This window comes from Staurois parvus, unplaced genomic scaffold (genome assembly GCF_062004578.1).
Source record: "Staurois parvus isolate SC_StPar_1 unplaced genomic scaffold, SC_StPar_1.0 ptg000919l, whole genome shotgun sequence".
Classification (NCBI taxonomy): domain Eukaryota; kingdom Metazoa; phylum Chordata; class Amphibia; order Anura; family Ranidae; genus Staurois; species Staurois parvus.
Window position 1 is genome coordinate 525,770 of NW_028318715.1, and position 466,731 is coordinate 992,500.

The 466,731-nt window shown below is 41.5% G+C and overlaps 3 protein-coding genes and 1 pseudogene across 4 annotated transcripts; 2 read left to right on the forward strand and 2 right to left on the reverse strand.

Annotated features, from left to right (window-relative positions):
- Window positions 1-9,986: 9,986 nt before the first annotated feature.
- LOC149442045 (uncharacterized) lies at window positions 9,987-120,819 on the forward strand. Of its 2 annotated transcripts, none has more exons than XM_089656586.1 (7): window positions 9,987-10,089; window positions 22,858-22,996; window positions 37,184-37,351; window positions 70,613-70,710; window positions 70,828-70,972; window positions 107,636-107,785; window positions 120,482-120,819. In XM_089656586.1, the coding sequence occupies exons 1-7, from the start codon at window positions 10,060-10,062 to the stop codon at window positions 120,700-120,702; spliced, it is 951 nt and encodes a 316-aa protein (XP_089512712.1). In that variant the 5' UTR covers window positions 9,987-10,059; the 3' UTR covers window positions 120,703-120,819. The 2 variants fall into 2 exon arrangements, with proteins under 2 accessions (XP_089512712.1, XP_089512713.1); XM_089656587.1 differs by having other exon boundaries at window positions 10,063-10,118.
- Window positions 120,820-149,044: 28,225 nt separating this feature from the next.
- LOC149442046 (U2 spliceosomal RNA) lies at window positions 149,045-149,143 on the reverse strand (annotated as a pseudogene).
- Window positions 149,144-163,984: 14,841 nt separating this feature from the next.
- Window positions 163,985-418,729, forward strand: BMP6 (bone morphogenetic protein 6). The gene is made up of 7 exons (XM_089656588.1): window positions 163,985-164,911; window positions 327,948-328,140; window positions 358,538-358,686; window positions 374,921-375,118; window positions 410,618-410,694; window positions 415,111-415,221; window positions 418,111-418,729. The coding sequence occupies exons 1-7, from the start codon at window positions 164,455-164,457 to the stop codon at window positions 418,258-418,260; spliced, it is 1,335 nt and encodes a 444-aa protein (XP_089512714.1). The 5' UTR covers window positions 163,985-164,454; the 3' UTR covers window positions 418,261-418,729.
- A 15,286-nt stretch (window positions 418,730-434,015) lies between these two features.
- Window positions 434,016-456,237, reverse strand: TXNDC5 (thioredoxin domain containing 5). Its single transcript, XM_089656589.1, has 10 exons — window positions 455,980-456,237; window positions 449,722-449,871; window positions 447,620-447,725; window positions 442,107-442,203; window positions 440,194-440,309; window positions 439,414-439,500; window positions 439,194-439,319; window positions 438,186-438,268; window positions 436,924-437,053; window positions 434,016-434,698 (listed from the first exon to the last, which is right to left on the reverse strand). The coding sequence occupies exons 1-10, from the start codon at window positions 456,144-456,146 to the stop codon at window positions 434,576-434,578; spliced, it is 1,185 nt and encodes a 394-aa protein (XP_089512715.1). The 5' UTR covers window positions 456,147-456,237; the 3' UTR covers window positions 434,016-434,575.
- Window positions 456,238-466,731: the final 10,494 nt, after the last annotated feature.

A 466,731-nucleotide genomic window follows, 5' to 3' on the forward strand; every position in this document is an offset into this window, starting at 1 on the left:
AGGAATGGCACCTGGTGTGTTCTTCTTCTGCTGTAGTCCATCTGCTTCAAGGTTCAATGTGTTGTGCGTTCAGAGATAGTATTCTGCATACCTTGGTTGTAACAAATGGTTATTTGAGTTACTGTTGCCTTTCTATCATCTCGAACCAGTCTGCCCATTCTCCTCTGACCTTTGACATCAACAAGGCATTTTTGTCCACACAACTGCGACTTACTGGATTTTTTTTTCAGACCATTCTCTGTAAACCCTAGAGATGGTTATGCATGAAAATTCCAGTAAATCGGCAGTTTTTGAAATACTCAGTCAGCTCATCTGGCATCAACAACCACGCCACGTTCAAAGTCACTTAAATACTTCTTTCTTCCCCATTCTGATGCTTGGTTTGAACTTCAGCAAGTTATCTTCACTTTGTCTAGATGCCTAAGGGCCAGTTCACACTACATGCATTTCAGTTACTTTTTTTCTGCATCCAAAATGCACAGAAAGTAGGTTATAAGGTTATCAATGTCATAGTTCACATTAGTGCTTGCAGTTCCAGTTGCTGAAAAAAAAAAGTGGAACATGCTGCATTTTTTCTACACAGAACTGTACTGAAATGCAGTAAAATGCATCATTAGTGCACCAGAACGCACTGAAACGCACATGTCCCTATTTAAATTGAAGAAAAAGAGGGGAAAAATTAACTGGAATGCACAAAAATGCACTGAAACATGTCAAACACATACCAGAACATGTAAAAAATGCTTAAAAAACATACATGCAAAAACGCATCCGGAACGCGTCTGGGCTGCGTTTCTATAGTGTGAACTAGCCCTTAACACCCCGGTCACATCGAGTGCGACTTGGCATGCAATTTACATGCCAGGCGACTTGCAAATCGTATATCAAGTAGCACCCTATTTTCCGCTATTAGAGCGGTCATATCTGTGTGGTTCCAACTTGGTCAGAGTCACACTGATTTCTAAAGTAGTACATGCACTACTTTTGTTGAGATTTGCATAGACATCTGACAATGAAATCGACAGGTCACCTGATTTTGAAATCGTGCGACTTTTCTGTATGTCGCACGATTTCAAAATCAGCTTTGATGTGTCCGGGGGGTAATGCATTGTGTTGCTGCTACGTGATTGGCTGATTAGCAATGTGTGCTACTAAGCAATTGAACAGGTGTACCTAATAAAGTGACCGGTGAGTGTATATGTGAATGTACTCGAACTGCAGCACATAGTAATACAAAAAGCATTCACTGTACACCAGAACAGCATGTAATAAAATAATAATTACAGCATGGATTGCTTAATATGAACTTATTTCATTTTGAATTTTCACTAAAAAATATTTTTATGTATTGTTTGGAGAACTAGTTTTGATCACGATATTTATTGAATGATTTGTTGTGCATGAATTATCACACTGAAGAAAATGTTATTTTATTGAATCAGCGCTGTAATTATTATTTTGTTATATCACTTAGGGATTTATATTTATTAATAGCTGTTGGTTACTGGTTACTGTTGGTTACTGGTAGAAGCATAGGTTATTTAGTTCAGAGTTTTGCAATAAAATTTTTTCACAATTTATTATCCATCGGCGCAGAAGACTTTATAAATAACCACATGTACTTTAACCTCCCTAGCGGTATTCCCGAGTGTAGCTCGGGGTAAAACACTCGGGCTTACCATGTGGCGCTGCATAGGGATTCCCTGCAGAGCTTACCTTGTCCTTCGCTCCCGCGATGTGTCCCCTGCAGCGTCCCCAGCCATCTCCTCCGGCCAATGCCGGCATCCGGCTTCTGTGTTCCGGTCCCTGTGTTCAGGACGCACGGGCGCCGCAGGCGGGAAATTTGAACATTTTAAAAAATGTCATTTTTTTCCAAACAAATTTTACATAGTAAAACATTGCTGTTTCAACCCATTTCACATACATTTTGTCCCTAGTGCTTTGTCCTGTGCCCTGCCTGCATTTTGTCTGTTCTTTCTGCCTGGAAACTGAGAAAAGTCCATGGCGTCCAAAAAGCGTCCCTTTAGGTCAAAAGCGGCTTTAGATCAGCTAGAGAACAGCGATAGTAAATCAGAACCACTTGCAGAATTGAGTGATAATGATTCGTGGGGGAAATTCGTCATCAGACACTGAAAACGATTTTGCGACTTTGCTCAGCAATGTGCGAACTTGGAGCTCTATTTCAAATTTCAGTGTCTTTGGTTTGATTATATTATTGAATTAAATGTATTATTATTATTTTTTATGATTATTTATTAACTTATAATTTATGATTTCGTGTTTCAAATTTTATCATACCCGGGATGTTTAGTAGACTCTTGTTCGGACAGATTTCAGTGAGTTATTCCTAAAAATTACAGCCTACAATAAAAAAAACAACATATTTCCATGCAAAATAATGGTACCGCTTTCAGCACCAAAAATCTGAAATAATCATACCGCTAGGGAGGTTAATAAAATATAAGCTTTTTGTACTTTTTACGAGTTTTATATGTGACCATACAGACAGCCTGATGGTCATTTTTTTGCAGAACTGGGGTGAGTGTTTATGACATCATGCATTCATGTCTGTGTTCCATAAGTGTCCAAGGAGGTGCTGATAAAGAAGGCAAGGACTGACTGGCGGAGGTGGGTGTAACTGCTAATCTGACTACTGGAGATACAGGAATGTGGCAGCATCCTGTTTCTCAATCAAGGAAGCACTGAGGTGCCAATTGATTACACTAGCACAAAGGTGCTTCCATGCTTGGCACTGCTAAAATGCAAAATAAAAATAAATGGGAAACTGGAAAGATCACCAGATGAGAAAAAGACAAAAGGTAAAAACATACAGGCTTGATTTACAATATAAAAAAAAAAAAAATACAAGCACAGACACGTATATAAAATAACATGTTTTGGGGTAACATACACTTAAAAGTATCACTAAAGGCAAAACTTTTTTTTTTCTTTTTAGGTTTAGATAGAATGGAGGGGAAATACAATACCCATCAGTTTTTTTATTGCTGTCTGTGCCCCATTAGGGAGAGTCACCCTCTCTGTCGTATTTACCATTATCAGTCATAGTAAAAGTAAGTGAAAATCCCAAAATGCGGATTGCCCCAGAAAAGGAATAGAGGGGAAATCTTTCAATATGAATATTAGTTTTGCTGACCCTGGTGACAACTAGGGATTACTTCACTTTAGAGGGATTTCCTCTCACTTCCTGTTTTGGCTATAGGCCAGGATGGCAAAAATAAACCTTACATGGGTTATAACCCTTCCATAGTCTATCCAAAATGAAAAAAAAAATAGCTCTTAGTTCTACTTTAAAGAATATGTTGCCATGTGCTTGTATTGATTCTGTCAGTCCCCCTACTTTCCTATTTCAAACTGACCACACTAGGCCCAAGAGCACATCCATCTCAGCATGGTCAGTTTTCTGGCTGTGCTGGGTGTACAGCCTGCTGATCTCCAAAGATCAAGTTTGTGCTGACAGGCCTACTACACAGCCATTCACTGGGAAGATCAGTGTACGCAACCCCCCCCCACTTCTCCCAGCCCCTTATGTAGCTGGGAACAGAGATTATGTGATCACTTTAACAAAAAAAAAGTATGTATATTTTTGTATATACACAAATGTTTTGCCTTTCATTTTTATTTTAAACTGAATGGGGTGTGTTACAAAGTAAGTGTTCACATATACTTTGAGTAAACTATAACACAACGAGGGTTATTTGGTAAAGCTGGAGAGTGCAAAATCTGGTGCAACTCTGCATAGCTTCCAGGTTTTATTGTCAAAGCTTGATTGAACAAGCTGAAAGTTAGAAGCCAATTGGCTACCATGCACAGCTGCACCAGATTCTGAGTGCACCAGTTTTAGTATATATACCCCAATGTATTGTGTATAGATTTGCAACTCCTTTACTAATTTAGCTTTTTTATTATTATTATTACTATACAGGATTTATTTAGCGCCAACAGTTTGCTCAGCTCTTTACAATATAACGGGAGACAATACAGCAACGATACAGTTCAATACAAGAGGGAAAGGAGGGCCCTGATCCTTGGAGCTTACTTTACTTTTTAATTATAGACAATATAAATATATGATGCAGTCTGTCGCTAGAAATAACACAGAAGTTTTTTTCAGTCCTCCCCATAATATAGTTTAGCATCCTTATGAACTAAGAGGAGATTAAAGGGTTTATTTTTACTTTTTTTTTTTTTTGCAAAGGTCTCAGCATTTTCTTAAAAGTCAAGGTCAATACATGTAATATTTGCAATATATGTGAAATGTCAGTTTCTATTTGATGTTTATATTTGGGCAAATGTAACATTCCCTAATATTCAACACCAAGAGGAAGAAAACCTTAAGAACATATAGCCTGGGTTCACACTGATGTGGTGCAGAATTTGCAGCGTTTTTTGTGTGAATTCCACACCGCATCAGAATTGCACCCCGTTCATGCAAACCGCTGCGGGTGTGTATGTTAACAACCCCCCCGAAATCGGTCTGCAAAATGCGATGCGACGTGCAGAATTGGATCTCATGGGTGTGGATACCCATGTCATACGATTCTAGTGCAGACCAAAAAAAGGGTCCTGCATCTTTTTGGTGCAGATGTGGAGTGATTGGAGCCATACAAAATGTATGGCTCCAATCGCACCACACACAAATCGCATGTGATTTGCACAGGAATGCGGTGCGGTTCCTGTGTGAATCACATGCGATATATCGCACAGCACATGTGTGAACCCAGCCTTAGCCGGAAGAGTTAAAGGACTTTCAACAATACAAATAAACAGCGCAAAATTAGACTTCTAAATCCACTCATAAAGAGTTATTATTATATAAAGTGTAAAAATTAATAGTCCATATCCTTAATTATGTTGTTATCAAACGCCAAAAAGTCCATGTGTGATCAGAAAATTCCAAAAAAGGGTCTTGAGAACGCCCGATGGGAGGGGCGAAACGCGTTGACGCATTTCCGGTCCATACCCCGTACGTCTGATGTCACTTCCGGTGAGTGGAGCGCACGCTGAGCGGTGCGTTCCAGCGGCCATCTTTGGGAGCCTGGTTTGGTCTGTGTGGAGTCTCTGCTCTGTTCTATGGCTGATGTGAGATCCCTGGAATAAGAAAGCTGAGGAAATGTTCATGTCTTACCTGGAGCCTATTATATATATAAATAAATGTGCCTTTTACAAGTCGCTGATATGTGAGTGGCCTTAATCTATACTTTGAAATTTTTAATAATATGTGGCAATATCACACTATGTGAGATTTTTGTCTCCTGGTTAAACGGTGGAGCCTACATGGATGTTGAAGATCCCTATAGAGTGAATGCAAAAGAGGGTTTAGGATCCCTGTAAAAGTCCTTAAAGGCTTTTCACTCACCAAGTTCTGGTGAGTGCATTTGATGTTGGTTTCTGCACGGGTGGAAGGTGGAAGCTTATTTGGAATTTTCTGATCACACATGGACTTTTTGGTGTTTGATAACAATATAATTAAGGATATGCACTATTAATTTTTACACTTTATATAATAATAACTCTTTATGAGTGGATTTAGAAGTCTAATTTTGCACTGTTTATTTGTATTGTTTATGGTTTGTGTTTTCACAATTTGCACAGCAGCAGTTTAGATTTAGATTTAGATTGTGCAGTTTTTGGCACAGGACTAAGTTTTATTACTTAAAGGACTTTCAACCCAAAGAGAAAACAGCCTAACACTATAGGCTAAAAACAGAAAATTATATGAGGGAGACCTGAACTAGCACCTGCATAGAGTGAACTGTTATACGGAATTGATACAATGTTGCAGAGACAGCATTTTATTGTTTGAGAAGTTAACTGCTCTGCAACCCTCCAGATGAGCAACAGATCACCAAAGGTAAACAACACCGTTCTGTTTTGGCAACATTGAATCAAAAAGAAGTCATAAAATAACTATGGAGGCTGCCATAGCTTGCTGCCTTTGCAAATGCTTCTAATAACAGTATAATATTATAACAATGTTATCCTATATCCATGCACATTAAGAAGTTTAGCCCTGGCTCAGCTTAAAGTAGTGAGATTTCAAAGCTGCTTGGTCAGTGCGATTTCATGTGTGGCTTGCCCACATCTGTGCAACTTCATCATGCAAAAATGCCCATGCAAGTTGCGCATGAAATCACCAAAAATAGTGCAGGAACCTTTTTAGAAATCAGTGCAAGTCAGATTTGAACCGATTTTAACAGTTCCATAGGCACAAATAGGGTTCTGGTTGTCATGCGATTTTGAACTATCATAGGGCATAACAAATCACATTGGTGTGAACGGGGGCTTAGAGACATATTATGAGCTCAGCGTTTACAAGAAGGAAAAAAAACCCTTCCGGTTTGCGTATTTGATTTGAGTTTTCTTGCAGAAAAAAAAGCTAAACACTCCTAAACACACCTAAACAGGGGCATACTGACAACTCAAGGGGCCCCCGAGCAATAGGGGATCACGGGGCCCCTGTGTCCTTGCCCAAACTCAAAAAAGCTTATGAAAAAGGTACCAGGGGCATCTCATGGGGCCCCCTACTGACCCCGGGCCCTCGGGCAGTGCCTGAGTTTCCAAATGGTCAGTCCGCCCCTGCACCTAAACATGTACAAAAACACTCTATATGAGCATGTTTTTATTGCCAAGGAAACTGGCATTGTTTTAAGTCCAGTGTGTATGCAGCCTGATTGAGTTATGCTTAGCAAATATGTTTTAAGCCAGTTCATGTTTTATTAAGTTGAAATTTTGATTTAAAAAAAATCACAATGCTATATTTGTGATTTACAAAATGTAGCTGATAATGATGACTTTCATATGGTGTATTTCTACTAGTTCTCCATGAAATGGTTGTTTTCTGTGAATCACATAGATTACATAATGAGTTAAATACATCAAGATGGTGAATCTGGAGGGTAGTATTTTTAGTATGAAGCTAAGATCAAGAACAGGGGAACATGACCTCAAAATAGCAGGCGCAAAGTTCAAAAGTAATCTTAGAAAGTATTATTTTACTGACATAGCAGTTGTAACTTGGAATAGACTTCCAGGGGAGGTAGTGAGTCAGTCAATGGTAAGTTGATTTAAACATGCTTGGGTCAAACATAGAGCTACTGTATACTCAGACAAATAAGTAATAAAAAACAAAACCTCAAAAAGAAAAAAAAACATACAGTTAGGTCCAGTTTTCACACTTTTGGCTCTGTATGCCACCAGAATAAATAAAATGAAACAATCCAAATGAATTTGAATTGCAGACTTTCATCTTTAATTCCAGGGGTTGAACATAAATATCAAGTACAAATTTTAGGAACTGCAACCATTTTTATACACAATCCCTCCATTTTCAGGGGCTCAAATGTAATTGGACAAATGAATATAATCATAAATAAAAGGTTCATTTTTAAAATTTTGTTGAAAATCCTTTACTGGCAATGACTGCCTGAAGTCTGGAACCCATGGACATTACCAAAGACTGGGTTTCCTCCTTTCTGATGCTTTACCAGGTTCTAACTGCAGCTGTCTTCAGTTGTTCTTTGTTTGTGGGTCTTCCTGCCTTTCGTTTTGCCTTCAGCAAGTGAAATGAATGCTCAATTGGGTTGAGATCAGGTGATTGACTCAGCCATTGCAGAATATTCCACTTCTTTTCCTTCAAAAGCTCCTGGGTTGCTTTTGCAGTGTGTTTTGGATCATTGTCCATCTGTACTGTGAATCGCCAACTTTGCTGCATTTGGCTGAATCTGGGCTGACAGTATATCTCTAAACACTGCAGAATCCATCCGGCTGCTTCTGTCACATCATCAATAAACACCAATGATCCAATGCCACTGGAAGCCATGCATGCCCATGCCATCACACTGCCTCCACCATGTTTCACAGATGACGTTGTGTGCTTTGGATCATGAGCTGTTCCAAGCCTTCTCCACAGCTTTTTCTTCCCATCATTCTGGTACAGATTAATCTTAGTTTCATCCGTCCAAAGAATGTTTTTCCACAACTGGTCTGGCTTTTTTATATGTTTTTGGTAAAGTCTAATCTATCTTTTCTATTCTACATGTTTATGAATAGTTTGCGCCTTTTGGTGAACCGTCTGTATTTGCTCTCGTGAAGTCTTCTCTTGATTTGTAGACTTTGATAATGATACGCCCACCTCCTGGAGAGTGTCCTTCACTTGTTAAAAAAAGGGGGGATAGCTACTCTTAAGATCTGTAATTCCTAAACCCTTCCTCCACTTTGGTTGTACATACCCTCAAATTAATCCTGAGAGTGTGCACTTTCAGCCCATATCCATTATATAACTATAGCTTGAATATGTTTTGGTACCTGAACAAAACTAACATTGTGCCTGTGTTCAAATATAAATTTCCACCCTACCCGTGCCGCTATTGACTGCTGGATATGTCAATCACTAGGTCCGGGTCGCCGATTCCCAACCAGGACTCGGTGATCATTGGCAGAGCTGAGAGGGGAGAGATGTGTGTGTAAACAACACAGGTCTCTCTCCTGTCCGCAAGGACATGCTGCTTTGTATCTCTCTGCACAGCAGAGAGATAAAAAACAGCATGTCTCCCTAGTACAACACAACACACAGTAAAACGCACACAGTCAACCCTTTGATCACCCCAGATGTTACAACACAGGTCTCTCTCCTGTCAGCAAGGACATGCTGCTTTGTATCTCTCTGCACAGCAGAGAGATACAAAGCAGCATGGCATGTCTCCCTAGTAAAACACACACAGCACACAGTTAACCCTTTGATTGCCCCAGATGTTAACCCCTTCCTGCCCAGTGTCATTAGTACAGTGTCAGTGCTTTTTATTAGCACTGATCACTGTATTAGTTTAACTGGGGATGTCAATGACAGTAAGCCTGGGTTCACACACATGCAGTGCGGTATATCGCATATGATTTGCACAGGAACCGCACCGCATTCCTGTGCAAATCTCATGTGAATTGTGTGCGGTGTGATTGGAGCCATACATTTTTTATAGCTCTAATCGCACTGCACTAAAAACGCGCAGGACCCTTTTTTTGGTCCGCACTAGAATTAGATCGCATGGGTATTCACACCTATGCGATCTGATTCTGCACATCGCACTGTGTTTTGCGGACCAATTTTGGGGTGTTGTTAACTTAACATACACACCCACAGCGGTTCTCATGAACGAGGTGCGATTCTGATACAGTGTAGAATTCGCACAGAAAATGCTGCAAATTCCGCACCACATCAGTGTGAACTCAGCCTTAGTCAGTTCCCTCCCAGTGATGCCAGCCGCAGTCCTGCTATAAGTCGCTGATTGCCGCTATTGCTAGTATTTAAAAAACAAAATTCCAGTATATTATTATTATTATACAGGATTTATATAGCGCCAACAGTTTGCTCAGCGCTTTACAATATAACGGGGGACAATACAGTAACAATACAGTTCAATACAAGAGGGATAGGAGGGCCCTGCTCCTTGGAGCTTACAATCTATATACCGCCATTTGTAGATGCTATAAGTTTCACGTAAACCAATTAATATACACATATTGGGATTTTTTTTAACAGAAAACAAGTCATGTAGCAGAATACAGTTTGGCCTAAATTTATGAAGAAATTTTATTTTTTAAATTTTTTTTATTGGATTTTATTGTTTTTATAGCAAAAAGTCAAAAATATTGTTTTTTTTTTCAAAATTGTCAATCTTTATAGTGCAAAAAACACAAAGGTGATCAAATACCACCAAAAGAAAGCTCTATTTGTAGGAAAAAAAGAACATGCATTTCATTTATTTACAGCGTTGCATGACAGCGCAATTGTCAGTTAAAGTAACGCAGCACTACATTGCAAAAAATGGCCTGTTCGGGAAGGGGGGTAAATCCTCTGGAGGACAAGTGGTTAAAGCCATGACTGTGGGAGATTTCCTTTCACGTTTTGTCCCTGTGACAGGAAATGAAAGCTCTGGAGGATGCACAGCAAAGCTTACTCAGCGATTTCTCCCTCATACTCCAAACTGCAACACCCAGAATTCTGGGTCACATGTTACGCCGGAGCCCTCGCTTGAGTGACCACGCATGCGCTGTCCAGGGTGTACCGTACTGCTGGTGAGCGGGCTGTCGTGTTTACTCAGCGGGTAGGAAGAGCACTGTCCGGTCCCGGAATTGGAACTTACGGCACTTTGCAAAATTCTAGCACTTCATTCTTCCGTCCTGACACCCTGGCCTTGTCACAGGCTGCGCGCAGTGAGCGGTAACAAGGTTCCTGTGGTGGTCTCAGCGCTGAGCAGAGATTCGGGCTCCCTGTTAACCCCTTCAGTATCAGCTGGTTATGATTTTTAAGACCCTTTCCAGCTCAGGAATGGCGGGATTGCTTTGCCTGTGACTCCTATTGACACTGATGGTGGTACCCCGGTCATATTTGGGGGACATGAGTGTTCCTTAGCAGTGGTTTCCAATCATATGATTTGATGGAAGGTCCTCTAATTCTGCGCTCCCCCAAATCCCTATGTTAGCTGAAGGGTAAAACAAATCTTAAAGCCGTAGTAACATTTTACAACGTTGACCAGGGGCGGACTGACCATTTGGAAACTCGGGCACTGCCCGAGGGCCCAGGGTCAGTAGGGGGCCCCATGAGATGCCCCTGGTACCTTTTTCATAGGCTTTTTTGAGTTTGGGCAAGGACACGGGCCCCCTATTGCCTGGGGGCCCCATGAGTTGTCAGTCCGCCCCTGACGTTGACACGTGTTAGTAAAACCGTACGTACAATGGCGGACTGACCATTTGGAAACTTGGGCACTGCCCGAGGGCCCGGGGTCAGTAGGGGGCCCCCATGAGATGCCCCTGGTACCTTTTTCATAGGCTTTTTTGAGTTTGGGCAAGGACACAGGGGCCCCATGATCCCCTATTACCCGGTGGCCCCATGAGTTGTCAGTCCGTCCCTGCGTACATATCATCTCAACTACTTTGTGCATTCAGGTGAATTGTACTGCGTTTTTTTTCAGGCTTTCATTTGGTGGTATGATAATGAATATCCCCTGATTTTTTTTTTTTATAATCATAGGAAAACTGGCCCAAAATAGTAAAAAAAAAAATCATTTTTTTAAAATTTTACTGTGTTTCTTGTTACCATAACCTACCACCAAAGAAAAACCCCAAATAAATTTTCCAGCTCTTGACGATCGCAGAGATACCATATATGTGTACTCCTAGATTGTAAGCTCTAAGGAGCAGGGCCCTCGAACCCCTCGTGTATCACATTGTATTGTTATTGTTCTGTCACATGTTCTGTCCCCCTTTGTAATGTACAGCGCTGAGCGAACTATTGGCGCTTTATAAATACTGTATAATAATAATGTTATTTGTTGTTTGTACCTGTACTACAGCCCAGAAACAATAGCGCACATTTTGTTTTTTGTTTTTTTTTACCCGAAACACACTGACATTGACACCAATTAAAAAAAAAAATTCTGACCTTTGACCTTAACTCAAAACTAACCCTGGCACTGAACTAGATCAAACCTTGATCTAGGTATTTTTTCTTTATTTTTTTATTATATTTTTTAATATTTATCTTTTTTTTTTTTTTACAGTTTTTATTTCTTTCTCTGCAAGGAGACATAGAGATACAATGTCTCTCTCTTCCATTCAGAGAGGAAAAAAAAAACAAGGGGGGGGCATGCTTCACAGTGACAGATCAGTGTGATAGCCAATCAGAGGCTACCACTGCGATCATGTGACCCGGAATTGGGAGTCCTGGGTCCTGATCATAAGAACGGGACCTGGGGCTCTCAGTGACACCCTGGTCTTTGTGTTCGGAGAGCGCTGTGCGGCACACTCCCAGCACAAAGACAAATAGGCAAATATCCCAACCACGGCATCACCTGCCTGGAGTTTGCATGTTCTCCCTGTGCCTGCGTGGGTTTCCTCCCACACTCCAAATACATGCTGGTAGGTTAATTGGTTCCTGTCTAAATTGGCCCTAGTATGTGTATGTATGAATGTGAGTTAGGGACCTTAGATTGTATGTCCCTTGAGGGTTAGGGACTGATGTGAATGTACAATATATATGTAAAGCTCTGTGTAAATTGACGGCGCTATATAAGTACCTGAAATGAATAAATAAATAAATATGTGACCCCCACAGAAAAAAGCCCAGCTCTATGAGGCAGACTATTTGTGTGACATTGGCGTGAAGGAGTTAAAATATTCAGTGAAGCAGTAACTGAAGTGTCCTGAAGCCGAAATGTAAGATTATTTTTCGTTTTCCTTCTGTCGCAATAGGCCGCATGGTAAACCGTTTACAGTGCAGGCGAGCGCAGTGTCGTCTTCGGCAGGGAGGGATGCGATATGCGTTGCAGTACATTGCGCTCTTCGATTTTTCTTTCTCAACAATGTGTTGTGGAAGAATACAGACATGCTGCGGTTTTCTGCACTGTGACATGCTGAATACACCGGCATTATGGTGTGGTCGGGGCACAAAACCGTTGTATTTTATGTGTCCTAGCGCTGACCTGCATTTATCCAGTGCGGAAAATCTCAGGTGTCGATGATCCGTTTGGCCCCTTACACACGGGGTGGACACTTGAGATCAGCAGGGAATCTGTTGTCCAATCCCCTGCTGATCAGAGCAAAACAAGCCGATGACACATCCATGTCCGCTCAATTTATGCAGAGTGGACACAGACAGAGCCTGCTCTGCTCTATGGGCAGCTGGGTGTAAATGGACTCCATTGTTTACACCTGACTGCCCTCCAATGCGATCCACCTAGATCAGGGGTGGGCAACTGCGGCCCTCCTGCTGTTGCAAAACTACAAGTCCCATCATGCCTCTGCCTCTTGGAGTAACTGTCAGTCTTCCCATCAGCCTTTGCCTCTGGGAGTCATGCTTGTAACTGTCATCTTCCAATGCTTTGTGGGACATGTAGTTCCACAACAGCCAGTGGGCCACAGTTGCCCACCCCTGACCTAGCTGGATGGGGACAGATCCCCTTACGTTTTTTTTTTTTTTTTTAGATTGGATTGGATCCAGAGGTAGGCGGGGGGGGGGGGGGGGGTGTGGACCATTTACACTCACCGGTCCATAGGAGCGAAAAGACCGCCCAATCAGGTCCACCTGAAAAACTGACAGGCTGACCTAATCAGACCCTGTGGGGTTATTTACTAAAGCCTGGTTCACACCAGTGCATTGTGCTTTTTGTCTGTTTTTTGCATGCATCTTGCTTTTTTTTTTTCAAGGGAAATATCTTTTTGACCTGTGCAGAGTAAGATCGTGGCAAAAAGGCACTACATGTGTTTCAGCATCTTCTCCACTGAACTCTATTGTAGCAAAAACGCTACTTTTTGCATTAAAAAAAGTCCCTGACCCTTTCCAAAAATGCAGCAGCTCAAAAAAGCATAGATGTGAACATGTCCCATAGGAAACCATGTTAAATTGACTGTAGTGTGTTTCTGCAAAAAGCACTAAAAAAACGCATTGGTGTGAACCAGGCCTAACACTGGAGAGTGCAAAATCTTGTTCAACTGTGCTTAGAAACCAGTTAGCTTCCAGGTTTTATTTATCAAAGCCTAATTAAACAAGCTGAAGTTAACCTAAGTTCACACCTAAGTGTTTTCTGCAAGGTTTTGCATAAACTCAGTACAGTCCATTTAACATGATTTCCTATGGGACATGTTCACACCTGTACATTTTCACCTGGTGCGTTTGTTGGAATGGGTCAGGACTTTTTTTAATGCAAAAAGTTGTGTTTTTGGTTCTATAGACTTCAATGGAAATGCTGCAAAAAAGCATGTATTGCATTTTTGCAGTGTTTTAAATCTGCCTAGCAACAAGAAAAATGAAAAACAACCCCCAAAACGCAATGCAAAATGCAGTGCAGAAATGGCTCAAACGCAGCCTGCATAGGTGTGAACCTAGCCGTAAAAGTTGATTGGCTGCCATGCACAGCTGCACCAGATTCTGAGTGCTTCAGTTTTATTAAATCTCCCCTTGTATGTGAAAGGGTCCTTATAGTAAATTCTGCTATTCAGTTGGCCTTTTTACAAAAAAAAAATAAAAAGTTTTGACAAGTGGTCATTTTTAAAACAAGACCAGTTACTAGTAAATACCAACTTTTGATTTTTTTTTTTTTACCTTTATTACTACATTAACATTATTTTTTTACAGATACCGTATTTTTCGCTCCATAAGACGCACTTTTTTTCCCCCAAAAAAGGGGGGGAAATGTCAGTGCGGATTATGGAGCGAATGTAAAGCGGCCGGTCCGGTATTTCTGCCGCCACCATGTCAGAATATTGGGCCGGCCGCTTATCTCTTCTCTCCTGCAGGACCCTACCTGTTCCTCGCTTGAGCGCTGCAGTCTTCCCGCGGCGGCTTCTGTGACAGCCGGGTGCCCACTGCGCATGTGCGAGAAGCGCCGCGCTTTGTGAATGGTTCGGTGTCTTCTGGGACACATGGCAGGTCCCAGAAGGCTCCGGGCCATTCACAAAGCGCAGCGCTTCTCGCGCATGCGCAGTGGGCACACGGCTGTCACAGAAGCCGCCGCGGGAAGAAGGAAGGACAACTCCGGGGAAGAGGGAGCGGGTACCTGTCAAATTCAGGTACCTGTTCTCCCTCCCTCCCCAAAGGTCCGCAGTCTCTGGTCATCCCCTGCACTGTCCGCAGTCTCTGGTCATCCCCTGCACTGTCCGCAGTCTCTGGTCATCCCCTGCACTGTCCGCGGTCTCTGGTCATCCCCTGCACTGTCCGCAGTCTCTGGTCATCCCCTGCACTGTCCGCGGTCTCTGGTCATCCCCTGCACTGTCCGCGGTCTCTGGTCATCCCCTGCACTGTGTCCGCGGTCTCTGGCCATCCCCTGCACTGTGTCCGCGGTCTCTGGCCATCCCCTGCACTGTGTTCGCGGTCTCTGGCCATCCCCTGCACTGTGTCCGCGGTCTCTGGCCATCCCCTGCACTGTGTCCGCGGTCTCTGGCCATCCCCTGCACTGTGTCCGCGGTCTCTGGCCATCCCCTGCACTGTGTCCGCGGTCTCTGGCCATCCCCTGCACTGTGTCCGCGGTCTCTGGCCATCCCCTGCACTGTGTCCGCGGTCTCTGGCCATCCCCTGCACTGTGTCCGCGGTCTCTGGCCATCCCCTGCACTGTGTCCGCGGTCTCTGGCCACCCCCTGCACTGTGTCCGCGGTCTCTGGCCACCCCCTGCACTGTGTCCGCGGTCTCTGGCCACCCCCTGCACTGTGTCCGCGGTCTCTGGCCACCCCCTGCACTGTGTCCGCGGTCTCTGGCCACCCCCTGCACTGTGTCCGCGGTCTCTGGCCACCCCCTGCACTGTGTCCGCGGTCTCTGGCCACCCCCTGCACTGTGTCCGCGGTCTCTGGCCACCCCCTGCACTGTGTCCGCGGTCTCTGGCCACCCCCTGCACTGTGTCCGCGGTCTCTGGCCACCCCCTGCACTGTGTCCGCGGTCTCTGGCCACCCCCTGCACTGTGTCCGCGGTCTCTGGCCACCCCCTGCACTGTGTCCGCGGTCTCTGGCCACCCCCTGCACTGTGTCCGCGGTCTCTGGCCACCTCCTGTACTGTGTCCGCAGTCCATTGGTTCAGAATATTTTTTTTCTTGTTTTTCTCCTCTAAAACCTAGGCGCGTCTTATGGTCAGGGGATGGCCAGAGACCGCGGACACAGTGCAGGGGATGGCCAGAGACCGCGGACACAGTGCAGGGGATGGCCAGAGACCGCGGACACAGTGCAGGGGATGGCCAGAGACCGCGGACACAGTGCAGGGGATGGCCAGAGACCGCGGACACAGTGCAGGGGATGGCCAGAGACCGCGGACACAGTGCAGGGGATGGCCAGAGACCGAGGACACAGTGCAGGGGATGGCCAGAGACCGAGGACACAGTGCAGGGGATGGCCAGAGACCGAGGACACAGTGCAGGGGATGGCCAGAGACCGAGGACACAGTGCAGGGGATGGCCAGAGACCGAGGACACAGTGCAGGGGATGGCCAGAGACCGCGGACACAGTGCAGGGGATGGCCAGAGACCGCGGACACAGTGCAGGGGATGGCCAGAGACCGCGGACACAGTGCAGGGGATGGCCAGAGACCGCGGACACAGTGCAGGGGATGGCCAGAGACCGCGGACACAGTGCAGGGGATGGCCAGAGACCGCGGACACAGTGCAGGGGATGGCCAGAGACCGCGGACACAGTGCAGGGGATGGCCAGAGACCGCGGACACAGTGCAGGGGATGGCCAGAGACCGCGGACACAGTGCAGGGGATGGCCAGAGACCGCGGACACAGTGCAGGGGATGGCCAGAGACCGCGGACACAGTGCAGGGGATGGCCAGAGACCGCGGACACAGTGCAGGGGATGGCCAGAGACTGCGGACAGTGCAGGGGGCCTGCACTGTGTCCGCGGTCTCTGGCCACCCCCTGCACTGTGTCCGCGGTCTCTGGCCACCCCCTGCACTGTGTCCGCGGTCTCTGGCCACCCCCTGCACTGTGTCCGCGGTCTCTGGCCACCCCCTGCACTGTGTCCGCAGTCCATTGGTTCAGAATATTTTTTTTCTTGTTTTTCTCCTCTAAAACCTAGGCGCGTCTTATGGTCAGGTGCATCTTATGGAGCGAAAAATACGGTATATAGTGCTGCCAATTTACACAAAGCTTTACATACAGAGGGGAAAATAATTATTTGATCCCCTGCAGATTTTGTAAGTTTGCACACTTACAAAGAAATAAAGGGTCTATACTTTTTATCATAGGTGTATTTTAAATGATAGAGACAAAATATCTACCTAAAATCCAGAAAAACACGAAACAAATGTTATAAATTGAGTTGTAGTTCAGTGAGTAACATTAGTATTTGATCCCCAAGCAAAACATGACTTAGTACTTGGTAGAGAAACCCTTGTTGGTAAGCACAGCGGTAAGCAGTTTTTTACCAGGTTTGCACACATTTCAGGAGGGATTTTTGTCCACTCTTTACAGAGCTTCTCTAAATCCTTAAGATTTGATGGTTGTTGCTTGGCAACTTGAAATTTCAGCTCCCTCCATACACTTTCTATAGGATTGAGGTCTGGAGACTGGCTAGGCCACTCCATGACCTTAATGTACTCCTTCTTGAGCCACTCCTTTGTTGCCTTGGCAGTATTTTTTGGGTCATTGTCATCCTGGAAGACCCATCCACAATCCATCAGTGTTCTGGCTGAGGGAAGAAGGTTCTCATTAAGATTTTACAATACATTGCCCCATCTATTGGCCCCTCAATAAGGCAAAGTTGGTCTGTACCTTTAGCAGAGAAGCAGCCCCAAAGCAGAATGTTTCCACCTCCATGCTTCACTGTAGGGATTATATTCTTAGGGTCATAGTCAGCATTGTTCTACCTCCAAACACAGTAAGTGCCAAAAAGCCCCCTTTTTTTTTTGTCTCATTTGACCACAGCACTTTCTCCCAGTCCTTCTCTGAATCATTTAGATGTTCATTGGCAAACTTTAGACAGGCTTGTACATGTGCCTTATTGAGGAGGGGGACCTTGCGAGCACTGCAGGATTTCAGTCCATGGCAGCGTATTGTGTTACCAATGTTTTTTTGGTGACTGGTGCCAACTGCCTTGAGATCATTCACAAGCTCCTCCTGTGTAGTTCTAGGCCTATCCCTCACTTTTTTCATAATCACCCTTACCCAGTGCGGCAAAATCTTGCATGGAGCTCCAGACCGATATCGAATGATGGTTCTTTTGTATTTCTTCCATTTGCGAATAATTACTCCAACAGTTGTCTCCGTCTCACCAAGCTTCTTGCTGATGGTCTTGTAGCCCATTCCAGCCTTGTGCAGGTCTACAGTCTTCTCCGTGACGTCCTTTGACAGCTCTTTGGTCTTGCCCATGAATGACGGTCAGGTTTGAATGAAAGAAGGAGATTCCGTGGACAGGTATCTTTTATACACATAACGAGTTGTTGTTAGGAGCACCTTCTTAAATTGACAGGACTAATCTGTGTAGTACATGAGCACATAGCCAGTCTGTGGGAGCCAGAATTATTGTTGGTTGGTAGGGGAGCAAATACTTAGTTTACTCACTGAACTGCAATTCAGTTTATAACATTTTTCTTTTTTGGATTTGTTGTTGATACACTGTCTCTATCGTTTAAAATACACCTATGATAAAAATTATAGACCCTTAATTTCTTTGTAAGTGGGCATACGTACGAAATTTGCAGGTGATCAAATAATAATTTTCTCTACTGTAGACATGTGTCTAGAAATATTACAAATCATGAATGGTACAGGGAAATCTCTTGAGGATATGCTCTCAAATTTCAGGGATGAATTTTCCTGCCTTGCATTGGAAGCCTACCAATGCGGGGTCATTAGTAAGGACACATATGACTGACTCCCCTGTGGAACTTCATGCAAGTGCTGAGATGGTCAGGTTGGTAGGGGATCAAATACTTATTTTACCCACTGAACTGCAACTCTTTTTATAACAGTTGTATCATATGTTTTTTTCTGGAATTTTGGTTGATATTCTGTCTCTATCATTTAAAACACACCTATGATAAAAATTATAGACCCTTCATTTCTTTGTAAGTGGGAAAACTTACAAAATCTGCAGGGGATCAAATAATTAATTTCCCCACTGGATATATTGAACATTCACATCAGCCCCTGCCCTCAAGGAGCTTACAATCTACAGTCTTTAACTCGCATTCATACACACTACCTTTTACCTACCGGCATGTCTTGTGTGGGAAAAAAACAGAGAAATTTCATACAGGCACAGGGAGAACATGCAAACACTAGGCAGGTAGTGCTATGGTTAGGATTTGAATTGACGATGCTAATGCTGCTAGGCAGAAGTGCTAACCACTTAGCCACTGTGCTGACCCAAAAATATCTAAATCCAATATCAAAAATTGAATGTTTTCTAGTGTACCTTTCCTTAGATGTGAAGTCTGCATTAGTTATGCTTTTTACACTTTTTATTTTCACCTTGATCTTGCCAGTAACACATTTCCAGTCAAGTGACAACTTGCAGCATTTAGGAGCTTAGGAGAAGCAGCGTTATCACTCTAGGAAGGGAGAGTGTTAAGACTATATAACACCTCCCTCTCTTCTCCATAACAGGAGAAGGGGTTTTTCAGTCCACAACGGGGAGGTGTTTTTGTAGTCCGTGAAGAGAGCAGGGAATAATGCGAAATGATAACAGTCCAGAGACAGAGAGTACATTTTGCAAGATTTCTGGCTGGATGAACAGCTATTCCTATTTTTGCGCTTGTCGGCATGCATGTTAACCCTTTGAGGACCATAAGATTACGGAACGCCAAAAGAATCAATATTTTTGTTTTTAAAGTTCGTACACTTCAGTTGCTGTAACTAAGCCATTTCATGAAATAATTGGCAAAAAGCTAGATCCATTTGTTGTTTGTTGATAAGAACTAATATTTTGACTCAAACCAAAAAAAAAAGGAAGAGTTTTAAGTTCTTAATCAGATGATACAGGCAATTAAAAACATGGGACAAATACGTCCCTTGGTCCTCAAAGGGTTAACAGATACATGGGGATGTTCTCAACACGTACAAGGAGTGACCATAGCCTCACAGTTACTGTTCTAGTTTACATACACTTTAAAATCCAGCCCACATGTTTTATTCTTATTGTGGATAGACTGGCAAAGGGTTAGACCCCCCCCCCCCCATCAGTTTTCTTCATCGTTTTCTGCCAATAGTCAGAAAGTGAGACCAATAAGATTTGAAAATTACAGTCACATGCCTGAAATAAAAAATCTTATCCTAATATTTTACAATTGTCACCAGAAGATCAGGTTGAAGGAAATCTTCCAATGGGGACACTTGTTCATGTGACTGCTGTCAAACGTGGGATTTATATTCACTTTGGGTGATTTCCTTTCATATTCTGTAATGTCTTTGTGATAGTTAAGGAAGGGGAAAAATACCCAGTGGAATCGGATATCATATCCCTTTAGGAGTAAACAATTCCACTGTTTATAATAAGAACCATCAAGAAATTGCTTCATTTCTTACCTTAGATTGTACGCCCCTTGAGGGTTAGGCACTGATGTGAATGTACAATATATATGTAAAGTGCTGCGTAAATGGACGGCGCTATATAAGTATCTGAAATAAATTTCTTCCTGAATTTAAATCTGAACTTCTGGCACAAACCCTTTCATTTAAATATGCTCTCATTAACCACAAAAGATATAAATCCACTTTATGTACACCAATTGCCTTTAAACTCAGATATTACCTTGTAAATGTAGCAGTGAAATCAGCACTGAGCTGTACGTAGCCTGTGCAGAGAGCAGAGCCTGCATAAAACTGCAGGAGGGGCGGATACATAACCAGTCACCCTGCACAATGAGGGTGCAGCACTTAGTGGTCATTATTACAGGAAGCTCCTACCCAGAAGAACTCTTCCATGCTGGATAACTACACAGATCTGGAAGAAATACACAAAGCATGAGAATATTCACATGAGAATACACAGGAGTCTTGTATTAAGGCAAAATGTGGTTACCCTGGAGTGCAGCTTTAATTTGGTCAGACACTTTCCTTTGTAACGCTCACATTTTCCTTGGAGTTGACATGAAACTAGTACATAAATGCAATGCATCTGCTAAGTTAGTATTTGTTCATATCACAAATACTATATTTCTTTGCATGTTTTGTTTTAACTCATTCTATAATCTACATGCTTATGTGAGTGGGTCAGTTATTAATGCAATAGGGCAAGGCCATGGGCGGACTGACCATTTGGAAACTCGGGCACTGCCCGAGGGCCCGAGGTCAGTAGGGGGCCCCATGAGATGCCCCTGGTACCTTTTTCATAGGCTTTTTTGAGTTTGGGCAAGGACACAGGGGCCCCATGATCCCCTATTGCCTGGGGGCCCCATGAGTTGTCAGTCCGCCCCTGGGCAAGGCTAATGATTTGTATGATCCTAAAGGTATGCATCCATATAGTCAAGATCCACCCAGATGCCTGGACCGGCAGCTAGCTCAGCCTCTTAGTGAAATGCTGGGATACTGAACCAGCTGCTTCCTTCTCCACCACAGCCTAGCGCTTCAGTGACTGTTGGAGGGACAGAGCAGAGAGCTGGTGACTGACACTACCAGCTCTCTGCAGCCTAAAGACCAAGAGTTGAGTGATCAGCGGTGTTTGATCGCTTAGTTCTCGATCTTGGAGGCAGTGGGGGACAACAGAAGCATTGGACTGATGCTGCATCCACCTAGATGAGTATAATTATTTTTTTTTATCAATTAAACCCATACTTTTTCTTTCAAAATGTGATTTTTTATTATGCATTTCCTAAACCCGGAATGATATTAAAGACTTTTTTTTTTAAATAACAAACATACCTGCTCTGTGCAGTGGTTTTGCACAGAGCAGCCCCAATCCTGCTCTTCTTGGGTCCCCCACTGGCGCTTCAGGCCCCTCCCTCCTTCCTATTGCCCCCATAGCAAGCAGCTTGCTCGGGGGGCACCTGATCAGGCTCACGCCCAAGCTGCTGCTCTGTGTGTGTCCATTCACATATGGAGCGTGGCTCAGCCCTGCCCCGCCCTCACTCTCCCCCAATTGGCTCACTGCCAGTAATTGACAGTAGCAGCAGCCAATGGTTGCCACTGTTGTCTCAGTCAATGAGGGAGAGACCCGGGAGAGACCCAGGAGAGCTGTGTCTCCAGTGCACATCGCTGAATCGAGATTGGACTCAGGTAAGTTTTAGGGGGGCTTTGGTAGCTGCTGCACACAGAAGGTTTTTTTACCTTCATGCATAGAATACATTAGGGTAAAAACCTTGAGCCTTTACAACCACTTTAAAAGTTTGGGGGCACAAAAATCAAACCTGACAGATTCCCTAATCCTCCACACTATTCAAAAAATTTTGAACCAGTTCACACCAGGAATTGCACAATTCAACCCATTCATTCAGAAATAGTGCATGCACTACTTTTGGATATGCACTGCAATTGGATCGCATTGTACTTCTGTACCATGCATTCCTGTATGGGCAAATGCACTGAATTTGGGGTGTTATCAACTTAATACTGACCCCGCTGCAGATGAAAAACTGCAGTGTGTTTTGAACGCAGTGCAGGAAATGCACACGTTTCCTGCAACACGTTTTGGTGTGAAGTGGCCCTTATACTCCAAAGTGATATTAAACTCAAAAGGAGGAGGACAATACTTACCTACAATACTTACCTTGGATGATACTTCTTTCTTCTTTAAAATGATCCTTTTCTGTCTCTTGTGGCAGATTCCCAAGCCTCTGCCCTCCCCCCATCTATTTGAGGGTGTCATCTTTAGCTGGCTGCGCTAAAGAGACAACCATTAATGCCCTTTGCCAATCTGGCTGTGTCCATAGACACACACAGTGCTTTCCAAGCCATGCCCACGCTCTCACCTCTTTTACTAACTTGACTGACAGCAGCACAAGTCTCGCTCTGCTGCCCTCAGCAACCTCCTCTGCAAACTGGAAGATCCGGAAGTGACTTAGATAGTCCAGGAGTCGGTGGCGGTTAATGAGGGCTAGCAATCAGTGTTTGAGGATGGGGGCAGAGAAGGTGCAAGGGTACTGGGGCAATTCTTACCTTAATGCAGAAAATGTATTAAGGTAAAACAATGCCTAGCACTTGGTACTACTTTAGACATACAGTAAGTGCTACTTATGTTTAAAGTGGAATGTCAGGGTGAGTCAGCCATTACAGACTCTGTAGGTTTGACGTTGGTCTTTGCAGAATAATTAAAGTCTGAACTTTCTCCTAGATTTGCTTTTGCAAAATGTTGCTGTACTTGTTTTTGCTGTATGTATGTCAGTTTTCGAAGCCAACTAATAGTGTGGTGGATTTTCTTTTCATTCAGCTTTTCAGTTTCGAGATGCTTTTAAACCCAGTGTTACGACCACAGCTCTGGAAATCTTGGACATTGTCTTCAGAAGCATTCGCTACTGTACTTTCTTGTAAGAATAGGCTGTACTCAAATAATTGTGACCAGTCAAGAGGTATGTACCTGACAAACTTAGTATTTGTATTTTAAGTGGTCTCTGACATCTCTTCCTTGGCTTCCACCCCCAGCTCGCCATGAAGACACTGCCTAGACAACTATTCAGCCTTACTTGTGCACTGTGCCTGCTGATACATTGATCCCCAGTACATATATCTTTTTTTGGCACCTCAAAGCTAGGTCCGATCTCCAGGACATCCACCTGACTCTTGAAAGCTGCAGCTTACCTCTACCTTCTCTGGCTCCTCAGCCTGCAGCCATTCTGATCACAATCCCAGCTGTCACATTGCTTGGTATGCTGAAAACTGCTCACTACTCTACACAGCTCACTCTGTGCAATTCCATCCTGAGCCTCCAGATGGCAGAAACACCACTCTGCAAGTTGACTGGTATGACCACTACACCTTTGGCTCCTACCCAGCCGATCTCTGTATTCCTTAGTCTCCAGGGGATCTAGGGGCCATGACCGCATCCCCAGGCAAAGAACACCCATAACTGCAGCTGTCCCAAGAACATCCACCCCTGCAGTGAATCCCACACAGCTGCCTCTGATACAGAGCAAGGTCTGCTTGTCATACATAGTCCAGGCGTAACTTGTCCCGCAGACACACAGTACCAGAGCCACCCACCACCAAAGCTGGGAGCTACTGGCCGCTGTGTCTGTGCCACCACATTGGATCTTTGAACATTAAGGCGAAGGATGAGAAAGCTAGGTGATGCTGAATATCCTGCAGGAAATAACACTGGTTGTATCTGACTTGTTGCAGTATCTAATGCACACTGTGAAAAGCTACAGTGTGCAGTGAAGTCAGAGTAAGCAATTTCTGTACGATAGGAGATCGTACACCTGTACAGGAGTTAAGGTAAATCAGATATTTAAGAAATCAAAGAGTGATAAGGATGTTAAACATAGAGCCTGAACCTTCAAAAGTGATGGCAATTCATTTATTTCTGTCCTTGGAGATTCCTGTTTTTACTTATTGTTTTCTCATATGTGTCCTTAGCTTCCCTGAACTCGATTTGCCAGTAATTACTGGCAGCTTAGAAGTTAAACCTTAGGTATACCTCCAGCAAATCATGGCTCTCTGATGGTCAAAAGGCATGGCACATTGTATTCTAGGATGCAGGGGAATGATCAGGCCAGAGTTCAGACCTGGAAGAGTCAGAGTTCTCAGGGTTTGTGTTTCCTTGAGATGCTCAGTAGAATAACGAATGTATGTACAAGCACTGTTAAATGCCTTTCACCGGCTATGCTGGCTTTAGAACTTTAAGTTCTTTAATTTTAACTAGTTCATAGTCTGAGGCCTCAAGCACACTGATGATTGGAGATTGGAGTTGTACACCGTCCACACCATTGTATTTCTATTGCAGGTACAGCCAGGTTTGTGCAATAAGCTGCAGATAGGAAGCCTGTACAAATCAATTATAGTCTGACATTGTCCACAGCTGTCTGCAGCTGCTTATATGTAAATTTACATGGAGCAATTACCTTCTGTTAGGATTAGGTATGTGCTTCTGAATGCAAACAGTTCACATCCAGGGCTCACATCCATCCCAAACCACAGGTATTCGATCCATGTGCTTTTACATGCAACATAGACAGTCAGAGGGTCATTGATTTTGTACAGGTTTCCCATTTGTGGCTGATCAGAAACGCCTGGATATACCCACCATTACATTTACTATCCACTGAGAGTGGAAGAGGGATGTACAGGTCTGAGAGTTAATTAGTTGTGCTGAGAGAGCAGAGTGACGAGGAATTACCTCTTCAGATTGCTGTCCTTTCACTGTCTAGTCTCACATTCTTTAACTGTAAGTGTTGTCATCCACCTGACTGCAGTGTCATGAGGTTGTTTAAATCTCAGAAATGGATAAACAGAATGAGAAATCCTTTGACCTTCAAATTACTTTCCTTATTTCTACATATTTTGTATGTTTAGTTAGCTATTGCCTGGAGCACAGCTATGGTAACTTGTGTTACAGAATGCACACAAAAGAGTACATGAGTTAAAATATGTTGTTTCCTGTAGTATGCCTTTAAATGGTATTTCCAGTTAACATAAAATGTGTGCCATGGTGGGTATATAGAGCTAGCTGCAGGCTAGATTGGAAGCCTCTTCACGTCATTTCTGTGCATATGTATTTTATTCCTGACCACCAGTGTTCAAGGACGTGTACTAAAAGTGGGATGTTGGTACCATAGTGATCCCCGGCCCAGAACATTGTCCTTATGCACACAGGCAACACATTACAGAAGTATAGAGTGAGAATGACAGTGCAAATTATCAGGTGAGGATTTGGACTGTGGATAGCGTAGTAGTGTGAACTTTGTTCATATTAGGAATGTCTGAAGTTTACTGAATGCACTTATGTCAAAGGCTTAAAGCTGAAGTAATCTGCTCATTCAGGTATATTTTGTAGGTGATATTATCTTCTTGCAAAATATTATTTACTACCATGGCAGTATTTATAGTTTGATTGTTGTTGTGAGAACTGCATTACTGACTTTATTAGAATTTAAAAATGTAAAGCTGAAACACTTAGGAATCTTGATTTTATCTCAGCTCCTAACATCTACTCTGAGAATCAAAACAAGCACATAAATGTGTCTGATTTCCTGTTAATTGGTGCTGATCTGCAAAGGTAAGTAAACAAAAAAATTGGTAAATATAAAATAACTTGTATATGAATTGCAAAATGTAATCTGCTGTAATTTTAGCAACTCTAGCTTTGTTCCGCAATGTTGTGCCCTCTAAGAAAGTATGTTTGATCTCCTCTCTGAAGCAAGGTGGAGATACAGTAGGATCAAGTTGATGGTGATGCTGCACATTAGCAGAAATATATATATACTAGAAATGTTGCACATGGGAGTAAAAAATGCTGTGTTTTTTTACTGATCAGAAATGAGATGCATTGTTGTCTATGGGACATTTCACACAGCTGAGTAATGATCAGTATTACAGCGCTGAGTACAGAGCAGTAAAACAAAAATAGAAAACGTTTCATTTGAGTGCAGTAATATACTCATGTGTTTACTCATTTATTTGTTTACGTGAGTATATTATAATACTGTCAATGAAGAAGAATTTTACTCGTCTATACCCTCACACGCCTTTACTCGCCTATACTTGCCACTACTCAGGTCTTTACACACAATTTTTGGCCCCTTGCACACAAGCGTCACAAGTTCCTTAGTACACAACAGTAAATTATGATGCCCGTGTGCAAGGAGCCTAAGAATGCTTTCAGAAGAGCTAATAGCTTATTTTTATCAATTATATTTGGTGTGACCACTCTTTGCTTTCAAAACAGTATCAATTCTTCTGCACACGTTTTTTGAAGGAACTTGGAAGGAAGGTTGTTCCAAACATCTTGGAGAACTAATCACAGATCTTCTCTGGATGCAGACTGGCTCAAATCCTTCTGTGGGGGCCAAACTGTCACTTCCAGGACTCCTTGCTCTTTTTTACACTGAAGATAGTTCTTAATGACATTGACTGCATGTTTTGGGTCATTGACCTACTGCGGAATAAATTTGGGGCCAATCACACACCTCTCTGATGGTATGGCACAAGTATCTGCCTGTATTTCTCAGCATTGAGGATGCCATTGATCCTGAGCTAATCTCCAACTCCATTTGCAGAAATGCAGCCCCAAACTTGCAAGGAACCTCCACCATGCTTCACTGTTGCCTCCAGACAATCCCCAGCCCTTTGGCAAATAAACTGCCTCCTGCTACTGCCAAATATTTAAAATTTTGACTTATTAGTCCAGAGCATTTGCTGCCATTTTCTGCACCCCAGTTCCTATGTTTTTGTACATAGTTCAGATACTTAGCCTTGTTTCCACATTGGAGGTATGGCTTTTCGGCCTCAGTTCTTCCATGAAGACCACTTCTGGCCATACTTCTCCGAACAGTAGATGGGTGTACCTGGGTCCCACTGTTTTCTGTCAGTTCTGTGCTGATGGCTCTGCTGGGCATTTTCCAGACACAATATGTCTTTCATCTGCTGCATTAAATTTCTTTGGCTGACAACTGTATCTACGGTTCTCAAAATTGCTAATTTCTTTGTGCTTCTTCAAAAGAGCTTGAAGAGCACATCTTTAAACTCCAGTCTGCTTTGAAATATTTGCCTGGGAGAGACCTTGTTGATACAGTAAACTGTCTTGTTGCTGTTCTCAGTCTTTCCATGGTGTATGAACTGTGACATGAAACTGTCTTCCACAACCTCACCTTAGAAGCAGATTTTGGCTGTTCCTCACCCAGGTTTAATCTTCTAGTCAGCTGTGTCTGTTTCAGTTAATGACTGTGTTTGGCATAATTGGTACTCATACACTGGAACTATTCCTAGAAAATCCCCGACTTTGCAAGTGTACAAAGTGTGCCAGTGTAAGAATTGATACTGGTTGGAGGCCAAAGGGTAGTCACACCAATTATTGATTTGATTTAGAATTCTCTTCTGTTCACTTTGCATTTTGTAAATTGATAAAAATAAACAATTACAATATACAATTTTGTAAGCATTCTTACTGTACAGCATTTCTTCACACCTGCTTAAAACATTTGTGCAGTACTGTACGTACCTCATGAAGCCTGACTGGAACACTCCTAGGCCGTTGCTAAGAGACTCCTAGCTATTACTGTTCATCTCTGGAGCAAGCTCTTTCTCTTATTCAAACCCCCTCACATACATGTTCTCTCCACTGATGCAGTAGCTCTGAGTTCAGCATTTGAGAGCTCGCTTCTGTGATGTAAGGATGAACAGTAACAGCTAGGTGTCTCTTAGCAATGTCCTAGGAGTTTTCTAGTCAGTCTCCATGAAGTACATAAATGCCTACACCTATAGCAAGGACATTGTTCAACTTTGGTCAAAGCTGCACAATTTGTTTTTATCTACAGACGCCCCTTATCTGCATAGGCCGTTTTTAGGTAAAGGTAAACTAACCCTATAGGACAATCATACTAGTAGTCTGTCTTTGAAACACTTTGTAGGATGATGCTAAATGTCTTAATAGGATTCTGAGACAATACTAAGAAGTGCTTGTTATCACTTGGGACTATAGATCTCCATGACCCAACTGATGTAAGTATTGCTTGAAATGGTTATATCAGCTGTGGATCAACCTGTGTATTGGCACTCTGAAATACTTCATATTTAGTCTAATATCATCCACGTCTTTCACGTTCAGTTTTGAGATGAACCACATACACTGCCTTTTTTTAAGTGCCTGTTGTTGGTTGAAGTTAAACAAGTGAAATTAATATAGTGATTACTTTTTTTCCTTACTTCAACTAATGTATCTGATATGGAACAGATCCAGGTACTTACAGTTAACACTACAGAGTGCGTAAAGGGTGGGACCGCATAGTTAAGATGTGACATGGCCATTTACTGTTAAGCATTGCTTGTCTCTAGTGCACTGAACTGACAACCCAACACCATGTCTAAAAATTACAGATTGCTGCATGGTTTGTGTTTCTCCCTGTTGTGTGCAGCGTTTAAGTCATCAGCATGGCAGATGTTTAAATTGCGTCATTGAGTCATCTGTAATGGATTGATTTGGGAATGACAATGTTTAACTTGGTTTCAGGTTCACAGTTTGTTTTGAAAATTTATAATTATTCTGTTTCATATTGCATTGGCAGAGATAGCATACTGGAGGCATTCCAAGTAGAGCACATTGGTTAATAAAATATATTTTTTACAGTTTATTGCTTTTTAAACAGGATGCCACGCTAACAGTTGAGAATTAACCATTAGCCGCCCGGCCAATGGCCGTTTGGCGGCTTCAAAAGTGTTGCTGCATTCCGGGTGCACGCCATTTGGCATGCTCCCGCACATGCGCAGTTTGCGCTAATGCAGAGCGGCGCAGTAGCGCGATCTGTCATCGGCCGTGTACCTCAGATACGGCCGATGACAGATCCGAGTACCGGCTCCCGTTGCTGGTACCATGTGACCTGCTGTGACCAATCACAGCAGGTCACATGACCGTTGTATACAATGGATGGCTTCATTCATGCCATCCATTGTATACTAGTGTCTAGCTGTGAATGGTCACAGCTAATCACATGCACATGTCATGTGATTAGCTGTGACCAAATTACAGCTAAGCACAAAAAAAAAAAAAAAAAAAAAAAAGCTGAATGAATCGATTTCATTCAGGTAAATGCTTGCTTATAGCAAAGTAATTCTTTGCTATAAGCAAATTGTGTAAAAAAAAAAAAACAAAACAAAACAAAAAAAAAAAAATACTGATCACTTCCCCAAAGTAGTACAATGTTACTATGGTAACATTGTACTACTTTGGTCATAGTAAAATATGAAGAAAGAATCTTAAAAAAATAAAAAAAAATGTAATAAAAAATTAAAAATAATAAAAAAATTAAAAAAAAAAAATATATATTTTTTTCATACTGTCACCAGTCAGTGTCCCTGTTCACCGCCATGCCAGTTATATGATGACGCTGTACTGCACTGGTAACAGTATGTAAAAAAAAAATAGTGAAAATAGTTTTTTTAATTTTTTCATTTTCCGAAAAATTATGACAAAAAAAATACAACTTCAAAAAACTCTCCATGCCTCTTATGAAGTACGTCGGACTGTCTACTCTGCAAAAAGGGGTCATTTGGGGATATCTGTACTGTTCTGACATTCTTGGACCTCAAGAAATTAGATTGGCTGTCAGTACTTCAGGATTGATCAATTTTCAGATCTATACCAGAGTTTGTGAACTCTATAACTTTCCTACAAACTAAATAATACATCCTAATTTGGGTTATTTTCACCAAAGACATGTAGCAGAATACATCTCGGCCTAAATTTATGAAGAACAATTATTTATTTGTAAACTTTTATAACAGAAACAAAGAAAAATGTGTTTTTTTTCAAAATTTTGGGTCTTTTTTTGTTAATTTAGCAAAAAATAAAAACCCCAGCGGTGATTAAATACCACCAAAAGAAAGCTCTAGTTGTGTGAAGAAAATGATAAAATTTTAGTTTGGGTACAGTGTTGTATGACCGCGCAATTGTCATTCAAAGTGTGAGAGCGCTGAAACCTGAAAAATGGCCTGGGCAGGAAGGTGTAAAATTGCACGGTATTGAAATGGTTAAACTATCAAGCTTCACCCCAACAGCTAGGGCAGCATGGGTAGGTTCCTTTTTTTGCCCTCCCTCAAACCTAGAGTTACTATTGGGACTTGGTTGTTTGGATTGAATTGTTGGACAAACGTACTGAACCAGTAGCAAGAAGAAAAGAATCATAGGCTTGTAAAATCTTGGTCAGACCAAGTCGATATTTATATGCAGTACCCAATTAGCAGACAGGATAGTTCACCAGCAACAACGGTAGGTGCAAATATTTAAGAATCCAAATTTGATGAAAAATCAATGCTCTTCCAAGTATGTACTGTATGTATAACTTAGACCAGAGATTGACAAATTTGCTTTGACTCTAGGAGCCAGCTAAATAAGCCAGGATTTTTTTTAGCGTAGCTTGGGGCAAGGCAAGTAGTTTGGCTCCCTAACCCTAACTTACTTACAGCAGAGCGGCCAGCCAATAACTCAGATGTAACACGGTTACAGGCTAGCTGGAAAGAATGACAAAAATAAAAAACCTGTTATAGGGGGAAACTCCTTATTTTAATAGCCCATGCAACCCCCCCCCCCCGCACTCTTCACAAATTCCGACCCAACTACGGACTTTGCTTGGTGTCCGTGGCTCACTCACCTCTCCTCCTAGGACATGGAATTCGGCGGGCCGCGATTTTCTGCCTCCTGCCAGATCCACTTTAACACAGCCTGGGTACCCCGAGATTGGCCAACACCACACACACCCCAATCTCCCTCCCTGATCTCTGACCCAGATCTGATCCCCAATGGATGACAGCAGGAATGGAATGGGTGTCTGAGCACAGCCTCCAAAGAGAGTGGAGGGAGATCAGAGCCCACACTCTTCTCTCATCACTCTGGAGCTGCTCTGGAGGAGTTAGGAGCCAACAGTTAGGCTCGTCCTTCCATTATCCATGTCGTCATCCCCCCAGAGTGGCGCTCAGAGACTGGCTGATGTCATGTGTTCTCAGAGAGTGCCGACAACCCGCACACATCAGCCTGGAGTCTGGAGTTCTGGTTTGTGAAGAAAAGGAGGCTGTTAGGAGGGTCTTAATGCTGTCTGGTGCAAACAGGCAATGGGCTGACAAAAGCCTAAGTGCCAGGGTGAAATTTCTAGTCGCCATTGCGCCATTGTGCCTGGCGACTGTGATTTGTCGAGACCTGACTTAGACGTGGAAAGGCTGTATCAGGTTTCCTTGAGCAGTCCTGTGCTTTAATGTCAGCTCAGTCTTGATATGATACAAGGCAAGGGTTAAATATTTACGTTTTTTCTGAACAAACCATTGCCCCAAACTCGTTTGTGTCTGTCATGTGAATACAATTCTTAGCAGTTTGTCACATAATCTCTGGGCTGCATTAATTTACTTTTTTAGGCTTTATTTTTTCTGTTTTCACATGGTGCTCCAACCAGTAAGCCTATTGTTTTTCAGAAGAACAAGCTCTTCCTGCAGAGAATCAGTTACAGAGATGAGACAAACCATTTAACACTAGCAGGGGTGCTTACAATGATCAGATTTTATTTATTTATGTAAAAGCTTTATCCAAAAACTAAACAAATATGTATTGTGTAACTGATAAAGTACTGGCTGGAGTTTGGCCTCAATTTGAAGGTGTATTTAAATCTTCTATTACATCTGACACACCCTCCACCCAGATTGACAATGCTGCTGTCCATAGGTGCCCCCGTGCTCCTTCAGCCAGAGTGGGGGTACTCTAATACAGGAGTTACAGTGGGGATCGAAAGTTTGGGCACCCCAGCTAAAAATTTGTATTGTGCATAAAGAAGCCAAGGAAAGATGGAAAAATCTCCAAAAGGCATCAAATTACAGATTAGACATTATTATAATATGTCAACAAAAGTTAGATTTTATTTCCATCATTTACACTTTCAAAATAACACAAAACAAAAAAATGGCGTCTGCAAAAGTTTGGGCACCCTGCAGAGTTAATATCTTGTACTGCCCCCTTTGGCAGGTATCACAGCTTGTAAACGCTTTTTGTAGCCAGCCAAGAGTCTTTCAATTCTTGTTTGAGGTATCTTTGCCCATTCTTCCTTACAAAAGTCTTCCAGTTCTTTGAGATTTCTGGGCTGTCTGTCACGCACTGCTCTTTTAAGGTCTATCCATAGATTTTCAAATATGTTGAGGTCAGGAGATTGTGAAGGCCATGGCAAAACCTTCAGTTTACACCTCTTGATGTAATCCCCCGTGGATTTCGAGGTGTGTTTAGGATCATTATCCATTTGTAGAAGCCATCCTCTCTTTAACTTCAGCTTTTTCACAGATGGCATCAAGTTACCATCCAAAATTTGCTGTAATTTTATTGAATCCATTTTTCCTTCTACTCATGAGATGTTCCCTGTGCCACTGGCTGCAACACAACCCCAAAGCATGATTGATCCAACCCCATGCTTAACAGTTGGACAGAGGTTCTTTTCATTAAATTCTGTGCCCCTTCTTCTCCAAACGTACCTTTGCTCATTCCGGCCAAAAAGTTCAATTTTAACCTCATCGGTCCACAGAACTTGTTTCCAAAATGCATCAGGCTTGTCTATATGTTCATTTGCAAAGTTCAAACGATGATTTTTGTGGTGAGGACGTAGAAGAGGTTTTCTTCTGATGACTCTTCCATGAAGACCATATTTGTAGAAGTATCTCTTTATAGTGGAATAGTGTACCACAACTCCAGTGTCTGCCAGATCTTTCTGGAGGGATCTTGCAGTCAAACGTGGGTTTTGAATTGTTTTTCTCACAATCCTGCGAGCTGTTCTGTCTGATATTTTTCTTGGTCTTCCAGATCTTGCTTTAACTTCCACTGTTCCTGATGACTGCCATTTCTTAATTACATTCCGAACAGAGGATATTGACATCTGAAAACACTTTGCTATCTTCTTATAGCCTTCTCCAGCTTTGTGAGCGTCAACTATTTTCAGTTTCAGTTTTCTAGACAACTGCTTGGAAGAACCCATGGTGCTGATTGTTGGGGCAAGGTCAGATGAGTCTGGGCATTTAAAACCTTTGAGATTGACATCACCTGGTCTTCCCAGACGATGATTGAGAACAATCCATTACACTGGCAGGTCTCAGCTTTGCAAAGGGGGCAGTGCATGCTATAAATTCTGCAGGGTGCCCAAACTTTTGCAGATGCCATTTTTTTGTTTTCTGTTATTTTGAAAGTGTAAATGATGGAAATAAAATCTAACTTTTGTTGACATAATATAAGAATGTCTAATCTGTAATTTGATGCCTTTTGGAGATTTTTCCATCTTTCCTTGGCTTCTTTATGCACATTAATACAAATCTTTAGCTGGGGTGCCCAAACTTTCGATCCCCACTGTATGTTATTGGCCAGTTCCTCAGGTGAAAACAGAGGAAAAAAGCAAAAACTGATGCAGAAAAGAAAATGGATGCAGCCACTACATCTAATGATTGGTAAGCTGCAATATATGACATTTTTGGTCTTGGGGTTAATACCACTTTAAAAGTAAAGTACATGTTCGTATTAATGTTTTTGTGTACTTTGACTAGAAATTACAGATTTTCTCCATCTTGTATCCATAATCTTGTTTCCAGTTTCTGTCACACAAACAATGAAGTAGACATTACTATATATAGGAAACAAGAAGTTAAAATGAGACTTTTGGGACTCCCGCTCCAAAGTTACATCTTGCCAGGATAGACGGATATTTGTTTACCTAAATACACTTGTTGACGTCTGAACTTAGCAGTGCCTCTACCTGAACACCCACATCATTCTATTTTTGTAGCCTGCGGTTATCCACAGCACAGCCAACATAAATAGTTCCTAAACCTAAGTCCAGTGGGTCTACACAAAAACAAGATCATTCTGTTAAAACAAGCAGATGGCATCATTTAAATACGTGCAAACCACTTACCTGGCCATTTTCCTGAACCACTGATATCTGCAAGAGGTCACAATACACCTTGCATGCTAAACCACATTTCCTTCCTGCTACTTTTCTTAGCTGAATGACGACAAACAAGGGAGAATGAATTCTTGCTGTTTTAGGGATTTACCACATATATTGATCATTTTAATACAAGCTTATCTATTTTTTTTTTTAATTTTGCAAAATGTATCATAGAAGAAACAAAATACAAATGCAATGAATAATGTGCTTTCCCTATGGGGCTTGAACTCAGCAGCCCACAGTATTGTGTAGTGACCAGCATATACAGTGCCTTGAAAAAGTATTCATACCCCTTGAAATTTTTCACATTTTGTCATGTTACAACCAAAAACGTAAATGTATTTTACTGGGATTTTATGTGATAGACCAACACAAACTGGCACATAACTTGGAAGTGGATGATAAATGGTTTTCAAAATTCTTTACAAATAAATATGTGAAAAATGTGTCATGCATTTGTATTCAGCCCCCTGAATCAATACTTTGTAGGACCACCTTTCACTGCAGTTACAGCTGCCAGTCTTTTTGGGGATGTATCTACCTATTTTGCACATCTACAGAGTGAACTTTTTGCCCATTCTTCTTTGCAAAATAGCTCAAGCTCTGTCAGATTGGTTGGTTGGAGCATCTGTGAAAAGCAGCTTTCAAGTCTTGCCACAGATTCTCAATTGGATTTAGGTCTGGACTTCGATTGGGTCATTGTAGCAGATGAATATGCTTTGATCTAAACCTTTCCACTGTAGCTCTGGCTGTATGTTTAGGGATCACTATCCTGCTGGAAGGTAAACCTCCACCCCAGTCTCAGATCTTTTGCAGACTCTTAACAAGTTTTCTTCTAAGGTTGCCCTGCATTTGGCTCCATCTATCTTCCCATCAACTCTGACCAGCTTCTCTGTCCCTGCTGAAGAAAAGGATTCCCATAACATGATGCTGCCACCACTATGTTTCACGGTAGGGATGGTGTGTTCCGGGTGATGTGCAGTGTTAGTTTTCCAGCACATATAGCATTTTGCTTTTAAGCCAAAAAGTTGAATTTTGGTCTCATCTGACCAGAGCACCTTCTTCCCCATGTTTGCTGTGTCCCCCAAATGGATTCTCACAAACTGGACTTCTTATGGCTTTCTTTTAACAATGGTTTTCTTTTTGCTATTCTTCCATAAAGGCCAAATTTGTGGAGTTCATGACTAATAGTTGTCCTGTGGACTGATTCTCCCACCTGAGCTATGGATCTCTGCAGCTCCTTCAGAGTTCCCATGGGCCTCTTGGCTGCTTCTCTGATGAATGCTCTCCTTGCCCGGCCTGTCGGTTTAGGTGGACGGCCATGTCTTGGTGGGTTTCCTGTTGTGCCATACTCTTTCCATTTTCAGATGATAGATTGAACAGTGCTCCGTGAGATGTTCAAAGCTTGCAATATTTTTTTTATAACCTAACCTTGCTTTAAACTTCTCCACAACTTTATCCCTGACCTGTCTGGTGTGTTCCTTGGCCTTCATGATGCAGTTTGTTCACTAATGTTCTCTTACAAACATTAGTTTGTTAGAGAACAGCTGTATTTATACTGAGATTAAATTACACACAGGTGGACTCTATTTACTAATTAGGTGACTTCTGAAGGTGCTAGATTTTAGTTGGGGGTATCACAGTAAAGGGGGCTGAATACAAATGCACGCCACACTTTTCAGATATTTATTTGTAAAAAAAAATTTGAAAACCATTTCTCATTTTCCTTCCACTTCACAATTATGTGCCACTTTGTGTTGGTCTATAATATAAAATCCCAATAAAATACATTTATGTTTTTGGTTTTAACATTACAAAATGTGGAACATTTCAAGGGGTATGAATACTTTTTTAAGGCACTGTATGCAAAAATCGATGCCAACATTTTGTGACCAGCCTGCTATACTGCATCATTCTTTTTGCTAGCATTAAACAGATTTGTCATTGTTGATTTTTTTGTATTTGATGTAAACACACTGGAAGTCTTCAGCTGCCTTGTAAAGTGTCACCTAACCCCCAACACCACCCCCTTTATAACAGAAGATATTCTTGCTTTCTCATTCCTGTACTTTTTACCTATGTGAAATTGTCCTTTGGCAACACGTCAAGAAAGGTGGGCTATAGAAAGGTAGTAATATGGTTATGGATACTTCTATGAATAATGCTTTTTTATCAGGTATCTAGGTGTTCTGTTTCTAACTAACCCTGTTTTCTTATTACTAGCAGAAAATATACCAGGGATGCAAACACATCCCCTGTAATTGCTAACATATTTCAACTTTTTCAACTGACAACCCTAGTGCTGCTAGGTGGAAACGCTAACTACCTAGTCACTGTGCTGCACATGATCATGTGCAACATTTATGTTTCATTAATTAAAGTAAAAAGCTTCATTCACAGCAGCGATTTAGGCCGGTGCAAATTGTAGTGACAGGAATCTTCTGATTCCTGCTTTAACTCTGAGTGGCTACGTGTGTCTGTTCACTATAATGACGGTAGCCACCAGCTGCAGGTGTTCGCTGCTCTCTGCACAACCAGCAGTGGTGATTGCTGTTGTACGCACTTTGTATAGGAGGAACATTTGCCTTTAAAATACACTTTAAAGTGGTTCAAAAGTAAAGCCTTCAGGTTTTTTTTTTACCTTAATGTATTCTATGCTTTAAAATAAAAAACCCCCCCTTATACATACCTGAGCCCTATCACGATCCAGCACTGTAGATGAGAGCTGCGGCTCCCCTGGTTTATTCCTCCTCCCTGGGCACATCAATAGCAGCAGGAGCCATTGGCTCCCACTCCTGTCAATCAACTCCAGAGATGGGGGGCAGGGCCGAGTCCTGCTGTCTGTGTCAATGGACGCACGATTGCCTCCATTGGGATCGACTTCCTATTGGGGGCACCAGCAAGGAGAGGAGGAGCCTGGTGTGCTGGCGGGGGACATGAGAAGAGGAGAATCGGGGCCACTCTATACAATTCTATTGCACAGAGCAGGTAAGTATAGATATGTTTGTTATTTTTTTTTTCTTTTCTTTAAATGTTTTCCTTTACAACCACTTTAAGTGTTATTCCCTCTCGTTTGATTTCATATATCATAACCATGTTTTAAATGATGCTCATTTGAATGTTACTTGTGTTTTCTCTTTGCAGGAAACATGAATGTCATTACTGAAAAACATGGTAGTATCCTAACAATTGGTATTAATAGGCCAGAAGCCAGAAATGCTGTTAATCCTGAGACTGCTGGCCAGCTTGTCCAAGCATTTAATGAATTTGAGAAGGATCCGTCCCTAACAGCAGCTGTACTTCATGGATTCGGTAAATATGTTTATTTATTTTTGAACTGAGACTGAGCACATAGACACTAAAATACATCAATCTCTCCAAAGATATGAGTCCTAGTTTAGTACACAGAAGTCATTTCTTCATTTTACGATTTAATATCCTGAAAGTGGGTAGTGCATAAAATATATACAAAAGAAAAAACAATTACAAAAATATATACAAAAAAACCATAAAAAAGACATACACAATTGGCTATTCACTATGAACTAAAAAGGGAAAAACAGAAATACAGCTTTTACCAAGATTTATCCTGTGACTGGAACAAGTCAGAAGAAAGTCCAAGATTCACCAGTCAAATAGAACTGGCTCTGTATAAATCACCCATGCATATCCCAGGGTCCTCAATTTATTGAAATATGGATGTGGGCTGGACTTTAGCCTTGGCCGATCAACCCTGGGGAATGTTTCCATCCCAGCCCACAGGACTCTGTGTTCTGAAGGAACCAGTCCCAAATGGGCCAGGAATGGTTTGGACCATTGGGTGGGGGATATTATTTCCAACACCAGCATGTCAGAAAAAGAGTAAATAAAATGGATTTACAGGTGTTTTTCGTTTGATTCTGAATGGAGCTGTATCATTTTTAATGGAGGCATTCACACAGGTACGTATACGCATGTAGCCAAAACGAGAACACAACCTCAGCTTGGTAAAACGTGGTTATGAGTGATTAGTCCATTCCATCCTTGCTTTAGATTTCCTTGGTGATTATCTCACATTTATGCTGTCTGTATTTAGGGCCTTTACGGGTCCACGCATATTGGCTTAAAAAACGTCTGTGCTCTTGGCAGAAAAACTGCTAATTTTGTGCTTTGCTGGTACTAGCATTTAGCAGCGTTTCGGAGCTGCTGTGAACAAACCTTTAGTAGTTTGAAAATCGCATTGGATCATACCAATCTTGGTTTAATCAAAATCTTTTAAGGACAGAGGAGACATCTGAGGCCTAATAGACCCCAGATCTCTCAGTAAAGAGTACCTGTCACTGCCTATTTCTATTGCAGGGAATATTCCCTGTGATAACCATAAAAGTGTTAAAAAAAAATTTAAAGGAACATTGTAAAAAAAACCAAAAAGAAATATTTCAAGTGCCCCTGTCCCCTCATGCCCACGCGCAAAGACGAACACACACATCAGTCCCATATGCATACGTAAACAGCGATCGCATCACGAATGTTAAATTGAGTGCAGTAATTCCAGCACCAAATCTCCAGTGTAAATCTAAAGTGGTAAAGTATAAAGGTTTTAAAATGTTGCCTATGGATAATAAAATTTACACAATTTTAAAGCATCACATCTTTGGTATCAATTTACTCGACATAACACCATCTTTTTTATTTTACCAAACAATTAGGTATTATATTGTGTTTTTGTGCATTAAAATAAAAAAAAGTGTTTTCTCTAAAAAAAAAAAAAATTGCTTTTGAAAACAAAATGCAAATACCATGACATAAAAAATTGTAGCATCCACCATTTTATTCTCTAGGACCTCTGCTTTAAAAAAATATAATGTTTGAGAGTTCCAAGTATTTTCAAACAAAAAATACAGATTTTTACATGAAAACAAAGTGTCAGGAAAGGCTTGGTCTTTGGGATGCAATGTAACAGCATATCACTCCACCCCTGTACAACGCACACTAGCTGGTGTGATCAGGCCCTTTGTTACACACATAGGCAAGTCACATGGTCACCAAGTCTACAGTCATTCTTGTGTGAGCCTTACATTTGAAAGGAATCTGACAGGATAGCAATGTCAAAGCTGCCCTTGCTTTTTCATTTGTTTTAACACGGATTATTAGAATTTTTCTTTTATTGCCTTCCATTATATGCCCACTATTATCCTAATTTCTACCTTGAGAGGTAACTTTCCAGCTACAAATCTAAGGCTTGTGTAAACCACGAGGTGGCAGCACATGCATTAATCATAGTTTCCTATACATACAAATGTAAGCAGCATAGCAGAAATGTTCCTTTTCCGAACTGTTTATAATTAGAGCTAACTCCTTCGTGGCCAGGAGCTGCTGTCACTTACGTGAGAAGGGAATGTGTATTCAATTTTTTTTCTTTGGGAGTAGTGGAGCGTTTTATTAATATAAATAGACTCTGAGGTGTATTTAGCAATAATTTAACATGAAGTTTGCTCACCCTTCCTTTTTTTCTGTATTCTCTTTTTATATCTTAGTGGTTTTCATCTGTTTTCCAAAAAGATTCTTCCATCAAACAAAATTTGTCTTTCAAAATTAAAGTGGTTCTAAAGGCTCAAGGTTTTTTACCTTCATGCATTCTATGCATGAAGGTAAAAAGCCTGTGTGCAGCTGCCCTGCCTAGCCCACCCAATCCTTACCTGAACCCAAATTGATTCAGCAATGTTCTCCACAGCCTCTACTGTCTGGGGACTCTTGAGCAAATGAGGAGAGCGAGCGGGCCAAGCTGTGGCTCTGTGTCTTATGGAGGCATAGAGCAGTGGCTCAGGGATGAGAACACAGTGGTGCCCCCAGGGGAGTGGCTTTCCCTGGGGACACTGCTCGAGGAGAAAGTGCCAGGACTGCCAGAGGGGACTCGAAAAGAAGGGGATCGTGGCTGCTGTGTGCAAAATAACTGCACAGAGCAGGTAAGTATAGACCTGTTTGTTATTTTACAAAAAAGAAAAACCAGCTTTAGTCACCAGTCCCACCTCTACGATTTGTGTGCGATTTTTTAAAGACATTGCTACTTGTGAAGATTTTAAATGATTTCTTGCAATTTGCAGTGCGATTTCCGTTATATTCTATGTATATGAAATTGCAACAAAACTGCAGAAAAAGTAATGCAGGAACTACTTTTAGAAATCACGCTGCAGCAAATCGCACATGTTAAGACACTGACATTCATTAAATGCGATTTCAGGTGCAATTTCAATTTGCAAATTGCACCTGAAATCGCACTGGTGTGACCAGGCACTTAGTGTCACTTTAACATCAAAAAAGCTTTGCCCATGTGAAAATTTCCTCTAAAAAAATTCACTCAACATCTGTTCTTCACGGGAAAAAACCTTTAATGTGCTATTTACCCTCTATCACTCATCGCCTGTAGATTTGTTCTAAAATTCACCCAAAATCTACCCATTAGCACCTTGCACATTATTCAAACTATTTCCTGCGTTGAAGTGCGGTATGTGTTTTATTTTGATTGATGTTGTATTTTGTTTTTTTGGCTTATGAAGAGCGCTGAACCTGTTTTTTAATATGAGTTCAGCACTTCATGGTTATTTTTTTGTGTTTATTTTTTTAAAGTTTTAAAAAATTGTATCCCCTTCCTAGACAAAAAGGCATGCAAGGTGGTGCTCACATACCAAGGGAGCGGCTATCATGCAGCTCCCCCTTTCTGATTCTTTCCAAAGACAAGGTCGTTTTGAAACCCTTTCTGATTCTTTCCAAAGACAAGGTTGTTTTGAAACTAAGTCTCTTTCTTTCTAAAGGCGGCGGTTTTTACTTTCCATCTTAACCAGAACTTTGTTCCATTTCTCTGTTCTACTTCAGTTCATCTTAAGGAGATCTCCCTACATTGTCTCTCAGACAAAGTGACTCTTTCGTCATCCTGGAAGGTCCCCGCAGAGTACAATGTGTTTCTTGTTCACCCATTACTCGGTGGATCAGGCACATCATTGTTCAAGCCTACCAGATTAGGGATAAGGTTCCACCATTTCCAGATGAAGCACACTCTGTTCTGTAAGTGCTTTTCAGGCTCATAGGCATCACACATCTGTCTCCAAGATTTAGAAAGTCACCACTTGGTCTTCTGCTCACACGTTCTCCAAACTTTACCAGATGCATGTTCAAGCATCTTCAGATTCAAGCTTTGAACATAAGGTCCTACAGACAGCTTTTAAAACTGTAGATGCCCCCAGTGTTAAGTTTTACTGTCATTTTTTCCTTGCGCTGTTAGCGTTGATGTTGCATGTGTTGCCCTCACCTTATGTAAACTGCTTTGGAACATCCCAGTGTTCCTGAGTTCTACTGTTCCTGTATCCCTGGATAAACAATTAGGAAACATGATTTTTGTACTGACTGTAAAAACCTTTTCTTGGAAATCATCAAGGGACACTTTTTTTGTTTTGTTTTGTGTCCCCCTTCCCTCCTTGCAGAACATACCAACTTAGCACACCAGGCATGCAGACTGGTATTCCCACAGCCAAAGAGCAGCAAGCAAGCAGCTCCCCTGCTATGGTAATAAATGCCCACTTGCCATGGGGGTAGGGGTTCCTTTTGAGAAGGAATCTTTAAAATAATGTGGGTCCCCCTACGAAAACACCAGGGTCCTAATGTCAATGAGTACCGGCTCTTCAGGACTCCCAGTGGTCATGAGGGGATCTACAGTATGTGTCACCTATCTGTAGGTGTCCGTGCCCTTCCTGGTGAAAAAAAAATAAAAGATCCAGCTCAAAAGATGCCTATTTTATTCTTTTTTTAACTAATATTTAGATTTGCAGGTTTTAGAGTTATCTAAAGATGTCCCAAGTGTTCCTATCCAGTGTCAGCAAGTCAGAGAAAGTAGGTGCATAGTCCTTCCTCCTCAGTGCTCAAGCTACTATTTGAACACTGTCTCCCATCAATGGCAGTTTTATGTGCCCAGGGAAGTCTGGGTATGGAGTTTCCTCTGATTTCTCTATGGACATAGGCCAAATATTGGCAATGATGTCAGGAAACCCCTTTCCCAAAATCTGTGCCTTCTTCAGGGCTCAAACACTGTTTGAGAAAAAAGAAGGACCCATACTCCCCTGAACTCCAACCCGCCTTCACTGGATCGGATTGCACAGAACATCCTTGGACATCGCTGGACCCTGGAAAGGTAAATATTAATAACAAATAGAACAATAAGTTTTTTATTCATGATGTGTGTTTATTTCCATTTTATTTTATACCTGCATTATCTTACTTGGCCTGCATGATCTTCATTCCTGGGACAGGGGTGTGGGCCCAGCTCAGCCTCTCCAGCCATATCATCACTTGCACCTGCACCAATGACCCTTTGGGACATTGTTTTCATGACATGTTGATGCCTCCATTGATGGTCACAGGCAACCTTAACCCTTCTTGCCCTGCAGTGTTATTGTGAGTACCCCTAGGGGCGTTCTCTAATTCTTATACTATGGCACAAGAGGAGTGGCCCTGGGGGTCCTGCCAGCTTGTTGGGGGTGTCTGCAGTATTTCTCCCAAGGATCCTGAATGTCCCAGAATGCATAGATCACAGCTTCCTCAGGGGCCTCATTAACCCCTTCTGGGATGGCCCATTTCTTTTGTTTGTCAAGGGAGGAATTCTGTACCATGTCTGAACTCGTTCTATCTTTCCCAGAGTCTTTCTCTAATCTCTTTCTAGCAGCAGCTGCTTTGTCCCATTCAGATGTAGAAGATGAGGAAGGTGCTTTGGCATGTGCAGAATCCTCAGAACCAGACAGAGTCAGAATGCAGACATATCTCCAAAGCTTAAGGACACCTTTTTTGCTCCTTACTGACAAGAGTGCACAGATGTTCTAGTCTGTCGTCAGGCTGATGGATACGGTCTGACAAATATCCAGAACAGGCCTGCTTTTGGTGCATATGTGAAGGACCCTTTTGGCTTAAAGTTGAACTAGAGGCAAAATGTTTAATTTTGTATTTAACCCCTCGCAGGTTTTTATTTTTCTTGTTAGCCGTATGTGTCTTATTGGGAAGATTTCTGCACTCCTGTGACCCGTTTTCAGCTGGCAGCATCTCCTATTCGATCCAGGCTCGGGAAAGATTCTGAATTTAATGTTGGGATCCTCCAGATCCTTCACTAGTAGCTGGCCCAGCCTCAGCATGCTGCTGAAAGCCTGAGCCTGCCCCCTGTACAGTCTGGCTCTCCTGTGAGGGCTGGAGGGGCAGAGAAGAGAGCCAATGACTAACAGTCATTGAGTTACAGTTGAGTTCCACTTTTAGTAAAAAAGCATCTCTTGAAGATGCTTTTTGTATTCTTGGTGAATCACTGGACAGCTTTATCAAGAAAATCATGGAAGGGAGAGAGTACCCTTTTGTCTCAGAATAGACAGGCAAGGACTCTGGTGATGAAAGCTCCTGATCCTGAAAGAAAAAAGGGCTCCTTTCATTTCTCTCAGGTCTCCAAAGCCAAGCCTAGAATTCTCTATAAGCCCTGAGTGCCCAAATCCATAAGTCTCCCCTCATAATGAAGAGCTCCCCCACATGTAAAACTTGGGGTAATGTCTCCTGGCCTTTGTGACCTTCTGGTCCCAGGTCATTTCAGATATTTGGGTTCAGAATGTTGTCTCTGGGCACTACAAACTACAATTTAGCCTCCATCTTATTTCACATTTTCAAACCTGCCAACATCTCTGCAAAGAATGGTGGACTTCCATGCTGCTCTGCCAAGGGGTACTACCCATAGTCCAAGAGAGATAGGGGTTTGAGGGTTCTTATTCCGACCTGTTCACCGTCCCCAAAGATAACAGAAACATCCACTCCATACTGCATCTAAAAGGTTCTCAATAGATTTCTTTGGGTTCAAAACTACAAATAGAATATGCCTGGTCAGTTATTGCATCCCTCCACCCAGGAGATTTTTTAGTGTCTGTGGACATCAAGGATGTGTGTTTACACATCCCCATCTTCCTTGGTACATCAACGCTTTCACAATTACCAATTTGTCTCTTTCCTTTGGCCTCTCCACAGCACCTCAGGTCTTTACCAAGGTGCTAACCCTGATTCTCCTTTTGCTTTGTTTTCAGGGTTTTCCCATTGTGGAATATTTGGACATCCCTTCTTCTGTGGGAACAGTCAGCACAGTCTCTGTCAGCAAATGTTATTTTTCAGACCGAGCAAACCCTCATTATTTGGAGTATCTAGGCCTAATCTTGGACAAACTCAAATCTCTCTGCTCCTACTTTCAAACTCTGCAGTCCAGGTGCCATTCAACCCTCCTCTTTTTGCTTGAGGGTCTTAAACATAATGGTGTCCTGCTTCGGGGCAGTTTCATATTCCCAATTTCTCTCCAGGCCATTGTAACTCAATGTTCTAGCAGCATGGGACAAGAGGGTGCATTCTCTGGATTGTTCCAGTTGCCTAACCATCAGGACCAGGCTTGCATCGGTGTGGTGACTCAAAGTTTGGCACTGGAATCCAGAAAGTCCTTGCTCCCAATGGTTTGAAAGGTGCTCACGATGGATGGTAGCCTGTCAGGTTGAGGAGGAATCCCAGGAACAAGGCAGTTCGGATATCTCTTCAACACTGCACCTCTGTGTTCTGTGAGGACACCTGACCAGGATTTAGTTGCACAATGGCTCTAGGAGTCACTTAGGCAGGACTTCACATTCCAACCTTGACCACCATGTTCATTCCTGGGATGGAAATTAGGAAGGCAGTTTTCCTCAGTCTTCAGCATTTGGACTCAGAAGATTGGTCACTTCAACCTGAAGTGTTTCAAGACCTCCGTCACAGGTGGGGGATGCTAGATGTGGAACTCATGGCTTCCAGGTTCAACAACAAAGTCAGAAAGTTTGTCTCCAGATCCAGGGATACTCTAGCCTTCATAGTAAATACCTTGTTAACTCCATGGGATCAGTTCAGCCTTATGTACAGTATGCTTTTCCTTCTCTGAAGCTCCTTTCTTGCCTACTCAGAATCAAGATGGAGGGCATTCTGTTCATTTATATCACACCAAACTGGCAAAGGAGGATGTTTGTGCTTGGGCATATTCAGACCCCTAGCAGTCTCTCTGTGGGCCCTCCCAGATCATCTGGATCATCTGTCCCAAGTGCCATGTTACTCCCTTGCTTCTCTGTTGCTAGTTTTAACAGTTTGGCTGAGGAACAGGGGCCTAACGGATTCAATATAGCCTATAGCTAGGAAATCAACTTCTTGCAAAGTCTACCATTGCACTTGGAAAGCGTATTTCAATACAAGAAAAACCCATCTCAGGAAAATCCCAGTGGTAAAAACTCTGTCATCTCTTCAAAGACTGCCCTTTAAAGTGGTATTAAACCCAAAAGCGAAAATGTATTGTTTGTATGATTCACTATCATTGCTTCCTACTAATCAAAGCATGCTGAAAGAGGGAGGGGTCGTACTGGACTGTCCTTTCAGTTTTGCTTGCCAGTTTTCTATTTTCCTGAAGGTGATAATATACTCAGTATAATCCAGTGCCCCATATGTGCTCTAAGAAGTGTATTGGGCAAAAATCCTATTTTCAGCACCATGAAAAGCATGTTGGCAAATAAATGAAAAGATTTAGGATAGTTATTTAATAAGATTCACCCAAAATATTCCCACAAAGATTTGTCCAAAGGTGAAAAATAGCTGCTGCTGTACTATCAAGATTTGTCCTGGAAAGATTCAGACTAGCAAGATTCACCCAGTGAATGCCATATAATACAGTTAATTACTGATAAATACACCAATATTGTAAAATGGTATATTCATTTATAAAGCTGTAAGTAATCTTACCACTGATTTTTTTTTTTTTCATTTTCTTAATTTATAGTTTTACATTTTTACTATCTCAATGAATTTTACTTTTTCTGTGTAGAGCAAATTTGTTCCCAAAAATGTTTGCTTAAATTATATCTAAAGCCAAAACATTTTGTAATAGGGAATAAATTAAACGCCCATCTAATGCCTATAGAAACCTATGAAGTGAAAGGAAATCTTCCCAAACTGAAGGAAAATCCCCTCTTAGACATTTACCACCAGAACAAGTGTCCCCATTGGAATATTTCCCTTTTATTTCTTATTCCCATAATAGTGCAAAATTTGGGATTTTCCCTTACTTTCAGTCCCAGTAACAGTGACCACCAGGACAAACAGAGAAAAGATACACAATACTTAAAGGAAACCCTAAAGACATTTACTCACTTATAAGTTTGATGCACAATGTTAAAAGGTACTGTAGGTTCACCTTCAGGAGCATATTACATGTTACATCCATATTTAGGGTATAATATGCATCATGCTCCTATTCACCCATTTCCCGCCACAGAGCACCCATCCCTGTGACAGCAATCAGGGGTTCCTCTCTTCGCACCTGCTGTCACATTTCAAAATTGGCACGGCTGTGCGGGGCTTCACTAACACAGCCATCTCATTCATTCACAACAATCTGTGAATGAGAAAACTACAAGATCTTTCTGCTACAATGGCAGACAGCTTGTAGTTCCCAGTGACCTGCAAGAGTGCTGATGAATGCCCTCATGGTTCATTAACAAGCCCTACAGCGTTCAAAGCCAGTCATAAAGCTGTAGGGCTTGGCTGCAGGAGCTTGATATTGTACCCACAATCTACTGATCGCAGGTGCAATGGTCTGCAAGCTCCTGTGAAACCACATGTCGCATGACATTTGTACACAATGAATGGCTTTCATTCATAGCCATTCTTTGTGTACTTTAGTGATGAGCTTTGTGATTGGTCATAGTGATCATAGAGTACAGACAGGTCCATTCACAACCCGTCTGTACCATGTGATTAGCTGTGGTCAATCACAGCTAATCACAATACTACTCAATGAATGGCTGTGGTTGAAGAGATGTCATTTATAAAAATGATTGCCTATAAAATCATTGTTATAAGCAATAATAGTGTTAAAAAAAAATCCTGATCACCTCCCCAGAGTGGTGCAGTGTCGCTATGGTAACATTCCATAAGCATTGCTAATAGTCCCCAAATTATATTGGGGTACAAACCGATATTGCCTTCCTCCACTTTGTGCCTAATGATCACAGCAGTCCACACCATCATGCAAATAGTTCCCACCACCTATTCTCTGATGCACTCAACTCCAATCATGGACCAACAACATTCGTTATTTGGTCCAAATGAGGGTTTGCCCTATTGGGGTATGAATGGACTTCGGATATAGATATGGATCTTCTCCCCTTTAATATTTCATCTGGTGTATTCTCCTGGTGTATTCCATCGGTCTCTGCCTTCTCCACTGCCAATTATGATCAAACAAATATGGGATAGTCTTTCATAGTGTAGTAAAATCAATACCAAGGATTTAGTTAAAAATTTGCACTTACATTATATATACAGTAAAAATGCCTTTAAAACATGTAAAACAGCCTTTTTCTAGCTTCCCTGTGGCATCAGTGTCACCCGGCTTCTCCCACACGTTACATCATGCCCCATGTGACTTCATCAGGTAAAACGAGCAGGGTGAAACAACCTATTACATAGCTATTGGTAATAATGTAATTTTTAGTGACCATTTTGTTGGAGCTCACCTATTGAGAATGAATACAGTGGTTATGTTTTGGTCATCACTTCATAGAGACTAATGCTGTGGCCATGTTTTTGTAGTCTATAATAAAGGGATACGGTGGCCATGTTCTGATAGTCTCACAATGTAGGAGGATGCAGTAGCCATGTTCTAATAGTCCTTAAATTACTAAAATTACTAAAATAGTCCAGATAAATTAAGATTATAATATGCAACCTGTATATGCTAAATAACCATTTGCAATTTCTTACAATATAGACAATGGCTATAATATATAATTGAAACATATTAAGACACTTGCTGCAGCCATATAAGCTGCTCAGACACCAGTATGTGAACTATCCCATACTGTGTCCCCACACTAATATCTGCGTGGCATAATTTATTCATGACTAATGTTGTTGTTTGCAAGTAGATTGTGAAACTATAAATTATTATAGTGGAGTTCCAGTGAAAATTAAAAAAAAAAAGTCAGAAGCTACAAAAACTGTAGGTTCTGACTTTTAAAAAATGGACACTTACCTGTCCCTCGATCCCACTGTGTCCCCCCGAAGCCAATTTCACCGGCCTCCCTGTGTTCCTGGCGCTGGTATCCGATTCAAACCTTGACCATGATCATTCATGGGGTGGAAATTAGGAAGGCAGTCTTCAGCATTTGGACTCAGAAGATTGGTCACTTCAGATGTTTCAAGACCTCCGTCATAGGTGGGGGATGCCAGATGTGGACCTCATGGCTTCCAACAACAAACTCAGAAAATTTTTATTTTTCCTCTCCAGTGGTTTTTGAACTTTTGCAGAACCCAAAATTGCAGAGACGATGGGTCTTTGTTGTGGTGTGTTAGGAAGCGTTTAGAAACACCAATATATTATAACCTGCATCCACATTGGAGGACATATACAACCCCTTCTGTATTACATGTTATAAGGTCTGTGATTTTATATTTTTTTTCGGTGGTGTACGCAATAAAATCCAATCTCTTTTTGGGTTACTGTTGGCCTTCTGACATCTGAAGCATTAACCGCATTTGTAGAATCCCTTTCCATTGAAGAAGGTTCAGATATTTTCTTTAGGTGGATTCATTACATTTCATACAATTGTACTCCTAGATTGGGGGCTCTTTTGTATATAAATTGGGGTTTTTCTGGTAGGGTCATTGTAAGATGCCGATCTCCCTTCTGAGTGGGCCGGTATTTGCATATAATCTTTTAAATTTTTTTATATTGATGTTATAATCTAATAAAATAGCCAAGTCTTGATTCCTTTCTTTTTTTTGGTGCTTCTCTTTGTTGTAAAATTTCCTTTCTGTTCATTTGTGTGATTTTTGTACTTTATTAGTTACAAATTAATTTTATATCCTTTTTGTAGGAATTTGTTCAACATCATGGCAGCTTGTTGGGAGAAGTATTCCTCTTTTGTGCAGTTTCTCTTGTGTCTCATTAGTTGTCCTCTTGGTATATTGAGTAACCATTGTTTATGGTGGAAATTTACATGGGATATATAACTATTTTGGTCAGTTTAAAAAAAAGTAGCTGTAACAGTTTTTCCATTCAAGTGTCTTAATATGTTTCAATATGTATATTAGAGCCACTGTCTATATTGCAAAACTGCAAATGGTTATTTAGAATATACAGGTTGCATAATATAGTCTCAATCTATCCAGGTTATTTTAATAACTAGAAAATCTACAATTTCTGGGGAAATTGTGTGAAGTGTTCTTGCCTCCACCAGTAGTCTACAACTGGAGTGGGTGGAGTAGCATTTGTCATTCTGCTGGCTGCTCACACACCTGGGTTCCTATGGCAACTCACTCTACAGCAAGGGAAGAGGAGCGGTTAAAAACAAACTGCTCCAACTTGCTCACTTCACTGGCGGTTGCCATCTTCAAACGGTTGTAGTTTTAAAACTATAAATCCTACACAGAAGAGCTTTATATTGTAAGAATCACAAGACCCAGACCTACATTTTGGTGCATAGTATGTCTCTAAAATATTAAAAATGAAGGCACAGTCTCAGTTTAGAAAATGCCCTTCAAATTTCAGGTGTCTAGAGTGGAGTTTCAATGAATGCAATGGGCAGCGTGAGTTGCAAACAAATGATCATATTGTGAAAACTATCAGGACTATGGCTTGGCCGTGGATATTTTTAGTGGCAGCAGGGAAACATATTAAGACACTTGCTACAGCCATATAAGCTGCTCAGACACCAGTATGTGAACTATCCCATACTGTGTCCCCACACTAATATCTGTTGAACGTTTTGATATAAGATTTGTGTAGGTGGGCTTGAAAATGAGGGAGTGATGGCAGTTTAGAAATCATGTCCTGATTTTTCATCTCACACTCTAGCTTTTGTCAGCTCACACTCTAGTTTTGAACATTCCGCCATTCATTCCTATGGGACCAATTTCACCACAAAAACGCCGATATTTCGTGAACTATTTGGCGAAACATTCCACAAAGTAATATTACACCAATCGGGAACAATCTGCACATTTTGGTACGTTACTTGTCTATGTAGTGTAAAAACTCTGGGAGGAGTTAGGGTGGTAAATCTGGCTATAATAGGAATATATATGTGAGAACAATAAGTGGTCTTGCCATGCAAGAACACTTAAAAATAGTAATCCATTGTTTAAAGACTATTAGAACATGGCCGCCACTTCCTCCTAAATTGTGAGACTATTAGAACATAGGCAAGCTTCAACAAAATGACCACCAAAAATGACATTATTACCAATAGCTGTATAATGGATTGTTTCATACCCACACGTTTCCCTGATGAAGTCACGTGGGGCATGACATAACGTGTGGGAGGAGCTGGGTGACGCTGATGCCACAGGGAAGCTAAAAAAAGGCTGTTTTACATGTTGTAAAGGTGTTTTACTAAATATATATTATAAGCGCAATTCTTTTAATAAATGCTTGATATTGATTTTACTACACTTTGAGAGAGACTATCCCATATTTGTTTGATCACATTGGCAGTGGAGAAGGCAGACAGTGGTGGTCTCTTAAAGGGGCAAACACCAGATGAACTATTAAAGGAGAAAAGATCCGTATCAGAGGAACTTCCAAAGTCCATTCATACCCCAATAGGAGAAACACTCATCAAGACCGAATAATGAAAGTTATTGCTTTATGATTGGAGGGGTGAGCACATTAGAGAATAGGTGGTGGGACCCACTTGCATGACATTGTGGAATTCTGTGAGGAATACATTATCTGTTTATACACCAGTATAATTTAGGGACTATAAGCAATGCTTGTGGAGCTATGTGTGGACTAATTTATTTGTTTCTCACTTCTAATTTGATGTATATGTAATATATGTGGATCTTGCATCTTGCACAGGGGAGTGCAGCATGACACATACACTATCACTTAGTTGCACAGTAGGGGAACACATTTATGTGTGAGAAGTACCATTTGCACAAGCTGGATCAGAACATAACAGGGTTGTATATCACTCTTTTCATTAAGTATAGTTTGTTGTTAGTGGTAGTGCGGAAGTTACACCAATTTTCACTATGGTAACACTGCACTGCTCTGGTTACATTATGTAAAAAATAGAAACAAAATGGTAAAAAAAAAAGAAAAAGAAATGAAGAAAGTGAAAGAAAAAGTATTACAATTTTTTCCCCCACATACTGTTACCAGTCAGTATCCCTAATCACCGCCACAGCAGTTATATGATGATTCTGTAATGCACTGGTGACAGTATATTAAAAAAAACCCAAAAAACTCACCATGCTTCTTGCTAAATACCTTGGACTGTTTGCTTTCCAAAAAGGGGTCCTTTGGGTGGTATTTGTACTGTCCTGGAATTTTAGGGCCTCAAGAAATGAGAAAGGCCATTGGTATATCAGGACTGATTAATTTTCAAATATACAGGGCATTTATAAAGTTCTCAGACCCCCTTCACTTTTTTGTTATGTTGTAGCCTGATACTACAGTTGTTTAAGTTCATTTTTTTCTCATTAATCTATACTTAGTACCTCATAATGAAAAAGTGAAAACACAATTTTAGAAATGTCTATGAATTTATTTATTTGTAACAGCAAAATTGAAAAATGTGAAGGGGGTCTGAATACTTAATGAATGCACTCTATATAAAATAGTTTGTAGACTTTATGACTTTCACACAGACTAAATAACATACACTGATTTATTACAGGTACTTATATAATGCCATCAATTTTATGTAGCACTTTACACATATTGTATACATTCACATCACTAACCCTCAAGGAGCTTGCAATCTAAGATCCCTAACTTACATTCATACATACACATTCTTGGGCTAATTTAGACAGGAGCCAATTAACCTACCAGCATGTCTTTGGAGTGTGGGAGGAAACCAGAGTATCCGGAGTACAGGGAGAACATGCAAACTACAGGTGGTGTCATGGCTGAGATTTGAACCAGTGACCCTAGTGCTGCTTGGAAGAAGTGCTAACCACTAGGCTACTGTTCTGCTAAGTTTTGGGTTATTTTTACCAAAGAAATGTTTATATAGCAAAAAATAAAGAACCCAGTCGTGGTTAAATATCACCAAAAGAAAGCTCTGTCTCAAAGAAATGCTAAAAATTTCATTTGGGTACAGTGTTGTATGACTAAGTAATTGGCATTCACGGTGTGAGAGCACTGAAAGCTGAAAATTGGCCTGGGCAGAAATGGGCTGAAGGTGTCCAGTATTGAAATGGTTAATATACCATCTATAACTTAAAATCCCTGGGAACCAAATATGTATGGCTGCAGTTGAAAGTTGGTAAAACTTTAAAGTATGCAATCTCATCTATGAGTAGAACAAAGCATACATTTTAGCATTTAATATTGTGTAACTAGTGTAGGTAGTAAGCTAAAGGGGATTACTTTGCAGTCTTGGTCCCACATGAGTTTGAGTATGAACTGGATTAATTTATCATGTGTTTCATGCAGTAAATATATGTTTTGTACAGACAGCCCAAGCACCGCGAGTTTGCCCAGCACTGTTTCTAGGGTCCCTTGAATCCTTTATAAAACATACATTTTATGTCATTGTACTCTAGCATTTAGAGTAAGTGCTAAACTTCAGTCAGTGGAACTGTTAGAGATGTATTGTTACTTTGGTGCTTTTAGAAGACAGGTGCAAATAAAGCAAGGATGTAACCCATATTCACATTTCAAACCCTTGACAAACTTGTATAAAAAATGACAGAAGCTAATTCTCTAAATATCAGCTACTCAGAAATGAAAGCTGAGTTTTTGCAAAGAAAACCTGCCATCAGGCACAGTAACTCTACCCTAAACACACTAATCCCAGTAGTCGTTCTGACGTATAAGTAGAGGGGCCAAGTGTAAGTTTCCACGTTCCCCTTCACTTTACTTCAAAATGAGATACAGGCTCCTTTTTTCACTGTTTGCTAAGAAAATATGACTTGCACCTTTTGTTACATGACCAGGAAGTCGGGAGAGCTGAGTTGGGAAGCTATTAAGTTTAAACTTTCCTAAGAAACTTGTTTTTATTATTTCACATCCTACATTTTTCATACATGGAAAGAAATCTTTGATAATTGGGCCCTGACTTTGTGAAAGACCTGCTTAGATGGATTTGTTGTGAGTGCAAACAAGATTACATCACTGGTGAAGTCATATTTAACCCATTCTCTCCATCTTGCTATTTTCCTAGCTATTTTTAGTAAAGCTTAGTTAATCAGTTTAATTTCAGCTGTATAATTAAACCATACTACGTACAGTAACCACACTCAGTTTTTAGCATGTAGCCATTTCAGTGGAAAGTGTGAATAATGTTATTGATATCTGACTGTTTCTCATCATAAGTATGAAACAATTTGTGGATGTTCGATAACTTTACTTTATAAAATTCAAATCAAATATTAAATAGATTTTCCACTTCCATGGAAAGTAAAGCATAATGGTTTCTTTTGCAAACGTTTTATAGTAAGTAAATTGTATATGCAAAACATTATGATTGCATCTCAATCAGTGAGCCATGTCTAGTACCAGGGTCCATCTTCCTAGGCCCTTCACTGACCAGCCAACTGAGACGCAGATGATAGTTTAAAACCATCCAGCTGCCTTTTGGCTGCAAGAAAATTTGACTCTTGAAAATGAAACCTACGCATATCAATTGCCTTATGACCAGTGACTATTTTTTTTGTTAATTATTTTTATTCCTTTTAGACAAGGTTATACAAACCATACAAAAATGTACAGGAAAAGAAATACAAAGCAATACAAATCTTTAACACCATTGTGCTTAGCAAGAACATAAACAAGTACTCCACTATGACTGAGTATGCACAGTAAGGTTGTTGACAGGCTTTGAATACCACAAGAGTCATTCCACAATGACATTTATACACATCATCAATATGAAGAAAAGAATACGTAATATGAATGATGCTGCCATATGGCAATGGGGATGTAGTAAACAGGAGTAAGGAGAAGGGACAGTCATGGAGGTTGGCTCTTCCCATCACAGGTAAAAATCTTCAAAGATTTTTCAGTTTATATAGTGAATGTTTGAGTTTGTAAAGAAGAATACAAACACTGCTATTTTTTGAACAGTCTAATATTCACTTTTCTTCAATTTTTTTTAGAGGAACAACACAAATTTGATATATTTTTCTTCATGTTTTGATTTGGAATAGAATGTGTAGTGTTCCCAATGCATTTGTGTGTATGGAAATAAAAGCTATTAGAAGGATTTTGAGCTTTATTCACTTTTTTCAACACACTGCTATTATTTTGAACACAACTGTGTGTATATATATATGTGTGTAGGTATATGTATGTGTATACACACACACAGTGAAGGAAATAAGTATTTGATCCCCTGCTGATTTTGAATGTTTGCCCACTCGCAAAGAAATGATCAGTCTACAAATCGAATGGTAGGTGTATTGTAACACTGAAAAACAGAATAGCAACATAAAATTCAAAAGAAATGCATGCCTAACAAATTATGCACTGATTTGCATGTTCATGAGGGAAATAAGTATTTGATCCCCTATCATTCAGCAGGATTTCTGGCTACCAGGTGTCTTTCATACAGGTAACAAGGTGAGATTAGAAGCAGTCTCTTAAAGGGAGTGCTGCTGATCTCATTTTGTTACCTGTATAAAAGCCACCTGTCCACAGGAGCAATCAAACAATCAGATTCCAAACTCTTCACCATGGCAAAGACCAAAGAGCTGTCCAAGGATGTCAGGGACAAGATTGTAGACCTACACAAAGCTGGACTGGGCTACCAAACTATCGCCAAGCACCTTGGTGAGAAGGTGACAACAGTAGGTGCAATCATTTGCAAATGGAAGAAACCCAAAACTGTCAAGTCTCCCTAGGTCTTGTGCACCATGCAAGATCTCACCTATTGGAGTGTCAATGATCATGAGAACATTGTGGAATCCTCCCAGAACTACATGTGAGGATCTTGTCAATGATCTCCAGGCAGCTGGGACCACAGTCACCAAGAAAACAATTGGTAACGCACTACGCCGACAAGGATTGAAATCCTGCAGTGCCCACAAGGTCTCTCTGCTCAAGAAAGCACATGTCCAGGCCCGTCTGAAGTTTGCCAGTGAACATCTGAATGATGCAGAGGAGGACTGGTTGAAAGTGTTGTGGTCAGATGAGACCAATATCGAGCTCTTTGGCATCAACTAAACTTGCCGTGTTTGGAGGAAGAGGAATGCTGCCTATGACCCCAAGAACACTATCCCAGCTGTCAAACGTGGTGAAAACATTCTGCTTTATGGGTGTTTTTCTGCCAAGGGGACAGGACAACTGCACTGCAACAAAGGGACAATGGATGGGGCAATGTACCATCAAATCTTGGGTGAGAACCTTCTTCCCTCAGTCAGTGCATTGAAAATGGGTCGTGGATGGGTGTTCCAGCATGACAATGACCCAAAACACACGGCCAAGGCAACAAATGAGTGACTCAAGAAGAAGCACATTAAGGTCCTGGAGTGACCTAGCCAGTCTCCAGACCTTAATGTTAATCCGATTGAAAATCCGTGGAGGGAGCTGAAAGTTCGAGTTGCCAAACGTCAGCCATCAAACCTTAATACCTTGGAGAGGATCTGCAAGAGGAGTGGACCAAAATCCCTTCTGAGATGTGTGCAAACCTGGTGGCCAACTACAGCAAATGTCTGACCTCTGTGATTGCCAACAAGGGATTTGCCACCAAGTACTAAGTCATGTTTTGTGAAGGGGATCGAATACTTATTTTCCTCATGAACATGCAAATCAGTGCATAATTTGTTAGACATGCATTTTTTTGAATTTTGTGTTGCTATTCTGCCTCTCAGTGTTACAATACACTTACCATTCGATTTTTAGACTGATCATTTCTTTGTGAGTGGGCAAACATTCAAAATCAGCAGGGGATCAAGTACTTATTTCCTTCACGGTATATATTTATTTATTTAATAACTGTTTCCATTGAAAGAGAGCCTGAAAAAAATATTGCAATTAAAAAAAAATATTTTGAAACCATTTTTTCTAATGGTAGTAGGAGAGCATTCAACATCATTTGATTCAGCATTCCAATTAGAATAACATAATCACATGATGTGTGTAAGCAAATTTCACATTAAGCTAAAAAATACCTGTATATTACACAGGAGTTCACAATTCCAATTTCAGAGCTGAAAACCTAGAGTGCCCAGGGTTTAAAGCCACCCTTGGCATTCAGCCTTAATTATGCAGGCCTGTGATATACAGTATATGTAAGATGTGGATAGGGGATAAGCATAATATTGCTTTACATTTTTGGTTCAGTGTGGTATTTGTAGAAGCATTCATTCTGCGCCTCCCCTACCACAGCAATTAAACTTGACTGAGGGTCAACATATGTACCTGACAGACTCAAGAATCATTTCTGCACCTTGTATTCAGCAATGGCAAGTCCTCCTAAGATTTCTCTTGGCTCTGATTTTTCACATAATGCTATTCTAAGATGAACCCTTAAAACATTTCCCCTTACTGTGTGCCAGGCCCTGCTCTGATTCTAAGGTCTGTCAGGGACATGTTGGCCATTTTACCATTGGGGCAGGGAGTGCAGACAGCAACATTACTTATATACGGGGATACCTGTGAAAACATTAATGGTACAACTCATGGATTTACAGGGACCTTACCTAACCTCCAATTAGTGTAAAGGTCATTGTGTCTCTGACTCAGAGCAACTAAAGTAAAATATGCACTTACTAGAAAAAAAATCTCAGTGTGGTTCTAAAGCCTAAACATTTTGCACCTTATTGCATTCCTTGCATTGTGGTAAAAAATGTTTAGATATCAGTAGGCCCCCTCATTTTGCCACATATTCTTATCTGAGTCTTATCTCGACCCAGCCCTGTGCCCGTTTATAGAGTATCCCTCCCTTCTCACTCACAGGCTTGGCTCTCATAGTTAAATCCCGTGACAAAGGAGTGGGGTTGTGGCTGTAGCATGCTATCTGTGTCTATAGACGCAGGCAGTGTGGCTCAGGATCAAGCTCACAGGTGTGTAAGAGGAGCACTGGCAGGGAACCAGAGAAGAGGAGGTTGCAGGCTGCTACGTGCAATTCCATTGAACAGAGCAAATACATATAAACCTGTTTCTTATTTTTAAAAAAATTAAAAAGAGAGTTTATAATCACTGTACCCTTTTCGCACATTAGCTGTACTTCTCCAAAACTTTTAATGAATTCATTTGTGAAGTTGGTATCCTCGATCCAACATATGTATCATAATAACTGGTTCACAGGCAGGCGGACCAAGAATAAATTATAAGAGAATTATTTTATTTCTTGGAAAAGGCTTGTGAGGAAATAATTAGAACACTCTTCTAAAACAGAAAAAAATTTAAGGGTGCCAAAATATGAATGTGTTTTCAATTAGAAATTTGCAGCAGCTGTTTGAAAATATCTGGATATCAACTAGTGTTAATTTGAATGACTTCTTTGTGACGTAGTAAGAGGTTATGAGAACTCCTGTGCTTTATCTATACTTCCAAAGGGGAGTTATTAAAGTGGTTGTAAAGGTGAAAGGTTTTATACCATAATTCATTCTTTACATTTAAGGTAGAAAACCTTGCAGCAGCTCCTAAATACTTACCTGAATCCAATCTCGATCCAGTCTCTGCAGCAGCTCTTCTCTCTTCTCCTCGCTCTCACAGGCTTGGCTGAGAGTAGTGGAAGCCATTGACTCCTGCTGCTGTCAGTCAAAACCTGTGAGCAGTAGGCAGGGGACGGTGCCAAGCAGAGCTGTGTGTCTGAATAGACGCAAACAGCCAGGATTGGCACTAGTGCCCCCACAGGAAACATCTTTCTATGGTTGGCACTCGGTGGAAGTTGGGGGGGTAGAGCCAGGAGTACCAGTGTGAAACCCCAGAAATGGACCCTTTTATGTAAGCTATACTATATTGCCAAAAGTATTGGGACGCCTGCCTTTACACGCATATGAACTTTAATGGCATCCCAGTCTTAGTCCGTAGGGTTAAATATTGAGTTGGCCCGCCCTTTGCAGCTATAACAGCTTCAATTCTTCTAGGAAGGCTATCCACAAGGTTTAGGAGTGTGTCTATTGGAATGTTTGACCATTCTTCCAGAAGCGCATTTGTGAGGTCAGGAACTGATGTTGGATGAGAAGGCCTGGCTCTCAGATTCCCAAAGGTGTTCTGTCGGGTTGAGGTCAGGACTCTGTGCAGGCCAGTCAAGTTCCTCTACCTCAAACTCGCTCATCCATGTCTTCATGGACGTTGCTTTGTGCACTGGTGCGCAGTCATGCTGGAACAGGAAGGGGCCATCTCCACACTGTTCCTACAAGGTTGGGACCATGAAATTGTCCAAAATGTCTTGGTATGCTGACGCCTTAAGAGTTCCCTTCTCTGCTCAACTCCTGAAATACAACCCTGCACCATAATCTTCATTCCACCAAACTTTACACTTGGCACAATGCAGACAGGCAAGTACCGTTCTGGCAACTTCCAAACCCAGACATGTCCATCAGTTTGCCAGACAGAGAAGCGTGATTGGTCACGCCAGAGAACATGTCTCAACTGCTCTAGAATCGAGTAGTGACATGCTTTACACAACTGCATCTGACGCATTGCACTTGCTGATGTAAGGCTTGGATACAGCTGCTCGGCCATGGAAATCCATTCCATGCAGCTCTCTACACACTGTTGTGCTAATCTGAAAGACACAAAGTTTGGAAGTCTTTAGCTATTGACTCTGCAGACAGTTGGCGACTTCTGCACACTGTGCACTTTAGCATACACTTACCCCGCTCTGTCATTTTGCCTGGCCTACCACTTTGTGGCTGAGTTGCTGTTGTTCCCAGTTGCTTCCGCTTAGTTATAATAACACTAACAGTTGACAGTGAAATATTTAGTAGCAAGGAAATGTCATGGATGGACTTATTGCACAGGTGCCAACCTATCCCGGTACCACATTTGAATTCACTGAGCTCTTGAGAGAGACCCATTTTTTCACAAATGTTTGTAGAAGCAGTCTGCATGCCTAGGTGCTTGATTTAATACACCTTTGGCCATAGAGGTGATTGGAACACTTGAAACCAATGATTTGGAGGGGTAAGTCAATACTTTTGGCAATATAGTATATGTTTTGTTTACATAAAGCCCAACTATAGCCAAAACTTTTTTTTGTGAATTAGATATATAAATGAAAGCGGTATGAAATCCAAAAATGTAATACTGCAGCTTATCAATCCTTGGATGTGGTGGAGGCATTTGTTTTCTCTTTTTTAGGATTTTTTCTCCTCTGTTTTCACCTGGTGATCTGGTCAGTAACATACCTAATTTATTAGAGTGTCCCCCGCTCTGGACGGATGAGTATAACAGCAGCTTTGGATACAGAACTATCAGTCTGGGAATGTTAGATGTGCCAGCAGATTTAGATGCTAACTGAAATTGAGCTCCAGCCCAAATTGTATAAGTAGGTAGAACAACAGTTTTTTTTTCCTTATGGGATTAAGGTTTTCCATAAACAAATAAAACTGATCATTGTCAGCACCCCTATCAGTGGTAAATGCTTTGCATCAACCTCGTAACTGCTAAATCTTCATAAGAGCTTGTTCTTTTGAAAAGCAACAAACTTCCTGGCCAGATCAGCAGGTAGAAATAAAGCCTAAAAAAGAAAACGAATGTATCCACCACATCTAAGAATTGATAAGCTGCAAAATAATAAATGTTGTTTTTTGTGTTTAATACCACTATTATCTAGTCATGTAGTCCTTTAGAGTTCCACCCAAAAGGGGAAGTTCCGCTTTAATGCTTTGTCCCCTGCTTCCCATTAAGGATTGGCACCTTTGGAGAGTGGGAGGGGGGAGTGGGTACTCAAATTTGACAGGTTCCTGCTCCCACTTCCACTGCGATCGCCTAGGCGATCAGAAGTGGAAGTTGTCCCCCCTCCCTCCTTGTAGTCTTGTAGTCTAGAAACCAATCAGTGAGCGGTAATGATATGCTGTAACCTGTAGCAACCAATCAGTGAGTGTGAACCAGTTCTATATGTTTACATTAAGTCTTTTTAGCTAAGTCTATGATTGTGTTTATTTGATTTTTGGGATGTTGGGGTGGAGAGCAAAATTGCATGGGGGGGGGGGGGGCCCCCAAAAGAATCTGACTGTTTAACCACACCCCCTTTAAGCCACCCTTAATATTTGCCATAATTTAAACCTCACCAATTTTTTGCCACTGCACACTTCACACGCTGCCATCCTCTTTTTCTTATTACAGTAGGTGACATGCATAAATTAATGCCCCACCCCTAATTAACATATTGCTCCTCCTACACTGTCTTTCTGGTCATATAGGAAAAAAAAGTGTGCCTAAAGTTTTTTGAAATGTTGGCAACTATGACCTTATCCACAAGTAGTTTGATTTTGTCAGTTTATTTGAATGTTTGAATTGATTTTCAGATTTCATCATTTCCTGTAGATGATATCTCAGCATTCACTTCCTGCAGGCCACTTCCCAGAAGCCTTCACTTCCTTGTTGCATCACAGAAAGGGGTTTGATAGGTTGTGTTCACTACTCTGGAGCACACCTCCCTCATTAAAATACTGCCTTCCTATACAATCTGATTGTACAATCCCCTTTAGATCTCCCATCAGCTACAGTCAGGTCCATAAATATTGGGACATCGACACAATTCTAACATTTTTGGCTCTATACACCACCACAATGGATTTGAAATGAAGCGAACAAGATGTGCTTTAACTGCAGACTGTCAGCTTTAATTTGAGGGTATTTACATCCAAATCAGGTGAATGGTGTAGGAATTACAACAGTTTGCATATGTGCCTCCCACTTGTTAAGGGACCAAAAGTAATGGGACAGAATAATAATCATAAATCAAACTTTCACTTTTTAATACTTGGTTGCAAATCCTTTGCAGTCAATTACAGCCTGAAGTCTGGAACACATAGACATCACCAGACGCTGGGTTTCATCCCTGGTGATGCTCTGCCAGGCCTCTACTGCAACTGTCTTCAGTTCCTGCTTTTTCTTGGGGCATTTTCCCTTCAGTTTTGTCTTCAGCAAGTAAAATGCACGCTCAATTGGATTCAGGTCAGGTGATTGAGTTGGCCATTGCATACCATTCCACTTCTTTCCCTTAACCTGCCTGGCGGTATTCCCGAATGTAGCTCGGGGTAAAGTTTCAGTACCACACTCGGGCTTTACCATGCGGCGCTGCTCCGGGATCCCTCGATCACTTACCTTGTCCTGCGCTCACGCAATGTCCCTCCTGCAGTGTCCCTGGCAATGTAACCTGGCGGATGCCGGCATCTGTCATCTGGGTTCCGTCCCCTGCGAGCGTCGGGACGTACGGGGGACGGAACGGCGGGAAATTTGAAAGTGACAAGTGACATTCACTAAAATTACATAGTAAAACATTACTGTATAAAAGCATTTCACATACAATTTGTCCCTAGTGCTTTGTCCTGTGCCCTGCCTGCATTTTTACTGTTTTTTTCTGCCTGGAAACTGAGAAACGTCCATGGCATCCAAAAAGCGTCCCTTTAGGTCAAAAGCGGTTTTATTCCAGCTAGAGAACAGCGATAGTAAATCAGAACCACTTGCAGAATTGAGTGATAATGATTCGTGGGGAAATTCGCCATCAGACAGTGAAAACAATTTTGCGACTTTGCTCAGTGATGTGCGAACTTGGCGCTATATTTCAAATTTCAGTGTTTTTGGTTTGATTATATTATTGAATTAAATTTATTATTATATTATTATTTTTTATAATTATTTATTAAATTATAATTTATGATTTCGTGTTTCAAGTTTTATCCTACCCGGGATGTTTACTAGACTCTTGTTCGGACTGATTTCAGTGAGTTATTCCTAAAAATTACAGGCCTACAATAAAAAAAAAACATATTCCTTGCAAAAAAATTTACCGCTTTGAGCACAGAAATATGGACATAATCAGACCGCTAGGGAGGTTAAAAAACTCTTTGGTTTCTTTTGCAGTATGCTTTGTGTCATTGTCCATCTGCACTGTGAAGCGGCGTCCAATGAGTTGTGAAGCATTTGGCTGAATATGAGCAGATAATATTGCCCAAAACACTTCAGAATTCATCCTGTTGCATTTGTCAGCAGTCACATCACCAATATATACAAAAGAACCAGTTCCATTGGCAGCCATACATGCCCACGCCATGACACTACCACCACCATGCTTCACTGATGAGGTGGTATGCTTAGGATCATGAGCAGTTCCTTTCCTTCTCCATACTCTTCTCTTTCCATCACTCTGGTACAAGTTGATCTTGGTCTCATCTGTCCATAGGATGTTGTTCCAGAACTGTGAAGGCTTTTTTAGATGTCGTTTGGCAAACTCTAATCTGGCCTTCCTGTTTTTGAGGCTCACCAATGGTTTACATCTTGTGGTGAACCCTCTGTATTCACTCTGGTGAAGTCTTCTCTTGATTGTTGACTTTGACACACATACACCTACCCCCTGGAGAGTGTTCTTGATCTGGCCAACTGTTGTGAAGGGTGTTTTCTTCACCAGGGAAAGAATTCTTTGGTCATCCACCACAGTTGTTTTCTGTGGTCTTCCGGGTCTTTTGGTGTTGCTGAGCTCACCGGTGCGTTCCTTATTTTTAAGTATGTTCCAAACATTCGTTTTGGCCACGCCTAATGTTTTTGCTATCTCTCTGATGGGTTTGTTTTGTTTTTTCAGCCTAATGATGGCTTGCTTCACTGATAGTGACAGCTCTTTGGATCTGATCTTGAGAGTTGACAGCAACAGATTCCAAATGCAAATAGCACACTTGAAATGAACTCTGGACCTTTTATCTGCTCATTGTAATTGGGATAATGAGGGAATAACACACACCTGGTCATGGAACAGCTGAGAAGCCAATTGTCCCATTACTTTTGGTCCCTTAACAAGTGGGAGGCACATATGCAAATTGTTGTAATTCCTACACTGTTCACCTGATTTGGATGTAAATACCCTCAAATTAAAGCTGACAGTCTGCAGTTAAAGCACATCTTGTTCGTTTCATTTCAAATCCAATGTGGTGGCATATAGAGCCAAAAATGTTAGAATTGTGTCGATGTCCCAATATTTATGGACCTGACTGTATGTAGTACAAGGGTAGAAAAAGTGCAGTGCAACTAAATGTGTATAACTCACTATAAATGTGCAAAGAAAATTATAAAACTAAAAATGACAAACACATGTAAATGCATAAAACACAATTTGTGATAAACCTGGTGGTAAAACAAATAATAGAACAAAATGCAGTGCAACTGAGTATAACTCACTATAAATGAGCAAAGAAAGTGATAAAAATGAAAAATGACAAACGCATGTAAATGCATAAAACACAATTAGTGATGAAACTGATGATATAACTCGATAAAGTGCAATAAATCCCAACTTCCCTTGTACATACAGTGCTTAATAGTTCATAATTCCCCTTTAAACTGCATAAATACTATAAAAAAAGCATGTAAACGCATACACATAAAACTAAAATAAACAAATAAAAAAAAAATCATAAAAGTCTCTAAATATCCAGTGAGCGATTTCTTCAAAGTATTGTGTTCCATGACATGCATATGTCATGCATGCTGAATATATGCTTCCTGATGTGCTGTACCCCAGTAAACCATCACCTTCCAATGCTGCCCCTTACTCAAGGTTTGACCCACACAAAGGTAAGGTCAAACATGCTTTCCCAAAGTTATTAAACCCAGAATGTTGGGAAAGTGTGAGTACACCTACACCCCCTGGGCGGATAAGGGAAGGAACACTCTGTTGGGAAACCAGATTAGCTATCTAACGCTTAAAGTGACAGGAACCAGATCCCCTGCTCAGGGATACCTCCAGATTGCTGGGTGAAGAGCAGAAGTTCATCTATGATCTGGGATGGTACACTAAGGAGACATTGGCTAGCTCTTCAACAAAGACTGTTGTCCTCAGTTTTTCAGTACCATTGGGCATCTTGTACACCGCTAACCCTATCCTAGTTCAAATCCCCTCAATAAACAACAGAACCAAAGCTCAAGGATTGATTTGTGACTATGGACAAAAGCTGCTGTGGAAATGTGTGATGCCTGGCTGTGCCGGACTATAGAGGGACATCAGCAACTCCTAAGGGCATAGTGCTACACAAGGGAAGTTGCAATTTATTGCACTTTTTCGACTTCTATCATGTTTTATCACTAATTGTGTTTTATGCGTTTACATGTGTGTGATGGTACGCCTGTCAAACTGGCTGTCAGAGAACCGCTTCCTCTCCACTGGGACACAGGACCAAGGTATTCTAGCTGGGCATTGCATCCAAGACTAGACGAGACTAGCTTAGATACCAAACTGGAACTCTTTATTGAAAAGAAACACAAGTTTTTATATACTTCAGAAATAGGCGCAGTCCCCACATGAACAATAAAACAAATCTTATACATTAGGATAAACATCCCACACTGATTAGGTAAGGGCCTGGTCACATTATCCTAAACAGTGTAAATAGTAAACAGTACAGCTAACAGTGATCTAATTAACAGTAAGCTAATCAACAGCCAGGAACCCAGACAATGCTTTTCTTAACCACTTCCCGTCCGACCCATATACGTAAACGGTCGGATGGGAGCAGTGCAAGAGCGGGTGGCCATTTTATAAACATCCTGCCGCATTTCCTGCCTGTGCGCACTCCCTGGGATCGTGAACACCATGATCCGGTGCCGTGTGTCTGGAGGACCCAGCGGAACACCGATCGCTGTGCAGGACCTCTGTGTGAGGTCTCGATCGTGATCAGTGATCACATCAATAGTAGTAAGCAAGATGTCACTTGCTGACATCATTGCTTACTACTAGTGAAATCTGTGAATGATCATAGAGGTCACATGGTACAAGACTATTCACAACAGCCTTGTGCCATGTGACAAGCTGTGACCAATCACAGCTCTCACAGTATTTCTCAATAGCTACAAGAATGCAGCCAGAGAGAAGGAGAAATGATTGCTTTTACAGCCTTTATGGGTGTAAAAGCAATCCGTGTAAAAAAAAAAAAAAAAAAATCTTCATAACCCCCCACAAGTATTACAGTGTCACTAGGGTGACAGTATGTTAACCGCATGTCGCCCAGCCACTGTACATATACGGAGGCAGGGCGGCACTCACAAGCAAAACCACGTTTTAAGACGTGTGTTTTGTAAACAAATAGGGGGTGCGCGCCGCCGCCCTATTTGTCCCGCGGATCACCGCCGCAGATGTCAGTCGCCGGGTCACAGCCGCTCGTTAGCGGCTATGTTCCGGCGATCAGCGGCAAACAGTGAAAGACAGCACAGCTGCAGTAGCTGTGCTGTCTGTCACTTCCCTGTCAGCTCAAGGATGAGCTGATCGAGAAAGAAGAGTTTCTCTTTCTCGATCAGCCTTGTCCCGTCCAGTACACACCCCCGCCCCCTAGTAAAACACTCCCCTCACTCCTATAACCCTTCCCTGCAAAATAAAGTTAACCCCTTCCTCCCCATTGCCATTAGTACAGTGTCAGTTTTTTTTTTTTTTGCACTGATCACTGCATTAGTGTTTTTGGGAATGTCAGTGACCCCAAGTCAGTACCCCCCAATGTCAGAATGTCCGCCGCAGTCCCGCCATAAGTCGCTGGTCGCTGCCATAAGTCCCTGATCGCCGCCATAATTCGCTGATCGCCGCCATTATTAGTATGAAAAAACCCCTAAAAATCCCAGTATCTTTCCCGCCATTTGTAAACGCTATAACTTTCACGTAAACCAATTAATTTACACGTATTGGGTTTTTTTTTTTTTAGCAAAGACATGTTGCGAATGCATTTTGGCAGAAATTTATGACTAAATTTGATTTTTGCATTTTTTTTTTTACTGGACATGTTTTATAGCAAAAAGTCCAAAATATTGTTTTTTTTTTCCTCAAAATTGTCAGCCTTTCTTTTTATAGCGCAAAAAATAAAAACCGCACAGGCGATCAAATACCACCGAAAGAAAGCTCAATTTGTGGGGAAAAAAAGGATGTAAATTTTATTTATGTACCGTATTGCATGACTACGCAATTGTCCATTAAACTAGCGCAGCGCTGTATAGCAGAAAAATGGCGTAAGTTGCAGTATCTATACCATAGTTTGTAAACGCTATAACTTCCACACAAAGCAATCAATATACACTTATTGGGATTTTTTTACCAAAAACATGTAGCAGAATACATTTTGGCCTAAATTTATAACCAACTTTGAGTTTACTATATATTTTTTATAGCTGAAAGTAAAAAATATTGTTTTTCTTCAAAATTCTTGGCCTTTTTATGTTTATAGCGTGAAAAATAAAAAGCGCACAGATGATCAAATACCACCGAAAGAAAGCTCTATTTGTGTGAAAAAAAGGACGTAAATTTCGTTTGGGTGCAGCATTGCATGACCGCGCAATTATCAGTTGAATTAGTGCAGCGCCGAGTAGCAAAAAGAGGCCTGGTCATTAAGGGGGGTAAATCATCAAGTGGTTAAAAAAAAAATAATATAAAAATGTAAAAAAATTTTTAAAAAATTATAATTTTTGGTTATAAACTAATTTGAGTTTTTTTTTTTTTTTTTGTTATTAAAAAGTTAGCTGAATACATTTTGGCCAAGATTTCTGAAGAAAGATTTATTTATTTGCAAATTTTATAAGAAAAACACTTTTTTTTTTCAAAATGTTTGGACTTTTTCATTTATATAACAAAAAAAAATAAAAATCCCAGTGGTGAATAAATACCACCAAAATAAAGTTTTATCTGTCTCAAAAAAATGCTAAAAATGCATATGGGTACAGTGTTGCATGACCGCACAATTGTCATTCAAAAAGCGATAACGCTGAAAGCTGAAAATTGGCCTGGACAGGAAGGAGATGCAAATGTCTGGAGTTGAAGTGGTTAATCGGGTAGCTCACCCCAGGCAGGCAACAAGCCCAACCCTGAATACACAAGTCCACTACGCATGCTGTCTATCAGGTGAATATTCTGTCCATCAGAAGACAAAACTCATACAATATTCCAACTGTCGGAAATGTGGAATTAATTTATCTTCATAGATTTCTTGAATGAGATTGTTGATAAATATTTCTGTCCCAAGTGGAGGAGCTTCTCCAACCGAGTCCGCATTAGGGCCCCCATATTTTCTCTAACCGTTAACCTGTACAAGATTAATATAACACCTTTCCATCCACTCCAGCAGGCAAGTTGTATTGTCTTTATGCAGAGAATCAGTCCAAGCCTCTCTCTAAGCGTTCAATACCTTGTTGCCCATCATTAGCAAATTATCTGCTCTCTCCAAGAGCCATAAGTGGGTAGAAGGCTGGTTCCTAGTCCCCTCCAAAAGCCTCAGTCCCGGTTCGGTCTGTCACAATGTGTTTGCCATTTTTTATTCTTATTTTCTTTGCACATTTTTAGTGAATTATACATATTTACTTGTGCTGCATTTTTTTTCTACATTTGATTTCTATTGGTGTTTGAACGCACAACAGTGAAGAACTGCAACATAATATATGGGTTTTTGATACACATTTGGGTTAGTGCAGAGGTTTCCATTTGTTTTGGTATGTAGTACAAGGGCCGGTCTGATTTGATACAAATGGAATAGATTGTTCGGGTATGTTCAACTATTCCATAGTTCTGGTAAATCTAAAGGAAATTGTACAGAGATTGAACAATCAGATTGCATACTATATTTCCATCTTTATATAAGTGCATAGGAGGGAGTAGATGGAGTCACTCAGCTGTCAGGCACCGTTCGCATCTCCACATGGTGAAAACTCACATTCCTGCATGTGTTTGTTTTGGGTGTTTTGGAGCATTTTCACTCATCTTGCATTCACTTGAATGGGCTGCCCTACATACAACAGTCGCCCCAGCTCCAGAACTTTTTTTGGAGTGGAGCATGGTTTGTTACCACAGATTTTGGTGTGTTTGCCGCACCTTGGGTGCCTTTACTATGTAATGACAACACAAACCTGATGCACATTTGCAGCTTTCCTGAAACTCATGGCAAAGCACACATTATCTGAAACACATAGAAGTGAAAGGAGCCTCATTGTTCTTGTGTAGACAAACCAAATTTCACTTTCAGGCCCCATTCACACTTAGAGTAGTAGGAGTGCATGTTTTTTAGCTTGTTTTTCCGGAAACACACAGGGAAGCCCATTGATTTCAATGGGCTGCACTACATGTGGCAAAGTAGCTCATGCGACATTTTGGCATGGTGCGAGTTGCACGTTTTTTACTCCATGTTTTTCTGCATTTGTCACCTGTTTTTTTTCATATGGCATACTGTGTGTTTGCTTCTGTGTTTTGGTGTGCTGTTAACAATAATGACACTGAAAGTGCAACTAAGTAATTTTAGGTGTAGAAATGTGGCCATACACTATACAATCTGATTGTACAATCTCTGTACGATCTCCTTTAGATTTACCAAAACTATATAATAGGACACACCATCTATCTAATCACTCTCTATCCAATCAAGCAGGCCCTTGCACTACATCAGGGATGTCCTGTGGGCTGAATGCAGTCCCAGGTAGTTTAGCATGCAGCCCTGAGCCCATCTGTAGAGATGCTTGGGTAGCCAGGAAGATGCACGTGTGGAGAGATCCTGGTGATGTTGTGAAAAAATAGTTGATAGGTGAAGGGTGTGTGCTAATAAGGTCAGTGCAGGATGTGTGTACTATTGAGGTCAGTGCAGGTTGAGTGTACTATTGATGTCAGTGCAGGATAAGTGTACTATTGAGGTCAGTGCAGGATAAGTGTACTATTGAGGTCAGTGCAGGATAAGTGTACTATTGAGGTCAGTGCAGGATAAGTGTACTATTGAGGTCAGTGCAGGATGTGTGTACTATTGAGGTCAGTGCAGGATGAGTATACTCTCGAAGTCAGTGCAGGATGTGTGTACTATTGAGGTCAGTGCAGGATGAGTGTACTATCAAGGTCAGTGCAGGATGTGTGTACTATCAACATCAGTGCAGGATGTGTGTACTATTGAGGTCCGTGCAGGATGAGTGTACTATTGAGGTCAGTGAAGGATGAGTGTACTGTTGAGGTCAGTGCAGGATGTGTGTACTATTGAGGTCAGTGCAGGATGTGTGTACTATTGAGGTCAGTGCAGGATGTGTGTACTATTGAGGTCAGTGCAGGATGAGTGTACTATTGAGGTCAGTGCAGGATGTGTGTACTATTGAGGTCCGTGCAGGATGTGTGTACTATTGAGGTCAGTGCAGGATGTGTGTACTATTGAGGTCAGTGCAGGATGTGTGTACTATTGAGGTCCGTGCAGGATGTGTGTACTATTGAGGTCAGTGCAGGATGTGTGTACTATTGAGGTCAGTGCAGGATGAGTGTACTATTGGGGTCAGTGCAGGATGTGTGTACTATTGAGGTCAGTGCAGGATGTGTGTACTATTGAGGTCAGTGCAGGATGAGTGTACTATTGAGGTCAGTGCAGGATGTGTGTACTATTGAGGTCAGTGCAGGATGAGTGTACTATTGAGGTCAGTGCAGGATGTGTGTACTATTGGGGTCAGTGCAGGATGAGTGTACTATTGGGGTCAGTGCAGGATGTGTGTACTATTGGGGTCAGTGCAGGATGTGTGTACTATTGAGGTCAGTGCAGGATGTGTGTACTATTGAGGTCAGTGCAGGATGTGTGTACTATTGAGGTCAGTGCAGGATGAGTGTACTATTGAGGTCAGTGCAGGATGAGTGTACTATTGAGGTCAGTGCAGGATGTGTGTACTATTGAGGTCAGTGCAGGATGAGTGTACTATTGGGGTCAGTGCAGGATGTGTGTACTATTGAGGTCAGTGCAGGATGAGTGTACTATTGAGGTCAGTGCAGGATGAGTGTACTATTGAGGTCAGTGCAGGATGTGTGTACTATTGAGTTCGGTTCATTATCTGCTTCCTTGTCATACTGGCTCCTCCATCCTAAATCTATATATCAGGAAGTGAAAAAACATTCTATATTTTTTTGCAACTGAGGTAGATTATTGGGACATAGGAGAGCTGGATTTTAGAAAAAAAAAAGGTGAACTTAGCCTTGAAGCCACATTGAACAATTGCATAAGGCTTCATGAAAATCTGTTATCACACTGGGGCAATTTCTCCATATTACCTTTTCAAGGTTGAGCTGACGGAGATGTAAAACAAATTTTAGGTTCGTGTGAAAAATGTCAATAGCAAGAACATGATTGAAAGCCATTAAAAAAAACATTCTCACATGTTTATGTCAAGGATTCTTTGAAGATCAGCTTTCATCCTGCTCCTGTGCCAAAAGGGTGCTAGCCTGGAACATTGCATATGTGTTCATCTCTATGCACACTGATGTGCTTGCCTGTGTTTTAGTACCATTTCTGTGGATCAAATGATGAAATTATCTGGAGCTGGAGATGAAGTTTTGCAGTGATGGGTAAACAAAAATCTATAAGGTTCTCTTGTGCCACAAAATAGCACCTGTCAGTGACTGATATAACTTTCATTATTATATTCCACAGGTGGAAATTTCTGTGCTGGTTATGATCTGAAGGAAGTAGCTCACAACGCTAACTCTCTGCAGTTAGAGCCAAATGTCACCAAGGGACCTGGACCCATGGTATGCAGGACTACTTAAATATGTTGTTCTGAAAAATTAGTCAATTAGAACTTTTGGTTTCTGCTTTATTGTTTAGCCTAAATATGAACATGTGAGTGTTGATGCTTTTCTTTCCAGGGGCCTAGCAGAATGCAATTTTCTAAACCAGTAATTGCTGCTGTGAGTGGTTACGCTGTAGCAGGGGGTCTTGAGTTGTCTCTTCTGGCTGACCTTCGAGTTGCGGAAGAAAGTGCAACCTTTGGAGTGTTCTGTAGACGTTTTGGTAAGTGTGTGTGATATAGAGATGTAATAAATAAAGTAAGAAATACAAATAACCTGTGAACTACTAACGCTGTATAGAAAACATTCCAGTTATGTGACAGACAGACTGCACATACAGGTGTTTATTTACTAAAGCTGGAAAGAGTGCAAAATCAGGCTCACGTCTGCATAGAAACCAATCAGCTTCCAAGTTTTATTACCAAAGTTTAATCGAACAAGATGAGGTTAGAAGCTGATTGGTTTGTATGCAGAAGTGAACCTGATTTTGCGCTCTCCAGCTTTAGTAGCTAAACCCCACAGTTTACCTTTAGCCTGAATATAATAGCATCCACTCTAGCCAGTTTTGGGAGGCTATTTAGTGTTTCTGGGTATGAATGTTTTTTTTCTTGCGTGGTTCTCGGTTGTCTAACCTTCATTTGAGCATTAAGGCTGCATTACTCTCATACAGTGAACAGTGTCTGAATCATGAAACACACTAGGTTGTATGTTTGTTGGCAATTAGCTGGAGCAGATAGGTGCAGAAGATGGATGCAAAATTTAGAAGGATGTAAACTGTGTCCCATAAGTGTGTTGAAAAGCAGAATTTTATAATTAACTTTTATAATCAATACTTAAGCTGGCCATACAAATTTGTATCCATCTATAGCCATTCGTTTTTATGAGAAGTTGGTCTATCAATCAACAACTCATGAATGGTTCTGCTGGAAAATTTTCATTGGATCAGTGCTTGCTGGCTATTGGCTGCAGCACTGATCATTGTATTCTGACAATGGGGGAATCCCACTGTCAGACTACAATGACACAGCCGAGAGGATTCCCGCATTGACCTTGAATATGTGAATGGGGGAGTTGGGTTTTTTTTTTTTTGTTCAACCCGCTGGTTGAATAAAAACTGACCCATGTATGTCCAAGTTACATAGTACATTATAACATAGTTCGTTACCACAAGTGGTGAAATCAGTTTGAAGCATGCTAAAGTTTTCAACTGTGGTTGGCAATGCATTTTTAACCTCTTCCCATCCGCCTCTTGTACATAGACGGCGGACGGGAAGCAGCACTTATGCGGGCTAACGTTCCTGTATGTCAACCCGCATTGATGGTTCCTGCACGGCTCACAGAATGTGCATCCCTGTAATGTGATCTGCTGTGTCCGGGCGATCATGTGGTGTTTTGCCATGTGACTGCTGTGACCAATCACAGCACTCACATAGTAAACAATGAAACTGAAAGTAAAGATTGCTTTGCTCTTAATTTGAGAACAGAGAGAAGCGATCCTGCAGTGCGTGAGTGTGTAGCAGACATACCCCATGCCAGGGTTCTGATCACCGCCATACTCCATACCAGCGTTCTGATCACCGCCATACTCCATTCCAGCGTTCTGATCACCACCATACCCTATACCAGCATCCTGATCACAGCCATACCCCATACCAGCATCCTGATCACTCCCATACCCTATAACAGCATCCTGGCTACTGCCATACCAGCGTCCTAATCACCGCCATACCTCATGCTATTGTCCTGATCACTGACATACCCCATACCAGCGTCCTGATCACTGCCATATGCTATACCAGCATACGGCATTTTAGGATCTCAATCAATTTTCAAATATATATCCCATAGCTTGTAGACTCTATAGCTTTCACACAGACTAAATAATATAAACTTTGTTGGGTTATTTTTATCCCTAAAATGTAGCAGAATACATTTTGACCTAAATGTATGAAGAAAATTTATTTATTGGCAAAATTTTATAACACAAACAAAGCAAAAAAATATTTTTTTTTTTTCAAAATTTTCTGTATATTGTCATTTCTTTAGCAAAAAATAACCCAGTGGTGATCAAATACCACCAAAAGAAAGCTCTATCTGTCTCAAAAAAAGGATACACGTTTCATATGGGTACAGTGTTACATAATTGTAACTCAAAGTGTGATAGTGCTGAAAATTGGCCTGGACTGGAAGAGGGTGAAAGTGTCCGGATTTGAAGTGGTTAAATCACAGAAGCAGATGGTTTACAGCAGCTTCTGCTGCTGAGAAAAGTTGTGCTGATTGCCTGTCCCCTTCTGCCCCTTCAACCATTATTATTGTTTGTATTACTACACTCCCACAAATCATCGCATTCTGTGACTCTGCAGATGATATTGTCATTCAACTGCTCTTCATTCGTAGAATGCAGTGCAATGTGCCAGAGTAGTAATATGAGTGTTGTGAATGGCAGAGAGAGCATGTGCCACGCGCAACCCTTGGGGCCCACTCGCATAGAATTGACTATTACAGCACATTGGTTTTGACGCAATTGGTTGACTTGTGTGGTACACAAGATACAATGTCCAGTACATAATCAGTCCAGACCAGGAGAAGTAGCAGAATGTGTTTTGGGGTGTAATTCTACTATCCAAAATGTGGTCATTACGTGGGTGTTTCTACTGTACTGTCCTGGTGCTCCAGGGCTTACAAAATGTCATGGATAGTCAGGAAACTAAATGCATACTTTTTACCCCTTGGATGCCTGAAGGTGCTTCCTTGGATTTTGGTGTGTAATTCAAAGTATACCTATGATGTGTGTTAGAAAGACCTTAAAATATAAAGTACATTTTTATTTTCTTTCTTGCATTTTTCAAAAGCTTGTAACGAAAAATGACAATTTCAAAAGACTCACCATGTCTTTCAGAAAATATCTTGGACTGTCACGATAGGGTGTAATTTAGGGCTCGACAAATACCAGGCACCAGGTCGCCATGGTGACTAGAAATTGTGTCCTGGTGCCCAGGTTCATACAGTGCTTCCTATTGACTTCAATGCAAAGTCTCGTCTCATCGACTTCAACGCAAAATCACATCCTATTGACTTCAGAATTGTGTCCCATTGACTTAAACGCAAAAATGCCTCCTATTGATTTCAATACAAAAACAGCCTCCCATTGATGTCTATGCAAAAACGCCTCCTGTTGACTTCAAACTCCTGTCAATAGCAATCCTATGTGAACACTTATCTCCGCATACCACTCACTCTATCACTTGCGAATTGCGAGTTTGAAAACTTATCCAGAATTGCATAAGTGAACCAGGGCAGCTCCCGTCACAGCTGGGTGTTTTGGTATTGCGGCAGAATCGCTCTGATCACAAAACCCAGGTTCAGGTGCCATTGTTTGCCGTGAGTGTCGTGCAGCAAATCGCACTGAGTGAAGCTTGTCGTCCAAAAGTTGCCTTGCCCCGGGCGCTGACAAGCCATGTTACGCTATAAAAAAATTGGCTGTCAACTTTTATAGCTGGCTTCTAGATTCAAAGCAAATTTGTCAAGCCCTGGTGTAATTTTAAGCATGCCTATGCTATGTGTGAGAAATAACATGTTAAAATGGCAGCTTTGTGAAAAACAAAATATGATTTAAGTTCTTCATTTTCCAAAAAATTGTGACAACAAATTACAACTTCAGAAAACTCACCATGCCTCTTACTAAATACCTTGTACTGTCTACTTTCCAAAAAGGGTCTTTTGGGGGGTATTTGCATTGTCCTGGTATTATAGAGCCTCGGGAAATGAGATAAGCCGTCGGTACATCAGGAATGATCAGTTTTCAAATATATACAGGGGTGTTGAAATTTTTTAAAAAACTGTTTGTTCAGGCTCTAAGATGGGGTTTTAATCTATTTGTCTCTCATGACAATCTACTTGTCCAGATAAAAAAATAAATACATTTTACCAAAATCGTATTTAAATCTGAGGTGCTTTTAGGAATGTCTGGCTGAATGGCTGTCTAGCAATGAATGGCTTTTAAAAACAAAAGGGGCCCTATGGCGACTTAAACGTTTAATATTTTTAACATTGCGCTGTTTATCTCCTCCTCCCCTCCACGCCTGTCTCCAGCACCGCACCCGGGGACTAGCAGGGAGGAGAAAAACCTTGCACTGTAATGAGCACCGATTGGGTGCTCCTCAGGAAAGGGGAGTGTCTGGCTTATCCTTTATCCCTTTCGCTGACAGAGCCGATATGTTTTCTGAAAGCAGACACCTTAGAGAATAAAGTGGTAGTTGCAATTTATGTCGTACGATAGTATTACCACAAAATTTCAGTAAAAAATGCACAAGTTAATTTTAGGGCACAAAAAAGTAATAAATTACCTTATTTTTTAATGTAAAATATAAAGGATGAGATTGCACCGAGTAAATACTGTAGATATCCAACATGTCAAGCCTTAAATTTTTGTGCACTCGTGAAATGGTGACAAACTTCAGTACTCTACATTTTCTATAGGTGAAACTTTTAAAGCCCCTTATAGGTTATCAGTACAGTGTTATGGAGGATGTCTCATGCTAGAATGATTGCTATCATTCTGGCACGTGTGGTGATATGTAACATGTATTGCAATGAACGTTTTCATATGTAGGTGCCCCAGCGTGTGCTTTTACGTTTGTACGTGTGTATATGTGGGGGTGGGGGAGGAGCCTTTACATATTTTTGAGGGGATGTTATGTGCTTGGTTGTAACTTTAATTACAATTAAAAAAAAACAACTTTTTTTTTTACTTTTTTTTTTTTTTTTTCATCACATATGGGGTTATTTTTTTTTACCAAAGATATGTTGGCCTAAATTTATGAAGAAAAACTACTTATTTGCAAAATGCTAAAATTGAAACTAAGAAAAACGTGTTTTGTTTTTTTTTTCAAAATGTTCAGTATGTTTTTGCTTATATCACAAAAAAATGAAAAACACAGTAGTGACTAAATACCACCAAAAGTAAGCTCTGTCTATCTCAAAAATTGCTACAAATTTAGTTTTTTTGTTCAGTGTTGCATGACTGAGTAATTGTCATTCAAAGTGTCACAGTGCTGAACGCTAAAAATTGGCTTGGGCAGAAAGGGGGTAAAAGTGCCCAGTATGGAAGTGGTTAAATACCACTAAAAGAAAACTGTATCTGTCTCAGAAAAATGATAAAAATGTCATTTGGGTACAATGTTGAATGCCTGAGTTATTGCCATTCAGATTGAGACAGTTCTGAAAATTGGCTTGGGGAGGTAAAAGTGTCCAGTACTGAGGTGGGTAAAGTGGTTGTAAAGTCATAAGGTTTTTTTTACCTGAATGTATTCCATGCATTAAGGTAAAAACCTTTCAGTGCCTGTCTCTCTCCCTCCCCCTCATAAAAACTTACCTGAAGTCTGTATCTATCCAGAGATGTGCTCGTCTGCAGGTCTTCTGTCCTTTCTCCCCGCTCTCTCTCCACTCTCAGAAGCTTAGTTGAGAGCAGCAGGAGCAATTGGCTCTTGCTAATGTCAGTTTCAGTGAGGAGGGAGCGGAATATATCTGTGGACACTCAGAGCGTGCTTGAAAGCGAGCCTGCACTTGGCCACCATAGGAAGCACCTTCCTTTGGTGGCACAAGGAGAAAAGGAGGAGCCCAACTGCTCTGCCCAGGCTTCAGCTTCAAAACCATAATTTCAACCCTCCCTTTTGGTACAAGAAGACTTGGACCGCAAAGCCCAACAAGTCTTCCGCAAAGCCATCTTTCCAATGAAGGGATGCCCTCACTTTTAAAAGTAGGAGAAGGATTGTTACAGTAGATGGCTAATACAACGCAATTCACAATAAAACGCAATTCACAATAAAACTATGTTGTCTAGTTAGTGCTAAAACATGCACACATCTGCAGGAAATTAATACTACAGGGCCTGAACTTGCCTTGATTTAAGCCTCTTGTAATCCCTGAGAGGTACAAACAAGTGACACAGTGAAACTATAAGAATCACTACACCCTCTGCCAGCTCAGGAGATCCGGATGATGTCTCAAACAGAGATCGCATGCTGCACGTGACATTACTATGCCACATGGAGCTTGTGATCTCTGTTTGAGCCATCACTGTATTAGCAAGGTTTCTCTCAAGCAAAACTGAGCAAATATCATCAGCCCAGGAAATGGAGTACCAGTGGACAGCCCTTGGTGGAAGGGGCACCAGGTGGCAGCCCATCCTCCTTGGAATCCTGAGCAGTCAGAGGGAGATTAGTTCCCAGGGCTGTTTAAGCTGGTTTGCGTATCTTGAGAAAGACGAGCATGATGTATTGGCGAGGACAGGTTTTATTATTTGGTGAAGGGGATCTCTGGAGATTGGTGGTGGTCTTCTTGAAGATTCACAGGAGGCATTGTCTTGAGTTACCTTTGGGTGTGTGTTCACGGACACAAATTGACTTTGGAACACTTGTATACATCTGGACCTTGTGTTTACGTTACATAAAGATACAGTATTTGTGTTGTGCTTTATAACACTTAAGTATATATATATATATATATATATATATATATATATATATATGGAATGTTTTAGCTTCGTGATAGATGCAGTTTTTGTACAGCGAGTCCATGTCACACAGGCATTATAGTTAAGGGCCTGGTATCCCACTTTTATTAAAAGGGAGAAAACAAAGCAGAAGTCCATCCAGGATTCCCACGCAGGGGTTTCAACTTCATCCAGCAAACATAAATGAAAAATACCAAACCACCTGACTCTCTGGTCAGCAGTACCTCTTGTTTTGGTCTCCCAGACCACTTGCTATTCAGGCTCTATATATAACATAGGTGACATGACTTTGCTGTTCAGACCCACCTGACCTCTGGACAGGGTTTTCCCAGTATCTCTAGCTTGCACCCACCAGAGACTTCTGGATTCTCTCCAGTCCCCCTGGACTTACTGGCCTCCACAACTTCCTCAGTTCCCCAGACCCTCTCTTGGTCTCCCAGACTCTCAGAGCTGGCCATTTTTTCCAGTCCTTGGATCCAGAATCCCCCCTCACAAGGGTTTTAATCTCCGCCAGGAACTCACAACTGTCCTGACAGGGTTCTTTCTTCAAACAGCTCAAACTTTAACCCCCACCACCTACTCTTCTCACCAGCTCACTGCTATAAAGGCTGTGTGCACCTGCACACACACCTTGCTGGTTGCCCACAACACCCAGACACTGGGTTGGAGATTCTGTCCCACCCAAAACTCTTAGGAATCTCCAAACTACAGAGCCCCATCCAGAATACCAAGATCTGGAGAAAGCTGCAAAACCAGTTTTCTCCACTCAAAAATGCTCTGTAGCCCTGCAGCCAGCAGACATGCAAACTCTGTGTCATTTCCCTGGCCATTTCCATAGTGCAAATGACATAAAAATATATATATAATGACTAAGTTGTTTGGGCTAACCATAGCACGGTACTTTATGAGGTATTAGATGAATACCATATTTTCATTTTTATGAATGTTCAGCTTATTTACCTTAACTGGATTTTTCCACAATTATGATGAGAGATTAGTCTGTTTTAGAAATTAGCTTGGAGTGGGTTCACTATTATTACTTCTGTAGAACTCATTTCCCTTACAGCTATCTAAAAATGTCCACAGGACAAATTAGATGCTCCAGGCTTGTGGTATGTTCATCAATTTCCAAAAATCTGCTCTCCAGCCTTCTCACCTGTAAAAGCACTGCTCAAAGTTCTTTTAATCCAGCTTCATTGGTTTTAAGAAGTAAAGCTCATTAAAGGTTAAATCATGCTAGAAGATTTTGACTTTTTTCTATGTTTCACTCTCTAGATTCCCTTAGTTTTTTTTTTTTTTGCTGCATTCTTTATAGATTTTTTAGTATACATAACAAGAGAGAGAGTACAGACTAGGATTAATTAGGGAAGGCACATGGAGTAATAGTTAACGTTGTCCTTTTCAATTTGAAACAACCAATGCCAAGATACAAAGGTTCACATTTTCTTGAAAACTTAGTGAATTAAGGTATATTTGAACTTCAGGGATACAATTAACAAAGTAGTAGGCTGGTAGGTTGGAAGTCCAGAAGCCCCTTTATGAGGAGGGTGGAATTCTACTTCTTGTGAATTATATGGGCTGCTGCACTAAAAGGGTGCCACTGAGGTCCCGTGGTTACAATGGCTGTACCTTTCGAGGGGAGCACAGAAGAGCCCCACGTGAGTAGGGAGTGTCAGTTTTGGACCTTTCAATTGTGGACTTATAATAACATGTAGAGAGTTAGGTGATGAAAGGGTAGGAGGGAGAAAAGGAAATGAGAGGGGATAGGGAGGGGTAAGGTGACCTGGGCAGGAAAGCAGGGGGGAAGAGGAGAAAACTCTCTTCCTCAGCGATTTAAGGGCTTGACTCACTAGATAAACGTAGTTCTGGTTGAAAACTGGCTGGAGGCACAAGGCAAACTCTTGTTTAGGTAACCAGCAGTTGTTTGAAATTGTCTGTGTAGGTGAGTTCTATCCAATAAAACTAAGGTATTGTGTGTGTATTTCTCAAGGAGCTGGTAAGACTGTCCATCAGTCTGATATTTTCCACCTGTTAAACCCACTGTTGGATTGTTGGAGGTTGTGAAGTTTTCCACAGGGCTGGTATGCAGGAACTTGCTGCATTGACCAGGTGGTGTAATTTATAATTTTTGTAGGCAACTGTTGGAATAGAATTATGATGTAGGATAAAGAAGAGTAAAAGTAGAATTCAGGTGAATGGATAATTTAAAATGTGTGCCGCTCAGGCTACTGGAGAAAGCAATCCTGTGCCCACCACTGTGAGTGCAGGCCAGGGAAGGATTTTGTCTCAGTTTCAAACAACTGTTAAGAAAAGGATGGATCCCATGAAGCCACACATCTATGCATACCCATATGTATTGAAATAAATTGGGATCCCCATGATTAAGCTCTAAGGAAGCAGCGTGAAACGTGTTGGGGCATGTCCTGGCGGGAGCCCAGGCTGAGACTGCCATTCATTTCAATACCAGTGGGTCTGCATAGATGTGTGCCTTAATGGGATCCATCCTGTGACAGACCTAACCGGGACAGGGACTTTTGGTGAGGACTGCAGACTAGCCTCTTGCCTACTGATTATGGGTCCTGGCATCTGAGAGGGCTCTATTCTTTGGTAGGTTTGTGTCTAAGGGGGACCTTTGAAGTAGTTATACTTTGGATTCAAGTCCATTTCTCCCTTAAACACACAGACTCTGAGAACTGGAGGACCAGGATACAGATTTGGTGTCTGTGCCCAAACCAGTAATGATTGCTTCAACCCCCCCCCCCCCTAGGCTCAGAGACTCAGAGCAGATGTTAATATAATCAGCTCAAATCAACCTGATGCTGAGGTCTCTTGCTGTAATCTGTTTATTGAGGTGTTATTTACTGTTGTGTCTTTGTCCAATTGTTAATTGAGTCACCTATTGTTTGTCTGTTGGCTTGTCCTCCTGGAGGTTCCTACATGATGGGATTAGTCTTGTTACCTTGTTAACTAATCAGAGTGGGATGTTTATCCCAATGTGTAATATATGGTTTTATTGTTCATGTGGGGACTGCCCCTATTTTTGAAGTGTATAAAAAACCTGTCTTTCTGTTCATTGGAGTTCCAGTTGTACCTAAGCTAGTGTCGTCTAGTTCTTGGATGCAATACCCGACTTTAATACCTTGTGCCTATGTCCCAGCAGCGAGGAAGCAATTCTCTGACAGAAGCACCCAGGCGGGGTGCCAGGTGGTCCGGCACACATCCTTTTGCTTAACAGAAAGAATTGAGGTGTTTAGGGAGTGGACATCTGGAAACTTGTAGGAGATTTCATGAACTTGTGGCCAAAAAGTTACAAGGAGTGGACAGGACCAAAGATATGTAACATATCTCCTCTACCTTGCCTGCACCTTCAACAGGTAGCCAGGAGGATAGATGGATTGTAAGAGAGTGGGTGTTTGATAATAGCGTGTCACTGTCATAGAATCTGATTCCTGATATTTATTACATATAGTTGATCGGAGTGACATGATAAACAACTCCCAACTCCTGTTCCCAGTGATCCAAGTGATTTGTAGGTCATGAAAAGGGAATGGCTGATTGGACCTTCCTCTTGGCCTGCATGTACGAATGGAGTTATTGTATGAGAGAATTTATCTGGAGTAGGTGGTGAGCGTAAAAAATGTGTGAGTTGTGGTATCTGCAGAGGGCCTGAGGATAACGTTGGATCCGTTGCAAGTTGGGCGGGGGACAAGTTGGATTGTTGTAGTAAGTGTTTAGCACACCATATGTTTTCTTGCTTTATATGGTGAAAGTTTGTCCTGTAACCCCAGGAGGAAATCAGGGTTGCCCAAGATAAGGAACAAAGGTGAGGGTGATGGTGCTTAAATGTACTTACTTTTGTTGTGGATGTGCAGATGGTTTATTTAGTGGACAAAGGATTATTCTTGTACCATTACACAATGATTACTATAACCTTTATAAGAAATAGGTTCCTGTATGTCTCAATAAGTTGACTATAATATGTGTCACTAAGATATGTAGTTCCTGTACACAAAACAAGCAAGACAGGAACCTCTTTGATGACTATCTTTTGGGAAATACTTTCCTTGATAGACAAGAATTTTTATTTCAAAACGACATCTGTAATAAGTGTATGTATCAATTTTATTTACATTTTTGTCTCAGATAGCATTTCTCCACTTGTTTGGCCTCTGTTATGTTTATGCTATTGCTGTGATGTTGAACATCTGCCATAGTAGTATTTGCATTTCTGTTCTTACAAAATACATTCTGGGATCCTGTTCGTGTTGTGCAAATGTGCTCCATATCAAGAGATCAGACCTCACAGCTTCTCAAAAGGCTGAAGTGCAGTAAGTGAAAGAGCACTTAACCACTTGCCCTCTGGACGATTTACCACCCCCCCTTCCCAACCAGGCCATTTGTTTGCGATGCGGTACTGCATTACTTTAACTGACAATTGCACGGTCATGCAACACTGTACATAAATGAAATTTATGTCCTTTTTTACCACAAATAGACCTTTCTTTTGGTGGTATTTGATCACCTCTGCGGTGTTTAATTTTTGCGTTATAAACAAAAAAAAGACTGACAATTTTGATAAAGAAACCAATATTTTTTATTTTCTACTATAAAACATATCCAATAAAAAAATGTTAAAAATCAAATTTCTTCATAAATTTAGACTGAAATGCATTCTGCTACATATTTTTAGTAAAAGTGTATATTGATTAGTTTGCGCAAAAGTTATAGCATCTAAAAACTATAGGACATATACTGGAACTTTTTTAAATGTATTTATTTTTTTATACTAGTAATGGTGGTGATCACCGACTTATAGCTACATATATGCACTGATCACTGTACTAATGACACTGGTTGGGAAAGGGTTAACATTTAGGGCAATCAAAGGGTTAAATGTGTGCCTAACTATATGCTTGGATTACACTAGGTGGTGCTTTTACTAGGGGAAGTGAAGGATCATGTTCCCAGCTTTTCAGGGATACACGATCCTTCACTTCCCCACCTGTCAGCATAGAGCCCTGCCTTGTTTACATAGGCAGAGCTCTGTTCTTTCTCCTGCCCGACAAACGGCAGGTGCAGGCGCACATCCGTTCACTGGGACTCGCAAATCGGCTTCTGCTGTGAGTGTTCACGTAAGAACTGAGTCAGCGGCGGTGCGCGCGCCCCCTATAGCTCAAGGGAGCCACCATGTAGCAGTAAAACAGCTATAGGGTGGTCTTCAAGTGGTTAAGCTGGCTATACATTAGTAGAATTTAATTTTGAGATTTTTTGTTCTTAGAACATTTGTTCACATTTTTAATGGTTAGTGGGGTCAAATCGACATTTATTTTTGACCACAGTGTAAAGAAAATTAGTATTTTCTCAAACACATTTCTAACAGTATATGTAGTGTTCACATTAAATTCATTCCAAAAATGAATGTTTAAAGCAAATGAAATTTTGAAGTACTTATTTATTTATAGAGCACCATCAATTTACTCAGCGCTTTACATATATATTGAACATTCACATCAGTCCCTAACCCTCAATGGGTGTGGAATCTAAGGTCCCTAACTTACATTCATACCTAAACATAATGAGGGCCAATTTAGACAGGATCCAATTAACCTACCAGCATGTCTTTGGAGTGTGGGAGGAAACAGCAGTACCTGGGGGAAACTCGCACAAGTACAGGGAGAACATGCATATTCCAGGCAGGTGGTGCTGTGGTTGGGATTCGAACCAACAACCCTATTACTGCCAGGTAGAAGTGCTAACCATTTAGCCACAAGTACTTTCAAACAACATTTGTCCAGTCATCGAATGTACAAAAAATGTTCATACAAATGCTTGTATGAATATATGTATGAATATTCATTCATAAATCAACTAGTATACAGCTAGCCTAAAGTGATTGTATAGGCTGAAGGTTTTTTTTACCCTAATGCATTCTCTGCATTAAGGTAAAAAACCTTAACCCCCCCAATCTTAATCCTGCGATGTACATGAGAGGAGAGGCTGTCTTCTTCCCATTGGCTCAGAGACAGCAGTGGGAGTCATTGGCTCTCATTGCTGTCACTCAGCAGGGGACAGGACCCACAATGAACACAGAGCCAGCTCTAGAGTGAGCCTGAATGAGTGCCCCCATAGCAAGTGGCTCGGAGCCAAGAGTGCCAGCATAGGATCCGAGAAGAGAAGAATCGGCCTGCTGTATGCAAAACCATTACACAGAACAGGTAGGTATAACAAGTTTGTTATTTTAAAATTTAAGGTTTACAATTACTTTACGTTTCATCCACTGAATATAGCAGCATCTTATTGTGAAGCAATGTACATTGTTGCCCATACTGTACTCATATGGCTGGTTCTCATGTTAGGGTAGGAACAATTTCTCAGTTAGCCTGACTGAACAAAATTATTAAAGGCTTGCTTGCACCATGCATGTTTTCTGTCAAAACACATAGATCAATGGGATTTGTTTACTAAAGAAGCAGAGGCCGTTCAGTGAGAAATGTGAATGTTCAGTTTGCCAAGTAAACAGTCACTGTTCTTAATAAATAAGACGAAGCTGTGTTCATTGTAAATATTCAGTCATGTGCAGGGGAAATTAAAAAAAAAAAAAACCTTTTTTTTTTTTGCACAAGATTGGATGATTCAAGTAAACACAGTTTCAACTTATTCACTAAGTGAATGGTCTCTACTCCTTTAGTAAATAAACTCACTGCGGCACTGCATTTTAGCTGGTAGGTTAAGGGTCTCCTGCGTTTTGACGTGTTGCCATGCTGGGTACTTTTCATGCATAGGGGTCCCTAGGGGCCATTTTACATATAGCATGGTGAATGGAGTATTTCCACACTGGAAGAATGCTAGCAGATGCTAGGAAACACAGAAAACTATTTTTTCTATGTGTCATATTCACATTGCATTTCAGCCCAGAGCTGTGCTACAGTGAGCTGTGATAAAATGCAGACATGCTGCGTTTTTTATCACAGCGTACAGGATGGGATCATATGTCACTGTGCAGCAGTGCACTGCTCTGCTGTACAGTGACATGAATGAAGGGTCGCTTTGTACACTTCAAATAAAGACAAAGCCAACAAATAGAAATGGAAAACGTGTGATGCACTGAAATTCCCACCCCCTACACAGGCTCACTGCGGTTGGAACGGACAGCTGACGCACACTAAATTGCAGCAGTTTAATGTGCGGCAGGTGTCCAGGCAGTGTGAACGGGCCCTAAAAGATTGCAACACATGTCACAAATGCATATTAGGGTTCATTTACCAAAGCTGGAGAGTGCAATATGTGGTGCAGTTGCGCACGGGAACCAATCAGATTCCAGTTTATTTTGTCAACGTTTAATTGAACAAGCTGAAGTTAGAAGCTGATTGGCTACCATGCACAGCTGCAGCAGCTTTTGCACTCTCCAGTTTTAGTAAATCAACCCCTTTGTGTTGCCTTACTGGTTGCTTACTGCTAATAGCTCTTTAAACAGATCCATCTAGATAAAGTGGTTTTCTTGTTAGAATAAATTACTTTCTACTGACCCTCACCTGCTCCTAATCACTAATCTGTACATACTTGCTTCTGGCACAGTCAAATTTCCTGGCTAGTTCCTGTTTATGCACTACTCACTTCATGTACTGGCATTATATGTATAAGGCTTCATTCACATTAGAGTAGGGTGGCATAAGATTATTTGTTTTGTTTTTTCACTCGACCAGTAGCTTATTGAAAAAAAAGGTAAAAGCGAGCGCTATAGGTCAAAAGGGCTCCTTCTATCTGGCCTCTTACTTCACTAACAAGTGCAAATGCTCAAACAGTATTACACTATTGGCCTCCTCCTTTTCTGGGCTCTTTGTGAGTCATCAACAACCCACAGAGCCCTGGTGAGGAGGAAGTAATGGCCACATTGCCAGCTGAGGAGAACAGTAAGAGGAATACCTGACCACACCAATTTATTATGGGAGCTTGGAGCGTCCCCCACAGGAGCATTGTCTCTACATGCGCAGACGCACTGTGCATCTGGTGAGTGCACAGCCTTATCATATATACCAGTCACCTCACCATTTGGTTTGAACGGAGCACCTATCGCTGGAGACATTTCGATCTCTCATACTCACATTTGGACTATCTATGTTCATCATTATTGATCACCAGGAGTCACTTTTACAGTGATGGAATATATGATATCACTGAAGTCACTTTATATGTTGGCACTTTGTCACAAGTCACTTTATGGATTTTATTTAGTTCTTACCTATATTTTATTACATTTTATTTTGTTGATCATTGCTTGAGCTCCGCACCCCTTATACATTTATTGAAAAAAAAAACTGAACATATTTTTCCATCCATACAAATGAGGTGAATAGAGGAATCCTCCCCACTGAGGTACTATATTTGGACATTTTCCAACATTTCCATATGACAGAAGTTGATTGGTTGATTGACTTCTGTTGAGTGGGAGCGGCCACACATAGATTGAAATTCATCTGGTGCCTGCTCAACTGGCTGAATTTCGGTCCATCTATTTAATCGTTACTACATGTATTGCTTTCATGCACAAAGTATGTAAACCCTTTGTGTGTAGAAGAATTATTTATTCTTTAAAGATGAAGTCTAATTTTTTTATTACAGCACTTTGCCCCCAGGGGACAAAGTACTCTACATGTAGTAGTTTGTCCCACCTTCCTACATGTGGTGGAAGCCTAGATAATGGTACATGTTGGGACAGGACCGTGTAGCCTTTTCCTTCTTCTATCCTGCACTTGGTCACCTGGGTTACATATCATTGTAATATACAAAAAAGAGACTTCTTCCTTAACAGTTTCTCCCTGGCATTGTGCTTATTTATGCAGTATTTATTATCACTCTGAATGGTGGTTGGACTTTATTATTATGGACATTATTTTGTGTTTATTTATTTGTGATATTATTTAGCGCACTCCTTTACAAAGAAGACTGAAGGCCAACACCCTAGAAACTATAACCTCTCACCTCACCTTGCCAGTTATGCTTAGTTTTCTCAGAAGAATGGCTTATTCACTTAAATTGGAAGATTTTTCTATTATCAGCAGTTACTAGTAAATTCATGCATGGTATTGAAACTCATGGAAGTCTCTTCAGTTAGCCATAAAGCACCATTTTTATCAGTTCTGTATACTGGTGTTTTCTCTGTAAATGTGCTTTGCTTGGCAGTGAGAGCCTGGCTGTTCCAGCTAGTACAGTACTAAACTAATTAGGTCGGGCCAGTATATCCTGGGATTCCTTGCTGAGTTAAGACCAGAGCTGCAGCAGTTCATGTGACCCCAGTCTCTGAAGACCCAATATTGTGAGTGGCTAGAAGGCTAACAGCGGCTACTGAGTGTTGCTTTTCTAAGTCAGCATCTCTATCCAGCCAGACTGTTGGTGAGGGGTAATTAAATCTTACCTTTCTTACTAGGATTTCCTATATGCTATTATTGGACTACATACTGCACGTTATACCTCAATTTGGTGGGAACCAGGGCTTTTTTTTTTTAATGGATTCAGTCAGATATTGCCTCCCTTCATCATGGAGACTTTCTAGCGTACAGTGCTTTGAAAAAGTATTTGCCCCTTTCCTAATTTTTTTATTTTTTTGCTTATTTGTCACATCTAAATGATTCAGATCATCAAACAAATTTTAATATTTCAAAAACATAACCCAAATAAACACAAAATGCAGTTTTAAAATGATGATTTAATTTGAGGGGAAAAAAGCTGTCCAAACCTGCCTGGCTCTATGTTAAAAAAAAGTACTTACCCCTAATCCTCCTGCTGCACAACCCAAGTGTGTTTGAGCTTGAGATCACAAAAGGATGTCCTGATTTATTCCTTCAGGATTTTCTGGTAGAGCACAAAGTTCATGGTTCCATCAATTATGGCAAAACGTCCAGATCTTGAAGCTGCTGAGCAGCCCCAGACCAATACACTACCATTGCCATGTTTGACTATTGGTATGATGCTCTTTTTATGAAACTCTGTTAGTTTTACGCCAGATGTAACGGGATGCACACCTTCCAAAAAGTTCAACTTTTGTCTCATCAGTCCACAGAATATTTGCCTATATGTTTTGGGAATAATCAAGATGAGACGAGCCTTTTGTGTTTTTTGGTCAGGAGTGGCTTTCGTCTTGGGACTTTCCCATGAATGCCATTTTTGCCCAGTCTCTCTTAATGTTAAATCATGAACACTGACCTAAACTGAGGCAAGTGAGGCCTGCAGTTCTTTAGATGTTGTTCTTTTATGACCTCCTGGATGAGTCGTCCTAGTACTCTTAGAGTAATTTTGGTAGAACAGCCTGGGAACGTTCGCCACTGTTCCAAAGTTTCTCCATTTTTTAATAATGGCTCTCTCTGAAGTCCAAAAGCCTTAGAAATGGCTTTGTAACCATTTCCAGACCGGTACATGTCAATTCCTTTATTTTAGTGAAAAAGTGAAGTACTTTTAGCGTGCTTCACTTTGTCAGTTTCTATTTAAGTGATTTCTTGATTCAACACGTCTGGCAGTAATCAGGCCAGAGTGTGGAAAATGAAATGTATTTAATCTTTCCAAAAAATGTGGTTCATCACAGTTCATTCATGATTTAGAAGGTGGGGGGGGGGGAAGGGATGGAATACTTTTTTCACATAGGGTCGGGCAGGTTTGGACAGCTTTTTTCCCTACGTAAATGAATTCATCGTTTAAAACTGCATTTTGTATTTATCTTTGTGTAATATTAAAATTCGTTTCATGATCTGAATCATTCAAGTGTGACAAATATGCAAAAATAAAAAAGAAATTGGTAAGGGGGGCAAATACTTTTTCACAGCACATAGGGATTTGTGTATACTGTATACAAGAAGAAAAATAAATGTATACTGGATGTTTACCAGCTACCTAAACAAACTGACTTTAATGGCACAGTATGAAAAGTTAACATAGCATACTCCACAAAAAAATATGCTTTATTGACAGTAAGTTAAAATTGATATAAAACATTATATACCTCCAGATATGGGAAGTAGGCGCCTGCAATATAGAAAATAGCACTGGATACAAGATAATTATTAACCCCTCTAGTATCAGCTCAAGTATTGTATCTCTATTGCTGACCAACTGTGCTTATCCAGTGTCTGTAGGTCAACACCATTTGCATGCAAACTGACCTGCACGTTCTTGTTTGATAAAGAATGCAAGAAGAAAAAAAGTGATAAAGCTTTACAGGTGATATGGAAAGATTTTAAAATGGTGGATTTCCACGCACTTAAAGACTTTTTGGATCTCCTTGACGAAAATGATGAGGTTTCAAACAACAATAATCTGGTGGTTTCCCTTAACCAAACCCTCCAACCTATTAGATAAACATGATAACACAACCCCCCAAGTAAAAAAGAAGTCGGATAAATTTCTTCCCCTTCACACTAACCTCAACATTTCGGCATTCGTCACCCAAGTACTTATAGAAATTAAGGCAACTAAAACTTGTGAATTTGTAGTTGGTAACCTGTCAAGGGAACAAATAACTGCCCTGCAAGCCCTTAGTTTGAATAAAGAAATTGTCATCAAGCCCTCAGATAAGGGCAGTAATGTAGTGCTTATGGATACAGAACAATATACATTGAGGAAAATAATTTTTGATCCCCAAGCAAAAGATGACTTAGTACTTGGTTGTTTCTTGTAGTTGGTTACCAGGTTTGCACACATCTCAGGAGGGATTTTGGTCCACTCTTATTTAGAGATCTTCTCTAAATCCTTAAGGTTTCTTGGCTGTCGCTTGGCAACTTGACGTTTCAACTCCCTCCATACATTGTCTATAGGATTAAGGTCTGAAGAGTGGCTAGGCCACTCCATGACCTTAATGTGCTTATTCGTGAGCCACTCCTTTGTTGCCTTGGCTGTATGTTTTGGGTCATTGTCATGCTGGAAGACCCATCCACAACCCATCTTCAATGAAGGTTCTCATCCAAGGTTTTACAATACATGGCCCTATCCATTGGCCCCTCAATGTGGCAAAGTCAGCCTGTACCTTTAGCAGAGAAACAGCCCCAAAGCATAATGTTTCCACCTTCATGCTTGACTGTAGGGATGGTGTTCTTAGGGTCATAGTCATAATTGTTCTTCCTCCAAACATGGCAAGTCGACGAACTCAATTTTGGTCTCATCAAACCACAGCACTTTCTCCAAAGCCTTCTCTGAATTATTTAGATGTTCATTGGGAAACTGTACATGTGCCTTCTTGAGGAGGGGAACCTTGTAGGATTTCAATCCATGGCGGCATATTGTGTTACCAATGCTTTGTTTGGTGACTGTGGTCCCAACTGCCTTGAGATCATTCACAAGCTCCTCCTGTGTAGTTCTGGGCTGATCCCTCACTTTTCTCATGATCATCCTTACCCTATGAGACAATATAATGCATGGAGCTCCAAACCAAGGGTGATTGATGGTTATTTTGTATTTCTTCCATTAGCAAATAATCGCTCCAACAGTTGTCTCCTTCTCACCAAGCTTCTTGCTGATGGTCTTGTAGCCCATTCCAGCCTTGTGCAGGTCTACAATCTTGTCCCTGATGTCCTTTGACAGCTCTTTGGTCTTGCCCATGGTGGTGCCCAAGAAAGAGATTCTGTGGACAGGTGTCTTTTATACACATAAGGAGTTGTCATTAGGAGCATTTTCTTAAATTGGCAGGACTAATCTGTGTAGTACATGAGCACATAGCCAGTCTGTGGGAGCCAGAATTATTGTTGGTTGGTAGGGGAGCAAATACTTACTTTACTCACTGAACTGCGACTCAGTTTATAACATTTTTCTTTTTTGGATTTGTTGTCGATATACTGTCTCTATCGTTTAAAATACACCTATGATAAAAATGATAGACCCTTAATTTCTTTGTAAGTGGGCATACGTACGAAATTTGCAGGTAATCAAATAATAATTTTCTCTACTGTAGACACGTGTCTAGAAATATTACAAATCATGAATGGTACAGGGAAATCTCTGAGGATATGCTCTCAAATTTCAGGGATAAATTTTCCTGCCTTGCATTGGAAGCCTACCAATGCGGGGTCATCAGTAAGGACACATATGAGTCTATTATAGTCAAATTCCCACAGACACCAACATTCTGTGCAGTTCCAAAGACTCATAAGAATTTAACTCATCCACTGGGAAGACCTATAGTATCTGGTATTAGGTGCTACACTGAACTAGGTAGCAGATTGGTAGACATTTATGCCCACATGTGGTAGCCTTACCATCATACATTCAAGATACCCTGATTTTTTAAAGCATTTAGATGGCATTGAGGTACCCATAGACACAATTTTAGCAATTGACATTGAGGTCCTCTATAGTAGCATCCCACATTCTTGTGGTATCTTAGTAGTTGAAAGCTTCCTTAAAGAGTGACCACAGACCTCATGGGCATATAGCTGCTTTATTTTGGTCCTTCTTGAGCATATGCTCATGAGAAACGTTTTCACATATGATGGCTCCCACTACCTCCAGGTACTGGGGGGGAGGGGGGGCAATGGGGACATGTTGTGCCCCATCATACGCCAACCTGTACCTGGGGGGTAGGGAGCGTATGGTGTTCTTGGGAGGATACCTATACCAAATTGTGGTCACATATCTTACTCTGGTACAGTTAGATTAATAATGTCATCATGTTCTGGACAGATACAGTCCAAGAACTTTCTAAATTCATGGAAAATCTGAGCCACTAGATCTTCCACTATCATCAGTAGTCGCTGTCATCAATAGTCAATATCTTTTTTGGATATTTAAATTTTCAAACAGACAAATGGCCTTTTTGGCACCACACTATACAGGAAGGCTATGGTCGGGAACACCATACTTTATGCAAATAGTGCCCATGCACAACCATTGGTGTGGAGTATTCCATATAGTTGGTACTTACGGTTACGGCGCATATGCCTGAGTGATGCACACTTCAAACAGGAAAATGCTCTTAAAGATAGACTTCTAGCCATGGGCTACTGAAGGACATTGCTCCATAAAACATTTAATAGGGTCTATAGACAAAATAGGGAAGACCTGCTATTTAAGGACACAAATAAATCGCACTCTGATTCAGTGGGGTAATCACCATATACACATGACAACTAGAGATGAGCGAATCGAAGTATCCGAAGTGGAATTCGAGTCGAATATCGGAAAAATTTCGATTCATGCCGAATCCGAAAAATAGCCTAATTCGGACGCGCGAATCGAAATTTTTCAGAAAATGGCGGCTGACATGTGCGGCGACGGAGCGGGGATGTCTGGGAAGGCGCGCAGACAAGGCGCGCTGACCCATAATGCATTCCTCAACTACATGTGATCGCATCAGCCAATCAGCAGCCAGCCAGCCAGCACTGTGTAATGGTCGAGCTATAAATAGCGGCCATTTTGGAATTCTTCATTTGCCTGCAGTTATTGAACAGAGGCAGACCGCTCTGTACTAGGGACAGGGACAGAGTTAGGGCCACAGAAACGATAATTGGGGACAGAGAAAAGTTATTTAGGGACAGAGAACCATTACTCAGGGACACAGACTTGTTAATGAGGGCCACAGAATCGTTATTTAGGGACAAAGAAACGCTAGTTAGGGCCACAGAATTCATAATCAGGGACAGACAGAATTGTTACTCAGTGCCAGAGAATTGTTACTTAGGGCCACAGAAACGTTATTAGGGCCACAGAATTGTTACTCAGGGACAGACAGAATTGTTACTGAGTGCCAGAGAATTGTTACTCAGGGACAGACAGAATTGTTACTGAGTGCCAGAGAATTGTTACTTAGGGCCACAGAAACTTTAATTAGGGCCACAGAATTTTTACTCAGGGACAGACAGAATTGTTACTGAGTGCCAGAGAATTGTTACTCAGGGACAGACAGAATTGTTACGGAGTGCCAGAGAATTGTTACTTAGGGCCACAGAAACTTTACTTAGGGCCACAGAATTGTTACTCGCACAGACACAGAATTGTTACTCGCACAGACACAGAACTGTTACTGAGGGCCACAGAAACTTTACTTGGGGCCACAGAATTGTTACTCGCACAGACACAGAATTGTTACTCGCACAGACACAGAACTGTTACTGAGGGCCACAGAACTGTTACTTAGGGCCACAGAATTGTTACTCGCACAGACACAGAATTGTTACTCAGGGCCACAGAACTGTTACTTAGGGACAAAGAAACGCTAGTTAGGGCCACGGAATTCATACTCAGGGACAGACAGAATTGTTACGGAGTGCCAGAGAATTGTTACTCAGGGCCACAGAAACTTTACTTGGGGCCACAGAATTTTTACTCAGGGACAGACAGAATTGTTACTGAGTGCCAGAGAATTGTTACTCAGGGACAGACAGAATTGTTACGGAGTGCCAGAGAATTGTTACTCAGGGACAGACAGAATTGTTACGGAGTGCCAGAGAATTGTTACTCAGGGACAGACAGAATTGTTACTGAGTGCCAGAGAATTGTTACTTAGGGCCACAGAAACTTTAATTAGGGCCACAGAATTTTTACTCAGGGACAGACAGAATTGTTACTGAGTGCCAGAGAATTGTTACTCAGGGACAGACAGAATTGTTACGGAGTGCCAGAGAATTGTTACTCAGGGCCACAGAAACTTTACTTAGGGCCAGAGAATTTTTACTCAGGGACAGACAGAATTGTTACTGAGTGCCAGAGAATTGTTACTCAGGGACAGACAGAATTGTTACTGAGTGCCAGAGAATTGTTACTTAGGGCCACAGAATTGTTACTCGCACAGACACAGAATTGTTACTCGCACAGACACAGAATTGTTACTGAAGGCCACAGAACTGTTACTTAGGGCCACAGAATTGTTACTCGCACAGACACAGAATTGTTACTCGCACAGACACAGAACTGTTACTGAGGGCCACAGAACTGTTACTGAGGGCCACAGAACTGTTACTGAGGGCCACAGAACTGTTACTTAGGGCCACAGAATTGTTACTCGCACAGACACAGAATTGTTACACAGGGACACAGAACTGTTACTGAGGGCCACAGAACCGTTACTTAGGGCCACAGAATTGTTACTCGCACAGACACAGAATTGTTACTCGCACAGACACAGAATTGTTACTGAGGGCCACAGAACTGTTACTTGGGGCCACAGAAACGTTAATCAGGGACACAGAATTGTTACTGAGGGCCACAGAACTGTTACTTAGGGCCACAGAATTGTTACTCGCACAGACACAGAATTGTTACTCAGGGCCACAGAACTGTTATTGAGGGCCACAGAACTGTTACTTAGGGCCACAGAATTGTTACTCGCACAGACACAGAATTCTTACTCGCACAGACACAGAATTGTTACTCAGGGAAACAGAACTGTTACTGAGGGCCACAGAACTGTTACTTAGGGCCACAGAATTGTTTCTCGCACAGACACAGAATTGTTACTCGCACAGACACAGAATTGTTACTGAGGGCCACAGAACTGTTACTTGGGGCCACAGAAACGTTAATCAGGGACACAGAATTGTTACTGAGGGCCACAGAACTGTTACTTAGGGCCACAGAATTGTTACTCACACAGACACAGAATTGTTACTCAGGGACACAGAATTGTTACTCAGGGACACATAATCGTTTAATTAAAGAGTATGTCAGACAACATGCAGAGGAGTGGCAGAGGAGGCAATGTTTTAGGAGCGAGCAGACGTGGCAGCAGAGGAAGGGGTCGAGGCAGCACTATTCGCAGCCAGAGGCCAGTGCTCCCGGTGTCATCCAGCGGTCGTGTCTCCACCGACAACCCTGCCGTCGTCGATTGGTTGGCTCGGTCGTCTTCCTCTTCCCAGGTCACCTCTGACACCTACAGCCAACGGTCGGTGGGTACGTCAGACACAACCGTTAGTTGGCATGGCCCGGGACCAAGCCCACTGAAATCACGTGTCCTCTACCTGCCCCTGTCCTTTGGTGTTCCCTCACCAAGCGAAGTATCGCATGCTGTGGGCTCAGCCCCACTGTACAGTGAGGAAGAGCTAACAGAGGGCGGTCAGGAACGGGGGGAGACATCCGCCTTTTCAGCAGCCAGGCGAAGAAGTAGTGGCGAGGAGAGTGGCTCGGTAGCCGGTCTAGAGACAGGTCTGTCTCCTGACCCAGACGCAGCCGAGGGGGCTAGTAGTGAGGCGGAGACCCTACTTGATGATGAGGAGGTTGATCGCACTTGGCAGCCTCGTCGTCATCAGGCAATTTCTTCCGCATCATCAGGAGAAGAGGGTGGCAGCTTGGCAGCGAGCAAAACAGTCGGTGGGTTGCCCAGGAGACAGCAGCAGGGTCGCAGCAGTGTCAGTGGAGCCAAACGGCCACGGAGTAGAGCACCAGCTCCACTGCAGCCTACCACCACGGCCAGTAGTGGTGCCGGTGTGCACGGAGGAAGCAGCAGTCAGCCAGTGAGGAGTATCGGGGGCAAAGTTTCCTACTCGGCGGTGTGGCAATTTTTCGTCAAGCCGCCCGAGGAAGTAAACGTAGCCGTATGTCGACTATGTGGCCAGAAAGTCAAGCGTGGCCAGGGGGCCCATGTTGGGACTACAGCGTTGCGGCAGCATATGCAGCGTCGCCATTTGGTGGCCTGGGAAAACCGTGATAAAGATACGGCGGTTCTGCCCGCCCCAGCCCCCGCTCCATCACCCGCTCTGTTACTTGCTCCGTCACCCGACGTCAATCGCCCTCCATCAGCCAGTCAAGGCTCCAACACCTCTGCTGAGGGGAGTTGTCGCTCGTTGGCATCTTCCGCTCGTTCAGATGCTCCTTCTCCTGCTACTCCTCTTCACGGATTCCGTCAGCAGTCTTTCTTGGAATCCATTTCCAAGAGACAACAGTTTGCGAGCACGCACCCGACGGTGCAAAAGCTGAACGTCCTCCTGTCCAAGTTGCTGGTGCTGCAGTCCCTCCCTTTCCAAGTGGTGGACTCAGCACCTTTCAGAGAAATGATGGCTTGTGCCGCGCCGCGGTGGAGAGTGCCAAGCCGTCATTTCTTCGCCAAAAAGGCAGTGCCAGCCCTGCATTCACATGTAGAAGACATGGTGGGCCAGTCTTTGAGCATGTCGGTCTCTGCCAAAGTGCACGGCAGCGCCGACGTGTGGAGCTGTAACTATGGTCAGGGACAGTACATGTCATTTACGGCCCACTGGGTGAACGTGGTGCCGTCACAGCCGCACCAGCAACTTGGACAGGTCACGCCGCTTTTGCCTCCACGTTTGCACGTCCTTGGTCCGGCAAAGATGTCCGCCTCTACCACCTCTTCTTCCGCCGTGTCCTCAGCCGCCACCCCCGTGCCAAGTCCCATTACCCGACCGGCATATCACATGTGCAGGGCGCAACAGTGTCACGCTGTTCTGCACCTGGTATGCCTTGGCGAACGTAGTCACACAGGGGAGGAACTTCTGAGTGTAATGAACAGAGAAATCGACAGATGGCTGTCTCCGCGCAAACTGAAAATCGGAACCATGTTGACCGACAACGGAAAGAACATGGTGTCTGCTCTGCGTCAAGGAAGGTTGTGCCATGCGCCATGCATGGCTCACGTGTTCAATCTGGTTGTCAAGCGGTTCTTAAAATCCACCATCCCACTGCAAGACATCCTTAAAATGTCACGTAAACTTTGCATGCATTTCAGCCATTCCTACACCGCAAAGCACACCCTCCTTGAGCTGCAGCGGCAGAACGGAATTCCACAGCATCGCCTGATCTGCGACGTTGCAACAAGGTGGAATTCAACCCTACACATGTTAGACCGCCTTTACGAACAGCGAAAGGCCATCACCGATTTCCTGATGTTACAAGCGGATAAAGGTACTCCCCTGTGTAACTTCGATGTCAGCCATTGGCAGCTCATGCGTGACACCTGCCGCTTGCTCAGGCCCTTTGAGGAGGCCACGCTATTCGTGAGTCGGCATATGGGATGAACGACGTCATTCCTCTGTTGCACGTCCTTGAACAAATGCTGTTAACAATGGCTGGTCAGGGTGCGGTAGACGTGGCGCACAGATCTCAACGCCACATGACCCCTGTGGGGGCAGGACAGGAAGAAGAGGAGGAGGTAGAGGAGGACATTTGTGCTCAGGAATTATTGAGTGAAATGGGTGGTTTTTCCACTCAGCGGACAGGAGTGGAGGAGCAGGAGCATCTGGTAGAGGAGGAGGAGGAGGAGACAGAGGACCCAGACGCACCGTGGCAGTATGCTGTGGAGATGGAGGCAGGGAGTCCCTCGCATTCCTTGGCACAAATGGCCCATAGCATGCTCGGTTGCTTGCGTAGCGACAGCCGAATAATAACCATCAGACAGAGGGATGACTTTTGGCTGTCCACCTTGTTGGACCCTCGCTACCGTTCCAAAATGGTGGCCTTTTTCACACCTGCTGAGAGGGAGGCCAAAATAACGTACTATAAAAACCACCTATGTAGTCAGTTGGTCTCTGCCTTTGTGCGCCAACGTCCATCCTCAGACACTGTGGGCCCTGTGCGCTCGCGTTCCGCTGCCATGGCAGCAGGGGAGGGGTGGGGTGGTAGGAGCAGTGGCAGCTCCACCAGCAGCGGCTGCCTCAGTCTGCAGTCGATGATGAGTAGCTTTCTTCACCAGCGCAGTGAGGAAACTACTAACCAGCCGCAGCAGCAGCATCAGGTGGACCTGGAGCAGGACCTCAAACAACAGGCTTGGGCCTACTTGGACAGCACCCTGCCAACCGAGGTAGACAATCCCCTTGACTACTGGGCAACGAAACTTGACCTTTGGCCCCAACTAGCTGAATTTGCCCTTGAAAGGCTGTCATGCCCGGCCAGTAGCGTGGCATCGGAGCGCGTGTTTAGTGCGGCAGGAGGTATTGTAACTCCGCGGAGGACACGACTGTCCACCCAAAGTGTGGAGAGACTGACGTTTGTGAAAATGAATCAGGCGTGGATTAGTCTGGATTTCAAACCACCAGTTCCTGACACAACTGACTAAATCCGCCATGAATCATGCCTCAAACATGTGCCACTTTGAGGTCTCCTCACACACTGCTGGTGTGTTGAATTTTTTGACATAGGGTGCTGGCAGATTATGGGCCTCCCATAGCTGCTGCCAGGCCCCTAATCTGCCATGGTCCCCTATATACCGCCTCCTCATGCTGCTGCCAGGTCCAGAGTCTCTCATGGGTCCCTGTACGGCCTCCCATTGCTGCTGTCTCCATCGCCACACTCTGCCATGTGCCACTTTCAGGTCTCCTCACACACTGCTGGTGTGTAGAATTTTTTGACATAGGGTGCTGGCAGATTATGGGCCTCCCATAGCTGCTGCCAGGCCCCTAAGCTGCCATAGGCCCCTATATACCGCCTCCTCATGCTGCTGCCAGGTCCAGAGTCTGTCATGGGTCCCTGTACGCCTCCTCATGCTGCTGCCAAGTCCAGAGTCTCTCATGGGTCCCTGTACGGCCTCCCATTGCTGCTGTCTCCATCGCCACACTCTGCCATGTGCCACTTTCAGGTCTCCTCACACTGCTGGTGTGTAGAATTTTTTGACATAGGGTGCTGGCAGATTACGGGCCTCCCATTGCTGCTGCCAGGCCCCTAATCTGCCATGGGCCCCTATACCGCCTCCTCATGCTGCTGCCAAGTCCAGAGTGTGTCATGGGTCCCTGTACGGCCTCCCATTGCTGCTGTCTCCATAGCCACACTCTGCCATGTGCCACTTTCAGGTCTCCTCACACTGCTGGTGTGTTGAATTTTTTGACATAGGGTGCTGGCAGATTACGGGCCTCCCATTGCTGCTGCCAGGCACGTAATCTGCCATGGGCCCCCGTACCGACTCCTCATGCTGTGACGTTGCAACAAGGTGGAATTCAACCCTACATATGTTAGACCGCCTTTACGAACAGCGAAAGGCCATCACCGATTTCCTGATGTTAAAAGCGGATAAAGGTACTCCCTGTGTAACTTAGATGTCAGCCATTGGCAGCTCATGCGTGACACCTGCGCTTGCTCAGGCCCTTTGAGGAGGCCACGCTATTCGTGAGTCGGCAGGACTATGGGATGAACGACGTCATTCCTCTGTTGCACGTCCTGGAACAAATGCTGTTAACAATGGCTGGTCAGGGTGCGGTAGACGTGGCGCACAGATCTCAACGCCACATGACCCCTGTGGGGGCAGGACAGGAAGAAGAGGAGGAGGTAGAGGAGGACATTGGTGCTCAGGAATTATTGAGTGAAATGGGTGGTTTTTCCACTCAGCGGACAGGAGTGGAGGAGCAGGAGCATCTGGTAGAGGAGGAGGAGGAGGAGACAGAGGACCCAGACGCACCGTGGCAGTATGCTGTGGAGATGGAGGCAGGGAGTCCCTCGCATTCCTTGGCACAAATGGCCCATAGCATGCTCGCTTGCTTGCGTAGCGACAGCCGAATAATAACCATCAGACAGAGGGATGACTTTTGGCTGTCCACCTTGTTGGACCCTCGCTACCGTTCAAAAATGGTGGCCTTTTTCACACCTGCTGAGAGGGAGGCCAAAATAACGTACTATAAAAACCACCTATGTAGTCAGCTGGTCTCTGCCTGTCTGCGCCAACGTCCATCCTCAGACACTGTGGGCCCTGTGCGCTCGCGTTCCGCTGCCATGGCAGCAGGGGAGGGGTGGGGTGGTAGGAGCAGTGGCAGCTCCACCAGCAGCGGCTGCCTCAGTCTGCAGTCGATGATGAGTAGCTTTCTTCACCAGCGCAGTGAGGAAACTACTAACCAGCCGCAGCAGCAGCAGCAGCATCAGGTGGACCTGGAGCAGGACCTCAAACAACAGGCTTAGGCCTACTTGGACAGCACCCTGCCAACCGAGGTAGACAATCCCCTTGACTACTGGGCAACGAAACTTGACCTTTGGCCCCAACTAGCTGAATTTGCCCTTGAAAGGCTGTCATGCCCGGCCAGTAGCGTGGCATCGGAGCGCGTGTTTAGTGCGGCAGGAGGTATTGCAACTCCGCGGAGGACACGACTGTCCACCCAAAGTGTGGAGAGACTGACGTTTGTGAAAATGAATCAGGCGTGGATTAGTCTGGATTTCAAACCACCAGTTCCTGACACAACTGACTAAATCCGCCATGAATCATGCCCCAAACATGTGCCACTTTCAGGTCTCCTCACACTGCTGGTGTGTTCCATTTTTTGTCATAGGGTGCTGGCAGATTACGGGCCTCCCATAGCTGCTGCCAGGCCCCTAATCTGCCATGGGCCCCTATACCGCCTCCTCATGCTGCTGCCAAGTCCAGAGTCTCTCATGGGTCCCTGTACGGCCTCCCATTGCTGCTGTCTCCATCGCCACACTCTGCCATGTGCCACTTTCAGGTATCCTCACACTGCTGGTGTATTCCATTTTTTGTCATAGGGTGCTGGCAGATTACGGGCCTCCCATAGCTGCTGCCAGGCCCCTAATCTGCCATGGGCCCCTATATACCGCCTCCTCATGCTGCTGCCAGGTCCAGAGTCTCTCATGGGTCCCTGTACGGCCTCCCATTGCTGCTGTCTCCATCGCCACACTCTGCCATGTGCCACTTTCAGGTCTCCTCACACTGCTGGTGGGTTCCATTTTTTGTCATAGGGTGCTGGCAGATTACGTGCCTCCCATAGCTGCTGCCAGGCCCCTAATCTGCCATGGGCCCCCGTACCGACTCCTCATGCTGCTGCCAGGCCCGTAATCTGTCATGGGCCCCTGTTGTCGCTTGTTGGCATATTCCGCTCGTTCAGATGCTCCTTCTCCTGCTACTCCTCTTCACGGATTCCGTCAGCAGTCTTTCTTGGAATCCGTTTCCAAGAGACAACAGTTTGCGAGCACGCACCAGACGGTGCAGAAACTGAACGTCCTCCTGTCCAAGTTGCTGCTGCCAGGCTCGTAATCTGTCATGCGCCCCTGTACCGCCTCCTCATGCTGCTGCCAGGTCCAGAGTGTGTCATGGGCCCCCGTACCGACTCCAAATGCTGCTGCCAGGCCCGTAATCTGTCATGGGCCCCTGTACCGCCTCCCCATGCTGCTGCCAGGTCCAGATTGTGTCATGGGTCCCTGTACGGCCTCCCATTGCTGCTGCCAGGCTTGTATTCTGCCATGGGCCCCCGTACCGACTCCTCATGCTGCTGCCAGGCCCGTAATCTGCCATGGGCCCCTGTACCGCCTCCTCATGCTGCTGCCAGGTCCAGAGTGTGTCATGGGTCCCTGTACGGCCTCCCATTGCTGCTGTCTCTATCGCCACACTCTGCCATGTGCCACTTTCAGGTCTCCTCACACTGCTGGTGGTTTCCATTTTTGTCATAGGGTGCTGTATGGCCTCCCATTGCTGCTGCCTCCACCGCCACACTGTGGCTCCACACTCTGGTTTTGGCCCCGTGACTGGCCAAATGAGTGAAGTGTGCGGTGATTCTAAGATCGACGGCACTCATCTGCATGTCATACTGCCTGACAGTATTATTTCTCTTCCCCAGCAGACTCCAAGGGCATTTAAATTAAAGGTACAGTGTTCAGCACTAATATTAAGTCTCTCTGAAGCCTAGAAACACCCTTTTTTAAGTTAAATTCACAGCGAATATATTCGACTCGAATCGAAATTTTTCTACGAATTCGCCGAATCAGTCGAATCGAATTTTTGAATACTTCGCTCATCTCTAATGACAACATTCTCATGTCAGAAAGATTTTAGACAAACATTGGTATTTATTAACTAATGATCCAATCTTCTGAAAATGTCACAAGCTTTTTTTTCACTGTGCTGTGACAATCACTATCAGTTTATGGCCCTTCCCTTCAGCTTGTCTTGGCACCAGCATTATTCACAAAGGTGCTTGTAGCAGTTTTAATTCTTTTATTGACTGAGATTTTCCAGTCGGATTGGATATCTGGACAATCTGCTGCGTGAACAGACCTTTTCTGGCATTGGACTCGAACAGTACCTTTCAAGCCAGGGTCTTCATAGACCAGGAAAAGTTGACAAAACTACAGAATTAGGTTTCACAAGTTAATTCCAATGTCTGATTCACCTGTGGAACTTCATGCAAGTGCTGACATGGTCATCTGGTCCAAGCTCATTCGGACAAGACCACAGCGGTGGCTTAAACCAATCTTCAAGGCACCAGGAATGTTGTGGTGACAGGTGTAGAGTCTAGCTTGTCTTGGGTGGAGTTTCATGTTCCAGCGATCTCCCCAGTGGGGATCTGCCAGGCAGATTTTCTCAGTAGACAATATCTTGATCTGCGGGGGGAAGATCTGTCCATCAGAAAGTGTTCCATGACATGCCTACATTTGAAGAAGCCAGATATGGATCTGTCGCTAGCTTTTTATTTTAACAAGCAGCTGTACCTGATACTGGAGGCAGTGAATGCACTGGTAGCGCTGTGGGATCAGTATGCCCTGATCTTTTGCCTTTCTTGTAATTTTTACCTTGTCTTCTTCAAAGGATCAAAAGCAAGATTTGTTCAGTTATTTTCAGGGTTGGATTGGCCTCTGATAATGTGGTATGCTGACTTTGTTCATTTATTAGTTGAAGCTCTATGACCTTTTCCAGGTTGGCCAGATTTATTATCCCAAGGTCCAGTTTTCCACCCTGCTTCGTCGTTGTTGTATTTGATGGCCTGACTGTTAAAACAAAAAGTTGTAGCAGACAGAAGTATTGCAGATTCAGTCATCCCGGCCATAATTAAAACTTGTAAATCTATTTTAAGCAAGATTTATCATCCCTTGCAGAAGTCTCATTTACATATCTGATTCTTTGAAGGTTTTCCCACGTCTTTTAGATGTGCCGTATTCTTTTTTCCTTTAGTTGGGGTAGAACTACATGTAGCCCTTAGCACCGTCAAAGTTCAGACATCTGTCTTGTCTGTTCTTTTTTAGCATCCTCTTTCTAATACTTCACCTAATACTTCCATTTATGGGTTTAAAGACGTTGCTGCCCATGTTTGACCCCCACTTCAAACATAGGATTTAATTCATGTGTTGTTGGTATTACAAAGACCCCTTTTAGACCCTATTCAAGACATTTCCTTGACTTTTTTAGCTTGTAAGATACCCTTTCTTGTGGCTATCTCCTCAGCTACACTGGTCTCTCAGTTATCAGTACTGTCCTGTAAGAAGCCCCATATGATTTTACACAATCACAAGGTTGTTTTGAGATCAAGAACCTCTTTTTTGCCAGAAGGGGTCTAAACTTTTCATCTTATTGACAGTATTGGTTTACCTTTGTTGTGCATGACATCAATTTACCCTTAAGGAGATTTCTATTTTCTGTGGTAAGGCCCAACAAGGTTTACCTCATGGACACTGTTTCTTTTAGGCAGAGAGAGTTCCTATGTGCTCCTAAAATAGGTTCTGCAGCTCCCAGGTCCAATATTCCTAATTGGATTTGACAGGCTGTTGTGCAGGCTCATGAGTCTTGATTGTGATGAGCTTAAATGCGGGTTGAACCCAGCTCAGGCCAAAATCACTGGAAGCTGTCACATAATAATAGGCTGCTGGCCCGATCAGCTACAGCAGGGGAATTCTTCAGTTTGCAGTCACATGTAACAAAGGGGTGGGGCTGCTGGGGACATCATTGACCTAATCTGGCCATATGCTCAATGACTATCCAGATATATCCTTATTATGTCAGTGATGTCACCATCATTCCTTGCCCCTTTGTTACATGAGGCTGTGTGGTGGGAAATTCCCAGACCGTGGCTGATTGGGTTGGCGGGATGCAGCCATGTGACAGTTTCCCACGGGTTCAGCCTGGACCTTAGCATATCACGATTTGCGAGATAAGGTGCTTCTTATTTTCAGTTAAAGCCAATACCACTAGAGAAGAGAGTGTCTACCAGGTCAATGTATCTGCCTCTGCAACTGCTAGTTTCAGCTGAAATGTTTTGCAAGCGGTTATTTAATATCCATGTTTTCCCTTTTTGTTCTGGGTCTTTCTCTTGTTGGGCTGGTGAAGCTGCATTGTTTGATGTGCCCTCCCCTCACTTTGGATTGCTTTTGGACATCCCTTGGTTAGTTATGACCATTAAAGCTGTGTACCATTCTTTTCTCTGAGTACATCGAGGAGTAAAAGTCCGTACCTCATAGGTTATCGTTTTCTGTCAGGACTACTTGCAAGAACATGCAAAGTGGAAGGAGTTAAAGCCTCTAATAGCGTAACAATTTTTTTTTTTTTTAGTCAAGTCTATCTGACTTTTTTAGTGTATCTAACACTACCCTCTCCACAGGTTGACAGTGCTGTTGTTCAAGGGTGGCTTTGTTGCTTCTCTATGTAGTGGAGCCACCCTAATAGAGGATGTGTGTTAATGGCCATATCACTTGGTGAAAATATTAACAAAAAATAAGCCTAAAGAAGAAAAAAATACATCCAATTAATTAAAAGTTTGGTAAGCTGTAATATATTAAATTTTAGTTTTTGGGTTTAGATACGCTTTAACAACTTAGGAGTGGTAAGAAAGAACTAATTTCTAGGCAGTGGTCTATCATCCCAGTGGTACCCTGCATTTAATGTGCTGTTCATTGCATGGTAGTCAAAGTTTGTTGACAGCTCCACAGGGCTAAAATAAGAGCTTGCATCACCACATGCAAACAGGGAGAACTGCTTTCATGAGTCCTGTTGCTCTATGTTTACAATCATGTGGTCTGTTTTCAAGCCACACAAGCAAAATGCTTCATTGTTTGATGTACTGCCTATTTTGACAACTGCGGTAGACACATCTGTCTTTACATTTTCCAAATCCAAAGACACAATCTGTTTTCTCGATCCATTTCTGGGAGAAACATGTGGGTAAAGTGAATCACATCCAAGCTTCTCTCTTATACCAACTGTAGTTAATTTATTGGCTCTATGTGAACAAAAGAAAATTATCGAGAAATCACGATCATGAAATGCTGTGTTTTGATGTTATGTGATGATTGATTCAATACTACTGCAATTTAGTATTTAAAAGTAATATGATTGTGTGTCTGTTCACAGTGTCCAGGATAGGTCATAATTGAGTGGATTACAGAGATAATAAGGGGTATTTATTTATAATAAAGGGTATTTATTTTTTTTTTAGTTAAAATAAAAAAGAGGTTATATGTGCCTGCACTGTGCAATGGTATTGCAAACAGCAGTCCCTTATCTCCTCTTCTGGAGTCCCCCGCCGGCGCTGCCTTCTCCTTCTTACGATTGCCCTCTCAGCAGGGAACTCCTGCGGATGCACTCCCAAGCTGGGCTACATAGACACACACTGGGCTGCCTGATCACATCCCCTCCCACGAGATTTGACTGACAGCAGCAGCAGTAGCCCATAGTCTCAGAGTTTCCTGTGAAACCAGCAAGAGTGAGCAGCAGTGCTGCAGACGAGGCATGAGGCGGTGCAGGCACAACAAATAGTAATACGTTTTTTACCTTAATGGAGAGAATTAGGGTAAAAAACATTTTGTCTTTAGAATCAGAGTATTTGCTTCTAATTCACATCAATGTTATTGAGAATTCACTGTATGCACGGGTATTTTGTTTTATGCTTGGGCCAGCTTTGTAGGAGGGATGTGTAGCAGTTACAAATCTTTCTTTAATTTGAAGCTAGCTGTAGAGGTTCTTTTATAAATGGCTAAAATCTTCTCTAGGAACCTCCAAATCTCTGATGTGCCATAGTCATTAGTAGCTCCATTGAATATCATGGAAAGCTATTGAAGCTAGTAATGCTGTAGCTAACTTCAAATGGTACAAAATGTAAATAGCTCAACAACATAGCTACAGATCAATGAAACTAAATTACAAACATTTCATTGACTCAAATTGTATTTTCCTGAATGTCAAACACACTAAAGAGAGTAATACTGACGCAGCTACAAGATCAGTTGTTTGACAAAGCCCTAAATCCTATACGGTATATCCAGCTGCCTGATTTATACTAAAAAAAACGCCTGGAAACGGCAACTGGATAAAGATACACAGCATGCAGAAGATGCCATCTGTTGGGCAATATATATTATTGTAACTAAAGCAGATCAGCAAACAGTTGCATGAAGGGGCAAATCTGAAAGTCCAAATAGTGTCGTTTTTGAGATCTGTTTGCTTGTGCACAATGTATATAGAATGGTATCATTAAAAAGGAGCTACAGTCATTTCTAAAAAAATTAAGTCATCAGCTTCAAACACTGTAGCTGCTGACTTTTCATAAACAGCTACTCACCTGACCCAGGATCCAGCACTGTCTTAATCAAAGCTGGTTCTTTGTCAGTCTGTGGATCCCCAGCACTGCCATTTTGCTTGTGGGAAGCTGTCTGTGAATTTCTGCAGCTTCAGAGCTGGCTTCCCACTGCATGTGTGCAAGTCATGCTACATTTTGTGAATTGACCTGTAGCCTCCTGGAACCTGCAATGTGTCCTAGGAAGGAGCAGGTACCTGATCCCAAAAAAAGGAATGTTTCCAAAAGTAGCAGTGGAGGGGGAGGGGGGGGGAGAAGAAAGAAAAGTGTAACTTCCCTTTTTAGGTTGACTTGCCCTGTCACAGTAGCTTGCACATATGGCCATACTGTATGCATATACAGATGGATTGGTGAAGCTTGATACTAATCTGCAAATTTGCCAATCCTGCAGCACTGTCGTGCCCCTCTGCTGCCCACCCAGACTTGCGTGGCTATAAAATTGGGCCAAGGGACTGTGTCCATGTAGCTACTGTATCCCAATAGACATGAATGGACTGCCTGCACACAGAACCTGGTGCCTGAAGCTGCATAGACAAGGTGCTCAATTAACAGGCTGTGGGTATCAACGCTTGTCTGAATAAAGTCTTATTCGCTCACCTTTAAACATACTTTTCCTGTAAGTATGCTGACTGCTTCAATTGAGGAAACACACATTGTTGATTTCAGGTTGTTAAATCCAAAGGAAGTACAGTCCAAATATTATAGAAAATGTTTTCTTAAAAAAACGGTGTTAGTTTATATGTTCTGCCCTGCTAGTCCAAAAAATTTACTATAATGTATTATTTATTTCTGCGGAGAATCACTAATGTGAACCCACAAAAAGCTAACTTTATATTCTGGTTTTATGTGTGGTACACGTTAGTACATACATAAGCATATATCTAATTGACTCCGTAATGTATAGGAAACAGCAACTGTATTCTTAGACCATGGATTATATGCCAGGTGATTGGACCCTGGCAAAGCTTTGCCGAGCGGGGTTATATAAGTAATTTGACCTTGCTGTGATTGTCTATAGACCTGACAATATATCTCTCATATGAAAGATTTTCTAACTTTGTAGCAGACACAACTTAATGGTTTATACCCCCAGCTATTAACACATCAATATACCCCTTAGATTGTTAAAAAAAAAAAAAACCTTCACACTCAGTGGTGCTACATACGTTAAACCCTTGATCACACCCTGAACATTCAGATAAGAAAGTGTCTCAGAGACCTCTTCCTTTTAAGTTTCTGAGTCTAACTGACCAATTTACTAAAGTTTTCTCCAGGTCGCATAAATCTTTAGCTCCTTACTAAAGTTGCATGTGAGAAATACAGCAATGAGTATCAGCTACTCCATTTAACAGGAACTTGTCAAATGTATCCTTTTCAGACCCCTGTATATGTCCTTGTTCTACCAAAGGTGTCTAGGTCTAAAGCTGAGACAGCCAATGCCTTAATTATTCCCACTCAGGGTCATGGGTATCCTCCTGCTCATTGAGTTTGGAGATTAATGCCATTATCTAGACCCCATTTTACCATATTACCTTGACTTATGACCCTCAGGTGCTTCTGTTGTCAACTGTTTGTTTGGGTCAGTTGACCTTTCTGTGGGCTTGTTGTAGCATTTTGGCTTTTGTTATCCACCCCTAAAATTATTACCATGGACTAAGAATAAAGTACCTGTGTGCTGTACTGTACATTAAAGATAAAAGGAATAATTTGCCTGTAAATTCCATATCCTGGAGTACAGTACAGGTCTCTCCCCTCTCTTCTCTGTGATCTCCTTACAGCTTGCTGAGATAACTGGAGCCTCATGGAGTGGGATGGATTATATGAATATGGGGATGCTCCTTGCAAAGCTTTGCTAGTACTCAATCACCTAATGGTAGCAGGATATAACTTATGGTCTAAGAATAAAGTTCCAGTGTCCTGTACATTACATCAAGATATGGAATTTACAGGTAAGTCAAAATTCCTATTTTTTGGGACTGAACTTGATGGATCTGTGTCATTTGTCAAACTTACTAACTATTTAGGTATATGCACATTAACTTGGAGTTGGACTTATGCTGCATCTGTACAGAATAGCAATTAAGGTTGGTGGACAGAAGTTTTTATTACATTTTACCTAATTTTACCTGATTTTTCCTTCTCTGACAAGTTGGTATAGATAAAACACATTTGTTTAATCTTCTAGGCGTTCCCCTTATTGATGGAGGAACAGTCAGATTGCCACAGTTAATTGGCCTTTCAAGAGCTCTGGATCTGATTCTTACTGGGCGGCCAGTGAAGGCACAGGAAGCATATGAGTTTGGTCTAGCAAATCGTGTGGTTCCTGACGGACAAGGTTAGTGCTGAACTTAGATTGCAGTTGGTCTCTCTGGGGGGAATTTACTAAAACTGAAGCAGACCGAATTTTGAGAACCTATGCGTAATAACCAGTCGGCTTCTAACTTCAGCTTGTTCGGTTAAGCTTTGAATATTAAATCTAGAAACTGGTTGACTACTATGCGCAGTTACTCTATTTTCTGGCTGCACCAGTCTAAGTAATTTCCCTGTCTACGTTTTTGTTTGCAAGTCAGATAAAACATTGTTTTGTAGTGTTTATTCACGGTAACATTGAGTCAAATATGAAATGGAGTACATTTTTTTTTATAGGGAATTAACACCATAACAGCCAAATTCTTTGTTTGACAGGCCATTTACATCAGCCTGTTTTACTGCAGTGCATTAAACACACCCGTGTTGTCACTGGTTAATATGCATGGCTTTAGGGTAGCCCAATATTTTAAATTGGCTGGCCAGCACCCCATACTGAACAAAAAAACATGCATGCAACATTTTCAGCAGCACAAATCATTGCACATCCATTGTCAAGGTGCTTTAATGTATTAGAAGAGCTTTGTGCATCTGGGTTGATTCTTCACACTTTACATTGACTGAGGAAAACACAACCAAATGTGTGCCACCTCTTCTCACCTACCTCTACTGGTATTTTCAAGCTTTCTTTGCATTTATCGTTCCAGGGGAAACATTTGCATGTCTATGACCAATCCAGGCTGCACGGCTCTGTTCAGAATGGCTAGATACACAATGACCATTTTTTGTGCTTGGATATTTTAGCAGGATGTGGCGATAGACCAGTCAGATAAAGAAGAAATTGCCATGGACATTAAGCTCATTAGGATTACTAGAGGACCTGGTCCTGATATACTTTCTTAGTACAGTCCAGTTGAAATTTGGAGGGCAAGAAGAGCATATAGGAATGTGCCGTGGCCTTCCCCTGTAGACATGTCTTGTGGAATTGTAAACCTTTTAGCATGTCAAAGAAAAAAATCTACTTTTCTTGCACCTTATTTCTGACCTTCTTCTAAGTCAGAAAAAGAGGAAGGGTCTTTATTCCCATATACTGTTTTTCTCCTTGTTTGCGATAAGTAAAACTTAGTAGGATAGACGTAGATTAGTGTGAATTTGAAAGGGAGTATGTGTGTGTGAGTGAACATGTCTTTTTCTTTTTTGGGCACGAGAACTAAGGCTAAATTCAGATGCCCAAGGTGGCATTTGGCAGGTGATTTTTAACTTTGCCAAGGTCACTAAAGGTTGGGGACCAAAATAGTGAACTGTTATGGCTAAGCTCACACATGCTTAGGGGCAATACACTTCCATGAAGTTGAATGAACATTTTGTGCAAAATTTGCAACCATTTGTGTGTTACATTGATTCCCCTGATTGACCTTCCCTACAGCAGAAGAATGATTTTACTGCCTGGAGGATGCTGCCACAACAACACATTTGTATAAAGCATCCGTGTGATTTGATCTTAAAATTATATATATAAATGATCAAGCATCTCATCCATTTATAACAAGTCAAGCATCAATGTTGCATTTGGGAAGGGCAGTTCTGTTCAAGTGCATAAATCAAAGTCTTAGCACATAGCTTTACCTGCTAACAAAAGGGGCCTCATTTAAAATGTATGCAAGTAAAACTTTTGCTTTTACTAATATTTTTCAAAGCAGGTTACATCAGGACCCCCTTTGCAAGATGGTAAAACCGATGAATGATTTGTAGGCAGTGGGTAATTATGACTCAGTATGGGCAAATTACATTGCTTCAAAAAATCAGGTACTATATAATAAAAATGGTGATTGCCAATAGTGAATTAAGCTTGTGTATGCACTGACTTTGGCTTTTTTTTTATTGAGTGGAATTTTTTTGTTCATGCAGGTATATTGTAGTTTGATGGGAAAGTAGCATTTAGTTAGTTTTAAATGAGAGGTTATGACAGTAAAAGTAATTCACTACTTATAATTTATAGGTGACTCAGCATATAACTGCTGTTCAAATTATTGTTAAACCATGTAATTCCATGGCCATGTTATAGCCAAAAGTTCCAAATATGCTTCATATACTGTATATGCGACCCTCTGTCATGTACCAACTTAGCTGTGCTTAAAAAGTTGTGCATGAGTGCTACAGCACCTGAAATTGAAATATTAAATACATAATGGCTAGCAGAGTACATTTAGAATAAACTAAAATGCAAACAGGATCATGCACTTTATGTGTGCATTTCTTTATGGGTTCTCATCATTAGTACTTTTTTCTAAGTTCATACAAGAGAAGCTGCCATTCTGTAAACAGCTGTCCTAAGTTTCACTAAGCCTCCCATTAATATTTTGTCAGTGCCAAGCTGGGTCAGTACTCTGACTCATCACTGCCACAAAAGAATTCAAAGACTGTGGGGCTTATATTAAAGGATTTATTTTTCCTTTTGCACAGAACAAACTCCTGTAACATTTTCCAAAATTGTTTTTTTGCATTTTCAGTGTAAAACTAGTATCCATATTTATTTTAACAATATTATAAATTAACAATCTAAGTGAAAGGCATTTGATTCACAAGACCGTTTACACTTTCCACCCTGCTACAAGTATGTTTACTAGTGAAAAGTGCTCTGCCAACTGACAACAGTATAAAGTGGTGGTCAGAAGGTGAATTATGGGATGTGACCATGCACTAGCTCTGGCATGTTGCCAGGATAGACGCTTGCATCTACCCGGGAGCCAGAGACGAACATTACTCATAGATGCTGCTACTAGGAAGAAATTATTTTAGTAAAATGCATCACACCAATTTACTCACTGTCAAAACATATTCATAATTTTTCATTATTAAAAAAAGTCTCTGGAACATTTGATTTGAGTTAGACATGACGTGACTGTGTATATATATTCAGGTTGAACTAGAGGCAACTGTGCACTATGTTGCAACCAAAAAAGGAGGCAAATACAAAACATTATATATTTTTTTACTAGTTTCAACTAAGGTGTCTGTGAAATGAGTACATTACTGAGAATAAATAGGATACATTGTCTAACATCCTTAACTGTAATGCTTTCCCTCTTGTCAATGCTTGCGTCAAAAAATCTCCCAAATGGAATTTTTGTGATATTGTCATACGATAGCCCAATGCAATTGCTGGCCACTGATTGAGAACCCAGACTCTGCTGCATCATTATTTACAAGCTTTCCAAAATCAGCTTTTCATCCTAAGTGAGGGATATTCTGAACAGCTATCAAGTTTTCTATTAACCATACTCACACAACTGAAGTGAGCAATGTTTCAGAATTAAGTGGCAATCATTTTTTGCCTGATGTTTGTGCTTGTAAGCACACAGTTGTAAACAAGCAGAACCTAGGGAGGTGATCATGTATGAAGTGTTCAATACTACAACAGAATGTTACTCGGACCTCCTGAAACTACCATCGTTTCATCCAAAAGGTGACTAATGTCTCTTTAGTCTCACTACAGCTGCCTTGCACCCTGAGCATGTTGTTGCCCTCATTCAAATTGAAATATGACTGTTTTAGTTGGCAGGTAATAGGCTATCTTTAAAACTAATGCTAATAAAATCAAGTGGCGTTTGCTGAATATACCGTAAGCAAAGTAGAATGACATTTGGCATGTTTTTCCTGGCAGGTCATACTTACTAAAGGATGTTCGGGTGGAGACGGACATAATGAAGTGTAAAATGGACACATAAGTTTCAGCAGGAAAAAACATGATTTGTATTAAAGGGAAACCAATTAATTTGACCTAGAATTTTAATTTATCACTTTAGAACTCCCTTGTAGTTGCTAAAAACTAAAAGGAGATTTGTGTCTATACATTACAGCACTTTGCATGTTATTGTTTGCCTTAATAATTAATTCCACACATTTGAGATAAAATAAGAAATTTGTTTATCAATTAGGGATGAAAGACTGTGCCAGTGTTTTGTGGGCCATTTGTCAAATGCATCATAAAGTCTGAAAACTGAACCGTTGGGAAATGTCAGAATCTACCAATGTAAAAAAAAAGTTAAAATACTTTACAACTGGGAGAGGGTCCTCCTTTTTATGGCAATTTGAGGGCAGCAAAAAATACTATTTCCTCTTGGGTGATACAGGCAGTCCCCAAGTTATAAACATCCGACTTACATAACATGTGACTAATACTTAAGAATGTAGGCAGCGTGACGTCATGGTCCCGAAAACCGCAGGGCGGCCATTTTGCTGCTCACTGCATGCTGCCACCTACTGCCCAGGGAACCTGACTGCAATCCCACATCACTGCATGGCCTGTTAACCCTTCCCCTATGCCATCCAAAACGTAATAATTTTTTGGCTGGAGTTACATTTGAAAAAATTTACCTGTTCTAGCTTACATACTTATTATTATACAGGATTTATATAGCGCCAACAGTTTTCTCAGCACTATACAATATAAAGTAAAACAATACAGCAACAATACAGTTCAATACAAGAGGGCCCTGCTCCTTGGAGCTTACAATCTAGGAGCGGGGGCTAGTGGTACAAACTGTGGGGGATGGACTGGTAGGAAGAGTAGAAGATTCCATTATTAGCTGAGGGCAGGATAGGCTTCCCTAAAGCTCTGAAGAAATCCTGGAGATGAGCAAGGGAGGAGGAGACAAGGGAGCTAGAGAGCAGGAGGTCGTGTGAGGAGCGGAGAGTGCGGTTTGGGTGATATTTGGAGACAAGATTGGTGATGTAATTTGGGGCAGAGTTATAAATGGCTTTATATGTTATTGTTAATGTTTTGAATACAAATTCAACTTAAGAACAAACCTACTGAACCTATCTTGCTCGTAACCCAGGGACTGCCTGTACCTTTATGCTCTGTGTGATGTTATGGAACAGTACGAATTTTCATGGATCGCATCTACAACAGCATAATCTAGTATCACATATTTTGCATGTGTACAATGAGCTTGCTTTAAATATAGCAGCAGCACCCTAATCTGATTCATTTAAACTTTTCTTAAACAAAAAGCTTTTTCAGATAGGTTTGGCTGCAACATTTTTAATCTATGGTAATAGGCCTGAAATGACTGGTGAACATAGCAGAAACAAACATATCTAAAAGCTATAGGCAAATATATTCTTCCAATTGCAAAACAGTTGCCTAGTAAAGTTTGTGAGCTTTTTTCTTGTTCAAACATTTTTATTAACAATAAACCGGAATGACACAAACAAGGAGACATTGTTAATGTATACTAGGCATTAATGTGACAGTAGGACATAATAGAATGAATGAGGGTCAAGGCATTAACGCCTATACATTTCTAACGGAAACAGGTAAATAAAAATCAATGACAGATCACAAGATGGTATCAGCCAATCATGGTAATGTCTCCCAAGTGCATTAAAGAAATAGGGGGAAGTCTGGAGGGGGTCAGACAGGGGGGGAAGGGGAAGAAGAACATCAACCATGACTCCATGAACATTCTTCAAGTTCACAATAGCCTCTACGCGTTACGCACGAGGGGTTATGGACCAGATCCTTGGCATACAGTACTGAACTCAAGGGAGAAGCAGTGTTTTGTCAAAGTTAGACGGGAGGAAATGCTCTACCCAAGGGCTCCATATGCGCATGAATTTAGGGATCGTGTCAAGAACTGTGGCTTCCACCTTTGCGTGTATCATGGCTTGTGTTATTCTGGTTTTGACGGCCACGACACTAAGGGTAGGGGATTTCCAAGACTTTGCTATAACCTGTTTAGCCGCTGTCGTGACTTGCATAAGGAGCTTAAATTGCGAGTTGGAGATGCCAGAAGGGCATTGGTTGAGTAGGGCTGTTGTTGGGTCTGGCCGTATAGTGATAGTGCTAAATGTAGATATCATGGTAAAAAGTTCATCCCAAAAGGTTCAGGCTACAGGACAGTCCCACCATATGTGGTAGAGTGATCCCAGATCCGCACAGCCTCTGAAACAGTTGGGCGAGTAATCAGGGGTAAATTTTGCGATTCTTGCTGGGACCAAGTACCAGCGGGTTAAAACTTTATAATTCGTTTCCAATGCTACAACGTTCTGCGAAGACGATTTTGTGTTGGCCCAAATGTGGTCCCAATCAGACGGGTCAAGTTTCTTACCTAGATCCACTTCCCATTTATGGGTATATAGAGGAGGGGACATGGTGGTCGGAGCGGCAAAGAGTGAGTATAAGCAGGAGATAAGCCCACGTCTATGAGGGTCTTTGCAACACGCTCGTTCAAAGAGAGACATGGTGTCTGGCCGATTGGTTATTGTAGCGTATGGGGCGTAAAAGTGTTGTAGCTGCAAGTATCTAAATATCTCAGAGGCCAGGAGGCTATGCGTTTCCCGCAGCGAGGCAAAGGATTTAAACTTATTCCTCTGTAGGAAGTGATGCGTACAAAGCAAATTAGCAGAGGACCAGGCTTTGAATAAACGGGGTGTCTGCCATGCCGGGGGAAAAGCTGGGTTTCGTAGAAACGAGAGCATAGGATTATGTAGTGATTGGAGGAGGTAACGGGTTTTCAGTTTATCCCATAAGGATAAAAAATGAGAAGTGATGGGGTTGGTTATAGAGCGGCGGTCTATCGGCCTCAACCAGAGTAGGTTAGCGGTGGATAGGGGATCACATTCTATTGATTCAAGCGCAACCCATTGAGGGATTTCAAAAGTTGCATGGTACTTAGGTAATTGGGCTAAATGTGCTGCTTGATAATATTTGCTGATGTCGGGTAGGCCTAGACCTCCAGCGAGCTTAGGGCGGTATAGGGTGGAGCGGGGTATACGAGGGCGAGTATTGCCCCATACATAGGAAAAGATGCGACGCTGCAGTGTGCGGAGATAATGAGGGGGGACTGGAAGGACTCTAAACAGATATAGAATTTTTGGGAGGATTGACATCTTGATAACTGCTATTCTGCCTAGCCATGCGAGGGGGAGGGAAGACCATTTGGACAGAAGGGCAGGGAGATGGTTTAGCATCGGAAGATAGTTAGCTGCGTAAAGGTCTGATAACTTAGGGGTCAGTTTGATTCCCAAGAAAGGGATATGACACTGTGACCAAGGGAATGGTAAAATCTGTTTCAGATGCGTCAACTCTTTAGGGGGGAGAGAGATGTTGAGTGCTGTAGATTTATTCGGGTTTATTATTAGACCAGAAAGCGCGCCAAACGCCTCGAGAAGCCGGAGTAGGGAGGGAGAAGAAGTCAACGGGGACGTGAGAAAGAGCAAGACGTCATCCGCAAAGAGACATAACTTATGGTGTGTGCCCCCTATCTCGAGTCCCCTGACATCCGGGTTAGCTCTAATCAAGAGGGCTAGGGGCTCGAAAGCCAGAGCAAAGAGCAAGGGGGACAGAGGGCAGCCCTGTCTCGTGCCTCTGGAAATCGGGAACTGAGCTGACCTGTTCCCCAGATACCTAATTCTGGCCGAAGGCTCTCGATACAGCGAGAAGATCCAGGTTAAGAAATGTGGGCCAAAACCCCACTGACGCAAAATATAATCGAGGTATGGCCATGAGACTGTATCAAATGCTTTCCGGATATCTAGGGACAGGAAATATGCGGGAATATTACGGGATCTTGCTAAATTTGCCAAAAGGGATGCACGTCTGATGTTATCTCCCGCTTGTCTAGTTGGGATAAAGCCCACTTGGTCATTATGAATTAAAGAGCCAATATACAGGTTAAGACGTGAAGAAAGGACTTTTGCTAGCAGTTTGATGTCAATGTTAAGGAGAGAGATAGGCCTATAGTTGGACCACTGCGTGTCATCAGAATTCGGCTTTGGGATCATTGAAATGTTCGCTAGCACTGTTTCATGATTGAAGGTTTGGTCAGAGAGTAAAGCGTTAAAAGCATTAGTGAGGATAGGTGTAAGGAGATGAGCAAATTTTTTATAGTAAGTGGCTGAGAAGCCATTTGGCCCTGGGCATTTACGTAGCTTTAGACTTTTAATAGCATCTAAGGTTTCGGCTTGAGAGATGGGTCGTTCAAGTGCCGCTAACTGGCACTCTGAGAGTTTCGGGAAAGAAATGGAAGTTAAAGGGTATCAGCTTGTGTGGGGTCGAAAGGAGCGGAAGAGGAGTAAAGTTGTGACAAGTGTTTATGGAACGTCCGTAGGATGTGTTCCGGGTTACTAGTGAGGTTGCCAGAGGAGGTGCGTATCCTGATAGGTTTAGTGAGCTGGTCGAGCCTGCGAAGTGAAAGAGAGCCAGGAATGTGTTGGGTTTATTTGCCCTAGTATAGTATTTGTGCCTAGATCTACAGAGTGAGAGTTCCGCTTGGTCTGTGAGAAAGAGATCTAGGGCCAATCTAGATCGCTCCAGGGTTTCACGATTGGCAGGCGTAGGAGCCGCCTGGAAGGCTTGATGAGAACGATCATAGGTTTGCTCCAGTAGAAGACGTTGTTGCCTTTTGGTTTTATTTAAGAAGGATGCTTTACTAATGCAAAACCCTCACAATACCGGCTTGTGCGCTTCCCATAGCAGGAGAGGGGAAATATCGGGTGATTGATTGAGAGAGAAGTAGTCTTTAAGGGCTGCTTCTATTTCTAGACAGTGAGCTGGGTTTACAAGTAGGTTATCATTAATGATCCAAGAGGATTCAGCGGGGAATGGGGCCAACGAGGCCATAGATGTGAACACGGCGCAATGGTCAGACCAGGGGATGGGAATTATTTCAGAGGTCAAAAGCCGAGGGGAAGAGGCAGTGGTGACAAAAATATGATCTATCCTAGAGAATGACCGGTGGGGGTGAGAATAGAAGGTGTATTGGCGTTTGGTCGGGTTAAGTTCTCGCCATGAGTCTATCAAAGAATAACGTTGTAGTATGGATTGGAAGGTTTGTTTAGAAGCAGGGATAGGAGACAGTTGAGGAGATTTGTCGAGAAAGGGATATATTACATTGTTAGAGTCTCCGCCAATAATTAAAGTTCCGCATTTATGATGGTCTATAACCGAGAGTATGTGTGACAGGAATGGTAAAGGGTCTTGGTTTGGGGCGTAATATGCAACAATGGTGACATCTACGTCAAGGAGTTGCCCTACTAACAGGAGGTAACGACCTTCTGGGTCTTTGATTTTGGTGCATGGCATGAAAGGTGTTGTTCGATGGAAGGCAATCAGTACCCCCCTACGTTTGGCAGTGGCAGAGGCTGTGTAGACCTGAGGATATCGAGGGCCAAAAAACTTAGGAGTGGAGTTGGAAGTGAAGTGTGTTTCCTGAAGACAGACCACATGGGCTTTAAGTGTAGCAAAGGTTCGGAAAGTCTTATTACGTTTCTGTGGGATATTGAGGCCCTGAACATTCAGGGTAAGGACATTTAACGAGCCCATGGGGAAAGCGCATAGTGGATTGGATAGCATGGCACCACCGCCCAGGGTGGAGCCTGACGATTACTGCGGAGGATAAGATTGTTGCGGAGTATGTTAAGCAAGGTCATGGAGTCATGTTGGAGGGAGGGAAGAGGGGTACGGTAGGAGAGAGGTAACAGGAAAGAAAGGGTGTAGGAGGCCATTTAAGGCCTAAAAGGTGGGCTCCCAAGGACACCCTGGATCCGGGTGGGCTAGGGAGCAATAGTAGCCCAAGTGTTATTAAATAACCAATAACACAGGGGCTAAGGTGGAGTGTGCAGGTACGCGGACCGTAAGGATGACAGCAATGTGATTACCAAATGATGGCAAGGTCCCGGCATAAAAAACAGGTATATTAAAAAGAAAAACATCCGATAAAAGCAGGGAATCCCAGACTCAGACGGCACTAGTAGTGCTAATTAAACCTCATGGGTGCAGGGGTATGGCATCGCATGCCGTCAAAGCCTAGGCTCCCAGATGTAAACTATTATGGAACCCAGGAGGGGGGGCGCAAAACAGTCCCCATGTTGTGGGGCAACCAAGATTTAACGTGTAGAGGGAGAGAGAATACTAACGGTGTTAACCGTAGTGATAACCAAAAGAGTATATCGCATGGTGTGTGCGATAAAATATAAGGGGGGGAAAAAGAAGGATAAACGTGGGACATAGTTCAGTCCATGGTATCTTGTGAGGGTAGGCCCGGAGACGAAAAACGCCCTCTCTTGTGGAAGTTGAATTGACCTTCAGTTGCACGCGTGGGGAAGGACTTCCGTGGCGAGCTGGATGTGGACCTCCGCTTGGTGCTCTCTGATGGCGTCGCTGGGGGATGTAGTTGCAGGGTCCGCAGGGTGTCTAAAAGGTCCTCAGGAGTCTTGCAGGTGTAATCCCGGGACTGGTGTCGGAATCGCACTGCAAAAGGGAAACTCCACCTATATTGTATTGCGTGTTGAAGTACTTGTAGGTGGGGTTTCATAGCCCTGCGCTTGGCGATGGTTGTGGGGCATAGATCCTGGAATAATTGGTAGGTATGACCTTGGAACTGTAGAGATTCTGCGTTACGGGCAGCTTGTAGAAGTTGCTCCTTGGTACGGAAAAAGTGAAGCTTGGCTATAATGTCACGTGGCGGACCGTCATTGCGTCGTGCTGCTAACGCCCTGTGAACTCTATCCAATTCCAATCTATCGATTGGGATAGCTGGGGCAAGCTCTTGGAACAGAGCTGTTATTGCCGATTGTACATCAACGATCGTTTCCGGAAAGCCCCGGACACGTAGATTTGAGCGCCGTGCTCGGTTTTCAAAGTCCTCTAGTCGTGTCAATAAAGTTGCGTTTTCGTCACGCAGGAGATCAAGGTCATCCGTATGTGTCTGAAGTGAGGCGTCAAGACCATCCACCCTCTGTTCTAGGTCCGCAGTGCGCTGTCCTAGTTCACGGATTTCCCTAGATAGCGTGGCAGTGATGCGGTCTGAGGTTTGCTTCAAAGCTTTGTGTAGCATTTTTTCAAAGCGTGACAACAGGTCTGGGGGTGTAAGGTCAGGCGTCAGGGCTTGTGTAGGGACATCTGGTTCAGGGTCAGACTCACCCTCAGACGTGCAGGGATGGCTGGGCTGCGGATCCTGCAGGGCTGCATATGCCCCTCCTGCCTGCTTGCTTCCACGTGCTGGGGCGGTGGCCATCTTTGTGGAGGCCTTTGCCAGAGCCTCCTTGATGGTTTTGGTGGATGGGGGGACCTGGTGCCCGGGGTGCCCCTTTGACCATGGTGCTGCTTTTACTGGAGGGGGGGCTGTTATTTAAATCTCAGCCCCCCTGCTCTCTCTCTTCTTTCCCCTGGCTCTGTTTATCGAGGGAAGCGGTGGGCGGGCCTATGGACGGCTCTCTGCAGGGACGGAGACCTCTGTCGGATTTCTCCGACTTACCGCGGGGAACCGCCGCTGACCAGGGCAGATCGGACCCTGGGAGGATTACCGCGGGGACCGGGTCCCCTCCTTGTGTATTGCGGGCCGGGACCCGCTGCTTCAGGGTACTGTCACCCGACGGGGAGACGGAGCCTCAGCGGGACATGTCTTTCCCGCCGGCCGCGCATGCGCACTCCATCTTGTGAGCTTTTTTTTATCCAATACCACTCTGCATTCTCCTCCTTCTCAAGGGTGCATAGCAGTCAGTATTTTCAGCCTGCTAATGCAAATTTTTTTCCTTACCCTCCTGAATAGTGCATAGCATTCACTTGCCTTTCTCGTGGTGCTCAACTCCCCTTTTCCTCCTTTTCTGCTAATCTTGTCATATCAGTGACAACTGGACATGAGGAGTCATTGGGAATTTTGGTGGCTGCTACCACTAGGGCTGGTCTGCAGACCTTTGCTCAGCTGCTGTATAAGCAGAAGACAAAAATATTTCCAAATCACTCTCATGCTCAGCGTATTCATGCCAGCTTTGCTTCACACCTTGTTTATGCTTTTTGTGTGGCTTTTACTGCACCACAGTGGAATGCCACAAGGCACATGAGGAATACGAGGAGGAGGGTTAGGGTGCTGGTAGTATAGAGGAGCCAAAGGCTTAGTGTGGTTGCAGAGAGGAGGATGAGTGTTGTGGTGCTGGCAGTGAGGTGGAGGAGGAAGTTTTGGGGTGCTGACCGTGAGCAAGAGGAGGAAATTTTGTGGCAGCATGAAGGGGAATGTTTCACAGCAAGGGGAAAATCATGTGGGAATCTATACCACCATCTAAAAGGAAACACAGAGTGCCCCAATCCGAGAATGCACAAGGAATCTCTTTGCCACATTTAAAGCAGTTCCTAACTAAAAATAAAAACAAAATATATGAAAATATAAAAAAAACCTCCAAAATAACTAAATTGACAAGTGTAAGGAAGGGCCCAACAGCTAAACGGCAAATTAAATAATTTCAGACACAAAAAAAATAAGTTTAGAAAGGACTATTGGGTCTGGTCTATACATTGTGAAAACAGAGGGGGTGGAATGCAAATAATATGCAGCTCCCAACACTGCAACGTACAATAACGCAGTACATAACCGCACATTGAACATAGGAGGAGCTACACACTATGTAGCCCACCACAGTGCAGTTTGCTTTAATGTGACACTATACAGCACTGGATATCATCATCATTTTCAGCAGAATTGTGTAGTATAGTATCAGATATCTTGACATTAAAGTGCAAGTTTGCTGAGCCTACCCTATTGCACCTTTTTGTATGAGTAGCCTAATGGTCATGGAGCTCTTTGAAGTAACAGTAGCCTTATCAAACTGAGCAGAGTCTTTGGAGGTATTGCTCCTACAGTATATAGATCACCTATATCTTTTTATGTTTATATAGATTGAGAAAGAAAATTTGTCATGTATTTTATGTTCTTTTTTTCAGGACTTAAATCTGCTATTGAGTTAGCAGAGCAGATATCGTCCTTCCCCCAGAAATGTATGCGTGCTGACAGAGCCTCTGCTTACTATAGTACCTTTGATGCTGCTAGTTTTACAGATGCAATGCAGTACGAATTTGATAATGGAGCAAACGTGCTTGCTGAAGAGTCAGTTGCTGGAGCCAGAAGGTTCAGCGCGGGAGAAGGAAGGAGAGGAAAATTGTAGATACACCTGTGTGTGTGCTAGTGATGTTACAATGATGATGAGCTCTAATTTGCTTAGGTAACACACAGCAATTATGTTTTCTGTTGTAGAATGGTTTTATAAATGACATATTTAGGATCTTTTGAGTTTTCTTTAACAATGTTGTACCTCATGCACACGAGCAGTGAGGAGCTAAAAGTATGATCAGTGTAAAATTCCTGGGCATTTTCATGTGCCTGGGGAAAGGAGAGAAGAAGAAGTGCTTCTAAGTGCAACAGACCACTTTAATATATAATAAAAAGTAGGAACACTCACATGGTAGTAGAGTAATAAAAGCATGTAGGGTATTGTGGTGTAGAAACACCATGTGGAACGGCTGTCACTGGTGCCTGTATCGTCCGCGTCTCAATGGTAGGGAGCGTGGCTCAGGAGGGAGATAGATGTGGAACCGACCGGCATGCACGTACTCCTAAAGATGGCGACTGGAACGCACACTAAACTGCAACGTCGGCCTAGGCGTGATGTCGTCAGTGACCAAGATGCAATGCGACACGTTTCGGAGCATGCACTGGCTTTTAGTGGCAGAAGCGCGCTCCTTTCTTAAGCAGGGGAATGACATGACAGAAGGACCGTTCCTTTTATAATGGCTAATGTGCCTTAATTGGTAATCAACAGTTCGGGAATAACAATTAGCATAATTGGAAACATGTGGGTTAGTAATGAGGAACATGTGGGTCTTACAATTAAAAGCATAAGTGGAGGAAGAAAACACAGTAGCAGGGGAAAATTACGATAATGGGGAAAAAAAGGGGGAAACAAACGACAATCATTACCATGATATAGGGAATGGGGGAAGAATTAAAATGATATAAAAAAAAGGAGGGGATAAGAATAAAATAATGAATAAAAAGATTAAAAATGAGATAAAAGGCAATAAAAAGAAAAAAAAACCTAGTTATAAAACTGCATAATCTATTACATAATCCAAGTGCACCTAATTCTATTTTATTTTCATTTTAAGGTTGTTTATATGGTTATTGTATTTGTATTTTTATCTCTTCATTTTTATCTATCCTCCACACACACCCCCATCATTTTTTACTTTTTTACTAATCCATATTCATAATTTTTGCATAACTTCTCCACAATTTTTCCACCACTTAACATCATTATTATTTATTTTTATTTTTTATTCTTCTTTCCACACATTTTTACACTTTTTGTTTATTTTAAATTGACTTTTTTTTTCAACATGGAGTTACTCCATAACTTAGAAGCCATCAGATATGACATTTTAGACATTTTAGAAGATTTTTTTACCATTTTTCCCCCAGAATTGTTTTCTGACTCACCTGTACTTCCCAGAGACACGCGCCGCCTTTTTGGTGGCAATTTCAAAAAATTAGAGAGACTTGTGAAATCCTTAAAGTTAAATTTAAAAACAAAGATTATCCCCGCACTTTGATAGATGAAGCCTGTTCCTTCTATCAAAATGGCAAATCCTCCACGTGTAACGAGAAGGAGCCACACAATCCAATCAGATTTGTCACCAAATTTCACAAACACTTCCGTAAAATGGAGAGCATTATTAACAGACATTGGCCAATTTTACTACAGGATCCCCACTTAATCGACACTGTAGAGGTAAAACCAAAATTCCCATATCGCAGAGCCACAAACCTTAAAAATAAGCTTGCTCCCAGCAAGTATAACCCCCCTGTGAGGACACCTAACACACTTAGCTTATTTACCATGGTAGGCATGTACATTTAAAGAATTCTATAATTGTTCAACTGATTATGTTGTATACTGTTTAACCTGTCCCTGTGGCCTTCTGTATGTGGGACGTACCACCAGGCCCCTTCGTGCCAGATTTGGCGAACATCGCCGCCTCATTGAAGACGGCAAAGACATACATAGTGTCCCCTGGCATTTTCTAGAATTCCACAATAAATCCACTGATGGTCTACAGGTTTGGGTTTTAGAATCCATATCCAGAAACCTCTAAACGTCTAAACGTTTCTCGCAAGAAACATACTGGATTTTTATATCGGACACTTTGTCCCCAGGTGGTCTAAATGAGGAATTAGATGTTAACACTATTCACTAATACATTTTACTCCGCCTTATCTCATCATTTTAATTAAAATTTTTACTCATTTTAATTTTTTACCAATTTTTTTAATAATTTTTTTTTTTTTTTTCAATTTGTTCTGACAAGTATTCGCAACATATTCTATTTTATTCATTCATTTATTCCATTATTTTTTAATCTTCAACTGTACATTTTTTCCCATATTATGTTTTTTCCATATTCATGCGTTTATTTCCATACATCTCCTGTTATTTTACTCATTTATAAACTCATTCATATCCATTATGGCACCCCAGGGAGGATTATGCATAGGTTTATAACTTTTTTTTTTCTTTTTATTGCTTTTTATCTAATTTTTTCATCTTTTTATTCATTATTTTATTCTTATGCTTATCCCCCCCCCTTTTTTTCTATCATTTTAATTCTTCCCCCATTCCTTGTATCATAATAATGATTGTTCGTTTCCCCTTTTTTTCCCCCTATTATCATAATTTTCCCCTGCTACTGTGTTTTCTTCCCCAACTTATGCTTTTAATTGTAAGACCCACATGTTCCTCATTACTAACCCACATGTTCCCAATTATGCTAATTGTTATTCCCGAACTGTTGATTACCAATTAAGGCACATTAGCCATTCTAAAAGGAACGGTCCTTCTGCCATGTCATTCCCCTGCTTGAGAAAGGAGCGCGCTTCCGCCACTAGAAGCCAGTGCATGCTCTGAAACGCGTCGCATTGCATCTTGGTCACTGACGACATCACGCCTATGCCGACTTTGCGGTTCAGCGTGCATTCCAGCTGCCATCTTTATGGGTACGTGCTTGCTGGCCGGCTCCACATCTGTCTCCCTCCTGAACCACGCTCCCTACCAGATGTGGACGATACAGGCACCAGTGACAGCCGTTCCACATGGTGTTTCTACACCACAATACCCTACATGCTTTTATTACTCTACTACCATGTGAGTGTTCCTACTTTTTATTATATATTAAAGTGGTCTGCTGCACTTAGGGCAAGCTCCATGCAGTACTGTAGCAGATTCTGTGTAGTAAGGAGAGAAGAAGCGCCTCTAAGTGCCAAACGAAGTCACCCGGACTATTTCTAAATGCTACTAGACTTTTTGGGCTTTGGTCCAGTATTTGCGCTGATTATCATTACTTCTATTGCAATCATGTGCCTGGGGAGCCTGCCATACAATGAAATGGCTGTACACAGCGGTCCGCTTGAAAAAGCTGATGCTTCAATGCACCAGCATATATCAGCGCATACTAATACAACGCATTTTTCTAAACATGAAATGTCCGCATTCAGGAAATACATAATATACAAATAAAAGCATTGCCATTTACAAGAGTATTGCTGCTTACAAGCAATTCACTTCAGTAGCAGGCTGTACATGGCATCTGCTGCTCCCTGCACATAGAAAATCTTTCAGAATTTCACAATGGTCATATTTTCAGCTTCTTTCAGTCGATGTGCATGAGACCTGCATTTTATATTCTGACATTAATTATTTAAAAATGAGAGTTTTTTATTTTGATTTTTATAATAACCTTTGATTATTAATAAAAGAGTTTACCACTTTCTTTTAAATTCAGGTAAACAGTACTCAGGTCTCTTAAACACTTTTCTGCCAGTTTTATCTTAAAGTTATCACAGTTCCCAACTGCCAGAGGGGACCCCAGCTGTCGGTGACACCTGGGATTGAGAGCCAGCAGTCACCTAAAGGGTTGGCTCCTGGCTTTCAAAGGGAAGACACTTATTAAAATATCCTCAGCATGGGACATTGTGCTGGGGAACAATATGAATGCGGTCGGGAGGGGGTTAAAGTATGAGTAAAGGCAAAACCTTTTTCTAATGTAGTTATATGGAGTTAGAACCACTGTCAAATTTGTATTGCTGTCTGTGTCCTCATTAGGGAGCTTCGTTCTCTGATTGTCCTGATCTCCAGCCAAAATAAAAGAGTGAGAGTAAATCCAAAATTCTGATTTGCCATAAGAACAGTAATCGGGGGAAAATTTTCCATTGTTCCCATGACAATTATCTAAAAAGAGATATTCCTTTCATTGGAAATACAGTTGTGCTCAAACATTTGCATACCCTGGCAGAAATCAGGAAATTGAAAATATGACTGATCATGCCAAAAACTGTCTTTCTTTTTTTTAATTTCAAGGATAGTAATCATATGAAGCCATTTATTATAACATAGTTGTTTGGCTCTTTTTAATCATAATAATAACAGAAATCACCCAAATAGCCCTAATTAAAGGTTTACATATCCTGAAATGTTTGGCTTTGGTATAGACACACAAGGTGACACACTCTGGTTAAAATGGCAATTAAAGGTTAATTTCCCACTACTCTGGCTTTTTAAATTGCAGTTAGTCAATAGATGTGTTTCTTCATGTACGTTTACACACGTTTTTGATGCATTCTGTTGCATTTTCCCACTCTTTTTTTCTTCATCTCAATTCAGGACGTGTGTTCTGATGCATTTCTGGTGCATTTACATATGCTCTGGCGCATTTTTCTGTGTGTTCAAAACAGAAAAAATGTAGCATATTCTACTTTTGTTGACTGCACTGGAATGAACTAGGGCCATTGGAATACATGGAAATCACCATGCATGTATTTTTTATGAAGATTAAGGATGCACGGGCCTGCATCTGGTGTGAACCAGCCCTAAGCCCAGACAATTTATGATCAACTCCTTGACTTCTGATCTTTCTATATATCACTCCATAGAAGTGCATTGTAATAGAGAATGTAAACATAATGCTTCTGCAGGAGTGACATCATGACACTTCCTGTCAGTACAAAGGCTCCTTCAGAGCTGTTGCAGCTCTCTCTAGCCTCTTCCTGAAGCAATAGATCACTGATATACTAATTTATAGCTGACTGGTTGCAGACAGCAACAGATATCTATTAGCTGTGATCTGTTGCTGCACAGCTGCATGGAGGGTGTTGATCTGGTCACTCTTATCAGATCCAAGACATGGAGTACCAAAGCGTGAAAACTAAATAAACAGTGTGTGTTTATGTGGGTATATACAGAATATACTGTCACGGCCAAAAATATTAGCACCCCTGCATTTCTGTCAGACAATGCGCAGAAAATTGTTGCAATTACAAATGTTTAGGCATTCCCATGTTTATTTCTTTTGTTTGTATTGGTATGACACAAAAAAGTGGAGAAACAAAAAGCTAAATCTGACACATTCCATGTAAAACCCCAAAAATGGACAGGACAAAATAATTGGCACCTTCTCAAAATTGTAAGAAACAACTACATTCCAGGTTTGTGATGCTCCTGCAATTAAACTCACCTGAATCAATTAACAGATGCTGATAATATAGAAATCACACTGGCAACCAGTTAAAATGCTGAAAAATTGACTCAACCTTTCTATTGTGTATCTCTGTATGCCGCATGGAGAAGAGAAAGAGCAGCAAATAATATTTTTGACTTTTTTGCTATAAAACATATCCAGTAAAGAAATGTTAAAAATCAAATTTCTTTATAAATTTAGGCCAAAATGTATTCTGCTACATGTTTTTGCTAAAACAAATCCATATGAATGAATTAGTTTATGTGAAAGTTATAGCATCTACAGATGGTGGTATATATACTGGCATTTTTATTTTTACTATTTTTTTACTAGTAATGGTAGCGATCAGTGACTTTAATAGCAAGACTGCATGACTGTGGCCTGCATTCTGACACTGGGTGGGAACTGACTAACTGCCACTGAGGTCCCAATGATACTAATACAGTGATCAGTGCTAATAAAAAGCACTGACACTGTACTAATGACACTGGGCGGGAAGGGGTTAACATCTGGGGCGAGCAAAGGGTTAACTGTGTGCTATTTAACATTATGTGCTGTGTGTTTTACTAGGGAGACATGCTGCTTTATATTTATCTGCTGTGCAGAGAAATACAAAGCAGCATATCCTTGCTGGCAGGAGAGAGATCTGTGTTGTTTACACACAGGTCTCTCCCCTGTCAGCTTTCCCCGATAATCGCCGGGTGCCAGCGGGGAATCTCCGTCCAGGACCTGGTGATTGACATCCCTAGCTGCCAATGGCGGTGCGGGTAGGGTGGCAAGCGCGCGCGCGCCCCCATACCCAGAAATGCAAATCACGTGTATATATATATATGTGATTTTGCGAAGCCCTGCCGCCCGGTAGCAGTAGTTCTACTATAGGGCGGTGGAAAAGCAGTTAAACAAAATTCTACTTTAGAATACAGTTCACTGCTTGGCTGTTGCTCCGATAACATTTACAATTGTAAGGTGATTGTAAAAAATAAACCACTGTACAGTAAAGAATGCTCTTAGTGTAGCAAAGTATAACATACTGATATATTGTTTCAAAATCACCATTGTTTATTGTGTTTTAGACAATTTAGGTTGTAAAGACTGAGTGTTGCTATGTGCAACTAAACGTTGCGCTTTTCTGGGTTATTCAGTACTCCAGAGATAGACCAGATTTTCTAGATGTTTGACTTGAAGAAAATAAGTGTTAATTTTATGGGGCATTCATCCTCAGTGGTGACTGAAGTCAAGAATTTACTATACTTTTCAGGATTACAGGATAACATATGTCAGAACATTGATGCCATCACTAAAATAACTTTCTTGACAATGTTAATATGAATTCAGTTAACATTTTTAAAGGGCACCCTCCAATCAAAATTAAAAATTAAAATCTGAAAGCTTTGCTGTAGTGCACAAGTCTATTCTAGCCCCATTTTGCAGTGATCAGGTGATGTGAGAACCCCTGCTCATGACATACAAGAGAAATCCCAAAGCACATCCACTGCAGGTTTATTGCTGTCTTTCAGACATGGAAACTGTGATATTAAAAAAAAAAACAGCAGTACTAAGATGTTTGCACACCTACCAACCAGTTTTGTACCTGCTTTGGGGGGTTAAAGTGGTTGTAAACTCCAGAAATGAAAAATGAGCAAAGCATGTCTTTCTATAATGTGTATACAGTGGGGCAAAAAAGTATTTAGTCAGCCACCAATTGTGCAAGTTCCCTCACTTAAAAAGATGAGAGAGGCCTGTAATTGGCATCATAGGTAGACCTCAACTATGAGAGACAATATCAGAAAAAAAATCCAGACAATCACATTGGCTGATTTGGAAAGAATTTATTTGCAAATTATGGTGGAAAATAGGTATTTGGTCACCTACAAACAAGCAAGATTTCTGGCTCTCACAGACTTGTACCTTCTTCTTTAAGAGGCTCCTCTGTCCTGCACTCATTACCTGCATCAATGGCACCTGTTTGAACTTGTTATCAGTATAAAAGACACCTGTCCACAACCTCAAACAGTCACACTCCAAAGTCCACTATGGTGAAGACCAAAGAGCTGTCGAAGGACACCAGAAACAAAATTGTAGACCTACACCAGGCTGGGAAGACTGAATCTGCAATAGGCAAGCAGCTTGGTGTGAACAAATCAACTGTGGGAGAAATAATTAGAAAATGGAAGACATACAAGACCACTGATAAGCTCCCTCGATCTGGGGCTCCACGCAAAATCTCACCCCGTGGGGTCAAAATGATCACAAGAATGGTGAGCAAAAAATCCCAGGACCACACGGGGGGGGGGGGGGGCTAGTGAATGACCTGCAGAGAGCTGGGACCAACTTAACAAAGGCTACCATCAGTAACACACTACGCCGCCAGGGGCTCAGATCCTGCAGTGCCAGACGTATCCCCCTGCTTAAGCCAGTACATTTCCAGGCCCATCTGAAGTTTGCTAGAGAGCATTTGGATGATCCAGAAGAGGATTGGAAGAATGTCATATGGTCAGATGAAACTAAAATAGAACTGTTTGGTAGAAACACAACTCGTCGTGTTTGGAGGAGAGAGAATGCTGAGTTGCAACCAAAGAACACCATACCTACTGTGAAGCATGGGGGTGGCAGCATCATGCTTTGGGGCTGTTTCTCCACAAAGGGACCAGGATGACTGATCCATGTACAGGACAGAATGAATGGGACCATTTATCGTGAGATTTTGAGTGCAAACCTCCTTCCATCAGCAGGGGCATTGTAGATGAAACGTGGCTGGGTCTTCCAACATGACAATGATCCCAAACATACCGCCTGGGCAACGAAGGAGTGGCTTCGTAAGAAGCATTTCAAGGTCCTGGAGTGGCCTAGCCAGTCTCCAGATCTCAACCCCATAGAAAACCTTTGGAGGGAGTTGAAAGTCCGTGTTGCCCAGCGACAGCCCCAAAACATCACTGCTCTAGAGGAGATCTGCATGGAGGATGGGCCAACATACCAGCAACAGTGTGTTCCAACCTTGTGAGAACTTACAGGAAACGTTTGACCTCTGTCATTGCCAACAAAGGATATATAACAAAGTATTGAGATGAACTTTTGATATTGACCAAATACTTATTTTCCACCATAATTTGCAAATAAATTCTTTCCAAATCAGCCAATGTGATTGTCTGGATTTGTTTTCTCATTTTGTCTCTCATAGTTGAGGTCTACCTATGATGCCAATTACAGGCCTCTCTCATCTTTTTAAGTGGGAGAACTTGCACAATTGATGACTAACTAAATACTTTTTTGCCCCACTGTATGACTGAACCTAAAGTACCTAGTGTGATTTCTGTCTCCTCTCTCATTCTCTGCTATCTATATGAGTCACTTCTGACAGTCAATGACACCAAGCAATAGTGGTGTGCAGACTTTTATTGCTAATTACATATGACACCAAGCAATCCCAGGAATTGCCCCGCTCCCCCCAGCTTACAGCAGGTAATTGACAGCCTCAGATGTGCATGTATCCCTATGAGATTGTATAGGGGGCGGTGTATCCATCCCTCCGCTCAGGTCTCAGATTGCACTCAGCATCCATGCTGTGCAGTGTTTGACATCAGATCCCCATCACCTGCCTTCTGGAGCTGAGAAATGCTGTGTAAATTATGTACTTTGAAAAACTGTAGAGGAAAGAGGACTGCTGATAAACGGGTACCACTTATGTCAGAGGATTTGTTTCATCTGTGTATCACCTGAGGTTAGTCACTTAATTGGGTATATGAATGGGTTTCCAAGCACTTTAAATATAGTTGGTGATACAGAATGCTTTTAGTAAAGACGTTACACAGCACAGGCTTTGGAAATACACTCCCTGTGACCTATTAGTATTCATTCTGCAGTGGATTACAGAGAACTCAGATTAAGGTAAATTGAGTGAACTTTCTGATTTTGGCACCGCTGCAATGTTTGTTGGATAGCATTAGTAACTCAATGATTAGTTTCACTTGTAGGATGGAACTGATAATAAAGTGCAAAGTACAGTAACGTGCAGTAATCCAGTAACTTAGAGTGGGCCTACTAATGATTTGTGATTGGACTGTTCTGGGTTGCTACTTATTTATTTCTTGTTTTGTTATTAAATAAGTCACTAAGGGATAGGCCCAGAATGTGTTTAGTTGGCCTTATATCCATGGTATCATACAAATGTGTTTTGCAGCTTTCCAGTACATAAAGAATCTGGCAATTCCAGTAACGCTAAAGTTATAATATCAAGTTAGGTAATTGTGTTTTTGCCAGGTGCTACACTGAAAACTGTTCTTTTGGGATTTACTATTTAATTAAGATTTAACTAATTCAGTATGTGGCATAGATATACTTTTTAATGCATATTGTGTATTTTGAAGTATTATGCGTATGGTGCTCTTAGTAAATTCATCAGAAATTTCCACATATTCATTAAAAAGTAAACCACAATTCAAGGGGTTCAATTCACAAAGCTGTTTATCTCTTCTTTGGATGCTATTTTCCCAATAGCACATTCTACCTACCTTACATCTCTTTACAGCGGAGCTCCAGGCTCCCCCCCAAGAAATTAACAGTCAGCAGCTACAAATATTGTAGCTGCTGACTTTTAATATAAGGACACTTACCTGTCCAGGGATCCAGTGATATCCTCCCCCAAGCCAGTTCTTTAATCAGCTTCAGGTGTAGGAGCCTGCATCTTAAGTAAGAGAAACTGGAAATGAAGCCTTGCAGCTTCACAACCGGTTTCCTGCTGCACATGCGCGCTGTGCTTTGTGAATGAGTCGCAGTCTTCCGGGACCTGTGAAGTGCCCCGGAAGGCTGTGGGAGAAGGAGTGGGGCCGAACTTCTGGCTCAGATCGCCATGGTGCATCTGACCAGAAATGGGAGTGGGTACCTGTCAAAACCAGATACCTGCTCTCCCCCATAAAGTGCCAAATGTGGCAGTGGAGGTTAGGAGGATGCAGACAAGCGGAATTTCCCCTTTCGGGTAAAGTTCTGCTTTAAATCTCAGTTCACAAATATGTATAACACTTTATTTAGCCTGCTCTTTATATTGTGATATTTGACCTAGTGCTGTCAGTGTTATTTTATTCTCCTTTGTGGAAAAATCAATGTAAAATATAATTTGCAAAGATTATTGCACCAGGATATGACCCCTTCAAATAACACTGATCTCAGGGTGGTGTTAACAGGGAGTTTCTATAGCTGGTTATGGGGACAAAAAGGACAAAATGCTGTTTGTGACAGGGATACAACAACATTTCACATAATGTAAAATAATGATTTATGAGAACACAGGGCTTGAAACAGGTAAGTTTGTTTATTTGCTGGGGAATAAAAATTACACATTTATGTTTGTGAAATGAACATTTGTAGGAGAAAATTATTACAATATAATGTAAGTGGTAGTGTATTATTAGCTCATCTATCTTAGCAAATCAACCCAAAGGACTTTCATAACAAAACCCCATGAATCATGTTCTTGCAAATACAGATGAATTTGTCCACATACACATGTTGGTATAGCACAGGCTAGACCTTTGGGGCTGACCTACCTAAAGGAGTTGAGTAAATCAAATTGTGTGAATATTCATTTCAGTTATCCAACTATGTAGAAAAGACATATTTCTTTTCACTTTGAATACCCAATCATGTGCAGATGCTTTTCAAATGATTGGATATCTTAAAGTATAACTAAAGGCAAAATGTTTTTAGCATTTAGTTTTCCACTAACATCCTGTTTGGCTATGGGAAAGGAAGTGAAAGGAAATCTCAATGGGAAACAGATGGCAGGAGTTATAACCCTCCCTTACACTCTTCAAAATGGAAAAAAAAATCACCTTTTAGTTCTACTTTAAGAGACTAATCACACACTTGAGTGAAAATTTTCAACTCCTTTAGTAGATCAGCCCAACTGTCTAAATATGGCATATGGCTATGTCCATTATGTTGATAATTCTTTACTGAATATGAAGTCAAATGCAAAGCATTACAGGTAAATATTCCTCAAGGGCTGGTCATCATGCTACTATTATTTTGCAAAACCTTAAGATAGACATCCAGAAACTCCACAGATTCTTTACCTTTCTTAAAGTGTATTCCACTTTTGCACCCAAATAGGCCACATCTGTTCTTTTCTGAAAACTCCAAAATTGAAGTTTCCCTCTTCTATTCCTTGTGAATTAGTTAATGTTTACCATAATTAATCGTGTCTGTGTGGTGCTGGCAGATCTCATTACCAATTCTAAACTAGATTTGGACATTGTTTGTCCTAAAAAGGATGAAGTATCTAGAAACATGGGAGTTGATTTACTGAAACTGGAGAGTGCAAAATTTGATGCAGCTCTGCATTGAAACCATACTGGGGTGATTGTTTCCCATAACACAATAAGGCATACACTGCAGAGGGATGGCATGAATGGGTGTTGTCCACAAAGGAAGCCTCTACTAAAGCCCATGTGCAAAAAAAGGCCACCTAGAATTTGCCAGGGCCCATGCTGAAAAAAGAAGACTACTGGGACTGAGTGATGAGACCAAGATAAATGTTTTTGGAACTGATGTCTTCAAAACTGGTGTCGTAACAAGGTGACAAGTACAAAGAAAAAAGCATGGTGCCTACAGTGAAACATGGTGGTGGCACTGTTCTTCTGTGGGGCTGCATGAGTGCTGCTGCTGTCAGGGAGTTGCATTTCATTGATGGTATCATGAATTCACAGATGTACTGCTCTATATAGAAAGAGAAGATGCTACCGTCACTCAGTGCCCTTGGTCGCCGTGCACTTTTCCAACAATGATCCAAAACACACATCTAAGGCCACTGTTGCATTTCTGAAGAAGAACAGAGTGAAAGTGATTCATTGGCCAAGTATGTCTCCTGATCTGAACTCAATCAAATACCTATGGGTAATTCTGAAGAGGCAAGTTGAGCATCACTCTCCATCCAGGATCTAAAATAGGTCATTCTTGAAGAAAGGAAAAAAATTGATGTTGCAGTATGTCACCAACACGTTCATTCCATACCTAGAAGACTGTGTCCTTACAAATCATGGAGGTCATGCAAAATACTAGATGTAGTAGTTTTTGTGTGGGGTGTATTCATTTTTGCATCAACTAATTTGAGTAAAACTGAAGATTTTGTAATCTAAGTTATATTATTAACCTTACTGTTATGTAATGAGCTAAACAAATGTTCTTTAAAACTCAGTTTTGTCAAAATTTTGGAAATTGTTCTTGTGTTCATTGACATATTGGTTAAAATCTGACTTATCAAAAAGGGTGTACTCATTTATGCTGAACATTGTAGTTACATATAGTTGGTAAGGTTAAACAATACCGATAAGTCCAGTTCAACCTGAGAATGTGTGACTACTGTTTTCCATATCCCTGTACTTTGTATTCGCTAAGAACATCTAAAAGTTGCTTTTTAATTTACCTACAATTTCCACTGACATCACCAGCTGTGGACTGGAGTTGCACATCTTCACCACTCTAAGAGTGAAAAAAAAAAACCCTTACTCAATTTAAAATGTAATCGTTTCTTATTTGACCTCATTGTATAGCCACGTGTTCTTTATAGACCTAAGATTAAATGTTTCTTTCCAATGCTTGAGTTGCCATTCAGGTATTTGTAAATCGCTGTCTTATCTCCTCTCAATAAGTTTAAAGTGATTGTAAACCCTTACATATATTCAGTGAAGTGACTGGCCTCAGGTGATACACAGAGATGAAAAAAAATCCTCCTACATACATAAGTTGTACCTGCTTATCTGCAGTAGTCTCTTCTCTACATGCGTTCAAAGTGCTGAATGTATAAAGCTTTTCTAAAGTTCAGAAAAAAAGGGGCGGAGAGCTTAAATTACACTCTGCAGAGCTCAATGAGGAGAGCTGATTGGAGGGAAGGGACACCCCCCCCCCCCCTTCATACGGTACACAGGAACAGAGCTGATCCTGCCAATCTGCTGGGGGTCCCTCCCCTGTTACCATTTTTCTCTTGGTGTGAGGAAAACTTGTTAGAAGTGATTTATGCTGATAGCAGAAGAATGAAGCAGAAGAAAGAAATTACGCTTAGTGCTCTGGATTGTGACACGTACACACTATAGAGGGATATGCTTTGTTCGCATTTGTCTGAGGTGTGCAACCCCTTTAATGTTTGTAGTTATTCCTCATAACTGAGGTCCTCCAGGTTCTTTTTTTAGCTGTGGTGCCCTTCTCTGGACTCTCTCCAGTTCAAGCACATCCTTCCTGAGGACTGATGACCAGAAATGAATAGCATACTCAAGATGCAACCTCGCCAGAGCTTTGTAAATTGGTAGAATTCTAGTTTAAGATCAAAGCAGAAAAGCGAGCGCTAAAACCAGAAGCAGCTGAAGCACCAAAAAGGTAACCAAACACAACCTCCAAGAAAATAGGATAAATATAGGTGCAGTGCTAGAATATTTGAAATTAGAATTTTCCAATGTGATGTGATCATACGCAATAAAAATATATATGAATAAAAGTTTATGCATAAAAAATGAATAATTATTGGTACTCAAACAAAGTGACAAAGTGCAAGTAATGTGCTAATATATAATTACCACAATAAAGTACTAATAAAGTGATAATCGTGAGCACATAATAGTGCTAAAATATGAAAATCCAGTATATGAAAAAAGAATGTCCATAAAGTGCTAATTGTGAAGATCCATCCAAGAATGATCTTAAGGTAAGTGCTTTGTATACTCTAACGATTATTCGGTGATGTGCCAGAGTTAAGAGTACGCACTCACCAGATGCGTAATAATAATACGCATTTGTATATAATGTTGTCGGCCGGAGGTCCCCTTAAGGATGTATACAGCCTGGTCTGGTCAGAGAGATCCCCTTCCCCTGGGTTATCTGCAGCACCTCAGCCGTCCTCCAGAATGGACTCTGTAGGTTTGAGGATTAATTTTAGTTTTTTCAGGTATTTACCAAAACATATTCAAGCTATAGTTATATAATGGATATGGGCTGAAAGTGCACAATCTCAGGTTTAATTTGAGGGTATGTACATCCAAATTGGAGGAAGGGTTTAGGAATTACAGCTCTTAAGATTAGCCATTCCCCCTTTTTCAAGGGACCAAAAGTAATTGGAAAATTGAATTAAAAGTTGTTTCATGGCCAGGTGTGGGCTACTCCATTATTCTTTCATCAATCAAGCAGGTAAACAGTCTGGAGTTGATACTAAATGTGGTATTTGCATTTGAAATCTATTGCTGTCCATGCAAGTGAAACTGGGCATTGTAAGGCTTCAAAAACAAAAAACCATCAAAGAGATAGCAGCAACATTAGGAGTGGCCAAATCAACAGTTTGGTACATTCTGAGGAAAGAAGAATGCACTGATGAGCTCAGCAACATAAAAAGACATGGACATTCACGGAAGACAACAGTGGTGGATGATCGCAGGATCCTCTCTATGGTAAAGAAAAACCCTTTCACAACATCCAGACAAGTGAAGGGCACTCTCCAGGAGGTGGGCGTATCATTGTCAAAGTCAAGAAAAGACTTCACAAGAGCAAATACAGAGGGTTCACCACAAGGTGCAAACCATTCATAAGCCTGAAGAATAGAAAAGCCAGATTAGACTTTGCCAAAAACATCTAAAAAAAAAAAGCCAGACCAATTCTGGAAAAACATTCTTTGGACTGATGAAACTAAGATTAATCTGTACTAGAATGACGAGAAGAAAACTGGAGAAGGCAGCTCATGATCCAAAGCACACAACGTCATCTGTAAAACATTGTGGAGGCAGTGTGATGGCATAGGCATGCATTGCTTCCAGTGGCACTGGGTCATTGGTGTTTATTGATGATGTGACAGAAGCAGCTGGATGAATTCTGAAGTTTTAGAGATATACTGTCAGCTCAGATTCAGCCAAATGCAGCAAAGTTCCTAAACACTGCAAAAGCAACCCAGGAGCTTTTGAAGGAAAAGAAGTGAAATATCCTGCAATGGCCGAGTCAATCAGCTGATCTCAACCCAATTGAGCATGCATTTCACTTGCTGAAGGCAAAACTAAAGGCAGAAAGACAGAACAACTGAAGACAGGTGCAGTTAGAACCTGGCAAAGCATCAGAAAGGAGGAAACCCAGTCTTTGGTAATGTCCATGAGTTCCAGACTTCAGGCAGTCATTGCCAGTAAAGGATTCTCAACAAACTATTAAAAATTAACATTTTATTTATGAATATATTCTTTTGTCCAATTACTTTGGGCCCTTGAAAAAGGAGGGATAGCTACTTTTAAGAACTGTAATTCTTAAATCCTTCCTCCAGTTTGGATGTACATAGCCTCAAATTAAACTTGATAGTGTGTGTTAGGAATGGACTTGCCAGTAGTGATGGGACTCACCTGCCTTGTGGGCTGCAGTACCAGGGCTGGCCAGCAGGTGCTCCCAGCAATCAGAGACTCAACCCTGCAGTCAGCCAAACACCTGAAACTGCTTATGCAGGTGTATTTAAGTGATGGCCAGACCTGCAGTCTTTGCCTTGGTGTGTGTGTTTTTCCTGGGCCCTGTATCTTGTAATCCTGCATTCTTGTTCCTGTTCCTGCTAGTACGTTTCCTTGTTGCCAAACTCTGCCTGTTTTGATTACGCTGACCCTCTCCTGCTCTGACCCAGGCTCGTTCCTGACCATCCCTCTGCCTGACCCTCTGTACCACGCTGCCCGCTACCTGCTGAACCTGGCTTGTGACCCCGACCATTCTCCGCTTGCTCCCCCTGTACCTACCTGCCCGATTGTTATTGACCCGGCCCGCCTGACGACGCTTGCATTGTATGTGCTGTTATCTGTGGGTGGTTGGTTTGGTTCGTTTGCACTGTGTTATGTTTTAGTATTGCACTGCGTTTATGTTTGTATTGTTAGTGTTAATAAATTATATTGTTTATAACATATCTGAAGTCTGCGTTTCCCTGTTTCCCTGCATCAGTCACATACCTCTGGTCACACCCGGGAGCCCTGACATTACACCAAGGCCAATCCTGACCAGAAGTGGCTGCACAGGGAAGCCATCTTGGTTTGTTGATGGGAAGGATGGATCTTGATGAGGTTGTGTATTTATATCTGCTAGTGTTTGATGACAGAGAATATGCTTATCAGACTCTGAAGGAGTATCCCAGGGATGAACTGCTAGAATGTATACAGCTCGCTCATGTTCTAGTAGATCAGGGCACAGAATTCTCTGAGGTGCAGCCATTGATTCAGGTTTGTGCGGAGTTGGTTTCATCTGGTACCCCCGAATGCAGGGATGAATTTTTGCCACCATTTAGTGCCGACCAGGTAGAGTCCCTGGTATGGTTATTAGAGGATGATGTGGATTACTTTCTGGAGCGTTATTCTGCATGTTCACCACAGATACTAAGAGATTGTATAAACGCAGTGCAGTCTTTGGTTAGACAGGCTTTGTGTAAGCTCAGCTTTGTTCAACCCATACTGCAGACATGGACAGATTTGTTGCACCCAGCCTCAGTCAGCTTACAAAAACCCAGTCCTGCTTCTAATCTATTTCCTCAAAGCTCTATTCCTGCATTCCCAACAGCTCCTCCTGCCCTGCTATCTACCGCATGTCAGTACCCTGTTCCCACTCGCTGCACCTATCCTGCCTTTAACCCTGTAAAGAAGTCCTCTGTAGCAACTGTTCACTCCCCTGTTCCATCCTCCAGCTCTTCTCTGTCTCCAGCTGCTCCATTCATTTGCAGACCTGCGTTTACTTGCAGTGCTCCAGTAGTTAAAACCAGAAAAAAGCGAAAATTCTTTCCAACCAGTACCATCCTGCCAGTATCCAAACCGGTCAGCCTGCCGTCTGAGAACCGGCCTTCCGTGGTTCAGCCTGGTACCTCGGCACCCGCACTTCAACCTGATGTCTGTACCCAGCCTGATGCCTGTACCCAGCCTGATGCCTCTACCCATCCTGATGCCTCTACCCAGCCTGATGCCTCCATTCAGCCTGATGCCTCTACCCGGCCTGATGCCTCCATTCAGCCTGATGCCTCTACCCGGCCCGATGCCTCTACCCGGCCCGATGCCTCTACCCGGCCCGATGCCTCTACCCGGCCCGATGCCTCTACCCGGCCCGATGCCTCTACCCGGCCCGATGCCTCTACCCGGCCCGATGCCTCTATTCGGCCTGATGCCTCTATTCGGCCCGATGCCTCTGTTCGGCCCGATGCCTCTGTTCAGCCTGCTGCCTCTACCCAGCATGATGTTTCTACCCAGCCTGATGAACTGATCCAGCCTGATGATCCTATTAGGCCAGTTGACTCGATGCCCGCTGTTGATCCAGACGATCCGGTACCTGATGACCCGGTGCCTGCTGTCATACCTGGTGACCCGATGCCCGCTGTCGAGCCAGACGATCCAATGCCTGATGACCCAGTGCCCGCTGTCGAGCCAGACGATCCAGCGCCAGATGACCCGGTGCCTGCTGTCGAGCCTGGTGACTCGGTGCCCACTGCCTTGCCAGGTGACGCGGTGCCCGCTGGCGAGCCAGATAACCTGATGCCTGGTGACCCAGTGCCCGCTGTCATACCTGGTGACCCCATGCCCGCTGTCGAGCCAGACAATCCAATGCCTGATGACCCAGTGCCCGCGGTCATGCCTGGTGATCCGATGCCCGCTGTTGAGTCAGACGATCCAGCGCCAGATGACCCGGTGCCTGCTGTCGAGCCAGACGATCCGGTACCTGATGACCCGGTGCCCGCTGTCGTGCCAATTGACTCAGAGCCCACTGTCGTGCCTGGTGACTCGGTGCCCACTGCCTTGCCAGATGACGCGGTGCCCGCTGTCGAGCCAAATGACCTGATGCCTGGTGACCCGATGCCCGCTGTCCAGCCAGACAATCCAATGTCTGACCCAGTGCCCGTGGTCATGCCAGTTGACTCGGAGCCCACTGTCGTGCCTGGTGACTCGGTGCCTGTCACTCCGCCTGGGGGTCCGGCGCCCGACGCTCCGCCTGGGGGCCCGAGACCTGTCGCTCCGCCTGGGGGTCCGGCGCCCGCTGCTCCGCCTGGGGGCCCGAGACCTGCCGCTCCGCCTGGGGGTCCGGCGCCCGCCGCTCTGCCTGGAGGCCCGAGACCTGTCGCTCCGCCTGGGGGCCCGAGACCTGTCGCTCCGCCTGGGGGTCTGGCGCCCACCGCTCTGCCTGGGGGCCCGAGACCTGTCGCTCCGCCTGGGGGTCCGGCGCCCGCCGCTCCGCCTGGGGGTCCGGCGCCCGCCGCTCCGCCTGGGGGCCCGAGATCTGTTGCTCCGCCTGGGGGTCCGGCGCCCGCTGCTCCGCCTGGGGGCCCGAGACCTGCCGCTCCGCCTGGAGGCCCGGCACCCGCCGCTCCGCCTGGAGGCCCGAGACCTGTCGCTCCGCCTGGGGGCCCGAGACCTGTCGCTCCGCCTGGGGGTCCGGCGCCCACCGCTCTGCCTGGGGGCCCGAGACCTGCCGCTCCGCCTGGGGGTCCGGCGCCCGCCGCTCCGCCTGGGGGCCTGAGACCTGTCGCTCCGCCTGGGGGCCCGATGCCTGTCGCCCCGCCTGGGGACCCGATGCCTGTCGCCCCGCCTGGGGGCCCGGTGCCTGCTGCCCCGCCTGGTGGCCCGGTGCCTGTCGCCCCGCCTGGTGGCCCGGTGCCTGTCGCCCCCGCCTGGTGGCCCGGTGCCTGTCGCCCCCGCCTGGTGGCCCGGTGCCTGTCGCCCCGCCTGGTGGCCCGGTGCCTGTCGCCCCCGCCTGGTGGCCCGGTGCCTGTCGCCCCGCCTGGTGGCCCGGTGCCTGCCGCCCCGCCTGGTGGCCCGGTGCCTGTCGCCCCGCCTGGTGGCCCGGTGCCTGCCACTTCGCCTGGTGATCCGATGTGCCTCTGCCCGGAGTCCAGCCCGATGTGCCGCTGCCCGGAGTCCAGCCCGATGTGCCTCTGCCCGGAGTCCAGCCCGATGTGCCGCTGCCCGGAGTCCAGCCCGATGTGCCGCTGCCCGGAGTCCTGCCCGATGTGCCGCTGCCCGGAGTCCTGCCCGATGTGCCGCTGCCCGGAGTCCTGCCCGATGTGCCGCTGCCCGGAGTCCTGCCCGATGTGCCGCTGCCCGGTGTGCTGTTGCCCGGAGTCCTGCCCGGTGTGCCGCTGCCCGGAGTCCTACCCGATCTGCCAGTCTGTGATATCCCGCCAGTTACCAGACCCGGGCGGTGGAACATTTTGCCCAACTAGGACTGTTTGGAGCGTCCTGAGGCCGCTCCTTGAGGGGGGGGTACTGTTAGGAATGGACTTGCCAGTAGTGGTGGGACTCACCTGCCTTGTGGGCTGCAGTACCAGGGCTGGCCAGCGGGTGCTCCCAGCAATCAGAGACTCAACCCTGCAGTCAGCCATACACCTGAAACTGCTTATGCAGGTGTATTTAAGTGATGGCCAGACCTGCAGTCTTTGCCTTGGTGTGTGTGTTTTTCCTGGGCCCTGTATCTTGTAATCCTGCATTCTTGTTCCTGTGTTCCTGCTAGTACGTTTCCTTGTTGCCAAACTCTGCCTGTTCTGATTACGCTGACCCTCTCCTGCTCTGACCCCGGCTCGTTCCTGACCATCCCTCTGCCTGACCCTCTGTACCACGCTGCCCGCTACCCGCTGAACCTGGCTTGTGACCCCGACCATTCTCCGCTTGCTCCCCCTGTACCTACCTGCCCGATTGTTATTGACCCGGCCCGCCTGACGACGCTTGCATTGTATGTACTGTTATCTGTGGGTGGTTTGGTTTGGTTCGTTTGCACTGTGTTATGTTTTAGTATTGCACTGCGTTTATGTTTGTATTGTTAGTGTTAATAAATTATATTGTTTATAACATATCTGAAGTCTGCGTTTCCCTGCGTCAGTCACATACCTCTGGTCATACCGGGAGCCCTGACACTGTGCAGTTTCAGCCCATATCCATTATATAACTATAGCTTGAATATGATTTGGTAAATACCTGAAAAAACTCAAATTGTGCCTGTGTTCAAATATATATATGTACCTAACTGTAAATGAAAAATGAAAATTTTCTCAGCTCACATGTTTATTTTCATCTATTAAAGTGAGAATAATAAACAAGCAACAAGCAACTCCAGAATTTACAAATAAACATTTCTGACATTAAAAAAAATAAAATCAGTGACCAATATAGCCACCATTCTTTTCAACAACAGTCATAAGCCTTCCATTAATGGAATCTGTCAGTTTCTTGATCTGTTGATGATCAACCTTTTGTGCAGCAGCAGCCACAGCCTCCCAGACACTGTTCAGAGAGGTGTACTGTTCTCCTTCACCGTAAATCTCCCATTTAAGAAGGACCCACAAGTTTCCAATAGGGTTTAGGTAAAGTGAGGATACCATTATTCATTCATCTTTAAGGCCTTTACTGGCTAGCCATGCAGTGGAGTACTTATATGCATGCGATGGAGCATTGTCCTGCATACATATCATAGTCTCCTTGAAAGGTGCAGACTTTTCCTGCACCACTGCTTGAAGAAAGTGTCTTCAAAAACTGGCAATACGTTTGGGAGTTGATTTTGTGTCTATGTTCAACCCGAAAGGGTCCAACTAGCTTATCTGTAATAATACCAGCCCACACTAGTACCCCACCTCCACCTTGCTGGCTGGAAGCTCTGTGCCCGTTACTGATCCAGCAACGAATGGGCCCATCCATCTGGTCAGTTAAGAGTCATCAGTCCATAAAACCTTTGAAAAATCTGGCTTCAGGAATTTCTTGGCCCAGTCTTGACATTTCAAGTCATGTGTTTTGTTCAGAGGTGATCGGGTTTCAGCCTTCCTTACCTTGGCCATGTGTCTGAGCACTCAACACCTTGTACTTCTGGTCACTCCAGGTAGGTTGCAGTTCTGGAATATGACAACACTGGAGGATAATGGGTTCCTGGTAGCTTCCCCTTTGAGTCTTCTCAAATCTTTGGCAGTTAATTTGTGTTTTTTTTTGTCAACACATTTCTTGTGACCCTGTTGACTATTTGCAACAAAACATTTGATGGGTCTGTTATCATGCCCCAATATCTTAGCAATTTCAAGAATGCTACATCCCTCTGAAAGACTTTTTACAATTTTTGACTTTTCAGAGTCAGTTAAATCTTTTTTTGGCCCATTGTGCCTGAGGAAAAGACGTTGCCTAATAATTATGCACACCTTGATATAGGGTGTTGATCTCCTTACGCTACACCCTCCCTCATTACCATAGTAAAAGTGTACTATGGTTTGAACAAATGGAGGTTAGAAGCTGGTTTCTATGCAGAAATGAGCCTGATTTTGCACTTTTCAGCTTTCGTAAATAAACCCCAATGTGTTTCCATTGACAAAATCAGAAAAGAATATAAAATAGTTTATTTGCCAGATTATTTTTATGAACAATGACAAGCTGCCTTTTTGGATGTGTTCATCCGTCTCAGTAATATGTAATATTTGTTTCACCTACAACACTATAATTTTTTTTTGCCTCGGTTTAATTTAATAAAAATTAATAGTATCAGTATTTCAGAACAAGTATTAATTTTTTTTTATATAAAAGCTGAAGACTAGAATTTTTTATATACAAATTGGTTAAATACATATTTCTTAGATATGACCTATGTTTTGCCACTAGATGTCCCTCCTCCATCAGACCATCTGACCTTGAATGCACCATATACCATGCTCACCTACAACACAGCCTGAACATAATATGTATTGTTTTCTATAAGATTATGTTAGCAGTACTTTTTACACTGTATGTTTATTTTAAAATAATGTTCAGTTGTCTAATAAACTTGCATTTAAAATTAGCTTTTTTTCATGGAGAGAAACCCAGAGATAAAATGAAGTTATACATACTGGTGAAACTCGAAAAATTTGAATATCGTGCAAAAGTTCCGTTATTTCAGTAATGCAACTTAAAAGGTGAAACTAATATATGAGATAGACTCATTACATGCAAAGCAAGATAGTTCAAGCTGTGATTTGTCATAAATGTGATGATTATGGCTTACAGCTCATGAAAACCCCAAATCCACAATCTCAGAAAATTTGAATATTGTGAAAAGGTGCAATATTCTAGGCTCAAAGTGTCCCACTCTAATCAGGTAATTAAGCCATAACACCTGCAAAGGGTTCCTGAGCCTTTAAATGGTCTCTCAGTCTGGTTCAGTAGGAATCACAATCATGGGAAAGTCTGCTGACATGGGCTTCAAATGTCGTATTCCTCTTGTCAAGCCGCTCCTGAACAACAAACAACGTCAGAAGCGTCTTACCTGGGCTAAAGGATAACAGACCTGGTCTGTTGCTCAGTGGTCCAAGGTCCTATTTTCTGATGAGAGCAACTTTTGCATCTCATTTGGAAACCAAGGACCCAGAGTATGGAGGAAGAATGGAGAGGCACACAATGCAAGATGCTTGAAGTCCAGTGTGAAGTTTCCACAGTCTGTGTTGATTTGGGGAGCCATGTCATCTGCTGGTGTTGGTCCACTGTGCTTCATTAAGTCCAGGGTCAACGCAGCCATCTACCAAGAGATTTTGGAGCACTTCATGCTTCCTTCCACAGACAAGCTTTATGGGGATGCTGACTTCATTTTCCAGCAGGACTTGGCACCTGCCCACACTGCCAAAAGCACCAAAACCTGGTTCAATAACCATGGGATTACTGTGCTTGATTGGCCAGCAAACTCGCCTGACCTGAACCCCATAGAGAATCTATGGGGCATTGCCAAGACAAAGATGAGAGACATGAGACCGAACAATGCAGAAGAGCTGAAGGGCGCTATTGAAGCATCCTGGTCTTCCATAACACCTCACCAGTGCCACAGGCTGATAGCTTCCATGCCATGCCGCATTGAGGCAGTAATTGCTGCAAAAGGGGCCCAAACCAAGTACTGAGTACATATGCAAGCTTATACTTTTCAGAGGTCTGATATTGTTCTATGTACAATCCTTGTTTTATTGATTGCATGTAATATTCTAATTTTCTCAGATTGTGGATTTGGGATTTTCATGAGCTGTAAACCATAATCATCACAATTATGACAAATCACGGCTTGAACTATCTTGCTTTGCATGTAATGAGTCTATCTCATATATTAGTTTCACCTTTTAAGTTGCATTATGGAAATAAATGAACTTTTGCACGATATTCTAATTTTTTGAGTTTCACCTGTAATAAGTTAGGGAAATAAAAGGACCAAATGTGTCACACAATTCTGCATTAAAGGATATGTAAACTCTACATCTACATTTTAAAGCAGAATTCTGTGCAGTGAGGTTTTGTCCATACTGCATGAGTTAAAGTTGAACTTCACCCAAAAGGGGAAGTTCCACTTGTTTGTATCCTTCCCTCCTCCACTGCCGCATTTGGGACTTTTTTGGGGGGAGGGGGAAGCAGGTACTTATTTTTGACAGGTACCCACTCCCACTTCCAGTTAGATGCGCCGCGGCGATCTGGGCCGGACGTACGCCCTTCCCTCCTTCCCACTGCCTTCTGGAATACTTTACAGGTCCCAGAAGACTGTGGGACCATTCACAAAGTATGTGATGTACATGTGCAGTAGGAAACCGACTGTGCATCCTTACTTGAGATGCCGGCTCACTGATCCAAAGCCAATTGAAGAATCGGGTCGGGTGAGGACATCACTGGATCCCTGGACAGGTGAGTATTCTTATGTTAAAAGGTAGCAGCTACAGGATTTGTAGCTGCTGACTTAATTTTTTTGGGGGGAGCTTGGAGCTCCACTTTAACTACTCGCTTTGTCTAGGGGTGATAATAGCAGATATATACTCACTTAATCCGCTGATCCTCCAAGCGCAAGACCAGTCCCTGCCACTTCTGCCCCCATGCACGCTAGCGGTCTTGGGAATGGACTGTTCCTGATGTCCCCAAGCCCATAGGCAAGCTCTGGACTTGAGGACAGCAGGAACAGTCCACCGCTGGACGGGGGGGAGCGCCAATTTCAGGAGGTTCGAAGGATTGGTAAGTATAGCCTTTCGGAGACCCCTGGATAAAACAAGTAGTTAACCCATGCAGTGCAGCCACAGCCCCACTGCATGGGACAAAAACAATGTACCGGGACTTCTGCTTTAAGTATTCCTGGCATCACTACATACAGTTTTCTAAATCAAAATGTTTTTTTGATTCTGTTGCAAAGTGTCTTACATAGAGAAGACCCTGCCATTACTAGCACTTCCCATCGCAAGCCACAACCTTAGAATTACAGCTTGCCATATGCGTTCCTATCTTCTGCTTATAATAGACCTGATAGGCAGCCTAATCGCCAACTGGAGGAGCATGCACAAGTGACTTCAAGACTCTGCTGCTGACTGCAAGGCAGTGGATTAGCACTGTCAGCAACAGTAGGCGGTGTTACTGGCAGGATCTCCAGGTAAGAAACTTTGCAAAGAGTTCACTGAAAATGATTTGCCCAAGGAAAAAGTATACAGTGTGATATGATGTTAAACATATTAATAAGTAGATTTTGTTTTTACATTGACTTTATCCCGGTAGGCAAGTGATTAAAGAAGCCTATCCTGCTTCTAATTAGTAAACTGCCTTTTATTTCCTCCATCAGCTCATCCCCCACAGCTATTACCCTTTGTATCACTCAACCCTTCCTCCTAGATTGTAAGCTCTAACAAGCAGGGCCCTCTGTTTCCTCTTGTATCAAATTGTATTGTAACTGTAATGTCTACCTTCATTTTGTAAAGTGCTGTGCAAACTGTTGGCGCTATATACATCCTGTATAATAATAATATAATAATAAAACATAGCTTTAGGCTTGGTTCACACTAGCCTGACTCCAAAGTCACGCGACTTTCAGTGCAACTTTGGAGTCCGCCTTTGATACGACTTTGATGTAACCATTTACACTCATCATCTGACCTGGGGGTCTCACAAGTCGGATCCGATGTCGCATCAGTGTGAACCGAGCCTAACATTTAAAACTGAACTCCAGTCTTGCACAGATTTTCAGGCTCCTCGTCAGTGCTAAAATTAATTACTCTGATTCTACTTTTCATAGTGAGCTTTTTGTATTGTGCATTCGAACCTCCAGCATGTCAGATAGAACCCACTTAAAGCAGAACTCTTGGAAAAATCTTTACATGCCCCTGTTCCTTATTTCCTACCTTCACTGAATATGTCATTCATCTTCTGATTCACTCAGTAGTTGCTCTGAAATAGCCTATTCATTTTCAAATCCAACTGTTAATTCTCTTTGGTTTCCTGTTTGTAAGACCGGTGACTGCTATGCCTCCTATTCCCCCAGCCACTGGTCTTGGAACATCCCTTCTGTAGTTCTTCCTCTAGGAAGCAGTGATGTAGTTCAGCCCCGCTGGCAGTGATAAGCGGACTGAGACTCTCAGACACATTTAACATGTACAGGCCTAGTGCACCCGCCCACATTTACTACAATTCCCTGTAGTTGATGAGAACTGTAGTTTCCTTTTTACTGCAGAGAGAGGAGAGGATATGATGTAATCCCTGCTGTTACACATCCTCCTTAGCAGAGCAGATGCTGTTTCTTTTGAATTACAGAGATGAGGTCCTGAGACCACTACCAGACGTTTCTCTTAAATGGTAAGGATTTTCAAAATTGTATTAACGTTTAGTGTTTTGTGTGGGGGAGTGTACTAATGGGTGATTTTTTTTGCCTATCCTAGAGTTCTTATTTAATTTCCTGGCTTCCCCAGCCTTACTCTCCCTGGCTTACCCTTTCATTCATTGGATGTCAGTTCTTTCAATCATGGAGGCTCAGCAACAAATATGGGAGTTACCTAGGAGAGCCTGCATACAAATACAGCCTGACTAAGAACTCCCCTTTTTCCCCAAACTGATATCCACCCATGAAGGGTTTTTGATATTTTCACAAGCTTTTATCTACCTACTTTCCAAAGAGAAGTGCAGAAACCCGGTGATGATGTCACAGGGTGTAAAATATGGTAAGTAATAAAAATGTAAAGGTTTTAATCAAAAATGTCGTTAGCATATTGATGAGGGAGGGAAGGAGAATCAAGGGAAAGCAAAGATAAGCAGATTGGACTTTTATCCACCTGCAGATCATTACAGTTGTAACTGATAAACTCTTGAGATCTCTGTCAAGTAATCTTATACACATACTGGTGATTAGGGATACACCGATACCAGTATCAGTGCCGATACCGAGTATTTGCACGAGTACACGAGAGACTGCTCCCGATACCGGAAATCGATACTTTGTGGTACGATTTGTATCAATACAAATTGCACCACAAAAGATTAGCATGCAATTTGAATACAAATGCAATTCCTGTCTTAATCGCATGTGGTTTCCCCACTGCACCTGTGTGAACCCAGGCTTGTCATAGCCTGAGTTCATACAAGAGCAGTGCCAGAAACCTGCCTGCAAGGACTCATGCTGAGCAGAGAATGGGGATGTATACTATGGAGACAAATGCTTCATATTTTCAGTGGTAGGAGAGGAGAGAAAGCGGCAAGGATCTGAAATCACAGCTGCTTGCTTTCCTCTCCTCACAGGGATGACAGTTCGCGCTAGAGGGCTTTTGATTGGTCAGCACCATCACATGGACAGTGCTGACCAATCAGATGCCATCTAGCCCATACTGTCAAATCCCCACCGCTTTCCTCTCCTACGGCTGAGAATATGGAGCATCTGCCTCTATAGTACACATCCCCACATGCACACTCTCCACTGCGGAAAACCTCCCTGCATCGCTCCTGTGTGAACTTAGGCTATGACAGCCTGGATTCACACAGGAGCATTGGGGAAACCACATGCGATTTGGACAGGAATAGCACACAGTATTTCTTTTGTGCTTACTTGCCCAAAGCACTAAATGTAATTTCTCTGTGCTGCCTTGTTCCTCTGCTATCAACATGAGTTACTTCTGACCAATGTTCCTGACACCAAGTGCTAAAATGGTGACAGGAGAGGAATCTCAATCACACAGAATGTGATTGACAGCCCCAACTATGTTCCTGTGTGCTGTGTTATGAGGAGGAAGGGGGGTCCAATCAGTTCTCAGAGCTCTTGTTCAGTGTGTATCTGTAGCTCCCCACCCCCTGCTTTGTGAGTTTGTGAAAAAATCATTTTCATCTCTGAGTTTTACAAGGATATACAGGAGAAATGGCTGCAAATAAACAGGTACAACTGTTTTTTTCTTTGAAGTCCCATGGTGTAGTGAACACACTCCCAAAACTAGCACCCATTGCAAAAAAGAGTGAGCACACAAAAAGTGAAGTGCACAAAAAAGTGCACAGGGTGTACATCTATCCCTGATCCCACAGGGTGCAAGGCTCCTGATGGGGACTGAGGCACTCACTAGGTCCACCCGGCCAAAACCAGGTGTACCCCTTTCTTCAGGAGGCCTGCGGAAGCAAGGCCACCCCAGGTACTAAGTGGGGCTCCCCTGAAGGGAAACCCCATGAAAGGAGGAGACCCTGACCAAAAGGCCACATGCCTCTCCCCCCCCAGACTTTCAGGGCAGGCCCGAGGACCTACACCCTACTAATCGAGAAAGTGAAAGTGCATACAGTGCTATGCAAAAGTGCAAGTGACAAAACAAACAGAGAAAAAAGGGGAAGTGGAAAAGTGCTATAGTGCCATAGTGAAATACTATGGAGGGCCATTCGGCCAGGAAAAAAAATTCCAAGAGTCCCAGCCCTAGAGGCAGGTACGAAAAAAAAAGAGTGACTGGTGCGGTGAACAAGGTGCCTAAAACTCAAAGTGAGCTCCACCACCGTGAGAACTTTGGCACCCCTGAACTGCCACTCTAGGGGCACATACACCATGGGCTTCTTTCTCAGCCAGACCAGTGCAACCCCATCCCTACAGAAAGACATCAGAACTTAGAAAGCTTAGGGAGAGCCTTGCCTATAATCGGGGACAAGCCTGGTGCACCAGGTCAGAATCAACTCGGGAGGAAAAGGCTCCCCCACCACTCTCATCATTCCCACCTAATTACATCCGTGATTACTAAATGACTCTCCAACTGGCAAAGGGAGCCAAGGTTCTATCCCAGACAACTGATAAGAACAGATACTACACTTGATCTTAGCCAAAAGGCCGAGAAGCCTAAACAGGTACAACTTTTGTAGGAGAATTTGTTTCACGTCTGTGTATCGCCTGAGGCCAGTCACTTCACTGAGTAAAGGTAAGGGAATACAACCACTTTAAATCCTCCTTATAGTTGGAAAATATAGTCATGCAGTCGGAGAGAATGTTAAATCTAATGCCTTGGATGACACATATATATTCCACAAAAGAACAAACATATTTCAAATGTTCATTTAGAGCTTGTCTAATATTGTATATTTTCTGTTGTCACTAGAACCAATATGGCAATTGACTACAATGTAAAATATCCCGTTGTACAATTTTGTGTTTTTCTTTTGAGTGTATACTTGAAAATAAGGAATTAAAAATAACCTATTCCAAAGCTAGGAATTTAACCTTCTCATATGAAGAACAAAAATGTACAAGCACAGCCTTCAATCACCTTCATTGAAAACTGTATGTTTGAAAAAACAGACAGTGGGATTTATATGCAGACCCCACAGACCCAGGGTCTCTATACTGTAGGTGAAAATTAAACTCATCTCCACTAAAGTATTTTTTCAACTATTAATATGTAAATCTAGCAATAGAACATTTTTGTGCAGGTCCCGGTCCAACTTGCTTGTCTATGTTATTTCCTGTACGAATTGTTCCTTGCAGTTTTTCAGATGTACCACTTGACCTCTGAGAGTTAGTATTTCTGAACACTACTGTGTGGGCCAAAATTCAGCAACTGCTTAATGTATCAAAACATTTTTATAATGTACACCAAGGAGATATGAGGGATTTTTCCTTCAAGGGAGCAGAAGGAGTTTTGCTCAAACAGGAGCATTATAGATTATAGATTAAGGAGTAGGATGCCATCTGGTATGAACTATAGATGGGATGAAAATTTACATAAAGAAGTCAGAGATTATCTAAGGTTGGAATACTCTTTCTATTAAGGGAAGTGATCTTTGTTATAGTTATATTGCTTTTTTCTGAAGGAAATGTAGGTTTGAATAAATTGTTTTCTACTGTAACTGTTAGTTACAAAATTTGTTTTGGGCCATATATACAAGTCTGAGAATCGATCTCAGGATGTGCCATTTCTTCCACATGATGGAGTAGTATTATAAATTCACACAGAGCACTGTTTGATAGCCATGACTAAGACTAACTGTAGGTGAAACATGTAAGTTGTCCTATTTTACTTTTTATTTATAATAGAAGAGGGATTGTTGTGGTAGATGCTGGTGTTTTTCCAATTATCAACTATCTTACACTGAAAAGCAGTGGTATTGTAACTTATTTTTAGCCATTCCCACTTTACCACATACATTATCAATGCAGTTATACCATGCCATGCGAGAAACGTAAAACAGCTGTAGACTATGATGGCAAATATGACTACTTCAGGTGAGTCAATTCCCTAGCACACCCTTCCCCCCCACCCCCTTGAATGTCCTGGTTCTTTTGGGAGTGTCTAATTAGCATTTGTGCTGATCCAGCTCCTTCACTCCCCACCTTTACATATAACTTTATATAGCAGTTGAGGGAGGAGTGACGGGAAATACTATATTGTGTCACTTGAGTGACAGCTCTAAGGCTGTTGACATCGCATTCAAGATGGCGGCATCCAGCAGCAGCCTCAGAGAATTTGGATGTCTACACAAATGAGCCTCTCACAGGTGAATAACATGCATGAAATATGTTAAATGCACATATAAACTTATGGTAAGATTGTTGTTGAAATGGATGGTTCTGCAGCATGTGTCTTTAAAGTGTTATTAAACCCTGAAAAAAAAGTATCTAGTGATTCAGACCTCAGTACCTACTATGTTTTCTTTGTGCCTCTCCCAGCCTGTTTGTGAGTGGCTCTGTCTCCATACAGGGTTCCATGAAGCCACCATTGTATGCTCACTTATGATGTGTACACAAACGCAGACATCCACAATGCCTAGAGCAGCAGAGTACTCCCCTGTTCCCTTCTACTCCTTGCAAGTTGAGTTACAGCAAAAGAAACGCGCTGCTGTCCATGCATACTAGTTCCCTATGTCTGCAGTGATTGTGCTTCCTTACCCTTGCTATGCCTTCAGTGTGCACGTTCCCTTACCCTAACTGTATCTTAATGCTGATTTACACTCTTCTTTTCTTAAGTGCGCAAACTTCCCCTCCATCACTTTGGCTTTAGCGTGCACACTTCCCAACCCTCACTTTGTCTTCAGTGCATATGCTGCCCTAACCTCATTTCATCTTCAGTGCACAATCCCCCTACCCTTGCTTTGTCTTTACTGCACACACTCCACAACTCTCACTTTGTCTTTAGTGCACACATTTCCCTGCCCTCACTATGTAGTGTTCATACTCCCCTACCCTCACTTTGTCTTCAGTGCGCATACTCCTCTACCCTCACTTTGTTTCCAGTGTGCACACTCCCCAACCTTCACTTCATCTTCAGTGCACACGTTTCCTTGCCCTCACTATGTAGTGCGCACACTCCTCTACCCTCAATTTGCCTTCAGTTCGCACGCTGCTCTACCCTCACTTTGTCTTCAGTTCGCACGCTGCTCTACCCTCACTTTGTCTTCAGTTCGCACGCTCCTCTACCCTCACTTTGTCTTCAGTGCGCACACTCTTCTACCCTCACTTTGTCTCCAGTGTGCACGCTCCCCTACCCTCGCTTTGTTTTCAGTGTGCACACTCCCCAACCTTCGCTTTGTCTTTAGTGCACACGTTTCCCTGCCCTCACTATGTAGTGTGCATGCTCCTCTACCTTCACTTTGTCTTCAGTACGCACGCTCCCCTACCCTCACTTTTTCAGTGTTCACACTCCCCAACCTTCGCTTCGTCTTTAGTGCACACATTTCCCTGCCCTCACTATGTAGTGTGCACGCTCCTCTACCCTCACTTTGTCTTCAGTGCGCATGCTTCTCTACCCTCACTTTGTCTTCAGTGCGCATGCTTCTCTACCCTCACTTTGTCTTCAGTGCGCATGCTTCTCTACCCTCACTTTGGCTTCAGTGTGCGCACTCCCCTATCTTTGTTGTGCTTTAAGTGTGCACTGCTGAACTGGGTGACAATGCTACTGTGAATCCACTGCAGGCCATCAGCGTTGTCACCTTGTTGGAGGAGTTGGTGGCAGATTTATCAGGCATTTTATAATATCCCCCCCTTCCTGCTAAAACTATTTATAGTGCAACAGCATGCCTTATTTTTAAATATGTTTGCTCTGTATATTTTTTTAAGGTGTATAGTTTTATTGACTTAATACAATAGTAAACAAAGGCAGCTTGCAATCTTTTTTTTTCCAAATATAAGTTTATTGCACGCTCAATAGGCAGGATCCATGGAATCAGATTACATATTAATCATAACTGTTAAATACAATAGTCAGCAGAGAGCTGGAGCTGTCAATGTACATACTCAGAGGTAATTAGCATTCAACAGAAATCAATCATGTCAGTTCACATCAAATATCTGGTCTAAGTGCCCCTCCAGAAAACGAGCAGTGTGCCCAAGGGCATAGACAAGAGAAAGGGGATCCTGCCTTGTAAGTTTTTTTTGTTTTTGGGGTCTGCTAAACAGACCACAAAGAAAGAGGTGAGAGAGTAAAAGAGAGTATAAATGAAAGAAGAAAAGTAAGGAAAAGCAAGAACAGTAAAGAGGTAAGTGAGACAGAGGGAGAAGGGCAACAAGGAGGGGAGGACAAAAGTAAAAGGGAGGGCAAATGGGAGGGTATTCCTGGCTCAATCCAGGGGAGGGGCAATGCAGCCTATTATTCATCAGGTCCCACCTCAAAGAGTGCTTTGCCTTCATTGGAATACACGAACATATTCCACAAAGTCCATGTTTTTGAATACTCATCTCATCTATGATGTGATGTTAATACCAAATCTTCCATCGGATTTATTTCCTCCACCTTCTGAAGCCATAAGACTATAGATGGTGGTTGTGATTTTTTCTACATCAAGGGGATACTAGACTTGGCATCATTAAAGAAATGGCAAAGTATTGACTTTTTGTAATTTTGGTCGGGATATTGGAAAGGCAACTTACGATTTAAGTGACAGTGTTGTAAAGGGTTTACATGAACAGTAGTAGCATTAAAGCATCAAAACTATAAGGAGCATCCAGCATATCAATGATACACAAACAGAACAAATTTCTTATGGGTTTACAACAGGTCACCAGGTAATAACAGTGCATCATATCCATGGTAGCTCAAACAAGCAGATATGAAGAACAACACCAATGTGCAGCAAGCACATTCCAAGTCACGCTATAAAATAAGGAGAACAGTAAGCAGGGAGGAGGAGTTGGAGAATGGAAAGGATCAGGGAGTATAATACCCAGCCATTTAGAGATTCCAAAAAGCAATTTAGCAGCCAAAGCTATCAATCCATGCATTCCATATCTTCTCAAATATTTTAGAGCAACTCCTACACTTATATGTTAATTTAAATAGGTCAGTACAGTATTGATGGAGGATCTCCAGGCCAATAATGTGGGTGGAGAGGGTGATTTCCAGGTTAAAAGTATTTATTTCCTAGCACAGGTGTAGAAAGTGAATAACTTACATATCTACCCATCTCCAAATTGTCAGTACCACCTATTACAGTAGAAATGTTATAGTATCTAACCCAAGATGTAGGTTGCACACTTTCTAAATAGTTGCAAACACAGCTTACCAGTATGGGCTTAGGAGCGGGCAGGTCCAAACCACATATAAGAATGTGCCCACTGATGTTTGACATCTCTGACATAGAGGGTTAGAGAATTGTTGTACTGTATATACGCTAATCTTTGTTGGATGTAGCAAACCCTATGAAGGAATTTGAGCTGAATGGAGCAGTCTTTGGCGAGGGTCATATGGGTAAAGTAAGTTGTCACGAAGTCATCTGCTGTGAGGTCTGGCAGGTCTAATACTCATTTCTGGTATGAGCAGATCAGTTTGGTGGAGTAAACATTAGAAAGTCAAAGGTAGATAGAGGACAGTGGATTCCCTATCACTTGCAAGGTTAATAACTGTTTAAGAGGATCTGATTCCAGGATGGGAGGCCATGAGAATTGTGTGGGGAAGGCATGCGGCAGTTGTAGAAACTAGAAAAACTTCCATTTAGGCAACTGGTATTTTGCCCCAAGTGCATTGACGTGTAGTTTCCCTTGTTTGTAATATGTTTCAGGGTGGTGATACCCCAACTAGCCCAAACATTTGGATCTTGCATTTGCCTGAAATAAGAAAGGTTGGGAATGCCTCATAAGGGAGTGTGTGAGGACAAGGTGCTGGGGGTACAATAATGTTCCCTAGCCTGGTGCCATGCCAGCAGTGTGGTAAGCATTAGAAATGTGATGGCAAAATGGGAACAGGGGCCTCTAAAGGCCAGGTTTCTAAGAGTTGCATTCACCAAAAGTGCTGCCCAGTAATATATAAAGAAGTTAGGGAGTGCTAGGCCATCCTGGGAAAGGTGGAGCTGAAAAGGTGGTACAAGCCCCAATTCGGGGCTCTTCCCTGTCTACACAAAAGAGGAAAGGACACTGTCAGGTGAAGTGAAGCCATCACCTTTGGGCTGTCTGGGGAGGCCATAGACATATGGGTAAAGAGCCAACAGATGTTGATGTCTGTTCCTCTACCAGGCATGAACCCAGATTGATCCGTATGGACCAAAGTAGACATGAGTTTGGCATCAACGCTCAACAGGGATATTGGTCAATAAGAAGAACAAATAGATGTAGGCTTCCCTGGCTTAGGAAGTACTACAAGCACTGCCTTCCTCATGGAGGTAAGTAAGCAACCTTCATGCAATGAACAAAAAAACTCTCAGTGGAATTTGGGGGCTATGTCCTCCATGTAAGTCTTATAAAATTCTGCAGGTAGGCTGTCAGGACTTAGGATCTTCCCATACTGGAGGGCTGACATAGCCACCTGTATCTCCTTGAGCATGAGCGGGGCATCCAAATGGTCTCTATAAGTAGTTGTGAGGACAGGGAGGCTAATGTGAAACAGGTACCTCATAGAAAGATTTATAGTGGGAAGCAAAGCATTGATTTCCACAGGGTCAGTAAGGTGAGCACCTTCATTGTCAGATATACTCTTCAAGATCAGTTGTTCCCTGGATAATCAAAGTAACATTTTGCCATTCTCACCCTGCCAAAACATTTTTTGAGTCCGGTACAGAATAGGTTTTTTAGTGACTGTAGACAGGAAAATGACTTCCCTATGGAGTAAGTGTGAGGAACCATAGATGGATGAATCTCTACTGTGCGTATATGGTTGTTCCAGAGCTGTTGCCTCACATTCCACCTTTCTTAAGATCAGATTGGGTCTCTCTTATTTCCCCTTTAATAGTCTGATATTGACCCCATGCATAGGCTTTAAAAGCATCCCACACAATCGTGGGCATTGTAGCAGTAGCAATAAAGTTCCAGTACTCATCATCACCCCTTTATTTTCCTCATCTACCCTCTTGTCAGAGATCCAGCAGCTGGATAAACTCCATAATGGGCTTGTGGGATCTATAGCCATGGAAAGTTGCAAAAGAATTGGTGCATGGTCTGAGTAGCATGTCGAAGTTCTGCAGGATGGGAAAGGGTCCACATAACAGTAATCAAAAAAATATATAGAAAAGCCACATGGTCATAAGGCCCTACCCGAATGAAAAAAAAAGAATTCAGGGGTCCAAAAAGGAACATTAGAGAGCTGGTAAGGTCAGGACAGCACAAATAAACATCTTTACTTGCAGAGTGTTTATAGGCAGGAGGCTGCGTCCTCCGAAGATGTGAAAAAACAGACATTGCGCCCATTTTGAAGACCATGCTATACTCTAGCCCCTTGGCCCTCAGTTAAGCTCGAATGGTGTCAAATGACTTCTATGGTCACTGAGTCTCCAGGGAATAATCCAGGAAGATGAGAAGTTTTGTGTTCTCATAAAGTAAGTCTCCCTGGTTGCGAGCCTCATGAAAGATTGTGTCCCGGTTCCAGAAGTTAAGGATCTTGAATATGAATGTACGAGCAGGAGTCCTGAGCAGATCTTTGGCTAGTGGTATGTGGCGGGTCAGCTCTAACAGACTGGCTGGAGACTGCAGTGTCCACTATTAACTCTTTCCTGTGAAGACAGGAAGTTCAAGGAAGAGGCACTGAGAAAACAAGAGCCAGCAGCATTGAAAGTTAAACTGTAAGTGCGGTGGTAAGAATTTTAACAAAAACAATTTCCTGGTGAATGTTGATTTTATTGTGCTGTATGTGTTAAGCTAAAAAAAAAAAGTTTAGAGATTAAAAGAGTTGGAAACCTTATTTTTTTATTAAAATAATAAATAGGTAACTACGTACCTGCTCTGTACAGCAGTGCTGCACTGATCGACCCCTATCCTCCTCTTCTGGTGTCCCCTGCCGGCGCTCTAGGCTACTCCTCTTCTCTGTATGCCACCGTAGAAATCTGCTTCCTATGGTGGCACATGTGGGAGCGCTCCTGAGCCCTGATCTGTGTGTCCATAGACACACACAGCATGACTCAGCCCCGCCCCCCACTCGCTCACAGGATATGATTGACAGCAGCAGGAGCCAATGTCTCCTGCTGTTGCTTCTCTATCCTGTGATAGAGGAGAAAGAGGAGAGAGCTGCTGCAGAGGGGCAGAGCGCTGGATCGAGTGAGGTAAATATTTAGGGAATGAGGGGGCAATACGCAATACAAATATTGGAACATTTTTTACATTAAAGCAGGGAATCACTTTAACCCCTTCATGACCATGGCAAAAACAAACTTTAACACCCAAACCCAATTTTGCAACTTTGACATGTGTTAGTATACCTGTTCATCTCATCACAACTACTTAGTGTATCAGGGTGGATTATACCTTGTTTTTTCCAGGACAAACTGGGTTTTCATTTCGTAGGAATTTATTGTGAAAGGAAATCTGGCCAAAAATAGTAAAAAATAAATGACACCTTTGCCTTATATTATATGACCTACCACCAAAAAACCCTGCAAAATAAATTGTCCTACTCCTGATGATCATGAATAAATAAATAAAAGGAATGCGCTAATTAAGTGAATAATACAAAGGGAATATAAGAAAAAATATAAAATAAAATATTAAATAAAAAATTATGCAAAAAAGTGTCCATAAATAATGTCCAAAAAGATTTTTAATTAATGTCCACACTGGGGGGCGCCCCGTGAGGACGTCGGTGACGAAACGCGTAGGCCGTGGCCTGCTGGCTGCTGACGTCTGAGACTTTCTTTGGATGTGAAAGGAGGAGATCCAGAGCAAATGAAGATATGTTCGTGCACTGCTGCCTAAACCCATGCTTGTAAAACTGGTGTTGGTGGAGACACCTGCCTTGTGAGTTTTATTCGTTCATTAAAACGTTTGTTATATTTTTAAAACTTGCTGCACCATGATTCTTTTTTCTTACCTTTAAACATGGTCCCTATGGTATGGAAATATATGAAAGAGTCGTGAGATATATTCCTGGAAATTACCTACACCCTTGAATGGTGGAGTTTCATCTGAAAATTAGTTCGTTTCTCGCATCTAAGAATCGGATTGCGATATATCCTTGTTATATCCTTGAATGGTGGTTTTTCATCTGAGGAAAATTCGTTCGTTGATTCACACAGTAATATTTTTTATTGGAGGAAAATTCGTTTGTTGATTTATACAGTATTGTATTCAAGAATTGATTTGTTATATATTGCCCAGAGCAAAAAGGTATTTGTTTTATTATTTTTTGAGCTCGGTTGGGTGATTTAAAAACATTTTTTTTGTGGTAGTTCTAACACAGTGTGGACATTAATTAAAAATCTTTTTGGACATTATTTATGGACACTTTTTTTTGCATAATTTTTTATTTAATATTTTGTTTTATATTTTTTCTTATATTCACTTTGTATTATTCACTTAATTAGCGCATTCCTTTTATTTATTTGTTTAAGCAAAACATTTTTTTGATTTTTTTGAGTTGGGAATTTGCTGCTTTGGAGTTAGAGGGTGTGGCGCTTTTCTTAAAACACCCTGATGATCATGGCAATACCACATACAGTATGTATGATTTGTTCTTTCTACCCATAAAAGGACCAAGAAACAATGGTACGTTTTTTGTTTTTGTCCTACCTAGTTATGCACACTGACACTAAACAAAACCTTTTGTCTTCTTATCTAAAACATACTGACACTAACTGATACTGACAATTACACTGACACACTGCCACTAGCTGACACTGATATTTACATGACAGTAACTAACACACTGCCACTAAAACTGCCACACTCACTAAACTAGATCAAATACTGAACTAATTAACCTTTCTTTATTGTTTTTCTTTTAACAGCTTTTTTTTCTACAAACATCTCCTCAAGGAGGAATAGATCTAGCAGAAAAGTCTGTTTTTTCTCCTCTTCACTTAGGAGAGACTACACAGGGAAAAGCTAAAGAATTAATAATCACTGTGATAGCCAATCAGAGGCTATCACAGCGAAGATGTGATCGGGATACAGGTCCCAATTGTTAGTAGAAGACAATGACAGCCTGATCTCATTGCTGGGAGTGCGCCATCGAGCGTGCATTCAACACAAACAGTGGAACACATATATGTAGGATTAAAGCCCACTTCCAGGATGCCGCATATACCTGTATGTGTAACACAGTCGTAAAGGGGTTAAGGTGACACTGAAATCTGGTTTAGGAGCTGATTCACACATGTCTGGTGCAAATTGAAGCTCAGGGTTGTTAGGCGTTGTTCAGCAGTTCATGTCAGGTTTACATCAGGTTCAGGACAGGATTAGCTCAGGATTTTATCCTGTTCACACACATGCAGTTTAGAAACCGTTCACAACAGTTCACATACAGTAGAAGTCAATAGCCTGTAATCCACACCTGAAGCGAACCGAACTGCTCAGAAATCGTACAGGACTCTTTTTCAATCCGTATTGAATCCACACTGCCAGTGCATTGGACATATGTGAACAGGCACCATAGGAAGCAATGTTATTTCACATGTGATATGGATTGGATGCGGTTCAATCTGCACATATGTGACCCGGCACTAAAAAAAAGAAAATTCTATTCCAATATGTATTCATAACTCAAAAAAAGTATCTTCTGTTTTTCTCAGCCTTCTCCAAATCACCAAATCTATTTATTTTTTGCTGCTGTTATCTGACTTCCTGTTAGTGGGTGGCTATATTCGTTCTCCATTGTCCCACTGTATGTAGGAACATAGACACCTTCTCATTCTCACTCCTAGAACCATGCACTGTTCATTCCAAACAACAGGCAGAAAAACACAGTAAGAAACTATTTCATGAAAAAATGTTTACATGGCCATTAAATAGTAGATGCTAATGGATTCGTTTTGAAGAATAAGGACATAGTTTAGTTTCACTTTGTTACTACTTTAAAGTGTTACTAAACCCAGGACCCTGCATTCACTATATCTGGTCTCCCACAGTATACACAACATGGAAATGCAATTATTTTAGTAAATATAAACTTCTAAATACCTTTTCTCATCAGCAGTTAGAGCAGTCTTGTGACTTCTATCAGTGTTCAGTAAAGCACTGGTTAAAGCTTGTAGGAGAAGTTTTCTTTCTACTCTTGGAGGATTCAGGACCCCTGAGCTCTGTCTGGACAGTGCTGATTGGCCCTGTGCTGATCACATGCACTCTCCCAAGAACAACAAAAAAAAAATCTTCTCTAGCAATACACACCAAACTGAGCATGTGCACAGTGACTCCACTAGATGTGTCTTACCAGGAGATAAGAGGGGAGCACTGGAAGAAGGGGAGGATCAGAGAAGTCAGAATCAAACAGCCTTTTTACATAATGCAGGGGATTAACCCCTTAGGTTCCACAGTGAGTATAACAGGCATGCTTTACTACTGATTTTACTTTTGTGTTTAGTAACACTTTAAGGGAAAGGCTGCCTACACTTTTTGTGTTCCCACATTTAAACAGGCAGCATTAGTATGAATCAGAATGGCGCATATTCCATATTCCTAAGGTGAAGTATAAGACATTATTATTATTATTATACAGGATTTATTTAGCGCCAACAGTTTGCTCAGCGCTTTACAATATAACGGGAGACAATACAGCAACAATACAGTTCAATACAAGAGGGATAGGAGGGCCCTGCTCCCTGGAGCTTACAATCTAGCATTATTAAATAAATAATTAATAAATGTGTGTATTCTTGTGATCCCTCAGCTAAAGTAATGAAAATGTGTCCAAAGAAATAAATTGTGTCCAAAAATGTTATATATATATATATATATAGACAGTATATATATATGGATATATACCAAAGGAATTTGTTATCCAATTAGTCTGTTGAAATACGTTCAATTAAACCAAAGTGCTAAAATACAAAGTCCAACACTTATTAAGTGTAGTATGGTTACTCAATTAGTGAAAATATATAAAGGTAAGTGCTGTAACCCTGCCGGGTGTTGACACTAGAACCCGACGCTGCAAAGATTCTGAAAAAACACAGTGCTATCTTACTACTGGATATTGATATCAGAGCCCAGTGCTGAAAAGATTACCACAATACACTATATTCGTGCTACAACCAGGGGCGGACTGACAACTCATGGGGCCCCTGGGCAATAGGGGACCATGGGGCCACTGTGTCCTCACCCACGTTTAAACCACACCCAAAAAAGCCTATTAAAGGTACCATGGGGCCCCCTACTGACCGCGGGCCCTCGGGCAGTGACCGAGCTCCCAAATGGTCAGTCCGCCCCTGGCTACAACCCTACAGGGTGCTGACACCAGAACCCGCTACTGTAAAAAATCAATCACAAATATCCATTTTAGATTATTAATGTAAAGGTGAAATCCAAACATTCAGTGTTATAAAGCCACTGGAAACAGTTCCCACTGCCAAAGGATTTTGTACACATTTATTACTTTAGTTACATTATTACTTTAGTTGAGGAAACACAAGGAGAATACACATATTTATTATTTATTTATTAGTGGTTTATACTTCACCTTAGGGAATATGCTCCACACTGGTTCATACTAAGGCTCCATGTACACTGCAGCTGATAAACTCATGTTCAGGAGCTTTTCTGTGTTTTTTCAGCAGCCCCTGAACCCCCCCTAATGTTTTCCTATGTGTCCATGTACACTATGTCATTTACAGTCGTTTTTATTTAACGCACCAAACTTGCGTTCAGGAGTAGATTTTATCAGCGTTTCGAGTACCAAACTCTGGTAAACGCGGCTAATCGCGTTTATAAGCATTTGCGTTTGGAAATTTTTTTTAACTCTTCCATTTCCAGATGTTGTGCAGAACCTTTTTTCACTATTGAAAAATGCATGCAAAGCGTTTTCCCGGTACTCAAATGGACCTAGCACACCATACTTTGAGGTTTCGCATGAAAGAAAATATGTTAGGTAATCATTTCTGCACAGAAATGAGCTGGAACACATCCAAACACCACAAAAAAAAGACAGTTAATCTCAACACATACTGCTCTCTCTGCTTCTGCTCTCTTTATTTCTCTCAAAATGTCTGAAATGGTTAATTTTTTACTGTTTTTCAGTGCATTCTGGGCATTTGGGAAGGTCTCCTGATGTTATCTTTAAAAAGCACTTCTAAATGCAAACACTCATAAACGCGGTATGCAAATGCGACTAAACAGATGTTTTTTAACCTACGTTTTCCAGCGGTCAGTTTCCATCGTTCAGAAGTGTTTTCCAAACATCACGTGTACATGGAGCCTAATACACCTCCTATATTAGAGTGACCCCACTCTGGATGAAGTAGCACAGGGGGCAGCTTTGGACAGCGGCATTGTCAGTCTGAGGGGAGGGGAATGTTAGATGTACTAGCAAATGTAGATACATTAACAATTGAAGCCAAAACTCCAGCTAATACTTTATAAGCAGTTACAGCAACTTTTCTTTTTCCTTTTTGGGATAAAAGCTTTACATAAATTATAAGCTGATCATTGTAAGCACCCCTGTCACTGGTAAATGGTTTGTCCCATCTCTGTAACTGATACATTCTGCAAGAGAGCTTGTTCTTCTGAAAAACAACAGAATTGATGGCTGGATCACGAAATGAAAAGCTTAACCACTTCCCGACCTTGCCATAGCTGAAAGACACTACAGCACAGTTGTCTAGTTCTGGGAGGGTGTCTATAGACGTCTTCCCAAAACCGTCCCCTGCATGCGCATTGGTGTGTCTTTTGAACGCAGCTGATCATAGATCGAGGTAAAGGGCCAATCACAGCTGATCACATGTAAACAAACTTGCTGGTTATTGGCATTTTCTTTCCTCGCACGCTGTCACTGTGTGAGGAAAGGAGAGCTCATAACTGGCAATCCTGACAGGACACAATTACATTTGGGCAGCACTATGGCTAAGTGGCTAGCACTTCTGCCTGGCAGTACTCGAGGCGTTGGGTCAAATCCCAACCACGGCACCACCTGCCTGGTGTTTGCATGTTCACCCTGTGCCTGCATGAGTTTTCTCTGGTACTCCGGTTTCCTCCCACACTCCAAAGACATGCTGGTAGGTTAATTGGCTCCTGTCTAAATTGGCCCTAATATGTGTATTTATGGATGTAAGTTAGGGACCTTAGATTGTACGCCCCTTGAGGGTTAGGGACTGATGTGAATGTACAATATATATGTAAAGCGCTGCATAAAGTACCTGAAATAAATAATAATAATTACACTGATAATCAGGCCACTGATCATCTGTGCAGCTTATCAGTGCAGCCTCATCAGAGCACATCAGTGAAGGAGAAAAATTTCTTATTTGCAAAATGTTATCAAAGAAACCGACAATCCTTTCAGGACACATTTACACTGATAATCAGGTCACTGCTCTATATTGCCATGATGATCAGTGCCCATCAGTGCCGTCTATCAATGCCCATCAGTGTCGTTTATCAGTGCCACCTCATCAGTGTACATCAGTGCATCTTACTCAGTGCAGCCTTATTAGTGCCCATCAGTGCAGCTTTATCAGTGCCCATCTGTGTAGCTTATCAGTGCAGCCTCATCTATGCATCCTCATCATTGCCCATCTGTGCAGCTTATCAGAGCACATCAGTGCAGCCTCACCTATGCATCCTCATCAGTGCCCAGCAGTGCAGCCTTATCAGTGCCCATCAGTGCAGCCTTATCAGTGCCCATCAGTGCAGCCTTATCAGAGCACATCAGTAAAGCCTCACCTATGCATCCTCATCAGTGCCCATCAGTGCAGCCTTATCAGAGCACATCAGTGCAGCCTTATCAGTGCCCATCAGTGCAGCCTTATCGGAGCACATCAGTGCAGCCTCATCTATGCATCCTCATCAGTGCAGCCTTATCAGAGCACATCAGTGAAGAAGAAAGACACTTATTGGCAAAATTGTATAACAAAAACTAGGAAAAAACTTGTTTTTTAAAATGTTTGATATTTTTTTCATTTGCTTAGCAACCCCACCCCCCACAGTGGTGAATAAATACCAGTATAACAGTGGTGAATAAAGAAAGCTATATCCAAAGAAAAAGTAAGAAAAGAAAACAATTTCATATGTGTACAGCTTTGCATGCAATTGTCATTCGAAGTGTGACAATGCTGAAAGCTGACAATTGGCCTGGGCAGGAAGGGGGTGAAAGTGCTCTGTATGGAAGTGTTTTACAAAAAGAAAACTAATGCAGCCACGACATCTAAGAAGTGGTAAGCTGCGATCTAATAAATATTGGCTTTTGGGTTTCATTTTTCTGCTTCCCTGCGAGGAAAGTTAGTGCTCTGTCTGTAGCATGCAGTCTCAGCCTAGGAATGATAGAATTGATTCATTATACAGAACGGCCACTAGATGTCTCCAGTGGGCCCGTGTCCCTCGCACTTATATCCCTGTACAGAAGAAGTGAGTCAGTCCATGTGATGGAAGAAGAGCAAGGCACAGAAAGCTCTGAGAAGTTTTCTCTTCATACTGCAAAGGGTGTATGACCCGGGGACATAGAGCACAGCACATGTGATGAGAACAGCTCCTTTCTGAGGCTCACTTCCACACCAGGTGTTTTCTTGCCATCATTCAGCAGCTGGACTGGTGTCCTTGTGATGGTAGGTGAGATGATGACACTCATGGCCAGGAGACTGACCTATCATGACCAGTACTGAAGGGGACAGTCAGAAGGAAAGTGGGAAGGAGTGATCTCACTGGCAGGTACTGGGCAGGTGTTCCTTATCTCTGTACAGTGCTCTGTGGACCATCAGCCTGGCTTACTCAGGAGGGAATGGGATTGTACATTTGAAATGAAATCCATGAGCTTGTCCTCAGAGCATCAGTAATATCTGCTACAGGTGGACTACTTGGACCCTGCTCCTTTCCTGGCAGGGAGCATGGAGAGGTCAGCTTTACCCATTTCTTGGTCACTCTGGTTCTCCTGCTCCCTGCTGCTGTCTCTGGCACAAGGGACACTGGTTGAAAGCAGCAGAAGAGCTAACATGGACAGTGGCTTCTTATACAGGCGCTTGAAGAACCACGAAAAGAGGGAGATGCAGAAGGAGATCCTCTCCATCCTTGGACTGCCACATAGACCAAGACCGGTGCATGGACTTAGTCCTGCTCAGCTGCACCAGCCTGGGAGACTCAACTCTGCTCCCCTCTTCATGCTGGACCTGTACAATGCCATGTCTGGTCAGGAACAGGGAATGGACCTCAGAGACTGGTCACACAGGACAACCCCTCACAGCCATCACATGAAGGTCAAGAGTCTACTGAGCAGTCCACTGGCCAGCGCCCAGGACAGTGCGTTCCTTAATGATGCTGACATGGTCATGAGCTTCGTCAACCTGGGTGAGTCTTTAATCCATGCCCACCCTTTTTCAGTATAGGGGTGCATTATATTAAAGTGTATACTTTTTGTCAGTTCTAGGTAGAGTAGTGCAGGGTTTAAGTGGTATTAAACCCAAATCCAAAAATGTAATATATTGCAGCTTGCCAATCAATAGATGTGGTTGTGGCTGTATTAGTTTTCTTTTCTTAGGATTTTTCTCCTCTGTTGTCACCTGGTGATCTGGGCTCCTGCATTTTAATACCCTCACTCTGGATGAAGGAGCACAGGGGGCACATATGGACAGCAGCATTGTCAGGTTGGTGGGAGGGGGTGTTAGATGTACTAGCAGACTTGGATACACTAACAAATTGAAGCAAACGTCCAGCTCACACATTTTGATCAGTTACACATGGGTGCTCAACCTGTGGCCCTCCCGCTGTCACAGAACTACAAGTTCTGTCATGCCTCTGCTTTTGGAAGTCAAAAAATTCTGTCAGCTTTGCAATGCCTCATGAGATTTGTAGTTCCGCAACTGCTGGAGGGCCACATGTTGAGCACCCATGAGTTACAGCAACAGTTTTTTTTTTCCTTTTGGGATAAAGGTTTTTCATAAATACAATGTGATCACTGTAAACACCCTCGCTAGTGTTAAATGGTTTGTCTCATCTCTTTAACTGCAAGAGAGCTTGTTCTGCTGAAAAACAACAGACCTACTGGCCAGATCACAGTTGGAAATAGAAGAGAGAAAGCCTAAAAACAAAACTAATACAGTCATTGGTAAGCTGTAATATTATTATTACAGGTACTTATATAGTGCCGTCAATTTACGATAATACGTCCATATAATAAATGTTTGCTTTTGGGTTTACTACTGCTTTAAAGTGTAACTGAAGGCAAAATGTCTTTTCTTTTGGATGGAGTGCAGAGGGAGTAGGACACCTGTCAGGTTTTTATTGCTGTCTGTGTCCCCGTTAAGGAGATTCATCCTCACTATTTGTCCTGGTGAAAGTTATCACCAGGAGTGAAAGAAAATCTTAAAATATGAGTTGTCACCGGAATAGGAATGGAGGGGAAATCTTTCTATTGGAGGATTTGTTCTGGTAACAACCAGGGATTTCCCTCACCAGGGATTTTCTCTCACTGTTTTGAATATGGGACAGGAAGTGAAGGGAAATCTCTACAATGGGACACAGATAGAAAAAGACTGCCAGGAGTTATTACCCTCCCTTACTCTATACATAACAAAGGAAAAAAGATTGTTCTATTATAAACCCCCCGTCAGTTTATTATATTTATTGTCTGTGACCAGTTGGGGAGATTTTCCTTTAGTTCTTGTCATGGCTAATAAACAGGAAGGTGACTCTCTAACAAAGTGGTAGGAATCCCCCTCTCAGTCTTGGTTTGCAATGATGCGGTGCGGAATTTGCAGAGTTTTCAGAGCAAATTCTGCACCACATCACAATCGCACTCCGTTCATACGAACCGATGCTGTTTTGTATGTTAAGTTAACAACACCCCGACATCAGTCCGTAAAACGCGGCGCGATGTGCAGAATCGGATCGCATAGGTGTGAATACCTATGCGATCCGTTTCTAGTGCGGACCAAAAAAGGGTCCTGCACATTTTTTGGTGCGGTGCGAATAGAGCCATACAAAACGTATGGCTCTAATCGCACCGCATACAAATCGCATGTGATTTGTATATGAATGCAGTGCGATTCCTGTGCGAATCACATGGGATTTACCGCACCGCTGTAGTGTGAACCTAGGCTCAGACAGCTGTCCCTGAGACACATGTCAATAGAGAGGGTGAATCTCCCAAGTGGGGTCACAGACAGCAATAAAAACTTCACAAGGGATCTAACCCTTCTACACTCTCCAAAAAAATGGGCTATAAATACACTTTACAGGCACAAACATGTAATCATTGCTTTCATGTGAAATATGTTGCAATCGGCATAAGCTTTCTCGCTCAGATATCCTTAGAAAAGATGCATATGGTAGAGATTTATTGCACTGCAAAGATACTTTTTCTGTTAAAACATGTGAAGCTAATTGAGGAACATATGGGGAACACACAAGAAATGGTCACTTTAATTTTTCTTTTATTCACAAGCCTTTGTTTGCAGTTTTCACTCACCTCTTATTTAAACAAAAGACTAATCATTCATTTTAATGCAAAAGTTAAAAAAAGTGCTATTTGTGGGGGGGGGGGGTGGGTTGTAGTTTATATTAATACAAAGAAAATAAAAATATCACAGTGCAATACTGTGGGAAAATGGAAAGTCACAACATCACATGACTTGAGATGACAATGCAACTTTTAGTTGGTGGCTTCGCACTGATCATACGTTTTCTAATAACCCCAAACACAAGATGGCAAGGAAGTCCCGATTGTCTGCTAGTGTATCATGTATAAAAATGATATTAATGTAGAAATATATACACTGTAGAAGAAAGTGGAAAAAAAAAAGACTAGCTCCGAAATACCGAATTTTCAGCATTCAAATACTTTTATTTATACAAGATGTTTGCAGTAACTATTATATTGCTTTCCTTTTTTTCCAGTTTTGTTTTGATGATCTAACAGATCATCATTGCTATGCTGGTTTTCCAGTTTTGTTTATACGCGCTATCACTATAATTACTACGCTTTGTATTATACTGTACTGACAATATAGTAGGATTTATTACTCTACTACTTCAGTGGGTATTGCCTGCTTTGATTTTTTTTAATTAATAGATATTCTTAAAATGTATGTAAACCCTAACATTGAACTGTACTTCTTATTTGCTCCCTTTTGGTCTGTCTCAGGCAAGGTTCACACCTATGCAGTTTGCGTTTGATCCGTTTCTGCAGTGCATTTTGCACATGTGTTTTTTGCCACGTTTTTGATGCGTGTTGCACTTTGGTGTTTTAAAATGTATTTATTTTTTACTTTTTACTAGGCAGATTGAAACAGAAAACAAATAAAAAACGTGACAAAAATGCACTACATGCTTTTCTGCAGCATTTCCATTGAAGTCTATAGAACCAAAGATGCAACTTTTTGAGATTAAAAAAGTCCCTGACCCTTTCCAAAAACCACAACAAGTGAAAACATGGAGATGTGAAAGTGTCCCAGAGGAAATCATGTTAAATGGACTGTAGTGCGTTTCTGCAAAACGCAGTGGAAAACACTTAGGTGTGAACCTGCAGTCAATGATATCCTTAGGGGTTAATTTACTAAAACTGGAAAGTGCAAAATCTGGTGCAGCTGTGCATGGTGGCCAATCAGCTTCTAACTTCAGCTTGTTCAATTAAGCTTTGACAATAAGCCCTGGTTCACACTGGATGCGACTTGGCATATATATATATACTTGCAAATTGCATGCCAAGTCCACAATTGTCCCTATTGTCCCCTATCGATGTGGTTCCAACTTGGTCGGAGCCGCACCGATTTCAAAAGTAGTACATGCACTACTGTTGTTACTATTTGCATAGACATCTGTATCAGATGTCTTGCAAATCGCACCTGAAACCGTCAGGTCCCCCGACTTTGAAATCGTGCAACTTCACTGTAAGTCGCACAATTTCAAAGTTGGGCTTGATGTGAATGGATGGTAAAACCTGGAAGCTGATTAGTTTCTGTGCAGAGCTGCAAAAGGTTTTTCACTCTTCAGTTTTAGCAAATCAACCCCTTAGTCTCTACAAATAATTCATACACATTCACTACTTTTCATCCCTGTAATCTATTTTTGATTAAATGGATTCATACTGTGTATTTCTGCCTCATTGTAACATTCTCTGTGACCTTTGGAACCTCTCCTTTCCCCTCTCACTTGTATTTGTTTGGAATGAGTAGTGGACAATATATACAAAGTGCCCCTTTAAATATAACGTTAGAAACATTGTGTTATATCTGTTTGATAAATGCAAATAAAGTGCGTGTTCATGTCAGAAATTCAGCGCTGTCCATAGTCGTCTGGACAATTTTAGTTTAATCTCAATGAGCCTTCCTAGTTCTTAAAGTGTTACTAAACCCAGGACCCTGCATTCACTATATCTGGTCTCCCACAGTACACACAACATGGAAATGCAATTATTTTAGTAAATATAAACTGCTAAATACCTTTTTCATCAGCAGTTAGAGCAGTCTTAACTGCTTCAGACTTCAGCAGAGCACTGGTTAAAGCTTGTAGGAGGAGTTTTCTTTCTGCTGTAGGAGGATGTGAAAGTCCTGACCCTCTGTCTGGACAGTGCTGACTGGCCCTGTGCTGATCACATGCACTCTCCCAAGAAAAAAAAAAAAACCTCTCTAGCATTACACACCAAACTGAGCATGTGCATGTGACTACAGATTTGATCTGTATCAGGTGTTCATTTCAATAAGAGGAGGGGCAGAGAAGAAAGGAACAAACAGCCTTTTTACACACAACACATAGGATTAACCCCTTAGGTTCCACAGTGAGAATAACAAGCATGCTTTACTGCATATACAGACTGATTTTACTCTTGTGGGTTTAGTAACACTTTAAATTGGAGCACAGAATGATTAACCTTTATATTATAAAGTTGACTGGTTGACTGGTAGTTTAGCAAAAAACAACAGGGCAGGGCTGACACCATTCAGTCCACGAAAAAAAAAAAAATCAAAACTGTGCATTATCAGCCACAAGAGGATTTAGGAGCTGAGTGCATTTCTGGCAGGTCAAGATGTATTTTCCTTTACCTATAGGGTCTTTAAAGGGATAAAAATGGGCAAATGTGTATGTATTGTATAAATGTACTGCATATTTTTTTTTACTTGTTACTAGATGTAGTATTTCTCAAGTGTTTAGCAAGAAAAAAAATAGCAAAAACAAATGTTCTTCCTGCACGTCTATGCCTTCAATAATTTCAGGATCACTAAAGCAGGACAAGCATACAGAAAGTAATGTAAGAACATGCCATCTACCTACCTCTTCCAGGTCAGTGACTCAGAAAGTATTAAAGCTGAAGCATGAGCATGACAATCAGGCATTAAAAAATGTACAGAATTGAAAGAGGTTTGCAATGACAATATTTCACTGAGAACATAATTTTTTTGCAACAAGCCTGTGGGCTCACCTTACTTTCTGAAGTGGTCCCAGCCAAGTCTATAGTGAGCACACAACTGGGTGGCTTCTCTTCAGAGCATCCTAGGATAATAGAGTTGGGTCGCTGTACTATGCAAATCTCAATAAAATGCAATGGGAAGCCCTGCTGTTTAATAGGGAGGCAGAACGGGCATGAAGAGAGGGTCACAGCTAGATCACCAAATCAGTGGACAGTATTTGCACAATAAAGTAAGGCCCCATGTACATGGGATGTTTCTGAACGATGGAAACTGACTGCTGGAAAACGTAGGTTAAAAAAACGTCTGTTTAGCCACGTTTCCATAATGTGTTTAGGCGCGTTTGCGTTTAGAAGCGTTTTTTAAAGATAAGCACAGGAGAACCTCCCAAATGCCCAAAATGCACTAAAAAAGTGGTAAATTATTAACTATTTCAGACTGTTTCAGAGAAATACAGAGAGTAGAAGCAGAAACAGCAGTATGTGTTGAGATTAGCTTAGGTGTGAGTTGTGCATTAACATTTCTTTTATTTCCAGGGGTGGGAAAGGTGTCTGGTGGAGTGAGTCCTTAAGGCCACCTGTCAGGGGGTCTTCATGAGGAATTTGAGGTGTAAATGGTCATTAACATATCTTTTGTTTCCAAGGGTGGGAGAAGTCTGAAGTGTGAATTGGTCATTACAATGTGTGACAAGCTTGGTAGGAACATCCTGTGTTCAGTGTTTTGTCCATCTGAGCACCTTTTGCATGCCTTTTTCATGATGAAAAAAGGCTCTGGACAGCATTGGGAACTGGAAAAGTTAAAAAAAATTTCAAACACAAACGCTTATAAACGCGATTTGCTGTGTTTACAAGCGTTATACGTTTGAAACGCTGATAAAATCGATGTCTGAACGCAAAAAATGACTGTAAACTCAAATGCCTGTAAACGACTGTAAGTGAAGATGCGTACATGGACACATAGGAAACCATTAGGGTGAGTTCAGGGGCTGCTGAAAAAATGCTGAACAGCTCCTAAACGTGAGCTTATCATCTGCAGTGTCCATGAGCCCTAACACTGGTTGGCCGAATCCCTGTCACTCACCCAAGATCACTTTAAAAAGTAAGGTAAGCCTATACTGTTGACTTAAAAGCCACGTCAGAACAATAGGAGTGTTGGAGAGCATATTGAGACAGTGTAGAAACTCCTTTTACTGTTTAATTGTATTTTGCCATTGCCCTGTTCTAAGTAGTGGAATGTCATGTTTGGCATGTTGTATTTTAAGCTGCAGCTTTGAGAATGAGTCTAGGCTCGTATGCTGCAGGATATATACTCCAAAATTCCAAATGGTCTTGCCCAGAGTGAATCCTGTATTGCTCTGTGACATGGACATATTACATTTAGGCTAGGTTCACATCTATGCAGATTGCGGTTGATGCATTTTCCGGGTGCATTTTGAGATTTTTTAATGCATTTTTAAAAATTCTTTATGAATTTAGCATTTTTCATTTTGTGCTTTGTGTGACTTTAGCTGGTTGTCAAGAAGAGGGCGGCCACTGGCGTCCTTAAGAACCAGTAAACAACATGGTTGGTAGCCTCCCTGGCGGTATTCCCGAGTGTAGCTCGGGGTAAAGTTTCAGTACCACAAGTGGTAACCCCGAGCTACACTCGGGCTTACCATGCGGTGCTGCTCCGGGATCTTTTGTTCTCTTACCTTGTCCTGCGCTCCCGCGATGTCCCTCCTGCAGTGTCCCCGGCAATGTCCTCCGGCGGGACGTACGGGGATGGAACGGCGGGAAATTTGAAAATGACAAAAAGTGACATTCACTAAATACACTAAAATCACATAGTAAAACATTACTGTATCAAACCATTTCACATACATTTTGTCCCTAGTGCTTTGTCCTGTGCCCTGCCTGCATTTTTACTGTTCTTTCTGCCTGGAAACTGAGTTTTGTCCATGGCATCCATAAAGCGTCCCTTTAGGTCAAAAGCAGTTTTAGACCAGCTAGAGAACAGCGATAGTAAATCAGAACTACTTGCAGAATTGAGTGATAATGATTCGTGGGGAAATTCGTCATCAGACACTGAAAACGATTTTGCGACTTTGCTCAGTGATGTGTGAACTTGGCGCTATATTTCAAATTTCAGTGTTTTTGGTTTGATTATATTATTGAATTAAATTTATTATTATTATATTAATATTTTTTATGATTATTTATTAAATCATAATTTATGATTTCATGTTTCAAATTTTAACATACCCGGGATCAGGGGCGGACTGACCATTTGGAAACTCGGGCACTGCCCAAGGGCCCAGGGTCAGTAAGGGGCCCCATGAGATGCCCCTGGTACCTTTTTCATAGGCTTTTTTGAGTTTGGGCAAGGACACAGGGGCCCCATGATCCCCTATTGCCCGGGGGCCCCATGAGTTGTCAGTCCGCCCCTGCCCGGGATGTTTTCTAGACTCTTGTTCGGACAGATTTCAGTGAGTTATTCCTAAAAATTACAGGCCTACAATAAAAAAAAATACAAATTTCCATGCAAAACAATTTACCGCTTTGTGCAGGTGTGTGACCCGGAAGAAGAAAGCAACTGTTGCATGAGTGACTGCAGAGCTCAATCTCAGTCTTTATCATTGTCCCTTTCATATCCATGGCCCAAGCATCTGTACCCCCTGCTAACTCTCAAACCTGGTGGGAAGTGGGTGTTCATAGGACAACTTCAGCAACCTGCCGTCACTGATAACTATAGTGCACCTGACAGGTAAAAAAAACTGATATGACATTTTTGAGGTTGGGATTTTCAGCTATTCAAGTAGTTTAGGCTAAAGCTGCTGCTGATTAACCACTTCCTTACTGAATGATGGCTCCAGGGCGGATGTCCTATCAGACGGCGCCCCCAGCTGCGCGCACCAGGTGCTGTCTGTGATCGCTGTGTCCTTTGGACACAGCTGATCATATGTCATGATAAAAGGCCAATCACAGCGGCCTTTTACCACGTGATCAGAGCTGATCACCATGTAAGTACACTTGCCGGTTATCGGCAGTACTTTCCTCATGCTGTCACAACATGAGGAAAGTACTGCCAATAGCCGGCAACTGTCAAAGGAGACGTCAGTGCCCCACGGTGCTGCCTTTCAGTTCCCAACAGTACTGCCCATCAGTTCCCAACAGTGCTGCCCAGCAGTGATGTCAGTCTATGCCCATCAGTACTGCCATTCAGTGCTGTCAGTCAGTACTGCCAGTCAGTGCCGCCAGTCAGTGCCCTTCAGTGCTACCTATTAGTGCCCATCAGTGCTGCCTATCAGTGCCCATCATTGCCACCTACCAGTGTCCATCAGTGCAGCATCAGCAGTGCCTCCTCATCACTGCCCACCAGTGCTGCCTCATCAGTGTGGCCTCATTAGTGCCCAACAGTGATGCCTATCAGTGCCCATGAGTGCTGCCTATCAGTGAAGCCTCATCCATGCACATCAGTGAAGGAGAAAAATTACCTGTTTTCAAAATGTTATAATAGAAACAAAGAAAACCTTTTTTTTCCAAAATGTTTGCAATTTTTTCGTTTATAGGGCAAAAAATAAAAACCCCAGTGGTGATTAAATACCACCAAAATAAAGCTCTATTTAAAAAAAAAGATAAAAATGTTATATGGGTACAGTGTTGCGTGACCGCGCAATTGTCATTCAAAGTGCAACAGCGCTGAAAGCTGAAAATTGACCTGGGCAGGAAGGGGGTAAAAGTGCCTGGTAGGCAAGTGGTTAAAACACCTGTAGTTCAGGATAGGAGGGTGAATAATATGTTACTAGTGGCCCTAAGAGGGAGTGCAGAGTGCCATTTGCTTTTTTTTCTACTGTAAGCAGATTTGTGTGACCTCCTTCTGAAAGTACTAATTGTCTGGCTGTCATGAAGACTTTCTGAGTCACTAAGTTGGAACAGTCTGGCTGTGTCTAAGGCAGAATTCATTATCCGCACACTTACACTTGGTCAGTGACTTGTAGTATTGAAGCCAGAGGGTCAGCATTACAGCCAGGAAAATAGGAAATTTGTAGAAGGAAAAGTTAAAGCAGAACTCCAGCCAAAAATGCCTAAGTAAAGATGAATAGCTCATTAAAACATAAACTTATAAAATCAGTGTTTGCTGTAATGGCTTAAGTCCAGTTGTACTGTTACTCAGTCTGCTGATAAGAGGGTACTGCCAGCCCTCCTGTACAGGGCCCATGCCCCAGCAGTTCAACAGGGGGGCCTGGGCAGCTGACAAGCAGGGGTAATTGGATCATAGACAAGGCAGATGATTGGTACCGTGGGGAAGCAATTACTGGAACTGATCCCCCTTTGTAGCTCTCCCTGCAGCTGAGGGAAGGAGAGAAGAAGAAGCTGGCTTTCAGTTCTAGGGAAAGCCATATGGGAGATCAGTTCTCCTCCCATCGACTTTCAGCTCCTTCTAAAGCCCGCTGTTGGCTGACATCACTGAGCCGATCCACTCTATTGACAGATTCCGACTTTAATGTTGAGATCCACCCAGATGCATGACCGGCAGCTGGCTCAGCCTCTCAGCTGTAGCTGAGAGGCTGAGCCAGCCGCTCCCTCGCCCTGCATAGCCCATCCAGTGAGCATGGGGAGGGCAGAGCAGAGAGCCTGTGACTGCCAGCCACTGCTCTCTGCTCACGGAACACCAAGAACTGAGCAAACAGCGATCATGTGATTGCTCTGTTCTCTGTCTTAGAGGCTGAGGGGGACACAGCTCAGATCGGCGCAGCATCTACCTACAGTAGGTAAATCTGATATTTTTAATTCCTCCATTTCTCTTTTACGCAAATAAACTTAAAGTGGAAGTCCAGTCTAATCCTATCTAATCTCAATCCCGCTCCCACCTACCCTGTACTGGTCTGGACACAAGATCTCCCCAATGGCCAGTTTCAGGGGAGAGGAGAGATCAATGACTGCAATGCCTGGGCGGTGACGTCACCCATAGGCTTACTATGGGGTATCCTATTGTCGGCTGTCTTACCACTCCCCCAGGGGCGGACTGACCATTTGGAAACTCGGGGACTGCCCGAGGGCCCAAGGTCAGTAGAGGGCCCCATAAGATGCCCCTGGTACCTTTTTCATAGGTTTTTTTGAGTTTGGGCAAGGACACAGGGGCCCCATGATCCCCATTGCCCGGGGGCCCCATGAGTTGTCAGTCCGCCCCTGCACTCCCCTAAAGCCAGAGCTGGGAGTCAATCATGTGATTGGACTGGAGCACCCAGGGAATAGGTAAGTATACACATCTTTCCTCTACAGGCTAGTTAGGTTAGGACTTAGAATGGGAGTGGGAGAAATTTTAACATTAGGTAGGATTAGACCAGATCAGTGGCGTCACGAGGCAGTTGCGGGGAGTGCAGCCCGCACTGGGTGACACCGACCACACGGGGTGACACCGGACCCGCTCCAAGAAAAGGTAAGTTGTAAAGCAAGCAGATGATCCCCGCACGATAGATCCGATCCATCCTGCGGGGATCGTCGGCTTTCTTTACAACTTACCTTTTCTTAGAGCGGGTCCGGTGTCGCCCTCTATAGGTTGCATGCCGGCATTCCCCGTATCCTGCGGGGATCGTCGGCATGCAACCTATACAGGGTGACACCGGACCCACTCCAAGAAAAGGTAAGTTGTAAAGAGAGTTGACGATCCCCGCAGGATGGATCGGATCTGCGGATTGAGCATAATGGATCGGAGTCCGATCCATTATGCTCAATCCACAGATCCGATCCATTCTGCGGGGATCGTTGGAGGGGGTATCACCAAGTGTTAACGCACTGGGTGACACCAACCCTAGGGACGCCTCTGGACCAGATTTCCACTTTAAAATATGACATATCCTCATGTTTTTCATATTCTACACTGGATATGGATAGGTGATTTTTTCCTCCTCAGTAGTCCTGAGTACTGACCTCTCAACAGTCCCAGGTTGTGAAAGGCTATTGCACTGTTGTTCCCCCCACCTCCTGTTGGGCACTCTTGCCCCCCCATACCCTGCTAACCAATGTCAGGACATTTTTCCTCCCACAGACACTAAACCAGTGATCCATTCATTTATTCCCCATTCATAAATTAATATGATAGTCTCTGCGGCGAGCCATCCCATCTGATGGCTCAGTACATGGCTGGCCATTCAACATGTTCTTGCAGTGCCATTTATTAGTGGCACTGCAGAAATAACAGTCCACTATTTCTTTGTTCAAAAACATACATTAGAAGAAAGGTGGTTAAGGTAGGTTAAGGCCAAAAGGCTGCCTCCCTGTGTATATCCATTTTTACGTATTTCTTTTTGATATTTTAGGTTTATGTAAGTGAGACTGTCACTCATAGCAAAATAATTATGGCGTATGTTGTGGGTACAAGGACTGCAGACTGCGTATTGTGTATACATTATATAGGCATATTTCTAACCATGCTCCTTTAGGCAATGCCCAATATTTAGTGCAATTTAGTTGCTCATTTTCACTGTGGTTGCATGTCTTCTCCCATCCTAGGTGTCCCTCTTTCTCAAGTTCCAAAGTTGGGAGACATGTATATATACTTGATAACTTGTATATGGGTCAATTTACACACAATTCACATAGAGCAGCTGCTTGTGTGCAATGCGGTGTAAATCAGGGGGACAACTGTAGTGCCCATGCAACAATCCCTTTTTTTTTTAAAAACAAACTTTATTAAAATGTCACACAGAAACATTTCATAATATTGTCTGCTGCACGGTGCGAGGTGATGCATTGCCTCACACTGCACCGCATTGAAATAAAGTATGGCCTTCTTTACTTTTTTTTAACTCACACCACCGAAAAGAGGAAGTGTGGACCAGGAACATAGTAAACAAGGCATTTTGCCTTGTGTTGCAGTGGGGCTGCACTGGAATAGCTGCACAGCATAGTCCCAACCACTCCTGCCCTAAGAAAAACTTCACACTCCTGTTGTTTTCTGAAATACTTTATCCCAAACAACTGATTTGCCCATTGTCATCTCTCCCAGAGTCAGTAAAACCAAAAAGAATTAGGATTATGTTTACACAGTTTGCATATTGGCTTAGCCCTTTTTGAACATAGGTTGATATTCCTGAAAACCCACCTCTTCAGGGAAGTCTACCCCGCCCTCTGCTAACTGCCGATCTCCTCCACTCTTCCTACCACTCCATCCCCCACAGCTATTCCTCCCGTACCACTATCACCTCCCTCCTAGATTGTAAGCTCCAAGGAGCAGGGCCCTCGAACCCCTAGTGTATCGCACTGTATTGTTATTGTACTGTCTCATGTATTGTCTCCATTGTAATATACAGTGCTGAGCGAACTGTTGGCACTATATAAATACTGTATAATAATAATAATTCCTTATGGAGTTATTACTGAAGCTTTTAAAGATTAATGTTATGGTTTGCTCTGCTTGGTTCTATCCAACTTCAGACACCAGTTTGGCTTTACAAATAGAATCATACTGTATATGCTACTGGAGCTAAGAATCATATACAATATAACAATTTGTTTTTTTTATTATTCCATAAAAGTTTTATTGAGATAAACCAAGAGAAGACAATAGAAAAATCTTCCAGCAAAGCAGATTCCAATCAGTGTGCAACAATTGGTATAAGAAAGACAAAGGCAACAAGCTAGAACCATAATCTGGTTACAATGGGGAATTGTAGAAAAAACAAATATATAAACTGTTTCGTGTGGGCTTTCACCCAACTAAAAGAAGTCAGATAAGCAATTGACAAATGGAAGGTGAAGGCGTATTAACAAATAGAGTGAATGTGAGTAGTCTGGTCAGTATCCTAAGGTGGGGAAGGGGGGGAGGAATAAAAAAAGGGGGGGGGGGGTAGTGCAGAAGACACAAAAGGGGACAAGGCCCCCGGGGTATGTTGACCGGCTCTACCACCAGGTGAGGAGACCAGGATGGAGGTCTCCGAAACTCAAATGAGGCAGAAGCCTAGGACAGGTCATTCAGGGCAGGCAATGTTGTTTATAGAGGTCTGAGTCCTTAAATAAGAACCATCTCGTCCAGGTAGAAATGTGTGAGGACATAGTTTCTTTGGTCTTGTGCACCAGTTTTTCCATCTCTCCCACCTGATCAATGCGACGAAACCATTCAGAGTCAATTTCTCAGTAATACCCCAAAAACCCAAACTCTGTATACTTTACATCAATACCACACTCAAGTGTTTCAGCAAAATGACACTTGTATCTCTTTGTAGCACCATATTCAAATAAGTGATATTAACATTCAGTTTTATGAAGAAGGCTTGTTTTGAAAGCTTGCATTTCCAGTCTAATGAGTTAAAAGAATTCCAATGATGGCATTTTTTCATAGTTACATTGGCCCAGCCTGGACCAATGAAACTATGCATATCCTATACCTAACCAATCCCTGTAGAAGCTGGAAATCAATGTAGTAGACACCGATACTCCAGTGATCTCCATTAGCTTCCAGGTTCTGTGCCGAGCCGCTGCCTGCTGCATTCTCAATGCAGGAAGTCGGCCACTTGGCAGAAATGCCATTATGAGCATGCTTTCCATTTTCTCAATGAATGCAAAGCATTCTTTGATTGAACGAGATGGAGAGAGTAATGTCTTGCCTTGCCAACTCCACCCATTCCACTGGAGTAGCAGTGTCTTCTACAGCAATATCCAGCTTCTAGAGCAGCCTTTCCCAACCTTTTTAAAATGGAGAAACCCTTGAAATAACTTTCCGGTCTCATGAAACTCCAGCTAATAACTACTATATAAAATTCCTCCTTTATGGATTATTAAAAAGATCATTGTTGTCAGTGACCATTCATCTGAGAGTCAGAAACTGCTTGTTGCTCAAGGAACCCCTAACAACCTCTGGAGAAACCCTCAGGTTCTTGGAACCCTGGTTGAAAAAGGCTGTTCTAGACTGATCCCACAGGTATGGTATATGCATAGTTACACTCGTCCAAGCTGATTGTAAAAAATGCCACAATTGCAAGGCATCTTTAACTAATGAATGATATAGATTTAGCTCCAAGTATTCTGGTTTCACCAATAGATAACATGGTGTAAATCTCTGCTGCTACACAACATGTAAACTGAAATTCTTACAAAGGGCAACACAAGAATTTGTCTTATATTGTGTCGTATGTGTGCAAATAGTTCATCCCATGGAAATAGTGCTGTTATACAAAATGCCCCTGTGCCATCACCAAAAATCTATGAAAAATATTATGTAATCATTGACAAGACCAATGGTTCCATCCAAAGCAGTGGTATATACCTGCACCAATCCCTTAAAGTGGTTCTAAAGGCTAGACATTTTTTTATCTTAATGCATCCCCTGCATTAAGGTAAAAAATATCCCAGTAGTAGTATCGCCCCCTCACATCCCTATATACTTACTTTGAGTGATCACACGAGCACTGTGCCTGTCTGTAGCGGCTCTCTTCCTGCTCTCACAGGCTTTGCTTGGGCAGTGGAAATGGGGGTGCACTGAGAAGAGGAGGAACCCCAAAAAGAGGAGGTTCAGGGCTGCCCTGTGCAATACCATTTCACAGAGCAGGTAAGTATAACATGTTTGTTATTTAAAAAAAAAAACGTATTCTTTACAACCACCTTAAATTGCCCATGTACATGTGTATGGCTTGGTATGTTTTCAATACATTGCCCGAATGAGTATGATAGCTTCATGAAAATTCAGAATATCCACATTTTGTATGGTAAACAGAGTTACCTTACTGATATTGCTGGTAAATGGTGAAACAAAAGTTTCTTCGGACCGCACATTACTGTAAATGGGCAGTTCATGGCAAAATAATGTCTCATCTTACTGTTAAAAATGAGGAATAGCTTGCTAAGAAATAGATAAAGAGTGGGCACTGACAAAATGGATATTTGCGGTAAGATTTACATTTTTATAGTGCTCTGAATTTAGGCAAAAGGTGTTTATCACTTCCTTTCATTTTACTGAGAACAAAAAACAGAAAGCTACATAGTATTTTTCTTTCCACCGTAGATTTAGGTTGAAATTAAAAGTTTACAATAAAAATATAGTACGATCATTAAAGTGTTACTAAACTCACAACAGTAAAACCAATCTGTATATGCAGTAAAGCATGCTTGCTATACTTACTGTGGAACCTGTCTTCTTTGCTCCTCCCCTCCTTCCACAGTCCCCAATCCATCTGCTGATAGAACAGAGTCCTAGGACACTCTGCACATGTTCAGTTTGGTGTGTATTGCTAGAGTTTTTTTTTTTTTGGGGGGGGGGGGCTGCTTGTGATTGGCACAGGGCCAGTCAGCACTGTCCAGTCAGAGGGTCAGGGGTCCTGCAGCCTCACAGGACAGTTAGAGGAGAATGAAAACTCCTCCTAAAAGCTTTAACCGGTGCTTGTCCAGATACTGATAGTAGTCGCAAGACTGCTATATACTGCTGATGAGAAAAGGTATTTAGCAGTTTAAATTTAATAAAATAATTGCATTTCCATGTTTTGTGTACTGTGGAAGGATATAGTGAATGCAGGGCCCTGGGTTTAGTAACACTTTAACTTAGTTGTATAGCAATTATAAACCATTTGTGTAGTTTAAAGCAAAACTTTACTCTCGCAGTGAACATTACCTATTTTTATTGCTTATGCTGTTAGAATTAGTAAATAGATAGAAAGGTATATTACATTAACTTGTGCCGTAGAACCCAGAAGTCTTAATGAGCATTTTTCATCTGGGGAAGGGGGGGGGGGGCTTTTTCAGCTAAGGACGTCATCCTACCTGCATGCCTGATCTAAGTTCAAATGAATTCCAGGAAGTAAATGCAACATGAATCATCTGCCCTTACTCAAGATGGCTGCAGTTAGAAATGCTAGAGGGTGTTTTCAAAGCGATTTCTCAACAAACTAACGCATGGAGACATGGATGGATAGGTTTGCTTTCTATATTAAAAATTAACTAAGTAGCATTTTTGTTTGTGCTACAGTGTGAACCGGCCCTGAAAGTTAGGTTTTATATAAACAGAATTCCCTATTCTGTCTCCTAGGACTATTCAAACCATATATTTTTCAGAAGTACAGGTGTTTTATAAAGCACCAGCCTTAGCATGAACTAGTAGAGCAATTGAAAATCCCAACCACAATAATCATTCATGTAAATCTTTTCATCTTTCATTTGCATTGCAATCATCTGTAACTGTAGGTTGCTTCAGTTGTCCTATGAACACTCACTGCAATTCAGCAACCGGCCACCAGACTTGATAAGGTGGGGGGGGGGGGGGGGGGTACAGGAACCTTGGTGCATGACCATGAAAAAAATACTGCTGGAAAATCTCTGGATTGAATATTGCAGAATAGGCTGGTTTTGTTATTCTATGTTTTAATGGACTATTCATTTTTATCTTGTTATTTTTGGCTAGAGTTCTGCTTTAGCTGTACGAATCCAGTGTCTGTATGTGTGAGTGTGTAAATCTCAGTATCCTGTAATTCAATAACATAGTTGATTAGCAGAGATAAAATATGGATTAGATTTAAAAACTAGAAACTAGAAAAAAAAAATAGGATATATAATATCACAGAAATGCATACTGAGAGCTTTTATACAGGTTATAAAATATAAATTCTGAACTCAGTCTGTCCAAGGGTTGGACAAGGTAACAGAAACACCACATGAAAAAGGGGTTTATAGAACATATAGAGAACAATTCTACCTTTCAAAATAGTTTTAATTCTGTACAGCCACTTTTGTGATTTACACACCTTGCCCAATTCTGTAGTCAGCAATTTGACACAGCTATGGGCTCACAATGCATAACTTTCAGGTTAAAGTCTTTTGTGCAGCAGTTCAGGCAGATAATAATAAAATATACTCCAGGTAATTTTAGAATAAGTTTTAGTGATTTTTTTAATTTAAATATATTACTTGATAAATTCATGTTTTATTTCCTGGAGCTACAATTTTAATGTCCTCCCCATATTTAACCACTAGCCTACTGGGCACTTCTACCCCCTTCCTGCCCAGGCCAATTTTCAGCTTTCAGTGTGGTTGCACTTTGAATGACAATTGCGTGGTCATGCAACACTGTACCCATATGAAACTTTTTTTGAGACAGATAGAGCTTTCTTTTGGTGGTATTTAATCACCTCGGGGTTTTTTATTTTTTGCTAAAGAAACCAAAAACAACTGAAAATTTTGAAAAAAAAAAGTTTTTTCTTAGTTTTTGTTTTAAAATTTTGTAAATAAGTGATTTTTCTCCTTCACTGATATGCGCTAATGAGGCTTCAGTGATGGGCACTGATAGGTGGCACTGATGGGCACTGATGAGGAGGCACTGGTAGGTGGCACTGATGGGCATTGACAGGCATCACTGATGGGCACTGAAAGGCAGCGCTCATATATGGCACTGATAGGCGGCACTGTTAGGTGGCACTGACTGGCAATGTTAGGTGGCACTGATATGCAGCACTGACGGGCACTGATACTCGGCACTGATGCGCACTGATAGACGGCACTGACTGGCACTGATAGGTGGCACTGATTGGCAGCATTGATAGGTGGCACTGACTGGCATTGATAGGTGGCACTGACTGGCACTGATAGGTGACACTGAAAGGCAGCTCAGATGGGCACTGATATGTGGCATTGATATGCACTGGTAGGCACTGATATGTGGCACTGATGGGCACTGGCACGTGGCACTGATGAGCACCGACAGCTGGCATTGATGGGCACTGACAAGTAACACTGCTGGGGCTACACTGATCGTCAGTGCCCTGATGATCAGTGTAGATGTCCCCTCCGAGAAATGCTGATTACCGGCTCTCCTCTCCTCTTGAGCTGTCAGCATGACAGCTCGTGAGAAGAGAAATGCCGATAACCGGCATTTCCCTATTTACATGCGATCAGCTGTGATTGGACACAGCTGATCACATGACTGAGCTGAAATCTTCGGCTCTTTCTGTTGATCGGTGATCCGCTGTGTCGGAGGGACACAGCGCAACACCGATCGCCGCGCTGCGCGCTCCAGGAGTCGCACATATGCGGTTAGAATGGGAGGAAGTCATATGACGTCCTCCCAGAACGAGAGAACCACCTTACGCCCATCATTGCACGATATGGCGGGCGGGAGGCAGTTAAACAAAGCTTCAGGCATTTTCTTTCATACAAAACGGACTGGAGTGCTTGTAAAAAAAAATCAAAAATCACCTCTGCTTGTAGTATCCCTGGCCAAAAGTTTTGAGAATGACACAAATATTAATTGACCTGCAAAGAAACACGTGTAGTCATCATTGCTTTGTACAAAAAGGGATTCACAGGCAAGGATATTGCTGCTACTAAGATTGAACCTAAATCAACCATTTATCGGATCATCAAGAACTTCAAGTAGAGACGTTCAATTGTTGTGAAGAAGGCTTCAGGGTGCCCAAGAAAGTCCAGCATGGTGTCAAGGAGGGCAGCAAAGCCACTTCTCAGCTGGAAAAACATCAGGAACAGACTGATATTCTGCAAAAGGTACAGATTGGACAGCTGAGGACTGGGGTAAAGTCATTTTCATTGATGAATCCCCTTTCCAATTGTTTGGGGCATCCGAAAAAAACCTTGCCCGGAGACTAAAAGATGAGCGTTACCATCAGTCCCGTGTCATGCCAACAGTAAAGCATCCTGGGACCATTTATGTGTAGGGTTGATTCTCAACCAAGGGAGTGGGCTCACTCACAATTGTGCCTAAGAACACAGTCATGAATAAAGAATGGTACAAAAGCATCCTCTGAGAGCAACTTCTCCCAACCATCCAAGAACAGTTTGTTGATGAACAATGCCTTTTCTAGCTTGATGAAGCACCTTGCCATAAGGCAAAAGTAATAACTAAGTGGCTTGGGGAACAAAACATTGGGTCCATGGCTAGGAAACTCCCCAAACCCTAATCCCATTGAGAACTTGTGGTCAAATCTCAAGAGGTGGGTGAGCAAAAACAAATCCCACAAATTCTGACAAACTGCAAGTATTGATTATGCAATAATAGGCTGCCATCAATCAGGAAGTTGACTGACAGCATGACATGGTGAATTGCAGAGGTCTTGAAAAAGAATGGTGAACATTGCAAATAATGACTGTTTGCATAAACTTAATATAATTGTCAATAAAAGCCTTTGACACTTATGAAATGCTTGTAATTATACTTCAGTATACTATAGTAACATCTGACAAAATGATCCTAAAACACTGAAGCAGCAGACTTTGTGAAAATAATATTTGTGTCATTCTCATAATTTTTGGTCCAGGTTGTATAGTACCCTGCAGAACATATTCTCCTCCATATGATGTCCTTAGGTGTCATTCAACCTAGAAAACTGAGGACATTAGCCTCATTCATACGTGTTTGCCTGCACGGGATGTACAGTTTTTTCATGCATCTCCATGCAGGAAGTCTTATACATTTCAATTGGGATGCATCAGCTGCACAGACACAGCCACTGCTTCCAATTTGAGAGCTGCGCGGATGTGTGTTTATGACAGTGTACCCGCACTCGTGTGGCTGTCAAATTGGCAGCAGCAGCTTCTGTCTCCGTACAGCTGCTGCATACCAATTGACATGAATGGGACTGTCTGCATGGAATTGCATGGAACATCTGTGCATCCTCATGCAGACAAACATAGCCTTCACACGGGTATATGCTATAGTACACCTGTAAAAATGAGGCCATACTGTGAGTGCAGGGCATCATGGATCCACCCCTCTGGAGGGCCATGAACACTGTACCCTGCACTTAGTGTGTAATTATGTAGAGAATGGCACTGATGTCATCATGTCACTGATGCCCTCTCTCCATCCACTGTTACAGAAAAGCAAAGAGGAAGAAGACCTTCCACGTCACATGACCAGCTTAAAAACTTTTGGAAAAAGTAAGGCAGGCCAAACATGGGTCGAATTCTGAACAAATTTTCCTTAGAAAATCGGAAATTTTGTGCATTTTGTAATTCAATGGTGCTATCATTGATTGCTAAATTCAACCAACCAAGCCTTCAATTTCACCTCAAGTTGTAACAGATATGAATTTCATGGCTGGGAATCTTCATTTCTTTCCAGGTGAAAGCTCATTTCTTTTTCGATTATATTTCTCACACAATTCTCCCATCAGTGATTAGAAATTCATTTGTTTTTCAAAAAATTTCCGTACATGCCCGATCACTCAAATTTGGTGGCTACATGATAATTGGCCAGTGCTGCCGTCCACTAACAGTGTGAAATTCGAATGAAAATTCTTAGTTACGATTTTGGAAAGAAAATTAGTTCAGAATTCGACCCATGTGCGGCCTGCATAAGTATTAAACAAAAGTATAAATTAAGTATTGGTGGAGCCTCCTGGGGGTGTTCTTGGTTTTCGGCTTTAGTGTTTCCAAAAGCACAATAATTGACAAGTATATATACTATTAGAGCTAGAGGCAGATCAAAAAGAAAAAATATTGTTGATCCTATTAAGTTAGATTGATTCAGTTACTGTTTCTGCCATAAAATAAAGTGCCATTATACCCATTGTTTCAGTTGTTGGTGGACTGCAGCAACATCGAACTTCTGTGGAGTTCTTACAGCTGTCCGCATTCCTAGTGGGGAAATTACCGGAAAAAGCCATTCTTGCCATGAAAGCCATGCTTCTGCAGTCAACAGAGCCTACAATCTCATACACGGTATTTTTGTGGAGGATGCACTGCAGATTGGGGAGCCTAGTTAGCCTGCAGCAGAGCCAAAGGTCTAATATGACCATAAAGAAGACAAATTGAGCTGAAAGGGATGCTGCTTACTTTATTCATCAAATTTAAGGGAAGTAAAGTGTTCCAAAATTGCCCATCAACTGCTCCAACCCTGTTTTCCCTCTTCATAAAATAATTACCCCCCAGCACATACTACAGAACAGCCCCAATAACTCCATCAAGGAAAGTAACAATGGGGTCTATTTATAAAGAAGATAATGTGACTTTTACAAACATTCTCTGGTAAAGACTCAAAGGGGGTTATTGACTAAAACTGGAGAGTCCAAAATCTAGTGCAGCTCTGCAAACCAATCAGCTTCCAGGTTTTATTTCCAAAGCTTAACTGAACAAGCTGTAGTTAAAAGCTCATTGGCTAGCCTGCACAGCTGCACCAGATTCTGAGTGCACCAGTTTTAGTAAATCTACTCCAATCACTTACATTAGAAAAGCAAATCAAAAGATCATCAGACACCAAGCCCCAATACCAAAGGTCCCTCTAGTATACATCTTAGAGTATATGCATTGTGAGCAGACATCTTCAGAAAGTCAGCAATCACAAAATTGGTCTACGTTAAATTTAGATAGCATCAAAACGCATTACAACATTTATTTTGAAAGGAGCATTGTAAACAGCAATTTGACCAACAAGTAAATTCTTCAGAATATAACCATAGTAATGGCTATATAATAGTAGTCCAGTCAGCAAAAAGATGAAGAGGATATCAGATACAAAGAAAGAAAAGAAAGAAAGAAAAAGAAAGACCAGAAAGAGAAAGGACAACCTGGGACTCGCAAAGGAACAGACAAGTATTGAATCCACGGGTCCCAATTTTAGCCAGATTTCTTAGTGTTATTTTGGAGGATGCAGGTAAGTTTGTCGCTAACCACGATCCAGTTAAGCTTACTTTTAACATAGTCAAGTGCAGGGGCGGACTGACAACTCATGGGGCCCCCAGCAATAAGGGATCATGGGGCCCCTGTGTCCTTGCCCAAACTCAAAAAAGCCTATGAAAAAGGTACCAGAGGCATCTCATGGGGCCCCCTACTGATCCCAGGCCCTCGGGGCACCACTGTCTGCCTCCAATATTTTGCAATAGTGATTCTTGCTGCCAAAAGCCTATACATAATCAGATTAGTGGATTTTTGGGGTATCTCATCCAGAAGTTTCTGAAAGAGGGCAGCCTCTGGGTGTCTGCAGATATTCACTCCTCTCACTGAATAGATAAAGTTAAACATCCAAGTCTAAAATCTGGATACTATGGGACATTCCATCAGATATGGTGCATAGACCCCGTTTGTCTGCAACTCCGGAAATAAGTGGGAATTCCATATATTTACCAATATCACTGGGGACATGTATTTTATTTTGCTTGATCATGGCTGACCAGTGCATTAACCACCTCCTGTCCGGCCGTTGTATATAAACGGCCGGAAGGTGGCAGTGCAGGGTCGGGTGGCCATTTATAAACGGCCTCCCCGCACCCTGCTTGTGCACGCTCCCTGGGAGTGCGTAGCACCACGATCCGGTGCCCGCTGTGTCCTCTGGACACAGTGGAACACTGATCGTCGGACGTGACCTCTGTACGAGATCCCGATCATGTGATCACTCATTGGCCAATCAGTGATCACATGCAAAGTAGTAAGCAAGATGTCACTTGTGACATCATTGCTTACTACGTGTGAAATCTGTGAATATTCACAGAGGTCACATGGTACAAGGCTATTCACAACAGCCTTGTACCATGTGACAAGCTGTGACCAATCACAGCTCACTCAATAGTTCTCAATGGTTGCAAGAATGCAGCTAGAGAGGAGAAATGATTGCTTTTACTTCCTTTATGGGTGTAAAAGCAATCAGTGTAAAAAAAAAAAAAAATCTTCATCACCTCTCACAAGTAGTACAGTGTCACCATGGTGACACTGTACTGCTAGGGTGACAGTATGTAAAAAAAAATAATAAATAAAATAATAAAAAAAAAAATGTAAAACAAATGTTTAAAAATCATAATTTTGGTTATAAACTAATTTGGGTTGTTTTTTTTTTACTAAAAATATAACGGAATAAATTTTGGCCAAGATTTATGATGAAATACTATTTATTTGCAAAATTTTATAAGAAAAACACTTTTTTTCAAAATTTTTGGACTTTTAATTTACATAGCAAAAAAACTAAAAATCCCAGTGGTGAATAAATACCACCAAAATAAAGCTTTATCTGTCTCAAAAAAATGCTAAAAAGAATTCATATGGGTACAGTTTTGCATGACTGCGCAATTGTCATTCAAAGTGTGATAGCACTGAAAGCTGAAACTTGGCCTGGGCAGGAAGGGGGTGAAAGTGTCCGGACTGGAAGTGGTTAAGACATGAGATGTAGTTCAGTTCATCCAAAAAACAGTCAAATCAGGCAAATGTTATCTTGGGTCTATGGGTAGGTTAATTCTCTAGGTTTCATTTAAAGTGCACTGTCAGTAATGCTGATCAACATATCTGGTTGTCTTCTGTCTGCTTGGTCTACCTACACAGCACATGACACAGTATGAGAAATTTCTAGTTAAGGTTTTATTTTCATGGTATCTGGGAGGTTTACACTGGATTCTTTCCACATTATTCATGTTAGATCTTACATATTCTATTGTTCCACATAACAATAACAGTTCATGGACATAACTGTGCCTGTAACAAATGTTCTAGGTTTTAAAGCATACTGCTGTCAGCATTTTTACCCAGCATGTTTCTTCCCTGGGAGTAAAGGGCTATCTCCTGTGCATTCCAGCCTTAAACAACATTCCTCTCCATAAAATGGCTAAATTTAAATATAAATATATAGCATAAAATAACTGTTGGCATGTCAGAGGTAACTCGCTTGAGTTGTGAATGTGGTAGAAGTCATCATTTTTTACTTCCTGTTTAAGTTTATGGTGGAGAATCTCATTTATACTTCCTAGCAAACATTCTAAGAAAAACACACAAGAAAAATGTCCTCATAATGTTACAGATTATGCATATCACTGTCCTTCACTTACTGTGATTTCTATGATGCCAAAAATATGAAATATGATACATATGCAAGCTATATTCATCATAGGAACAACTATAAGTCTTAACTATCTTTATATAGAACAATAATAGCCTTTACTGAAATGATCATTCAGGGATTGAAGATTCCAAATCCACCTACCTTTTGCAGATAATTTGTGGGAGTGGTGGTGGAGTTCTCAATTTCCATGTTGTAGTTTTAATTAATCTTAGTTTATGATTAGAGCAGTGTCAGAAGCAAACTGCAGGTTATTATCCCCAAGAGGCCCAAGATTCAATAGGTGATTCAGTCCACCAATGTTCTTTCATTAGTAAAGTATGATTTTGTTTCTACTCAGTTATACAAACATACACTATATTGCTGAAAGTATTGGGACACCCCTCCAAATCATTAGATTCAGTTGTTCCAATCATCTCCATGGCCAAATGTGTACAAAATCAAGCATCTAGGCATGCAGACTGCTTCTACAAACATCAGTGAATTCAAGCGTGGTACCGTGATAGGTTGCCTCCTGTGCAATAAGTCCATCTGTGACATTCCCTTGCTACTAAATATTCCACAGTCAACTGTTAGTGGTATTATAACAAAGTAGAAGCATCTGGGAAAAACAGCAACTCAGCCACGAAGTGGTAGGCCACTTAAAATGACAGAGCGGGGTCAGCACATGCTGAAGCGCACAGTGAGCAGAATTTGCCAACTGTCTGCAGAGTCAATAGCTAAAGACCTCCTAACTTCATGTAGCCTTCAGATTAGACAACAGTGCTTAGAGAGCTTCATGGAATGAGTTTCTATGGCCAGGCAGCTACATCCAAGCTTTACATCACCAAGTGCAATGCAAAGTGTCAGATGCAGTGGTGTAAAGCATGCCACCACTAGACTCTAGAGCAGTGGAGATGTGTTCTCTGGAGTGAGGAATCACACTACTCTGTCTGGCAATCCGATGGACATGTCTGGGTTTGGTAGTTGCCAGAAGACTGGGACTTGCCTGACTGCATTGTGCCAAGTGTAGAGTTTGGTGGAGAGAGGATTATGGTGTGGGGTTGTTTTTCAGGGGTTGGGGTTGGGCTTTGCCCCTTAGTTCCAGTAAAGGGAACCTTTAAGGTGTCAGCATACCACAACATTTTGGACAATTACATGCTCCCAGCTTTGTGGGAATAGTTTGGAGATGGCCCCTTCTTGTTCCAACATAACTGCACAAAGCAAAGTCCATAAAGACATGGATGAGTGAGTTTAGGGTGGAGGAACTTTACTGACCTGACCTCGATAAAACACCTTTGGGATGAATTAGAACAGAGACTGCAAGCCAGGCCTTCTCGTCCAATGTCAGTGCCTGACCTCACAAATGTGCTTCTGGAGGAATGGTCAAACATTCCCATAAACACACTCCTAAAGACTCCTAGAGTCTTGTGGACGGCCTTTCCAGAAAAGTTGAAGCTGTTACAGCTGCAAAGAGTGGGCCAACTCAATACTGAACCCTACGGACTAAGACTGGGATGCCATTAAAATTCATGTGTGTAAAGGCAGGCGTCCCAATATTTTTGGCAATATAGTGTATTCAGATACAGTATCTCATAGAAGTGAGTACACCCCTCACATTTTTGTAAATATATTATTATAACTTTTCATGTGACAACACTGAAGAAATGACACTTTGCTACAATGTAAAGTAGTGAGTGGACAGCTTGTATAACAAAGTAAATTTGCAGTCCCCTCAAAATAACTCAATACGTTGCCATTGATGTCTAAACCGTTGGCAACAAAAGTGAGTACTATAAAATATATATAAATATTTACAAAACTGTGAGGGGTATACTCACTTCTGTGAGATACTGTACATCCCTTATGCAATGGGGCAAGAACAGCTACCCAAATCAGTTAGTCAGGATTCTTCTTTTCATGGCCTGACTTCAGTAAACTAAAATCTGATTGGATATTATAGGATACTTACACCTTCAATTGTCTTTACGCTGCTTTATTGAAGTCAAAGAAGGAAAAGTTCTAGTCTGTATTTGACAGTAATGTTCCTTCAGTTAATTAGCATTATTCTACAAATGTATGGCCAGGACCAAATGACCACTAGGTATAGTAGTCCTGTGCCTATAGGTGTCAGAAGCAAAGGTGCAGCTTTTCCTTGTATGGTTATAAATCATTGATTTTTTTTCCTCATCATTAGTAGAACAGTTATCTTATATAAGCTTTTAAACACAGTCTCACAATTTCCATGGACAGGTTAGTACAATTAAGTAAGATAATTTCCATATAGAAGAGGTATTCCTAGAAGAGAATTGTTGTTTTGAGCTCCAAAGTGTTGAAAATCCATCTCTGTCTATGGGGTAAATGTATATAGTTAATTTGCTTTCATTTTATTACCGGAACGTCGAAGGACCTATAAATTGTGCTTGATTTATTCTCAGCTGGTAGCAACATGCTACAGGATTTCTGTAACAATACAGTATTTGTTATGAAGCAAAACACTTGTTTTCCTCCATTTTCTGCCCAGTCTTTTCAAGTAACAATAAAATCTTCATCACATGAAAACAATGGCTTGTAAGTGACCAAACTTATTCTATGAAATCTTTTGCCAAATCTTTCAATCAAAGGAGCCTACAAAATCTACTTAATTCAAGCAGCAAATACCTTTTCTTTCAAAAACTATAAAGAAAGTACAAAGAGTGACAATCTAATTCCCAGAATGGATGTAATTTGAAGACAATATTCTTTCTGATCTTATGTCAAGATTCAAGGCACCATCTTTGTAGAAATCTTTCTTATTCCCAAATTGTCCGTTAGAATCTGCCGCACTGTTTCGCTGTTTAAGTGTAATTCTTTTGCCATCATTCGCACACGCAATCTTTGATCTGAGCATACGAGGGGTCACTCTCTGTCCACATTTGCATCCGTTCTTTGCGTTTTTGGCTGCTTACTTCTTGCATCAATGTGGACATCACCATGCCCCTCCACCAATGCTATTCAAAAACCCTTGATTTCTTCATGGAATGTTTACTATAAGCCTGTTGTAACAGAGCTAACGGTTCACTCGCACTTTTGCCAATTTCCATGCAAAATTTGAGGTTAATCCGCTGCTTCAGATTCCTGTCACTTATTTTCCGCCTGCAGCACAACGCGGTATTTCTTCTACTATTCCATAAGGACTGACTCAACTGGTCTGTGACAAGTGCAAAATTGAAAAAAAGAGTGAAAATTAGATGTCAGAACATGCTTGAGTGTGAATGGCTGTGGGACTTACCACCGTAGTGCTACGCCATGGGCATTCTGGGAATTAAATTGTCACAATTCCTACAACTTTTGCTGTACTTTCAGGAACTCCGACTGGAGTCTTGAAACTCTCCTACACACAAGCCACTCTCTCTGTTACCTGTTCCCTGTCCATTCCTAGAATACCTTTAGAACACTTTATATTTTATGAATAGGTTCTCAGAATACAAAATGTTCTGTGACTGAACAAGTGGACAAACAGGGTGTCTTGTGTATAGGAGCGCCACAAGTCTCTTTACAGGGGTTCAGAAGTACAGTCAGGTCTATAAATATTGGGACATCGACACAATTCTAACATTTTTGGCTCTATACACCACCACAATGGATTTGAAATGAAACGAACAACTGCAGACTGTCAGCTTTAATTTGAGGGTATTTACATCCAAATCAGGTGAACGGTGTAGGAATTACAACAGTTTGCATATGTGCCTCCCATTTGCTAAGGGACCAAAAGTAATGGGACAGAATAATAATCATAAATCAAACTTTCACTTTTTAATACTTGGTTGCAAATCCTTTGCAGTCAATTACAGCCTGAAGTCTGGAACGCATAGACATCACCACACGCTGGGTTTCATCCCTGGTGATGCTCTGCCAGGCCTCTACTGCAACTAGGCAACAATCAAGTTGGTGGCTTATACCTTCTAAAATTTAGCTGTTTGTAACCCAGCAGATTTTTTTAAAAAGTTTCCTGCTGTTCTACGTTAAAGAAAATTTGAGATCAAACACTTGCTAGATGCAGAAGTTACTATTCTTAGTTTTGTGAATCTGTGAATGATGCTCTATTTGCTTGTTTATCTTCGTTTATTAATGGGACAGTTCAATCTAGATAATGTTCTTGCAATGCTAATGTAACAGAAGAGAGGAAAAAATTCAAAGAATGTTGTTTCCATTATTAGGGAAAGATTTATAAATTTAATATAAAATATTAGTCAGTTCTTCCATGGAAAATGTGAGATAATAAAATGCTCCAAAAAAAGTTGCACTAGTAATACATTATTCATTCTTGTGCCTGTATCATTTCTATTAAAGGGACTCATGTTATGTTTGATTTTACTTTCTAGAGAAGCATGTTCAATCCTCTCAGATATGTGACCATTTTCTATCCCTTGGGCCAAATACTAGTTCTGGGGTAGTAATATTATATGTAAAAACATACATTTGTGGTTGCTTTACTATATTTAAATAGCACAGTCTCTTCATTCTAGCCCATCTTTTGTTTTAAAATTTTTACAAACATGAAAACTAAATTCAGAATTGTTTTGCCATTGTGGAGGGTTCCAAGCTCCATTTAGATTCTAATTTATTGTATATTGTATTAAAATGCAACAGGTGGTGCTGTAACACTCAAAGCAGTATGTCTGTGAATAATTATTTTTTGTATTTTTAATCATTTTTCTTTTAGGCATAAAATAGAAACAAGGTGATGTAACCATCATTTTCTTTAGGAAACTCTATTAATCTTTGTACCTAGGTTCTCAAGGTCACATACAGTTCTGTAGCAATCATGAACTTGTGTCAAGTTTCTTTTTTTGGATTGTTTCATTACAGGGAAATTATAATAGTTTTGGGTCATTTGTGTTTATTTTTTTATTTATTGGTTGTAAAACTTTTTTTTTTACTGTCTGTAAACAATCTTTGTTTTAAAACCGCACAATTAATACGTGAAAAACGGTTTGCAAAGCAATTTGGGTTACAAGTAGTTTCCTACCACTTGTCTAACTATATTTTACTGAAATATACAGAAATAGACAGAGCCCTCCGATAAGCAATGAATCACTGAGAGCAGTCATTCATTTGTGTGTACAAAAAAAATCACAATTTACATAAAAGCGAGAAACTGGAAAACATGAAAAGGAGTCTAAAGCTCCACCTGTTGACTCATAAGAATTCTAAACATCCGCACGACTAATAAAAAATGAAAAGCATTTTTAAAAGCTATAATTTTTTTAGTTGGGACTATAATAAAGAAGTTATGTAGAAAACCAAAATACGTTCCTTTTAACGTTGCTTTAGGGAAATTGCAGCAAGAGAATTGTATATAATTGTATATTGTATTTGTATATTGAATTGAGAATTGCATATTATATTGAAATTGAAATGAATAAAGACTCCTCTCCTTCATTTTCACACTGCATCCTGTATACCCACAGATTGCGTGGAGGATTGGGATTTCCCTTCATTGCCAAATATTACTTGGCAGCACAAATCTCCCAGTTCACCCTTCTCCATGCCACAACAGACACCCCTTTTTGGGTATTGCTGGAGCTCCCTAATTGCGCACAGATCTCCTTGACAGCTCTTCTTTTGCTCCCCCATAGGCTCCGTCCTTCACTGCTTAGCCCCCTTATGCTTCACAGCCTGAGAATCTGGGACTCAGTTCGTTATTCGGGCAACTTCATGTCTCCTTTTCTACCCCTTCTTCCTCTCTTTAATAATCCTCTTTTTCCTCCAGGTCTAGAACAGTCAAGAGCTTTCTCTTGGTGGTCATCACATGGTTTCACACAGGTCCACAACTTTCTTCCCTCCCGCACATTTCCTTTATGGTCTTCCATTCAGGAAACCTATGGAGCCCCATATGCGCAATTTTTTCGCTATATGCAGGTTCGCCACTGGGTAACTTCCCTGAGACGTAATTCTACCTTCCCCTTTCAAACTATGGCATTTGAAAATATCTGTCGACAGTCCCCTGGCACTTAGGGCACTATTTATTTGATCTATTCTTCCCTGAATGCTATTCACCCTCCTTCTTCCACATCCTATAACATCACCTGGGGGTGAGACTTAGGGACCTCTATTGACCCTGAAGAATTGAGCAAGACCTGGTCATCTATAGCAAAATGTTCCTTCAACATGACCACGCTGGAGGCACCCTACAAGCTCCTCCTGAGGTGGAATTGGCTCCCAGCCCGCATTGCAGGTCTAAACCAGTCTTACAGCGATAGGTGTTTCAGAGGCCGCGGGCAACGTGGGGATGTGGTTCACACCTGGTGGTCTTGTCCACGTTTAACAAGGTTCTGGTCTCATGGTTTTTGGGCTCTTATACACTTTATTTCATGTATCCATCCGAAAAGATGCTAAATTGGCACTGCTGCATTGCCCAATCTCTGGCTTATTTTCATATCAACCTATTTGTTCATTGCCGTGAAGTGAGCCATAGCTTGGAAAACACCCACTGTTTCATTTACAGTGGTGAAGAGCATCTTGATCACCCTGATGATAAATGCAGAGATGTCCAGTATCCTTCATGACTTCCACGCCAAATTCCTGAAAGTTTGGACTCCCTGGTGGTCGAATGCCCTCCCCACCCTGCATCCAACCAGCCTGGGCAACCTCTAGCCACTGATGCCACCAACCAAGCTTGCAGGATCCACCCCCCCCCCCACAGCCTTTTTTTTTCTTTTCTTTCTCCCCCCCATAGGACCAACCAGTCAGTTCACTTCCCTCCCTTTGTTTCTTACTTTAATTTTTCTTCTTGCTCAGGATATCCCTGGGCCTTCGAACCCAGGTAACACATGTAGACCGACCGCTCCCTCTGTACGGTCACCCATTAGCAATTTACACTGTTAAAATATTTGTTGCACATTAGTAAAAAATTTAAATGAGTAAAAATAAAATGATTAAATCACAGTGCTGTCTGATCAACAAGATGTGAATACTATAATTCAATTTTAATATTTACAAGTATAAAATTTAACTCTCAGTATTAGCAGTGTCATGCTATAAGAAACAGCTCTACATATGTGAGTAAAATTACTTTCACAAACTGAGCAGATATTTTTCAGGCCTGTTCTGATAAGAAAACTGCTGAAAGGAAGCCAGATGCTGACCTTCCTTTTCAGAGGGGCTTGTTACGGTGACTGCCCTTGTGCCATACATTTCATTATTCTAGTTTCCTGCTTTTCAGATTAGATTTGGTTTCTGTTTTCAGATCGTATCACTTTTTTGCTCACGCGATAACCAAGTTGTTTACATCCTTAAGGAATGCTAATACAGAACAAAGGGGAATTTCTCCAAAAGCTTGTATTGGAAAAAAACTAACAAAACTCTGTGCAGGGTATTAAAGTATATCTCCAGCCAAAAAGTGTTTTTTGTAGCTTTTGGATAGTGTAGGAGATATTTAGAACCTCTATTAGATTTGATTGCTGTTGATACCCCAGATGGGGAGACTTTCCTATCCTGGTGACAATATATCAGTCCCTATCAGCTTTTTTATTGCTGTCATGGCTACCTTTCTTTGCTCTCTTTAGCTAAATAGAGCTATAAAGGAATAGGGGTATGAAGGAAAAATGAGTTTGTAGTGCAGATTGGCTGTGGCAAAGCTAGACATTCTTTCATCCGGGGTAAAGATTTAGTCCGGCGCTTCCCCATCCCAATGGAGATGGTGTCAGTAGGGCAGAAGTTGATGTCAGTAGGGCAGAGGGTGGTGTCAGTAGTTTTCTATTTTTATTATTTTTTTTAATTATTGTTTACAGTTTTATTATTTTTTACAATATTATTTTTTTATATTTTTTAGCAGTCCTGTTTGGCAGCTTGGTGAAATAGCAGGGGTATAAATAGACCCCGATGCCTCACTTTTGAGACATCAGTCAGATATGGTAAAAAAGGCAGTAGTTGCATTGGTCCGAGCTAGAACAATGTAATTATGTATAATATAGACATGCCTGGAATTATTTTTTATATTTCCCAGTGATGTACAGTACTGCAGCCATCTTCACGGCTTGGATTCTGGGACATAGGTCAGGACAGCTGTCTAGAAAATGGCATTGTCCCTGCAGATCTTGGACACTTGGCAACTATGGGGGGTAGTTTTCCTAGACTCTGAAATTTACTGTCTAAGTCTCCTTTCACACAAAGAGTTCGATCAGATCTGCCTGTCAGATTTTCAGGTCGACCTGATCTGATCCTCCATTCACCCCTATGGATCGGCTGGTGTAAACGGACCTGTGTCCGTTTACACCCACCTATCTCCAATCCAATCTGGTCCATTAAATAAAAAGGAAGGGGACCTGTCCACCTCCATCTAGGAAGGGCAGTCTAGTGTAAATAGACAGCCGGTCCGTCCTCTCTGCATAAACTGAGTGGACACGGACCTATCATCCGCCCACTCTGCTCTGATCAGAGGGGGATCAGTGGACAAATCCCCTACTGAGCAAAGCGGGTTCTAGAAGGGGCCTGTTGAGCCAGGTGGCGGGGTGAGATGCTGCTGTGGTGTCAGTGATTTCAGCACCAAGGACCTAGGGCAACCACCAAGAGTTGAGGGCATGCTACTACGTGTATGCATTATTATTGTCATTAGGCTGCCATTATCATAATAATGTGCATGAAGATGTGTAAAGTCTATATGTTCTATGAATGTGCATTTATATTTATTTAATTGTAATGAAACGTGGATATTTGAATTTATTATTATAGCTATTATAAACTATATTATTAAACCCAGATAAATATCCACATGTTCAAATTACCAATAAATAAATATAAATGCACATTCACAGTGCATATGGTCACTTTAGCAACTTTCCACATCTTCATATACATCATAATGTCAGCTTATGACATCTCTAATTGCAAACCTTGTACTCCGGTCCAGACAGCAGCCACCTCAGGTCTTCCTTCCATGCAGCCTCGGGCCTCTCTATTTCTCTGACAGGGGAAGATGTCCCACCCCTCCCCCCCAAGCAGCTCCCTCCATGCGGAGCCTTGCACTGCAAGCATGGAGGTGGAGAGGGAGGAAAGGGAAGAAGCTGGTGGCTGAAACAGCAGCCTGTACATTTCAGTAAGGGAGGCTCACTCTGTTTCCAGGATAGAGCCCAAGCTGAAAACATCCAGGGACAAATAGAAAACAATCTGGACTGTAGGCAACTATGCAAAGCCCGCCGCTCCTCCCAGATTTCTCCTTCCATCCCAGCTCTCTCCTCCTTGCTCCCACTACTGGGCTGACAGGAGTTGTGATTGCCCTGTCACTACTCCTGTCAGCAGCGGTGCCCCTCTCAATGCAGAGCCCGGGGTAGATGCCCCCTCAGTTTTGGCCCTAAAGATAGGAAACCATTTAAAAGAAATTTGTGTGGCACCAGAGTAGCAGAGAACCTGCCTACAGATCAGGAATAGGACAAATGTACAACAACAGGACTCCCAGCCCATGCCCGCTACAAAATCCTTAGTGGTAAAAGGCATCACGCAAGGGGGGCATGACCAGCTTCAATTAGGAATGAAGTTTGGGTTCACCACTTGGTGAGATTGCAGCGAATACAGGGTGGTGTGAGATGCATGGTACCAACCAATTTATTGCCAGAACAAATTTTGAAGGACCCATAATATCCGTAACAGTGGTTAGCAGGGTTAGAATGGCTAGTAATGAGGGATATGTTATGTGCCAGTCTCTCACTACCACCAGGGAGAGTTGACTGTAGGGAGAGTTAGTTACTATACTGCACACATTTACTGTGGAATGAAGTATGGTTGGCTACATATTGTCACAAGTTAGCCTGCAGTTTCTTGTTTGTGTTCTTATCTCCTTGTGTCAGGAATGCACTGGCCAGCAATGGTGGGACTCACCTGCGTTATGGGCTGCAGTACCAGGGCTGGCCAGCGGGTGCTCCCAGCAATCAGAGACTCAACCTTGCAGCCAGCCAAACACTTGAAACTGCTTATACTGGTGTATTTAAGGGATGGCCAGACCTGCAGACTCTGCCTTGGTGTGTGTTTCTCCTGGGCCCTGTATCCTGTTCCTGCTCCCTGTTCCTGTTCCTGTCTGATTCGTTGCTGACCCTGCTCTGATCCCTGGCTTTGTCTGACCATTCTCCTGCTCCTGATCCCTGGCTTTGTCTGACCATTCTCCTGCTCCTGATCCCTGGCTTTGTCTGACCATTCTCCTGCTCCTGATCCCTGGCTTTGTCTGACCATTCTCCTGCTCCTGATCCCTGGCTTGTCTGACCATTCTCCTGCTCTGATCCCTGGCTTTGTCTGACCATTCTCCTGCTTAACCCCATACGTTCTGACCTCCTGTTGATAATCCCGGCCTGCCTGACGACGCTTGCATTGTATGTACTGTTATCTGTGGGTGGTTTTGTTTGGTTCGTTTGCACTGTGTATGTTTTAGTATTGCACTGCGTTTATGTGTTAATAAATTATATTTATAACATATCTGAAGCCTGCATTTCCCTGCGTCAGTCACATACCTCTGGTCATACCCTGGAGCCCTGACACCTTGCTGCAGTCCTGTTCCTGATCCCTTCTCATGTGTTTGTCTGTGCTCATCTATGGGCGTCGTCTGCTGTCCTCTGGGCTTTATTTCCTTCCCTTCCATCACTTCCTGGCCCGCCTCCTTGTTTGTTGCCTGTTTATATAAGATGTGCTCAGACTAGGCCACATTGCCTGAGCAACTTCCTAGTTGTTGGAGCTCCCATGTGTTACTACTGTCTGAATCCTACATTAACTACTCGTGTACCGACCCCGGCTTCGTTCTCTGACCTTGCTTGTTTTCCGCCTGTCCTGACCTCGGCTTGCCTATCATATTCCGTTTGTCTCCTCCCTTTTATACTCTGCTCCCGCAAGCGGTCTCCTCAACCTCAGCTGGGCGCATCTGGGGCCACAACCTGGTCCCAGCTTGCAGCAAGTCCATCCCCACTATCAGGGGCTCTGGTGAACAAGCAGGTTGGGGCTTAGACTCCACGCCCTGGGGAACCCCAAGTTGAGGATCAATAAGAGCTCACTACCACAGGTGCTGACACATATCTTTGTGTATTCCCCCCATGTTCATAGTTCCGAGACCAAACAGTCCTTTTTAGGACTACCTTTTTGTGTGTGTCAGCACCATAATTTCTATTTTTGTGTGAGTCTATAAAGGATGTTTCAGTAATCTGAGTAAGTACAGTTACTGAGGTATAAATCTGTATCTGACCCAACCAATCCCTTGGGTCCTTGTTCAGATGATTTGGGAGATAATAAATGTTTGTGAGCACTTTTTCAGAATTCTCTTTCCTTGGGGCCTTTTCCTGAGAGGATACTGAAAAGGTTTGCTGCTTGAGCCTTGCCTCAGGCTGAGGTATGTGCTGAAGGTCCAAGAATAGCTGGGTAGAATCTACCATATTGACATTGTAAGGATGATTCATGGCCATCAGAACAATGTATTTTTCATTGCTTCCAAAAAGACCAAGACCTGACTTTTTCACTGCTGTAACAGCTCTTAGAGGGTCATAGATTTGTCTGACTGTTCCTAGGCTTCCAGCATTGGGTAAGGTGCTGCTCTTAAAGAGCATGCTACTACTTCAATATATCTGTCTTCCATTTTTCTCTCCTATTGCAGAGATCAGCAAAATATGATAAAAAGACTAAAGTAACTCTGCCCAACTTATTTTCACCCCACCATACATCAAGGACTAGACCCTAAGAATCAAAATCTCAAGAGGGTGCTAAGTATGTGTTTCTGGGTTTATTTTTTTTAGGGTGAGTATATTTTATTTTCTGTTGCTAAGGTTAAATTTTTTTTGTATTTGTAGGCGCACAGAGTACATTTGCTGCTGGCATGGGCAAAGCTGCTCTTTGTTTGCAAAAATCTCTGGACCAGAGCTGCTGGAAGCTCTCCTGGCATAGGCTGAGAAGTGGTTGACCTCACACCATCCTCAGCCACCATCACTAGCTCCCGCTACCTCTCCTGTATCATTCTGGTGCTTCAGCACTTCAAAGGTGCCACATGATGTTTCAGCAGATCAGGTCAGGTGCACATTAATAACCTGCCTTGTCTCTTCATCTTATATTGTGGTCTAATCAAGCTGCTTACATACTGTCCAGCCACTGTACAATATTTATGGCAGTTTTCTTTCAGATAATACCCTCTAATGTCTATTTCAAGATAAACACCTGCCTTGTCTCTTTTAAATTGCATACTAACCAAACTGTTCACATACACTACAATATTTGCAACCTTTGCCTATCAGATAATATACTCTAATGTTTATTTCAAATTAAACCTGCCTTGTCTCTGGCTCTTATATCGTGGTCCAACCAAGCTGCTTACATACAGTCCAGACTGTCCAAATGTACAATATTTGTGGCTATTGTCGCTCAGAAAATACACTCTAATGTTTATTTCAAGATAAAACCTGCCTCATCCCTCCATTTTATATTAAAGCCTAACCAAACTGCCTACATACTGTCGAGACACTCTAAAATGTTTGTGGTGCTTGTCTCACAGATGACATACTTTGAGTTTTATTGCAAGATAAAATCTGCCTCTCTCTATTTCTGCCTATCTAACTGCTATGCTATTGTACCGGACACTGGTCAATTTCCACCAAATACATACTTGAAGTATGGTGCATATTTTGGGAATACTTAGGAATTTGGTGATGGGAGGAGGTTCAGGGAAAGTGGGTCTGTGGTTTTGAAGTGTTTTGTGAACCCTCTTTTCATATTTTGTTAAACTTTCAAGACAATCCATTATGGTACTACAATAAAAGCTCCAAAAACTGTATTATTAAAGGATAAATTCATCTTTTGAAGCATGTTACACATTACACCCCCAGCTCCATGACAGCAACCAGGGGATCCTCTCCCACTTTTTGCTTAATTTTTTTAAGAGAAAACTTTTCTGTAGGTTTTAATTCCTTTGTGGCTGCTCCTTCCACGTCTTAATTTAAACCTATTACTACATGAATACAAAGTAGGTGTAGCAGGCAAAACTACCTAAAAAGCCTTTTCCATTTTGAAATAAATCAGGCAAGGGTGTTGCTGCTATATATACGGCAAGCTATGTGTAAAAGTTTCAAAGGCAATTACACATTCAAAATATGTGATGACAGAATATAATGTCACACTGTCCGTAAAAATCAGACTGTTCTCTAGCATCACATACAGCTTAAAGGCATGTCCAAAGCATGTAATTTTAAGAATTGCTGTTTTTTCATGTTGTCGTCGAAACCACATTAAATGGATCCTCTCCTTCACTGTATAAAAAATGTGAAACTGTTTTTTGCTTTGCTAAATGTCTTCCAGGGCAGCGCCGAGCTCCCCGTGCTTTTTGTTACAGAATTCATCCCCCTATTGACTTCAATAACATTTACCGCAGAGTTGATGTTTGCAAAACCTTGATTTGCCCACCACCATCATGCCCATCACCTCCTGACATACTCAGTACTTTGCATCAGGTTATCATTGAATAATAGCATCTGTGGTTATTTTGCCACATGCCTTCATATAATAGATACAGCATTGCCAATCTGTGTTTCCGATAATTGAATACAATTTAAAACACAGAGTGGTGGTAGACAGGTTATGTGTGTTTATTGAATGTAGGAGATGTTCAAGATGAAAATCTCATATGGAAAAAATTGTCTTCTTTTCCTTATGCAAGCAGATACTTCATTATGTATTACAAATATGCACTAATGGTTACTCTGAGCTTTCAAGATGTGAGGTGTTTCATACATCTTATTCATTTTCAAGCAGACATCACATAGTTGTGCATCATTTCTGTATCACAGGCTCAGAACGGCTACATATAGAGTTCACTTTCTGAAAAAAAACAAAATAGATCTGCAAAGTCTATCAAGGAGTCTTATGACATCATAAATCACAGCTCCACATCTTCCAGCAGTAGAGTTTGGCCATCATGTGTCTATTTTATGTCTTTGTGTGGGATTGTAAAAAGACATTTTTTTTTCTGTCTGCATCTATTTTTTGTAACCCGTTCTGTGCAAAAGAATGCTTCCTTAGTAACATAACCTTTTGAACAAACTCTAACCAGATCTGCTTACAATTACAACTCGGTCTTCTAAAGGAAATTTATAAGCCCACATTCACACAATGCCGTGCAACATCAAGTGTTTTGAATTTGCACATTTTTGTGCTCCATGCATAGGGAAGCCCATTTCAATGAACAAACAAGGCTTTGAGCTCTGAGCTTTGCAGGTTTTTTAAATGCATTTTCCCACTTTTGCTATGCTAAAGTGGCAAAATGCACTGTGCTTGCTGTGTTTGGGCCAGGGGCGGACTGACCATTTGGAAACTCGGGCACTGCCCGAGGCCCTGGGGTCAGTAGGGGACCCCATGAGATGCCCCTGGTACCTTTTTCATAGGCCTTTTTGAGTTTGGGCAAGGACACAGGGGCCCCATGATTCCCTATTGCCCAGGGGCCCCATGAGTTGTCAGTCTGCCCCTGGTTTGGCCCATCACAATTAATGGCACCGCAAGCGTGACATACGTGTTTTGTCATGGGTCAATTTTATAAGTTTTAGTTGACATTTTTTTAAGTGATGTTTCATATGTGTTTTTTCTAATATACATTGGTATAAAATAAGCATTTTAATATATGCTAAAAGAATCCCAGAGCACAATGGGTTATGTGAAAAGACTTTGCTACAGAAGCAGCCTACGCGAAGGCATGTTTTATCTAAATCTAAAATATGTAATACATTTGCACCCTGTGTGCTTTGACATTTGTTTAGAGGATTGGAACTGTCCCACAAGAAGAACCTTTGGTGTTATCTCTACAATATGCTTTAAATTGTGACACCTGGCAAAAGACTTAAAGAAGAATTATCACAGAATTTTAAAATTAATGTTGAACCCCCCCCCCCCCCCAGGGGCCCTGCACTTGGTCCTGTTCATATATGTGCAGTGGTTTTTAAAAAAAATGTTCTATCTGGGCTAGCTGTAGCTTTACCCCAGACTGAGGCCCAACTCTTTCCTGTGGGGGAGCTACAGCCAGCCCTGAAGCCACTGCTTCCTTTTTATTCTTCAGGCCTCCATTTATTCTTGCATTCCTGTGCCTCCTCCACTCTCTTCTGCCATCTTTCTTGTACAGAAAAGAGTTCCTTGTACTGATAGAAAAGACTGAACCCAGACCCAACCACCTGCTCGTAAGGCAAGAGAGACTACACTAGTAGTGGTTATCTTGTTTTGTTGTGAATGGCGGAGGACTGGAGAGGAGCACTGCCCTTCACAGAAACACAAGTCCACAGTAACATGTGCCAGCTGTTACACTCAGTGGTGTATTTAGATTTTGTGCTACCCTAGGCAACACAAACATTTTGCACCCCCCCCCCAATGAGAGAGCAAGAGAGTTCAATAAGTGTGTGTATGTATATATGATTATCTCTCTCTTTCTCCCTCTCTTTCTCTTCTCTCTATCGTCTCTCTCTCTCTTTCTTCCCTCTCTCTCTTTCTTCTCTCTCTATCTCTCCCTGCTTTCCCTCTCTCTCTCCTCTCTCTCCCCCCTTTCTCTCTCTTTTCCCTCTCTTTCCCCTCCCTCTCTCTTCCCTCTCCCCTCGATCTCTTCCCCCTCTCTCTTCTCTCTCTCTTCCCTCTCTCTCTTCCACTCCCCTCTCTCTTCCCTCTCTCTCCCCCCTCTCTCTTTCTCTCTTTTCCCTCTCTCTCCCCTCTCTCTTCCCTCTCCCCTCTCTCTCTCTTCTCTCTCTCTCTCTCTCTCTCTTCCCTCTCTCTTCCCTCTCTTTCTCTCTCCCCTCTCTCCTCCCCTCCCTCTTCCCTCTCTCTTTTCTCTCTCTCTTCCCCCCTCTCTCTCTTCCCTCTCTCCCTCTCCCTCTCTCTCTCTCTCTTCTCTCTCTCTTCCCTCTCTCCCCTCTCTCTCTTCTCTCTCTCAATCTTCCCCCTCTCTCTTCTCTCTCTCTCCCCTATCTCTCTCTTCTCTCTCTCTCTTTCCCCTATCTCTCTTCCCTCTCCCCCCTCTCTTCTCTCTCTCTTCCCTATCTCTCTCTTCTCTCTCTCTTTTCCCTATCTCCCTTTCTCTATCTCTCTCCCCCTCTCTCTCTTTCTCTCTCTCTCTTCCCTCTCTCTCTTTCTCTATCTATCCCCCCTCTCTCTCTCCCCTCTCTTTTCTCTCTCTCAGATCGTATGGGACTACACACACACACACACACACACACATTATGACCCCCCCCCCACACCTCCTCCAAGGACTGCTGATCTCTGGACAGCAGGAAATGTGGGCGGGGGGTGGTAATCATACTGTGTGTGTGCAGTCCCATATGATCTATCCGTGATGCATGGACAACAGGAGGGAGAGCCCAGAGAACACAACACAACTCACCTCCTTAGCCACTCCCTGCTCCAGTTGTTCCCTGGTCCTGGCTCTGAGTGCTGGTGGGGGAAGGAGCTCAGTGGAGAACGGCCACTCAGGAACACCAGGGTACCCCCTCCATCCAGCCAGGTCTATCTCTCCATCCAGCAGCAGAAAGCCAGTGGGAGGGAGAGGGGGACAAACCTCAAACTTTCAGCTGCTGGAGGGAGAGATACACAGTGAATCCTTCTACAACTGCTTTCCCCCACCACACTGATCCTCCTGCTGTCCGGGCCACCTACAGGAGTACCAGTGGTACCCCTCTGATGGCGGCCCTGCTTGGCTCTGTCTGCCGCTGATCACCAGGCCCCTTCTTCTGGGGGGTGGTGCCCCCCCTGAAAAATTGCCGTCCTAGGCAAACGCCTTGTTTGCTTCACGGTAAATACTCCCCTGGTTACACTAGTCTATCTCGGACAGGTGAGCCCAGACCCGCATACTTGCTATTCTGGGGAGACTAGTGTGGTAGCAGGCATGTGTTACTGAGGGCTTGTTTTTTTATGAATCACAGAGAACTCTTCTCCAGCGTGTCATTCACAAAAAAAAAAAACAGCTACTATTGTAGTCTCTCTCCACTGAAATAGCAGGTAGATGGAGGAAGGGTCTGAGCTCAGTCTTTCTTCTCTGTGCACACTGTCTGCCATGCCTCCTCTCTGTGTGGTTCTCAGTCAGAGCTAATTGTAGATTAGTCTCCTTGCTAGTAGCTTGGTCAGACAGCAGTTGGTGGAGGAGTTGTGCCATTGACCATGCTAGCTCAGTGACCAAGGCACAGATTTAAAAGGGAAAAAGCAGTATATGCAATGGGACCTCTGAGGGATTTAATAATAATTTTTAACTTCAGGATATACTTCTTTAAATCCAAACCCAATCACTTATATCTCACAAAAACATGCAAATGCAAACGCACTTTTTAATATTTTTAAATCAGCTTTCATTAACGTATGACTTGGATATCCTGCCATATTAATCTTTGTTGAGGCACATCCTGTTATGGGCTGACAACACTCTCTCCCTGTTCCCCAGTTGTGCATCTGCATTGTCACCTGTGCTTCCAGTTGAGACTATAAACAGCTGTGCCGATGTTCAGTGCTTAGACATTTTCTGCTATTGTTGCCATGAGGAATATCACCCCGAAAAATGGCGTGTGCAGCACTACCCCTGCAGGAGCTGTTGGTTATTTGGACCTATTTCTACCTCTCATAGCATGCACAGCCAGGCTTACAAAATTGCCATGAGGAAGCTCTCCCTGAACAATGACTTGTGTGGCACAACTAGGCACACCTAGGAGGCACACAATGGGGAAATTACACAATGGGAGGAAGACCCTTCACACCTAGACAGGATAGGCAAACTCAGGTACACATTGTAACAGTTTTGACAGTAAACACGTAACAACTTAATAAACAGATTACAAATAACAGCAGAAGACCCCAGCTTCAGGTTGTTTTGAACCGTTTATAATTTTCTGCTTTGAGTCTCTAAGTCTAGGAGGGGGTTGAAACAGTCAATGCTGGTTTGGGCTGTTGATTCTATACCCCAACAAAGCACAGAGGACCCAAATCTGTATCTGGGTCCTCCAGTCCTCAGAGTCTGTGTGCTCGGGCAGACGTGGACTTAAATAAAATGTAAAACTACTCCGGAGGACCCCCAGTCACACACCTCCCAAAGAATAGAGCCCCCTCAAACACCAGGGTCCAAAGTCAGTAGGCAAAAGACTAGCCTGCAGTCCCCTCCAAAAGCCCCTGTCCTGGTTGGGTCTGTCACAAGCACGCTCCAGGCTGTCTTGTACAACTCTTGGCTGTACTGCATTGAGTTGTAAGGTAAAACGCCCAACAGTCAGTTATGCGCTGTGTAGCAAGATCAAGTACTCACTCAGAATAGTGGAGCTTACTCACTTCTGCTCTCCTGGCTCTATCCAGACTCTGACCCAGGCTATCTTTGGTAGGCCCCCAAGCTAAGCCTAGCTGGGACCACAATGTCTTCACAGGTCTCCTCAGCTTCCTCTCTGTCTATCCTTCTCTGTCCCAGGGGTAGAGCCCCCAGCACAGGAGCCTCCTCAAGATGGCTGGACTCTGGCTGCCAGGCCTCAGAATAATGATGTGCTTTTCCTCCTCCTTCTGGGCACACCTTCCCAGGGATTGGCTGGAGTCCCATAAATATTCTGTTTGCCTGTGCTGCTCTCCCTTCCACTGTACTTCTAGAAATCTCTAGAAGACAGAGGGAAGTAGCAAAACAGCAACCTGTGAGACACCGAACAGCCCCAAGCAATCACCCCTGCCCCACTGTTTACAGAGGAGCTAGCTAAATTTGCCTAGCAGCCGACTCTAAAGTAGGAGGGTGCTACACATGTATCTGTCTCTGGAACACATGCATGGAGGCAGGAAGAGGCTGCAGGAGACCAGCAGAACTAAAATGCAATGAAAGCAAGAAAAATTTAAAAACTGTTTAAGGAAACAAAATGGCTATTGTTTATGAATGGCAGCACACTAGCCAACTAAATATCAACAATTTAGGGTTTAGATCTACTGTAAAACATATTTAAACTACATATCTATGTACAGTCTTACCAAGGAAAGGATTTGAACCTTTGTTCTACTAGTGCCGTAAATCTGCCATACTCCACTGCCAGGCAGGTGACACATCATTTTCATTGTCCAGCACTCCCACATTCTGTGTATCCTCTCTTCTGCTCACTAGACTGACTCAGCAACATCACCTCTGAACTGAAAGGTGACCCAAGAAGAATAAAAGGCAGAACCAAGGAACACTAAACCGAACTCTGTTATACAATGTAGCAATGGCTTGTGAACCACAAGGATAAGGTGAGCCGAATTGTAAATCCTTTCACAGGATATTTCAAATGTGTATTAACAATTTTCCTTGAGTTCACATTATTATAGTTATTTTTACAACTACACAACAGATACAATCTAAACCAATGCTGATCACAATGATTGTGCTTATGAGTTTCTAAAGGTTTATTTTGAATAAGCTGTTCTTTCACAGGCTATATTTAGCTCAGAGTGGATTTTGGGTCGCTCACACCTTAATATTCTACCACATGTGATGTTTATACTGTAAATCTGAAGTCAGACTGCTCCACGTTATGTCCTGTAAGGGTTATATTTGATCTTCTTGGGCCTCACCAGATCAAAGACCTGCGCAAAGTGCAAATAAATAACACCATCATTGATTTTCCCACCCCAATTGCTACTTTCTGTCTCATATTAATTATTTGGTTCACTTGGCATGAACTCTTTTTCCCTAATGACGTGCTAGTGAGAATTACGCTCTCTTCTGAAAAGGCTGGTTGATTCAGAAAGATGGAGGCCTATATGCTTCAAGACACAGCCTCTGTTTACCTAAACCATCTTTGCTGCATTCATAAGCAAACCGCCACTAGAGTCGCTTTTATTAACTCTTTATACAAATACTGCTTACGGATTAGGAAGTTCTGTGTTTAAAAGTCTTCTGCTGTTTTTTTAACTTTCACAAATTGGTCAGTGCAGTAATCGAGAACTCTTATATACTGCCTTCGAAGACTTGCTTCCAATAATTCTGGGGGGATATTATTATATTATTATTATACAGTATTTATATAGCGCCAAAGGGTATGCTCAGCACTGTACAGTAGCAAGGGGGACGTAACATGAGACAAGACAGTAACAATACACTACACGAGGGGTTCGAGGGCCCTACTCTTTCGAGCTTACAATCTAGGAGGGAGGGGCACCTTTTGTAAAATATGAGGGAATTTAGGGTCATTTAAGAATTCTAGGACCATAAAAATGCAAAACCACAGAATAAATGCTTATAAAAGGTTTAAAACTCCAAGGTAACCCAAATTATTTACAGTCATAATAAATGGAATACAGAACAAATTTAAAAAAATGGCTTCCAGATTCCTCCCAAGTCCAGAGTCTATCAGTATCTTATGTATACAAAAAATCTATTTTCTTTTTAGGTTAAAACATACTAAATAGTCACAGACATATGCCATGTATGCCATCTTCAAAAATATTAATAATGGAAACTGCATCCTTGAGTCTTTATTACTTATTAAAAAAGATAAAAGAACATGAAAATAATCCCCAAAGCAAAAAAGGGAAAAGGGATCAAAAAACTTGTTAAAATACCAATGGAAAGCAAGTCCCTAGTACACGGTTACATCTCTAACAAAAACAAAACAGTTTAAATTGTTGTACATAACTTCATAATATAACAATCAGAAAAAGTGAATGCATTTCGTATAAATGCTTCTTCAGGACCTTTCTCTTGCAATCAGGAGAGAGTAACCTATCTAAAGAAATACATATTAGATACACATATTTTACATACTGTAATTCATTACAAAATTCATCACAATATATCCATATACACTCACATGTCACTTCACAGCAACTACCAAAGAGTGGCAATTTGTGGTGGCCAGCAGTCGCCTCAAGATGGATTCAATATATAGTTCAAAATGGCTCATATACAGGGGTTAGACAAAAAATGGAAACCTGACAGGATTTGCAGGTGTGAAAGTAACAACATGTTTTGTGGTGAAAGCAGAGGTGATGTAACACTCTTTTGAGTCCGCTGTGTGATGAGACACCTAGCTAACAGCTAACTGCTGCAAAAGTGACTGCAGAGCTCAATCTCAGTCCCTTGAAGACTGCAGTTGTTTTCTTATTCCGAGTCACAATCCTGAGCAATGTTCGTTTGCCTCTTGGTCAGTTGACCATGTCGACCATGTTTATGCTTATCAGACAATGTTTTCCTGAAAACTGTGTATGGAGTTATAACCTTTAATACTGTATCTCATGACACAGCAACTTCAGTCACAGAGGCATCAGCTAAGTGGGCAATTGGACCTCTTTGAAGCTCAGTAAAACTCTGACAAGACTCTGTATCAGGGGCGGACTGACAACTCATGGGGCCCCCAGGCAATAGGGGATCATGAGGCCCCTGTGTCCTTGCCCAAACTCAAAAAAGCCTATGAAAAAGGAACCAGGGGCATCTCATGGGGCCCCCCTACTGACCCCGGGCCCTCAGGCAGTGCCCGAGTTTCAAAATGGTCAGTCTGCCCTATTACTAGCAGCGCATGCAGTGAATGACCAAAGTGAAACTTCCCACCTGTTAGCTAGGTGTCTCATCACACAGCGGAAGCAAAAGAATATTACATCAATGCGAAACATGTAGTCACTTTCACTCCTGTAAATCATGTAGTGTTTCCATTCTTTTGTCCAACCCCTGTACAATAACAATAATGGCGATGTACATAAACGAATCCATCCAACAATGGCCAACAGAAGAGGAAACAGAAGAGAGAGTCAGGTTAACCAAATCACATGATTACATAGATTAACTAAATACCACTGTCTTTATAACAAACCCACTCACAGATAAATGTTATCCATCCATCACAGGATGTCGCAGAGATCCAACCATCCAAATGACGTAACTTTCAAGAAAAAAAAATGCCCCACACAACCTCTATATAATGGCCAACTCAAAATGGCCTTTGTACCTGACAGAAGTGTATCAATAATATATTGCTTATTTCTATTTGTGGACACCTAATTTGCAGTATACTGAAAAGCCAATAGTGCTTGTGGGATATAACTACCGTTGTTCAAAAGGAATAGATAGTATTCTGGCAAACAGTGGATTTTTTTTCCATAATGTGACATATGCTGCAAATACGCATTCAGTCAAAGGACACTCTGTCAATTATGTTATCAAATTATCCCATATGTACAGTGTCTATGCTCAACTGAATATTACCATACATCTAAACTTTGCAATTCGTCAATGTGTCATTTATGATGAAATGCAAGCAAACGGCACATAACATCCCATATTTGGAGTTCAGTATATAAGCATCCAGCATTTATAGCCCTCCTGTGTCATCTCAGGAGTCCTAGACTTGTTGATAATGGGCACAGCAGACGTTCTCCTTCAACAGTAACCTGTCAGGAAGTGCGCCAGACAATCCTTATCAGGCAGATAGCAAAGTCTTATGCTTTTTGATTCTTTTCCACAAGTAAATTGCTAGGAAGTGCCCTACAGTATCAATATGTCCACATAAAACATAAAAAATACATTATTAAAATGTAAAAAAAAAAGAGAAAGTCCATTGAAATACACCGAAGAACTAAGTTTGAATCAGCTTTAGGGCCTGTGACGAAGCTGCCATTGGTCTGGTTGGTCATGAAGTAGAGAAATATTTGAAATTATAGGTCTAGGGCTGTACAGAGATATCTTAGCAGACACCAGGACCTGAAACATAAAATACAGCATGTAGAAAAGTTCCTGCTGAGTATGGACTATATCAGACATTCAAGACATTTACATGCCTTTATTTCTAAGCAGATTTATGCTTCTCTGCTAGAAAATGTTGTTCTGTACAAGACTGTCATTTGTTACATTCACTGTGTTCTGTGAAGGAATGCTTACTTTGTTTTGCCTCGCTCTAAATTAATGTACTTTGTTGAAATTTAATAAAAAGTCAATTATAAATAAAGTACATTATATTATGATGGCTCATCTTCAGTTTTGAAGTTCTGAACTGAACCCAGGCAGATTTGTTCACCCCTGCCTTCAAGGAATATAGTGGCAAGCAATAGCAGCCAGTACTGACATGCTCTGCTACATATGGTCAGTTGGCAACAGGCACAGTAATAATTTTCATTTTAAGAGTTGTTCGTCTCCATTTTCCATAGGACCAAATCCAAATGAGGACATTAATAGGTTTGCCATAGTTGAGTAGACCTAAGAAATAGTGTCCATTTTGACAGAATGCTGTCACATAGTTAGTCTGGCTGAAAAAAAACAAATGTCCATCCAGTTCAACCATTTAAAAAAAAAAAGTTATAATCCTATACCCACAGTTGATCCAGAGGAAAGCAAAAAAACCCAAGCAAAGTATGAACCAATTTGCTCCTGCAGGGAAAACAAATCCTTCCTGATCCCCCGAGAGGCAATCGGATATTCCCTGCATCAACTTTACCTATAAATGTTAGTATCCAGTTATATTCTGTGTATCTAAGAAACAATCCAGGCCTCTTTTAAAGCAATCCACTGAGCTGGCCAGAACCAACTCTTGAGGGATTCTATTCCACATTTTCACAGCTCTCACTGTGAAGAAACCTTTCCATGTTTAGAGATTACATCTCTTTTCCTCCAGACGTAATGAGCGCCCCCTTGTCCTCTGTGATGACCTCAGGGTGAATAGCTCTACACCGAGTTCACTATATGAACCACTGATGTATTTATACATGTTGATCATATCCCCCCTTAATCTCCTCTTCTTAAGAGAGAATAAATTCAGTTCCGCTAATCTTTCCTCATAGCTGATCTCCTCCATGCCTCTTATCAGTTTGGTTGCCCTTCTCTGTACTTTCTCCAGTTCCCCAATGTTCTGTTTGTGAATTGGTGCCCAAAACTGAACTGCATATTCCAGATGAGGTATTACTAATGATTTGTACAGGGGTAATATGATCTCTCTCTCTCTCTGGAGTCTATACCTCTTTTAATAGAAGAGAGGATTTTGCTCGCTTTAGAAACTGCAGCTTGGCATTGCATGCCATTATTAAGCTTGTGATCTACCAGAACTCCCAGATCCTTCTCCGCCAATGATTCCCCCAGTTGTACCCCCCCCTAGTATGTATGATGCATGCATATTCTTAGCCCCAAAGTGCATAACCTTACATTTATCAACATGAAACCTCATTTGCCACATAGTTGCCCAATTAAACAGAGCATTGAGGTCGGCTTGTAAGTTTAAGACATCCTGTAAGGACATTATTCCACTGCACAGCTTGGTATCATCTGCGAAGACACCAAGACCCTATATCATTTATAAATATATTAAAAAGTAAGGGCCCCAACACTGAACCCTGGGGTTCGCCACTGATAACCCCAGACCATTCAGAGTATGAATCATTAACCACTACTCTTTGATTATGATCTTTTAGCTAGTTTTCTATCCATTTACGGTACATACGGATTTTTCCAAGCCCATAGACTTTAACTTACACATTAGCCGTGTGTGGGGAACTGTGTCAAACACTTTTCCAAAATCCAAGTATACCACGTCCACCTCCACCCCTCTGTCCAAGGTTTTGCTCACCTCCTCATAAAAAGAAATCAGATTTGTTTGACAACTTCTGTCTTTCATGAATCCATGCTGTCTCTTGCTTAAAATATTTTTTTCAGCAAGAACTCAGCTATGTAGTCTATACTGTTATACAGCATACAATTACAATAATCCTTCACAAATACAAAAGAGCAGGATATTTAGAAAAAAGTGTGATCATGGATAATTGAGATAGACTTATAGAATACTGCTACTTTATGGGGCAACCACAATATCTGTTGTAAAAGGCATGGTGGGGGCAATCTATAACAAGGGTCAAACTTTTTTTCTCTTAAAGAATGGGAGAACTGTGAGTCATAACTATCTTAACTTTGGAATAGTTTATACAAAAGGAGGTGCAGAGCAAAAATTAAACTAGATCTGCCGTGCATATGGTTTGCTTCCGGTAAGGCGAAAGGTTTTGTGTTTTTAGGGGTTCATTTAAATTGTGATGAACATATAGGCTTTGTATGCAAGGAGCATACCAAAGCATGCAAACAGCAATGCAAGATCTCTCTTAATCTGCAGTATAATATATTTGATGTAAAGGAAGTTGAGGTAGGAAGTTTATAGAAAATGGGTACTAGCATGCAATAGTATATGACCTCCTAGTTTCAGAAGCAAAACATGGCTTCAGTGTAGAATAATATTTGCCTAAGTTTCTGGCTAGGTCCTTCAGGCTAGTTATGGAACTTAAGAAGAGTTTTTAAAAATTGCTAGAAGATAGAGTTTTTGTACGATGAGACATGCACAGTCTCTTCTTCCAAAAAGTGTATTCCCTTTTTCCCTAGCAATATTTTATTTTGTATACACTGCCTGTGGCACATATGCATGGAGAATACTGGAGGGTGCCAGTGACAATGTAAATCCTTTGTGGATGTACTAGAGTTACAACATCAGTGGCTGCCTAATGGCCAAAGAGGAGGGATGCTGAACCCCAAAGCAACGGCAGAGAAGATGGTTCCAGCAACAGCGAGTGAGGACTTGCCAGGACTGAGGTGACTGCACATTTGTAGGTGTGTCATAATGTGCAAATATTCTGTGCCCATTATGACAAGTCCCCCCTCAACAGCTCAAGTAAAGTTTTGCTTTAAGACCAGCTGTGAAGTGAGGTTGTACTGGAAGGCAAGGCAGGGATCAGTCACCGATACCCACCATGCATTCCAAACATAGTAACACATATAGCCATCATATCTCATACCCACCTTAAAGTAGAGGATCAGCACCCACCTTAGAGCAGAAGATCATCACCCACCTTAGAGCAGAAGATCATCACCCACCTTAGAGCAGAGGATCAACACCCACCTTAGAGCAGAAGATCATCACCCACCTTAGAGCAGAGGATCAACACCCACCTTAGAGCAGAAGATCATCACCCACCTTAGTGCAGAGGATCAACACCCACCTTAGAGCAGAAGATCATCACCCACCTTAGAGCAGAGGATTGGCAGGCAGACATTTGTCCAGCTGATGGCAGATCTGAATCTTCTGTCCAGCAGCCTTTTATTTCCTATCGTAATCCTTAAATTTAAGAATAGGAGGAATTTTGGTGCAAAACAAATTAAAACTGCAGTTTTTTTGTGTTATATGGGTATGGTGGCTATACCAGTGAATATTTTTAAAGCCATAGATAGCCCAGCAAAAATTGCATATCAGTTTTACATAAATGTGAATGGGTTGACTATCTCACCAAATATGGACAAATTGATTTGTCATGCTCAAGGTTTGCTGTACACCAACTGTGAGCATGCAGGCTTTCCTTCCATGTTGAAATCAATCTATAAGCACTACAATGCTGGATAGATGCTCCAAGAGGAAAATCTATCACTGCTTATGGCCACTTATATTTAAATTATGGAAACTCTAGCAGAACAACTTAAATTTCCTTTGTTATGCAGAGCTTGGTACACTTACGCTTCTGAAAGATACGAGTGCTGAATGGGTGCTTTACCCTACTAACACCCAGCTGAAATATTAATTTTGGTCAAGCTAACCCTCTAATAATGCAAACAATGCATCTGTCTCTGATACTTGGCCTCCTAAGAATAGAGAACCCTGTGTAACCTCTAGCCCCAACCACACACATATATATACATACACATCTGTGGCTTTTTACTCATACAATATTTCAAATGTCAACTTACTGTGACGCTGACCTCATCTGACACAGCAATACACATTTTGGTCAACGTGTTTAACCTAACAGTGAAAAAGCCACATTTTTCTTGAAGCTGTGAGATTTCGGAAATTTAAATGTTGTGTTCCACTCCCTTCTTGCTGTTTTCCCAGCCCATTCATCATGCTTTCCATGTATGTATCAATGTCTTTTAAATTTGCAAATTTTGTGCATATTTAACAGCAAAACATCTCGCTTTAGCTCACCACAGGTCCCTTTCTGTTCCATAATTACATCACCAGATCAATTAAGTTCAAGTTTTGTACTGAAATTCATAGCCCACATGCTGTGCTGTGAGTCTCTTCTTGAAGTCAATGATTGCATAATGTCAGTGCTTTTGGTTAAATGTTTCCCTGTTTTGTAACCCAAATTTCCCACTGGGAAATCCAGTTTCACATTGACTAGATAAGCTATATTACATGAAACAATGCCAGTATTTAATTATTGCTATTAATTCTGCCATATGGCTAGGTTTTTTATTTCCATAGGGAACCATTTTGTTTAAATTAATCCTAAAACTTAGGAAAAATATACTGGCTTGTTCAATCAGGGAGTGCAAAGAGCAATGACAATCGGCAGTAACCTGGAGTAAGCAATCACATTCCAGCCAGTTGTAGCAACATACATAAGCCATATAATAGAGTATTGTAAAAGTAATTATACAGTATGTCTTCCAGGAAGAATAAAGAACATGAATGGTAATAAAGTTTGCTTCCTGGTTAATGTGATATAAAAAAAAGACAAACCTGAAAAAGGTGAGGTTGGAGACTCACTGTAGAAATAGAAATTAGCATGTATCCCTAAACGACCTGCACTTGGGTTTACAGTGCTTGGGAACTTAGGTTAGATCCATGGAAAGAGGTGATCTATGACATATTACTGCCACAGAAGCAAAGTGAAGAGCCAGGAGATTAAATTAAACAATTAAACCACTTTGACGGAAAATGAAATGGTACCCAACTGGTACCCGGGAGATGGATGCAGGCCTGCTGCTGACTGACTGTGGTTCTTTAGATTCTAAAAAGTAGTGCTTACCAATTTGGTTCAGAGTGCATTCGGCCAGTCCTGAGTGGTTGGATGTTCACTGTGGATCGTACATTTTGGCAAAGGCAAACCAGCCCATCCAGTGTACTGTTAAAGTATTTTTTTTTAATTTTGAATAGATTGGAGAGGGATTAGAACCCCTGTCATCTCTTATTGCAGTCCGTGTCCCTATTAGGACGATTTACCTTTACTGTTTATCCTGTTTACCATTATCATCGAAAGTGAAAGTAAAGAAAATCACAAATTTTGGGTTGGCACCAGAACAGTAATAGAGGGGAAATCTTCCAATGGGGACATTGGTTCTGACCTCTGATTATGTGAGGGTGATGTAATGGAAAAACTTTACAGTATTGTCTTAAAGAGGATTCACAAAATTTTAGGTTAGTATCTGTGATGTAATAGCTCTAGTACAGGAGTAATATACTTATTTGGATAGCACATAATAACTCATCACAGAGGGCAGAAAACCCTGGCCTATAATTATCTGCCTTCTCTGCAGGTGAATACACAGGGGATCCCCACTGGATTCTATGCTTTAGAAAGGAGCGTGAACACCCTGAATAAAATAGTAAAAGTTTTTAAAAGTTTTACTAGTTTTCTGCTTGACCTGTGAATGTCACCTGGCACAGCAAAAAGCACACTGCTGTGTCAAGTTTCTTTTGAAGCAGACTTTATCAAATTTTCTAAGGCCTTGTTCACTTCTGGGCATAGCAGAAACATAGGCAGAAACACACATTTCTTCCTGCGTTTTTGTAAAACCGCAAAAAAACGTGCTATTTATCAATCACACCCCAAATGCAGGTAGCAGTCATACAAAAAATGCAGAAAAAAGGGAGGTGCAAAACTTGCCTGACTCAAAATTTGGTACATAAGCTTCTTTGGCACATCTTTGGAGCGGATGGAGGTTCATTCAAATAAATGGTGCTGCTTCAAAAATCTAAAAGTATCTAGCATTGGCACAGACCTACAGGGTTGATAATATCAGTCCTACCACGTTAATTTCACCACCTTCACCTAAGAGCACAAAATCAGCAACAGGCTAATGATAATTTTGGAACAGTATATCCTGAATTTTAATCTATATTAATTTATAAGAACTTGCTAATGACATAAAAGAAAAACCCCTACTGCTTTTATTAGTTGAACGAAAAAAAAAAAAAATTAACAGTGCGTGGCCAGCTTTAAACTTAGCATCACTCCACAGCTCTCAATTACTGACCATATAGTGTGTAGTGATAGCTCATCATGTTAGATATATTTTCATATTGTAATGTTTGGGGGTCATTTAGCTTGCAGGATAAGTTCACCTTTGCAAACATGGTACATGTTCCACCACTTTTCGGGGGGAACATGTAACATGTTCCTGATCCTGCAGCCACGCACGCCACCCGCCTTCCTGTGACAGAAGTACGGGGAGAAGTTCCCCGTATTAGCTGTCAGTTTTCAAAAACAGCGCCGCCGTGTCATTCATTCACAGTGTTTGGTGAATGAATGGGCTACAAGTCCCAACGGTGTTAGCTACCACAGCGCTGAGAGCACTGCGGTAGTTCATTGAGTCTTCCTGTCAGCTTGGCTTGCCCGTATGGAGATACACTGACAGTGTGCAGGAGACCTGTATGGCATCGGTAATCTGCTGATCTCTGGTGCAATGCTTTACAGACTCCTAACACAAAAAATAAGAAATGCACAAAAAAATTTGCATTTATTATTTATTGTGGAAAGGTGAACTTATCCTTTAAGTGTAGAGCTCACCAGTAAGTAGAGTCCATGCCAGTTCTGCTATTTAAGGACTTGGTGACCAACTTTTATTAAAGAGAATAAAAATGTCCAACAAATAGTAAAAAAGAAAAGTTCAACTCATACCAGTTGCCCACACAGGGGTTTCCACCATCATCACAATATAACATAAGCTTTAGCCTCCTGGCTCTCTTTAGCAGCACCCCTGCTCAGGCTTTGTGCCTCGGTCCTCCTGACCATGTAACATTGTCCCTGTACAAACTCTGTACATCTGCTGGTTCCTGCAGCTCCTTGCTGCTCTGGCTCTCAGACTTGGGCCCTCTGTCTGTTCTATTAGATTGCACTGTGCAGACATGCACACTTGTGCCTGCTCAATTGCACCCACATAGACTCCTCACATGGGTGGAACCTAGAACCCTGGCCCTGACTCTACAAAAAGACCCGCACACACCAGCACAATCAGTCTCTTGGCTATTCCCAAATTCTGGTCCCAGGATTGGAGATTTCCTCCCAACCAGATCACTGCGAAATCTCCAGGCTCCAGGTCCCAACCAAATTTTTCCAACCACAGAGGAAAGTGAAAACACAGTTTCCTCCAAATTAAACAAGCACCCTGGAACCCCTCAACCTGCCTCATTGAGAATTCTGGGCGACATACACCATCACAGAGAACGGCACTGTCACAATATATACAGTTTGTGTGTCCTATAGCCAAATGACTTATCAAGCACATGAAGATTCCAAGACTCGTGTTCAATATGTCCATAAATGACACATCCCAATCACTTAGTTGTTTCATAGTGTCAAGTGGCTTATTATGTAACCTTTTCATTGTATCAAAGTTCAGACACTGTAGAGCAGCCATTCTCAACCAGAGTTCCATGGAACCCTTGAGTTTTCTCCAGAGGTTGCAGGAGATCCTGGAGCTAGCTGATTGACATTCTATTTAATGGAGCCTCCTTAGATCCAGGGCCAGGGAGGAAAGCCAAAAATGGAAAGTGTCACAGGAAAACCTGTGTAACAAACTGCGCTCAACAGCAAGAAAATGTCACCTGTTGTTTAAATAGCTGTGATGAGCCCAATAAGGCTCTCCATTAGCTAAGCAATTGTCAGAGCCTTATTAGGATAGTGTGAGTGTGATGTAAAACAACAATGGAATCCTAAAAATGAGGCTGGAAATAAATAAATCTATCCAAGAGTACAATATACATCTAATCAATGGTAAATATATACAAATAGTGAAAAAGCAATATTGATATAATAATATTTAAAAATGGGTAGCCCAGATTAAGAAACAGTCCAAAAGCTGCTATAAATAAGAGGGTGCGGTCTGATGCTGCAAACTTGTGTAAAACAAGAGAAGAGAGAGATGAATGCAAACCCCATAGTGTGGCATGCAAAATTAAGTTTAATGGACGAAATTAAATCAACAGTTGCACAAACAACCATTGGGGTGTAGAGGCTTGTCAGATGGTTTGGAGTCCAGAGTCAGTGTATGAGATATCCCAGATCTCCACCTTGGCCACTGGCTGGGGAAAGCGTGGACTGAAGTGGAAATGACACTGCTGGCAGAGATAGATGGAGCTGTTGCAAGGACTGGATCTTGGCAAGCCAGCAGCATGGCACCATTATCTTTTAGCTGTCTGTAAGGGTTGTATTCTTTCAACAGACTAATGTAGAAGGCAATTTTACCATTGCCCTCAGATAAAATGGTTTTGGTAAGGATTCCCCAAGACCTGAACATTCGTTTCAGGGTTCCTCTGGGGTAATACGGTTGAGAAAGGCTGCTGTAGGGTGTAAAGTAGACAGCCTGAATAGATGGCAAGAAAGGAATAACCTAGTAAGTGCAAAGCTAATTGTATTGGACACCCCACTGGAGGTTGTGAGGGACTGACTGATATGATTATGGATGGTGTGTATGTGTCACCTAGGTTTCTCACTTACACATGGTAAGAGGCTTTATGGTCTTAATGGCCTTGGCCACTGGCTGGGGAAAGCATGGACTGAAGTGGAAATGACACTGCTGGCAGAGATAGATGGAGCTGCTGCAAGGACTGGATCTTGGCAAGCCAGCAGCGTGGCACCATTATCTTTTAGCTGTGTGTAAGGGTTGTATTCTTTCAACAGACTAATGTAGAAGGCAATTTTACCATTGCCCTCAGATAAAATGGTTTTGGTAAGGGTTCCCCAAGACTGGAATAACCTAGTAAGTGCAAAGCTAATTGTATTGGACACCCCACTGGAGGTTGTGAGGGACTGATTGATACGATTATGGATGGTGTGTATGTGTCACCTAGGTTTCTCACTTACACATGGTAAGGGGCTTTATGGTTTATGTGGAGTAAACAAACTTTATTTAGTAACTTCTGGTCTGGCTCCTGGAGTTCAGAGGTTTCATGGAGCTTTGGGTGGGAGAAAGCCTCAATTTTTAGGTCCACATCTTACCTTGTAGCCAGACCTCATTATTAGTCACAGATGTTCACAGGCTTTAATATATGTCAGTTGACTGATGCTCAAGACTCTTTCTCCCTCTCTGTCTCTGCTGTGGGAGTCTGCTGCTTGATAAAGAACCTGGCTGCTGACAGAACACTTAGGCTCCATGCACACTAGTGTTTTTGTAAGCTCCTAAAAGCTGTTATCAGCAGTTTTTTTTTCTGCTCCTGGAAGCTAAATAGTGTTATCCTATGCATCCTTGCACAATATTTTAGGCTACCAGCGTTTTTCAAGCTTCAGCATTTCGGAGCAGAAAAAAATAGTTTTTGTAGAGTTTTTGGGAGAAAAAAACGCTAAACGCTCCTAAACGCTACTAAAACGTTCCTAACAGCTCTCTTTCTAGCTTTTTTTTTTCTCCTGCATGTACTGTAAAAACACTAATAAAATTCTATCACTCCTAAAACTTCCTAAACGCTTCTAAACGCTACTAAAACGCTATTACTAGCATTCTTTTATCCAGCGTTTTTTGAGCTTAAAAAAAAATGCTATTGTGCATGGAGCCTAGTGCTGCCTGTTTGTTTTGAGGAACCCATTAAGAAACACAGAACTTGATCTGAGATTAGTGTTCAGTTTGTGGCTCAAATGAGCATATGTTTTATTTTGTACTATGAGTTTGCTACAATGGAAATGTGTTTGCTGCATTGCTGAATACAAGGACTAACCTACTTAGACTGTTCCTGGGTGTCATTGTCTTGTGCAGAATTTACCGCTCCCCTATATGACTATACCAGCTATGTCACTACAACTGTAGGCAGTAGCTAGTCCACCAAAGTCCAGATTGCATTTTTGTTTGTTAGTATGGTAGTCTTTGATATACCCACAAATATAGCCAGCCTCTGGTCCTGGTAGTCACACAATATGCTCTTGTCATATTTGGGCTTACATGCTGTAATAGCATCCTATTGTCCAACTTAACCTATCGATGTAGGAATGTAATCAAGTGTTTGGCACTTCAGAGAAAAAAAAATAGACCATGTGGTCACAATTTGAAAGGCAAGAAAAGTTTAGGAGGGCCAGACTGTGGCCAGTGAGATTAAAAAATATCGTAGGGTCAGGGGGAGAGAAAACAAATTTGCGCTTTTGTTGAGTAGGAAGAGGAATAGTGGCAAATCGTTCGGGTGAGTGAGAAGATTGCCATTTCAGGACTGGCTTTTGTAATACACCCTGTATCCTCAGCAAGAAACCTGAATCCCTTGTTCCAATATCTCCTTACATGCAGGCATGGCCATAACATATGTATTATTATCCCATTTGGCCACATTCCCTCCAACATAAGTTCTTGTCAGGAATGGAAAATGTAATTATTGTACAAGATGTTACATACCATCTAAGATAAGGTAAGAGAAAACACCTGCACCTTGTTTATTTCTTGGTGAATATTAAATTACAAACCTCTTAGCAGCTACCAAAAAAGGTGTACCCCTACACAACAGTCCAAATATAAATAAATAAAATACAAATAAAATATATATATTTATTTAACCATGTAAAATATATTTTCTGGGATAATCCCCAGTAGTTATTGCATTTAAAATATATATAGTTATGTTTGATAGATTGTGAACATGACACAATAAATAGTAAAATGCACAATAAATGGTGAGAAAACTGCAACAAAATAATATGCTCAAAGTCCACCAAAGTCTGTGACATAATCAGTGCTCTGGGTGCAAAAACCACAGTAAGTTGAACACAGGATGGGTTGAACGCCAAATGTGTACTCTTACCTTGAACTTTGAACATAACTACAAAGGTCAAACTCACATGAAGGACACAGAATCCCCAATTCTGCCAGATGGAATCAATGAGCACACAGCAATCAGGATTTTGATCCCCAACAACTCCTCTTCACAATCACTGGTTTACATAGGCTCTTATCCTCAACAAAAGAGAAGAACCACTGTAGTGCTCACTGATTATTTTCCTTTATTAAAGGAGAAGCAGGGCTAGAGCTCTTTGGCTATGCATCTTTTGTGGATCACAGGAGGGCACTTAGTTTTGCACTCTTTTGACCCATATTCAGCTGACAGTGAGCTAAAGTCCACTATTGACTGAAGTCCAGGCTCTGGAGGAATCCTGCAGATGCTTGATCGACAAATGGCTCAGCCTCTCAATGCACAGCTAAGTCAGTCATTCCTGCCCCCTGGTGACAGTCACCAGCTCTCTGCTCACTGAGAACTGAGCGATCGGCACTCCTTGATCACTCAGTTCTTGGTCTTAGAGGCAGCAGGGGAAGATGCATTATCGCACTTCTGCTGAATCCACCTAGGTGATGCTTATAAGTGTGCTTATAAGTGTGTATGAGTGTATTTGTTTTTTTAATCCCATACTTCCCTTTTAACCTCAAGCTCAAAAAAAAAAACCTCCATAGTGCTCACTGATTATTCTCCTTCCAATTAATAAATAAAAATATTGCAGTCATGTTGTAAATTGAAAAAGAGATGTGCCTACAGTGAACAGAGAACCACTGCTGCAATTAGGTGAGAATCACTCCTCAGGGATGGCTCACTTAAGCAGCCCAGTGTCTTTTCCAGACCACTAAGCTCCACGAAAACTTGAAATGTCATACACCTAACATGGGGCTCAAACCCAAGACCCTGAGATTAAGAGTCTTATCTGCTACTGAGTAAGTTAGTTAGGTCTTGAGGTGGAGCTTGTTGGTCCAGGAGAGAGAGCTGGAGACAATATTGACTGCTATGCAGCACAATGATGATGTCACTATCACGTACCTGGTGATGGAGGCCAACGGAGAGAGGGCTTCCCTTGTGGCTAAGTTCCGGACTCCCCTGAGAGTGGGACAGCGGAAGTCTGGCCTAAAGTTGCACAGGTTGCCTGTAGGAGTGCTGGTTGGTGGTCCACTCAGAAGCACAGCTGGTGCACGGAGATAGGTCTGCAGACAGGAGGCGCCTCTGCGTGGTATGCAAGACCTTCCGGGATTTAGAAGTTTACTGGGTAGTCGGTTCAAGCCAAGGTCAGGTACCAGGTGGGAATCAGTGCAGACGTAGTCAGATGGCATAGCCGAGGTCATTCACAGAGGAGCGAGAGAGAGTATCCGTAAGCCAAGCCGAGGTCAGATCAGGGGTACAGCAGAGTAGACAGGTCCAGGAGCAAGCCGAGTCGGTATCAGGAAATCACAGGTCACATTCACAGGAAACAGGAACAAGGCACGGGGAGCTGGAGATCATCCAGCAATTTGAGGAAGTGATAAGCCTCCTTATAAAGGCCATCTGGCACCAAACTGAGGCTGACGTGTGCTTCTGCAGCCATTCAGGGTACTGGCAGAAATGCCAGAATTTCCAGAACTGCCGTGGACAGGACCCTGACAGTCACTTATACTTTTACAAGGTAATACATGGAAATGTAAGATCCCCTATTGCCCGGGGGCCCCATGAGTTGTCAGTCCGCCCCTGCTTCCAGCACAAGTCCCCCTTCCTCATCTTCCCTTCCAGCACAAGTCCCCCTTCCTCTCTTCCAGCACAAATCCCCCCAAACTCCCTGCTTAGCATATATCCCCCATCATCCCTACTAGCATAAATCCTTCCCCTCTAATCACCCTTCCTAACACATATCTATCTCCCCTCCAAAGTTTACCTTCCACCTAGCACACCCCTTCTAGCACAACACCCCCTCCCAAAAAGCCCACCTCTCAGCACAAATCTCAATCACAAATTTTTGCTTACCAACAATGCTCATACATCTTGGGGAGGTGGGGGAGGCACTGTTTGGCATTGGCATCTTCACCCTGGGTGCTACATGGCCTTGTCCCACCTCTGCTCAGGTGAGAAGATTTTCTTTCATCGAATCATAACCAGCAAACACCTGGCAGGGGGGTCAGAGAGGGAAGGGGGTGATAGGGCTATAAAATGTATCTGAAATCAAAAGGATTCTGTTTTTCTAGCCAGTCCCTCTGTCAGGTTCCTCTTTCTGTATATTGTGACCCTTCAGGGAATTATTTACTAACAGGTCCACTTTATATCCTATAAACACTCTTCAGTCCATTTCTGTCCCTGTCTTGGCTTTATCTGAACACATAGCCAGTATGACCGGCTGAAATCTGTCTTCAGATCAGGGGCAGACTGACAACTCATGGGGCCCCCAGGCAATAGGGGATCATGGGGCCCCTGTGATCTTGCCCAAACTCAAAAAAGCCTTTGAAAAAGGTACCGGGGCATCTCATGGGGCCCCCTACTGACCCCGGGCCCTCGGGCAGTGCCCGAGTTTCCAAATGGTCAGTCCGCCCCTGCTTCAGATTGTTTTACTGCATAATAAAAGGTTAGACGTTGTCATACGGAGTAGAGCCTCATTTTTCCATCCCACAAATCTTCTACATAGAAGAGGACTATCATATATTGCAGGGCTCACCAAAAACAAAGGGACAGTTTTATGTCCTTTTGACTTTAGGGGTCAGACGGTGACCAGCCAGTGGGAGGGATATCGTCCCAAGGGCAAAGACAAGAAAAAAGTCACATCTGGCCCCAGGGCCACAGTTTGGAGATCACTGATCTAAATTCTTATTTTGGGGTGGACAGGCCCTTTAAAAGCATTAAAGACTTATCAAACGTCCGTATTTTTTATCAGTCCATTTTTTAAATATTTGTGTAAATTCAATACATTAACAGCTTTCCCGCCGCCCTTTAGCAGAAATACTGCTACAGGACGGCAGGGCTGCGCAAAACAACATACATATAGGTGATTATGCGTTTCTGGGTAGGGGACGTGTGCACCCTACCCGCACAGCTATTCCCGGCCTCGGCTGCCAAGCACCGGGTCCTGGCCAATGATTACTCGCCGGCACCCGATGATCGCCGAGTATTACCGACGGGGAAGAGAACTGTATGTAAACAATACAGTTCTCTCTCCTGTCAGCTCCTGCACACTGCTTTGTATGGTTTTGCATAGCAGAGCCATACAAAGTAGTGTGGTTACAGTTGAAAGCACACACACAGGTAACTGTGAAACAGCACACAGTTAACCCTTGGATCGCCCCACATGTTTTAACCCCCTCCTGCCCAGTGCCATTAGTACAGTGTCAGTGCTTTATATTAGCACTGATCAGTGACTTATAATAGTACTGCGGCAGGCATTCTAACCTGGGGGGGGGGGGAAATGACTTGGTGTCACTGACATCCCCAGCGTAAAGCAATTAATTTACATGTATTGGGATTTTTTTTTAGCAAAGACATATAGCAGAATACATTTTTGCGGAAATTTATGATGAAATTTGATTTTTTACATTTTTTTACTGGACATGTTTAATAGCAAAAAGTCAAAAATATTGTTTTTTTCTCAAAATTGTCGGTCTATATATTTTTTTTAATAGCGCAAAAAATAAAAAACACACAGGTGACCAAATAGTCAAATACAAAAAATGCAGCGCTTGAGTGTATAATACAGGGAATTCGCATGAATAGCAGATTAAATGTTCATATTTCAACATGCACCAGATTCCACATTCTTAAATTGTTAAAACAATCATCAGATGAGTAATGCAGATCTATCCGACTAATCAAGGTGCATATAGTGATGGTGATGCTAAAATCATAAGTTCTGTGATGTATCCAAAGAAATCCGTGACTTCCGTGATAGGGGAATAACTGTATAATGCACTAACCAGATAGCGCAAGTACATGCGCATTGGAGTATAATGACCTACTCCTGGTCACAGCCAGATGGTCCTCAGCGTGAAGCCCTCAGGAACACCAGTGCACCACTCTTGCCGTCTCCTACCACCAGGGGGGGTGCGCCTCTTTACTGTAAAGAGGCGCACCCCCCCTGGTGGTAGGAGACGGCAAGAGTGGTGCACTGGTGTTCCTGAGGGCTTCACGCTGAGGACCATCTGGCTGTGACCAGGAGTAGGTCATTATACTCCAATGCGCATGTACTTGCGCTATCTGGTTAGTGCATTATACAGTTATTCCCCTATCACGGAAGTCACGGATTTCTTTGGATACATCACAGAACTTATGATTTTAGCATCACCATCACTATATGCACCTTGATTAGTCGGATAGATCTGCATTACTCATCTGATGATTGTTTTAACAATTTAAGAATGTGGAATCTGGTGCATGTTGAAATATGAACATTTAATCTGCTATTCATGCGAATTCCCTGTATTATACACTCAAGCGCTGCATTTTTTGTATTTGACTTTTGATGAAGGGGGTATACGAGGTTTACCTATATGCTAGCAGCTTGAATCCCATCATATCCAGCGCTCGTCCCTCTCTTCATATACTGTATACAGGTGACCAAATACCCCAGAAAGAAAGCTCTATTTGGTGGAAAAAAAAAAGTCTGTAAGTTTAATTTATGTGCAACGTTGCATGACCGCGCAACTGTCAGTTAAGGTAATGCAGCGCCTAACGCAAAAAATGGCCTTGTCGGGGGGGGGGGGGGGGGAATGCTCCGGAGGGCAAGTGGTTAAAGCATTTTTTGTTTCACTTTTTTGGAATCTGTAGAAGCCGTGTTGCATAATATACTACTTAGCTCACCAAAACAGCTGGATGAAACAGGGAGGAGCGGCAAATAGCACTCATCTTGTCCATGTTCAGCCGTTTGAATAATTCTTCCTGCAGGTGCAAAATTGTGTACTTATCTTGTCATCATTTGCCTTACGCTTGCCTGGCACAAGTTATTTAGGTGTTAGACATTATGTTTACTTGTGCCAGAGAGGTGACATAATGTCTATTGAAATGCAGTCGCTAGTGACTGACAGGGAACATTAAAAACATCAAAGCCTTGAGAGGTCTAGATGCACTTAATTACTACGCACAGTAACAGCAGGGAGGCCAGGGTGCCATATTACGTTCTGCGAGGGAGAAATAAATAAGCCAAATTTCAATCACTTAATGACAAACCCGCTGACCATTACAGCTATGAAACACTTCCTGTCACTAGGTGTTACTATATTTTATAGGCTTTAAACATGAAATAATCCTATATGATACCCCGCAATATACACTGGATTTATACATTTTTTAAGTGTTTGCTCAAGTGTAAATATTCTGCTACCATCTGTAAATTGACAATAATGTTTATATTCAAAGCAATCCTGCTGCTTACTCGGTATTGCACATAAAACGCCAATGATGTATTTGTTTTCGGCACGTAACCCTTTGACTTGCTCTTTTGCTTTCTCTATCTCCATTTGGTGGTGACATCTTTGTGCGTAGTTCTCTAGATCTTCCTGCTGACCATCTGCACTCGTCACACATTTCATTATTATTTATTTCAGGTGCTTACATAGTGCCATCAATTTACATATATATTATACATTCATATCAGTCCCTAACACTCTAGGGGTGTACAATCTAAGGTCCCTAACGTAGTTCTCTAGATCTTCCTGCTGACCATCTGCACTCGTCACACATTTCATTATTATTTATTTCAAGTACTTACATAGCGCATTCAATTTAAATATATATTGTACATTCATATCAGTCCCTAACCCTCAAGGGGCGTACAATCTAAGGTCCCTAACTCACATTCATACATACATATACTAGGGACAATTTAGACAGGAGCCAATTCACCTACCAGCATGTCTTTGGAGTGTGGGAGGAAACCAGAGTACCTGGGGGAAACCCATGCAGGCACAGGGAGAACATGCAAACTCCAGGTAGGTGGTGCAGTGGTTGGGATTCAAACCAGTGACAATAGTACTGCCAGGCGGAAGTGCTAACCATTTAGCCATTGTGCTGACCATATTTCATGTTAATTTATGTTGTAGTGTATGCAGCAAGAGGGGTAAGACTAAGGAAGATGGGTATAGGGAGATGCTGTTTCCTCTATTTGTAAAAGGCTGTTGCAATTATCATAGAGTTAGTTATAGAGAGGTACTTCCTGTCCATGCTAGCTGGGTCAGAAACCCCAGATTGGAGGACTGTGATTTCTTACAAAGGGGATTTTCCAGGAAGTTGGCATAGAATTGGACCGCATGACCATGCATGCAGGAGCTGCCGCTGATGTATTTCATCCAGACCGGAGGCATAGACTATTAGGCTTGTGTTTCTGTGTTCTAATAATTTAAGCCCTCATGCACACTTATTTATTATTTCTTACAGTTACTTATATAGTGCTGTCAATTTACGCAGCACTTTTACATATATATATTGTACTTTCACATCAGTCACCAACCCTTAAGGGGTGTACAATCTAAGGTCCCTAACTTACATTCATACATACACATACTAGGGACAATTTAGACAGGATCCAATTAACCTACCAGCATGTCTTTGGAGTGCGGGTGGAAACCGGAGCACCCAGAGGAAACCCACGTAGGCACAGGGAGAACATGCAAACTCCAGGCAAGTGGTGCCGTGGTTGGGATTTGAACCGACGACCCTAGTGACATTTTGATAACGCTGGTAACATTATCTGTGTAAAGTCACGTTAAAAACGTGAGTTTTTAAGCTTTTTTTAGTTTTTTTTGCACTAGTGCTTAGCAACGTTCTGCCACAATTAGTGGCGTTTTCCCACGTTTGCTTTTTTTTTGGTAAAAAAAAGTCCAAAAACTGTGTTTTACTGCATTTTGCCGCATTTTTACAGCTAAAAACCTGCTCTAGAAACCCACTAGTTTTTTTTTTTTTCCTGCCAAAAAACGTCCCAGCCAAAAAATGTTGATTACAGCTTATGTGTGCATGGACACATAGGATAACATGTTTATTGACTGTAGAAAAAAACGTCAAATGCCAAAAACAGCCGCTGTAAAATCATCAAGTGTGCACGAGGGCTAACAGTTGCAGCTTCTGTTTGTACCTGAAGTCTGTTGACAGACATTTCTCTGTCCTAATGATATTATCCCACATGCACAGTGCCAGAAAGTTAGGTCTGTGCTATTGTATGTTTGTAGTGGTCACTTTTCAGTATATTATTAGGTGAACCTCTTTAACCACTTGCTCTCCTAAGGATTTCCCCCTCCCCTCCTTCCTGACCAGGCCAATTTTTGTGATACGGCGCTGCGTTACTTTAACTGACAATTGCACGGTCATGCAATGCTGTACCAAATGAAATGTATGTCCTTTTTTCCCCCACAAATAGAGGATTCTCTTGGTGGTATTTGATCACCTCTGCAAAAAAAGACTGACAATTTTGAAAAAAACAATATTTTTTTATTTTCTGCTATAAAACATGCAATAAAAAAAATTAAAAAATCGAATTTCTTAGTAAATTTAGACCAAAATGTATTCTGCTATATATTTTTGGTAAAAAATCCCAATAGATGTATATTGATTAGTTTGCGCAAAAGTTAAAGGGTCTACAAATTATGGTACATATACGGGAATCAAAAAAAATGTATACTAATAATGGCAGCGATCAGCGACTTATAGCAGGACTGCGATATTGAAGTGGTTACGTGCAAGGTGAGTGACCATGCACCTTTCAGCCTGACATAGCCCAAGGAACCTCGGTGGTTTTGGACTATGGCTTGTTTAACAGCATGTAGACAGCCATATCAGTCTGCCCAACCAACAAGCCACCAACAATAGACCCTCCAGCAGACCTCATCATCCCTTACAATGACATACATTCAGTTTTGGAGGTGCCAGAACTGCATTCCCCCTGCGTTCTTGATGAAAAAAAGCCCTGTGTATCCTACGTGCCATATGTAGTTAGCGGTCAATCATGCATGGCCAATCAGAAACTGTTAGGGACCGAGAAGCAGAGTAGATAGGCATACCTCCCAACTTTCTAAGATGGGAATGAGGGACACCTATTAGCAAAAGTATGAAGGCATAGGACACACCCCCTGCCATTCCCCCCCCCCCGACCCCTTTAAAGGACACAAATGCTTTTTTTTACCACTACTATTCCTATATATTGGCTTTTGGAATTTACAAAGGCAGCAATTTAGACATTGGATGAAATCACTGTAAAACACTTTTTGATGTATAAATAGTACATTTTATATACGACTATATAGATCAGGCCAAAATGAGGGACAAATGAGGAGGAAAGAGGGTCTTTGTTCTGAATGAAGAACAGTCCCTCAAAATCAGGGACAGCTGGGCTATGGATAGGCACCATTAATGTTGTTGGTAAGAAGTTGCTTCTCAGGCTGATCAAAAGCCAGTTGGAGGAACTATGCATCACCAGTGATCCAGTATTCAGCTCTACAGAACCAGAAAAGACGGCACGCCTATGATCATATCCCAGAAGCCCTTGCAACTGGACCTTGTTGCCACTTTCATCTAATAACTGTATATACCTGGGTATATGTATACAGCTCCACCAGTACTCCTGCTGGGTTCATTTGCTAATGTAATATGTTTGCATATTGAATACCTGTGCTGTTCCTATCTTTTATCATATATGGTTTGCATTGTTTCTCCACTGGTGTGTATCCATGAATTTATGGCTACTATTACATGCTAGGTACAGTACTTCCTTTGCTCATAATTACTTTGCTTAGATTACTGATTCATCTCTCAGGAAGAATATCCCCTCTACTCACAGGCTCTGTCTTGGGTGGAGGCATTGTCAAATTTACTACCAAGCCCACTCTTCCACTTAGCAAAGGTTCTGGTTCTCCTGATTACCTACAACACCACAGCCTCTTTGGGGAGTGCCAGTTCCCATAACCCCCCCCCCCCCCCCCGAAGATGGTTACATACACCGATCAGTCATAACATTAAGACCACTGATAGGTAAAGTGAATAACATTGATTATCTTGTTACAATGACATCTGAAAGTGGGTTGTATATATTACGCAGCAAGCGAACATGTTGTCCCTGATGTTTATGTATTGAAAGCAGAAAAAATAGCCAAGTGTAAGGATTTCAGCAACTATGACAAATGTCAGAATGCAATGGCTAGATGACGACTGGATCAGAGCAACTCCAAAACCACAGCTCTTCTGGGATGTTCCTGGTCTGCAATGGTCAGGACCTACCAAAAGTGGTTCAAGAGAGGAAAACTGGTGATATGGTGACATCATTGATGCTCATGGCAAGCAAAGACTGGCCTGCGTAGACCGATCCAATAGGCCCACATTTTTACATCTAGGAAAATTACTTCATATGACATGACGTGTATTTAACAGCTGTATAACTACTGTACAAATGAATTCACAATTGTTTGTTATATAGGATTGATATATTGCCAAAAGTTTGTCCAGCACTTTAATACTATGAGCTAAGTTTTAGAAAGATTTCATTTTAGGAAGTGGTGTGCCATTCATATTGATTGTCAGTTGGAAGTTAGTAAAGTGAGAGGAGATATCACAACCCAGACAAATGTAATTCTTGACTGTGGACAGCTCATTTGCCTCTTGGTGATGGCTGAATTTTGCCAACATACACCCTTTTTTCTGAATGGTCACACGCAGTTTAGTGTAGTAGTTTTTCCCATAGCACTTCACGTACAGTGCAGAAGAGGGACAGGTTTACACCTCAACCTCCATGTCATGTGTGTATATACAGCATTTGAGCAAGAGCTCAGCTAATACTGGTTTAAAGTGGTTGCAAACACTTACATATACCCAATGAAGTGACAAGCCTCAGATGACACCGTCATCTTCGCTCCTTGCACGACCTCCTGCTCTCTAGCTCCCTTGTCTCCTCCTTCCATGCTCGTCTCCAGGACATCGTCAGAGCTTCCCCATCCTTTGGAACTCTCTACCCCAATTTATCCTACTATCGCCTACTCTGCTCACTTTTAGGTGATCTCTGAAAACCTATCTCTTCAGGGAAGCCTATCCTGCCTTCAGCTAATAACAGAATCTTCCATTCCTCCTATCAGTCCATCCCCAAGGTTATTACCTTTTGTACCACCAGCCCCTCCCTCTTAGATTGTAAGCTCCAAGGAGCAGGACCCTCCTAACCCTCTTGTATTGAACTGTATTGTTGCTGTATTGTCTCCTGATATATTGTAAAGCGCTGAGCAAACTGTTGGTGCTATAGAAATCCTGTATAATAATAATATAATAATAATACACAAAGATTAAACAAATCCTCCTATATAAATTGTACCTGTTTATCTGCAGCCCTCTCTTCTTTACAGCCTTCCAAAACAAACATTTCACATAGCATCTCTCAGTTCTGAAAAGCAGAGGGCGGGAATCAGAAGTCTCCCACTGCACAGCAGGGAGAGGACAATTCTGAGCTCTGATTGGAGGGAACAGACACACCCATTCCTCACAGTACACAGGGAACATGCACACTTGTGACTGTCAATCACAGGCAGTGTGTTGGAGCTTTCTTTCCTCATCATCAATTATCTCTTGTTGTCCGGAAAAGCTGTCAGAAGTGACTCATGTAGATAAATGGGGAACAAGGCAGCAGAGATAAATCACACTCAGTGCTTTGGATAGAGATATGTACATGGCGGGATGTGCTTTGTTCATATTTCATGTCAGAGGTTTACAACCACTTTTAAATGTTGATTTTATAGGATTGTGCTACCAAACAAATTTGTTCTGCAATTCATGTACCGCCAAGTATTTTTATACAAGTGAAATTAAAATTCCATTTGTAAATATAAGCAGTTAAGATAACACTTCTGGGGCTTTTTTTACTGAAACGTACAAAGCAGAGCAGGGATAATTTGTTAGGGTATGCTTACATCGTATGGTTTGGATGTCCGTACACATAGCAACCACAACCTCTAAATGTATCTAGCAGGTGTTCAATATATGTGGTTCAGTCCTTGTTTGCTGTGTGCTTTGAACATCCAAAAAATGCTGCTTTTGTCCCTGTGTTCCTGTTTTACTTAAAAATGAAGCACCAAGCTAAATGGCATGTCAAAAAACCCATATGCTTTGCTATCAGAGAAAAAAAAGGAAACATATGTATGAGTATTTATTTTTGGAATATCTATTCTAAGCAGCAGCATATGGGATCATATACAGTGTTCAGCATAAATGAGTACACCCCAACAGATTTGTCAGAAAAGCTTTACTTTCCTTTCAGAATCAACATTTTCTATGGGACACTATACTACAAAATACTCCCACAAATGCGGGTCATTGATTGCAAACAAGATTTGTCAATTTGGACACCCAAAAAAGTATTTTTCCTATGAAATTCATTCAAGACCATGTTGCAAAAATGAATACATCCCAATGAAAGTCTTAGGAGCAAAGCTAAATTTTACACAACAAAATCCTAATTAACAAGAATTCAACTACAGGTGAGTCTAATTATTCATTAAACAGGTGTCCAGCAGACATTTGATTATAAAAGGGAGTTACTTAACAAAGAAAACCCCTCTCTTTTCATTCTGTCAACAATGGCACCACATGGAACAAAAATGTCTAAAGGCCTGAGAAAGAAAATAATTACTTTACACAAGAAAGGTGAAAGCTACAAGAAGGTCAGCAAAGCTTTACTTATCAATCAGAATACTGTAGCAAAAGTGATACAAAAATTTAACAAAGATGGAACTGCAACTATCTCACAGAGACGTCCAGGCCGTCTATGAAAGTCAACACCTCAACAGGAGCGTCTTTTGATGAGAAGGGCTTAAGAAAATCACCATGCAAGTTCACTGCAGTTAGCTAAAGAAGTAGAAAGCCAAACTGGAGAGATTGTTTCCCATGACACAATACAGCGTACACTGCAGAGGAATCTCATGGGTTTCGATCACGAAGGAAGCCTCTCCCAAAGCCCATGAACCAAAAAAGCCCGCCTAGAATTTGCCAGAGCCATGCTGAAAAAGAAGAGGACTACTGGGACTCTGTACTCTGGAGTGATGAGACCAAGATAAATGTTTTTGGAACTGATGGCTTCAAAACTGGTGTTGCAAAGGCGAGGAGTACAAAGAAAAATGTATACAGTGAAACATGGTGGTGGCAGTGTCCTTCTATGGGGCTGCATGAGTGCTGCTGGTGTCAGGGAGCATTATTTCATTGATAGTATCATGAATTCACAGATGTACTGCTCTATATTGAAGAGAAGATACTTCCATCACTCACTTCATTCTTGCACAGTTGTATATTCTCCTCTCCTGTACTTGAATCGCTTTGCTTTTGCTGCGCATCTCACAGTGTGCTTTAGAAACTGCAGCAAGGCAAATAGAGTCTGCTTCATTTCCTGGCTAGAGGACATCTAACATCCTCTAGTTCTTTCCTTTCTCCAGACTAACATCCATTCATCAAGGCATTTTGATATTTGCAGAAGTTCCCCCAAAAGCTAGTCCACTGCTTGCATCAGGGCTGAGGGCTCTTGGGAACTACTGAGGCAGGGCGCAGCAATGTTTCCAGAAAGCACACAGTCTCTTCAAAGTCCAGCCTCCACCCTCTCCCCTCCATTTTTTATATCTCCAAAGTCCAGCCCACCCCCCATTTTTTTGTCTCTTTAAAGTCTAGCCCTCCCCCCCTTTTGGGCTCCCTGAAGTCTAGTCTTCCCCCCCTGTTTTTTGTCTCTCCAAAGGCCAAAAGGCCAGCCCTCTCCCACCTTTTTTGTCTCTCCAAAGTCCAGCCCTCCTCCCCCCCATGTACAGTATGTCTGTCCCCCTCCTGTTTTTTTTATTGTCTCCCTAAACTCCAGCCCTCTCCCCCACCTGTTTTACGCCCAAGTTTTATGACTCTCCAAAGTCCAGTCATCTTCACCCTCTTTTTTTGTCTTTCCAAAGTCCAGACCCCTTCAAGGTTATTTTTATGCTTTTCTAAGGTCCAGTCCCCCTTCTATATTTTGTTTTGTCTCTCCAAAATCCAGCCCCCATTTTTTGTCTCTCCAAAGTCCAGCCCTTTTCTCCCACCCCTTCCTATGTTTTTGTCTCTCAAAAGCCCATCCCCCCATCCCATTTTTTGTCTGTCCATAGAAAGGATCCCCCCTGGATTTTTTTTTCTTTCGATACCCTTCCATACCCATATCTTTAGTCTCTCTAAAGTGGTAGTAAACCTCAACTTGAAAAAAAACTTAAACAAATCCCCTGCAAGGTAATGACATAATGTGCATCGCATAACTAGCACATTATGAAAGACTTACCTTAAAACGAAGCCCCCCTGTGTCACGCTGTCATCACTGACAGGGATTCCATCTTCACCCGGTCTTTCTTCCGGGTTTGCGAGGTTCGGCTGTCTGACTGGCCCAGCCACTATGATGTCACTCTTGCACATGTGGGCGGGAGTCTTGGGCCACAGCACAAGGCTCTAAAGGAATGGCACGGCTATGCATGTGCCGCCTGTCAAAAATAGTGACTATCTCCTAAACGATTATTGTTTAGCAGTTATTCTTTTTACCTACAGGTAAGCTTTATTATAATCTTACCTGTAGGTAAAATATACAAAAGCGGGTTTACTTCTGCTTTAAATTTCAGTCCCCTTTTTGTCTGTCTATAGCCAAGACCTCCTCCATTTTTTTGTTCCTCCAAAGTCAAAACCCCTCCCCCAAATTTTTTGGTCTCTCCAAAATGCAGTTAATCTCCCCCCTGATGTTTTGTCTCTCAAGAGTCCAGCTCCCCTCGTCCACCATTTTTTGTCTGTTCCGAGTCCAGCCCCCTTGCCCTCTTCGCCATTTTTTGTCTGTCTAAAGTCCAGACCCTCCCACCTATTTTTTCATATCTTTAAATTCCAGCTCCCACCACACTTTTTTTGTCTCTCCAAAATCCAGCACCCCCCCCCATTTTTGTCCTTCTAAAGCCCAGCCCTCTCCCCTCTCCCCAATTTTTTGTCTCTCCAAAGTCCAGCCCCTCCCTGTTTTTCTGTCTCTCTAAAGTGCAACTTCATTCCCCCCACCTGTTTTTATTTTTATCTCAGAAGCCCAGCCCCCATTGTTTTTGTCTCTCCACAGATCAGACCTCCCCCCCTGAGTTTTTTGTCTTCCCATACCCCCCCTCCCATTTTTTATTTTCTTTTAAAGTCCAGTCCCTTTCCTTGTTTTTTGTCTGTCCAATGCCCAGACCCCCACCCATCCTTTTTTTGTTCCTCCAAAGACAAAACCCTTCCCCCTGTATTTTTTGTCTCTCCAAAGTTCAGCCACACTCCCCCCTCCTGGTATTTTGTCTCTCAAAAGTCCAACTCCCTCACCCTCTTTCCTACTTTTTGTCTGTCCAAAGTCCAGACCCCCCCCCCTACTTTTTCATATCTCTAAAGTCCAGCCCCCACCACACTTTTTTTTAATCTCTCCAAAATCCAGCTCCCTCATTCGTTGTCTTTCTAAAGTCCAGCCCTCTACCCACCCCCCAATTTTTTGTCTCTCCAAAGTCCTCCCCCCTCCCTTTTTTTGTCTCTCCAAAGAGCAGCCTCATTCCTCACCCCCCCCCCATTTATTGTCTGTCCACATACCAGAAAAAATTCCTTCCTGTTCCCCAGAGAGGCAATCGGATATTCCCTGGATCAACTTTACCTATAAATGTTAGTATCCAGTTATATTCTGTGTATCTAGGAAAGAATCCAGGCCTTTGTTAAAGCAATCCACTGAGTTGGCCAGAACCAACTCTTGAGGGAGTCTATTCCACATTTTCACAGCTCTTACTGTGAAGAAACCTTTGGAGATTAAATTTATTTTCCTCCAGTAAAGAGTGCCCCCTTGCCCTCTGTGGTGACCTCAGGGTGAATAGCTCTACACCAAGTTCACTATATGAACCACTGATGTATTTATACATGTTGATCATATCCCCCCTTAATCTCCTCTTCTCAAGAGAGAATAAATTCAGTTCCTCTAATCTTTCCTCATATCTCGTCCATGCCTCATATCAGTTTGGTTGTCCTTCTCTGTACTTTCTCCAGTTCCCCAATGTTTTTTTTGTGAATTGGTGCCGAAAACTGAACTGCATATTCCAGATGAGGTATTACTAATGATTTGTACCGGGGTAATATGATCTCTCTCTCTCTGGAGTCTATACCTCTTTTAATACAAGAGAGGACTTTGCTTGCTTTAGAAACCGCAGCTTGGCATTGCATGCCATTATTAAGCTTGTGATCTACCAGAACTCCCCCTAGTATGTATGATGCATTCATATTCTTAGCCCCCAAGTGCATAACCTTACATTTATCAACATGAAACCTCATTTGCTACATAGTTGCCCAATTAAACATCGCATTGAGGTCAGCTTGTAAATTGAAGACATCCTGTAAGGACGTTATTCCACTGCACAGCTTGGTGTCATCTGCAAAGACTGAAATTGTATTTTTAATCCCAGACCCAATATTGTTTATAAATATATTAAAAAGTAAGGGTCCCAACACTGAACCGTGGGGTACACCACCGACAACCCTAGACCATTCAGAGTATGAATCATTAACCACTACTCTCTGAATACGATCTTTTAGCCAGTTTTCTATCCATTTACATACAGATGTTTCCAAGCCTGACATCACTTCGTCTAAAATAAAGGTATGTGATGAAAAAACAATAGTTATATTTAAACTATTAACACATTATTGGTATGTTGATGAAGGAGGAGAGGAAGAACCAGATAAGTAAAACAAACAAACAGATTAAACTTAGGCTTTAAGCCCTGGTTCACACTAATGCCGTGCAGGAAAACGCAGGGAATCCTGTGTGTTTCCTGCACCGTATTGCAATCGCATGGTGTCCATGCTATCTGGTACGGGTGTAAATGTTAAATTAATGACACCTCAAAACAGATCGCAAAACATAGTGCGATTATCAGAATTCACATCGCATGGGTGTGAACATCCATGGGATGTGAATCAGGTGCGGGAAAAAAATGGTCCTGCAACTTTTTGGTGTGGCTGCGATGTGGTTTGAGCCATACAAAATGTATGGCTCAAATCACACCACACAGACATCACATGTGATTTGCACAGGAATGTGGTGCGGTTTCTGTGCAAATCACATGCGACGTGCCGCAGCGCATTAGTGTGAACCAGCGCTGAAGAATGAAGAGTCATGACTTTTTATTCTCGCTGTGAGGAAGATGTAGAGACTGATGTTAGCTGATAGAACTATATTGATTTATAGGTAATATACACTCTCCATGGATCTTCCTTGAGTCAAATGATACTATATATTTCTGTCATCTGTGACCATGCGAGTTTTGGGCCACCTTCTTACAGATATGTCAGGTACAAACTTGCTTAAAAGTAGTTCATATTCACAAAAGTAAACAAAAAAGTGTAGCAGAACGTCCTGTTATCCCCTTGCTCAACAGAGGACGCATCCATTGTTCCTGGGCCGCTAGATGAAGATGCAAAAAGGATCATTTTAAGTTCCAGACACCATGGTGGATACTGTGCTAGCTGACCCCAGAGTACTGTCTGGGTAGTGAGGTGACCCTGCTTCTTCAGCTGTTCCCTTTTACACCCGCCCCTGTGACTTTTTCTGACACCTGAGCATGTAGACCAGCGACTCCTTTCTGGCTTTTCTCTGTAGAGCCTGCAGCTAACCATCTAGGCTACCAGCTGCCTGTAACCTCTTTGTGAAAGAGATATTACCCCAGGTAACCACAAGTAACTGCATTTATACTAGACTGAACTGTACTGTACTGTGTACTGTCTGTGTTACAGGGATCCTTCCTTATACTTTGATCTATAGAAACCTGTTATTCTGTACTATGCTGCCACCTAGTGCCTTTAGTGGGAAGCTGCTCCTAGGCAGCCCCTGTTACAGCTGTAGTTGCATTGCCTGTTTTACAATCATTTGTGCTTACTATATACACCAGTTATCAGGGGCAGACTGACAACTCATGGGGCCCCCGGGCAATAGGTGATCATGGGGCCCCTGTGTCCTTGCCCACACTCAAAAAAGCCTATGAAAAAAGGTTCCACGGGCATCTCATGGGGCCCCCTACTGACCCCGGGCCCTCAGGCAGTGCCCGAGTTTCCAAATGGTCAGTCCGCCCCTGCCAGTTACTCTTCTGTTGGCATTGACGATTTAACCTGCATTTATCTAGTAAACATCAAATTGCACATTGCTGTTTGTCTAATCATAGGACTGATACCTCAATATTAGAAATTATGAAGTCTTAATGTCCAACTCCAGGAAAATGAAAAAATCCATATCTAGTTATGTCTTGGGTAGAGATGAAGAGATTCTGTCACTTACCTTACACCCTGCTTCAGGGATAGATTTTTTATTTCATTTTCCTGGAATTGAGCATTAAGTGTCAGTTCACATACAGGCGTACCTCGGTTTATGAAGGCCTCGTTTAACATAATTTTCAGTTTACGAATGAAAATCCATTGAAAATAATGGCTCGGGTTACAAATTATTTTCGCAATATGAACGGATTAATTGGTTTTCAATGCATTTACAAATTTTTTTTAATCATGTCCCTGTACAGTATTATGCCTTTAAAGTGCAATTTACAAAGAGTTTTGAACAGATAAGACTTTTTTTTTTTACTTTTTTCTGACCTCCGAAACGGATTAATTTGTTTTCAATGCATTTACTAATTTTTTTTTTAATCATGTCCCTTTATGCCTTTATAGTGCACTCTATAAAGGGTTTTGAACAGATAAAACTTTTTTGACTTTTTTCTGACCTCCGGAACGGATTAATTGGTTTTCAATGCATTTCCAAATTAATTTTTAATCATGTCCCTGTACAGTATTTATGCCTTTAACCTCCCTGGCGGTATTCCCGAGTGTAGCTCGGGGTAAAGTTTCAGCACCACAAGCAGTAACCCCGAGCTACACTCGGGAATACCCTGCAGTGTTGTTCCGGGATCCCTTCTGCACTTACCTTGTCCTGCGCTCCCGCGATGTCCCCCCTGCAGTGTCCCTGCAATGTCCTCCGGCAGATGCCGGCATCTGTCTTCCGGTTCCGTTCCCTGCAACGTCAGGACATATGGGGACGGAAATTTTAAAATTTTAAAAGTGACATTCACTAAATACACTAAAATCACATAGTAAAACATTACTGTATCAAACCATTTCACATACATTTTGTCCCTAGTGCTTTGTCCTGTGCCCTGTCTGCATTTTTACTGTTCTTTCTGCCTTGAAATTGAGAAATGTCCATGGCGTCAAAAAATCAACCCTTTATGTCAAAATCGGTTTTAGACCGACTAGAGAACAACGATAGTAAATTAGAACCACCTGCAGAATTGAGTGATAATGATTTGTGGGGAAATTCGGCATCAGACACTGAAAACGATTCTGCGACTTTGCTCAGTGATGTGTGAACTTGGCGCTATTTTTCAAATTTCATTGTTTTTGGTTTGATTATATTATTGAATTAAATTATTTATTATTATATTATTATTTTTTATGATTATTTATTAAATTATAAATTATGATTTCGTGTTTCAAATTTTAACATACCCGGATGTTTACTAGACTCATGTTCGGACAGATTTCAGTGAGTTATTCCTAAAAATTACAGGCCTACAATAAAAAAACTACATATTTCCATGCAAAAAAATGTACCGCTTTGAGCACAGAAATATGGACATAATCAGACCGCTAGGGAGGTTAAAGTGCACTTTATAAAGAGTTTTGAACAGATAAAAGGCTTTTTTTGGACTTCTTTCTGACCTCCGGAACGGATTAATTAGTTTTCAATGCATTCCTATGGGAAAACGCTTTTCGGTTTAAGAATTTTTCGCAATACGAAAAGTCCCGTGGAATGAATTAAATTAGAAAACTGAGGTAAACCTGTATATGCAGATTGGATGAGGTTTGTACCGCATCCAATCCGTATGACATGTGAAATAACATTGCTTCCTATGGTGCCTGTTCACATATGTCCAGTGCACTGGCAGTGTGGATTTAGTGTGGATTGAAAAAGAGTCCTGTCCGATTTCTGAGTCCGGTTCAGGTGCAGATTACAGACTATTGACTTCTATGGGAACCGCTTCTGAATCGCACGTCATCAGTTATGAACAGGATTTCAGTTCAGGATCAGGATTTCAGTTCAGAATCAGGTTTCAACATAGATTGCTCTCAGTTGCTTGAGAAAGGAGCATGTGGGTTTACACTGAACCCTGTGCATGCTCAGAAACGAGTCACACTTGGATGACATTAGACGCCAATGCTGCTGCTCAAGACTGTGCTCCACAACGGGCCTCTCGGACAGGAGGATGTCCTGGTTGATCCATCTGTCCACGACCAACTCCTACCATCCTTCTTACCATCCCACAGCGGCACACCACCTTGACGATGAGGCAGACTGAGCATCCACACTATTGATGAGTCTGTTTTTTAATCACTAACATGTGAGTTGTCTACCTACTTTTTTAACTATTAAAGTTGTACTCAGGGGCAGACTGACAACTCATGGGGCCCCCGGGCAATAGGGGATCATGGGGCCCTTGTGTCCTTGCCCAAACTCAAAAAAGCCTATGAAAAAGGTACCAGGGGCATCTCATGGGGCCCCCTACTGACCCCAGGCCCACTGGCAGTGCCCAAGTTTCCAAATGGTCAGTCCGCCCCTGGTTGTACTACAGTCTGCACTTAGAGGCGCTGTGTTTCTCTCTTAGTTCCTTCTACATTAGAGCCGTCTTCTTCAGCCCGCCCTGGTGCCTAGACTGTCCCATCTCCATCCTCATATTTGAATTTCCACAATTGGATTCATTTTAGGACTCTCTATGGACGTTTGGTCTGTGGGTTCTATGCGCCTATTATTTCCATTGGTCATTCTATTAGTTATCTATTTTGGTGCCATAAATATGCAATTGGGGGGGGGAAGAGGGATTTATCAAACTGGTGCAGCCAGAATCTGGAGGCAGTTGTGCATGGCAACCAATCAGCTTTTATCTGCAGCTTGTTCAGTTAAGTTTTGAAAATGAAAGATATGAGCTGATTGGTTGCCATTCACAGTTGTTCCAAATTCTGACAGCTTCAGTTTTGAAAAATTCTTTTAAATATATTTATACATTACATGTGCTAAAATACTTTGTTGGTGTTCTATTTGTTCTCCATTACTACATGATGCTTTTATGAGAAGCACATTCTTACAGTTGGATGTAGTTGGATTATGTCATTGCTTCAGACCCTTCCAAGAATTTGACAAATTTTCTCAGCATTAAAACTTTATTGCTAAATGTTTTACAGCACGTTGTGTCTCTTCAACCTTTCCATCACAGCTACAAAATGGAACCTCCCATTGTATAAGCAGGTCCATCCAGCTGGCAGGCCATCCGCATCATAATGCCATCAAGAGCCTTCAAGCTGTCTCTAATGCAGACAAGTATTTAAAATAGATAGCCTAGGAAATAAATGGGAATTAAATAGAAGCCAGTGTATTATACTAACACTGAGTTTTTTTAGAATGACAGGAAATTTTCAACACATGTTCCATCTATCATAAATTATTCATTTTATTGCACAAAAATCATATTGAAACAAGGAACAGAGTTCATATTAGAACTGACAAGTCCACTTCCACCCCCTAGCTGATCTAGCTCACACCCCAAACATGTTACTCAAATTACCTTTGCCACGATGAAAACCTTATTTTAACAATGTCACATTTAAGACATCACATGATAGAGTTTGAAACTCGGTGCATTTCGATGAGCTTTCTGTCAACTTGTTGAGGAGTCTGTTCAAGGTGGTTGCTACAATCAAATTGTCACCCTCTGAGCAACGTGCCAAGAGCTTGGCAGTGCAGGACACCACCCAAAGAATGAGATGTCAGAATGATGTGGAATCACATTCTTGTAATCGTCTAGATCAGTGGTCTCCAAACTGCAAGATGTGGCCCTTTGCTTGCCTTGAGGCACTATTCTTTCCACTGACACCAACAGTGGGGCATACTTCCTGCCACTGGCACTAATGATGGGACACTATTCCTCACACTGACACCGACAATAGGGCACTATTTCTTCTGGTGGGGTACTGTTCTTCCCAGTAATACCAATGATGGGCCACTATTCCTCCTCCTACTGACCTTAGGCATTATGTAACTGACTACTAACCCTGAGGCAAAGTTTACTCTCACTGATGCCGGGCCCAAGACATTTTCTACCCCCACAGGCCACAATCTGGCCCCCCTAAAGTCTGAAGGACAGTAAACTGGCTCTTTGTTTACAAAGTATGGAGACCCCTGGTCTAGATTATCCCTACACACTTGTAAAGGGTATACAAATGGTAAATTTATTGTTAAGGTGTGTGAGGGACACCTCTTAGATCCCCAGTCCATCTGTGATTAATAGACCTGCTTTCACTAAGTCCAACCTCCTATTGAGGAAGCCAGATTTCTTTAACAGGAGGATGACAAGCACAGTTAGGAAAGACTTGCAAAATGTTTGACCTAATTGTGTGTAATTAATTGCCCAAAAAGCCCCAAACTCTAAAAAAAAGTGTCTAAAACTGATCAAAATCAACTTCAATATGTATGCAGTCAGTTTGCGTTCTACGTGTATTGGCCCATTAAGCGGTCAGTATACTTTCCCTCCCCAAGAAATGGTGTTCATGCAATACCATGACGTTTTCTTAGAAGGGAGGTTAGAAGTAGATACAAGACTTGCTACGTGAAATCCCCCCTTAAATGAGCTGAACAGGCTGCCAACAAGCACTCATTAGATTTTCTTCACATGTTTACCAGCTGCTTCCTGATGGGCTGTGTCAGCGTAAGTTTCATAGAAAGTGGTGACACACACATCAGAGCTATGTCAACCCAGCTGTGCTAATTGGGGAACAAAAGTATTACACAACACTTCAGGGGAAAAATTGAGTGTAGATTTTGCACAATAGCATGTAAACATTAGCAGTTTATAGCTGAACACCAATTATTTCTTAGTTCTAATTGACTCATGCACAATTCTGTATATAAGGCTAGGATTTAGAACGGAAAGTAATCTAAGGCTAATCATCATACCGATTGGAAAAAAAAAAAAGAATGCATTTAAAATATAAAATCTTAAAACATGCTTACCGAAAAAATGAAAGTCAAACTAGCAAATACAAGTCATTACTCCACCTCCACCAAAAGAACACTAGATACAATTATGTCCAAAAGTTTACTTACCCTTGGTAACATTTGTAAAATGTTAGCCGTTTTTGCTTGATCAGTGCCACAAAACAGTCCACTTACAATATGTCAAATGTTACAGGATTATCGGTTATCTCAATGTGAGGTGTGACAAAGATGCAGCCTGTATTAAAGAGGAGAGCATAAAATACGTGTTGCTCACTTGCATTCCGAATTTAAAGGATAAGTTCACCTTTTGTAACATGTTCCATGCTACACCCGTATTCAGGGTGTAACATGTAATATGATATGATCTGAATGGCCCTCGCTCCCCCATCCTCATTTTAATAGCTAGTGAGGGACCTTCTCCTCCCCTCTAGCTGTTACAGTTTTTAAAAAAGTGGCCGTGCACAGTGTTCTGTGAATGAGAACACTACGAGTTCCAACAGCCTTTGCAGATGTCGGCTTGTAGTTGTTAATGAACTACCAAGGCGGTGTGGAGTGCCATGGTAGTTCATTGAGTCTTCGTGTCTGTAAGTATCCGCTTGCCTGTACGGGATGTACAAGTAAGCAGATAAAGTGACAGGTCAGAAGGAGACCTGCATGGCGATCTACTGATCCCTGGTGCAATGCTTTAGAGCCTTCAGAAACAAAGAAATAATAAATGCACATTTTTTACCTGTAAAAAAATTGCATTAATTCCACTGTTCAACAGGTAAAAAGTTTTGGGCATAAAATTAGCTAATCTTACATAATTTTGGGGTGCTGAAAACGAAAATGACCCTAAAAAATGTTGATTGGCTCTAGTTTCCATGATATATTCACCCATCTAATGACGTAAGCCATTCAAAATTATGATGCAACTTCAGCTGCATATTGTGCAATTGATACTGGTGACCACTAGAAAATTGCATGTATACTGAGATGATGCAATAGTAGCCTTTGATTGCATCACTTCACTGCATAAAAGCTGCAGTATCTGTAGCTGATTGTAGTTCGACAGCGTCTTTACATTTCGTTTTATGCTTATATAGGCTACTCAGTAATGCCTCGAACTTGTGTGAATAAAGCAGATAATTTCTGCTATATCTGCGGTGAAATAACTTTTATCTCACAAAAAAGGAGGATAACAGGAATGATTAAGAAAGCCTACAACTTGTATTTTGGCTGCAAGATAGGAGACCAGGACAAGAGCTGGGCACCACATATATGCTGCAATTCTTGTGGGACGGCACTGGAGCAATGGTTGAATGGAAAAAAGGCATCTATGCCTTTCGCTGTGCCAATGATTTGGAGAGAGCCAACAGATCATGTTAGTAATTGTTACTTTTGTATGGTGCCTCCAATTGTAAAAGGGCTAAATAAGAAGAAAAAGTTATCTGTGCACTATCCAAATATTCCATCGGCAATACGTCCAGTTCCTCATGGAGAGGGGCTACCAATTCCTAAAGCACCAGAATCCTTCGTGGTTGAGTCAAGTGAGGAAGAACCTGAAGCGTGTAGTCATCAACCGTCAACCTCACATGACCCAGACTTTCTTCCATCCACACCCACTGAACCACACCTCATTACACAAGTGGAATTGAGCGATCTTATCAGAGACCTGGATCTTCCGAAGAACAAGGCAGAGCTTTTGGGGTCAAGACTACAACAGTGGAATCTCCTAGCAAGTGATGTTCATACGTCTTTCTACCGTCATCGTCAGAAAGATCTGATCCCATTCTTCGTCCAGGAAGGTGATATTGCTGTATGTAACAATGTTCATGGTTTAATCTCAGCCATCGGCGTATGCTATGATCCCGATGAGTGAAGGCTGTTCATTGATGCTTCAAAGGCGAGTTTTAAAGCTGTTTTGCTCCATAATGGCAATCAGCTACTGTCAGTTCCAGTTGCTTACGCAGTTTCAATGAAAGAAACGTATGAAAACTTGAAAGAGGTTTTAAGGTGCATCAACTATGATGAACATCAATGGTCGATTTGTGGTGACCTGAAGGTGATTGCTATCCTACTTGGAATTCAAGGTGGATATACTAAGTACTGCTGCTTCCTCTGTGAGTGGGACAGTCGTGCGAGAGAAATGCACTATGCCAAAAGAGACTGGCCATTACGCCAGTCATTGCAGCCTGGAGAAAAAAATGTTAACTATCCAGCACTTGTAGACAGCAATAAGATCTTATTACCTCCATTACACATCAAGTTGGGATTAATGAAAAACTTTGTTAAGGCAATGGACAAGAATAAAGCAGGTTTCAAGTACCTGATTAGCAAATTTCCAGCACTTAGTGCTGGAAAAATAAATGAAGGAGTCTTTGTTGTGCCACAGATTCGTAAACTTATTCATGATGATGAGTTTCTTTCTCTGTTGCGTGGAAAGGAAAAGGCTGCCTGGACAGCATTTGTATCAGTGACATCAAATTTTCTTGGAAACAATAAAACACCAGACTACAAGAAAGTGGTAGAAAAACTCATCCAGACTTACAGAAATCTGGGTTGCAACATGTCTCTAAAAATTCATTTTCTACGTTCGTATCTGGATTTTTTCTCACCAAACTGTGGTGCGGTGGGTGATGAACACGGAGAGCGCTTCCATCAAGACATTGCAGCTATGGAAAGAAGATATCAAGGTAAATGGAGCCCATCAATGCTTTCTGACTATTGCTGGACAGTTGTAAGAGATAGCCCTTTCCTCGAATACAAGAGAAAAGCCAAGAGAAGCAAAACCGACACAAACTGAAGACAAAACTAGTGAGAATCCTAAGTATTAAAATGATTCAACTTAGCTTATGGCTATAATTTTTCTTGGTAATCCTATGCAATATATTATGCCATTTAGGCTTTGTTATGTAGTCAATATCACTTGCTTTATATTTGTGGAAAGACATCTATCTATATAATTATTGTGCATTATGTAGTCATTACGCCTATAGTAGAAAACTTTCCGTTTACAGAAAAACTAGAGCCAATTGACAAATTTCATTGTTATATTTGAACTCAGAATGTGAAATTCATTAAGAAATGGATCCTTTTGTTTCCAAAACTGGCAAAAAATAAAAATTTGTTGAACAGTGTTATTTTTTGTAAAAAAAATGAACTTTAATGTGTCAAACAGAAATGGATCACATACACATATAATTAATTTCTTCATAGTGGCAGCATAGGCCATATTGAAAATTGCATACATTTGTATTAGAGAGTTACCATTACTAACATATCGAATAGTAAACAGAGAATGTGAACGTCAGAACAAACACAAAACTGAAGAATGATAGCATAAACAAAGTGTGACCAACCTATATCAAAGAGGAGAGCATAAACACATGTTGCTTACTTGCATTCCAAGTTTAATGTGAGCTTGTTGGTTTCAGTCCAGTGGGAGGTTTATTCATTTACTTGCTACACAAACAGCACCCACATTAAGACTTACAACTCATGAAATAAAATAATTTAAAGTGATGAGACCAAAAATGAACTTTATTATTATTATTATACAGGATTTATATAGCGCCAACAGTTTGCGCAGCTCTTTACAATATAAGGGAGACAATAAAATTACAATACATTTCAGTACAGAAGGAATGTGAGGGCCCTGCTTGTGGAGCTTACAATCTAAAGGAAGGGGGAGGTGATACAAAAGGTAATAGCTACGGGGAACACATGCGCTAGATGCTCTTTAAAGGAATAAAAAATATTTTAATGTGCTTGGATTGCAAAGAGATATACAGGTGACACTCAAAAAATTAGAACATCGTGCAAAAGCCCATCCACTTCAGCAATACAACTTGAAAGGTGAAACCAGTACATGAGATAGACTCACCACATGCAAAGCAAGACAATTCAAGCCGTGACCTGTCACAACCGCGATGACTATGGCCTACAGCTCATGATGGTCACAACCATCAATACTATGGGCTTGGTTTACTAAAACTGGATCAAGTATCTACTTATTCATAGTACTGGGTACATAGAGATAATTAGAGGGGTATGCAAACTTTTGAACTGCACTGTTTTATTATTTTCTTTCATTGCTATAGTTTAATGATTTTGCTTTCTGTGATGTCCAGTAGTTTAACATGAATTGCATTTAAAATAAAAATAATATGGTGGTCTGATCACTCATGTTTTACTTAAAGAACAGTGTAGATTGCATACATTTTGCCAGGGGTAATTCAATTTATGAGCACAACTGTATCAATGGTGGTATCAAGGATATGTCATGCTGGACTTTGCTGAAAGGGCCTTGGTAATTTATTGCCTTATTAAATACTTAATGGAAAGCCTTATATATTTTGAGTATCTACTATAAGCGTTACAAAAAAAATGAGTTTCGTGCCCTTCATTGACAACCCCCTGTCTCAACTATTCATTGGGAACTGATCAGTATGGATCCCAATCATGTGATCACTATGACAGCTCTAACATGGTGATCACATGAGGCTTGTCAGTAAACCGACTTCATTTGGCTCCAGTTGTCAGAGTATCTTTTCTCTGTACCATGGTACTTACTATAACATACAAAAGAAATATTTTTATTTAAGAAGTTGGTGCAGTGTTAAATAATTAAAGTTTAAAAAAATCTTAAAAACAAAATTGGATCAATTTATCAGCTCATAATAAAAAAATGACAAGGCTTTTTTTTAACACTTTCCAGAATAATAGGCTTACATGTCCTTAAAACTGAAAACTGTAGAAGTTCTTTTGGTAGGAAGAGTACCATATCTCACACAAACCAATGCTAATAAATTTGGTCTGGGCATCTGCAAATCACAACTCATGAAAGGGTTAAAGGAAGCCTGCACTAAGATAAATATGGTACCTTCCATTGCTAACTTATGCAGGCCATAGACTGTTCATTTATTGGCTGATTTTTCATCCGAAAAACAAAACATCGTTCGTTCTGTAAACCGATGTTGCCACCAATGGTTTCGAAAATTGGTCTTTTTTCACAAATTTTCGAGCATGACCGATAAATGAAATGAGGAGGAACCGCGAAAATTGGCCAATGCCATTGCCCCACTAACAGTGCAAAAATCGGCCGATAAACGAACCGTCTGTGGCCTTCATAACTTCTAAACCTGAGTTCACACCAATGCGGTGTGGGAAACGCTGCAAATCCTGTATGTTTCCCGCACTGCATTGCATTCGCATCACTTTTATGCGATCTGGTGCAGGTGTCAATGATAAATTATTGACACCCTGAACAGATCACAAAGTGTGATGCGATTGTTAGAAATCGCATTACATGGGTGAGACGCAATTCAAGTGTGGATTTAAAAAAGTGTCCTGCATCATTTTGCTGCGGATGTGATGCGATTTGAGCCATACAAATCAAATTGCACTGCACAGACATTTGCATGTAAGTCGCACCGGAATGCGGTGCAATTTCTGTGCGAATTACATGCGGTGTCCCGCACCTCATAGTGTCAACCCAGGCTAAAAATGCCCTTCCCTTTTTTTCTTTCTCTCTTTCCAGATCTGCTCTTTTTATTCTCCTCTTTCTTCTGCTCTTTTTGCTCCGTGTGGATGCAAGATTTTTTTTTTTGGCCATATGACATTTTGCAGGACGTGTATGTATTATATGCACCTCTTATGAATACTGTATCTTTACTGTATATTATTGTATATTATAGTATCTTTACTGTATATTATGTATACTGAATCTTTGCTATATAAAGTTAATATACAACATTGCATTTTCTTTCTGTGACCTAAATAAACAGTTTTATAGGGGGAAAAAATGCCCTGCCAATGCCCCCCTTTATCATGGAGGGCCCCTTTGCATGTATCTTGTTAGATTTTTTTTATACAGTTGCTTTTTTTGATGTCTGCTGTCACATGTCACACAGGAGATCCTCTTCCCATTTGCCTGTTCTCCTGTGCTGGGCAGTGCGAGATTAAACTCCATGGAGGCTCCTAGGCAGGACCTTGGGGCCCCCCTTGCAGGCTTGTGAGGTTTCTCGTGTGCGCTTTCTAGTGGGACAAACTGCAGTGTGAACCTGATGTTTTATGTACTTTAAGTTGTTATTGGCTACATTACATTAAAGCAGAGCTCCACCCCAAAAGGGGAAGTTCCGATTTAAGCCTTTGTCCCCCGCTCCCCATTGGCACCTTTAGGGAGCGGGTACTGAATTTGACAGGTACCCGCTCCCGCTCCGACTTCCGCTTCGATCACATAGGCGACCAGAAGCGGAAGTTGTCCTTCCCCCCTTCCCTTCCTGTAGTCTTCTGGGACACGTGTCAGGTCCCAGAGGACTACGGGGTCATTCACAAAGTGCAACATTTCTCATGCATGTGGAGTTGGTACCCGGCTGTGAACCTGCAAGCTGTCACAGCTGGGTGCCCACACTGAAGATGCCGACACCAGGGAGAGAAGACGGCCGGTGAAACCAACCGTGGTGAGGACACCGCTGGACCCAGGAACAGGTAAGTGTCTGTATTTTAAAAGTCAGCAGCTACAGTTATTGTAGCTGCTGACTTTTATTTTTTTTTCAAGCGGAACTCCGCTTTAATACAGCATTTTCTCTATAAAGTCTTTAATGTCAAGTTTTTGTTTCTTTGAGTTGATTCATTTTTTCCTACCTTTTGTAAACAATTTGAAAGAGCTTCATTGTAATTTCTTTTAAGATCGAATCAATATTATTTTGATTTGTAGTCATGCAGGCCCCTTAAACAGCATGGGGCCCATAGGCCAGTGCCTACTGTGCCTATTTGGTAATCCGGCACTGGTGCTGGACAGTCCTCAGTGATAAAGCAAGTGTTGCTAATGTGAAGAAGGCACTGTGATTATACTGTGAGTGCAGGGTCTCGCAATGATGCCCCTTCAAGCCTTGGGTTGAATGGAATGATGCTGGTGGCCATTTAACCAAGAAGATGACAACACTGGATCAGACTGGGGAGTTTGCAAGGAATGGCACCAGGGAGGAGGTGAGTGTTACAGCTGCACTATTTCCTTTACTGATTGCAGGCCTATGGTTTTATAAAAAAAAAAAGAAATTATGAAGTGGAACTGGGCTTTAAGTATTACAGTATCAGTATGTGAAAATACATTTAATGATTTATTTTAATCAATGCATAACTGAACTATGGAGTATTGTTTATTCTCCCCTAGAGTTCTGCTTTGAATACCACTGTCATTTGTACTTAGCAATATTTCTGGAGATCTGCAGCAACTGAACGTACTTGCATTGCACAGATGTGCTGGGAGACTTGTTATTCCCTGTGTCGGAGCTTATGAGTCAGATCTCTGCTGCTAAAATGTTTATGTGAAATCATTTCTGAGTCATATATTTGCATCATATACAACCTGTTTGACAATCAAAACAGTATGCCCTTCAGCTGTCAGTTAATGATTAGATGATGTTTTCCAGCAAAGCCCTCTAGTGTCACATAGCTGCATGGTGCAATGAGCAGCATTTCTCCCTGACTTATTTTATGCTCTCATGCTGTTCACACCAGGATTGCAGCATCTTTGTTGTGATATATGGCTGGCTACAAATGTCCACATGTAACTCATTGAAATAATAAAGCAATGCTGGAGCCATAATTCAAATTTGGATGCTTCGAGTTTGTAATCAAAATATTTTTGTTCAAGTGTAACTCTAGTCAATATTTGTATGTTTTTCTGATTAGAGATCCATTAAGATTTTAAGTGTATGCCCCATCAAAACGTATTTTTTCTAAGTTTTGGAGATAAAAAGAATTTGTACCCCTGTCTGTTTCTAAAGAGAGCAAAATCCTCTTTTGTATCAAAAGAGGTATAGACTCCAGAGAGAGAGATATCATATTAACCCGGTACAAATCATTAGTAAGACCTCATCTGGAATATGCAGTTCAGTTTTGGGCACCAATTCACAAAAAGAACATTGGGGAACTGGAGAAAGTACAGAGAAGGGCAACCAAACTGATAAGAGGCATGGAGGAGATCAGCTATGAGGAAAGATTAGAGGAACTGAATTTATTCTCTCTTGAGGAGAGGAGATTAAGGGGGGATATGATCAACATGTATAAATACATCAGTGGTTCATATAGTGAACTCGGTGTAGAGCTATTCACCCTGAGGTCATCACAGAGGACAAGGGGGCACTCTTTACGTCTGGAGGAAAAGAACTTTAATCTCCAAACACAGAAAGGTTTCTTCACAGTAAGAGCTGTGAAAATGTGGAATAGACTCCCTCAAGAGTTGGTTCTGACCAGCTCAGTGGATTGCTTTAACAAAGGTCTGGATTCTTTCTTGGATACACAGAATATAACTGGATACTAACATTTAGAAGGTAAAGTTGATCCAGGGAATATCTGATCATCTCTCGGGGGATCAGGAAGGATTTTTTTCCCCTGCAGGAGCAAATTGAATCATGTTTTGCTGGGTTTTTTGCCTTCCTCTGGATCTACTGTGGGTATAGGATTATAACTTTTTTTTATAGTTGAACTAAATGGACTTTTGTTTTTTTTTCAGCCAGACTAACTATATAACTATGTAACTATGTGTGGTTTTACTACTAACTGTGGCTCTGGAACATATGTGTGGAACAAGCAAGTGCCCCCCTTTCCTGACCTGCTGGGCTGCATGCTCAGATAAGGGTCTAGTATGGATTTTGGGGGGCCATGCCATTTTTTAAAACATTTTGCCGTGGGGGTTCCCCTTAAAATCCAAACTAGATCCAAAGGGCTTGGTATGGATGGAGGGGGGACCCCACACCATTTTTTAAATTATTTTTTAATTGCTGGCAATTTTTTTTTTTCACATTCAACTGTCTTGGGGAACCCCGCTGACAGCTGATGACTAAAACTGGATGAAAAAACAGATGTAAACTCACCCGTTTTGTCTTTGAAAAAACATGACTGAACTGATGAAAAAAACGTAACGTGTGAAAGGACCCATACTCTACTAAAAAAAGCATTTTATCTCTGTGTTGGTGTTCGAGATTTGCCCTCATTTTCTATCTGGTAAAACTGGATGTCACCATTGCAGTAAGTTATGGGAAGTCTCAGTAATGGAACTGTGGTTAGCAGTAAAAATCCTTCCCCACTCTATCCAAAACTTAAAAGAAAAAAGCTGTAGTTGAACGTATAGTTTGATTATCTTTTATTTATAATACATCTTTTTAATAAGAAGAATAGTACACTAATATCGTTCTTATTTTAGGTGGTTTTTTTTGTTGTAATATCCAATGAGCAGGGAAATTCTTTATTATATTTGTCTCTACTGCATCATTTTATGTTCATGTTTTATCTGTTTATGAGTGCGTTTGTTTTGAGGGATTAGTTGCCAGAATAGTTAAATGTTGGAAATATAAGGTCGCATCAAAAAGTAGTTTTGAGACTAGCTTTGTAACACGTCAACAGATGCCCGCACAAGGTTGCACACACAGTCACAGGTAGCACTGACCTTTATAATTCAGTGTGCCAAAAGACATCATCCTGTGTACGTTGGGAGCTGTGCAACGGGTGCTATTCTGACCACATGCGTTACCACGTCTGCTATTTCATCATGGACAACTTTACAACTTTATACAACTTTATTAAAAGGTAGGGTACAATCCGAAAAAGTATTGTACCTGGTGTCCTGGCAGGACACCAGGTACATGAATTGAGGGGCATGACCATCGAAAATGTCAGTCGATCGGCGAGAGGAGGAGATCGTGACAACTTCCTCCTCCGTCGTGAAGCTTATTGGATCCATAACCTCGACACAACACAACACAAACGAGGGGACTTAATACTAACACATCATATTTGTGCTTTTTGGATTGCAGATGAACTTTGGTTATGATGATTCCTCATGATTGAAGTGTAGGTCACATGCCTGACGATGGGGTCCTGCAAGACTCCGAAACGTTGCCTTGCTGTAACTATGTGATGGTTTATTAAAACCTTTGGACCCATATTGGTGATCCTCGATGTGCTGGTGACATTTTTTCCTTGCTGATTTCGTTCGGTTCCAGCCGACGGTCACTGCAGCACCCACTTATACACACAGCCATTTTTAACGCAGGAACGTGTGCGTTTGGATTATACACTTACTTTGATACCTGCAAGCGCACTGCGTTTGCCATCTGCATTTGGGGTGCTGTTAACAATACATTTGCACTGTAGATCTCAGGGGAAGTGCGTTTGAACGCAGTGCAGGAAACATGTACGAAATGTGCCTTTCCTGCACCATTTTATGATGGAAACCTGTCCTTAGGGTAGACCCTGAGTCCCCTCTACCCAAAAACTATCGTGGGGATTATCTTACAGTTACATCACCTTCAGTGGCTAACAGTTTGCCTTGTTCTTATATGTATCTTCTATAACTGATTTATTTCTACACATACTGTAGTTGTTTAGCAGGACCAGTGTGAGCAATACCCTGAGCACCACAGAAATGGTTTGGCCCTAACTCTAATGGATAGTGGTAGTAATGCGGTATTAAACCCCAAACCAAAAATGTATTACATTGCAGCTTACCAATCATTAGATTTCCCTCTGTTTTTGCCTGGTGATCTGACCAGTAACCTCCTGTATTAGTGCAACACCACTATGGAGGAATGAGCCAGGACACAGTAGACAGCAGCACTGTCAGTCTGGGGGAGTGTTAAATGTATTATCAGATTTGAATACAATAACAAACTAAAACCAAACTCCAGCTCACACATTACAATTAGATACAGCAAACTTTTTTTTTCCTTTTGGGATAAAGCTTGTACATGAATAAATACAAGCTGATCATTTTAACCACTTCTGTCAGTGTTAAATGGATTGTCTTATCCATGTAACTGATACATTCTGCTGGAGAGCTGAAGAGCTGAAGAGCTTGAATTTCTGAAAAACAGAAGAATTTCTGGCCGAATGAAAGATGAAAATAGAAGAAAGAAAGTCTAAAAAGCAAACTAATACAGCCATCACATCTAAGAATTTGTAAGCTGCAATATAATAAATTCTGGATTTAATACTGTTTAACTCTTTTTTAGTTTCAACATGATATCTTTATTTTAATTAAGGGAGCAAATAAGTAATCAGAGGTCCTCCTGCACTGTAAATGGAGAAAACTAGCCTTAAGCTGCCAACACTCACCAACTGATACCTAACACAGTGTAAAATTACATAAATAAATAGTGTAGCGCTCAAAATAAATAATGAATATAAATAAGTGACCAATTCATAAAGTAAAAAATGATTAAAAATGTCCTACAATCAAAAATACCTTATAGTAATAATGAGGATATATAAATAATATCAACTTATAATAAATAACTATATTTCATATTGGACATAGGTGTTCGAACTCTATATAAAAAACAAGTGTCTAAAAATTACATATCGTGCTCACACACCTACTAAACAAAATAATAACCAAGTAATAATAAAACCTTTAAATGGTTTTATTTTAATTGCTGATATTTTGCACCAATTGTTTGATGTCTGTGTTCAGAAGCTAGTAATACCACTGGGGCATTATGATAGTTAGACATTATAAGGATTCTGTCAAGTTATATTTGTTCCTTTGGACTTAGTATCTACTGTAGGTAAGTTAAAGGTAGTTCTGTACCACAATATATTATGAAATAAACCTTAAAGTGTTACTAAACTCAGGACCCTGCATTCACTATATCTGGTCTCCCACAGTACACACAACATGAAAATGCAATTATTTGAGTAAATATAAACTGCTAAATACCTTTTCTCATCAACAGTTAGAGCAGTCTTGTGACTTCTATCAGTGTCCAGCAGAGCACTGGTTGAAGCTTGTAGGAGGAGTTTTCATTCTCCCCTGATTGTCCAGTGAGGCTGCAGGACCCTTGACTGTCTGTCTGCACAGCTCTGAGTGGCCCTGTGCTGATCACATGCACTCTCCCAAGAAAAAAATAAAACTCTCTAGTAATACACATCAAACTGAGCATGTGCAGCTTGCCCCCAAGGCTCTGTTCTATCAGCAGATGGATGGGGGACAGTAGAAGAAGGGAAGGATCAGAAAATGCAGGATCAAAAATCCTTTTTACACAATATGGAGGATAACATCTTAGGTTCCATAGTGAGTATAATAAACATGCTTTACTGCATATATACAAACTGATTTTACTGTTGTGGGTTTAGTAACACTTTAAGGGGAATTTGCAGGGAATTTGAATTTAAATACAGATACAGTATTCCTGCAGATGCATATATATTCATGTACTGTATTCTGCATTACATGCAAGTAGTTTGGTACATTTGTTTGGTTGGTTGGAAAATAGTTTTTTTGGAAGAAAGTAAAGGGCAACTAGTTGTATTTCCCTTGTTACCCTGTCTTACAAAAGTAGGAGTGTGACATTTTAGAAGTAGATCTTTTCTCTTGCTCAGATCCAACGTAGTTGAGATACACACCATTTTAGGACATCAACTCGGCTTCCAGCAACTTTTGCAATGAATTTACTTGACAATACACAGTGGGTTCTGACCATTCAGACGTGAATCATCAGGCCTCTAGGTTACCCAAATCTTACCTGACTCTGACATTCACTAATCAGTGATTGTTGGGCAGTTCTGATTTATGGCGCCTACCAGGTGTATCTCTGCACAACATAGATGATGGACTGCTTATCCCAGACTTCTGAGGTCTGCATTGCATTTGAACTCTATACACAAGGAGATTATCTGCTGTTCCTAAATAGTCCATAGGGTAAACAAAACATTTTTTTTTTTGCAAACCCTTGTAGAAGGTAATTTTGTTTCACCATTAACCTCCCTGGAGGTATTCCCGAGTGTAGCTCAGGGTAAAGTTTCAGTACCAAAAGCGGTAACCCCGAGCTACACTTGGGATTACCCTGCAGCTTTGCTCCGGGATCCCTCCTGCATTTACCTTGTCCTGCGCTCCCGTGATGTCCCCCCTGCAGCATCCCCGGCCATCTCCTCCGGCCGATGCCGGCGTCCGTCTTCCGGGTTCCGCTCCCTGCGGAACCGGCGGGAAATTAAAAAATTTTAAAAGTGACATTAACTAAATACACTAAAATCTCATAGTATAACATTACTGTATCAAAGCATTTCACATACATTTTGTCCCGAGTGCTTTGTCCTGTGCCCTGCCTGCATTTTGACTGTTCTTTCTGCCTGGAAACTGAGAAACGTCCATGGCGTCCAAAAAGCGTCCCTTTAGGTCAAAAGCGGTTTTAGACCAGCTAGAGAACAGCGATAGTAAATTAGAACCACTTGCAGAATTGAGTGATAATGATTTGTGGGGAAATTCGTCATCAGACACTGAAAACGATTTTGCGACTGAACTCAGCGACGTGCGAACTTGGCACTATATTTCAAATGTCAGTGTTTTTGGTTTGATTAGATTATTGAATTATAGTTATTATTATTATATTATTATTTTTATGATTATTTATTATATTATAATTTATGATTTCGTGTTTCAAATTTTATCATACCCGGGATGTTTACTAGACTCTTGTTCGGACAGATTTCAGTGAGTTATTCCTAAGTATTAAAGGCCTACAATAAAAAAACAACATATTTCCATGCAAAAAAATGTACCGCTTTGAGCACAGAAATATGGACATAATCAGACCGCTAGGGAGGTTAAAGCGTATGTCCAGTCAAACCATTTGATTAAGTTTGGTCATCATATGGAAGGAATTAGAATCCCCAGTCTGGGGGTTCTTTTTGGGTCAGTTAGAAAGATTTTGACTCACTTCTTTTTCTGGAGACTAGGAAGTAAGGGAAAATCTGCAACAAGTACACAGACAGAAATAAAAAGCTTCTAGTCTTTCCCCACTCTACATATTTCTGTCTGTGGTGCTGTTAGAGATTTTCCCTTACTGAATAAAAGGAAAAACCTGTATTGTGAGAGAAATGCAGGACACCATTTTATTCTGAAAATGCTAGTTGGCTGGCTATTTGTAGTGTCAATACTTTTAGCAGTGGTTCTGAAGGCAGAAAGTTGTTCAACTTAAAGTGATACTGAAAACACACTGTTTAATGTATCCCTTCCCTTTCTGTATGTAGATGATGGTACTCTAATTATTTTAATAAAAAAAAAAATGTAATGACCTTTTTTCTAATCAATATACAGCTGTCACATGACCCAGCTCTTTCCCAGCCTATCTGCAGAGAAACAGTGGCAGGAGGAGCCTCTAGTCCTCTGCTGCTAGTTACATGTTCATAATTAAAGTGGAGTTCCACCTGAAAAAAAAAAAATAAAAGTCAGCAGCTCCAAAAACTGTAGCTGCTGACTTTTAAGATACAGACACTTACCTGTCCCTCAGTCCAGCGGTGTCCTCACCACCGCTGGTTTCACCAGCCATCTTCTGTCCCTGGCGCCGACATCTTTAGTGTGGGCACCCGGCTGTGACAGTTTGCAGCTTCACAGCCGGGTGCCCACTGCGCATACGCCAGAAGCGCTGCACTTTGTGAATGACCCCGTAGTCTTCTGGGAACTGTGACGTGTCCCAGAAGACTACGGGGAGGGAGGGGGACAACTTCCGTTTCCGATCACCTAGGCGATCACAGCGGAATTGGGAGCGGTTACCTGTCAAATTCGGGTACCCGCTCCCCCCCAGCTCCCCAAACATGCCAATTTTTAATGGGAAGTGGGTGACAAAGGCTTAAAGCGGAACTTCCCCTTTTGGGTGGCACTTTGCTTTAATAGAAAAACAGCCTTTGGAATACAGAGTGAAAATAAAGAATATCAATAAACTGTTTTAAATTATTATACAACTATAAACTTAAAATCAAATATTTGTTATTTTTGGCAGTAACATGGTGTGGGCAGATATCTGGCAGCAACTGGCTTTGTCACGCTCCTCCAGCCTGTGTCTTAGAATAACAGGGAGGTGAAGCCTCAATAAATCAACATGTAAAATCCACTGCCCCCATTGTGCTTAGCTGGTTAGTGGGCGAGGAGGGAGTGAGTGGGTTGTCATTTACAACTGTATATACATCCACTCTATAGTCACATAGGCTGCTCAGAGTTGATAGCAAATGATCAGGGTAGAAATACACTGAAAGCTGAGCATGTGCACTAGCTGCCAACACTGCTCTGCAAAATTCCCAACTGCAGTGGGGACATGGGCAGGAGGGGAAGACAGATAACAGCAGCAGGATCAACCAGGTATTTTTGCAGAATTCAGAAAACGAATCTTGTAGTGACCGAGTATGAACAGCATGTTATTCAGCATTAATTGATAGTTTTTATTGATGTGGATTTAATGACACTTGAATGCATTTTCTGCACTAAGGTAAAAATTCTTTGGCATGCAGCACCCCCCCCTCCCCTCCAGCCCCCCATTATATTTACCTGAGCCAGATCTCAATCCAGAGATGTGCCCAAGAGCAGAGGCTCTTTCCCTCCACATTGGCTCAGGGACAGCAGTGGAAGCTAATGGCTCCCACTGCTGTCAATCACAGCCAGTGAGGAGGGCTTGAGGTCAAGCTGCACTCTGGGTGTCAATGAACTCACAGAGCTGGCTAGGGAAAAAGCCCGCATGAGTGCCCCCATAACAAGCAGCTTGCTCAGTGCTCAGTAGGGAGTATGGGCCAGGAGCACTGGCGGGGGACCCAAACAGAGAAGTTTCAGGGCTGCTCTGCGCAAAACTATTGTACAGAACAGGTAAGGGCCCTTTCACACTGGTGGACTCTGACAAGTGGATCTGCCTGCTCAGCGGGAGATCTGTCTGCTGATCCCCACTGAGCAGGTGGATGACAGGCACAAGTGGAGCAGACACGGACACGGTCCTCTGTTCTCTATGGGGCGATTGGAGGTAAATGAACCCCTGATCCATTAACATATGACTGTCAACCGATCCGCTAGAGGGATGGGGTCGGATCCCCATCCGTCTGTTTTAGCGGATCAAATCAGATGCAGGTGGGTGAAAACAGACACACGTCCGTTTACATAGAGCACAATGGGTGGTCTGGTCGAGTCTGAAAAACGGACCGGTGGACTGGATCGGTTTGCCCGTGTGAAGGGCCCTAACATGCTGGTTGTGTTAATTTAAAAAAATTGAGAGTTTACAATCGCTTTAAGTCACTGACCCAGAAACATGCACCAAATTTAAGAATTCCTCACCTGCCTTAGGGTACTTTCACATGGTACTGATGTTTGAACATCACTATTCCTGGCCAAAATTTATTGCGTTTATTTAGCAAGTATTTGTGCGTATATTTAAGTCTCAAAATGGAATTCTAACCTCTTCAAATTATCATTTTACACATGTAAGTGTGTGTTTGCATTTATTTGCACATGTACATGCATGCGTGAAATACTGACCAGAAACTCATATTTCTGTATTTTGTTTTGTTAATCATGTACTGTATAAGCAGCTCATGTTTATGCACCTGTGTGTACAGGCACATTAAAGACAATAAGCTGCATTTAGATTTTTCTTAGAAGAAACAAAAAAAACGCAGAGATTTTAGGCACCAGTGTGCAAGAGGCCTTATTGTTTTATGTTATTCTTTTAGAGCAGTGGTTTTCAACCTGTGGGTCGCGACCCCTTTGGGGGTTGAACGACCCTTTCACAGGGGTCCCCTAAGACCATCAGAAAACACATATTTCCAATGTGTAAAGAGCAGCTACTGTGTAGAAAGCAGCTGCTGTGTTGAAAGCAGCTACTCTGTTAAAAGCAGCTACTGTGTTGAAAGCAGCAGTATTGGAGGTAAAACGACACTCATGAATTATAATTACTGGGTAAATAATTTTATGGTTGGGGGTCACCACAACATGAGGAACTGTATTAAAGATTCACGGCATTAGGAAGGTTGAGAACCACTGTTTTAGAGAGTACTGAAGCCACTGAACTATGTCAGCCAGGTAACTGGCATTTTCAGAAGCCAAGGTCAGCAGTGGCAGTCAAAATATTTCCCTCAACACAGGTTGCCTTTAAGATGGGCCTCCTTACATGTCTGATATTTTTAAAAGCCTCCGCATGTTAACCAGCCAGGGTTTTATGTTTTATGGCAATGGTAAAAAAAAATGCTTTTGTGATTATGTGACATCATTACCCTGTGATCTATACTATGTTTGGGCCCCACACTGCTGTGAGGTTTGCCATGGTGTGCATATCAATCTTTGGACACCGCATATGGCAAGTTTATGATTTTGGGTCCTTGACTATATATTTTAATTTATACTCACAGTGCCAAGAAAGTCGCTGGAATCTCTCCATTAGTTCAGTGTTAATTGCAAACCCTGTAAACAAACACAGCTGTTGAGTGCTGGACCTCATATTTCTTGTATTAAAAAAGCACAGTTAAAAGTCTTGCAAAACTTGAAGTGGCTATGTGTGTGCATCGTGGGCCCAAGAAAATACCAAAAATGTTCTAGGAACAATTTCTAAACCGCATGATTATTAAAAAAGTAAAGAATAAAATTACAAGGGCATTAGACATAATTGGTAATTAAAGGAATAAGCGGCACAATGGCATCGTAAAGTCAGCACCTGCTTCATAATTGTTCCATATCTAATTCTTTAAACGGTCCCCATGCAGTGTTTAAATGAATGGCTGTTGGCAAATGATGTGAATAATTTTAAATAATATTGCAAGAGATAAGAGGAATTGTAAAATATTACCTACTGTGAAAAGATTGCTCTCTTCTGACTTACTAATGTGCAGTACTGCTCAGCTTTTATTAATTGTACTAATAAAATAAATGACTGCCTTTATATAGACAGTGTTAATAGGAACCATTTGTTGTTCTCCACAGCATAACAAACACTGAAATATGGCTCAAGCTGAAACCTTTCTTTTTGGTTTTTTATTAAATGTGGAGCAATGGAATTTTAAAACCTCTTTCGGGTTTCTATTACTATCCATGTCCTCAGTAAGGCTAGGTTCACACCTATGCAGTTTGCGTTTGATCCGTTTCTGCAGTGCGTTTTTGCAGCATTTTTTTAACTTGTTGCTGGGCAGAATTAAATGCAAAACACATCAAAAACGTGTCCAAAACGCATAAAAAATTCACTACATGCTTTTCTGCAGCGTCTCTATTGAAGTCTATAGAACAAAAAATTGCAGCTTTTTGCGTTTAAAAAAGACCCTTTCCTTAAAAACGCACTGGGTGAAAAGCAGGGACTTGATTATTATTATTATACAGTATTTATACAGAAATCATGTCTATAGAACCAAAAATGCAGCGTTTTGCAGTTAAAAAAGTCCCTGACCCTTTCCAAAACACACACCGGGTGAAAAGCGGAGGCTTGAACCTGTCTCATAGGAAATCATGTCTATAGGACCAAAAATGCAGCGTTTTGCAGTTAAAAAAGTCCCTGACCCTTTCCAAAACACACACCGGGTAAAATGCGGAGACTTGAACTTGTCTCATAGGAAATCATGTCTATAGAAACAAAAATGCAGCGTTTTGCATTTAAAAAAGTCCCTGACCCTTTCTAAAAAATGCACCTGTGAACCTGTCCCATAGGAAATTATGTCTGATGGACTGCTGTGCGTTTCTGCAAAAAGCAAACCGCAGCAGAAAACGCATAGGTGTGTACGTAGACTACAGAGATTTACCCCGACTTGCTGTTCCAGTGATCAATGCACTAAGGATAAGATGTAAGGAAAATCATCCAAATGGGGATGTAAACATAGGCTAGTGTTGCATGCCTGAGTAATTGTCACTCAAAGTGTGACAGTGCTGAAAGCCAAAAATTACCCTGGACAGGAAGGGGAGTGAAAGTGTCCGGACTTGAAGTGGTTAAAAAATGAATTAGGCTTTAATTGTATACTATTCATATGATGTTACTTGATACCAGAATGGGTAGTATCCCCCCACCCTCTTACCTCCTGGTCAGGGGCGGACTGACAACTCATGGGGCCCCCGGGCAATAGGGGATCATGGGGCCCCTGTGTCCTTGCCCAAACTCAAAAACGCCTATGAAAAAGGTACCAGGGGCATCTCATGGGGCCCTCTACTAACCCCGGGCCCTCGGGCAGTGCCCGAGTTTCCAAATGGTCAGTCCGCAATTGCTCCTGGTATATTCATGGATTCAGAGTTTTATTATAAATAAACCGTTGTGTCCCAAGTTCTGCAACTTCTGTAAAAGTCAGAATCTTCAATATGTTCTTAGCTAAGAGATTATCCACAGAGGAAATTTATGTCTGACGGCATATGTTTATATACCAGTGGAGCTGATGTTGAAGGCAAAGTTCACACTTCAGTCACAAATGTTTTGTCTTTCTAGCTTTTGCCTGCTCTTGCCTTCTTTATCCTGCAGATTGTCCATCTCTTGCTTCTAATGCTATAGAAGGCCACTTTCTGTCTCCCTTTCTTGGCAGCCTTTTCTTCTATCCCTTGAGTACTTGAGAGCATGTGTGATACTTTTTCACTTGCTTAAAGTGCATTTATAGCCAAAACGTTTGGTTAAAGCAGAGAAAAGAATAAATCCCCTTTTCAGTTTATTTCTTGTTGTCTGGGTTCCATTACATAGCTACATAGTTAGTCTGGCTGAAAAAAGACAAAAGTCCATCCATTTCAACCATAAAAAAAAAAAGTTATAATCCTATACCCACAGTTGATCCAGAGAAAGACAAAAAAAGCAGCAAAGCATGATCCAATTTGCTCCTGCAGGAGAAAAAAATCCTTCCTGATCCCTCGAGAGGCAATCAGATATTCCCTTGATCACCTTTACCTATAAATGTTAGTATCCAGTTACATTCTGTGTATCTAGGAAAGAATCCAGGCCTTTTTTAAAGCAATCCACTCAGCTGGCCAGAACCAACTCTTGAGGGAGTCTATTCCACATTTTCACAACTCTTACTGTGAAGAAACCTTTCTGTGTTTGAAGATTACATTTCTTTTCCTCCAGACGTAAAGAGTGCCCCCTTGTCCCCTGTGATGACCTCAGGGTGAATAACTCTACACCGAGTTCACTATATGAACCACTGATGTATTTATACATGTTGATCATATCCCTCCTTAATCTCCTCTTCTCAAGAGAGAATAAATTCAGTTCCTCTAATCTTTCCTCATAGCTGAGCTCCTCCATGCCTCTTATCAGTTTGGTTGCCCTTCACTGTACTTTCTTCAATTCCAGTTCCATTAGATATTCCTATCCCAGCGACACAACAGGAAGTGCTTGGAAATCTCTGCAAAGTGAGGGAATTATCCCTCATTGTCACTGAAATGGATGTCCACAACAGAGACTTCCTCTGTAGAAATACAATTTAACCACTTCCAGCCCAGGCCAATTCTGACGTTTCTCTCGTACATGTAAATATCATCACTTTTTGGAAAATTTAAATTGCTCAGAACCTCCAAACATTTTATTTATATATATTTTATACGGTATTTGTGCAGCGATTTTTCGAACGCAACTTTTTTACACTTTAGCGAATTTTATTGCAAAATAGCAAAATATATAACCATTTTTTGTAAAATATACAAGATGATGTTATGGCAAGTAAATAGGTACCTAACATGTCATGCTTTAAAATTGCGTATGCTTGTAGAATGGTGACAAACTCCGATACTTAAAAATCTCCATAGGCGACACATTAAGCAGTTTTTAAAGGTTACCAGTTTAGTATAGTTTCTTTTAAAGAGGAGGTCTAGTGCTAGAATTATTGTTCTCGCTATAAGGTTTGCAGCAATACCTCACATGTGTGGTGCGAACACCGTTTACATGTGTGTATGACCTACGTATGCGTTCACTTCTGCACAGGGGGGCGGAGGTGCTTTTGATTATTTTTAGTTTTTACAATGTCTCTGTAAATTGTTTTTATCACTTTATTCCTATCACAAGAAATGTAAACATCCCTTGTGACAGAAATAAGGCCTCATTATGGAGACATCTGGGGTCTATACGACCCCAGATCTCTCTACCCTGGAAAGCATGAAATTAAAAAAAATCATTGATCTCATGCTTTCAAAAAATGGCAGTGTTTATATCTCCCAGAACCGGAAGTGACATCATGTCATTGCTTCTGGCCTCCCAGGACCATAGAGATGGCCAGGGACCGTCTGGTCCACAGCCAGCTCTGTGATATCCTGCGGCACTGTCAGATCGGATCCCAAACTACCCGGGGAGAGGCTTCAGCAGAGGTGGCCCCTCCCAGGCCTATAAAAGCAATCCAGCAGCTAATTAGCCACTAGGATGGCTTTTACATTGCAGGGAATCGCTGACTGCTAATAAAGATACCGGGATGATCCCTATAGCTGCAGGCATCATCCTGGTATAAGCACAGAAGGTCACGGATGTCCATGGACATCCACCCGACGGGAAATGGTTACACATGTTTCTCCTATTACTTATGTCTGCCTTACAGCAGTTATTCTTTTTTGGTCAGTTTGCATATCAGATCCACAACACATCAGATAAAATTGCCCTCCACAGACATTAGAATGTAGCCAGTTAGATAACTATTGGTGTCCTTAGCTCATAAGTGCATCATGGCCACAGCCTGGCAAAGACCACTTCCCCATTGGATTTGGCACATGCCCCATACAAGAGAAAAGCATCAGTACTTCCCAAAAGTGCCCACATGTGCACTTCAGGAAAGGAATTGCATAGTTTAGGACAGCTGAAAACCTCTTATTTCAGTTCTGCAACATTACGAAGCAAACAAAGATACATACCCCTTCGTGGTCATCCAACCTATCATGTTATAAAGGGCATTTCGTCCAAACTAGATATTTTAATTTTATGGTAGATCCTGGAAAGTTAAATCACTGATCTATTTCCTATTTTTCCCTGGGGACTGTATTGAAATGTCTCTGGTGCTACTGGCCCATTATAAGGGGCTGCTACTCTCCCATTTGAATTTATTAACTTACACATTTTCTGTTTGCTGGGGGAGGCTGAAACATGCAAACATGCAAATGTGCACAGAAACATCTGAAATTTCAAGGTGGGCAAGATCCAAAATGGGAACTCGCTGCTGGAGTATCTAAGACATTAAAGAAACCAAACACTGACTCGGATTACCATTCTCCGCCTATAAGTATATTATCAATTTATTGTAGACTGCCTCTTTAAAGTTTTGAAAAAAAATATAAAAATGGGCATGTTTCTAGCATTTGCCAAAGTGAGGCTTGGTTCTCTTGAGACACAAGACATTGTAAGAGAAGTAAATGATTTCACAAAAAAAAACCTTTTACTCCATAAACAACAAGACTCAATGGTTTGGTCAAATACGTATTCCAGATTCTACTGGCAGAAGAAGCCAGACTGCTGGGAAAAGACGCGTAGGAGACCTGTAGTCATACATAATTTGTGATAGGTTGGTCTGCTGGTCGTAAGGACCAAAGGAACGTTCATGTTTATTAAAAATAGCAGAGCTCCTGAGAGTTGCCTGACCTTTACTAGTGGCACTAAGGCAAGGCTGCTTACATTGGAGTATGTAGAACATTTGTGTTTCTTTCTCAGTACATTTTATTATCTTCCCAAGGTGTGTCTCTCAAATACCCTACTGCTTCAGAAAGGACAATTTATTTTGTCTGGCCATGAACCAGAAAAATAAAATAATATTGCTTCATATAATACTGTTCATGAATTCACGAAGAATGACATGTACCAAACACACTCTGTAGACTCCTTATACACCATACATGGCGGTGAAACTATGAGGACTTAATTAGAATCAGGGTAAACTCTTTTTTAACAAACTATCGCTATTAGTTTTATTTTATATATCTCCCAGGGAAATCAAGTGCTTATAGCATCTGTCCTAATTGGTGGCACCATTTCTCCCCAAACCGCATATCTATATATGTTGGCTGTAATGCCACTCCCTTTTGAAGCCCAAATTTTGGGAATTCATGTGGAGAAGGGGGTGGGTACAAACTGCACATATTCCTGTCCTCTCTCTAAGCTGAGTGATCTGTCTGATATTATGATCAGCGCTGCTTGTTCATTCATAATAGTAAAAGTTCTTTCAGAGCTGCGGTTCTGTGTAAAGTATCTGCCGATGCCATGTATGAAGTAAAAGCATCCACAGATAGATTACACAGAGCTGCAATACTGAGTGATCTATTACTATTCTCAATGAACAAGCAGAGCTGATTGTCCATTCAGAATTGTGACAGATCATTCAGAGCTGCTGTACTGTGTGTCTATCAGTGGCTGCTTTTATCGCTGAGCAGTCTTTCAGTTTATTTTAATGTATGATCAGCAATGTAGGGACTGGTTCAGTGTAGAACACAGCCTGACTGCACATTGATCACTCGTTCTTAAAAATGGAAAACCACTCAGCAATGCAGCATCGTGTGATCCATCAGCTGGGCTGTGTATATGTGTAAGAAGCCGCTGATAGACACACAGGGGAAATGAGTATAACATACAACATAGTGAATGCAGTGCAGGGCTCAGGAGTATATTGTACAACGTAGTGTATACATCACAGGGGTCAGGAGTTTATTGTACAATATAGCATATACAGGGAAGGGGTCAGGAGTATAACATACAACATAGTGGATGCAGTGCAGGGGTCAGGAGTATAATGTACAACATAGTGTATACAGCACAGGGGTCAGGAGTTTAATTTACAATATAACATATACAGTGAAGGGGTCAGGAGTATAACATACAACATAGTGAATGCAGTGCAGGGGTCAGGAGTATAATGTACAACATAGTGTATACAGCACAGGGATCAGCAGTTTAATTTACAATATAACATATACAGTGAAGGGGTAAGGAGTATAATATACAACATAGCGTATGCCGTACAGAGTCAGGATGACAATGTAAAAAATATCCTAAACAGTGCAGGGATCAGGACAAATAATGTACAACATTGCATATACAGTGCAGGAGCCAGATGTATAATGTGCAAAATTGAGTATACAGTTCGGGGGTCAGGAAAATAATTATAACATGTTGAATGCAGTAAAGGATTCAGAAGTATAATGTACAACATTAAAGTAAAAAAAAAGCCTTTGGGATACTGAGTAAAACAAAGAAATAATATCAATAAACTGTTTTAAATTGTCATACAAATATGTATTTGAAATTAAATATGTTGTGGGTGAATTTCTTCCAATCACAGGCTGTGTCACACCCCTCCAGCCTGTGTCTTAGAATAAGAGGGAGTTGATTCCTCCAATAATCTACATGTAATATCCCAGCTACATTGTGTTTACCTGGTTAGTGGGCATGGAGGAGGAGAGAGGGAGTGGGTGGTTATTTTCCACTGTTTATACACCCACATGAGTGACTCTATAGTCACATGGGCTGCTCAGATGTGATAGAGAGGAAATGCTCAGCATAGAAACTGAAAACTGAGCATGTGCAGAGCTGCCAACACTGCTCTTCAAAATCCCCAGCTGCATTGGGAACATGGAAAGAAGGGCGAGATAGAGAACAACCAGGTCTTTTTGCAGAATACCTAAAACAAATCCCATAGTGACTGAATGAGCATGTACAGGTAATACAGCATTTATTGATAGTTTTTTATCATGTGGGTTTAGAGACACTTTTAGTATTACTACTTACCATTTCAGTCTCTTTTAATCTTCCCCCATGGCTTGAATCTTACCTATCTGCATTCATTTTGGCTTTTCTTTGTATGCATTTCATTTGTTTGTCTGTCCCATCTACTATCTTCTACAGCAGCCAGCTTTACAGCATCTGTCTTCTACCGTACTTCATTTGCAGACTTTTACTTGACACTACTTTTTCCTTTTACCTTCTCTGGTCATTCTTTATTCTGTCAGCCATATGTGTTTTTAACCTGCTGCTGCCTTGATCTGCGCTGTTTTTTTATCTCATTCAAACACATTTCTCCCCTTCATGAGTTTCCTTGGACCTTGCTCTCACCTCTAATGTCACATACTCTTCATGCCCAGTAGAACTATGGCCTCCCTTTACTAAGTACTGCAGCACTTAATTATAAGTGAATTTGCACTGATAGTTTTTTCTTGGCCCCCTGCAATGTCTGAAGATACCCGTTGAGACTGCCAGTGAAGGCCACCTAAGATACCTGTTGAGCCTGCCAGTGAAGGCCACCTAAGATACCTGTTGAGCCTGCCAGTGAAGGCCACCTAAGATACCCGTTGAGCCTGCCAGTGAAGGCCACCTAAGATACCTGTTGAGCCTGCCAGTGAAGACCACCTAAGGCAGCTTCCTGTGATGGTTTTTCAATGATGCTGAATTGCTCCCAAATTCAGATCAATGTTATCACTCTCATGTAGTGTGTGTCTGATTGTCCTACAATGTGATGAAACAATTGTGCAGGAGATGTGGCTATCATCATTATCACCTCTGATTCACAAAGTTGCAGCTTGCTAATCGCAGCTGACCGCACCTAGTTCTGCCCAATGCTTTCTGGATTTACAATACTGCGTCTGTTGCTGAAACCCTCAACTGTGAGCTGCAGAGTCTGGGAGGCGAGTGTGTGAGACACAAATGAATAAGAATTTTGTCCAGTTAGGGAGGGTAAAATACATTTTTTTATTTATCGTATGTACTCTCCAGCGCCTCAGGGAATGCGCAGCCAAAGGGAAGCCAAGGAAACCAGGACAGCGACAACCAAAGGAGATGCTTCAGGGGTGCAGTCCTCCTCAGATGTGGAGATCAGCCACTAGATAGAGAATAAACAGGTGGCGCACACACCTAGTGCATTATCCAAGGTTTATTCAAAGGTATAAAGGATAAAAACATACTCGCAGACGAAGCATATATCTAAAAGAATTTGCATTATAAAGATGGGCACAACGGCAAGCAAGGTGTTCCAACTGTCAGTGCGGTCAAATGGCTGACGTGTTTCGGGGACAAGTCCCTTTCCTCAGAGCTGCTGACCAGCCTGTATGAAGGTCAGTCGGTAAATAACCATGGCTGAATGCCTTGGAAGCAAAGCTCCACCCCCTCTACTTGTTAAAGGGCGAGGAGTTAGAGGGGGTTATTTAAAGTGCAATATTTAGTTATTCATATAAACATATACATACATATACACATATATATACATACATACATACACAAAAAAAAGGCAAATAAAGAAATAAATAAATGCATCATTTGCAAATATAAATGAATAAAAATAATAATAATAGTAGTAATACCAATAATAATAAAAATAGAGGTAAAAATAAAAAAAGTGAAGATCATAAAATGTGGTGGATTGTAGATAATATGCAGTTAAACATATATTGTATGTGGCTGCAGACTATATATATTTTCATTGATTGCATAAAATTAAAAACTTGTTATGGGAAATGGTAAAATAAATAAATAAATAAAAATACTAAAAATAGTAAAAGGTTGTAAAAAATTAATATTATAACAATTATTATTCTCATAATAATTATTGAAGTAGAAACTGGGAAAAAAATTAATTAAAGAGGGAGATAATGACAATAAAATACATTGAAAGTGTGTCTGTAGGTAAATTCATGACCATAAGGTGGAAGTGATCTGGAGAAATAAATGAAATGAATGGAGTGTAGGTACCTCTTAGACTGGTACAGATGTGTAGTGGGTATGGTGGACTGATGGTAAGAACCTTGCTGCTGATACCTGAATGGGATAGTGTGGGTGTGTGCTCATAAACTGGGGGAAAATGGCCTCTGGAACACACGCCAACGTGGTTGTGCGCTCCAAGGCTAAAAAGGAGGGACATGGGGAAGTGTTCCCACTCGTTGGGAGGGAGGAGCAGCCGCTGGAACGCACGCAGAGAACACAAACCGGAACCGAAAGTGTGCGCCGGATGATGTCACATCCGGCATCACTGGGACAAACCATCAACACAGGCCATGTCTGCAAGGCTCCTCCCTGGGGGGATGAGGGACCAGAGCCAGCACGGCTGTGTGATGGATAGTTGAAGGGGATGAATGTAGTGTCTTACTCATAATGGCATGAATGGCCACTGATATAAAAAGACTAAAATTGAAAAGTGATGTGGAGGCTGAAAATGAGTATAATGGAACTGGGGGGGGGGGGTTAAGGAGGAGACGTGATGAATGATATATACTCGGAATATAACTAATAATGTGACAGAACTAGGGGGGGAGGACGGCGGAGGGAAAAGAGGAGACAGAGATGTGATGAATAATGTATACTGGGAATAAACCTATAAATATGGCAGAAAATCCATTTTCCATCCCCACTGGGCCAAGGGTAATTTTATCCCCTCATTCTATGAAGTCGTGTATTCAGACCTATGCAAACTATGTGACACCACCAAGAAAAACCATATATCAGATATGTCATATTCAGAAAAAACAACACTCCATAAACTCAAAAAGAATTCAGATATTGTCATCAAGCAAGCGGACAAAGGAGGGGGTATAGTGATCCAGAGTAGACAGGACTATCTGAAAGAAGCCATGAGACTCCTGGGCGATTGTGACACCTATGAAACACTGATGGCAGACTTTATTAGTCACTACAAAACCTCTCTCAAGGCTTTACTAGATCAAGCCTTACAAGTAGGTGTGCTGACCAAACCAGAGTGGCAATTTCTCTATAGACCATTCCCCCTCACCCCACATTTTTATCATATCCCCAAGATTCATAAAGACCCCACCAACCCACCAGGAAGACCCATCATCTCCGGTATCGTTAGCCTCACTAGTAATGTGGGCAATTATATAGACCACTTCTTACAACCTTATGTAACATCCCTTCCCTCGTATGTTTGAGACTCAGGACACATGTTAGAAAAAATGGTCACAATATCGTTGGCAACCAAGGTATAGGTGGGTGTCACTAGACGTGGCCTCACTATACACCTCCATAGCACATACATTTGGGCTTACAGCGATCCAACACTTCCTCTCCTTGGATAGTTCTCTGCATCCCTTACAAGCTAATTTCATTACCCAATGCATTGAATTTTGTCTAACACACAATTATTTTGTGTTCCAAGATTCTTTTTACCGACAAATAAAGGGTACAGCTATGGGAGCCAGGTTCACTCCCAGTTACGCCAATTTATTTATGGGATATTGGGAACAATTCCACATATGGAGTAATAACCCATTTGGAGCGAACCTGGTTCTATTTGCGAGATATATTAATGACATCTTGATAATATGGGATGACACGGATGACGAATTAGAACGGTTCTTCATACATTGTCAATGCAATCCTTTTAACATTGAATTTACGAAAGTTGTCAATAACACACTTATGTTCCTAGATCTGGATCTGATGTTTGACAATGAACTCAACATCATCTCAAAGATCCATTTTAAGCCCACAGCAGGAAATTCGTATTTGCATGCTGCCAGCCACCATCATCCAAGATGGATCAAAAATGTGCCCTTGGGCCAATTTTGTAGGCTGAAAAGAACCTGCTTACGGTTAGAGGATCATGATGTGCAGAGCAACATCCTTAGAAGAAAATTTATAGAGAATGGGTACTCTTCAGCCGTCATCAAACAGGCATACACAAAATATAGAGCACAATACTCCTTGGTCATTCCAGAACAAGATCGGGTTCGTGTAGAAAGAAAACAGCTCACTAAATGAACTGCCTTCTGTACTCAATATAACCCTAAGGCCTTCCAGCTAAAAAACATTTTTAAGAAATATTGGGGCATTTTACAACAGGACCCTTTTTTCAATAGTGCCATCCCAGAATATCCGTAGATTATTTTTAGAAAACCCAAAGAATATAGGAGTTACATAGCCACTAGTAGTGTCAGAAAAATTCAGAATTCAATGGGGTCCCCTTGGAACAGACTTTTTGATCAAAAGGGTAGCTACAAGTGTGGTGTCAGCAACTGTGGCTGTTGCAAATATATGTGGCACAAGAAAAAAGAGGTCATGGGGCATGATGGCAACTCATACAGAATTAGGCAGTTCATCAACTGTAGTACACAGTATATGGTGTACTGTCTCATTTGCCCCTGCGATCTGTTATATGTGGGTCGTACCATCCTCACTTTGCGTATCAGATTTGGGGAACACAAAAGGAACATCAAACATGTTTGCAAAAAACTCTGCATCCCAAACCACGTTACAGACAAACATGATAAGAGCCCTGTGGGTCTTAGGGTGTTTGGTTTGGACAGCATACCTAAGGACACAGGCAGACGTTTTCGGCATTTATGCCAGAGGCAAACTTTCTGGATCCATCGCTTGGACACCTTGTCACCCAGGGGGGCTAAACGAGGGGTTAGACATTTATTCTATCATCTAGCATTCAGTAATAAAAGCCCCCTTGAACCACTCCACCATATATATGCCCATGTGAGTGATGGAGACTCTACAAGAATGGACACTTTCATTTACTTTATGGTCTACACATTAGGTACATTGCCTTTTTAAGTTCTTAGATATGTCACTTTCCTTCAATGATGGCCAGATGGGTTTCTATGGTCCCATTGCATTTAGTGGTCTCATCGTTTTATTGTAATTTTTCCTCACCACCATTTTTTCCACCACCGTATCTCATATGATTACGCTCATTATTATCACTTGCTGTGTGAACTTGGATTTTATATATATAGCTTCCCTCTGAGTAATTATACCAGTATATCATATACTCAATATATATTCTCATCATGGGTGTTTTTTTTTTTTCTTGCTTCAGCATAACTAAGGCTGTACAGAGAGTATTATTTTATTCATTTATAATTATTATATGTTTTATATTTTTTTTTTCTTCCACTTCCCAGCATTAATCATTGATCAGATTTCTGTATTCTCTTTCCCTAACCCCTCCCCCCCCCTCCCCAGTTTTGTCATATTCATAGTTATATTCCCAGCATACATCACTCATCACATCTGTCTCCTCTTTTCCCTCCTTCCTCCTTTCCCCCCGCCCCAGTTCTGTCACACTATTAGTTATATCCCCAGTATATATCATTCATCACATCTCTGTCTCCTCCCCCCCCCCCCCCAGTTCCATTATACTCATTTTCAGCCTCCACATCACTTTTCAATTTTAGTCTTTTTATTCCAGTGGCCATTCATGCCATTATGAGTAAGACACTACATTCATCCCCTTCAACTATCCATCACACAGCCGTGCTGGCTCCGGTCCCTCCTCCCCTTAGGGAGGAGCCTCGCAGGCATGACCTGTGTTGATGGTTTGTCCCAGCGATGCCGGAAGTGACATCATCCGGAGCGCACTTCCGGTTCCGGCTTGTGGAACGCAGGAAGTTCTCTGCGTGTGTTCCAGCGGCCACTTCTCCCTCCCCACGAGTGGGAACACTTCCCCATGTCCCTCCTATTTAGCCTTGGCGCGCACAACCATGTTGGCGTGCGTTCCAGCGGCCATTTTCCCCCAGTTTATGAGCACACACCCACTCTATCCCATTCAGGTATCAGCAGCAAGGTTCTTACCATCAGTCCACCATACCCACTATACATCTGTACCAGTGTAAGAGGTACCTACACTCTATTCATTCATTAAGTGTTCTTGCATGGCAAGACCACTTACTGTTATCTCACATATATATTCTTATTATTATAGCCAAATTTACCACCCTAACTCCTCCCACAGTTTTTACACTACATAGACCACTACATAGACAGTAATATACCGAAACGTGCGGATTGTTCCTGATTGATGTGCTATTACTTTGTTACTTTGTGGAACGTTTCGCCGAATGGTTGACGAAATATCGGCATTTTTGTGGTGAAATTGGTCCCATAGGAATGAATGGCGGAATGTTCAAAACTAGAGTGGGAGCTGAAAAAAGCTAGAGTGTGAGCTGAAAAATCAGGACATGATTTCAAAACTTCCATCACTCCCTCATTGTCAAGCCCACCTACACAAATCTTATATCAAAACGTTTAGCTATCCCTGCTGCCATTAAAAATGTCCACGACTAAGCCATAGTCCTGTGATTTTCACAATATGACCATTTGTTTGCAACTCACGCCGCCCATTGACATTCATTGAAACTCCACTCTAGCCACCTCAAATTTTAAGGGCAATTTCTAAACTGCGACTGTGCCTTTATTTTTAATATTTCAGAGACATACTATACATCAAAATGTAGGTCTGGGTCTTGTGATTTTCACAATATAAAGCTCTTCGGTGTAGGATTTATAATTTTTAAACTACAACCGTTTGAAAATGGCAACCGCCTGTGAAGTGAGCAAGTTGGAGCAGTTTGTTTTTAACCACTCTTCTCTGCCCTTGCTGTAGAGTGAGTTGCCATAGGAAGCCAGGTGTGTGAGCAGGCAGCAGAGTGGCAAAAGCTAGAGTGTGAGCTGAAAAATCAGGACATGATTTCTAAACTGCCATCACTCCCTCATTTTCAAGCCCACCTACAAAAATCATATATCAAAACATTCAGCTATCCCTGCTGCCACTAAAAATGTCCATGGCTAAGCCATAGTCCTGATAGTTTTCACAATATGACCATTTGTTTGCAACTTACGCCGCCCATTGACCTTTTCACAGTTACTCCAGCCACTCCAACCACGCAACAGTTACTCAAGCCATTCCACCCAGTTACTCCGCCCACTCCAGTTGTAGACTACTGGTGGAGGCAAGAACACTTCACACAATTTCCCCAGAAATTGTAGCTTTTCTAGTTTCACTTATTTCTCCAGATCACTGCCACCTTATGGTCATGAATTTACCCACAGACACACTTTCAATGTGTTTTATTGTAATTATCTCCCTCTTTAATTAATTAATTTTTTATTATTTTTTTCCCACTTTCTACTTCCATAATTATTATGAGAATAATAATTGTTATAATATATATAATAATACTATTTTTACTAATTTTATCTATTTTTACCATTTCCCATAACACGTTTTTAATTTTATGCAATCAATGAGAATATATATAGTCTGCAGCCACATACAATATATGTTTAACTGCAAATTATCTACAATCCACCACGTTTTATGATCTTCACTTTTATTATTTTTACCTCTATTTTTATTATTAACAGTAATACTATTTATTATTATTATTTTTATTCATTTACATTTGCAAATGATGCATTCAGTTATTTCTTTATTTGTCTTTTTTTTGGTGTATGTATGTATGTATATATATGTGTATATGTATGTGTGTATATATACAGTTGTGGCCAAAATTATTCAACCCCCAATGCTGTAAAGGGGTTTAGGGACTATAGTGTACATTTGGAATTGTATTCAGAATCAAATCCTACAAGGACGTTGTAACTACCCAAATGCAACTAAAATGACATCAATTGTTTATGTAATACAGTAGTAAATGGTTCTTATGTGGTTTCTTCATTGCCACAATTATTCAACCCCTTAAAGACTACCACTCTGAAGAACAGAGGTTCATACAGGTGCTTTCCATCAGGTATTGAAAACACCTGTGGATGTCACCGAGCAGCAATCAAGCATAATAAGCACCAATTAGGCAGCTTTAAAATGACTGTGATACTCAGCTCCTTCTAGACATTTACTGGTGTGGTTACAAACATGGTGAAGGCAAGAGAATGGTCCAGGAAGACAAGAGAAGAGGTGATTTCTCTTCACAGGAAGGGCAATGGCTATAAGAAGATTGCAAAGATGTTAAACATACCAAGAGACACCTTAGGAAGCATCATTCGCAAATTCAAGGCAAAGGGCACTGTTGAAACGCTACCTGGTCGTGGCAGAAAGAAGATGCTGACTTCGACTGCTGTGCGCTACCTGAAGCGTAGAGTGGAGAGAAGTCCCCGTGTGACTGCTGAGGAACTGAGAAAAGATTTGTCAGATGTGGGTACAGAAGTTTCAGCCCAGACAATAAGACGCACACTGCGTAATGAAGGCCTCCGTGCCAGAACTCCCAGGCGTACCCCCCTTGCTGTCTCCAAAGAATAAGAAGAGTCGACTGCAGTATGCCAAAAGCCATGTGGACAAACCACAAAAGTTGTGGGATAGTGTTCTGTGGACTGATGAAACAAAATTAGAACTGTTTGGGCCCATGGATCAACGCTATGTTTGGAGGAGGAAGAACAAGGCCTATGATGAAAAGAACACCTTGCCTACTGTGAAGCATGGTGGAGGGTCAATCATGCTTTGGGGCTGTTTTGCTTCTGCAGGTACAGGGAAGCTTCAGCGTGTGCAAGGTACCATGAATTCTCTTCAGTACCAGGAGATATTGGATGGAAACGTGATGCAGTCCGTCACACACCTGAGGCTTGGGAGACGTTGGACCTTTCAACAGGACAATGATCCCAAGCATACCTCCAAGTCCACTAGAGCATGGTTGCAGAGGAAAGGCTGGAACATTTTGGAGTGGCCATCGCAGTCACCAGACTTAAATCCGATTGAGAACCTCTGGTGGGACTTAAAGAAAGCAGTTGCAGTGCGCAAGCCTAAGAATGTGACTGAACTGGAGGCCTTTGCCCATGAAGAATGGGCGAAGATACCCGTAGATCGCTGCAAGACACTTGTGTCAAGCTATGCTTCACGTTTAAAAGCTGTTATAACTGTAAAAGGATGCTGTACTAAGTACTAAGATTGAATGTCACTTGGGGGTTGAATAAAACTGATAATGCTGTGAGCACAGAAAAGACATTTGTGGTTATTTCATTATAACTGTTATGTTATATTTGTCTGACCTACAAGTGCCTCTTTAATGTAAATGTAAGCAAGATGACTGAATGATCAAAAGCAATGTCAAACTGGCCAAAACACTCAATTTCAGTGGGGGTTGAATAATTTTGGCCACAACTGTATATATATGTATATGTTTATATGAATAACTAAGTATTGCACTTTAAATAACCCCCTCTAACTCCTCGCCCATTAACAAGCAGAGGAGGTGGAGCTTTGCTCCCAAGGCATTCAGCCATGGTTATTTACCGCTTGACCTTCATACAGGCTGGTCATCAGCTCTGAGGAAAGGGATTTGTCCCCGAAATGCGTCAGCCATTTGACCGCACTGACAGTTGGAACACCTTGCTTGCCGTTGTGCCCATCTTTATAATGCAAATTATTTTAGATATATGCTTCATCTGTGAGTATGTTTTTATCCTTTATACCTTTGAATAAACCTTGGATAATGCACTAGGTGTGTGCGCTGTTTATTCTTTACATTTTTTATTTACTTTATGGAGCTCGTGCATCACATACTGTAGAAATGGTACTTGGTACTTGTTTAGACTGTTATACAGGGGCCATGATTTGAACTTTAAGTCTTCATATGCACTTTAGAATTGGATTCCACTTAGGAAGGGTGTCCTCTCTATTTATAGATACAGTACATCTTATTTTCCAGAGATGACAAGCATGACTGTATACTCTGTTAAAGAAAATCCAGCAACACCCTATGATTGGTCATATGGTTTCTTATATGGGAAAAAATGCAAGTTTTAATAAATATAATCATCAACTAAAACATAAACTTGACCTCCAGAAGATTTACCCCCCCTTCATGACCAGGCCATTTTGTGTGATACTTTAACTGACAATTGCGCAGTCATGCAACACTGTACACAAATGAATTTTATATAATATTTTTCCCCACAAATAGAGCTTTCTTTTGGTGGTATTTGTTCACTATAAACTAAAAAAAGACAGATATTAAAAAAAACAAAAAAACAATATTTTTTACTTTTTGCTATAAAACATATCCAATACAAAAAAAATCTAATTTCTTCATAAATTTAGATCAAAATGTATTCTGTTACATATTCTTGGTAAAAATCTCAATAAGCGTATATTGATTGGTTTGGGGGAAAAGCGCCTAGGAAGTATGGCATATATACTGGATATTTTTTCTTTTATACTAGTAATGGTGGCGATCAGCAACTTATAGCGGGACTCAGTTATGTATTTAGGTTTTAAATTGCCCCCCCCATGGAGAGAGCCTGACACCAACCAACACCACCCCCCCACCCAAGAAAGCCTTCCACAACCACAACCCTGCATACACTGGCCTCCCCCCCAGCGACAGAGAGACACTCACCTTTACAACTAGAGATATCACCTGGAATGAGATTCAGGCTCTACATATCTGCATACACCATCAAGCAGCTCGCAGCCTCTCTCTTAGATCCCACCTGGTCCCCATGCCATGTGTGTCCCTTCTTCTGTCCCTTGTTCCAGGGAGTGGTGCTGCCCCCCTGGAAAATGCTGCCCCAGGCAAATGCCTTGTGGTAAATACACCCCCTGGCGGGACTGCGATATTGCGACAGACAGTCTGACACTAACTGACACTTTTGTGGGAACCAGTGACAATAATACAGTGATCAGTGCTAAAAATATACACTGTCACTGTATTAAGGACACTGGCTGGGAAGGGGTTAAACATCTAGGGCGATCAAAAGGTTAACTGTGTGCCTAGCCAGTGTTTTTGTGTTTACTAACTGCTGTATTTACTAGGCAATCTGCTAGATTTTATTCCCTGCTTTGCAAAATCTTGCAGATCGCTGCTGACAGAACACAGCTCTGCCTTGTTTACATAGGCAGAGCTGTGTTCTGTCAGTCTCCTCTGCAATCAGCAGATTCTGGGGCTCATCCATTGGCCAGCACCTCTTGATTGGCTTCTGCTGTGTCCAACCACAGTAGAAGCTGTGCTCCGGCGGTGCACACACGCCCCCATATGGCAGAAATGCAAAATCACGTTTATACACATGATTTTGCACAGAACGTTTGCCCTGTAGTGGTAAATCTGGTATAGGGAAGACTTAAAGTGGATAATGTTTGCATAATATTCCACCCTTTGCCAATTCTTTGTGGATGTACCCTAAAGGTTCCTTGGTGTTTGGACTGTTGCACAGGGCAGTACATCCTATACTATATGGGCAATCTCTTCTATCTGGTTTTTCTTTTAAGAAATAAACAGTGAAAAAAAACCCAGAAAGTTTTGTGCAATTTGAAATGCAAGTCTCCCATGCCAATCATTTGTAAATCAACTCTGGATAGGATTCACACCAATTCTAGTGCCTAGTGTTTCACATGATGTGGTCTGTCTGGAACCTTGAGGTATATTTTCTAGTTTAGTACTAAAGTACAGAGGTTCTGGTAAATGGCTAAACTATTCAAATACCAAACAATGGGCAAAAACATTCATCTGGACCCTTTTTCTATCTTCCGGCTAAATCCCAAACTCTAAAAATTGCCCTAAACACTTGGTGAAAAATACTGACTGCGGCTTAAAGGCCAGTCTCTACCCACTTGTAGAACACAGATGCACTATATACTGGGTTCTTAGTGTACAGTGCCTTGAAAAAGTATTCATACCCCTTGAAATTTTCCACATTTTGTCATGTTACAACCATAAACGTAAATGTGTTTTATTGAGATTTTATTAAAATAGACCAACTCAAAGTTGCACATAAGTGTGAAATGAAGGAAAATGATAAATTTTTTCAAAAGTTTATACAAATAAATATGTGAAAAGTGTGGCATGCATTTGTATTCATCCCCCCTGAATCAATACTTTGTAGAACCACCTTTCACTGCAATTACAGCTGCAAGTCTTTTTGGGTATGTCTCTACCAGCTTTGCACATCTAGAGAGGGACATTTTGCCCATTCCTCTTTGTCAAAACAATGCAAGCTCTGTCAGATTGGATGGAGAGTATCTGTGAACAGCAATTTTTAAGTCTTGCCACAGATTCTCAATTGGATTTAGGTCTGGACTTTGACTGGGCCATTCTAACACAAGATCTAAACCATTCCATTGTAGCTCTGGCTGTATGTTTTTGGTCGTTGTCCTGCTGGAAGGTGAACCTCCGCCCCAGTCTCCGCCTCCGCCCCAGTCTCAAATCTTTTGCAGACTCTAACAGGTTTTCTTCTAAGATTGCCCTGTATTTGGCTCCATCCGCCTTCCGATCAACTCTGACCAGCTTCCCTGTCCCTGCTGAAGAAAAGCATCCCCACAACATGATGCTGCCACCACAGGAGCGGACTGACCATTTGGAAACTCGGGCTCTGCCCAAGGGCCCGGGGACAGTAGGGGGCCTGTAGAGGGCCCTATGAGATTCCCCTGGTACCTTTTTCATAGGCTTTTTTGAGTTTGGACAAGGACACAGGGGCCCCATGATCCCCTATTGCCTGGGGGCCCCATGAGTTGTCAGTCCGCCCCTGTGTCACCACCATGTTTCATGGTGGGGATGGTGTGTTCAGGGTGATGTGCAGTGTTAGTTTTCCACCACACATAGTGCTTTGCTTTTATGCCAAAAAAGTTCAATTTTGGTCTCATCTGACCAGAGCACCTTCTTTCACATGTTTGCTGTGTACTCCACATGGCTTCTCGCAAACTGCAAATGGGGCTTCTTATGGCTTTCTTTCAACAGTGGCTTTCTTCTTGCCACTCTTCCATAAAGGCCAGATTTGTGGAGCGCACGACTAATAGTTGTCCTGTGAACAGATTCTCCCACCTGAGCTGTGGATCTCTGCAGCTCCTCAAGAGTTACCATGGGCCTCTTGGCTGCTTCTCTAATCAATGCTCTCCTTGCCTGGCCTGTCAGTTTAGGTGGATGACTGTGTTTTGATAGGTTTGCAGTTGTGCCATACTCTTTCCATATTCAGATTAGGGATTGAACAGTGCTACATGAGATGTTCAAAGCTTGGTATATTTGTTTTATAACCTAACCCTGCTTTAAACTTTTCCACAGCTTCATCCCTGACCTGTCTGGTGTGTTCCTTGGCCTTTATGATGCTTCTTCTTCACTAATGTTCTCTAATAAACCTCTGAGAGCTTCACAGAACAACTGTATTTATACTGGGATTAAATTGCACACAGGTGAACTCTATTTATTAGGTGACTTCTGAAGGCAATTGGTTCCGCTAGATTTTAGTTAGGGGTAACAGAGTAAAGGGGGCTGAATACAAATGCATGCCACACTTTTCAGATATTTATTTGTAAAAGAATTTGAAAACCATTTATCATTTTCCTTCCACTTCACAATTATGTGCTACTTTGTGTTGGTCTATCACATAAAATCCCAATAAAATACATTTACATTTTTGGTTGTAACATGGCAAAATGTGGAAAATTTCAACGGGTATGAATACTTTTTCAAGGCACTGTAGAAGCTATATTTTTTAAAATCCACAGAATGTTCTCTGCAATTTGGACTCATTTGAAAAAAAGGCTGGAACTTTTACTCTCCTGTAGCTTAAAGTGGATTTACATTGCATTTGAGCCCCATAAACCAGAAATGCTATTTAATTAATTGGTATTATTTAAAGCAAACTCCATCCATGTGTCTATGCTTTATTTTGCTGAGAAATCAGTTTGAAAAACACCCCCCTAGCATTTCTGGCTGCAACCATCTTGAGTAAGGACAGATTATTCATATAGAAATTACTTCCTGGGACCAATCTGCCCTTAGCTCAGGCATACAAACAGAAGGAGGGTGTGCTTAGCTGATAAAGTCTCTCCTCCCCTCCTGAAGACTCCTGATATATATGACATCATTTGCCTAGGCCAGAAACCAGGAAGTAACTGAAGAATTTTAAAAAAAAGTTTAAAACAAGTAAATATGATATACTTTCCTATCTATTTACTAATGCTAGAGGCATAAGGATTAAAAATAGCCAATGTTGATTGAGAGAGTGAAGTTCCACTTTAAGTGATATCATCTCCCCTTCTATGTACATCTGTTGACCCATTAATGCATCTTCTATTGATACATAAACCATGAAGAACCATATTTGTGTTTTGAAAGCTGTAACAGTTTAGTTTAGATAAATTCTTGTTAATTACAAACCAATTTTATAATTTTTTTAATAAATATGCTAAAAGTCATAATAATGCTAAAAATGTATATTTATTATATTGCACCTTATCAATCCTTACATGTGGTGGCTGTATTTGTTTATTTTGTTAGGCCTTTTTCACTTTTTGTTTTCACCTGGTGATTCAGCCAGGAGCACACTTTCTGTCTTAGTTCCCCAGTTACACCAGTGCAAATGGTCATGTGATTTGATAGTTTCAAATCACATGACAAGTCGCACTCTATTGTTCACAACGGAACCGGTCATATCGGTGCGATTCCGGCTCCATCGGAGTCACACTGATTTTGAAAGCACTTTGTGCACTGCTTTTTGCAAGTTCAGGTATTACTTGCATAGACATCTGTGAAGTCACATAGATGTCTTCCAGGTTGCACCTGAAGTCGTACTGACATTCGACTTTCAAATTCAAGTGAAGTCGCACGATTTCAATGTCGGGTTTGGTGTGACCGAAGACTTAGGGTGTTTCTTCTCCACTGGAGGAGCAACATAGATACCTTTGGACAGAAGCCTTGCCAATCTGGGGAGAGGGTAGTGTTGACTAAAAAATTAAAACAGAACTCTTGCTAACACTTTTTAAGTAGTTACAGAAATATTTTTCCCTTGGGGATAAAGGTATTACATAACTGAATAAAAGCTGACCATTGTAAGCAACCCTGTGGTTTGTCTCAACCCTCTATCTTTTACTTTTGCTGGACAGCTTGGTTTGTTAGATGAAGCTGAAAAAATAACAGATTTATTGGCAAGATCAACAGGTAAAAATAAAGGAAAAAAAGCCTAAAAAAGAATCAGGTAATCTTCAGTATACTACATTTTTTATTTTGGGTTTAAAAGCATTTTAAGGGCATTCTCTCACCGGTATGTGTTTGGTCTAAGTCATAAAAATTCTGCTTGCTTTGGAGGGGTTTCAGGCGCATTCCATATGAATGGTAATTCATATAAAACTCACCTAAAATGTGTAAATACAGCACATCTCAAATCCAGCCGCGTCAAATAGCTCCAATGAAATAACATTTAAATTTGATCTCCAAGCAGATATAACATGATCAAATTAATGCAGCTCTGTATGCATTAACACATGATTGAATGCAATTTTTTAAATGTAAACAGTGTAAGTAAATACGTTTGACTTAGGCTTCTTGTAGTCTACTGTGCAGTAGAACTCAGACTGGTGGGGAGAGAAGCAGCACAAGAAGTCAGTCAGCTGTGCTGCAATGTTCATATGCCTACATGAAATGTGCTGGTAAGAGGAGAGAGCAGGTTGAAAGAGAGAAACTAATCAATCTTCTGCTTTCACTGCCTAGCCATAGCATGGAGTTGTGAAAATCTCAGGAGTGGATGAACAGAAATAAAAAGCATTCAACATAAAGTAAAAAACAACAGAGATGTTGTTGTACGCTCACCGGCCACTTTATTGGGTACACCTGTTCAATTGCTTGGTAACACAAATTGCCAATCAGCCAATCACATAGCAGAAACTCAATGCATTTAGGCATCTAGACGTGGTGAAGACGACTTGGTGAAGTTCAAACCAAGAATCAGGATGGGGAAGGTGGATAAGGGAATTTAAGTGACTTTGAACATGGCATGGTTGGCACCAGATGGGCTGGTCTGAGTATTTCAAAAACTGCTGATCTACTGGGATTTTCATGCACAACCATCTCTCAGGTTTACAGGGAGTGGTTTGAAAAAGAGAAAATATCCAGTGAGTGGCAGTTGTGTGGACAAAAATGCCTTGTTGATGTCAGAGGTCAGAAGAGAATGGGCAGACTGGTTCGAGATGATAGAAAGATAACAGTAACTCATGTAAATATGGAACAGTATCTCTGAGGAATGTTTCCAACACCTTGTTGAATCTATGCCATGAAGAATTAAGGCAGTTCTGAAGGTACAAATTGGATCCAACCTGGTACTAGCAAGGTGTACCTAATAAAGTGGGTGTATATTATAAAGAGCCATACAGGACCAAGTGACAGGTCATATTGCTTCATGACCATCTTATATTCACCTTCCCAGAGATCCCCATCAAATACCCAGTGCTTCCAGGCAGAGGGAAGCATGTAACATCCTTCTAGGATGCAGTTCTTGGGCCAGCATGGCCAATTTCCAGAACTGCACACTGTCACAAAGAGAAGGACAATGTCATAAACCCAGTGCAAGCTTCCATCAAAGGGCTTACACAGGTTTTGACTTGGCACTCCAATGGAAGAACGGGGAAGTAGAGAATTCAGGGAAGGTGAGTATAAGTGATTTGGCGGGGGTGGACTACCAAAAGACTCTGTCATTTTGCCCATTCAGTCTTTTTAAAAAAATGCACATCTGTGTGTAACATTTGCATATATTGACTTAATTTTATATTTTTTAATCTGTGTAAATGTCATAGACTTCTCAGCAGCAGTCTGCAATTGTGCAATTCCATGCGGTGAGTGAGTCAGTTTAGAGTGTGGCCTGTAACCATTTACTTTTCCTATTATTCTATGCTATTCCTTACACTAGCAAAAAGAGGCCTCAAGACACCTCATTAGTTTTACTGGGTGAGGAAATCCCTACCTCCCTTTTTTTTGTGCCACAGTTATCCATTACACTTCTTCGAGCTACTATGTTGGATCACAGTTTGTACTTTGTAGCTATTGAGGTCCTAATTCCCATATTTTATTCTTGGCTGGAAATCACAGTTATGTCTGGCTACATCTCCAGTTTTCTGGATGAAGGTCCATACTTTGATTTATTTTCAGCATACAAAATTGTTTTAGGAAGCTCACAATTTGCTTCCTGACTATACTGTACTGATGTGACTATGAAACTAAAGGAAAAATGTACCCATTTCCCTCTTTAATTTCATGAAAAAGCAATAACATGATGTTCCACTGTCAACTGAAATCTAAGTTCCTAAAAACTTACCAGCTAAATGGTTTCTATGAAGTCACAAAGAAAATATGGGACAAGTTTACATTTTTATGTTGTGCTATATGAATACTTTTAGATTAAAAAAAAAAGGTAAATGCATTGGAGTGACATTGAAAACCACTAATGTATTATGCAGCTTTTTCAGATTAAATAAAACCATTCATATAATTCCTGGCCCAGTGGAATTTATATTTTAGTCCCATACTATATAGCACAACAAATGCACACACTCTATGGCCAATTACTGTAAGTCAATGTAAATTAAAGGGATCTTTAACCAATCACTAGAAGCTCATATAATATTTAATCTCCATATAAATTCAAAAGTTCTTTTCAGTCTTTTTAAATCTGCAACTTTCATGAAATGAGTACCTGACACAGAAGTGAAATTATTATTTATCATTAATTTGGGGTTTTGATCTACATTAAATGGTTCTAAAGGCTATGTTTAACTAAAATATTAAACATGTTATACTTACCTACTCCATGTAATGGGGAGCACAACCACTTCTTCTTTTCTGGGGTCCTCCAGCGGCACTGTCCTCTCCTCTTATGCATGTGCTCTCATATCAAGCTATCTATAGGCACACACAGCGCGTCTCGGTCCTGAGCACCCTTCCCCTGATTCCTCCTCTCGGGATTTGACTGACAGCAACAGGAGCCAATGGCAGGAGCAGGGAGAAGAGAGAGAAGAGATGCAGCTAGGCACAGCGCTGTATCGATACAGGACTCAGGTAAGTGTGTAAAGAGGAGGGGAAGAGCCTTTACTGTTTGAAACAGAAAACTGGGGTGTCTATAGAAAAACTGCAAACCCAGGGGGGGAAATAAAAACATAATGTAGACAGAGTCTTCCCAGGGGGATTCAGGTGATATGACTGGGCCTAAGGCATTCAGGTCAGAAATCATGGTCTAAGGTATGTATTTTTTACTGGTATCATTTTTTGCCAGCATTTTTACATAAGGGGTAAGTAGGCTTCTAAATGTCAAGGCTCTTAATTTTAACCCATAACCTAGCGCTGAATCTGACCATACTGTTTGGCTCTTGATTTCACCCAAACCCTTACTATGAAGCTGGGGTGAAGTTAAGAATCAATGGGTATGGCCTCGGGAATAGGAAGTGAGGGGAAATATTGTACACATTGCTTACTCCTAAAATTGTGCTGAACATTAGATAATCTTGGCCGGAGTGTTTATTGTATTAACAGTTACTGATTGCTTAGTAGTCTTCAACTATTTAATAAAGTTCTTCCTTACGAAAGGCTCACACACACTGAGAATTCTGTGAGAATTCATATGTTGTGTATATCCCCATGGAGAATATTTTTATTCTCTTCCTGTTCTGTCTGAACAATAAAATCCTCACAGAGCGTTTTCAAACTTTCGTCTCTTTGGAAAATCAGTCCTTTTGGAAAAAGACGGGAAAACCACCCCAAAGTTTCTGTTTATCAAGAAGTCAGATGCTTAGACAAAACTTCCTGATGCAATACTGTCTTAGAGTGCTTCATGGAGCTTTATTTTCAGCAAGGACTAATTTGCTGTACTTGGAGCTGTCTATGACCGTCAGGAACATGCACCCCTTGTTGGAGGTCTAGAAGAAAGATTTGCCTCAAGTGGAATACTTTGGCACAAGTATACTGGTGGTTCTTTACGTTTTACTTTGAGTTTGAGCTCACTGTGTTTTTAGTATGCCACAGCACTCTAGCACACTTTTTATATACACCTGCCTCCTGAGCTGTTTTTTTGGCTGAGAGTCCTGAGGAATTTTTATACCTATCAGAAGACCACCCATTTTCTTGCACTTTGGTACACAACACTTTTTTATGTTTTCACATGCACAGAGCATTTTACTCACTCGAATAGTGGGACGTAGGCCCTTCAACTTGCCCTAAAAGTCTTGGAAGGAGCACTTGGCCTTTTTGTCAGGATTTTATTTGAAGACTCTTAAGGTAAAACTCTAATTTGGGCTTTTTGTCTCTTTTTGTCACTTTTTGTCTGTTTCGTTGATTTTAATGGTTTTTATGTGTAATACAGACTGAGGTATCCTATCTTGCTTTGATTTTATTCCCCACCTAGCATTTCAACTTTTAACTTTTAATCAATGATGCTTTCAATCAGTAGTTAAATCTATTTACAATGTACCGTTTATGGATACGTTTGTATCATCTTTTTGCTTTTATCCAATTTTTATTTGTGACTTAATTGTGATCTTATCTATGCTTTGTATGCTATGTATGTTATCTGTTGTGACATGTTTGGCCCCACCCCCCATAATGAGGCCATCCCGCCTATAGGGGCAGGCCCACAGATAGAGCGGCACTATATTTAGGGGTGGTTTATCTCTGTCTGATCAGCTCTGAGGAAGAAGGGAAACGCGTCAGTTGACCAAGAGTTTATCTCCCTTCTGGATGGAACTTGCACATGTCTCCTAACCCTGTGTTTGGTTTTGGATGTTATATGCCTTTTTTACTGCTACTCTTGTGAGTATAATTTATCAATACATTTATGAATTGCTTACTGAGGTAATGTGCAAGGTTGGTGCGCTTTGTTTTTTTATTTCTACTACAGGTTTTTCTTTGCCCAGGTGGTCTCCTATCAAGGGAGCCCCCAACCTAGTACTTGGGTAGACCTTGCCTCGACATGTCCCCCAAAGAATGGGGTATACCTGGCTTCAGCTGGGTGGACCAAGAGTACTCTGCCCCTGTCACTGTCAGGAGTCTTGCGCCCTGGAGGCTCAGGGTTAGGGTCATTTCTTTTTGGGGAGTCATGCATTATACCTTGTACACTTTTTTTTTGCACTTTAGTTTCTCTCTTTCCAATTTCTTCTTCTAGCTTCAGTCTTATTCATAGGAGACCAGCTGCACCTGTCACACCTAACTCGCATAACCAGGGGTGGACTGACAACTCATGGGGCCCCCGGGCAATAGTGGATCATGGGGCCCCTGTGTCCTTGCCCAAACTCAAAAAAGCCTTTGAAAAAGGTACCAGGGGCATCTCATGGGGCCCCCTACTGACCCCGGGCCCTCGGGCAGTGCCCGAGTTTCCAAATGGTCAGTCCACCCCTGCGCATAACCTAACCTCTTTATGCCGCTATGGTAACATGCCAACTGTGTTTAGGAGCATAAACACCTACATTACTGAAAGAACCAAGGACAGCATCTACTTTTCTTGCCATCCCCTTTTTGTACTTTGTTTATTACTAAATAAAATGTGCCCTTGAGGTAATCCTTTTAAAACAGTGTTTTTGTATCAAGGTATTTTAGACTCTTACTCCGTTTGATAGCAGTTAATTTTCATCTTTAACTGTAGTAAGTAAACAATTAACTAGTGCTGAAATATGAATTTCACAATTGTGTCCCACTGGACTTCAGGAAAATCTCTTTTATGATTGTCTTGATTTCAGTTGGTGTAGGTGGATGGTGGCTTATTACAGATGTTATTACACTTTCCAAACAGCTGCAGTTCATTTTTTGTATCCCTGTGGTCTCAGCAGAATTCTTAACAACAGTGTAAGCTTCCTCTGTAGCATCAAGTATCATACTAACAGCACCTGTGTTGCTACAAGGTTATCAATATGCAAACTAATATACTAAATGCATCAATAGACAATAAGCAAATTGATATGTCAGACTGAGTGTTAGGAAATTATAGAATTTAGTATAATACTGTATATTAAACATACCTTCTTGAAAATGCCTGGTAAAACAATTACTTTCTTAAAGGTTCGGTCTACCAAAAACTGGTATTTCAGTTTGTGGTAGATGCTAAAAAAATAAAACCTAACTCATGTCAAAATTTCTTTTTATTTATTTATTTGTTTATTTGCTTTTGGAAAGTGCAGAAGAGTTGATTTTTTCCCCTGAATACTCTGTTTATTTAGAAATAAAAACAGGGTATTAGGGAAAATGTTTGAGATATCCCAAATAATTATAGCCCTGGGGCCACCATTGTCTCCTACAAAAAAAATGAAACAAACAAAAACAAGGTTTAAAGCAGTATTAAACCCAAAGGAAAACATTTATTATATTACAGCTTACCAATTCTTAGATGTGATGTTTGTGTTTACTTTTTTAGGCTTTCTATCCTTTATTTTCATCTGGTGATCCAGCCAGTAAGTTTCTTGTTTTTCAACAGGAAAACTCTATTGCAGTTATAGGGATGAGATAAACCATTGGACGCTAGCAAGGATGCTTAGATTTATCAGCTTTAATTTATTTATGTAAAACCTTTATCCTAAATGGAAAAACTGTTTGCTGTAACTGATTACACTGTTCAACAGGTAAAAAGTTTTGGGCATAAAATTAGCTAATCTTACATAATTTTGGGGTGCTGAAAACGAAAATGACCCTAAAAAATGTTGATTGGCTCTAGTTTCCAATGATATATTCACCCATCTAATGACGTAAGCCATTCAAAATTATGATGCAACTTCAGCTGCATATTGCGCAATTGATACTGGTGACCAATAGAAAATTGCATGTATACTGAGATGATGCAATAGTAGCCTTTAATTGCATCACTTCACTGCATAAAAGCTGCAGTATCTGTAGCTGATTGTAGTTCGACAGCGTCTTTACATTTCGTTTTATGCTTATATAGGCTACTCAGTAATGCCTCGAACTTGTGTGAATAAAGCAGATAATTTCTGCTATATCTGCGGTGAAATAACTTTTATCTCACAAAAAAGGAGGATAACAGGAATGATTAAGAAAGCCTACAACTTGTATTTTGGCTGCAAGATAGGAGACCAGGACAAGAGCTGGGCACCACATATATGCTGCAATTCTTGTGGGACGGCACTGGAGTAATGGTTGAATGGAAAAAAGGCATCTATGCCTTTCGCTGTGCCAATGATTTGGAGAGAGCCAACAGATCATGTTAGTAATTGTTACTTTTGTATGGTGCCTCCAATTGTAAAAGGGCTAAATAAGAAGAAAAAGTTATCTGTGCACTATCCAAATATTCCATCGGCAATACGTCCAGTTCCTCATGGAGAGGGGCTACCAATTCCTAAAGCACCAGAATCCTTCGTGGTTGAGTCAAGTGAGGAAGAACCTGAAGCGTGTAGTCATCAACCGTCAACCTCACATGACCCAGACTTTCTTCCATCCACACCCACTGATGAGTTTCTTTCTCTGTTGCGTGGAAAGGAAAAGGCTGCCTGGACAGCATTTGTATCAGTGACATCAAATTTTCTTGGAAACAATAAAACATCAGACTACAAGAAAGTGGTAGAAAAACTCATCCAGACTTACAGAAATCTGGGTTGCAACATGTCTCTAAAAATTCATTTTCTACATTCGCATCTGGATTTTTTCCCACCAAACTGTGGAGCAGTGAGTGATGAACACGGAGAGCGCTTCCATCAAGACATTGCAGCTATGGAAAGAAGATATCAAGGTAAATGGAGCCCATCAATGCTTGCTGACTATTGCTGGACAGTTGTAAGAGAAAGCCCTTTCCTCGAATACAAGAGAAAAGCCAAGAGAAGCAAAACCGACACAAACTGAAGACAAAACTAGTGAGAATCCTAAGTATTAAAATGATTCAACTTAGCTTATGGCTATAATTTTTCTTGGTAATCCTATGCAATATATTATGCCATTTAGGCTTTGTTATGTAGTCAATATCACTTGCTTTATATTTGTGGAAAGACATGTATCTATATAATTATTGTGCATTATGTAGTCATTACGCCTATAGTAGAAAACTTTCCGTTTACAGAAAAACTAGAGCCAATTGACAAATTTCATTGTTATATTTGAACTCAGAATGTGAAATTCATTAAGAAATGGATCCTTTTGTTTCCAAAACTGGCAAAAAATAAAAATTTGTTGAACAGTGTTATAAAGTATTAGCTGCAGTTCAGCTTCAATTTCTTAGTGCATTTATATCTGCTAGTACATCCAACACTCTCCTCATCACCAGACTGACAATTCTGCTGTCCAAATCTGCCCCTGTGCTCCTTCATCCAGAGTGGGGGCACTCTAATACAGGAGGTCGTTACTGTCCACATCACCAGGTGAAAACAAAGGGGAAAAAACTAAAAAAAGAAAACTAACAGAGCCTATACATCTAATGATTGGTAAGCTGCAATATAACACATTTTGGTTGTGGGTTTCATTCTGCTTTAGGTTGTAAGCATGCACATATGAAAACAGTGCTTATTGATTGTTTGTGTCATATATATATCTATATAGATATATATATTTATATAATGATCTACTAAAGGATGTTCACAAAATAAATTGTGTGCAGATTGAATATACTAATTATTCAATCTAATGAAATAAGGAAACAGGGATTTGCTTTTCAAACTATTAAATAACTATAGTAAATCTTCACACATTCACACATTTTATTGTGTGAACACTCTGAAATCCTTTAGTAAATCAGCCTCTAGGCAATTGGTCTGTGTGCATCCAATTCCGGTGCTTTAGTGCACTCAGGAGGAACAGGTGCAGCGTCCAGACTCTGCCCCCTGTAGGCTCTCAATGTCTATGGCAGGCTGAAATATGCTGTGAATGGACAAGGCTGAAAGCTGAACCTAGTGGTAAACGCGTTCAGGGCCCTATTTGTTCAGGAATTTATTAGTATAAAATTATGCTGCGCTTCTAATCCTACCGTTGAGCGGAGCCTGTTGACGTCATCACGTTTCTACCAGAAGTGGGTTGACATTGCAATGTTTGCTGGTGTTTTGCCTTTTTATACAGCACTGATTATGTTTAATGCTTGTGAGTGTATTTTAAACTATTCCTATTATAATAATCTGTGGATTTCACATAGTGATGTGAAGCTTGAAATTTCTCTTTCTGGGTATTTATCTTCATGTACTGAACTTTGAGCTGGGGAGAACTGCGGTGGTTCTTCCTGGTGGGTTCAATACCCAAAGAGGGGATTACCTGGAGATCGTTGCCATTGTCCATTATGGAGTGTTTATGGAGCGTGATGTGACTCTATAATTTAAAGTGTTACTAAACCCAGGACCCTGCATTCACTATATCTGGTCTCCCACAGTACACACAACATGGAGATGCAATTATTTTAGCAAATATAAACTGCTGCATACCTTTTCTCATGAGCAGTATGTAGCAGTCTTGTGACTTCTATCAGTGTCTGGCCGAGCACTGGTTAATCTTGTAGGAGGAATTTTCTTTCACCTCTGACTGCATGATCCCTCTCCTTCTGATTGGCCCTGTGCCAATTACATGCAGCCACCCAAAAAAATAAATAAAACTCTCTAGCAGTACATACCAAACAGAGCATGTGCAGACTTGCTACTGTTGCTCTGTACTATGGCAGATGGATTGGGCACAGTAAAAGAAAGGGAGGATCAGAGAAGACAGGATCAAACAGCCTTTTTACACACTGCAGAGGATTAACCCCTTAGGTTCCTCACAACATGGAAGTGCAATTATTTTAGTAAATATAAACTGCTAAATACCTTTTCTCATCAGTAGTTAGAACAGTCTTGTGACTTCTAGCAGTGTCCAGCAGAGTGTTAAAGATTGTAGGAGGAGTTTTCTTTCTGCTCTAGGAGTATGCGGAACCCCTGACCTCTGTCTGGACAGTGCTGATTGGCCCTGTGCTGATCACATGCACTCTCCCAAGAAAAAAAAAACCTCTTTAGCAATGCACACCAAGCTGAGCATGTGAAAAGTATCTCCACATGATATGTCTTATCAGGAGATAGGAGGAGGAAGGGGAGGATCAGAGAAGACAGGATCAAACAGCCTTTTTACACAGTGTGGAGGATTAACCCCTTAGTTTCAACAGTGAGTATACCAAGCATGTTTTACTGCTTATACAGACTGATTTTACTGTTGTGAGTTTAGTAACACTTTAAGGGTTATATCCATCTGGTAAGCAGATTTAAGTCTCTTCTTGGTGGCGGTGAAGCACTTTGGATGCAGTGTTTTGAAGATTGCTTCATTATTTTCACTATTTATTATCTGAACATTTGGGACATCTCATAATTTATTTGGTTGCATTTGGATTAGCAGTGCAGCACATTTTGTACTGTGTCAAATATCTCATAGCGTGCTGGTGGCTTTTCTTTCTTTAATTGTTTTTGGTTCATTATTTTTTTGTTACAATTTTTTTCCACTAGCACAGTAAACACTGTTTTATTATAGTCTGTTCAGGAATGTATGCCTGGAATGCAGAATACCTGCATTCAGGCATACACCTCTGAATTCATAGGACCCCAAACGCGGGCACCATTCAGTACAGCGTCCAGCCGGAGCGTTTTTTTCAGCCTGCCATAAATTATCCACCATCCAGGCCTTTTCTGACACTTTTTGTTTACATGTAAAAATTTGCTTTTTTGCTATAAAGTTGCTTAGAACACCCAAACATTTATATATATATATATATATATATATATATATATATATAAGGAAATAAGTATTTGATCCCCTGCAGATTTTGATTGTTTGCCCACTCACAAAGAAATGATCAGTCTAAAAATTGAATGGTAGGTGTATTGTAACACTGAGAGACAGAATAGCAACAAAAAAGTCAAAAGAAATGCATGTCTAACAAAGTATGCACTGATTTGCATGTTCATGAGGGAAATAAGTATTTGATCCCCTTCACAAAACATGACTTAGTACTTGGTGGCAAATCCTTTCCTGGCAATCACAGAGGTCAGACGTTTCTTGTAGTTGGCCACCAGGTTTGCACACATCTCAGGAGGGATTTTGGTCCACTCCTCTTGGCAGATCCTCTCCAAGTCATTAAGGTTTGGTGGCTGACATTTGGCAACTCGATCTTTCAGCTCCCTCCACAGATTTTCAAACAGATTAAGGTCTGGAGACTGGCTAGGCCACTCCAGGACCTTAATGTGCTTCTTCTTGAGTCACTCCTTTGTTGCCTTGTGTTTTGGGTCATTGTCGTGCTGGAACACCCATCCATGACCCATTTTCAATGTCCTGACTGAGGGAAGAAGGTTCTCATCCAAGATTTGATGGTACATTGCCCGTCCATGGTCCCTTTGATGCAGTGCAGTTGTCCTGTCCCCTTAGTAGAAAAACACCCCCAAAGCAGAATGTTTCCACCACCATGTTTGACAGTTGGGATGGTGTTCTTGGGGTCATAGGCAGCATTCCTCCTCCTCCAAACACGGCAAGTTGAGTTGATGTCAATGAGCTCAATTTTGGTCTCATCTGACCACAACACTTTCAATCAGTCCTCCTCTGCATCATTCAGATTTTCAGTGACAAACTTCAGACGGGCCTGGACATGTGCTTTCTTAAGCAGGGGGACCTTGCGGGCACTGCAGGATTTCAATCCTTGTCGGCGTAGTGTGTTACCAATTGTTTTCTTGGTGACTGTTGTCCCAGCTGCCTGGAGATCATTGACAAGATCCTCACGTGTAGTTCTGGGATGATTCCTCACTGTTCTCATGATCATTGACACTCCACGAGGTGAGATCTTGCATGGTGCACCAGACCTAGGGAGACTGACAGTTGTTATGTGTTTCTTCCATTAGCGAATGATTGCACCAACTGTTGTCACCTTCTCACTAAGCTGCTTGGCGATAGTTTGATAGCCCAGCCCAGCCTTTTGTAGGTCTACAATCTTGTCCCTTGAACAGCTCTTTGGTCTTTGCCATGGTGGAGAGTTTGGAATCTGATTGTTTGATTGCTCCTGTGGACAGGTGTCTGTTATACAGGTAACAAAATGAGATTAGCAGCACTCCCTTTAAGAGACTGCTTCTAATCTCAGCTTGTTACCTGTATGAAAGACACCTGGTAGTGAGAAATCCTGCTGAATGATAGGGGATCAAATACTTATTTCCCTCATGAAAATACAAATCAGTGCATAATTTGTTAGACATGCATTTCTTTTGAATTTTTTTGTTGCTATTCTGTCTCTCAGTGTTACAATACACTTATTATTCGATTTGACTGATCATTTCTTTGTGAGTGGCAAACTTTCAAAATCAGCAGGGGATCAAATACTTATTTCCTTCACTGTGTATATGTGTGTATATATATATATATATATATATATATATATATAAACATTTTTTTAGCAGAGGCCCTAGAGAATACAATGGTGGGTTTTGCAATTTTTTTATGCCACACGGTGTTTGAACATTTTTTCAAATGCAAATTGGAAGAAAGATGGTGTTACTTCAAGTAAATAAATACCTAACATGTCTCACGGAATGGTGCCAAACTACGGTATTTAAACATCTCCATAGACAACGCTTTAAAAGCCTTTGCAGGTTACCAGTGGAGAGTTATGCAGGATGCTTTCCCAATTTAAAAATGGAGCTGTTTACATCCCAGGTAACTGGAAGTGACTGAGGTAAATGTACGTATTGCAGTCTTCAAGTGGCTATGACTCTTAGAAACACAAAAACACCGGGATTGGATGCACACAAGCTAAACACCAAGGGGGAGATCTATTAAAAATGGTGTACTCAGAATCTGGTGTAGCTGTGCATGGTAGCCTTCTAACTTCAGCTTGATTAATTAAGCTTTGACAATAAAACCTAGAAACGGATTGGTTACTATGAAGAGCTGCTCCATATTTTGTATGCAGCAGTTTTAGTAAATCTCCCCCTTAGTGTGCAAGGGGCCTTAGAAGTCAAAGTGCATACTTCTAAAATAAAATGTGAATGTTGAATCCATTGCAATTGATACAATAAAAAGTCCACCTGAAAACAGTGTAATCATGGGAACACACTTACTTAGTTTTTAAATAAAGACCCCACAAGAAATATGCCTGGTGATCAGTGTTAAAGCAAAATAAAAATACATTTGCAGTGCATCAGCCCCCAAGATTCCCATTTACTGGAGCATCTGGTATGAAAGTAGACATTGAACACAACAACCCCTTGCAATACTTACAGTTATTTCTGACCAATGAAGTTATTGAAAAAATAGTTACTGAGATAAACTGGTACCAAGAGCAACAATTGGCTACTCTGCATCGGAAGTTTCCAAGAAGCAGAAAGTGGAAACCAGTGACCAAAGATGACATATGGAAATTTATGGGCCTAATAATACTCCAGGGAGTGGTGGGGAACCCCTCCAGAAGTGGTATTGGACAACTAAGAAATTACTTGCCACTCCATTTCTTGGCACGGTCATGTCAGAGTACAGATTTTCCCTGGTCATGAAATTTTTATATTTCGAAAACAATGAAGAATTTGATTAACCAGCTCCCACCCGGCCTATGGCTGAATGGCGGCCGGCAAAAACCCTCGTCCGTCCGGGTGGACGCCATATGGCGTCCTTTCAGGCATGCACAGTTTGCATGCCAGCAGAGCCGCGCAGCGGCGCGATCTGTCATCGGCCATGGACCTCGGACACAGCGGATGACAGATCTGTGTACTGGCCCCATTGCTGGTACCATGTGACCTGCTGTGACCAATCACAGCAGGTCACATGACAGTTGTATACAATGGATGGCTTCATATCATGCCATCTATTGTATACAAGTGTGGCTAGCTGTGAATGGTCACAGCGATCACATGCACAAGCTGGGCCAATCACAGCCCAGCTGGGTCATGTGATTAGCTGTGGCCAAATCACAGTTAAGAAACAAAAAGCCTGAATGAATCAATTTCATTCAGGTAAATGCTTGCTTATAGCAAAGTAATTCTTTGCTATAAGCAAACTGTGTAAAAAAAATATATATATATATAGATCACTTCCCCAAAGTAGTACAATGTTACTATGGTAACATTATACTACTTTGGTCATAGTGAAATATGAAAAAAAAAATCTTAAAAAAAGAAAACAATTTAATAAAAAATAATAAAAAAATTTATTTTTATTTTTTTTCATACTGTCACCAGTCAGTGTCCCTGATCACCACCATGCCAGTTATATGATGATGCTGTACTGCACTGGTGACAGTATGTAAAAAAAAAAAAATAGTGAAAATCATTTTTTTTATTTCTTTCTGAAAAATTATGACACAAAAATTACAACTTCAAAAACTCGCCATGCCTGTTGTGAAATACGTCGGACTGTCTACTTTGCAAAAAGGGGTCATTTGGGGGATATCTGTACTGTTCTGACATTCTTGGACCTCAAGAAATTAGATTGGCTGTCAGTACTTCAGGATTGATCAATATTCAAATATATCCCATAGTTTGTGAACTCTATAACTTTCTTACAGAATAAATAATAAATACTAATTTGGGTTATTTTCACCAAAGACATGTAGTAGAATACATTTTGGCCTAAATTTATGAAGAACAATTATTTATTTGCAAACTTTTATAACAGAAACAAAGAAAAACGTGTTTTGTTTTTTTTCAAAAAATTTGGACTTTTTTTGTTAATTTAGCAAAAAATAAAAACCCCAGCGGTGATTAAATACCACCAAAAGAAAGCTCTAGTTGTGTGAAGAAAATGATAAAATTTTATTTTGGGTACAGTATTGTATGACTGCACAATTGTCATTCAAAATATGAGAGCGCTGCAACCTGAAAATTGGCCTGGGCAGGAAGGGGGTAAAAGTGCCCTGTATGGAAGTGGTTAAACTACTCATCCTGCACCAAAACTAAAGAAAATTTGGGAAGTATCTCAAATGATTCTAAAGAATTTCCAACTGAGCTATGTGCCAGAAAGAAATATCAGCATAGATGAAAGTCTAATGGTCTACAAGGGAAGGCTCAGCTGGGTACAATACATTGCATCAAAGAGAGCACGATTGGGTGTAAAATCCTACATGCTATGCGAATCGTCAACTGGCTACATTTGGAATTCAGTCATATTCACTGGAAAAGGAACAAAATTCAATCCAAAATACAGCAACTATGGAATGGCAACATCTTCCGTTCTTTCACTCATTGCGCCATTGCTGTATCAGGGCTATTGCGTAACAACCGACAACTTTTATACGTCTCCTGAACTTTATGAGTTTCTTCTGCAAAGCAGATGCCTATGGAACCGTGAGAGCTAACCGGCATGACATGCCACCAATGCTTGACAATAAGAAGCTGGAGACTGGAGAAATGGTTGCCTGGCAGAAAGGCAAAATTATGGCACTGTGATGGCATGACAAGAAAGATGTGTACCTAATACCTCCACTGTTATGGTACGCACAAAAGGTGGGAAAGAAATCATGAAGCCACAAGTCATGATAGACTACAATAACACCATGGGAGGTGTTGACAGAGCCGATCAAGCAATGACATTCTACCCAGCAATGAGGAAACAGTAAAAGAAGTACAAGAAGATCTTCAGGCATCTTCTTGAGCAATGTTTGTGGAATGCCTACATTCTGCTAAAAAAAAAGTGACAAGCCTGTGATTCATTCTGACTTCATTTGGAAAATTGCCGAATGTATCTTTGTGAACCACCAAACACCATCAATGGCTGTGAATAGAGGTCGTCGTGCTGTTGTCAACCTGGAACACCCGACTGGTCGTCACTTCGTGGACTACATCCCACCAACCGAGAAAAAGTCTGCACCTACAAGGATGTTTTTTAACTGTTCCATGTCCAGATGCTGTCCAGAGCCTTTTTTCCTCATCAGAAATGCATGTAAAGTGTTTTCCATGTATTCAAATGGACCTAATATACCAGAACAGTCAGTCGCAGGTTTCGCGTGAAGGAAAAAATGGTAGAACGTGCTGCATTATGCTCATGATGGGATCCATAGTGAATACAACCAGAAAAGATAGGCCATCTCAACACATACTGCTCTCTCTGCTTCTGCTCTCTCAATTTCTCTCAACATGTCTGAAATAGTTAATTATTTACTGTTTTTCAGTGCATTTTGGGCATTTGAGAGGGTCTCCTGAGGTTCTCTTTTAAAAACGCTTCTAAACGCAAACGAACATAAACACGGTATGAAAACGCGGCTAAACTAACGTTTTTTAACCTACGTTTTCCAGCAGTCAGTTTCCATCATTCAGAAGAGTTTTCCAAACGCGCCGTGTATGTGAGCCCTAAGAATTACTTCGCTGCAATAAAATAAATGTTTGATTTTGGATTTAATACTGCTTTAAATAATTACAGATCACTGCAATCTGAGCAGAATATTCTTTTGATTTAAATGCAAATATTTCCTTTCTGTTCAACATCAGTTTTTTATTGAATATCAAACGTTCTTGTAAATCAAGAGTAGCACAGCATATTCTTGTACTTGGTTTTTGACATTCTCATTATTCAATAGCTAGCTACATCAGCCTTAGTAAAAAAAAAAAAAAAATGTAGTGAAATCTGGCATTGGCTTGGGTATAGGTTCAGATTTCATAATTTCTTGTCTGCCAGTACTAGATTTTATCACCGTTACTGCACAGGACATCTTAGGTCAAACATGTACTGTTCACAAACCCCAGACTACACTTGAGAACAGGTGCAGCAAAGCAGTACATAGGAATGGTTAACCACAGCAAGCGCAATGACAAGGCACAGGTTCAAAGTAGATTTAAATCTCATTGTCAGTCTTGACCCTGTCCCTGGTCTCAATTAACGGGAAAAAAGATCTAAAACAATAATCCAGAGATAATGCTTAGCTATTAACCCTCAGACAAAGGAAGAACAGAACCTGGTGAATTGAGCGTGGGGGTTAAATGTTTTTCTTCCTGACCTCAGTGGAGAGCAGTGGTTGTCTGCATTTAATTTTCAAACCACATTTAGTCCTTTTCCGCCTTCACATGACCACAAAGAAAAACATCTTTCATGCTCTACATTCTTTTCTGATTTCTTTCGGGTTAATCTTCACATTCTGCTAAAAACGGCTCTTGTTCCTGTAGCCAGAACTGTGAAAGCTCCATTTTATAGGTCTTCCACATACAGAAAGTACTGGCACTAAGGATATGTGTGTATTGTTTCATCCAGGGACTGCTCGACACACGGAAAAACAATTAGAACAGTATTTAGTGCTTGTGATTTTTTTTTTCTATAGTTTGGTAATCAAAGATATACAGTAAGGCCCCTTTCAGACGGGACGGGCCTGCCAGCGAATCCATTTGCTCGGCAGGGGATCTCTCTGCTGATCCTCGCTGAGCAGTTGGACGACAAGTCCATGTCTGCTCCGCTGCTGCAGAGCGGACATAGACACAGCCTGCTTTTTTCTATGGGGCAGTTGGATGGAAACAGACTGCCTGTCCATTTAAATCCAACTGTCGTCTGATCCAATCCGCTGGAAGGATGGGGAAAAGATCCCCATTTGTCTGTTTTTGGCATACAGGATTGGATGGGATGCCAGCCATAGAGGTCAATAGATGGTCCAATCTCAGCTGATCCTCACTGAGCAGTTGGATGACAAGTCCGTGTCTGCTCCGCTGCTGCAGAGTGGACGTAGACACAGCCTGCTTTTTTCTATGGGGCAGTTGGATGGAAACAGACCACCTGTCCATTTCCATCCGACTCTCATCTGATCCAATCCACTGGAAGGATGGGGAAAAGATCCCCATCTGTCTGTTTTTGGCATACAGGATTGGATGGGATACCAGCCATAGAGGTCTATGGATGGTCCGATCTCCGCTGATCCTTGCTGAGCAGTTGGATGACAAGTCCGTGTCTGCTCCGCTGCTGCAGAGCAGACATAGACACAGCCTGGTTTTTCCTATGGGACAGTTGGATGGAAACAGACCACCTGTCCATTTCCGTCCGACTGTCGTCTGATCCAATCCGCTGGCAGGATGGGGAAAAGATCTCCATCTGTCTGTTTTTGGCATACAGGATTGGATGGGATGCCAGCCATAGAGGTCAATGGATGGTCCAATCTCCGCTGATCCTCGCTGAGCAGTTTGATGACAAGTCCGTGTCTGTGCCGCTGCTGCAGAGCGGACATAGACACAGCCTGCTTTTTCCTATGGGGCAGTTAGATGGAAACAGACCACCTGTCCATTTCCGTCCAACTGTCGTCTGATCCAATCCGCTGGAAGGATGGGGAAAAGATCCCAATGTGTCTGTTTTTGGCATACAGGATTGGATGGGATGCCAGCCATAGAGGTCTGTGGATGGTCTGATCAGGTCTGCCTGAAAAACTGACAGGTGGACCCAATTGGACCAGCAGTGTGAACGAGGCCTAAGGCTCCATGCACACTAGCATGCACAAAATGCTGAAAAAAAAGCTGGATAAAAAACACTGGTAATAGCATTTTTAGAAGCAGTTTAAACGTGTGTAGACTCCTTTTTTCTGCTCCTAAATGCTGAAGCTTGAAAAATGCTACTAGCCTAAAGTAGTGTGCAAGGACAAATAGGATAACACTATTTAGCCTCTAGGAGCTGAAAAAAAATGCTGATAGCTTCTTGGAGCTTAAAAAATGCTAGTGTGCATGGAGCCTAAAGCTGTACGGTGACCCCTGTGATGATTGTGGTAGACAACATGATTCCAGGTTCTTCAGGCTGTACACTGAATTAGGGAGATAGTCCACCCAAGATGTGAATGTAAGAGCATGATCCTACAGTGTGCTCTGCTTGTCATCTCATAGCACATGGTGGCAAAATTGCTGTTGAGTTGTTTTACAGCGTGCCACCTAAACCAGTGACTGCCCTTTAAAACACAATGTTATGGCAGCTTTTGGGGAATAAGTGGAGCGCAGTTGAGAACCTGCACATCACTTGTGTCCTGCTGCAGGTTAATGAATGACTTCAGATGCATCTCAAAAACTGATGTCAAACAAATGTCATCAACACAAGTTCTATTGTGCAGACACCAGCTCTTGCCCTGTTGTATGATCAGCATGCTGATGGATTAGGGGTGTGCTTTTGTTACTCATGATTGCAATGAAAAACTAACAGAAAATATTAGACGTGTGCATACCGGAAAGTTTCATTTCGGATGCATTCAGTCTTTGAAGAATTTTGTTTTGTCATATTTGTTATGTTGACCGATTCTAGGAATGCACCGGTACTGATACCGGTACCGGTGCCAATACTAAGCATTTGCACTAATATTGTGGTAGGAGGGGGGATTTAGGCGGGTTGTGCTAGGATGAGGGATTTGGGGGGGGTTTGTGCTGAGAGGGTGAATTGTAATTGGAGGGGAAGGGGGGGGATTTGTGCTAAGAGGGGGGATTTGGGAGGATTGGGGGTTTACAACATCCAGACAACTGAACTCTGCCTCACAGAGTACATTTTAGGACTTGTTCACACCAGTAACATGCAAAATCAAGTGTTTTCCCGTATCACACAAACATGTGCTGCCTTTTGCAGACATGCATGGATGCCATTAATTCTTAATCCACCTCCAATTTAACACTCCAACTCCCTAACTTCCCTCCCCACCTCCCAAACCACTCCTCTACCTACTCTTCCTAGGCAAATGGTATCAGTAATCGGTATCGGCGAGTACTTAAAAAAAAGTACCAGTACTTGTATTCGATGTTAAAAAAATGGTATGCAATGGTACATCTCTGCCTGCTTTGTTTTCGGAATTCATTTGTATCTACAGCATTTGTTTCATAAGTTTCTTTGGTCCAGGTGGATTTAAAAAATGTAGCAGTTTTTCCAGAAGATTGCTATATATTCAATATAGTATCAAATCGGATGGATACGAATTAGAAGGATTCAATATCTTTGGATGCTAGTCTAGCCCACCAAGAGAAGTGGCATGGGCTGATTGGACAATATTGACATGTACATTGGAATTAACAAATGGAATGAAATTCGAATTCCTTCATTTTTTGAATATGAATAATCAAATATATTTGAAAATTTTATTAATTTCCACATGGGCTACTATCGCATCATGTGATGTCTTCTGAAGGAAACAAATGCATTCATTAATTTTGTTATAACTTTTTTAAAATTTGTTGACATTTGTTACTATGTCCATTTGGAGATTCTTAAACATCTGAATCTCTTACAATTACATTTTCGGCCAAAAAAATCTAAATGAAACGCACAGGTCTAATAAATATTGCAACTGCAATAATACGTTTTTGTACTTACAGTAAAATCTATTTCTTGAAGTCCATTGGTAGAGTACACTCAGGGGCGTATTTACCACAAGGCAAACAAGGCATTTGCCTAGGGTGGCATTTTTCAGGGGGGCAGCCAAGGGCGGACTGACAACTCATGGGGCCCCTGTGTCCTTGCCCAAACTCAAAAAAGCCTATGAAAAAAGTACCAGGGGCATCTCATGGGGCCCCCTACTGACCCCGGGCCCTCGGGCAGTGCCCGAGTTTCCAAATGGCCAGTCCGCCCCTGGGGGCAGCACCACCACCTGGAAGAAGGGACACTTGTGGCATGGAAATGAGGTGGGAGTTGAGAGAGGCTACAGACTGCTTGATTGTGTATGCAGAGCCCAATTCTCGTTTCCAATGTTCAATGTTAGGTTCTCTCTGCGGGGGGGGGTCTGATTTTTGTGTTGCCTAGGGCAGCACAAAACCTAAATACACCACTGAGTACACTGCTGACTACAGAAGGGTTATGACATTAGAAAAAAAAAAAATTGTAAACTTTGTAAGGTAAGGAGGGACTCTGATCTAAGGGACAATTCCTGATCGAAGGGGGAGACCTATATAACAGGGGATAGATCTAAGGGGAGACTTCTATGTAAGAGGGTATTCTAAGGTACTGTAAGAGGGACTGATCTAAGGTGGCACTCTGATGTAAGAGGGTACTTTGATCTAATGGGGGGGGGGCACTCTGATCTAAGAGGTGACCCTGATAAATATTTAAATAAAATAGTTCAGCGCATTCCATACAACAATGAAACCCAGCCCTAGGAGGGTGCTGTGGTGAAATGGTGCTTTCTGTTGGTGACAATAAAGTGTCCTGTCTGTTTATCAGAACATGGTGTGCTGGTGATATCTTGGAGTGGAACTATGTAAGGGGGGCTGTAATGTAAGAGGGGACTTCTACGTAAAAGGGGGCTCTGATGTAAAATAATATTTTACTGTTAAGTGTTGTAAATGTCTGTTAGGCTACGTTCACACTAGCGTTGTGTGCAGGCGGCAGAGAGGCGTTTGGGAAGCGTTTTTACCGCTTCCCAAATGCCTCTGCCAATTCTGCACATTACAGCACATGGTGCTGTTCTAACGGGAGCGTTTGCGTCGCGTTGCGTCGCGGCAAAACAGACGCCTCTGGTCGAATCAGGAGGCGTTGAAGCCTCCTATTCTCGTCTATGGTGCAGCTCCGCAAACGCCCGTCCGGCATTTGCGGTGCGGTTGCGGGGCGTTTGCGGAGCGGTAACACCACTCAAACTGCATTATAGGCGTTTGTGGGGCATTATTAACGCACGGCAAACGCTTAGCAACCGCTGCTAAACCGCGCATGTGGCGGAGCGTTTGCCGAGCGTTAAAAACGCTCCGCAAACGCCGGACCAATGCTTGCCAAACGCTATAGGGGCGTTTGGCAAGCGTTGGTAAAACAGCCAAGTGTGAACGAGCCCTCAGACTCCTTTAAGACTTTCCCACTGTTAGCTAAATCTGGCCAAACCCAGGATTTGGCATGGTGCATCTTCCTTTATTATTGAAGATTGTGTTTTATGGTATGGGGTTGTTAAAAATGTACATGTGTATGTGGATGCAGTGTGGCATGGCACTTCCTTGTTGCAGAAACACACTGGAGCCAACTTATGTACACAGGCCCACTACATTAAAAAACAGCCCTGTTCTGTATCACCCCTCCTCTAGCCAACATGCCTCTTTTTTTTTTTTTAAGAGAAAAGAAATCTAACTAACGGATGGGCACAGCCACTGATGGATCCAAGAAGGGACTAGGGACTATCTGCAGCTCAAAACTACCTGAAGGACCAACGTTCTAAGCTAAACCATATGAAGTGAACCTATCTCTAGGTGACCAAGTCCCATGAAGGCCCCTTTATCTCAAACAGGGGTTATCTGCAGCACGGTCTCAGCATATTCTGCCTGCTGACAAACCAAGGGGAGCTCAGAGCCCTCCAACAATGATTGCTTCCTGCCATGCAGGGTATAAGGAGCACCCTGGTGCACAAACCCCATAGGAACCAAACCACTCGTTCCGTCAAACGAAGAACTCCTAAAATTTCTGGAGGTGAAGTGATGTACATAGGTGTCCAGACCAGGAAGCTGATTTACAATGAGATCCCAAGGTGAATCTAAGGCCAGCTCTTCTGGAGAACCAGTCTTAAGCATTGGGTATGAAGCCACCCCATCACGAGGAGTCCTCCTAGGGCAGGGGGGATAAACATTACCCAATATACCCTAGGAGACTGATGAGTACCCCGTAAATACATCTAGTATCCTTGAACACAGAGTCACTCTATATGACTATTTCCTACTAGCTTGGCAAACAATGTGTGAATTTGTTTCTAACTGAATGTGAGATTTTGCTTTAGGACCACAATATCTTTCTATTACGGCTTTTTGAAATCTTGCTTTTGCATAATGTTTATGTTTTTCCCTATGCTACTACTTTCAGGTACAGGGTACGGTAATGGGCACCATGTATGTGTCCTCATATGTGAACCTGTACCTTGGGGGGTGGGAGCAGGTCATTTTCAGTATTGATGATTTGACATTGTACATATTGTGTTATGGCACAGGTATGTTAATGATATACTGTTCTTTCGGATGGGTCACTGTTCTGTCACAGCCCAAAGCTATCAAAAGGGGCTTGTTCACCCCTTGCAATAGCAATAAGGTTACAATTCTAATCTGATAACCTGTGAAGGCTTTTACAGTGTCACTTATGGACAGTTTTAGGCACTGTAGTTTGTAGCCATTTCACAGGCATGCACAATTTTAAATCTTAACATGTTTGGTATCTATTTACTTGAGACAACAACATATTTTATACTTTACCAAAATGGGGTAAAATATATTTGTGTGCACTAAATTACATTTAAGTGTTTTTTTAAACTGAAAATCTATGTTTGCTAAGCGGCTGCGCAACTATTGCATGACATAAAAAAGTGCAATCGCCACCATTTTATTCTCTAGGGCATCTGATTTCAGAAAATATATCATGTTTGGGGCTACTAAGTAATTTTCTAGTGAAAAATGCAGATTTTAACATGTATGTGAAAAATTTAAAAAAATATGCCCTGGTAGGCAAATGGTTATCAGTGCCCTGGTAGGCAAATGGTTAAACTTGCAGGATATTTTGAAAGTTTGTGCTTTTTGGGTCTTGGACAGGATTCAAAAATGGCGACTATAACAATAATCTATTAAAACAAGAAAGCAAATGGATCTGCAGAATAAAATCACATTTTAAACTTGGCCTAAATTATATAAATTTTGCTTGTTTTCTGTGAGAGAAGGGAAGGGAAAATGCAAATATTAATATCATTATTTGTATTTTGTTTCTTGAGTTTTTTTGTAGTTTATTTTTATAGTTATTGCCTTTTCTTTTTAGATATTTTTAAAAGCCTTGATTTGCTTTTTTATACAGGCATTTGTTGATTAAATAGTATTATTTTAAAAAGTGTTATATCTGTGCACTAATATGTGTCTTTAGTATTGTTATGTTTGATATATTAGGCATTTGAGGCCCTTAAAGTGATTGTAAACCCAAAAAGCCTTTTTCACACAATATCGCACCAACCAGGAACCAGGACCCACTTCAGAAGGTATCAGGTACAATGATGGATCAATCCCCCTCACTGGTGGATACCAGCACAGCAGGAACCCTCTCCAGAGCAGTAAAAAATAGGATCAGCCAATTCTCATGCAGCCAGAAGAAATAGAAAAAAAAAATATGCTCCCATAGTGTGATAACGTCATAATTTAATTAAAAGAAGTAGTAAAACCGAATGCCCACTCACATGTATACAGCTTTTACATAAGCATTGAGAACCACATGCTGTGGGTGTACTTGCATGGATGTGTATTGGAGTACCAATATGGCGTCCACGCCGGAAATTGTGTCACCGCGTCCCATGCATTACATCACTCTAACAGGTGACTTTCTCAGGGTCCTTTTTTATGTTTGGGTGTTCTTCACTTTTATCTATATTTTTGGATGTTTCATGTGTATTCTGTTCAATATTTAAGTTTGGATTTGGTTTATATAATCATTGTATTTTTTATTTTAATATGAATGATATTATTAATATATTGTGAGGAATATTTCTATAAGGAGTTTTTATCATACTCAGATAAAGTGCAGTACCAATTAGCTTTCTATTTGTCATTTTCTCATTTGGTATATGGTAAGGTTTTAGCAGCCTTTTGTAATATTGATTAGGAGGCCTAGGCCTAGGAGGACCATATAGATATATTTGAAATCCTTACATATGCCCAGTAAAGTGACAGGTGATACACAGAGATGGAACAAATCCTCCTACATAAGTTGTACCTGTTTGAATGCAGTCTTCTCTCTTCTACAGCTATTCAAAGTCCTGAATTTATAAAGCTTGTCTAAAAGTTCTGAAAAAAGGGGTGGAGAGCTAAAATTACACACTGCAGAGTTCAGCTAGGAGAGCTCTGAAAGCTGATTGGAGGGAAGAGACTTGCCCTCTTACAAGCAGCACACAGAAACAGAGCTGAGGCTGTCAATCTGCTGGAGGTCCTTCCCCGTCACTATTTTTCTATTGGTGTCCAGAACTTGTCAGAAGTGACTCATGCTGATAGCAGAGGATCGATACAGAAAACAGAAATGACACTTAGTGCTACTAACCACTTCATGTTCAGACACTTTCACCCCTTTCCTGTCCAGGCCAATTTTCAGCTTTCAGCGCTGTCGCACTTTGAAGGACAATTGCACGGTCATGCAACACTGTATGAATTTTTTAGCATTTTTTTCAGACGAAAAAGCCCAAAAATTTTGCAAATAAATAATCTTTCTTCATAAATCTTGGCCAAAATTTATTCAGTTATCTTTTTAGTAAAAAAAAAATAACCCAAATTGGTTTATAACCAAAAATTATAATTTTTTAAACATTTTTTTTTTACATTTTTATTTTATATTTTTATATTATTATTTATGGGTTGTTTTTTTTTTTTTTAACAAACTGTCACCCTAGCAGTACAGTGTCACTATGGTGGAGGGTGATGAATATTTTTTTTTTCATACTGATTGCTTTTACACCCATAATGGCTGTAAAAGCAATGATTTCTCCTTCTCTCTGGCTGCATTCTTTCAGCCATTAAGATATACAGTGTGAGCTGTGATTGGTCACAGCTTGTCACATGGTACACGGCTGTTGTGACAAGCCTTCTACCATGTGATCTCTGTGATCATTCATAGATTTCACACGGAGTAAGCAATGATGTCAAAAGTGACATTTTCATGTGATCACTGATTGGCCAATCACATAACCGTGATCTCACATAGAGGTCCCGTACAGTGATCGGTGTTCACAGTGGGCACTGGATTGCGGTGCTGCGCACTCCCAGGGAGCGGGCACAATCCAAAATGGTGGGCGTGGTTTATGAATGGCAACCCGCCCCTGGACTGCCACCATCTGGCCGGACAGGAAGCGGTTAATGAGATAAGTACACACTTTAGAGGGATATGCTTTGTTCATATTTCATGTCTGAGGTTTACAACCACATTAAACAACAATATTTTGTATATTTAGTTTTGCTTTGCATTGGTACTTTTTTAATTTGGGATCCAGGACTCATGAATCAGGATGGTGGATACACTGGGGTTGATTTACTAGAGGCAAATAGAATGTACACTTTGCAAGTGAAGTTGCACTAATTTTCCCTAGAGCTCAGCGAATGTGTTAACTAGTGTGCAAGTGGCCTAAATGTTCAAGCTGCGTAATGAAATAATTGCTAATGCACATTGTTTGTATGGTAAACATACTTCTGAACCCCTAGCTTTCTTCACCTTTGTAAAACCTAATTTGTGCCTGAGTTACTGAATACATTAAGTAAAACATGAAAAGATAATTACGTGCGAAATATGGAAATCAGCACTGGAAACCCAAGCCATATGTGTCCACGGTTTTGTGCTGGAAACAGAGGCCAGCCCTCCATTTGTCAAAAGTTTTCTTTGCCTAACACCATTGAAAGAAAATGCGGGCATAGATTATTTTGTTTCATTTCTTTTCCCTTAATTTAAACAAGCAGGAAACCACCACAGAGGAATTCTCAGCCGAATAGATATTATTTTTCTCAAAATCACTGTATATGTTACAGCAAATTATGTCCCCTGGAATTATTGCGGCTGAGATTCGGACCTGTCATTAAAACAGGCTTACATGGTGTGTTTTGTATTACCCTTAACAAAGAAGAATGTTGCCAGCCAAAAATAATACAGATTGCATGGTTTTTCAACAGGCTTTTCTCTTTCAATGTTGAGGAAAGTTGCAGAGCGTTGCAAATCTGTGTGTTCCAGGCCCCTTGTGACATAGTAGTAGGAAAGGAGCCCTGGAATGTTGCCACTGTTTGGGAAGTCTTTACTGGTGCTAAAAAGCATGGCGTATGGGCAGGGGCGGACTGACCACTCATGGGGCCCCCGGGCAATAGGGGATCATGGGGCCCCTGTGTCCTTGCCCAAACTCGAAAAAGCCTATGAAAAAGGTACCAGGGGCATCTCATGGGGCCCCCTACTGACCCCGGGCCCTCGGGCAGTGCAGATGATCGATACAGAAAACAGAAATGACACTTAGTGCTACTAACCACTTCATGTTCAGACACTTTCACCCCTTTCCTGTCCAGGCCAATTTTCAGCTTTCAGCACTATCACACTTTGAATGACAATTGCGCAGTCATGCAACACTGTATGAATTTTGTAGCATTTTTTTCAGACAGATAAAGATTTATTTTGGTGGTATCTATTCACCACTGGGATTTTTATTTTTTTGCTATATAAATGAAAAAGTACAAAAATTTTGAAAAAAAAGTGTTTTTCTTATAAAATTTTGCAAATAAATAATATTTCATCATAAATCTTGACCAACATTTATCTTTTTAAAAAAGTTATCTTTTTAGTAAAAAAAAATAATCCAAATTAGTTTATAACCAAAAATGATAATTTTTGAAAAAATGTTTAAATTTTTATTTGATTTTTTTATATTAATTTTTATGGGGTTTTTTTTTTACATACTGTCATCCTAGCAGTACAGTGTCACCATGATGACATGATAAGTTTTTTTTACACTGATTGCTTTTACACCCATAAATGCTGTAAAAGCAATAATTTCTCCTTCTCTCTGGCTGCATTCTTGCAGCCATTGAGAGATACTGTGTGAGCTGTGATTGGTCACATCTTGTCACATGGTACAAGGCTGTTGTGAATAGCCTTGTATCATGTGACCTCTGTGATCATTCACAGATTTCACACGTAGTAAGCAATGATGTCAGAAGTGACATCTTGCTTACTACTCTGCATGTGATCACTGATTGGCCAATCAGTGATTACATGATCGGGACCTCGTATAGAGGTCCCGTGCGACGATCGGTGTTCCACTGTGTCCGGAGGACACAGCGGGCACCGGATCATGGTGCTGCGCGCTCCCAGGGAGTGTGCACAAGCAGGGGGTGGGGAGGCCGTTTATAAACAGCCACCCGCTCCTGCACTGCCACTGTCTGGCCGTTTATATACAACGGCCGGACGGGAAGTGGTTAAAATACGTTTGTTTTACTTCTATTTCAAGGGCTACGACCACTTAAAACGAATATTTAATGTTTTGTTTCTCTAGGTGTTGGAAGATTCAGCAACACACACTGTTCAGTACATATACCGTATTGTAAAATACTAGAATCTCTACCTGGTGCTTACATTTACAGAGGAAATTCCCCAATCACTTACACAGTTAGGCTGCCCATACACTCTTCAATGTTCTTGAGATTTTTGCTTTAGATTTACCAAAAACCACATAACGAGAGGTCAAACCTAAACAACACTTTCAATTGTATCCAATCAGGCAGGCTCTTGCACTACATAGGTGAAGGTAAACCTAAAGGAAATTGGGCAGAAATTGAACAGAAAATTGTATAGTGTATGGCCAGCCTTAGGCTGTATTCACACTTGAGCATCTTTAGTCGTTTTTACAGGCTTTTTTTTTCTTTTCTTTTTTTTGTACAAGGTTTTTTGTAGACGTTTTTGCTTAAGTGTTTATTTTAATTATTTTTAGCTAATGAAAAGCTAGTTACCTGGGGAAAAATGCATGATAGGCACGTTTATTTTCATTTTTTCCCATTGAAATCTGTTATGGCCAAAAATGGCTGAGGTTAAAGCTTGTAGCGCAAACGAAGCTCATGTACATTCAAGCTTCAAATTTCAAGTGGCATTGCACTCAGCTGTGAACAAGCACAATTAAAAGTTATGGAATTTTGAATGTTGAGCAGTTTGAGCTATAAAATGCTCAGGTGTGAATGAGACCTTAGTAAGTTTTCAATCACTTACCGATCAGCAGTAAGTCATTTTTCTGCTGGCTGACGGCTCTGCTGTTATTGGACAACCTACTGTTACGTCATCCCGGCCATGTGCCACTAAAGTGCCCCCCCCCCGTTCATGGTGTTTGGTATCGGGCAGCTATGATTGGATCAGATACCACATGATCACTGTGACCAATCACAGTGATCACATTTCACCTATTAACCACTTGCCCTCCAGAGGATTTACCCCCCTTCCTGACCAGGCCATTTTTTGCGTTACGGCGCTGCATTACTTTAACTGACAATTGTGTGGTCATGCAACACTGAACCCAAATGAAATTTCTGTCCTTTTTTTCCTATGAATAGAGGTTTATTTTGGTGGTATTTGATCACCTGTGCGTTTTTTATTTTTTGCGCTATAAAAAAAAGACTAACAATTTTGAGGAGATTCCAAAAAGGTGAAACAAAAAATGCTTTAACCACTTGCCCTCCAGAACATTCCCCCCGGCCCCCTTCCTGACCAGGCCATTTTTTGCATTAGGCGCTGCGTTACCTTAACTGACAGTTGCACGGTCATGCAATGCTGCACACAAATTAAATTTACAGACTTTTTTTCCACTGAATAGAGCTTTCTTTCTAGGGTATTTGGTCACCTGTGTGTTTTTTATTTTTTGCGCTATTAAAAAAAATATATAGACCGACAATTTTGAGCAAAAAAACAATATTTTTGACTTTTTGCTATTAAACATGTCCAAAAATTTAAAAAATAAAATTTTGTCAAAAAATTTAAACCAAAATGTATTCTGCTACATGTCTTTGCTAAAAAAAAATCCCAATATGTGGAAATTAATCAGTTTATGTGAAAGTTATAGCATTTACAAATGGCGGTATATATACTGGGCTTTTTTTGTTTTTTAATTTTTACTAGTAATGGCAGCGATCAGGGACTTATAGCGGGACAGCGGTGGACATTTTGACACTGGAGAGAACTGACTTGGTGTCACTGACATTCCCAGTGACACCAATACAGAGATCAGTGCTAATAAAAAGCTCTGACACTGTACTAATGGAACTGGGCAGGAAGGGGTTAACATCTGGGGAGATCAAAGGGTTAACTGTGTGCTGTTTTAAGGATGTTCTGTGTTTGTGCTTCCCTGTAAGCACACTGCTTTGCATGGCTGTGCACAGAACTGTTTTGTTTACTAACAATTCTCCCTCCACCCCCCACGTCAGAATCCTCGGCAATCACCGGGCGCCGTAATTTCTTTTTTTTGCATACTGTCACCAGTCAGTATCACCTGATCACGGCCACACCAGTCATATGATGATGCTGTACGACACTGGTGACAGTATGTAAAATAAAATTGTAAAAGTTTTTTAAAATTTCTTCACTTTCCAAAAAATTGTGACAAAAAACTACAACTTCAAAAACTTACCATACCTTTTAGTAAATAACTTGGACTTGGGGTATTTGTACTGTCCTGGTATTTTAGGACCTTAAGAAATGAGTCAGAACATCAGAATTGATCAACCAATGTTCATATATACTGTATATATCATCGTTTGTAAACTCTAAATCTTTCACACAGATTAAATAATACACACTTATTTGGGTTATTTTTACAAAAACAAAATGTAGCAGGATACATTTTGGCCTAAATTTATGAAGAAATATTATTTGTTTGCAAAATTTTATTACAGAATAAAATTCAAATTTTTCCGTATATTTTGTTATATAGTAAAAAATAAAAAAAAACCCAGGGGTGATTAAATACCACTAAAAGAAAGCCCTATTTGTGTGGAGAAATAAAATATATTAGCACAGTGCTGAATAGGAAAAAATGGTCTAGTTGTGAAGGGGATAAAACCATCTGGAGGTCAAGTGGTTAAGTGTGCACTGCATAATTTCCACAATCAATATATTGCAAAACTTACAGCAGAACATGTACAGATTTTATAAGACAGGTGTATGTGGGTACATATAGCATATATCGGACACAATGGGGAGCTGCCTTCACCATCCATCCACCACCTAGGACCCTTTGACTATGGACTTCCAAGTCTCCATTTTTTACTCTATCGCCACCCCATTTTGAACTCATTACTATTGTACACTTATTCCCCTATTTGTATTTGTATTTCTCCTGCTGTATTCATCATTTGTCACTAACCTATCTAGACTCTTCATGTGTTGTCCTCTCCCAGCGCCATTTTGTTTTTCTTTTGTACATATAGCTTATATTCATGCAGTATATTCAGATCAACAACATTGGTGTGTCCCGTGATCTGATAGGCAGAGTAGTTATAGAGGGCTTTATTAATAAGTTCAAGCTTCTACAGTATAATACACATTCTCAGGCATCCATAATATAAAAAACTGAACAGTAGCTGGAACTAACGCGTGCAGAGTATAGAAAGTATTATACATGTAACTATTTTACACAGTGCCAACTTAAAAGGTCTTTCTAAAAAAAAGTGCACTTATCCTTTTTGCTCCTTTGCCCTGAGCTAACTTTCCCTCCCCTCCCTCCCCAGATATATGCATATCAATGGCATCTGTTGTTTTTTGGGTTTTTGTTTAACATCCTGGGCTGAAAGTCCTCTCTTTTCTGGACACTCAAGTGCAAGTTGAAAATTAAATAATTATTTAGGCATATGTAAATAATTTGCTTACATGGTTTAAAGTACAAAGCAAAAAAAATTAACATCCAAAAAAGATATTTTTTTTAAATAAAAGGATTTTTTCATTTTTGTTAACATCAAAGTGTGAATTTTTTAACATCAAAGTGACAATGATTAAAAGTGAAAATAAGCATTCGGTAAAAAAAGTAATTATTTTTTATGAACATTTATCAAATAAGTTATTCCCTCATTGTTTCTAAATAAAAGGCCTCAGTGAGTTGCTTGATTTTGAACAATCTGGTAAATAAATATAATCAAAAAGATTTTATTTAATATAATTGTTGAGTCTGGTCTAGGGCTGATGCAGAAGAACACTAAAAGTTTATACATTTTCCAACTTTTATTTTATTTTCAGCACTTGTCTCAATCTCCTATCATTTAAGCAATGGAAGGGCCAAGGGGGCTGTGTTTAGGGCATGAGCTGCCCTTAGGGCCGGTTCACACCAAATACAGACCAGTGATTTTTTCTTCTGCACCAAAAATGCATGGACAGTATTTAACCTGTATTCCAATGGCCCAAGTTCACACCAGCACAGTGCGTTCCAGTTCAGTCAACAAAAGTAAAACATGTTGCAATTTTTTATGTATGAAACACATCTGGAACGTGGCAAAATGCATCAACAACGTACTGGAATGCACATGTCCTCAAATGAGATAAAAAAACAAAGAGGAGACCACATCAAAACCACATAAAAAATGCACTGAAACTTATCAAAATACATCCAAAATGTGAAAGCAGAAATGCATCTGGAATGCAGAACTTGTGGTGTGAATCGGCCCTTAATTCAGTCCTACATGTAGAAACTCTATACTAATAACTTTCCAAGATTTGTAGGAGGCGTTTTAATTCTCCTCAGACTGTCCTATGAGTCTGCATAACCCCTGACCGTCTGTCTGAACAGTTCTGATTGGCTCTGTCCTGATCAGATGCACCATCCCAAAGAAAAAAAAACTCTCTAGCAATATACACTAAACTGAGCATGGGCAGAGTGCCTCCTAGAGCTCTGTACTATCAATAGATGGATTGGGGACCGTAGAAGATGGGGCGGATCAAAGAACACAGGATCAAAAAGTCTTTTTGCACAATGGGGATCAGTAACCCCCTAGATTCCATAGTGAGTATACCAAGCATGCTTTACTGCATATACAGACTGATTATACTGTTATGGATTTAGTAAAACTTTAAGGCTTTTTTTAATCTCCCAGTCTCCCCATTTTCTTGGGGTAAAAAAAATGAGGATTTCCTATATACAATATGTCTATCTCAGGAAGTATTTAATCCTAGGTGAAAAAAATTGTGGTCCATTGTCAGGCACTAGTTCCTTTGGGTTGCCTTTCCAGCTGAAGACTGTGAAGAGAAATCTAATTAGAGCAGCAAATGTTATATTTGAGACAAATGCAATTTCTGGCAATTTACTCTTATATCAAACTGGCTGTCCACAGGTAAAAGTTGTATAAGGTGCTGTCATGTTCTCCGGTACGAGCAAGGGATGAGATCCATGGACAATACAGACATTATTTGAGGACAGTTCCTGTCTAATCCTATAGTAACATTATAGAACAGGGCTCAATTCTTTTTCCAAATTTGAATATTTGCTTTTTAAAATATCCCTTGATTGTACTTGTATTTGGCATGCAAGATGAGCTTGTCTGAACTGAGATGATGTAACTGCATCTACATCAGTAAATACAACTTCAACATCTTCATCCTGAATACTAGTACTTGCAGGTAAGGGTAATTGTGTCAAACAATCTGCATTAACATTTTTCAGACTTTGTATTGTATTTTGTAGTTGAAATTGAGTAGCCTTGCTGACCATCTGGCTTTACGCTTTCCTGCTTGCCCAAATACCTTTGTGGTAATTAAGGTATTTAATGGACTAAGGTCAATCCATAAGGTAAACTGTCAACCTCATAGGTATATTCTCCATTTTCTGTTGCCCAAACATCTGCTTGAGCTTCCTTTTGTACAGTAGAATACTTTTGTTTAGCTTCTGTAAGAATTCTAGATTCAAATGCGGCAGTTTTGTCTGCCTGGTTTGCACTGCACCAATGCCATAGTCTGAAGCATCTGTAGTCAAGGCTGTAGATAAGGGAGTACCACCAGTCCTCCTGTGTGGGGCCCAGGCCAGCAGAGGGCCCAGGCAGCTGGGTGATCAGCATGGCGGAGGGGCAATTACTGGAAACGATCCCCTATATGGCTTCTTCTCCCCCCTCTCCCACTGGCTTTTGACTGCTGCAGAGAGAGCCATACAGTGGATCAGGTGGTAATTGCCCCCCCCGCCTCACCGATCACCCTCCCTGTGCACCATACATTTCCATCTACCTCCCAGGGCCTCTGTGTACCTTCCTTACCCCCACGTTGCTACTGGCTTCCCTTCTCTCCTTCCCACTGGTAGCTGCAAGCACACAATAGGATCCTTCCCAGGATGGAGAGTGGGGGAAGGGTGCAGTAAATATGTCACATTTACCAGGCTTTTCCTTTCCTGAATGAACACGATGAGTGACTGGTACTGATCGCTCACTCTGTTCATTCATAACTGAAGCACAGTAAACTGGTTATTTGAGGGGCCCTATGCAGGTTGGCTGCATGGAGCTCCGTGGTTTCTAACAGCAGCCTTGTCTGTAGTAACAAGAATAGGTAGAGAAGGTTCAAATAATGCTAGTGCTAGACTGCTCATGATGGGCTGCTTACCTTAACCTGTAACCATGTAACCATCGCCTTTGCATTGGATTTCATTATGCAATTTACAGTAATATTATTTTGTGATGTTATCTAGTGGCAATTCAGTGTAACTACAACTTGTTATTACTATATTTCTGACGTAGTACAACCCAATTTACCTGAATGTTTGGATTAGTTGGTTTAGTCCTTAGTTCCCTAACGTCTTCCTCTTGTTCCCTCAGTTAGTTTCCTACCTTCATTATGGGCAGAAGGTGTAGAATATCAATGTTCATTTACACTTTCTGGGTACATCTGGGTAGAAGTGACCATAACATGTTTTCATTTATTGTTAGCTGTAAACAGCAAGCACATACGGGAAAAATAAAAATGCTCAATTTCAAGAGAGCTAATTTTCCAAGTCTGAGAGCTGCTCTCCAAGATTTAGATTGGGAGGGAATATTGGCATTGATGAACACAACATAGAAGTGGGAGTTCTTCAAAAAGACTGTGTGTGAACACACTGCAAGATATATTCCCATGGGCAACAAGTTTAAAAGGCTAAAAATCAAACCTATGTGGCTTACGGCCAAAGTTAAAAAGGCTACAGATAATAAGAAAAAAGCTTTTATTCAATATAAAAATGAAGGAACTCTATCATCGTTTAAACATTACAAAGACTAAAACAGAATATGCACAAAGGAAATAAAGGCCGCAAAAATTGAAAACGAACGACAGATTGCAAAAGATAGCAGGACCAACCCCCAAACATTGTTCAAATATATTAATAGTAAAAAGGTTTCTACCAAGCATGTAGGCCCTTTACAAAATAGTCTAGAGTGGGTGACGGGGGACAAAGAGAAGGCAAATTTATTAAATACCTTCTTCAGCTCTGTGTATACAAAGGAGCATGGGGGAGCTCTTGTCCATGATGGGCATGGCATTGACACAGCTCCAGATGATCCACATTGGCTCACAACTGAGATGATCCAAAAATATTTAGACAGTATAAAGGTGAATAAAGCACCTGGACCAGATGGAATACTATGTTATGACCTATTTTATGTATATACATTTGAACTAGGTAGTGTTTTGGCTTGATTTCTTTCTCCTTGTCTGCCTTTTATAGTGGCTGACAGTGTCAGCACCTTATGTCTTCCCATATGGACTTCCTTAAGTTGGCTGTAATCATGTGACACTAGACGCTATGATGCGCGCTGCACTGACATTGTGACGTCATTTACGTATGTCAATGATGCAGTCTCGCATGCACCACATGGCGGAAACACCGGTACTTTGGCAGCCCATTCTGCTATATAAACCTGGAAGCTGAGAGATTAATTTATTGCTACATTTTTGAGAAGACTGGCAGTGCAGTTAATATCAGACAAAGTATATAAAGAGTAGTAAAAAGCGCCTTAGTGTAAATAAACAAGCTGCTACGCACAGAATCAGGTACCAATAACCTATGAAAGAGACAATGTATGTGACAAGTGCAGCGCTCATAGCTAATAGAGTGAATGGATGAAATACAATATCATAAATCAAATTAAATTCAAATAAAGGTAAGAAGTAGTCCCATAAATATAAATAAATCAGGATAATAAAAGGTGACTTCGTTGTCCGGGTAGAGGTGGAAATGAAATGCGCACTCACCGGACGCGCATATTAAATGCGCCTTGTATGTAATAATCCTGATCTCAGGTGATAGGAGGTCTTCCTTCTGTTGGAACCCAGATGAGCTGTCCTTCTCACTCAGATATGCCTGTGTGGTCCTGGTGGGTGCTGTCACTCCCAATGGCCTGGGTGGTAGGTGGTGATCCGTCTTAACAATGGACCTGCAGGCTAGAGTACTCCCCCAGGGGACAACAAGGATACTCCCATAGTGTAGTAGGTTAAATTTTTTATTCAAATAAAAGGTGCATCACATAAAAAGTGCAAAACCGTTGCAGACAGTTGTCTGTAAGAGGACTGACCAGCTGGTAATATGTAATGCTCCGACGGCGTGACGTCACGGCGTGGTGTGGCTTTAATATACAACTAGTTTGGGGAGTAGGGGTTTAATTTGTAATGCTCTGGGACATTTAAACATTTTTTATGTTTTGATGATTTTTCAGCTTCCTATTATGAATTTGTAACTTTTCCCAGCTGGCGGATATCCATATTTCTGATTGAGTGATTTTTTTCTTCATTTCCTTTTGGGATCCACTGTTCATGTTTTTCCACTGGTCTCTCATACAGTCCATGATGTCATCAATGGGTAATATGCTGACAGAACGTTTGTTAGATCTATCATTATCTCTCTAAACATGCTATATATTCATTTTTGCTTTTTTGGTCATTTTTGCATAATTCTAGAATATACGTTGTCTCCCTGAAGAAGCGGGCTCTGTCCCATGAAACGTGTCGGAGCAACTAGCAAAGTATTAACTTGGAACCATCATAATTATGACATTTATACTGTTCAAGACCATATCTTGTAATAGTTTATATTGATTGTGTTTATTACTAGCACATTGTGCTTTTTTAAGATAAACGTTTTATCTGTTCAACCCTCAACACCACAACTATGATTTGAATTTTATTAATGAAGCTATGTTCTGTTACTTTTTTGAATATTTAATTTTCTTGTATGCTGCCTCTAAAGCCCCATTAGCTTTTCTAGTTAGGGTTATGTATCTTTCAGTGTCTGGTTATTAAGGGGTGTGGCACCAATTAAATCCTACTGGCAAGATGGGAGATCCTTATTATGCGTCTCCTTCTCCCTTTCTTTTTCTTCTTTAATACCATGTTTTTTATACTCTATATTCAGTCAGGCAGGCTTTAATGTGGCTATCATATCCCTGCAACAGTTTATAATGTAAAGAGTCAGACTTTTTTCTCATCCTACTGTTCCATTGTAATTTTGTGTTCAGAGAGCTCTCAGAATTATATATATCTTATTTGGAAATTACTTCCTATTTAGGAACATCCCTTTTGTTATGGAACTCAATCTCCTTGATGTCAAGGGTTATGGTTACCCTTCCTATCCTTCAGCTATTAGTGTTTATTTTTTTTAACATACTGGGGTTGATTTACTAAAACTGGAGAGTGCAAAATCTGGTTCAGTTTTGCATAGAAACCAATCAGCTTCCAGGTTTTATTGTCAAAGCTTAGTTGAACAAGCTGAAGTTAGAAGCTGATTGGCTACCATGCACAGTTGCATCAGATTTTTCACTCTCCAGTTTTAGTAACGCAAATCCACCTTGTATCTCCGAACCTTCATTCCGTGAAGTCAAGGATTTGGTTGACAAGATTAGGCCTTTATTCTAGTAACTGTCTTTCATGACTAGCTTATCTCTTGTTTTAAGTTACCTTCCAGTTGATACAGTGTATTAGCGATTGCTAATTTAGGCTCCTTTTTAATTCAGGTACTATTTCCTCTTCTTGGTATTATCTGCCTTGATGTGGAATGCCAAATAGACCCTTGGGGTCATTTCCCTTTCAATTTCCTTTACGTTTTAGTACATTCGTACTTTTAGTAAATTTGTCCCCATCAAGACTCCATTTAGGCATTGATTTTAATATCATTTCACATCTGTTGATTTTCATATTTGCATTGGTCACCCACTGCTTTTGGACATCCCACCCCTAGACTTACTAGAGTCCTTAATGGAAGATAAAACAAGATTTTTGTAATTACTATAAAATATTTTTCTTGAAGTTCATTAAGGAACACTAATCCCACCCCTCTGTGTGATTGGTCTTATGCACTGCTTGCTTACAAACCTTTAAAGTCACGTGATGCTGTAGGGTGGAGCCAATGACATCATGCCACAAAACCAGAAGTGAATGGAATGTGTTACCAAAGTGACTGCCTTTTACCCTTTATCTGAAGTGAACCAGAACAGTGCACATTTTATGCAAATTGTATTTTAGTAGTTTTAATAAAATATTGGTGGGAAAGCGGAGAGCGGAGAGCACTATGATTGTTTATTCTTTTTGAGCCTTGGGTGGCATTTCTTTTATGGAGTGACGAGGATGGATGCGGATTGAGAAACCTGGAGGCCACAGAGAGTGGGACCAGTCATGTCTATACTGACCCCAGTTTAAAGGGCAAGGCACTTTTAGGTCATGTAAAGAAGATGAGGGCATTTGATTGTTGGTGTTGGGAATTGCACAATATATGGTGAAAATGAAAGTGTCCAATTCACAAAATTGAAGAATGTGCATGTAGTGGAAAAAAGGACCATGACACAAGTATGTGATGAACTGACAACATTTATTTAAGGATTCATGTTATATATTGTTGATTTTATTTATCAATTTTTTTAGGTTATGAATAATTTATTGAGATTAATCATGGTACAATGTAATTGATAAGTGGCTGGTACTGCGTGGCACTGTTTGTCATGTTCCCTGATATGTGTGGGAACACATAAAGAGTCAGTTGTGGTACAGATAGTCAAAGCACTAGAAAGGGAATTGGCATTTTGCGTTGGAGTTTTTTTGATTATTTTTTCTTAATCATACTTTAGAAGGTACAGGAGTAGAAGTCAGGTACATAGGGTTATACAGCTGCCTTCAGGAAATCAGACACTGGCAAACAATAGCTGTAAGGCAGCCCAGTATAATCCCTTCTATCCGCATCATGCCTCGGTTTCCTGCTAGTGTCTTTAGCAGAAAGGACATTTTCTTTCTGCTCCAAAAAAAGTAAGCAAATCCCTATTTTTCTACCTCTTTTTATCAAGATATTGTTCTGCTTGAAAGATTTTTGAGTGTCTGCAGAGCCACTGGGGCTCATTTTTGCAGCTCCTAGATTAGCTAATTCACGGCTTTTCCCTAGGAGCCATACCCAACCCTGCTGGGAAGAAGAAGTGGGGTCGGCCTGTAATGTGGCTCCTTGAGCACTGCAGTCTGCATTAGGGGCCTACCTAGGCAACCTTGATGCAATGTTATGAGTTAGCTGCAGAGTGCTTTACAGCACTGTCCCTCTGCCATACCATCGCTTTCTAAGCCGTCTTGGGATTTTGGTTCTATCCTGATGGATCCTTCTGTCCTCCAACAACTACAGCTCTTGCCTGTGGCCCTGTTCAATTACATTGACATGCTAGGGGATATTATTTGGTATATATTTAGAATAGGCCTTCATTTTATACACATGCAGAGGACCCTCTGGCTCAAAGGCTGGTCTGCAGAGCTTCAGTGCAAGAAGCACACTTTGCATATTCCCTTTAATGAGAAATGCTTCTTTGGCGAATCCCTGGACAATTTTATCAAGGAGGATGTTGGATGTCTTTTGCACCAGAAAAAGAAAGTGAAATCTCCTTCTGGGAAACTCTCTTCTTTGGAGTCCATGAAAAGCTCTCTACATTTCTCCCATGCCTCCAAGGCAAAGCCTGGAACTTAGTTCCATTGTAGGATCTGAACCCCCCAAGTCCTCCATTTTCACAAACAAGTACTCTCAATGAGTGAGCACTCCCACGTTTTGAAGTGAGGGGGCATCTGCTGGCATTTTCAGCCATCTGACCCTGGAATGTTTCAGGGGTTTGGACCCAGAGCATGGTATCCAGAGGCTACAAGCTGGGATTTTGGTCTCTACCTGAACATTGGCAAACAGCAATCATCAAGGGGGTAACCAAGATTGCATCCTGCAACCAATCTTTGAATAAAAGGTGTTGTTCCATATTGAGATCAAAAAAATAATCAGGAGAGGTCAAATACAATGATATTACAAGTTCCCCTAATACACTTTTTATGAATAGGAGGGACAGCCTTTATTTGTGCTAGTTTTGCAACATCACTTCAGTAACAATGTTCACTTTGTAGCAAATATGAAAATAGCCAGCGGCCACATGTGCTTCTCTGCTTATGTTGGCATTCATCATTCCAAATGCTCATCAGAAGAGCTGTCCATCAGAGCCACTAATGGCTTTCTATCTCTGCTCTCTTTGTTCCATTGGTGCGAACTTCGTAGTCTGTTAAACGATTGACTCCAGCGTAAATGCTTACCGAATGATTGGTTAAAGAGTAACTAAATACTCTATGTTACATTAACCTCCTAATTCAGGCACTTCACCACAGCAGTTTATTAGAATCTCAAAATTATGTACACATTCCATTTTTTTATTATCTTAAAATTGTGCTCCATGCGCCCTTGACACAAGTTCTGGTACCTCCCTAAAGCATCTGTAGTTCATCTCAGTAGCGCACCTACTAGAGTGGCTAAGTTCCAATATGGATTGTAGAAATAGTTTTTTTGGGTTAGAAGAGAAATGCAGAGTGGGATGGGGGGGGGGGGGAGTTGTGAGGGCGGGGGTTGGGAGGGGAAGGGATAGGGGTAGTTGTGGATGTGGGAAATAGATAAACTAAGTCAGTAGGAAGATATTGATTTTATGTCTTGTTTCCTTTTGTTAAAGGAGAAAGTGATTGTGATCTGTACTTGGTTGAAAAATTAATAAATATTTATAATAAAAAAAAAAAGAGTGGCTAAGTTCCCACAAACTGTAGTGGGACCATGTTAAGAAAGCTTACACACTTTCCTAATGAAAATTGGAGCAGGGGAGAATTCAAATCTATTTTTTTTAGAAATGTGGAATGTGTTAAATAGACTGTCACAGAGGTTTCTTTGATTTTAGCTACAACCCGCAACCTAATCAAAATTCCTGTATTACTGGGTCAATTCTAGCAAGTTCCCAGGTATGACTACAAATATGTCACCTTTTTCACTCCTGACATTAAAGGAGTAGAATATGCAAACGGTTTTGCTGAGTTTGCTTTACAAAATGTATACAATTAGTTTAATAATATAACATATACATAATAATTACATGTAAAACTCAGAATGGCTAAAATTGTCAGTACAAATATTACTTTAAAATTTATGTTTTTTAAATCTCAAACTTGAAGATCCTTTATTTCTTAATACACTGTCACATATAGCGCAATTTATATAAAGTAAGCAGTACTTTGAAAGTTCCCTAAGAATCTACACTGCTAACCTTATAAAATACAGTGAAAGTCTGTTAGAGATCTATGATTGACATTTCCTCAAAAACCCTATGACTTCAGCTGAATGACTATTAAACATGTATTGTTTTTTTCCTCCAGTACAGCATATTTCCAGCATATTTTATGCTCTGTCAGCAATTTTTTCAAGCATCGCACCATTTAGTAAAATTGTAAAAATAAATTTTAACATTTGTGTAAACTTCAGGGAATGTTAGTCTACCATCACCACCCTGTTCAACACTGAAGTGCTTCTGAAAACCAGCAGCTTCTAGAACTAACATAATAAATACAACTACTGTATGTCATTTAAAGGTAATCTAAAGAAGAGCTCCACTTTTACACACTAGAACAGGACTGTATTAAATTTTCCTCAGTTTATTTCCCTTTTCTGTCCACCCTTGGACTTTTTTGGCTAAATCCAGTAAGAGAGCTGTAAGGGATATTGAAAGGCATTGTAGTCACAAGACATGAATCCATTTTTTTCTTTCTCTTGTTTGGTGGTCTGTACATCTGAAAGTAGTTATGCATAAAATTAAGACAGCATGATGCTTCTAACAGCTCATTCTAGCAGTTGCGTTTACCAAAATTCTCACGTGACACAAGGAGCAGGGTTTGTTGAAAAGTCATCATAATTTGTGCCTAGGACAGCATCATGGCTACATACAGCCCTGCAGTAGAAGGTTAAATAATCATATGTGCTTTCCATTTGCTTCTACGGTTTTATAGTATAGTTTCAATATCTACTAAGACATCCTCCCACTAGGAAATGAGACAGGCATTGTCACCCTAGGCTGCTCACCCCTGACTACATAACACCTCCCTCTCTCCTCATCTGTAAAATGTAAGGGGAGGTGCTTTGCAATTTTCCGGCCATGACTGATAAGGCTACTTAGGATTTTGGTGTAGCAGAGGCAGTGTTGGTAATCTACTACAAGCTCAAAAGCAACAGACATGTTTAGCAGATTGGAGCTAATTTTTAGGATCTACATATACTTTATACAAGATTTTATTTTTATTCCCATTGGTAATTTTAGTAGATATCAAGGTGTAAATGTGTAAAGCGGGCAGCAGGTCTTTTAACAGGAGACTGTGCGCTGCCAAATGTTTTCAGTTATTAAACTACATTGGAAAATTCCTCCTGTTGTAGGTCCCACTGAGTGTACCTGCTGTACAGTTTCATTGTTTGCAGATAGTATTCATTCTATGAAGGATTTCGTTTCCTTGGGATTGTCTTCACAAATGGTGGCTAGGGGATCACAAGATGGAAAAGTGGACTGGGTCAGCAGCTTTTGTTTTTGATTGAACAAGGTGGAGAGCGTAACATCCCCACCCCACCTCTCCACCTTATTTAATCAAAGTACGCTTTAGAGCACTTTTTTCTGCCAAGGCACCCTTTAAAAATTATGGACAGTCCTGAGGCACCCTTTAAAATTATGGACAGTCTTGAGGCACCCTATTCTAAATTAGGGTGCCTCAAGACTGTCCGTAATTTTAAAAGGGCACCCCATTCTAAAATGTGAAAAACTATTCTAATAGTTTTTATAATGCAGCCATATCCACACATGTAGGACACCCAACATTAGAGGTGATTTATTACCTAAAAGGCAGGCTTGTCCACCCACTGGAGTTTTGAGTAATTTTTAGACATTTTACTAAGTCACCCCTGAAGAAACCTCAAGGCACCCTAGGGTGCCTGGGCACCCTGGTTGAGAAAGGCTGCTTTAGAGGACCAGTTGACCTTTTGTGTTCAGAATGTGTCAGGCTGGCTGCTTAGTATGGAGCGTGGAAGCAAGTGGAGATCACTGGAGTACCTGATTTCCAGCTTCCAGGGACATCAAACGGGTATCGTATATGCATAGTTACATTGATCCAAACTGGACCAATGTAACTATGTAACAATATACCATACCTGGAATTCCTCTTAAACATTATGAAATTATGTGTTTTAAAGTATAGTGATAGGGTCCAGAGTGACAAGACTTCTATCTGCCTATGGCCATGAGAATCATGTGGATTTAAAGATTATTTCCACTTTTGTAGTGAAATTTAAGAAAACTCCCATTATATGTTTGTTAAGTGTTCACATTCACACAGCACGCCTAGATTTTCAATAAAATATTTATCTTGTAGATGTTTCTCTGGTGGAGTTGTCATGGCTGACTGCAAGGTTTTTTGAGGTTGTTATGGTGAGCTTTTCCCACGTCTGTCTTCATTATTGTACAATGCAAGAAACACAGCCTCTACACCTTAAACCCTTTGTTAGGATAGACAGTGTTTAATATAAATTGATACTGAAGGTTTGTCTGCACAGTACACACAGGGTTAATTATGGCAAACACAGCTGCCCAGTCCCCCCCATAAACAAAGAGAACTAGTAGGATTTATTCTTGCGGGAGGATCCAGAATAGCGCATCTAAAAATTGTAAGCTGCAATTTTAGATCTGTTGTTTAAGGAGTTATCTGTGCATGAGGACATGTAACAAGTATAAAGTAGGTGTTATTCCAATCTGGCTGCAGAAATGAAAATATACTTCAAGTGATAGAAATAGGGTTATGTCAAAGAATTATTAGCTTTACACCACTTTATATGGTGAAGAGTTTGTATATCTGGGAGCACCATGAAATGCTGAAATTATAATCAAAAGGTGTACGGGAGCTGCTCTTGGCAACCTACGGGGGGTGTTCAAGTCAAACTGGGACTTTTAATTTTACAGGTATAAAAGGGATGCTACACCCAGGGGCAGACTGACCATTTGGAAACTCGGGCACTGCCCGAGGGCCCGGGGTCAGTAGGGGGCCCCATGAGATGCCCCTGGTACCTTTTTCATAGGTTTTTTTGAGTTTGGGCAAGGACACAGGGGCCCCATGATCCCCTATTGCCCGGGGGCCCCATGAGTTGTCAGTCTGCCCCTGGCTATACCCAATAGTAAGTGGCAAATGTGTTCTATTACTGATAGGCGGCACACATGTTGCGGGCCAGTCCATAGACTGTTAATCAAGATGGCAGACAACAGTGTTAGTGCGTGTGTGGAACAGCACGTGGTGATGAAGGTGTAAAACCCGCAGATATTCTACAGAACACTTCAAACACAAAACAGTGATGAGATGTTCAGCTGCAGTAAGACATTTGAATGTTGTAAACGTTTAAAAAATGGCCATATGTCAGCCAGTGATGATCCTGGCCGTGGTGGTTCCCATGCTACAGCAGTCGTTCCTGTGAACATTCATCGCATCGAACATCTGGTCCAGCATAATCGACGCATTACCTGTCATGAAATTGCACAAGAGACATTTCTTTCTGTGGGAATGGAGAACACAATGATGACAAAGTGAAGCAGGCTGTCCTAGGATGGTTCAGATGTACTAACAAGTTTTTCTATGCTGAAGCTTTCGAGGCATTAGTTAAATGGGACATACGTGTATAAATGTAGCAGGGGAGTATGTCGAAATATAAATGCAGTTTCCACTCCAAGTCCCAGTTTTACATGAAATCCCCTCATATATATCATACTGTATATTGTATATATACAAGAATTCTATGCACATTTTATAATGCATAATAATATTTAGGATATACTTGATTCATGGCTTCTATTTTTTCTATTTCTAGTTGAATATGACAAGGAACTGTCCCCCCGTCTAAGACATCATAAGGAATTCAAGTTTAATCTATCACAGATTCCAGAGGGAGAGGCAGTGACGGCTTCGGAATTCCGTATTTACAAGGACTGTGTCTTGGGCACCTATGAAAACCAGACTTTTTTAATCAGCGTATATCAAGTATTAACAGAACACAAAAGCAGGTATTTCTCATGAAGATGTGTTAATGCTATTAATGTTTAACCTCCCTGGCGGTATTCCCGAGTGTAGCTCGGGGTAAAATGTTAGTGCCAAAAGCAATAACCCCGAGCTACACTCGGGCTTACCATGCGGTGCTGCATAGGGAGTCCCTGCAGAGCTTACCTTGTCCTTCGCTCCTGCGATGTGTCCCCTGCAGCATCCCCGGCCATCTCCTCCGGCCGATGCCGGCATCCGGCTTCTGTGTTCTGGTCCCTGTGATGTCGGGACGTACGGGCGCAGACGGCGGCAGGAAATTTGAAAATTTTAAAAAATGTCATTTTTTTCCAAACAAATTTTACATAGTAAAACATTGCTGTTTCAACCCATTTCACATACATTTTGTCCCTAGTGCTGCTTTGTCCTGTGCCCTGCCTGCATTTTGTCTGTTCTTTTCTGCCTGGAAACTGAGAAACGTCCATGGCGTCCAAAAAGTGTCCCTTTAGGTCAAAAGCGGGTTTAGATCAGCTAGAGAACAGCGATAGTAAATCAGAACCACTTGCAGAATTGAGTGATAATGATTTGTGGGGAAATTTGTCATCAGACACTGAAAACGATTTTGCGACTTTGCTCAGCAACGTACGAACTTGGCGCTCTATTTCAAATTTCAGTGTTTTTGGTTTGATTATATTATTGAATTAAATGTATTATTATTATATTATTATTCTTTATGATTATTTATTAAATTATAATTTATGATTTCTTGTTTCAAATTTTATCATACCCGGGATGTTTACTAGACTCTTGTTCGGACAGATTTCAGTGAGTTATTCCTAAAAATTACAGCCTACAATAAAAAAACTACATATTTCCATGCAAAATAATGGTACCGCTTTCAGCACCAAAAATCTGAAATAATCATACTGCTAGGGAGGTTAAAGCTTGTTCACACGGGTGCTGAGGCCCATATACTGTGAACGGGCAGTTTTTTCCCCCTAGCAGGTCCCTAGCAGGCAGGTGCTGCGTGCAAGCATCTCATTCATGTCTATTGGGCGGCATGAACACAGCTTCTTGTTCTAATGTGAGATACATGCAAGTGTGGGTTGAAGGAACCTAAAGCTGCCTTGGGAAACCAATGAAAATCCAGGTAGAAGCATGTACAAACTTAGAAAGAACAGTATTCTTTGTAAATTCTTGCTGGTCTTAATACATTGGAGCACAATCGGGTTCAATAGAAGCATTTTTTGCTGGTCTAAATACATCCAATCACAATAGGGATCACTGGAACCTTTTCAATACAAAAAAAGAGTTTTTTAATTGTATGCTAAGGGATGTTGAATGTGTAATCCAGATACATACGGTAGGGTTTTGCTGCCATCTACAGTAGAATCAGACACTGGCAACAAAAAAAAAAATAGCTGAACAGACAGTATATGTAAGGTGACTAGATTTCCAAAATGAAATCTGGAGACCCCCCAATGACCGCACCCACTTTTGATTAGAGGGCAGGGCTAATAACAGTGTAGCTTGCACTGCCAAATGGTGGACATGACCAACTTGTACTAACAATGGGAGGGGCATAGCATACAGAGTGCTGGGGTGAGGAGTAAGTACTGCTCAGAGTGTATAGATCAAAAATAAGTAACAAGCAAGCAAAAATTTCCCTCTTCTCTCAACGTAACCATATTACCCCCTATAACAAAACCACCTCTAGCTCAAATTACCCCTTCCTTCCCTTAATTGTGCTCACCTGACCTTGGCATTGCGATGCATCTGCTGGTGAGTTCCCTGGGTCCTGATGCTGTGACTGCCCACATTTTTCTGTGTGTCAATTGTTAGAATACATGGGCAACAAATGGGCCATCATGACAGTATAAAAGTAACAAACAGGCAATCGTGACAATACATAGTCATAAGGGGGAAATTGGAGGTTATAATTACCTGCTCTGGCTACCATGGGGCTCACTATGGACAGGTCAAATGAGTGGATATGAGTGCAGGAGACAGAAGTAACTAACACAGAGTCTGTAGTATGTAATGCAGTGTAGGAGTCAGTAAAAAGTAATGGCAATTTCAGAAGTCACTAGCAGGGGCGGACTGACCATTTTGAAACTCGGCACTGCCCGAGGGCCCGGGGTCAGTAGGGGGCCCCATGAGATGCACCTGGTACCTTTTTCATAGGCTTTTTTGAGTTTGGGCAAGGACACAAGGGCACATGGACCCCTATTGCCCGGGGGCCCCATGAGTTGTCAGTCCTTCCCTGGTCACTAGTATGTAACGCACAGAGCAGGGGTCAGTAGTAAGTAATACAGAGTTCAGTAGTAACACAGAGTTCAGGGATGAGCAGCAAGAAACACAGAGGTCAGTAGCAATGCAAAGTGCAGAGGTCAGTAGTAACACACAGCACAGGGGTGAGCTGTACATAGAATAGTGTGCAGCAACCAGTAGTAAGTAACACAGACTGTGTGAGTTACTGCAGGAAGTAGCATGTCCTCCCTTCTACATGTATCTTTTACAGACTTTGCAAAATTAAGTGGGTAAACCCCTGTCTATTTAGTATCCCAGTTAGTGGTGTACTTAGGTCTTGTGCTGCCGTAGGCAACACAAAAATTTCCCCTCCCCCCCCGCAGAGAGATACTGACAATGACCAACAACACCCCAGCTCCCCACCCGAGAGAGCCTTCCACTACCACTGCCCCCCATACACCAGACACAATCCCCCATGGCGAGAGAGAGAAAGACACTAACCTTCACAGCTCTGGACATCCCCGGGAATGAGAGTCGGATTGTGCATACACTGTCATGAAACCCGCAGCCCCTCTCAGAACCCACCAGGTCCCCATGCCATGTGTGTCTCTTCTTCCATCCCTTCTTCCAAGGGGCAGTGTTGCCCCCCGAAAAAATTCCACCCTAGGCAAATGCCTTGTATACCTTGTGGTAAATACACCCCTGATCCCAGTCACCCAGTGTATCTCTCTTACCGACACAAATAACTACCTAGGTGCTCCACTGCGTTGCAGGCGGTTTCTCGTCCCCTCCTCACCCCCCCCCTTTTCATAAGACTGTACAAGCCAGGAGGGCAAATGCAGGTAACCTAATCACACTAGAACACAGCTAGGAGATCTGTGAGCTCCATCTAGCCCCCCGTGTAAACATGTTTTAGTATGATGCTAGCATGTTGTTTGCTGTGTTGCCCACCCCTCAGTTGGACTGCTTTTGGATAGCCCTATGTACCTGAATTACTCATCCTGTGACCCTTAATGTACAATAAAAAAAATATTCTTGTTTGAATTACCGTAAAATAATTTTTTTGAAGTATAAGAGACACGAGTTCCACTCTGTTTTATGATCGCTCCTGCTACTACTTTTGCACGCAACTAAAGCATGATGGGAGTAGGAGGGGTTATACTTCCCATCTAATATTTTTTTTTAGATCCCAGTGTCCTGTTCTCTTGTAGGTGGCAGCATAACCCTCTGTAACTGAATTACTCATCCTGTGTACATTAATGTACTTCAAGAAAGGGAATTTATGGCAATTTTGTATTTTGTGCTCTATAATGTCTAGGGAGGTCATCAGTCCAGGCATCATTCAGCATTCCACAATAGCCATATAACCTGTTTTGGCACATTAGTATTTTAGTGAGTTCAAATTCCTGTTTTGTTTGTCCACTCATTGTCTCCCATGTCTCTTTCCTATGAGTAGAAACAGAAAAGACTGGGAGAAAGTGGAGCACTAACACCTGTGTGCACACTCATACGATAAAATGTCACTTTAATACTGAACAAAATGTCTTAGCTCTTTGTTTCAATAAAGTCAATATAATAATATAGAATTTCATGTTCAGTGGTTTCTGCCTCTTGCTGTGAGTGATTTCTTTCTTGCTGATAGGAACTTTTCTATTACTGTGGGCATTCTTTCTTTCTATGCACTCGTAGATGGAGTACACTGAACAATATGCTGTTACTCAATTTTCAGGTGTCTCCTCTGGCATCTCCACATTGCCCTCAACTGATGGAGACCACAACCAGTCATGGCTTTCTGTTTGTGTTTGTAGTCCAGCCTTTCACAACCAGGGTGCCCAGGCACTCTGGAATGGCTTGAGGTTTCTTCAGGGGTGCCTTGAGGTTTCATCAGGGGTGCCTTTGCACAATGTCTAAAAATGCCCAAAACCTGTATACAACCCAACGGGTGGAACAAGCCTGCCTTTTAGTTACACAAAGCCACAGGTTTTCATTGTGCACTGTTACGACCTTCTAGCCACCAGCGTCTTGACAACCAATTACATCATTAGTTGTTAAGGAGGATGTCAGCTATCTGCACCCCATCCTAGTTTGACTCTCCCCTGCCCCTCTCTGTCAGTGCTGGGGTCACCTTAGCTCAGTGAGGGAGAAGAGAAACATTGGAATACTAGTCAGTACCAGTGTGCAAAAGTGTATTGGCTTTGGAAGGATAAATCACCTCTAATGTTTAGTGTCCTACATGTGTGGTTGGTGCTGTTAGAATAGTTTTTCACATTTTAGAATGGGGCACCTTTTAAATTATTGACAGTCTTGAAGCACCCCATTTTAAAATGGGGTGCCTCAAGACTGTCCATCATTTTAAATGGTGCCTTAGGACTGTCCAAAATTTTAAAGAGTGCCTTGACTGAAAAAAGGTTGAGAAACGCTGACTTAGTCTACGACAAGCCTAAGCACCTTTCAGCTTGGTCCAAATATGGTTGCTTTGGGCAATGGTTGGGAAGAACTGGCAGACATTAGCAAACAGCTACACTTTAATGTCTCTGTCACATTTGCCCAGAGCAACCAAAACTGGACCAAGATAAATGGTTTATAGCAGGGGTCTTCAAACTTTCTATACAAAGGGACAGTTTACTGTTCTTCAGATTTTAGGTGGCCGGACTGTGGCCATTGTAAGTAGAAAATGTCTCGGCATCAGTGGGAGTAAACAACACCCCACCTTTAGTGTCAGTGAGAGGAATTGTGCCCCATCATTGGTGTGACTTGGAGGAATTGTGCCCCATCATTAGTGTCATTGAAAGGAACTGTGTCCCATCTTTGGTGTCATTTGGAAGAATTGTGCCCGTGTTGCTGTTAGTGGGGGCAAAGGGCCGCAGTTTGGAGACCGTTGGTTTATAGGCTGCTGGCAAAGTAGGCTTCTAGTGCTTGATTTTCAAGACTATGCTGCCAATGTATTAACAAAAGAAGCACCACTGCCTCATCATTATAAAAGTGAATATAATACTTAATACATTATCAAATATATCAAATAAAATTACATTAGATTACAAAGGGAAGGTTATCCCCCTTTCCCCCTACATACATAAGCATGTACAACTTATTGAGAAATGTAAAATCTGGATTGGTATAGAAGACATTTGAATGTTATCCTGTATTATGAATATTCTGTAATTAAAACTTAACAAATTATATATTTCTTTTTAATTGGCAATAATCATAAAATTAGATTTTGCATTTAGGTATGTTTAGGTCTTTAATTCCTGGATAGTAATTTTCTTTTTTTCTGTGAACCTTTTTGAAGTTACAAGTGTAACTTCAGGGAAAACTTCTGTAAAAAGGAGCACTTTTTGACTATCAGCTGACAACAGCCCTGAACATACAGTTGCAAGAAAAAGTATGTGAACCCCTTGGGATTACGTGGAGTTTTGCATGAATTGGGCATAAAATGTGCTCTGAACGTCATCTAACAACAATAGAAGAACACAGTCTGCTGAACATAATACTACACAAACATTAGATGTTGCCATGGTTTAATTGCATATAACATGTAAACATTCACAGTGCAGGGAGGAAAAAGTATGTGAGGCCCTAGCTTAATGACTTCTCCCAGAGCTAATTGGAGCCAGGAGTGAGCCAACCTTGACTCCAATCAGTGTGATGATATAATGGATGTGTTGCTGACAGCTGTCCTGCCCTTAAAAACACACACACACCTGTTTTGGGTTTACTGGTTTCAAGAAGCACTGTCTGATGTGAACCATGCCTCGCAGAAAAGAGCTCTCAGAAGACCTACCATCAAGAATTGTTGACTTGCATGAAGCTGGAAAGGGTTACAAAAGTATCTCCAAAAGCCTTGATGTTCATGTGTCCATGGTAAGACAGACAGTCAACAAATGTAGAAAGTTTAGCACTGTTGCTACTCTCCCTAGGCGTGGTCGTCCTGTAAAAATGACTGCAAGAGCACAGCGCAGAATGCTGCATGAGGTAAAGAAGAATCCCAGAGTGTCAGTTAAAGACCTACAGAAATCTCTGGCACATGCTAACATTTTTGTTGACACATCTACAATAAGGAAAACATTAAACAAGAATGGAGTACATGGGAGGACACCACGGAGGAAGCCATTGCTGTCCAAAAAGAATATTGCAGCATGTTTGAAGTTTGCAAAAGAGCACCTGGATGTTCCACAGCACTACTGGCAAAATATACTGTGGACAGATGAAACCAAGATTGAGTTGTTTGGGAAGAACACACAACACTATGTGTGGAGAAAAAAAGGCACAGCACACCAACATCAAAACCTCATCCCCACTGTAAAACATGGCGGAGGGAGCATCATGGTTTGAGGCTGCTTTGCTGCCTCAGGGCCTGGACGGATTGTTGTCATTGATGGGAAAATGAATTCTAGAGTTTATCAAGACATTTTGCAGGAAAACGTACGACCATCTGTCCGCCAACTGAAGCTCCGCAGAGGATGGGTGATGCAACAGGACAATGACCCAAAGCATACAAGTAATTCAACAAAACAATGGCTGCAACAGCACAGAATACGCCTTCTGGAGTGGCCCAGTCAGAGTCCTGACCTCAACCCGATTGAAATGCTGTGGCATGACCTTAAGAGAGCGATTCACACCAGACATCCCAAGAATATTGCTGCACTGAAACAGTTTTGTGAAGAGGAGTGGTCCAAAATGACTCCAGATCGTTGTGCAGGTCTGATCTGCAGCTACAGAAAACGTTTGGTTGAGGTTATTGCTGCCAAAGGAGGGTCAAGCAGTTATTAAGTCCAAAGGTTCACATACTTTTTCCTCCCTGCACTGTGAATGTTTACATGTTATGTGCAATTAAACCATGGCAACATCTAATGTTTGTGTAGTATTATGTTCAGCAGACTGTGTTCTTCTATTGTTGTCACTTAGATGACGTTCAGAGCACATTTTATGCCCAATTCATGCAAAACTCCACGTAACCCCAAGGGGTTCACATACTTTTTCTTGCAACTGTAGTTAACAGAGGTGTACACTGACAATTGAACCTGCATCAAAGCAGTGTAAGCAGTAGCTAGCATGGCAACACTGTTGAAGTAGCATAGCTTAGTTTCAGTGGCAGGACTTAGTGTCAGGTTTAGTTCACACCACAAAAAAATGCACTCCAGATTTGTTCCGGGTGCATTTCTGCATGCGTGTTTTTTATGCCTTCCGGTGCAGTTTTCTTTGGTGTGTTTCCAGATGCTTTCCAGATTATTTCTTTCTTCTTTTTTTGTTTTTGTTTTTTTTAACTGTACTGTGCATTCTTGATGCATTTTTTATGCGTTTTACCACGTTACAGTACAGTTCTGTGCAGGAAAAATGCAGCATGCTTTATTTTTTTTCTGGAACCGTAATGCACTGGAACTGCAAGCACTGGTGTGAACTGTGCCATTGAAAACCATGTAACCTACTTTCTATACATTTTGGATGCAGAAAAAAGCACTGAAACACATGATCAGACAGCAGTTCTGGTTGTGCAGGCTTAGCATCAAGGGTTGAGCTTAGCTTCAGGCCAGACAAGAGTTCTCTTATTTTGATTTAAAGTGTCCAAAATTAATGTGTCCAAAAAATATATATATAAAAAATATAATAAATATACAGTGGGGATCGAAAGTTTGGGCCCCCCAGCTAAAAATTTGTATTAATGTGCATAAAGAAGCCAAGGAAAGATGGAAAAATCTCCAAAAGGCATCACATTACAGATTAGACATTCTTATAATATGTCAACAAAAGTTAGATTTTATTTCCATAATTTACACTTTCAAAATAACAGAAAACAAAAAAATGGCGTCTGCAAAAGTTTGGGCACCCTGCAGAATTTATAGCATGCACTGCCCCCTTTGCCAAGCTGAGACCTGCCAGTGTCATGGATTGTTCTCAATCATTGTCTGGGCAGACCAGGTGATGTCAATCTCAAAGGTTTTAAATGCCCAGACTCATCTGACCTTGCCCCAACAATCAGCACCATGGGTTCTTCTAAGCAGTTGTCTAGAAAACTGAAACTGAAAATAGTTGACGCTCACAAAGCTGGAGAAGGCTATAAGAAGATAGCAAAGCGTTTTCAGATGTCAATATCCTCTGTTCGGAATGTAATTAAGAAATGGCAATCATCAGGAACAGTGGAAGTTAAAGCAAGATCTGGAAGACCAAGAAAAATATCAGACAGAACAGTTCGCAGGATTGTGAGAAAAACAATTCAAAACCCACGTTTGACTGCACAATCCCTCCAGAAAGATCTGGCAGACACTGGAGTTGTGGTACACTATTCCACTATAAAGAGATACTTGTACAAATATGGTCTTCATGGAAGAGTCATCAGAAGAAAACCTCTTCTACGTCCTCACCACAAAAATCATCATTTGAACTTTGCAAATGAACATATAGACAAGCCTGATGCATTTTGGAAACAAGTTCTGTGGACGATGAGGTTAAAATTGAACTTTTTGGCCAGAATGAGCAAAGGTACGTTTGGAGAAGAAGGGGCACAGAATTTAATGAAAGAACCTCTGTCCAACTGTTAAGCATGGGGTTGGATCAATCATGCTTTGGGGTTGTGTTGCAGCCAGTGGCACAAGGAACATCTTACGAGTAGAAGGAAAAATGGATTCAATAAAATTTCAGCAAATTTTGGATGGTAACTTGATGCCATCTGTGAAAAAGCTGAAGTTAAAGAGAGGATGGCTTCTACAAATGGATAATGATCCTAAACACACCTCAAAATCCACGGGGGATTACATCAAGAGGCGTAAACTGAAGGTTTTGCCATGTCCTTCACAATCTCCTGACCTCAACATAATTGAAAATCTATGGATAGACCTTAAAAGAGCAGTGCGTGACAGAAATCTCAAAGAACTGGAAGACTTTTGTAAGGAAGAATGGGCAAAGATACCTCAAACAAGAATTGAAAGACTCTTGGCTGGCTACAAAAAGCGTTTACAAGCTGTGATACTTGCAAAGGGGGCAGTACAAGATATTAACTCTGCAGGGTGCCCAAACTTTTGCAGACGCCATTTTTTTGTTTTCTGTTATTTTGAAAGTGTAAATGATGGAAATAAAATCTAACTTTTGTTGACATATTATAAGAATGTCTAATCCGTAATTTGATGCCTTTTGGAGATTTTTCCATCTTTCCTTGGCTTCTTTATGCACATTAATACAAATTTTTAGCTGGGGTGCCCAAACTTTCGATCCCCACTGTATATATAAAAAATAAAAAATATATAAAAAGCTTTTCTCCAACTTCAGAGTGCTTCACCAAAAAGGAATAAATATATATTGTGGTTATCCTTCTGTGATAAGTGCTTCCACCATCCACCAGTGAAAACACCAACATTAATCGCACTCACCAGATAATGGCGAATAGTACGCCTTTTAGGACTTTTAGGGATCCTACACCCCCTCTTATAGCCTCCAGACTTCCATTCCACCACACCAGACTAGGATGATTCTTCCACCTCCTTTCTCCAAAACCGCTCCACCGTTGTGCCAAAGAAGAAAATATTGCATATAATGTGATATTGCTAATGACCTCCTCTTAAGTCTGTAGTAATAATGCCAGGTCACTCATGGTTCACAAAATCATTAAAGGCTTTTTATTATATAGCCTCCATCAGCCAAACACAGTCAAATACCATCCAGGATCAATTGCAGAAATCCCACAACTTGCTGTCCAGAGGATGACAGTATGTGTGACAGACAGATCCCAAAAATGGCCGCTGGAACGCACCGCTCGGTGTGCGTTCCACTCACCGGAAGTGATGTATGACGTTCAAACAACGGACCAGAGCAGGCATACCTTCCAGGGCTTAGTGCCAGAATTGACAAAATTGCTGTCATGGGAGGCTTAGCCTCAAGAGGTGGACTTAGTTCTAGGTTAGACAACATTGCTGTCAGGGGAGGCTTAGCCTCAGGGGAAGGGCTTAGTACCAGGGTAGACAACATTGATGTCAGGGGAGGCTTAGCCTCAGGGGAAGGGCTTAGTACCAGGGTAGACAACATTGATGTCAGGGGAGGCTTAATGTGTCATTAAACCCACATCATTAAAAATTGTCAGTACATGCTGTATTTAATGCTGTTAATACTCAGTCACTATGGGATTTGTTTTCTGTATTGTGCAAAAAACCTGGTTGATCCTGCTGTTCACAGTCCCTCCTGCCTTGTCTTTGCCTATGCTGAAGCCTGAGATTGTGCAGATCAGCTGTTGCCACATGACTATAGAGTCACACATGTGGGCATATACACTCTCCCTCCTCCTCCGTATCCACTAAGTACAGTGAGGACTGTAATCTATATTACATATTGATTGATGGAGGCTTCACCTCCCTGTAATTCTAAGCTCATAGAAACAATAGACACAGGCTGGAGGGGCATGAAAACAGGCTGTGATTGGCAGAACCTCCCCCCTAGAAAGCCCACACCATGTTTATGCACAATGGCTGTATTTTTTCTTTGAACATGTGACTGGCAACAGAGGGCTATAAGCTCCTCCTACTGACGTTTCCCTGCAGATGGACTGGAAAAAAGTCATGTGACAACTGCATATCAATTATTTTTTAAAAAAAGGAACTTAGATTTTTTTTAGGTAAAATACAATGCCAACATATAATACACAAAGGGATAATGTAAATTAAACACTGTGTGTTTAGTATCGCTTTAACGGCAGGGGCAGGGCTTAGCGCCAAGCAAGAAAACAGAACTGTCTGTGGAAGCTTAAAAAGACTGAATGCTCACGCCCAAACATTTCACAAAGATCACTATACAAACAAGACATTACTCAAAGCATCACACAAACAGAATAGATATTTTGTCAACATTAATGGTGTTTTAACATCTGCAGAAGCTGATTTGGATACATATTTTAATTTCTCCCCATGATTCATTAGGAATGTCATTTTGGGTCTGTTGGGAGTGTAGCACTCATAATCTTTACAAAAGGAAGTGCAGCAATAGAGGCAGCCAGCTTCATATTTGGAAGATTTACATTATGTTCTAGTGTGCTACATGTTAGCCAACTAAGAACAGCTGCTCAGCGCAAACAAGGATACAGTTCTTGATATGTCACTTTTAGTTAAATACCTCAACTATATTTCATTTTCTTTGATGCTCCTAGGAATTTTGCATGAATTTAAAGCTGTTGTTTGGCAAATCTGTAGTCCAGGAATGTAGGACCCTTATACAGAAAGGCAGTTATCAAGGCTAAATGAATCTGAGATGTGAGATTTTTATTTGGAACGATCCTTACTCAGTGGATGCGCAATCACACTAATTGTCAACTCGGGACTTATTTATCAATTTTATTTTGGCCGAAAATATGCAAAAAAATCGCCAAGCTCTTCAAAGAGAGAAGTCAAAGAAATGTATTATTTAAAGTAAAACTAAACTAGTATGATAAAAAAGCATCACTCACCAACATGTATTCACGATAGAGCTCTCATCCAGCGCACACACTAAATATCTTTTTCTAAATTATTTTATTCTGTTCTTGAATTTGCTTCATCATTCTTTGATTGTGTTGCCTAGGGTGGCTGGAGACATTTATTTGTTTTTATGTTTAGCTTCTAGATACAAATTAACTCCTCTAAATACTCCCATGGAGAGATGTTTTTGTTTTGCTGGTATTTCCTCTATCTTTTATCAGTTTTAAAGGAAAAGTAAAGTGTTTTAGTTTTTTTTAAGAGAACATATTTTGAGCTATTATAGCAGTATATACACTAGTGAGTCTATCACGTAGAAATAATCTGCTTGCATATATAAGATAAAGACACTGAGCGTTGCTCCCTACATGTGCAAATGATGGACCAATACTGAGCCAAAACTTCTAAATAATGAGCACATTGCTATTGCCCAGTAGGGCAGCCCTTAGGAATGTATGAGGGTGGAAGGAAGTGGCCATTTAATAAAAGAATGTCTCTGCCAGAGTGAAGGCAGTACAGTGTACATTGCAGTGAGAATTCCAAAAAGGGGTCAAATCTGAGAGGTGGTAAAAGTAAAACTTACAGTTTTTATGCCACACAGAGGAAAGGACTGTGTTAGCAGTTGGTCAGGGCTGATTAGTCAGGATCCCCCAGTAAAACAGAAACTTAAAATGTCTTCAATCTCTTTTTAATAATGAATAGAGTAGTAATTTAAGGATATAGGATGCGGCCACCTTTCAACATGGATTTTTCATCAGAGGCAGGTGTAAATATAGTGAGGTCTGAAGAACCCCAAACGATGTGGAGAGAATAAGGTAGTGGTACTAAGCACTGTTCCACCCTCATTTACCCCAGAATTCTCAAGTTGGTAACAAAAAGGTTCAGATTTAAATGTGTCTGTTTTAGGCAGGCAGAGAAGGTGACACAGTTAGACACCAAACACCAAATTTAAAAGGTCCACAAAGCTAATAAAACACCTTGGGCCACCTTAGAAAACAATTATAAATGGGATTTCTATAATATTTTTTATCCAACAAATCTTAAATTTGTTGTGCTAAATTAAATGTTGATTGATTGTAAAACCTTGTCAGGTGAAAATATAGATGTATTTAAGATAGTTGGCTTTTGTGATGTGTCTTCAGAGCATAATAAAAAAAACTTGCAAACACACCTCTGCCACATCCCTTTGACCCTTTGATTTGTGACATTAGTTCTGTGACACCCTCTCAAGAGTCAAGCAAAAGCTGCACAATTGGCAGCTCTGAGCACTTGTTTTTACCATTGGAATGGCTAAAGAAACAGAGAGTCAAGTTAGGAGAGCCAGAGATGCTTGCTCACCAGATTTGATTTACTCCGAAAGTGATCCATACTCTGAAAGACCTAAGACCTGAGGGACTTTAGTTAAAGAATATGTGAGTTCTTACCTTTTTCTATAAGTGATCACATGACTTCTTTTCACAGCTGCATATGGGGCTGAGAGCGGAGGGGATGGAGACTGCAGGGGGCATGTCAAAAGGAGGCAGAAAAATATCAGTACACTAAACTGAAGAGCAGTAGGGGGGAGGGGGATAGCGTGTCTGCACAAGTCTGACTGTTGGAGGACAAGCAGGCTTTGGTTGGTTCCACCAAAGCATGAAAACTGACCACACTGGGAAGGATGTGCCACCATGCCTAGCATTATCAGTTTGAAATATGAAATTAGGGGGACTGGCAGGATCACCAGGAATTTCACACAAAGAAAGCAATACAAGGAGGACAGGATACTTTTTTTAACACAATCCGTAGTACAACAGACAAACATCAGGATTATGAAATGTTGGAGAAAAATACAAATTAAGTAAATCTGTAAATCTGGTTTTGACTTAAAACTTAGCTTTCAAACATCTCAAACTCTCAGCTTTAAACATATTCCTTAATTCCTGCTGTATGGACTTACCTTAATAAAAGGCAGTTAGATACCAAACACACCTAAATGAAAAGGTCTACAAAAGCTATTAATATAACTTAGATTAGATTAGAAATTATACATATGATTGCTATCATATTTAGTATCTAACAATTCTTAATTTCATTTTGCTAAATAATTTGCTGTTTGTAGTATTGCAAAACCTTATCAGATGAAAATACAGATGTACTTAGGATATTTGGATTTTAGTGTATGTTTGCCGAGCATAATAAAATACTGTCCAAGACACCTCCACCATGCCCCTCAGACCCTTTGATTGGTAGAGCTAGTTCTGTGACAGTCTCCTGTAGTTTGGCAGCTCTGAGCTCCTGTTTTTACCATTTGAATGGCTAAGCTTGACCATCTGAACAGCTAAGCTTTACCATTTGAATGGCTAAGCTTGACCAAAAATTGTCATGTCCATATTTCTCAGTGGCGTTATATAGTAAATAGTGAGTGACTAGACCACAACCTAATTAACAAATGTATTTATTCAGTTCATGTGGTACTTACTGGGCATTTGTTATTTTTTTCGGTCAGTAAGATATAAACGGATAATGAATCAACATTTTCAATATTGCAAACAATATTTGGATGAAGTGAGTCATGTGATCCAAATATTGTATGCTTAGTACTGCTTGGCACATACAGTATTTTGTACTGCTGTGTCAGCACCAGTCAATTACTCACATGAGATGGCATGCTGTATAATATAGTGAGAAGACAGGTGTGGCTATTTCTCTTTCCTAAGGTTAGATAATTATGTTTCGGAGATTTATTGGCCCATAAGAGTTGCTTAAAGGTGTAGTGTGTTGCCCTAAAAAAGGAAGATTGGATTCAGATAGGCTAATATAGCAATCAGGACAAAAACATTCTAAAATGTAGCAGATATCGCTATACCTTGATACAAGATATATCCAAAATCAAATGGGAAAAGTGCAGCGCTATGTTAAATAAAACTAAAACATCATTTCATAAGTGATCTATTAAACTGATACAATAACATATGTGATAAAAAAACATACCGTATGTTATAAGTGTTTCAGAAAATAAAACCAAAACATAAATTCATAAGTGATCTGTTAAACTGATACAATAATGCATGTGTTTAAAAAATATGTGCAAATAAATGACGTACTGTACTTACATAGTATGCATAAAAGAGTCCATACAGAAACAAATGGTAACAAGTATCCATGTGACCAGACGTCTGTTCACTTCTAGATATTAACAGCGATCCACAGCAAACCAAGGTGAGGCATCAATACACACACAGTGTGAGAATAGGCTTACCTGATAGCTATAACCATCTTACAAAGATAGGTCAAAAAGTGCTTGTGTAAAATCACAGCTTACTCCAGGGACAGGGATCAGCCCAATCCTCCTTCCTCTCCAGACTTCCCAGGATGGATGGGATCCACTCAAGGAAAAAAACATCTCCACAATCTCAGTACAGTAATCCATGTCATATGTGAAGGTACAAAAGGGCACTCCCATAGTGTGAAACCACTAAAACCAAATTTCTATAAAAAAAATGACACAGAGAATGAAAACATCAAATGACGATGTTCCAATATAAAACCCTGATATGCCAACTCCAAAGATGGCCACCAGATAGCATGCATCTGCATTGATGTGTTCCCTAGCTCAGCCCAACCAGTTTTGTTAGAAATGACATCATCAGGGGAACCACTGAGGTCATTTCTGTCAAAACTGGTTGAGAATGCAAGTCTGAGCTTGAAAGTTTATATAAACCAGAATAATAGACCCCTGCAATTGCTGAAGATGCATAAACCTTGGTCCTGGAGCAAGTGCACATTTCAGAGATAAATGCATGTGCGAAACAGGCTCCTAATGCCCTAGCTAAGAGTTTACCACACTTGGTGCATTTACATTTTGCATGCATTGCTTTAAATTTATAGAAACACAGTTTTTAATAATTTCCTAAGGGAAGTAAGCTTATGGAGGGAAGAGCAAGTCTTCCCTTATGTGATGACTTGAGACTTAAATATATTGCATCAGTCAAAGCCTTCTGATCTTGTATTGTTTTCAGACTAGAGAAAAGTTTTAGAAATACCTCTTCTATGTAAGCCTTGTGAGCCTCCCATAAAATCGCAGGATCGCAATTGGTGATGTCATGAGAAAAATATTCTGTCAAGTTTTTCATATCTCAGTCAGTACATCAGGATCTTTTAGTAACAAATTGTTGAATCACCATGACCATGGTTTGTACTGGGTGTCAAGCATAACGTTGAGGGAGATGGGTGCATGGTTGGAAATAGAAATCAAACCAATGGAAGCTTCCCTTACAAATAGGAGGTCATGATGTTTGAATATGAACATGTCTATGTGCATATAAGATTGGTGAAGATGTGAATTGAATTTTAAATCATTGGTCTTAGGGTAAAGAATCCTTCATGTATCTACAATCTTAATTTGCATAAGGGCAGGGTATGTTCAATGACAGTAAGAATTAGAAGAGTCATGTTAAAGTCTCCCCCTATTAGAATAATGCCCTCCGCAAACATGTGAATTGTTCTAAGAGTGATTCCATGGAGGAAGCCTGGTTAGAGTTGGGTATGTAGATTCACTATGATGCATACACGTTGGTTCATCTTACCTTTGATAAAGATAGCCCTACCCTCGGGATGTTTTCGTAAATCCAGGAGTTGCCACGGAACTGTTTTGTGAAGCAAGATACTAATTTTGAATTGGAAGGGGGCAATGATATGCTACTGTGAAGAACCAGTTTTTAAATCTGGATATTCTGGCCTCGTGGAAATGAGTCTCCTGCACACATATGTGGGCTTTGGATTGTTTCAAGGCATTTAAAACCACTTTTCAGGCGTGTTTAAGCCTTTGATGTTCCAGGAAGTGATTCTACAGCAGGGTTGCATTGTGTGAGGTGGGGAAGATAGAATAGTGTGCCTATATGGGATGTTGACAGGAAAGAAGCAAAAAGACAAAAGGGGATACATGGATAGTAAAAAGGAGTAGAAATGGGTTGCAGAGAACCCAAGACGTCAGAGGAGAGAAAAAAAAGTAACAGCAGGAAAGCAAGAAAATAAACCAGAGAGAAATTCACCGGAAAAGCAACAAGATCCAGACATATCATCTCTGGTCAGTCCAAAAGTAAGATCCTCCAGAGGTATGCCCAGAAAAGCAAAGGTAGTGGGTCTTAACCTTGGTATCACCACCACACTGCAATGCGACAAAGATAGCTCCTCAGTGGATGGCATATATCCCTAAGCCAAGAACATCATGCATCCTGAGTGATCCAGTAAGCCAAGTAACAAGTCAAGTAACTGACAAAAGGTGTCTCCCCCTATGGAGGGATACATGGATCAAAGCAAGATAAAGGATCCCTGATATGGGATCAAAGACAGACTAGTAAATACATAACCCAACTCTGATAAACTGAGCATATATAGAATACTAAATCTGGATTAGGCATAAACAATATAAATGAAGCCATAACATAAAAAATGGTTACAACTACAATGTCCTCCTTGTTCCCAGTCAGTAACTCAATGTATGAGCATAGGGACAAGTGGAAATATAGCTTATAAACATCAACTCAGCTGATGTGAGGGAATCCATGCATGGTACTACTAATTCAACCTGTTTACACAGTTCCTGTAGTCCTGGACATTAGGAAGTATTAGTTAGTAAGATTTTCTACAGTTGTGGCTCAGCAGTATGCACAGCATACTCGTAATACACTTTGCAAACATACAAAAAAATATTTTCCCCCCAACCTGGTACCTTCCTCATGTGACTGTGGTAACCCAGTAGATATACCCAGGTTGTCAGGGAATAGTGCTCACGTAATGGTGGCTGCTGACTCTCCATAGAAGTTACACAACCCTGAGCTCCATGCAGGTATTACACATTCACCACAGTAGACACAAGCAGGTACTAAGCCACCTAACCTTGGTACGCATCTGTAGCTAAAGCAACAAAACAAAAAATTGGTCCAGTCGGGCAGGAAACTTAAAAATAGGCAATTAAATGGGTCCAAAGATGTTTCTCAAGCTGGATCAGGTGATTTTGCAGGCCACTCTCAGATTTTATTCATTGTCTGACATTTAAAACCAGTTGTCCCTTTGCTCCACCCATGGCAAAATAATGCAGAAAAAGAGTCATGTAAGATTGGGAGTATGCTGAGAAGACAAAACCAGGTATGGTAAACCAAGTAGGTGGCAAATGGGCTAATATATGCACATACAAATCTCCACTTACGGCATTCAGGTAATTGTCATTAGCCCCCAATGAAAAAAAAATGAAACATCAACTAGATCAACAACAGAATAGAAACTGGGTGTCCTCTGCATTTTAAGTGCAACTTTGATCAGGCCTGACTGCTATCAGGTGCAGGGTCTCGAGATGGTCTCCTGGGTGCAACACCCAGAAATTGGAAAAAGCGCAGAAGGTGATCTAGTAAGTGAAGCATGAGGAACCTTCTTTCTTTATGGAATTGGATGAGGAATGAGTGGCCCCATTTATGTGATGCACCTGCCTGGTTTATTAATTCCTACAGGGGTTTGAACAACCTCCTCATTGAGAGGGTTAATGTGGAGAGATCTGGGAATAGTTGAATGGATACGCCTCAAAGCCCACCGGTGCAGATTGTCACAAGCATATCATAATTTCCACCTTTATAGTAAAAAAAATGTACCCTACAGAGTACATCTTGCAAGTGGTCTCAGGTATAAGACTGTGGTGGGCCAATCCAATGCACCCTACTCAGCCCGAAGTCCTCAGTTGGGGAATTGCCCAAGCGTAGGCTGTGACTCGGAGATCCCTTCCCAGTGTTGCCCCCCGGGATGTCCCTCAGTTTAATGTTGTTCTGCCTGTACCTGTTTTCACTGTCTTTTGTCTTAAGGCGCATGATGTTCTTTTTGAAGTGCATAGAAGAATGGAAGAGCTCCAGCTCAGAAATGCCGAAGTCATGCACATTTATTGTACTTTCTAGAAAGGAAACATTAGCATCTTAGGTCCTCCAATTTTTTTTTTAAGAGCATTCTTAGTCTCAGTGGCCCATACATCCATGTCATCTCTAGTGGAGAGAACTTGAAACAGTGTGCTGATGTCTGCTGCTGCATCAGTAGTACCTAGAGATTGATCTAAGAACTCTGAAGCCGCAGGTGAATCCAGTGCTGTGAGATTGGGAGTGAGAACTAGAGAACAAGAGAGTGGCAGCTGTGGGCATAAGCGCTCAGATCGCTCCTCTGTGCTGGTGTGCTGGGCACGCCAGCTTTTCCCAGCTGAGGCTTGCTGGTTTGCTTAGTCACTGCCATGTTCAAGTGGGCATGAAACTGGATTCCACTGTGCAGGGTAAGAAATATCCCCTTCAACCCTTGCCAACCGGGTTCTGCGGAGGTCCCTGTGATCCTCTGGGTTTGGGCATAAGCGATGTGGGTGTCAAGGGAGATTAAAAACACTGGGAGATCGTTTCAAGTACAGGAGTTCCTTTATGTAGAAATACACTTTAAACTGGTTGCAAACCTCTGTCATGAAAAATGAACAAAGCATATAATTTTGTAGTGTGTACGTGCCTCAATCCAAAGCACTTAGTGTAATTTCTGCCTTCTGCCTGGTTCCTCTGCTATGTTCTTAAGCCATTTCTCACAGATTGTGCTGCCTCCAAAGAATTGAGTGGGGAGGGGAGCTCCAGTACACAGCCTGTGATTGACAGCCTCAGCTGTGCATTTCCTTATGAGATTGTGCAGAGGGAGGTGCGTCCATTTCTTTCACTCAGGTCTTCGATTACACTTAGCTCTTTTCTCTGAGTTGCGTAATGTGTGACATCAGATCCCTGTCCCTTGTCTCTAGAAGCTCAGAAATGCTGTGTAAATTCTGCCTTTTGAACTGATGTAGAGAAAAGATGACCGCAGATAATTAGGTACAATTTATGAAGGAGGATTTGTTTCTTCTCTGAGGCTAGTCATTTTACTGGGTATATGCAAAGGTTTACAACCACTTTTAGATTCTTGATAACGTTGTCACAAAGAATATTTACCTGCCAGTATGATTGGGTTGCAGGACAAAACAGACAGCTTTCATGTGAGACACAATGGCAAATAAAGTTCAATATAAATAGTATCCTTTCATCACAGACGTTATCCAAAGTCAGTAGGAGTAAAGATTTACTTATGGCAGTAAATCTTGTGTTACAATGTAAATTATAATTAAAGTAAATCGATTTTCACACTTTCATACCATGTTCTTTGTTATGGCTTGGGTAAAATGCAAAAAGTACTTCCTTTGTAATACCTAAGTTAGGTCAGCTGGAGGAGGGGGGTCGTTCTATTGTTCTGGAACCACAAGATCACAGAATTAACGAAGTTATACCCTCAATGGATAAATAGTACTTTGTATGGGGATGAGGTATATATCACATCCATTGAGCTGTGAGCTTTAGCTACCGTTTTGCCTGCTATGCTACCATTTTGTGGTTGATATATCTAAAGAGTTGTGGTACCTGGAAGTACCATGTGAACTTTCATATTGGTTTGGGTTTGTTTTATGTTTAATGAAGTCAGTATATGTATCATCAGTACTCCAAGTTGTGAAGGAGCATATGGAGACTGACAATTAAATGAAACAAAGTTACTCTTTATCATGAACTGGACCAAACTTTTCTTTCTTCGATTAGGTGCAAACAAAATGTTCAGATAAGCGTAAGTTTACAAAATATGGTGTATTTCTCCACTCTAGACTATATATAAATGCATAAAGGGAACTTCAATTAAAATGAGATTAGGAAGTTCTTACACCGATGCCTTTGAAGTAGTGTCAGTGTAAGGGCTTAACTGATTATATTTTTTATGAACATGTTTAATTAATGTTCAGCTGAAGTGCTATTGATGCAGAGCAATTGTTTTAACACTACGCTAATTGAAAGCTTTGAGCTTCCGCCAAAAAATTTGAAGATGTGATTTAAGTCATGTCCCTTCTGTTATGTTCTGAGAATTGTTTGTATGTGGCTTTTGTGTGTTTTATTAAGTGTGTTTCACATGAGCATGGTTCAGAGCCATGATTTAACCCTAAACTATAAACTGTTCCCATGTCACATTTTAGGAAATTTCAGCAAGATTTGCTACAGTTTACATTGGGGAGAAAGTAAACCACAGAGTGGCAAAAACTGTCCTTTTGGCCCCTAAATCCCAAGGGGGTTTAACATTCTCTGATATTGCCAAATACTATTATGTGACCCATTTAAGATCTGTAATGACTTGATCTACACTATAATAAATGGAAGATAGAAAAACTATGGCTTGCCCTGACTCAATGCAGTTCTTTGATACCAGGTCCTCCAGCTTCATTATGAGATCTAGATCTTCTTTATACCATGAGATTTACCCAAGAGATTTGGAACACATGTAGGTCTAAGTTTTACCTAAGCATCTCCTCTGTTCTCCTGTCTTTATACTTCAGCCTTATTGGATAGCCTCACTCAACACATGGTACTGCCACAGAAACCTAAAGTGAAACTATACTTACCTTTAATCCAGCAATGTGATGTCCCGTAGCTCCCTGCCAGCAACTGATATCTTCGGGCGGCCAGCTTCCGGGTATCGATCACTGACCACTCTTATTAACAGTCTTCATGGAAATGAGTGAGCTCTGCAGTCACTTTTGCAGCAGTTGTCTTTTTGTCTCTTTTGGTCTGTTGACCATGACGGCTGCGCTAATGCTTATCAGACGATCAGAAACTGTACATTCCATCATAACCTTTGATACTGTACCTCGGGACTCGGCAAAAAAAAATGTCAACTTCAGCCACAGAGGTATCAGTTAAGTGGACACCAACAATTTGTCCTCTTTGAAACTCAGTAAGCTCTGACATGACTCCGTATTACTAGCAGCGCAGTCAGTGAATGATGAAAGTGAGGATTCCCACCTGTTAGCTAGGTGTCTCATTACACAGTGGAAGCAAAAGAATGTTACATCACTTCCTCTTTCAACGTGAAACATGTTGTCATTTTCACACCTGCAAATCATGTAGTGTTTCCATTTTTTTGTCTAACCGCTGTATATATAAAGTTTTAATGGCCCCCTAACTCTGACACAGGTTTGGGTCTCCAAACATTTTAAACAAAGGGCCAATTTACTGTCTTTTGGACTTTAGGAGGGCCAGACTGTTGCCAGTGGGAATAGAAAAGGTCCCCCCATTACACCATATTTAGGTGTCAGTGGGAGGAATTATGCCCTATTATTGGTATCAGTCCCCCAAGGGCCAGAAAAAAGCAAGCAAAGGGCTGTATCTGGTATTTGGGCCACAGTTTGGAGACCACCGATCTAGATAAACAACAACTAAGCCTTATATATTGCTAAATAAATCTTATGTGGCAATTATCACTTCTAACTGGACGAGGGTACGTGCCACTATTGTTACCACCATGAGACTTTATTTTCTGTTTGCTCACTTTATATTTCTTTTTATGATTTATTTCACTCCTGGCAAAGCTCTGTTTAAGTGTGAAACATGTAAGGTTCCTTTTTGTTGATTTTTGGGAGCACTATTTTCTTTAAAAGGGAACACATTTTTCTGGGGTAAGGAGCACTGAACACTTTGGAGCAATGATGGTGATCCTTATAGCCAAATTGATTTTTTTGTGGATATGGTGACATATGGGGCTTGCCCATATTGTTTGATTTATGACCACATGGATGAGTGTACATATTTACATACCTGAGTGAGACAGGCCGTATTTGGTTACATCCAGGAAGGACTTTAATGGAGCAAGGCAGGTTTGAGATTAATACATCTGCTGTGTGGTTGCCCTAAACTGGAAATATCATTACCACTTTGTATGGGGTAGGTTATGTGCAACACGTTATTTCTATACCCTTTCCACTTACCTGTTCCTTATATCCTGTGACTTATCACAAGTGAAGGTCATTTCTGATGATAGTGACCTGTTTGTCACATTTTTTGTGTGATTTGTCATACTTTTCAACAGTCATACAGATTTGTGCTGACTGGCTTAATTCATAATATATGTTTCATGTTTGTTCAATAAAGTTTGTTCTCCTTATCCTATGGGTAGACATGCACCCTCATCCAGTTAGAAGTGACCACTGATCTAGGGTGACTACTTTCCTTATGTTCTTTCCTCTGGAATGGCTGAATAATTTTTTTTTTGCTTGCCTAAACCTTAGTATAATGTATCTTTGGAAAAGCATTTACTAATTTTCTAATAAGCCCTGATCAACAGCATTCAGTTCATCCCCCTCCAGTACTGCATTACCTAAATTATGGACCCCTTGTTATAAAATCATCCTCTTTTTCTGAATCCTTGTTCCCTCCTCTTGTTTCTTGTCCAGAATGATGATCTCTTTCTTGTGGGTATCTTCTCCTTCTATAACTCCCTCTGCTTTTCTCCATAAAATGGGGGAAGTAAGGACAGGCTGGTGATTATACAGAATATTGTCATTATAATCCAATAAAGAGGCAAATCTGTTGGTAGCCCATTTCCCCATCCTTCCTATTTGGGCCATAATTCTCTATACCCTGTTTTTCTTTAAAAATTCTGAATGGGCCCTCTGCACCTTGCTATACACCTTTTCCAGCATTTTTTTCCCAAAAACATGGATTTTTTGATCACATACATTGCAATATATGTTTAAGCTGGACAACTGTGTCAAAGTAATCCTTACTCTGGTCTGCAAAATGCAAATGCTGCAGTGTTTATTGGGCCAATATGGGGGATATAGACACAAGTTGTAGAAGAGCTACAGGTTCAGGTCTGGTTATACATAACAGTATTGTATAAGCCACCAAAAATCCCTGTGGCTGTGACCAGACTTGAACCTGTAGCTCTCCTACAACTGGAACAGTTATACTTTATAGGGACTATGTTTGTGTATTTTACAGGTTTCACTTTTACACTCATTGCACATAATGGACAATTAATGGAAGCCCTGCTTGTTTTTGGTTTATTTTAGTATATGATAAGGTTATAAGTAGCTGCTTTGTGCTAATTTGACTTTGAATTTCCTTTCAGCATCACAGTGGTTTATAATTTATGGTCATGATCGATTTTATATTGAATATGACAAAGTACGGAATTTTGAATGTTATATAAAGGTGCTGGTTGTAAACTGTACTTATTTGCTGTGCCGCCAGACTACATAACAGAAATAAATACAGAAGTTTAGAAACTTTATATATTGCCCAATCTAGTCCTTTATCTTAAAGCAGACCTTCACCCAAAAAATTTATTTCCTCAAATTTGCTTCCTCCCTTCCCTTCACCTTGTTATATAATCGCATGTATTTTTTTTTTTTGTAAAGCTGAATCCTTTTCTCATTCCCGCGTCCTTCTTCCTTGTCAAGGTGAGAATTATATAGTCCTTACCACTTGCCACTTCTTGGGATGTCATGTCAGAATAGTCTCCTTGCAATTGACAATCTCATGCATTAACAGCAGAGTGATCAGTAAGTGACCGCCAGACCCTGAATGATGGTGGCACGGAGAAACAGAAACTCTACAAAGAATTAGGTGTCAGAAAAACAGCGCTTGTTGTTGTGTTTGCAAAAAAAACCACAGAAACATCACTTCTGTCTACTGACTTAAACATGGACACAGTTGGAAGTCATTATTTTAGGCTCCTTTAATATTTACCATATACATACCTATCCCATATACTTCTGAGACAGTTATCCTAAGTACCTAAAGGGTAACTCCAATTTCGTGGGAAAAAATAGCAAATTATGAAATTTTCCCCCCAAGAAATGTAATTTCCTGTTTATGTGATTGGCTTACTGATGTTCTCAGAAGTCTGCACTAAGATACAAGTTAGATTTTGGGCATCCTCACATCCTCTGCAATAAAAATTAAATTTTTGATGAGATACTCCCAAAGGGAAAATTGCATATAAAGAGATGCAGACCCTGTCTCTTTCCTGCAAGTGCAGCAGCTGATTGATAATTATGAGTCACTCCTAGTCACATTTGCTTTGTACATTGACACAAACGGATATTCCCTTCAGAATAACAGAATGAACAATTTTTAGCATTTTTTTCACTTTCTTTTGGTGGTATTTAATCACCACTGATATTTTATTTTTTGCTAAATAAAAAAAAAACAAATCTTTTGCAAAAACAAATGCGTTATTTTTCGTTTCTGTTATAATATGTTGCAAATAACTAACATTTCTTCATAAATTTAGTTCAAAATGCATTCTGCTACATTTCTTTGGTGAAAATACCACAAATTAGTGTATAATATTTAGTATTTTTTTGTTACAATGTTTGGGAAAATTTAGAAATTTTAAAAAATAAATTAAATTTTTTAACATATTGTCACCAGTCCAGTACAGTGTTATTATATAACTGGTGTGGCGGTGCTCAGGGACACTGACTGGTGTTCAGTATGTAAAACAAATAAAAATAATAATATTACTTTAATTTTTTTTTTCTAAATTTTCTATTATTTTTTTATTACATTATTTTTTCTTTGTTTTACTTTTTTTTTCAACACACTGTGACCAAAGCAATACAATGTTACCATAGTAAAATTAGACTACTCTGGATAAGTGATCAGGATTTTTTTTTACATATTATGATTGCTAACACCAATGTATTTCATTGATATTTGCAATCATTGTTACTGAATGAAACTGATTAATTCAGTCTTTTGTTGTGATTAGCTGTGATTGGGCAAAGCTCATAACATGATACAGATAGGCTGTGATTGGCCCTGTCTGTACCATGTGAGTGCTTTGACCAATCACAGATAACAACACAGGAAGCCATCCATTGTATACAATTGTCATGTGATCTGCTATGATTGGTCACAGCGGTCACATGAGACTGGCAATGAGCCAGTGTAGTGATATGTCCACGGGACACACCCGGTGACAGATCACGTCTCTGTGTGGCCCCACGGCCCTGTGAGTGGTTCCTTCTGACAGGATGTCATATAATGCCCAGTCAGAAGGAGGCCCGGCTGTCAATCTGCTATAGGCTGGGCGGGAAGGTGTTAAATTGAGGGTGCCAATAATTTTGTCCAGTCCATTTTTTTGGGTTTTGTGCGGAATGTGTCAGATCTGGCTTTTTGTTTCTCCACTTTTTTGTGTCATACCAATACAAACAAAAGAAATACACGTGAATGCCTAAATAATTGTAATTGCAACAATTTTCTGAGCGAAGTAGTGTATAACCTGACAGAATGCAGGGGTACCAATTTTTTTGGTCATGACTCTCTCTCTCTCTCTCTCTCTCTATATATATATATATATATATATATATATATATGTATATATATATATATTTATTTATAAAAGTCTGTTTATACTGTTGCTATTTTGACTTTAGTTTTTGCTGTAGATTTCTGCAAGTGGCAAACAGCACTCTTCATTGAGTGACAGTGAAATCTTTTGTAGTAGTATGTGTTCTGTAGAAAGCACCACATATAATTGTAGTCATACAGACGCATGCTCATAAAAAGGTGTTACAGCATAAACTTACTAGCAAAAGAAATATTTATTGTATATATGTTTCTAGCAAGGAAGAGCAGTGAGGACCTTGATACATATAGGATGTGCCATGTGGAAAAATCTATTTCAAACATTTCATAATTGAGTTCCTGCACGGTTAAGGAAATTACAACAGCATAATATTCCTGTAGGGGGTACATATAATATTTTTCTGCCAGTAAGAAGGATGTAATGTGTTTTTGGAGCATGTCAGAGAGGATTTGGAGAAAGGTAAGTACAAGTATATATTTTGGGTTTACATCAGAGTGTGTTTTTTTTTTGTTTCTTGTTTTATTTCATTTGCTAGGATTAAATATTTAGGTATTTTAAGAAGATAATCTGGACTAGGGAATCTGGCTTTAGATGATAAATTTTATTACTTTATTATACAAAGAGGATCGCCCCACACATGTTCGATATCACTGCGAACATCAGATCATGGGACGTGATTTTAGCACCAGACCTCCTCTGTAGCCCAGGCCTCCTCCTGTAGAGGAGCACCAGTCATATTTCTGAAAATTAAAAATCAGGAGCTACAAAAACTGTAGCTGCTAAGTTTTCCTAAACAGACACTCACCTGCCCCAGGATCCAGCACTGTGCTCACCGAGCCATTTTTTCTACCAGCCTTCGGTGCCTGGTACCGACATCTTAACTGTGGGTACTCACCTTCACAGCCAGCTGCCCACTAAGCATGTTTGCGAATGGTCCCACAGTCTTCTGGGACCTGTGAAGTGTCCCAGAAGACTGCGGGCAGGGATGGGGGAGGAGCCTAGATGACTTGAGCAGTAGTAGGTGCAGGCACCTTTCAAAACCAGGTACTCGCTCCCCCCCCCCCCAAAACAAATGTGCCAAATGTTAAACAGGAGTGAGGGAGGAGGTCTTATAGTGGAACTTCCCCTTTTGAGTGACTATAGGAACATTTAGAGAAGGAGAAAGCTAACTTTGGTAAAGGATGATAATAATATTAAACATTGGGAAGAGTTAGTCTTGTCCTGTCGTAGGAATAGAGATGTACCCAGCTGGAATAAACGCATATTGGGAAATTTTATAAACCAAACGATATATAGATTTGGGAGACCCTTCTCAATAAAGTGTCTTACTATTTCTAATGGCATAATCATGAGGACCATATTGTGAGACATTAATATGCCAGTAGAGATACAGAGAAGGGTCACATGGCCTCTTAAATAAGGTGCATGTCCAACGATCATATTCCCAAACTAAGGAGAGGTGGAGATAAGGAATCGATATTAAAGAAGAGGGAAAGTAAGGTGGATTTATGACTTGAACACAAGTAAATGTAAAGGAATATGTAATCCTGATCCACTCTATGACTTATAAGCAGTGCAGAAGGATCATGTGAAGAGTTAATGTTAAAGAATTAGTGTCAGTTCCAGATAGCATATAGTTAAATTGATTTGTGTAAGGTGGTTGATGTCAGACAATAGGGTTGAATCAATGGACCCAAAAATGGTGCAGTTTTGTTGTCTATTTTGAAGCATTATTACTTTTTATGGCTCAATTAAAATGAAGAACTGTGGATACTTTGTTTCATTTTGTATATTGTAACTGTGGATGGATTCTAGCTCAGGGCTCTGAAGTTGGAGTGAGAGGTTTGCTGTACATCTTGTATGTACCTTTATATATACAGGCGTACCTCGGTTTACGAATTTAATTAGTTCTGCGGGACTTTTCGTATTGCAAAAAATTCATAAACCTAAACTCGGTTTCCCATAGGAATGCATTAAAAAACAATTGATCTGTTCTGGAGGTCAGATAAAAGTGAAAAAAAGTATTTTATCTGTTCAAAACTTTTTATAAAGTGCACTTTAAAGGCATAAAGGTATAAAAGGGCCTGATTAAAAAAAATTTGTAAATGCATTGAAAACCAATTAATCTGTTCCGGAGGTCAGAAAAAAAGTTTTATCTGTTCAATACTCTTTTTAAAGTACACTTTAAAGTCATAAATACTGTACAGGGACATGATTAAAAATTAATTCGGAAATGCATGAAAACCAATTAATCCGTTCCTGGGGTCAGAAAATAGTAACAAAAAGTTTTATCTGTTCAAAACTCTTTATAAAGTACACTTTAAAGGCATAAAGGGACATGATTAAAAAAAAAAATTGTAAATGCATTGAAAACTAATTAATCCATTCCGGAGGTCAGAAAAAAGTAAAAAAAAGTCTTATCTGTTCAAACTCTTTATGAAGTGCACTTTAAAGGCATAAAGGGACATGATTAAAAAAAAATGTGTAAATGCATTAAAAACCAATTAATCCATTCCGGAGGTCAGAAAAAGTAAAAAAAAAGTCTTATCTGTTCAAATATCTTTATAAAGTGCACATTAAAGGCATAGTTCTGTACAGGGACATGATTTTAAAAAAATTGTAAATGATTTGAAAACCAATTAATCCGTTTGTAGTGCTAAAAAAATTCATAAACTGAGTCATTATTTTCAATGGATTTTCATTTGTAAACCAAAAATTACGTTAACCGAGACGTTTGTAAACCGAGGTATGCCTATATATATATATATACAGTGGGGCAAAAAGTATTTAGTCATCCACCAATTGTGCAAGTTCTCCCACTTACAAAGATGAGAGAGGCCTGTAATTGGCATCATAGGCAGACCTCAACTATGAGAGACAAAATGAGAAAACAAATCCAGACAATCACATTGGCTGATCTGGAAAGAATTTATTTGCAAATTATGGTGGAAAATAAGTATTTGGTGAATATGAAAAGTTCATGTCAATACTTTGTTATATATCCTTTGTTGGCAATGACAGAGGTCAGACGTTTCCTGTAAGTCTTCACAAGGTTGGCACACACTGTTGCTGGTATGTTGGCCCATTCCTCCATGCAGATCTCCTCTAGAGCAGAGCAGTGATGTTTTGGGGCTGTCGCTGGGCAACACGGACTTTCAACTCCCTCCAAAGGTTTTCTATGGGGTTGAGATCTGGGGACTGGCTAGGCCACTCCAGGACCTTGAAATGCTTCTTACGAAGCCACTCCTTCGTTGCCCGGGCGCTATGTTTGGGATCATTGTCATGTTGGAAGACCCAGCCACGTTTCATCTTCAATGCCCTTGCTGATGGAAGGAGGTTTGCACTCAAAATCTCACGATACATGGCCCCATTCATTCTGTTCTGTACATGGATCAGTCGTCCTGGTCCCTTTGCGGAGAAACAGCCCCAAGCATGATGTTGCCACCCCCATGCTTCACAGTAGGTCTTTGGATGCAACTCAGCATTCTCTCTCCTCCAAACATGACGAGTTGTGTTTCTATCAAACAGTTCTATTTTGGTTTCATCTGACCATATGACATTCTCCCAATCCTCTTCTGGATCATCCAAATGCTCTCTAGCAAGCTTCAGACGGGCCCAGACATGTACTGGCTTAAGCAGGGGGACACGTCTGGCACTGAAGGATCTGAGTCCTTGGCAGCGTAGTGTGTTACTGATGGTAGCCTTTGTTACGTTGGTCCCAGCTCTCTGCAGGTCATTCACTAGGTCCCCCCATGTGGTCCTGGGATTTTTGCTCACCGTTCTTGTGATCATTTTGACCCCACGGGGTGAGATCTTGCGTGCAGCTCCAGATCGAGGGAGATTATCAGTGGTCTTGTATGTCTTCCATTTTCTAATTATTGCTCCCACAGTTGATTTGTTCACACCAAGCTGCTTGCCTATTGCAGATTCAGTCTTCCCAGCCTGGTGCAGGTCTACAATTTTATTTCTGGTGTCCTTCGACAGCTCTTTGGTCTTCACCATAGTGGAGTTTGGAGTGTGACTGTTTGAGGTTGTGGACAGGTGTCTTTTATACTGATAACAAGTTCAAACAGGTGCCATTGATACAGGTAATGAGTGCAGGACAGAGGAGCCTCTTAAAGAAGAAGGTACAGGTCTGTGAGAGCCAGAAATCTTGCTTGTTTGTAGGTGACCAAATACTTATTTTCCACCATAATTTGCAAATAAATTCTTTTCAAATCAGCCAATGTGATTGTCTGGATTTGTTTTTTGTCTCTCATAGTTGAGGTCTACCTATGATGCCAATTACAGGCCTCTCTCATCTTTGTAAGTGGGAGAACTTGCACAATTGGTGGCTGACTAAATACTTTTTTGCCCCACTGTATATATATATATATATATATATATATATATATATATATGTGTGTGTGTATGTGTGTGTGTGTGTGTGTGTGTGTGTGTGTGTGGCGAAGGGGGGTTATCTTGAGACGGGCGGTATATGCCTCTGTTTTTAGCTTGTTTTAAAACTCTATACTAAGATGATCTTGTTTTGTTCACGCAGAGAATCTGATTTTTTCCTCCTGGATACTCAGACAGTGTGGGCTTCTGAGGAAGGTTGGCTGGAATTCGACATCACTGCAACCAGCAACTTATGGGTAATGAATCCACGGCGCAACCTTGGACTACAGCTTAGTGTGGAAACCAGAGATGGTAGGTCATGACTGGTAAAAAAAAAAAACTTGGATGCTAATTAGGAACATGTGAACTGGTAATGATGTAATATAGGCATAATTACCTTTTAAAGACCCAAAACAAATATTTGACATGGTATAATATGAAGTGTTTTATCTCAACTAACACGTAAACTCCTGAGAAATTGGGCAGCTAGCAATCACACTGGGTAGCTGTGCCTGCTGACAAAATATTGTATAGTATAAAATACAATAATTCTGTACCAGAAGAGCATAAAAATGGCTGAGCTTCAGTATGCCAAACATAGTAAAGGTGAATGAAATGGAATCTCACTGTTATATGTACAAGGTAAATGAAGGAGGGAGTCCTTTCCATATTACTACATAGGCAGATCATAATTAAAAGCACAGGTCTACCCTTTTTCTTGGCAACACTTTTCTGATATCATCCAATCATTTCCTAATACAAAAAGTGTAGCCACAGTCATAATGAAATGTCCGTTTTCTTAGATCAGACATTTAAATTACATATCAAAATGGAAAATAAATAATCAAAGAATTAAGAAAATACAGCAAAGTTGTAGCAAGAGCAATACATAATATATATTTTGTTACCTGGCTGGTAAATGTATGGAACTATATTGAACATCTTACACAAAAAATCTAGTTTGAAAATGGCTTTGAAAGTCAGCTTGTATTTAAATGTAAACCCCCCCCCCCTTTTCTACTTTTTACAAAAGATGCTTTTAACAATGTTTCAGCTCCTTGGCAGCATTCTTTGGCTAAAGTTAACATGTTGTAATTAATTATATAGTGCATGAAGCAGAACTACACTGCATCTGAGCACCACAAACCAAAAACACCATTTAATTCATGTTGAATATTGAAAGTAAACTCCCCCATTCATCAATGTCCCCATGCTTTGTTTTTCTGAGAAATCCCGTTACTAAACACTCCCTAGCATTTCTGGCTATCTTGAGTGATAATTCATGTTGTATTTACTTTCTTGAATCCATCTGCCCTAAGCTCAGGCATGCAGGCAAGAGGATGTGCTTAGCTGAGAAAACCCCTCCCCCCCGAAGACTTCTGGGATATAATGCATCATTTGCTTAGGCCTAGAAACAAGGAAGTGACTGAAGAAATGTACAAAAAAAAGTCTAAAAAAAAGTAAATACAATATACCTTCCTATCTATTTACTAATCCTAGAAGCATGTGGATTAAAAATAGCCACGTGGAACAAATGCAATAGGATTCAAAGGGCTGCACAGTTGAAAAGCGCATCCACTTTATTGGTAATCTTTAAAACGCCGTATACAGCAACCAGGGGCGGACTGACAACTCATGGGGCCCCCAGGCAATAGGGGATCATGGGGCCCCTGTGTCCTCACCCACATTCAAACCACACCCAAAAAAGCCTATGAAAGGTACCAGGGGCATCTCGTGGGGCCCTCTACTGACCCCAGGCTCTCGGGCAGTGCTCGAGTGCCCGAATGGTCAGTCCGCCACTGACAGCAACATTAGACACTGTGGAAGAAAGGAAACACTGTCATTGTGCTGCAGAGTGAAACGCGTTGACCGTGTTTTCTTGCTCCCATGGATGTGGATGAGTGGTGCTTACACCTGAATACACAGGAGGTGAAGGGACTGTGTAGCGGACCCACCTGGAGAAGAAGCAAACACATTGATAAAAAATGGTCAATGTCAATTGAGCGAGTGAAGTTCCATTTTAAACTGTATATAAGCCCAATCACTAAAATCTAATATAAGCCTTGACATGTTTGTGTAATTTCTAAACTGCTTTCAATCTTTGTAAATTTCCAGCCTTTATTAAAAGAATTTCTGGTGATGTTGCCATGATGGCCCTTGTTCAAGCAACTGTCACCCAGCTCTGCTCAGCTCTCACCACCTTGCCTCACCTCTCCACTTTGTCCAATCAGAAAACACTTTGCATTCATTCAGAAAATGCAAAACATTCTCTGGATGTTTTCAGTGTTTGTGTTGAGCGGTCGACCTCCAGAGAATGTGTTAGCATGGGATGAAAAGAAAGTGGAAGTCACTGAAGAAGCATTGTCTACTGCATTGATTTCCAGCTTCCAAGGGCATCGTCCAGGTCTGGTGTCAGTGGTCCAAGCTGGAAAAAATATACCATGGCTGGATTTCAGCTTTAGGCTCACAAAAACACAATGTAGCTTTTAAAAGGTACCCAAGACCCAGGATGGTCCTCATTGTATTACACTGATGCTTAAAGAATATGTAAACCCAACACTTCATATTCCTGATATGTGACTGCTGTACCATGTACTTAAAAGAAATATTATCCTGTTCTCTTTGTATTGTTTCCTTTATGTTAAATCCCAGATGTTCCTATTAGTCCCTCTGTTTTCCTATTAAAACCTACCACAAGAGCACAGTGTGGTCAGTTTTCTATCTGTGCTGGGAACTGAACCTGCTCTCCTCCAATCATCAGACTTCACCTGACAGGCCCCCAACGCCACCCCCTGCACATCCATTTTTTGGGAAGATCAGTGTGCTGCTGTTTCTTCTCCTGTAGCTCTCCTTGTATAGCTGAGAACACAGGGAGTGTGAAAAAAAGGGGAAACATGTATTTATAATGTTTTTTATATCTATACATAAATGTGTTCCCTTTCATTTCTATTGTACACTGCATGGGTTGTTTTATAAGGTGAGGGTTTACATATACGTTAACGTCTTTATGCCTATGGGTAGGGTGAGGCACCCTTGGCTGATCATTCTGGCAGACTGGATTCTTTTCTTCTTCATCCATAGACATTAACAAACTTGTTGAGGTCTCATTTAGTGACACTGTCACCAGCTGGACAAAAGGGCAAAGATCTGTCTTTATTTTAGGATAGAAGGCTTTTTTAAAGACTAAGACTAGCTGCCATACACATGTATATCTCCCTCATTCAGCCTCACAGAGCAAACATGTCATCAGTGTATTGTGGATGATTTACAAAATGCAGTATGCATCCCTCTTAGTTTTTTATCATTTTTTTGGCTGTTTTTTGGTTGTTCTTACTGTTGTGAAATACTTAAAGTGGTTCTAAAGGCAGAAGGTGTTTCACATTAATGCATTCATTGCATTAAAGTAAAAAAAACCTTCCAGGCGTTGCTCCCGCCTCAGCCCCTCTATCCTCATACTTACCTGAATCCCATCTTGATCCAGTGATGTGCATAGTCTCCCAGGCCTCTTTCTCCTCATTGGCTCACACAGCAGCAGGAGCCAGTTGTTGTGAAGTAGGCTTGAATCCACACCTTAGCTATCAGTTTCTTGGCCAATACCTCATGCAAAGGTGCACAAGTAAATATTTCATTCTAAAGATTCAAGAGGATCCAGCAGGCATAACCGAGGTTCTAGTTGTACCCATGATGTCATGCAATAATTATTATTTGTTTTCAATAAGCCTGTATTTGTGGGCATGACCTGGGCTGGTGGAAAAAGGAGCCATAGGCCGCTTGATACTGTATATAAAAGAGTTTGTATCTTGGTAACTGAGTTGGTGACAAAGGTGTGATGAAGTTTAAATAGATGAGTGAGCTTATCAGTAAATTTCAAGGAGATTAATTGGTGACTGGCAGGGGTGGACTGACAACTCATGGGGCCCCCGGGCAATAGGAAATAATGGGGCCCCTGTGTCCTCTCCCACACTCAAACCACACCCAAAAAAGCATATGAAAGGTACCAGGGGCATCTCATGGGGCCCCCTACTGACCCTGGGCCCTCGGGCAGTGCCCAAGTGCCTAAATGGTGAGTCCGCCCCTGGTGACTGGTTAATACCTCTTCTAAAATCTCACCATCAATAGGACCTCAATCAGCTTACCACAAAACATTTTTATTATAATCCTGGGGTCCTAGAAGGTTGCTTAGAATTCAGAAATAGTTTGTTTGGGAAAACCTCTAACCATAGTGACTGTCAAACAATTATCTGCAAGTATACAGGTCCAAATTGACCGGTGATCGCATATCTAAGCTAAAGGTATCAGAAAACTATAACATTTGGTAAATTACATTCTTATTTTAGATCCAAAAAGGATTTGAGTTCCCTATCAGTTCAGATCTGCCAGTGCTTAGTGTGACTGTTAACCCCCATAGCTGTGTCCCAAGTTTTGAAACACTGAGTAAACATCAGGTTGGAAGACTGTAGACCTGTGCGGTTAACCTTTGAAGCTGCAATTAATAATAGCAAGAGGATCTAGGGGAGGGGTAGTACTGTCGGGGGTCATAAGGTACATGAACCAGGGGGCTTTGGAATTGTGCCAATGGAAAATATGAGAAGTCTGCGAAGCCAAGTAGTATAAATTGAAGTCTGGTCTGGCAGGACCAGGCCTCCCAAATCCTTAATGTTTCAAAGTGGACTGGTTCAATTTGTATCTGCTGGAACCCCAGATAAAAAATTTAAGTAGGGATTCTAACACTTGAAAAATTTTCAGGGGCAAACTGGTGAGTGACAAAGAACATAAAGAATTTTGGGAAGAAGAATCATTTTAACATTGTTAACTAATCCCATGGGAGCTTAAACTATATGCCAATCATATTTATATATGTAAAGATGCAGTGCTACTTGTTATTATACATCATCATCACTAATAACAATAACATACCTCCCAACTGTCCCTGATTTCTAGGCATTGTCCCTGATTTGGAACAAAGTCACTCTGTCCTTCTTTCCTCCTCATTTGTCCCTCATTCTGATCTGATCTATATAGTTGTATATAAAATGCATTATTTATCTTTCAAAAAGTGTTTCACTGAGCTAAACCTTTCATCCAGTTTCTAAATGGTTGCATTTGTGAAGTTCAAAAGTCAGTATAAAGGAATAGTAGTTGTAAAAAAAAAAAGCATTTGTGGGTTTAACTAATCTTTTTTTGTATAATTCTCCATTAAAAGGGCATGGCAGGGGGTGTGCCCTATGCCTACATACATTTGCTGAAAGGTGTCCCTTGTTCCCATCTCAAAAAACTGGGAGGTATGCAATAATAACTATAAACTATCTTAAAGAAAGTGTTAATGTAGACCTAAAGACAAATATTTTTTGTTTTGGTTAGAGTAAGAGACAGTTATAACCCCTGTCCGTTTTTTGCCATCTGTGTCCCTTTGGAGAGATTTCCCTTCACTTTCTGTCCCATAGTCAAAACAGGAAGTGAGAGAAAATTCCTGCAAAGTGAGGGAATCCTAGGGTGTCACCAGGGTTACCAGAACTAGTGTCCTCATTGGAAGATCCTCCTTCTATGCCAGTTTTAGTGTCAACCCAAAATTTGTGTTTTCCTTTTACTTTCACTTTCAATGATAGCAGTAAACATGACAAATAGGGTGACATACAGACACAGACAGCAATAAAAACCTGACAGAGGCTCTAATCCATCTCCACTCTATCCAAAACTAAAAAAATGCCTTTAGTTATACTTTAATTTAGGTGAAACACATACAACTGCGAAGGCTCCGAACCAAATGAAATCCCCTTTAACAAGTCTCCTCGAAAAAGAAATAATCTGGATAATTGAAATAAATTGCCTGTACCCTAAGGGATTAAATATAGAGATAGACATTAAATGCTTTATTAGTGATGTATAATAGATTATATATTATAAAAATCACAGGTATGTATCACAAAAAAGATTGTCACAAGTATACATATGTATGTATATATAGATTTTATACTGACTTTTATATTCATTATTTGGATTTTTTTCTTTTGAATGTTTTTTTTAATCATGTTGAATCAATAGGTCTTTATTACAAAATTTCACAACTACAGTATATACATAGAGGGGGATGGGGAAGGTAAATCAAGGTTTAGGTTCAAGGTCGATATATTTGAAAACATCTGCTGATTTGGGTTGTCTTATATATTGCTAATGAGCACTTATAATATGTGAGTGCAATATTTTATACAGATATTTTATTACATTTATAATGATTTTATACTATGTACTTGATTTCATTTAACTGATGACAAAACACATGATGTTGGAATCAGAGTAAAAAGCCTATGTCAAGAGCAGACACCAATCACGTTTGGTGGCATGAGAGAGGAGATAAGGGGAAGGAGTGATGGTTTGCAGCTTTGTGGAGTTATATTCATATAAAGCATGACTGCCCTTCCATTATTGAAATCAAAGGAGCTGGTGAGTGCAGTTTCAAATTTAGGTGAAGGGATCATGACTTGTGGTGGAAGAGTAAGATGGGTTTGACCGCCAATGAGAATGAATCTTGGATACATCAGATTGCACATATAAAGTGACTACATTTATATTTTGAAGTGACTGCATAATTGTACATTTTTTCCTGAACTTGTTAAAGGGGATTACATTTGGTTTGGTGTTCACAGTTCTATGTCATTCAAGTAAATTAACTAATTGCGACAGATGTATATAGTTATTGTTATTATGGATAGATGTATAAAGACATAGATATTTTGTGAAATATTTTAAGAAAATTTTATGGAGCAGCTGTATTAGAATATGTAAACACAATAAATGGGAAATAGACAAATTATTTCCATATGCCAATCTTAGTTGCAATAGTAGTAAGCAGGGGTTCACAGATCTACAGATAAAATCCTGAGTTCCCTGGAAATGTCAATACCAGGATATCTAATTATACCAGTCCTGCAAAACAGAAGTGAGATTACCTGATTACTAGTAACAGAGAAACAATCAGTAGGCGAAATTTGTGATTTTGACAAGTTACCGTTTAAGCCCTGAATAAAAATCAGTAATAAACATGAGAACAGTATTAAGTGAAAGGTCTGAGTTCTCTAATTATAAAATCATATTGTCTGTAAAAAATTCAACTTATTTCAACATGTTAATAACTGCATTAATATAGGAATGTTCCCTGATTCGGGCAGCCAGATGCTCTACTGCAATAGAGTACAGTAGGGGAGAAAGGATATTCCTGCTTAGTGTCCCTGGGGAGTGGAAAAACCTTGTATCCACCCATTGAAACAAACTCTTGCTATGGAAGAGGCATAGAGAAATTGTAGTCATTTGGTAAATTGAGGGCTTAGAATATGCCAAAAGAGATTGCAAATATTGGGAGTACTAAATCATTGTGACCAAAATAGTTTAATCGCTTAGAGGTCTCATACATCAAATGAAGAAATACTGCCCCCTCGTTTGAGCACCTAAAGAAAGAGGATGATGGGATCGGTTTCATAAAATTGTTTTGGTGTAAAAATTGTAGTGGAATCAGCTTGTCCCTGGATGAAAAGTTGTTAAAAATCTTCTGCCTAAATATTAGGGATATCTAATTCCCATTTATTAAATAGTTTATCAAGTTTACTAGATTTCAGGGACATCAGAATTGAGTAGCAGGTGGAAATTATTTTGTATGTTCAGAAGTCATCAGCATTTTCTCAAAGGCTTATGGTTGTAATATAACATCTGCTAACCCCAATTTAGGCTGTCATTGCATGTCAAAGTTCATATATCAGGAAAACCATGTCCTGGGGATCTGGTATTCCCAGCAAAAAAACTCCAAAATATTTAAAATTAGTTCCTGAGTAAAGCTGGTGAAGATATTTAATTCTGAATCCCATCCAACAGGTTTCTCCAGAGAGGCTAGATAGTTCTGGAAGCTGAGGATTGCACCATAGAGGAGTATTCCAAGAATAAACTTTAGATTGAGTGAAATAAGTATCATTGGAGACACCAGTGTTGCAGAGTAAGGTACATGTTTAGTATTTCCACTCCTGAGTATGAGAGATATCACCTGTGAAACATTACTCATGGTCTCAAAGGATGTAAGTATAGCATCCTCCACTGTTGAGACTAATTTATTAGCTTGTGGGCACGAGCACCAATAAATATTTGTACATTTTAATGCTACGTAGTATAAATATAAGTATTGTAGTGCTAGCCCACACTTATTCACTCCCTTATTCACTGGAAGTTGCAGTGTTTCCAGTGATAATCTAGGAGGGTTTGAGCCACACAGAAAGGAGGTAAGAACCACACAGGGGAAATCAGGAAAACATAGAGGAAGTGACATAAAATATAATATAATTATATAGTGTGTGTGTTTATATATATATATATATATATATGTATATATATATATATTTATTATTATTATTTTTATCTCCTAGATTGTAAGCTCCAAGGAGCAGGGCCCTCCTTTCCCTTTCGTATTGAACTGTATTGTTGCTGTATTGCAAACTGTTGGTGCTATATAAATCCTGTATAATAATAAAAAATAATAATGTCTGTGTAGAACAGCGGTTCTCAACCTGTGGGTCGCGAACCCCTTTGGGGACCCTTTCACAGGGGTCGCCTAAGACCATCGGAAAAAATATATTTCCGATGGTCTTAGGAACTGAGACACCGCTCCTCTATCTCCAGGTGGGTCCGCCCCCATGCAGATACGCCCACATACGAGTAAGAGAACAGTCAGCAGTGATGAGACCTGACTTCTCTGCCCCAGCCTATCATCTCCCATAACATCCACCCCTCCCATTGTCTGCACTGCTCCCCCAATCATCGCTGAGCAGCGACATCATCCCCAGCTCTAAATGCAGGGCGGACTAGAACTTGACCAACCAGACGAGGTGACGTGTCAACGGGAAGCGCCAGTGAAGAAGTTTTGACGTCCTAAGATTGGGAGTGGCCTCTGTCAGGGAGCCGGCTAGCTGGGGACTGGGTGGAGGAGGGGGGAGAGCGGATCCAAGATGGCGTCAGTGAGGAGGTGAGAGCGGGCCATGTGTGAAGAGAGCTGGCAGCTCTGTGTGGTGGGGATGGGGGAGGTGTGACACCTTGTATGGCAGGAATGAGAAGAGCTGCTGCAGTTATGAAGTAGCAACGAAAATAGTTTTATGGTTGGGGTCACCACAACATGAGGAATTGTATTAAAGGGTCGCGGCATTAGGAAGGTTGAGAACCACTGGTGTAGAAGGACTTTTTTTCTCCAGACATCCAACTAAGCACCCTGGGATAGAGCAACAAGAGTGTAAAAAGCTTGGCCAAAGGCTCTCTGACCAAGGCAAAGAGAAGGGGTGACAAAGTACATCCCTATCTCGTGCCCTTAAATATCTAAAGTGTGTCAGAGATGTTACCATTATTATTATTATTATACAGTATTTATATAGCGCCAACAGTTTGCTGAGCGCTGTACATTATAATGGGAGACAGTACACGAGACAGCACAGTAACAATACAATACACAAGGGTTTCGAGGGCCCTGCTCCTTGGAGCTTACAATCTAGGAGGGAGGGGATGGTGATACAGGAGGAAATAGCTATGGGGGATGGAGTGGTGGGAAGAGCGAAGGAGATGGGCAATTAGGTGAGGGCGGAGTAGGCTTCTCTGAAGAGATGGGTTTTCAGGGTGCGCCTAAAGGTGAGGAGGGTAGGTGAGAGTCTGATGGATTGGGGTAGTGAGTTCCAGAGGATGGGGGAAGTCCTGGAGAAGTCCTGGAGACGCGCATGGGAGGAGGAGACCACGGAACTAGAGAGTAGGAGGTCTTGTGAGGAGCGGAGAGTGCATTTTGAGTGGTAGATGGATATCAAGTCGGTGATGTAGTTGGGGGCAGTGTTATGAACAGCTTTGTACGTCAATGTTAATAATTAGAATTTTATGCGTTGGGCAATCGGAAGCCAGTGGAGGGATTGGTAGAGGGGGGTGGCGGATATTGAGTGGTTAGTAAGGTGGATGAGTCTGGCCGCAGAATTCAGGATAGACTGAAGCGGGGATAGCCTGTGTTGAGGTAGGCCGGCAAGGAGGGAGTTACAGTAGTCAAGTCGTGATATAATGAGGGAGTGAATGAGGTGCTTTGTAATTTCTGGAGTTAGAAATGGATGTATTACCATTTACCCTAATCCTAGCTAAATGTGTAGTGGGCAGCAGCCTAATCCATCCTACAAACTTCAGTCTGAAGCTGAATTTTTCCAGTATCGTAAATAGATGAGGTAGATAAGGCAATTGCATTTTGTCAAAGACCTTGTGGATGTCAAAAGACACTACTAGTCTATGACTTTCGTGTTGCAAATGACTTGCAAATTAGTGATTAGTTGTCTCCTATTAGAGCCAGTTGATATGCCTGGAATGAATCCAGTTAGATCTGGAGAAATCAGTGAGGGAATGGCATAATTAAATTTCCTAATAATTAGTGATATTGACGTGAATGATATCACAATACAGATGGTCCTTGATCATTTTAGGGACAAAAACCACCAATGACTCCAATAAAGACATGGGGAAAAAAACTTCTGTACTTTTATTACGCAGTAGGTGAGGTGCAATCATTTAAATTTAATGTACCACTCAGCTGGTAGCCCATCTAGTTCCCAGGGTCTTATGATTCATAAAGGTTTTGGTGGTCTCTATCAGCTCCTTTGTTTGCCGCTCCTGAGTTGTCAGCTTAGGAAGATGTACAGAAGATAAATAGACCAGCAGCTCATCCTATGAGTTCTGTAAGTGATAGTAAACCTATATAAAGAAAAAGAAAAATCAGTTAAGGCTTACAAGATATTGTCAACTAGCATCTCCTGGACTTTTTATCTGGAGTATAATATTAGGTGCCGTTTCTGTCCTGGTAAGTTATGCCAATGTTTTACCAGCCCTATCTCCGAACTCGAAGATCAAATAAGTAGAATGCAACATTTTTTGGAGGAGTAGATTGTACAGCCTGCAGCCCTTAATCTCTGATATTTAGGATAACAGAAAAATTTATTTAGGATAACAAATAAATTTGGCCTTCACCAAGGTAGAGGCCTTGGCCACCGAAGTACAGAATTCCACTAGGGCTTTTCTGAAAGACTTAGGGGAATCAATAAAAGCCCTCCCTTGCTACCACCTTGTAGGCACCCCACTTAACAAACATTAACACACCTGGATCAGCAAGATTCCCAGCCCAGTATGGGTCTGTCGTATCCCTTCATTGATATAGGATTAAAGGTTCATCTAGCCAAAGAGAACCCATGCATCATATATGAATTCCCAGAGGATGAGCTTTTTGAACTCTTAATTGCAGGGTTACTTGATCTGAGATAGTTCTAGGAAAGTATCTAATATTCTGAACAAGAGTAAGTGTGTCATGACAGGTAAAACAAGCTCAATTCTAGATATAGTCTGGTGTGCATGAGAGGCACAGGAATACTCCCTACAGCTGGAGTTCTGCCACCTAGACTTTCCGCTAGACTTCAGTTCCTTAAATTAGAATTGTATGTACACACTCCAAGGGGTGTAGCAAGAGTGCTAGCCCCATAGTCTGTCAATTTCTGGAGACAAGACTACATTAACTTCTTGCCGACCAGCCACTGTAGAAATACGGTGGCAGGTCGGCACGGCTGGGTAAAACCACTTTTTAAAACGTGCCCGCCCTACCTGTCCCGCTGATCGTGTCTGCGGGTGTCAGTAACCGGGTCACGGCCTGTCATTACCTACCGTGTCCCGGTGATTAGCGGCAATCACTGACAGAGAGGACGGCTGCAGTGTTTACACTGCAGCCGCGCTTTCTGTCAGTCCCCTGTCAGCTCCTGACATGCTGATCCAGAGAGAAGAGTTTATCTCTCTGGATCAGCCTTGTTCCCGTGCAGTACACACCCCCGCCCCCTAGTAAAACACTCCCCTCACACAGTTAACCCTTTCAGTAAATAAAAAAGTTAACCCCTTCCTCCCTAGTGCCATTAGTACAGTGTCAGTGTTTTTTTTTTTTGCACTAATCACTGTATTGGTGTCACTGGAGATGTCAGTGACCCCAAGTCAGTTCCCCCCAGTGTCAGAATGTCCGCCGCAGTCCCGCAGTCCTGCCATAAGTCGCTGATCGCCGCCATAAGTCACTGATTGCCACCATTAGTATAAAAAATAATAAAAATCCCAGTATCTTTACCGCCATTTGTAAACGCTATAACTTTCACGTAAACCAATTAATTTACACGTATTGTTTTTTTTTTAGAAAAGACATGTCGCAGAATGCATTTTGGCACAAATTTATGACAAAATTTGATTTTTACATTTTTTTTTACTGGACATGTTTTATAGCAAAAAGTCCAAAATATTGTTTTTTTTCCCTCAAAATTGTCATCCTTTTTTTTTATAGAGCAAAAAATAAAAAACTCACAGGCGATCAAATACCACCAAAAGAAAGCTCAATTTGTGGGAAAAAAAGGATGTAAATTTCATTTATGTACCAATTGCATGACCGCACAATTGTCCGTTAAACTAGCGCAGGGCTGCATAGCAAAAAATGGCGTAAATTGCAGTATCTATACCATAGTTTGTAGACGCTATAACTTTCGCACAAAGCAATCAATATACACTTATTGGGATTTTTTTTACCAAAAACATGTAGCAGAATACATTTTGGCCTACATTTATAACCAACTTTGAGTTTACTATATATTTTTTATAGCTGAAAGTAAAAAATATTGTTTTTCTTCAAAATTTTTGGTCTTTTTTTGTTTATAGCGTGAAAAATAAAAAGCGCACAGGTGATCAAATACCACCGAAAGAAAGCTCTATTTGTGTGAAAAAAAAGGACGTAAATTTCATTTGGGTGCAGCATTGCATGACCACGCAATTATCAGTTGAATTAGTGCAGCGCCAAGCAGCAAAAAGAGGCCTGGTCATTAAGGGGGGTAAATCCTCAGGAGGGCAAGTGGTTAAAGCTTCCTGAAATTAATAAATGTAACCTAGCTACTGGTGGGTAATTTTTCCCTAAGAGAGTTCAATCTATCCACCTTAAAGGTGTAGGGATAAAAAAACATTAACAATAGTATAATGAACTGTGGCTATTGAAACAATAAGGATGATATATGAACCTGAAAGGTCAGTCACAATCTCGTTAAGCATAGGAGGAGTAGATGGAACATATGAGCTATTTGTGGTCTCTTAAAGACCATAATTTTAGAACCAAAAAAAATGTGTTTCTTGTAAAAGGACAATGTAAGAGTCATATCTCTTATGATAACTAAAGACCAAAGAGTGTTTTATCTTGTTATCTAACTTCTGGATGTTGCACAATAAAATGGAAATTCTACCCTTTGTCATCTAGTTAGAATATATCGGGAATAACCGCCACAGATTGGGTTGAGCCAACTCAAAAATATATACTTAACAGTTTAGGGATATTCTGGACAGTACCTTGTACTGGCCTGGGGCAAACATATAAACACTGCAGGATTAGTACAGGATTCCTCAGTGCAAACGTAGCTAAGTTCAGCTGTTGGTCATTCTTCAGAAGGTGGGCATGCGCCCATGATCTCTGTTTTAATAAAATAATAGAAACAGATTTTTGTACGGTCCCATTTTTTTTTTTGTTGGCAAGGCTGAAAAATAAGAAATGTTTTATGTTGCATTCCATATCTATTTTCTGTATCACTTATAAGCTGATTACGTACTGTGAAAAAGTTTTAGGAATTTGAGAGATCTGCTGGGCTGGCTCTTCACTGCTGCCTTACCAAATTAAAAGCTCATATACAATTATGTAATGTAGAGGGGGAGGAGCCTGTGCATGGCGCTGATCGGGAGATTGTTGTGAGATCTCCCGAACCCAGGCTCCCCCAGCGCCCAACTAACAGGTCGTCATGACCTTCGGATAGCCAGGAAGGAGGAGGGAGACATGCTTGCTGCCAGATCCCATGGGAGTGCTCCTGCACCCGGTCTGTGTCCCGCAAGTCCTCGGTTCCCAGGAGGTGTATGGGAGGAATTGGAGCCGAAGGGCAGAAAGTCCCTGATTGCTGGGGAACGGAGGACGCTGGGTGGTTAAGTGACCGGCTGCAGATACACGAATATCCCTACGGTGGTTCTTTCGATAGACGCTGAAAAGGCATTTGATAGAGTAGATTGAGGTTATATGTTGGATACACTGGAAGTATTGGGGATGGGACACAGAATGAGAGAAAGGTTAAGGAAATTATATAGTCAACCCTCTGCAGCAGTCATGGTTAATGGGGAACTATCAGAGTACTTTAGGATGCAAAATGGAACAAGACAGGGATGTCCTTTGTCTCCACTGTTGTACGTTCTATCTTCGGAATCTCTGCTGGCTACAATAAGGAATAACATAGATATAAAAAGTATTAGGATAGGAGATACAGAGCATAAGGTGGCAGCTTATGCAGATGATATGTTGTTCTACGTGGGAAATCCAAGGATAACATTGCCAAATTTAATGAAATCATTAAAGGAATATGGGGAGATGTCAAATTTAAAAATGAGTCCAACTAAAACAGAGATTTTAAATATAAATCTTTTAAATAGCAAGAAAAATATGCTACAGGAGGAATTTCCTTTTTTATGGAGAGAAAAAGAATTAAAATATTTAGGTGTAAAATTAACTGTATCTTCCAAGAATTTATATAGATCAAATTATATCCCATTATTAAATGAGATTGAGGATGAATTAAGAAAACTAGGTGGGGCAACTCTGTCATGGATAGGTCGTATAAATTTGATAAAAATGGTAATTGTTCCAAAAATTCTATACAAATTCCAAATGATACCAATTAAACTACTACAAGTATATTTTAGAATTATTAAAAAAATGTTAACAAGATTTATATGGAGAAATAAAACCTAGAATAAGCTAAAAAAATCTTAAGTAGAAATAAAGAGAAAGGTGGTCTGGGAGTTCCAGACTTGAAAAGGTACTATAATTCAGTAATACTGACAAGAATTTTTGATTGGACACATAATTCACATGGGAAAAGTTGGGTAAAAATAGAAAATACACTAAGTCACACAAGCCTTGGTAGAACTGTATGGTTACCTCCACAATTCCGAGGATTAGCAGATAGCACAAGCTGTTTCACACTTAATGTGTTAAGAGTATGGGATGTTTTACATAAACAAAAGGGGTGGGAATATAATTCACTGTTAATGCCCTTATGGTTCACAGAGTTTTTCCACCAGGTAAAGAAAGTGTCACTGGGAAGTGGATAAAGAAGGAAGACGTACGGTTGAGAGATGTAATGGTGGGGGAGGAAATAGGTTCACTTAAGGATTTGGAAAAAAAGATGGAAATATTCACGAGAATGGATGAGTGGCGTTATTTTCAGTTGAAACACTTTATAGGGAAGCCTCCAAGGCCATTGAGAACAAGAGAGGATTGGAACCCTTTTGAGCACTCATTAGACACACGGGAAGATGGGAAACATGGGATTTCAAAAATATATAAGATTCTCACTGGAATAACCACGGATATAAGGATATCATTTATAGAGAAATGAGAAAGGGATATAGGAGTAATATTGGATGTGGAAAAGCAAAAGAAAATATATACAGTAGTTTAATCCACGAAAATGTAAATATGAAGGAGGTAGAGATGAATTATAAATGTTTGGCAAGATGGTATATTACACCGAGTGTAGCACACAGATTAAATAGAGACAACTCACCTTTATGTTGGCATGGATGTGGGGGTAGAGGTACAATGTGTCACATTTGGTGGGAGTGTCCTAAAATTCAAGAGTATTGGGAGAAAATAGTATGCTTGATTCAGAAAATAACGGAGGTTGATATTCTAAAAGACCCAGAGACTTGCCTATTCCATGGTACTAAGCTTTCGTTTAAGAAATATAAAAAATATGGTTTATTGTACTATCTGAATGGAGCAAAGGGATTGATACCCAAGTTTTGGATGGAACAGGAGGTACGAAAAATAAAGGATTGGGTAAACAAGGTGGATCAGATATGTATTTGAGTGAGGATAAGATGGAGAGTTTCCATATATGTTGGAAAAAATGGGAGGAATTTAAAAGGTCAAAATTAATCCTGGAGTATATGGGGGATTAATATAGAAATAATGTGGATATATTCTTGAATCAGGATCCCCAGAGCAAGTAGGAAAGATGCAGAGCAAAGGTTTTGTGGGGCTGGGGGGGGGGGAGGGGGGTATGTGGTTTAGTGGAGGGGGGGGTGGGTGGGGGAAAAATATTAAGACTAAGGTTAATAATTAGATATTATGACAAGCAAATTAGAGGTTGTTATTTGTGTTTATCTTTTTGTTTGTATAAATTTGTAATTTGAAAATGTAATAATAAATTATTTAAATAATAATAATAAAAAAAAACAATTATGGAATGTAAATTAATTCCTTTTAAGACATACCATCATTCTTGCTGTGTTATTCTGCATATTTCCTTCTTATACTTAAATTTTCTTCCATTTAACTACAGGTTATATATTGTATGTGCATACTATTCAATAGATGTAATTATATATATAAGTGTATATTTATACATGCTATAGTTCCCTTACATAACAAATACACTCATCTCTCATTTGGCTCTAGGTCAGAATGTAAACACAAGAGCTGCCGGTCTGGTTGGCAGGGATGGCCCATATGACAAGCAGCCATTCATGGTAGCTTTTTTCAAAGCAAGTGAGGTTCACCTAAGGACAGCAAGATCTGCAACAGGCAAACGCAAGAACCAGAACCGCAATCGCTATTCTCACTCACAAGATGTGTCAAGAGTATCCAGTGTAACAGGTAATATGCTTAACACTGAATGCTAAGGCTGACCTGAACTTGGGCTGATCTAAGGCTTATCTTTATATGATTGGCCATGCATGCATTTTGAAAAATGATCAAGACCTAGCTTATCAGCCATCTTGTCAAATATTTAGATCATAAACAAAACAGCAAATAATTGTACAAATTATTAATTGTTACCACCAACATGGCCTGACCTATGTCTGACGGTGGACATGTTGCTTGTGTAACCAAGAGGGGCCCATTAGAAAGTTGAAAGGGAATATGAATAGGCAAGATTATTAATAGAGAGGAACCTTCATCTCACTGCTAATATCAGGATATAATTATTAAAAGACCTCTATAAGGACGATATTCTATGCTGGTAACTTTTATGAGTAATACTTGCAATGATTGTATTCAGTATATGAATTCCATTTTTTAATTTCTTTATTTATACTTTCCTTATATTTACAGTACATGCAGTAAAAGTGACATTTACGTGGGTTGGGACAAACTATTATACTGGTCAATGGTCAGCTTTTATTCATCTAGTTTAACTCCTTTTATGCCAGCTGAAGTCAGTGCTTTAAATGGATTGTAGCACCCAAAGCCAAGGCTCGCAATCTTGCTGCACTCTGATTGGCTGCACAATGCTGACATCATCAAGAGCCAGTCAGTAGTTGTCCATGGGCTGTCAGTTATAGATCGGTCATAGTTATGGAGGAGCCAATGGAGCACACCCCAGAAATAGACAGTGACACATATATTTGGCAGCTGGGATCTCACCTGCTCTGCCACTATATGTTTACTGCTGGCGTATAGGGGTTAAACCTTTTTTGCTGAAAAAAAGAAAGCTTGTTACTATAACTGCTTTATAAGTGTTAACTGGGGTTGGGCTTCAATTTGTTTGTTGCCTTCTTAATGTCTACCTAAAACTAGGCATCTATCTAAGATTACCTTGTCTGACAGTGATAGTGCTGCTGCATGATTTTACTGCACAAACAGCATTGTTTTTCTATCAGAATCAACAGGTAATAAGAATGTTACAGGTGGGTAATTCTAGTGAGTGTTAGACTGCATCATATATTTCATTTTATTTTCTAATTTAACCGGTAAGTGGTTGTGACATAAGTGGGGTGCCATAGGAAATGGAAACATCACAGGAAGTTAGACCAGTGCTACCATTGAATGCAGTTAAATTACGGCTGGCATGAATGATAATAAGTGGCAGGGAACAGGGCAGAATGGGAAATTGTGATAAACGTGTGGTGTAGATGGGCATCCCTGTGCCAGGAAGATATGATACTAGATTAAGCAACCATGAAGTGAATGGGTGAATGTGTGAATGTGCATCAAAGGGGATTATTGTGTCAACAGATTTACAACTAATTTGCGTATTGTACAGTTGCCATTAAATATTACTTCTTTGATTTATTTATACATAATTGGACAAGGATATAATCATTGCTACAATGTACGTTTATACACTGTATACATTTTATTAATAAGCTATTCTCATTTAACATCCAGTACATATCCCATGTAGAGAAGATGTAATGGGACAAAAGGTCATTTAAGTTGGGGTCTTGCCTTAAGTTTGCTTGGCAGCTTCCTCCTGCCACTCACCCAGGGAATAAAAGCAAGGGGTAGGGTGGAGTGGCTGGGCTTTTTGGCTGACAATGGAGTAGCTGATGGACTCTTCTTGAAATCTAACAACCTTTCGAGCTGCTATAGAGAGCTTTTTCTAGTGCTACGGTATATACCACTGATTCCCCTCTCTCATCGCATGCTCTTATATCTGGTGCGATCGAGCACCTAATACATGTGAGTGCAAATTTTATATGTTTTAAGGTTGAAATAAAAATTTTACAAATATAAAGCACTATGATTAATTTATTTGTATGAGGTGGAGTGCTAAATTGGAAGTCGTTCCATGGAAGCTGAAAAGGTTTTTTCGTGAGTCCACACAGGATATCTTTGACCAAGCATATTAATGTGAGGTCATATTTTGGAGGTGAGCATCTGGTGATGGTGATTTTGGCACAAGGTGTAATTGCAGTAATCCATGTTAGTGCTTGTTCACGTACATTAGGTATTTCAGAGTGTTGTGCCACCCAAAATCAATAGCACCCCAACTGACTGTGGGAACGCATATGCATTGCAGTGCACTTTAACACACTAGAATGCAATGCAAAACATAGTGCATGTTAGATTTTCTCAGGTATTGATGTATTTACCCATTGAAGGAAAAGGACTTATTCGGCCATTTTGTTATATTTCTAATGCACTATTATTGATTTGTATATTTATGTATATGTAGCGCTGCACTAATTATTAGTTATATATTGTACGCTTAGTATATGAGGGACTCTTCTTGTCTAGACTCTAGCACTGCACAGAAGATATGTGAGTGCATGTTCATAAGGGTTGTGTGCCCCCCTTCAATGGGGAGGGGCACTTGGACTTCTTCCAATTGGAGAGGGGAGGGAAGCTCTAGGACCCATAAATGTACATGGGTCTCTGCAACTGAGTTTAGTCATTTGGAACTTTACCAAAAGTATGTGCTTTACAGAAGTAACAGATGCACCTGTAGATGTTGGAAGTTACACTGTGGGGAATTTATAGTACAATTTTTAATACATTTGCATTTTCAGCCTGGAATGTTCCTTCAAAGGGGAGTTCTCTTGTGCAGTGGCAAAGGCATAGATGCTGACTACGACTGTGGTTTAATTATGGGGCTGTAACCTCGTTAGGCCAGGCTGGGCCTTGTCTAGAGTCCCCAACGGGGTAATGTTGTCTCACTGTTCCACCCTTTGAGAATCAAGAATTAATAAGGGGTCATTGTATTTCCCCCTATAGAAGTATCCTGCAATGTTACAAATGCTTTGATCAACCTCAATCAACTTTTATTAATTTCCAGCTGAGTGTTAAGATGGAATGGTGAACTCTGGGAGCAAGGTGACAGTAACAGCATTTGGTCTTGCACAGGTGAATGAAAACCGGTGTGTGTTTCACTTGATGATGTGATTACCATAATTAGCCAATCACCACGATCACTTTGAAATAAAGAAAGTTCTGATTAATCTCTCCAATTGTGAAGTTCAAAACAAAAAGTCCAAAATTAATAACAAAGAGAATTCCAACCCAGCATTACATATCGCAACACCCTACTGAATGCGTTTCACAGCCTTAAACCACTTCTTAAGGGTTGGGTTGTTGACCTCTCATGTATATCATATATCAGCAGGTTCATTTCTAATAAATACACATGGAGTATAGATAGTGTATATGTATGATATATGCATATAAGACATTTCACAATGCAATAAGGAAAGTTGGTCATTCTAAAACTTGGAGCCTATTCACATAGTTTAATTGCAGTATTCCTTGTTAGTGCTTGTTCACGTACATTAGATATTTCAGTGTATTATGCCACCCAAAATGAATAGCACCCCAAATGACTGAGGGAACGCATATTTATTGCAGTGCACTATAACAAACTAGAATGCAATGCAAAACATAGTGCATATTAGATTTTCTTGGGTATTTTAGTAGTTTGCAATCTCATTAATTTGAATAGGTCAGCTTAACACAAAAACATTAATGCATTACCACAATACACCAGGACACCACAATGTGAATGGGCTATTATATCCCCTGTACCATAGAATGTGCACGCCAAACAATTTCAATGTATTAATTTAAAAAAATTATAATAATGTGACCGACTCGCTAAGCAGTGAAACCTATATGGACCAAGCAAAAAGGCATAGAAAACATGTACACTAAAGCTCATATTGTTTAAAGCAGTAAACCAAACATTTACTGCAGGTAAATCTTTCAGGTACATGTGTTTAAAATTACAGTGATTGATTCACTTGCAGTAAATGCTGGTGTGTGTCACATTCACTGCTTTATAAATATACCTCTTAGCTATCCTGTGAGAAAGTCAGTATATTTACAAGTATTTATCTTTGAAATCTGTATCCAGGCCCATGAATATGGAATCTCATACACTGACCAGTGCTCGAACTAGCATGCAGCATGTAAACATGCTCACAAAAAATCTGCCTATGACAATACCCCTCACCCTATGTATGGTTCCCTGATGCATTTTGCAAACATTATATATTTCTTTTTAACCATCCCCTTTGGTCTTTAAAATCTCTTTGATTTACTATGTTTTTAGGAATGTTTGCAATATTTGTATAGTTGTTGCCAGTAATGTCTGAATTAGTCATACCACCCATATGGAAAAAAAATTTATTTGAAATATATTTTAAAAATATTCTTCCAAAATATATTGATATATATTTGAAATGCTACAATTTTGGCCATATTAAATATATTTTAAAATATATTTATATATATATACACATATATATATATATATATATATATACACACACACACATATATATATATATATATATATATATATATATATACTGTATGTTGAAATGCATTTTTATTACAAAATATATGAAAAATATTTTTATACTTTTAAAATATATTGTATGTCTTTAAAAATACAAATCTACATTTTTGGTATGCATTTACAAATATATGCAGAAATATATGTTAAAATGACGTTTTTATACTATGTTAAAAAAAATCTGAAGAATATATTTTAAAAATATATATCTTAACAATATTTTTTATATATTTTGTAATATATAAAAAACGCAATTGAACATGCAGTATGTAAATATATATATATATATATATATATATATATATATATATATATATATATATATATTTATTTATTTATTGAAATATATTTTGAAATATATTGAAAATGGCCAAAATTGTAGTATTTCAACTATATGTCAATATATTTGGGAAGAATATTTTTAAAAAATATTTTTCTTCCATGTGGGCATTAGTGACAGTAATGTAGCATGTGGCCATCCCTATCCACTGGTGAAGCAGTAGCTCCATTCTATATAAATAATAGTATAAACTCTGTGCCTCTAGTTGCTTCTCCAGAACTTCCATGTGCCATCAGGGCACAGCTTGTGTACATTACTTAACAGTTAATTCAATTTAGTAATTAAAGAAGACATAAATTAGTATAGATCCATAAAATCCCCCCAATAAATATTTATGTGTTCATTGCTAGCACTTAACTTAAGAGGGACTGTAGGAAATCTAAAATTGCCTCAAATGTATAAGTGTGATGGAAAAAAAAACTAGTATTGCCAGCATTTGTTTCCTTTAAAGTAAAAAGCCAGTGTCACCAGCAAGAGCAACAGCTGCTCCTTGTCATCAAAACGGTTTTAATTTAATCATTCAAAGTGAACTATTTCCAAAACATCAGGAGCTTGTTTTAGCCACCAAGAGAGCTACAGTAAGCAGGACAAGATGTGAACTGCAAGTTATGTTGATCAAATTAATTCAACTGATGGCTTCTAAGATTTTAGATTTTTTCTACATAAAAAAACTGACACCTTAAAAACAATAGCGAATTAAGGATTCAATAAAATGTTGTAATTCTAAGCAGAATTCAACAAATACAGTATATTTAGTGCTTAGTGGGTGGTTACTGAGCTTGTACTTCTCAAAGATGTTTAGAATGAGAAAGAATGCAGTTAAACCAAGGGGGAGCCGTTGAATTTGTTGCTCTCAAAATATCTGATCATTCAGAATACATGTGCAAAACTACTTAAATAAAACAGAGGTATTACAATTTGCAAATGCAGGTATTAAAAAGCGTAACTCTTGGTAGATTTAACAATTGTTCTTTTTTTATTATTCATTAGAGGACACAGAATCAATTGTTATTCTGATACAATTTGGGTAATGCTGCCGCCCTCAGGAGGGATTGAACACTGACAAACCCCCCCCCCCCCAGTTGATGCAGCCAGATGCACATGCATGCACCCACTCTCAGCTCTGATCCTACTCTTTTTTCTTTAGTGTGAGGTAGCTTTTTCCTATCTCTGCACCTGTCTACAAGAGAAGTGCAGTTCATGGCCCAGCTGGTCCTTGCTGATGCATCACTTCTAGCTATTAAACCCCTCCTACTTATACAGCTGGTTGTGAGTAAACCAAAGTTTTTCCTGGTTTTACTATTAAGTTATTTCATTGTAATCAGGACAACATGTTGGGTTCCAAGAACAAAGGAAGCAGTCCCACTACATCGGGTCGCTTTGACTCACAATTCAGTTCTAGGGAGGCTTACAATGTCCCTCCTAAAGGATCTGACACCAACAGCATAGAACATTGCACTCTACTCAACTGGACTACTTGGACTGGATGGCTTTGTTCCCAAAGAGCCTCAGGCGGTTAAATGGACTCCTGAACTAAGGCTCTAATTGATGCTGTGAGAGTCACATTTCAAATAGAACAGTCAGTGATTTTAAGTAGTGCTCTTATTAGTTTGGGATAATTTAAAGGCCCTAAACCTGTCAAAGCCTCAAAGTCTATCCAGTTCACTCGCTACTTCTACACGTTCTCTGTCATGACTGGGAGAAGCCTGAGAAATTGTTTCTTTCTATAACCACTATGGATTTGGCAATATCTTACCTTAATAAAAAACAGTGACTGCACCTGTTGAGGATGCTCTAGTTTTTAAGGATACCACAATGTGCTTTTGGAAATTCTTGCTAATTCTTCTTTTTGCTTGCAAGCCCTTCTATACAACCTGCTAGAGCAGTTATGTTGGTCTGTCAGACCTTGGCATAATGGACTCATCAGCTTATTGTTAATGACTCATCAAAAGTACTAACTGATCATTTAATTTTGTAATACTTGGAGCTTTTGCCCACTTGTATTCAATCCAGGATCACTGTGACTCCATCCAATGCATTTTGTCATAGATGATGTCATCAATACACTACTATGAGCCAGAGAGATCTATACTTTCTATTACAGCTTTGGGGTTTTCTCCTCCTAGACAGCACTGCTTGTCAGCACCAGTTTCTAGGTTGAATGAAGCACTTTTATTTGCCCTAGCCATATGTGAGTGCATTTATAAAGTGTTTTATATTATAGTGAGCAATAGGGTCTGCTCTTTTGATGGTATATAGTTTTAAAGGTATATCCTATCCCTGAATGATTGACCACTGAAGGCAGATGATCAGTTGGGTTTTGTGGTCCTACAGAGCAACATATTGAGCTTTGCATATGGGCTGCATCTGGTGAAGACGGTAATTCTTTGCTTCTGGTCCCTTCTGGGTCCTGGTGCTTGATTATTATGCAGATTTGATCTCTGTTGTGAGGGTCCATTAGTGGAGATGAGCATTTGCTGTTTGTGGGTCAATGGATGTTTCTTCTGGTGGAGCACTACTGATTACAACTGAAAAGGAATTTTTTTGCACACTGGCGACTGTTCATTGCATTGGGACTTTATTTTATTACATGATGAGTAGTCTTCCTTTGTTGGTTATATTTAAATGATACGCATACACACTTGATTGTGATTATTTACTTTTAATAGGTATATCATATTCACTTTTTACTGCCATTTTTTAACATATAAAACCTTTTGAGTGTAAACTGGCAGCATAACACGTATTTCATATACAAAGAATAAGAAGCCTATACCTCAAATTCGTAGATCTTCTCCTGGCTTTGATGCCAAGAAGAGTTCCTTTTTGTTTATCCCAGACTTTTCACTCAAACGTCAAGTGAAAAGGGGCCTAGTATAACCACATACCTTGGGCCTTGTTATCCCGTGCCCTGCAAAACAGTTCTCTTTAGCATGAAGGGACTCCCACACTTATCAAAGTAGAAGGATGTCTAGTGGCCTTTGTGGAAACATGATCAGAAAACATTTTGGATGCCTGGGTAAAAGAACTGTAGTCTTGGAGCTGCAAGCTAGAGTTCAGCTCTATGCCTCCACCCCAAATGATGTCATCCAACCTGCCTGTTTCTCTGCTCAAGCTAGCAGATGCCAATGTGTCTTTTAGTGATCTTTTAAACCAACAGTCATTGCCATGATTACCTCAGAAAAAAATGTTTTAGGGTTTTTGGTCCAACCTTTTTACTGTTTCAAAACCAAAAGAGGGCATTCAAGGCATCTTGGACCATACTGATGTAAATGACTTCAATAAAACTCAAAAGATCCACATGGAATCCACCAAGTCTGTCATAGCCTCCTCCTATCAGGGAAAATTCCTAGCACCGGTGGACATCAAGGACGACTGCTTGGATATCGCTATTTTTCTATTACAATAACCTTTTACTTTCTATTGGCACTCGACACTGAAATCTTAGCCCTACCAATGGTCTATTGTCCTCAATGTGTTTACCAAAGTTCTAGTCCTAGTCTTCTCCATCTACACCTCCTCCCTCAGCAAACTGATACACTCCCACGGCTTCAACTATCACCTCTATGCCGATGACACGCAAATTTACCTCTCCACCCCTCGCCTCACCCCTTCAGTCTCCGCCCGTATCACCCACCTACTGAACGACATATCAGACTGGATGTCGCTCCATTTCCTCAAATTGAACCTTTCCAAAACCGAGCTCCTGATTTTCCCCCCAGCCCGCCCCCCCCCCTCACCCTCTCCATCACGACCAACAATGCCACCATCAGTCCCATCCTGAAAGCCAAAGTCCTAGGTGTCACTCTAGACTCAAACCTGTCCTTCCAACCCCATGTCCAATCGTTGGCAAACTCATGCAGGCTCCACCTCCGCAACATCTCCAAAATACGTATGTTCCTAACCCCAGACACTACTAAACAACTCGTTCACTCCCTTATTATCTCACGTCTGGACTACTGCAACTCCCTACCTCATCACAGACTATCCCCGCTTCAGTCTATCCTGAACTCAGCGGCCAGACTCATTCATCTTACCAACCACTCTGCTTCTGCCACCCCCCTCTGTCATTCCCTCCACTTGCTCCCGATTGCCCAACGCCTTAAATTCAAACTACTAACACAGACATACAAAGCCATTCATAACGCTGCCCCAAACTACCTCACCAACCTGATACCCAAATACCACCCTACCCGTAATCTTCGCTCCTCACAAGACCTACTTTCTAGCTCCCTGGTCTCCACCTCCCACGCCCGACTGCAGGACTTCTCCAGGACTTCCCCCATCCTCTGGAACTCACTACCCCAATCTATCAGACTGTCACCTACCCTCCTCACCTTTAGGCGCACCCTGAAAACCCATCTCTTCAGGGAAGCCTACCCCACCCTCACCTAACAGCCGATCTCCTCCACTCCTCCTACCACTCCATCCTCCACAGCCATTTCCTCCTGTACCACTAGCCCCTCCCTCCTAGATTGTAAGCTTGAAGGACCAGGGCCCTTGAACCCCTCGTGTTTTGTTTTGTTATTGTATTGTCTCATGTTCTGTCCCCCACTATAATGTACAGCGCTGAGCAAACCTTTTAGCGCTATATAAATACTGTATAATAATAATAATAATAGTCCTTGTGCTGGCCTTACTGCTCTCTAAGGGTATTCCCATTGTGGGATGCCTAGATTATCTTTTATTACAGAAACAGTTCAAGAAAATAGCTCAAGCTATGACTGTCAATGTCATGCAGACAGTTCTGAAGTTTTGGTTGAATCCCGAACCTCAAGAAATTAGTGCTGAAACCAACTCATTGCTTGGAGTATCTCGGTTTCATTCTAGACACAGCTCAGGTGAGATATTTTTCTTTCTTTAGAAAAGCTTCTGCTACTCTGCTCCCAGACTCAGAACTCACAGGGAAACAGTCAGCTAACTCTGTGATTCTGCATGAAAGGTCTGGCCTTGATAGTGGCTTCTCTCAAGACTTATTTTCTTCACTCCACTCTAGTCTCCTTCAACACAACATTCTGTTGTGGGAAAATTTGGTTCAGTCTTTAGACAAACTGAAGACAGTTTGGCTCTGGCCTGGGGGCTCAGGAATCCTGCTCTGGAATTAGGGAAGGTCCTTTCTCCTGTCTCAAGGATCAGTCTGCCATCATGCTTCATAGTTGCTGGTTTAACAGCATGGTTTCTAAAGCCCAGGTCTTGAGATAGGGGTCCATTTGACTCCACCTCATGTAAGGTCTACCATCGTCCATGAAAGGCTTACTTCGCTTGGTGCAAAGAAAGAAAGTTTCACCTCAGGAAACAAATCTGTGGGACAGATGTGGAAGAAAGAAGGATTGGTACTATTGTTTCAGACAGTGCTGTCATTCTCCCTTCCTGAACATTACAGGGAATGAGAGCTTAGGAAAGAATTTATCAGTGTGCTTCTGCTGCTAATCTTTGTTCAATCAGGGAAAGAGTATACCACTGACCAAGCTGTATTGTTAAATGCAAGTGAGGTCACTGAAATAACTATACTGTTTGGCAGCTGTATTCAAATTACAAAAATTGCTGAACAGAATTCCTAATGTTTTAGGAGTTATGATGCTGAAATTTTCAATAATTGGGGAATCAGACCCCTGCTTTAACCTTTTCAGATTATTATCTTAATTGCTCATCCACATAATGAATTACCAGTTAAATGTCAGGTAATCTGGTAGTTTCTTATATACATAAGATCATTTTTGTTTATTAGAACATGTTCCAGTTAATGTAGATAGTATTATGCTTGTAACATTTCCATTCTTAAAATGAGGAATATCACAACTGCACCTGGTTGAGTTACAGTTGTTTATGTCAAATACCATATATGCTCAGTTAGTGTCTAAATGTGTCAACTTGATTAGCATGGATGTATCTATCAAGATATCCCCACTGTGTCTAAGTTTTTTCATGATTACTCAATTTTTCAAATATTTTCCAACTTTCCTCAACATCTTTTCTTCTGTAGGTCCAGGTTTAGAAAAGGTCTTTAAAGGTACCCTCTTTCTGTCTGTATTTTCAGTGCAGCAGTGAGAACAGTGCCATAAGACCCCATGCAAACTTAGCTTTTAGCCCTGACACAAGGGGTTCTGTGTTTAGCCACAGGTGAAGGTCACAGGTGTCCTGTCAAGCTCCACTGCCGGCAGCCTGTCAGACTCTATGAGGGTCTGACAGCTGCTGGGGCTGGACAGTGCACTTAGCTGTACGTTTAGGGCACTATGCGCCTAATGACGAATGTCCAGATCTCAAGAAGTCTGCATTCTGTGCATTCATACTGCCCTAAACATTCAAACAGCTAAGTGCACTGTCCAGCCACCATCAGACTCTCATAGAGTTTGACAGGCTGCCAACACCTGTGCCCTCTGCTTGCAACTAAACGTTGAAACCCTATGCACACAGCTAGATGTTCAGTGTGCTTTGAGTACACATTCCTAGATATATGCACGTGGAGTACAACTGTTCACTCAACAAGGAGATTGCTAGGTAATTTCCAAGTAGAAATTCAATCCAATTAAAATATTGTCCACTTTTGATCCAGGCAGATCTGTTCCAAAACATAGCTTGCTGGCCAATATTAGCTCTGGGAGTCTGCAAATGAGCAAAATGATGTTTTACTGTGGTTTAATTTTTTGTGAGAGGAGGTTGCCTGAGGCTGAAAAGGGTGTTCAAGGAACAACTATGTGACAAACGACGCTGGTTTGGTCTGCTGGTCCAGTCTGCAGACCCATATATACTAGGTAAATTCCGTTGGGGATGAGGCAGGCGAAATAAGTCATTGTAATCTTGTCCAGCCACTAATAAAGTACCGTATTTTTCACTCCATAAGACGCACTTTTTTCCCTCAAAAAAATGGGAGGAAATGTCTGCGTTTTATGGAGCCTATATGGAGCAGCCAGTCCTGTATTCCCCCTGTCGCCCCCACCGTGTTAGAATACCAGGCTGGCCGCTCGGCTCTTCTGTGCCAGCGCAAGGCAGGGCCCAAAGCAGCTGCCCCTTAAAGCGGAGTTCCAGCTGGAAAAAAAAGTCAGCAGCTACAAAAACTGTAGCTGCTGGCTTATAAAATACAGCCGCTTACCTGTTCCTCAGTCCAGCAGTGTTTTACCGGCCGTCTTCTCTCCCTGGCATCTTTAGTGTGGGCACCTGGTTGTGACAGCTTGCGGCTTCACAGCCGGGTTCCCACTGCGCATGCGCAAGAAGTGCTGCGCTTTGTGAATGACTTTGTAGTCTTCTGGAACCTGTCACCAGAAAACTGCGGGGAGGGAGAGAGGACAACTTCCGCTTCCAATCGTCTCCCCCCACTCCCGCTCCCCAAAGGTCTGCAGTCTCTGGTGATCTCCTGTAGTATGTCCGCAGTCTCTGGTCATCTCCTGTACTATGTCTGAAGTCTCTGGTCATCTCCTATACTATGTCTGCAGTCTTTGATCATTTCCTGTACAATGTCCGCAGTCTCTGGTCATCTCCTGTACTGTGTCCGCAGTCTCTGGTCATCTCCTGTACTATGTCCACAGTCTCTGGTCATCTCCTGTACTTTGTCTGCAGTCTCTGGTCATCTCCTGTACTATGTCCGCAGTCTCTGGTCATCTCCTGTACTATGTCCACAGTCTCTGGTCATCTCCTGTACTATGTCCGCAGTCTCTGGTCATCTCCTGTACTATGTCCACAGTCTCTGGTCATCTCCTGTACTATGTCCACAGTCTCTGGTCATCTCCTGTACTATGTCCGCAGTCTCTGGTCATCTCCTGTACTATGTCCGCAGTCTCTGGTCATCTCCTGTACTATGTCCGCAGTCTCTGGTCTTCTCCTGTACTATGTCCGCAGTCTCTGGTCATCTCCTGTACTATGTCTCCAGTCTCTGGTCATTTCCTGTAGTACATCTGCAGTCTTTGGTCATTTCCTGTACAATGTCCGCAGTCTCTGGTCATCTCCTGTAGTACATCCGCAGTCTCTGGTCATCTCCTGTACTATGTCCGCAGTCTCTGTTAATCTCCTGTACTATGTCTGCAGTCTCTGGTCATCTCCTGTACTGTGTCTACAGTCTCTGGTCATCTCCTGTACTATGTCTGCAGTCTCTGGTCATCTTCTGTACTATGTCCGCAGTCTCTGGTCATCTCCTGTACTATGTCCGCAGTCTCTGGTCATCTCCTGTACTATGTCCGCAGTCTCTGGTATTCTCCTGTACTATGTCTGCTGCAGTCTCTGGTCATCTCCTGTACTATGTCCGCAGTCTCTGGTCATCTCCTGTACTGTGTCTGCAGTCTCTGGTCATTTCCTGTACAATGTCCGCAGTCTCTGGTCATCTCCTGTAGTACATCCGCAGTCTCTGGTCATTTCCTGTACTATGTCTGCAGTGTCTGGTCATCTCCTGTAGTATGTCTGCAGTCTCTGGTCATCTCCTGTACTGTGTCTGCAGTCTCTGGTCATCTCCTGTACTATGTCCGCAGTCTCTGGTCTTCTCCTGTATTATGTCTGCTGCAGTCTCTGGTCATCTCCTGTACTATGTCCGCAGTCTCTGGTCATCTCCTGTACTATGTCTGCAGTCTCTGGTCATTTCCTGTACAATGTCCGCAGTCTCTGGTCATCTCCAGTAGTACATCCGCAGTCTCTGGTCATCTCCTGTACTATGTCCGCTGTCTCTGGTAATTTCCTGTACTATGTCTGCAGTCTCTGATTATCTCCTGTAGTACATCCGCAGTCTCTGGTCATTTCCTGTACTATGTCTGCAGTGTCTGGTCATCTCCTGTAGTATGTCCGCAGTCTCTGGTCATCTCCTGTACTATGTCTGCAGTCTTTGGTCATCTCCTGTACTATGTCCGCAGTCTCTGGTCATCTCCTGTAGTATGTCCGCAGTCTCTCGTCATCTCTTGTACTATGTCCGCAGTCTCTGGTTATCTCCTGTAGTACACCCGCAGTCTCTGGTCATCTCCTGTACTATGTCTGCAGTCTCTGGTCATTTCCTGTAGTTCATCCGCAGTCTCTGGTCATTTCCTGTAGTACATCCGCAGTCTCTGGTCATTTCCTGTACTATGTCTGCAGTGTCTGGTCATCTCCTGTACTATGTCTGCAGTCTCTGATTATCTCCTGTAGTACACCCGCAGTCTCTGGTCATCTCCTGTACTATGTCTGCAGTCTCTGGTCATTTCCTGTAGTTCATCCGCAGTCTCTGGTCATTTCCTGTAGTACAGCCGCAGTCTCTGGTCATTTCCTGTACTATATCTGCAGTGTCTGGTCATCTCCTATACTATGTCTGCAGTCTCTGATTATCTCCTGTAGTACACCCGCAGTCTCTGGTCATCTCCTGTACTATGTCTGCAGTCTCTGGTCATTTCCTGCAGTACATCCGCAGTCTCTGGTCATTTCCTGTACTATGTCTGCAGTCTCTGGTCATTTCCTGTAGTTCATCCGCAGTCTCTGGTCATTTCCTGTAGTACATCCGCAGTCTCTGGTCATTTCCTGTACTATGTCTGCAGTGTCTGGTCATCTCCTGTACTATGTCTGCAGTCTCTGATTATCTCCTGTAGTACACCCGCAGTCTCTGGTCATCTCCTGTACTATGTCTGCAGTCTCTGGTCATTTCCTGCAGTACATCCGCAGTCTCTGGTCATTTCCTGTACTATGTCTGCAGTGTCTGGTCATCTCCTGTAGTACACCCGCAGTCTCTGGTCATCTCCTGTACTATGTCTGCAGTCTCTGGTCATTTCCTGTAGTTCATCCGCAGTCTCTGGTCATTTCCTGTAGTACATCCGCAGTCTCTGGTCATTTCCTGTACTATGTCTGCAGTGTCTGGTCATCTCCTGTACTATGTCTGCAGTCTCTGATTATCTCCTGTAGTACACCCGCAGTCTCTGGTCATCTCCTGTACTATGTCTGCAGTCTCTGGTCATTTCCTGCAGTACATCCGCAGTCTCTGGTCATTTCCTGTACTATGTCTGCAGTGTCTGGTCATCTCCTGTACTATGTCTGCAGTCTCTGATTATCTCCTGTAGTACATCCGCAGTCTCTGGTCATTTCCTGTACTTTGTCTGCAGTGTCTGGTCATCTCCTGTAGTATGTCCGCAGTCTTTGGTCATCTCCTGTACCATGTCCGCAGTCTCTGGTTATCTCCTGTAGTACACCCGCAGTCTTTCGTCATCTCCTGTACTATGTCTGCAGTCTCTGGTTATCTCCTGTAGTACAGCCGCAATCTCTGGTCATTTCCTGTACTATGTCTGCAGTGTCTGGTCATCTCCTGTAGTATGTCCGCAGTCTCTTGTCATCTCCTGTAGTATGTCCTCAGTCTCTGGTTATCTCCTGTACTATGTCCGCAGTCTTTGGTTATCTCCTGTAGTACACCCGCAGTCTCTGGTCATCTCCTGTACTGTGTCCGCAGTCTCTGGTTATCTTCTGTAGTACACCCGCAGTCTCAGGTCATCTACTGTACTATGTCTGCAGTCTCTGATTATCTCCTGTAGTATGTCCGCAGTCTCTGGTCATCTCCTGTACTATGTCCGCAGTCTCTGATTATCTCCTGTAGTATGTCCGCAGTCTCTGGTCATCTCCTGTAATACATCCGCAGTCTCTGGTCATCTCCTGTACTATGTCTGCTGCAGTCTCTGGTCATCTCCTGTACTATGTCCGCAGTCTCTGGTCATCTCCTGTACTATGTCTGCAGTCTCTGGTCATTTCCTGTACAATGTCCGCAGTCTCTGGTCATCTCCTGTAGTACATCCGCAGTCTCTGGTCATTTCCTGTACTATGTCTGCAGTGTCTGGTTATCTCCTGTAGTATGTCTGCAGTCTCTGGTCATCTCCTGTACTGTGTCTGCAGTCTCTGGTCATCTCCTGTACTATGTCTGCAGTCTCTGGTCATCTTCTGTACTATGTCCGCAGTCTCTGGTCATCTCCTGTACTATGTCCGCAGTCTCTGGTCTTCTCCTGTATTATGTCTGCTGCAGTCTCTGGTCATCTCCTGTACTATGTCCGCAGTCTCTGGTCATCTCCTGTACTATGTCTGCAGTCTCTGGTCATTTCCTGTACAATGTCCGCAGTCTCTGGTCATCTCTAGTAGTACATCCGCAGTCTCTGGTCATCTCCTGTACTATGTCCGCTGTCTCTGGTAATTTCCTGTACTATGTCTGCAGTCTCTGATTATCTCCTGTAGTACATCCGCAGTCTCTGGTCATTTCCTGTACTATGTCTGCAGTGTCTGGTCATCTCCTGTAGTATGTCCGCAGTCTCTGGTCATCTCCTGTACTATGTCTGCAGTCTTTGGTCATCTCCTGTACTATGTCCGCAGTCTCTGGTCATCTCCTGTAGTATGTCCGCAGTCTCTCGTCATCTCTTGTACTATGTCCGCAGTCTCTGGTTATCTCCTGTAGTACACCCGCAGTCTCTGGTCATCTCCTGTACTATGTCTGCAGTCTCTGGTCATTTCCTGTAGTTCATCCGCAGTCTCTGGTCATTTCCTGTAGTACATCCGCAGTCTCTGGTCATTTCCTGTACTATATCTGCAGTGTCTGGTCATCTCCTGTACTATGTCTGCAGTCTCTGATTATCTCCTGTAGTACACCCGCAGTCTCTGGTCATCTCCTGTACTATGTCTGCAGTCTCTGGTCATTTCCTGCAGTACATCCGCAGTCTCTGGTCATTTCCTGTACTATGTCTGCAGTGTCTGGTCATCTCCTGTACTATGTCTGCAGTCTCTGATTATCTCCTGTAGTACATCCGCAGTCTCTGGTCATTTCCTGTACTTTGTCTGCAGTGTCTGGTCATCTCCTGTAGTATGTCCGCAGTCTTTGGTTATCTCCTGTACCATGTCCGCAGTCTCTGGTTATCTCCTGTAGTACACCCGCAGTCTCTGGTCATTTCCTGTACTATGTCTGCAGTGTCTGGTCATCTCCTGTACTATGTCCGCAGTCTCTGGTTATCTCCTGTAGTACACCTGCAGTCTTTGGTCATCTCCTGTACTATGTCTGCAGTCTCTGGTTATCTCCTGTAGTACAGCCGCAATCTCTGGTCATTTCCTGTACTATGTCTGCAGTGTCTGGTCATCTCCTGTAGTATGTCCGCAGTCTCTTGTCATCTCCTGTAGTATGTCCTCAGTCTCTGGTTATCTCCTGTACTATGTCCGCAGTCTTTGGTTATCTCCTGTAGTACACCCGCAGTCTCTGGTCATCTCCTGTACTGTGTCCGCAGTCTCTGGTTATCTTCTGTAGTACACCCGCAGTCTCTGGTCATCTACTGTACTATGTCTGCAGTCTCTGATTATCTCCTGTAGTATGTCCGCAGTCTCTGGTCATCTCCTGTACTATGTCCGCAGTCTCTGATTATCTCCTGTAGTATGTCCGCAGTCTCTGGTCATCTCCTGTAGTACATCCGCAGTCTCTGGTCATCTCCTGTACTATGTCTGCTGCAGTCTCTGGTCATCTCCTGTACTCTGTCCGCAGTCTCTGGTCATCTCCTGTACTATGTCTGCAGTCTCTGGTCATTTCCTGTACAATGTCCGCAGTCTCTGGTCATCTCCTGTAGTACATCCGCAGTCTCTGGTCATTTCCTGTACTATGTCTGCAGTGTCTGGTCATCTCCTGTAGTATGTCTGCAGTCTCTGGTCATCTCCTGTACTGTGTCTGCAGTCTCTGGTCATCTCCTGTACTATGTCTGCAGTCTCTGGTCATCTTCTGTACTATGTCCGCAGTCTCTGGTCATCTCCTGTACTATGTCCGCAGTCTCTGGTCATCTCCTGTACTATGTCCGCAGTCTCTGGTCTTCTCCTGTATTATGTCTGCTGCAGTCTCTGGTCATCTCCTGTACTATGTCCGCAGTCTCTGGTCATCTCCTGTACTATGTCTGCAGTCTCTGGTCATTTCCTGTACAATGTCCGCAGTCTCTGGTCATCTCCAGTAGTACATCCGCAGTCTCTGGTCATCTCCTGTACTATGTCCGCTGTCTCTGGTAATTTCCTGTACTATGTCTGCAGTCTCTGATTATCTCCTGTAGTACATCCGCAGTCTCTGGTCATTTCCTGTACTATGTCTGCAGTGTCTGGTCATCTCCTGTAGTATGTCCGCAGTCTCTGGTCATCTCCTGTACTATGTCTGCAGTCTTTGGTCATCTCCTGTACTATGTCCGCAGTCTCTGGTCATCTCCTGTAGTATGTCCGCAGTCTCTCGTCATCTCTTGTACTATGTCCGCAGTCTCTGGTTATCTCCTGTAGTACACCCGCAGTCTCTGGTCATCTCCTGTACTATGTCTGCAGTCTCTGGTCATTTCCTGTAGTTCTTCCGCAGTCTCTGGTTATCTCCTGTACTATGTCCGCAGTCTTTGGTTATCTCCTGTAGTACATCCGCAGTCTCTGGTCATTTCCTGTACTATGTCTGCAGTGTCTGGTCATCTCCTGTACTATGTCTGCAGTCTCTGATTATCTCCTGTAGTACACCCGCAGTCTCTGGTCATCTCCTGTACTATGTCTGCAGTCTCTGGTCATTTCCTGTAGTACATCCGCAGTCTCTGGTCATTTCCTGTACTATATCTGCAGTCCATTGGTTCAGAATATTTTTTTTCTTGTTTTCCCCCTCTAAAACCTAGGTGCGTTTTATGGTCAGGTGCGTCTTATGGAGTGAAAAATACAGTAGGCCATGCCAATTTTGAACAGAGAGTCCAGTCAGGACTGCAGTTCATAAAGAAGATCGCTAACACTCTTCCAATAGAGTTGCAAATTGGATTATACCAAAAGACAGCAGCAAACAATGCAGAGAAAAGAACTGACACTTTTGCAGCAGAGTTGCTGCTGCTTGTTGTCTCATCTTCTGTTGCCAGTTTTAGTATTCTTCCTGCCATAGCCTTTCATATTATGGGTGCTTAGGACAATGAAATTATCTGTGCTATGTCCAAGTCACCCATTTCTCTCTGGAAGCTGAATGATAAAAGCTGTTCTTTCTTATACTGGGACCCTGGTACTGGCATTGTTCAGTAAAAAGAAATTGGTCTTAGGCACAGAAGATCCCAGTGAAAGAGAATTTGATCTGCAAGAGCTCCTGGCATTCAGAGTCCATGTATGGCTTTATAAGTTCCACCAACATCCAGATCTCTTCTTCAAAGGTCCTTTTAAAGAAAAATGAGAGCTGTTTTTGGTTGAAGAGAGTGGCAAGAACATTTACACCCGGGAGACATGTCTGCAGAAAAGAGCAAGCAGTTCAGTGCTTTTTAGAAAATATATGGATTGACGCATAAACGTGCAGGTTTTCTAGCTATCAGCCATAAACGTTGTCTTTATGGGCAGTGTATATAACATTACAAAGAATACACTCTAATTTTATATCGGGAAGGTACCTATTCTGACTGTTATAGATGACAAGAAAGTGCATACCTGTGTACTACAAATGCCAGGTATATTGACGAGGCCCAACAATGTCACAGTAAAAGCGTATGCGGCACCAAAATTGTGCAAATCACAATAGCATGCGTCACTCATCTAATTTAAGCATTAGAGACCAATATGCCACAAACTCTAACTTGTGTAGACTGGTTCTCTCATCCCTATGCTCAACCACAATCTAAGATGTCTGGCCAGTTTTACAATAACTGAATGCACACATATATAGATGCAGTGCAAGCTGTCTTTCATTTACACAGCAGAAAAGCAATGAGATATGATTAATGGCAATCATTTAACACTGTTAGCTCCAAAATAAGACATTTCAGTTCTGGTTTCCACAAAAATATAAGATGTCCCTCCAGTACATGTCTTAAACTAAAAAGCAGAGCTTCTTTTTTAAAATTACACTTGTGATGAGAAAATCGTGTCCTTTGGATCTTACTGTACGGCCAAAACTCAGAAACCTGATCTAAGCAGGCAGTACTATGTAAAAACAGATGTTTTTACAGTTAGATGTGACTTTGACACAGAGAATTTTGTCTTGTCTTTATTACGAAGTAGGATCACCAAATAAATGCCTGGTTGTTATTATTGACCAGTGTTGTGATTTGTGGAAAGGGCCCAGGCTGTAACCATTATTAGGAAACTGTTGTGAAGAAATGTGAATTTTGTAGTTTGTTACAATTGTATCAAGAAGGTTTTTTAGGTGGGCAGAAGACACCTGAAAGGCAAACAGAAGATTGTCATTATTAACTGCAAATTAATTTGGTTTGATTACAACTGTGTTTGGGAATTCTTGAAAGTCATTACTCTGTAGGCAGGGGCGGACTGACCATTTGGAAACTCGGGCACTGCCCGAGGGCCCGGGGTCAGTAGGGGGCCCCATGAGATGCCCCTGGTACCTTTTTCATAGGCTTTTTTGAGTTTGGGCAAGGACACAGGGGCCCCATGATCCCCTATTGCCCGGGGGCCCCATGAGTTGTCAGTCCACCCCTGTCTGTAGGTATACTTTTAGTGCACTTTTCAAGAGGCTTCAAAGTGACTACTGTGTGTAGCCCTCTTTTTGGGAAGGGAGGTATGACAAATGGTCTTCCCTAAAAAGGAGATTCAGCTAAACCTGCAGGTAAATAGGAGAACCAGAACCTTTGCTAAGTGGAAGAGTGGGTTTGATAAAAAAAAATTGGTAATGCCTAAACCCAGAACAGGGCCTGTGTGAGCAGATGGGATTCTCTACCCAGGAAATTAGCTAGTAATCTAATGAAAGTAATTCATAGAAGAGGAACTACTGCAATTGGCATATAACATTAACCATAAGTATATACAGTAGATGCACACTAGTATGGAAATAATACAAGATTTATATAATAAAAGGTTAATATTAGTACATACGTTCAATGTACAAGAAATTATCATCAACAAAGGGTCTGACTGGAGTCTTGGTGGAATTGTGTGCATCTACCTGGGAATGTAAAGTTATTGATAGAAATATCTCCAGATAAATGCTGCAGCAAAGACCATTTGCAGGGGCCTCTGAGGATAGTCATGATTCAGAGTTCATCTTGGTGTCGAAGACTTTAAGACAGAATCATTGATGATGGGAAATCCTTCAACCATTGTCCAACTTGCCTGGAAAGTAGATTCTTACCAGCAGGAACCATGATCTCATACTGGAACTCAGGGTCGGCCTACATACTCTGCTGCTTAGTCCCCAGTAGCTTCTAATCTGCCATGCAACTGGACATCTAACTACCTGTGGACTGTTGAACACCTTATCTGACTCTAGCCTGTGCTGATTACTGAGCACTGAGCTATAACTAGCTATAGAATCCCAGATCAGAAGAGGCAGGGTTAACTCAATTAACAGGAGCATATAAACTCTATTGCAATAAACAGGTTCACCTATCTGTACTGTAAGGTGACCACTGCACACATACAGCAGCACAGACCTAGCTATCTGGCACTGTGCATGTGAGATAACAAGGTGACCGATATCCTTCTGTCACCAGTCTTTAAATACACTGCTTAAAAAATTAAAGGCACCCTTTTTAATCAGAGTATAGCATCAAGTCAGTTAAACTCCTGGGATATTGATCTGGTCAGTTAAGTAGCAGAGGGGGTTGTTAATCAGTTTCAGCTGCTTTGGTGTTAATTAAATTAACAACAGGTGCACTAGACTAGAACAATGAGACGACCCCCAAAACAGGAATGGTTTTACAGGTGGAGGCCACTGACATTTTTTTCCCTACTAATCTTTTCTGACTGTTTTTCACTGGTTTTGCATTTGGCTAGGGTCATTGTCACTACTGGTAGCATGAGGCGATACCTGGACCCTACAGAGGTACCAAAGGCAGTCCAACTCCTCCAGGATGGCTCCTCAATATGTGCCATTGCCAGAAGGTTTATTGTGTCTCCCAGCACAGTCTCAAGAGCATGGAGGAGATTCCAGGAGACAGGCAGTTACTCTATGAGAGCTGGACAGGGCCAGAGAAGGTCCTTAACTCATCATCAGGACCGGTATCTGCTCCTTTGTGCAAGGAGGAACAGGATGAGCACTGCCAGAGCCCTACAAAATGACCTCCAGCAGGGCACTGCTGTGAATGTCTCTGACCAAACAATCCGAAACAGACTGCATGAGGATGGCCTGAGAGCCCAACATCCTCTAGTGGGCCCTGTTCTCACTGCCTGGCACCACAGAGCTTAATTGGCATTTGCCATTGAACACCAGAATTGGCAGGTCCGCGATTGGTGCCCTGTGCTTTTCACAGATGAAAGCAGATTCACTCTGAGCACATGTAACAGACGTGAAAGGGTCTGGAGAAGCCATGGAGAAGGTTATACTGCCTGTAACATCATTCAGCATGACCGTTTTGGTGGTGGGTCAGTTATGGTATGGGGAGGCATATCCATGGAGGGACACACAGACTTCTACAGGCTAGACAATGGTGCCCTGACTGCCATTAGGTATAGGATTAAATCCTTGGATCCATTGTCAGACCCTATGCTGGTGCAGTGGGTCCTGGGTTCCTCCTGGTGCACGACAATACCCGGCCTCATGTGGTGAGAGAATGCAGGCAGTTTCTGGAGGATGAAGGAATTGATATAATTGAATGGTCCCCATGTTTGCCTGACATAAATCCAATAGAACACCTCTGGGATATCATGTTTCGGTCCATCCAAAACTGCCAGGTTGCACCTCAGACTGTCCAGGAGCTCAGTGATGCCTTGGTTCCGATCTGTGAGGAAATACCCCAGAATATAATCCGTCACTTCATTAGGAGTACCATTTTGAGTTGCTGCAATGACATTTCAGCAAAATGGACTAGCCTGCTGCATAATTTTTTCACTTTAATTTTCAGGATGTCTTTGAATTCAGTCCTCTGTAAGTTGATAATTTTCATTTCCATCAAACGATGGGGCATCCTTACATTCCTAACACATTACCCAGTCCATATCAGTATAGATATCCAGCATGACATTTTTCCCCATTGAGATCTGATGTATTTTCAAAGTGTTCCTTTCATTTTTTTGAGCAGTGTATATACATATGTACACCCATAAGCTATGGGCAACAACAGAAAACAGTTATACACAGGAATAGTTGCCTAATAATCCCTGGTTCTAGTCTGGGTTAACAGTAGCTTCTCCTTAGCAGTGTATGTGTTAGACTCTCTTCGTTTAATTCCTCCCTCTTTGGTTTTCAACCCAGAGTCACAGAGAAAGGAAGTGATGTACATAAACAATCCTGAACATCAAGCAGCACATCCACATATATACAATAGAGGGCAGTAGATCCTTACATGTGTATTTTGTCATATCTTGTATATATTTGCATGGGCTGGATTGGATGCTGGTGCATCAGAGAAGGCATAAAAGAGGGGAGGGTATTCCGGGGGTATTTTTCTTTTAATGTTCCCCTAAGGAATAAAAAAAATATCTTCATCTGCAATACCCCCTCCGTATTTGAGAGTTCTAAATACTTCTTAAATAGGTAAGTATAGAAAATAGGCCAAAAATATCTGAGGATGGACTACAGGAGGGAGGGGGAGAGCTGATAGTGGAAGGATGAGCTAGGAGTTAGGTGAGATGAGGTGAAGTGAGGAGTCCAGGCGAGGTGACTAACACATAGCAAACCTCTTAGTTCATTTGCATGTGCTGTATTGGCAGTTTGCACATCAGAAGAGGCACATAAATACTAGAAAGTTTAAGATGAAGCACCTATACAAAATGAAACAGCAAAAATTATAAAGAGTCACTGACGTGATTGCTATATGTAAAAGCTGCCCAGGAAAACAAATCAACCCAATTGTGTTGGCGCCGTAGAGGTTTCTAAAACTTGTTTCAAAACCTGATTGACCTGTCTATTTAATATCTTAGGATAGAGGATGGTATGCCAAGGAAACATTTAGTTTAATATATAAAAATTGACATCACGCTCTGTAGAAATAAGATTTACCCCACACCCTACCCATATAAAACAATGTGAGAAGGAACAGTATATTAACAAGGAACTTCCTGAAAAAAGGTTCACCTAGAGTGGAACCTGTGTGCAGTTTTTTTAGAATAACAGATTGTGTTTAAAAAAACACTGCAAGTACAGACAAATACCTGTTGATCTTCCAGACACCTATGGTGCACCTAGCATCCTGTGACAACACAATGCCTTATCTGCATTGAAATCCACATCAGTGTTGTCAGCTCTTTCTGCTGGATTACAGAACTTTGTCTATCCCCCACCCCTCTCTGTCCCACTGCATTTACATGCAATGATTAAATGTTCTTGCATGGCAAGACCACTTATTGTTATCTCACATACGGTATATATTCTCATAGCCAAATTTACCACCCTAACTCCTCCCACAGTTTTTACACTACATAGACAGTAATATACCGAAACATGCGGATTGTTCCCGATTGGTGTGCTATTACTTTGTGGAACGTTTTACCAAATGGTTCACGAAATATCACCGTTTTTGTAGTGAAATTGGTCCCATAGGAATGAATGGCGGAATGTTCAAAACTAGAGTGGGAGCTGACAAAAGCTAGAGTGGCAGCTGAAAAATCAGGACATGATTTCTAAACTGCCATCACTCCCTCATTTTCAAGCCTACCTACACAAATCTTATATCAAAACGTTCAGCTATCCCTGCTGCCACTAAAAATGTCCACGGCTAAGCCATAGTCCTGATAGTTTTCACAATATGACCATTTGTTTGCAACTCACACCGCCCATTGAAATTCATTGAAACTCCACTCTAGCCACCTCAAATTTGGGCAATTTCTAAACTGCGACTGTGCCTTTATTTTTAATATTTCAGAGACATACTATGCATCAAAATGTAGGTCTAGATTGTGTGATTCTCACAATATAAAGCTCTTCGGTGTAGGATTTATAATTTTTAAACTACAACCATTTGAAAATGGCAACCGCCTGTGAAGTGAGCAAGTTGGAGCAGTTTGTTTTTAACCGCTCTTCTCTGCCCTTGCTGTAGAGTGAGTTGCCATAGGAACCCAGGTGTGTGAGCAGGCAGCAGAGTGACAAAAGCTAGAGTGTGAGCTGAAAAATCAGGACATGATTTCTAAACTGCCACCACTCCCTCATTTTTAAGCCCACCTACACAAATCTTATAGCAAAATGTTCAGCTATCCCTGCTGCCAATAAAAATGTCCACGGCTAAGCCATAGCCCTGATAGTTTTCACAATATGACCATTTGTTTGCAAGTGACGCCGCCCATTGACATTCATTGAAACTGCACTCTAGCCACCTCAAATTTGAAGGGCAATTTCTAAACTGCGACCACTCCAGTTGTAGACTACTGGTGGAGGCAAAAACACTTCACACAATTTCCCCAGAAATTGTAGCTTTTCTAGTTTCTCTCTGCTGCCTTGAATGCAAAGAGCCTGCACACCCACTGTGTTTTAGGGAAAGGGTTCCTGGAAAATGTAAATCTGGGAGCACACCTGTGTCAAATGGAAATGAGCTGTAATTCACTGTCTCTACAAGAATTTTATAAATCCAATGATGATGTCATAGGGAGTAATTAAAGCCTTTTCTCATTACAGGAAAAAAGTAAAAAAATAGTGCTGTAACATGTTCTAGAAGGGGCTTAGGAGCAAATTTATTTAACCACACCCCTTTAAACCACAGTAGCCACAATCTGGCTACACCAACTGTCGGCTGCAGCTTCAGGCTTTGAGCTTTGGTGTGCACACCCTAATGCCATAGACTGCGCACACCTATGGTTATACATGACATTTTCTCTCTTTTTATTGAAGTTCATTTTTCATAGGACTGTGGGTAATGCAGGGTGGATAAAAATCAATAATGTTTAAAAAAAAAATAAAAAAAATCTGATTTTTTTTATTTAAATCGGATTTTTTTGAATAAAATGCTTTTTGAGGAAAATATATTACCATCCAAAGGTTATTCCATCATGAAATAAAGATTAGTTTTTTAATTATGTAGAATAAGGCTGTATATATTTAATTGTTTGGTAAATAAATTCCATTAATCCATTCACAATGTCATGCTCTTCCAGAGGTTTTTGTAAGATTATTGGGCAGTTTCTCTGCCTACAAGATATTATCACAGATGTTTGGTTTACTTTTGCAGTTCTCAAAACTGAATTTGACTCAGCGGAGATCACATGCCTCTTCTTCACAGCAAAAATGTTATAACATGAACAGAGTTAAGAAAAAGACCTTCATCCTAACTTCTACAAACATGAATACAGAATCAACCCCTTCAGTGCTAAGTTTCAAGAAGTTCAGTGAATAGAATAGAAACAATATTTTTCTGATTGTTTGGAGTGGAATAGATCTGCACAAGAAGAAAGTGAAACTAAGTGTGAGGAGGAAGGGGCTGACAGTCTAAGTTTCTTAAAATATATATATTTTGTTTAGCCAAATTAGTTACCAAACATGGATGTTTGTTTCAGCAAATAACATGCTGGAATGTTATTGTTTCAGTTGAATAAATCTATTTAAATTGTTATTATTAAGGTAATGATTATTTTTCTCCTTCCTAAGTACAACAGAAAAGCTGTCCAAATATGAATGATTAACCTATTAAACTGGGGATAAAAAAACGAATATGAAAAGTTATTATTCTAAAAATCTTCATCTACTTGCATATTAAAGTTATACCAGCAAGAATTAGTCTATGTAGAAAACTAGGATTTAAATCAAGCCTTACTGACTAGTGATTTATATCGTGATTTAAATCAGTTTGATTTAAATCAAATCCACCCTGGGGTAATTATTATTATTATACAATATTTATAAAGCGCCAATAGTTCGCTCAGCACTGTACATTACAAAGGGGGACAGAACATGTGACAGAACAATACCAATACAATGCAAAACATGAGGGGATTGAGGGCCCTGCTCTTTCAAGCTTACAATCTAGGAGGGAGGGGATGGTGGCACAGGAGGAGATAGCTGTGGGGGATGGAATGGTAGGAAGAGTGGAGGAGGTCGGTCAAGTTAGCAGGTGGGTGGGGTAGGCTTCCCTGAAGAGATGGGTTTTCAGGGTGCGCCTAAAGGAGAGGAGAGTAGGTGATAATCTGATGGGTTGGGGCAGGGAGTTCCAGAGGATGGGTGACACCCTGGAGAAGTCCTGGAGGCGGGCATGGGAGGAGGAGACCAGGAAACTAATGTGGGTCCAAGATAGGAGTGAAGACTGCAGAGGATATACCCAGGGTATGCAAAGCAAGTTGCTTATAATATTAGTTACTTTTTTGTCATTTTGTTTAGGCCTGGTTTTAAGTACACCTGTTTTACTTCACAAATGAACTTTGCCCTACCTAGGGATGAGCATTTGTGAGTGAAGCCCCATTTCTGATTTGTATGGGGGTTTTTGTTATATAGTAAGCAATTGCTAACATTTGGAGTAATCAGAAGAGATAACCTTAAACTCATAGAGAAGCTGTATCAGATAAGAAGTTGGTGTCATAATTTTATTGGGTAGTAGTGTTTCAGCCTCAGCAAATTCTGAGAAGACCTCAGACATTTCATGTTATGTTGGACATATAGGATGTGAAGGTGAACCATAGGAAGACAGGGGAAAGCCAAAGATAAAATTCTACATTTTGAAAAAAAAGAGTTTTTGCGGTCTATCACCAATCAAAGTTCTAGATGACATGGCCCTTTTCTTTATGAACCAGGAGATTTTCACATTTATTGATCAAGAGCTTGGTTTTTGATGTTTCTACAGTTATAAAATTGTAAAAATATATTCAACCCAGAACATTTTTGTCCTAAAGTGTGTTTTCACTTTTTCAGCCAAATTTGAATAACACCTACTATATATTTATTACATGTTTCTAAACATGTTTTTAGAATGATGTACAAAAAGAGGCATGCAACTTGAGTGGTCTTAGGCCCACTCTTGAAAACAGATGTTGTTAGATTTTTAGACACATATAATACTTCTTCTAGTGTCTTGAGGCGATTATGAATGAAAGAGCCATTGAAATAAAAAAATGAAGTGTGATTTTATTCTATCACACAATGGTGTCAAATAAACAATGTAAAGCGTATTATGAACAGTTCCATGTAGATACAACTACTGTAAAAATGACAAGCGAAAGTTCAAAGAAAAAGTCACCATTATCTGTCATGGCTGTCCTGTCCTTGCCATGCTGTCCTTCTCAATGACTTTGTAAAGAAGGAGAAGCCGGATGTGACTAAATTGTAGCTGGAAGTGATCTCAGTATGCACCTGTTGCAGCTTCTCAGACGTGTGTATGCAAGAGTCATGTTGCTTGTGTGTGTGAGCGAGATTGTGTGCCCCCCGAGTGTCTGTCTCATGCACTTTTAAGAGGCAAATGTATGTCATAGTTAGTGATCTGAATACCTTCTATGGAAAGTATTACTGCTTAGCAAAGCCATTTCATATAAGGTAAAGATGCTAAACATATGATGTTTGATGGACAGGAACATATGTATGCTGATGTACCAATATTATAAGCTAATGACGTAAATGTATCAATGTTAGAAACGTATACTAAATATACACAGAAAATACGTAATGTAATAGTAAGTCACTTCTAATAACCTTGACATAACTACCAAATACTTCTATGCCTAAATATCTCTAAATATAGTCTACTCAACTTTCAACTGGTATATACTATTTCAGCTTAACTTGTATATCTTTTGGTCTCAGCTATAATTGAAGAATAGTAAATACTACCATTTGTCAAAGACCACTTACACATATTAATATTAATTATGACTAATCATAAAAACCAAATATTTTGCAAGCTTGCCATCAATATAAATGCCGAATCATAATTTAGATTTAACAGATGTTTACTTAAAGTTCATCAAAGTCATCAAAACACAGACATAGCACCTTGCCCAGGATAGAAGGAACACTATGCATGACCATCTGAGCATCATTATTCCAAGACAGGTCTTGAGCCAACTGCTTAGAGTCCTCCAGTAAGGACAAGACATAAAAAATTGCCTGGGGAACGAACACAACCAACTAGCCTTTTCGTGACAGAAACAGATTTCTGTGGACTAAATAGCGTGTACCATGTTGGACATTGTACCTCATTAAGTGGTGATGGTTGGGGTATGATGGAAAGAGTTCCGAAATGTCATGACTTATTATAACACACTTTTTCACATAAGCTGGAAAGGAAGCTGGTGTTGGAAGGTTTCCCTGAGCCAGATGCTGTGATTGCTGGTCTGAACAGGGTGCAGGTAAATATATAATGTCCACCATGTGTTACAGGTTGTGATTCCTTCTCCAATCTATGTCTGAATGTTAAAGTGGCTCTTCTAATCCTCCCCAGCCCAATCCTCTCCTGTATATAACTGCAGGATCTGGTTGCCATGCAGAGGAGACACAGATTTATTACAAATAAACCTGGGAAATCTTCACAGGTGAATTATAGAACTCATTCTTTGCACACAGTGGGAAGGCTAACAAGAGTGAAGCTTGCAATGATAGAGGAATCCCTAATAAGGTTTTGGATAACTGGAACAGTCAGATAGTGTATGCAGCAAAGAAGTGAAAAAAAAATATTTAAAAAGTCCTCAGGAACAAGAATTAGGAAGTTGTCAAAGCAGCATGCAAAGCAAGATGAAACCCTTGCGTCATATATGAAGAGGTCCAGTTAAGCCTCCTGCCTCTTGGTGAATCAAGTCTTACATAGTCAGACTGAGAAACATCAGTAGGATTCATGGTCTGAGGAAACTACTATGGGTTAGTGTAGACCAGGGGTCCTCAAACTACGACCCGTGGGCCATATGTGGCCCGCCGAGGACATTTACCCGACCCACCGGGCAGGGGAGTATCTGCCGCAAGGCAAGGGACTAGGGTTTGGCAGGTCGGGAGAGCTCGGCAGGGCTCGGGCGGGAGGCAGGAGGGCAGGATTAGCAATTCTAGAACAAGGGAAGGTGGGCTCGGCTTTTGAACCTGCACCAATCACCTGGCCTCTCTGCAGCCAGCCAGCCAGCCAGCCATCTATTCTGATCAGTGCATGCAACCGGAGCCTAGAGCTGACCATGAAGAGGGGGAGCAAGATAGGAGACTCCGTCGCTGCATGTCAGGTATCACGGCCATGGACCCTAGATAAGTGCAATAGATGATCGATCTCCTCCCTCTCTCTTTCCCCCCCCCTCTCTCCCTCCCCCCTCCTCTCTATCCCCCTTTCCTCTCTCTCTCTCCCCCCCTCCTCTCTCTCCCCTTCTTATCTCTCCCCCCCCCCCTCTCTCTTTACATTATATACAGATCTGACCCAACAAGGTGTCCTGCATTTACTGTATATTTCACTCCATAAGACACACTTGGGGGGAAATGTCTGTGCGTCTTATGGAGCGGCCGGCCCAGTATTCCCGCTGCCATTGTATGTCCACAGTCTCTGGTCATCTCCTGTACTGTGTCCGCATTTGTTCATAGTTTTTTTTTTTTTAAACTATAGTCCGGCCCTCCAACGGTCTGAGGGACAGTGAACTGGCCCCCTGTTTAAAAAGTTTGAGGACCCCTGGTGTAAACCCACTGCTTCACCAGACAAGAGTTACAATGGCAGCAACACTAGCTGAAGAATCATTATTTGAGCACTAGAATGGGATTCAGATATCTGGATTATATTTGTTTTCAGTCATATATTTTTTTAATTTAAACAGTGAAAGAAACAGTTGGCTTTGCTACACAGACATGCTTGGCCAAATTGAATTTTGTTTAAACTGGAACACTAGAGCATAAGCCACGCTTTAATGAAACAAAGAGAGTAGTTGAACAATTATTATAATTCTGTTTGTTTTTAATTAACAGATACAGAAGCCAGAGGGAACATAATGCACTTAATGATTTCACTGTCATTAATCAAAGGACAAATTAAACATAGCTGAGAAGCAGAAAATTCCCACACACAAAAAAATTCTTAATAGCTGTACCCTTTTGATTTTAAATGCTTTTTGTTTCAAAGTGAACCTAAGAGGACAGAAATGGGAGCTGCCATTGCTACCTCTGTTTTAGGGTACATTAAAACTTGCAAATGCATACTTCCATTGAATACATGTGAGAACCCCAGGAGGGGTTCCCACGATTAGCTGTGTGTAGGCAGCCCCATTGAAAGCAATAGGAAGCTGCTAGCTCTCATAGCTAATCATGCCAACTGGCATGTGATGTTTCATGCTGTGATCACATGAGAGTAATCAGCCATGGATGCAGACTGCCTGGGTCCAGAGCCGATTATTCCCATGTGACCACAGCTTGAAAGATTATTTGCTCCTTAGCGCAACTACCTGCAACAACTGGCAACCTCCCATTGCTTTTTATGGGGCTGTCTACTCAATAAGCTAATTGCAGGATCCCCCACTGGGATTCTCGCATGTAATTGCCGGTAGGGTGCATTCGCAAAGTTGCTGGCTTTACCATCTAAAGTCATTCATATGGAACATGCATGGAAATCTCATCTTTCATACTTGTTCCAAGTCATTGGCCCAATACAGTAGGTAGTGACTTGCTGCAGGAGCTGGTCAGACTGCAGACATGTTACAGAAGTCCACCAGAGATGGCAGATATGCTGCAGGAAACAGTTCAAGAATGTCAGAGAAATACAGTAAGGAACTAAGGACATATGGCAGGAGATTGTGTATAAATAAAAAGTGCGCTAATTATTCACAAAAAATGCAAGGATAAATAATAGAAATAACAAATAAAATGCATATATATAAACATAAGTCCAGCCACCATAAACAGTGATAATCCAGTTTCAACTTAATGTCAATCTTGAAACAAACACCCATGTGCGAATCCGACACCAGATGAAATGAATACACTCACCAGAGCTATATGCTGATTATATTATAAACCAGCATGATAGCATTTTGCTCTGGGAGCGATGATCTGCAGGATATCCCAGTAGAGGAACAGCAACCAATAGTGATCCAATCAGCACATATGGAACAGCTAAGCAGCAAAACGATCTTCCAATAACATGGGCAAAGCTCAAGGAATCAGAAGAGATATGATGGTGCAGTACGAGAGAGGATTTTTTTTTTTCTTGGGAGAGTGCATGTGATCAGCACAGGGCCAATCAACACTGTTCAGACAGAGGTCAGGGGGTTCTGCGTCCTCCTAGAGCAGAAAGAAAACTCCTCCTACGAGCTTTAATCAGTGCTCAGCTGAACACTGACAGAAATCACAAGACTATACTGCTGATGAGAAAAGATATTTAGCAGTTTATATTTAATAAAATAATTGTATTTCCATGTAGTGTGTACTGTTGGAGACCAGATAGAGTGAATGCAGGGTCCTTGGTTTAGTAACACTTTAATGCTGAATTCTAGATAGCTATATATAAACAATATATAACTTTTTATAGTCGTGTAAATTAAAGAATATATTTCTTGTATTTTCACATAGAACTACTGTAAGTAAATGACTTGTTTTGCTAATAGCCCAGGCAGTGTTGTGATAGGTCCATGACAGTCTGTGCTCAGAAGAAGTGGGTTGTGCTACGATGGCTGTCATCTAGCCTGGAAGACTGTGCATCTAGTGGTGGAAAAGAAGTACTACAAGGGATAGCTAAGAATTAATGGTATAAAAGGACAAGGTGCTTTTTTTGTCTTTAAGGCCTCATTCACACAAAGTGATTTAACCAGTGCTCTGTGCAGAGCCATGTTTTACTAGCACGGGGATGCACAGGTGTTGCGTGTATCCCTGTGTTTCCAGTCCCATTGTTGTCTATTGGGACACAGGGGCTGCACAGACATAACCACTGCAGCCAAGGCTGCCAAACAAGCTGCTGATTAGGCCTTTGCTTTTAATTCACACTGGAATAAATACCATTGTAGGTCCAGTTTTTTTCTGGTCTGTTCACTTTATTGCCTGTCAAGCCTTGATGAAGTGGGCACGTGGACCCCCGAAAAGCGTTGGGTACTTCTCAAATTATACCCCTGACTTTTAATGGAATAGAGTTGTATCTGGACCTCTTAATAGTGGTGTGGCAATTCAGTTTAAACTCTCCTTACAATGCCTATAGACACGGCCCTGCATGAGGCATGGAGTAAATCACCTTGTGTGGACGAGGCCTAAATCTGCTGACCTGCATATTTTTATATTGACTTTTCTAAAGACATATTACAGGTTGACTTCATGTGTAAATTAAAGAATATATTTGTATTTTTACATAATTGTACTTTAACATAAAACCAGTGTAGGTGCTGGTTCACATATATGCGGATTGGATGCGGTTTGAACCGCATTCAATCCGCATGACATGTGAAAAACATTGCTTTCTATGGTGCCTGTTCACATATGGTGCGCTGGTGGTGCAGATTCAGTGCGGTTTGAAAAAAAGAGTCCTGTACGATTTCTGAGCAGTGCCTTCAGGTTCAGGTGCAGATTACAGGCTATTGACTTCTATGGGAACCGTTCCTAAACCACATACAGTTGTGACCAAAATTATTCAACCCCCACTGAAATTGAGTGTTTTGGCCAGTTTGACATTGCTTTTGATCATTCAGTCATCTTGCTTACATTTACATTAAAGAGGCACTTGTAGGTCAGACAAATATAACATAACAGTTATAATGAAATAACCACAAATGTCTTTTCTGTGCTCACAGCATTATCAGTTTTATTCAACCCCCAAGTGACATTCAATCTTAGTACTTAGTACAGCATCCTTTTACAGTTATAACAGCTTTTAAACGTGAAGCATAGCTTGACACAAGTGTCTTGCAGCGATCTACGGGTATCTTCGCCCATTCTTCATGGGCAAAGGCCTCCAGTTCAGTCACATTCTTAGGCTTGCGCACTGCAACTGCTTTCTTTAAGTCCCACCAGAGGTTCTCAATCGGATTTAAGTCTGGTGACTGCGATGGCCACTCCAAAATGTTCCAGCCTTTCCTCTGCAACCATGCTCTAGTGGACTTGGAGGTATGCTTGGGATCATTGTCCTGTTGAAAGGTCCAACGTCTCCCAAGCCTCAGGTGTGTGACGGACTGCATCACGTTTCCATCCAATATCTCCTGGTACTGAAGAGAATTCATGGTACCTTGCACACGCTGAAGCTTCCCTGTACCTGCAGAAGCAAAACAGCCCCAAAGCATGATTGACCCTCCACCATGCTTCACAGTAGGCAAGGTGTTCTTTTCATCATAGGCCTTGTTCTTCCTCCTCCAAACATAGCGTTGATCCATGGGCCCAAACAGTTCTAATTTTGTTTCATCAGTCCACAGAACACTATCCCACAACTTTTGTGGTTTGTCCACATGGCTTTTGGCATACTGCAGTCGACTCTTCTTATTCTTTGGAGACAGCAAGGGGGTACGCCTGGGAGTTCTGGCACGGAGGCCTTCATTACGCAGTGTGCGTCTTATTGTCTGGGCTGAAACTTCTGTACCCACATCTGACAAATCTTTTCTCAGTTCCTCAGCAGTCACACGGGGACTTCTCTCCACTCTACGCTTCAGGTAGCGCACAGCAGTCGAAGTCAGCATCTTCTTTCTGCCACGACCAGGTAGCGTTTCAACAGTGCCCTTTGCCTTGAATTTGCGAATGATGCTTCCTAAGGTGTCTCTTGGTATGTTTAACATCTTTGCAATCTTCTTATAGCCATTGCCCTTCCTGTGAAGAGAAATCACCTCTTCTCTTGTCTTCCTGGACCATTCTCTTGCCTTCACCATGTTTGTAACCACACCAGTAAATGTCTAGAAGGAGCTGAGTATCACAGTCATTTTAAAGCTGCCTAATTGGTGCTTATTATGCTTGATTGCTGCTCGGTGACATCCACAGGTGTTTTCAATACCTGATGGAAAGCACCTGTATGAACCTCTGTTCTTCAGAGTGGTAGTCTTTAAGGGGTTGAATAATTGTGGCAATGAAGAAACCACATAAGAACCATTTACTACTGTATTACATAAACAATTGATGTCATTTTAGTTGCATTTGGGTAGTTACAACGTCCTTGTAGGATTTGATTCTGAATACAATTCCAAATGTACACTATAGTCCCTAAACCCCTTTACAGCATTGGGGGTTGAATAATTTTGGTCACAACTGTATGTGTGAACAAGATAAGATCCCGAGCTAATCCTGTCCTGAACCTGATGTAAACCTGACATGAACCGCTGAACAACTACTGTGTCAATTGGTGAAACCTGAGCTTCAATCCACACCGCACATGTGTGAATCAGGTAAAAGTAAATAATCTGCCTTGCTAATAGCCCAGGCGATGTAGTTGTACCACCCCAGTGGAAAGGTCCATGACAGTCTGTGTTCAGAAGAAGTGGGTTGTGTTACAATGGCTGCCATTAAGTTGTGTCCATTCAGCTGCTGCGTCCAAACTGACAGCTATGGACTGCTGACATGGAGATGTATACAACTACAACACCTATGCATTCCCATGCCTATAAACACAGCCCCCATGAAGCATGGAGTAAATCGGCCCGTGTGGACAAGGCCTAAATCTGCTGGCCTGCATATTTTTTTAATTGGCTTTTCTAAAGCCATATTACAGTTTAACTCTAAATTAGTTTGCAGAAAGGTCCAGTTGTATTGTTTGATAGGGGTGCTTGTATCACAAGGCTGGCTAAACAGAATTAGAAACCCTTTTGTAGGTAAAAAAATCAGCATATATGGTATGTTTTTGGCTGTCTTGCCAGGCGTCCTCCATAAATACAGTTGGATACGTCTAATTGCAAAAGTGTGGGTTCTGTTCCTAATTTCTCACAATTTAAGGGAGGCACAGTCTAAAATTAGCAGAGGTGTCTGGTAAGCATATTACTTTTCCCAGTGAATTTTCAGAGACGTTTTCTACAAAACTAGGCTTCCAAACAGCACAGATTAGAAAACACAATATAATTTGTGAAGGTGGTTTTATAATAATAATTGTGATTTTGTTTTCCCCAGATTATAATAGCAGTGACCTCAAAACAGCATGCCGAAAACATGAACTCTATGTCAGTTTTCAAGATTTAGGATGGCAGGTAAGTAGTTTTTATTATGTTATCAATTTTCAGCATTAAAAATTTCTGTGTCTTCAGCTTAGTATTGTATTATTATACAAGATTTTAAGTGTACAATATTTACTGAGGAGAAGACAGTTAAATATTAAAGTATAACTAAAGACAAAACTTTTTTTTAGTTTTGGATAGAGTGGAGATGTATTAGTGCACCTATCAGGTTGTTATCATTATCTGTGCCCCCATTATAGGGAGATTCACCCTATTTGTCTGGATGACCATTATCATTCAGTGAAGTGAAAGTAAATGAAAAACCCAAAATTTGGGTTGTCCTCGGAACAGTAATAAAGAGGAAATCTTCCAATGGGGACACTAGCTCTGGTGACCCTAGTGACAACTATGTATTCCCTGATTTTGGTGGGATTCACTCTCACTTCCTATTTTGGCTATGAGATAGGAGGTGAACGGAAATCTCCCCAATGGGACAAAGATGGCAAAACTAAAACCAAGGGGGGTAATAAACTCAAAAATGAAAAATAAAAGTTTTGCCTTTAGTTCTACTTTAACTTTTGTTATGTTTGATATATTAACTCCATCCAGGACTTAGTTTGAGTGGCCAATTCTCTCGAAAGCCCATCCACACCATTACTCATAGCTTCATGTTGGCCAGTGTTGGAACTTATACAGGGTTAAAGTAGAATTAAACACTCATGAATCCCTCTAGCTATACTTCAAAACCTGATGTACTATAAAAAAACATCAATATGATAAGTATATGAACAATGCTTTTACTTATATACTTTGTTGTTGAGGGTTTAATAACACTTTAAACCAGGGCCAGATCTAGGGGGGTGCTGGGGTGGGCTATGCCGCCCACAGATTTTAATCTTGCCCCAGGACCAATGGCATCAGCAGTGTGGATCCTATAATGAGGCATAAAAGCCTAGTCTAACCATTACAGGGCACATAGCCACAAGGATAAAATTAAAGGGTTCACACACCCAGATCAGACAGGCTAGATCTGGCCCTGCTTTAAAGCAGTACTAAACTCTCAAACAAAAAAGCAATATAAATAATGGCTTACAAGTTCTTAGATGTGGCTGCATTTGTTTTGTATTTTTAGTCTTTTTTCCATTACTTTCTGGTACTACAGTCAGTAAATCTGTTATTAGTTAACTTTCTTTAACCGACCAAGCTGTCCAGCAAAAGTGGCAATTAAGGTGGCCATAAATGTGTAGAATTTCAAACAAAAAAAGTCTTGTGAAAAGAAGTTCTAAGAAAGTTTATTTGTTTTTCTAATCATTAGTGGGTCAAATCAATATTCATTTTCGACCACAATGACCAGATTTATAAGGGGGCAAAAGGGGGCCAGAGGGGACCCCAGACTTCCTTCATAAAAAAATGAAACTTATTTTCCCTTGAGACTTCAGTATGTGTTCGTTGAGCAAATTGTCCAGTTTGAAGCATTTGTTAAACTCTAGTCATGTCACACTGCATCTCTACAGGCAGTTTTATCACATGATGAAGGGCTTGTTGATATCTTTCCAGGTGTTAATGTAGCTCTTAGAATATATTTGAGCATGATGGTCACTAGTTGTTCGTGAGAAAGATCGTTCAGCAAATTGGTACTGTTAAAGAATTATCTAAGAACCATGACAACCCATGAAAGTGCTCTGTGCCTACTGGCTGTCAAGAGTAGTGCCCTGAAGATGATAGTTTGATGAAAGATTTTGCAGATGCTAGGTGCAGGAAGAAAGGCTTTTTGTAAATATTGTAGTGTGATGCATACCTGTATTGTAGTGTGATGCATACCTGTATTGTAGTGTGATGCATACCTGTATTGTAGTGTGATGCATACCTGTGATGTATGACTAGCCAGGTCCAAGTACATGTATAATGTGTATACTTACAATCAATAAAATTGAGGAAAAAAAAATCATACAAGTGTCTTCTTCGTAACCTAACTTATATTTCAGTTCACTTTTTTGTCATATAATTTTTTTCTATGTTCGCCTCTGAACGTAAAGTGCCCCGGCCCCCCCAAGATCTAAACCTGGCACTGACACTGACAGGAAAATTTGAAAGAGCAAGATGGAAAATGTTCCTCGAATGTACAAATTTCTAACAGTGTGTGTGGTTTTGGTTTGGTAAAGTCCATTTATTATAAAATGAAATCCTAAAAGTAAACAAAATCTTTTAAACAACATTTGAATGTTCGGAGAATGTTCTAACAATACTCCTACACATTTTTCTAAGACTTTTATTAAGAATTTTTGTTAAATTTTCTATCCATCTATGGCCAGCTTCCGAGGGCTGGGACAAAGCATTTACCAGGGGTGTTTAAAACAGTCAGCTTTTAGTAATTTTTGTTAAATCTTTATCAAAGAAAGAAAAAAAACTTGCTGTTACTGCTTAAGACTAGGTTCACACCTATGCAGGTTGCGTTTCAGCTGTTTCTGCATTGCGTTTTGCGTTGCGTTTTTTGCACCTTCGTTTTTTACGGGATTTTGCTGCATTTTCATGGGGTTTTTTTAAGTTTTTAAAATTTTTCTTATTGCTAGGAACAATTGAGTACTGTACGTGATACTTTTTTTATTTGCACTAACATACAATTTTGAGGACAAGCTTTCGGGGTATGTCCCCTTCTTCAAAGTCCAAACAGTACTATTACAAATCACAAAGTTTAAGCAGAATGTTAGAAGGGATTGAGAAAAAAAAGCTACAGATAAGATACATCTTATTGCTAGGCAGATTTAAAATGCAAAACAAATCAAAAAGGCATCAAAAACGCACTACATGTTTTCTGCAGTGTTTCCATTGAAGTCTATAGAACCAAAAAGGCAACTTTTTGCATTGAAAAAAGTCCCTGACCCTTTCCAAGGAAATGCACCGGATGAAAACGCGGAGATGTGAACGTGTCCCATAGGAAATCATGTTAAATTAACTGTACTGCGTTTGTGCAAAACGAAAAATGCTGCAGAAAACGCTTAGGTGTGAACCTAGGGTAAAATTGTTAGCTGGATTTCAGCTTTAATTTGCTAGCAAAGTCTGTCGAAATCTACTAGTGCTTCCAACACTACCCTCTCCCCAGATTAACAATGCTGCTGTCCAAAAGTTTGTTGCTCCTTCATCCAGAGTGTTGACACCCTATGACGGGAAGTGTGTTACTGGCAGGATCACCAGGTGAAAATTGAGGAAAGAAACCTAAATAAAGAAAATGAATGCAGCTACCACATGTAAGAATTGTCAAGCTGCTATATATTACATTTTTGTTTTGGAATTTAACACTGTGTTAGGGATCCGGGTATGACCAGAAATGTGTGGACTGACACAGGGAAGTAGCAGGCTTCAGGAACACAGGCGTAGTCAGGGCTGGAGAGGTGGAATGGTCAGGCGGGCCGTAAGGTACTGTCAGGCACCGCCCGGCGGGATCTCTAGTGACCCACAGACCAGGATTCCCCAGGGCACAGAGTCTAAGCCCCAGTCTGCCTTTTCACCAGAGCCCCTGATGGTGGGGATGGACTTGGCGCAGGACTGAGACCAAGTCGCGGCCCCTGAGTGCACCCAACTGTGGTAGATGGGTCCACCGAGGGTATGTACCGGGGGAAAGCCTGATGTGAAGGGGCTAGCAGGTTTGGACAGTAGTGACTGGATCCGTGCGGGATGGATGGATCGTTTGGGTAGCGTCAGGCGTAGTCAGGCAAGCCAGGTCAGCAACGTGCGGACAGTGAGGTACCGGAGGAGCAGGCAGAGAATAGTCAGGGTCACAAGCCGGGTTCAGTAACTCACGGGAAGCGCGGTACAGAGGATCAGGCAGAAGGATGGTCAGGCAAGCCAGGGGTTCAACAGGAGATGGTCAGCAGAGGTCAGGATCAAAGCAGGGTCAGCAACTAGGCAGATAAGCAGGAACACAGGATAGCAGGTACAGGGGCTCATAGGAAACATACACCAAGGCCCTGATCACAGGCCTGGTCATTCCTTAAATACACTTCCTGCAATCAGCTTCAGGTGTTGGCTGACTGCAGGAGTGAGCTTCTGGCTGCTGAGAGCACCCGCTGGTCAGCCCTGGTACTGCAGCCCACACGGCAGGTGAGTCCCACCACCAGTGCTGAGTCCATTCCTGACACACTGCATTAAAACAGTAATTGGAAATGTCATTCTTATGATATGGCCAAATCTGACAGGTGACCCTAAAATAAGCCTCTATACAGACTACCACGGAATAAGGCCTTTTCCTAAATGCAATACTATTTATGCCAGGTTAAAGTTCATGAATGTAACAGGAGAATTTAAACACGCCTGAACTGCAGCAAGCAGGAATGATTAGACCTTTTTAAAATGGTGATATGAATTACTAAGGGTCCTTTAAGGACTCTTTAGAAAGTCTGTATTGATGGATGACATAAAACTGAGAGCTAACAGTATGGTTATGTGTTACAGGACTGGATAATAGCTCCAAAAGGCTATTCGGCTAACTACTGTGGAGGAGAGTGCTCGTTCCCACTAAATGCTCATATGAATGCCACAAATCATGCCATTGTACAGACCCTGGTAAGTATTATTTAAATGTATTTTGTTTTGTCAGTGATTACCTGAGCTTTTTAGATTTGTCTTCATAGATAAACAATATGAATGATTTACTAAATGATGTGTGAACTAAAACTATCTATCTGATGGCCAGATAAAAAAAAGAAAAGTGGTCAATATATCTCTGTAATATATGTATATTTCCCCATGTTTTATCCTTTTAAAAACAATCTAAGTAGAAAACAATACCTGTTGATCTACCAGAAACCCAGATAGTTCCTAAAGTCCTGTTTGAGCTGACAGTGCTACCTGGGCTACACTGAATACCCAAGCAGTGTTGTCATCCCTGCCCAGTTCTCTTCTGCTGGGCCCTAGAACACTTCCCCCTGTCCTCCTTGCTATTTCATAGGAGGAAGCTCTGTAGTCCAGAAGGGAGAGCACTGTTTGGTATTTCAGTGCAGCAAAGCAGCATTGTTAACTCACACAGTAAATTAGGAGCTCACTGGATTTCTGGCAGATCAACAGGTATTTGTCTGTATCTATGGTGTTTGTGAAAAGAGCAGCACAGCGGTTAAATGGTTAGCACTTCCACCTGGCAGTGCTAAGGTTGCTGGTTCGAATCCCAACCACAGTACCACCTGCCTGGAGTTTACATGTTCTCCCTGTGCCTGCATGGGTTTCCTCCCACACTCCAAAGACATGCTGGTAGGTTAATTGAATCCTGTCTAAATTGGCCCTAGTATGTGTATGTAAGAATGTAACTTAGGGACCTTAGATTGTATGCCCCTTGAGGGTAAGGGACTGATATGAATGTACAAGCACTGTGTAAATTGACGGTGCTATATAAGTACCTGAAAAAAATAAATGTTAGAAATGTGCACGCATAGCAGAGGTTTAATGAATGGTTTTCATTTTGTTTCAATATTTTTATTAAAGATTTAGATTACAATTCAAAGTAAGAAATATTTTTATAGCAATCAAAACCAACAGTAATATAAAAATAGTCCACTGCTACATTATTATTATTATTATTATTACATCGGGTTTATATAGCGCCAAAGGGTTTGCTCAGCGCTGTATAATATAGAGGGACAATACATGGCACAGTACAACAATAACAAACAACGTACGAGGGGTAAGAGGGCCCTACTCTTTCGAGCTTACAATCTAGGAGGGAGGGGGTAGTGGTACAGTAGGAAGTGGCTGAGGGGAGTGAAGTGGTGGGAGGAATGAGGGAGAGTGGCCGTTAGGTGAGGGTGGGGTAGGCTTCCCTGAAGAGATGGGTTTTGAGGGAGTGCCTGAATGTGAGGAGGGAAGGCGACAGTCTGATGGATTGGGGCAGTGAGTTCCAGAGGATGGGGGAGGACCTGGAGAAGTCTTGCAGTCGTGCATGGGAGGAGGAGACCAGGGAGCAGGATAGAAGGAGGTCCTGTGAGGAGCGAAGGGTACGGGTAGGGCGGTACTTGGGGATCAGGTTTGTGAGGTAGTCAGGGGCAGTGTTGTGGACGGCTTTGTAGGTCAGGGCTAGAAGTTTAAATTTGATGCGTTGGGCAATCGGGAGCCAGTGGAGGGAGAGGCAGAGGTGAAGTGGTTGGTGAAGTGGATGAGTCTAGCCGCTGAGTTCAGGATGGTCTGGAGCGGGGAGAGCTTGCACTGGGGTAGGCCGGTGAGGAGGGAGTTGCAGTAGTCAAGGCGTGAGATGATGAGGGAGTGTACTGGAAGTTTGGTGGTGTCTGGGGTAAGGGAGGTACGTATCTTGGCAATGTTGCGGAGGTGGAGCCTGCATGTGTTTGTAAGTGATTTGACGTGATTTGCTAGAAATGTACACAAGAGGGTGTCCACAGAATCACAAACGCTGCACAGAAAATGGTAGAATGATCACTGTAATGCTCATAAAATACGATGTTTAGAGGTTGGTACGCATACAGCATGCCCATGGACTCCAAACCTTTCCAAAATGTTTGCCTGTATCTTGTATCCCTACACTGAGTGTAGTTAGTTCTGCACTCCTGTGACATTTGTCCCCTCTGTTGGCTATTGTCACAGAGCCGGCAGCTGGTATAGGCTCTCAGCAAGCTGCAGAGAGACTGAGCCAGCCACTCCTGCCCCCTCCAGAGCCTTGTGCTCCAGTGAGCACTGGAGAAGCAGAGCTGAGAGCCAATGAATGACAGTCACCGCTCCCTGCTCAGAGAACTGAGCGATCAGTGGTGTTTGATTGCTCAGTTCTCACTGCAGAGGGAGATGCTCTCAGTCAAGCTTGTGAGGGCATGGAAAGGGGAGAGAACTGAAGCTGGGCACAGCACTGGATCAATACAGGACTTAGGTAAGTGTTTAAGTGGGGCTGGGTGGGCACTGTTATGGGAAGGTAAAAAACCTATTGCCTTTACAACCACTTAAAAATATGTGAAAACATAATGAAAATGCTTACCCATTGGCTAAGCCTGACTTTTAATTGAATAAAAAATAGCTCTAAATACTGTGTTTATTCAATTTTATAAGTGGTCATGCAACCTTTGGTCTGCTTTTCTCCCTCTAGCTCTCAGGCCTGGGGGGCAGAGTCTGCTACTTTCCTGTTTTATTGACAGCAATAATCCCTACAGGAGGCGCTGTCAATCTACAGCTAGGGATGAGCTAGGAGGTGTAGATTTCTGTATAACCACTGGCAGACTACTGGAGTATGAAGGACACTGTATGCTGGTCAGACGTACCCTGGTTTTCTCTTTGTCATCACCTGGAATGGAGCTGAAGCTACTGGCAGGGCCACATGTTCATTTAGGCATATGGAGTGAGAATATGAAGAATGGAACATATGAGATAGTTTGCATTAATATGCTTAAACCATAAGTAAAGTTTTAATAAAAAAATGCTAATGATACATGCTAATTTTATTTTCTTTCAATTCACAATTCACAGGTCCATCTTATGAATCCAGAATATGTGCCAAAGCCGTGCTGCGCTCCAACCAAGCTAAACGCCATCTCAGTGCTTTATTTTGATGATAACTCAAATGTCATACTTAAGAAATACAGGAACATGGTGGTGAGAGCCTGTGGCTGTCATTGAAGAGAGAGGGGGAAAAAAGTCCTACAGCCAATCCTCAGAGGGGCCCCAGAGTCAAGTGAGGACCACAGAATAGCAGCACATTGCTATCAAAGACTGAGATAATCAGAAAGAAGCATAGGCAATGCTTATTCATACAGAGGTCAGTTTTGTATATTACATGTACTCACACTGTGCCACCAAAGATGGTTGTATCAATTCAGGATGGATATATGGAATGAAAGAGAATCGTCGGAAATAAGATTTTGAAATTGTATTTTAGTTAGCTTGGATCAAGCTGTGTTTCAACATAAAATAAATAAATAATATATATGATCTGTCATATTATCTTTTCTCTTCTTTGGTGGTCAAGATATCAAAAGGGCTGGGAATATTGCACAAATGGTTAAAGTCAAAGAATTATTTGCAAAAGGACGTAACACCAGCAGTACTTGTCATTGATGTATATGTAAATAAAGTTATTCCAAACATCTGCTCATATTACTGCTTCGTCCCAGGCAGCGGGGAAACACGAAATATGGGGGGTCGTATCATCCGGAAATTAACTGCTTATTGTCACAAACCCTGCAGTGCACTCATTGAATACATGGCTCAAAATGTTTTGGCCATAAAAGAGTTAAGTTTCTGCACCGAGTTTGCAGTAAAATGTAAACATCCTCCCCATAGATTTTCATTATCAGTATTATTCAATCTTAAACATCTCATAAGTCAATGATTGAATTGGCTCAGTGCCTAAACAGCACTCAGAACGTGCATGGTGTGTAGCTACTATGCGGGTATGGGTGCAGAAGTAGTGTCCTCATGCTTTTCTACAACTGAGGAGCATCTTAGTTACTTTGAAGATTAACTCCAGGCACAAAATCTTTTTGATATTTTCCTCAATAGTTACAAAGGATACAAATTCACTTTGTGTATACAAAATTATTTTGCAAACTCAGTGTCACGGACAGTAACTGATAGAAGACCCTCTGTGCAATGTGCACAGTGTAAATGTAGAGAGAAGGTTGTACTGCAGAGTCTAAGAACATGCCACAAGATCTTCACCAAAGCACCCCACAAATGGTGATGGACTTTACTGGAGGGTTTACCAGGTTGTGCCCCACGGGCACAACTGTGCATATGGCAGATGACCAGGGGTTAGTACCAGACAGGGGCGGACTGACAACTCATGGGGCAATAGGGGATCATGGGGCCCCTGTGTCCTTGCCCAAACTCAAAAAAGCCTATGAAAAAGGTACCAGGGGCATCTCATGCGGCCCCCTACTGACCCTGGGCCCTCGGGCAGTGCCCGAGTTTCCAAATGGTCAGTCCCCTGGTACCAGAGCATGGTAGAAAGTCAACAGGCAGATTTAGAAAGTGGGACAGGCCAAGCGTCAGGGAAGACAGTGAACAAGCAATATAATATACAAGCCAAAGTCTGTAACCAGAGAAATAGGAATGCAGGACCCCAGGAGACCCACAGACGGTAGCCTTAGGCTAGGAAATGAACCTTTGTGTAAGCTAATGGTTGTTGGCTCGAGCACAGCTAGATAGTGAGATTGATTGATAAGCTGGGTGGGGAGTTGCAGAGAAGCTTTGCTGCTGATCTGTGACACCCAGATATTACCTGGTAAAAGTACCATAACATCATCACTGTACTGCAAAGAACCTGCGCAAAGTGCACAGTTGAGGCTGGGATCAAACGTGTCCTCCCAATACAGGTTGCATACAACAATCTACAAGGGGGATACAAAACTATTCAACCTGCATTTGGAGAGAGAGCACCAGTGACTGGTCTTTTTTACAGGAAACTCCTACACAGGGGCAAAGTGAAAAAGGTTTTTATTCTGGATTACAAGCACAGATCTGTAAGAAATGCACAAAACAGACCAAGATTCAAATAAGAGTAATCATAACTCTTGTATTTAGACAATGTTTAATTTTTTTTTCTTTACGTTAGTTTGTCCTGCCCCTTTGAGTGTTCCCCAGCTGGTGTACTTACTTTCAGCCCCAATCCAGTAATGTTAACTGCGTGGCCCTGCTCTGATCTGTACAGCCTTTCTTTCTCCCATAATGGCATTTCTCTACTGTGTATGTGCTCTGTAGCCCTATTCACTCCTATGATAATTCCCCAACTCAGGGAGCTGGACAAGTACATTTAGGGAGAAAAAAATAAATTACACTTGTCCTTTAAATCCTTGGCATTCCATACAGCCCTCAGGAAAAACATCAAATACATATTGCTTTTGGGTATGGGGAGCATGTGACTTACTTCCCCTCCAATGACAGCACTGGTGTTTGGAAATTGGCTGCTCAGCAGGGGTGTTCTTACCATAAGGCAAACAAGGCATTTGCCTAGGGTGGCATTTCTCAGGGGGGCAGCACTGCCCCTGAGAAGAAGGGATGGAAGAAGGCACACACGCGGCATGGGGACCTGGTGGGTTCCGAGAGAGGCTGCAGGTTTCATGACAGTGTATGCACAGCCTGACTCTCATTCCCGGGGATGTGCGGAGCTGTGAAGGCAAGTGTTTTTCTCTGTCTTGCCGTGGCAGATGGTGGCTGGTGTATGGGGGGCAGTGGTAGTGGAAGGCTCTCCCGTGGGGGGGAGGGCAGGGGTGTTGTTGGTCAATGCCAGGCTCTCTCTGCTGGGGGAGCACCGATTTTTGTGTTGCCTAGGGCAGCACAGATCCTAAATACACCACTGCTGCTCAGGCACCCAGTGCCGTCACATGGGAGCATAACCAGAGTGTTTTGCCACCCTTTGAGGACCAAGGGACGTATTTGTCCCATGTTTTTAATTGCGTGTATCATCTGATTAAGAACTTAAAACTCTTTTTTTTTTTTTTGGTTTGAGTCAAAATATTAGTTCTTATCAACAAACAACAAATGGATCTAGCTTTTTGCCAATTATTTCATGAAATGGCTTAGTTACAGCAACTGAAGTGTACGAACTTTAAAAACAAAAAATTGATTCTTTTGGCGTTCCGTAATCTTATGGTCCTCAAAGGGTTTTGCTTCAAATCCATTCTTTGCTCCCAATAGCCAATATGAGTAATGTGGGAGTGAATGCAAGCTGAATAAAACCTGAGGGGCCAAAATTAAAGTGAACATGTCACTTCGCCCTTAATAGCTAAAGTTCATGTTCAGCTCAACTTTGTATCTTAAAAACAAATTTGACCAAGATGAAAAACATTGTGCATGGGAAGAGGCCCATAGGATCTATAGAGACACAGTATTAACTGGAGTTTTCAAAATAATTCTAACCACATGCAGCATATATAAGTTGTGTTAGCACTCTTGTTGGGATGAATAAATATACAGCGAGGAAAATAATTATTTGATCCCCTGCAGATTTTGTAAGTTTCTCCACTTGCAAAGAAATGAAGGGTCTATAATTTTTATCATAGGTGTGTTTTAAATGATAGAGATGGAATATCAACCAAAAATGTAGAAAATACACAAGATACAAATGCTATAAATGTGTGCAAAATAAGTATTTGATCCCCTACCAACCAACAATAATTCTGTACTCTATAACTTTCACAAAGACTAAACAATATACACTGATTTGGGCTATTTTTACCAAAGAAATTTAGCAGACTACATTTTGGCCTAAATTTATGAAGAACAATTATTTATTTGCAAAATTTTATAAGTCTCCGTGCATACTAGCCTTTTTTTTTCCCTAGAAGTATTAGCGTTTTTTCCTGCTCTTGAAGCTTAATAGTATTGTAAGGGTGTGACGCATGGATAAATCCTGATGTCCAATGTTAACCCCTTCACGCCTAAGGGTAAAACAAATCTAAATGCCTAAGCACAATTCTGCAACGTTGACATGTTAGTAAAACCGTACGTATCGTCACAACTACTTTGTACATCCAGGTGGATTATACCTTGTTTTTTTCAGGACAAATTGGGCTTTCATTTGGTGGTAAATGGTCATGGATAGCTCCTAATTTTTTTTTATTATTAAAGGAAAACTGGGCCAAAATAGTAAAAAAAATCATTTTTTTAAATTTAACTGTGTGTTTCTTGTTACAACCATAACCTACCACCAAAGAACAACCCAAAATACATTCTCCAGTTCTTGACGATCGCAGCGATACCATATATGTGTATGTTATTTGTTGTTTGTACCCGTAGTACAGCCCAGAAACAACAGTGCGCATTTTGTTTTTGTCTTTTTTTTTTATTTATTTTTTTACATAAAACACACTGTCACTGACATTGACATTAACACTACTGACACTGATACCAATTTGTTTTTTAAATTCTGACCTTTGACCCTGACCTTTGCCCTTGACCCTGACCTTTGACCCTGACCTTGACCCAAACACTAACCCTGGTACTGAACTAGATCAAACCTTGATCTAGGTATTTTTCTTTATTTTTTAATATTTATTTATCTTTTTTTTTTTTTTTTTTACAAACTTTTTTTTTCTCTCTCTATGTCAGGAGTTCGAGAGATACAATGTATCTCTCTTCTCCATTCATAGAGAGAGAGAAAACAAGGGGGCCGGGCTGCACAGTGATTGATCACTGTGATAGCCAATCAGAGGCTATCACAGCGATCACGTGACCCGGAATCGGGACACCGCGGTCTTGGTGCTGGGAGCGCGCCGAGCGGCGCACTCCCAGCACAAAGACAGGTACGCAAATCTGCGGCCCCACGGAAAAAAGCCCAGGTCCGCGAGGCCGCATATTTGTGTTACGTCGGCGTCAAGGGGTTAAACTATAATGTGCCTGTAATATGCTCTTTGGTCAGTAGATGGCAGCAAAGTACGAGAATCAAGTTTGCAGAGACCTTTGCTAAAACAGGACCAATACTTATTTACCTTATAAAGTTTAATGAATGCTAATTTAGGGGTTGAGTAGGACCCTCAGAAGGGTCATAGTGAACTGTAAATACAGGTTTGAGGCTGCAATTAGGAAATTACTTACTGCATCACAAACCCTCTGGGAAGGGGAGGAGTTCCTGTGCTGAGGAGGAAGTGAAGTCTGGGTCTGGCTGATGGGTGCTGAGGACGTCTGGAGAATCTGTGTGGGGCCTGGAAGAGGATTTACGGCTCACAGTGGAATCTGGCGACGGCACCTAGGGAAGATTCACCATAACGAGACCAGGAAACAAGTGACTGTATGGTCCGGTTCTGGAGTGGATCAGGGAAAAGCACCAAGAGCCTGCCAGGGAACTGTAAGTGCGGCTTTGCCGCAGCACATCGCACCACACGTGGTCAGTGACATTTTGGATATACCAGAAAGTTACAAGAGACACACTCCACTTTCCTTTGGATTACAAATAGTATCGTGCAATACTTAGGGTACACCCCAACGTTATATCTTGCTCAGGAACATTCAGGCGCAGCCAGGCTGCTTTCTGGACATTGGGGAAAAGTCCGCAAGTAAGGGGTTAGTGTTAGACAGTATTATTCTTACTGTATGGTTATGCGCTGTTATCATTCTGTTTACGTATGCTCAACTACATGATCACTATAACTGTTCAGTAAACGTAATTGTTTTAAAAGAACCACTGTCTGTGTCTGTGTGGCATCGTGTACCCTCTGAATCTGTGAGCCCAGCCCTCGGTCTTCCTTCAGTATTATCCTATGTACACTACTTTAGGCTATTAGTGTTTTTTGAGCTTCAGCTTCTAGGAGCAGACAAAAAAAATTAGAGTTTTTTGGAGTGTTTTTCCATCAGAAAAAAACACTGAACACTCCCAAATGCTTCTAAAATGCTCCTTTTTCCTAGCTCTTTCCAGCTTTTTTTTCATGCATTCTAAAAATGCTCATAAACACTGCTATAAACTGATGCAAAAACACTATTATCAGCATTTTCCATCTAGCGTTTTTTTTTCTGGAATTTTGTGAGCTTATAAAAAATGCTAGTGTGCATGGAGCTGAATAGAAACTTAGAAAAAGTTTTTTTTTTCAAAGTTTTCAGTATGTTTTTGTTTATATAGCAAAAAATAAAAAACCCAGTGGTGATTAACCACTTGCCCTCCTGAGGATTTAGCCCCCTTCCGGACCAGGCCATTTTATGTGTTATGGCGCTGCGTTACTTTAACTGACAATTGCGTGGTCGTGCAACACTGCACCCAAATGAAATGTACGTCCTTTTTTTCCCACAAATTGAACTTTCTTTTGGTGGTATATGATTGCCTGTGTGTTTTTAATTTTTTGTGCTATAAAAAAAAGACCGACAATTTTGAGAAAAAAAATATTTTTGACTTTTTGCTATTAAACATGTCCAATAAAAAAATTTTAAAAATCAAATTTCGTCATAAATTTAGGCCAAAATGTATTCTTCTACATGTCTTTGCTAAACAAAATCCCAATATGTGTAAATGAATTGGTTTATGTGAAAGTCATAGCGTTTACAATAGCGGTATATATACTGACATCCCCAGTGACACCAATACAGTGATCAGTGCTAAAACAAAGCACTGACACTGTACTAATGGCACTGGGTAGAAAGGGGTTATCATGAGGGGCGATCAAAGGGATAACTGTGTGCTGTTTTACATAGTGCTGTGTCCGTGTGCTTCACTGTAAGCACACTGCTTTGTATGGCAGTTCTCTTCCCCGTCGGAGATGTTCAGCAATCACCAGGTGCTGGAGAGTAATCACCGGCTGGGACCCGGTGATTGACAGCCGCGGCCGCCAATGGCGGTGTGGGTAGAGTGCGCACCCCCTACCCGGAAATTCAAAATCATGTATATATACGTGAATTTGCTCACCCGTGCCGCCCTGTAGCAGTATGTCTGCTATAGGGCGGTCGGGAAGCTGTTAAATGCCACAAAAAGAAAGCTTGATTTATGTGAAAAAGCATGATATAAATTTACATTTAAATTGGGTACAGAATTGCCTAATCGAGCAATTGCCAGTTAAAGTAGCACAGTGCTGAATAACAAAAAAATGTCCTGGTCATGAAGGGGGTAAAACCTTTTGGAGGTCAAGTGTTTAATGTTGGTTCTGATAGAAAGGTGTCAGAAGACACAATACATGACAGTTTGTTGTATATCCACAGATCAGTCAGAGTACCCAAGCTAAACCGTTTCCACAGCCAAAAGTGCCTACAATGGGCATGTGAGCATCAAAACTGGGCCACGGAGCAATGAAAGAAGGTGGTCCGGTGTGATGAATTCAAGAATGGTTGGAGGAGCACAACAACAATCTGTGAGCAGATACTCTGGTGATTGGAGCAGAGCCAGACGGATGTCACATCTGTCCTTGTTCAGTTTCTGCCTGGCGGACATGAGTGGACCCCTGTAAGCTCTATGAGGGGCCGGGAATAAACAGACTCTGCTGGCCATTTACATTAGGTTTCCTCTGATACGGTCTGTCAAAATGGAAAAGGAAGCAGCGGGAGCCACTGGTTCCTGTTGCTGTCAGTTAAATCCTGAGTTGATGGAGTGAGAAGTGGGGCTGAGCCACAATGTCTTTGTCAATGGACAAAGGCAGTGGGACTCAAGAATCGAGCACACAGGTGTGCCACAAAAGGAAGTATGGCTGCTGATAAGGGGGTACCTCCGAGCCTTCTGTAGGGGGCCCGGGCCCTTCACTGTGTCAGGAGGGGCCTGGCCAGCCAGCAACTTCAAGTTTCATCTTAATGCAGTAGCTAAGACCTCCAGTGCTGGCCACTTGCATCGCCGCTCACTACTGTCAGCTGTCACTTATAAAACACAGAAGCCTGGCTTCTGTGTTTTATAAGTGACAGCGATCTTCTCCCAGCGGCACACTAAACCCTCCCTGCTCATCAAACTGGGGGGGGGGGGGTACTTGGTGCGGAGGAGGGGGCGGGGTAGGGAGAAGAGAAGAGCTCTGTACTGGGGAGGAGGAAGCAGAAATTTGGGAACAAAGCTCTGTATTGGGGGGGAAGTTGTTAACTGGCCTGTGAGATATGCAGACCTGCACTCTGTACATAACATAATCTTTAATTCTGTGATCTGATTGTAACACACTCCTGAATTCTGCACTGTGAATGTAGCGCACTGTTGAACTCTGCACTCTGTAACAGCGCACTCCTGAACCCCGCACTCTATATGTAGCCCAATCCTGAGCATTCTGTTCGTAGCGCACTCCTGAGCCCTGCATGCTGTACGTAGCCCAATCCTGAGCCCCGCACTCTGTACATAGCGCACTCCTGAGCCATGCACACTGTATGTAGCCCAACCCTGAGCCCCACATTCTGTAACAGCGCACTCCTGAGCCCTGTACGCTGTATGTAGCCCAATCCTGAGCCCCGCACTCTGTAACAGCGCACTCCTGAACCCCGCACTCTATATGTAGCCCAATCCAGAGCCCCGCACTCTGTACATAGCGCACTACTGAGCCCAGCATGCTGTACGTAGCCCAATCCTGAGCCCCGCACTCTGTAACAGCGCACTCCTGAACCCCGCACTCTATATGTAGCCCAATCCAGAGCCCCGCACTCTGTACATAGCGCACTACTGAGCCCTGCACGCTGTACGTAGCCCAATCCTGAGCCCCATGCTCTGTACGTAGCCTAATCTTGAACCCCACACTCTGTATGTAGCACAATCCTTAATTCTGAGTTCTGTACGTAGCACTCTCCTGAGCCCCGCACTCTGTAAGTAGCCCAATCCTGAACCCTGCACTCTGCACCTAGCCCAATCCTGAACCCCCCACTCTGTACCTAGGCCAATCCTGAACCCCACACTCTCTACCTAGCCCAATCCTGAACCCTACACTGCATGCAGCCCAATCCTGAACCCTGCACTCTGTACGCAGCCCAATCCTGAGCCCTGCACTGTGTACGTATCCCAATCCTGAACCCCCCACTCTGTACCTAGGCCAATCCTGAACCCCACACTCTCTACCTAGCCCAATCCTGAACCCTACACTGCATGCAGCCCAATCCTGAACCCTGCACTCTGTACGCAGCCCAATCCTGAGCCCTGCACTGTGTACGTATCCCAATCCTGAACCCTGCACTCTGTAAGTAGCCCAATCCTGAATCTTTTTTTTTTTTTTTTTTGGAAACTAAAATGTATGGCTTTACAATCCCTTTAACTCAAAAAAGTACCTTCTTTTGCTTTCAGGGTTGTTACGATAGTTCTCCATAGTTCCACTGTATATAGGAATGTAGCCACCCTCTCTTGCTCACTCCTGAGGTGGAACGAGGAACTATGGGATTTGTAGTGTGCATAGAGCAGATTATAAATTCTCATCACTCCATTCAAAAGTAAACATTTTCTTAAAATGCTGGGATATTTATTAAAACAATTTCTAAAGTTTTGCTTTAACACAATGATACACCAGCACCTTTCATATACATAAAAACAAATGCTTACAGGGTGTGCACAATGTTTTTTTTGCTAATCAACATAATTGAGTGAGAAGGAAAACACATCAATTAAAACGTCACAGAAAAAAATTACATTTATTTTGGATTGCTTGCTTGTATCAGGTGTGAAAATCTAGCACACTTCATGCAATAGCAAGAGTGGTAGGATTAATCCTCTAATATTTATGTTTTTTTTATCCAGCACTATCCTTCTTATGTCACTGACTTCATGCGGATACACGGAAAGAGGTGCCCCAGTGGGAGATCTCTACCTTTCTCTGTGTCTGTAAGTGAGCACTTAAATTACATTTTGACAAACCTCCACCCTCTTATCCTCCTTAACAAGAAGTGGAGAGCTTAGCAAAATTTGCAAAGATCTGATAATTCTATTGTGGTTTTGAAAACCTCCATAACAGTGAAATTAGTGAGCATGTAAAGCTGGTTCACGTGTTGATTTCCACATTGTATTTAGATCATTTAGAGCCTACTTCTATTAGTCTGAATAATTGTAAACTTACTTTGTAAAAAAAATCCCACACATTTATTTCCTTGTACTCTGTGACATGTATTCTCTATGCCCTGTAAATAGGCACTGCAGCATCACAGAATTAACCTCTTCACGTCTAAGGAAAACAAATGTTGATGTCAAAGCACAATTTGGCAATTTTGACATGTGAAAGTAAAACCGTACATATCATCACAACTACTTTGTGCATCCAGGTGGATTATACCTTGATTTTTTTCAGGACAAATTGGACTTTCTTTTACTGGTAAATGGTGGTGGATACCTGATTTTTTTTTTTTTTTAATTAAAAGAAAAACTGGCCCCAAATAGTAAACAAAAAAATATTTGTAACCATTTTAATACTGTCCTATAGTAGAAGTAATGCTACAGGGCGCTGCTCTGTGCAAAGTCACATAAATATATGTGATTTTGCATCCCTGGGTAGGGGGCACACACGCCACCCTACCTGCACTGTCATTGGCTCCCGGGGAGATGTCAGTCATCGGGTCTCAGCCATCGATTCATGGCCAGGACTCAGTGATTGGAGGAGCAGCTGACAGGGAAGAGATCTGACTGTAAACAACACAGATCTCTCTCCTGTCAGCAGGGACATGCTGCTTTCAATCTCTCTCCAAAGCAGCACATTCCCTAGAAACACAGCACACACAGTAAGCAAAAAACAGTGCACAGCTAACCCTTTGATCAGCTCAGATGTTAACCCCTTGCTGCCCAGTGTCATTAGTACAGTGATCAGTGCTTTAGCACTGATCTCTGTATTAGTGTCACTGGGGATGTCAGTGGCAGTCAGTTCCCACCCAGTGTCAGAATGCCCGCCGCAGTCCCACTATAATGCGCTGATTTTTTTTAAACCTACCTAAAAACACATGAACATCGATACTAATATATAAATAAAAAAGAAACTGACCCTGACCTGTACTTAAACACTAACCCAGATCAAAGTATTTTTTTTTTTTTTATTTCTCTCTGCAAGGATAATAAATATACTATATGATTAAGGTCTACAGCAGGGGTTTGATTTAAAAGCCACCGAGGTCCAGGCAGTAAAATTTTCATGCATCAAAGGTCCAAATCTCATGTAGGCCCCAGTGGTGCATTTTCGTATACACCAAACCATGTGTTGCTGCAGTGTGGACCTCTTCGTGTTTCTTGCAGGTAGTGCCGCCTATTAAAATGAATGGGCCAACCTACCCACGATTCATGCACCAAATGCACATGTACAGATCTGAACCTGTTCTTATATCAGTGTCCTCAATCCCCACTGCACATCACAGTCTGCTCTTCATTCACATCAAGATCCCCTCTTGATGAGGGTCCTCAGCTCCCCCTTATCACCCCACTCCACCCCTTTCACAGTAATGTTCTCTTACTTCCACCGCTTAACAGTACTGTCCTCTGCCTCCTTAACTGAAGCGTACTCTGCCCTTTTTTACATCATCCCCCCACATTACTGTCCTCAGACATCCCCCAGCACATTACTGCACTTATCCCCCCCATGTTACTATCCTCAGCCCCCCTGTGGGAGCCAGAATTATTGTTGGCTGGTAGGGGATCAAATACTTACTGGCTCTGTGGCTTACGTATGTATTTGCAAATGTGTGCTAACTAAACCCCTGTTTTTAAACAGGTTAATTTGGTCTTTGATAGTTGGCTAACTGGCTGGCAGATTGAACTGGCTTTTCTTATCCCCCTCTGTTGATAAGTTATACCTATCCACATTCCTTGCCGACAATGGCCATTATTAGACTGGGGTAGGCTGGCAAGTTGAACTGGATAGCCCTACTTTTTCACGTAGTGACGCCTTCCATGTTCACGGTTTAAAAAGCCAGTTGTAGACCTGGGTAGGTGACCAGTTTTTTGTAGATCAAATACTTAGTTTACTCACTAAACAGCAACACCAGTAGAATTATGGAAGTCCTTGTGAATTTTAGGCAGGGTATATAGGACTGTAGTCACAGGATGGTCACATATTAGAGTTAGGCTGACCCTACAGTATATAACCTGCTGGTGTACCATCAAGTATGAAGTGCAGGAGTCCGCCTGATTTAACAACAACTAAATGCAGACATCTACAGATAACTGGCATTTCTTCTTCAGTTACATACAGCATCCTATGCTGTACCATCAGTGCTATTATCTTTACTTAGTAAGTGTAGTGCAGCATGCAGAATAAAACACATCAATGGTAAAACCTATATTTATTTTACCCCAAGCTCAATAAATGCCAGTACAGTATTGTGTATGCATGTATCCTGTCTTGCGTATTCAAATATCTTCAAGTACAGAAATCTATGTATGCCTATGTGGAAGAGTTGGGGTGCTGTAGTCCAAATACAAGGTGAGCGGTCCACAGTGCCAACTCTGCTACTTTATTTCAGTAGGCGTGTTAGACCCGTTGCACACGGGCATCATAATTTGTGACACCCATGTGCAAGGGGTCAAAACTGTGTGTAAAAACATCAGTAATATGGAGTAAAGGCGAGCTAAATTCTTCATTGCCAGTATTGTGGCCTCTTGCACACGGCATGTTCCTGAGTAAACATGAGTAAATTATGACACTCATGTGCAAGGGGCCTAAATGAGTAAACAAGAGAGTAAGTTACTGCATTCAAATGTAAAATTTTCTGTTTTTGTTTTACTGCTCTGTACTCAACACTGTTACTGATCTTTACTCTAGCTGTGTTCAATGTCCCATAGACAATGATGCATCTAATATCAGATCAGTTAAAAAAAAAACTCAGCATTTTCTACACCTGTGTACAACAGATCTTACTGGCAGATAAATGCAGCCACCCCATCCAAGGACTGGTAAGCAGCAATATTTCACCAATATGACATTCTTAGTTATCTCAAGGTTCTAATTAGCATCTATAATAGCCTGACCTGCTCTACATTGCTTTGTTCTGTTTTTGCAAACATTTTTGTTTTTTTAATTCTTTATTTGAATTGAGTTTTCCATTTATTTCCCAAAGTTTTTGAGCACGCCAATGGGAACATTATACAGTCCAAGCTGGGAAAAATCAGGTTTATAAAAATACGCACATATTCTAGTTACCACTTTGTGAAAGAGATTGTGGATTGCTTTCAGATTCCTCACTCCCCCACCCCCCCAACTGAGGATGCTTAATGACCTTCATAACGCCTTAAACATTCATCACTGTACTGTAAACTCACTGAGATAAATAACCATATTTGAAGAAATCATTCCAAAAAGCAGTAAAAATGTGACAAACATGCTTGAGCTAAAAGCAAACTTTTTTTTCAATAATTTGGATATACCAAAGGGAAGGTTACAACCGTCAATTTTCTGCCATCTTCGTACCATCGGCGAGTCTTCCTGTCAGCACTTGTTCCATAGCCAAAAAACAGGACGTGAGAGGAAATCACTCCAAAAAAGGAGGATGATTTCCCCTTTATTCACGTGCTAGTGACAAATCAAAAAGTTGAGATTTTATTTCACTTTCCCTCTATAACAGTAAACAGGACGATTAAGCCTCCTGCACACTGCTGCCTAAACACAGCATCTTTTTTTACGATCTTAAATGCAGACTATTGTTTTCCATGCATCTGTACACTCAGGTACATAAAACATGCACCAAGTATAGATCAGAAGAAAATAAAAATTCAGAAATTTGCATTGCTGTCAGTATTTTACATACACTATATTGCCAAAAGTATTGGGACACCCCTTCAAATCGTTGGATTCTGGTGTTCCAATCACCTCCAGGGCCACAGGTGTATAAAATGAAGCATCTAGGCATGCAGACTGCTTCTACAAACATTTGTGAAAGAATGGGTCGCTCTCAAGAGCCAAATGAATTCAAGCGTGATAGGTTGCCATCCGTGAAATTGCTTTGCTACTAAATATTCCACTGTCCACTGTTAGTGGTATTATAACAGAGTGGAAGCAACTGGGAACAACAGCAACTCAGCCACAAAGTGGTAGGCCACGTAAAATGAAAGAGAGGGCTTAGCGCATGCTGAAGTGTGCAGAAGTCACCAACTGTCTGCAGAGTTCATAGCTAAAGACATCCAAACTTCATGTGGCCTTCAGATTAGCACAACAGTGCTTAGAGAACTTCCATGGCCGAGCAGCTGCATCCAAGTCTTACATTACCAAGTACAATGCAAAGCGTCCAATGTAGTGGTGTTAAGCACGCCACTACGGGACTCTAGAGCAGTGGAGACATGTTTTCTGGAGTGACAAATCACACTTCTCTGTCTGGCAATCCGACTGACATATCTGGGTTTGGTGGTTGCTGGGTGGACGGTACTTGCCTGACTGCATTGTGCCAAGTGTAACGTTTGGTGGAGGGGGGGGGGTCAGGGGATTTTGGTATGGAGTTGTTTTTCAGGGACTGGGTTTGGCCCCTTAGTTGCAGTAAAGGGAACTCTTAAGGTGTCGGCATATCAAGACATTTTTGACAATTTCATACTCCCAACTTTGGAACTGACTGACTTCAATCCAATAGAACACCTTTGGGATGAATTAGAGCAGAGACTACAAGCCAGGCCTTCTCGTCTGATATCAGTGCCTGACCTCACAAATGCGCTTCTAGAATGGTCAAATATTCCCAAAGACACTTCTAAACCTTGTGGACAGCCTTCCCAGAAGAGTTGAAGCTGTTATAGCTGCAAAGTGTGGGCCAACTCAATATTGAACTCTACAGACTAAGACTGGGATGCCATTAAAGTTCATGTGCGCGTAAAGGCAGGTATCCAAATACTTTTGGCAATAGTGTACTTACAATAAACCCCTAACACAACAAAATATTGCATTCTGGGATCTAGAATTTGATGTGCATGCAAATACGTGTACAATAAAAAATGTGGTCAGGAATAATAATCAGTATAGTTTGCAAGTACCCTCAGGGAGGGTAACACTCTAACAGGGACACAGGCAAAAATACCTGAGAAGTTCCCTTTTAAAAACAAAGAAAGAATGGGGCTTTGCCCATCATTATACTTTAAAAGTATGGCCATTCACCAGGTATATCCAAGAAATGTTGTACTCCACCTTATTTTATATAACGGCCAAAAAATGAGTTTGTTCTACAAACATGCCTCACCATATTATCATACAAAGGCCATAATGAAGAGGTTTTGGTCTATACCATGTGGCAGTATTTCTCTATGCAGAAACAGTCAAATACTGGGAGCATTATAAGGGTCTAGTAAAACACCCTAGTCAAACCTAAGATTTCCTTAACATACAAGTGATAGAAAGTACCTTATTTACATTAAGTCCTTGCTATGGCTATGTGGGACTTTATGCCATTAGGATTTAAAAGGGGAGTTTACCTTTAATGGTTTTCTGGGAATGCTGTGCACTGAAGAGTGTTTCTCATTCACATTAATTACTTTAAATGGATTCCTTATAAGCTATGATCCCATGTCTATGGGGGGTGTTTTTGTCTACCTAAAGGATAAAGGGTGTTGGTGGATAATTTCTGTAGGGAGGGAAGGACACCTCTGGGCCTTTACAATATGCAATATAATAAATGGGAGAATGCCAAACAGCCACTAGCTCCTGTAGGTTTGGATGCATGCCATTTGATACGGCTTAGGAGTGAACTGCAGATGTTGCATACTGCTGTATTATCACATTTCCTATGACAGCCAGAATTCTAATCACACAGGTATCTAAAAACAGCATATTTCGATGCAAACACTAAGTAAGCATCTAAACACAGCACTCTAGGAATATGCAACAAGCATTTGGAATGAGGTCAGCAATGACAGCCTCCATATTCTTATGATAGATTTAATTTAGATCTCATGTAAAAGCAGCAACCACATGATATATCCTGCTTTGACTGCTGCCAGAGGGACCCAGAAAGTCTCCATTCCTTCACCTTCATGAAGAACCAAATGTTATGCTGTCAAAGTATCCAGGGAAGATGTGATGTTATGTGTACATAGAAGGATTGAAAGGCAAACAAAAGCCCCATATTGTAAAGTGTTTGTTTATTGGTGTAGTTGTGCCAAAAACCTAGAAAAAAAAGCAAGGCTCAAACACTGCACTGAAACACAGGATCAAGCCCCCTCCCCCCTCCTTCAACAGCAAGTAAAAAAAAAGGTAACATTTTGTGACAAGATAATGTTATACTGAAAATGATCCTTTTACAACACAGAACTGAAGAAAAATAGTTAGATTAACCCTTCATCTTTCACCCACCCAGCAAGTAAGGCACTTCACAGCCGAGATCTTCCATAAAACATTTTGATGACAAGTTGTGCACAAGAACTGCTCAAGACACTGCTAAAATCTACTAAGAAATATTGTCCATAATAGTGGCATAACATACATCCTGAGATGTCTTCATAAGAGGTTTTGTTTGGTCATTCTGAAAAATTTTAGATCCCTGTTTTTATCAGGGTTGTGTGCATCTTACAGAACACCCAGAAGACAAACCATTAAATTAAGTATGCTCTGCAGTACTGCATGTAAATGACTCAGTAACGGTTTGGCCCATACACACAGTGCAAACCCATAGGGTTCAGGATGGTTTACAGTTCATCTCTGGAATTCCGCAGCACAAAGTTCTGTAGTGTTTCCAGGTCTCTAGCTCCTTCGTGCTCACTCACTTTTTCCCCAGCACGGAAGAGCAGCAATGTTGGATATCCCCGTACCTGCCAAAGGAAGACAAGAAAATTAGAAGTAAAATTGCTTCACAAAACTAAACCATACTGAAAGCTTGAACACCGTTTAATCACAATACAAAAATTAATATTGATGTAAGAACTGTGGGGTCCCCTTCACGTGGGGTAGAATCAGATTAGAGCAGAGCTGGCAGACGACAGGTTCGTATTCGTGCAGTTTATGCAGAGCGGACATGGACGCAGCCTGCTCTGCTCTATGGGCAGCTGGTGGTAAAGTGACTGGCTGCCTATTCACACTTGACTGCCCTCCAGTCCACCTAGATCAGGGATCTGCAACCTTTAAGACATAAAGAGCCACTTGGACCCGTTTCCGAGAGGGAAAAAAAAGACTGGGAGCCGCAAAACCATTGCAACATTTAAAACAAATCCGACACTGCATATATTGCAAAAAGCGCTCTGGTCATGAAGGGGGTTTAAGGGCCCAGTAAGCAAAGGGTTAATCAGGGCCACAGTGTATCGTCATAATCACAATCACAATCATAGCCTTAGGTCAGTGGTGGGCAACCTTTTTTTTCAACCGAGCCAAATCTCGCGAAAACCACGATTGAAATTTATTTTGAGAGAAACATTTTTAAAACTGAAAATACATCCCCCATATAGTAATTCATCCCCCATATAGTAATTCATCCCCCATATAGTAATTCATCCCCCATATAGTAATTCATCCCCCGTACAGTAATTCATCCCCCGTATAGTAATTCATCCCCCGTATAGTAATTCATCCCCCGTATAGTAATTCACCCCCCGTATAGTAATTCATCCCCCATAGTAATTCATCCCCCCTATAGTAATTCACCCCCCCTATAGTAATTCACCCCCCCTATAGTAATTCACCCCCCCTATAGTAATTCATCCCCCCTATAGTAATTCATCCCCCCTATAGTAATTCATCCCCCCTATAGTAATTCATTCCCCCTATAGTAATTCATTCCCCATATTGTGTCAATTCACTTACCTTTGCTCCGCGCGTTCCTCTAGCTGTGTTCCCGCGCCGTTCTGGTCTTCAGGGCGGACTGTGAGAGGAGAGGAGTTCGTCACGCTGCCCCGCCTACATCCTGACAGCCAATGTTTGCCAGCGGGCGCCCGGCACACAGAAGAGCTGCATTAAAAGAGCCGCGGCTTGCCGACCCTATTGCCTGTCACCTGGTGGGCAGTGTGCTCCGGAGCCGCAGGAAAGGTGAAAAAGAGCCGCATGCGGCTCCGGAGCCGCGGGTTGCCGACACCCGACCTAGATGGTCAGGTCTGCCTGAAAAACTGACTGGTGGAAATGACTAGATCTCACCCATGTGAAAGGGGCCTTATGCTACATATCAAAAAAAAGGTATAAAGGGCAGCTATGGTGGAAAATAAGGCAATTATGTGGAATGCATGTATGCCACATAAATGGACTGCTTGAATAAAAGGTAAGTGCAGTAAGCTACTAATTACGAGACAAGACTTATCATCCCCCCCCTCCTTCTTCCACACACTAAATTAAATTGCAATTTTAACAAAGTGGCCAGCAATTTTGGGCAACATTTGGTGTACACCGAAGTAGGAGATATTCTTCATGTTGAAGTTAAAAGCTTGTGGTACATTTCCATATCACTTCTGACAAAGCTGGGAAAGCCCACTAATTGTTTCTTTTCCCTTTGTAAAATGAAAAGAGGCAAGTATACAGATCTGAGCAACTTTAGCAAGGGCACCTTTAGCAAGAGCCAAATTGTGATGGCTAGACAACTGGGTCAAAAGCAACTACAAACCTCTTGCGGAATGTTCCTGGTCTGAAATGGTCAGGACCTATCAAAAGTAATCCAAAAAAAAGTAAAAAAAAAAAAAAGTAGAGGCTCACTGATGCACATAAGGAGAGATGGCTGGCCTGTGTAGTCTGATCCAAAAGCAAAGCTGCTAAAAAAGTGAATGTTGGTTCCAATAGAAAGGTGTCAGAACACAAATGGGCATTGTAGTTTGCACCTGCCAAGTTTGATAAGACCTGCTGCCTACATTCATGAATACACAACACAAGAAGCATCACTACATAGGATTCCCATGCCCACACAGCAAGGCATACAGTATAGTGAACAAGTGTTTTTAATAATATTGCATTTTGTCCAATAAAGTCACTAGCAAATTGGTAAATTAATTCTACCTACTGATCTCAGAATAGATAGAACGCAAAAATTAAAGAATTATGTCCACATGCACATATGACTTACCGAGAACCTATTACAGAGGGATCGTTCAGCAGTGCAGTCCACTTTGGCTATTTTCACATCACTAAAACCAGGAAAGTCTTTTTTGGAAAGATCCTCCCATGTAGGAACTAAATGCTTACAGTGTCCACACCTGGAAGGAAACCATGTAATTAACATACTCACAAGTTTTGAAATAGTAAAGTATCTTATACAATTTATAAAAGCCATTAAGGAATACAGCAAGTGGGTGGAGGGAATGGCACTTAGGCCCTATTTATAACAGGGAGCGGTATTTGATAAATGGGACTTTAGATATGACACGTCCCCCCTGCTTCTGCATTCCTCTTGCTACTTCTTGTCTGTGGAAAGTGTTCACAGCAGAGACAAGCTGAACTTTTGAATCAGCTGTCTCCTTGAAAGCTCTTGTCAAAATCAGCCATGGCAGGATGGGAGGGGCCAGGTCGGACCTCATAACTATGGTTAGAAAGCACTTGGCAACATGAGAAAAAGTGCTACATGTACATTGTCCTACGAGGACATAAAATGATAGATCTTTAATGTATCTATGAAGGTTCTCATTTACTTAGGTCATGGTGTATCTACTAGTTACTTAGTAAGCAACATTATTTTCTTCACTCTACCTTCTGCTGCAATATGTGTCAGGAAGATACTGCAGCTTTTTTTGTCCATTTTAATATAGACCAATTATTGCAATTCTAAATATTTTACCTATTTAAAAGAGAAGTATTTTAAAAATTATACTTACCTAGGTGGATGCAAACTCAATCCGATGCTGCATCTGTCCCTGCTGGCTCTAAGGCTGAGAACTGGGTGATCAAACACCGCTTAATTGCTCAGTTCTCCCTGCCGCTCTGAGCAGAGGGTGGTGACTGTCAGTTACCGCTGTCTCTTCTGCCTGCCTACCCCCCACCCCCACTGGAGCACTGGGCTCAGACTCTCAACAGCTCACCGAGAGCCTGAGCCAGGTACTGTTCTAGGCTCCTCAGTGGATCCCAACCATATGGTCGCCATCTTTCCCCAGCTTAGACCAGCCCTGTGTCAGCCAACAGTAAGCTTTAGCCCGCTGTCAGCTGAAGATGGGTCACAGGAGTGCAGAACAAAGTGAAAGGGTGTTCATGCAGTCCATGCCAACAGACTAGGGTAATAGAAAGACCATTTTAAATATCAGACTAAATATTCAATCCCTTAACTTTACACTATAAATCTGCTACTCATGTCTTATTCAAATAAACAGATGCATATTAAAACAAAAATATAGTTACCATGGTGCGTAGAACTTTATAAAGGCGATACCTTTGGCAACAGTTTGATCAAAGTTATTTTCCGTAAGAGCCAGTACCTTCGACTGAAAGATAAAACAAGTATTCTTTAGCTACGGCACACAGAAGTCTTCACAGCTTAATGAGGCATGCTTGGTTGCAGGCAGCTATACTCTCCAGTGCAAAACAGACTACATGGACTTTATTTAAATACACTTTTGCATGAAGTGTGGCAATACAAATCTTCTTCCCAAAAGCTTCAGCAAATATACAAATGGCTGTATAACCAAAATTGTTAAAAACTTCCAAACCTTTGACCATGCATGATTTCCTGTAAATACCACAATTTATATATTTGCTCAGATTTATCACCATGGTATTTCTACTGAAAGTTGTTTGTACAAAATCAGAAGTGTGGTGTGAAACGTTCTAGCACCCAAACAAGGTATTTAGTGGCTAGTGATCTAGGCAGATATGTAGGGCTGCAAAGTACCAGGCTGATCTAAATGAAATACAGTATTTTGTTGGTTTGCCCATGCGTATGCCATTTTTTCACTAAAACATTTACCTGTAGCCATTGCACACTAAGGTAGGGCAGGGAAAGGCAGATGTACATTTTCAGAGCGTCCAAGGTATATGCTTTTATTAAAAGCTGCAGAGAGCATGGTTATTTCAGAACAGGTACTTGGCAAACTCACTCATTCTCCAATGATATTTTGTAATTTTTTCCCCCCACGACCAGCAACAAGGTGAAGGAAAGTAAACATACAAAACTAACACACAGGGGTTTATTTACTAAAGCTGGAGAGTCCAAAATCAGACTCCCTTCTGCATAGAAACCAATCAGCTTCCAGGTTTCATTGCCAAAGCTTCATTGAACAAGCTGAGGTTAGAAGCTGATTGGTTTCTATGCAGAAGGGAGTCTGATTTTGGACTCTCCAGCTTTAGTAAATAAACCCCACAGTGTCTGCTCCATCATCTTTTAAATTAAACATAAGCTCAGCTACCCACTTCCACGGCTATTGGTTCATCTTCTTGTGCTGGGACATCTGCTTCCTTGTTGTCTGTGGTTTTCATCTGGGTTTCCACATACTCTTTTAAGGAATCCAAATCCCGTTTCCCCTTGTACTGATCCACCTAAAATAGCACAAGAAACATGGCATTAAATAATTTGTATAAAATAAATGCTGTACATTTCACAGAGACAAAAGAAAAAAAAAAAATCACTTACTTTTTCACCATTTCTGAACCAAATTAGTGTGGGATAGCCACGTACTTGATTATCAGAACAGAGGTCATTATGCTGAGTACAGTCAACCTTTTAAAAAAGAGGGAAGGGGAAAAAAAAAAATATATAAATATGTATTGCACAGTGCAAAATTCATTAGAACACATTTAGATTGGGAAATACTGTCCAAAATCTCCAATACCTTATTCTGTGCTGTATAACATGGAGAATGAATATACTGCAGAGATGCACTTTTTTCCCCCTTAACATACAAAACCGACCAATTAAACTGAATACAGAGCGGGGAAAAGGAAGGTGGCATTTCATGGGAATCACAAATGCTGGGATTTAAAACATCAAATGGCCCTTGCTGAACCAGAACACTGACCTGTGGACAGTACTACTGTTTTGGCCTTCTTAAATGACAAGTGAGGCATACCAGCCAGTCATAAACTAGAATTTAACCAAAATTTCCCTTCTCTTGTCTGCTTTTACAAGTTTCCTAAAAGATCTATACAGAAATATTCATCCTGCTGATGGGACAGATTTGCCTTCAGATGAGATGACTACAAATTAATTCACAATGTGGCATCACACCGTTTCCAGAAGCAAAATAGAAAAAAAAAATTATATAATAATAATAAAAAAAGGATATGAACAAAATGTTATCAGTAAAGCATATGCTCATTGGTGACAGTTTGTACAATTCATTCTGCTCTACAAGGCCTGAACACCCAAAAAGTGAAAAATAAATAATTATGAGTCATAGTACCCTTTACAAACCTTTGCAACTTTGACTGTAGAGGATTCCTGATAAGAGGAAGCCAGCTGCTCCCATGCTGGGGCCAATGATTTGCAATGGCCACACCAAGGGGCAAAAAATTTGATGAAGTGGTCTCCTGCCAAAATCAAAAAAGAAAAAGATTAGATAAGATATTTCCCATCATAAAACCGTGATGGATTGATCAGACAAATGTAAAAATATAATAGACAAAAAGGCATGAACCGACTCCTTTTAACAATGGAACATGCTAGATTGTAAGCTCGAAAGAGCAGGGCCCTTGAACCCCTCGTGTATTGTATTGTTTCTGTATTGTCTCATGTTCTGTCCCCCTGCTATTGTTCAGCGCTGAGCAAACCCTTTGGCGCTATATAACAACTGTATAATAATAATAATGCTAACCCGAAATACAGAACAGAAGTTTGTTAAATACACTAGTGTTTGTAAAGTCCATCCTTAATAAAGATACAAGAATTTATTCTTTTAGAAGGGAAATACACTGACAACTAGAGATGAGCAAATCTATTTAAACAAGAGCTTGCAGAAAATCCTTCCAGTACGCACCAAACTTCTGTTTTACCAAAACCTAGTAATGTATTTGGAAAATCTATAGGTTTCACTTCTGAACTGGCAGTGCTTGGAGAGGGCTTCCAAACAGAAGTCCTTACTACTTCATTATTAGGCCACCAGCATCACAGGTCAGGAGCCTCACCCCATGAAGCCTTAAAAGCAGAATATTCATTGAATTTTGCCAGAGTTTGCAAAAGGATATGCAGTCTATGCACAAAGGTTTCTATTTGAGAGGTCAGCTGTGTATGGTGAACTGTAGGTGTACCTTTGATTCACTTTTAGCCAGTTAGCAAACATTTTGTTTTGGCAGAGTAGAGTCAATTGGGACCATGCTGCTAAATCACTGATGAAGTTGATTTGCATCAGTTCCTTATCTCTACTGGCAAAGATTATAAAATACATTGCAAAGTTTTCGATTAGTATTCTAAGATCTATTAATTACTAATTTACAAACTTAAGTGACTGTAAAGCTTCAGCTGTGTTTAAAATTAAAACTTGTCATGCTTACCTGCTCCATGCAACGGTTTTGCACAGAGCATCCCTGATCCCCCTCCCCTCAGGTCTCCCCCCCATCCCCAATGAATCTGCCCTGCAACACCCCCAAGCTCACCTGCTATCTGCTTTTCAGGAAGATTACACATGCAAATGCCTACATGTGTTGTTTTGAATAACTGCTGGAGAGGAGTGCCATTCATTCACAAAAAGCTTATGACTCGTGTAGTAGATGGTGGTTTTCTTGTGAACAGTTAATGCAGCTTTCCAATGCTGTCATTCACAACACAAGCTGACAATTATATGTGTACTCTCCCCTGAAAAGCAGGCAGTGGGCCAGCTTAGGCCTGGATTGGGCTCACATGTGCGATCAGTAGCGAATATCTTTCAGCTTAAAGAATGCAGCAGAGGAGGCACAGGGCTTTACAATAGAGGGGGGCAGTAGATTTTGACTTCAGTGCAGACTGTAGCTTGGACAGATTTGTGCAGTGCCACATGCATTAGACTTTTAGTCTAGATTTATATATGTGTGTGTGCGCACATCACAGGTACAGCAGCCCATTCCTTTGAAATACAGGGTACAAAAAACAGCACACAGCACAACACCATACTGTTTTGCCCCTGAGTGTCATTAGGAATTAATGGCACCCCATGGGGCTGCTGAAGAGCAGTCTGTCTCTGTGCTGGTCAGGAACATGAACAATTACACACTTGTTCCTGACCCATACTTAGTGAACGTAGCCTTAAACGTCTTTAAGCACATGCAGGCGATATACATTTTTATTGTAACAAGACAGGTCAGAATTTAAAATATACACTGGAACAAAAAAAAAAAACACAGTTCTTTACATACCATCAGCAACATGATCCTTGAAGTTTCCTGAAGAGAGCTCATAAAGGCCCTGTTTGGCCTCCGGTGCTTTAGGGGTTTCTTGCTCAACCTTTGGTTCCTGGAGAACAGCATTCTTAATGTGAGCATGTGTTTAAAAACAATTATAATAAAGTAAAATTAAATGGGGGAAAAAAAAACAAACAAAAAAACACACCAGGGCAACCAGACATACACATTATGTTAGTATGTTCACATAAATCTGTGGAGGGAGCTGAAAGTTCAAGTTGCTAAACATCAGCCACCAAACCTTAAAGACTTGGAGAGGATCTGCCAAGAGGAGTGGGCCAAAATCCCTCCTGAGATGTGTGCAAACCTGGTGGCCAACTACAGGAAACGTCTGACCTCTGTGATTGCCAACAAGGGATTTGCCACCAAGTACTAAGTCATGTTTTGTGAAGGGGATCAAATACTTATTTCCCTCATGAACATGCAAATCAGTGCATAATTTGTTAGACATGCATTTCTTTTGAATTTTTTGTTGCTATTCTGTCTCTCAGTGTTACATACACCTACCATTCGATTTTTACACTGATCATTTCTTTGTGAGTGGGCAAACATTGAAAATCAGCAGGAGATCAAATACTTATTACATACATATTTTAATTTTTTTTTAAATTGACTCACTTTGGACATGCTTTTGCAAAAAAAAAAATCATCATGATCGGATTGGGGGTGTAGGGAGGGATTTATTTAGATTAATACAATTTTAAGTGGAAGTAAAGGCAAATCCTAACCAACTCTAAACCTACTCTCAGCCACATTCTAAGCCTAATCTATTTAGCACTGTAAAGAGAAAAAACATAACATCACTATACTTGTTCTGTAGCCCCTTTGTGCTGGAGACAGCTGACAAAACGGCTGGGAAATGCCTGGTAAGGGACGTCACCCATAGAGTTACTATGGGGCTTCCGTTGTCAGCTGCCTCCCCTGCACACTCCTACACACTGAAGCCACTGATAGCTCAGCATGGGACCAGAACAAGTAAGTATAGCAATTAGATACATCAGGCTTAGAAAGTGTCTGAGAGTAGGTTTAGACTTAGTAAGGATTTGCCTTTACTTCTACTTAAAATTATATTTTCCACCAATACAGATCAAACCCTGGGATTGTATGTCCCAGCACTACCGTGGCCTCTGTGCATGAATGCTTTGTCTAGTCATCCTTGGCTGCCTGTGCATGTAGTGGAGACATCATGATAGCACCCATATTGGAGTGTCTGCCCTGGGAGTGTGCATGAGAGTGGTTTATAGGATATTACAAGGCAATTGAGCCACCCAAAAACCTGGAAGCTGGGGCAGTGATCATTGGATCAAAGAAGACATGGCAAGTACTGTAGTCAGCTGGTCAACATGTTCGGGTTTAACAACATTTTGAAGAGTATAAATTTAAAAAAAAAAAAAAAAAAAAAGTGTGCTGGAACTGGGAAACACTGGAATAGACTTTACTAGGCGAATGTTCACAGATTATAGTAAGATGAAGTTTCTAAGTGAAGAGCCTTTACTCCCTTATTAATTCAACCCAGTGTCCTTTATTGCATATGTAATGCAGGATTATAGAATAAAGACAAGGAAACTCATGGAATTAATGGACAAATAAAATTCATACAAAATGGAGAAAAAAAAAAAAAAAAAAAGTTATAATCGTGCAATGCCAAGGGTTTTTATATATTAAAACTGCCAGTATATCCAATTTGGAAATACCAACTTTCACTGCACTTTAAACAATAAGCAAAATCCTAATTTGAAAAACTGACAGATCCTTAATACCAAATTGTTACCACAACATAATCATGGTAAATTTACAACTTATATGGGTTTACAGACAATTTCAGTGGTGTACACCAAGGGTCAGTGTTGGGAACCTTACTTTTTAATATATTTATAGACAGTACAGGGTCTGGGATTAAAAATACCATTTCAGCCTTTTGCAGATGACACCAAGCTGTGCAGTGAAATAACGTCCTTACAGGTCTTCAACTTACAAGCCGACCTCAATGCACTGTTTAATTGGACAACTATGTGGCAAATGAGGTTTAATGTTGATAAATGTAAGGTTATGCACTTGGGGGCTAAGAATATGCATGCATCATACATACTAGGGGGGAGTACAACTGAATGAATCAATGGTGGGGAAGGATCTGGGAGTTCTGGTAGATCACAAGCTTAATAATGGCATGCAATGCCAAGCTGTGGTTTCTAAAGCGAGCAAAATCCTCTGAGGGAGATAGGGAGAGCGGGAATGAGGAAAGAACAAACAGAGGGAGCACAGGCCTAGTGCATTACCATAAAAACTGTTTAACCACATGCCGCCCAGCCACTGTAGAAATACGGCGGCAGGGCGGCACGGCTGGGCAAAAGCACGTTTTAAAACGTGTGTTTTGTAAACAGGTAGGAGGCGCGCCGCCGCCCTCCCTGTCCCGCCGATCACAGCCACGGATGTCAGTCGCCGGGTCACAGCCGGTCATTACCTGCTATGTCCCCGGTGATCATTGCTGACAGAGAGCACAGCTGCAGTAGCTGTGCTTTCTGTCAGTTCCGACAGCTCCAGGACACGCTGATCGGGAAAGAAGAGTTTCTCTCTCCCGATCAGCGGTGTTCCCTGCATTACACACCCCCTGCCCCCTAGGAAAACACTCCCCTCACACAGTTAACCCTTTCCCTAAATAATAAACTTAACCCCTTCCTCCTCAGTGCCATTAGTACAGTGTCATTGTTTTTTTTTTGCACTGATCACTGTATTGGTGTCACTGGGGATGTCAGTGACCCCAAGTCAGTACCCCCCAATGTCAGAATGTCCGCCGCAGTCCCGCCATAAGTCGTTGATCGCTGCCATAAGTCACTGATCACCGCCATTATTAGTATAAAAAAAACAAAACCTAAAAATCCCAGTATCTTTCCCGCCATTTGTAAACGCTATAACTTTCATGTAAACCAATTAATTTACACGTATTGGGATTTTTTTTAGCAAAAGACATGTCACAGAATGCATTTTGGCAGACATTTATGACTAAATTTGATTTTTAAATTTTTTTTTACTGGACATGTTTTATAGCAAAAAGTCCAAAATATTGTTTTTTTTCCTCAAAATTGTCAGCCTTTTTTTTTTTTCTATAGCGCAAAAAATAAAAACCGCACAGGCGATCAAATACCACCGAAACAAAAGCTCAATTTGTGGGGGAAAAATAAGGATGTAAATTTCATTTATGTACCGTATTGCATGACCGCACAGTTGACCTTTAAACTAGCGCAGCGCTGTATAGCAAAAAAATGGCGTAAAATGCAGTATCTATACCATAGTTTGTAGACGCTATAACTTTCACACAAAGCAATCAATATACACTTATTGGGATTTTTTTTTTTACCAAAAACATGTAGCAGAATACATTTTGGCCTAAATTTATAACCAACTTTGAGTTTACTATATATTTTTTATAGCCGACAGTAAAAAATATTGTTTTTCTACAAAATTTTTGGCCTTTTTTTGTTTATAGCGTGAAAAATAAAAAGCGCACAGGTGATTAAATACCACTGAAAGAAAGCTCTATTTGTGTGAAAAAAAGGACGTAAATTTTGTTTGGGTGCAGCATTGCATGACCGTGCAATTATCAGTTGAATTAGTGCAGCGCAGAGTAGCAAAAAGAGGTCTGGTCATTAAGGGGGGTAAATCCTCAGGAGGGCAAGTGGTTAAGAAGAAATAAAGTAGGTGTTGTACTCAGAAAACCACAAAGTCAAGGCAAGTCATAAAACAGCTTAGTCAACACCGTGCTGAGTAACCATCCTCAATAGGGAGTGTAGACATCCAATAGGCTGAGGCGTTTTGAGGACTTGCCTCTTCCTTTGGCTCTGAGGAAGAGGCAAGTCCTCGAAACAGAATATAACTGGATACTAACATTTATAGGTAAAGTTGATCCAGGGAATATCCGATTGCCTCTCGGGGGATCAGAAAGGAATTTGTTCCCCTGCAGGAGCAAATTAGATCATGCTTTGCTGGTTTTGCCTTCCTCTGGATCAACTGTGGGTATAGGATAATAACTTTTTCTTTTTTTAAATGGTTGAACTGGATTGACTTGTCTTTTTTCAGCCAGACTAATTATGTAACAATTTAAGTTATGATGTAATCTAGGGCCCAAAAGAGTTTCCCCATCTCTGTCTCAGCAAGGGATCCTAGACTGGTCACCTGCTGAGCGGTATAAGAACAGAAGTGGGAACCACATGTGCGATGTCCATTCTGATTTTCCCATCAGTCCTGTGATGGATGGTGTAAAATGGGAGGCTGAATGCAACAGCCTATATCTGTCCACATTGGTTAGGTCCACAGAAGTGGACCCAGATGCAAACTCTGTTCAGCCCAACGAATCTGAATGGACCCGGATGTGGGCAAATAGAGAAGTGGAGTCTGATCTCCACTACCATCCGGTCACCCGTTGGGGTACACTACAGTGCGATTTTGTAATCAGAGGTCAAACACTGACTGATCATGCCTGTGTGAAAGGCCTAAAGCATCATTTCCAAAACATTAGTCAGTAATGTACTAACATCAAACCCCTTTGCATTGTAGGAGTAAAAGTATCAGTGAAGACCACCACATGTATCATCTACACCGCTTGAGATGATGAAGCAGCCACATCCATTGGATTAAAACATACTGCCACCAAGTTCTTGCCACTGGTAACTAGAAATGTATACCGTATCCTAAAGCAGTCTTGCACATCCATCCTGAGCATGGCCCACAGCGAGATTATACATTTAGGGAAACACTACTGCATAGAAGATAATGTGGGGCAGCTAGAAGGACAGAAGAAGTACCGATCAATCACTCGACCATAGGCGCCCTGCAATCTTGAACAAACTATCACGGGGGGGGTAGTCAGTCAACCTACCTAAAGCCACACAACAAGCTGATGAAAAGATTCACATGGAGCGCCTTCTAGAAGGCTAAAAAGGAGGAGGAAGTGAACGACTTCCTTACAGGAACATGATAGAGTATGCTCATTGAGAGAGGCAACAAACCAGACAGTATTAGCTGCGATAGTGTTGTCTTACAGAGTAAGGAAGCATTTGAAAACAGCAGATCCAAAGATATTTACTAGCAATGAAAACACAAGATAGAAAGTTTGTGAACATAAAAGTAAATGGAGGAAAAACAAACAAACAAAACCCCTGATGTTTACTGACACCAAGTCTGTATCAGTTGAAGTAAATGAGATTTACGGCTTAGGATATCAGGGTATGTTGACTGCTGCCCGCCTACCAGAGCTCTACTAAAAAGGTCTTATTACATAAAATCCTAATAAAACAAACTGGAGCTGCTAGATGTCATGCATTTGGAATCCAGCAGTGCTCCTTCTGCATGAAGATGTAAAAAGCAGCCAAAAATATCACCAACCTCCCTAAGCAGATTTCATTTAGCTTTGCCCCTTTGCATTAACGTCAGAAAACCAAAATTCAGGAAGACAGAGCTTCCGGGACACTCACTTCTGGTTGCTCATTTACAGTCTGAAGCATCCAATTTTCCAGTGTCTGGAAGTCCCTTGCTCCCTGATACTTCACAGCTTCTAGGCCTGGTTTAAACAGCTTCAGACTGAAAGATAACAATGAGAGGAAACATTATTGGTCACTAGACATAAGATTATACTTCTAATTATAAGTGAACAGGAAACAGGAAATATTACACAGACCTGAGCTATGAAAAACTGATCAACTGTTCACATTTACATGTATCATGCATTTGTTGAGTTTGTAAAAAAAAAAAAAAACCCTCTAGTTTCTAGTAGTCATATCAGAGCTATACCAACAGTATATTTTCAAATTATACTTTAAGTTCACATTTAAAATACAAACAAACATTTTAGTGGTAGGCATCTAGATTAATAAGCACGTGTTAATGTTTATTCAGTGTACAGAGCCAACGTGATGTACAAAACATAAAACTATGAGTAAGCTATTCAAAAGACATAGTACTATGGGTTACATATACCTGCAAATAGTCATTGCACCACTATGTACAGTATGTTACATGCAACTATATACTCACATCCAATTACTTGTGCAGACCAGTGTTAGGCCCTGTTAACATCAGCAGCGCACTCTCATTCTGAAAAGTGATTTGTGCTAGATCACTTTTAGTGTGGCAGCTGCCAGGCAATAAAGAGGCAACACTTCAGCCTTCCCAATGCCATTTTTTTTAGCTGAAGGAACATTTTCTATGCAAAACACTGAACTCACGTGAATAGGTCACGTTGGGTTGCGGTATATCATTTGTTTGCCGCACCACAAACCAAAAATCACAGTCATGGTATATACAAGACCACATACCCTCATGCTGGTCATATTGTTCGGGCCCTATACACACTGTTGACATTTGTGGCAGTCAGTCACTCCAGAATACATTGTATTTAGTAGATCTGTACATAGTTTATATAGTTTGTGGTGATATTTGCACTGCTGTACATTTGGAGGTAGGTGCTGCAATCACATAGCTGCCATACTTTTAAAGCGGTGTTTTTAGCTTGAGGGATTACAGTTTTACAATCAGTTTTCTGCTGCAGGTTTTATTCCAGACAAGCGAGGGCAGATATCTCGTTTGTACCATTAATTTACTACAGAGAAGATAAGATGGATAAAACAGCCCAAGAACTTTTGGCCAAAAGAGAGAAAACACCCTAATATTCGATTTTTTCCAAACTTTGAATAGCTGGTAAATTTGCACAGAGCGAATGCACATGCAGCTTTGCCAGACTAACATCTATGCAAAAATGTTTTTTTTGTACAAAGACATGACATCATCCCGCACATGCGGCACAGTGCACATCCAACAAAAGATTGCGAGCAAGCGATCAAGTAGATGCCTTTTACTTCAGAAGATCATAGTTCATCTCTTCTGCAATAACAAGGTTTTTGGGTGGGGGGGGGGGGGTTTAACCACTAGTTAAAGCGGAGCGGCTCCCCCTAAAAATATGTCAGCAGCTACAAATACTGTAGCTGCCGACTTTTATTATAAGGAGACTTACCTGTCCAAGGATGCAGCAATGTCCTCCCCCGAGCCGATTCTTCAATCGGCTTTGGGTGTCAGCATCTTCAGTAAGGGAATCCAAAGAGCAGCCTTGCGGTTTCACAGCTGGTTTTCGACTGCGCATGTGCCACGCGTGCTGCACTTTTTGAGTGCTCCCGCAGTCTTCTGGGACCTGTGCAGTGTCCCAGAAGGCTGTGGGGGAAGAAGGGAGTCCAAATTTCCGTCTCAGATTGCCACAGGGGAGAGAAAGTTATACAAGCTGAACTTACCCTTTTGGGTGAAGTTCCATTTTAGGTTTAGTTCCACTGTAAATGAGTCACCTTGAAACAAGTAGATTCTGATTTGCCTGATCCACATACTTATTGCTGGTAATGAATCCAAAAGGGCCAGTAGGAAAAACATGCAACTATGATTTTCAGAAGGAGAATGATTATTATGGTCCCTGTGCTTGTATCAGGGCAGGTTTACGCTAAGCAAATCCTAACCTAATAAAAACGCAATTTGCACAGGCCAATAAAACAGAGCAAAATGCTAGGCAGATATGCATTAGTATATAAGGACTTACGTGGGGTATCCACGGACACCATTATCAGAGCATAATGTGTTGTCCACAGTACAATCCACTTTAGCAACATAAACTGGAGTCTTCTCCATATTATTATATTTGTCGCCTAATTCATTCCATGTTGATTGAAGACGTTGACAGTGTCCACACCTAGAATAAAAAAAAACAAACACACTTCATTAGGCCACTTGAGTACCACACAATGCTCTAATTTGTGATTGAAATAAATATTTAAAAGTCCATTTCTTTACCAACTAAGGAGAAGGATTACAGCTTGGGAAACCAAGCAAGATCCACAGAGAAAAGGATACAATGGTGCACAGGAAGAGTTAAATTGAAAACAATAGAAATCAGCACAAAGCACACATCCTACTGACCAACCTATGCGCTTGTGCTGAGTAAACGGATTTTAGCTCAATGTCCGCTGTAAGTAAAAGATTTATGCTTTTACTGCCCTGCCATTTAAGTTATATTAGAGGATAAAGGAGGCAGAACAAAGTCTTACTGGGACAGCAATGTGCATTCTGTGCAGCTACACAAACCCCCTTAAAATCAGTAATCATATAGTGGACATTCATTCTGTCACTTTGCTCTGCTCCTCCTAGGTTCAAACACAGCCAAATCAGGGATATATACCACCCAAGATTGGTGTATTTCTGCAACAGGTAAGGTCAGGTGTTTGATCAGCTGCAGACAGGAAGCCTGTACAAGTCTATGACAAATTGTCACTGTCTGTACACAATCGCACATGGAGCGATTATCTGTGGTTGGGGACTGGTGTGTGCCCTTGGATGTAGACAGCCAGTATCCAGGGGCTTACATCCTTCCCTAACCACAGGTAATTGCCCTGTGTGATAGCATGTGAACAGATGCACACGTCAGCCAGCCATCACATATTAGTACAGCTGATCACAAACACCGGGCCGTACCCATTGTAGAAACTCTGATCTGGGCAGAGCTTGGCCCCAATTGGCTGTGTACATGAATCCAATAAGGGATGCCACAGTTGACTACTCTATTGGAAACATCAAGCTGCTGGCTGTCCTACTGATCTACTCTTCAATTCACTGAGTAACTGACCTTAAAAGTGGAGCTCCAGTCTCCCCCAAAAAATTAAATGTCAGCAGCTGCAAATACTGTAGAGATACAGCAATGTCCTTCCTGAGTGGATTCCTCCATAGGCTTCATGAGCAGGAATCTTGGGTAAGGGAAACCGGCTTCACAGCTGGTATCCTACTGTGCAAGAGCGAGTCACACTACGCCATGCGATTGGTCTTACAGTCTGCTGGGGTCTGAAATATCACCGCGCCGATCTTACCCAGAAATCTGAGCAGGTACCTGTTAAAACCAGGTACCCGCTCCCCCCCCAAAAAAAATGTGCCAAATAGAACAGTGGAGGGGTGGGGATGCAAACGAGTGGAAGTTCCCCTTTTGTGTGAAGTTCTGCTTTAACAAGCACACAAATCACAAATTATGACTTCAGATGCCACATGCTTGTTCCAGGTCAGCAGCTAAGAAGGTACAAAAATTAGAGGATCAATTGTGCAAGAAACTAGCCTTTTCAGAAAAGAGGTCAGCAATGGCAGCCTCTAGCTCAGCATGGAGCTCCTTTAACCACTTGTCTACCAGGCACTTTCACCCCCTTCCTGCCCAGGACAATTTTCAGCTTTCAGTGTAGTCGCATTTTAAATGACAATTGCGCGGTCATGCAACACTGTACCCCTATGAAAATTTTCAGACAGATAGAGCTTTCTTTTAGTGGTATTTAATCACCACTGTTTTTTTCTTTTTTGCTAAACAAACTAAAAACAACTGAAAATTGTGAAAAAAATAAGTATTTTTCTTAGTTTTTGTTACAAAATTTTGTAAACGAGTAATTTTTCTCCTTCAGTGATAGGCAGCACTGATGAGGCACTGATAGGCATCACTGGTGGGCATTGACAGACATCACTGATGGGCACTGAAAGGCAGTACTCATATGGCACCGATAGGCAGCTCAGATGGGCACTGATGTTGCATCGATGGGCACTGACAGGTGGCACTGATGGGGCTACACTGATCATCAGTGCCCTGCCCAGAACCACCACCCGTCCGTCATTTCCTTATATTGCGGGCGGGAGGCAGTTAAGGAATTTATTTATAACAGCTACACTGCTCTGAAGATACTAATGCTAAAAAATTAACTAAACATAAATTAAAAAATAAAAACACACAGCAATTCGTTTCATAGCTAAACATATATTTTTATTCCTCCCCAGCATAGTAAGAGTGCCTTTAATTTCTTAACTAACTAGAGCAGGTAATGAGGTCATGGGAAGAAGCCAAAGTAGGCAGTCTCTCCCCCTCCCCTTCACTACAACTTGCAGATGGAGCTACTAAAGGTAACCCGGATTCTTACAATATGCCTTTGATGTTTCCAGGATGCAATAAATTATATACCAAGCAGAACAATCAGAAGCACCACTTTCCTGATCAACTGCATGCTGTCAGCCAAACTTGCTAATGGCTTAAAAACTACAAAAAGCAGAAAGAGCCCAATATTTTTCAGGAACTATTTCTCCTAGCAACAATGATGCCACATGAGATATTGCTGGTCACTGGGAAAAAGGAAAAAAAAAGGAAAAGGGGATTCATGAAAAACAAACAAATACGCAGCAGCCCTTATGTGACCCTGGATTGCACAGACTGCATAATATACTTTAAGGTGGCCACACACCGTATAGGTTGTACAATCAGATTGTATAATTTCCTTTACACTTTCCAAACCTAAACAATCCAATGCATTTGCACAGAAATGGGCAGGCTCTTATACTACATAGTTGATCATAGATCTAAAGCTAGGTTCACTGCAGCCGCATTTGCACGGGCACAGCAGCCCATTCATTTGAATGGGCTGTAGTAACTACAGAACGCACAGAGAAAGGTCCTGCACCTTTTCCAAAATGGCAGCTGCAGGGAAAGCACATAGTGCTGTGCAGTTCTCAGCATTGGAAAACTGCATTGCGGTTCCCATGGTGTGGGGGCACCATTAAGAGTACATGGCACCTCTGTAGGTCTGCTATCAGCGCATTTTTGCTGCAGGTATGCGTGTGACTTACCACTTAGATGCAAACCTAGCCCAAGGCCAGTGCACACAACAAAAATGCACTTTGATGCATTCCAGATACATTTTTGCTTACAATTCACACCACTCTCCATTCCGGTGCAGTTTGATGTAGTCCAGTACAGTTCTGTGTTCTACTTTTTGTTTCTGCACTGCAATGGCGTGAACTAGCGTCATTGGAATACATAGAAAACACTGTGCATGCATTTTTGATGCAGAAAAAAGAAAGCAAAAAAAAAACAACCGAACTGGACTGCATCTAATGTGAACTAGCCCTAAAGGAGATTGTACTGTTTATAGCCAGCTTAGACCTCATGTACACTACAGCTCCTCGAAACGTCTTTTCCTGGCAGGAAAAGTAGCACTAAAAACCACATGTATTTCTATGGACCCACAGATGTGAATGGATGATCATCCATTCACATCTGTCTGTTCTGGTCCATTTTAAACAGACAAGGGTACGTCCAGATCCGTTGAAGCGGAAGAAATGTAAATGGATGTCATCCGTTTACATCTGTTCCGTTTATGTCCTTTTTAGGCAAGAACATTTTTTGTTTATACTTGTCACCTCTGACTGGTCTCTGCAACAAGTAAGGCCCCTTCCACATGGGGCTGGCTCTGTTGGAATCCGCTTGCTCAGCGGGGAATCTGCTGATCTTTGCTGAGCAAAGCGGTTCATGTCTGCTCCGCTTATGCCCAACTGGTTCTCTATGGGTGGAAAAATGTAAACGGACTGCCTGTCCGTTTATACCTGATTATCATCTGATCTGCTCCGCTAGATGAATGTGGAATGGATTCTGATCCGTCTGTTTTTAGCAGATAGAATCGGCTGCAGGCGGGTGTAATCAGAAACATGTCCATTTACATCCACCGCTCCATAACAGGAGAATGGGGGGTCCGATCGGGTTCACCTGAGAAACAGACAGGCGGATGCAATTGATCTGCTAGTGTGAAAGGAGCCCAAGTAAAAAAAAGATGCAAAAAATGAATGTAAACTAAACGGATATAAGCTAAGCAAACCGAACTGAAATAAACGAAAGGGAAAGTTGAAGTAAACTGACAAACTGAACTGCAAACTGAATCCCATTTGTTTCTTTGAAAACACATGACTGAATGGATGACACCCATATGAAAGGGGCCTATTACAAAATGGAGCTGAATGGAAGTAGAAAAAAAAAAAAGTGATGTAAGCCTTGGTTCACATATCTGTGAATTCAGATGCAATTTGAACCATACCAATCTGCAGGACACGTGAACCAAAAATCTTTCCTGTTGAGCCTGCTCACATATGGGTGGGCTGGCTGCAGTTTAATTTGAAAAACAGACCTGTGCGATTTTCAGTCAGGTGTGATTTCCAATCTCATACATTTTAACAATTCTCATTGGAATCGCTCCTGAACCGCTGAATGAAATCTCACAGAAATGGGATAAAAAAAAAAAAAAAAAACTGCACTGCAAACCAGCCTGCACGTATGTGAATCCAGTCTAATGGACTACATCCGTTTCCTTCCGTTCCCCCATAGGAATTGCATTGCTGTCCATTTTTTTTATCTGTCAACAGACGGATGAAAACGGACACATGGAACGCCCATGTGAAAGGAGCCTAAGACATGGAACGCCCATGTGAATGGAGCCTAAGACATGGAACGCCCATGTGAATGGAGCCTAAGACATGGAACGCCCATGTGAATGGAGCCTAAGACTTGGCAGCTGATTGCTTTCTAGGCAGAGCTGCAGCAGATTTTGCACTCCCCTGTTATAGTAAATCAGTTTCATTGTTCCAAAAGGCCTGCTCATACATCTAGTGGCTAAGATTTCTACGTATCTATACTTGATCCCTCCACCAACAGGCCTAACACCCTTCTCCCTACAGATCCCCCCCCCCCCACACACACTAAACTGACAAGTCCAGCTGGGAGGCGGAAGTGGTGGAGATGTAAGCAGTCTTCCATGGCCTGTATGTGAACATTCCCGGCCTGGCTAGTACAGCCCCTAAGCACACGTAAGCTCATGCCAAGAATCCGGAGCCACGTCAGCAGTCCCTCACACCCTCTGAACTCGGCTCAGGCCGGGAGAGGGGGGAGGGAAGCCATGCCTCTTCTAGGAGGACAGCACATGGCAGGGAGGCTGCTGTCACATCATACACAGAAACTGCTCTGTATAGAAATGCAAACAATCCCCCCCATCATGTTAAGCCCTCTATCATCACAGGTCCCCCCCCCCATTATATTAAACCCTCTAACATCACAGGTCCCCCCCCCCCCATTATATTAAACCCTCTAACATCACAGGTCCCCCCCCCCCATTATATTAAACCCTCTATCATCACAGGTCCCCCCCCATTATATTAAACCCTCTATCATCACAGGTCCCCCCCCATTATATTAAACCCTCTATCATCACAGGTCCCCCCCATTATATTAAACCCTCTATCATCACAGGTCCCCCCCATTATATTAAACCCTCTAACATCACAGGCCCCCCCCCCCATTATATTAAACCCTCTAACATCACAAGTCCCCCCATTATATTAAACCCTCTATCATCACAAGTCCCCCCCCCCCAATTATATTAAACCCTCTATCATCACAGCCCCCCCTATTATATTAAACCCTCTAACATCACAAGTCCCCCCCAATTATATTAAACCCTCTATCATCACAGCCCCCCCCCCCCCATTATATTAAACCCTCTATCATCACAGCCCCCCCCCCCATTATATTAAACCCTCTATCATCACAGCCCCCCCCCATTATATTAAACCCTCTATCATCACAGCCCCCCCCCCCATTATATTAAACCCTCTATCATCACAGCCCCCCATCAGTCTAAACCCTCTATCATCACAGCCCCCCATCAGTCTAAACCCTCTATCATCAGGGTAATGAAGGATCCTGTGATCAGCTCCAAGTCTGTTTCTTATCAGACAGCAGCGGCGCAGCCCACAGCCAGGACTGATGTTTACAAACACTGATCACAGGCGGCCCTGAGCTGTACTCACAGGAAACACCGCTTCCTCCAACACCCGGCACTTCCCAGCACTGAGCACCCTCACTCATCAGAACACACCAATCCTCGATTAGCGGCCATGTTGTGAAGTACAGAAGCCCCCCAAGTCTGAGCCCCATATTTCTGTACCGGCCCCCCACCATTACCATGGAGCGAAGAACATGATAAAGTGCGAGGCCTCCTTGATGGCATGGGTGAACATCTCGCCTGAGTAGAGGTGCTTGTCGTGCGGGTCCTCCTCCTCATGGCCCTCCCCGGACACGCTGGCCAGCAGCGCACAGAGCAGGAGAACACAGCGGCGGCCTCGGAGCATCGTTCCGGCCTGGTGTAATCTGAGGGGAAGAGGAGAGAGAAGGAAGCGTACACTTCCCGGGGAGAGGAGGGAGGGGGCGGGATTATCGCGGCGGGAGGAGGAGGAGCGGTGCAGAGACAGGACAGGACAGGTGTGTCACCACAGACTCGCCTCACATCTGTCTTCACTAAAGAGGAACTCTGAGCAGAGCTTGTGTAATGCCACGTGACCGGGGCTGGTGTAATGCCACGTGACCGGGGCTGTGCTGCAATGGCCTGCTTCCTGTTACCACACACAGAGCACAGGTACAGCCAGGACACTGCAGGTAGGTGCTCCCCTTCATCGCACACAGAGCACAGCCAGGACACCGCAGGTAGGTGCCCCCTTCATCACACACACAGCCAGGACACTGCAGGTAGGTGCCCCCCTTCATCGCACACAGAGCACAGCCAGGACACTGCAGGTAGGTGCCCCCCTTCATCGCACACAGAGCACAGGCACAGCCAGGACACTGCAGGTAGGTGCCCCCCTTCGTCGCACACAGAGCACGGCCAGGACACTGCAGGTAGGTGCCCCTTCATCACACACGCAGCCAGGACACTGCAGGTAGGTGCTCCCCTTCATCGCACACAGAGCACAGCCAGGACACTGCAGGTAGGTGCCCCCCTTCATCGCACACAGAGCACAGGCACAGCCAGGACACTGCAGGTAGGTGCCCCCCTTCATCGCACACAGAGCACAGGCACGGCCAGGACACTGCAGGTAGGTGCCCCCTTCATCGCACACAGAGCACAGGCACGGCCAGGACACTGCAGGTAGGTGCCCCCCTTCATCGCACACAGAGCACAGGCACGGCCAGGACACTACAGGTAGGTGCCCCCCTTCATCGCACACAGAGCACAGGCACGGCCAGGACACTGCAGGTAGGTGCCCCCCTTCATCGCACACAGAGCACAGGCACGGCCAGGAAACTGCAGGTAGGTGCCCCCCTTCATCGCACACAGAACACAGGCACGGCCAGGACACTGCAGGTAGGTGCCCCCCTTCATCGCACACAGAGCACAGCCAGGACACTGCAGGTAGGTGCCCCCCTTCATCGCACACAGAGCACAGCCAGGACACTGCAGGTAGGTGCCCCCCTTCATCACACAACCTAACACCAGCTTGTACAACGAATGTCATTCCGACTTGAGGTGCGACTTGGAAGACATCTGCCCAGATGTCTATGCAGGTCGCACCTGAAGTAGTGCATGTACTACTTTAGAAATCTGTGCTACTCCAACCAAGTCTGAATCCACACCGATATGACCGCTGTAATTACAGACAATAGGGTGCGACTTGTCATCTGCAAGTCTTATGGCATGAGAATCACATGCCAAGTCACACCCAGTGGGACCAGGGACTAAGTCACCAGTCACACCTAGATTTGTGTGCAATTTCAGGTGCGATTTCTGAAGACTTTATTGCGATTTGTGAAGATTTTCAATGATTTCTTGCAATTTGCAGTGCGATTTCCATTATATTCTATGTTTGTGAAATTGCATCAAAACTGCCAAAAAAGTAATGCAAGAACTACCTGCAGAGATTAAGGGGGGATATGATCAACCTGTATAAATACATCAGTGGTTCAGATAGTGAATGCTGTGTAGAGTTATTCATCCTGAGGTCATCACAGAGGACAAGGGGGCACTCTTTACATCTGGAGGAAAAGAAATATAATCTCCAAACACGGAAAGGTTTCTTTACAGTGAGAGCTGTGAAAATGTGGAATAGACTCCCTCAAGAGTTGGTTCTGGCCAGCTCAGTGGATTGCTTCAAAAAAGGTCTGGATTATTTCTTAGATACACAGAATATAACTGGATACTAACATTTATAGGTAAAGTTGATCCAGGGAATATCCGATTGCCTCTCAAGGGATCAGGAAGAATTTTTTTCCCAGCAGGAGCAAATTGGATCATGCTTTACTGGGTTTTTTTTGTCTTTCTCTGGATCAACTGTGGGCATAGGATTATAAGTTTTATTTTTCAGTTGTTGAACTGGATGGACTTTTGTCTTTTTTTTTTCAGCCAGACTAACTATGTAACTACTTTAGAAATCGCGTTGTAGCAAATCGCACATATTTAGACACTGACATTCAGTAGAGGCGATTTCAGGTGCGCTTTCAATTTGCAAATCACACAAATCACACCAGTATGACCCGGCAGTAAGTCTCATATCGAAAACAAGAGGGTTACTATAGGTTCAAAAATTATTGTACAACAGGATGTAAGGTGGAGGGCGGGGCTAGCATTCGCCTCCTTCCCTCTACCTATGGGACCGTGGCAGACTAATTACATTTCTGGTAGAAAGGTCATTTGCACATGTCCTGTAATTGGACAGTTCATGTTACATGTAAAATAGCAGTCTTTTATGATCTGTCAATGAGAGACATCATTTAGCAGTGAGTCAGCAGTTGAAGATAGAAGAGGCAACATCTAGGCTGCCATTCCTCTGCTGCTGGCCCCTTAACATGGCTTCACTCCTTTGAAAGAGCTGGAGAGGGCGACAGAGATGCCTGGATGGAGCACTGCCTGTCTTTGCCTCCAGCCACCTCATCTATGGCTTCTGCTCATCCTCCACTACAAAACAGTGTCTCTCCCTGCAGCTGTATCATCTGTGGGGGCTTCGCCGATTGCGTCACAAAAGTATGACACACAACTGGATGCTGTGCTGCTTTCCTTTTCTGGGTCAGTCCTCTTCCTACAGCGGCTGTCAATCACCCCTTGGCCTTGCTGTTATTGCTCCTGTTGAACCTCCAGTTCTTGGCACCTTACCTGTTCAATTAAGTAGCAGAGGGGGTTGTTAATTTACTTAGCACCAAAGCAGCTGAAACTGATTAATAACAGGTGCACTAAGATGGGCAACAATGAGACAACCCCCAAAACAGGAATAGATTTACAGGTGGAGGCCATTGACATTGTAATTGTTTTCCCTACTCATCTTTTCTGACTGTTTTTCACTAGTTTTGCATTTGGCTAGGGTCAGTGTCACTGCTGGTAGCATGAGGCGATACCTGGACCCTACAGAGGTTGCACAGGCAGTCCAACTCCTCCAGGATGGCACATCAATACGTGCCATTGCCAGAAGGTTTGCTGTGTCTCAAAAGCATGAAGGAGATTCTAGGAGACAGGCAGTTACTCTAGGAGGGCTGGACAGAGCCATAGAAGGTCCTTAACCCATCTGCAGGACCGGTATTTGCTCCTTTGTGCAAGTAGGAACAGGATGAGCACTGCCAGAGCCCTACAAAATGCTCTCCAGCAGGCCACTGGTGTGAATGTCTCTGATCAAACAATCAGAAACAGACTTCATGAGGGTGGCTTGAGGGCCCGACGTCCTCTAGTGGGCCCTGTGCTCACTGCCCAGCACCAAGAGGGATGAAATCCTTGGACCCATTGTCAGACCCTACACTGGTGCAGTGGGTCCTGGGTTCCTCCTGGTGCACGACAATGCCCGCCTCATGTGGCGAGAGTATGCAGGCAGTTCCTAGAGGATGAAGGAATTGATACCATTGAATGGCCCCCACGCTCGCCTGACTTAAATCCAATAGAACACCTCTGGGATATCATGTTTTCGGTCCATCCGACGTCAACTGGTTGCACCTCAGACTGTCCAGGAGCCCAGTGATGCCCTGGTCCAGATCTGGGAAGAAATACCCCAGGACACCAACCTCCATCTCAATAGGAGCATGCCCCGACGTTGTCAGGCATGCATACAAACACGTGGGGGCCATACAAACTACCGAGTACCATTTAGAGTTGCTGCAATGAAATTTCAGCAAAATGGACTACACTGCTCCATCATTTTATCACTTTGATTTTCAGGTGTTTTTGAATTCAGTCCTCTGTAGGTTGATAATTTTCATTTCCATCAAACGATGGGGCATCCTTACATTCCTAACACATTACCCAGTCCATATCAATATAGATATCCAGCATGAGATTTTTCCTCATTGAGATCTGCTGTGTTTTAAAGTGTTCCTTTCATTTTTTTTGAGCAGTGTATATTCATGAATTTGCTTATTGCTCTGGGGCACATCCGGCTTCTGGACTCTTAAAAAGAATTGAATGCTAATATGTCACTTCCTTCGATGGATCTTTTTCTTAAAAACGGCAACACTAGTCAACCTGAAAGGAATTGCCGTGTCTTCGCATTTATCCTAATCAACAGAAGGCAGCTCTCTTTTTCTGACTGTTTCCCATTACCTTCCTTTACTGGTGTTGGTTGCTATGTTTTTGACAATTTGCCTTCAGTCAAGCAGCATCTGGATGAAGGTCTGACAAAGATTCAGAAAGAAATTGATGCAGGCAGACTTGTAGGGCTTTTTGTTGCACTGCCTTTCCAAAAAATGTTGCGTCTCTCCTTTTGGAATAATTCCGAAAAAAGAACCAAATTCATTTAGACTTGAATGATGAAACTGAAACAATTGTGTTCAGTATGTTATTCCTCATTTGATGATGCATTCATTAAAATTACATAAGTAGGAGCTTCTGCCCTTCTAGCTAAAGATGATGTTAAATCAGCATTTTATTTGTTGCCTATACATCCTTTGGCCTTCAATTCACTTGGTATATGCTTTCAAGGTTTTTATTATTTCAACAGATGTCTCCCAAAGGGGTGCTCATTGCCGTGTCACTATTTTGAGCTTTTTTTCTTCATTCTTAGAATGGGTAGTTAGCTATCAATGTGATTCAAGCACCCTGCTACATAATTTGAACGATTTCTTATTTATTGGCGCAACAGATTCTACTGACTGTTGGTTCTTGTTTACTAAATTTCAAATCATTTGTCATCAATTCAGTGTTCCCTTGGCACCTGAAAAATCTGTATATCTAACTACGTGTTTGGAATTTCTTGGTATTACAATCGATACTGTGGCCATGGAATTTCGTCTACCTCAGGCTAAACTGATCAAAATGAAGGCTTTTCTGAATTTCATTCTTTCTAAACTTTAAAATGAGGTTACAAAATAGTAAGTCGTTACTGGGCCTATTGAGGTTTGAATCCAGGGTAATCCTTATGGGTCGTGTTTTTTCCAAAAGGCTGTACCATTCTATCACAGGCTTTTCTTCTCCTTTCCATTTCGTTTGCATCTTTTCAGATATTCGTGAATATTTTGTTGGTTTGGAAACATTGCTTATCTACCTTTTTAATGGCCCTTCTCTTTGGCAAACTCCTAAAAAACCTAAAGCTGGACTATCTTTCTTTTTTAAACTATGAGGTGCCCCTTGTTACTTTTCTGTACAACAAGCTTTAAAGGGTTATTGTAAGGGTCACATCATACCAGAGTTCCAATATCTTATGAGCTTTTGAAGCGTATTTGTTCAGCTACGGAAGTTGCCTGTTTCTCTGCATATAAAGTGCTGCTGTTTAAAACAGCCTTTAGCCTTTTTGCTTCTTTGGAGTTTTTATGGTGTCTAAATTGCTTTCGCGTTCCGCAAAAGATGCTTCTGCGTTCCGCAAAAGATGCTTCTGGCTTATTAATTTCCAGTTTGTTCATGAGTGCTGAAATTTTTAGATACTACTTTGCTGCAGTACAACTGATCAGCTTGGCAAAGGGCACTTGATTACTCTGCGACAACTCAGCAATTCCTCCCTTTGTATTGTTTGACGCAGTGTTTGGCTATTCAACCTTCTTTTCAGTAACAACTTTTTATTCACCTTTCTGGTTCACCATTGACAATCTATCAAGTCAGTTCATTGTAAATGTCTAATTTCTCCTGGTCTTGGACCTTAAAATATCACCACATTATTTTTGTATAATAGCTGCTACTGAGGCAGATTGACTGGGGTTTTCGGATTCTGTAATCAAACAGATTGGAGGGTGAACGTCAAATTGCTTTCATTCTTATGTTCGGCCTAACTTATGTCTTTATTTTAAGGTACAGCTTATAATGTGTGGATCGTTGGGCTGTTCATTTGTATTTTGGGCCCATCGTAGAGCTACACTCAGGACTTAGTGTGAACCTAGGTCTCTCTGCGGACTTTAGAGTTTGGTGGTATGGTAAATGTGGTATGCGATGGGACGACTTTTGTGCTACCTTGTCCTTGTTATGAGTCTTGACCCTCTCTTCAGGTCTTCATTTTTCATTTAACAGGTAATGACATTTGCAGACATTAGACATTATTGCGCAGATCAAAATAGACTTCTTATGAGCACATTCAATTCAGCCTGGTACTGTCTTGGTCTTCTTGGAGGTCATCCCATGCTTAAAGTGGTTGATATATCCTTAATTCAGCCATTGCAATAAAATTCGTAAGCGCGTCAATAGAGTTATGGCAAAATGTATTCCTAGTTTGAAGGTTATGTCTTTGCCACGTTGACCTAGAAGGCAGGCTAACAGGGTTCTATAGGTCTGATAATGTGCATTCATCAGATGTTGCTCTTGACATTTTTAACTTGGAATTGCAGACTACTTTAGAACTGGCCATAGTCCGGGTGGGGATGCCAGGCTCATTATACTTGAGCTTGGTGTTTGGGATAGTAAATTGTATTTTGTATTGTATAACTCGAGCTTTAATGGCTGTGTTATTGATATATGTTTGCTTGTGGTACACTTGTTATAGTTATTGACATAGTATGGTAGTTAAATATAAATAAAATTTGTTATGTCAAGCTTATAAATGTTAATATATCTATTGCCTATAATAAAGGGCCATGGCCATTTCAATCCAAAATGCGTTGGTGTCTAAATTCTTTAATGTTACATATATAAATGTGTTGGTTGTTCTGCCTATGGTCCCATGCAACTTCCCTTGTACATAGCTACGTTCTAGCTTGGAATCAGCAGTGATGTAATGTACATGGGATTCTTCTTCTAGTCACGCCTAGAGCAATACATGTTCACAGTGCCGCGGAGGTATCCGTCTTTGTTAGAAGGTTAAACTACAGGAGTTGGACAAAAATATGAAAACACTACATGATTTGAAGGTGTCAAAGTCACAACATGTTTCACGCTGAAAGTGGAAGTGATCTAACATACTTTTGCTTCTGCTGTGTGATGAGACACCTAGCTAACAGGAGGGAAGCTTCACTTTTGTCATTCACTGCATGTGCTGCTAGTAATACGGAGTCATATCAGAGCTCACTGAGCCTCAGTTGTTGGTGCCCGCTTAGCTGGTGCCTCTGTGACTGAAGTTGTCAGTTTATTTGCAGTGTCATGAGGTACAGTATCAAAGGTTATGACGGCATATACAGTTTCTAGGAAAATGTCATTTGATAAGCATGGTCGACATGGTCAACTGACCAAAAGAGACAAAAGAACATTGCACAGGCTTGTGACCCGGAATATGAAAACAACTGCTGCAAAAGTGACGGCAGAGCTCAATCTCAGTTTTCCAAAGCCCATGTCCATAAAAACTGTGCTGAGAGAACTCCATAAGCAAAACATTCACGGGCGAGATGCAATTGCCAATCCACTAGTGACCAGTATTCATGCTCAGAAGAGGAGAGAGCGGTGCAACACCCATAAATCATGGACTATCAATTAATGGAAGACAGTAATATGGTCCAATGAATCGAGCTTCACACTGTCCTCAACCACCGGAAGTGTTTACATGTGGCGAACACGTGGTAAGGAGCCAGTGGCTTGCATCACCATTATACCCAAACTAGGTAAGGATCGCACCTTATGTCAACACTATAGGTCCATTTTACTTCTGAATGTTGTCAAGTTCATCTCAAAGCTCCTGGCCCTCGGGCTTGAACCCTTGATGCCAAGCCTACTTCACCCTGATCAAACTGGCTTCATAGTGGGTCGTGAGGCCAGAGATAACACAAAACGGGCTATTAATACCCTTTTCAGGGCAATCTACCAGTATGGCTCCACACCCACTGTAATATTATCTATTGATGCCAAAAAGGCATTTGACAGGGCTTTGTTGGAGGAAACCTATTGAACTCAAAGACTTAGTGACCATAAGCAGGGGTTGTATCTCGACTCTGTAAATCAATCCAGAAGCTAGATTCAAAGTAAGAGGTGCTACGTCTCGTAGTTTGCCCAAAAGGAACAGGAAAAGCCAGGGCTGTCCATTATTGCCTTTGTTTGCCCTGGCCATTGAATCACTACTCCGCAAAATCTGACAAAATCCTGACATACATGAGATGCATACGTACATTTTTTAAGAACAAAAACCTTCTGCATACGCAGATGATTTTCTATTTTTCTTTGGCGCTCCATATAAAAACCTTCCCCAACTTGACAGATTGGGCTAACTCTATGCCTTTACAACTTTTTATAATATAAATCAGAAATTCTGCAGATTTTAACCTGATTTTAATCCCACAATTCATAATATGGCAACTTCAGTCATCCATCTCTGATGTGGAAAGAACATTCTTTACGCTATTCAAATATCCATATCTGCACAGATCCTGGAAAAAAAAAAAATTTAGCAAATTACTGTTACGTCTTTCAGAAGAGATTTGGGTGCAGGGCAGCAAACATCATTAACGTGGCTAGGAAGAATATAATGGTGTATAGTCAGCAGATGTTTCAGTCGGTAAATGCCCCCTCTCCCTTGCAGACTTGTCAGTGGGGGTGGATGTACCCCTGGCTCAGCAGGAAAGCAAGCAGGTTAATGGATATGAAAACAGTTGGAAAGAATTTATGCCATGTAGTATGTCCGCCTTGGGTTATCTTTCAGCTTCTGTAGAAGAGAAAATTTGACAGGGAAAATAATTTTTAATCAAGGAAAAAAAGGACGATAAGACTGGAGAAGAGAAGCGCAGACCTGTGACCAAATCAGTTTTTAATTGGCCACAGGCATTTTGCATTTACTCTAGTGTCTTATGTGAAAAAGTTTCTAAAAAAGGTTCTGCAATGTTCAACATGTACATATAAAATGCAGCGCTGTAAAATGATCAAATCATGCAAATCAACACAATAATAGTCCTGAAAAGGTGCTCATTAATTCCCAGTGTCAATGGAAAGAATTCAAACTAACCAGAAGCGCATTTAAAGTACGCATGTGTGTAAGAAATCCTGGAGATTCCCCTCTCTCCCTCTGGTCAGAAAATGGATATGTGCTGAAATGGATGATAACGCCCTCTTGTGGAAAAGCGAAATCCTGCAGGCCAGGAAGCTCCCAGGATAGGATATTCCTCTTCAATGGAACCAGGGCTGGGATTGAAATCACTCTGTGGCTGTGAAATTGGGAGAGAGACCCCTCACAGAGGACACAGAGAGATACTCCTAGTGTAGTATATTACTTCAATTTATTTCAAAAAACCAAGTAAAAAAACATGTAATCAGGTGGCAAGTGAAAGTGACCCACTGACCCTCTTAAAATTAAAGGTGGCCGCCGGGCCTCCACATGGCACCAGCGGCGTAGGGTCAACGACGTCCACAGGCTCCTCCTGACGCGTTTCGTGCGCATGCACTTCTGAGGTAGAGCGTACTTTAAATGCACTTCTGGTTAGTTTGCATTCTTTCCATTGACACTGGGAATTAATGAGCACCTTTTCAGGACTATTATTGTGTTGATTTGCATGATTTGATCATTTTACAGCACTGCATTTTATATGTATATGTTTTATTGAGGATTTTTATATGCGTTTATCCTGGATGTTCAGCTGCTGTTTCTTTGAGAGCGCTCACTGTGTGTCTTTTTTACCTATACAATGTTCAACATGTAGCTATCATATTGGAAGCTTATAAAGGTTTTGGGGGGACTGCTTGGTTCTCATACGATGAGGCTTTTTGGCAGAAAATGTCAGTCCAACCAGCCTTACTTATAATGGGGTTCAAAAGATGTTGGGCTGTGGTTAAATCTGTTTTTGCCACAGAAAACATTCATGGCAAGACAACCAAGCACTACAGTAAATGCTAATACTAATATAACAACATATAAAAAAGGTGAATGTTTTGCATTCAATGATGGACAGTGTCGCTGATTAAATGCATGCAAATACCATCACGAATGGGCTTGCTGCTCAGGGTCCCACCCCATATCCAAGTGGTTTTGAAAACTCCAGTTTGCAGCGCATGCCACAAACAAAGGCAGCATTCCTAAAGGCATTAACACCAGTGACCCTGAGAAAAATGCTTCCATGGCTGCTGGTTTACCCAGAGTGACAGACGGCATGGTTAGTAATTACTGTACAGTCTTTGACGAAGGTTTTTATTACAGGTAAAGGTTGTAAGGGAGTAAATAACCTTAAATCTGTACAATTGTTTCTCAAGATAGTGAAAGACAAATGAACTAAAGAAATAGTAGAAGGTAGATTAGAGGGACCTTTTTGAGCATCCATCTTTCCCTAATTATTGCATATCACCCTTAGGTATCATCCCTAAAAAAGAGCCAAATAGTTTCAGAATGATTCTTCATCTATCCTTTCCACATGGTGATTCATTAAATGATAAAAAAAAACCCCCATACTTAATGTTTGTTTCATATACTTCATTTGACAAGGCAGTGAATTTGAAACGCATGCTACGCCCCGATGCTTTGCTAGCTAAAGCAAATATTAAATCCGCATTTAGGCTGCTTTCCAATTAACCCTTCTGGTTTCAATTCACTGGGGATATAGTTTAACCGCCTCCCGCCCGCTATATAAGGTAATGACGGG

Excerpts from the sequence above, each read along its gene's own strand:
- LOC149442045 (XM_089656586.1), top strand. The coding sequence starts at position 10,060 with ATGCGCTGTCCAGGGTGTACCGTACTGCTG. Across the intron at positions 22,997-37,183 it reads TAATTGTGACCAGTCAAGAG|GAAACATGAATGTCATTACT; the intron begins GTATGTACCTGA and ends TTCTCTTTGCAG. Across the intron at positions 70,973-107,635 it reads AGTGTTCTGTAGACGTTTTG|GCGTTCCCCTTATTGATGGA; the intron begins GTAAGTGTGTGT and ends TTAATCTTCTAG.
- BMP6 (XM_089656588.1), top strand. The coding sequence starts at position 164,455 with ATGGAGAGGTCAGCTTTACCCATTTCTTGGTCACTCTGGTTCTCCTGC. Across the intron at positions 375,119-410,617 it reads AAGAGTATCCAGTGTAACAG|ATTATAATAGCAGTGACCTC; the intron begins GTAATATGCTTA and ends TGTTTTCCCCAG. Across the intron at positions 410,695-415,110 it reads TTCAAGATTTAGGATGGCAG|GACTGGATAATAGCTCCAAA; the intron begins GTAAGTAGTTTT and ends TATGTGTTACAG.
- TXNDC5 (XM_089656589.1), bottom strand. The coding sequence starts at position 456,146 with ATGCTCCGAGGCCGCCGCTGTGTTCTCCTGCTCTGTGCGCTGCTGGCC. Across the intron at positions 442,204-447,619 it reads CTGTAAATGAGCAACCAGAA|GAACCAAAGGTTGAGCAAGA; the intron begins GTGAGTGTCCCG and ends GCTGTTCTCCAG. Across the intron at positions 439,501-440,193 it reads CTACAGTCAAAGTTGCAAAG|GTTGACTGTACTCAGCATAA; the intron begins GTTTGTAAAGGG and ends CTTTTTTAAAAG.